Consider the following 567,795-nt stretch of genomic DNA (forward strand, 5'->3'; position numbering starts at 1 on the left):
GCCAACAATGCCAAAGTGCAGTTCTGTGAGTCCCTTCCATGGGTTCTGAATGCAGTGAGTCGAAACGATTTATACATGTTTTCCCATGGTTTAGGAGGTGTCTTTACATACTTGTCAATAGTAGCCTGACCTTTTTCCCTACTGAGTTGCTAAGTGTGTTGCTTTGGGCCCCCCCCCCCTTGTTGTGTGTGTGTGTGTGTGTGTGTGTGTGTGTTGTTTCCCCCAAAACACATAAGAAAAGTTTTTTTTCCTTTTATTGCTTAAATCAATAGAATATGGGTCTGATTTAGATAATTCTCTGAAAACAGATTGGTTTGCAGAAGCCCATGAGTTCTGTGGAAATTCCATTTGCTCAGTGGTTGCTTGTGGGGTACTTTAGCTACCATTTTAGACACCATGCTGGGATGTAAACTCATTTTCTCAACAACAACAACTACTACACCCACTGGCACTATGTCCTTCCTATTCTTGAACTTGACGAATGGCTTTTTGTATAAGGTGAATAAAAGGAAACCCTAAAAAATAGTAGAAAGAAACCCCAAAAGGGTATTTAACCCACTACCTCCAGAGATCTTTCAAGATGTTAGCTGGGATAATTTCTAAGTAAATAAGGACATTTTACATTTTTCCTCTTCATTATTCAAAAAATAATCTGTTTATTCAGCATACATTACACATTACTTCCTAGTCACTGATCATCCCACTTTAATTCCCCCTTCTTTAAAATCTTGACTCTTCCCCTCAAAATGTTCTCATTTTGATAATCCCTTCACAGTGTTTAGTTAACCGGCTATTTTAAAAAGTACTTGAAGAAAAGAACTGGCTCGTCGTGGAGAAACCATGCTTGCCATTCCTGGCTATTTATGAATTAATTATCTGATATGTCCTCATGAGCTCGTAGATCTTGTGGGGGAACATATGCAATTATGTGGCAAATGCATTTATATTTCTTGATGTAAGATTTTTTTCCTATATTCCATACTTGCTAACTTACTATCAAATGTATGTTACAGAGCATCTATAGAAGGGAGTGTGGTACAGTGGGAGTTAATTACTGTTATTAACTTACTGGCTTTATTAGTTTTGAATGAAGCACATAGCTGTGACTACAGTTATTTAAGAAGTCTTTATTAGCTAAAATAATTTGCAATTTTTGGACACACTCTCACTGTATAAAATTTAAAATAGCAACTGGAGGCTCAGAAAAATTCCCAACTCTCATGTCTTTAATAAATCTTGCTGTCAAGTAGTGAACATTTTAATTTAAGTTATAGCTACCTGAATGACCTTTTATCTCACCCTTTCAGTGCCATTTTATTACCAACTACACATTTTTATATGATAAAAAAATGATCTATTAAGTGATATTTTCATTTTAAAAGTATTCTCTGGAATTCAGAAATACCATTGCAAATAGCAAATTTGTGAAGAGGAGAAAACATAATTATTTATCTTGTTTAATATTTTTCCTAATGCCCTGTCATTCTCTTTTGCTCTTAAGGCTTATTTTAGATGTATCTATGGTATTCGTGAAATCTGTTTACCACAGAAGAAAGACAAAAGTGGAAAACTAAAAGTTGAAATTTTGTTAGTTACTTCCAATCATGATACTATAAAAGCATATCTGAAATTATTATATGAATAAATGGAATGGTAAACTTTTGTTCACTATTGAAGTCCATTTTACACAACTTCTTTCAGGAATCCATGTACCACATCATATTAAAGTCACTTATAAAACTTTTATTTGGGAATTTTAACGTGTTCTATACATAGAGTGGAAGCCATTTGATTATTGTCATTACTGATGAGAGCAGAGGCCCTATTGATTAACAGGAAAATGTCAAGCCATTTTATGTAGCACTGTGTTCTATAAACATAGGGCAAAGGACAAATGGCAAAGCATGAACTTAACAATTCAGATCTGAAGTTACATTCTGGAAACATGTATTGGAGTTTATGATCAGGCATGAAGTGATTTGGGCTTTGTCAGGCACTGGTTTTCTGAAGCATCAGAACTATGGCTCAGAGAGGGAATGTCTGGATCAGTTTGACTTTCTATTTTTAGGTGAGAAAACTGAGTACAGATAAAATGGTAGTCACCATGTACACTCATGGTAAGACTCCAAGTGCAACTGAGGTTTCCCTCCATCTCCTTTCCAATATTCTTTCCCATGTCCATAAAAAAAAAGAAAGAAAGAAAGAGGAAAGCCAAAAGCCATTTACATCCAGTTCTTACAAGATCCACCTTCCACCCACAGCATGCCTGTAGTAAGTTAATGTCTGTACAGGCCAAAGGAAGCACAAAGTCAGTTAAATCAATGCCAGTAGCCCATTTGGGGCGCTGGGCTATGGGAGTTCTCCTGTAGGCCTTTAGGGCTTACTCTAAACTTGAAAATTTTTTGTTTTAAAATCTTTGGAATGAAAGATTTTCGTTCTTGAGAATTTTCTGGATAGTTCCCTCAGTATTCCTATTTGTTTCCCTACTTGCAATAAAATGAAAGAAGTGAAAATGCTTCAGATAGGCAAAAAGGAAAAAAGAAAAAAGAAAGGAAAAAGTACTGTGTCTGTGTACATACAAAAAGGAAAAATTCCCCAGGTGAGTGGAAAAGGAGGTATTTGGAGCCACAGCCATCCTGTTTGCCTATAGATAAACCCTGAATATATTGTACAATTCATTCCACCCCTCACTTCTCTAACTACCACCACGTCCTAAGCAATCCATATAGAATTCACTTCTTTTCCTAATACTATAATATTTTAAATCCATCATTTGACACAAATCCATAATTTGACAATTATCAACTATGCTTTTCAAAAAATCTTTTAACACGCACAATAAGCAGAGGTAATATTCTTATTTTCAGTAATGATGTTCATTAACTTGCTATCATCATCTCCTCTATGAGGGTGATTATTTTGGTAGTTATTGTCAAATCTCACAGTTTCTGAAAATGATGTGGTTTACTGAGAGTTTTTTCAGGGTTTAAAAGGCAATACAAACTAAATGATTTAAACCAAATACATTTCCTCTCTCATTTAGTTGGGTCATGTAAACAAAAGACATTTAGGTAGGTGTCATGAATTTTCTGAGTGATTTGACCTTCTGATCCTGGCTGCTTTAAAACACTGTGTGTTAAAAATGGCACTTTATCACGTCTTTGCAAATATGCAATACAATTTTACTTTAGAACATTTTCAAGTTTTAATAAGGATTTAATAACCTCTGATATGGAGGCAGCTAGTTGTGGGATTTAATAGAGGCTAACATATGGGAAGGGTTTTAAAGAGCCATTCATATCAAAACCCCAAAATGGTTTCAATCAGCAGGTATCCCGATGTTTATTTAATGAAGAAATGTATGAGCAGCTGCAGGCTCCCAATTTCAGATGTAGTTATCTTTCATTGTGCTGCAACAAATCAGGAAGAAGAACAGATTTTAACTGTAATTTGGAATCACTTCATTAGATATGCAGGGCTACACCAGTAGATTCATACACAAGAACAATGCAGCTAGTTTAAGGAAGAAAATCGAATATCACAACAACTCTGGGGATGGAATCTGTGGGTTGTGTTTTTGGATCTATTGCTTAGTTCTAGGTCATAAAGATCTTTCAAGTTTAGAGCAAGCCCTGAAGGCCTTTGTGTAGATAAATAAAAATCCAATCTGACGGTGATTCTTGACTGACCTTGTGGTATTACTGCAGATGGAACATGGGGCTAATTTTCATTGTCCAGTGCATGGTGGGCATTGACAATACTATGATATTCCTCTAACCATGCCAGTGAAGAAAGGGGTTAGACAACTAGGGCTATGATATGGCCTGGGGGGTTTATGGGGTAATTGTTCCTGGGACATTACAGCAGGTAGCTCTAGCTTTGAATGCATTGTTCATCTCATTGCAATTTAAAGCAAGGAACTTGGGGCTTGTAAATATATTTATTTCTTGGCACATGTCTACCTTTAGAACAAATTGTAAATATATTTACTTATTGGTACATGTCTACCTTTTGAACAAATACTAAGGGAGGGGGACATATACTGATTGTGTTCTCTCATTATTAGTACATATGTTGGACCTTTTAAAAATGAATAAAGTTGGTATTTGGCCACCTTAATGGTAGACTCCTTACTTTAGAGAGCAATTATGAGTGCCTTTTTATAACTTTGGCCTGGGGAATAGAGTTAACTACAGTTTCACAACTTTGATATTTCATGTGAATAGTTCCCAAATTTGGTGGAGGGAATCATTTAAGAATGGTAACCCCGAGTCTCCTATAATGGGTCCTGCTGTAATATGTATTTAGGTTAAGTTAGAATAATATTTTTTAATTCTCCATTTAGGGCCAATGCAAATGATGAGTTTATTTGGGAAGTTCTTTTAGAATGTAGTTTTTTCCCCCTCCCCCCTTTTTTACAGTTTCATCATGATATATTATGTATCAATTTTTAATGTGTTTATTGGTGACTAAGGGAAAGTATTTGTCTGATTTGGACTCTCAGTGGCCCTGAGTATTTCATACAAATTTCCGTCATGAGTCTGAAATGAAGACCAAAGGAAGGTAACTTGAGCTCTTATGCCATGACCTCCAATGATTGAGTGTAGGTGAGGACCAGGAGCTTTGGTTACTCTGTACCGGATCTGTATTGCCCCTTATGCATCAGGCAAATGGGATTGCCGGTGAACTGTTTGCTGTGGCCGAACATAGAGCCAACACCAGGAAAGTAGCCATCAGCTCAGTTAAAAGCAAGGACTCTGAGACCAACTGATTTGACTCTGGGCCTCCCCACCTACAGCTGTGGGGCCTTGGGGAAACAACCTCTCTGGGGCTAGGCTTCCCATTGGGTTGTTACTAGGGAAAAAAACGATGAACACTGGCTAAATGCTTAGAACAAAACAACACAACTCACTCGTTACAGTGATGGGGCTCCACTCCCTCCCAGCCTCCAGCATGAGCCCCTCACATCCAGAATCCCCTCATCTGCTCAAGTCTTCACCTTCCCTAGGCCTTAACCTTCCCTGGGCCTGGTTGGCCACTGGTCCCCCGGGCTGGAACTGGAGTCTGAGCAGGGGCGAGGCCAGGGACCGCGCACCCCGGCCGACCGCAGAGACTGCGCGGGGCCTGGAGCGGCCTGGGAGCGGGCGGGAGCCAGCCGGGTGCACTCAGGGCGCATGCTAATGAGGAGCGCGGGCAGCACCCGCCGCCGCCCGCGCGCTCGCAGCGCAGGAGCCGCGCCCCAGCCGGGGCACGCGGTGCCACTCAGGCCGGCGGGGGGCGCGCAGCTCGCAGCAGCCGCGCGCCCGGGCCTCTCAAAGCCCCTTTCAGCAGCTCTGCGGGCTCCTCACCGGAGGAGTCTGGAGCGACATAAAAGCGCATTATGAAAATCATAATATCAGCCACAGAGCATGTCCACGGAGGCAGTTCTGCACCTTTGAGGCATTGAGCCTCGTTCAGCTGGGCCGAGGGGGGAAATATCCATTTGAATTCGGTCCCTGAATGGGGGCAGCGGCGGCGGCAACTGCAACAGTGCCTCCTTTATCCAGTCGGCCACTTCTCCTGCTTGCTCATTCCCGGGCTGTTGCACCTTGTCTCTTTTGGGCAAGGGTGTGGAGCGGGAGGGGCATGGGGAGGACAAGGGAGCAGAAGTGGGGGGCCCTGATTCACAGCCAGGCTAGGACAAGGAACGTTGTCATTCGGGTCCCCATGAGAATGATAAATGAGGCTTTCTGGGGCCCGAGGAAATTTCTGTTCTGCTGGGGACCGGAGGAGCAGGGGTCAAGGGCTGGGTGCATTTGCCGGAGGCTGGAAGGGAGTGGATTCGGGGGTCATGCCCCATTTTCTTCCCTGTGTGCCCAGCCGGAGCAGCCATTATTGGGGCGTTTTCCCATCCAAACTCGGCTTCCAGGGTTCGGAGTTATGGGGTGTGTGTGGGCTGAACACCTCTAGGCTCGGGAATCGGAACACCTCTAGGCCACTGGCCTCTGGGCGGGTATCGCACTCATCTTGGGACTCCAGTGAGGGAGCGTACACCTGCAAACTCATCAGAGACGATGCCGAGGTCAGAGTGGACCCGGCACGAGGGTCTCCTCCCCGCCTGCAGGGCGCGCTATTTCGGCGGCGGTCTGACACGCCAGTCTTCCCCTCCATCCCCCCCGGACTCGTCGGGTCCTGAGGCGGAATTCGCACGCTGGGGCCCCCGAGGCGGGTCTGATCTATTATAGCAGATGAGATGCCCCGCCATTCAGAGCCCTGTCCATTGTCTTGTTAATCACCTTTCATTATGGACCGCTCAGGACCGTCATAAAGCTTTTAATATTAATAAGGCCCCGCGCACCAGCCCCCACACCGCGGTCCTGAGCGACCCCGCAGACAGCGCAGGTGTCTGCGCTGCAACCTGTTCGGCCAGCCAGGGCCGGAGTGTCTCCGGGTTAGCGCGCTGCGCTGGCAGTGGGGGAGGCAGGTGGCGCCGGGTTCCAGAACGAGACTGGGGAGAAAAACAAAAAACAAAACAAAAACCCTTGTTGAAACAAAGCGATTTGTTTGGCTCCAGGGTGTGCGCCCAAAGAGTTTAACTCTAGGGGAGGCGAGAGGTGAGAGCTGGGGGTGGGGAACGAAAGGGGCCGCTTGGGCAGGGATGTGACATTTCCTGTGGTGAAGCCTGCATCGGCTGCTAATAGAGATCTAATTGATGGGTGAAGTCCCATTTCCGCGCGCTCTCCTTTATTGCTCCATCCAGTCTGTTGCAAAATATAACCTTAATCTGATTTAGCAATTCCTCCAGGATTCGGTGCGAGCTTCCAGCCCAGAAAAAAAAATCGTTATTAAAAAAGTTAAAGTACAGACTTGGATTCGGGTGCGTTGCCTTTTAAAAATCTTGCCCCAGCTCCTCACATTTAGCACTTTCTCTTTTTGTAATCGCTCGGTCTTTTATGATTATTAATACCCGCAGTGCTCGGGGTTCAGCGCTGTGCGCCTTTGTTGGGGATGCAAATTGCCGCGGCCGCGCAAAGGCGCGGAGGTGCGTGGGCTGCGGGCTCCAGTAGACCGCCCGCAGGGATTCGCGCCCGGCCAGAGTGGTTTAGGGTTTCCTAATCCCGTCCCAACCCAGGATTCCCGCAGAGGCCGCCCAGGGACAGCGTGCCGGGGTGCAGGAGCGTCTGGTGCCAGGTGGTGGCGTGCTGATGGGCGGGGCCAGGGCTGAGGAGGCGTTTTCATTCTCCCACCTTAGCTTCCCCACAAGGTTCAAAAGTGCATGCAAGCGCCTGGTCCATAAAATAGTTGTTTGGGTGCATGAGGTGGTCCAGAGGCTATTACTCTGGGTCTCAGGTGGTGCTATACGGAGAAGAAATTTGGCCCTTGTTTGTAATACAAACCGGATGTTAAGCCATCCTAAAGTTAGGGCTTCCTTCCTCCTCTCCTCCCTGCCTCTGTTCCCTGCGCCCAACCGTAACCCCTACTCCTCTCCTACAAGTGAAATGCGTATCCTCCACCACTCCTAGTTGGTACTAAAAGACTGATTTTTACCCGAGCAGTAACATGTCTGTTTTTTGTTGACTTCTTCCTTCTCTTCTTTCTCCTAACAGGCTGGGGAAGATCCTTAGGGAAGTACATTTGCATCTAGGTGTCTGATGTCATATCATAGCTATTGTTACAAAAAATATACACAAATAATGGGACCTTCCTGAACTTTTCTTTACCACGTCAGTAAAGTTGTATAAGAGCAATGATGGGGTTTTAGCCCACCTATTGCCAGCAGTATGATTTTTGTTAGATTCAATCTTTTAGGCTTGGCTTTTTTCACTTTTAACATGACATTGAAAATAAAATACCTGCTCTAGCTGCTTCCAAAGGTTGTGTTGAAATAATGCGTGAAAAAACCCTTGTAATACGTTTATATAAAATAATAAAAGAATCATTATGAAAACTTAAAAATAGAAATCTGAGTCATTAGTAGAATAGAACTTTGGAAAATTGTAGAGCCTTCCTTTTACCAAATATAGAATGGGATTTTGTCTATGTTACCTGGCTAGCACTTCATGATTCATTTTGCCTCTGAAGACCCTAAGTTCAGTCTTAGGCTTCTTTCCTGACCATGAGTTCCCCCGACTTTTTTTTTTTTTTTTTTTATAACCAGCATTTGCATCTGGCAGCCTTAAAACACTCCACTTCCTGTGAAGCTGTGGTCTCCAATTCCACCAGCAAATAAATGAGCTCCTTAAGAAGGAACACTGAGGGGCACATGCTCATCAGCTTGGGCTGATCATTTAATATCCCATGTGCAGCTCTAAGAAATCTCCTGGAGCTTCGAGAAAGGTGACGCTTGAGCATCTGGTAGCCATGTAAGTCATCCTCTGCACCCTCTCCCCCAAGTTTGTGGGTCTTTTTCATCACTGAGATGTGGAGCAGTGGGAAGGAGAGCTCAGGCATTCCCTGGCCCCACCGCCTCTCTGCAGCGCCCTTGATGGGTTTAATGAGGCGGAACACTGTGAAGGGGATGTGAACTGGTCCAAATGATTGATGAAGCCAGGGGCAAAGCCCAGGCGTTTTCAGATAAAGCCCCATACAGCCCGTGATAAAGGCAGGATAGTGGCAGGGCTGGGCTCCTTCAAAAGCTGTGGCCCAAATGCATTGAGAGGAAACAGGGAGGGTAGGTGCTCTGTTGTTACTTAATCAGTTCATGCACTAAGCCACCAGCCACAGAGAGCAGAGGAGGGCTGCAGAGGAAGCAGGGAGGGTGAAAGGCGAATCTCCGCTCTATTTCTCTCTCTCTCTCTCTCTCTCTCTCACACACACACACACACACACACACACACACATCCCCCACGACTGCCTCTCTTTCTCCCTTAGCAAAGGCTAGATCAGCCTCAGCCTCTGCAGATGTCTGGGTACTCAGGGTGGGACCAGGGTATTCCCTTCCATAGGGCATAGAGAGAGGGAGCAAAGAAAGGCCCTCGAAGAGCCAGACATAGCTGGTCCATCCTTGGCAGGCCTTACTTCGTGTTAGGATACCTTCTGGTTCCCTTCCTAGGTCTTAGAAGGTAATTATCAAAACAGCAGGTGCTAGTCATTGAAAGTGAGGGGGAAAGGAGCCAGAAAAGTCCCAAACCCACTCAGGAATTGGAATGAAAAAGTCTTCTATTTCTCTGTTATATTATAAACAACTAAAATAAAACAAGATTCATTAGCTTAGTGTAAAAACAAAAACCAATGATTTTTTTCCTATACCTTTACTTTCTTTTTTAAAAAGATTTTATTTATTTATTTGACAGAGAGAGACACAGCGAGAGAGGGAACACAAGCAGGGGGTGGGGAAGGGAGAAGCCGGCTCTCCGCTGAGCGGGGAGCCCGATTTGGAGCTCAATCCCAGGACCCCGGGATCATGACTCGAGCTGAAGGCAGCCACTTAATGACTGAGCCACCCAGGTGCCCCTATCCCTTTACTTTCTAAAAGACGGTGTCCCTATAGTTCTTACAACAAACAAAGAAGGTAGCAGACATTTGGCCAGAGTTATTTTTGAGTATACAATGACTGGAGAAGCAGAAGTTGCAAAATGACATAAATATGCTTATGGCAGGTGACACTCTCCAGCTAAGCTGCTTAGGCTCACTAAGAAACTGAGTGAGAGTTCCTTCCTGGGCCTCTAGGGCTGTTGGACAAACAGTATCTTTTTTTCTGCAACGCTTGTCAATGCATGAAGGTGTATAGGTATGGAAGTGTTAGGGAATGTTTGCATCCATGTAACAAAAGTTCTGGTTTGGGGCGCCTGGGTGGCTCAGTTGGTTAGGTGTCTGCCTACGGCTCAGGTCATGATCCCAGGGTTCTGGGATCAAGTCCCGCATCAGGCTCCTTGCTCAGCGGGGAGTCTGCTTCTCCCTCTGCCCCTCCCCCTTCCCCTGCTCATGCTTGCGTGCTCTCTCTCCTCTCTCTCTCTGAAATAAGTAAATAAAATCTTTACCAAAAAAAAGTTTTGGTTTTTTAGTAGGAGCATACTTTTGACACCAGTTGTTCATAGATAACTTCTACCTGTAAGTTTTGGTCACTGACTAGAATTTGTCTTCAACTTCTCCTTCAATGGCCATAGCTGTATTTTATTATATTTTATGTTGAAAAGAGCACTCAAAATGGTGCTGGTACCCACAGAAGATTTGAGAGCCCTGTAGATGAGATGGGAAGGAAAGACCCTCAACTTTCATTTTTAAAAGAAACTTCCCTGAACATTAGCCTTCTACTGTAACACAAAGCACATGTATAATAGGCTTATTTGCTGTATTTTCACTACTTACACCTCTCAAATACATGTCATTCCTACTTCTTCTGTTCCTGAGCTTTCAACTTAGAAGGCAAACTCCTGGAGTATGGGTATCTGCCTATTGAATTATTATGTATTGCATTCCAAGGAGGTAGAACTTAATAAAAAAAAATCATGTGAGTTTATCATTTAAAATAGAAAGGATGAAAAATTATGGTTTAGCACCTTTACATGAGGAAAGGTATTTAAAAATTAACCTCTTCTCTGATTATGAAGCAGTACCTAGTATTTTAAAAAGGTTTTGAATATGATATTTTAACATTCTTTAGAAAAGAAAATTTTAGGACCAAATTTCCTAACAATATCCCCTGACTATTCCTTTGAAAGCCTTCCCCAATTTATTGTGTTAAAGTGAATCCTTTTCTTCCTTTCTTGAGCCCCTAAATATATGCTCACAGAAATCTTTTGGGGAAGAAGGTGAGAACCGGCCTGGAAATTTCAATCTGGAACACAATTAGAAGCTTGTTGGGGAGGAGATTGGAGAGAAACCATAATATCTTAAAAACAACACTGAACTGCAGTCAGGGTCATCTACATAAAATCTTTGTAGCCACATCATTTCACAAATTGGGTTCTAGAACTGAGATCGTTACCCATATAATTCAGCTGAATAGACAGTTGGTGAGTGTACAAACTTTTCCCTAAAAGTAATTTTACACTGACTAGATAGTGTAAAGTGTACATCTCTATGCACGTTGAGAGGAAAAAAGGAAAGATTTTGAGCCCAAACTCTCTAACTGATTCCACTAAGTTGATTTTGTTGATTAAATAATTGCTTAGCTCTCTCACCTTCTCCTTGCCTCTGAACAAAATAAACCGCAAGCTTTTTGGAATAAAAAACCTATTGTGTATCTCTGGGTCCTCAATAACAAGTAGAAGTATCTAGTATTGTTACTCTAAGGATAGAGCAAACTGAGTTTCCCCAAAGTGGGCCTAAATTTCTGACTGAGGGTCCCGGGAGCTCTAAGGGTAAGGAACTCTCACAACTGTGCTGGGACACCTGCAGGCCATATGCTTACAGAAGTTACTGAAGACAAAGCACAGTTAACTTTTTATGCAATTATTTTCTAATACATGTCGGAAATATGTATGCACCTTCAAGGTGGACTTTAATTAGCTGCTATAAGAAAAGACTTTAATTAGCTGCTGTAAGAAAAGCTCTTTTTGTCTTCTTTTATATTTTTAAGTTCCTACTGTTTAACTGGATTTTGAGAAAATTACCAAGTTGGTTTGTGCAGATGAGTGAATCAGCACTTTTGTACCTTAAGTATTAAAAAGTAAAATGATTTTAAGATAGGGAGAAGATATAGGAAAATATCCCAGCAATGACTTAAGTATACATGATTATTTGTATTTAGAAAATGTTTTGTTGTAATCATAATAAAGATCTTAATTATGAGAAGAATTTCCTGAAAATGAGTTTTTTTTAAAAAACCTCTACCAGACATTGTAAAATATGTCTCTATTTCGTTTCTTCTCCCACTTTAATTCAAGTTTTGTTTTCTCATTAAAAAAGAAAATAGTTGATTATTACCTCCTCATTTACTTTGTTTTAAGGAAGGTCAAGGGAATGAGTCTAAAATTACATTTAAATTTTGCAGGGGCTGGATTTTTACTTAATTTTCTTTTCATGATAAATATTACTTTCTTAGCTTGTCCAAGCATCATTACTAAGATTATATACATATTTGCATAGCTATTTTTTATGCTTCTAATTTTCCAGGAATATTTTATTAGCTTAAAAGTGCACAGTGAAAAATTTTGCTCTTCCTCTGAAAACTGGCTGGCTGTGGAATAAAAATGATGAAAGTTTTTATGTGCTTAGTCCTCACTGGATCTCTAGGGAAATCTGGAAAGAAATGACAAAATAACTAGCTATAGTGACTGAAAAATTACATTTGTTCAAATGTAGGATGGAATTTCATAAACATTGGGATTCGCGTAACTATTTGTATGACTATAGAGTTTCATAAGCAGGAAGTATTGATGTTTGGTATTTACACGGCTATAGTTTTGGTACATCTGTTTGATAGTGATGCAGGTGGATTTTGTTTGTATACTTAGATGAGGCTGTAGAAAGCTGCATTCATATTCTTTTTATTTTTATTTCTTCCATCTTCTATGGTAAAAGCTAATCAAAACAAAGGAGCCTCATGGCCTTAATTCAAGTCCAGATTCCTTAGACCTCTTGATTAAGCTTTACGGTCACTAAGTTAAATACACTAGCAAGATAGAAGAGTTGGGCTCTTAGAGCCCACTATGTTCATCCATTTTGCGAATAACAACATTTCTCCCCAGCTTCTAAAATATATTTTCAAATTAATTTATAAAAGAGGTTAGTCATTAGTAATGTTTTACAAAGACCTTAGCTATGTCATTGTTTAAATATATCATTCATTCAAACTTGGAAGCTTCATGTTCATATGATTCATGTTTCTTTGCCCCGATAAAGCATGCCCCATATTTTCAAAGACCATCTGACTATTTACTGCTTTTGAAAAGAAATGTCACTCACAATCTAGTTTTCAAATATTCTAGACATACTTTTGTGAGACTCTTTATTATATAGTTTTCCCACAGGTCTTTCTAAGCAACACTATTTACCTCATTTTCTCCATAAACTGTGTTCTCAGTAGGTCCACCCCTATCGATGAAAAATGTTTTCTGTGTATATCCTCAGTCTTTCCTGTGATTTTCATTATGTATTCTGGTTTTGGAATGTGTCTTTAAAAATTTAAACAGTTCTTTAAGAAAAGAAAAGTGCCCGCTGGAAGTGAATAAAACACACAACGAATATTAGCTGGGAAGTGTTCAGTGTGCCTTGTTTGCCTTGCTTTCTTCAGAAGCCACTCCTGTCAGTGGTCAGTTATAATAAAGGAAGAACAAAGTTCCTTGATGTATACTGAAAAAAAGCTGCCTGCAGTTCCTTTCAATTGCTCTGTTGCCCAGGCCAGCCGGCCTCCAACCAGAAGCCAGCAGGCAAAATTTAACAGCCACGCTTCCAAATGTTAGCAGCAGCGATCAATGCATCCATAACTCTTAGCCCTCTAGATATGGGGTCATCTTTCAATACTACCCCACTGTCATATACAACATTTGTCGTGTCCCACATTCAACTGATTGTGTCAAACTATGGAGTGACTATATAATACACATATACAATAGCACAATGAAAGCAATAATCTCCAACCCAGTTTCTTTATTTATTTGAGTGCTATTACAAAGTTTCCTGCAGTAAGGAGAAGCTGGGGAGGCTGCGACAGGGTCCAGCCCCACAGTGGACTGCAAAGGAGTCGAAGCCCTGGAGGGCTGAAGGATAGAAGGCAGTTGCTCTGGCATGGGCCAAGCATCCAGCTTTTCCATTACTTTGGGAGCCAATTTGGTTTTCCTAAATTCTGGTAGTCACTACTTATATTATGTAGCATCTATTTTCTTTCCTACTTACAAAAGTATATTATGCTAATGCATATGTACTATGACTAGAAATACAATAGGTTATATAAACAGCCACTTACTCACCTTGATTTTTAAGTTCTACTGATTCTTCGACCAAAATGAATCCTATATGCAAAAGTACATCTCATTTTGTTGTAACTAAATCAGATTTACAAAATCATAGTGAGATATTACAGGCATGCTTGCCTTAGAGTTTTTTCAAGTGGATTTTTCTATGTATAAAAGCCTTTAAGAAAATAAGCTGGTTTGGAGAAATGATTGCATTTTTCTTTTGAATATACACCTGCCATAACGAGTGAAATGTCAACAAGTCAATAGAGAGCATTTAATTATTTAGTCACTGGAAAGGTTGATGAGGCATTTAGATAGAAGCCTGAATGACTGGATAAAATAATATTGGGAAGTACTGCACTCAATTTAGAAATATTGCACGAAGCAGAGATTTATTACATTAAGCAATAGCAACAATTTAAAAGCTGTGGTAAAACACCCTCGCGATTAGGATTTTTCTAAAACCAGTTAATATTTTTTAGACAACATTTTCATTTTGTGGTGATATTGCAGTGTTTCTGAGCAAAAAGAGCCCGCTTTTGCCATGGTGACATTATGAGAAAAATGACAAAGAAAGAAATGGGTTTCAGGAGAGTGGTGTTCTTTTGAACAGTCGGAAGAAATGCTTTGTTCAAGAATGTATGCCAGTGTACGATTAGCGTGAAAATGACCATCAAAAACAAATTGCGTGGGGAGGGTGAAGAGGATCTTAACCTAGATGTGACAAATAATTTGTAATTCTCATACATCACAGAGCCAAGGAAGAGTTACAGGAGAGCAGACTTAGGCTCCTTCAGAGTGTGGTCAAAAAGATAACGAATCTTGTAAATATCTTCACCAAAGTCAATCCGCTTTCAGCAGTCAAACAATGCTCTTTGTAACATAGCTACAAAGTGCGTGGGGTTCTCAGCCACACTGTAATATTTTTATAGCCCTGCAGTCACCATCTATTCCATATACACAAACATCCGCGTACCCAGAAAATAATTGTGGATAATTCAATGTTCAGATTCGATAATGGATGCTCAAATAAATATGAGAATTCCAAGCAAATTTGTGCAAATGAAAAAAGATTTCCTCTGACATAATGGCATGGTGCAAGGCTGTGTGTAATGAGCTGTAATTTGTCTGGAAGAGCATTTTAAAGGGGTTGATCCATCCAGTGGAAGGCCAGCAGCAGCTCTAACTCTTGCAGCAGCGAGCCGGCCTGCCTTGTCTCAGAGGAAATTACACCACAAGCAGGCCAAATTTCTGACAACTTCCATAAATTATTTCAGATTTTCATATTTCAAATTTCATCTGCATTCATCATGTGAGTTTGACTGGGGAAAAATGTCTAGGAGGGGCTCTGCTAGCATTCAATGCGGCAGTCCCAGGAGCCTGCCCTGGGACTAGATAATTTAATTTCGTTTTGATTAGATTATTCTTGCTGCAGTCTACTGCCAATCTGAAGTATTGTGCCTTCTCTTCTACTTAACCTCCCTGCCCCATGCCTGCTCCAGCCTGCATGCAACTCTCTCTATTGCAGAATATATTTGAACAATCAAAGTTAGGAGTTATTAGTTTGCTTCCCATTGTCCATCCTTATAAAAGCACACATCTTTCACGGGGCTCCCTCTTCCCAGAAATCAGATTACTTCTTTTTTTTAGTTTGTAATATTGTTTACCATTTTCAGTGGAAAGTGCCCTGTAATTTAGGTGGAAAATCTAAAATCATTACTAAATCTCAGGATGATGCAATAGCCCATAAATGAGGATCATCTTTAAAACAACTATAATCGTCACTAGGTGATACACAAGAGACTGAAAACAGGTAAATAATGAATACACCCATCCATTAAACTAAAAATCTATTGTAAACCAAAGTTATTTTTCAACCCTTTACCTAATGGTCAATGAAGAAAACCCTCTGTAATCGGTCTTCAAAAGCACGACATTAGAAATTCAGGATACAAACTATTGTAAGCATGCAAAAGCAAGAGCATGATTAACTTACAAAAAAATACTGGCGTGATAACAAAATAATCTGGGAAACAGACTCAGTAAGGTTCTTAAAAATTCTCCTAAATTAAATTTGAATACATGAAATGATGATTAGCAGTAAATATAGACCAAGGGTACCTTGAAATGCATAATCACCATTTCCCCCTATTTTTAGAAAATGACTATATTTAGGTAAGATTCAATAACCAAGGAACACCAAAAATGCTTGTCGCTTACTAAGTTAGAGGCAGGATTATTAGAAACATAGATAAATAAACAAAGCTAATGTTGCTCTTTAAGTAATATCTATCACTTCCTTTTATTGAGTTATTTCTTTAAACAATATAAGTTTTTCTGAAGCTATGTGTCTGAACTGAGGACTTTAGGTTCTTTATTGTTCTCCATTTTGATGAAAAAAATTGAATTGGGGTCTGTTATATTGAATTTTGTTCAGTAAATATACTGAAATCATATTTTTGTTAGAAACTATCAATAAATCCAGTATAAGAAAAGTAATAAGATACAAATATGAACAGGACCTTTGCAAAGGAAATATTACAAAGAGAGTGCACCCAGAAAATATATTAGGGAATGTGTTTTTTCCCTTGTGCTGGAGAAAATACAGAAAGAAGGACATGAAGCTGTGTTATTTTTAATACAGATTCCGTGCTTGAAATAACAATTCAAACCGCTCTATCACATGGTTCAATAAAATCATTTTTCCAGTATTGCAGTTAAAAAAGTACAGTAGGAACACACATCTTTTTTTCTACATCCAGATAACTTACTAAAAAGATACCACACTTGATAAATAATTGACTTCCCAGATTATGAAAATTCTGAATTTTTTGCTGTCCATGTTCTATACGCCTAACTTTATAGCATATGTGGCAAAATCATTTATATTCAGAACTCCATTATATCCTGTCAGTAATATCCTAGGGAAAAAGGTACAAAGATTTAATAAAATCTAAGTTATTATGGATAAATCTTTTGAGGCAATAGAGAGTTTTGTTCTCTCTAGTTTTTGGAGATGTTGGAGGTCAAGAGAAAAACTGTGAACATGTTGAATGTTATCCACCACCAACCCCCCACTTGTTTAATTGAATTACTACTGTGGGAAAGGAAAGGACCCTGTAAACTAAACGGTCTTGAGGTAACTTCACTCTGTGAAGAGTCCTAATTTACTTAGCAATCCCTTGCTCTCCTACGAAATGAGACACTGGGTGTTGGTCACTTGGAGTGCTAATTGCTGGGGTGTCCTCGCTTTTTTTTAAAGTTTATTTATTTTAAAGTAATCTCTACACCCAACATGGGTCTCGAACTCACGACCCAGAGATCAAGAGTTGCGTGCTCTCCCAACTGAGCCAGGCAGGCACCCCAGTGTCTTTGCTTTTATATGGACCAATATAACCTGGAAACAAGCAGCTTAAGCCCAGAAAACTTTAATGACATTCACTATTAGGTTAGATCTTTGAACTTGGATATTAGTGGCAGTTGTTAAGTAAGTCTCCAATAAATAAAATGTGGAAAGGAAAAAAATTGTAATTCAGTATTTGCAGCTTGTCTTAAGGTTCTAAATCTGGTTCTAATAAAATTAAATGTGTGCATTTTTAAAGTTCTATCTAATCACTCTCTTGAAAATCTTTGTGACTTAATGTTGAAGTCACTGTGCCATTTGGCAACGAGGACTGGCAATTAAGCTTTTTGTACCCAGTATTCAAATTTGAGAATGTCACTTTATTACTTTGATTTTTAATTACGGACCATGTCAGCAGAAAGCCTTCCATTGAGTGCAGTAAAAGAAAAAAAAAAAAAAATCCAACCTTCTTTCCTGGAAATGGCAGTCAATGAAGAGAAAAGCGTCATTCCTAGAAATGTCTAATTTATGACTGAAGCAAGAAGCTCCTGTAGACCACCATAAAGGTAGTTTAAAACAAGGATGGAGACTTGGGGGAGTATTCATATGGCTGGGTGCCTTTGGCAGGACAGTGTTGGCTTCTGACGCCGAGGAGTAGCCTAACCACTTCGAACCTTGTAAGCTGAGCTCTTGAACAAATGCGATTAATTATGTATCTACGCCTAGAAGGACTAACTTGCCATTTTTGATAGAGCGATTTTGTGTTGCTCTTCAGAAAATTTAAAGCCTTGTTGTGATGGGCCATTGCCCCAAGGTAGGAGCATTCCAGCTTTCAGTTAAAAACTATAATCTCCCTTCGTCCCCCCTCCCCCACAATTTAGATGTTGCTACATTGCCTACATTGCATAACTCTGGGGTCCCCATTCGTATTATATGCCGGTGACTTGTGCTCATCTCATTTTCATAAAATACAGTGGGAATAGCGCCCCCTAGTGTTGTGGAACTCAGGCTCCCGTGCAAGGTCTCTGTTAATGTCTCTTTCCACAGAGGAGAGAAGACAGAAACGGGAAGAGAGAAAGGAACCGTTGGGTTCCATTTTGTCCTCCCTCAAGAGCAAATCCTAACTTTCTCTTCCGCTTCATGTGGACTTTTCCAGTATGGAGAAATACTTTTTACCTGTCCAGACCTGCCTAGATGAGGGAGTGAGAGTATGGGAGGTTAGCCTGGCTGCATTCTGAGGTGATCTCTCATTTCCACCTCTTGCATGGACTCAGAGAATCTTAGGTTGCAAAATCAGACAGGCATTTCTCCGTACATCTGAGCGGCAACACTGCATTGGAGATGAGCCCCCAGAAGCCGAATGGACCCCAGAGTATCCTCTTGAGAATCAAAGAGAGGCTTTCTTACCTTCAGAGAGACGTACGTATATAGACCAGAAAAATCTAGTTCCTATCATGGAGGTTTGGACTCTTGGTAGAATTAGCTCATTATTTGAAAAGATTGTTACCTAAGGAAATGTGACAACAGACCTGAAACCCAAATCCATTATGTTTAAACCTCTAGTTAAGAAAAGAGGCCATAGGGCAAACAGCATGGGAGGCAGATCAGAAGAAGAAAGCCTTCTTGGGATTTACTTTCCTCATCTGTAAAATGGTGACTGGATGAGACTATGTCTTGAGTTGTGAAATGTGTTGAGAGTAATTTGAAATAAATAATAGTCAAAGTGTAGAAGTTCATGAATTTTAATTTTACCTTAACATTAAATTAGAGCAATTTTGCATTCGTGTACTCTTTTGATTTTGCTTTCTTGAATAGCAGAGACATCATAGTGAATTACGGCCAATGTCCTGGGAATGGAACTCTGTCAGCCATGAGAGTATCATTTGCTGAGAAGGTGGCAGTGTGAACACAGTTGGTAACTGCTTAACCAGAAGACCTCTAAGGCAACTTCCATCAGTATGTGACATCAGTGTGACAATCAGTGGGCATAGGTCGGTTCCCAGACACACCTGTAAATTAGGTAACTCCCTCTTGGTATTTCCCTTGCTCTTTGCTCTTTTGGCATTTCACCTGCCCTTCACACATACCTCTATGCCATCCCTTTTGTCTCTACCCTCAGCCTACACTTGCCTTTGCCTCTTCCTTTCCCTAAAATGAAATTGACCTATTGCCCGTGTTATATTCCAGGCCAGTTTTGTAAGGGGTAGTTCTTATAACCCTGGTAGTGCTCAAGATTATTTTGGATAATCCTTGCCCAGGTATTTGAACTGTAATAGTTAAGTATTTATTTTAAATTATATTAAAAACTTAATTTGTATATCACAGTTATGATTCTGGGATATTATGGCTCAGGGCTAAGCTAACGTAGGAATGTGCATTTCCTAAAAATAAGTCAGTTTAAATAAAATATCGAGTATATAATAGTATAATGATACCACACAATGTGGAAGAAATCATGAAGGTGGTACATCAAGGACTGAAGTTGGGAAACATTTGGATAGATTATTTTTTGCTAAAGAAATAGAAAATTATTTAGTAAGCTTTATTCCCACCCCAAGTAACGGCAAAGCACAAAATAACAGTGGCCTTAAGTGACAGAAATGGAAACTATTTGCTGTGGAAATTCCAATAATATGAATATTCTATTTATCATTGTGTGGTAATTCCAGTGTTGCTGTCTGTTGTGTCTGCTAGTTCTTGCTCATGGTGTCTTGAACTTGTGTGTTCTGTGATTGTTTTTCTCTTTCTTTTCTTTTTTTCTTCCTTTTTTACTGTGAGCACTTACTCTTTAGGTAATTCCTTGGAAATTTCTTTGAGGTCTGGTTTGAAGGATGATTTTTCCTTTTTTCCCCCCTAGGTTCCTTGGGTGAAGGAAGTACTTTATTTTATTTTATTTTTATTTATTTATTTTATTTTATTATTATGTCCAATTAGCCAGTATATAATACATCATTAGTTTTTGATGTAGTGTTCAACGATTCATTAGTTGCGTATAACACCCAGTGCTCATCAGAACTACATTAAACTAAATTCTGGGCTTGAGGTTTTTCAAACCTCTAAGGTAATGTGAATTTGAGCTACAAACCATTGTGAGGGCCAGCTTCTGGTTATGAGTGATGGGGTGGGGGCGGGGAGGGGGGTTGGATTTCTTCCTAACCTCCTCCACTCAGTGCCAAGGTTCACGAAATGCAGTTTTCTCACTATTCTCTTCAAGAATAAGTTTATTTCTAGTTTACTTTCACTTGGACACTTTGTCTCTCAATCCCCATGTCTCATAAGGCCATGAATTTCCAAGCCACAAATCATGTGGCCTCAACAAATGCTTCCTGGGGGAAGTTCACTTTAGGACCCTAAGTACTTTTCTGGATTCCTGCTTTATTAGTTAATTTTGGCCTCTGAATAGTCCTTACTTGTTTTACTTATTGATACATTTAAATTTTTAAAAATTCTTTATAAAAGAATGCTCACAGGTGGTTGGGGGGAATGTAAATTGGTACAACCACTTTGGAAAACTCTTTGGTAATGTGAACTAAGGCTAAACCTGTGTACATCTTATGACCCAACAGCTGCATTTTTAGATATATACCCGACAGAAATACAGATGCAAATCCTCCAAAAAACACTTGTAAGAATGTTCATTGCAGTCTTGAAGTATACAAATCCTTATCCACAGGAGAGTGGCCAAATAAACTGGCATATTTATCCTCTGTTTAGTACTTATGCCACTATACAGAGCTTGGGAATGAACAAGCCGATTACAGGCAATAACATGAACGTATCTTGCAAGTGTAACTAAACAATCTAGACACAAAAGAGAACATACAGTGTGATTTCACGTATATGAAAATTCAAAATCAGCAAATTGATCTATGCTGTTGGAGGCCACGGTGGTGATTGCTCTTGGAGGATTAGTAACTGGAAGGGAGCACCAGAGAAGTGTCTGCGATGTTGACAACTTAGTTCTTATTCTGGCTTCCGGTTACACAGATCTGTTTGGTTTGTGAAAATTCATTGATCTGTACACCTAAGATATCTGCGTTTTTCTGAGTACATATACTTTTCTATACTTTTAGAAAAGTATAGATCATTTTGAATTTTTTCTGGTGGGGAGAGTGGTCAGATACGTGCTTTGCCATCCTGCAGGTAATGAGACAGTGTCTGTTTGGCTTGCCATTGCATCTCCAGCATCTCGCACAACCCTAGACCCATAGTAAGGGCTCAGTAAATATTCGTAGAAGTCATACAATTGGAGCTTATTTTAAAAATTTATTTATTTATTTTTAAAGATTTTTTAAATTTACTTTAGAGAGAGTGGGGAGGGGCAGAGGGAGAGGAAGAAAAAGGGAGAGAAGCAGATTCCCAGCTGAGTGGGGAACCTGACAGGAGGCTCGATCTCACCACCCTGAGATCATGACCTGAGCTGAAATCAAGAGTTGGCCACTCAACAGACTGAGCCACCCAGGCACCCCTGGAGTTTAGTTTTTTTAAACATATAATTACCACTTGACCAGGTTTCTTTATTTAAAAAAAAAAAAGAAGAACAAGAAATAACTGATATATGCCTTTAGAAATACAATGACTTAGTCAAAAAAATGTGGGCTGAACAGATTATACTACTTTATTCATTCTCAGAAAGTTATGGGATAAGTGAGGAAGGCTCAAATCGTTTCTCAATTTAAAAGAGAACAGAACGCTCCTCCGATTGGGTATGGATGAAAGGAATTCTTAAGTTCTTTTTATTTTGGATGTTTTGCCCTTTGAGATGTCAATTCCTTGAACAAAGAGTAAAAGTAATTTCCCTAATGGGAAGAAACGGAAAAAGGAGTCTTTAGAAAAGTTCAAATTATATTTAGACATGAAGGACATTTACTTGAGGAAGTTAAAGCTTATAACAGAAAATGTTATAGCTTTGCAGGGAAACCTCAGTAAGTGGCTGTGTGACCTTGACCAAGCCTCCCATCCTCTCTGTTTCCAGTTTCCTTATTTGTAAAACGAGGGACAAGCACTAGGTTTCTTTCAAAACTAAACTTCTATAATTGTGCAATTTCATCTTATTGTAGGAAACATTGGCTCAAATTGCTTCAAAAATATGAATTATAAATCATTAAAAAGGAAAGGTGGTTTTGTTAACTTTAAAGTAACAAAATATAATATGATTTACGATAACTTTTATGTTGCTTAATAGAGACCTTTTTAAAGGGGCTTGATTAAAGATTAAAGAGGATTTGTAACTAGAATATTAATTTTTTAAAAGATTTTATTTATTTATTTGAGAGAGAGAGCATGCGCGCAGGAGCACAAAAGGGTGGGGGAGGGCAGAGGGAGAGGCAGACTCCCCGCTGAGCAGGGAGCCCGATGCGGGGCTCGATCCCAGGACCCTGACATCATGACCTGAGCTGAAGGCAGACGCTTAACTGACAGAGCCACGCAGGCGCCCCTAGAATATTTATTGTTTAAATTTTTCTCAGGAGTGCCTAGGTGACTCAGTCGGTTAAGCGTCTGCCTTCAGCTCAGGTCATGATGTCAGGGTCCTGGGATCGAGCCCCGCATCGGGCTCCCTGCTCAGCGGGGAGTCTGCTTCTCACTCTCCCTCTGCCCTTCCCCACCTCATGCTCACTCTCTCGTTCTCTCTCTCTCAAATAAATAAATAAAATCTTTTTAAAAAAATAAATTTTCCTCAGCATTTTGGTGGTGCCATCATGGCAGAAGACCAGCTAGCTGTCCACTGAGCCTGTTTCCTCTTCCTGGGCACATAGCTAGACTCTGCCTCCAGCCTCCTTTCCAGTGAGACAGGGTCGTATGTGTTCCAGCTGATGGAGCATTCGCAGAAGTGATACATACCGCTTCGAGGCCTGGCCCCCGAATACCTCTTACCCAGGATTCTCTAGGCTCTCCGCCTTCCTCTGAAGCCTCATAACCTTAGAAGCCACATGTTGACCATAACAGGGCCACAGGGTGAAGGGATTCTGGCCCTGAATTGTCACTCGGAGGAGAGCTGCTGAACAATCAGGAACACCTATTTTGTTCTTTCCATGAGCAGGAAATAAATATCTGTCATGTCTGATTGATTATGCAACTGTTCATGTACATTTGATTAAACAAACCCTCACAAAATGTGTCTTAAAAAGAGAAATTCCAGATTGATGAGAATACTAATTCTCAGCTTATAAAAATTCATTGAACTGTACACGAACAATATCTGAGTTTTTTCTGAATAAATATACTTTTCTAAAAGGGAAAAAAACTTTAAGTTAAATTTCTGACGTTTGCAAGTGAAAATAAAAAAATGGCAGAGCTGACATTTATATCTCTATAAAGAACGGATTTTCTAACAAGATAAAGGATTGCCCTCCCAACGTTCTCCAGAAACTGGACCAGTGGTTATAATATTGACATTAGGAAGACAGCAGAGTCTGGTGGAAAGGCCAGGGACTTTGGATTCAATTAGGTTGAGTTCAAGTCCTGGTTTTACCACCTGGTGCCTCAATTTTCTCATCTCTAAAATGGAGCTAATAATATGTACTTTGTTAGGCTGTTGTTAGTAAAACATATGGCTGGGATGCCTGGGTGGCTCAGTCGGTTAAGCATCTGCCTTCAGCTCAGGTCATGATCCCAGGGTCCTGGGATCGAGTCCCTGCTCGGGCTCCCTGCTCTGCGAGAAGCTTGCTTCTCCCTCTCCCTCTGCCGGCCGCTCCCCCTGCTTGTGCTCTCTCTTTCTCTCTCTCTCTCTGACAAATAAATAAAATCTAGAAAGCAAACAAACAAACAAAAACAAAAACCATATGGCTAAAAACGTGAAGTTGAGGTTGGTGGCTTAGAGTTGAATGCTGGCTCTGCCATGTACTGCTGGCTTGGGTGAGATACTTAAATTCTCTGGGCTTTAGTTTCTTCATCTGAAAGATGGGGACAATGGGATATACCATGGAGAGTTAATGTGAGAACAAAATGAGTTAATACATGCAAAGTGCTTATAGCAGGGCCTGCCACAAAAGATGTATGTAAATGTTTATTTTATTGTTAGTGTTGCAAGGATTAACTAGAATATGGACAAAAATTTCCCCTCATTGTAGACACTCATTAAATCCAGTAATACATTATTCAAAGATGTTTGGTAGTACATAAAAATGATACGAGTTTAGTTTGACACTTTCCACATGCACAATATCCTGTCATCCAGAAATTTCATTTTGACCCATTTCGGTTTATCCAATATGTGCTGGTACGTTGTGAAATAATTTGATTCCCTTATTTAACAGGTTATTGCATTGAGAAAAAATAAAGCATTATAGAAAGAAATCTGTCTTCTCCATGACCAAGAATTGGGTGCTTACGTGTCGTGTTCCCCTCGTCCTATTTAGTGTACACCAAGCGCCACGCACCAAATTCTTATGATTAAGGTCAGAGATGCTTGCCCCCTCAGCTGGAAATGATTTGATAGAATCATCCTTCTGATAGGCCAGACAATCCTTTTTGTTTTTTGTGTTTTTTTTTAAAGATTTTGTTTATTTATTTGACAGAGAGAATGAGAGAGAGAGAGCACGAGAGGGAAGAGGGTCAGAGGGAGAAGCAGGCTCCCTGCCGAGCAGGGAGCCCGATGTGGGACTCGATCCCGGGACTCCAGGATCATGACCTGAGCCGAAGGCAGTCGCTGAACCAACTGAGCCACCCAGGCGCCCCAGACAATCCTTTTTGATTGTGTCCTTTATCAGTAAAACTTTTTGAAGCATGCACTCTCAAAATCATGTATAAATGATATACACTTAGGATTCATATGAAAGTGTATGTACTTATATACTCTACTATTCTTACATAGTATTAAATTACAATACATACGTAAAAGTAAAAATTTTAGCATGATGAAATAAAGGAGATTCCCTATAGTACAAGATATACATGATGGCTTCATAGTATCAGTAGTCATAGTATCTCAAGTCTCAATATATACTTAGGATGAGGGTCAGTGCTAATGAGAGTATATGTTAATCCATCTTTAAAATAGGATATTTCTTAGGGTGTCTGGGTGGTGCAGTTGGTTAAGCATCTGCCTTTCACTCAGGTCATTATCTTGGGGTCCTGGGATCAAGCCCCATGTTGGGCTCCGTGCTCAGCAGGGAGTCTGATTGAGATTCTTTCTCCTTCTCCCTTTGCCCCTCCCCCCAACCACGTGCACGCTCATGCGCTCTCTTTCTCTTTCAAGTAAATAAATCTTTTTTAAAAATAGGATATTTCTTGTTACTTTTAAAATTGTTTAACTGACTTATGTCAGGCCTGAGTAGATCTTTTTTTTTTTTTTTTTTGGTGGGGATTCAACTCACGACCCTGAAATCAAGACCTGAGCCAAGATCAAGAATCAGGTGCTTAACTGACTGAGCTACCCAGGTGCCCCTGAGTAGATCATCTTTAAAAAAAACACAACACCTCATGTTGTAGTTGGAGAGCCTTTCTAGGAGTAGAAGTAGAGTGAATGCTGCCATTTTCAAATTGTGCCTGATTCGTTAGTGTGCTCTTCAGTTAGTGATTTCTCCCTTTAAGGTACATTTCCACCTTTCTAGTTTAGTTAAAACCAGAAAATATTATTCATAGTCCATTAAACTGGGCATACTGTAAATTGCAATATGCTTCAATGTGCCACCAGCAGTCATGGGAAGAACACTGCAAGTGCTCCTGCCCTTTTCCTGGGAGAGACCTATTAAACATTAAGAATCTCTGACAAGGGGACCGAATAAAGGCAGCAATGCCAATCCATGTTACTTAAGTTAAATTTCTGGCTTTTAAAGCTAAAAATGTAAGTACCGGCAGAAGTTGTCATATTTTCTTCCTGCATATCCAAAGGACAACATGGAGCCCTCACCTCAGATTGGTCTGCACATGGTGTAGACTGTCCTGATTCATTCTCTTGCAACATCCTGGCTAGGGAAGTAGTTGAATAGTTTTCTTCTGTGCTAGAGAATATTACCCCACCCCCCCACCCCCCCGTCTTTGACAGATCTGAAGAAGGTTCCCTTCCTAATGGGTGAGAGAATTTTACATTCTATAGTATAGTACTTGTAGTTGACACCTTAGCAATGGAGTAAGAGAAAAGTGAACCCCAGGTTTAAAAACTGACCCAGGGAGGCTGGTGAGGACAGTGACCAAGAGCCTGGGCTGGGGCATGAGTCCAAACTTGATCCAAGTCCTGGCTCTGGGACTTGAGGTAAGTTAATCCATCTTAACTTCAATTTCCCCATCCAAAAAAAGTGGTACTACCTACTGCATTAGTTAGGATATATGACAGGTAGCCCTGTGTGTGTGTGTGTGTGTGTGACACAGAGAGCGAGAGCTCAAACCACAGTGGCTTAAAACATACAATTTTATTCCTTTTTCATGTTAAATTTCATGTACACTGGGTTCTGATCTCAGGATCAAAGTTTCAGTTGTTGCTATTATGTCTGATTCTAACCAGAGGAAGGAGGAAAAGAAAAAGGGAAGGCACACTTCTTTTCTTTCAAGAGCATGAGTTGGAAGTTGTTTAAATCCCATTGGCCAAACCTTAGCCGAATGGTCACAACCAGCTGCAAAGCAGCATGGGAAATGTAGTATTTGCTGGTAGCCACGTGCCTAGCTCCAGCTTTCTAATTACTGAAGGAAGTGAGGAAAAATGGTAATTGGGGCACAGCTAGCTAGCTGTGGAATAACTGCCTCTCAGGATAGTTGTAGGGATTAAATAACATCATTTAACACAGACATGGTCTCATGGCTAAGCAACAAAACCATAAATCACTATTATTATCAATCTCTGAGTCTTTCGTTTTCTCTTAAGGAAAATGAATATTGATTGATTGTTCCATTCTGTGAACAACATTGAGTACTGAGCTTGTGTCAACAGTGTCCTGCCTATCTCATGAGTAGTAAGTGTGGACACACTAGTGACATAAGTGAGTGGGCTTTAAATAGTCTGTATGTATATATATATGTGTGTGTGTGTGTGTTTATATATTTATATTTATATATACATTTAAGACTGTTACTCATTTGCAAGGAATCATTCATCTTTCATGTTGGAATTTTCTTTCTTTTATTTTTTATTTTTATTTAATTAATTAATTTATTTGACAGAGAGAGACACACAGTGAGAGAGGGAACACAAGCAGGGGGAGTGGGAGACGGAGAAGCAGGCTTCCTGTTGAGCAGGGAGCCCGATGCAGGGCTCGATCTCAGGACCCCAGGATCATGACCTGAGCCGAAGGCAGCCGCTTAACTGACTGAGTTACCCAGGTGCCCCTGAATTGTTCTTTCTTTTTTCTTTTTTTTTTAATAAAGGTTTTTATTTATTTATTTGACAGACACAGCAAGAGAGGGAACACAAGCAGGGGCAGAGGGAGAGGGAGAAGCAGACTCCCCGCTGAGCAGGGAACCCCATGTAGGGCTCCATCCCAGGACCCTGGGATCGTGACCTGAGCCGAACGAAGGCAGGCGCTTAACGACTGAGCCACCCAGGCGCCCCTTTCTTTTATTTTTTTAAGATGTATTTATTTCAGAGAGACAGAGAGTGTATGTGAGCAGGGGGAGAGGCAGAGGGAGAAAAGCAGACTCACCACTGAGTGGGCAGTCAGATGTGGGGCTTGATCCCAGGACCCCTAGATCATGCTCCTCATGAACCGAAATCCAGAGTCGGATGCTGAACCACCCAGATGCCCCTCATGTTGGGATTTTCTGAGGGCCTTGTATCACAACTAGAAAAAAGACAAAAAGAAAGGTTCTACTAATTTTACCAAGGATATGAAAAATAAAATACCAGGAAATAGGCTGATGATGGGGAGACCTTGAGGGAATGGGGATGACAAGCAATAGGGCCAAACGGAGAAGCCCTGGATTGTGGATCCCAGCAGACCTCCTGCATTAGTCAGCTTGTGCTGTAATAACTCCCATGTCTGTGTTTCACAACCATATTTCTTATTCCCCTATCTACGGAGTGACAATAGCTCTGCTTGGTTTGCCAGGCTCTTCTCGGTTTTGTTCATGTCTTTTTTTTTTTTTTTTTTAAAGATTTTACTTATTTATTTGCCAGAGGGAGAGAGAGCACAAGCAGGGGGAGCGGCAGGCAGAGGGAGAAGCAGGTTCCCCGCTGATCAAGGAGCCCGATGCGGGACTCAATCCCAGGATCCTGGGATAGTGACCTGAGCTGAAGGCAGATGCCTAACGGACTGAGCCACCCAGGCGCCCCTCATGTCTTTTCAAATCTAGTACTTCTGTCTAGGGCACTCTGTTGGGATGGCAGGAGCTTGAGAGGTCAAGCTATATCATGCAAGGGCATTTGGAGTTTCTATTTGTTTTCTCCCAGCTTCATTGAGATATAATTAACACATAACATTATATAAGTTTAAGGTACACTTTGACACATGTATATATTGCAAAATGATGATCACCAGAGCATGTAGTAGTAGCTAACACCTCCAGCCCACTCCGTTGTTACCATCTCTTTTTTGTGGTGAGAACATTGAAGATCTACTCTCTGAGCAGCGTTCAAGTGTGTGATAACAGTGTTGTTAGCTGTGTAGTAGAGTCCGGCATTTGTTAATCTTATAACTGGAAGTTTGACTTTTTAAGATTCCATATATAAGTCCCGTCATACAGTACCGGTCTTTCTCTGTCTGACTTATCTCACTTAGCATAATGCCCTCAGATTTCACCCCCAAGTTGTCGCAAATGGCAGGATTTCCTTCTTTCCCATGACTGAATAATATTCCATTTCTTTATGCACTCATCCACTGACGGACACTTGCATTGTGTCCATATCTGGGCTGTTGTGAGTGATGCTGCAGCAGACGTGGGGGGTGCAGATATCTCTATGAGACTGGAGCCCCTATTTGGATATGGCGTATCCACTCACATTTTATTGACTAAAGCAAGTCATATGTCCAAGTCCAAAGTTAACAGCACAGAGAAGTATTTTTCCATCTTAGAGAAAGCATTGTGAGGGTAGGAAAGGAATCAAGAACTGTGCACAAATAATGTGGTCTACAACACCTGAGTCTGAAGTCTAAACTGGCTGATGTGACCAAGGGGCAAGGCACTTAGCCTTCCGGAGCCTCATCTACAAATAGAGATAATCCTCATAGCCCACACGACTGTATTTGTCACGTGAGATAACCCGTATAAAGCAGAGTTTCCCAGTGCCACAAACGGATTATCCGAGTGGCACGATACTGTATTTTTCAGATCACAGACCAGTTGGGTGAGGCCTGGAGCTTCCAGATCCTCAGCCAGTGACTTCCTGCCCCACGTGGCTTGCCTGTGTATTTTCTGTGTGTCCTGATATGAAAAATGTGAGGAAGCACTGGCAAGAAAAGCACCTACATGGTGCCTGGCTCTTGGTGAAGTTTTAAAGCAGAGGCAACTGTCATTCCTGACAGGGGGAGAGTAGCCTGGGGCGGGGGGTTCCACAGTTTGGGTGGAAATGAAGCCGTCAGTCGGAATCACTGGCAGAAGAGAATCTCCCCCTCACAGCGGCTTTAAAACACTCCACTTGATGCTTTGCTGGTTTCCTCTCTGTGACCCTATAGGGGTCATCTCCCCTCCTCCCCCACCCCAGCAATTTGAGGAATCCTGGGAAAGAGGATGCGAAGACAATGTCCAGAGCCCATGCTCTGTGTGCCCAGAGTTGAAAGTTGAATCTAAAAATATGTCTTGCTATAGAACACCAATTGTGGCTGTTTCTATAGCCATTCCGCAGCTTATTACCAATCTCCCCTAAAAGAAATTCCTGGAATTGTGTTCGTCTGTGAGTTGCTGGGAAGACACAGCGCCTTTCTTGCTCTGGTGTGTGGTCAAGGCCGACTAGCTGCGATTTGAAGTGGGAGCTCCTACGCTGCCTCTCTGCAGCCTGAGGGTGTGAAGCCAAGGCTCTGGGTCTCTCTCAGTCGAAACCCAGCCTGGCTGCTGAGATTCTTCTCTTCTTACTACCGCAGGTGTGAGGATTGTCAGTGTAGATCAAAAACCCAGGGCAACAGCCTGAGTCCTTTGCCGACGTTGCTAGTCCCTCCCCCCAGCCCCCCAAAATGTCTCTAGTCCTTAGGCTACTTACACTGCTAGACAAAGCATGTCTCCATTGCTCACAGCAGTATTTTTCTGTAATTTTACTCTGGTATTTCTCCGCTACCCAGCATGTGTACAGTCAGGGTCTGGTGTAATAGCTGAGATTAACATGGAGAAGTGAAGTTTTTAAACTAGGAAAGTTGCATCCAATTTTCGTGTTATTTTGAAAACACAGCTTTAACACATAAAGTGATTTCCATAGCATGACCGACCATTGGTTTGCTTGACATGGATTTAACCTTCTTTTATTCTTGACTTTAACAGACATTTAGTGAAAGCCTTTTACGTGTGAGATGCTGGAGACACTACAATACATAAGGCATCGTCTCTGGCCCCAAGGAGCTTACACAGTGGGAGGAGCCTGTTAATACAAATCAACATGATTCTGAATTTCCCAGTATCAACAACTACTCTAGTATCTTGTACTGAATAGGAAAAAAAATGCATAAGAATTCCCTGGTATTTAACTGTACTTAGATACACATTTTAAAAGTGTTGGTAACTAAGCAAATCCCTCTCTCCAAGCTCATGACTTATAATTTATGAAAGTCTCCCGTTCTCTCTCTGCGGAGGAAGAAAAAGCACTTGGTCAGCAATGTTGTGAAGGGAACAGGGAAATGGACATCCTCAGGACCGCTGCTAGGGCTGAGAGGGGCCTAAATTGGTTCAGGCTTTCAGGAACGGCAATCTGGCCATATGTAAATGCCCTACAATGGGAGATTCTTTAAGTTGTGGAACATTGCTCAAGGGAATACTATGTGAACCATAAAAATGATGCTCCAGATAAATAATGAAATGGAATATATTGTTGAGTGAGAAAAATGCAAAACAGTAGACACAGTATAATTTCAATTGTGTGTGTAAATATTTACATGCCTAGACAAAACTTGGAAAACAAGATTGTGGCTATGTTAAAGGTGGTTATTTCTGAGTCTTGAGATTACAGGTGTTTTTTAATTTGGAAGGTGCTTCTCGGCACTTTGTGAATTTCCTACAAAGACTATGTATTGCCATCATAATCAGAGGTGGTGGGGGAGGGCTTGGGATTTTTGTTGGTTTTTTTTTTTTTTTTTTTTTTAAGAAATAAGAAAACATGGATCAGGTCATGTTCGCTCCAGGCCTTGGGGTGGGGACACAGAGGGGTGTGTGTGTGTGTGTGTGTGTGTGTGTGTGTGTGTGTGTAATTCCAAGTAAAAATATTTACATTTTGTGGCAGAATTAAAAACAGAAACTTGGTAGCTGGTGGGATTTCTACTAATGTAGACTTTTCCAACTAGGCTTGTTGAAGAGGCTGCGTCAATTCTTTTTATTTGTGTAGGCACTGAAATGAAAGGAAATTTAGCACACTCTCAGGGAGAAGATGAGCTCACCTCTTCTAGACAAATTATCCTGTCTTTGGTGATTTTTCACTGGAAATCTCGAAAGAGGCGGCTGGGAGAATTGTTTGTTGGGTTGGTGTTAGAGTTAGCTCATGTCTTCCCTCACGTTATTGAATTGATGGAGTTCAAGAAAGCTGATCTTTAATCTCAGATTTCTAAATAAACTTGATTGTTTTATTTTAAATACTGGTTTTTAAAAAAAAAATCATTATATATTTTAAACATACTTGAAAGAAACAGAAAATTATGCAAAGAGCACCAGGGTTCTATATTGCCTTATTTTCTTCAGATCCCCCCAATATAAGTCTTATAGATACAACTGAAGCTATCTTTGAACCCCCACCCCAATTCCACTTCCCCACCTTCCTCCTTAGAGGTAACCACCCCAGTGATTTCAGTGGTTATCATTCCCATGTATGTGTAATAATTTTTCTACCTATTTTGCATCTGTTAACATCCGAATTTTTTCTCAAGTTTTTTTTCTCAACTTTTTGGGGGGCTACTTTTTCTAAATTCCTGCAATTTGTTTTTTTTTTTTTTTTGGTTGTTGTTTCTGAGATTTATCCCTGTTGATAGATGTCACTGTAATTTATTCCGTTTGTCTGCTGTATAGTATTCCAGTGTAGAACTATGCCACAATATATTTATCCTTTCTTCCACTGAGGGACTCTTAGATTGTTGGCAATTTTGTTTTGGTTTTTGATATTTCCAACGATGCTGCAATGAATATTGGTGAACTGGTACCCTTGTCTAGGGTGTAAACCCACAAGTGGGATTGCTGTGTCATGGGCTCAGTGCAACTTCAGCCTAACTAGCTGTAGCCAATGGCTCTTCCAGGTGGTCTTACCAGTCTACAGTCCCACCCTGAAGGTTTACAAAGATTTACAAATCTTTGCAATGGTCAGCCATTCTTTTTTTTTTTTTAAGGTTTTATTTATTTGTTTGACAGAGAGTGAGAGAGCACAAGCAGGGGGAGAGGCAGAGGGAGAGGAAGAAGCAGACTCCCCGCGGAGTAGGGAGCCCAGCATGGGGCTCCATCACAGGACCCTGGGCTCATGACCTGAGCCAAAGGCAGACGCCTAACCAAATGAGAGCCCCAATGGTCGATCATTCTTTAAACTTTTGCCGATCTGCAGGGCATGAAATGGTTTCTCATTGTTGTTTAATCTGATGTCCCTAATTAATACTGAGGCTGACCATCCTTCTATATGTTTATTAGCTATTGAGACTTCTTCTCCTATTAGTGATGTTTTATATTCTTTGATTACTTTCTTAGTGAGTTGTTAGTCTTTTTCTTCTTGGTTTATTCTCATCTTAGTTTTAGATAAATAAGAAAAAGAAATCCATCCATCCATTTAAAATACTCTTTGAGTGAAAACTGGATGCTAAATGCTCTGAGAGGAGCATGAAAAATGCATGGTCTCTTAAATACAAATACTTGATTTGTACTATTTTTGGGGAGACGAAAACCTTACATAAATGTTGTATTAGGATGAACCTTTACTTCATTTGCATTTTTGTTCTTAAGGTTTATAGCAGACTATTCCTAATAATAATACAAAATTATGTGGCTACAATTGTTGCTGTGTTGCCCCTTAATTGTCAAAATGAAGCACACATTCTAGAGTCTCAAATCAGAAAATGAAGGAAGATGGCCATGCTCCCCCAAGGTTATCTTGCACTCATTATGCAGCAGCACATGTGGGATGGTCAGGGGTACGCAGAGAATGACTAATGCATTAATAAGGCTTACTTGTACCTCCCACCCCCCCTATAATTTCATTCCTTTCATTAGCTTTTACCCAGCTGGTCTGAGTTGCACAAACAAAATATTGTATAAGATGAGCCCATTGATGGTAAATTCGGAACAATTTTTGTAAAACTCTTGCCAAGTTACATACTGACCCCAGGGTCTTTAAACCAGCCAAAAAAATGTTAAGCAAAAACTGAATTAAATCTATTATCACAAATTTGTGCCCCATAATCTGATGAGACTTCCAGATGTCCAGCCCGAGACCATCTGCTGAATGTCTGTGGGCACACACTCCCGAAACATGTGCATGGATAAGAGTAACAGATCGAGGGCTTGGAGCTCTAAAACTCTAAGCAGTTCCTGCTTAGACATAAAAGTGCACAAAGAAAAACAAGTAAGAGAGGTTTTTTTTGTTGTTGTGTTGTTGTTGTTTTTTTTTAACCATTATTTGCTTTCTGTTGAATCGATCAGTTGCTTTATTCTTGGAGTCAAATGGCTTTTCAACACATAATAAGACAGGCTCATGTCTCTCAAAGATAATGGACTATGTGATTTCAAATATTTTAAAAAGTAATGACAAAACCTTTGGGAGTTAGCTGCTAACTTAGACTTGGTAATTATTCTGGGTAGCATGTTTTGTTCATTATGGTATCTTTGTCTTGTTTCAGATTCTGAGAAAACAGACTCTCAGAAAGGGTTACATGTACAGGAGGTTTACTGGGGGGGTGGTGCTGTTGGGAACAACATTAGTGAAAAAGTGAGGGAAGCAGGATTGGGCAGGGGAAGAAGTTGGACTGAGGGGTGGTGGCAACAGAGGCCCCAGCCATTACTATGGGGAACGCTACAGCTTGGATGATGTGACAAGTAATTTTGTGTTGACTTGGTTAGGCTGTGGTACCCAGCTGTTTGGTCAAACATCAGGCTAAACGTTGCTGTGACGGTGTTTCTTACATGTAATAACATTTAAACCAGTATGCTTTCAGCATAACAGATTACCATCCACTAATGTGAATGGGCCTCATACTATCAGTCGAAGACCTTAAGAGCAAGATTGAGGTTTCCTGAAGAAGGAGTTTTTCTCAAGATTGCAACACAAAAATCCTGCCTGAGTTTTCAGCCTGCTGGAAATTTGACCTCTGCAATATCAACTCCCACCTGAATTTCCAGCCTGCCCTGTAGATTTCAGGCTTGACAGCCCCCACAATCATGTGAGTCAAGTCCTTAAAATAAATCTCTTTTGCTGTCTGTCCAGGACCCTAGGGGTCTATGTTATGACTCTTCTGTCGAGATTTGCCGTAAACTGCACACTGGGTCTCTTCCCATCACAGTTTCAAGAACTGTGAAGGGTCTGAAACTTTACCCTACTTGCAAGCTAACAAGTGAGCCTGTCACAGCTTCATGGATGCTGGTAGAAGACATGAGCCTTACTACTCTCAGCTATAGCACTAGCCAGAATATCAGCATTTTTGAACTGATTCTCTGAACCCCAATTCCCATAAAAGTGTCACATCACACCTATATCCGCAGTGGGTTTTTACAGAAGAGGGGCCCTGTGTTTAGGGAACCCAAATATTTTATAATGGGCTGTAAGCATGCCTGCTCTTTCCTCCAGAGGGAAGAAGTACTATCTTTATCTTCCAAGCCTGTTTATTATACAAACAACTTTGAAAAGATAGTCCAGAACAAAGGGCAGATAGTGCCTCACTCACAAAACATGCAGAAACACAAAAAACCCTTGGAAATTTGTCTTTCAACACAGGTATCTCTAGCATATGGCCTCCCAGGTTATGTGGTCCAAATGGCAGAGCTTCTTACAGGGGCCTGGGCCTACTTCAGAGCCTTGTCCTGCTCTGGGCTCTACCAAAGTTGGCAGCCTTCCATGTCACCTGGTCAACTAATGGGGGTAATACTCAAACATGTAGAATATACTTCTTCTAGAAGTCCCAAAGGCATGAGGTTTTCTTCCCAGAGGTGGAGGTAAAAGAGGCACACTTTGGAGAATATGTACCATATGTCCTGGATTACCAGACTCTTATACAATTTTTTAATGGGTTAAGCTTCTGAATCTTCACAGGGTTTTTCTTTGGCTCTCTGGAATGCCTGGATATTATGAAAGCCTCCACCATACTTGCTACTGCCTGCTTATCCAGTCTGATGAACATCATGCCATTGATATAGTGGACCAATCTGATGCTTTGTGGTATTTAAAGTTGGTCCAGATCCCTTTGGGATATATTATAACACAGCACAGAAGAATTAATATAGCTGGGGACAAGTCTATAAAAATACACTCTTATCCATCGTTTGTGTATGCAAATAGGTTTTGACCCCCCTTCCTTGCATGGATGGAAAAGCATGCATTCACAAAGCTGCTCCAGCAAGGATACCACATTTGGCATGACAGCTGTAATGGGGCTACCACTTGATCGAGTTTGCAGTTGTCCACTGTTATCCTCCAGGATCCATCTGGTTTTTGTAAGGGACTACACTGGTAGGTCTGAAGGTGTCACTAATCTCTACCATTCTTCCTGGGATATGAAATTGTTTTGATGCTTTATTTTGGTTGGGTGAGCCAGTTTCAGAGGCTTTCACGTGTCTTTCTCCACTATGACAGCACATATACCACGGACCAAGTAATCCATACAGAACTCTGCCAATTACCAAGTATGCCTGTTGCATGTATACATTTGGGGACCAGGGAAATGATCATCAGATGGGTCTGTGGACTCATTGGACTAACCAAACCTAGGCCTAACTTACTTGGCTCCCATATGCTCCCACTCTAACGGGGCGCTCCTGACAATGTTTCAGGTCCCCTGGACCTTTTGTCGAGCAGTCCTCAAGAATCTTGATTTTTATCTTTGCTCAGTATATGGTTATATGAGTAAATGGTCATAGGTCCCTCTATGTTAGGACCAAAGGAATCATTACTGGATATACTTATTGTATATTCTGTTGCCAGGCCTTTTCTCATGGAACCTATGTCTACTTTAGTCAATGAGTTCTGGATCTGAGAACTCAGATGTTCAAAATCAGGCAGGGGATCATGAGTAAATATTAGGGTAGCTGCCCTTAGTCTCCTGATTATTCATCTTTGATTTCTTTTGGTTTTATAAATTGAGCAAAACCCTCATGGGCTACCATCTACCTTGTCCCTAGGTATTCTGTATTCTATCAGCCATCTTTTTAAAAAAAAAAAAGATTTTATTTATTTATTTGACAGAGAGAAACACAGCAAGAGAAGGAACAAAAGCGGGTGGGGGGGAGTAAGGAGAGGGAGAGCAGGCTTCCCATGGAGCAGGGAGAGCAAAAAGGAGAAGGAGAAGCAGTCTTCCCGCGGAGCAGGGAGCCCGATGTGGGGCTCAATCCCAGGACCCTGGGATCATGACCTGAGCCAAAGGCAGACGCTTAACGACTGAGCCACCCAGGTGCCCCTCTATTGACCATCTTTACACCTCTCTGAGGTCAGGCCCTCTTTGCTGCCAATCTAACTTCGCTACTCATTATGACAATTGCACTCACTTTGCTTCTGATTTTTAAGTGCCACTACCTAGCCTCTATTATTTTAGGATTCTAGGCTAAATGCTATCGATAAGCTCAGTTCTATAACAACATGGCCTAACATCGGTCATCGCCTATCTCTCAGAGATTGGCAAACTACTGCCCACGTGCAAAACCCAGCCTATTGCTTATTTTGTAAATAAAGTTTTATTGGAACACACAGCCATGTTCATTCATTTACACATTGTCTATGGCTACTTTTGTGCTACAACAACAGAATCGAGTAGTTGTGGCAGAGACCATACGGTTTGCAAAGCATCACATATTTATTCTCAGGCCCTTTATTAAAAAAAGTTTGCTGATCTCTGCTAGAGAGGACAGCCATCTCAAAAATGTTGGGTCTCTGTTTACTGCTGCATCGGTGATTGCTTTAGTAAGGGGCTTCCTCTGGGCCTCCCCATGGAACACAGTCGGTTGGTAAGTTATTCTATCTTAGGTAGTATTTCCTCTTTTCTGAGTCTTTGATTCCTCCTCCCCATCTTCTGCCTTCAAGTCTCTCTTTAGGGCCCCCGTTGGTAGAACCTATTAGGAACAGCTGTAGTTTATAGTCACTATGAAGCAGAAATGTATTTTGTAGCAACCCAAATTTGAGTTTAGAAAGTGAGAAACAGATTACTAAAGAGCCCAAGAAGCAGAACATAAATGGGGGGACCAGTTTAGAAAGCTTACTGTAGTAACCTAAGAAAGGTGACGGCAGTAGAGATGGAGAGAGGGAACAGATTCAAGGCACATTTGAAATTTATGTTAACAGGGCTCTATGAAGAGAATAAGAGGAGGGGAGAAAACAGGGGACTAACTAACTGGATGATGGTGGCATCTACTGATGTTGGGAACACTAAAAGAGAAACAACTTTATGGGTGAACAGTCTTGTGGTAGAATTTGAGCTGACCGTGAAGGACAGGCAGGGAGCAGTTGGGGAGGGCAATCCAGGATGGTGGAAAAGTCAACAAAAGAACAAGTTAAAAATATGGGCGCCTGGGTGGCTCAGTCGTTAAGCGTCTGCCTTGGGCTCAGGTCGTGATCCCAGGGCCCGGGGGTCGATCCCCGCATCGGGCTCCCCGCTCTGCAGAAAGCCTGCTTCTCCCTCTCCCGCTCCCCCTGCTTGTGTTCCTTCTCTCACTGTGTCTCTCTCTCTGTGTCAAATAAATAAATACAATCTTAAAAAAAAAAAAAGAACAAGTTAAAAACAAACAAACCAACACCCTGCAATTGTGTTCAGGGGAGAGTGGGTCTGTCAGTTTGCCTGGAGAGAGGTTTGGAGCAGAAAGGAGAAGAGAGGGGAACATAACCACAAGCTGTTGCAGCCACCCAGCTGCAGAGCCATTAACATGGCGGGTCCTTCGGACTTGCACTGACCCTTAAATATTTAGCTTTTGTTTTTCTTTTTTAAAAGTTTTGTTGAGATATTGTTCACATACATAAAATTTACCCATTTAAAGTATACAATTCAATGGTCTTTAGTAGATTCACAGAGTTGTCCAACCATCACTACGATCTAATTTTAGAATATATTCCTGACCCCCAAAAGGAACTCCATTCCCATTAGCAGTCTGTCCCCATCCCTTCCTCCCACCCCCCGCTGAGCTTTCTGTCCCTATAGATTTACCTGTTCTGGACAATTCATATGGATGGAAGCATACGATATGTGTTTTTGTGTCTGCCTTCTTTGACATAGCGTATTTTCGAGGTTCTAAATATTTAGCTTTGAGACTCATCTGTATGCTCGGAGAATGTATGGTTAAAACCAGGGGGAGAATACAGTTTGAGTTATTTCATCCAAAAAGTATATTTTAAGTTTTTCTAATATTTATTCCTTTGAATCATCTACCACAAATGAAAACATGATATGAAAAGATAGCATTTTAGGAGCATTAAGAAAATGTTAACAAAATGGTAAAGAGGAGAGGATGGGAGTTTAATTCTTGAGTTTTACTTCATCCCATATTTTGATTAAGATATTGTGTTTTGTGGGAGAGCCTGGGTGGCTCAGTTGGTTGAGCGTGCAACTCCTGATTCTGGCTCAGGTCATGATCTCAGGGTCATGGAATCCAGCCCCACATATGGCTCTGTGCTGGGCGTGGAGCCTGCTTAAGATTCTGTCTCTCCTCGCCCTCTGCCTCTCCCCTGCTTGCTCGCATGCTCTCTCTCCCTCTCAAAAAAAAGATGTTGCATTTTGTGAAAATCTAAGAATTTGCTCTCTAGCTTTATGTTAGTTTGCTCAGTCTTTATTTGGCAACTTTTGATGAGTAGATTAAGAGTCAGACTGCCTCAGTTTGATCCTGGCTCTGTCACATATTTGCTGTCACGTATATTGACCCTGGGCAAGTGGCAAGTCATTCAACCCTTCTGTGTCTTAAAGTCTTATCTGTAACCTGAGGATAATAAGAGGACTTTTATAAACATTGTATGTATGTTGTAAAAATTAAATGAGTTAATATAGGTAAAATATTTAGAACAGTACCTGGCACATAGCGACACTCTATTATGATTCAAGGCCTTTGATATTTATGCTTAAAGAAATCATTTTCCTCTTCCTCTTCTACCAGCTGACAGGTATGTGGAGGAAATGAATAATCAGGCCAGATGGAGGAATCAATCCTTTTTTTCTTTTTCTTTCTTTCTTTCTTTCTCTCTCTCTCTCTTTTTTTTTTTTTACAAACTCTGTTGCAGGGTATATGCTAATGTAGTGGATATCATTCTTGCCTAACCCAAAAACCACTTCCCTTCTCTTCCTTAGTACCAGAGCTTGAATTCTAGGCTTGGACAAAAGACTACATTTCCAAATCTCTCTTGCAGCTAGGAACAGCTTTATGACTACGTTCTAGATGGTGAGATAAATGGAATTGTTGTAGGGGCTTCTAAGCTGCTGAACAGTAGCTGCCTCAGCTTGTAGGGACTTTTTGTCCTTCTGTCTTCCTATCTTCTCACCTTCAATCCGATGTGAGGGCGGCAGCTCCAGCGGCCATCTTCACTCAAGACGGTGGAAGCCATATTGTGAGAATAGCTGCAGAGACAGGAGCCTATGTCTCTGAAGACAGCATAGAACGGCCATCTATATCAATCTCTTACTGTTTGACTCCAGAATTCTTTAACATGAGTGTGAAATCAGCTTTTTCTTGGGTAAGCCACTGTAATTTTGCTCGTTTGCCATCTGCTATAAACAGCCAACTGTCCTGATTCACAAGTGCTAGTTTCTGTACTCATTAATTAATTGATTCTTTATTCATTCAAATGTTTATTGAGTTCCTACTCTGTGGTAGGTCCTGAAGAGTTAAAGAAATCTCTTGAAATATTTCCTTCTTCAGGTCACTGGTCTCATGGAGATAAGTTGTGGCTCCTACAATCCCAAATGGAATATTACACAAAATGATTATGTTTGGGTTAAAGTATCTCCCTAGTTTTAAAAATGGAGCGGTCTAATGATCTGAAAATCACAACTTCAGAGAAAAGAATGAGGATATACTGGAAGGACTGTTGGTGATGTAATTGTGGGATGCAGAGAGTTCTAGAAATTTGTTTTGATTTTGTTTCCTGCTCCTTGGCTCTGAATTCTTCCCTGCCTTCTGCCTTTTGTTGAAGATGACATAATCTCTCACTCTCACCAGCCAAAAGTAAGTTGTCCTTTGTCTCTACAACCATGAAAGTTCCCATAAAGCCTTCCATCTTTAAGATAGCAAAAGCATACAAAGGAATTGTGATGACAATAATCATACACTCTGCATCTTCAAAATAAAAATCACCAGGTAACCCAGTATGCACACAGTTATCCCATGACTGGTCAGGCTGCTATTAATAGACATATCTAGGTTAGATCTATCTATGCAAAAGGAAACTGTTGAAGTTACAAAGCTTCAGGAATTCATTCAATAAATATTAATTGAGCATCAACTACAGACTTGGCACCAGGGATGGGGGGAGGGCAGCAAAATAAGAATGGTTCCTGTTCTCTTGTTGCTTAGAGTTTCCCATAGCCCCCTTCCTTTCCCTGATGAGAATCATTCACATTCCCACCCCATCTTTGCTTCAAACAGATGCGTGACTCATATGGAATTGGACCCTTAACATGGAGGTACGAGTAAAACTGCCTCAATTCAACCTTTGACCCAGTGTAGACTCACTCCATTTTTTTTTTTTTTAAGATTTTTATTTATTTGACAGAGAGAGACACAGCGAGAGAGGGAACACAAGCAGCGGGGGAGGGAGAGGGAGAAGCAGGCTTCCCACCAAGCAGGGAGCCCGATGAGGGGCTCGATCCCAGGACCCTGGATTCATGACCTGAGGCTCACTCTTAAAAATATAACAGATTTAGGGGTGCTTGGCTGGTTCAGTCGGTGGAGCATGGGACCCTTGATCTCAGGGTCGTAAGTTCGAGCCCCATGTTGGGGGTAGAGATTACTTTAAAAAAATGACAGATGTATTTTTCCAAAGAATACCCCCACCTTATTGTACATAAGCCATGTTATATGTAAGAATGTGACAGAGATACGATGTGAGCCGCCCTTGGAGAGCTCTATACAATAAACATTTATTTACCTCTCCAGGAAACCCCTCTTCCCATGCAAATTGAATCCACTGTGTCTCTGGGGCAAATACTCAGTACCCTTTTTCTCCCCTATACCCTCAGAGCATCCTCACCTATTCAATGTAAATCACATTTACAAGGCAGGTTTTGTTGTTGGTGGTGGTAGTGGTTATTTTTTTTTTCAATATCTGGAGTATAACTGAGATAAAATATGGGTCACTGAATAAGAGAGACTTATATTTTTCCTTCAACAAGCAGCCCTTTGATCTATTTAAATTCATCAATAATAGATTAAGCACATTACCATTTTATCCATTTTCCACAACCTCAAATCAGTTTGAAACTCAGAAAAAAATAAAACCCTCAATAACTATATTTGTATGTTTGTATGTCTTTCAAATAGTACGAATTTGACAGGTTGGCATTTGTTTCCAATTCTGATATGGGGGAAACTGTTTCATTGATGTGATAAAAACAAAGAGAAGTCGCCAAATTAAAAGGGCTTGCTTCTCTTTTAAGGAAAAAAGACTGGACATACTATCAACAGTTGTATTTTTCAGTTCACTTTGTTTCTCATTCTCCCTCCCTGACACCAATCTAATTTACTTTTGCATTAAATAATTCAGCTCCTTTCCCTTTGTAACGGGTTGTATTTGGGGAGATGAAGACAAACTGCTTAGACCTTGAAAACCACATGGGCTCCTCGGGTAGATGGCATCTGCGAGGACTCAGAACTCCCTCTACATTCTATAGGGAAAAAACAGAGCCAGGTGCATTTCTTCCCAAATCAAATTAGCTGCAAGATGCCACATCCAATTGTGGCAAATTGATGTGAGAGTTTGTGATGTCTGCAGCCGCTCTTCCAGCAAAGGTCACCACGAAAAGGCACAGACACTGGGTGGGGGGGTGCAAGCATCTCGTGCTCAAGCCGCTCTGACAATAGCAGGGAAGATGTAAAATGCAGTCAGCTTTTTGAAAATTGCAAGAGAATCCAGTTGTAAGTATGTATTCTAATTGGATTTACTGTGCCATCATTTACCTCTTTAAGGATGTTAACATAACATTATGTTTAATTGAAAAAATGGGTAGTTAACTATTCGGAGGAGACTCTCCAGCCCCCCGTATGAGCCACAGTCTAATCAGGCACAAAATATAGGGTGCCCTAATCACATCGCCAGTTTTCACATTTCTTAAATAAAATTTACTTATTTACCACTGAAAATTAACTAAAAATGTTGACATGTGACAAATTTGCCCATCTTGATAGTTGTTTCTAAAGATCGCCCCTGACATTAACAAGTTTACATCATGCTTTATGACATTTAATTAGTCATATTTTATTTAATTAGCATGGTAAGACATCTAAAGCAATTCGAATGTTTTCTGAAATGCCCAAACAGGAGACAGCAGTCCCATACATTGTAAGAGACCAGGCAAATATCTGGTCGACCGTTTACCCCACGGTCTGCCCTTTTGGCCAGATCTGGCAGGCTGCTCTGAGAAATGGGACTATTATAAGATTTCAACAGACTATCTCAGGACCCTCATCAAAATCTGGCTGTAAGTGCACGTACTTTCCCAAGCCAATTTAACCCAGGACATGTCTCTGCTTGAAGGTAAAAATAACGTTATTTACGGCACCTGGTGGGATCCTAGTAGAACTGAATTTATTAAATAATGAATGGATAAATAAATATGTTATCTTGGAAGAGATCATCTTATGCAACTGAAATCCTTTCTTCTCACAACTTTCTTCTCAATTTCTCACGTACTTTCTTTTCACAACTACTGATGATTTTCAGAGCGCCAAGACTCGCTGTAAAGGCAAGTCTTGAGGAGACTGAACAGGTCTTGAGTACTTATTATGTGCTGGGCATCAGGCTAAGCAACCTTCTGCACTTCATTCTTCCTCATCTCCTATGGGGTGAGGCGCCATTATCACTCCCATTTGTCAGATGGTGAAATCAAGGCTCAAGAGATGCTTCCTAAAAGCTGGCAAATAAGTGACCAAGTTAGGGGTCAAACCCAGAGCTTCTTGGAGTAGGTGAGGCCCCCTGCAAAATATCACCCTGCCCCTCTGAGGGTAGGTTTGTGCTCCAAGGCAACTCCTCAGCCGCGTTCACAGCAAGGCTGCTCTATTCCAAATCCAAAGAGTGAGCACTCAACTTGCCCACATCTCAGCCTAACTCCTTGGTGGTCAATTGAGGCTGGTCCTACTCCTTTAAAAAATGTGTAACTCTAAACAATTCCCAAATTCCGAGAATATCCGTAATAAAAAGTACCCCCGAACCCCACAATGGAATGTTTATCTCTAATTCTAGAATGTAAATTCTTCCTCATACTGTGGCCTGGCAACAAAACCGAGTCACCTATCCTGCCTCCGTTTGCCTTGTTACAAGATTTCATTTTAATGCTACTGTAAACCTGAATGGTGCCTCCAAACTTAATGAATTTCTTTCTGTACCGACAGAAGTGAGTTCAACTTTTTAAACGCCGCCGAGGAAAAGAATTACCTTTGTTTTATGCAGGTGAGTCAACGAAGATGTCTGATTTAAGGGGCAGTCATAGGAGAGGAATCAGAAATCTGCTCTGGCTTCACCTCGACCTCACAAAAACCCCAGGGGGATCTTTAAAAACTGCCCACACAAATCTGTTTCAGCTTTGGATTGCTTCTATTTGAAAGTGAGATAAATGTAACTGTATCCGTTTAACTTAAATATTCCAATGGATACGTGCCCCCCATATGTGTGGTCGCTCCCACTGGTTCTAAACTACCCCTTCCCAAACAGGGAATGCAGATGTAGGTTTTATGCTAAAATAGCAGAGCTCTAAGTGCATTAAGAAAATCATTTCAATATAGCATTTACTAATGCAGACGACTTTTAAAATGAAACAAGGCAGCTACAATGGCAGAGGCGCCACAGATTGAATAAATATCACTTAGCCAATTACCAATTATCCATGCTAATGGAGAATGAGGCAGAGCCCTGATAAATTAAAACCCCAAATAAACCGAATGTTGGTTTAACCAATGAGTCTTCTCCTTCTGCAAGAGAGTCTAAGGAACAGCTATAAAAAGACTGATCTGAATTTTACTTCCTTGCCCTTCCTCCACCTGCCCACCCTCTGACTGTGGCTCTGATAGGCAGGAAACCGGTCAAAGGGCAGACAGCTGGAGGGAACTCAAAGGGAGCAGGGGGGACCCACAGAGTGGAGAATCTGCCCCTGGATAATTGAGAGTTGATTGGATACACAATGGCCTCCTATTGTCCACTTCTCATTTTGGATAAGGGGCCAAAGCCAAGCCTGACATAAGTAGCTCTTTCCTGGACCTTCCTCCCCTGGGCCAGCTGTGAGCATTCATGGGTGACAGCTGTGTTGGGCACATTCCTTGCTTCACTCCTCTCCCCTCTGAGTCATCAGAGATTGAGCTAGAAAACTCTGGGCCATACCAGAAGTTTGGTTTTTGCCATTTTGCCTAACCTCAGTCTGGGTAGGAGATGGGAAAGGCCTGAAGAGGGCTGCGGAGAACTATTTTCTGAGGATCTGATAACCGGAGCTTCAGACTACAGCATTTCGTGGGCCTCTGTTTTGTTCCTGACTTTCGCCATGTCTGTCTTCCTTTCTTCTATTACTCATGCCCTATGTTCCTTCGTCTGGATTCCTACCCGATTAATGCTTTAGTGTTCCACCTTGTCACCCCTGTCCTTTGCCATATCTCTAGTTTGATGGTTGGTGTCACATCTCAGCCTCACTGACATCTTGCATGTGACTGGGGTAATACCTGGTTTTCTGATACTCAGTAAGGCACCTTGCCCAGGGCTAACATGAAGCCAGGAAGCAAGTGTATGGTCATATCATTTGCTCAAATGTCTGAGCCCCTCAAGTGCATCTCTGCTAACCGGGTCTTCTCAGCTCATCATCTCCCTGTGTTTCAACAACCAAAGGGTTAAAGCGGAGCCCAGCAGCGGATCTAGTGGAATCCATCCTATTTGGTTGATGCCAAGGCTCTGCCCCTTAGGAAAGACACCCTACCTCATCATGCGGCTCATCACTGAGGCTCAGGGGCCTCAAAAGTAGCCCCTGGAACCTACAAGGCTCAGTGTTTATAGGCAGTAGTGGAGGAAGGAGTACAAAATGTTAAATATTTGACCGTTTGCAGGCTAGAAGTTGCTTTCAGATACTATGGCGGCAAGCGTGAGAACGTAGTATAATTTGAGGAAAAATTTTCCACTTATTTTAGAATTCCAAAAAGGGTTCACAGATCCGCGCCTTTGCGCATACTCCTTGCTCTACCAGAATGCCCATCCCAGCCAAGTGCGCCTGGCAAACTGCCACTACTTCTAAGACTCCACTCATGTGTCCCTTCTTCTGGGCAGTCTCCGATGACCCTTGTCTCTTTAAGGAGTCACGTGCTTCCTTGTGTTCCCCCCCCCCCCGCCGGCCCGCCCCCCCACCAGAGGCTTGCAGCTTTCTCTCTCCGAGGGCATCAGGGCTGTCTGCTAACCCATGTCTCTCTTCCACTCAGCTAGTGTTCCTCAACCTTGGCAGCACATTGCAAGCCCCCGGGGAGTTTTAAGACACACCAGTAATTAGTTCTCAGAGATTTTGATTTACTTGGGAGGAGCTGAGACATGAGGGCTGAGAGATTTAATACCTCCTCAGCTGTTTCTAACATAGAGCCAAGTTTGAGCTCCACTGCGCTAGATGGGGAGCCACTTGAGGGTCGTTCCTGGGTCTCCCTCAGCTTTATAACCTCTGCCCCAGCACGAGCATGACAAACACTAGGTGGTCATCAAATGAATGTATATCTGTATTCATTGACCTGGTGCTGGGTGATGTTTAAAGGCCCTGTGGCAGAGGCTGCCAACTTTCCACCCAGATTTATTTTCCCTTCTCTGGGAGAAGTGGTAGAATTTTTAGCTGCAGGTACAGGGCTACTTAGGAGAAAGACCACATTTCCCAGCTTCCCTGTAGCTAGGAGAGGCCAAGAACGTAATTGTGATCAATGGGACGTGAGCAAAAATAGTGTGTGCAATTTCTAGGTTATGTCCTTGAAAGAATAGTCATACCCTTCTATGGTCTCTTTTCTCCCTCCCTGCTGTCTGGAATGCTGTCCTGGTGGTGGTGGGCCACCTTGGACCATGTGAGTGAGAGTGAGGGGACCTGATCCATGACCCGTGGAGCCATGATGCTGCCGTAGAGAAAGATATAGCCGGAGATCAGGATTATTTGTGGTCTCTGTGACAGCACCTAGCTGTTAGTGCCTGACCAACTTGGAACAATTTTATATTTTACTACCACAAAGGCTGATACTTGAGCTTCATAGCACTGGCAGAACCCGTGCTAACTCCACTCCAGTCTGGCAGCCAACCCTGTCGCTCCACAGCAGCATCGACTTGGGGCTCTGATGGCTCCTCATTACTCTCAGGCTAAAAGGCCAAAATCCATGACACGGACCACAAAGCATGGCTTTGCTAGGGTGTGTCTGCTTCTCCAAGCTCATCCTGCCCTCTCTCCCCCGAGTCTCTATGTCCCCATCCCATCGGCCTTCTCTTGGTTCCTCAAATGAGCTGCACCCTCTTCTGCTACAGGGACATCCATCTGGAATGATCTTGCCCCACATTCTCATCTGGTTAACTTTTAACTCAGCCTGCTGTCCTTCAGACCTCAGCCAGATGGCCGCTTCTTCAGGTCCCACCTGGCCTCTCTAGGTAACCCCCATACCAACACATCCGGAAACTCTAGGAATTCACCCCAGCTGTGACTTTGCATTTACCGGGATGATTATCAGATTAGCAACCGTCTACATCACTACACTATTAGCCCCACAGGAGCAAGGCCCATGGTTGTTTTGGCTCACCATTGAGTCCCCAGTGCCTCGCATAGAGTGAAGCACATAGTAGGTGCTCAATAAGTATTTGCTGATGAAACAGATGGCTGTATGAGTAAACCCAAGAGGATAATCTTTCTCTCCCATTGCAGAACCAGGCAGCAGCAGGAAAGATGGGAAACATAGGGTTAAACATTAAAAGAAGAGGGATTTTCTTTCGTAACACTCTTGCCAGGGAGCATCAGCCAACCATGACCTGGCTAGAGGAAAGTTAGCCAAGTGTGATCTCACTAGCCTCAAACCCAAATTAAGTTATTCTTGGCACTGTAGCCACTGGATCAGAAACGGGTAGCCTGGCTCAGCTCTGGGTAGCAGCATTTCCTCCTTGAGCTATGATGAATGGCAGAGCATGAGTATTTACTCTTCTCCATCCTGTGTGCAAACTCATCGGCCTAAAATCCCCGGGTCAGAGCTCCCCTTAGAGAGTGATGAGCTCCTAGCGCACACGGTTCCTCTTGCCTAGAATCGCTTCCTCCTAGCCCCTTTCAAAGTATCTAAGTCCTACACACTTCCTTCAAGGCCTGAGCTTGCTCTATCCTTCAGGAAGATTTGATGAGCTACAGTAACTTGTGAGTACTCTCCCCTTACCCCTGAACTTCAGGAGTTTTGTCAGAAGCATTCAACAGGCCCTTATCATAAGTTGCCTGGCAACATTATTTTCATGTAACTATACTAGCTCCCCAAACACAATACACCTTCATTAAGGGTACGCATATGAATCTCTTATTCTTAGCACCCAACACAGGGGTTACTGCCTAGTAAGCATCTAGTGAAGCGTGAAGTGTTTGTTTACGAGAAGAAGGAAGATGATAATGATGATAGGAGTCAGTATATATTCTCTTCCAAAAGGCTGTTGGCACCTTGCTAACCTGTAATCCTGTACCCCAGAATTAGGGCAAGAATAAAGGGCATGTGTGTCTTAAGAAAATATTTCACTCCAGGATTGAAAGTTAAGTCGCTCCCAGCACGACACACCATGAGGTCTCTAATTTATTCACAGCTGGAGCAAAATAGCTGAGATCTGAATCTCAGAATGGCCCAGGGCAATGAAAACTCTAAGTGAATTGAGAAAGTCTCGTTGAACTTTGATTGTAGTGGAAGAAAAAACCGAACCAGTTAGGTTAAAAAAAGCATTAAACTTGGGTGCTAGGCCCGTGTTCTGTTGTATTCACCTGGTGCCTCAAAGCCACCCACATTTGACTACATAATTAAAATACCAAACGATTTTTTTCAAAAACATGGATTGGTGTGTTTGTTGGTTTTTGTCTGTCTACCCTTCCTTCCTTCCTTCCTTCCTTCCTTCCTCCCTCCCTCCCTCCCTCCCTCCCTCCCTTCCATCCATTCATCAGTCAGCCAGCAAACATATGTTGAGATTTGCCCATATGCTGGGCAACATGCCACGCATGTGATATTAGTAATAGCAGCAACCAAAATGATGGCTAATCTTTTTCGAGTGTTTTCCATGTGATATACACATGGCTGCATTTAACCCTTCCTCCAACCCTTGATGTACAGGACCATTGATTGTATGCCTCACCTAGCTGCCACTTCACTCCTCTTTTTAGTCCAGCCGTTGCCATGACAATCAGTTTCCTACAGGTGCAGCCCCGTGGCACCTTGTTGCAGCTGTATTGCTTCTGTCGTGCTTTCTGCTCTGGGGTTTCACCGCCTTCAGATGCCCACGGGGCCAAAGCCAGGTGATTAAGTGCTCCCTCTTCTATCCCTCAAAAGGACAATTCTGAGGCCTACACAGTTCTCAGAGGGTCCTCCTCAGGACGGAGCCCCAGCTGCGCACTGGGACCAGCTCAATAATGTGTGCTGCTGTGGACTTGCCCTCCTTCCGGGTTGTACTCTCCCTAGTTTCCCTCTTGTTCCCTGCGATCACTTCCCCCCAAATTCTACGTGCACGAGTCCTTGTCTCAGGCCTACTTTCCAGGACAGAACTCAAGCAAACGCAGTTAGTATGCCCATTTTAACAGCTGAGAAATGTAGTGGTCGCCCCACAGATGTTAAATCCTCATCTCAGCTACCTGTAAATGTTACCTCATTTGGAGAAAGGGTCTTTGCAGTTGTGATTAAGTTAAAGCTATTTAGATGGAAGATTATCCTGGATTACCCATTGGGCCCCCCATGCCATTCTATTTATCCTCAGATAGGATTCCATGTGATGAGACAGAGGGAAATCTGATACACACGGAACAGGAGGCGGAGACGCTGATGGGGCCACAACAGAAGGGATTGTAGTAGACTTCCTGCAGCCACCGGAAGCTGGGGGAGGCAAGGTGAGAACTCTCCCCTAGAGCCTCCAGAGGGAGCGTGGCCCTGCCCAGTCATAATAAAATCATAAAAATCCTAACCATTACCAATTAACATTACCAATTAACATTAAGCATATTTCAGTCCTCCAATACTTCCGGGGCTACTTCCTCCTTTCACCCAACAGTTTAACTCTGAAGAAATTCCTTGGGTAAGATTACAAGAGAGTCCTGCCTGCTCCTTCTCAGGGTACTGGGGTGGTATTCTACTGCTCTTTTATTCCATAATACCAAATACCTTCTGCCAAACACTGGGCAAATTTCTGGGGTGGAGGGGTACAGAGATGGCAACCTCAGGGAGTCCACAGTCCAGGTAGCAAGACAGACGAATATACAACGCTCACAAAATCCTATTAAAGGCACGGCACATGGTGATCTAGGAGGGGAGAGGAGGCACGCCCAGCTTAGTACGGAACAGCCAGAGAAAGCCATGTGGAACAGAGGATACTGTGCTGAGTCTTAAAGTAAAAGACTGGAGTTACCCAGGTGGAAAGGAGGGGAGGGAGAGGGGGTGTGGGAAGAAGGCAGAGGGAAACATGTCTGCCTGGGCTGCTATAACAAAACCCCACAGACTGGGTGGCTTAAACAACAAACATTTATTTCTTATGGTTCTGGAGGCTGTCAAGTCCAAGATTAAGGTGCCAGAAGATTGACGCCTGGTGAGAACCCTCTTCCTGGTTTGCACACGACCACCTTTTTGCTGCATCCTCATGTGGTGGAGAGAGAAGTCTCTGGTCTCCTCTTCTTATAAAGGCACTAATCCCATCATGGGGCCATTACCCTCATGACCTCATCTAACTCGAATTATCTTCCCAAGGCCCCACCTCTGAGTACCAACACATTTGGATTAGGACTTCAATGTATGAATGTGAGGAGGACACAAACATTCAGATTGCAGCAGAGACAAGGATGTGAAAGCAAGCATGAAAGAGTGCAAACCAGTGGTATTGGAGCTCAGGGTACATGAGGTAAGGATGAAAGCCTGTATGCCATGTTGAAGTTAGACTTTGTTATGAATGTAATGGGGAATCACTGAAGGATTAAGTCAGGAGTGACATGATCAGGTTTACCTTTTAAATGACCACTGTGGCATCAGTGTGCAGAATACATTGGAGTGAGGCCTGACTGGAGATGGAGAGGCCAGTGAGGGAGCTATGGCAGTGATCCAGGTGCGAATGATGAAATAAGGATGACAATAGCGGACAGATGCAAGAGCAATTTAGGATATAGAGTCAGCAGGAGGAGTTGGCCTCAGATGAGCACCAGAAGCTGAGGGAGGAGATGAGGATGGCTTCTGGATCTCCAGCTTATGCAAGCTGGTGAATGAGTAAGAAGATCTGGGGGAAATAATGAAATGAGTTGGGGATGTCCTGAATTTGAGAATATTCCTCACCATCCCAAATGGAGATGTTATTTAAAAATCAGTTCTAATCCTCTTCTCTTCCCAGTCAATACTCTCTTCTTGGGTAATATCATCATTTGTGAACATCAGCTACCATCTCACTGTTGATAACTCAAGTCTTTAAATTCTGCCTGAACTTCTCTTCTGAATCCCAACATCTTGGATTCAACCACCAATTAGGTATTTCCCCTTGGATGCCCCATCTCAGAGGTTAAGTGGCTGCATCCCATTACCAGGGCAATCTATTAAAAGCTGTGCTGTCCAACACAGTCCCTGGTAGTACTATTGGGTACTATGACTGTAGAGTACTATTGAGTACTTGAAATGTGGCTAGTCCATCAAGAAAATGAGATGAGGCACAGAGGAGGAGAGCATGTTCGCAAACGACATACCTGGAAAAGGACTATTATCTAAGACATACAAAGAACTCTTAAAACTCAACAATAAGGGGCACCTGGGTGGCTCAGTCAATGAAGTGTCTATCTTTGGCCCAGATCATGATCCCAGAGTCCTGGGATCTAGTCCCACATCTGGCTCCTTGCTCAGCGGGGAGCCTGCTTCTCCCTCTCCCTCTGCCTGCCGCTCTGCCTACTTGTGCTCTCTCTCTCAAATGAATAAATACAAATTAAAAAAAATTTTTAAAAACCCCAAAAACTCAACAATAAGAAGATGTACAACCCAATGAAAAAATGAGCAAAAGACATGAACAGAACTTCATCAAAGATATACAGATGACAAGCATAGCAAAAGTTGTTCGACATCATCTCATTAGGCAATTGCAAATTAAAACAACTGTGAGATATTATTACACACCTACTAAAATTCAAAACACTGACAACACCAAGTGCTGGTGAGGATGTGGAACAATAGGAACTCTTCTTTACTATTAGTGGGAATGACAAATGATGCAGGCGCTTGGGAAGACCGTTGAGTAATTTAAGTAGTTCCTGACAAAATGATCCAGCAGTTGTGCTCCTTAGTATTTACCCAAATGAGTTGAAAACTCATGTCCACACAAAAACCTGTACACATATGTTTATAGCAGCTTTCTTCATAAATGCTAAAACTTGGAAGCAACCAAGATGTCCGTCCATAGGTGAATGTATATGTAAACTGTGGTACATCCAAAGAATGGAATATTATTCAGCGCTAAAAAGAAATGAGCTATCAAGCCATTAAAAGACATGGAAGAAGCTTAAATGTCTATTACTAAGTGAAAGAAACCAATCTGGAAAGGCTACATGCTATATGATTTCAGCTATATGACATTCTGGAAAAGGCAAAACTATGGAAACAGTAGAAGGATCAGTGGTTGCTATGGGTTAACAGGGAGCAAAGGATGAATAGGCAGAGCCCAAGGATTTTTAGGGCAGGATACCACTCCATATGATACTATAATGGTGAATACATGTCCCTATACATTTGTCAAAATCCACAGAATGCACCTAATGCAAACTACGGACTTTGGATGATGATGCTATGTCATTGTAGGTTCATCAGTTGTAACAAAAGTACCACTCTGGTGCAGGTTGTTGATAGTAGGGGAGGCTGTGCATGTGTGGAGTCAGGGAATATGTGGGAAATCTTTGTACCTTCTGCTTGATTCTTTTTTAAAAGATTGATTTATTTATTTTAGCCGGGGGAGAAGAGAGAGAGAGAGAATCGCAAGCAGACTTCCCCCTGAGCGCAGAGCCTGATGCAGGGCTAGATCTCATGATCCTGAGATCATGACCTGAGCTAAAGTCAAGAGTTGGATGCGGGGCACCTGGGTGGCTCAGTTGTTCAACGTCTGCTTTTGGTTCAGGTCATGATCCCAGGGTCCTGGGATCGAGCCCCGCATTGGGCTCCCTGCTCAGTGGGGAGCCTTCTTCTCCCTCTCCCCCTCCCCCTGCTTGTGTTCTCTCTCTCTCTCTGTCAAATAAATAAATAAAATCTTTAAAAAAATAAAGTCTATTTTTAAAAAATGGCTATTCCAGACTGAGATGTAACTATAAAATAGACCCTGAATTTTAAAGACCTATATAAAGAAAAGTATGTAAGTATCTTATTAATAATTTTTATGTTGATTACATGATAGGAAGACAGTATGTGGTATATATTAAGTACAAATGTATTATTGAAATGTATTTACTTTTTTTTTACTTTAAAAGGTGTAGCTACTAGAAAATTCTAAGTAGTATGTGGCTTATATTCTATTTCTCTTGAACAGTGCTGGCTTAGACTATGAACAGCCAGCGCTAGAAACCAGGGCTTCTGGCTTCTAATCCAGGATGAACCATTCATTCAGCAAACATATTTGAAGTACTACTCTATTATGATGAATAAGATAGAGATGATCCACGCCCTTGGGAAGCTTATAGTCTTTTTCGGACTTATTACTGAGATCAGTATAAGAAACAGTTTTGAAAGGTACAAAGCACCATAACAATATAAAAAATAATATGAATATAATTTCCAAGTAGAAAGAAGACATGCTCTGATTTCCAGATGAAAGACATATCAGGAATCCTTGTGTGGGTAGAAAATCAGGCAATCAGTCCAATAATTGTGATCAACTAAGTAATCTTGAAATGGCATTGATTTTATACCAGAGGGTAAAAGAAGAGAGGTATGAGGTCTATCCAAATTGTAATTTCTAGCAAAATAAGTTCAACTTGGGAATCCCTGAATTGTACATAATGAGAGGAACTCTGCAGAGAGAGTTTTGCATATTGACTCGTCTTTGCCTCGGTAGTAAAAAGAGAGGGTGGATTTCAGCCAACTTTTCCTCAACCAGTGCTGTTGGGAAATTATGGCAGGAACAGGTAGGGCAGAAGACAGAGCCCGACAAGGCCTCAAGGGCAGCTGAAATCCAGCCACATAGCAGAGGCAGCTGTGTTTTGAAGGGCAGCTCAGTCTGAACCAAAACTTGGGGAGGGCCAAGGAGCAAGGGGCAGCCCCCGTCTGAATGGATTGAAGGGTGGGGAAGGTGGAGGCCAGGACCAAGCTTTATGGTATGCTTAGCCAATGCTTACCTTACTTAATGAGCCAATGCCGTGTGCCATGGAAGGAGGCCTTCAAGACCAGGCCTCTGGGTTTACAGAGGAAAGGGAAGGAGCAGCAAGAGGGGGGCAAACCAGGCACTGGCTGAGCTCCTGCTCTGTGCCCGGCCCTGGGCCACCCCCGTGGGTTGGAAGGAAAGAAGCTGGTTTCTCCTTCCAGGGAGCAATCCCTGACTGTGAGGAGATCCCATTTTTTTTTGGCAGAGTGTCTCCTACACTGGACGCAGTCTGTAAAATGATGAGTTTAAAAAGTACATTGTACTATTTAAAAACCAATTTTGATATAATTGTCCAAACTTCTTTGTGGGGATGGTTAGAAGAATTATTACAAGAGAACATTTTGTTCAAAACAACAACAAAAAAGAGAACAAAAGGAAAAAAATCCTGTTTTGCTGCAGTGGAAATCGTTCTTTGTTATTTGCGAATTTGCCCCCTGGTTCAGGTTGGGGTCAGAGTTGGTGTTTGCATAGTGATGAAATATGTAAGATGGGTTTTAGAGTCACAGGCCCGGGTTCTGACTCCAGGCCCACAGCATGCTAGCTGGGTGTCTTGCAGCAAGTTGCTGTCCTTCATTAGGCCTTTATTTCATTTGTAAAATGGGGTGGTGATACCTTACCTTAAGAGGCTGTAAAGGGGATTGAATGAAATAATATAGTATGCTAAAACTCCAAGTATAGTGTCAAAAGCTAATATTGCTTAATGAGTGGTAGCTCTTATTATTGTTGTTGGTGTTGTTAATATTTAAGCAAGCCTACTATCTGGATTTTTCCAAAATTTCCCTCCCTCTCTTGCATGTATTCACACGCACACTTACTCGTATGGTGAATATAAGTGTCAGAACCCAAACTGGGGCTGGCAAGTCTGAGATGTGGGTCAGTTCTCTCTGTCTTTGTCTCCCCATGGGACTCTCTGACAAAGGTCAGATTCTATTACTGAGAACTCCAAGAGGCTTAAATACATTTTTTACACTTGAGGAAATAATTACGTTGACTATTAAATATGAAATACGGGTATCATTGCATCTGACTTAGAAACATTTTTTAAGAGCTCACTTAGTGGGGCTTGAACTCATGACCTTGAGATTAGGAGTCACAAGCTCTACCAACTGAGCCAGGAGGCACCCCCCAGAAACATTTTTTTTTTCATTTATTCCACAAATATTTCCGGAGCAGCCACCATATGTCAGGCACAGTTCTGGGCCCTGGGGATAGTCATGAGGAAGACCCAAATCCTTGCTCTGAGGATCTTCCGTTCCAAACAAATAGGCATGGGGTGTCATGTCAGGGGCTCCAAGAAACAAATAGAGAATGACAGGGTAGGGCTATATTTGAAAGGATGATTAGAGAAGGCCTCTTTGGGAAATAACAGTTGAGCAGATGAAGTTCACGAGCATTAGGGGGTGATGAAGCAATCCATGAAAACAACGGGGGAGGAGTGCTCCAGGCAGAGAGATCAGCAAATGTGACCATGAGGTAGTTTTTGACCATGACCATATTCGTTGAAGTGAAATTTGCCTCTGTGAGGATGACTGAATTTATACTCCTTAGAGAATTTGCAGTGTTCATGGGGTTTTCAATAAAAATAGAAATTTGGAGGATAATGTGAAAGGTGGAAAGGTGGAAAGGTCTGGGGGAGTGGGAGGAAGCCTTGAAGGAATGATGAGGTGTGGTCTTTAAGTGGTCTCGTGGCATGTCTACTCAGAGTTCCTTAATCTTGGCATTGTTGATATTTTGGGCAGATAACTCATTGTTGGGGTTGGGGGAGATGTTGTCTGGTGCACTGCAGAATGTTTAGGAAAATCCTTGGTCTCTACCCACTTGGTAGCGGTGATATTCCCCATTTGTAACAATCCAAAATGTCTCCAGACATTGTTAAATGTCTTCTGGGAGGTGACATCTACTCCATTTCAGAATCACCGGTCTACATATGGGTGGAACGAGTATCTGGAATTTCTTTACTTCAAAAGTTTCATCGTGGACAATTAAATCTCACATTTAATTCAAATTTGATTGGGAGATTAGCTGCTTCTATTGAGCACCCACTGGCCAAGTGCTTTTCATGTATGACCTTATTTAATCCTCATAACAATCTGATGACAGAAATATCACTAGTGCCGTTTTATGTACCGGGAAACTGGAGCTTCTGGAAATTGAGTGACTTGTCCGAGGTCACACAGCTAATGAGCAGCATAGCCAGGATTCAAATCCAGCTTTGTTTGACTCCAAAGACCTTGATGATATAAACACCTGAGAACCAGAGCAGACTCTCATTTTGGAAGCTTGATTCCTCAGCTGTTGTCTACCTCTGGCTACAGACATTCAGGAGACATTCATTGAGTGCTTTCTTTGTGCCAGATACTGCTCCAGACCCTGGGTTTCCAGCAGTGAACAAAACAAACATCCCTGCCCATATGGACATTCATGCTAGTGGGGAGAGACAGACACAAACGAAAATAACTAGGTAAAACATATAGAATGGCAGATGGGATTCATGCTATGGAGGAAAGTGGAGAGTGGCAGTTTTAAGTTGAGTGCTGAGGGGTGATTTCCCTGAGGTGGTGCCACCTCGGTAAAAACCTAAGTAAAATGCCATAATGAGCCATTTGGATATCTGGGAAGATCTGCATTTCAGGCAGAGGAACAGCAAGCGCAGATTCCCTGAGGAGGTAGCAGGAACAGCGAGGAGACTGGAACAGTTGGAGTAGAAAGAATAAGGGAGAGGGGCTCGGAAGTGAGGGGAAAGAGGTTGCAGGGATACAACAGCATGTAGGACTCTAAAGCCCACTGTAAGAATTTGGCCTTTACTTGAATGAGATGAGAAGCCTTTGGGGAGAGAACTGACATAAACGATCACTCTGACTTCTGTCTTTGAGAAAAGATTATAGAGGAGTGTGGTGGTTTTAAAATATGTGCCCACAAATGCTTTAATGCTCCTCTTTTCAAAGTGTAGAGCCTAATTTCCTCCTCTTGAGTGGAGACTGCATTTAGTGACTCACTTCTCACAAATAAAAGTGGCATAAGTGGTAGTGTGTGACTTTGGAGATTAAACAGAAGATGGAGTGTAGCCTCCTCCCTCTCTCTCTTAGTTTACTTGCTCTGGGGGAAGCCAGTTGCCACGTCATGAGGGCACTCCAGGAGCCTATGGAGAGCCAATGTGGTATGGACCGGAGACCTCCTGCCAGGAGCCAGAGAGGAACTGAGGTCCTGTGGAAACTGCCATTGTCAATGAGCCATCTATCTTGGAAGCAGATCCTCCAGTCAAACCTTCAGATGACATCTTGGTGCTAACCTCCCGAGGTGCCCTGAGCCAGAACCACCCAGCTAAAGCACTCCCAGATTCCTGACCCCCACAGATTGTGAGACAATAAATGCCTATTTTAAGCTGCTAATTTTTGGATAATTTCCATGCAGCAACAGATAACAAGCACAGGAAGCAAAGGCAGAAGCCAAGAGACCAGTTAAGAGGCAATTTCAGCAATCCATGTGAGAAGATGACTTGGAAGCGGTGAAAATTTTTCAGATTTGCAGTTAGATTGGATATGGGGCAGGTGACAAAGAAGAGTCAGGCTTTGAGCCTGAACAATGGCAAGTAAGATCAACTCTTACCTGAGCTCGAAAAATCATTCAACACATCCAGTCATTCCTTCCTTAGAATATTTCCTCTTGGCTTCTGTGACACCACAGGGAATCTAGCTTCCTTTCTATATCACTGACCGACCCTTTTCATTATCTTTCGTTGATGTGTTCTCTGCTCAAGCCCTTAATGTTGGAGTCCCCCAGGGCTTGATTTTGGACTTCATTCTCTTTTCACTTTACAGTCTCTCCCTAGGAATTTTCATCCACTGTTAAGACTTTAAATGCCTCCTGGGCGCCTGGGTGGCTCAGTTGGTTAAGCAACTGCCTTCGGCTCAGGTCATGATCCTGGAGTCCCAGGATCGAGTCCCGCATCGGGCTCCCTGCTCAGCAGGGAGTCTGCTTCTCCCTCTGACCCTCCCCCCTCTCATGCTCTCTCTCTCTCTCTCAAACAAATAAATAAAATCTTAAAAAAAAAAAAAAAGACTTTAAATGCCTCCTATGCCCAATGATTCTCATTCTTCCAGCTATGGCCTTCCCATTGAGCCCCAGACGCAAAAATCCCATTGCTTACTTGTCATATTCTTGTCTATGTCTAAATGGGTTCTGGGCTTTAACGTGACCAAAACAGTGTTCTTGGTTTCCTGCCACAGTCCTACTCTTACTACAGTCATGTCCATCTCAGTAAGTGAGACCTCTGTCACCCCAGTTCTCGTTAAATGTATAGCGGTCCTTTGTGATTTCTCTCTTTCCTTCATTCCCACCTTCAGCCCACTGGGAGGTCCGAACGACCCTGTATCTCCAACCTATGGCAGACATGTATACTTCCTTCTGTTGCTGCAGATACAGCCCTACTCGAAGCTGCCATCCTCTGTCCCTTAGACTTGCCCGCTCAGCCTCCCATGGCAGCCAGTGCGACCTTCCAAGAACACAAATCAGATTGAGGAGCTCCTGTTCCTAAAACCCTTCAATGGCTTTCCACTGCACTCAAAATCAAATTCAGGCTTGTCATGGCTAACAAGTTTCTACATGAAGTTGGCCCTGTCTGTCTGTGACTTCATCTGATACTACTTTCCTCCTTTATTTTTCTACAAGCACTCTGACCTTCTCTGTTTCTTGATGATGCAAAATTCATTCCTGGATTAAGACATTTGCATTTGTTGCTGCCTCTGCCTGGAATACTCTTTTTCAGACATCTGCATGTCTATAACCTTCTTGTCATTTTGGTCTCATACCAATGTCACTTTCTTGGAGAGCCCTTCCCTGACATCTAAGTAGTCTCCTTCCAGTCACTTCTTGTCATTTCATCTTTTTCGGTTCTCTTTGTAGATCTTACCTATCCGAAAGTATCTCATCTATTTATTTGTTTACTTACATAGTTTCAGTTTTCTCTTCTCTGGATACATTGACCCTGACCTTAATCTTTTTTTTTTTTCAAAGATTATTTATTTATTCATGAGAGACAGAGAGAGAGAGAGAGGCAGAGGGAGAAGTAGGCTTCCCGCTGAGCGGGGAGCCCGATGCGGGACTCGATCCCAGGACCCCGGGATCATGACCTGAGCCGAAGGCAGACGCTTAACCATCTGAGCCACCCAGGCGCCCCTGACCTTAATCTTAACCCTTATCTCTCTTGTTCATTACCACATGTATCCTCAGACCCAGTCACGATGCCTGGCACATGGCAGGTATTTGACAGATAACTGTTGAATGTATATATGAATGAAGGAATACGTGGGCTGACAGAGAAGAAGCAGCCCAATCTTTTCCATCTCCATCCGAACTCGAGGTGGTGCAGGTAAAGAGGAATGCCTCTCAGTTTCACCAAGCCCCCTCCTGTCTCAGGGCCTTTGCATTTTCTGACTTCACACACTTGATCCCTTCCTTCTCTCAGGTGTCTGCTCACCTTACTGGAGAGCCCCGCTGACCATTCGTAATCACATAGATCTCCCTCTCATTTATGTCTAGGGATTTAAGGGAATATTTCAACACTATTTTCTCCCATGCCCCAAATATTGGAATGTATTTTACTAAGTTGATGAAATTAATGACTGTGTAGCTTCTCTTAGGTGGATGCCAAAGCCAGTTGCTTGAATCATTTATCACTGCATCATGAGCCACCCCAAACTGTAGTGGCTTAAACCAGCAATTTATTTTCTCGGGATTCTACAATCCGGGCAGGGCCCTATTGGGCAGGCTGATCTACCTGGCTGGCAGTGGGTAGGGCTAGAGGCTGGGAGTCAGCTGCGGGTGTCCACCTGAATGCCTTAGAACTGCTCCACCAGCTTCTTTATGTGCTTTAGGTTTTCTGCGGCATGGTGGCTGGGTTCTAAGACGTAGCTGAGTCTGTGAACTCAGAAGCTGCTGAGTACTTGAGACTCAGCCTTGGCAATTATACCCTGTCACCTGTGCTGCATTTTGTTAAAGTCAGTCACAGGGCCATACCAGGATCAAGCGGGGGTTGGGGGGGGGAGGAATAGTCTCCACCTCTCAGTGGAGGACTGGGAAAGAACTTGTGGTCATCTTTAATCCATCATCTTCAATCAATTCAGAAAGGCAATCATTTTGACTTCAACTCTTGTTGATGAAAATGTTTCTAAAAATATGTTAGTCCTACAAGCAGATTAGAATGGACCTAGTGTCCTCAATGATTAAAGGTCTTTCAGAAACTCAGGATTTCTGTTCTTCATTTCAATTATTATTTCCAAGTTTAGGTTCTCTGTCACAAGCTAACTGGTTTTGTTATCTTGGGAAAACCACAGAGGATTTTAACGCCCGTGTTCTTATCCAGGAAGTGAAGGGATGGAGTTACATGAGTTCTATTTTCATTTCCAGTTCTAAGATGCTGTGATTTCATTATTTCGTGTAGAACATATAGGAGAGATTGGGCTACATCTGTAATAAATTCAAGACATACCCTGTATGCATAAATTCCTTATATGAACTTTTGCTTATTTATGTTATTTCTCATAGAGTGGAAGTATAGAGCATTTGTTAGATGATTGAGGGAGGGTAATTTTTCTTTTTCTAGATAAACAAAGGGAAGGAGTTTATTGCTAGTTGAACCACTTTGAGGAAAGGTAATTGTTAAGTTCCGCTAATCAAGTTATGGTAGAGACTGCTAGCTGTTCTCCGAAATCCATTTTCTCATCTTCCTGGACACATAGCAGAGCTCATTTCCTAGCCCTCCTTGCAGGTAGGTGTGGCCATGGGACTGTGTTTTAACTAATGAAGTGGGAGTAGAAGTATTGTATGTCCTTCTCCCCTGTCAGGCTGGAATGGAGACAACCTCTGAGAGTGACCTTGAAAGTCCCTCCTCTTTTTTTTTTTTTTTAGTTTTATTTATTTTAGAGAGAGAGTGAGAGAGAGCCGGGGGACGGGCAGAGGGAGAGGAGAGAAAATCTCAAGCAGACTCCCTGCTGAGTGTGGAGCCCCACACAGAGGCTCCATCCTACAACCATGAGATCGTGACCTGAGCCGAAATCAAGACTCAGATGCTTAATCGACTGAGCTACCCAAGCACCCTGAAAGTCCCTTCTTGAAGATGGCAGAGGTCTCCATCAGTGTGTGTGTCTGGGCACCTGGTGAGGAAGGGCTGACCTGTTCACCCACCCATTACTGTAATAAATGAACTTCGTTGTGCTTGAGTCTTTATCATTATGCACATTTATTTGTCACAGCCATCTGTCTATAATACATATATTTTACTTTGTTTTTCAAGGTGCTTCAAAATATTTTACTACTACTCTGTTGACTACAAAAAAAAGAGCTAAATACTTTTCTGTTGGGACATCTTCAAGGTAAGATGATAGCCATAGTATCCTCTGTGTCTCCTGAAGCCAAGTGTCAGACGCTCTGCCTTGATAGTGCTTTTTATAACCATCCTCATCTCTGCCACTGAGACTTCCCATCAGCCTTTAGTTATTTAACAAATATCACTTTGGGCATCAATTATGGACCACCAGTGTCACTGTTGCAAGACAGTGAACAAAAGAGATCAAGCTGTGCCCTCGTAAGCTTAGAGGAGGTGAGTGGCATCGGGAGGCTTCTTGGTCAACCATAATAACAATCAGGGCAGTCTCAAACTCCCCCTCTCAATAAACTTGTTCTTTTTTTTTTTAAAGGTTTTATTTATTTATTTTAAGAGAGAGATAGAGAACGTGAGCAGGGGGTGGGGCAGAGGGAGAGAGAGACAGAATTTCAAGCCGACACCCAACTGAGCATGGATCCAGACGTGGGGCTTGATCTCATGACCCTGAGATCATGACCTGAGCTGAAATCAAGAGCTTAACAAACTGAGCCACCCAGATGCCCCAATAAACTTGTTCTAATAACTGTGTTTACCATATAATTCAGATATCTCCCTGAAAGTTTTTAAACAATTATTTCTAAAATGGGTCACATATTCTCCTTTTTTTCCCTCAGCTCTCTACAGAACACAATTCAACATCATTATCATAATTGCATTCTATGGTAATGTGGTAATACATCAAGGGGCAAGGAGGGGCAGAGAACTATTTACCCCATATAAGATGGCCTCAGCTTACTATGCATTTCGAATTCTTGTGCCCATACTTCGATAGTCTTCCTATTTCCTTCATGTCCATTGGGTTGTTGTCTTTCCACCAGAATCCACTGTCACCTTGCAGTTGGCTCCTCACAGCTAAGAGAACTGAAAAATCTTACTTTCTTGAATGGGGGTTCTAATAAGAGTGACGAAGAGAGAGGGTGCATGGCTGTTGGGACCTTGGTTTGGTGATGCTGCTTTGGCTGATTAGGAACCTTCCTTCATTTGTTGCCTCCTGAGCTGTAAATAGCTGAGGTCGATGGATATTTGATTTCTGTACCTGAGCCAAAATCTTGCCTGACGTTTGCTTTATTATTCTGCTTTCATCCTTTTGTAGAAATGTTCACACTTTGCAGAGAGGGGAACAAAGAGATGAATTGCCAGAAATTCTGTCAAACATGGGACACTCTATAAAAACAGTAGATTTCAGAGAAATTTAAAGAAATGTGATTGTGGGGAAAAACTAAGAGTTCTAGTGCTCCATGAAAGCTGCTGTCCAGGGAGCTGGCCTGGGGAAGGCGTTCTATAAGGAGAGATCCTGGGGCCTGAATGGAAGGATGCCAGGAGGTAAGTCTCAGGTGACTCTCAGGAGAGTGGTTTTACCTCGAAATTTTAAGTGGGCCTAGAGTCCAGACAGATACAATTTTGCCTTCTCCAAGGGAATTGTGATGAATAACTGTGGCATTGACTTAGGGGAGACACAAGTAGTTAAACTGCAAAGTAGAACTATAGTTGACTCTAAAAACCTAATTTATGGATTAACCGGTGCCCCGTCAAAATGACTAATAATCCTGGGACTATAATTACCCACCTGTAGGCTTTGTTTTTGTCCTCCAACTTTCTATTTTTTCTGCATTGTACAAATATTTGATAATGAGCATGCATTCCTTTTATAATAAAAAAATCCGATTAACTTAATTAGAAAAAAATTACCCACCAGGTGATGGGAGTTTTCTCATTAATTTATCATCAGGCATCATAGTCTGGCTTCACGATCTCTGCCCACCAAGGCCCAGTTATTTTTGGGCGCTCCATGGCTGACCCTGGCTGGTGTGGCACAGGGCGTGTGGTAGGGTGAGGAGGTGCTAGGAAGAGTAAAGGGAAAGTTTGTTTCCCAGAGCACTGCCCATGGGGGAGAGACTCACTGCGCTTCCTTCTGAGTGGGAGCTGCACATCAGCAAGTGGCCTGTGGTGATTTAAGGGGAAAGAGGAGGGAAGGAAGCAGAGGTTCCTTTGGGGGTGGGGGGAAGCTCTTGGAGTGTCTGGTTTTGACACAATTGTGCACCATCACTAACGGCCTTACATCTGAAAATCTGAGTTTGGTCCAAACGGGAGCCTCAGAGAGAAGTCTAAAACTGTGCCACCCACCTCGCTATGCAGTATGGTTCCTGCGAGGCCACCCAGGGCCATGTTCTATCTTCTGCTGATGGGCTAGTTGCATTAAGCTTGTTGGGTTGATCTGCTTGGGTACTACCTAAAAGGTTACAACACCAACAGCCTTTGTCTGGATTAGACCCATTGCTGGTGTTTGGGGTCCTGAGTGGAGACTCGGGAAAACCCGAAGTGATATATTCAATGTCAACGAAATCATTCATTTTGCTTTGCACTTTCATCTGAGAGAAGGATACAGTCCTTGCGGGCTGAGTCTCCTAAAGAGAGTGTCTTCCATTTCTCTGAGGCGAGGTGCAATTCACACACCACACGTGGGGGAAAGAGGAATTTAGTCACAGTTTGTACTGAGACTCAGAGGACGGCAGATGAGACTTCCGGAGACAACGCAAAATGAAAATATAGACTCACAAAGAAAAAAATGTCTCTGGAACTCGAAAGCCTGCTAAAACTCTGAAAGAAGCACTCACGCAGTAGGTATAGCGAATGCATGACATCTTCATGATCATCATTCCAGTAGCGATTAACTTCACATTGTGCTTCGGTTAGTTAATGGTTGCCTTTTCCTGTTTCTGGCTCTGGAGTTTAAAAGCAAAATAGGCCCTTTGTGATGCTCTCAGAAGAACTATTTGCACATTTTGATTTGGCAAAGAACAGTTCAGCTTTCTGGGCCTTTCTGGCTTTTTTATTCCACAGGGAATATGCAAGCAAAACTGGCTGAACTTTCAAACACAAGCTAAGTCCTGATAATCGCTAGAGCATTTCTTGCTTTGCTCTCCTCAAATGGCTATATTTATTATAAACCAAGTCCACATTCTGCCGCTGAAAGGTCATTGTCTAACTGGTACATCTGCTTGCTGTACCAAGAGTTTCAGAGCCAGATCCCCTCTGACATGGATCATTCGGTTATGCAGGCGTCCTCATCTGGAATGTGGTTCTCCCCCACAAAGAAGTGTCCCCAAGCACCATCGTGGGGGAGGGGGGGTTGTGAGCAAAGTCATCAACCCCTAAGAAGGCGTCCTGACCTCCTCAGGACTGAACTTTCAACCTCTTGAGCTGACAGTTAGTGGTGGATGCACAAATTTTGTTTGCGACTAATTGCAGCTTGTAAATGGAGCATTGTGGCCCCGGAAAAGAGCCAGCAGTCTCTCTCCCCAGGGTCACCCAAGTGGAATCCAGACACAAGAGAGCCTGTCCCCTAATGGGCCTCCTCCCCAGCCCTTCCCAACCTCTCAGGGCCCTGGGCTTGCCTCCTTCATCAAGTTGAGAGCTAGAGGGCACAGCCGGAGAGTCCTGTGCAACTCTTCTCCAAATGCCAGGCTATTCATAGCAACTTGCAGCACCCTCAGGAATCCCCACAGACCAACTTGCCAGAGCTGACTATTGTCTCCCCACCCAGCGGCAGCGGCCTTTCCCGAACCCAAGGATGCACAGGCCATCTCAAAGCACAAAACGACTTGCAAACCAATCCACGGGGGCTTCACCAAGGAAACTCCTGGAAGTGGAGAGGATGAAAAGCAGAGCCAAGTAGAGAGGGCAGATAATGATTTTCCAGCAGATTGACTGCTTATTTTTAGTTTCACAAAGCAGATACACTTTGTCAATGACGAATAAGCCAGAGAGGGGCTGAGAACAGGGAGCTACATTTCCATTCATCGGAGGCGGGAACCAGGGCTGCTCCCAGACTCGGTGAGAGTACAGCTGGTTGCAGGGTGAAGGGCAGACATCACTGGCCAAGAAACCTTCGGCTGTAAGACAAAAGGGGTAGCCAAGGGTGACTCTCTTTGTTTTCTCTGATCGTCTCATTGGACTGAGGTGGTAGCTAATATCACCCTGTACCCTTAGACCATGAAAAGAACATAAGGAACCCTGTGAAAGTGTAGAGTGAGCTTCCCAGGCAAGCATCCTATTGTTCTCAGTTAATCAAATTTGTCAAATTGTTCCCAGTGCCTTAGAGCTAAAGGGTGATACTTAGGACCATGGTAAACAAATCCCCAACCATCTGCTCTGACAGCTGTTGGACCTTGAGCAAGAACTTGTACCCATGGAGTCTTTTGAGAGCCCCTAGGCACGGGGATGGACTCGAACGGTTCAATCATCAAGTGGCCAAAGTTTAAAACCACTATCAGCCCTGGGATATCGACACCTAGCTAGAGGGGCTCCGAGGAATGAGCTTCGCGAACAAAATTTCTCTTCTGCCCGTAGCCTCCGAACACCCCACTTCCTGTGTCTGCTGCATATTTCCTCAATACCTTCAGCCTAGCCTTAAAAATCAATGCAGTTAGTGGACTGCTTAGTCGAAAGTGAACACATCTATTGATGCTGAAACAAGAGCTGGGCACTTCCAGCCAATTTGAAGAAATCTGCTTGGATGATCTGTTCGATTCCGAGCCTTTCAAGTGTGAGGGCTCCGAGGATTAGCTTGCAGTTGCAGTACATTATTTCTATGAAAGTTGTTTGCTTCTAACAAGTTAATCTCTGGGTGCCAATTTCATTAGGCCAAGTAGGTTTCATAAATAACGTCAGAATAGGGTGACCAACTATCCCAGGGATCCTGAGACTGCCCCAGTCTTAAAACGAAAATCCTGCATCCTGGGAAACTGCTCGTTCCTAGAGGAAACGTGATGCTCTGTTATTAGACCAAGGCGTTTTGCCTGCCCACAAGTCAAATTGTCCTGATGAGTTTGAAAAGTGCAGCAACGTCACAATGTCATCAACTCTGTTTCTGCGTTTCAAGTCCTAGTAGGGCATATGCTGAGAGGGGGACTTCTGAAAGTGGTGAGAGGCCTCTCTGCTGGAGGTCTATGTTTATCTTTCAATTATCCAAGAGTAAAGGGACCCTTTGTGACAACAGGTGGGCAGGGGGAGCTTAGCACCCAAGTATCTCACACTGAGTCACTACATGAGGGCATATATTTATTTTTAATTTTTTTACTTTTTAAAAAATTTTATTTATTTATTTATTTATTTGTTTATTTGACAGAGAGAGACAGCGACAGAGGGAACACAAGCAGGGGGAGTGGGAGAGGGAGAAACGGACTTTCCGCTGAGCAAGGAGCCCCATGTGGGGCTCCATCAGAGGACCCTGGGATCATGACCAGAGCAAAAGCAGATGCTTAACCGACTGAGCCACCCAGGCATCCCTACACGTGGGCATTTAATATTGAGTATTTTAATCTTTCTTCTGTGTCCTCAATTTCTGATAAGGAAGAAAAACCCCACAGGACAGATTTTTATAAATGTTTTCTTGGGACATTTTGTATTTCCATTTGTACGCTTTTAGGCACTTGGGAAATGTGTGAGAAAGAGGTAAGGTAGAAACAAATATTTCAATTGTGCATACCTCTCTTTTCTTCTACTGCCTTCTTAGGAGATCAAAGTCATTTTGTGCGTTACTATCTATCCATATCTAAACTTACACTCGACTTTATTTATTCTGCCCAATTTGACCGAAGTCAGTGCTTTTTAAACTCGAATGTGCCTTGGGGATCTTGCTAAACTGCAGATTCTGACTCAGTGGGTCTGGGGTGAGGCCTGAAGAGTCTGCAATTCCAGGTGATGTCGGTGGTCTAAGGGCCACACATGGAGTAGCCAAGTCCCAGGGGGCCGAGCCTAAGTTCTCTCTACCCTTAGGAAATTCTTAAAAGGGGGAAGGAGAAAATTTTAAAAGGAGTGGAGGGAGAAAATTGGGCTTTATATCTTCCAAGATAATGCCCGTTGCAACAGAGAATACCGTGTGCTTTAGCATACAACACAAATGCAATTAGAATTGAACCAAAACATCAGCGTACCTAGGAAGAAAGGCAGATGGGAGGAAGTGGAGGGCAGTTAGGAGGGCGGTAGCGATCGCAGTGTCCATGGCTGGAGGGGGCCCCTCTTCTTCCAAGCACTCACACCTGCCTTTTCTTTCACCGGTCTCTTGCCTGGACATTAGTAGCCGGGCATTTCCTTCCCAAAGTTGCTCGAAGTGTAAGCAGTGCTTTTGGTACGAGGCAGGGAAATATTTCATTCTCTTTCAATCGGTTGCAAGAACTCTGCAAAAAGATCCATTAAAGATGAAAAATGAAACATGCTCTGAAAACCGTACCAATCTTTTCATGTTGCTTATAGTTTATTGTGTTTCTGAAGACACAAAAACAGATAATGAAATGCATAAGTAAGTCGAGGAGGAAATATCATTAAGTCAAATGCCTGACAGAAAATGGATTCTAGTAAATCACAGGCAGTTCTGATGTTGTTTTACAATAAAAATTGTTAATGCAATTCAATGAATTGCTATTGCTCACAGCCCTGGTTAATGAGATGACACATTTAGGGGCAGAAAAGGAATTCTGGGATTAAATGTTTTAATTGTTTAAGAACAAAATATATGTGCCTCAGAAATGGATGAGATGTTATTCCCCAAACTGCATCACTTGGGACCTTGGGAGAGTTTACATCTTTTTCCCTGAAGAGGAGCATCAAGTGGGGAAGATTAAATTGTCACGAAGCACCGAACAAACAAAAATCCTCCAATGCATGTTTATGTTCCATGGGAAATGTGTAGTCAGGGCTCTATCCAGTGTGACTTTTACTTACTGCCCTTTCGGGGGCCTTAGGCTAAAATAGAAAAACCTTTTTTTCTTACAGGTCATCACAGCAGAAGTGGCCCAAATTATGCTCCTGTTCATTTGTGTTTTCGCAAAGAAGGAGTATGTAATTGGAACAAATAGATTTCAATATCTGTCCCTTACCTAAGAGCCTGCCTCTATTCAATTGCCTCCCCATTCTTGTTTTGCAACTCAGTGTTCCTTTTGATCTCATGTCCTCCGATGCCCTTGCAGATTGTGAAAGCCTAGTGAGCGGAGCTGTTTCTCTGCTCATCACCCGACACAGGTGGTTTCTCAGCCCAGCGCACACCACTCCGGTTCTGCTGGAGTACGCGAGGGCTGCTTTCGTGCCTCCAAACGGATGAAAATCTCTTACGTCGTAGGCTTGGTCTCCTCTCCTTTTCCTTAATATGGGTGTGTGGGGGCTGCTGGAGGGAAGGACAGAAGAGGGACAAGGAAAGAGAACCAGTTTTATTCTTGTTCACGTTCAGGTTCAGGGCCTCAGTTGAGAACCACGAACACACCTCCAGAGCGTCGTCACATTTCACCGAGTCTCCGCAGACTGCTCTTTGTCCCTGCTGGCCAACGTAGCTCACGGGTAGCTAGATTGTTTAGTGTCCCTCCTGGCTTCCTTTTTTTTTTTTTATTATGTTATGTTAATCACCATACATTCCATCATTAGTTTTTGATGTAGTGTTCCATGATTCATTGTTTGCGCATAACACCCAGTGCTCCACGCAGAACGTGCCCTCTTTAATACCCATCACCAGGCTAACCCATCCCCCCACCCCCCTCCCCTCTAGAACCCTCAGTTTGTTTCTCAGAGTCCATCGTCTCTCATGGTTCATCTCCCCCTCCAATGTCCCCCCTTCATTCTTCCTTTTCTTTAATTTGCTCGGTCATTTGCACAGATGGACACAATCATTCCATTTATATATAGTGTGTGACTTCACTTTGCAACTTTCTTCCCACTTTTTTTCCTGTTCTCTACTTATCTGCATCTTTCCCACGACTGCCTAGTTACATCCGACTCTGGACTCTCCATTCCTGAGGACACAGGCTCTTTCCGTCACTCGGGCAATGAGGAAATCCTCTCTGAGTGCCTTCTATGTGGCAGGTACTGTTGCAGGTGCTGGGGTACAACCCTGAACAACATGAAGTCCTTGGCTTCTTTCATTCTAGTGACGGCCTAGAGAGAACGTCAACACACAGGCAAACAGAGAAGTACTGTATCTGATGGTCATAAGTACTAGAGAGAAGGATGCACAAGGGAAGGAAGATGGGGGGACTGCAGGGGGTTGTGGGTGTTGCTCTTTTATATGGAGTAGTCAGGGAACCCCTCGTCCAGGGCTAGGGCTGGATTTCACACCACCCCAGGGGTTGCCTTTCCCCCCCGGGTTGTTATACATCCATGTACCTGTGAACTTTTCCTAGTAGGCGGTATCAAAGTGTTTGAGGACCTGTGGCAGGGTTTGATAAGGGTGACATTTTAGCAGACACCTGGGGGAGGTGAGGCAGTGGGTCACACACCTATTTGAGGGGAGAGTATTTCAGGCCGACGGAAGAGCAGATTCAAGGCCCTGAAGCAGGAGCACTTCTTGGTGTGTTAGAGGAACAAGGCCAGTGGCCGGAGCGGAGTGCGTGAGGGGGCAGGTGGTAGGAGGTAAAGTCGCGGTGGAGGAGGCCAGGTCACAGAGGGGCTTGGAGACCATGGTAGGGGCTTTGTCTTTCATTTTAATGGAAAAAGAAAGTAGGTGGAGAGTTTTGAACTGAGGAGTGACATGATTTGATTTGTATATTTTAAGGATCACATGGACTGAACTGTAGATATTCAATGTAGGGGCCAAGAGCGCAAGAAGATACTGATGAAGCCATGGCAGTCCTCCAGGTGAGAGAAGATGGCAGCTTGGCCTGGGGTGGTAATGAGCAGAAGTGGCAGGAACTATTAATTCTGGATATGTTTGAAAGAAGCCTTGTTTTTTGTTTTTTGTTTTAGATTTTATTTATTTTTAGAGAGAGAGAGAGAGAGAGAGACAAGTAGGGCGAGGGGCAGAGGGAGAGGGAGAATCCCATGCAGACTCCACGCTGAGCACAGAGCCTGATGTAGGGTTCCATCCCAGGATCCCGAGATCATAACCTGAGCCAAAGTCAGAGTGGACACCCAACTGACTGAGCCACCCAAGTGCCCCCAAGAGAAGCCAAAATTACATGATTCCTAGGATATGTTGACTTCATGTGCAATGTGATGAGCGTCCCTGTTTTGCATGCCAGGTCTATTTTACCATTTAATATTCTACAGAGGGAATGGCAGAACCTCAGAGTTGGAAGGGTTGTTAGAGGCAGGACATCTAGTGGAAGAGAAGTGAGAACAGAGTCTTCAAGCTTGGCTTGGTCTTCAAGCTTGGTCTTCAAGTTTGTGTGGTCTTGGCTTGGTCTTCAAGCTCATGTGGTCTCGAATTTTGATCGGGGTAGACAAGGATGAGATTGATGCCTCATAGTAAATATTGGCCCATTTGGAATTCACAGAGGTCCCACACTAGTCAACTGAAGGAGGAGGCTGGATCTTAGTGTGAAGCAGCACAAAACTTGAAAACTCCCAATCTCAGGGAGTTCTCTTTTGGGGCTGTCTATTCCAACTTCTCACACGTGCAGGGATTCTCTGCCCAATAACCCAGAGTGCGTAAACCCAGCCCTGACAACACTTCCAGTAGCAGAGTGCTCATTATTTTAAGCACTCACCATGTTGTTGGACAGCTTCAAGCTTCTGGAAGGTTTTTCTTGTACAGGGCTGAAATCCTTTTTTCTTCTACCCTTCTGCCCTCTGAAGCTATTGCTGGCCAGGAAAGGCAATACCACTGTCTTGGTTAAGAGCATGGGCTCTGGAGCCAGATGGTCTAGGTCAGACTCCATGTTCTTTGTGACCTTGACCTTGAGCAAGCTACTTAACTCTTCTGTGCTTCCATTTCCTCATAAACAAGGTAGCATGTCTAAAGTACTTATAGAGGACACAATATAGAATAAGTGATCAAAAATAATAATCATAATGATTCATCTCATATATTGATATGAATGTGAGAAGCTGTCCCATATCTGGAACACAGAGCTCGCAAAGCCGTGTTTTTCACGTTATTATTATCAATGGTCACTAAGTTTTGTGGCCCCACAAAATCCCTGGTAGCAACTTTCAGAGAAATCTTACAGAAGCAAAGCGCCTGGTGTTCACCTTGGGTCAGCAAGGAAAGGGGAACTACTCTTTACTCGTTTGGGGCTCAAGCTGCTAGAAACCTATTGTCGGTTCTCAGGAATTTAGAGGTTGAGTCCCAAACCCCATTTCACTTGGTAAGCAGTAAGTATTTCAGGATGCACCGAAGGAGCTTGATGAAAAGTCTAGGTTTTAGAGGCTGATTTTTGGCATGGGAATCTGGCCCTGGTACTTATTATTTTATAATTATGGACAATTTATTTAATGATAATGATCCTTTTCCTGAGGTTTGCTGCAAAGTTCTTTTTATTTTTTATTTTTTTAAAGATTTTATTTACTTGACAGAGAGAGAGAGAGAGCACAAGCAGGGGGAGTGGCAGGCAGAGGCAGAGGGAGAAGCAGGCTCCCTGCAGAGCAGGGGGAGCCCGACGCGGGACTCCATCCCAGGACCCTGGGATCATGACCTGAGCCGAAGGCAGTCACTTAACCAACTGAGCCACCCAGGTGCCCTGCTGCAAAGTTTAAATGAGACAATTATACAAAGTGCCTAACACAATGGAACAGATCAAGAAACACTAGCAATATATTTTTTTAAGATTTTATTTATTTGACAGAGAGATAGAGAGAGCCAGAGAGCACAAGCAGGGTGGGGGGGATGGCAGAGGGAGAAGGGAGAAGCAGGCTTCTCCTCGCTGAGCAGGGAGCCCCATGCGGGGCTCGATCCCAGGACCCTGAGATCATGACCTGAGCCGAAGGCAGCCACTTAACCAACTGAGCCACCCAGGCATCCCAGCAATAATTTTAAGTTATGGAAAAGAATTTCTGAAGGAAGTCAATTCTTAAAAATAACCTTGTTTGAAAGTAACCAAAACTACATCCTCTGGGCTTCTGAGTGCATTTTATGGAGAGAGGAAGAAAGGAAAATCAAGACTTGCTGCTCCTACCTTCCTGTCGAGTGCAGGCTCCCAGTGCTCAATGAGGCTGACTATTGGAATCAGGCAGAGCTGATCCCACCATCACAAGAAACGCAAGAGCCCCTTAAGTTGGCTTACCTGATACCCACCCGTCAGCTGAAAATTTAAAAATGTGCTTGAACTGGTTATTTGGTAGCAGGTAGTTTTTTTTTTCAATACAAAATAATGTGATTTATTTCATTAACATATAATGTATTATTTGTTTCAGGGGTACAGGTCTGTGATTCATCAGTCTTACACAAATCACAGCGCTCACCAGAGCACGTACCCTCCCCAGTGTCCATCACCCAGCCACCCCATCCCTCCCAGCAGGTAGGTTTTTATTTATTTATTTTTATTTTTTAAAGATTATTTATTTATTTATTTATTCGACAGATAGATGGAGAGAGAGCACAAGTAGGCAGAGTGGCAGGCAGAGGGAGAGGGAGAAGCAGGCTCTCCGCTGAGTAGGGAGCCCGATTCAGAGCTCGATCCCAGGACCCCGGGATCATGACCTGAGCGAAGGCAGCTGCTTAACCGACTGAGCCACCCAGGCGCCTCTAGCAGGGAGGTTTTTAAATAACACTTTTTCCCCTGAAACAGAAATAACACAGTCTTTTTTTTTTTTTTTAAGATTTTTATTTATTTGACAGAGAGAGAGAGACACAGTGAGAGAGGGAACAGAAGCAGGGGGAGTGGGAGAGGGAGAAGCAGGCTCCCCACTGAGCAGGGAGCAGATTCAGGGCTCGATCCCAGGACCCCGGGATCATGACCTGAGCCGAAGGCAGACACTTAACGACTGAGCCACCCAGGCACCCCAAAAATAACACATTCTTAATATAGAAACATGGGAAAGCATGGAATGACACAAAGAAGCAAATCATGTAAATTTCAACTACCCAGAAATTGCCCCTTGTGAGGTTTGCTGCACAGCATGTTAGCTGGGTAAGCAGCATGAGGCCGCGTCTCTCTGGTCTACTTCCAAGACCCTAGCAGAGGACACAGGGCCTGGTACAGAGGAGTGCTCAGTACAGAGTGTTGTGGATGAGTGACATATCATCATGAGCATTAATGTATTCCTGTCCCCACTGGGGATTATAATTGCCAGGTAGATTTTTTTTTTAAGATTTTTTTATTTGAGAGAGAGAGAAAGAGTGAGAGATGAGTGAGGGTGAAGAGGGGCAGAGGGAGAGGGAGAAGTAGACTCCCCACCGAGCAGGGAGCCCAACACGGGGCTCGATCCCACGCTGAGATCATGACCTGAGCCGAAGGCAGAAGGTTAACTGACTGAGCCACCCAGGTGCCCTGCCATGTAGATTTTTTTTTCATGGGTGTTTTACTTAACTGGGTCCTCTAAAGTACTGAATTTGAAAAATGCAGTGACTATAAGTAGATCCTTGAATGTGTCAAAAATCACTCCTGGTTTGCCCATCTGATGTCCACAGCCCAAGAAGTGCTCATGTGAATGGATCCAGAAGGCTGACCAGGCTGGTCCCAAGTGAGTGGCCCCTGCCCTGGCTTCTTCTTTCCAGGCTCCAGGGGTCGGTGGTCCCTTAGCTTGGTCCCACCAGAAATCTCTTCTCCTGAGATTTTTTTACTCTACCTTCAGTCGCTTTTACTCTACAAACATTTAGAGAATTTCCTCTCCCATTCCAATTCGACTTTCCTTCTAATTAAAACAGGTACCACTTACTAAATACTTAAAACAGGGACAGTTTTATGCTAAGACTCAAACAGGTATTACCTCATTGAATCTTCATAACAACTTTGTGTGGACTACGACTCTTCTTATTTTAAGGATGAAAAAAAAATGGAGGGCTAGGGAGGTGAAGTGATTTGCCCAAAGTCACATGGCTTGTAAGTGGCAGATTCTAGTCTACGACTGCTTGAGTCCCAATTATGTGCTTCCACCACCTTGATAAGCTATCATCCAAGTTTGGGTAATTTTGTGTGTTGTTCTCTATATTTAGCTTCAGATTATAAGCGTTTACCCAAAGTATTCTCTTACCTTCAGTAGCATCATTTGAGATGTCTAAATGATATTCTGAGTGGGTGTACCATAATTTACCCGCTTCTTGCCACTTCCTGTTGAATATCTGTGTTGTACAGAAGGTCACAGCAGAGGTGCTCAGAGTTTGAAATTCAGAGAGTCAGGAAGAGAATCCTGTTGTGGAGTCCCAGGAGTGACAGGGAAGGAACAAGAAAGAGCTGCTAGCATAAAAGGACCAGATGGAAGCTGGATGCTAGGAGACTCTCAACTTGCTAGGACCCAACATTTGGGTCCCAGGAAATAAGAGGAACAATGAACAAGAGAGCTACAGAAGAAGGAAAGGGAAGGTTCTAGACTTTCACATTTTCTTATATCTGGGTTTTGCCTATCTGGACACTTCCTTGGGAAGAACCGTCCTTATTATCCAAAAGAAGTGGCATATCACAGGGGTTTGACCAACAGAGGTTGGGCATAGGTGGGAAATATTCTCAAATTCTGATCTGCTGCTATGATCTCTCCCTCTCTCCTGTGAAGAATCTGGAGGATGACTCGCGAGGAGTGAAAAAGAGGCTCTTTGGGGCGCCTGGGTGGCTCAGTTGGTTGAATGTCTGCCTTCGGCTTGGGTTGCAATCCCGGGGTCCTGGGATCGAGTCCTGCCTCGGGCCCCCTGCTCAGCGGGGAACCTGCTTCTCCGTCTCCCTCTGCCTCTCCCCCCTGCTTGTGCTCTCTCTCTCTCTCTCCCCCCTCTCTCCGTCAAATAAATAAATAAAATCTTAAAAAAAAAAAAAAAAGGCTGCTGTTCCTGTCCCCTGTGCTCCCCCTCCTGGGGCTGGGTCTTTTCTGCTCTCAGAACCCTTGGCCCTGTCAGTGATTATAGGAGGCAGTGCAGACTGCTGCCTCAGATGCTGCCCAGGGGCAGAGCGCTGGCCGCCCAGTCCCAGCCCTGCCTCATAAACAATGAAGACCCTTCAGCTTCTCCACCCCCCACCAGCAGTCTGGGGCCACCCCTGGTGGGGTGGGGGTGGATGCCCAAGTGAAGCCCAGTGCGGGAGGGCATAAGGGAGGAGGTAGAAGGGCACTGTGAAAATCAGAGTTTTTTTGAACTCTGGGTTAAAATTCAGCCCTGCCATTTAGCTGTGTAACTTTGATTTGTGTTGCTTCTCCAGGCACAACCTCAGTTTTCCTGTCTATAAAATGGTGATGGGAATCCCTAATTTACAGACTTGCTGAAAGAATTGAGTAAAATGGAATGACGGCGTTTGCCAGTCAATACGTGTTCACTGATATTGATATGGTCAGCCTTAGTATCCAGAGGAACTACTTTTTCTCTTCTCTTTTAAAAACACTCCTATTTTGATGTAATCTTCTTCTACTTAGTTAAATGGGTTCTTTCATGCCTAGATGGGTTAATTTACTAACCCTCCCTTCTCATTCCCCTCCCCCAAAGTTTTTGTTCTTCTAGGTTCATGGTTTGGAGAAAGGAGATGGAGGTCTTTTTTGTTTGAAGGATACTGGGGCCGGAGGTGACCCTCAGGCGACCTTCTGTTCTAGCTGGAGAATCTAGCTGGAGATAAGTGTGCAGGAGGCACAGGAACCATTTGTGACTTTTTTGTTCATGAGTATCTAAAGGCATGTGTACAGAAGCTAGCCCAACATTCGCAGGGGAGAGAGGGCAATACGCCTTTCTCAGGACAAGAAATTCTGTTGGCATTATCATTTTCTTTTTCGTCTTAGGAGCCCAGAAGAGGAAAGTGTGACTGTGAGAAGAAAGTGTGACCAATAATTCCCAATGAATTAACACTACTCTGTGATCTGCGCCGTGGTTATTTGCAATACAGCATGACTGCAGAGGGTTTAGAACAATTTGAAAGAAAGAAAGAGAGAAAGAGAGAAAGAGAAAGAAAGAAAGAAAGAAAGAAAGAAAGAAAGAAAGAAAGAAAGAAAGAAAGAAAGAAAGAAAGAAAGAAAGAAAGAAAGAAAGAAAGAAAAGACGTATAACCTAGGGAAAAGATGGTGGTGTATTCTCTCATCAAGACTAAAAAACAGTTCTCTCTTAAAACTTAAATGGGAATGGCTGCTTGCAGCCTTTGGGAGACACCATCCATGAGACACACAGAATATAATTACTCCATTTTGCAGTTTGCAGTGTGTCTTGTATTTTAATTATGGAAGAAGAGAAGTTATGTCCCAGATAGTAGGAAGTGATTTGGGGGTTATATGGCGCCTGTTTACCAAATGCGGGTTCCTCCTTTTATTCCTTTAAAAGGTTCCTCACTTCCCAGATGCTCACTGTTTTCTACTTCCAAGGGTAAACCCTGTCATTTCTCCTGTGACCACAGCAAACCATTTCTTTTTTCAGAATGTGGGTTCAGAAAACTGCCCATGCTAACATTTAATTATGGAATTTTAGGACAAAACTGAAAAGAAAGTTAAAGTGCTGAATCGTTTCTAGACACTATTTGATTTAGGGGATTTTAAATCACCAGTAATATCCCCGTTTAATTATTCTGGAAGTGATTGGGTTTACCTAAATCTCAAAATTGACTGTGCCTATAGTTTGCTTGATTGCTATGCTGATGTTTACCACAAATAATCCCTCAGAGCTCAGCATCCATTTTTAATTTTTCCCCCAAATTAGAATTTAGCTTTTGAATAAAATTTGTTTACAGTTATTTAAAATTCCATGTAGATATATAAACTCCAACTTGCTCCCATTTAATTTCTCTGCCTTTTTCACAGGCAATTTTTACATGCAAATTGTGTCACCCTTAACAACCTAGCCTTATTTTCTAATTTCCCTTTAATGGTTTTGTGTTCCAAGTTTAATTTAAGAATGGATTGCTTACATTTCACTTACAAATCTCCCTTCTAATCATTGTTATTAATATCACAATTTTGTTGTAATATCTGTAAGAGCATCAAATGTGTCCTCTTAAAGATGCATTTGCCAACCACTGACTTGCATACGTTTCAATTACAACTCTCCCTCGTAATTATTATTATTAATATCATAATTACTATTGTAATATCCATAAGACTGCAGAAGGTGTCCTGTCAAGGGTGCATTTACAAACAGCTTTTCCAGTTTCCTCTCAAGAAAAATGTGCCAGACTTTATCTAAACTCGACTTCTCCTACAATTTACATTAGGCAACACACTCCATCAATAAAACCATCAAAATGATCTACTGCATTGTAGACAAAAGTTATTGTGTCAAGTTGACACTAATCAGTTAATTCCAGTAAACCTTCAGATAAACAAAAGCTTGTTGTCTATTACTGATGTGTGTGATGGGCCCCTTGTATGTCCTATGGTTATGCCCATCTATAGAGATGTATCTGGCAGACACTTGCCCTGAGGCATCTATATGGAAACCGAGACAAGATCTATAGTTAATGATGTTGACCCTGACTCCCCCAACAGAGATTGAATTCAAGTCCTCATAATATCTCGACAGCTGATATGTATACTGTGCTAATAATATTAACAATTACTATACCACTGGGATTCCCCAGGCTCTGCCTAAAAGAAAGCGATCTTAAAGCTTCTCCCTTATATGAACTGATTTCCTTGTTTGTAACCGTCATCAGCACTGTTTCTCCATTAAGACAAGGATGAGCTTCTGAATGGGGGAAGGCTTTTCTTAATGTAGGTGTTTTATATTAATAAGAAATTCTGTGTGAGTTAACTAACTTCAGGAAAAGCTGATTGTACCAGCGATGGTCTGAGGAAATATTTATAGTTACTGTTTCCCTGGCAGGCTGGGCCAGTACAAATGGGTGGGGGGGAGAGGGAGCTGGCTTCACATTGTTATTGTTGACGCGGATCAGAAGGCATTCAGAATGTCAACAGGCCGTCTCTGATGTGGTTCTCCTTCAGACACAAAGGGGCAGCCCGCCAATCCCCACTTGGCAGGATGGGTGGCTGTGGAATCAGAAATCGCCCTTGGGTCTGCTCAGCTAGCTGCTGAGCCATGGAGAAAAGTGAAGGAATTGAACCGGACCTCTTCTCCTTACCTGTTTTCTCCTCCCCTTCCTGCTTCTCATTCCTTTACAAAGACTCAATGGGAACGGCCACGGAGAAGCTTAGGATGAAATGTTGACAGGGGTCACTGTTAGAAATTAAATTCTGCCCTATTTTGTGTACCATTCTTGTGAGTCACATTTGTGAATAGTAGCGAGAGATTTAATGATCGCATATTTTTTATCTTATTTCCCTTCGGTCGATGGCAATTTTTTTCTGTTAATGTCAACTTAGAGCTCAAAGTAATTTAGTAATTGATTCTAAGCACAGCAGTTCGCCAATGGCAGCTCTCCATTTGTGGGGAATATCTTTGCTAATTTTATCCATCAGAATGAGATTACCATGCTAATCTCTCCTATCTTCATCTCTTGGTCATTTGGGACATGCTGATGCAAATGACTTATTAGACACAAGGCCTTCGTCCATCCTCAGGATGAGGGAAAGATGAAAGGAAGCCAAGATAAAGATATTATAATGCCTCCACACACACAAACGGTAAGCACACCTAATACTAAAACGATAAGACCCTAAACTGGAGACCAGTAGAAAAGCTAGTTAGGACAAATGAAAAATACAACAGATCAAAATATATTAAATACATGGAAGGGAAAGAACAAAAAGAATTCAGGCAGAACAAATGCATCTGGGGACATGTAATTGGAAACCTAAACATTCACTGGGCCAGGGTAACCTAGAAAGTCCTAAATCAGGTGGAGGGAGGGGGCACCCTTAATGAGATTAAGTGGAGAAAACCAAAATGGCTGTGTTAACAAAAAGATTGAGGCTAAAAAAAAAAAAAAAAGATTGAGGCTATATCTACAGACACAATCTGTCTGACTGTTTTCAGTGAATGGTTACTAAGTTAGTGATTGGTTGTTCGTCTGATTTAATTAAAATGCTCAAACCAGGGTGAGCGTGTGTGGTAAAAATAGCCCTGAAACTAGTTTGGGTTACACATACACAATAGGGTATTGTATCACACAGTGGGCTGAAAGGCCTTCCAAAGACATTTCTAGTAAATGGACACATTCTAAAGTGCCTTGTTTTATGAAATAGCCAAATAGTTAGAGGGAGTTCAGAAAAGATCAGTTTAAATAATTCAGGTACGAGGGGATTTCAAGAAAGAAAAATTAGCTAATATAGTAGCTGGGTTGAGTGTTTATGAAGGCAGAAGATCCCCCAGAGAGATGAAAGATATTTCACATTTCGGATGCCTGATAAGAGATCAAAAGAAGAAAATCTAGATATTAAGCAAATAAATAAATCCTGTCTTTGGTCTCTTCCAAGAAAAGGAGGAAGAAACTGAAATTGCGGTCATTTTATCCTCAAAAAAACCAAAACCTTATTACCAAAATAATGAAAATATATCATGAAAATTCTAAAACAAAACGATTTCCAAGTTCTAATCCTGGGCCCAATTATTTCAAATGTTTTACACTCAGAAGTTGCTGTATAACAATGTCAGTGGCCTCACAAAAGGACAAAAAGTACCACTGCATGGTGTCTGTCACAGATCCTGAACCTGAGACCGACAGCACCCCTTCCCAAAACCAGGCTTTTCTTCTGACTCCCCCGTTCTAGTGAAAGAGGCACAGTTCCGGAACTCAGGCGTCATCTTTTCCAAATCATGCACTCGTCTTAGGGTCGTCGCCCTTGTGCTTCTCATCATGCCAGTCAATTGCCAAGTTACAGAGACTCTCGCTCTGAAAAGTCTCTCGCTATGTGTCCTGTCTTCATGCCCAGTTTCTTCATTTGGGTCTTGATCCATTACGATTATTGTGGTGGTGCTTGTTATTTTGAGGGCTGAATTTTTCTTCACGGCTACTTAAAGTGGTAGGTCAAGACCAGGGTGGAGGGTATAGAACTGGAACCTAGATTTCTCCTACTATCTTGTCGTATAGATTTGATTTTGGAACGATGTAAATAGTTTACGTAATTATAAAACAAGTGAAATCGAAAAACAAACCTAAGATTCAAAAGCAAAATGAACCAAACGGATGGAAGTAGGTATCAGTTTGATGACATAACCACACAGAAGGGAACTGTTTCAAAAACCTTTGAAACACAGTAATTTGACCGTTTTTGATCCATTTTTGGCTATATTTTTGCAGTAGCCCACTCCCAGCTCCCCGCTCTAAATCATCACACATCACTGTCAGATCACTTTTTTTTGAAAGCAAATTCCCAGCTGGGCTGGAACCAGGGTGAAGCTGGCGGAGGGCTCACCCTGGGTGCAAATTTTCAGGGGGCCATGAAACACTCGTAATCAAGATAAATATTATAATGCAACGTTTTCAAATCAAAATGAAGGCTGAACAAAATGTGTGTGTATGAGTCGGGGCAGGGGCAGAGGGACAAGCAGACTCCCTGCTGGGCTAGGAGCCCACTTGGGGGCTCAATCCCAGGACCCTGAGATCATGATGTGAGCCGAAGTCAGACGCTTAACCGACTGAGCCACCCAGGCGCACCTACATGCTCTTATTTAAGCTCAATAATAACCTTGTCAGGGAGACAGGATGCAGCTTCCTCCAGCCTGAATCTCCTCCCTCAGTTCCACAAATTAAAATTAGAGCCAACTTGCAAAGCCAGCCTCAAAACCACCACTTGTTTGAAGACTTTCCTAAGATCCCCACAATGATACAACAATAATAAACACGAACTGAGGGCCTACTAGGTAGCAGTCATTCGAGGTTCCATGGCGAACATGACAGATGTGGACCCCACCCTTATGGAGCTGGAATCTAACAGCAAAAATGGTGTGATTAGATGTTTCTATCTCCTTTTACAAAATACTCAATCCTGACCCAATGCATACACTAGGACTCCTAAGGACATCCAAGAAGGAATAAATCTTCAAAAAACATTCCAAAGAGAATGAAGTGGACTATTTTTATATCATGTATTAATGGGAGTATAACTTCAGAAATTCTTGGTTTGAGATTCTGGAGAATATTACAACAATGAAATGTAGCAATAGGTAACCCACAATACTATGCTATTAGATATGCATGCACACATGCTTGTGCATACATCAATTTAATCTACAAGATTTATTTCAATGTATGGTTTCACCTACTAACATCCTATGAGTTGGGGCTTAAAATCAAACAACAGTAACAACAGCTACCATGTATTAGCACTTGCCATTTGCCAAGACCTTTATGACTATTATCTTGTTTACACTCATAGTAATCTATGAGGCTAACATTCCTTTATTTTTGCTCTATTTTAGCTCCATTTTGTCGGCGAATAAACTGAGGCTTAGTAACGAAGCCAACTTCGTAGTAACGAAGCAATTTACCAAGAGTCCTCGTAGACCTGGGGTTTGAAGCCCAAGTCTGGCTTTAAAACCCATGTTCTTAAAAAATAAATAAATAAATAAATAAATAAATAAAAATAAAAATAAAACCCATGTTCTTGATACCACACCTGGGGCATTTTTCTTCCATGGCCCCTCCATCCAGCGTTTGACCCATACCTCGGTCATCCAGTGTGTAGTAAGTAATGCAGTCATTTCTAACACAGATTCTCCCAAAGTGTGCAGTAAAAACATGACACACACCTCATGACAAGGTGAATGGCCATCATTTCAGATGGGAAGAGGTTGATGGGGTCAGAATGGTTTTGTCCGGAATCGGTGCAATCCCACACACACATCACCTAAGGCCTTGTCTGGGTCTGACTGGCCAGACCGCAGAGGCTGTCACTGACTTGCCAGGCTGCAGAGTTCTTTCATTAAGTCTTCAGAAGCCGAGAAATCGGCCAAATTACTGATAAATATATAAGAGGGCAGCAGGACATTTTTGCTGTTATTTTAAAAATGCTTTATTGAGTTCACACGAACAGAGGAATATTTTATTTATGAATTTAATATAAATGCCATGAAATATATGCAAAAATACAGGGAACCTGTGAACAGAGCATTAACATCACTCAAGTTCCACATGGTTTAATTTTACCAATATCCCCCCTGGGTTCCTGGGAAGAATTTCAGCATAACATAATTATTTTCAGTTCAGAAAAATATTGACTGAGCTTCTCCTATGTGCCAGGCACGGAATCTCTAAGAGTGAATAAGACATCTGCCCGCCCTCTCCTTTCTCTAACTTTGCATAATAGGGTCCTTATTAACCTTTCTAATATGAACTGAAAATCTGTATGTAATTCTATATTTTAATAGTTCTCCAACCAAAAGTCATGTAAAATAGTCCTCTAAATAGTTTTATGTACTAGGTTTTATTATAGAAGAGAGAACTTGGGGACCTATAGGCTTCCTAACTGAGCATGGAACAAATTTCTGATGAGCTGAGAGTCGTCAGCCTCAGAATTCTTCTCAACCCAGCACTCCATGTAGTCACTGGTGGTCTTGGCATGTGAGTTGCCACCCCTCTTTCATAAAGTTTTTCACTAAAAATGGGGCGCCTGGGTGGCTCAGTCAGTTAAGCATCTGCCTTTGGCTCAGGTCATGATCTCAGGGCCCTGGGATCGAGTCCCATGTCAGGCTCCCTGCTCAGTGGGGAGCCTGCTTCTCCCTCTCCCTCTGACCCCCACCCCCGCTTATGCTCTGTCTCTCTCTCAAATAAATAAATAAAATCTAAAAAAATAAAATATAGTTTTTCACTAACAAAAATAAATTAAAAAATATAAAGTTTTTCACTAAATATGTGAAATGCCATCCACTTAGAGCAGTTACTGTTGAGGCTATACTAACATTCAACATTCATTCCACAAAGATTTACTGAGGAATATAATAGGTAATGTTATGGAGTACTGGCAATGGGCCAGGCACCATGCCAAGTGCTCTTCTTGCATTACTATTTAATTCTCATAAAAACCCCATGAAGGGGCGCCTGGGTGGCTCAGTTGGTTAAGCCTCTGACTCTTGGTTTTGGCTCAGGTCATGATCTCAGGGTCCTGGGATCCAGCCCCAAGTCGAGTCCCAGGACCCTAAGATGCTCGATGGGGAGTCTGCTTCTCTGCCTCTCTCTCCCTCTGCCCCCCCACCCCCGCTTGTGTGCACTCTCTCTAAAATGAATAAATAAATTTTTAAAAATCCATGAAGTTAAGGTAGGTGTTATCATGTAGTAGACAGTTACAGATTAGTTTTGTTTTCTGTCTTGCTCAGGACACACTGTCCCTTCATCTGCAAGTAGCAACTCAATTTTTCTTTCAAGAATTGTCCAACAAATATCTCGGTCTATGTAGTTAGGTGAGATTGATTCCATGCTCAATGCCAGCACTAGGTACATGACTCAAGACTTGCCAAAGAAAATATACATCTTCTTGGCCACAGCAATTGTGAAAGTTGGGCTAGGACCCAAGCTGAACCAATCAAAGGCAAAGAGAGCCACTCTGGGGTTTTTGCTGGGACTCTTGGCAGAGAGACACTTCTTCCACTGGGTTTGTTAAAGCTATTTTTTTGGAAACTGGAAACGAGCTATTGTGGCCATCTTGCCCCTTCCTGGAGATATCCTGGCTGAGAATGTGATCAACATGGAGGAAAGCAGAACTCAGAAATGGAGAAACTTGATTCCCATGCCAGAGTTTAAGAACCTCAAATTGGCCACATCTGAAAGGAGCTCTTTAGCTCTCTGCTCTGCCCCTGCAGTTATGCAGTTGTGGTAGCTAGTGAATCCGTGTGTGTGTGTGTGTGTGTGTGTGTGTGTGTGTGTGTGTGTGTGAGAGAGAGACAGACAGACAGACAGACAGACAGACAGATTAAGCCAGTCTGGTTTTGGTTTTCTGTGTCTTACCACCAAGAGACTAACACAACCCCATTTTATACATGACAACTTTTAAACTTATGGAAGGTAAATAATTGGTCCAAGTTTAGATAACTAGGTAGTGGTGAAGCAGGATTAGACTTCAAAGTTGGTACTTTTAACCATTAGGCTATTCTCTTCAGGCCCTGTGATGGAATTTTCTCTCAGTACTCAAGACTGAAGAGTAAGGTGTTGAAACTGTAATGTTGGTATTAAATGTGATAGAGCTTGTGTGAGGTGGAAAATTTTAGCTACAACATTCAAACCTGACCGTAGTGAAAGGAATGGGGGCCAGGAAGGGGATAGTCTCTGAGGATCAGGGTCTGGACAAAGGGCTTTGTCATTCTAAAGGATAGGAATGTATGTATTTCCATCTTTGATAGCGGTAGAACTTTGCTTATGTTTGTGGCTTTTGGGTCAGAGCTTAATTTATAGACTGTCAAAGAAGAAATTATTTTCTAGGTCTCAGAGCATGTGGAAAGCACACCAGAAGATTATTTTATTATTTTAAGAGTCCTTGATAACTCAGGAACTTTTTTTTTTTTTTTTTGAGAGAGAGAGAGAGAGAGAGAGCGTGTGACAGCGAGCAGGGGTAGAGGGGCAGAGGGAGAGAGAGAATCTTAAGCAGGCTCCATGCCCTGAGATCATGAGATAAGCCAAAACCAAGAGTCTGAGGCTTAACCTACTAGGTCACCCAGGTGCCCCACCGGAACTATCTTTTAGAAAATCCCATAGGGCCAAAATTAAAGGATACCATCTGACATTCTCTAATAAATCTTATTTAGTCCTAAAGTTAATAACAAAATAGAACCTCTACCTTATGTAGTCTAATCCTGCTTCACCACTACCTAGTTATCTAAACTTGGACCAATTGCTTACCTTCTGTAAGTTTAAAAGTTGTCATGTATAAAATGGGGTTGTGTTAGTCTCTTGGTGGTAAGACACAGAAAACCAAAACCAGACTGGCTTAATCTGTCTTATGTAAATCTTTGGTAATTCTTATAATTCCTCCAAATAAGTATTAGATAGCTTACACAGTCTATGTATCTTTTCAAATCCAAAAACTTTTAAATGCGTCAAAACATATTTAAGTCCTAGTGGACCTAGGTGAAAAATGCTCAGTTAATCATTATTAAAATTTGGCTGTTACCAAAGTGAAAAATCAAATTCTCTAACCCAGCCCTCAAAGAACTTAAATCATATTCAACATATGTGGACTTAGTAGGTTTGCAAGCACTCATTGCTTCATTTCTAGGGGGAAAAAGGTTCATTTGATAATTTAAATCTTCCTTCAAGTTTCTCAGTATCCCCATGTTTTTTAATGCTTTCTAAAATTACTTGAATTGTCATTTTTTTCTGGACTAGGATATATGAAAAAAATATATAAGGAAGGTGGGAAGAGGTATCCCATGTAGAACATATCCTCTGACATTTTTTTCTGCTGAGAATTGACTGGAAGATAAAGCATGCCTGGAGGCAGAGGGATGGATTCGATGACTTCTTCAAGTCCTTGGCAACCGGGTATGTCTCAGATCATGATTATGATTATGCTTATTTATTAACATTTATACTGGGCCATTTTAGTTGATTAGCACAATGGAATTACTAAAAACCTGCAGTTAAAAGTTCTGGGAAATGTCTGCAATGCTAGGAAGGGCTAGATATGATATCATTTCTGATTTTCAATGATTTAATTAAAATAAACAAGCATATTACCTCCATGTTACAACAGTCTCTTAGCATAGTTTCCAACACGATGAAGAACTCAGTCTAATTGCTTCAAGTGGGGGCAAGAATAGTTGGTTAGCAATCTCAAATAAAGCCCTTCCTTGCCCATACACCAAGAAAGAGATAGTTTCTTAAAGTGAAGGGCCATGGGAGACCTGAACATGACAGCCAGTTTGCTCACTTTCTGTCCCCAATGGCCTAGTCTTGTGGCCAGAGTCTCCCTCTGGTCAGGGCCAAACTTCAGTGGGGGCTGAAGGGGTAACAGACCATGAAGTGGATGGACCAGAACAGGGGAAACTTAACCAGACAAAGACCTTCTGTGTTTTTTGAAATGCTGCCACTAGAGAGTGAGCCTTCAGAGGAAGACTTTATTTCTTATTAAAATTCAGATTACTCTAAAAATGTGAACCTGTTAAGTGTTATCACCTACAAATGAATGAATATAGATTAATTTTACTCTTCATTTTTTAGAGCAGCAGTTCTCAAAGTATGGTCTGGAGACCCCTGGATAACCCCAACATTCATCTGAGGGGCCTGTGAGGTCAAAGCTAGTCTCATAATAATATGAATACATTGTTGACCTCGTTCACTCTCATTCTCTCTCAAGTGTACAGTGAAGTTTTCTAGAGGTTACAGAACATGTGATTGCCAATGTTTGTGTGCAGAAGCAGGATATGAGACTCTAGGTGTTTTCCATTAAGCCAGATATTTAAAGAAACTTGTGGTGAGCATTTTGTAATATATATAATTGTGGTTTTTTTCCTAAGATTTTATTTTTAAGTAATCTCCACACCCGGCGTGGGGCTCGAACTCACAACCCCGAGACCAAGAGTTGCATGTTCTGCTGACTGAGCCAGCCAGGCGCCCCTGTAATGTATATAATTATTGAATCACTATGGTGTACACCCAAAACTAACATAATTTTGTAAATCAACTATACCTTAATTAATAAGAATTTTAAAAAGGAAAAGAAATGCAAGTTAAAAATAATAAAGAAATTCTCAAAAATATAAAGCAGTGCCACTCTTATACTAACTTTTTGTTTGGGAAAATATTTCCTCAAAAGTATTTTGTTTGTGTAAACATTTAATGGATTTTTATTACTTTTAAATAAAGTAATAAGTATAAATTGTACATGTTTTTCTCAGTTTTAATTTCTAATATGGCAAATATCAATAGATATAACCCACATAAGCAAAAGCCCTTTGAGGTCCTGAACAATTTTTAAGAGTGTAAAGCAATCATAGGACCACAAATGTTTACTGCAAAGAGTGTCAGAGTAAGAAGGGGCCTTAAAAAGTATTAAGTCCTCTCACATTATTTACAGGTTGAAAATCAATCCCCCAAAGAGTTAGGGCAACTTACCTCATGTTCTGGTTACCTACTGCTGTGCTAAATACCACCCCAAAACTCAGCAGCTGAAAATATGACAATCATTCATTTTTCTCTCGAATGTGAAATATGGACTCGCCTTGGAGGGGATGACATCTTTGCCCCAAACGATGTCTAGGGCTTCAGCTGGAGTGACTCAAATATCTGAGTGCTGGGACAGCTGTGACTTGCTGGGCATCTCTCTCTCTCATCTGGCCTTCCCTAATGGCTATGGGGGGCTTCCTCACAGAATGAGCATTCCAGGAAGCTGGGGTGAAAACAGCAAGGCTTCCTGTGACCTATGCTTGGAAGCCCCACAGCTTCTACCACATTCTATTGTGAAGCAAGTCACTGAGAACAGCTCAAACGCCAGGGGAGGGGAAGTTAGACTCATCTCTTGCTGCAAGGAACAAGGAATTGGAGGCCATCTTTAATCTACTACACCTGAGGTCCTGGAATTAACACTAAAAGAACTGAACCTAAGGGGGCTGACTCAGTTGATTAAGCAGCTGCCTTCTGCTGGGGTCATGATCTCAGGGTGGCCTGGGATCCTGGAATTGCCCTGTGTTGGGGCTCTCTGTTCACGGGTGGTGGTGGGGGTGTCAGCTTCCCCTCTCCCTCTGCCCCTCCCCCTGCTCGTGCTCTCACTCTTTCTCAAATAAATAAATAAAATCTTTAAAAAAAAACAAAAAACCTGAAACATTCCTGAGTCTTGGTGGAGTATGATGCTTTTGACAGCGGTAACTGGACCGATGAAAAGAAAAGATGAAAGTGTGGGGCACTGTGGGGGGTCATGTTCATTCAAAGAATGTCTTGGGGTGGACCCTAAACAACCATGTGAGTAGCGTGAGGATTTGGGAGCCTGAAAGGAGGCTGCTGAGGAGGACCAGGGTCAGGGACTCTCTGATATAGAAGAGAACCTAATTCTTTCTTAAGATGCCCCTCCTCAAACCTCGCCACTAGTTATCTCTGACTTTAGGATGGTAGGTTTGATCTATGGGGCAAGCTACTTGACCTCTGGGAAGCTCTTACAGTGTTCTTCCATAGAATGGAAATCTGTTTGCCTCTAACTTCTACCCAATGGTCCCAGGTGGAGGCTTGCATTGCCTTAGGGTAATATTGCAAAAGACTTCTAAATGGCAGCTCTATAGGTATTATGGCTATTGTAATCCCTGTGAATTCCTTGATTCTAGGTTTCTGACTTTTTCATTTTTGTTTTTTTATAATTCCTCTACCAGTTAGGTCACTCTCCTATAAAGTACCCCAGTTTGTCAATTGCTCTTTCAAAGTATTCTTCAAGAGGGATCTGAGCATCTCACCACTGATGAGCACCGCCATCACATTCTGGGCACTCTGCTATTATCCATGCCCCCAAATAATACACTGTGCAGAATTGAACTCCTAAATCTTTCCCGTGTGCCATCTACTAACCATGCTTCTCCTCTGTATGTGTGTATGTATGTGTGTGCATGTGCACTTGTGTGCTCATTTGTTTGTTTCACTCAGCTGTGGAAATTTACATTCATCCCTAGAAGTTTTATCTCAATAGGTCCAACCTGCCAATATCTCTTTGAATCCAGACCCTGTCATTAAGACTACTCATCAATCCACCTAGCTCCAGATAACCTGCAAATGTGTTAAGTATTTTTTCTATACTTGTATCTAAATCATTGGGAAAAAATGTTGACCTACACAGAGCCCTGTGTCACTCCACTAGAAACCATCCTCTATGCTGATATCCATCTACTAATCAGCATCCTTTGGGTTCATTTATTCACCTAACTGTTGTTAATTCATCTAATAGTCCCATCGTTTAGTCCATATTTCTCCATCTTGTCCATAATGATATCATGATAGGTCTGGACAAATGCCCTGCTGAAGTCCAGATACATTATGTTGACTGCGGTTGGCTGCTCTCTGAATCCACTATCCCTGTCACAGGAAATGAAGCAAATCTGACTCTTCTTCAAACATGCTGTGCACTTTGCTAATTCTGAGGCTTCACTCAGGTTATTTCTCTGCTCAGAACCTTCTCCATTCCACCTTGCCTGCATGACTGTTTCTACTGCTCAGATGACACCTTCTTGCTGAAGCTTTATTCCTTGACTCCAGGCATAATTATTTCATGCCTGGTTTATTTCCCCAAAGCTCTTTATACATAATATCATGTCCCAGTTGTTTGTTTATGCTCAGTCTCCTCTCCTTCATCCAGAATGAGCCATGTCTTATTTAATAAATGTATGATGGCTCTAATTCAACTAGACCCTGGTGCCTAGTGACCATTGCTTCCTTCCCAAAAAACTCATAAATCACTCTTTCCAAAATCCAATCTAGGGCCCACAATGTGGTCTCTAAATACCAATTCCCACTAAAAAGGACCAGGGCTCCTTGGAGAAATGCTTGATACCAGGTCTAGGCAAAGAGTGTAAAAAATGAGCATGGGACATCTTGTCATACTAGCCAGCAAAGAAGTTATCAAAGACCACTAGGGTCCCATCAAAAGAACTGAGAAGCAAGTCGAGGAGGCTTCCACTGGTCAAAGTTTGGGTAATTTGAACACAAATAAAAATAAACACTGCAATGAAAGAAAATACATAAAACATAATTTAGACCTATAAGTTCATAATGCTGGAAAAAACAAACAAACAAACAAACAAACCCCAAAACAAAACAAAAAGCTCTACTGATGACTAAGGACACTAAGGAAGAAACTCATCATTCTGAAAACTGGTAAATAAAGGGAACGAATTCAGCATTTATCTTGACTTGCCAAAACCTGACAATACCAACCATATCTTAGGTACCTGATGATTGATAAATGAAGGGTTTTTTTTTTCTTCAGGAGTATTCCAGCTAATAAATTAACAAAAAAATGATGTAAGTAGAATATTAACACTTTCATCCCTTTATATGAATGAAATCTTGTAATTGAGGCAGCACACTAATCAATGGCTCCAAAATCACTAGGGTAACAGGCTCGTGGGAACTTTATAATGGATGATTCCAGATAACACCCCAGCCCCACAGATCAAACCTGACATCATCAAAAGACAGACAACCAGCCTCCTGCTATGTGCAATGGGAAGTATACAGCAGCACCTATGACTATCCTTGCTAAAAAGTCAAACCTGAGTCTGAAGAAGCCTCCAAAGCCAACTACCAGTTCACAGGAAATAATAAGAGTTAGGATTAGCCAACACCACGCGGGGTCCATCAGCCAAATCCAGAATGTGTGCCATTCTACAGTACCTCAGAGCCATTTTCCTATAAAATAAATTGTAAGGGGGCACCTGGGTGGCTCAGGTGGTTAAGCGTCTGCCTTCCACTGCTCAGGTCATGATCCCAGGGTCATGTGATAGAGCCCCACATCGGGCTCCTGGCTCGGCGGGGAGTCTGCTTCTCCCTCTCCCTCTGCCTCTCCCCCCTACCATACTCTGTCTCTGTCTCTGTCTCTATCTCAAATAAAATAAAATCTTAAAAAAATAAGTAAATTGTAAGGAGGAAAATAAAGGGGGGTGGGACGTATAGATTAAAAGAAACTCATGAAACACAAAAACCAAATGTGGGGTGTGAACCTTGTTTGAATTCTGACTCAAACCAACTAAAAAAAAAACATGTATGTGAGACAATTAGGGAACATGGAACACCAGGTATGTGGAGATACTAAGAAATTCTTGTTGGTGTGATGATGGCACTGTGGTTATGTATTTTTAGAAAAGAGTCCTTATCTTTTAGAGATAATACTAAAATACTTAAGAAGGAAATGATGTTTTAGATTTGCCTCAAAACAATCTAGTCAGGGCATTGGGGGGGGATCAGAATGGGGAGGGTGGGGTGGCCATTCAGCTGATAATTGTCATTTCTGGATGGGAGGTGCTCAATGTTTTCTTTATGCTGTTCTCTCTCCTTTGTGTATGAGGGACATTCTCCATCATAATTTTTACATCTAATCTAGAATTTTCCCTGAAATTGTTGAGTCCAGCAGTCTGTTGCTCTCAGAGCCCCCTTTCCTTCCCTTCTTTGAAAATGTGTTTGTTGGAAGAGCGGATTTTCCTTCCTTTTTCATCCTTCGTGATTCCAGACCCCACCGAAAACAGGGTGGGGATCTGGGCAAGCTCTCTTGGGCCCCCACGACAGAGACCTCGCAGAACTCCTTAAGGTGGTGGGAATCTTTTGGAAGCACTCTGACCACCTGGGGCTCTGGTCCCTGGTGCTCATGTTCATGCTAACCCTTTCCATTCTGATGCCTGTTCTCAGTGACAGAAAAGACAGAATTAAAACTGGAGTTTTATTCGGTGTTCTTTATCATTTCCCAACATTAAAAACATCAATCCCAAGTGGTAAATTTATCCCTTTTATCATCTAGTTCTTTCTAAACATAAGAAAGAGACCTCTTTATCATCATTAGATATAAAAAATAAATAAATAAAGCTGGACTCTGGCATTTTTGGCTCTATTCTTACTGTCTCTTGTCCTTTAAAATGACCTGTTCCTGCTCTCCTTCTTTTGCATCAAATTGCTAGTTTCTTTGGGCAACCTCTTGTCTTTCTTAAGAATTTTTCTCATTTCTTCTTTTTTTTAAATTTATTTAAATTTATTTTAATTTTTAAAAAGATTTGTATGTATTTATTTGACAGAGAGCGAGCACAAGCAGGGGAAGTAGCAGGCAGAAGGAGAGGGAGAAGCAGGCTCCCTGCTGAGCAAGGAGCCCGACATGGGACTCAATCTCAGGACTACAGGACAATGACCCGAGCCGAAGGCAGATGCCCAACCAACTGAGCCCCAATTTTTGCTCATTTCTAATAGCACAGTAGGAAGAGAGTGTGTAAAACTCTTTCACTGGTATGACACAATGTTAGTGAGTATTGGAAAACAGATACCCTCATATTCTTCTCTGCAAATAGAAACTGATACCACCTTTCTGGAAGGCAATTTTGCAGCATGTGTCCAAAGCTTTTTTGAAAGTGTGTACTCTTTGATCATTTCACTTTTAGGGAGGCACGCTAAGCAAGTCATGTGGCTATGCAGAGATTTAGCTAAAAGCGTACCTAGAGCAGTGCTTTTAAATATACTTTAATAATTAGAAGCAAATTCAATGTTGAACAAAACAGAGTTGACTAAATAAACTATGGCTTCTCGCGTAATACCATACAACCATAAAAATACATTAGAAGAATATTTCATAACCTGGGAAGATGTTCATGATATATAATCTAGGAGGAAGAGGAGATCACAAAGCAGTCCATAGAGAATGTTTCCCATTTTAAAAACATTTATATATGCATATGGAAAAAAAGACTGAACAGTTATAGAAGAAATCCAAGTATAATTCTTTTTTAAAAAGATTCATTTATTTATTTGAGAGAACGAGAGAGAGAGAGGCAGAGGGAGAGAGAATCTCAAGCCCGGACCTGGGTGTCGATCCCACGTCCCTTGAGATCACAACCGGAGCCAAAACCAAGAGTCGGATGCTTCACCGACTGCACTACCCAGGCGCCCCACAAGAATAATTCTTTTTAAGGACCACATGCTATAACGTTTTCTAAAACAGATATTTCCTTGAAATAAGAAAAAAAAATAATTAACAATAAAAATAGGAAGAGGGCACCCAGGTCCAGCTCTCTGTTGGGTGCCGTCTGCTCTGGCCCGATCATCTCCCAGGAGCAATCAGGAACCTCCCTGGAGGGTTTTTGCTGCCCTCTGCACACAGAGATGAGGGGACAGAATGAGTGGCTCCCTCAGTAGAAGGCAGTTTCAGCAGATGGTGGACAGATCACTGCCCAGCAGCTGCCAAATAAGGAACTTGGCCCAAGAGTGCAGGCCTGGCCAAGGCAAGACCAAGAAACGCACTCTGGCCTCAACTCAGCCTCTGGAAGGGCAGGGTCTGGCCCTACCCTGGGGTTGTCTGGTGCTCTGTGGCTCACCTCTCAGCGGTTAACGCTGTTCTTTCAAGAGGTTTCCCTGGGGTTTGGGTTAAAGCTGTTGGCCTCTGCTCTGCAGTCTCTTGTGTGACTCACTGTGATGTGTTGTCCATTATTTTGTCCCACTTCCCTCCTAGCAGCTTCCCTGCCTCCTCTTAAAAAATGTCTTGCCCTCCTCCTCCCCACTAAGCCTGATCCCACATGGTGAAGGTTTATGAATAAGCCAGAGAGGAGGGAGTTCGTGATTAGAACCCTCAGCCTCCTAATTCTTTCGGCTGCGGTGTAACTTAGGACCTTAAACAAATAGGAGAAAGAAAGGGAGAAGGAGAGAGGGGCAGGGAGGGAGAGAGAGGAGAAATGTTGTGTGTTTAGGAAGACAATTAATATTCTCCATTATATCTAACTGGGGGAATTCTACAAACATGCATCACTGTAACCATTTTATCGTCTTCTGGCTCCTAAGGTCTAGGACGCATGGTGCCTGTCCCTGAGTACTGGATTGCGTTTCCTTCTAAATTCTGAATCAGCTGAAATTCACATTAAAATGCATGATGCTGCAGTATATTACTGGCAAACCCCACAAACTTCCTAAATAAAGTAAAATGACACAAACAAACAACAACAACAGCAGGCTCTTCTGAAAACCCAGAAAGGAAAATATCTTTAGAAGTTTTAGAATTCTCTTGCGTTTTTATATGTATTTCAAGGCTGAGCAGTTTAAGACCATGAACGACTCGACTGCTTCCGACACAACTCTCACTTGGCTCCCTGGGCCGAGTCAAATGCAAGACCATTTTCTTGGAATTAATTCTGTGTATCATGGAGGCCATGCGTACCAGGAACTCGGCATGCTTTGCTTGTGGGTGCAGGAAATGGTGACCTACTAGGTCTGATGGAAGTGACAGAGGGAAGGGCCACCTAAAAGAGCTGCTCCCTCTTCTGGAATGCCCTTTCTTTCATCACCAGTGCTTCTTCCGTCTGTGATCTCTGGCTTTTGGCACCTTCCTTTGAAAATACTCCCAGAGAACAAAATTCTAAGACTTTAATGTAAAGAATGGAGAAACAGGACAATCACTCTCCTCTTTCCTGCTCGTGGTGTTGTACTCTTCCCTGACCCCTAAACACACTGCCTCTTATGTTGCTTCTTTCATAGAGAAATGTATGTAGAGGAGATTCCTAAGCCCTGCCCCCAAATAATAATAATAATAATAAAAATTAAGAGAATGTTAGGACTCAAAAGAACCTCACAAATTTATATCCCAATTCCTGAGGCCACTAAGACCTCTCCCCAGACTGAGCAGTGACCGGTCTGATGGCCAGTCTAGTGTAGAGATCCAGACCCTGCAAATTCAGTGCCCCAACAAAGGCATGCTGCACTGTGGGGGGTGCCCACCTTCAGTCCAGTGGTTCTCCCTCCCCTCAGAAGCCTGTAGACCTTGGATTTGCTCCATCTCAAAAATGAACTTTCAAGACAATATCTGAACACTTCCAAAGTGCAGATTTCTGGGACATCAGAGGATAGATGTTTAATAAATATGGGTCAGACTAGCGAAGGGTTGATACCATCAAGTGCTACCAACGTAGAGAAGCGTGTTAATGAGGATCACTTAACCTAAGTAACAGAAGTGAAGATCTTGCCCTCAGATATAGGAGAGAGTTTTTGTTTTGAGGTTCCCTGTTGGGCCCCCTGAAATCCCAGGACTAGGCAGAAGAATTGTGTACTCTGCCTACCTGAAGGCTCTATTTCTTTTTTTTTTTTTAAAGATTTTATTTATTTATTTGACAGAGAGAGACACGGTGAGAGAGGGAACACAAGCAGGGGGAGTGGGAGAGGGAGAAGCAGGCTTCCCGCTGAGCAGGGAGCCCGATGTGGGGCTCGATGTGGGGCTCGATGTGGGGCTCGATGTGGGGCTCGATGTGGGGCTCGATGTGGGGCTCGATCCCAGGACCCTGGGATCCTGACCTGAGCCGAAGGCAGACGCTTAACGACTGAGCCACCCAGGCGCCCCCTGAAGGCTCTACTTCTATAACATCTCTTGAATCCCTTGACCTCTCTTCATCCTACATTGCTATTCTCTTGCTTAGGTATCCATCATTTCTTACCTAGAACAAGCCTCTTAATTTATCTCTTGGCTTCCCCACTTCTTCATTCCCTCCCCCCAAATCCCACTACACTGCATCCATAGTCCTGCAGGACCTGATTCCAGCCATCTCTCCTACCTTCTGTCTCATCACGCCCCTCCTTGTGTGGCTCCCACCCCCTGAATCTTTCCTGCTCTAACAAAACGCTAAATGGAACTACTTATAGACTCCCAAACACTCCATGCTCTCTGACTTTGGAGTCACTGATGATCGCTGATTCCTATGCCTGCAACTTTCTCCTTTTCTACTTTACCACCATTTTATTTGCTTACTCCTACTCACTCTTTAGTACCTAGCATAAAGGATGTCACCTCTTTCAGAATCCTTCCTTGACACTCTAAGAAACTACATGTCCATTATGAGCCTATGGGAGTTCTTTTCTACGGCATCCTTATTCCAGAATCAGGCTGACAGAGGAGCCACCACCTGAGCTCCATCAGCTGCCATAAAACAGGGCAAAAGAGAGTGGGTAGAGAGACTCAGACACTAAGTCTGAAGGCTTCCACCCGGAAGTCACACTTTACACTTCCATTCAACTTTCATTGCCCAAAGCAAGTCGTATGGCCATATCGAACTTTTAAGGGTTAGGGAAGTTAAATCATACTATGCGCCTAGAAATAGGGAGAACTGGGAATATTTGTTAAGCAGCCCTAGTGACTTACACATTAAAGTAAGTTGAGGCCTGGAAGATCCCCAATGGATTTGGTGATCTTAATGAGAAGTGTTTAATTTGTGTGACGGTGGTGGGAGCCATGTCAGAGGAAGCTGTGTGTGACTGAGAAGTAAAGAAATAAAAAGAGTGAGAACAACAGACCACTCTTTCCAAGATGTTTGACTGTAAAGTAGAGGAGGTAGATAAATGGTGGTGGTGGTGGTGGTGGGTGCCGCCAAGGAAGAAAATAGTGTTTGGTAGTTAGTTATGAGTATGAGTGTAGCTTGAGCACGTTTATATGACACAGGATACATCCAGGTGAGCATGAGTGTTTGAAGATTCCTAAGAAGAGGAGTTGGGTAAGGTCTTTGAGCCGGTGGAAGAGACTGGACTCTAAAGCATGGTGGAAGGATGGGCTTTAGATTAGAATAGGCTTCCCTCCTGGATACAGTAGGAACAATGGAGAAGCAAGTGCGCACAGATGTCAACCGCTTTATAGATTGGGAAGTAGGAAGTTGAGGGAATCTTGTTCAGTGGCTTCTGTTATTGTGAAATTAATTGATATAAAGCTGTCATAATCTATTCCACTTGGGGAAATTTAGGAGACTGTTAGGGGGGAATAAAAGGATGCCCCTTTGTAATACTTGTGGTTTCCTAGCATAAAGGTTGGGAGGATGCTAAGCATATCGCTTCTCTGTACACAAGACCCCAAACTGAAATGCCATCTTCTAAGCACACATATAAACCCAGTGAAAACTGGCTCATTCATAGGAGTTTTAACATGGCTATGAAATGAAAGTCTGTTTTTGCCCAAACTCACCCCCAAATATACAGGGATATTTATTAACCCCAGAAGCTTTCTCCCCACCCGCTTTCTGTCTTCAACCTGAAAATGATTTCTCAACACATACCATACTCACACAGGTTAGGACGACGTTGCTTAGCTGAGAAGAATAATCTTACCTGATCCTTTTCTTTGGAGCAGAAGAAGATGCCTTCAAAGTTTCAGGACATTGCTACCTTAGGATGTTGCTATTCTAGTTTTTCTGGCAGCTGCTGGCCTGGAAAATCATGATCCTCTCCGTAAATGTTCTTCTGCACCCTGCAAGCTTGCTCAGGTCTCATGATTATTTTTTTTCCTCCTTTTTCAAATAGTTTTTTTTTCTTTTTTGGTTCAGACAGAAAGGCCTCCCTGCCTAATTTAATTTTGTTTCTCCTTTCTTTGTTACAAGCAGATGTCACTTTTACATCTGTGACTCTGATCAAATGCCCCATGTCTCCCCACCACCAGCCCAGCAGATGTTACTACTATTAGCCAAACTCCAGCAAAAAGAAAAAAAAAAAAAGGTAACAGGCAGCCCCTTCTGCTAATCATAGCATTGGTCAGGGAGACAACTAGAGAAGTAGAACGGGGCTCTTCCGTGATGATGTCCTTAAAAAGATACATACTGGAGATCTGTATCCCATCACCTATATGGAGGATAGCACTTAGATATGGGGTGTCTCTGAAGTGAATTTAAATACAGAAACACCATCTATGAGTTAGCCATAAAGCTCCAACCCAAACCCACACAGCTAACCCAGGGCAGATGTCTTTTAAAGTGACATGACCCTGGACACATAATATTTATATGCAGGAGTAAAGCACCACATTAATCCTGCATAAATATTGTGTAAAAAATAAGACAAAACATATAATTAACTTCTACACATACATGTCTTCCAGTATATTCTTAAGAGAAATTTTCTGCCCGATTGCTTTATTTTCTCCCATTTGGTATCGTAGAGCCTGCTCTTTCATATGCATTATAAACATGCAATAGGAAAGACCAGGTCCATGCACTGTCTAAATTCCAAAGTGTTTAATATGCAATTCAAGGAGACTCTACCATCATCATCATCTTCTTCATCGTCATCACCACCATCATCATCACCATCATCATCATACTCACATCTGACATTCACTGGATTCTTTCCAGGTGCCAAGCACTGTGTTAATTGCTTTGCACACGCTATTGTCAATCAGTTAATGATTGTTAGTCCCACAGTGCCAGGAGGTTAGTTACCAGAAATACGAAGAATTTCTATTATGAAATGTGTATTACGGTTGCTAGGCAAATGGAAAATGTGGAAAAAATTCTAAAATGCTAGAAGATGGTCTCTACCAGTGGATCTTCATACTTGGGGATGCTGTGGTTGGTTTGCTTGATGTTCCAGGGAAATGCTCTCAATAAATTCTGACTAGGTCATTTTCTTAGTGCAGGTGAATGAGAAAGGCTCCTGCCTGCAGAAATCTTTTTGGAGAAACCCAAGGACAAATCTTGCCTTTTAAATTCTCTGGTTGAGAGAATTGTTGGTTCTGAGGAGAGCTTTTGGCAGTCAGTGGCCTCGCTGTGCTAGGATAATTTGGATGCAATATCAAATAAAGCAATCAAAAGAAAATTCCTCTGAAACTCTCACTGGTATTTAATATTTTATTCATTCCCATGTTATTGTGCTTCGCCTGCGGTGAAACAGCCTCAAAACAGCCTCCTAGGAGTGAGGCATTAGGAGGCTGACAAGCGTTTTCCCATGAATTGCTACTACAATACAATGGCATTTTGTTTGCTGTTTTGTTTCCTTGTCTTCTAACATTCTTTCTGACTTTCAAGGAAAAAAAGAAGAAAAAGAAACCTTCCTATGAATGGCAAAGAAAAGGAAAGAAAAGTTTCTTTTAAACTTTCAACCTTTTTCATTTGGTACTGGGTAGCATGTAAACATTTTTTTTTCTCATGGTATATATGCCGGTAGTTTCTTCCCTTTTTGTGTGTGTGTGTGTGTGTGTGTGTGTGTGTGTGTGCGCGCGCGCGCGGGCGCTTTAAATGGCTTTTTTCTTTCTTTCTTTTACCACAGCATTGCCTTTCCATTATTGATTCAGAAAATCGGCAGGGAAAAAAAAAAAACAACAACCGTGTACACATATTAAGAAAGGGAAGTCAGAGGAAGATGGATCAAACCATCCATCTATCCATGCGGTCATTTATCTATCAATCTATCTCCGCTACCCACCCGCCTCTATTAAAATAAATAGCAGGCACTGTACACATTGCTGGTTGGCTGAAGTTGTGATCTGGACAAAAGGTCTGTTTGGGAAAAGGATGCTGAAGCTCTAATTCTATTTGTGCCGGTTGAAAATCAGGAGGGGTTTTTCTACACTTCACTTTTATTAGATTATTTCTTATAGATGGTTTCTTTTTTCCTCCCAGACGCGTGGTGGTGGCTGCTGAAGCAGTTGGTCTATAGTTGGAATAATTAAATTAACCATTTGGTACAACTTTTAGGGGAGAGCTCGCGTGTAGAAAGCACAACTCTAACAAAACAGGGCGCTGGGGCTGGGGCTCCGGTCTGGCCCAGCCCGGCAAGCCTTTCATCTTCGGAGCAGAAGCAGGACCCCGGGCCACAAAAGACCCACAGAGGGGACGACGGGCCAGGGACGGTGGGGGTGGGGTGGGGTGGGAAGAGGGACGGTGACACTGAACAAAATAAACCTACAAGGCCTACAAAGGGGAAAATGAAGTCAAGCGCATTTGCTCATCGGACCGTGCGGTCCCGGCGCTGAAAGGTCCCCTGGTACAAAGAGAAGGAGGCGCACAGCACCCCGCCCGGGCGAGGCCGGACAGCAGGGGGCGCCTGGAGAGAGGCCTGGGCCGACCGGGGCACCGGGGAGAGACCGGGGCGGTGGGGCGGGGGAGGCGGGGAGGGAGGCGGGTGGGCGCCGCGGAGCGCAGGGCTGGGAGAAACCCAGCCCCCGGGGCCGCGGGGCCGCGGGGAGCGCGGGGCGGTGCCCAGCTCCGGCCCGAGGCTGGGCCTGCCCCTCACACCCTACCCCGCCCCGGTACCCCCCAGCGGCCTCGCACTTCCCTCGCCGGGGCGCCTTGGGCCCCGCTCCCCTGCTTCTCCCGGTGTCACCCTCGGAAGCCTCCAGATCCAGCTCCCCAGTGCGGCACACAGCACCCCCCACGTCAACAGCTCCTGCGCACCCAAGACTGCCCTCCTGCACCGACTAAATCCCAAAGTTCTACATCGTCACTCAAGAGCCACCACCCTCGGTAGCTGTTGACATAAACCCTGCTCCTCCGAGCTCCCTTCACACTCCGAGTCCGCGGCCCGCCTCCGCCCCAAGGGCTATAGGGGCCTCCGGGGACTGTCTGCAAATTGGGATGCAAGGTGTAATTGCCCCGCACTCTGGGCGGGCGTAGGGCCCGGGCCCCGGGCGCAGACCCCGTGACACCGGTCGGGGATGGAGCTTCTTGGGCAGAGAGCGCGCGCTGTACACCCGGCGGAGACACAACCCCCGGTGCACCAAGGCACGGGCGCCAAGAGAGGTGTAAGCCTGGTATTTGCCAAGCCAAGGGCCTTGAAGCCGAAACGCGTCCCCTCCCAGACGCTGTGTCACACTTCTGCAGAGAAACGGCTGAAACTCCACGTGAGCGGGAGGAGCGGGCTAACCCGGCGCCACCCAGGCCAGTGCTCCCTGCATCCACACCCCTTGAATGCGGGCCTGGGGCAGCAGGGTCGCGTTGGGAAAAACCCGGAGGCACCCCCCCAAAAGTTCGAGGGATTCGAAAAACCTGGACAATCGCTGCCTTATGTTTGACAACCTATCCTCCACCTCCCTTAAGGCGGGGTGGGGGGGGAGGGTGGTGGTGTAAATAAGGGTGGGGAAATTCCATGGGTAGCGTCTGAAGGGGCACAGCCACCTCCCGCTCTAAATGCAGATTCATATTCATGAGAACGGGATAAATAAAGACAAATCCCCACTGTAATAACACTTGGATTCCCATCCGTCTTTGCTGGCCTTTAGGTTTAGGGGACCGAAGACGGATGTTTGCATCTCTTTTCTCCTCTTGTCTGGTGACCATAAAGAAAAACCATTTAGAGTGTTGCAATTTGTTTCTCGCCGCAGTACAACCTTGTACACATTTATTTTCATTTCACCCCCGTGCACAAAAAAAGTGCACACTGGTCACCAAGGGCCCTTCTTTATCAAATACGCATTGTACAACATACAACTGCAATAAAACTATCAGCCCTCCCCATAAAACTATCACCAAGCCGCTCTGCGGGTCCTGCTGCCTGCACTCCCGACATTAGGTCTTGCCAACGTCCACAGGATGCGCCATCACCTGAAATCAGCCTGAAACTCACCCAGCAGAGAAGCACAAGGCTGGGGGGCCGCCGTCCCTGTTTAATCCATTACAGCGTCCGCCGCAGTTTAGTGCTCAATAAAACACGGGGGCAGTGGAGAGCGGGCGCCCATCCACTCCCCAGCACTAGCATTGAATTAAACCACTTAGTTTGGCAAACACTGAACGCCTAAATGCCCCTATAAAGACTTTATGAGTTTGTTACTTTAATTACTGACTTGTTACAGAGCACATAAAGGGGGTAATGAATGCAATAAAACTAATTATCTACACATTTAATTCATATAAAATATCCAGGGTTTGTTTACACCACCCGGCGATTCAACTAAGCATTCCTCCTCTTGCCTACCGAGAGAAAGGATTTAATGAAATACTTTTCCTTATTCTGCTAGAGCCTAACGAACCAAATGAAAATTACCCTCCGCTTAAATCATGGGGCCACTGAGGTCCACAAATCACCGTTCGCCTCTTTGTCTGCAGCTTGCTGCCAGCACCCTAGAGCCTGAGGAGTTGGAGGAGGAAAGTGTTCGACCTGGAGCCTGGGCATTTTGAGAGCAAAGATTTCTCTCACTGCAGTCAACACACCTAAAAGGCAAGCGGACAGCAATCCTCTTTGCGAAACCCCGGGTCTCTGGTAGATTGGGGGCACCTGCAAAAGTGTAGGTGATAAAAGAGGAGAGTGCCCGAGAGGGATGGAAGAGGGGACACATTTGGGGACACTTCGTGCCCACTTGCTAGTCATGGCGCAATTAAAATCAACAACCACACAGAACCTCCAAACCAACAAAATGCAAACTCCGAGCTAATGCAGAAAGACAGAGAGCAGACCTCAAAGAAGTCATCAGTAGAGACAATCCAGATGTTTCACATTCAAGAGCTTTACTCAGATGTTGCTTTATTTTTTTAAACAGCTGTGTAAGCGGAGTCTCTAGAAAAGCATGTTAAGCTGCGACAAGAAATGCAATTTATAAGATGCTCTTTTTTTTTTTTAACCCCCTCTACCAGGTGTATTTAAAAGAAATCCGCTTATCCTTCACATAAACCCCCTTGGCCCACTTACTCTATGTTACAGGGCGCCTGAGTCTTGCCAATGTCCCAGTCCTTTATAACATTTCATGCACTTCAGGGGGTAGGCTTGTTGTTAAATTGAGCGTGTAACGCTCTTACAAAACAGGTTTTCTATGACATCAAGGTTTCTTCTCCCTAACCGAGGGGGGAAAAAAAAAAGAGGACGAAGAAGGGGGAAAACACACACACTATCTCAATTTATGCCTAAGGTATATGATCAGTTAAAAAGGCTTAAAAGCTCGGGGAAATTGGATCAGGGAGAATCGTCACCCAACTTTCATTATTTCCAAGTAGTGTGATTGAATTAAAGGGCAGGGAGCTGGTTAGAAGGGAGGATCAGGGGCTCAGTGCGTAATGGTGTGGTATTAAATTCTAATTAGAGATGCAGGAATCAATGATAGGGAGGTTGGACAGCTCAGTTCCCCAGTGCCAGCCCAATAGACGGATGAGTTATTGTCATGTAAAAAGCGCCAGCAATAAGACCAACCGCTTTGCTATTGTCCAAGTGGAAAGAGCCAAGTTTATTATGAGGACTATATGCTCTAGAGACCTCAGACAAGGCATCTCATAGGAGGCTTTTTCATAAAACTAGGCTCTGCTGGTAGTAAGGAGGCCAGTTTGGAGGCAGGCGTTGAGCTGTGCACATCTCCCCACTCCAGCCACCTTCTCCATACCCATCTTTTATTTCATTTTTCCACTTGGCTGAGCCATCCAGAGCCTTTTCAATGTATAAAATGGAATATTCTTACCTCAATTCCTCTGCCTACGAGTCCTGTATGGCTGGGATGGACACCTCGAGCCTGGCTTCAGCCTATGCTGACTTCAGTTCCTGCAGCCAGGCCAGTGGCTTCCAGTATAACCCGATAAGGACCACTTTTGGGGCCACGTCCGGCTGCCCGTCCCTCACGCCGGGATCCTGCAGCCTCGGCACCCTCAGGGACCACCAGAGCAGTCCGTACGCCGCAGGTAAGGACCGCCAGCTTTCTCAGCCGAGGAAGCCGCCTTTCCGCTCGTATATAGGAAGCCTTGATTGCATTTGAAAATGGAAATGTGTTTAGTATTTACCAAACGAAATTTGCTTACACAAATGAAAGAATTTATCACGTTAGAAGCGATTGCAGGGAGGGGTAATTCACTTACAGGGTTACACTATCCTAGTCACACCCGAACCGCCAACAAAATTATCTTAAGCTGCCAAAATGATAGGCATAATTTATTTACTTTGCGATGAGACGTAAAGCTTAGAAAATAATTAAATAACAAAGAGTAAAGCTCATTACTGGCAGTGTCTCTCTCTCTCTCTTTTTAAGAACCGACAGCGGCTCACACCTCTTTGGCTGGTCATTTTTATGATTATTTCTTTAATTTATTATTTTTTTTGCAGCACTCTTCCCCCAACTTTTGGGCAGGGTCAACTTCTGAGAATTGAAAAGTTCCAACAGTGGGAGTGTTGGGTAACTTCTTCCCTGGTTCCCTGGTATTCCGAATGATGTTTTTGGACTTTTTTCCTCTCTCGTTTTTCCTTATCAAAGCATTATCCCGTGTCCCGGCCCTCGGCCGTCCCCACTGCGCTATTTCAACCCATCCAAAGGCGCCCGTGCCAAGAGGGGACTCCTCCAAAGCCCGAGGTTCGCCGGTTCCGGTATATAACTAATTTGCTCGGTTTTTCTCGGCAGCTCCTCGCAGCCAGTCGCCCGCGCGGGCGCCGGTGGCCGCTCCAGTGCTACCTGACCTTGGAGTCCGCACATTCCGGCTCCGCGGCGCGCGCGCTCCGGACAGTTTTGCTCACACGCTGTCCCCTCTGTCGTCCCCCAGTTCCTTACAAACTTTTCACCGACCACGGCGGCCTCAACGAGAAGCGCAAGCAGCGGCGCATCCGCACCACTTTCACTAGTGCGCAGCTCAAAGAGCTGGAGAGGGTCTTCGCAGAGACGCACTACCCTGACATCTATACCCGGGAGGAGCTGGCCCTGAAGATCGACCTCACCGAAGCGCGAGTCCAGGTACGCGCGCCCACAAACCGACCCTGCGTCGCCGCACCGGGCCGGGTAGGGTACGGTGGCGGGGACCGGGCGGTGCTCCTGAAGGTTCGGAATACCCGGCCCTCTCAAAGACAAGAAGGGCCCGGGACCCAGGGCTGAGCAGAGAGGCCAAGTTCGGAGGGGCTGTGCGCACGAGGAAGCGTTAGGGTGCGCGCTCTTGTTTATATGTGCACAGGTGCAAAGCCTTTCCCACCCCATGTAGCCCTGCAGAGACTTTCGGGGTCTTGGGACGTGAATGAGCTAGGCTTTTGCAGGACAGAAAGTGCCTTGTAGGAGGCGTGCAGACTTTGCCTCCGTATTCGACGTGGGCTTTTTGTTTTTGTTTTTCTGCCTCCTAACTCAAGCTCTTTTAACTTGGAACCATGAGTGTGGGTGCATTTTCCCGGTAACTATGACTTGGAACCCATTTGCAAAGGGGTTGTGACTCCATGGGGGTCACGAAACGCGGCTAACTCTAACCTTTTAGGGAAACAGATGCACTCACAAGCTGGCCAAGGCGCCTCTCCAGGTGAGCCCCATTGTACGCTGTATCAGGCCTAAAGGCCAGGATGCGCGGCGAGCATCAAACCCAAAGACCCCCCTCCTCCTTCTACCAATTAGCCTTTAACCTTAGACTTGCGGCCTAGCGGTTACGGCGAGGGTGGGGCGGTTCCAGAAATAGACTGAGCAAAGGCCCGCCAAAATAAAGTCTTCCATTTTAGGGCCTTTCTGGGACCTGGGGTCTTCTAACCTCTCCTGCAAGCAACCATTTCGCTGGCTTGCTCCGGTGACCTTAAGAAAGTTTCTCCGAAGACGCAAGGGCAACAAGGGCGGGGGCAGACTTGGTGGCGGGGTTTTAAAACAAGCCGAAACGGAACGTAGGCCGTCCTAATCCACGCTTTGTCTTATCCCTGCTTCACCGCCTCGCCTCTCCTCTCCGGCCAGGTGTGGTTCCAGAACCGCCGCGCCAAGTTCCGCAAGCAGGAGCGCGCGGCTGCGGCCGCCGCGGCCGCGGCCAAGAACGGCTCTTCGGGAAAGAAATCCGACTCGTCCCGGGACGACGAGAGCAAAGAGGCCAAGAGTACCGACCCGGACAGCACTGGGGGCCCCGGCCCCAACCCCAACCCCACTCCCAGCTGCGGGGCGAGCGGCGGCGGCGGCGGCGGACCCAGCCCGGCAGGAGCCCCGGGGGCCGCGGGGCCCGGGGGCCCGGGAGGCGAACCCGGCAAGGGCGGCGCGGCGGCAGCGGCGGCGGCGGCGGCGGCGGCGGCAGCGGCGGCGGCGGCGGCGGCGGCCGGAGGCCTGGCTGCGGCCGGGGGCCCTGGACAAGGCTGGGCTCCCGGCCCCGGCCCCATCACCTCCATCCCGGATTCGCTCGGGGGCCCCTTCGCCAGCGTCCTATCTTCGCTCCAAAGACCCAACGGTGCCAAAGCCGCCTTAGTGAAGAGCAGTATGTTCTGATCTGGGATGTGCGGCGGCGGCGGCGGCGGCGGCGCGCGAGCCGGGTCCGGGCGGGCGAGTGGGCGAGCGGGTAGGCTCAAGGCTATTGTCGTCGCTGCTGCCGTGGCTTTTCGTTGAGAGCCTAAAGTCATCGCGATAAGAATAAAGAGAAAATGGCGTCGCCCCCATTTCAACCCCACTCCTACACCCCATCCTGAACCCCCCAGCAACACAAAACTCAAAACTTCCCTAGCTTCGCACCTGCCTCAGGGCCGCGCAGACCGGCCAGGGCTCCGCCTGCTGACCGCGAGGTGTGAACAGCGCGGCCCGGACTCGGGGGCACTCTCAGGGGGCTGTGTCTGCGTGTCGGTGTCTGTGTGTCTCGGGGAATGTGTGTCTGTGGCCCGAGCAGGTGACAGGGAGAGTGGGGGGGGGGGCACAACCGACTCAGTGACTTGCTTAGAAAAAGAGAAAAATAAACAATCCCCCCAAATTAAAAACAAACAAACAAACAAACATTAGGAAGGCAGCAATCACTTTAAAAAAACAAGCCAACAAACAATCCGGAAGGGTTTGAAAATCCAAGGGGAAACAAGTAAGGTGGGGAAGAAGGGAGGCTGAAGCTAACACCGTCTATCTTGTGAACCCCTCCCGACATCACAGACTCCCCTGGGGCTCCTCCTCAAGGGAGAGTAGGGATGCCTTCCAAACCCCCTTCCCCTCGTGTCCTTGGGTTCGGGCTGCCGCGGGCGACGACTGGAGCGGACTGTCCCCGCGGTCCAGGTGACTTCCTCGCTCCCGCCTGCCTGTCCCACCTCGCCAAGTATCATCCCGCCGTTAGTGCATCCGAACCCCACACAGTTGCAACTCCCAACCCCGAATCTTTGCAGCCGCTCGGCCCTTGAAAGATGCCCTATACATGAGATGCCTTTTCATCCACAAACTCTGCAAACGGTCTCCTATTTCGCAACTCCTCCCTTTTTTTCTCTCCCGTCACCCCCACCGGCGTTTTCTTCTTCCACCAGCTTTTACCGAACTTTTTGGCACTGCTTTGGATTAGAGTCAATTGCAGTCCACGCAACTGGCTGCAGAGAAAGCTACCGAGCAAAGAAAGGCGTACACACAAGTTTGCAGAAGTGTCTCGGTTTGCATTTCTGTTCGATCCGAAATGGACTCACATCCTGTATGGTGGATGGACTGTATATTGATGATTCCATTCTTCAAGCAGATTAGACATCTCTGTTGGGATTTTGTTTTTTGTTTTTGTTTTTTGTTTTTGTTTTTGTTTTTTATTTTAAAAGGCACAAACTATAGATATTAGTTGAATGTTGAGGCTTTAACTTTTTCGGTGTCTTTCTACAACTGTGTTCTGTGACTCAATTGTATCGTGTTAATATCAGTACAGACCGTCTCCTCTACGTGACCGTATAATGTTTTTCTCTTCTTGTAGTCTCTATGGTGTGTCTTTATGGAGTAATAAGGTTCTCACGGGTTCAATTCCTTTGTGTTTAGAGAGACCACAGTTCAGACAATGGTATATATTTTTGTTATCAGGTGCATGTCTGTCTGATTTCTTTTTTCTTCTTGTTGGACTATGTTTGTGAACATAAGCGTTATAAGTTATGTTTCAGATTTTCGAATTTATTTATATGTGTTATAATGAATGCTTCTATTTAAAAGGGAAATATTTCTACATGTGCATATAGTTTTCCAAGAGTGTACCATTAACTTGATTGTTGATAATAAAAACAAAAAGCAAGTCTAGCAATTGAACTCTTCATTCGACTTTTCCTTGATGCCTTTTTGTTTTGTTTTGTTTTAATTTAATTTTAGAAATGACAGAGGACAGAAGAAGAGGAAATTGTACAAAATATCTAGAAGCTACCGAGGCTCTGGAAACCCAAGCGGGTTGCGGAGTCTAAATTCACACAGCCAAATTCAGCCAATATAAAATGTAGTGCTTGGGATAGCAGACAAGATTCTCTGGCCCGTGTTTATTTGTCTCTCGGTCACCGAGCACAAAAGGACACCAGGGTGTTGATAAAAATGTTCACATGGATGCCTAGGCTGAGGCCAGAGGACTCAGTGGCAGCAAAGTCGGGTTTCAAATACCCGACTTTGAGAAAGACTCAAAAGTGAGGATTTGTGTGTATGTGCATTCAAGACCAATGGCATCTGGTGGGGTCCAAGTGGTCCAGCTTCCTTAAGCCCTGCAGAATGCCAGCACCCCGGAGGGTCTCTGTGTGGGCAAGTGGATCAGGATGGCCCTGGCCTGAGAACAGCTCAGCAATGTTGGTGTGTTTGGAGAAATAACACTGACAACAACCGAAATTAGTGAGCACTGGCGTGTAGCAGTTTCTGCTTTCCATGCATTATCTCATCTACCCCCCAAAACAACACCAGGAAGCAGGTACAATTCCTATATTCATTTTCTTTTAAACGGATGAGATGCTAAGGCAACAGACAAATTAACTTGCTCAAGAGTCTCCAGTGTATGAATGATGGGGCAGGTCTTTGAACTCAGGAAATCTGATTCCAGAGCCTGCCCATTAACTACACCAGTGGTTCCCAAAGTGTGGTCCCTGGACCAGCAGCATCAACATCACTTGGGAACTTGTTAGACCCATGAATTCTTAGACTCCATCCTAGATCTACTGAATCAGAAACTCTGGCGTGGGGCGGGGGTTGGGGGGTGAGGAAGAAGCAATATATGTTTTAATGAGCTCTGTAGAGGATATGAGAACCACCGAATGAGACTTTAAGAAACCCAAACAGGAAGGTTGCAGAATTGGGACTACTTTGGGAGCAGGTGTGTATGTGTGTGTGTGTGGTGTGTGTGGTGGTGATGGTAGTGGTGGGGGTCACTGGCAGCTTCAGTGATCCCTTTTTGGAAGGAAGAAATCATTACCACAGCCCCCAAATGGAATTCTGCCTCTTCCTTGAACTCTTTGGTTGGGCCACCTTCTTCAAGCAGAGGCCTGTGTGATACTTCTCTGGGCCTTATCAATAAATGACTCAGTTCCCCTCATCTGAGGGGAGCCCACTGTCTGCCGGCTCTGGTCTGAGGACTAGCTGCTGATCCGGCTTGAATTTATTAGAGCTTCTCACCTTATGCATCCAAATACAGCTTGCATCAAATCAGGCAGATTTCATTTAGAATTTTCAAATATTTGGATCTTATCTAACTTCTAATAGTTTTTCTAAAGGGCTTTTAAATAGTCTTAAAAAAAAAAAAACTATGTCTAAATGCCCTATGCAAACTCCCCAAGACAATATTCTATAAACAATGGCATTAATTGTGCTGGTCTAAAATTCTAGCAATTGCTAGATCCCTTAGATCCCAGTCCTTGGTTGAAAATATAATTTACAAGGTCTGGGAGAGGCAAAAGGAAAGGCAGGAATTTATAGATGAAAAGAACACTCAAAGCCCAGGTAACCCAGTCCTAGGCTTTGCTGGAGGAAAATTAGCCTTCCCCAAGGCATTGAAGAACACCAAGTAAGCCTCTGTAAGCTGATGGGCAGAACAGTGGGGCAGGCATTTTGGAGAAGGCAAGACCAGGAGAAAGAAACAAAATAAGAAATAGAGGAAGAAAAGAGAGAAGGAAGAGGAAAGACAAATAGCCAAAGAAGAGTTTTTAGAAACCTCAGCTAAGGTCCTAGAAATCCTTTCAGATGGGCACGAACTAGGTAAGGATCCCCAAATCCCCTTCTCTTGGCCTTGACCTGCTTTGAGCAACTTATCTCCAGGATAAAGGAAACTGGAGATTGAAGAGGAAAATATGCTTCCTATCCCCACACCACTCCGGCTTCCCAGAGGACTGCATTTCTAATGTCTGGAGGCACCCAGCTTTAGTATTTTAAGTATCAACTTCTTTTTAATTTGGGTCACCTCTGCCTCTCTTACTGGTCAAAGAAGCAAACTATTAGGAGGCAAGTTTATGATCAAATGCAAAATAATGCCCCTGTAATATGATGGAAACTAGTGGCAGGACACTGTGTCTCTCGAGTTGTGTCATTTCCTTGGAGCCCTGCACAGTGTGAACAAGCTCACTTTCACTTTTCCTCTCCTAAAGAATTTGCATTTTGGCTCATCAAGGCATCCTTTTTCCTGGCAACTCCTGGACCACATGTGACTTCACAAAAGCTGCATGAGCGGATGCCAGATGGCCACCTCTAAGCCAAGTCTCCTTTAAGATGGCTGAGTACAGAAAACCAGAGCGGTTTCAGAGTAGAGCAGATAACCCAGCAAATAGTAGCTGTCCACAACTCCCCTCAGATGCTTCTTTGTGGCCACTTCGCATCCTTAGGCAGGCAGCCTGTGGCTAGACAGAGATGATCCTCAATTCAGGGAAAGGATCCACGTGACTTTGGACTGCAAATAAGTTAATTCCTTTGAGCCTGATTTATCAACTATAAATATGAATAATAATACAGACCTATGGGGGATGTTGGTGGGATTAAATAAAACGTACAAGTATCCAGCATAGCAGGAAGTTTTCAGCAAATGTCAGATATGATGATGATGATGTAACTTCTAGATTCTTTCTTGATCTCCGTAGCTCAGGCCTCTAAAGATTAAAAAGAGCCCTCAATTGTCACTGAAGTCAATGGCCCAGGAACACAGAGTGTGAAGAATATGCCAAAGTTGGCATTGGAGAACCTTGCTGAGGGTGACAGTCATAGCCAAGGGCTGACAAAATAACTACTAGTATTTACTGAGTGCTCATGCTATGCCAGGCATTTTTAAGCTTATGAGCTTTAAAGCATTTATTTTTTTCATTTTTAAATTTTTTTAGAGAGAAAGAAAGAGAGTGAACGCACAAGTGGGTGGGGAGAGAGAGAGAGAAAGAGAGAATCTTTTTTTTTTTAAGATTTTATTTATTTATTTCACAGAGAGAGAGAGATAGTGAGAGCAGGAACAGAAGCAGGGGGAGTGGGCGAGGGAGAAGCAGGCTTCCCGCGGAGCAGGGAGCCCGATGTGGGGCTCGATCCCAGGACCCTGGGACCACAACCTGAGCCGAAGGCAGACGCCCAATGACTGAGCCACCCAGGCGCCCCGAGAGAGAGAATCTTAAGCAGGCTCCATGCCCAGCGCGGAGACAGACGCGGGTGGGTTGATCTCACAACCCTGAGATCATGTCCTCAGCCAAAATCAAGAGTTGGATGCTTAACTGACTGAGCCTCCCAGGTGCCTCTTAATATTCTTTTCATTTTTTAAAGTAGGCTCAACACCCAATGTGGGGCTTGAACGCACAATCCTGAGCAGCAGGAATCAGATGCTCTATAGACTGAGCCACCCAGGTGCACACTAAGCTTTAAAGCATTTGGTCCTCACAACTACCCTATGAGAAAGTAGTTCCCATTTTTTTCTTAGGAGGAAACCGAGGCATAGAGGGGTTAGGTCACATGGCCAGGGGGACACAGCTCATAGTACTGTAACAGGAATCCAACCGCAGCTGGTTTGTCTCCAAGCCCACCTTCTTTAATAGCCTCTGCAAGAGGAAGACTTCATTTCAGCCACAAAGTCATATATTTCCAGAGACATCTCTGGGAGGAGATCTCATTTTGCAAAAAGACTCAGAAAGGGAGGTGAGGGTTAGAAAAGGCAACAGGAGGAGAGGTGTTGGAATGAGAATCCCAGCCAGATTCAAAATGAAGTTTGAGGCCTGAAAGGGGACAGGCTTTGGGATCCCCAGGAGGAGGGAGAATGTTCTCTGCAGGGCCACATATTTATAACTCATGGTGTCTTTCTGGTAAGTGAACAAGACAAGGAGTAGCCAGAGGCACAGAACATGAAAGGGCAAAGGACAGTTACATCTACGAAGTGTGGAACATTGGTCAGTGGATAGGAATGGATGTCAGGAATAGATGTCAACCTCTAGGCTCATTGATCACCGCCATGACAGATGGATGGCACAAATGGCAAAAACCCTCCTGAATCCTTAATTTTCCAGCCTTGATTCTAAAGTGAGTATTCACGAAGCTACACAGATAAATGATGACTGAATGTCTTCACCCAGTGGTACTTCCACGTTGGAAAGCAAGGACCTGCTATTTCCCTAGGCCAGTAGGCAGGATTATCTGAAAACAGCCTATGGCCATGTCCCTATCACCATGGTAGACATTTTGGATTGTGTTCATCTTGGATTACTTCAGGGGTTCTTAACCTTGGGTTCATGAATAAAATTCAAAAAGGATACAACAAAATACATATATATTTTTAGTAATTTCTACCTGAAATTTAGCAATTTCTTCAATGATGAGTGCAGGCCACAAAGCCATTTTTTGTTAGTACCCGTGACTGTAACCAATGGAAATCACAGATATTTTCATTTCACACTAGCGTTTTTGAAGCATCTCAATATATCATTTATATTCATCATTAATTTGAAATTATAGTAATTATTAGACTAGCCACGAGATCTTGTTATTGAATATATTAGTAAAGAAGTACACAAAAAAGAATCACATACATGATTATATTACAAATTATGGAAGCAGCCCAAGTGTCCACTGATAGATGGATAAAAAAAGATGTGGTTATACAATAGAGTATTATTGAGCCATAAAAAAGAATGAAATCTTGCCATTTGCAATGACATAGATGGAGGTAGAGAGTATAATCCTAAGCAAAATAAGTCAGAGAAAGACAAATACCATATGATTTCACTCATCTGTGGACTTTAAGAGACAAAACAAATGAGCAAAAAGAAAAAAAGAGAGAGAGAGAGACAAACCAAGAAACAGACTCTATAGAGAACAAAATGATAGTCACCACAGGGGAAGTGGGGGGGGGCTGAGGGAAACAGGTGGTGGGGATTCAGGAGGGCACTTGTGATGAGCACTGGGTGACGTATGGAAGTGTTGGATCACTATATTGTACACCTGAAACTAATATTACACTGTATGTTAACCACACTGGAATTAAAAAAACCTTAATAAATTAAAAATTAAAACATTTTTGATAATTTTATTTTAATTGGTTTCTTTTGTAATCCTATGCATTTTAGTTTTTGCATTTAAAAATTTTATCTATTTGGGGCGCCTGGGTAGCTCGGGCGGTTAAGTGTCTACCTTCAGCTCAGGTCATGATCCCAGAGTCCTGGGATAGAACCCACACCGGCTTCCTGCTCATCGGGGAGCCTGCTTCTCTCTCTGCCTGGTGCTCCCCCTGCCCTGCTTGTGCTCTCTCTCTCTATCAAATAAATAAATAAAATCTTTAAAAAAATAAAAATTAGGGGCACCTGGGTGGCTCAGATGGTTAAGCGTCTGCCTTTGGCTCAGGTCATGATCCCGGGGTCCTGGGACCAAGCCCCACATCGGGCTCCTGGCTCAGTGGGGAGCCTGCTTCTCCCTCTCTCTCTGCCTCTCCCCCTGCTCATGCTCCCTCTCTCTTTCTGTATCTCTGTGTCTCAAATGAATAAATAAAATCTTTTAAAAAATATAAATAAATAAATAAATAAAAATTAAATTTAAAAAAATGTTATCTATTTTTTTTATTAGGCTCCACCCCCAATGTGGAGCCCAACCCGGGGCTCAAACTCAGGAACCTGAGATCAAGAACCGAGCTGAGATCAAGAGTCAGATGCTTAAACAACTGAGCCACCCAGGAACTCACAAAATGTCATCTTGGCGGGGGGGAGGGGCGGTATGGACATCACCAGACTGCCAAGAAGTCTATGGCACACAAAAAAGCTAAGAGCTCCTGGCTAATTGATGAGAGCAGGGTGTTCCCCGCTCTCTGTGAAGCTTTGACTTTCAGAATCTCTCATTAGGACCAGAACATGTGATCCATTTATTCAACAGGTGGTAGAAATCGTAGAAAAGTTTTAAACCTACCAATGTTTCTTCAAAGGATGAAAATAGAATAAAACAACTCCCCAAAGCTGAACGAAGAAAGTTCCAGGATTTTAAAGACCACTGGCTGGGTGGAGGAGACAGTGAGACAACCCAGGAGAAAAGGAGGTGGCTCCAAGGTTTCGATGGGACTTGAATGTCCGTCTACTATTTATTGAGTATTTACACGGGACAGGCACTGTGCCGAGTGGCACCCCAGAGCAGCCCTCTATGGTGAAGGTGGTGCTTTCCTTCTTTACACTACTGAAGTTCAAAGCTAATCACTTGTCCAAGCCACACCGCTAATGGCAAAGTCAGGACTCAACCCAAAGCCCAGCCTCTTAACCAATATGCTAAAAAGGTTTAAAAAAGAAAGAAAGAAAAGGAATTTTTCATGTGCCTAGCTGTCACTCACTTTATTTTTTTTTTTGTCTGAACCTGAAGCTATTTGGTTTGTTAAAATACCCTAAGGCCAAGTGATGGAGCAATGATGTTACTTTAGCCATGTGTTTCATGTCAAAGACCTCCCTCTGGGGAAAAGTCAGACATCAAGGGGGAAATAAAGGCTTCTTACCTGGACATAATTTCATTAGGGAACCAAATGGATGACTGTTTGCTATTTGCTATCCGATGATTGAAGCAGTGATTTCCAGAACAGGAAGAGCCTGGGTGTAAAACTTAATTTCTCGAAGGCCCCAGCAGCATGGCCACCTCAGGCAAGAGTAGAGTGTAAACCCGGTTTGTCTGAGGCCCAAGAAGTTGTACTATGTGTTAGACACTCTGCTAGCTGTTTTGCATTTGTTATATCTTACAGGCTTTCAAGACTCCTGAGGTCGATATGATTCTCATCTTACAGGTAAAAAAGAATCCAAGTAACAGAAAGGCTGAGCACCTTGCCTAAGATCCCAGAGCTGCGAAGGGCTCCAAACCCCTGTCCCTTTGATCGCAAACGCTCATTCTCTAGAGGGTCCCAGTGTCCAGAGGATTCACTGATATTAACAGTCTAGATCCTGGTACTGCCCTTAGCCTGCTGCTCACGCCTTAAGCCAATGTCCCAAAGGGTAGAAAGGGTGATGAAAGTGTTCTGGAATTTGATCATGGTGATGGCTACCCAACTTTGTTAATATACTAAATCTTACCGAACTGCATACTTTAATTTTTTTAAGATTTTTGTATTTATTTGACAGAGAGAGGGAGAGAGAGCACGAGTAGAGGAAGCTGGAGAGGGAGAAGCGGGCCGAGCAGGGAGCCCTATTCGGGGCTCAATCCCCAGGACCCTGAGATCATGACCTGAGCTTAAGGCAGACGCTTCACCAACTGAGCCACCCAGGCGCCCCTTGAACTGTATACTTCAAAAGGGCAAAATAACTCAATGGTATCTGAATCATAATTCAAATTTTTTACTGAATAAATTTGACATTTAACATCGTGTAAGTTTAAGGTATATAGGGTGCTACTTTGATACATTTACATATTGTACTATGATTGCTGATATAGTGATATTTATCATTATACTAATAATTATAGTACAATATTATTGTCTATATTTATTATACAGATCTCTATGGCTTATTTACTTACCGGTTGCAATTTGTACCCTTAAACACCATCACTCTTATCCCCCCAGGTAACCACCATTTTACTGTTTTTTATAGGTTTAACATTAGATTTCACATATAAGTGGTATCATATAGTACTTGTTTTCCTCTGTTTGACTTACCTCGCTTAACATAATGTGCCTGAGGTCCGTCCATATGGCATATGAAAGGATATCCTCCTGGGACTCCTGGGTGGCTCTGTCGGTTAAGCGTCTGCCTTCGTGATCCCAGGGTCCTGGGATCGAGCCCCGCATTGGGCTCCCTGCTCAGCGGGGAGCCTGCTTCTCCCTCTGCCTGCAGCTCCCCCTGCTTGTGCTCGCTCTTTCACAAATAAATAAATAAAGTCGTAAAAAAAAAAAGGATATCCTCCTTTCTCGTGGCTAAATAATATTCCATTATGTATATGTACCACATTTAAAAATACCCACTTATCCGTTGGCGGGCATTTGGATTGTTTCCTTATCTTGGCTCTTGTGAATAATGCTGTGATAAACAAGGGAGGGCAGATATCTTATCAAAGTCTTGGTTGTAGGCCCTTGTTGGCCCCTCCGCAGACCAGACTCTGCTCACTGGTGCCTCTGGCTCTGCTTCCTCTGAAGCCATGTCTGATGAACTCAGTGTGGCTGAGGTTGAGAAAATTGAAATTGAAGAAGACAGAAACCCAGGAGAAAAATCCACTGCCTTCAAAGAAATGACTGGGCAGGGGCGCCTGGGTGGCTCAGTTGGTTAAGCAACTGCCTTCGGCTCAGGTCATGATCCTGGAGTCCCGGGATCGAGTCCCACATCGGGCTCCCTGCTCGGCAGGGAGTCTGCTTCTCCCTCTGACCCTCTTCCCTCTCGTGCTCTCTATTTCTCATTCTCTCTCTCTCTCAAATAAAAAATAAAATAAAAAAAAAAAGAAATGATTGAGCAGGAGAAGCAAGCAGGTGAATTGTAATGAGGTGTGTGCCACCAGTATGCACTGTGTATTTCACAAGCATTGCCTTCTTTCAGCTGTTTCACTTTGCATGATGCAAAGAGGTGGGATCAAGTCTAAATGACTGTGCCACCCCCTTTCATATTAACGAATCGAGAACCACTGACAGTGAAGGCCAAGTCTGCCTCTCCCATCTGCCTGTCTCGCTGGCAGGGGTGGGAAAGAACTTGCATCTTGGTGAAAGAAGAAGCTGGGTGGGATCAATAGAGATATCTAGAGGAAAAAACAAGCTGTCCAAGGTGTCCTGCAGGCTGTAGAATGCAGTTTAACCAGAGAGCCTTTCTTTTTGTTCAAATGATTTTAATCATTGGAACACACAATTTTTGAATTATGCAAATAAAAAGTTAAAAAGCTGAAAAAAAATCTTGTTTTTATATCCTTTGGGTATATACCCAGAAGTGGAATTGCAGGATTGAATGATAGATAAATTTTTAATTCTTTGATGAATCTCCATATTGTCTTCCATAGTGGTTGACTAATTTACATTCCTACCAAAAAATGTATACGGGTTCCCTTTCATCACATCCTCACCAGCACCTGTTGTCTCATCTTTTTTTTTTTTTTAAGTTTTATTTATTTTGAGAAAGAGAGAGAGTGAGCAAGTGAGCATGTGTGCGAATAGGGAGGGGAATGGACAGAGGGAGAGGGAGAGAGGAAAACTGAAGGAGAGTCCACACTGAGCGCAGAGCTTCATGTGGGGCTCAGTCCCACGACCCGGAAATCATGATCTGAGCCAAAATCAAGAGTTAATCGCTTAACTAACTGAGCCACCCAGGCGCCCCTGGATATTAACCTCTTATCTGCTATAGGGCTTGCAAACATTTTCTTCCATTCTGTAAGTTGTCTTCATTTTCTTAATTGTTTCTTTTGTTGTACAGAGGCTTTTGAGTTTAATGTAGTCCTCCCATTTGTTGATTTTGGCTTTTGTTGTTTGTGCTTTTGGTGTCATGTCCAAAACCAGTATCGACAAGCTTCTTCCCTATGTTTTCTTCTAGGAGTTTTATGGTATTGGGTCTTATGTTCAAGTCTTTGATCCATTTTGAGCTAACTTTTGTGAATGTTATGAGAAGGGGTCCAATTTCATTGTTCTGTATGTGTTTCTCCAATGTTCCAGCACCATTTGTTAAAGTGAGTATTCTTTCCCCACTGGGTATTCTTGGCTTCTTTGTCAAATTTTAGTTGACCATATATGCTGGGATTTAATTCTGGGCTTTCTGTTCTGTTCCATTGATTGATGTATCTATTTTTGTACCAGTGTCACACTGTTTTTATTACTATGGTTTTGTAGGATAGTTGAAATCCTGAAGTCTGATGACTCCAGACTTGTTCATTTCTCAGTTTTTGTTTTGTTTTAAGCAGAGACTAATATGGGAAACCCAACATCATTTCGTCTTCCTGTGTGATATCCTTGATTTCTTGCAGGCATAATTCATATACACATTCATCCTGGTCTTAAGTCAGAACAACATAAATAAACAGAGGGAAGAGAGTGGAAAATGTTACTGTTTTCTTAAGATATTATCCTTTTTCTTTTTAGGCTAGATTTTTTTTAAATTTTATTTAACCATTTGACAGAGAGAGAGAGCACAAGCAGGGGGAGTGGCAGGCAGAGGACGAAGCAGGCTCCTATGTTCTACAATATTAATTTTAAAACAAAGTAGGCGAAAAATTCTAAGGTGAAGACTTTGCCTTATGTTGTGGTAGTGTTTTCAACATAATCATTGAAAGTCCGGAGAGCTGTTAAAATAGTCAGACATTGGGGGCACCCGGGTGGCTCAGTTGGTTAAGCATCTGCCTTCAGCTCAGGTCATGATCCCAGGGTCCTGAGATAGAGCCCTGCATCGGGCTCTCTGCCCAGTGGGGAGCCTGCTTCTCTCTCTGCTCCCCACTCCTGCTCTCTCTCTCACTATCTCTGTCTCTGTCAAATAAATAAATCAAATAAAAAAAATAGTCAGACATTGGACTACACCTGACCATATAGTGAAGCAGTCATGCATGGGAACTGTTCTGTAGGCCCATTCTCATCTTCTATTGAATGAAAGGAGTCAAATTTAAAGGCTATTTGAAAAATGCCCAAGGGCATTCTTCCACTTTTACTGAGAGTCCATTGAAATAAAAAAAAGTAATTTCTTAAAAAATTCTCAAAAGACTAAATTTTCAGCACATATTTATTAGCAGAAATCAGGGTAGCCCACCTAAAAGCCTATTCTATGTTTTGTTGTAAGGTTTTTTGAGGAGTATAGACGATGCTGGTGTAGGAGTTTTCAAGAAGACACAAGTTGCCTTTTGAGGAACTGATTTTCTGGCTTTAAAACAATCATGTCTTTTTGTTAACTTGGGATTCTCCTGTTCCTAAAGTTTCTGCCTGGAAAGAGAGAACCACATCTAGATGATAGCCCTGTGGTTACTTTCTTTTTGGTGAGATGTCCTTTAGCACTATTAGTGCTAGGATGAATTAGGATTGGTTTCCTGCTTGTTGAAAAAGTAGTTTGTTACAAGTAATAGAACTATATCTGAATAATTCAGTGACTTCAAGGTTTTAAAAAATTGCATAGGTAATACACACACAAAATTCAAATGATTTAAGGGATATTCAATGAAAAGTATATCTCCCTCCTACCTCTGTCCCTCAGTGTTATTTCTTTTGTATCTTTAAGATAGTCAATGTAGGGGCGCCTGGGTGGCTCAGTCGTTAAGCGTCTGCCTTTGGCTCAGGTCATGATCCCAGGGTCCTGGGATCGAGCCCCGCATCGGGCTCCCCGCTCCGCAGGAAGCCTGCTTCTCCTTCTCCCACTCCCCCTGCTTGTGTTCCCTCTCTCACTGTGTCTCTCACTGTCGGATAAATAAAATCTTAAAAAAAAAAAAAGATAGTCAATGTATATGAGCCCAAAAGCCATTACATTATACTCAATTTCTGTAATGGGGTCTTGAAGGGAAAGGAAAAATGTGACAAGAGACTGCAAACTGTTCCCTGATAAATATTCTCCTCTCCTTCCAGTTAGTAAGAGAACTTTGTGGCTTTTTGACTGGCTGGGACATGGCCACCCAGGCAGAAACTACATTTCCCAGCCTGCCTTGGACATTTCCATATGCTTAAGTTCTAGCCAATGAGGTGTGAGCAGAAGTGACAGGTGTGACTTCTAGGTCTTGACCTTTAAAGAAAGCTACTTACACTCAACTTCTTTTCTTCTTGCTGTGGAGTAGAATGTAGACATGATGGTGAAACATAAGGCGCCTGGCCCATGGACTACTTCTTGGCATAGAACCATCCTATTACCCTTTACTGAGAGAAATACATAAACTTATTCCATTGGCAATTGTTTGGTCTGTGTTAAACAATTGAACCATTGTCTTAACAAATATAAGACGTGTCCTTGAAGAGTTGACATTTGTGCTGAATGTCAAGTAGGATTCACCAGATGGACTGGGGTGTGAGAATGGCACTCCAGGCTCTTGCATGTACAAAGCTGGGGAAACTTAAATGATTTTTTAAAAGAGCCAGTAATTGGCAGATGGATAAGATAATTCAGGTCCATTGTTATCAAAGTCCATAATCATTTTGCAACACCATTAGTATGATGTTCACTTAAGATTTTTATTCCCCTGGAAAATGTTGACGGATTTGGGTATTACCCACATGAACTGCCTACTTTGCGATTCACTGGGAAATCCCAGAACAGAATTTTCCGCTAGAATAATGACATGAAAACCAGTCCTAACCCATCCTAGTGCTAAGAGTGCTGAAGGGCAGTCCCTCCACAGAGAAAGTAACCACAGGGCTATCACCTAGATGTGATTTTCTCCTTCTAAGTAGAAACTTTCTGAACAGGATAATCCTGGGTTAACAAAAAGACATAATTGTCTTAAAGTCAAAAAATGAACTCCTGAAAATGCAATTTGTGTCTTCTTACAAAACCTCACGTGCCAACCTCATCTATACTTCTCAAAATACCTTACAATGAAACATGAAGCAACCTTACCAAGGACTAGATTAGGGGGATTCGGTACCCAGTAAATAACCTTTTGCAGCAGGTCTAGAAACAAATTTACCTTCACGAAAAAGGAAACCCACTACTGACAGCCAATAATAATACTATTATCTTTTACTCAGGATTTATCACGTGCTAGTAACTGTACTAAGCGCTTTACACACATTATTTCATGTAACCTTGGCCGCAGTCTTATGGGATGGGTACTATAATTATCCCCATTTTAGAGGTAAGGAAACCAGGACTTAAAGAGATTAAGCAGCTTAAGTTCCTACAGCAGGTGAGCAGCACAGCTGCAACTTGATTGGAACTCGGGTCAGCCTGACTCCAGAGTCTACTCTGCTCTACCACCTCCGGTTATACACAACAGTCTTGGGCTTACTCATACATTAGAGCATAAAATCTTCCTCACCACCCAAAAGGGTCTTGATTGTGCACAAGCTAGTATTTGTGAACAGTCTTGTGTGTGATTAAGTTTTCTTTTTTTAAAATTTAATTTTATTATGTTAATCACCATACACTACATCATTAGTTTTTGATGTTGTGTTCCATGATTCATTGTTTGCGTATAACACCCCGTGCTCCATGCAGAACGTGCCCTCTTTAATGCCCATCACCAGGCTAACCCATCCCCCCACCCCCTGCCCTCTAGAACCCTCAGTTTGTTTCTCAGAGTCCATAGTCTCTCATGGTTCGTCTCCCTCTCTGATTTCCCCCCCTTCATTTTTCCCTTCCTGCTATCTTTTTTTTTTTTTTTTAACACATAGTGTATTATTTGTTTCAGAGGTACAGGTCTGTGATTAAGTTTTCAAGAGCCTTTTGTTGTTGCATGAATGAGTCTCTAGGTTCTAAAGCACAGCCTTCCACCAGCTAATACTTACTGAATGTTTACCTGTGCCAGGGTCTACCAGGCCCTCCCCAAGGAGATGGAGCAAGAAGAATTCCAAGGTGCTTTGGGCATGGGTAAGATCCTCATGGGGTCTGCTTTGGATGCTGCTCTCCTTGCCCATGACTGCTCTTTCAGGCAGCTTCCTCAGAGCCCAGTACAGAGTAGGAGAACAAGAAGCAGCCATACGAGGTTGAGTTTAGGAGGTTGGCTCCAAAAGACAAGGATTATGTATGTCATTAGGTTCTCCCTCTTTGTGACCCGAGACTTTTCCCTAGGAGCAAATGGTCCCTGCCTCTTCCCCAGCACAGTACCCAAGTCACCACCCGCTTCGGTAAGTACTGTCGTAGATTAATTCAGGAATGCCAACACTATTCAATCTGAGTGTGGGACATCTGTTGCAGGTGATAAATGGATTATACTTAACCAAAGGCCAACAATGTCCCCAAACTTATTTATATGTCTCAAACCTGCTGTGCTGCTCAATTGAGTCAGGGTATGACTAATTTCACCTAGTCCTCACAGCAACCTTAAGGGTAGGTATTATAATTCCCATTTTCCAGATGTATAAACTCAGGTTTGGATGGGGATAAAGAACTTGCATCAGATCGCTTGGGGACTAAGTGGTGGAAATTTGGATTCAAAACCCCATGCACTTTGCCCAGTGGTTCTGCTGCTTCCACTAAACCTACGTTCGGAATAGAAAAATTATAGAAATGACAATTATCCAGGGCACATATGACATTCTTTGCCCCTCCCCTTTAGGCTATTTTAGACAAGGAAGATACACATAAAAACACCCATCACCTCCAGCCCCAATACTGCTGGAAGCAGAGCACGTTCTGAGATCACTGGTTGTTATTGAATAACAAGAACTCTGCCGGAGTTAAGCATCAGCTCTGAGGCCATTCAGACCTGGAGGAGCCAGGCCAGACCCTAGAGTGTCAGAATGATCTGGCCTTTTCCCTGCAGCAAGATCATTTCCAAACACAGCCAGGGACGGCAGAGGCATTAGCAAGCCTGCAACATCAAAACGGCCAGATCAATTCGCAGAAGCACTTCTAAGGGAAACAAATCAATAAATTCCTTCCCCTAAAGATTGACAACATCATCAGGAAGCAACAGATGCATTTTAGAGCACAGTACGCGCTTGTGCCGTGGGGAGGTACGCTCCTCGAGCTGCAGTTTTGTCTCAGGAAAAACAATTGTAAATCAGTGGTTGAACATCAGAACTCGCAGCACCTGTCATGACAATAAAAACTAACATTCCCAGTGCACCAGGCAGGTTTCAAAGTGCCATCAGATACTTTGTCTCTTTCGATTAAGATCCTACAAGGTAGATGTTACGGTCCCCGTTTCACAGATGAAATTCAGCAAAACTAAACCACCCAATTTGCTTAAAACCATGATTATTTTTTTTTTATAACCGAGTGGGACTTGAATCTTCTGACTTGGAATCCCACATTCAGCCTACTGGTTTAGTATTCCCCAGACTTCGTTCACTCTCTTTACCACCTTTGCAATTTTGACACATCAGAGAACCTCTGTGTAATCGACTATTTTTTTTTTCATCAACCTCATTTTTTTTACCTAAATAAATTTATGTTAAAAGGGAATTTCTTACCACTATTATAAAACAGCATGACTTCCTAGAAACAGAGATCATAAAGAACTGTATAATCCTTTATGAACCATGGATGCATAATACCTTTACCAATGGCACACAGACCATACTCTGTGAACAGAACATTATACTGTGTGCCTTTATGAGGAAATAAGGATGTAGTGATTTTCAGTTTTGGGGTCTTAAAACATGAACGAACTCAATTTAAGTAAGCTGTGGGTTGTTCTTGTTTTTGTTTTTTTGCCCAAATTGATAGAACAAGGTTCACTTTATCGTTACAGCGATAAAGAATGTAAGGTTTTAGGGCAAATAAAAGGAGTTGTCTCCTCTCTCCCTTCCAAAGGCGCTCCCCAGGTCATGGCCCCAGGTGAGCGGAGGTGTGTGTGGGGGTCGGGTGGGGTGGGGTGGGATAGTAAACCATGACAGTTTTCCTGAAACCTGAAGGATAGAGACCAAAAAATTCCAAATAGTACTGTCACTTAGACAAATAAAAAGCTGACCAGTGTTCCATGCATACAGAACAGAAATTAACTAACATTTTAGTTAACACACCAGGAGAAGGGGGCGCCTGGCCGGCTCAGTCGGTGGAGTGTGAGACTCTTGATCTTGGTTGTGAGTTCGGGCCCCACACTGGGTGTAGAGATTACTTAAAAATATAAAATCTCTGAAAATAAATAAAACACCATGAGAAGAAGCAAAGAAAAGCATCTAACTTCACCACTTCACCCCTGAGATCAACCTAGCATTGAAATTTGTTTTAGAGCCATGTAAGTATTATTGTCAGTCCTGACACCAAGGTTCTCTCCCCTGCCTGTCTTCAGATATTTATTGATTCCCCCCCCCCCCCCCCACCACATTCCCTGGACGGGCCTTTAATCAACATTCTCAGAGAAGTGGCTTGAGCTCAGCACCTCCCCAACTCCCCACCCCACCTCAATTACCTGGGCCATTGTGAGGGTCTCCTCCATTCTGTTCCTTCCTTCCAGGCTAATCCCCTCCAATTCAACCTCCACGAGTTGTCTGCATCATCTTTCCAAAGTACAGATCTCCATCACCCCACACATGCCGCGGAACATTCTTAACGGCTCCCTGTTGTTATAGGATAAAATCTAAATTCCTTAATAGGGCCACTAGGCCCTTCATGAGGCGCCAGCCATATACCTCTCTTTTTTTTTCTAGCCGTCAAGTTTTTAGCCCCCAAAGCATCTGATTTAAAGGACGTGTTTTATTGATAACATTAAAACTTAACTCTTGATTACATCCCTCAACTTTCTCTAATGGTTTCTTGCCACCACCTTGAACTTCTCTAACAACGGAGTCCAGAAGACACAACAAATACTTGGGGATGGATCTGCAGAGAACGCCTCTGGGCCAGGTGTTCTTTGTGAGCAATGCTAAAGAAACACAGAAAAATCATTTGCCAATCCATGAATTATGCATAGATTTCTACTTCCCTTCCCAAAGGTAATTCTTTAAAAACAAAATTTGTTCATCAATTATTCCTTTTAGTAAGTGGAAATGTTGACTGAAACTTGGAGGTTGGTGTGAAACACAAGACTTTAGAAATTCAAATACACGTTTAGAAAAGCATACATTTTTATCTATTAGCTGACAATGACTGAGGCAGAAGGCTCTTCTTAAAGCAATTGCCAGTTCAAGAGACGTGTAAAACCTCAGCATAATTCATAAGTTGGTTCATTTTTCTGTTTTCAAACATTAGTCTGGGTCTGGTAGGAAATAAGCCCACACATACCTTTGAGACATCCTACTTCAGGCTGCTTTTCCCTTATGAGGTCAGGAGATTCACCACAAATCCATTCTTCTACTCAACAGATACTGTATCCCAGAGTATCTACTCTGGGCCAGGCGTATTCTGAGAGATAGGATTGTTTGACGTGATGATTGGTAATATCCAATATGACAAATCTTTGCTTTAATCCACACGTGAACCGAAATGTTTAGTGCAGATGGCTCTGTTAGTCCTGCTATAGAAGCTATGGAGTTATGAGTGGAAAACTAAGTAAATCTGTCACCTCCTTTTGCTCCTCTTGACTACAACCTGCGGTCCTCCACATCGGTAGCCTGCTGCATGTTAATACTCTCACCGCACAAGAAATCCTGCAGAGCAACACCTGGGTGGCTCAGTAGGTGCAGCGGCTGCCTTCGGCTCAGGTCATGATCCCGGGGTCCTGGGATGGAGCCCCGCGTCATCGGGCTCGCTGCTCAGCGGGGAGCCTGCTCCCCCCTCTCCCTCTGATCCTCCTCCCCGCTTGTGCTCTCTCTCTGTCTCAAATACATCAATAAAATCTTAAAAAAAAAAAAAAAGAAATCCTGCGTAATCCCTGCTTTTCATGTTGAAAAAACGGAGACGTATATATTAAATGACCTGATTGCGATCCCACCACGAATTCTTGTGCTGGTTTGTGCTGGGGTGTGTGTATGTGTGTGTACAAGCGCACACACGGCGGGGTGGGGGGTGGCGCAGGGGCACGGGTAAGAGTAGGAAAAGAGTGAAAATAGAGAACAAGAAATAGAATAAAAGCAAAAGCCTTACTTTTATTGAGTGCCTACTGCATGCCAGTCCCCCAAAATACCCTAGTTCATTCAAGCCACATAGCAATTTGTGGTAAACAGTTATTTCCCCTTCCACCATTGTAGAGACTACTCATACATATTGTAAACAAGAGACTAGCATACAAACCCATTCTTTTCACCATTCCAAGCCAGTACCTAGGCCTGGTTGCCCCATATCCAGTATTCTGTCCACTCCATCACACCTTTCCAACGCACTGAAGGAAGGATTTGATGCGCCAACGATGTCCTTGGGTGGGCTATTTCATTAATTGTGTCTTTCCCACATTTTAATTTCTTAAAGCCTTGTTTGCATTGTTTTGGACACATAGCATGAATGTCTCTTACTCATGAGCTGAGCTTTTTTCTCCTCTAGCAAAATAAACATCCCCCGAAGGGGTCATATTCACTGATGTTATGCGCCATGGAAATGGGACTAATTCAACTTAAGGTTTTGTGGATCTAAAGCAAGATTCCAAATGGAAAATAAGGATGAGCTTCGATAACCTCTGTCCAGTGCACTTGTGTCTTTATTTTGGAGTGGATTCAGTGGCTGAGAGAGGAACTGAGATGGCCAGGATCACAGGCAGGCATTCAGGAGATCTTAGAGGAGTGATTCTTTACCAAATGGTACAGCAATATTTTAATATTTTAACAGCCAGCGCTGCCATGTTGGTGCCTTTTGACCGAATATTGGCTCTGCTTCTGGCCTTCTTCCCTACCTGAGAGCTTCTAAGCCCACTTCCCCCAGCAGGTGACTTCCCTATACTGAGCTGGTGGTGCTTCTGAAGAGAGGGGGAAGAGGGGACTATATGTAACCTTGAAGAACTAGTTAGTCTTTTTTTTTTTTTTTGCCTCATAGCTCATCTGCAAGCCTTGGGGAATAATGCTTTATGGCCATGACTATTGCATTCATCAACACCCCTTCTTCCCTTCCTCTAATAACCCAAATCTGGACTTTTAGCTAGATACGTAGCTGCCCAGCTACACACTACATTTCTCACCCTTCCTCGAGCCCCGATGTGATCTTTGTCTGTCCCAGCCAGTGGGATCGTACCACTTCTAAACTGTGCTTATAAAGGAAATGAGTGGGCTTCCTTTGCCCCTTCATTCTTTCTGATGACTGGGATGCAAGCGAAAGATAGAGTTGCTGCCTCAGAGCAGAAGGGAGCAGCATCCTGAAGATGGCAGATCTGATTTACTAGCCTGGACTCAGCTCTGGACTGAAACATGGGGGAGAAATGTTGAGCTCCTTTTGTGTAAGCCACACAATATTAAGGGATCTCTCTTTTTATTATTATTTTTTTTCCCAGCACCTTAGAAGCTACCCTAACAAATACTGCTTATTGAAGGTGTCATTAGTTGGTTTCCGTAACTTACTGCCTTTGAAAACAGAAAAGGAGGACGGTGGGTCCAAAAGGCACAGCATATGCAAAAGCTGTCGGGTCAAAAATGAAAACCGAAACTGAAACTGCAAAGTGCCCTAAGACAACGAAGGGTGGATGGTATGCGGGAATTGTTGAGAGAACAGGTTGCAGAAGTCAGCCCAAGAGGCCATGTTGTGACTTGACTTTGAGTCCAGGCAGACTCAGTGAAGTGTTTTCAGTAAGAAAGTAACACAATCCAATGTCTATTGCCCTGCAGTGTGGAGAAGAGACTGGGGGGCAGCGCGGGGGTGCGGGGCAGGAATCAGAGACTGAGACACCAGGTCTGGGGCTGTGGTGGTAGAACAGGTTAAAAATAATGGTGGCCTAAACTAAACAAGACTGAAGTAGACAAAGGGAGAAATGTGAGGAGGTGTGAATCCTTGAGAGAGGATGGAGGTGGGTTGGTGAGAGAGGGGCAAGGGGTTCCTGGTTGGTGTGGTGGGTTATGGTGTTCAGAAGAGAGCGTCCTGGCTGAAACAGGAAGTTGATAAAGCTAGCCTGCGGTCTCCCACTGTCCCTGTAGAAATGCCCTTCTGTTCACTTATCGTCCCTCTCCACTCACTTCTCCCCAAGGTCGTACATGTGATCCTGTCTGTCCGGCTTTTTTCCAGACATGCCTTCCACCGGTGCTTTTCCACTCTCCACTGAGGATTTCTTTGAATCAAGCTCACATGTATCCTACATTTTGAAACATTTTTTCCCTAGAGCAAAGAATATATCTATTACTTGCGTCAGTCACTTTAAACCCATTTCCAAGATTAATTGTAAACCAGATACCACCATTGACTTCAGAAACTACAGCTATCAGATGAAGTGGCCTACCCACTTCAGAGATTCCTTGGGATGGCTCACAAGCCAATCCGAGCTTCCGATTCACAGTATCACGACAACAGCTGACATCATTCAAGAAAAAGTGGGGAAGAAGTGATATTTTAAATAGTCTCTGTCACCAGAAGTCAGGTACGTGTGGGACTCTGCCAGGTGTTCTGAAATATTGAACCTTGGAGAGAGTGTTCCTGAGTAACTCTCTTACTCCCAGGGCTCTGAGCTGTGTTGGGTTCCAGACATTTCTTCTCTATGGTGAAGAATGTTGGTGTTAAGTCTCTTTTATGTCTGTCTGGTAATAGTTCCCGATTCCCTTTGAGACAATTCTTACTCTACTTCATGGGACTCTACTGGGGCTTTCAATCACAGTGTTTTTCTTCTCTGGCCACAGAGACAGACACCTGTCCTGGATCAAACCCATCAGGGTGCCCCTTCCTTCTGACAATAGTGATTGATCCAATGGGAATGTTACCCATCGGGCTACTCATGGTTTTCCCTGGGATCGATAAATAGTTGCTAGATGCAAGAGGGGATCTCTGGTTGGTGCTGGTAAGCCAGGATAACATAAGTATAGATCTGTCTGTATTAATTTTCCTTGGCTGTGTGTGTGTGTGTGGAGAAAGTTCATCTTTAGTAACAGGATATTGTATTGACACCCAGAGAGAAACAGAACTGGAAGACGGGGTGAGAGAACTGTGGTGGTGTCAAGTTTGCTCCCAGACCACGTGGCCTTATTCCTGAAGCTCTCCTCTTACTCCCATGAGCGACCTCTGGTTTCTCAGCTCTGTGAGCCAACGCGTTCCTTAATTGGTTAAGCTGGCTTAAATTGGGCTTTTGTCACTGTGGGGTTCTGATAGTACATGGCCAATTCCTAACGCTTATCTATAACATAATTACCAATTAATGCCAAGTGTGCATAGATTCACATGAATGAGTATGTTCCTCGTCTGGTTTAACATTTGGATTTTACCAAGGGCCTTCTAGAACTAATAATCCTTTGATGCCAAGGAGACTTTTCAGTGGAGGGAACAGGTTTTAGGCAGGTTAGCAAGCCATAGGGAGGGACGTTTGCTGGGTTACCTGGACTTATCGCAGCCCCTCGAGTTATTTGGGGCCACGAAGCAGAATCCTTCACTTCCAACCTCTACTCCATCTATAGATACCCTGTGTGGTAGCTGGGAGCAGGGGTTGGAGCTAATGGATGTCAGGACCTTATTTTATGAGCTCTCTTCCAGGGCCTGGACCTCCCACTCCTGGTCCTCTCTTCCTCCACTGCAGCAAGATATGGGTGGGTTGTTTAGCAGGAAATTCACCACTAAATAGCAATTGCCACCAATATCGCCACACTTCAGGGAAGGACAGTTTGCAACTAATTACTTCCCATGAAAATACCCAAACATAATTTTGTTCATTATTAAAATTTTCCAATAATAGATTTATCTTCCCCATTAAGTAATACATTATTCTCCTACAAAACACATAGCGAACGAGAATTACTAGGCACTGTTTATATTAAATTGTTGTTTAATAAATTAAAACTCCTATGGTTATGAATAAACTAGGTCATCTGCACATTTTGGAAATTAGTAGTTCCTCGTAGTTATTCTCTCCTGGTCAAAACCTAGAAGAAGGGGAGAGAAAAAATGATTATCATTATTATTTTGTTGTTTTCAAGCAAAGTACTACTTTGCACTGTAGTTTAAAATAAGCCACTCAGTCTAATACAGTAGAATCAATATTGTTGAGTATCAATCAATAAAGATGAATTTTAAAGGCAATGGTCTGTAAACTTTTAAAGTCACATTAAAAGCTGCATCTCCTTGGATATGTAAGATCTGATAAATAACCAACCTCAGATGGTATTTGGAGAGTCTTGATGCAACAAGCACTGTCCGCAATGATTTTAATTATTGATCAAAATGTTTTTTCCTGTTACAACTTTTAGGTGAGTCGAGAAGCTTTTCTTTCTGATTTAGGAAAAGTCAACTTCTCCTCTGTCATCTTTTTAATTTGAGATGATTAATAGAGGTTTCCTGAGGTCATATCAGAAATGGTTGACACTATTAAATCAATTACAAGGACTCCTCAAGTTACAAAATCCTCACATACAGAATCATGTAATGCTAATAGATTGCTGTTCCCTGTTTTGTTTCGTTTTAGATCTCCCTAGCCATTCAAAGGTCACTCGGGACAGCAACCCGGCCACCCTAGGACAATTGCCCCTCCTCCTGGCAGTACTATGGAATTGTCTGAACCCATGCATTTATCACCCAAGTTACCTCGTATTTTCTCTTGAAGGGTTAACATACGGGGTCTGTCCTGCTCCCCCCCATCCTTGTTTTTGAACAGCTAGAGTTCAGTTACTTCTATTCTGCTGATTTTCTCCCTCGTATCTATACGCAGATATTCTTTAAACACATTTATTTCCCTTTGTTCTCTCTCTCTTCAGCTATTGTCAATTACCTCAGGAGTTTCTATTTCTTTTAAAGATTTTTTAAAAATTTATTTATTTGAGAGAGAGAGCACATGAGCAGGGTGAGGAGCAGAGGGAGAAGCAGACTCCCTGGTGAGCAGGGAGAGAGAGAGAGAGAGCACACGAGCAGGGTGAGGAGCAGAGGGAGAAGCAGACTCCCTGGTGAGCAGGGAGCCCGTAGTGCGGCTTGATCCTGGGACTCTGATCTGAAGGCAGATGCTAAACCCACTGAGCCACTCAGGCACCGCCCCATGGGAGTTTCTATTTCTTTGATGAGGAACTGCTCTCCTTTTGTGTAACTCCCTCCTCCTCTTCTCTCTTTTTCTCACCGTGAGACCAAAAGAAGAAGAAGAAGAAGAAGAAGAAGAAGAAGAAGAAGAAGAAGAAGAAGAAGAAGAAGAAGAAGAAATAGAAGAAGAAGAAGAAGGAAACAAAATGAAACAAAAAACTTTATCCTGGCTAATACATATAAGCATAGTGCTGATAATAATAAAGAAGCCAAAGATTAAAACTGTAGGTAAAACAATAAGGAATCACTGTGGTCAAGCCCTACTCAGAGGATTTCCTCAGAATCTCTACAAAAACATCCTACCCACTTATCTGCTCTAATTAGGCCATTTAAGGTAATACTTACTTCATAGTCAATATTTTTTCTGTTGAATTGGTAATTTAAAAATGAACAATTTCTTCTCTCCTTAGTGGGCAATATATAGTAGTCTAGCTACATTAAATAAGTTAACATTATTTCTATGCATCCTAACTTTTAGTGATACCTCCTCACAATCTGCCCCCACCAACTACCATAGTTAAATATCTTTATTTTTGAAAATTAAATGTTTACATTGTTATGGAAGTAGAAATTAATCACTGGGAAAAAAACAAAATAATAAAGTGGATAAAATTTTAAAAGTCCCATTCCTTACACTTTTTTTCACCTCTCATCACAAATAGTCAAGAGTTTGAAGTGTTCCTTTTAAGAATTTTTTTTTCTATGCAGTCACAAGTATATTTCCCTTTTTTTGGAGGGGGAGAAATTATCTCTCTCTGTGTCTCTCTATCAGGTAACTTTTTTCCTATTCATTATAGCATCTTTTGGTGTATGGACACAATGAAAAAAGTTGTTTAAATTTCCTGCCTATTAAATACTTAAACAATTATTTCTGGTAAAAAAAAAATAGGGGATACATATGTAGCCAGGGTACCTGAGATCAGAAAGTGGGAGGGTGAAGGGAAGGAAAGTTCTTATTCTGCTTCGTGGGACTCTGCAGGCAGAAACCCACTTGTCTCGAGCATAAGAAAGAAACAGGAGAAACTACTGATTCATGGGGTTGGAAGGCAGGTTTTGCTAAACTTTGAAGGGATAATATTCTCTTTGAAAAAATACTCTTTTTTGGAAGAACATAGTCAACTATGATTATAAAATAAGTAAAACTAAATGCACATGTTCACATGTGCTGTGACTCATCCTTCTGAATCCTCTGAATATATTTTCACATTTTGTAAACCCACACACTTGAATTGCTGTTAAAGAAAAACCAAAATGGAGGGCACAGATTGAGTATACCTCTGAGCCAAACACACATTGCCAAGTAACCCAAATTTAAATTGCCCTGATGTCCCCAAAATGTTGACTCTGACCTTAGGCAAAGCTAAGCCTTCTTCGGGTCAGCATGATCTTGCAGCTTCCTAGTCAACCAGCTACAGACAAGCTGAAGCAGTGCTACTACCCTGAGAAGAATGTAAGTTTCTAGTAACCAATCACAATAATAATAATAATAATAATAATAAAAGTACTTCATCATGCACTCTTTATAAACTGAACTGTAACTGCTGAGAGCCAGGTTTCTTACCACTTTCGGTTTTGAAGTCCGGTTCACAGTTTGTTTCTCTCTCAAAATATTCGTATCAAGGAAAGCTTTCTGATTTTTATTTTGACACCTGTTTACATTAAATGTTATTTCATTCATGGAGCCTAGAAACAATTGAAACTATGGAAGACTCAAGGTAGCCATACTGTTTTTTAAAGCATAAATGACAAAAGACAAATGCATTTTTCTTTCTCTCTTCTCTCCTCTTCTCTTCGACTTCACTGAAAGCCAAGCAACTGCAATGTTAAAGAGAAATAACACGCCATGACCAAGTTTATTTTCCTGGGACTGACAGATGGAGCTGAGTTTTTGTTGTATTCCTAGTCATTTACCTTATTACAGTAATCAGCAATGTGACATGACTCTGTTAATCAGAACTGACTCAGGACTCCAGTGTGTTCTTCCTCGGTCACCTCCCCTTCGTGGATCTCTGTTATGCCAGCTCAAATGTTGGCTTATTTCGTACCCAAGAGAAAAACTATTTCCTTCACTGGTTGCTTTTTTCAACTCTACTTTTTCATTGCTCTGGTAATCACAGATTATTATATGTTTATAATGATGGCTTTTGACCATCTGCAAGCCCTTATTACCTGGGTATACGAGTAACAAAATGTCCAGCTGTGTCTGCCTCTCTCTGGTTGCTGCTCCTTATATATATGGCTTTGTAGGTGGTCTGCACAGACCAACCCAATGCCACCATCCTGTGGACCCAATGAGATCAACCTCTTTTACTGTGGGGACCCTACCTCTCTTAGTCCTCGCTTGCTCAGATACCTGTGTCAGAGAAATTGTCATGCTCATGGAGCTGCACTGTCTCTTGAAACTTGAATATAATTTACAAAGGAACAAACAAACAAAGGTTACAAACAAAACCAAAATGTTAGAATTGTAAGCTTTTAACTCAACTTTCTTCCTTTGCGATGTATAATGAAGAAAGCAGAGGCATTATATTATTTCTTTTCTTTTCTTTTCTTTTTATTATTATGTTATGTTAATCACCATACATTACATCATTAGTTTTTGATGTAGTGTTCCATGATTCCTTGTTTGCATATTATATTATTTGTGGCAGAAATTCTTAGTTGCAACAGTGAAGAAATTGTCCTATGAAAAGTTTCTCTGCATTGTGTGCTTCTATTACTTGGGCATTGTTATTTTTCTAACTCAGATGGATTTTTGCCAGAGGGAGAGCAGAACTGCAATTTCAATGCATCCTTTACTCTCCGCATTAATGTTTTTAAAATAATTGATTCTTTCCCATCATTAGGGGAAATGGTGCCTATAAGACAACATGATGTTTACCCACCACCCTAAAATACTTCCTTGGGCTGATTTACTCGAAGCCTCTTTTCTCTCTCTCTCTCTCTCTCTTTTTTTCCATTTACTGAAGATTGAAATTATTCCCCACCCCCCGTGAAGGGAGTGGTTTCAACCTCTAATTGGTACTGATTGATCGTTTCTTCTTATTAGAGGCAAAATATTTTTTTCTTGTTCATCACTACCTTACGTTTATTAAATTCTTCGTTAATTATAACATTAGGAGGAGAGCTGATTTGAAAGGGAGCTTTTTTGGACAGTGGCATTCCAATACTCCCAGGACTACTCTCTGAAAAACCCATAAATGGAGTTTTCGAGGAACCTCGAGCACCTCCCACTTAGCCTATCCCTGCGACTAAAATGGACCCTGAAAGCTGGAAAACTGCTCTTCATTGGCCACTTTCTCCAATAATTAGTGTATTTTTAATAATACCACAGTATTGCAAAGCCAAGCAGTCAGTGAATGTTAAAGGGAAATAATCATCTTGTAATTTAGACTGGTAGGAAACAGTCATTTCTAATTATTTGTTCTTTAATGGAATTAAAGATTCTGGTTTAGACTAGAGCCTCCACACAGCCTGTTTCCGCTGATTCTTACTTTTGACTGTCTGAAAAGGCAAAGTTAGCCAGATTGGCCATATGCTCCAAACCCAAATGGCCTTATACCGTATGGAAGACTCCTTACAGGTATTTCATGATTTTGGTGGGTGTTATTATATAGACTTGGAGAGCTGGTTATTCAAAGCCAAGGTTCTTAGGTCTAGAATAGTCATTAGGGGTTATTTCAGAAGGAGATTCGGGCACCTTTCTACATGCAGTCAGAGCTTAAGCATCTCAACAAACATCTTTTGTGAGGGTCCATTATGGTGAGTGGCTTAGGATACAAAGATAATTTTGTTGTTCCATCCAAATGACACTTTTTGTCCTCACCCTACTTGACCTTTGTCACAAAGACAATATTACGTAGTCACCAAGTTCTATTTTATTTTCCTATTCCTTGATGTACAGAAGACTGTGTTTTCTGGTCTCCCCTGTAGTTAGTTTGAAACTAACAACTTATGGCCAAAACCTCCACAGGAAAGAGATATGTGTGACTTCTGTGCTGAAACACCAAAGACCATGTGTGACCCTCCATGCGCTCTCTTTCCCTGTTGGGATTTTCGGACACAGGATGAAACCGGCCTGGCCTTTTGGATTGCTGTCCAGGGTAAGCTTCCTCAGAGCCCTGCAGCACAGTGTGAGGGGGAAATAAACTTTCAGTGTAATGCCACTGTGATTTGGGGGCTTGTTTTGTTACTGCCTTATCACCTAGTTTATTCTGGCTTCCAGGCTGTTTGGAGACATCTGACTCTGCCAACCTTCCTTGGATCATGCAAATCAAAGCTCTCCTGGGGGACACCTGGGTGGCTCCAGCAGTGAAGCATTGTCAGACTCATGATTTCGGCTCAGGTCATGATCTCCTGGGTCCTAAGATCGAGCCCCTTGTCTGGCTCCAGCTCCATACTCAGCAGGGAGTCTGCTTGGAATTCTCTCTCTCTCCCTCTCCCTCTGCCCCTCCCCTAACACACATGTGTGGGCCCCCATCCCAAATAAATAAATAAATCTTAAAAAAGAAAAAAGTTCTCTTGATTTTCCTGCAACTCCTTGGACTTCATCTCCTCAGTCTCCCATTAAGGTTCTTCTTTCTAATCCCAGTCTTAAATATTGGAGTTTCTCAGTTTTCTACCTGGGGCTCTCATGGCCTCTCGTTCTAATTCAGTCTTCCTGTATCAATTACCATATGATGAGGACTCTCCAATCTATATTTCTAGTCCAGGCTTCTCTCCTAAATTATAGATCCCTATACACGTCTCCCTCCTACCAGATGTCTCCTATGTATCTGAAGCTTGGTCTATTCAAAATTCAACTTAAAAGCTCACCTTCTCTCAAACTTGCTCCTCTTCCAGTATTTTTATTTTTTTTATTCTCAGCGAAGGCTATCCCCACATATTGTACTTATTCTCCAAAGGTGGTCCCAATGAACCATACCTCCTGTGTTCAGATCATTCCACATGGAATCTATTTGGCCCCGTGACCCACTTTAACCAATAGAATGTGGTGGAATTGAGACACGGCACAAACAGCTTCCACTTTTGCACTTTTGGGAGGCTTGAACTGCAACTTAAGATGTCCAGTTACTCTTCTGGAGAGTCTCTATGGAAACCGTGAGGCCCTGGGTCTACATGGAAAGAAGGGAGAGGCCCAATTCTCCCAACATTCCAGATGAGCCAGTTTCCCAGCCAGCCATCTAGGGCCATACTGGCCCTAGACATGTAGTGATGCCATCTTGGATATTCTACCCCAAGCTACTGGATGACTGTAAACACATGAGAGAGTACCGATCACCAGAGGAACCATCCAGCTGTGCACCATCAACTGACAGAATCATGAAAAATAAAACAATTGTTTAGCTATTCAATGTCACCTAAAACTTTCTCACTGATCTCTATTGTTTTTAGGAAAGAATTCAATCCTCTTAACGGTGCTAACAAATCTGTGCAGGGTCTTGTCCCTGCCTATCTTCCAGCTTTATCTTATGTGACTCTACATTCCAATCATCCTTGATTTGTTTCAGTTTATTCAGGGTGTCATGTTGTCTCTTGACTCCTTTTTTTTTACTTGTTGTTCTTTCTACCCAAAATACTTTCTCCTCTGGCCATCGCTTCCCTTTCTCCTTTTTCAAATTCCTACTCATCCTTCAGGTCTTAGTTTAAATATCATTTCCTCCTGGAAGACTTCTCTGATCCTCCAAGCCTGGATTAGTTGTCCCTGCCAAGTGCTTCCATATCATTCATCAATTCTTTCATTCATCAGATTTTTATTGAGCTTATACTATGAGTCATACACTGTGTCATCCTTCCCCTGTAACAGCACTCATCATCCTGTTCTGTAATTATTTGTTTGTCTAGCTCTGCCATAGCCTGCAGGCTCTTCAAGGAACAAGACTATGTTTATCTCATTCTACTTTGTCCCCCTGGTATTTAGCACATAATAGATGCTCAGTGCATATGTAATGAATGAATGGAACTAAACTTAGTCTCCATCTATGGTATGGCTAGTGGAAAGAAATAATTATTCAATAAGTACTCATTTCTGATAAACATACCACTTAATATTTAGCAAATGTTTGGCAAGAAAAAAAGTTCATGGTTTATTGGAGACAAACTACAGTTTTCAGTGACAAATTAGGATAGAAACTCAAGTCCAGCTTGGCTTTCTGAAAGCAGTTATTCATGAGTTAAAGGGCTGTCATAGAGACCATTCAGCGTTAAGCCCGCAGTTTTGAGTCTGGACTGTTGCAAACATCAGGCTAGATGGGAAAGCTAATGCCAGAGAGCAGCTACATCCTTTATTTCACAGATAGCACTGGTAGTGTCTGGGTACTGCTCTGAAAACAGCTTAAACATATTTGCTACAAAAAGATAGGGTGTTAGAAATATCTTTATTCACTCTGGAAGACCAAATATATCTCAAAGATGAGTGGTTTCCAGGCTGCTTAGACCTGGTAATTGTGGCCTCTTTTAGTAAAGACTCTGCCCCTTGGTTGGCTGTTAAGTAGCTTAGAAAATGCTAGGTGGACCAGTTTCCTTAAATAGCCACCATCTTTAAAAGTATTCAGATAGGGGCGCCTGGGTGGCTCAGTCGGTTAAGCATCTGCCTTCGGCTCAGGTCATGGTCCCGGGGTCCTGGGATCAAGTTCCGCATCGGGCTCCCCACTCGGCCCCTGCCCCCACTCATGCTCTCTCTCTCTCTCTCTCTCCCAAGTAAATAAATGAAATCTTAAAAAAAAAAAGTCTTCAGATAATTGCCTCTCATTTGTGGCCCCATTTCAAGGTAATTTCTGTAATAAACCCAAAGCATATGGGGCAGACACACAGGCAAAGTCCCTGCCATCAGGGACTACGTGTTGGTGAATATCTGTAGCTATTCTTGTTAGCATAACTGTTTCTGGCCAACGAGGTTTTGTATTCATCACAAAGCCCTTCTACTTTTAACCTAATTTCAGTAGTCCTTTGGAATATTAGGCATGTATAGGAAGACACCACAAGCCCTTTTTCAAAGTATGTTGGATGCAAATAAACATTCCATGTAACAGTTGTCTATTAAATTAAAATGCAGGCTCTATTCCAAAGTGTGGTTTCTCTGGGTACTGGGAATAAGTGTGAACTGTATTTTTCTATGGTCTCTGAAAATTTTTTTCATTGAGAATATTATTTTACAGTGAGAAATAACAATGTAATGATTAATAGCATACAGAGGTAGAAGAGACCTTAACAGTTATTTTGCTATGCCTGTCATCACATCCTTGGGGAAGATAAGAGCTAGAGAAGATGAGATTTACTTGATCTCTGATGACATGCAAACATTAGTCAAAAGTGAGTTTTGTTTAGTGTTTTCAATTAAATATCAATATAGCTTATATCCTCAAGAATCGGGGAAAACTTTGGCTTTCTAGCCATACTGTTGTAGACTACCTCCACCCCAAACATGACAAATTGACTCATCATTGAAGATAAATGTTTCTGACTTCTGTATGTGAACTTAGAGAATACATGATTCTATTGGGGCATTTGAATACTAGAGCTTGGGATGGTGTATGCCATGGCAAAGTACCACAAACTGGGTGTCTTAAAACCCAGAAATTTATTGTCTCACAGTTTGGGGAGCTAGAAGTCTGAGATCAAGATGTTGGCAGGATTCGTTCTTTCTGTTGGCTGTGAGAACATCTGTCCCTTGCCTCTCCCCTAGATTTTGGCATCTTACTGGCAATCTTTGGGTTCCTTGGTTTGTTGAAGCATCAGCGCAATCCCTGCTTTCGTGTGTATATGACACTTTCCGTGTGTGCATATGTCTGTGTCCAAATTTCTTCTTTTCATGAAGATACCAGTCATACTGCATCAGAGGCCCAGCCTACTCTAATATGACCTCACCTTAACCAACTCCATCTGCAATGACCTTATTTCCAAATAAGATCACATTCTTAGGTACTGGGCAAGAGGACTTCAACATACAAATTTTTGAGGGTGACACAATTCAACCTATAACAGTATCATAGAAAAGGGGCTATGGGATGAATGGATTGCAAAGATTCTTGGTAGCTGGTCTATTTTGAGAGACGAGTTCTGGACCAAGATAGATTGGAGGAGTTTGCCTGAAGTTTAGACCTGTGTCTCAGGACGTGTGGGGATCATTTTCTAGCATAAACCCAAGCCCGGGGTCTCTGTCTGTCCATGGCCACCTGGGAATTTTGTGGCTGCCATATGTACATATATAACAGAATATCACACAGCCATAAAAAAGATGAGATTGTGCCATTTGAGACAACATGAATGGACCCAGAGGGTATTATGCTAAGTGAAATAAGTCACACTGAGAAAGTGAAAAAGACGAATACCATATGATTCCACTCATAAGTGGAATCTAAAAAAAAAAAACCCAAAACCAAATGAATAGACAAACAAGAAGCAGACTCCAACGTATAAATACAGAGAACAAACTGATGGTTGCCAGAGGGGAGGGAGATGGGCGGTTGGGCAGAATGGGTGAAGGGGAGCGGGAGATACAGGCCTCCAGTATTGGAATGAGTAGATCATGGGAATAAGAGGCACAGCATAGGAATACAGTCAATGATATTGTAATCGTGATGTAATGGGACAGATGGCAACTACACTTGTGGTGAACAGAGCATAATGTATATACTTGTCAAATCATTAAATTGTACACCGGAGACTCAGGTAACACTGTGTCAACTATACTAAAAAAAAAAAAGATTGTGGATTTGAAACTATTTGGAATAAAGAGAAAAATGAGTTGTAGAGTTTACCCCCCAACTTTTCTTAACGCCCGAAGCTTGGGAAGTGAATGAATAATCGTGTGCCAGAATTTGCTGAAATTACCTATCTTCTCAATTGCTCCATTCATCACTCTTATTTTATAGACAAATATGAAATACCTACACTCAACATTGGAGACAGGTTCTTTTTGTAAAGAGATGCACAAATAAGTCTTTAAAAATATTGTTAGGAAGTTTTAAATACCTTATGGTTGCCTTTGAAATATTGAGATGGATTCTTCCTGGCTGATCAAACATTATTCAGCTAGGAGTTAGTTCTTCCTCAAACCCGATACCTTGTGCTTCGGCATAGCACCAGCTTGCAGAATATGACAATTCCAGGCACCAAGCAGGAATCTGAGACATACACATCATGCTTTCTGTAAGAGAATTAGCAGAAACTCATCTCAGTACACCTTCAAAAGAGGAAACTAAGCAGACAGCCTTGTTAATTTAGCATATAGACTTGGAATACAGTACAACATCCATCATCTCATCAAAATTCAATTAAAACATGGGTTACTGGCCAAAGAAAAGGAGCCAATTTTCTCTCTCCCTCCCTCCTTGTCTCCCTCTCTCTCCCTACTTCTCCCTCTCTCTCTCTCTCTGGAAGAGTTCTTGGAACATCACTAAGCCCTTAATGGTTCTTTCACTATGGGAGCCAATTTAAAAGGATAGTTTGAGCATTTGAATGACCCCTGATATTAGAAATTAGAACTTGTGCGGTTATCTAATTGCTATTAATTTAAAGCATGCTGGCGCTAGCCATGGTGGGCAGGGAAGAAGCATATTTTAAGGTCTTCTTTTTAAGGACTTTTGATAGAATTATAAAATTCTTTGGATCCTACAGGATCTTCTTTTATATGGCAGAGAATGTGTAGTGGTAATTATCCACTTAGCTCAGATCCATTCCATGATTTTTAAAAAATGTTATTTGCTAACGTACACCAGACTTCACACAGGGAAAAGGTAAGCCCACAGGTCCTATAACAAGATTTGCAGTGTTAAATGTAATTGGGTCTCAAATTTTAAGCAGTTAAATGTCTTAATTTGTTCTTTTCTTCCTGCCATAATATAATGAGGATAAACTTTGACACACAGCAGCTCTGCAAAGAGAAGATTTCTCCTTGTTCATTGTTTCTCAAACCAATCTTCTTTCCTGAAATTTGATTTCTGAAGTGCCTTACAGTCCTTAAGCCAGGTGGCTGCAATGAGTCCACTTGGAACATTCATAATCATCCAAAATAAAAGCACACTCTAGAAGCCAGACACACTTAAGACAATCAAATGGGGTTAGTCACCAAGTAGAAATAACTCTTTTAACCTCTCGCTAATTCTGCCCGGTGGGCTACCAACTATAGCACAGGTTGCTGAAGGGAACCACCTTGGCTCTGAAATAAATACTATGAATCTCTGGGTTAAGTACGTACGTGTTGTCTTATACACACAATTCATTTTTCTGGTGCTTTGGCCCAAATATTGTCAATTGGAGAATTGCCTTGTGGCTTGAAGAAGGAAAACCGTAGTATGCTTTCCAAAGGACCCAGAAGAAACCTGCCTATAGAGGCCTTTCAGCCCCAGACTTCAATATCTGAATATTAAATATTACATTTTTTCCATATTGGTTAGCCTTCCAGCTCCAGGAAAGGTTGATTGAGAAAGCAATATGATTCTTAGAAAATCAAAGAAATACAATGTGGAATTTTTTGGGGGGCGGGGAAACCATGGATTTGGATTTGACCACACCTGGCTATGTTTTTGTTTGTTTTTCAGCAAAATTGGGCTGGCACACATGTTTTCCATTACTTGGTTAGCCTGAGGAGTAACTGAACTTCATTGCTTAGATAGGCCCCTTGTAAGTAGGAGACCTGCCACACCCTATCAATAGAGCCAACTTTCTAGGATTTTTTATGAGGTAGAAGTAACTGTGTTGACTTAAAAAGAGATATCAAACTTCTTCCCCTTGTTTTTGTTACCCCCTAAATAGGAAAGTCAGGAGGTTGGTGTTGAAGAATAAACAAGAAGAAAGGTAAACCAATGATATTATTTAAAAAAAAATGATATTAAAGGCCAAGAAGGTGTTACTAAGAAAAAACTATAGAACCTATTAAATTTTGACCTTAAAATAAGTGTAATATTATTTTTTTTTCAAAAATTCCAAGTACTACCAGGAATGGAATTGTAAGCACCTGTGTTGATTTTAATGTGATTTTATGGGTGTGCCATAGCCCAATATTTCTGCCTCAACTAGGAAGCTTCCCATTCCAAGTAACAGAAAAGCCAACTCACATCAGATTAAATAATAAAGGAATTAATAGATTTCATGAAACTGCAGTAGTGTGAGTTTCAGAACTGGTTAGCTCAATGATATCACTGGGGACTCTGTTTCTTCTACTTTTTCAGAGCTATATCTGCCATCTACAGTATGGGCTTCATCCTAAGGCTGAACCCCTTAGGGTTATAGGATATCTGTCAGTACAGTTAGGTCCACATGCTTCCTTTCTCCTATTCAGAGAAAGATAGAAGGTTTTCCTCAACTATCTAACAAAAGTTCTGAGATTCCTGCTGATTGAGCCATTGATTGGCTTACGCCAAAGCCACTGGAACCAATATCCATGGCGAGGGGCTGTGATTATCCTGATGGATCATATCAATCAGACCAGAGCCCTGGAGCTGTTGGAGGGGTTAATTTCACCTACACAACATGACTACTGTAGGATGGATGTTGGGAAGGCTACTCTGGGAGACTGGATTCAAGAGTCCCCATCTTTGGGATATCTGTTACGATAGGCAGTGAAGAACACAATAGTGACTTTAAAGTTATTAGAAATCTCTGTGTTTTTATTGAGGCCCCTTTTGGAGAGCTATTACGGAAGGAGAGATTGTGAGGTTGTTCAAGAGTTTCCTCATTTATGTTACTCAGGCTTTTCTTCTCTGACTCACATAAAAGTATACTGATGTGCATACTAGTTCAATTCAGAGTCAAAAATTCTCAGGGTGCCTGGGTGGCTCAGTTGGTTAAGCGTCTGCCATTGGCTCAGGTCATGATCCCAGGGTCCTGGGATTGAGTCCTGAGTCAGGGTCCCTGCTCAGTGGGAAACCTCTCCCCACTCCTCCTGCTTGTGTTCCCTCTCTCACTGTCAAATAAATAAATACAATCTTTTAAAAAAAATCATTCTCAAATTCTACACAAGGGGATAAAGATAAGCAACTGAAGCTGGGAACTACCACAAATGTTTTACCAAAACAACCAAAATGTTTTATTAAATGATTTATTAAAGAAACAGATATTTCTTGACCTTACTCCCCCCCCCTTTTACAAAAATAAACTAATAAGGGCGCCTGGGTGGCTCAGTTGGTTAAGCGACTGCCTTCGGCTCAGGTCATGATCCTGGAGTCCCGGGATCGAGTCCCGCATTGGGCTCCCTGCTCAGCGGGGAGTCTGCTTCTCCCTCTGACCCTCTTCCCTCTCGTGCTCTCTATCTCTCATTCTCTCTCTCTCAAATAAATAAATAAAATCTTTTAAAAAAATAAACTAATAAGTTAGACAAGGGCAAGTGATAAACTCTGCCATTCAAAAGATTCTCCAAATAGAAAACACAATGGTGTCTGTTGGATATTCTTCTAAACACCAAATGAGATGATCCAGAATAGAATCTGGTTTAGCAGGTCAAATAGATGACCAGTATCAGCTCCTTTCGCCGGCTTCCTGACTTTCACACATTCTTTCCTTTGTCTTTCAGGACAGATACAATACTCCCTCATGCTTGTTGTCTGTTCTCCGGAAATCTAGCTCAAGGTGGTTATACACGTTCTAGGATCCGTTGAGGGCCAGCGGCCCTCTGGACAAGGTACAATGCTCGAGATCTTTGGGTCCTAGCGTTCGAGGCTTCCCTCCTGAGTGCTGGGTGAGGGGAAGAGGGAGAAGGACATTTAGATAGGGAAATTACTCTTTCCTTCAGGATTCAGTCTCCTGACGTATCACAAATGTTGTATTTGAGGAATTATTATTCCTGCACTGAGAAATAAATACTTCAGCCATATTCTTGACAGAGTTCCTAATGGAAGCACTACTTTCCATTGGAACTCTCTTAGCAGAAGTCGACCCCTGAATCAAAAGTGCTAATGAATTCCAGCCATTCCCACAGTGGCCCTGGCCCTTCCCTTTTTTTTTTTTTTTAATTTTTATTGTTATCCTAATCACCATACATTACATCTGGCTCTTCCCTTTTATCAGCCTTTGCTTCCTACTCTCATAGGTTCCAGATGCAAGTATCCCCATTGGATTTATTGTTGCCATTCTTGAGGTTGGACATTAAGAATTCAAAAATGGTCTAAGAATTAAAAAAACATGTCTGCCTATTATCAAGGCACTTGCACGATTTCCCAAATGTATTAAGTGTTCAGTTAATGTTTCCCCAAGTGTAGTCGGTGGAACACAAGTGTCAGAGGATTTTTTGAGAAGAGTCTGGAATAGAGTTTCCTGATGAAATATGTTTAGGAAAATGTGGATTTAACACATTTAAATGGGCTACTGCAGAACTGCTCGGGCCTTTAATTTGTGTTCTGTATCTCTAAGAAAAAGGATATGCCATACTTTTCACACGTGTTTGACCATGGAATTCTTTCCTTGAAGAGTATTTCGTATCATACCTCTGAGGAACACACTTTGGGAGATGCTCATCCATGTCAAATTACCGGTTTTCTAGGACTCTCTTATCTGCCCGTCTTTTGTCAGCCTTTGTTATTAGATGTTCCTAGGATTCTGTTCCATGACAGAAACAGTAAGAAAAGCTTTGCCATTTTTTTTTTTCAAGGACTAGCAGGATAGAAAAATGCTCTCAAGCTATTTTCTCAAGGAGAGCAGATCTGATTCAGGATCCGAAGCCTCTGATTCATCTTAATTGTCGTCTTTCTGAGGGCAGAGGACATTTGCCATTAACCTCTACCTGGATCCCTTTTCCCATCTTAAAGTACATTCGGCTATGCAAATACGAGGTCATAATGAACTTGGAAAGTGTTAACACTGTGGTTTTAGATAACTGACGTAAGTTTTATGGAAGCATTTTTTGCAACCCACTTTGAAGGCGAGAGGGTGAATGCTGCAAATGGAGATGTGGATCTGGTGTCAGCTACAAGTTCATGTTAAGATCTGAGTCAGCCCCAGGGGAATAGAACTCTAATTACTGCACGAAGGGGCTGCAGCTGAAAAGCTCGCAGGCCACTCCCAGAACAGTAACAGGGCCACACAATGGCAAAGCTCTGCCAGGACCAAATACCAAGATGAATTCTCTCTTTGTTTAAGCCAAGACTACATTTCGTTGTAGAATTTCGTAATTGAATAAATTCTAATAAACTGTCTTATCTGGTGTGGATTTAGAAGAAGGCTTTCTTTCTATATTTTGTAATGTTCTGATTTTTTCATATTATAAAAGCAATAGATGGTCAGTGTGGGCAAAACACACAAAAGCATGCAGATAGAATAAAAATCACCCATAATCTCACTAATCAGAAACAACTGCTATCAGTATTTTGGTTTACGTATTTCAATATTTTATTTCTTTTTGAGTTAGTACATATTTATTTTGCACAATGGTTTGTGAATATTTCTGCACTCTTTGTGGCCCTAATGATGTAGGCTAGGGTTTATTTGGGGGGTAGACTCTTTTCTCAGAAGAGCTATACTGATAAGCCTGTCTAGCCATAGAGATACAAGTTCCGCAGGAGCTTTTTTCATACTATAGCCCTGAATAATGGTAGAGTAGTTTTACTGCTATAACTTTTGGTATATTACTACCAACACAGGGTAATACCAATGCTAGTGGATACTGTGAACATTTTTTGTATGCCAGAATATGTCCTATTTTAAATACATTTTCCGATTCAATTCTCACAATAACACTATGTGGTATGTTCTATTATGCCTCATGTCTAATGTACAGAGAAGATAAACAACTTACCCAAGGTCATGTGTAATTAGTGGTGGAGCTGGACTCTGAACCTGGACATTCCAACTCCAGCGTCTGTGCTCCTTCTTTAGGTTGAGATGTTAACTGAGACATTTGGTAAGGTAAAGGCTGCTTTCACTGTGGACTGAGGGTAGCCCTAAGAAATCATCATGCTAATGGCTGACTTGATCTGATTCCTCTAGCATGTTCATATATAAGGGGAGAATTCCAAGGGGCAGGAGTGGGGAATGAGGGGAAGAGACATAGGATGAAAGAGCAAACTCTAGTTGAGTGTGTCTTTCATGCCACAGCTGACCAGAGGCCACAGCTAAGGAGGAGGAAAAGGCATGACTCCCTGCAAACAGGTGTGGCCAATGGATTTTAAGAGCAATGACACATGAATTGTAATTTGGTGTTTTTTCTTTCTTGCCTTGTAATTTGGCTATGCTATCCTTAAGCCATATTTAAGTCGATTAAACTACAAGAGTCCTCTGTTAGCTGGTGTCTGAAGAATAAAGAAGTGATTGGTTGTGTCCATGTTTGGGGCTTCAGTATCAAGAGAATGACCAAATAGGCAAAAGAGCCTGAAGAAGCAGCTGGTGGCAGCTGTGGAAGGATGGAAGGTGGAAAACCACAACCGGAACACGCTGAAGGCCATCATGAGTAACTGAAGAGAGGACCATACTTCCCGGAGCCCTGTAGGATGGGGCATGGATTTATATTTGATATTATGGGGAAACTCAATCCTGTAAGTCTTGAAAGCTGGGGACACTTGCATTACATATAGAATACAAAATATATGGGATATATATTTTACTTATAAAACTTGAATCATAAGTATCATTTGATATCACGGCTTTTTAATGTAGTATCTTAGTGTATTTTTTAAGATTTATTTATTTATTATTATTTGAGAGACAGCGTGCATGAGCAGGGGGAGGTGCAGAGAGAGAGAGAATCTCAAGCAGACTCCCCGCTGAGTGTGGAGCCTGACAGGGGGCTGGATCTCAATGACCCTGAGATCATGACCTGAGCCGAAATCATCAGTGGGATGCTTAACCAACTGAGCCACCCAGGTGCCCCTTCAGTGTCAGTATTTTAACAATTTAAATGAAATGTTTTCTGAAAATGCAATTTTTCAATGGTAGAATGTTATTGTAATGATGATAATTTTCACAACTATTTCCCTATCGCTAGATACCTAGAATGTTTTCTAATTGTTTTGTCAATATAAATAACAGTGCGATTTTAGTACAAAAGTACAAAAGCACAGGGAATATACTTAATACTGTAATAACATTATATGGAGACAGATGGCGACTACACTTATGGTGGGATGCACTGAATAATATATAGAATTGTCAAATCACCATGCTGTACACCTGAAACTAATATAACATTGTATGTCAACTATACTTCACTAACAAGTATTAAAAACAAATAAATAAAATTTAAAAATGAAATAATTTAGAAAATAACAATGTGAGACAAGGATACTCATTATCACCATTTACTAGTCATCTTAACAATACAATAACACATGAAAAAATGAAGGTGTAATTGGAAAGAGACAAAATAATCTTTATTTGTAGATAATGATTGACCTCATAGAAGATGCCTGAGAAACGATAAACAATGTGTTACAACTAATAATAGAGTCCCACAAAGTTGCTTGTCCAAGACTAACATTAAAAAGGTAGTATTTTGGGGCGCCTGGGTGGCTCAGTTGTTAAGTATCTACCTTCAGCTCATGTCATGATCCTGGGGTCCTGGTATCGAGCCCCGTATCGGGCTCCCTGCTCCACGGGAAGCCTGCTTCTCCCTCTCCCACTCCCCCTGCTTGTGTTTCCTCTCTCGCTGTATCTCTGTCTGCCAAATAAATAAATAAAATCTTTAGAAAAAAAAAGGTGGTATTTTTGTATACTAACAAAACCAATTAGAAAATTATAGTCTATAAGTTCAATTTTGATCAAAATCCCAAGAGGCAATTTTGAGAAACTTTACAGTTTACCTGAAAATTCATATGGTGGAGTAAAGTCCAAAAATGACCAAGACAATTTTGAGAAAGGAAGGAAATTTGCCCTTCAATATATCAAGGCTTAATCTCAAAATATACTAATTAAGAAGTGCAATATTGGCGTAAGGATAGACAAAAAGACCAAATGGAATAGAGAAACGTTCCAAAACAGACTCTCAGACTTATGCAAAACAGCCTCTCACAGAAGTGACATTACAAATAAGCAGAACAAAGGATGAGTTATTTCATAAGTGGTTCTGGGAAAACAGACTATCCAAAGGGGGAAAACATTAGACCCTACTTTACTTGATTAAGATCCAAATGTGAAATTCAAAACTTTAAAAAATTTTAAGAGTAGGTAGCAGAATATCTTTATAGGATTGTAGTGAAGGATTTCTGAAATGAGACTCAAGAAGCACAAAACATGTACAAATATTCATATATTTACTATGTCAAATTAAAAATTGACTGTTGAAAGATATGATGAAATTCACAAGACAAGCCACAGATTGAGAGAAGCATTTGAAATGCATGTGACTGATAAAGAAGTAGGTTCTAGAATCTTCACAAAATCCCTAAAAAGTAATAAAAAAAAAGAAGAAAAGCAATTAAATAGGAAAATTGTCAAAATAAATGAATGGGCAATTCACAGAAGTGAAACTGAACTGCTCAATAAAGATGTGAAAATATGCTCAGTTTTACCAGTAGTCAGGGGAATGCTAATCAAAATGATGAAGCACCATTTTCCTCCCACCAGACAGGCAAAAATTAAGAAGCCTGACACAGCCAAATTTGGGGGAATGGGGGAATGGATCTTCCACACATTGTTACCAGATTAGTAGAAACAATCACTTTAAAAAGCAGTTTGGAGGGCGCTTGGGTGGCTCAGTCTTTAAGCGTCTGCCTTCGGCTCAGGTCATGATCCCGGGATCCTGGGATCGAGCCCCACATCGGGCTCCCTGCTCAGCGGGAAGCCGCTTCTCCCTCTCCCACTCCCCCTGCGTGTGTTCCCTCTCTCGCTGTGTCTCTCTCTGTCAAATAAATAAATAAAATCTTTAAAAAAAAAAAAAGCAGTTTGGGGTGGCGCCTGGGTGGCTCAGTCAGTTGAGCATCCTACTCCTGATTTCAGCTCAGGTCATGATCTCGGGGCTGTGGGATCGAGCCCCACACTGGGCTCCTTGCTCAGCAGGCAGTCTGCTTCAGGATTCTCTCTCTCCTCTCCCTCTCCTCTCCCTCTGCCCCTCTCCCCACTTGCTTGTGTGCACTCTCTCTAAAAAAAAAAATAAATCTTAAAAAAAAGCAGTTTAGGGGCGCCTGGATGGCTCAGTTGGTTAAGTGACTGCCTTTGGCTCAGGTCATGATCCTGGAGTCCCGGGATCGAGTCCCACATCGGGCTCCCTGCTCGGCGGGGAGTCTGCTTCTCCCTCTGACCCTCTTCCCTCTCATGCTATCTCTCATTCTCTCTCTCAAATAAATAAATAAATAAAATCTTTTAAAAAAAAGCAGTTTGGTAATATCTAGTAAGACTGAAGGTACTCAAAACAGAACTTATGAATAATAAAAAATAAAAAGGCAGTAAAGTTGATATTCCCAGTGTACACTTGACAGCATTCCCCCGCTCTGACCCCAAATCCTGAATTTTATATTATTCCTCTGCTTTGCTATACTTTTATCACATATTATGTACCTCCCAGGAGACTCTAATGCTGTTTTCTATTGTCTTTGGACTTTATGTCAATGGTGTCACAGTGTATGTCATATGGGGTGTCTTGTTATTTTTAGTTATGTGCTGCCCAATTGAGCATGTGGCGGCTTGTTATTTTAACCTATTATTTTTTCCTGAGAGTCATCCAAATGTATGTGTACACTTTGTAGTTTGCTCATTTTTCACTGCTCAGATGAGATGGCATAATTTATATCCAAACAGTGCTGAGAGGGTCATTCTTGAACATGTCTCATGGAGGACATTTGTGAGAGTTTTTTGTTTCTCTAGAGTTTAGGCTAAGGTAGTTACGTTTTGGAAGTGGAATTGCTACATTAAGGGGTATGAGCTTCATCAGTTTCACTAGTTAATGCAGAATTATTTACCAATATATATTCTTTATTTTTTAAAAGATCTTATTTATTTATTTGACAGAGAGAGAGACACCAAGAGAGGGAACACAAGAGAGGGAGAAGGAGGCTCTCCACTGAGCAGGGAGCCCAATGCGGGACTCGATTGCAGAACCCTGGGACCATGACCTGAGCTGAAGGCAGCCACTTAACAACTGAGCCACCCAGCCACCCCCCAATATATATTCTTTAAAAAAATCTATTTCACACCACCTCTGCAATCTGGCAACCACCATTTTGTTCTCTGTATGTAAGAGTGGGGTTTTTTGTTTGTCTCTTTTTTGTTGTTGTTGTTGTTGTTCATTTGTTTTGTTTCTTAAATTCCATATAGGAGTGAAATCGTATGGTATTTTCTTTCTCTGGCTGACTTATTTCACTTTAGGACCATCCATGTTGTTGCAAATGGCAAGTTGTCATTCTTTTTTATGGCTGAATAATATTCCTCTGTGTGCGTGTGTGTGTGTGTGTGTGTGTGTGTGTGTGTGTGTGTGTGTGTGTGTGTATACATCTTCTTTATCCATTCATCTATCAATGGATGCTTGGGTTGCTTTTATATTTTGGTTATTGTTAAATAATGCTGCAATAAACATAGGGGTCAATGTATTTTTTTGAATTAGTGTTTTTGTTTTGTTTTGTTTTGTTGGATAAATATCCAGTAGTGGAATTACTGGATCACATAGTAGTTCTATTTTTAATTTTTTTTTTAGGAATTTCTATACTCTTTTCCACAGTGGCTGCACCAATTTGCATTCCCACCAACGGTGCATGAGGGGTTCCTTTTTTCCACATCCTCACCACTTGTTTCTAAGTGTTTTTTATTTTCACCATTCTGACAGGTGTGAGCTGATATCACAATGAGATAGGAAATGAGATTAGGAAAATGATGAGTGATGTTGAGCATCTTTTCATGTGTCTGTTGCCCATCTGCATGTCTTCTTTGGAAAAAATGTTTATTCAGGTTCTCCACCCATTTTTAAATTAGATTAGTTGTTTTTTTAGTGTTGTGTAAGTTCTTTATATATTTTTGATATTAACCTCTTACCAACATGCATTTTTATCAGCAGTGTTTGAGTTTCCATTGCTTCATATCTTCACCAATGCTTGGTGTCATCAAAGCTTTAAATATTTATCAATTTGGTGGGCATAAAATGATATCTCGTAATGGTTTTAATTTGCATTTTCTTCTTAATGAAATGGAATATATTTTTGCTTTTTCTTGCTGTTCATATTTTCTATGATCTCACTCTTCAGGTTTCTTGTCCATTATTTTAATTGACCTATTTGTATTTTTCTTACTGATATTTTGAAGTTCCTTATACAGTTTGGATACTAATTCTTTGTTGGTTGTACCTGTGACATAACTTGTCTTGGTTTGTAGCCTTTTAAAAACTTTTTTTGTGATATGGAAGTTTTTAGTTCTTAGTATAATTGAATGACTTTCTATCTTGGGGGTGTGGGAGAGTCTTATCTTACTGTTGTTTTAATTTATATTTCTTTGATCACCAGTACAGTTGAACATTTTTTTCATGTTTACTGGCCATTTATATTTCTTTTATGTCCAGCTTTTTAATGTCCTTTTGCCCATTTTCTATTGATTTGCAAAGGGCTTCTTATGTTGAAGAAATTAACCTTTGGCTTATTTGTTGGGAATAGTTTCCCCAGTTTTTCATCACTTTTAAATTTTGCCTAAAATTCCCTTTATTATGTATTTGAACACATTTAAACCTATCATTCTTTCTTTTTTTTTCTCACTTAACACTTTAATTCATCTGGGATTAATTTTATTGTGTAGAGGTGACAACTCTTCCTCCTTTAGCCACTGATTTGTGATACCATTATTATTATACACTAAAATTTTCATGCTTATTTGGGTCTATTTCTGGGCCATATACTTTGCTGTGTTAATTATAATTAGTTTATTAATTCTTGCCCAAGATAAGTACTTGTTTATTTTTATCTTATAGTGAATTTTACTGTTTGGTAAGGCAAATTACCTTGATTATTCCTCCTTTTCTTGGATCATTTCAGAATAGGCATTCCACATTTCGCTAATCAAACACTCCACTTGTTTCCCAGAGTGTTATCATATAAACAAGGTGTAGCTTCTTAGTCTTCAAAGTATTGGAAAACATGAAATATTATCACAACTTCTCATGGATTCAGGAGGAACTGCCGAATGCTCCAGGATCAGAGCTCGGGATAGTAATTCATGCTGGCTCATATAAAGTGGGAGTGTAGTGCTGGATAAAATGTTTATGGGGTTTCCTAGAGTTATACTTCAGTCACTTTCCAGCCACAGTGTTTTCTAAACCAACAGGGCCCACTGAAATAATTCTCTGGCTCCTTGGTGGACAATAAAGAAAGCAGGTTTTCATGGATAATGTCATTATTCCTGCTGGAAAAATGAAATGCCTTGATTTAATATTGTCAGTGAATCTGTTAGCAGTGAAATAATACTGTGACATAGGAATCACTTTGCTGTGCCCTCAGGGTCATCTCCCCATCGGAATGGTTAGAAAGAGGCTCTTCCTTTGTTCAGGCCTTTGCTGTTGAGTTTGAGAAAGTGGAGTTCCCACTGTGAAACAAAGGTTGGGCTGGACAAACATGTTATCAGACAGGCTACTTTTTCCCAGGTCTGGGTACCGGATCTGGGGAGGGTAGAGAGGCTTTGGGAGTGTCGTGTGTCAGGGCAGAGGTCAATGGGGTTCTCTCCAGGAGGGTGGTTGGCTGGAGAGCATCCTTTCCAGCAAATGGTAAGATGCCCAATGCCATGTCACAAGGGCCAGCTCTCGTCTCTCTTCTCAAGAGAAAGAAATCAAACCCTAAGAGGTAAAAATGGAATTCTAAGTCCATTTGAGAATTTTTTAAGTATACATTTACTATAAAAAGAATGTTCTGCTCCCCATTTGAGTGTAGATTAAATTCTGCCAAATTCCAGCTACGCTCAGAGGTCCTCCTAGTTGGTCTCATGTGAGGTCCTGGACACAAGAGCCAGGCACAGTTGAATAGGAGGTTTACCTAGTTCCCCCTGGTTGGAGACAGTTGGTGAAATACAGAGTTATTTAAAATTTTATACTCATCCAGAGTAAGTCACTTATTCCTCTTACACCTCATTTCTCATCTATAGAATAGGGAGGTGTATACATACATGCCAAAAAATGCCTTTTTTTAAAAATTTTATTTGTCAGAGATAGAGAGAGAGAGCATGAGTAGGGGGAGTGGCAGGCAGAGGGAGAAGCAGGCTTCCCACCGAGCAGGGAGCCCCATGCGGGGCTCGATCCCAGAACCCCAGGATCATGACCTGAGCCGAAGGGAGATGCTTAACCGTCTGAGCCACCCAGGCACCCCAAAAATGCTTTTTGATAAACGAAACAATGCTGGAACAACTACATTTGATGAAACGATGCTCAAGAAGTTTAGGGAAAGTTCTATTTTGTTATGTATGCCCATTTTCCTGTCCTTTTGAGTCACTCAGAAGAAAAGAGGAAACTATTAAGAGGAAGGGCATGGTTCGGCAAAACACTGAACATGGGTGCTTCTAAAATAGCAGTCTTTGTTGAAAATACACAAATAATGCTGCATGAAAGTGTTATGAATCGTAGCAATACAACCGGCTGATTGATGGTTCTTTGAGCTTCTTTCTTGGAATGACCCAAGACATTCCGAAAGTAAATATTTTCCTTAGCTATTTCTCGATATGTTTGTCAAAGGAAATGACGCTTAGGAGAGCAAGTGTGTAGTAGCTGACAGGAAAGCCAAGAGAAGATTTAATCGTGGGTTGCAAACGGGTGGCCTCCTGGGAACGAACTTAGACTTGCAGATGTATTTTGTGGAGCCTCACAAGTTGGGTTGGCACACATTGGAAAACGTTTTGAATTGTCAACATTTAAAAGTCTGGAGATTTCATATGAAAACAATTGCCTGGACTCGGGTAGCCGCCTCCTTCTTTAGACAGGACTGTTCATTTGTCAGTTTGCTATAGTCTACACCACGGTATTACCCACTTGTGGTTCCTATTTACAGTGCATAGCTGGTCCCTCCAGTCACTTGAGTTTGTAACCCCTGACATAGGTGATGCCAAAGAATGGGGAGGGATCCTTTGTGGTCTAAATTAGGACCCTACAAAGATGTCCTTAGGTCTTGAAGAAAGTCAGTGGAAAGAAAGCTAGTTCAGCTGTCTTAGGTAGAATGTTATTCTTTTGGTAGACATTCTCTAGAGAGCACATGTTGTGATAACAATCTTCTCTTTGTTTTGAAATGCATTGTAGTTGAACGGACTCTCATTTAAGTAACAATGGATATATGCCCCACTCCGATAGCTATTCAAACTCTCTTAGTAGAGGGAAAGAAGTCACTTATCTATGGAAACAGTAGCAACTACTAGCTGCCTACCACCCTTGGCAAAAAGAACCAGAATACAAATTGGGGTGGCAATTAGAACGTTGCATCTTAGGGTGATGGGAGCTTTCACAGAATTGGCTTGCTATTACCACCACCACTTGCAAACCTGGGACCGAGGGCCAGGCTTCGTACGTGTGTATTTTGGAAAGTTCACAGCATCAGCAGAAAGCCTCTGTTTTGCAGCAGATTTCCTGGTTCAACAATGGAGAAAAAAGCCCTCAGTGAAATGACTATACATATACAGTGAGAGGGAACATTGGAGAAGCACTAAGGACAGTGGCAGAATCTAGCGACTTCGCTAGATTCGTTCTCTCCGGCCGTGCTGGAAATGCACCAGCATTTGGTTGTTTCAACTAATTTCCGCCGGCATTTGCAGGGTCTCTCCTGGTGATTGTGTGTCTCATTTCAAGGAGTTTGAATCCTTCAGTGGAAGCAATTCCTTAGCGCTAAGTTTGGTTTGCCTTAAATAGTTGACCTCAAAAATGCATCAAGATGCATATGCAAATATGCTTCATTGCCGTCATCTGACTATGAACCCCAGAGCGAAAGCTACAAGAGAGAGCTTGATTCGCTCTTCCCCAAGTAAGAAAGCTGACCCCTCCACCCTGCCCCCCAATGAATGGAATACAAAGTTGATTTGAGTATTTTATTTATAAATGTACATTTACTATAAAAGCTGTTGCATTTTAGACAACTTTTAATTTTTTTTTTTTTTTACTATTTCTCAGAGGCATTTTAGAATAAATATTTTAAATGAAGGTTAGTATAACTGATATAGAACATTGGCCCACCCAGAGCAGTAACATCTTTTGGACGGACTCACATATGAGGTGGATCATTTCAGTTTGTTAAGTCTTACACTGTGTATAGATAACTATAATATGTATTGCATTAATAACACTACATAGAAAGAATGAGGAAATGACATGAAAGTTTGCTAGTGAAAAACAGAGTTTCCCATTTTTTCTTAAGAAAGAGAAAGGACTAGCTTTTAGAGTATGAGGGGAAAAAAATCAGATACATTTCCTCAGGAGCAATAAATCACTCACTTGCCTCACCTGTTTTTTAAACAAACGCATTTCCAACAGAGCTCAAGAGCAGCGCATTTGTTCCCCCGGATCCCGAAGATTATTTGAAAAGAAATAGATCATACTCGTTACGCTGCATTGGAAAAAACAAGATCTAGTCTGCCCGAGCTGCCATGTAACAGACTCCAAATGAAATATAAATCAAATATAAATAGAAACAGTTGGCAATTAGAATTTAGAAAATGTTGGAGATTATTCTGCGCTGGTGACTACTGTTCATTATGGGAAAGCACATTGCGCAGTTGGAGAATGGGGCTTTATTTTTCTTGACTCGATTCAGGCTTCAATACATGTACAATGAGTCTCACTAAGAAATATGTATAAATGGATTTGTGAAACCAGAGGAGAATGTGCAATATTCATATGATCCTTACATAACAGATGGAGTTCCACATGTAAAAAGTATTCTATAAAAATCGGTTATGAATGATCATATTGTACATGTTTTGTGCATTATTTGTGGTAAAGTACTCTGCTAATATCATGCAAAGTGTAAACATCACATTATCAAAATATTTAATAAAACATGCAGGTGGTTAATCAAAATATTGAACTTAATCTGTACATTTTCAAAACTTTTTCCTTTTTAATTTTTCTATTTTTCTTTTTCTTTTTTTAATATATATATATTTTTTCCTGTCAAACAGCAAACACCTCCATGAGAAGTCTTGGTGACTTGGAAGTGACTTCATCTCTTCAATGTACTGCGTCCATAATTCATCACTGACTATGTGCAACAGCTTCGCATTTTCTAAGGCACAATTTTTTAATGAAATGATGTGTAAATTTCAATCTAACAACGGCTCATCCAAATGACAAAATGGTCAAGATACTTCCAGTGGCTGAGGAAATTTCTGCACTTACATGGAACCCGCATGCAGAGAACAGTCTAGCATGTAAATAAATAATTGCTAGCCATACTCGATAAGACACAGAAAAAAAATTATTGCTTACATAAACAGAAAAACATCTACTTGTTCTCCTTTTATGACTACATTAACCTATTAGGAGTATATCCATAGTCTACATTCACAAAATGTCATCTTCACTTATTTGCCATCATTTTAAGGCAGAATAAATAGTTCCCCTTTCCCCAGTCTTAAAGAAAACAGCCTGGAGATCTAAAACATGATGCTTTTTTAGTAACTTGAATCCTTTCTTGGCCAGCGGAAACTCATCACACAGGGCAGACAATAACCCAGCTCGCCACAAGAGCTCCACTCTAAACTTCTCCATGAGCAAGGTCCAGAATTGCAGAATTGTGTTGATGATACAGGAGAATGGGAGAGAGCAGATGTCCACTGCGGGGGGCCAGGTGCACTGGGAGCTGGAGGTTCTTGGTGATTGCACATCAGTGGCTTATCACGACATATGTCACTGGATTCTAGGATGCTTTGCTTCAGACACCTATGCTTCGGGCCCTCATGGAGAACTTGCAGGCAAGGGTGAGCCCTGGTCACACCTCACGATGGGCTGATCTTGATGAGAGCTTCCCTAGGCCTCCTACAGAGTCTCTTATTCAATCTACAGCCCGAAGAGAAGCAAGCAACAAAGCCCTCACGGCCGTCACTGACCCACCGCTCTTCTGGAGATTAAACTTCTTCACAGATTTTGGTAATAACTTTGGAGACGATGACTGTAATATTTCCCTACGGTTTCTTCCTACCCTTGGGCAACGTCCCCACAGTGTAAGTCTGGCTGATATTGCAAGGGTTCGCTTTATTGGATGGGCCAGCCTCTATGAATCACAGAACTTCCAAAGCACACAAAATCTAATACTAACGGTGCAATAATTTATTGGTATGACTTCTACCTCCAAAGGTAAGTAACAAATGTCTCGGGATTATAGTATATATTATCAGACTAGCGTCTCTGCATTAAAAACAAGTTATAGCTCAGAGCTCTACGGTGTGATTTTTAGTTTCTGAAATGCATGAATCGTATGCTTCTGTTAGAAGACGAAAGATCTCAAATTGGCATGTCTTGCACTTTCTGCAGCTCAATTCTGTAAACATGAAGTGTTTAATTCCTAGAACTACTGAAACAAAACAGGATAATTGCATCATTCATCTCACGAACTCTCAGAGAAGAACACATTTGAAACCATAAGCCTGTTGGCTCACGCTAAGACCGTTTTGTGAATTACAGGATCATGACACTTCCGTATTCTTTTGTATAGACTGTGCAAATGTAAAACCAAAATGTAACAAAAATCAAAACCAAAACGAAAAGCTGGGAAGAAAACAAACGCTGCGCTAGAGAAGAACAGAGAGCATCTTTTAGAACAGCCTTTCCGAAATTAGATAAATGCCAAGAAGCCCCTGCACTTGGGATCTGGTTAAACGGTCGCCAGGGGACACCCTCAAGAAAGAAATGGTGAGTGATCTGGAAGCTTGAAAACCACGTCACAATGTTGTGGGCTGGCCAGCACCTGCGACAAAGAACATGGGGTAACATTTGGTTAGAGGACTCAACACTTCTTGCCTCAGAGCATTTACACATTTCCGGCATCAGTAATGACCTTTGCCCAAATCTCTTCTCCCTCGGAGAGGGAATCTGTCCCCCTCTGCTGCTCAAAGTGTGGCCCAGGGAAGAGCAGTGTTGGCATCACCTGAAGCTTGTCAGACATGCACTCCTGAGTCCCATCCAGAATGTAACAAGGAGCCCTGGGGAGTCATCTGCCCTGACAAGTTTGGTTGAAATCCTCTGGATTTCATCCTTAAACCAAATCATCTTCGTTAAATTTTCTTCCTTGTCTTCTGGGGGTAAATAAGCAAGAAAATGATCTCTCTTCTCTGGTCCTTTAGGTTTTGGTTTCTCTATGAATAAATATATTGCAACAAGAGGACTCATACAAATAGGATTGCTAGATTTAGTAAATAAAGATACAGAACACCCAACAAAATTTGAGCTTCAGGTAAACAAATTAAAAATTAAAAAAAAATTTTTTTTTTTTAGTATAAGTATATCCCATGGGATATTTGATATATACTTGTGCTAAATCCTGACCATGCAATATTTGGGACCTACAGTTACTTAAAAAAAAAGATCACTGTTTATCTGAAATTCAGATTTAATAGGGCAAAAATATTTTAATGGGGCATATTGTATGTTATCTGGCAACTCCATCTAGAAGGATGGTTTGGGTTCCATATTTCCTGCTGAAACCTTCACAAAGTTTCCCCTTCATTGGAGGCACTAGAGTTGCAATAAGGCAATCGCAACAGTGGAAAAGACCCTGGGGATTTTGCGTTAAATGCATTTCACCAGAATGAATGATGGAACAGACACAGAGATACAGTCACCCAACAACCAAGCACAAATGGCATGAGTTAGCCACGGGACCAGACGGCTTGATTGGTGCGGTTTTGCACTTCCAGTTCCATTTACATATGAACTTAAAAACTGTTTACATTGCTTTCAGGAATTGCATTTTAATATGCTGTTATGCTATTTCTCCCCTCCAAGAGAAAAGTTTCATTTAAATGTGACTAGTTACTTGAAGAAAATAGGATTATATATTCAGACTTTGTTATTCCACACAATGAAATTATTTTGTTTCACTTAGAATGCCTGTGACGTAAACCATCCCTTCCATCTACCCATCCCCCCCAACTCAGATCAAAATCAAATAAAAAAGAAAGAAAAATGATTTTTTAGTCATTTCTTTCCATTCTGACTTTTTTTTTTTTTGCTTCTGGGATATACTCAACCAATTCCAGTGTGTTTATACTTCTTGAGCCAACTATTATCCCCTCTGCTAATTCACTCTTAAGCTATATATTTTTTTCTTCTGACACCAAGAAAGAAATGAACACTATTCTCAGACATGCTGGTCATTGTCACTGTCAAGTGTTAAGTAAAGTTTAGCCCAACATAATATTTATCTGGAAAAATAAACATGAGAAAAGAGTTAGGAAACATTGAAAAAAACAATTGGAAAGAAAGTGGTCATCATTATTCAATATTAAACATATTAAGAAGCTATAATAATTAAACTATTCAATACTAGAGAATAAATAGGTTAATATGACATAATAAAACATCCAGAAATAGATCCAAACATTTATGGGAACTTAGTTTATGAGAAAGGTGGCATTTCAAATTAATGAAAAAAAAAAGGGATTCTTAAGTTATATTTGCACAACTGCTAATTGGCAGTAAGTAAGTAAGTAAATAAATAAATAAATAAATAAATAAATAAGGCTGGACATCTATCTCATTTCTTATCCCAAAATATATTTCTGATGATCACATAGCTACATGTGAAAAAGAAAATAAAGAACAATTCTAGGAGAAATCTCAGCTAAATCCTTGGAGTAGTTCTTCTAAGCAGGACACAAAACCCAGAATCCAAAAAGGAAAAAAAAAAGGTATGTTTAATTACCTTATATGAAATTCTTTTCTATGAAAAAAAGTTCACAAAGTAGAAAGACCAATGACAACTGCAATAAGCAGCAAATATAAAATCAAGGGAAAATGTCTTTAATTTACAAAGAACCCCTACAAATCAAGTATCAATAGAACCACTGGCAAAGGATAGAGAAGAAAGATAAATTTTTTATAGCAAAAAAGAAATAGAAATGGTCAATAAACAAATGAAAAGACGTTCAAGCTCCCTTAAAGACATACAGGTCAAAGCAATGCGATTTTCCCTTCCACACGCAACACAGTGGAAATTTATGAATCTGATGTTATGGAGAACTGACATAGGACATGGAGAGAGAAAGAAGCTCTCTTATGCACTTTGCAGGGAGAGTACATTTTCTGGAAGATAATTAGACAAGGTGTCTGAAAATTTTAAAAGCACACGACTGTTAACTCAGCAGTCCCACTGCTCACAATCTACCCGACAGAAATGCTTTCAACTGTTCGTGAAGACATCTGTACGTGGATGTTCACTGGGGCCTTTACAAAAACATATTAAAACACTGGAAATAACCAAAGTGCCCATGCACAGAGAATTAGTTTGAAATTATGGTAAGTCCACACGATCGGATTGTATTCAGGTATTAAAAAGATATTCAAAAGAATGAGGAGAAAGAATATGTTATATGAGAAAATTGCCAAAAAAAAAGAAAAAATTACCATAATATATGGTTAACTTAAACACAAGAGCAACAAAAAGTACAAACACTATGTGATTACCTTCATGAAATAAAAAACAGAAGGTAGGTAGATTTGTATCATATGCACGTGCATGCACGCGTGTGTACACATATACAAACGTACATTCTAAGAAATAATGAGAAAGTGATTACAGCACTTAATTTTGGAGACTTTCACTTTTAATTTGGTATCTTTCTAAACAACCCAATTTTCTAACCTTATACCACTTATAATTATATTGACTTATTCCTCTGAATGTTTACAGAAGTCATCTAAGGAGAGAAGTAATAAGCCTTCTTGCTTTCTTCTTAGTATCCAAAAAAAGAACACCTAGTAAAATATTTTATATAAACAAAAAATCATTTTAGTCTACCTCCAAATCACTTTGTTTTTTATCTTATGAGGCTAATATAATTTATAACCTCTTGTAGATGATTATAACTCCATGGTTCTTGTCTTTAGATTTGGAATTAATAGCAGTTAAGGCCCTTTTTATTTGTATACACAAGAGAAAAATTGCTGGCCTAGATCCAAAAAGCTAGTTTCCAAAAGAAGTGACAACGAATCACACACTCTCTCAATTAAAATAAAAATCTGGATGAAAACAGATCACTGTCACCCAGAGGTGGGTTCAGGTTTGTTCTCTGCTGATACCCTTCAAGCACTTTAAATTATGAAAGAAATTCAGATTTCCAGTACTTTTCAAGTCTCTCTCTACAGTCCTTCAACATAACAGCGCCCTCTTCTGGTTCCAAGATTCACATTCATCTGATTCACTGAGGTTGGGGAAAAAATGTAATTTGTACAAGATGACAGTTAAAATCACTTTGGAATCTGGGAGAAAAGGGCTCAGTTTTCCATTGTAATGTGTAAAAATAAACAAATAAAAATCCAGTTTAAATAAATATAATATATATATTATAGATGTATATTATACAACTTATGTATATATAACTTATGTATATATATTATATATAACATGTATATATAACTTATGGATCATACATGGTATACTATTTTATTTGTTGCTAATTTTAGTTTTCTTTACTATTTATAGCATGTTTTACATGTATAGTACATAGCATAAAGCTGGTATCAATATTATATACTATATCAATATTATATATTATATAAAATTAATATCAATACAATATATATAATATGTGGTCTAAATAGTTCAGTTCTGAGGGCAGCAGCTCAAAGTTGGAACTGTTTTGACTTTAAGTGTTTGTCATAGATCAAAACCACCTGGGTTTAATCTAATTCTTATTTCCCATTATTTTATTAAAAGAGGCATATGCTTCTCTGAATTGACTAAATCCATAGCAATAAAACAACTTAATTTCAATTTCACTCTTCAAGTCTTCAGTCTTGCAGATTTAGAGACCCATGTGAGAAAGACTAAAGATGTTCCTTCACTTACTTTGAGAAATAATAAAAGAATCTTGAATTTCAAACTCCATCTCTTCACTTCCGTTGTTTTCAAATGAAGAATTTCTAACTGAAGAATTTGCTAGAAATCTCCCCACCAGGAGGACTGTACTTAGGATGGAGGGAGGAGTCAGAGGTGAGCCCCTGGCTATTTGCAGATTTTCTAAACAGCCGCTGGGCAACAGCGCCCCCTGGTGCCCTCAAAAACCAACACCAACCTTCTGTGGTAGGAGCCCCAGGCCCCTCAAAGGAGCTTCAGGGCAGCACAGATTTGTTAAGCTCTGTTTATGTACCAAGGTATTTTGGAGGGGTGTGGCGCAGGGATTCACAAAGAAGTAGAACCTCTCGTCTTGGTTCTGAGGGAACTCTCAAGTTAGTTGGGAACAAAACCAGACCGTGTCACGAAACTCCTGACTGTAGGGCCTATGGATGTTGAGGCCATGGTGCTTGATTTGATGAACACTGGAGAGCCATTCTTCACACTTAAACCAGCCCAGGTGGTGCTGGTCTTCTAAAGATAGGCCTCCACAAATGAACAGTGTTTCACAGACCTTGTATCTTCCTTCGATCTCACCAAAATCTCTATGTGAGCTCAAGCAACGCCTCGAACTTGGTCTACAGTTTTTTACCTCCCTGGTGTATTAATGGGTAAAAAATAACTTTTCTGGATAAAAAGAATTTGGCCACACTGTAACAGTAACTTCCAGTAAGAAACAAGTGGTAAATAAGGGTTATAACATTATTGTTTCTTTTACCTAAGTTCTAATAAATCTTACCCTCCGAGTGGATGTGTCAATTAATGAGGAGGAACAGTTGAATTTCTAAACTGGGTCCTGTAAAAGGCACGTGATCACACCCACTCATCTCAAGGCAGCCTGTTCCTGCCCCCTGTTACTTACTTCTGGATCGCATGTAGCAATCATTACAGTTTAGAAGACCATTTCGAATCCTAACATCCGTCCCACTCACTGCATCTCCAAGCTGTCCTTTACAAATTCCACACTGTAGGGCAGAAAGAACAGAAGTTATAAGGTACACAAGGAATCATTTCTTTATAATGCTTAGTTACGGTTCACACAAATATGCAATGATCATTTCTACAACCTCCACATTTGTTGAGCACCTACTACTACGTGTTAGATGTTGTACCAAGAGCTGACTCACAGCAACGATACGCTTTTAGCATTTTACCCCAACTCCTTGCATTTTACAGAGGACGACACTGGTTCAGAGATTCACAGACTTCCCAGTGTTGTAAAGCTGGTAGGTGGTGTCAGGTTGATCCCAAATTAAGATGAAACATCTCAATCAAGATGTAACCACCTTTTGAAACAGATGACGTCCTCAGGGTTTTAAAGAAACACACAGCCAATGAATTATCAATTGAAACTTGTTTGTGAATAATCTTTAAATGCTTTCCAGAATTGTTGGTGAGTTCTACCAGATCAGAATTAGTAGGAAATAGCTATTCGACCTTACATTTCCACGTTGAAAGCAGTAACACCCAGTGGTACAAACCCGCTGGGAAAAGAACGCCTTGCAGCAAAGTCAGCCTGAGTGCAGAAGGAGGCACTGGTTGGAACAGAGAAGGTGGCAATGGAAATTGGTTCAGAAGCCAGGCTTTTGGGTAGTGGGGGAGGGTTAGGACCCAGCTCAGGAGAAGCAGATTCATGCTCTGGGGTCACCCGGGGGTAGAGGAAGGCTTCATCCAAATCATGTTATAAGCTCCACTGACTTCCAGGGTAGGGGATAAATCTAAGAGGCGACGTGTCTTAAAGTGTCAGATCAGCCCTAGGAAGTGAATCATTAGAATAAAGGCTTTGATAGCTAAGAAGGCAAGTCTCCTCTCCCTTGAGAAACTGCAAAGACTCTTTGCCATCTGGACTATTTCATGTTCAGGGAAAGTCTCTGAGAACAAACTGTGGTGTTGGAACACATTATCTTGGCATTGCCAGGAAATTTTAAAAAGTATATTCTTTGAGCCTCAAAACACTCCTAGACAATTTAGCATATGCATTATCTAGCTTCATTTTACAATGACAATATTGATAAACTGAGTCTAATTAAGTATCCATATTGTATTTTGCCCATGGTAAGTTTTGCTTTCCAGTAATTATTGATATTATTAAATTAATAATTTTGAGACTTCACTTTCTCTTAGCTTATAGGTAAAGTGGGAGTTATTTTTTTTTAAGATTTTTTTTTAATTTATTATTTGAGAGAACGAGAATGAGAGAGAGAGAGAGAACACATGAGAGGTGGAAACGTCAGAGGGAGAAGCAGACTCCCTGCTGAGCAGGGAGCCCGATGTGGGACTCGATCCCGGGACTCCAGGATCATGACCTGAGCTGAAGGCAGTCGCTTAACCAACTGAGCCACCCAGGCGCCCCTAAAGTGGGAGTTATTTTAAAACCAGGCAAGTTTACTTGATAGCTGAAGAACCTACCGACAAAGAAACTGAACAAAATTCGAGAGGGCAAGAGAAAGCACGCTAGCTTGATGAAGAGAAAGAAATGACTCTTACTCAGAGTTCGAGGGTTTAGCTTCAACATGAGATATTAACTTGAATTGTGTCCGTGAGTGAAAAAAAAAAAAAAAGAAAGAAATGCCGATATAGTCCAACTAGTAAACTTTATAATAAATGAGCTAGAAGTGGGTCACCTCCTTATTAAGCAGGAGATGTGGGACGAGGACCTCGGCCTCCTCATTTCCAGTGTATCGGTCAGTTCATTCATCGACAACTACTGACACCATCTCTGCTAGGTTCAGAGGAAATCACGGTGAGCTGGACAGATATGGCCCCGCCCTTATGGAGGTGACGGTGTATTCGAGGAGATGATAATTAAACAATGAAACAAGCGAGTGGTAAGGACCAGGACAGGCTCTCTAAGGACTGTAAAGGCAACTGACTTAGTCTGGGGGACAGGGCAGCTTCCCAGAGGGAGTGATACTCAATCCGTGATTATGCACATATTCATCTGGAGACCTGCAGTTAGGCAACTAGCTATTAACCACTTAATTGACAGAAAATCTTCCATTCAAAGAAAAAAACCTTTGTTGTGAAGTCACAAGAGTGTCAGAAGCGGCAAAGACGCTATATCCCAGACACACTGCACAAATCCCTTTTGCTTCTTCTAACCTGACGTCCCAGAGGGACGTGTGAGAGGAGAGTTTCATCCTGAAGGACGGGCTCTGTGAACACTTCTGTACAACCTAGAGGGGCTGGCCTCAAGAGCAAAGGCTGTCAGGATTTCCGGGAGGGAATTTCTCAGCACAGAACGATGCTAGAAGATGCTAGAAGATGCTAGAAGACATCACTCAGAGAGGAGAGTGGTGCATACGTACCCTAAAGCACTGGATGTGGAAGTAGAGATGGAGGGTCTCGATGATCATGGCAGCTCCTTTGCCCAGAGGGAGCCCACAGGACGAGCACAGCTTCTTCCCACTGATGGACCTGGGTTTCAAAATATACGTGGTAACAGAATGTCCATTTAGAATAGTTGGTGAAATGCACTAACATGTAGCCTCATGCAAAAAAACAAAAACACAACCATGGATTTTAAAAAAAATGTTTATATCATGAACGCAATGGCAATTGCTGAACTGATAATGAACACGAATTAAGCATCAGATACAAGTTGCAAGCAAACTGCTAGACTAAATACAATAGGCCTCCACTGTGGCATGGAATTTGGGGTGTGCGTGCGTGCGTGTGTGTGTGTGTGTGTGTGTTGCAGTTATCTGTTATAGGAAGTCTATGTTGTGTCTATTCAACCAGTGATTAAATGCCTTGAAAATACTCCATGTACTTATCATATGTTTTCTTAAGTCCTAAAAGATAATCCAATTTAGCTCCACTAAGGTTTCAATGTTGCTTTAAGATTTTCTATCATTGGCTCATTGGCCCACGAGGGCATTTCTTTTCACTTATTAAGAAAAAATTGTTGTGGGGCGCCTGGGTGGCTCAGTTGGTTAAGCGTCTGCCTTCGGCTCAGGTCATGATCCCAGAGTCTTGGGATCGAATCCTGCATCAGGCTCCCTGCTCAGCAGGGAGTCTGCTTCTCCCTCTCCCTCTGTGCTCTCTCTCGCTCTCTCTCAAGTAAATAAATAAAATCTTAAAAAAAAAAAAGAAAGAATTGTTGTTGTTTAAAAATAGAGGCAATTGTCGGGGCGCCTAGGTGGCTCAGTTGGTTAAGCAACTGCCTTCGGCTCAGGTCATGATCCTGGAGTCCCGGGATCGAGTCCCGCATCGGGCTCCCTGCTCTGCAGGGCGTCTACTTCTCCCTCTGACCTTCCTCCCTCTCGTGCTCTCTCTCTCTCTCATTCTCTCTCTCTCAAATAAATAAATAAAAATCTTTAAAAAAATAAAATAAAATAAAAATAGAGGCAATTGTCAAACAGCCCAGTAGGTACCAGGCAGACTTGGGACCCACTCCCTGCTCTGTCACCAAGTTCTATGATCGGGTGCAAGGAACACACTCTGGGTTTTCCTTTCACTTTTAAAATGAGAGGACTGGATTAGATGGTCTCGACCTACCACCTCTTCTAGTGCAAACACTCTTTGGGCTCCATAATCTGGGCACTTGCTATCTCTCTGAGTCGGAAGCGCCTAGAGGGCACGGGCTGCATCTCCCCCATCTCTGTCCCCCTGCAGCCCCTACTACAGGGCCTACCACCGGACTAGAACCAGGCCGCAAAGACTGACACCGGGTGAGAGCACTAGATGGCCTCCTCTAAGGCAGCTTTCCCACAACTGAGATCAGATCACAGTGATGCTTACTGTCTGGAAAGCTCTTGGAATTACACAAGAAATTTTTAAATATGGAATTTCATTCAAAAGCCAACAGAGTACGGATAAACTGAAGAAACAGAAAGGAAAACAAGAGAAAAGAGGAAGGGTTGCTCCGAGCAAACTCCATTTATTAAGATTTCTCTCTTACCTGGTAGTAAAATGAAATTTCTAAATCAAAGAAAACCTCTGAGTTCCCACTACATTTGTCTCTCCAGTGAATGGGAACTCAGGCAGCTTTTAAGAATATCATGGGGCCCGATTAATGTCCAGAAGCAATCGTAACAGAGCCTGAGTGGAGGAAAGGGAAGGATGAAGTTTCATGGCTAGTCCCCGCCTGGTTCCCTGTAAGAGCCATCAGCAGACCCTGCCCAGAAGGCCCGGGCGAACTTGGAGGGAAAGGCGCCGGCTGAGGAGCCCAGCAATTGTCTGGTGGATTTTATTATTAGATTCTGGGTTCTGCACAATGTAATTAAAGCCCCATGGCCACAGCCGTGCCAACATCATACACTTGGCTTTTTCTATCACAGGCTGAGAAAATCTGCAGGCAGATGGGGGATGTGTTCTTTCCTCCTGTCTCTCTCTCTCTCTCTCTCTCTCTCTCTCTCTCTGTGTGTGTGTGTGTGTGTGTATAGGAAGAGAGGTAGATGAACAAATCTCTCGGAATCATCTGGCAAGCACTAATTTGGTTGAAATCATGCTCAGCAGGTGCTAGGTGAAACCAAGCAGCCTCAGAAAGGCTTTTTAACCTCTTGTACCTGTTTGGTGATTGGCCAGGAGGGGTGGGAGAACAAGGGGACAAGTGCCCAGCCTGGAAATTCTCTCGAGGGCTTTTCCTGTAACACGGTAAAGGAGCCAAAAATTATGAGAAGTAAAGAGAAGCCTATCCCACAAGAAGAGACATTTTGAATTAAAACAAAACAAAAACACCCCCTTGACAACCAAATAAAAAACAACAGAGTGCCCTCGTGGTGATTTTTTAATGAAGAACAAAAATAGTCATTCCATCTAGCAAAGACCGTACATGCATTGGCTGCATAATATCAAAACCAGGCTGGCACGGTTGGACAGGAAGACAAAATATCTTTCTAATCTTGATTTTTTTGCCAGGTACTTTGCTGGTTAACATTGCAGGCTGGGTTAGATATAAAAATCATGGACTGGGTTGGGAGGGGAGACATGAGGAGGGATATAGGCAAAAGCTCTTAAAGGAGCTAAAGGGCAGAGCTTTATTGGAGGTGTTTTTTTAGCGAGGTGGCTTCTCCCCTACCAATAAGTTCATCATCGGTACATATGATTAGGGGTAATGTTCAAAATGTGTAATAACTGCTAGGTCATGAACATCCACATAGCAGAATGGTCCCCAGCTAGAAGCTACTGCAATGGTTTGACAGGTGCTCTTCGTGTCACATGAGCTTTGCCTACAATTAAGCCTTGCTCTGTGGTGGCCCATGAGCCTTGTCTGGGCTCTTGCTTTTAAGAGTTCATTTCATTTGTGAAGAAAGGGACAGAACACAGAAAAGGAGGAGGAAAAGAGAAATGCCAACAAAGAAGTGAACAGAGCACCAGTCCATCTGTCTTCGAACTGCTTTCAGAAAAACTCCCTGAGCTCCTGCCCACTCAAACCTCCCTCCTCAGGCAGAGCTTGTCTCCTCCGGATATCAGATTTTCATGTTATACCCTAAAGTATAAGTACATTGCCTTAAAAAAGGTTGAAAATCAGAGCAGTAATCAAGAACAATGATTACTTCTAGGTGATTTTATCTTCTATTGATTTTGAGTGTCACTGGGACAAATAGTAATAAAATAGGATACACATTAAGAGAAAAGGGGAAATGGTTCAAACACTATATTGAGAAAAAAAGTGTAACATAATAAATAAGATAAAAAGATGAACTTCTAAAACAAGTCATCATCACCATCACCAACACCACCGTCATCATCACTGCCATTATCACCATCATCACCACCATCACCACTATCATCATCATCATCACCACCATCATCACCATCGTCACCATCACCACCGTCATCACCATCATCATTACCATCACCATCATCACCACCATTACCACCACCACCGTCATCATCACTACCATTATCACCACCGTCATCACCACCATCATTACCATCACCACCATCACCACCACCATCACCATCGTCATCACCATCATCACCACCATCATCACCACCATCACTATCACCACCATCATCACCACCATCATCATGACCATCACCATCATCATCATCACCACCATCATTGCCATCACCACCATCATCACCATCACCATCAACATCACCATCACCACCACCATCACCATCAACATCACCATCATCACCACCATCACCATCATCATCACCATCACCACCATCATCATCACCACCACCACCATCATCATCATCACCATCATTTGGCACTATCAGCACCACCACCAACATATATAGCACCTATCATTTGCCAGGCACAAAACCCTATGAGGTAGGTACTAATATTATTTCCATTTTACACATGAGGAAACTGAGGCAGAGAAAGATTAAGTAACTTGCTCAAAGTCCTATGCAGGCAAGTGGCAGAGTCAAAGTTTAAATCCAGGTCGTCTGGCTCTAGATAGAATGATTGGTTAATGCATCATGAATGTTATATATTTTAAAACTGATTACAAGGAACCTCTGGCCCAAATATGATCTTATTGTGGAACTAGGGCTCATTTTGACTTCCTCCACCACTTAACCAGTCAAGTACTTTGGATAAGTTATTTAATTTCCCTGATCCTCAATGTCCTCATCTCTAAAATGGAAAAAAGACCCAGTAAAGTTACTGGAGGAGTTCAGTGAATTAACGTATGTAAAAAGGGGAGAGATGTGTAAACCCTTCAACACAGTGCCTATTATATATTGAAAGACTTCAAAAATGATAGGAACTGTTCTTACTGTAAAATAATACGGTTTTTATAAAATGAGAATACAGCCTGGGGTAGTTACTTCATGGAGAGCATGTAAATGAGAGAAAAAAACATTTTTTTCCTTGAAAGAAAATTTGTCAACAGGCTCTGAGACAATTTAATTCACTTAAATAAATCACTTATACAACAGGCCTGCAAATTCTTCCCAAATGTTTAGATTTGTAGGTTAAAAACATTACTTTGCTCTTACAAATTGATAAAAATCAGAGTGCATATTTATTTGCCAGGAAGACTGTCTCAAACATCCATAAATACTTATTATCTAATCACTCAGAGTCAATGGAGAGAAGCACAAAAAGACTGCTGACATCTTGCCATCTCACAGTCTTTTTTCCCCATTCTTAGTCAATAAATTTAAAAAAACAAAGGAGTTCCACATGCATCTTATTTGGCTACTCACTTCCGCCTTTCACTCGGAGACTCGATCTGATGGTTAATGCTTTTATCCAAAGGGAGGGTTTTTGGCTTCATATCTTCTAAAATGTGCATCAATGGGTTCGATACCTGCTGATTCTGGGATGGATCTGAGGCCAAGGAAAGCATAAAGAACATAAACTTAGCGTTAAGTAACTCACCCTAGTGCTTTGTAGGTCACCTTTCTTGAAAGCACTAATGCCCACTGGGGTCCACCATGAGTTCATACAGACCGTGGGCCCACAGTGGTGGGAGTCTCTTTGCTGTGCTGCTTAGCATAAGCTACAAGAGAAGCTTGTAGCCAGTAGAACTCACACCTGTCTGAATCATGTGTGTTTGGGGGGGGTCTTATAATAATTTAATTATTGGGTTTAAACACCCATTCTTACCCTGAGCTAGCTGTGAGTTCATCCCACAGTGTAGGGCCCCAGTTTCTGTATCCAGCTGATGGTCTTGATGGACTCCTTTTGATATAGGATTCTTAGAATGAGCCAAGGCCCCTTGAGTTAGGCTGTTGAGATAAACAAGTATATTTCAGAACAGAGATGGAAGCAACTGAACTTACCCTATCCCTTAGGGCACAGAAATACCCAGTTATAATATGAAAAAAGAAATGGGACTGTTTATTTTTTTCATTTTAAACCAGATTTAAGTACTGGAAAATCCTACACATTTTCATTATCCATCAATTTAATAAGCTTGAGAAACGATCATTTCTGACGTCTTCACCACCTCCCTGTCCATAAAGCTCTTCATTCTAATCATTTCAAGGGATGCCAGAGCTAACTGGAATCTCCCAGATTTTTATAAGAGAGGACTTATTGTAGAAATCACTTGGGCCACACAGGATGTGGGCAGCCCATGAGAATTCACTGGCCTCGCAGTTGCTTCTGCGTGCAAAGGAAGGAGATGGGGGAGGTTTAAAAATGTTTTTGGGGAAACAAAGTTTCTGGAGATAACAGGGACTGTCTGGAGAAGCAGAGAAAATTCATGTATAATGCTGAGCAGCATCATTCAAATATTCCTGACTAGTGGCTTTTGTTTCATGAAACTGAAAACAGATGTGCTATTCCTAAGGCTCTGCAGACTCTGGACATGGGCCCGAAGCTCCTATGTCTACAATTCACCCAGTCTTCTGGCTGATGGAAACGGGAGAATTCTTAGAGCAGATCCTACCAGTAGGGCTCAGGTCCCAGCCAAACTTTCTTTCTTTTCTTTTTTTTTTTTAAATATTTTATTTATTTATTTGACAGAGAGAGAAAGAGAGAGAGAGAGAGAGAGAACACAAGCAGGGGGAGCTGCAGACAGAGGGAGAGGGAGAAGCAGGCTTCCTGCCGAGCAGGGAACCCGACGCGGGGCTTGATCCCAGGACCCTGGGATCATGACCTGAGCCGAAGGCAGACGCTTAAGTGACTGAGCCACCCAGGCGCCCCCCCCCCCAGCCAAACTTTCAAATTGGACAGTCTTTGAAAATGGCACTTAACCTCTCATGTCTTTGGGTCTGAGGATGCAGTGTGTATACACACATGTGTGTATCTCCGCACACTTGTGTATGTGCATGTGTGCACATGCTTGCACACTTGCCAATATCTCGGTGGTATCTCAGAGCCCCAGGAGCAAACATCTATCTCATAAAGAACTTGCTGGTGGCAGGGTACTGCCAGCTTCCTGGGATTCTGGGGGTCCCTTCTAGGTTAGGCTCAGGGTGGCATCAATAAACCCACTATTTCCCATAGCTACAACCAGATTCTGCTCCAGTTTGAGCTAGCTCTGAATAATCCAGGGGTTTCTGGGTACCCCGTTTGGATCTCCCATGGAACATACTGGAACCCATGGGGTGGGATGATTATCCACAACCAATCATTTGTTAGTTATCCTTTATATTGTCACGCAGAGTAAATGTGGCTTCTCACAGCTCAGAGGATACTGATGATGAAATCCAGGTCCACGGTCAGCCCACCGTGGGTAGGACCCTAGGGTCTCATTTCAACCTCTATCCCTGCAGACACATTAACCATTTCAGGTGAATGATAGCTAGATTTGGGGCTTTGAAGTGACAACGTGCTCCTGTGATGATATATACTATCTCCCCTTACTTAAAAAAGATTTCACCTATTTAAAAATAAGGCGATTTGTATTCAATAGCATTAAAGACTGACTTCAGAGCTATTGGAGTGTGTTTAAGCAATACGTAATGTATTACTGGAATGATAATTTCAAAGCTGAATATGATTTGCATTAGAAATGGTTACCCTTTCTGCAGAGCGAACAGGCAGAGTCTGGCTTTGCACATTTAGAAGGACAACCTGATACAGTTCATACCTGCCCATTTCCTCTGGTGGATGATTTTCCCGAGGCTTAAGCAATAAATCATTGTTGTCCCCCTGGAGTGGTGTCTTCTGTCTTGTCTCTTGTTCTCCTTCTTGACAGTTTTCCAAGTCCATCTTGTTCTGATTGAGAAAACAAGGATAATATTGAATATTATTTATTTATTGAGAGAGAGGGAATGCATGTGGGCTCACACATGTGCATGTGGGGGTGGGGCAGAGGGAGGGAGAGAATCTCAAACAGACTCCCTGCTGAGCACAGAGCACAACTCGGGGCTTGATCCCATGACCCATGAGATCATGACCTAAGCAGAAACAAAGAGTCGGAAGCTTAACTGACTGAGCCCACCTAGGCACCCCTGAATATAATTTTTAAACACAATGGACAACACTCATCTCTGGCCATGGGATATTTGAAATATTTTTTTCCAATCACATTGCCTACAATTTAAAGAACAATTGTCCAAGTTAACTGAATAGTAACTGGTTTCCAATGATTTGAAATAAATGTGTAATCTGGATCTCTTTTGAAAGTTATCATGAAAGAGAATTGGTCAGAAAACCCACGTTTCAAAATAAAACAAAATCATAGGACTGTTCAGTTAGGAGAAATGGCTCTCGTGGGCCCATCTTTTTTTTTTTTCTTAAATGCAGATTTCAGACTATTCAAGTCTTGGTATATCTTTTGTTCAATAGCTCCACAACCGTACTTGGGGGATATGGAGGTAGACCACCCTTTCTGTGCTCTCTCCAGCCCTTGAGGACACATATAAATTCCATGTGGAATTTTAAGAGTGGGTTAGAAGCAGCTTTCACGGAAGCCAGTGGGGAGTACATGGTTGGCTACCATCCAGTGCAAAGGAACATACAGTGTGGAGGAGAGGGGTACATGTCTGTTGAATGAGTGAATGATGGGCAGTCAGAGGGACATTCCAGCAAATGGCTCCACCAATCAGGATCTCTCCAGCCAGTGCAGAGAGATTTTGGTTGCCAGCCTGGGGGAGCAGATCTGGTCCCAGTAACGATTTCACTGCCCCACCCCCCAGGAAATGACTGAGTCTGACCGTGGCAGCGACAGCACCATGGTGTACAATGGGCATATGGTAGCTGATGTGATTCTAGGGAAATAGTCCTGGATTTAAACTGGTGGAAAACTTGGCTTTATTGTTTTATATTTCACAAATTGCTTTTAATCTATGGTCTCACCATTTTCCCACTGCCTTCAGTCACAGAGGAGGATGTAGACAGCTGGTCTGCAGAACTTGAAGAAAGAGTAAATGGAACCACGGTATCTTCAATTATTTTGCGCTCCTAAAGGGAAGGACAGTAATTAATGAAAGGCAAAAAAGAAAATAAAATCACATTTGTCAAGAGAAAAATTTCATTAAGGAACTTAAAAAAAAAAAAACATTGGATTATGTGCCAACAAGCAGGGCATTAAAAAAAGGGGTCTTACTTTCTAAAAGCATGTAAATCAGGTAACACTTTCTATGGGCAATGATTTAGAAATTAGCATTTAATTTGAAAAACAAATTACTTAGTCTGATTCAAGAAGCCTAATTAGAAATGCTTTTAAGGATCAGACTATGCACAAAAATTACTGAAGATAAATTCACAACAAAATTCATCATAAACAACTTTTAGATAATACACATTAAATGTAGCTCCCTTCCAGTTCTCAAATGTGGTCTGGTTTGTTCATCTAAAAAAATGAGACAAACAAAACCAAATTCTCCTCCCTCCCTCCAAGTCTCTTTAGTACCGTACAGTGAATGTAGTCAGTAAGGATTACCCTTAGCCTCGATATCAATATTATACTCACAAAATTAATTCACTACTACCAAACATGCTTTCCTTAAGCAAACACACATAGATACTTTTGTGTCATCTAAGGTAAATCAAGAATCTGACGCTCTGCCTAGAGAACAGATAAAATTATATTGTCTTCCTTGACCATGACTCAACATGCCCTTACCACAAACTAAATTTGGGGGAATGGTGGTCTTTTAGAGCCTACAGGATACGACTCTTCGAAGAAGCTGACGGGGCTCTGATGTGAGTAAGGAGAATGAGACACAGCCACGTGTATACATACCCCACAGACAAAAAAAGCGCTGATAAACTTTGAGAAATCAAAACCACAAGTGAAATTCCTTCTTGGGAATTTCCTACCTCCTCATAGTATCTGCGTTCCTCCTCTTCCACCTCCTTCTGGGCCTTTTCCCACTCTTCTTTGAGCTTGTTCTGTTCCTTCTGGTATCTCTCCTGTTACAGAATTTCCACAGATAGTTCCTGAACTGACCATTGCATACGCCACTAGGACACTTCCGCCCTCTAAACCACCATGTACAACACATCGCAAGACTATCTTCGTGTTGTAACATTCTGAGTTTAATCTATTCATACAACAAAAGGGGAATGGTCTTTCGTGGCACTCCAAGATGTTAGGAACCTAACAATCTTACCAGAGAACACTCTTTTCTGTTGTTGGTGTGTTATAGATTTGTTCTCAAATATATGAGTAGACATTTGCTTATGGAAAGAGAAAAGACAGACTGAAAGATTTTAAGATCTTCCGTAACTTGGCTTTTGTCCCGGGACAGTAGGCTAAACCAATGGTTTGTTTCTACTGGGCCCTTCGGAGATGAGTTTTGCCATTTCACTAATAGAAATATGTGGCTACTGAGAGAGTTTGATAAAAGACAAAACAACAAAAAAACAAAACCTTATAGGTTTACAAGGCAATGCATAAAGGTCCGGAGTAGACAAGATGATAATTAGCTGAGTAGCTGAATTACTCTTTGCTTGTAGCCATTCTACCAAAATGGAATCTTCCCAGGTTTCAGTAACTTCTGAATTAAGAGTAGCTTTTAAACAGCCCATTAGAAGGCTTCAATATCAGAACTGCCAGCCCTATTTTCGGAAACAGTATAGCGCTAGTCACTACTTCTGGAGAAGAAAAAAAATACTCTGAATAAGGATGGCTTTAAAAATGTGACTGGAGTCCCTTGGACAGCTGACTAGAAGAAATGGTTAAATGGAGATTAAGATTAATGCTTGAAATGAGAGCGGACACCCAGGATGCCTTGGGAATGGTGCCCCTGACAGGACAGAGACATCACTGAAGTGTACCACACACAGTCAAATGTTTTCATCTAATTATTGTCAATCTTCTCTCTGAGGCTAAAACAAGTCTTTTATCCTCCTGGGGGAGGCACTGAGATCTCCTCCAGGTATTACCTGTTATGTCATTATCTGAGGAGCAAAAGGGCTTTATTGGGATTATCTGGAGCCTGATGTTCTCATGAATGCTCTAGAAAAACCATCATTGGTCAACTCATGGTGGGCTTTTAACTCCAGGTAAAAATTTTATTCTCAAAACCTAATCTTATAAAGTTTCTGAGAGGGACTTCAGGGGCCTTTCAGAATAGAGGAAACAGACTCTAAAACTTAACAGAACAAGCAAAGCTTCAGTTTCTTGGTTCTAGGAAAACCCCTCCCCAGGAGGATGAACGGAGGTAATGCAGGGGATGAAAGATGCTGTACGTCTGTACACACACCCCCCTCGGTACATGTGTGCACACCAACAGACTCGCAGAAATGCCTTGCCCCACAGCCCACAACCCTGCAGTGCCACCCTGGGTCACAATTTGGTAGGACCAAAATACATCTGTCTGCATCTGTAACTGCAGTCACCTTTCAGAGCGTAACTGAAAGGGTGCCACCATGGGAAGCACGCTTGCTTGTCTTCTTACTCTGCAGACTTTCTGACTCTGAGCTGTTCACCATGTAGCTGGGGAACAGGTATCTTGTTTTCAAGGGACTAGCAGGTGGCCAGGGCTGGTCTGGGGTCTCCCAATGGACCCAAAAGTCCCAAGAGCTGTGGGACTTTGCTGAATCTGGTTGTTTACCCCTGTGCAATTTGTGGTTGAAGATTTACATCTGTGCAATTGTGGAAAGTGTTAAGCTTAACTGGCCGGCCTAAAGCCACACGACAATTAGTTACCTGACCTGCCCCCGCCCCCCCCCCCCCCCCCCCCCCGCCTCCGCTCCCAGCCCCTGGGAATTAAGCCGAGAGGGTCAGAGCAAAAAGATAAGGAAGAAAAAAAAAAAGTAAAATACAGCAGTGTGAAGTCATCAAAATTAATGAGATTTAACATTTTTCTCCTTTAAAATATTTTGGTAAAATCAGTACTATTGGGAATATAGTGGAGAGAACATGAGTTTTAATGTCATACAGACTTGGACTTGAAATCAGGCTTAACAACTGTTCACTGTGTGACCTTGAGCAGTTAAGATAATTTCTTTGAAGCTTAGTTTCTTCAGTTGCAAGATGGGGCTAATAAGACATACTTTGAAGAGTTTTATGGGGATTAAATTAGACTAGATATGTCAAGTACCAAAAAATATGCCAGTTCTTGGCATACCCAAGTACTCAGGTTAGTTTCTAAGGTTACTAGGTTACTTTTTGAAGCCCTATTACTCTACAAAACTGGCTTGAAACAAGTAGGGGCATGATACGTTTACTCCCAGAACTTTTCTAGAATTAAAAATTAGCAGCCTTTACTCAAGGGTGGAGCAAACATTTCTACTTAAGGAACAAGACCCAGGCCAAATTTATTTCACATGTATGCTATCAAATACCTTTTTGATAATTCATTCCCACTGCTACTTGGAATGGAATTTGATTGGCCACTAAGGAGGTGACAAATGGACCGGTTGGCCCCTAAAACTTGGGTTTTTTTTTTTTAAGGTTTTATTTATTTGAGAGAGAGAGAGAGAGGGCATGAGTGGGAGGCGGAGGGGCAGAGGGAGAAGAAGCAGCAGACTCCCACTGAGTAGGGAGCCCAACGTGGGGCTCGATTCTAGGACCCCGGGATCATGACCTGAGCCAAAGGCAGATGCTTAACCAACGGAGCCACCCAGGTGCCCCCGAAGATTTTACTTCTAAGTAAGCTCTACAGCCAGCGTGGGGCTCAAACTCACAACCCCAAGATCAAGAATCACATGCTCTACCAACTGAGCCAGCCAGGCGACCACTTGGATATTTTTTTTTAAGTGAAATACTTTTCCTTTTTTTAAATTTATTTTTTATTTTTATATAAATCCAATTAGCCAACATACAGTACATCATTAGTTTCAGATGTAGAGTTCAATAATTCATCAGTTGTGTATAATGCCCAGTGCCCTCCTTCATGCTTTTTCATTGTGCTCATCACTGTAACCTCTGGCAAGAGGAATTAGACATAGGACACCTTGTTGTACAGGCACAAAATGGATTGACTTAGATTCACCAGCTCCTGAGAAGAATCTAATTCCATGCATTTCCTGTGCTAAAACTTTATCTAATACAATAGTAATTAAGAGAGCAGCATCTAATAGAAAAAACAAAACAGTAACCCCAATCCTACCTGGAGCAAACGTTCCTGCTCCTGTTGCCATTTTTCCTGTCGCCGGCGCTCCTCTTCTGGGTCCCATGCCCAGAACTTAAACTGCTTAGAAAATAAAACCATGATCAGAGCTAAGCCATGTCCTCAAGGCCAGGCCCGGGCAAGGGACGCAATCAGCTTACAAACCGGCACTCAGACACGTGCGGAAGCAGAACCCCTACATACTGAAAGACCCTCTTTGTCAATGGAAACCACTTTTTAATCTTCATCCCTCTTTGGTTGACTTCCAAGACGCTGGTATGATGCTGTGACCCTTTTTGGAGCTAATGAAAACATGGAAGTAATTAGCCACTGGCTTTGGCTTCCTTTCTTTCAGAAGTGATTTCTTAAATGTAATCACGCTTCTGAGCTTGAGATACTCATTCTGCATATGGATCCTGGTCCCAGCACATGGGGATGCTTATTTCAGCAGAGCTGCCTTTTGTGAAAAGTGGTGTTTGCCACACTATAGAACTAAGCTTTTATACCGCTATTGCGTTTCCCTGTCAGCTGTCTCTAAAGTGGGTTGTTTAATGCGCCAATGCTCACCGGCATCACCTGTGATCCAGGCAAGAGGAAGTCCCTGCCCTGGGGCCCATGTAACCAACATTCAAACCCAAAGACTTTTTTTTTTTCTTTGAAGGTCTTTGTGAGTTTGGCACCAAGTGAATGAACAGGAATAATGAGAGAAGTGGGCACCCAGGTTACAGAATATACGAGATGGGGCAGGTCCACAGGGGAAGAGAAATCACAGCTGGTCTCTGGGAAACCTCCCAAAGGGGTGGGGGCTGTGGTGTTTAAACTTGGCCTCTCCAGACACCCAGTGGAGGTGCCAAGGCAAACCACATTCCCCAGTAACTGCGCCTCTTCCCTTCCCTTTGTTCCGATAGGGGTGGTTTGGGGAGGCATTTAGAACTGCCTGGGAATCTTGAGAGAAGCAACAAGATGAGGGTGGAAGCATTAGGGAGGAGGGAGAGAGTCTGGGGCAGGGTGGGGAGGAGGCAGAATCTATTTACCCGGGCTGCCTGAGAAGCTGGACAGGGTCAGTCCTGTCCAAAGCTTAGATGGGTCTAGTTACGGCCCAAGATACTTGGGCCAGCTCACCTTTGGCCCTGCCCTGTGCCCAAAAGATCCATGCTACCATTTAGGTGCACCAAGGCTGGGCTAGCCCGGGGAAGTGTCTCCAGGCTAAGAATGCAGGCCAGGCCATGGGTGTTGTTTGATTTATAACAATATAAATATTGATAACTTTAATGTATTTAAATATTAAATTTAAATTTATTAATTTAATGCATTTAAATATTAAATATTAATATAAATGAAATTATAATATTATATATAATATATAATATAATAAATACATATTAAATATTGATATATATTAAATTATAATATATAATATATAATAAATATATATTAAATATTAATATAAATATTAAATAAATATTTAATATTTACACATATTAAATGTGAGCCTCCATTGATGCTCTTGCTGTGGTGTCTGCAAATGGTTAGGATGATGGCCACAAAAAGTCAAGGAAAGGTGGGCAAATAGGGTAGGGAAATGTATTTCCTATATGCCACTCTTGGGATTCATAGTGCACATGAGCAGATTAGAGGCTCTGACATGTTATGTAGGAGAAAAGCTATTTAATTGTATATAATTCAAAATTTCCCAAGTTCCCTCGGATGGCCATAAAATGTCATCCAAATGGGATTCCAGATAAGAAATTTGGAATTAATGGTGTTAGAGGTTGGCTCCACTTGGCATTTTCCTAAAACTTGGAAGCAGTTACAATGTTCAGAACCTCTCTCAAGGGCATGGCCCTTCTTTGTCTTTTTAGGAAAAAGGATGTGGTTATGAATAAAGCCAGAGGGAGTCCAGTAGGAAGAAAAGAGCAACAATTAGGAATTATTTAATTTTCAGATTTCACTAGGCAGTAACTGCAAGAATAAGTAGAAGTAAGCAGATAGAAGGGAGGAGTGTGGGGTAGAGAGACTGAGCACAACAGCAAACAGGGAATATTTGTTTAAAAGGAAGGCAGAAAAACAATGAGCATTTTCAGAGTAAGATGAAGAGGAAGATACTTCGTGATACACAAAAGAAAGAAAAGCGATCATGTTCCTTCCTTTGGTGACTACTTGCTGAGCAACTACTACGGACCAGGTGGGGGTACCAGCCGGCCAAGGGTCCCAGCCTTGTGGAGCTTACAACTGAGTGTGTGGGGAGAGGGTGGGCATGAGGGAGGGACCAACATATAAGTGACACCAGAAGACAGTGTGATAACTATCGTAAAAGAAATATAAAAGGTGCTAGAGAAAGAATGGAGACCATTTAACCCACTTGGTTCTATTACTTATCTGTTTACAAATCTGTATCTTCCTTTGGCGTAGGGTTTCCTGAAGGGCAGAGAGGTCCCTTTATCCCCTTAAGTATCCCCAAACCTTGCACTTTTAGGCCTTCAAAAAATGTTCGTTGAAAAATGGATGGAACCACTTCGTGCTGGGTAATGCCTCTCCTTCTCTCCCCTTTATAGACTCTGACTCTATAGCTTTGGGCCACTCCGAGTCTGACTGAAAATGGTCTGAGTCTATTGAGGTCAGCACAATCAAGTACTTTCTCTTCAAGCTTCTCTTGTGTTCAAATTTCTTTTACTTTTCTATTCTATGAAGAGAAATTGAAAGAATGTCAAATTTGGGTGGGTATTTTCAGAGAATTCACTTAGGTCAGTAATTTGCTTCTTTCTCCTTCTGGTTTCTGTGAATCAGAAATAAGAAAGTATCTCTTGAGGGCACGCTTCCTCTCCGCCCCTGCCCAGGGGGTATGAGAAGAGTGTGGCATTGTTGCTCCCACATAACTTCAAATGGAAATCAACATGTTATGTTATACTCTTCTGGGGGTTCCCACCCAACATGGGTATACTCAGCTTCCCAGGAAACTCAAGATCCCCAGGGTACTGGCCAGACACTGAGCCTGCACAAATGGTTGCTAGTTCTGGAATGTGGCTGGAAATATTGAGGGTTATGTGACCCTTTCTCCCTTCTGTACAGGCACTCAGGGATTCTCAAAGTGAGACAATCTATCTATAGGTAAGAATTGGTATTGGCTATGGTGGGCCTTTTGGATTAGCCCCTGAGGAGGATTCATTCATGGATCAGCCACAGTACTAGATGCTTCATGTAATTATTTCAGTTAAAGCCCACAACCCCGTCAAGAGGGATTATTATCTCATTGCACAATCAAGGAAGAAAAGGCCCTAAGAAGTTATACAACATCTGCGGGGTCATGTGTTAGTCAATCTGGAATCAAAGGTACCACAGCCGTTATGCAGCGACACCTGGGGGCTCACAGGAATCCTACAGTTGATTGTGCCACAGAGGAAGGCTCCAAATCCAGTGGGAATTTCAGAGGGTGAACAAGGATGACAGGCCCAGCATTGGGAACTCTCAGTTTAGGGAAGAGTAGGTCTACAGTGAGTGTTACATACAATTCAGCAGCAAGCAATTTCTACAACATCAATGTGTGTTGATGTTTACTTTTTGCAAATGCTTTTTTTGATATCATCAAAATCAAAAATTGTAAACTAAATGTACAGTTAATGTTATTCAGGATATACTGATCGTGGGAAGGAGTGCAACAAGAACAGCTTGGGTCTCCCAGAGAGCTCCGGCTGGGCCCTGCCCGCCAACACTACACCATGTACAAGCATTGTCCTCAGTTAAAAAAGTGATTTTGAATGCCTAGAGAAGGTGCATGTTTTTTTGTTTGTTTGTTTGTTTTGTTTTGCTTAAAGATTTTATTTATTTATTTGAGAGAGAGAGAATGAGAGACAGAGAGCATGAGAGGGAAGAGGGCCAGAGGGAGAAGCAGACCCCCCACCGAGCAGGGAGCCCGATGTGGGACTCGATCCCGGGACTCCAGGATCATGACCTGAGCCAAAGGCAGTCGCTTAACCAACTGAGCCACCCAGGCACCCGAGAAGTTGCATGTTTTAATACTAATTACTATTGTCCCCTTCATTAGATTTACTCTCCGGACTCACTTACCATTTTGTTTCCAGGCATGGTCACAACTCTGCATAATGATAATCCATGTTTTTCTTCAAATTTCACCTGACAGCATTACACATGACTTTTAATTATTCTTCTACAATCACTTAGAGCCCATTTTTGATTGGATCCTCTTTCAGCGAATCAAATACTTTACAGATTAAAATCACACTCAATGCAGGATCTTATTCCTTAAGACGAGCTACTTACAGGTGTAGTTACAGGTGACTTTTCACTGCCCGGAGACTCCACTGTACAGAAAGAAAGAAAAAGAAGATCACAATGTGAGCAGCTTCTAACAGTATTTTTCTCTGATCCTCTGAGTGTAACATGGTTCCTATGTCAGCCTCAGATCAATTTTTTTTTTTGTAAGCCAAGAGCATTAGAAAATCATAATAAAGCAGACCCTTGAAGCAATTTGTACCCATCACCGAAAGGAGTTATGACCAGTGTAGTAGGATTGATCACATCAATTAGCACCAGGGACTAGACTATAGGAAGCAAAAACTATAGGTGCTGGTGTTTAATGCCTCTTGCATTCCCTTGCCGGTGCTGGCCGGTTCCCTCACTGTCTGACACAGAGAATTATCACACAGAGAGAGGCCAGACATCATCCAAGAAGTAAAGAGAGGGACACAGTTAACAAGAGAACCATTACCAACTCCTGGTAAATGCTTCTAACCCTTGTTTAAAAAAAAAAAGAGGACAAAGAATGATTTTGAATGTCTATTTTTTTTTTAAAAAGAGCTGAATAGTATTTCCTTAGATTTTTAAAATCAAAGAAAAAGTCTACAAATTTCCTTCCAAAAATTTCTATGAATTTCCTTCCAATTTTAGTAGAAGTGGTGCTATTATCAAAGAACTAGCTCTTTGCTAACTGTGTGTAAGAAATTTTTTTTCTGAAATCAGAAATGAAGAAAAATACCACACGTTATTGGCTGCCCCCAACATGGATTTTTGCACAGAAGAAATACAACTACCCAGGATGCATTTTACCTGACTGGGAGAAAAACTGGGAACGTCGCCAAGAGTTCTGAACTCTCAGCGGGATGCTGGCGGGGCCAGGGGACTCTAGATCAGATGGCAGAACAGAACAAACAGAAAACCGTGAGAACATGGGTGAGAACCAAACGGAACCATGCTCCCAAGGACTAAAGGAGGTTTGGCTGTACTCGATATAAGAATTGAGAAGGAGTGAATCTAAAGTACAAAATATCTCAATAAAACACATGTGAAAACTGACGATGTGGGCAAGAGCCAATTGACAGGGGACAGTTCATGCTGTTGCTTGTCTTCCTTGGTGTTAGGTGAAATTTTATAGGCTCATACTTAATGGTGGTATTGTTAAAATGTGAAATCTCAAATGATAGGATAATGTGCTCTGCAAGAGAAAAATGCACAGTTTACATTGCTTTTGGAGAACACTAGAAAAGTATGAGAGACAGCAGAGATGAGTTCGATGATTATTTTATATTCTTTATAAAGCCTATGTATAGAAGTCTGTGGCAGACGTGATCTATATGTGTAACAAAAGGACGTGTCGATGCCAATCCGTAGCTCAGTGGTATTGAACAGACACAAGTTCAGGGTAAGCATCTGCATCCTTAAACTGGGTCCTGTGCACTCGGACATCATTCTCAGGGTGGATAAAAACATCGGTTTTTAAAATGTGCACATATTTTCCAGAAACCCCAATATATCTTTGAACTGTTGGGAGACAGTTGAGAAAAGGAAAACTGTCACCTTCAAATGTATTTTATGAATGTTTTCAGAGTATTTAAAGACTACGTGTGTGTGTGTGTGTGTGTGTGTGTGTGTGTGTGTGTGTGTGTGTTTAAGGGAAATCTGTGAAATATTAGGGCTCACCACCAGATCTTCGGTAGCCTATATAATCAGTCTATAAACATATGACATATATAAACATGGGGAACATGGGGGAGATATGATTGTCTAGGGGAAAGAATAGTAGATAGGTCTCCAAGATTCCTGATCCTAACCGCATAGCTTCTTTGGACTTGATGTGTGACCACAGACCAGTCACTTACAGGTCCATGGACCTTTTCCAATTGAAGTACAGTTGACATACAAGGTTACATTAGTTTCAGGTGCACAACATAGTGACCCAACAACTCTGTATGGTATGCTGTAGCACATACACACGCCACACGTGTGCTACCATCTGTCACCACAAAGCGCTAGCAAAATACCATTGACTATTCCCTGTGCTGTGTCTTTCATTCCTGTGACCCATTCATTCCGTACCTGGAACCCTGGATCTCCTACTCCCACTGATTTTTTATATCTGGGCAAAATCCTATATTTCCCCCCTCCCCTCCCAATTAAAGACAAATTATGTCTTTTAAGTTTACATTTATTAGAGGCCTCTTGCTTCTTGACGATAGGAACTTACTCGCTCCAAACAGTCTTACTGTTATTTTTCTATCTCTTGACAGTGTCTTTGGTGCACAATTTAAACACCTACTGTATTTACGTCCGTGATTTTCAGAGTATGGTCTCTGGACCTGCAGCATCAGCATCACCTTTGGGAATCTGTTAGGAATGCAAATCCTCTGGCCCCGTCCCAGACCTACTCAGACACTGTAGGTAGGAGGGGAGCCCAGAGACCTGTGTTTTAACCCCGCCCGCAGGGAAGCCTGGCCCATACTCCTATTTGAAAATGACTGCTCAGAGCTATATCTCCACAACATATACTCTTATTTTAAGAAAAGCATTTAAGAATAGCTTCTTATTGCCTGGCATCTTGCTCTGTAACTCTACTCCTACCGCTACTCTTCTGAAACTACTACATTATATTATTAGTGCTGATTCTGGGCCAGGTGTGGAGCTAAGCACTCTTTTTGGTTGATCCCATTTAATTCTTCCAATGCCCCTAGGAGGTTGGTAGTACAATGATCTCCCTTTTGCAGTTCACAGAGGATGGTCAGAGATTAGGAGAACTTGGTGAGGAGGATCCCACAGCTAAGAACCAGACGAGCAAGAATTCAAACCTGAGCATTCTGTCTCCAGAGCCCGCAGCTGTTGTCCCAGCTTCCCAGAACCAGACAGGAGCGCACAACAGGTGTACAGCAAATACAATTCTCTCTTGAAGACTACATTTCAAAACGCTCTGGTGCTACTAAATTTTATCTTTTTATCACTCAACTTCGATAAAGCATGATGGGAAATCCCTTTGTTAGCACATTTTGTCAAATCAAAATGCCTTGCAACAGGTGAACGGGATGTCAAAACGTGTGAGACAACAAAACTAATTAAGACGGCTCAAAATACCTATTTCCTCTCTGTATTACTTATCCACACAATTAAAAAGTGGTAGAAACGGGGGCAGGATTAAAATCTGTCTAAATACGGTCAATTGCTGACCCAGTTATGAGACTTCATTTTTGTCAATTCCCCTCAGGACCGTAGGGCTGACAGATTTAAAACAAATGCTTGGAAGACAGTATTGAATTTTGTTTACACATTTAGAAACTAATGATCATCAACGTATGTACTAATTAATTCCTTCCCAAGGACTTCCTGTTACTCAAATAGAGCCCACCTTCGCTCTGAGGGTCAACTAAGGCTAATGGAAGCCAACCCAGCTTTTGCCCATAGGGGTCCCAAATGGATGCCCATCCTTGAGAAAACGGGAAAGTAAAAATAAATCCCCAGCCACAATGAAGCCTGTACCATCTTCTCTTTGCCTGAACTGATAAATCTATAAAATGTACTGGAAAGAGTACATTAAAAAAAGACAAAAAAACCTCACAGTTCTTGCCTCCTAAATGCTAGCTGTTTTCATATCTGTAGAGAGAACTCACACCAGTGAGGCCTGGTGGTCTATCTGTTTTGAAGAATAATCACGGAATTCCCAGGACACTCCGCACCCCGTTTCTTTCTGGTGTTTGTGGGCACCTGAGTTTCTCATAAGGATAAAGGTATTCAAATAGGACTCTTAAAGAGTAAAGGGGTAAATTCACAACCTATACATGGCCTAAGGGTTTCCTGGGGAATTTGCAGAACATGTTTAATCTATGATTGTGAATTATTTCTCAGTAATCATCATGCACACCCAGGAATTATTGTGAGGTAATAAAATCTAATTTTCTTCTAAAAAGTCAAATTGTCAGATTAAATGAATATTTTATAAAGATGAGATAATTAACAATTAATGAAGTTGACATAATATTAGGATGATAAACTTTTTATTAAAGCTATTTTTTAGTTTGTAATTTTAAAAAACATTTTGGAGCCAATAAAATTATTGTAAGGTATCAAACACTTTTGGAGGCCCTATTGTGCATATAGTGCCTGGCTGGCAAAATGGTTTTGGCCGCTGGGTTCCTGGCTGGGCCAAATAGAGAATGCAACCCCAGATTTCCATTCTGAAGTAATCTAATTCAGCCACCATGGACTCTTGCAAACATCATGGCTAATGGGATGTTAACATAAAGGAAGTAATCTTCCTTTAAAATAAAGAATATTTTAGTTGGTTTGTCTCCCTTTCTGATTTTGTCTTATTTTTCCCTCCTTTCCCTTAGGATCCTCTGTTTTGTTTCTTAAATTCCACATATGAGTGAAAGAATCACTAAACACTCTCTCTGAAACTAATAATACACTATATGTTAATTAACTGAATTTGAATTAAATAGATAAAATGAAATGAAGAAAATTTTACTATAGATGAGCCCAGCAGAACACACAGAGCTAAAATAAAACACTTCTTTCTTTTTACCTTGAGAATAGAGATTTGGCAAATGTAATTGGTTGGTTTCAGACATTTTGTCCAGAAATGGGTACGTCAGGGTTGCTTCTGGTTCTGGTGATTTGGGCTTTACCACCTGGATCATGGGCAAAAGACAGAAATGTTACAAGTATTGTCCATTAAAAAATGCACAGGTGAAATAAAAATTAAAGGACTCATGGCTATTACAGAAGTCAACAAACCAGACATTTAACTTTTAAATGGAAATGTTTGCCCTTTCCCCAAAACCCCTTTGTGTTTTCTACATTAATATAGAGGCCAACTTTTTCAGAGAAATCAAACTGGAGCATAAAAATATGATGATCACTCTTCTCCAAACCTAGAAGATAATATTCCATCTTTGGGATTGGACATCACTCTGTCATATTTTCTGATTGATCAATCACATATTCCCTTTCTGATACTACATAATATTGATTTTGTAATGTTAGGAAGTGAGATGTTCCACATAAGATAAAGAAAAAAGATCTTACTATGTAAGTGCTGAATATTAAAATAATATCACTTTCTAATGGACATTATTCTCGAGACACTACAGAGCCCTCCCACAAACTTACACGAAGCACTGTAAAGACAATATATTTTGCCTATTGACAAAGAAGTATTATAAATAACTATTATCAACTAGAGTCACAGCAATGATGCCATCAGGAGATTTTTGAGGCATGTTAGACCAATTGTCCTTACGGTAAATAGTTCCAAAATTATGGCATTAAAAATTCTTATGTTTGCTTTGTAGAAATAGATTTTTTCTTGTTACTGCTGTTTAGTTTTATTTTGTTTTCCCCCAATCTGAATGGCCAATCCTCCTTCTGATTTGTCACTTCCAATCAACTGATTGCTGAAAGACCAGATTACCAAACTGAAGTCTAAAATAAGTCAGTAGATTCTGAGCAGAGATCTGAAAGAGGGGCGTGGTCGTATCAGTTCATGTCCTTTCAGCTGCTTACAGGGCTTTCTCAGATTCACTCTCGCTGGTGGCTGTGTTCCCAACACATTAATTTGATAGCCAACAGGGCAATTGAGGCTATAGAGTGCTTGTTTCCTCATAAGCTGATCTGTGATTTGGTTTTCAGGATGATTTAATGGCTATAATTTCTTTTTGGTAAAATTTTATTTTTCTTTATGAATAATACATTCAACCCTAATGGAATTCTGAAGAAAATAGAGGTAATCACTTCATTCCACATTACAGAGGTCAACTGGATGTCCAAATGAACTTCAACGTTAAACATGCAGCAAAAACTAAAGCTTAGACTCACTAAAGTTGACAACCCCATACCATTTTAACCCAAATTTTAACCCCATACCATCTCCTCCTTAGTTGAGTCTGACAAAAATGTTCCGGGAATGCTCAGTTGTAAATGAATGTTAATAGCAGAAATGGTCAAAATCACCATTATGTAAAAAGATCAGCCTGTGTGCATGGGCACTTTGATAAAGGTAACACTCTCAAGTGAAGCCAGAAAACAAAAGCTCTTGCAATAGTGATCACCTTTCTCTCTTTTTCTAAGAACTAACTCCACAGTAGGGAAAAGAGAGGGGAGGGATTCATATGGTGTAAGAAAAGCATTGGGTTCTAAGACCATTATTCCATTTGCCAACCAACTAGTAGAGATTCCTAACCTGGAGTCCACAGAACAGAATTTAGGGGGTGTATATACTTGGTATCATGGGATACCAAGGAAAACATGGTAATCTCGTGTATTTTATGCTTTAAAAATATTATCTTGAGCATACTGTTTACCAGATGCCAAAGGGTCCACACACACACAAAGTTAAGAACCCCTGAAAACAATTTTTTTCCATAGTATGGTCGACATGACACTGGTGGCCCAAAGATGGACCACACAGATGAGCTACGCAGATGAATGCTCTTTAGTTATTGTGTTTGCTTTGTTTCATTTTTAAAAAAATACTTTCTAGCAATGACAGTTTTCCTTTCAGTTTAGATCTAAGTGGGGGGAAAAGTCCATTTCGAAGAATAATAAATAAACAATGGCTATGAGTGTAACGTGGATAAGGCAAAATTCTGCAAAGGTGGGAAATCCGGCCTGCCCCCAATGTCTTCCGACACTTTAGTTCGTCCTTTTAGACGTCTAGACCATTCTTTAATCCTGCATGTATAAAAATGGGGAATAACTGGAGACTGAAATCCCCCAAAGGCATTTTTGAGGCTCTACCAAGGACATAGCACTGGCAGCTCCTTAAGGTCAGGGGCTGGGTATTCACTGTTGAACATCCAACGTCTGCTACAGGGCCTGGCTTCTAGTAGGTGCAGTCAATACAGGCTGAGTAAATGATGGATGAACTGGAACGAGACGTGGCCAATTTTTCACTCTAAAGTATCCCAACCTCAGGTTAATTTTTAAAGTTGGGATATCACCACATATAGTATGCCAGTGTGCAGGTCCATGGTTCTCTACCTTGGTGGCCTACTGGAATCACCTGGGCAGCTTTGAAAAATACAGATGTGCTGCCCCCAGCGATTCTGATTTATTTTCTAGGGAGCATGCTTGGTATTTTTAAATTCTAAAGGGTAGCCAAGGTTGAGAGGAACTGGCATAAATGATGAAGACTTTTAGACTGGGCCTGAAAACAAACCAAATTAATATGAATGAGATGAGACTCCAAGCAAGGAAGAAATTTAATAAAAACAAGACATTAAAACTCATTATATCAGGATAATAATTTTCTAGTTTCCTTGTTATGCAAGTCCAGAGGCATCAGAAGTACCACTGTTATAAAACAGGTAAATATTGGAAAGGGAATATTTCGTAAGCTGCAAATAAACAACCTCACGCACAGGAAACTAACACCTAACTGCAAAGCTTTAGAACTTATATTCCATTTTTCTTTTAAATGTATGTAATTCTTCATAATTCAAAGTTATTTAAAATAAAATTGAAAAGATATTGAATGAATATATACACATCAATATATATCAGTGGTTACTAATAGAGGTAAGTTTCAGTGACTTTTTCTCTCTATTGCTCTATTTCTATTCTTTTAAATTTATATATTCTTTTTTACATGTTTACATATAGTACTTGATAGATTTGTAACATTTGTATGCACATTACTATAAATATAAGTTAAAAAAATGTATAGCTCCAGACTGAATGTTTGTGGCCTCCCAAAATTCATGTTGAAATCCTAACCCTCAAGGTGGTGGTATTACAGGCGCCTGGGTGGCTCAGTTGGTTAAGCGACTGCCTTCGGCTCAGGTCATGATCCTGGAGTCCTGGGATCGAGTCCCGCATCGGGCTCCCCGCTCAGCAGGGAGTCTGCTTCTCCCTCTGACCCTCTTCCCTCTCGTGCTCTCTATCTCTCATTCTCTCTCTCTCAAATAAATAAATAAAATCTTAAAAAAAAAAAAAGGTGGTGGTATTAGGAAGTGGTGCCTTTGGTAGGTGATTTGTGCCCTTATAAAAGAGACTCAAGAGACCTTCCTCACCCCACCCACCAAGTGAGGATACTGCAAGACAGTGATCCGTGAGCCAGGAAGTGGATTCTCACCAGACACCTTGGTCTTGGACTTCCAGCCTCCAGAGGTGTGAGAAATAAATTTCTGCTGTTTACAAGCCACCGGTAGCCTGCCGGAGCATCCCACATGACCTAGTGCATACATCTTTCTATATGCATTTATATTGTTTTACAATTGTTTTACAATGGACACGTAGTATATTTGTATTTAGAAAAAAAATACAGATTGAAGATAGGAATCGATCTGGAGAGAAAATAAATCTTCATTATGAACAAGCGCCACTGATCTCCATTCACGTCATAAGCGAGCTATGAAGCCGCACTGATTTTGGATCGAACTGCTTTAGTCCACCATGTACATTACCTTTTGTGACAGCACCAACTCCACCTTTCCACTCATCTCATTTTCCAGTTTCTTCTGGTCTTTTTCTTCTGGCACATCGTTCTTCAGTTGGGGGCTGGAGGAAAACTCCACAAAGGGCATAGTCGGGCTGGATCGAGTCACAGTTGTTGTAAAATGCTGGGGTTCTGAAAATGGAGTTATGTTCAGAAACATAAAAAAGAAGAGAACCATGTAAAGGACCATTTATCCTGTGATGCCATGAAGTCCACTGAGTACATATCCTGCCCAGGGCCATAAGGAGTTGGATTTCGGGGTGATGAGAGGTATTAAAGAGCCTAAGATGCCAGAATTTTCTAGGCTCTTTCAAGACATAAAAAAAAAAAAAAAATCACACAACGCAAAACACATCAAAGGACCCCACTATGGAAAATTTAAGTTCTTAGTAAGAGTCACTGTTTCCCCATGAAAAACACTACCTGAGACAAAATGTTGACATAAAATATAATGGTAGGTGGGTTGGGTGGGAGAACATTAAAGATAGTTTCTATCCAAATGACTGAGTGGCAGCCTGAGTTTTTCTTTCATATTTCAATGCTCCTTTGAAACAGTACATTTTCATAATTGGAATGTATTAAGGATTGCGTGGTACATATAAGGCAGTGAAAATAAAGTGTTCTCTGATATATAAGGAAGAATTAGGTATAGTCTGGAGTGAGGGGGCATATCAAGATGTGGAGGTACAATCTAGTTTGAAAAAGCACATGCTAAAATTTTTAGGAATGCCATTTATTTTAAAATAATTTGGCATTTAGAAGACGGTAGGAGGTTTTTATGTTCGCCAAAAGAAGAAATGTGTTAAAAGTATTGAGAAACATTAATTTAGGGAACAGTGGGTCTCTATTCATACTCACTGTCCATATTGCTGGCATTACTTGATTCTTTTAAAACTATTCACCAGCTTTTTCATTTTAGTGTCTATGTTATGATATATTTTGAATTATATCTTATCTGATGATGTTCTGTGTGTTAAAATAGGACCCCCAATTTTTAGCATCATCTATTTGGGGAAATATAACCTTTATGATGATGGAGATATACTTTCAAAAAAACAAAAAAATACCACAGTAGCAGAAAAGAATGGGCTCCTGTTTCTACAGCAAGATAAATCATATGGTCAGATTTCCCCAGGAAGCCTCTAGGTGGCAGCACAATCACACCAGTTACAGAGCCTTGCTTTGCTACCTTTCTATGGCTCAGTGGGAGAAATTCTTGACTGTTTTCATTGTAGCTTAACAGTTATCATGATCTACCTTAAAACTAGTTTGTTAGGGGACAAACCTGATGAGGCAGGTTCTGTATTCCCTTTCCGTGTTTCTTCGCCATCGTTCTCATCCTCTTGACTGTTCAGTTCGGTTTCCTCAGTGGTTGCCTGAAAAGAAAAAGATTTTTTTCCCGTTTGAATAAATTATCTCTTTGAAAGTTCTAAAAGGTAAAAGGTTTCTTTCTTTCTTTCTTTTCTTCCTTCCTTCCCCTTCCTTCCTTCCTTCATTTCCCTTTTTCTTTCTTTCTTTTCCTTTCTTCCTTCCTCTCTTTCCTTTCCTTTTTTTTTCTTTCTTCCTGAATAGTTATTTTTAGGCCAATGAGGTAAGGTGCCTATATGAATTCATACTTTTTCCATTTCCTAAGTAGCCTTAGGGTGAAAAGCTGCGTTGGTTGGAAGGAGACAGTCCATGAAGGAGAAGAGGGACAATATGAGGTCACATGCACCCACCACCCCCCAACCTCCTCTGACCGCCTCAGACGCACACTCCACTTTTCCCTTCCCATCACCACTGAATTTTCAAAATCATAGTCACTACCTACTTGCTCCCAAATGCCTTTAAAGTTGGCTTAGAGTCATATCACCAGTGAAAAAAAATTTTTTTAAGGTTATAATTAACCTTTCAGTAGCTTGTCTTCAGCACAGATGTCTCTGACTCCTAGCACTATGAATTTCATTCTTTATGTTCGCTTTCTCTCTGGGCTCTCAAGAACTCTCTCTGACCTGATTTCTCATTCTCTCTCTCCAACCATTTTCCATCACCTGTCCTGAATCACTCACAAATGTATCAATTATTCTCATACATTCACCATTATGCTCTCTACCCATTTGTGAACTGTACTTTCATCTCTAGCCCGAGTGTCCATCAGAGCTTCGGTCTGACACATTGGTGTCATGGTAAATGACTCACTCAACATGCTAAAAGCTACCTTCATAAAGCCCCTTCTCCAAATCTCACAATTTCTGTTTATGACATTAGTTCTCCCCAGTACACAAATTAAACTCTGAAGTGTTTCCTGACTCATATCTCATGATTGCCTATCATTTGTCAAGTCCTGCCAAGGTTCTAACATAACAGTTTTCATATCCATCTCTTCCTTTCTGTTTCTATAAGCTAGGGCCTGAGTTGATTCTTGACTCCCATGTTCTTCCACTAAGGGGTCTCTCTGATTTGGATCTCGCTGTTTAATTCACTTGGCACATTACCATGATATTCATCTCTTTCAATAGTACCTCAGTTCATCACTTTTATGCCTGTGTTCCTCTCTTTCAGAAGTACTTCAACTTATGTTTTATACTTCTTAAAATTTATAACATTAAAAAAACCTTGGAACAACTTAAATGTCCAACAATTGGAGAATGGTTGAATGAATTTTGGTATGTCCATAGAAGGAAATGTTATGCAGTCATAAAAAATGGTATTAAACAATAAATGATATGTGAAAATACTTATTATTTAATGTTAAGTCAGAAGATGTAAACTGTATATCCAGGATGATGCCTACATATGTTAAACTTTGAATATGCTATATTTATACACAAATACATATACCTGATAATACATATATAAAAATGTCTATAAAATATAGGAAATATACTAAAATATTAAGAGTGATTATTTTTAATGTGCTTAAATTTTGGATGACTTTTTCTTCTTTATAAATATATTTTCTGTATTCCAAAATGTTCCCCGATGACTATTGCTTCTGATTCAGAAAACAAAATCAATCTAATTTTACATTATCTTTAGTTGGGAGCCAACTGACTCCAGAGTAATTCCAAAATTCTTCCACTAATATTATAGTAGTTGCTTGATAAACGTAATGGGAAGGATGATTAAATACTGGCCAGAATATACCTCAACAACCAAAGAGAACAAATTAATGACTATTATTTTTTTAGTAATAGTGTCTTACTGTAAAGGGCTAAAGTTGAATTTTTAAAATATGTATGAAATACTAAAAGGTTTTAAGATAAATATTAAAATTGGTTTCAGCAAAGGCATTATTAAATACTTTATAAAATATCCCCATGGGTTCTCAAAAAGCTATGAATTTATTGGTGTCTTATAAGTATATATAGTTTACTCATAAATCAAAATTTGTTTTTCAACTAACCAAAAGCCCTTTGTTAAAGTTCATGTATTGGTGGAAATTGTTATTGAATTCTATAAAAACAAAGAAACTTTATGAAAAAATGTAAGAACTGTTCAACATATGCCAATCAAAAATGTGATACGCCATATTAATAAAATGAAGGATAAAAATCATATGCTCATCTCAACAGATGCAGAAAAAGCATTTGACAAAATTCAACCACTTTTCATGATAAAAGCTCTCAACAAATTAGGTATAGAAGAATGTAAGTAAACATAATAAAGGTCATATTTGACATGTTCATAACTAACATTGTATTTACTGGTGAAAAGCACAAAGCCTTTCCTCTAGGATCAGGAACAAGACAGGGTGCCCACTCTCCTCACTTATACTCAACATAGTACTGGAAATCCTAGCCAGAGGAATTAGGCAAGAAAAAGAAATAGAAGGCATCCAAATAGGAAAGGACAAAGCAAAATTATTTGTTTGCAGAGGACATGCTCTTATATACAGAAAATGCTAAAGATTCCACCAAAAAACCGTTAAAACTAATAAATGAATTCAGTAAAGTTGCAGGATACAAAATCAATATACAACTATCCAAAAAAGAAGAAAACCATCCCATTTACAATAACATTGTAGAAATAAATTTAACCAAGGTGAGATATCTGTACACTAAAAACTATTACATTGATGAAGGAATTGAAGAAGATACAACTAAATAGAAAGATAGCTTGTGTTCATGAATTGGAAGAATTAATATTGTTAAAATGTCCATACTACCCAAAGCAATTTATAGATTCAATGTAATCCCTATCCAAATTCCAATGGCATTATTCACAGAAATTTTTAAAAACCCCTAAAATTCATATGGAACTACAGAAGACCCCAAAGAGCTAAAGCAATCTTGAGCAAGAAGAGCAAAGCTGGAGGCACCATACTTCTTGATTTCAAATTATATTAGGAAGCTACAGTAATCAAAACAGTATGGTACTGTCATAAAAACAGGCACATAGATCAATGGAATAGAATAGAGAGCCCAGGAATCAACCCACACTTTTATAGTCAACTAATTTTTGACAAGGGCACCAAGAACACGCAAAATGGGTAAAGGATTTCTTCAATAAGTGATGTTGGGAAAATTGGATCTCTACATATGAAAGAATGAAATTTGATTCTTATCTTACACCATACACAAAAATCAATGTTTAAATGGAATAAAGACTTAGAACTGCAAAACTCCTAGAAGAAAGCAGCAGAAAACCTCCTTGGCATTGGTCTCGGCAGTGATTTTTTTGGATTTGACACCAAAAGCACAGGCAACAAAAGCAAAAATACACAACAAACTAAAAAGTTTCTTCACAGCAGAGGAAACAGTTAACAGAATGAAAGGGTAATCTACAGAGTGGGAAAAATATTTACAAATCATATATCCAATAAGGAATTAATTCCAAAATATATAAGGCACTCTTACACACTCTTATAACCCCACAGGAAAAAAAAAAAAAGCAAATAAACCAATTAAAAATAGTTAAACAGGTATTCGAAAAGATGCTCAACATCACTAATTATCAGGGAGATCAAAACCACAATGAGATATCACCTCACATCTGTTAGGGATGGCTATTACTAAAAAGTCAAAGGTAACAAGTGTTGTCAAGGATGTGGAGAAAAGTGAATTCTTGCATACTGATGGTGGGAAGGTAAGTTGGTACAGCCATTGTGGAAAACCGTGTGGAGGATCCTCAAAAAATAAAAAAAAATAAAAAAAACTTTAAAATAGAACTATCATATGATCTAGCAATTTCACTTCTGGGTATATATCTAAAGAAAGTGAAATCAGTATCGTAAAGAGCTACCTGCACTCCCTTGTTCACTGCAGCATTATTCACAATAGCCAGGATATGGAAACAACCTAAATAAAAGGTTGATGGATGAATGGATAAAGAAAATGGGATATCTAAATATTACATTATATGTATAATGAAATACATAAAAATATGATGATACATAAATATTATATACAAATACATCATTGGTGTATATATAATGTATATCTATATACAAATAAATATCTATCTCTTATCTATCTAAACATATGAACACACAGACATAATGGGATATTACTGAGCCATAAGAAAGAAGGAAATCCTGCCATTTGCAACATGGATGAACCTGGAGAACATTATGCTAAGTGAAATAAGCCAGACATAGAAAGACAAATATTGCATGATCTCAGTTATATGTGGAATCTAAAAAAATAAAATTGAAAAAGCTGAACTTACAGTAACAGAGAGTAGAGTGGCAGTTACCACAGGCTGGGGTATGGGGAAGGAAAAAAAAGGAGAATGGCTGTTGCTAGGGTCTGGGGGAAGGGGGATAGTGGGGAGTTATTGTTTAATGGGTAGAGTTTTGGTTTTGCAAGATGAAAAGAGATCTGGAGATGTATGGTGGTGGTTGCATGTTATGAATGTGCTTAATACCACTCAAGTGTACACATAAAAATGCTTAAGATAGTAAATTTTATGTCACATGTATTTTACCACAATAACAAAATTGGAAAAAAAACCTGTAAAAAATAAATAAAAATTGCTTGCAAATTATCTAAGATTAAAAAAAGCACAAAGAAACTTCAGGCAACAAGGCTTCCAAGCTTCTAAGAGATTTTACAATAGCATCTAGTAGCAAAAATGTGTTTTTTCTTTCGGAGGATGGGGTGATTTTGAACTCCTCATAATTAGATGGGCATTTTCTAGTGATAGATTACCATGTATCAACTCTGGAAGAACATAATATTAAATTAAAATATACTTTTAAAATCCTAGGCTGGAAATAAGCATCATATTTATATTATTTGATGGATTCTGTAACATTAAATATATTAACAAGCCTGAGTTGAATCCCTTTAAAGAGACTTTAATGAGTGGAAGTAGTTAAATAAACCAAAGTCTCTTTTATTACATATGTTATATGTACATGTTGTGTGTGTGTGTTTACATTATTTATGAATGACTGACATAATAGCAGCATTTGAAGATCAACCGGCCTAGCATTACAAAAGAATAATTTAGATTTTGTAATTCAACATACTCCCCCACCACACACATAGAAATATCAATATGTGATAGTATTTTTGTTTTATGATGTCCATATATAAAATACTATCAGAAATACTGATTTTTTAGGTTGTTCCCCCAAATTGATTAGATTATAGAAACTATCTGAGGTTGGGAAACAAATTTGCAGATTTAAATACTGATGAATAATACTTTTGAGAACACTAGTGTTTCCAATTACTAGAAACAAAATAAATAACTACAGAAACTGGGCCAAAGCCTCCCCACTTCAAAAATGAACAAAGAAATGGGCATAATTTCTTAAATCTTGGATGCCATCAATTCTAAGTTGCATTATTTTAGGTATTACTAAGAAAGAAAACACACAGTTAAATATGATACACTTGACTGTAAGATACATACTGGTTTAGATACATTCAAATGTGGAAAGTGTGCCACTTGGAATGAAGGGAATAATTCATGAAGTCCTTTAGACATAATTTATAATGGAAAGGAGACAAAATCCTCAAGCACTACTCACTAAGGATTATTTTACGAACACATCACATTCCAGTAAGATTTTACTTATGCATGACTAATGGAGCATTTCCATTTCCAAGAATTCTCAGATTTCTCAGTGCCTTTCTATATGGCTTACCACTCAAACACTGAGCTACCCGATGACCCTATTTATCTTCCCTTAAAATGATGCTTTAAAGGGTAGTGACTGTAGCCACCTTCAATACTTCCGGCATTTACCATGAGTCAGTGCTGTTGGGGCACCTGACATGGATTATCTCACTTGATGCTTACAGCAAGCTTATAAGGTATGTATCAAGATGATTCTCTTTATACAGGTGAGGAAACTGAGGCCGAGGAGTCTACGTGGCTTATGCAGGGTCACTGCCAGTAGGCAGGGAAGGTGGGAACCGTACCCAGTGCTGGTAACCTCAGCACTCCCGTCATCTGGGTTTGGACTCACACCCACCTCTACATCGTCCCCAGGTATTTAAAGGTTTTGATTGTTAAGATGCAATATAAGAACCTGAGAGTCCCCAAGTTTATTGCTGAAATGATTCAAACTGCCTTTTCCATTCCCTTTTTTTGTTATCCATTCTACTTCTCATCCATTTGTTCTACAAAAGATGAGAACTCTCTGGAGTCTTCTCAGAACAGGAGGCAATCTAGCTAAGTCTCCACTTCTGAGGGCAGCTTGAGACCAGACTGCCCCCATTCACCACCCCCATCTTGGGGCTTTCCACCCAGCCCAGGTTCTGAGGGGTCTGGGGTGCACGCAGCACAACATCCGGCATAGAGCAGATATGTAATCGATGCTAGGTAAGCAAATATGTTATGCATTCTTTATGGAATTTATACTCTCAAGCTTACTTTAGATACATATTATTCGCCCAAACCAGGCTATTAGCTGGCAAAATATTCAGGGTAAATTAAGAGAAAAAGCAAGCTATGACCCAATCTGAATAACATGAGTCCATTTAAAAAATATTTTATATGCACTGAGAAAAAAGAGGAGAACAATACACGTTTTTTAAAAAAAATCTTAGTATCAATTTCTGAGTGGCTGGAGGAGTATGTAATTTATATTTTCTTTGTACCTTTCTGTGTTCTGCAATATGTATAGAATACAGCTGACTCGAGCAAAGGTGGGGTTAGGGGCGCTAACCCCTCTGCACAGTCAAAAATTCAAGTGTAACTTTTGACTCCTCAAAACTTAACTACTAATAGTCTACTGATGACCAGAAACCTCACTGATAACATGATCAGTCGATTAACAGATATCTTGTGTGTTACATGTATTCCCTACATATTCTTAAAATAAAGTAAGAGAACTAGAGAAAAGAAAATGTTACTAAGAAAATCATAAGGAAGATACATACAGTACTGTATATATTGAAAAAAGTCCACGTATAAGCGGACCCATGCGGTTCAAACCATAAGAGTCAACTGTGTATGTAATCAAGGGAAATCCCCAAGGACAGTTTAATTAACTTGTGTCTGGCCCTTGCATTTGAAGATTTGTTATTTTTGTACTCGCATCACAACTTCAAAGGAAATGAGTTCAAAATTGGCAGTTTTAACCTAATGGACTCAGAAATTTGCCTAAAACAAACCTGCCTTGCTGGAAAATGCACTTTCTGACCCATACTTCCCTTTGGTTTCAGCTAAACAGGGAGATGCCTTCCCTTCTCCGACAGGTAACACTGTCTCAAGAATGACAACAAGTAAATAAGCACAGATCCCTGGGCCTGAGTAAATGAGAGCACAGACAGGTTACAGGGGCCCAAGCCAGGAGTTGGCTTCTCCTTGACTGAGAACACAATCCAAACTGGCTCAGGTGCCAGACTTAGCCCTGAGGCCACAGGGGGGAGGTGGCAGTTTCCTGGCCTAAGAGGAATCTGGTCTAGCCACAAAATCTACCTAGCATCTGGCTGCTCATTCTAACAAGGATCTTATTGGTGGGTTGGCCCAAGAGTGACACTGGAAAAGCAATTGGAAATACAAAGCAGGGAGAGCGGGAACCATCCTGAGACCCAAAGCTTGGGTGGTCCTGTTTCCAGGATGGAAGAATGATGAGAAGTTAGGCTGATCATTTAAATTCCATGGGTTGGAAGATGTGATACCCAACGTCCTTTCCTGAGCTTCTATTCTGTGACTGAGTGATTTCCTGGCTTCGGTCTCGAATAACTTCTCTGGACAGAAGCCTGGAAAATCGGTCTATTTATGTCTTGGCACCATGACTCAGGTGTCACATATGCCATGCATGTGTTTCTCCTTTCACTTTTATACCTCGGAGTATCTGTTTTCACTGGGTGAAAGAGGATCTACATGGAGAATCAGACTCTCTATTCCTTAGACTTTTTCTTTTTGCCTAAACTTTTCGAACCCACAATGTGAGGCTCTGGTCCATGTAAGATGGGCTGGATTTGAGTTCTTTTTTATTGTCTCTGATGTATCATCTGCAAATGCTTCTTTACCTAAATATCTTTAATGACTTATAATTTAACACTCTTACAATTCCTTCTGGACGGAGAAAACAGCTTCTCAAGAAATGCCTGTTGACATCTGACATCTGAAAGGAATTTGCAGTTGGTCTCAGTTGTAAGGAAAATAGCACCTACTCAAATGCCTTCTCCCAGCTCTCACTGCAAAATGAAATGTTTCAAGAAAGATCTGATTGTTTTCCGGGATCAGACAACATTCGTAAAGTTCTGAATTTTCAAGAGGAAGGCCTAGAGCTGATATTATCAAGGTTGAAAAAACAGACCTACCTTATTACTTAGCTTTGAGAAAACCAGATGAAATAGTTTAGAAACCTACTAGCGAAGTCTGGCCCTTGGTCAAGGAGGGAGAATTGTCACAGATCTGATAGGAAGGGGCTGGCCAGCAGGGGGCATGACCGTCACCTGGGACGAGCTGGTGAGTGGGAGCTGGTCAGCAGGGTCTAGGTGGCAGAGGAAAGCCAGAATTGGGAAAGAGGGAGTAACAGGAGGAGCAGAAAGAGCTGAGGAGGCACCACAGGAACATCTGCAGGGCAATCTTCTGGAAAAAGCTATTCACATCTGCATGTTTCTTAGTGAATTACAGCTGGGACGACTGACAAGCTGAGCTGGACGATGACAAGAAATTCATCCCATTTGTTTGAAATTCACACCTGTGCAAGACGGTGATTTTGATGATCTTGCTTTAACCTGAGAAACTTTATACCTACCCCTTTTCGGGGCTTCTGAAAAATATATCGTAACTTTCTCCCATTTGTTGTATGACCATATTAAAAGTAACTTAAGGGCACCTCTGCCTGTGAGTCTGACAAGTGCTCTCCAGACAGGAATTCTCACACTAACCATCAGATGCATACACTATTATTATCTTTGTCTTTAATATACACTGAGGCTCAGGTGGGGTTAGATCTTTGACCTACCGCATGGAGTACTCTAGGTACTTTAGGATAAAGGCTCATTTTTGGTACCAGAGAGGAAGGAAGAGATTCAAATACAAATACAACTCACAGCAGATCAAGAAAACACTTGGACTAGCTTTGAGGGAGACATAAATATCTCTCTGTAGGTTACTGAGCAGGAGACATTCATCATCACCTAAGAAGAATTTCCAACTTATTTTCTAATCCTGGATTCCTGGATTTGTGCTATGACAGGCTTTTCTTATAGAAGCCAATATTTTAAAAATGCCAAGTAAAACAAAAAAGTGTTAGGTTTCTGCTGGGACCTATCTCAGGGATACACCAGGTCCGGTTGCGGGAGACAGGATCCCTCTGCTTGGAGTATGTAGCATCTTAGTCACCCTCATCATCTCTTAACCCTGTGACCCCCCTCTGGGAACCTTCTTGTGGCTTCCTCACCACCGTCCAAGCCTTTGCTTCTGCTATTCCCAACGTGCAGAAGAGCCTGCTCCATTCCATCGCAAATCCCACACTTAAGGTCAAGTTTCAAAACCGCATCCCACACAAAACCTTTCCCACTAACCCCAACCTATAATGATCTTTTTTTTTTAAGATATTTATTCATTTCAGACACAGAGATACAGAGAAAGAGAGAGAGCATGAGCAGGGGGAGAGGCAGAGGGAGAGGGAGAAGCGGGCTCCACGCTGAGCCAGGAACCCGATGTGGGGCTCGATCCCAGGACCCCGGGATCACGACCTGAGCCGAAGGCAGACGCTCAACCATCTGAGCCACCCAGGCGCCCCACCAACATATAAAGATCTTATCCGTTCTCTGCAATCTTATATCCCTCTAGTCTTCTGACCCTATTATCTAGCACTTAATTAAATTGTATTTTATACACTTTTCTGGTTGCTTTATGAAAACTTCCCTCCTGGCAAGTTTATGAGGGCTCTTTTTTTTTTTTCTATTTCAAAAATGGGGCAGAGAGTAGTCCTTAACTCATGCTTATTGGTGAACAGGCAGCCATTGGCAAGGTAATTGCTGTCAGAGTGTCATTACCTTAAAGGTGATTCTGATGAGGACGATCTGGAGTTTGGTGGTATCAACAGATACAGCCAAAGTATTGAAAAAAAATAGTAACAAGCCTAACTTAATTGAGGATCCATTTCTAAAGTGAGAGACCAATGGTCCCAAGAGTTTTCAATGAGAAAGGTGAGGTAGAAAGAAACCAGAGAGAGGACAGAATATCACACAAAAGTGGTTGTGCTGGCCCCAGAGGCTGACGCCCCAACCTTAGCCTGTCCCCCACTCCTGAAGTCTTGCCACCACCCTCCTCTGTCGCTCTGCCTCACGGTCTGAATGAACACTCCTGCCTACGGCCGCCATGGCCTTTGAGCAGTCCCAGCTCGCCCTGGACAACGGTGACATTTTGGTGGTGGGGGAGGCTACTCCTCTGTAAAGAGTGTATCTGTTGGGAATGCAATTTTTGGAAGAAAGACACCATTTAAAAGGAACACTATTCCTTTGACAGCCCTGCAGAACGGGGAAAATGAATGAGAAAACAGCACATTGAGTCCAAGCTGGTCTCAGGCCCTGGGAGGCGCTGAGGTGCAGAAACCACTGTTTTAGGCTGGTTCCCCTACTTTGCCATGACCAGTTCATTCCACCCCTTCAACAGGAGGACACTGGTTGTAACACAGTCAAGAAATGCTTTTCTTGGAATACAGGGAAGGAAGTAAAATGAGGAGTAGGTTTATTGGGAGAAGCGATTCTTTTCAAAGGACTCTTGGGATAACACATTCAGAATGGAAAACTTTTGATGTCCTAAGTTGTAAGTGAGTATGAAGACTGTTTTAATAATGAGCCAACATTTTGTGTAGTACAACTAACCACTTGGCTTAGAGTCTAACAGATATGTATAGGTAGTTATCTACTCAGAAAATACTGTCATAGTCCCTGCCATAGTTGAGGCAAGAGCCTGAAGTACTGAGCCAGGGTAAATAAAGGCTACTTCCTATTCAGAACCACTAGGGCTTCTGAACTAGAAATTGCTCCAAACTAGGCAGTGTTTCTTTCTTTTCTTTTCTTTTTTTTCCTCTTTTTTTAAAGGTTTATTTATTTGAGAGAGAGAGAGAGAGAGCACGTATGGGCGGGGCAGAGGAAGAAGGAGAAAGAATCTCAAGCAGACTCCACGCGGAGCACAGAGCCCGATGCAGGGCTTGATCTCATGACCCTGAGATCACGACCTGAGCCGAAACCGAGAGTCGGACACTTAACCGACTATGCCACCCAGGCGCCCCAAAACTAGGCAGTTTTTTCAAATAAGAGATATATAAAGGAAGAGACTCCCAGGCTTTTCCAAGAGTTTGGACCTGCATCTTGAGACTGCCCAGGATCAGGCAGGTTCAGGGGAAGAATTTCTGCCAGGCCACCTTTTGTTTGGAGTTTTTCTTGTTATACTGTATACATTTCTGAGGTAACATGATTTCTTTCAGGTCATCCAATTTTGCTTCTCTTAAAACAAGATACTTTTGGGGATATGCAATCAATGTGAAATATTTCAATCCATTTTCTCTTGGCCTTTAGGTAGCTTAACTACTATTAAAGTGGAAAATGCCTGTCATTAAAAAGAGAACAGGCTATTTTTATAAAAAATTTGCTCATTGTAAAAATAAGAATACGACTCATTATCAAGAATGAGTATATTTTTAAAGGGAAGCTATACTGCTCTAAAACCAAACCAACCCCCTTTTCTTCTGTTTTAGGACGCTTCTGCTTAATGCCACAGGTAACCAGCTTTTTTTCCCCAAAGGGTTAAAAACTTAGAACAAGAGAGATTAAATAGTTGGTTTAGGAAGTTTAGGCATTATACTAACTAGGACTTCTATCAGGAATAAAATCTATTCATCCAAGGGCAGGGTTTCCCCCAAACTCAAACAACAAGATGGTCAGAGGGCAGAACTGGTGAGAGACAGAAAGCAGACACATGCCTGATAGCACAGCCCTCAGGATTTGTTCTTATAATTAATCTGCTGGGCCTAAGTAAGCCCTGTGTACCTCTATTATGTGGCAAGTGTCGTGGGATAAGCATGGCACCAACACTGTTGCTTTTCCAAAGTATAATGAGAAAGAGCTGTGCTCAACAGTACGTGCAAAGGGCCCGTGACCCTAGTAGTCACACTGAGTCATGGAAAGGTACTGATAAGGGAACTTAAGAAATGCTTATTATTAAGTCTGGCAAAAGACAAATAAGAATATAATTACTAACTGTCCCAGAAAAGCAATTCTAGCACTGTAAGGTCTAATTATCGAAACTTGTAATTTAAAATTAAGAGCATATGTTGACTCTACCAGTAAAGTTCTCATGCTAGTAGCAAAACTCAATATTCCATCTTATGATAATTAGTAAAAACTCTTCAGAGATGATAACATTTATGCAAATGAAAAGTGAAATTAAATTCCACGTTGAGAGACTCGGCATTTGCCTGGATCACAAAACTTTGCTCCTGGAGACCAGTAAATATGTTACCATGGTGAGGAAATTATTTTGGTTTACTCCACTTTGAAACTCCTTCATAGGACTTGAGCACCACGGGGAAGAATTACCTCCTCTCAAATCCTCTGAGAAAACACATTTTATTCTTCAAATGACAAATCCCAGAATGAAACTGGACCATTATCTTATATGATATACAAAAATAAATTCAAAATGGAGTGGGGGCTTAAATATAATACTGAAAACCATAAAATACTTAGAAGAAATCATAGGCAGTAAGTTCTTTGACATTTGTCTTAGGAGTATTTGCTTGGACTAGTCTCCTCAGGCTAAGGTAACAAAAGCTAAAACTGAAAAAAGGGGGATTACATCAAAGGGAAAAGCTTTTGTACAGCAAAGGAAACCATCAACAAATGAAAAGGCAACCTACTGAATGGGAGAAGATATTTGTAAGTCATACATCTGATACGGGGTTATTATCTGAAATATATAAAGAACTTACATGACTTAACATAAAAAAACCATTAAAGATGGGCAGAGGACTTGAATAGATACTTTCCCAAAGAAGACCTACAGATGGCCAACAGACACATGAAAAGATGCTCAGCATCACTCATCATCAGGGAAATGCAAATCAAAATCACAATGAGATTGTGACTGACTCCTGTCAGATTGGCTACTATCAAAAAGGCAAAAAATAAGAGTTGGCAAGGATGTAGAGAAAAGGGAAATTTTGTGCACTGTTGATGAGAATGCAAATGGTACAGCCACTGTGGAAAACAGGATAGAAAATTAAAAATAGAACTATCTCATGATCTAACAATTCCACTTCTGGATACGCATCCAAAGAAAATGAAAACACCAATTCAAAGATATATATGCATCCCTATGTTCATTGCAGCATGATTTACAATAGCCCAGATATGTGACAATGGACAGCTACGTGTCCACTGATAGATGAACGGATAAATACGATGTGGTATACACACACACACACACACACACACACACACACACACACACACACAAATGGAGTATCACTCAGCCGTGAAAAAGGAGATCTTGCCATTTGTGACAACATAGATGGACCTAGAGGGTAATATGCTAAGTGAAGTAGGTCAGACAGAGAAAGACAAATACTATATGTGAAACTAAAAAAACAAGCGAAAAACAAAACAGACTCACAGACAATGGAAACAAACTGTTACCAGAGGGGCGTGGGGTTTGGGAACAGGCAAAATAATTAAAGGGGATAAAGAGATACAAACTTCCAGTTATAAAATAAATAAGTCATGGGGATATAATGTACAGATATGGAATATAGTCAATGATATTATAATAACTTTGTACGGTGGTGGATGGTAACTTGACTTATTGTGGGGATCTTTCGTAATGTGTAAAAATATCGAATCACTATGATGTACACCTGAAATTAATAGGATATGATATGTCAAGTGTACCATAATTAGAAAAAAAGATAAGAGATAAGAAGGTATCTCCAGAGATAAGAAAAATAAGATCCAATCCACTGGTGAGTTTGGCTAGCTGGGTCTTCCAACTCAGCCTTGGAGCTAGGAGACAAGTTCCCTTCTGGGTCAAAACCTCCTAGGCTCTGGGGGTAAAATCGTGACAGTTTCCGCCATCCTTTGTAATTCCAACCCAAACGCTATCAGTGAAAACTGGAGAAATCAGCATCTGGTGAGGACGAACGAGACTGTGCAGAGTCCAGCTTGCACCCTAAAACCTGGGCTGTGTCTGTGGCCATGGGAGTTTGGGTGTGAACCACAAAACAAGTATGAGCCCTTCTGGTGAGAGATCTAAGAAGTGGAATCTTTCTGACTTCATTTTACATTCCAAACCAGCAAACAGAATAGAATATTGAGTTTTCTCTTCTGCTGTTGTTGAATCATCCTACATTTTTCAGCTTGGCTATTCAATAGTTGCTTCCAATTGCTCCGAATTTAAGGGGCTAAGCTAAGAAAACATTTTGTTGCTTTTAATGTTTTTGGGTTTTTTTGTTTGTTTGTTTTTAAGCTAATAAGATAGATACCCTTTTATACATATTGCCAAGGATGGAAAGCCAGGTTCTTAGGACACCAGTCATTTTCACACTGTATTGACAAGTCTGATGGGGAACAAATGGTGGGCGGGGGGGGGGGAGGTGTTTTAGAGATGTATTTATTTTTCTGTAACACTAGATACCAAGAATGTGAAGACAAAAAAAAGTTTCTCTTATTCATAAGTGATAATACAACTGCTATTATACCCCACTGTTAGGGTTGAATTGTGTCTCCCCACAGCACTCCAAATTCGTATGTTGAAGTCCTAACTCCTAGTACCTCAGAATGAGACCTTCCTTGGAAAGAGTATCATTGCAGGTATCAGGGTTACATTAGGTACAGTCATCCTGGAGTGGAGTGGACCCCTAATCCAGGATGACTGGTGTCCTTATAGAAAAGGGAGATTTGGACACACATAAGTACACAGATGGAACGCCACGTGAAAGAGAAGGCAGAGATCAGGGGGATGCTTCCACAAGCCAAGGAATGCCAGAGACTGCTAGCAAACCGCCAGACACTAGCGGAGAGGCGTGGAAAAGAGTCTCCCTCACAGCCAATAGAAGGAACCCCTGTCAATACCTTGAATTTGGACTTCTGGCCAGCACGACAATGAGACAATTAATTCCTGATGTTTAAGCCACTCCGTTGGTGGTACTTTGTCACGGCAGCCTTAGCAAAATAATATAACCACAGCGAGAGAAATGACCGTTATCAAGACCTCCTTCTTTTTAAAAACAGATTCTTTCACAGTGGAATTATCCCCAAAAGGAAAAGAAAAGTGTGTTCTTACTCTCAGTTCTTGGGGAACAGAATTTGGCTTCTTTATGTTGATCTCAATGCTACTGTTGCCCTGTTTGAGCTCCACTGGGGACCCATGCACTCTGGCCACACCTTCAAACATCTGGGATTTTGTTAAGGAGGAGGCAGGTGCCACCATGGGACATTCTTTCTCCTTCTCCTTCTTGTCACCATGAACTGTTTCTCCATTCATGCTGACCTTCCCATCTACCTATAAGAAACACAAGGAACAAAAACCACATGCTATTTCCCAAAGGAAGACTGTAACGAAATAACACATTTAGAGTCACAGTAAAACATTATCATTTATTAATCACAGTCCAGCAAAAAATAAGGGCTCTTGTATGCTTGCATCAGTTCTAGAAATTAGGACTCCTATAAATGACCTCTCGGAGGGCCTCTTTAAAAGGTCATCAATCTTCTCAGGCCCCTTCACTTTGGATTAAATTTCATGTTCACCTTACTTGGCATGTGCTCTTATTTTTTAAAGTGTAGACTCAGAAACTAATAATACACTATCTGTTAATTCATTTTAAATAAAATAAAATAAATAAAGTGTAGAAAATCAAGGAATTTTAAGTATAACCACATACTTGGGTTGTAGTACTTCTTCATTTAAATTCTGAATGCTATTCCACAATTTTGAGATTTTTTTTTTTTTCTGGCTAGCCTATAAATAAGATGGAACGTACCTCAGATCAGGAATCTTCTGCAGCTTATCCTGTGGTAAGGGGGCAGTGGGTACATTTTTGCAAGCTAACATGGAGGGCCCCTGGCCTGATGCTATGCTATATCACAATAAATCCTTATTTCCAGTTAATTTTACGATCCCAATTTTTTCAAGAAAAAAGGGTCATACACATTAAAATATTTTTGTTTTGTACCCATGTCTAGGGAAGGTGGTGAAAGAAAGAGAGGAGGAGTAGAAATGGTGGTTAGTTAGTCTGGCTTATTGAACGGCATCTAGAACTCTCTGTCTTGAAGTCTGAGGCAATGTATACAGTGGTTATGGGAGGAAGCTCAGAGAGCCTTGGATTCAGTCCTGGCTCTACCATTTAAAAACCACACAATCTTCAACAAGTGTCTTATCCTCTGGGCTCAGGTTCCCCATCTACCAAGTTTATAATCACTGCATCCCCCTGATAGTGCTGTGGAGGGGATTTTATGGATTAACATAGGTACAGAGTTTAGAACAGTATCTGGCACATTTTACGTATGTAAATATTAGCTACTATTATTATGAGGCTTTCTAAAATCCTTCAAAAGGAATCATGGAAGGCCAGATATTAGTTATATTTACCTTAAGCCAGGCGCTTACAGAATTTATTGTCTGTGATCCATAGGAAAGAAACTTAAATCACAACTGAGCACACCCACGTAAATATAGCTGAAATAGGAGTTTTGCAAAACAATATTTACTTTATTATGTGTGATGTGCCAGACTTTTTTTTCCTTGTATTTTACTTTATTTTAAAAAATGCTGATACCAAGCCGCTAAATTTATTTCATAACCCGGCAACAGGTAGCAATTCTCACTTTGAAAAACACTGCCTTAGGGGCGCCTGGGCGGCTCAGTCAGTTAAGCGTCTACCTTCAGTTCAGGTCATGATCCCAGGGTCCTGGGATCGAGCCCCACGTCAGGCTTCCTGCTCAGCGGGGAGCCTGCTTCTCCCTCTCCCCACTGCTCGTGCTCTCTCTCACTACCTCTCTCTCTCTCAAATAAATTAATAAAATCTTAAAAAAAAGAGAGAGAAAAACACTGCCTTAAACTATTTCATTTGATTTTCCTTTACTCCTAATTCTGTTGTCCTGGGAAACTAAGTCTATATTCTCTGTCTCCCTCACTCCACTGTCATCCCCATGAGAAAACACGCAGACACACACACACACACACACACACACACACACACACACACACACACCCCTCATAGTTTCTGTCTTGGCATTACCTGGTAACTACTTTTCCACATACTACCTTTGACCATAACGGGGTCCACCCACTCAGTGATTGGTATGTGAATGGGGCTGACAGCCATCAACGCCTGTGATGAGTCAAGGGCTCATTAGTGGTCCGGAGTGAACCCCAGCTCTAAAAAGATCTCTACTCAGGTTCTTCTCTGCACCCCCCTCCATGAATGCTCTTGGTGAGGCCTGTTACACTGTTTTGCCACAACAGTGAGAGACAGGGTTTCCTCAGGGCCAAAGTCTTGCCATCAAGTCATCTGTCATAATTCTTCTGTTTAAATGATCACCTTGCACTATTTATATAAAGGAGGGGAAGTGGACATCTGGATTATCTGATCAGATGCCTCAGATACATACATACAAGTAAACCACATTTCCCTACCCCCGTTGTGGGCCACCTCAACATCAAACCTTCCTTCATGAAACATTACAGACGGTTCTCGGTCATGGGCCCTAGCTGAAGGACAGCTGGTGCTGTACTAGGCGGGATACTGGGCATGGCTGGGCACATACTTACCTATGTGTGAGCCTGCATGATGCGTAGCTCATTTTCTCAGGAAAGATTAATGTATTTATTCAATAAGAACTTACTGAGTGCCTACTATGTGCTGGGCACCTATGCCAGGCTCCCAGGACAAAGCTGTGAACAACAAAGACACAGCCCCAGCCCTTCGAGGGACATACATCTCAACTCAACCCAGATGAGACGTCCAGGACACTCTTCTTTTGTTCTATCAAAGGCTAAGGCACAGACTTTTAAGATCCATTCCGAGTTATTTAAGCAACAGTCAGAAAGTGTATATACAGTTTGGTTCCCTCTGAAATTCAATAGGAAGATACATGACATCACATTGCTCAATTAGTTTAGCGAAGCAAACTTTCTTTATAGTCATGTGCCCATGTCTCCTGCTGATGAATTCCACTCTGTCTTCTATTAAGAACCCATGTGGTGTGCAGGGACAACGAGAACTGAGTTTTCTTTGTAGTCAAAAGAGCTTAAGCCAAAGAATGAGTGCTGCCTCGTGGTGTGAGGGAAAACACTGGAATGTGAGCAAGCAAAAAGATGTTTGGTTGTCATAGGTTCTTTGGTTCTGGAACATTGCTTTACATATTCATTGGCAGGAAACAATCTAATTTTTTTCCCTTTTAAAAATATTTTTAAAACTCCCTCTCATCTGAGAATCAAGTACATCCCATGTTCCTATTTTGCAATTGCAGCATCTTTTTGGATATGATGTCAAATTCTTTAAAAAGAAGAGGTGGCTGCATATCCTTCTACCTAAACCAAAGGCAATTACAATTTTGTTTTGAGGAGTTTGCTATACCTCCACAGAGCCAGAGATCCCCAGGGTTTTAACTAAATTAAGGGTTGGTTAGCACTACTGGAGAGAGACCACGCCATTCCATCAAACCGGGAAATAAACCTTGCTCCTTTAACTATTTGCAAACCAAATCCCCTGAGACATAAACTTCACAATCGTAAATGGTTATACATTTCACTTTTGTTTGATAAAAATAATTGCATCTTCTCAGGGCAAGATGCTTTTTTCCACTGATTACCTGGGGTTCAGTTTTGGTTCTCCTCTTAAGGAATGCATCCTACCTTAAAGGTCTTCAGAACCTCTTGAGAGTTCTTGGGCTGGGAGTAAGGCTTGGGTGTCAGCATAGGCACTGCTTTGGGGGTGACGGTTTTGCTTGGAGACCCGCTGCCTGCTGACATGCTGGTATCCAGAACGCTGGTCCGAGCGATGGTGGTCTCCACGGTGGCAGTGAATTTGGGTGGGGGCAGTGATTGTCGCCGCAGGTACTTCATGGGGCTAGGGTCGTTCAGGAAGGGGGTTAAATTTGGCTCTGTGGAATGGCTTCTTTCCAGAATTTTTGGCATCTCCAAGCGTTCAAGAACAGCCTCGCTGATGGTGAACCTCTCGATGTACTGTTGAAGGATCCCCTCCGCCTCTTCCTGGGACCGTGCATTCTTATAGGCCTCATGCAACTCCCTCTCTCTCCGCTCCCTAAAGGATGGGCATGGGAGGGGAAGCAATCACAGAGTCAGCAGTCACAAAAATCGCAAAGAAGACCTCGGTAGAAGCCAAGGCTGAGCTGAAGGGGGGAGGCCAGGGAGTGTGTAATATGGGCGTTAGAGCCTTTGTGATAACCAATGATTTTTAGAAAAAGCACATCTAGACGCCATGGCACATGTACAAGACAACAACAGAAAGGACTCACTTTTCTTGAACAATTTCTCTGTAGGTTTTGATGCTTTTCCTTCGTTCACTTGTTCTGTCCTCTCCAGCCAGTAACTTCTCCATTTTCTTCCTTTCTTCCTCTTTCTTGATTAAGTCCTGAGAAGCACTTCTTCTACGGCTCTTCCAACGAGCCAGGTCCTAGGGGGGGTGGGGGACAAGGGGTCGACAGAACAAACAATTCCGTCTCTACTCTTCAGAGTTGAGTGAGCGCTGACTGTGGGCCCAGCACGACACGAGGCCAATCCCACTCAATCCCGTGTAAAGTCTGGTGGGAGCAGGAATGCCTCAAAGGCAGGAAACATTCAGGTAAGGCCACATTCTCCATAGCAGGCCAGCACATTCATTTAAACACGGTAACATGAACTACGCAATCATATCTCATGTCAGCTGCTAAATTTTAAAGTATTGCTTCACAGGGTACTGTAAGAAACTTCATTTTTTCCAATTTATGACCTGCACACTGTGAATGGACTTGCTGACAACAGAATGGTAGGAATCAACCACAGACTGACACAGTTTCCTCAGGGACGGAACAAAAAGCAGAAATAAGGATTTCTAGGACGCTGGAGTCAGGTGGGCGGGATTGCAGCTGTGGGAAAGAATCTTCAGCGCTACCTCTTCTGTGCTTTGGAATCTCAGGCATGTTTGTCAGCCTCTCTACACCTCACTTTGCTGATCCCTAAAATAAGGATGACAGTGACATGTACTCTTTCCAGCCTACCGTGAGGATTAAATGACATAGTGCATATGAGGTGCCAGCCATATTGTAAGTGCTCGATAAATGGTAGACCCGATTATTACTACATTTCATAGACGTTAACTTTTTTGATGGATGGTACAGTCAAGGCCGCAATGGCTACCTCAGAGAGCTCTGTGAGGACCACAGGAAAGAATCCATGCTCCCTCCCGTCATCCCCATCTTCAAGCTCTTCCCTGCCCTGGCTCTTCGCTCTCAGCACACACACAATCACATGGCCCTCCTCAGGCCACAGAGACCTCCCTCCCTGGTTCTCATCCTGGCTCCCTTACTCACTAGCTGTGAGACTTTGGGCGAGTTACTTAGCTGTTCTGGGACTCATCTGTGGAGCTGAGGATGATACTAGTTGCTAGCTCACTGAGTTACTAAGGAAACGGAAGAAATCCTACATGCAAGGCAGTTAGAACAGTGCGACCGGTACGCTTTCGATGTTGGCGATTACTGTTGCCATCAGCAGCATGATTACCCATTTCAGTATATCATCTCGAAAGACAGTGCATCTTCACTTCTCCATCGCATGCCAGGTGCCTCCCTCCTGCACCACCCCCTCCCTCTGTGGCCAACCTTCTAGCGGGGGGGACTTGCCCGATACATGTCTGCGTCCTTCACGCTTCACCTTTCATGCTGCCATTAACCTTCCTTTAATTCCCGCACTTCCTGTGTCCCTGTTTGAAATCCTCGAAGGGCTCCCTTCCCCTGCCTAGCTTTCAAGTCCAAGTCTACCCGCCCCACCTGACTTCCTGCTCCAAGGCGGCTCTAACCCATGGTGCAGGGCAGCCTCCCCGCTGCCCCTGGCCTTGGCCGGCACTCACATCTTGCCATTTGTCGTCCTCTTCCCGCAGCTGGTTATTTATCAGCTGCAGCTGCTCCTGGCGGGCCCTGCTGTGTGGCTGCACCGTGGCCTCCTCCTCACACCGCATGTCAAACATACTCGTGCTCCTGAGCATGGAGAGAGAACAGACAAAAATGGACCGGTGCCCGGGATGTGTCTGCGCGTTCTGCCGCGTGGGGGCGCTACCGCGCTGGCAAAACTGCCCCTTTTCCCTTCGCAGCTCGACAGCCGCGCGCTGCGGCGTGTTGCAATCCCCCAGCCAGCAGCGGGCATGCTAGCACCCCCACCTCTTCTTTTAACCCGCAAAGCCGAAATGTGACCATCTTTGCCTTCAGGGGTGGCTGCAGCAAGTCAATATAATTTTATACGTAGGTGCCAGAACATTACGGAAGAGCTAGAAAAAGGTATTTGGAGCTCTGGGCTCTTCTGGATTCGAAAGGTATTAGGAAACAAAATGAAGAGAATTAAATAACATGGGGAGAATGTATGGGCAAGGAGGGTGGCATTCCATGAAGCAAAACGTTCTTACAGTAAATGCTTGTGTAAAGAGCTGTCTTACGTGCTTTCTACATTAAGGCAATTTCTCCCCTTTCAAAAAGATCATCTAGCCTCAAGTCTAAGACACGCAACTTTTCATATTGAAGTTTCTGAATTGTGGATGCATCTAAGAGCTATGCATTAGTGATTCATATATTTGATGTGGTTATTTCTATTGCCTGTAAAAATGTCTATAAATTGGTAGTGCAGTTGATAGCATCTAGGAATCAAGAAAATAAGGTATTTTATCATAAGATTAAGGAATAAAACATATAAATCAGTATATACTTTGTATCTTAATATTCTCACAAGCATTTTACCTTATTTTTGTCAGGATACTTCTGAATTTACTCTTTTACAAGACAAAGGATAGGGAAAGCAATTTTTAAAGGCCTTAGGCTGTATGTATTACTGATATTTCTGTAGGAGCTTATTAAATGTTGGGCAAGACCATAGGGCCTCTTCTTATGGTGCTTACATAGACCTTTGTTACAGCAAAAGCTGAAGCAGCAAGATGAAAACAGAAATAAAAACCAAAGCAAAATCCTCCTTTTTCTCCTCTCAAAGAAATGAGCTCTGGGACCAAGTGGGTTACACAGCCCACAATCAAGAAATGGAGGTTCACTGTTAAACCCTCAGAAGACTATGATAGTCCATTTTTTGAAGCCAGCTTAACACAAAGAAAAAGAAAAGCCATGCACTTAGACTCCACTTAATTCTAGACATCATCGGTGATGTCCAAAATAGTTCTCCCCATGGCCAGCCAATCAACAGCAGCAGTGTTCCTGGATGCCAGTGGGGTCCTGAGCAGACAGCTCTCTGGAAGGGGAAGCCAGATCCTCAACGCAACGGCTGCCCACTTTCATTCCGACGCATTCAAAATGAAGCTGCATGGATCTGTCGGGCGCCTCTTCCTTCTCTCTAGGAGTTGGACTATTTAAGTCTGACCTAAGAGAGCTGAAACTGAAGATGTACTTACAATCTGTCTTCCCCAAGAGTATTCGAATACTCTGACTGCACAGGACTTTTACCTGAGGCTTCTTTTGGCACAAATATGGCAAACCACCATGGGGAGCTGCCTCTATGTACTCAGTGGATCGTGCAGCTACGTCTTCCAGAAAGATAAACTGCAGTCCTCCAAGGGGGGAGGTATGCGATTTTTCATTTATTTTAGACTATTTATTAAGGTTGTTTAAGAAAGATTTGGGAATTTGCAGAGGTAGGTAGAAAGGCCTAACCTCATGTTGTTGGGTTTTTTTTTTAAATATCATGGATGAAAAATCACTTAAGCAGGCTTTCCAGAAAGAGACTGAAATTCATTCTATTCTTCTGGAACCCCAGGAAAAATGGCAGTCTTCTCCAAGACTTGGCATTTGGTTACATTACTCAGAAAAGAATGGGAGCAAGGCCTTGAGAGCTGCCTTCTTCTGTCTTGCGGTCCTATCTCTGTTCCCACCATGAAGTTCTAATGACCCCAGCCCAAATGTGGCCAAAAGCTGGCTAGTGAAATAAAAAGAGAAACTCTGGTTTGCCCTCTCATATACCAGGAAGTACTATTTTTCCCCAGAGTTATTTTGTTTTGTTTTAAAGAAATTCCAGCAAACTGGCCAAAAAAGAAATAACTGAACTATGAGCCATGTCTTTATGCCATTTCAAAAAAAGGAACTAGGCAAGTTGAAAAATGATAATACTAGACAGAAAATGGGCTGAGTCACCATTCAGAAAATGTCCCTTACTTCAGAGGTTGGACTCAGTCTCCAAAATGAAGAAGCGTGTGTTTAGGGGCAGGGTGGGGGATCCTGGAGGAGCCCAGGCTCCAGAATATTAAGGTGACTCGCACTAAACATCTGCTCTCAGCCCACGCCTTGTGCTGTTGGGACAAGGGTCCCCGGCTGCCGAGCCCCAGAGTCTCTCATGGTGGTTGGTTGACATCTTGGAGGGCCAGGATGAAATCACCTCCAGGAGAGCCTGGAAATTGTTTCGGGGCCAGGTCAAAGGTGAGGGAATTAGGAATAAAACAGCCTCCAACTCTCACTGTGCCCAGGCTCTGCTGGTGTGGAGAGCCTTGGGACAGGAGAAGTGTGCACGTGAAGAAAAGGGCAAGAAGGTGAAACTCTATCTACGGAAACATTTGGCTAGCTGGGAGGCGGAAACCTCTGTTTGCCTGTGTGGTAGGTCTGCCCCTGACCTGTATGTTCCTTAAAGGGCACATCTTTTTTTGATTGGGCTGTATTTTAAGAATGTGCCAGTTCTGAGTAAATAGAGCCTGTGCCAATATTTGCCTTTAAACGATTTTGAAAAAGGGAGAGAGTGGGGGAAGAAACGAAACATATAATAAATATCTATTTAAAAATGAAACTCCCCATATAAACCTTGTGCTTTGCTCCCCACACGGCTTCATGCAAGTTGTGCCTACTCCCAAGAAGGAGATTCAGCACTTTGGATATTCCTAGAGAAGATCTCTGGAAAAGAAGCCCCTTTCATTCTTCTTAGTCCATGAGGCTGCTTTTTGTAAATTTAGGGCAGAAAGGGAGTCCCCACCTCTGCTGCCTTGAAAAAAAATCATTCACTTTTCCCATAGGTGAGGTTTCACATTCAGGAGCAAGCAGGATTCAAACGCTCTTTACCGTAGCTTTCTTTCTTCTACCTTTTGGGATTTCCCAGAGATCCGTCTTAGGCAAACTGCAGAGCGGCCTTGCATTGAGGAAGAATAAATCCATTCCATCAAAATGTTTTTGCTAACCAAATCAAAGTTTTGCCTATTCATCTTTGACCATCTTCCTTTCAATGCATGTTAAATATTGCCACTGCAGATTTTCGGTGTAAGAACCAGGGCTCAATTTTATAGACAACTTAACTCCATGCAGTCAGTCAAGCTCAGGGGGAATCTTGGTTTTGAGACATGACTGTGCTGCACGTCAGGCCACGAAGCAATCACAGATTGCACAATGGGAATGGATCCTGGCACTCGAGGCAGCCGGCTTAGTGCTAGGACAAACCAAGCTGACATCTTGAACACAGACGTAGAAAAGGTACTGGAAACAGTAATTTGGGGGCCCAATCTCCTTGTCATTGGGGGCAATGACTTTTGTGTTTTGCACCCTTATTTAGACACCTCACTGGGTGACTTAAATGTCTTAGGCCAGTGTGTGCTCTTCTGATGGCCCAAACTCCCACCAGCGCATAGACTGCTTGTCACAGAGGAGAGACATCAGGCTCAGCAGGCCACTGACGTTGGAATTAGATATTAATTGTTTCTCAAAACACAGATTTTACTCAACTCTGAGAAAGCTAGTATTGTGCACAGAAAATGTTTGCCTTGGATATCTGCTTCAGAATGCTCTGCGGATGGGAAATCCGTTTCTGAAACGGAGTTAATGTGGTCACAAATGGGAGAGTGTTGGCTTCTTCTCAAATTTGGATGTGAGGCGGAGGTAGGGAATGAATCTCTGAGAGGAGTGGAAAGTAAGGAGCCGGAAGAGGAAGCCCAAGTCATGTTTGACATCTTGACCCCTTGCTATGCCACAGAACTTGAACACAACCCCAATGTTCTGGTCGTGAGCATCCCACAGTTTGTATTACTCCAACCTGGGAGGAACTTGGGCTTCTGAATCTATAATTAGTGGTTCAGGATTTGTTTTCTTAGCTCAAAAAAAAAAAAAAAAATAGGGCCATGAGAATGACTTGCTTCATTGTTAACTCCAAGCCCTAACATATCAAGAATTAAATGCAAAACGCAGAATAATTCTGTGGTTCAGAAGGGGTACCAACATCCAGACAGTCAGACCAGCCTCCCCATGCCACATCTATGAAAAGCAAATGTTAAGTTCAAGCAGCAGCTGTGTATTAGAATCATGCTCGAGTTACTCTTTCATTCATTTCTCCTGCACAGAACATATGTTCTGCATTCCAACTTCAAGCGCTTTTCAGAGGCTGCGTGAGTCAGTGAGCTGCTCAGTTCACTGTTGCATCAATTTCATTTCAATTAGTGGTAAGTATGGGAAGCATGCAGTTCAAGCTAGTCATTAATGGATTCCTACAAACACAAGACAACTTACTCTGCGTCATCAGACACAGGAGTTCTCGGACCGTATCTACAAGACCAAATACAAAATTAGAGGATGGGCAAGACAGAAGGTTAGCTCTGTAACTGAGCTGGCAATAAACATAACCGGTGACATATCTGCATGCCAAACGTTTTTTGCCGATCACACTGGAAGAGAAGTGTCGTTACACAATTAGCAATATTTATTAACTGCTGGAAATGAAGAAACGGTCTTGACATTGCTAAAGAATGCAAAACATGTATTAAAACACAGAGGAGAGATGAAAATAATCCCCATGCTACCCACAAAAAAAGAGTCTGTTCAATATAAACACAAGAAGGCTTAGGTGCAACCCACAATGTTTAGAGAAGGTAGTTTAAGAAGAAGAAGAAGAAAAAAAAAGCCAAACCTGTATTACGGTCGTTCACAAACAGTTAAACTGTTCTTGCCTTTATGTTCGGCAGTAATGGGCTGTAATGGACACCCAACATAGAAGCACACGTTTACTGACCCTTTCCGTGATGTGTTCATGCTTTTGCACAAATGACATCAAAGAGTGTTTCTGCAGTTTTCTGAAAGCAAACCAGAGCTCCAACCAGAACCCCAATCAGTGCCTTCCGCGTGCATTTGACAAAAACCACAATTCCTAGAAAACTGGCAGCCTTAATCAAAGCCAGATTTGGATAATATTCCATAACTTGAAAAACCAAAGTTTTCCTTTTTACAGTCTTTTATATTCTTCTGATTATTCAGATCTACAAAGTTGTACCTTCTGAAGTATAAACACTTTAAATTTTAATGCATCTGATAAAGCAAAGAAAAAGGTTAAATTAGAAAAAAGAAATTAGGACATTACAAGGGCATATTTTAAAGCACAGTCTAAAAAAGCAGCTTCCACAAATGACTATCTCTTCAGCAAAAGGTAATGTTAAGAGAAGGTTCTTACCTATGCCCTCAAACGCTGTTCATTTCTGCACTCTGACGGTGGACAAAGAATTATTTGAGTAAAGAAAAAAGGTCCTGCTTTCAGTTTCCAGCAAATTAAATTTTGTGGTTTTCAGCAAAAAATTACCTAGTCTCGTGTTCAGTTTCATAACAGTTTATGGGGAAAAGAGTCATTTCTAGAGATGTCTTCCTGTAATCTTAGGGAAAACACCCTGGAATGCATGGGTGCACACATACCCACCCTTCTCTCTTACCTGCTCTTATCATTCTAGAACAGTCTGCATTCATGCATTCATTAATAATTGTTTTCGTTCACAGTGAAGGCAACCAAACCAGTGCAAGACCCAAAGTCTCTGTTGAAATGGCCAAAAGGTTTGTGGATATTTCTCTTCTGGCAGTAAGACTCATTTTCTGTTTCTCCAGGGGATAGTTTCAGAAGGGGCTAAAGTTTAACCTAATACATTCAATTTTCTAAAAAACACGACTACATTTGGAATCGATGACCAATGGTCAAGGGAGAGTGCATGAGCAGTTAGTTCTGAAGACTGGATCAGTGTTTGCCAATTAATAGGCCTATTGGAATAGGCTTATTCAAATCCAGTGTTTTCTAAATTATCTATGGAAGAGGGCAGAGAAGTTATGCCTAGTTAACCTAGAAATAATCAACTCATAGTTAGTATGTGTTTTGTGTCTCTATCTGAATATTTTTGTTAATGTTTTATTAAAGTAGAATATATATACAGAAGGGGCACCTACCACACACATATCCCTCAATGAATCTGCACAATGCAGACATACCCAGAGCTTAGTGGTGAGTGTTTTGTACTATATAAATGGATCCATATAGTATGTATTCTTTCGAGTTTGGCTCCTTTAGCCCATTTTGTTGATGAGATTCAGCTACATGTTGTAGCATGTAGGATATATTTGAATTTAGATTGCTTCTACACAAAATACTTAACAGCATTTCATGGAAATCTCTGCCAAAAAATGTAGATTTACACTAACGTGTAAGCTCCATGAGGGCAGGGATTTTTCTTTTTGGGTTCCCTGAATAGTGACCAGACAAGGCCCTCAATAAGTATTCATTGAGTACTTACTGGATGCCCTGGAAATTGAAGAGAAAAGAATAGCTTAGTGTCTGAAGATAACCTTCATGTACCCTTCTACTATATATACACTTGTGGACTTAAGGAATTTCCTCCTAATTCAATGGATTTAAGAGGGCATCAATTTAAGCAGAACTGCCTTTGCAGTTAGGGAGAAGATAATTAGAGCTTGGGCTTCAAATGACTTTCTCCGTTGTCCTATGTGAAACTAAAAGGTAAAGGTAAGTTAAAAAATCACTAATAGATTTTTTTTTAATGCAAAGTGGGCGAGTCAATAGGTACAAAATTGGCCAGACAAATCACAGTTGGTATAAGCATCCCACCAGAAAGAAAAAAAAAAGAAATGAAAAAGCAATGAATAAAGTTTAATTGTGAGGGTAGGGATATTTAGAAAGATAAAGAGAATATTCTATGCATCTATTTCATGTAACTTTCAGCACTAATAAAGCGTTTCAGGATCAATAATTAGCTGGTTCTACACTTCCGTATTGTGAACTGGCATAGCTTCATTTGAAGTGGGAGAGAAAAAAATGGGTTTCCTGCTCATTTAAAATTATCCCCTAGCTCCCAGTAATTACCCATAGTAATTACTCAATAAACAGTTGTGGAAAAGAAACATGAATTCCCAAGGCGTACGCTCATTCAGTCACACAACTGACATGCAGTTCATGTGACCACATCTCCTTCTGCTCAAACTAGCCATTCATTCTCATTTGGATCTAAAGAGGCTTTTCTCTGAATCACTAATAGAGGGACAGATACAAGTGACAGGGAATTCATCAGACTGCCACCGTTCCCTCTAGTAACCTGTGCAGGCAACGTGCCAGAAGGGGACCATGGCTTTCTGCTCAGACAGAGCTGGGTCTGAATGTTGGACCTGTAATTACCAGCTGTGTGGACGTGGGCCTCCGTTTCTTAACTGCAAAATGCAGCTGAAAATTCTTCCTCTCAAAGGTCGTGTGAGGAGTAAGTCAATGGGAAAGCACCTAGAATGGGTAGGCAGCCATGGGCCCCTCATTCTTCTTCCCTTTCATGTTAAGTTGCTTTAGAGCAGCCCGTGACCCCGGGGCCATGCTGTGTCAGGGCATCCGGAAAGTGAGTGAGGATGGTGGACCGGGCAGATCAGTCAGGCCCTCTGCCACGAACCAGCCCTGACCGGCGTGACTGGCGTGGATCCACTCACCCTCTTCTCTCTCCATTGCCCTACCTGTGAATTGCCAGAAGGAGAGCTAGAGGGAGAAGCCACCCTTTGAAAGGGCTACAAAGCACTCTGCACTATGAAGCAGAGCACGAATAGCATCCTGAAACCAACCTTACAATGAGGCTCTGGGACAGTAGTAGTATGATTCAGAGGAATACAAAGCATAGATTAAATCCAGGTCATAAAGATAGCTAGGATCTTAGTTTTAAAATGCGGGTGTTACTTAAGGTTCTCCCTGCTCCCCATCCTACCCTCTGACCTGCCACTTTCAAGGTCCTTCGTGAAGCGGAACCCCATCACTTCCTGCTTTCTAGTGGACCCTGTAATTATGCAAAACAGCTCTCACTCTTTTATTCTACTTAGATCTGGCAGACCACACTTTTAACAAAAATGTATCACTCTTATTAAATAGCAACAGAGGCTTCAACATATAGTACTTTTAACTACAAACTTCAGATTATTTCCTTACTCGTTCTTTTTTTTTTTTTTTAAAGATTATTATTTGAGAGAGAGACAGAGATAGAGAGAGAGAGAGCACATGAGCGGGGAAGAGAGGGAGAAGCGGACTCCCCGCTGAGCAGGGAGCCCAACATGGGGCTCGATCCCAGGACCCCGGGATCATGACCGAAGGCAGATGCTTCACTAACTGAGCCACCCGGATGCCCCTCCTTCCTTGTTCTTTTAAATCAAGTCACAGCATGGAATAGAAATCTTATCTCTAGAAAACCCTGAGTGTTTGCTAATGTTGAAATGAAATGAAATTACAAATTGATAAGTGATATACATCTTCTTTGGACCCTCCTGGAACCAAACTGAAAGCAAGTAGGTCAGAAAGAAGTTCAGTTCCTTTACCTGAGGGCTCCTATGCAAGCTAGGAAGAAACAGAAGAGTTATCCATTTAGGCGGCCCACAAGATGAGCCAGAAAAAAAAAAAAAACGTTGAACAGGAAAACCCACAACTACATCTTCTTTCCACACCTGCTTATATGCAAAAAAAGGGGAAAAAAAATTCCTGGCAGACTGGGCCAATTTTTACCATTCCATTTCCGCAAGCAATCACAGGTAAGTGGCACTGAGGTACTGTAAGGCGTTAATAACATACCCAAAGCATTATGGAGGCTCAGAGCAGAGAAACAAAATCACAAAGGCTCAGGAAAATCTTCTGACCTCTTATCCTTCAATGGTGGACCCCTGGCAGACGCCTCCACACCCTGTCGCTTTGCAAATGGAACTGGAAGGAACTGGTTTACGTTGGATCCAATGTGTCTAAGAGACATCCCGGTTCTCCTGACCATCATGTCATCTTTTTGTGAATCATACAACCTTCCTCGGCCTTTCAGTCCGCCGCCACTCCTGGCGGGAGCTGTCATCTTCTCCGAGCTCTCTTCGGTCCCTGAAGTCTTGCATTCAGAGGCCGGGGGGCACAAACTAGGGCAACATTCAGTCCAGCCAGTCAAAGGCCACTTACTGCTAAAGATGTTTTCAGTAGCATCACCCACGGGCATCAACCCAAGACAGAAGAAGCCAACGTCCATGGAGGCAGCAACACACATAGCAACTGAGTACTAATACCGTGGGCCTCCGTCATGCAACGGGTACTTACACCGGAACGGGTTTCCCTTTTGGGTTGTCATGATTCCCGAGGATGAAATCTGGCCAGCACCCAACCACATGCAAAGGCTCAAATCTCTACTCAGGGAGGGTGCTGAGAGCAGAACTCTGACCCTGGGATGGGTGCATTCTTTTAAGTGACTGAACTCCATGCCACATCAGTCATCAAGGGCATACTGTGGTTCGAAGCTGTTTTCTGGGAACACAACAGCCACACACAGCAGAAGTAGCACACCCTGGAATGCAGACAAGCGCTCACAGTGGCTGGCCGCTCTCCTCTGATCTTTCAGCCTTTGGCGGCCTCACAGAATCTCTTTGAGCAGCTCCTTCCTTCTCTTCTTTGCCAACCTGTGGCAGCTGTTTGCTCGTCGCTGAAGCCAGAGAGGACAGCTTTACTGCTAGGGAAGACTTCACACCTGAGGCCTTGACCCCACCTGTCATCCGTCACCTCCTGGAAAGGGAGGGAACATTGCTTCTCACCTTCCTCTGTCCCCGGGCACTCGCTCAAACCGCACACATGCTCCTCCTGGGTCTCCAGCACAGAAGCCAGCCGCGAGACCCTTTTGCAATAGTCGGCGACACCAGAATTCACTATTCTGGGGATAATCAAGTAGCATTGGTGACAAGAGAAAAGAGGAAAAAGAATTACGAAAGGACACAAGGAACATGGTTGGGACTGGGAGATTAAGAAGAGTTCAGCTGCTCTCATTCCGGAGGCTGGTTAGTAAGGATGACACACTCAGATGGAGATCATGGAAGGTGAGCCCCAGCAAGGGCCTGAGGAAAGTCAAAGAAGGCTGGCGAGACCCTGTCACCATGGGGTTAAGTGATGGCCTCCTCCCTAGTCAAGGACTCAGTGATGCATTCCTTACTAATTTCTTACCCCCCACCTCCTCCACCCCAGGTCCCTGTGAGCCTCTGAAACACCAACTGTATTTCTGGTGTACTAGGATTACTTGTATCTACAATCTGCTATCTCTATGCTGTCGGCCACAGTACTGGATGAAAGACACCCCTCTGTATGTCATGGACCATTCACTGTTTCCTTTGGATTTCAAGGACAAAGCACAGAGGAGGACGTCTTAAGCATTTCCTCTTGCCATGGAGAGCGTTACTTTGCTCCCAACATGCAGGTGGCATGGAGGCTCCCAGGAGAGTCTAGGAGCTTATAAACCTCCTATACCTGCTTCCTGGAAGAGAGACCAGCCCACAGAACTGAACCCCCAAAAGAGGACTTGGAAATTCAAAGCTGGAAGGTGTCCAGTAAGGATGAGAACCCGTGACAGGCCAACACAGGCTTTTCCCAGGTGATCCCTCACACATTTGGATGGAGATTCAGCCAAGGAAACTCTTGACTCATAGGAACCCCAAGAGAGGAGTCTTTTTCCAGTCATCATTTTTTATACAATTTTTTTTAATGTAGGGGAGGAAAGAGACCTTTACTTTCTTTTTGACTGCTTCAGTGTCCAAATTTGAATGAATGATATTAATAACTATTTTTTTCTTCCCTCTGTGGGATAGGAAAAGAGGGATGTTAAGGATAAACCTGATTTTTATCAATGTATCATTAAAACATTCCATCGAGTTCATTTCAGTATTTCCAACTAATAAAGTAGTGCTAATGCAGGCGAGGGAAAAAGGGTCCTTCGCCAAGATTACTGGCATTTCCAGGCAGGGATTCTGGGGACAACAGAATCAAAATGGACGCCTGCCATTAACGTCCACACACGCGCTCCTAGCCAGGGTGACCTGTTAACGTTACTTCTCTGCCAACCAGCCAGAGTCTGTTAAAACTATGGGATGGCCGGAGGTTTCTGACAGGTGCTCAGCAGGCCCTTTCAAAGCAGCAATGGCTCCCATGCAGGTCTTGCACACGGATGGAGGAAAATACCTGGGGTCATTTTGTGGAGTAAGCATTTGGTCTTTTTCTAAACTGGACGTGGCCGCGGAGGAAGGGGGGACAGAGTAAGTTTCAGTCTTGCTGCCACGACTGAGGACTTCTTCCACCTCCTCCCTAGGCCCAGCCTGGCCAATGCTGAGCCGCTTCCATTTCTGCTGATCCATCTCTGTCACAGGTCCAAAGTGCACAAACTTCTGCCGGGGGCTGGAAGCTTTCTTATAGGCCCTCGCTTTGCGGCTGGCAAAATCATCACGAATGGCAGTTTCTGCTTTAATTTCTGGTGAAGGCTCAGGGGCACAGATGTGCTCAACATCTCCATCCCTAGTCAGAACCAGAAATGAGTTCCAAAGATCTCTAAGGCAAGTGCAAATTAATAAGAGCTTTTTTTTTTTGAATACTAGATTTATGAAAAATACTTCTATGGCTAGAGCAGAATTGCTTTTTCCATTCATCAATCAAATGAAGGAATGATCTAGGGGTCTTGCCTAGGGCTTTAAGCTTCTCTAGTTTTCAAAATATCCCTTCCAACATCATAAATGATGGCATAAGAAAATCTTAGGTACAGTGAAATAATGAAAATTTGTTAAAAATCAAGTATAAACAAGCCAATCAAAATTATCATTCACAGTAGTTGGTTTAATTAAAGAGGATCTTTTCCATCCAGTGGCTCATAACTTTTGGTATTAATAACTTTAAACTCATGCAGAATACACTATGTTTTGAGAGGTATATTTTCTCCAGCCACGAGAATAAAAAATGATAGAAGGATAAGCATTTGATTCCTTCAAAGTTTAATGAAACCACCGCCAGGGGAAAACTTGGGAAAAACATGACACACCTCGTCTTTTCTGACACTTTCAGTCTCTCCCATGTCTCCAAGTCAGCTTCGGTGATATCGGAGACTGTGACAAATCTCGGAGCCTCTTGGTGAGGGGCGAGGTGGCCCTGAATTCTCCGCTGAGCCAGGTCATCCCTGTAAAGATCTGGCACCTTCCTCACTCCCAATTCTGCTGGTTCACTCTCCTGAGTCCGAGTAGTACAGGTCACCATTGACTTCACCTCTTCTGTTTGGCCCTGGTTTCTGTCAATTTTATCCAGGCCCCCACATCATTGGAAAAATCAGGTTCAAGGAGGGGGAGCAGACAAACAGAATGTCAAGGAAGGAATTTCAGAGGCTAAGGACACAAGGAAATGATGGAGGCACCTTTCCCTTTCTCAAAAAATATGGAATCAATTGGAGCCTTGATTCCTTTCGCCTATGTTACCCTTTTGATACTGTAATGAGATGGAGTTTTTTCCACCACATGACAGTCTCTAGTTTAGTTTAGGAAGAGAAGCCAGGGCTTGCTGAAAGACTATTAAGAATGGTAATGAGATTTCGGTTTGACAGTAATGATGCCCAATTCCCACACTATTCAAGTTACTATAATGAATTCAAGTTTTCTGATTGAATCCCTGAGCCGTCTTGGAATGTCTTTTACTGCACCAGTAAAAGGTTAGTAACGAGCTCTGCATGATCCAAATTCTAGGATTAGTTTGGAGATAGCTGGAACGTTGTTCACATATTAAATATCTCAACCATAAACTCACAACTGCCAGAAAGTACATTTAAGTCAATTCCAAACAGAAAGTTTCGACCTTCAAAATCAGTCTCTGCTTCCCAATAGCATTGGTTAGGTTTGGGTAATATAAACTTGAAGATTAAACAGACTGTATCCTCTTCACCTGGATCTACAGAGTCAATACCCACTTGTTTCTTGTGTTAATAACTGGTCATCTTTATTGATGTTAAAACTGATATTTTCAACTGTTCTCCCAAGAAGTGGATGTTGGGTGGCTTCATGCTGACAATGCTGTTATTTAAATCAAAGCTGTGGCATCTATATGCATAAAACATTCAATTGCATTAAAAGTCAATTTCTAACTAAACATGCTTCCTGAGATAGAAAATCTCAACCTACATAAAGAAGGTTATTTGTTTTTTTTAAAAAAGATATCATCCAAGCCAGAAAACCAAGAGGTATTCTTTTGTTACATGGATGATGTGGTGTCTTTGCAGAGCCTCTAAGGTTGGGAAGGCTACAGAATTTTCTGTTTAATTTTAGTTTGGGAAAGGGGATGAAGGAAGGGCAGAGGCAAGAGCCACGAGGGGCCTTCTCTTCTTTCATCAGTTCTTTGATGCTCTCTAGAGAGGTCATGGGCCATCCCAGACTCAGAGCTATGTCCCCAAACACAGAGTTAGGTGACAAACGAGGCTGGAAATACCAGGAATTAAAATTGCATGCAGGAGAAAGGAAAAAAGGGAGATACAAAAGCAACTCCTTTTCCTAACTCAAGTTGCTGATCCCCATCAATGTGCCTTGATGCTAGTCAGTTGTCCAGAAGTCTTTGTTTCACGTGCAACAACGGATCCCTCCCACAAGGCCCTCCTAGAATGGTTTGTTATAAGGCATGCCAACAAGAGCAGCACAGAGCGAGAGACTCCCGAAGCTAGAGTGTGTCCTATAAAAAAATCACGCCAGGCTTCTGTGCTCTAACCTCTGTTCTATATCCCCGGATCGTCCACACATTTTGTACCTGGTACTTTCCAGAACAACAGCAACAAGCACCACTGACTACTCCACTGAGCTCAGTGACTCTGCCCAAAGAACCATTTGAATTGTGTAAAACACAGTCAAGATGTTTATATTCTTCATTCAACAGAATTTACAAACCCCCTTAAATGAGGGGCAAAGAGATGGCAATTTGACGATGCAAATCTCTGATTCTGGTATAAGGAAAAAATGCAAGAATGATCAACTCTGTGTGATGAAATTTAGCAAGCTGACACCTTCAATAAGTTCATATCCCTCCTAGGATAAAAATCACTGGCCAAAACTCATTTCACTACAGTTTTCCTTTCCCAAATGAAGAGGATGGGAAAAAGGTTAGGAAAGGGAAACTCACTCAAAAACAATTTCTATAATAGAACAAACAGAAATGTATTATATTTTTGAGAAGTTTTTTTTTTTTTTTGGTTTCACACCCAGTGTGGAGCCCAATGCAGGGCTTGAACTCACGACCCTGAGATCAAGAGTCAGATGCTCAACCAACTGAGCCACCCAGGCACCCCGGTTTTGTGTGTGTGTTTTTAATGAGAAATATCCATCACTAAATGTCTAAGTGATTTTGCTGGCATGTGGAAAGAAAGAGCAAGCCTCATTTTCTTCCCCTCCCAATATCTAAAAGGAGCCAATAAGGGAGACGAGCCTACAGCTAAGGAATGACCGTGTTTTCTGCCTCCTGCGAATGGACTGGAGCAGCCTTGGGTGGTGGCCGCCCCTGACTGGCAATGGTACAAGGTCTGCTTGTGCCAATAATGCCAATCATTTGTGGTGATGTGTCCCCTGGAACTCAAAGTTTATTTGGTGAATTCAGCCCTATTTTGGACATGGTCGTTCTACTCTCTGCCACTGCATTTAGGGAGCCTGGATATCTGGAGTTCCGCTTCAAAACAAACCACGATTACCAATTATTTGTAACTGGGAAAGGAAGGGAAGGAATGGGAGCCTATGACACAAGTCACCTTCACTTAATTATGCCCCCTTTCTCACCCACGCAAACACACACACACAGCGCACACCTTTTATATTCTAGACTTTTCTTTTCTGAAATTCCCTTTGAGAGCGGTTTGCTGCTCTCTGATTTCTCTGCCTCTTTTTTTCGGTAAGGCCCATAGAGGAGTTGATTCAATGGCACTGCGGGCTTGGTCTGGTTCATCCTCGCTCTCCTTGCAGCAAAGTCATCTTTCTCAAGATCAGGCCGCCGACACGCAACTTTCTCTTCTGACTCTGAATCTTTGCCCCGTTGGTGGGTCAGGAAAGGGTTTTCTTTGCGAAGGATAATGTCATGAACAGCTTCTTTCTCATTACTTAATTGCTTGTGACTGATGGAGCAAAATTAAAGAGAACTCTCCATGTGATCAGACCAAATATTCTTTTAAATCCCCATCTCCAGACACACACATTGTGTTGTTAGTGAAAGGTCTTCTCAAGTATCGTTAGTTTAGATGACATCTGTTTGCTATTTTAGTCCAGAGTTGTAGCACAGTTAGAGTGGGTTTTAAAACCTTGAATTTAGCCAGCTATTAGCAATGCTAAAAAGTCATTTAATTGACAGGGCCCCGTCAGCATCAGCAATGCAGGATCCTAAATGGCTCTGAGAGGGACAATCCAAACTCTTGTCATGAAATTGGAAAGAGTAGAAAGTTTTTGGTTGTTCTTCTTTCTTTAGAACACTAGCAATGCACCCAACAGGTACACAATTTGTTTTTGAGTGACAGGGCAACAATTTGAGCCACCAAGAAACTGATCTGGGGGAAAGCTAATGCATGCAGTTGTGTGACAGCAAACCTAGACTATGTACCCGATCGCAAAGTGTGAGGAAGGTCTTTCTGCAGAGCTGAGCTAACCTGAAGCATCTGGAAGACTTTATGACCATTCACAGGATGGACCCGGGGCATAAATGCTTCTTTTGCCCTGTACCTCCCCATGAGCAGCTCTGTCTTCGATCTTCTACCCCAATGACTGTCCACCTCTTAGCTCTTCTTTGTCATATGCTGGATGTCAAGTAAATTGTGACCAAACATTTTGCCAAAATAGCTAAAAAAAAAATCAATACTTTGCGCTATTTCCATTTTCAAAGAGATATTAAAGACTTTTCAAACTTTTAAATTCCTGAATGTGGTTTAATGGTGGAATATCAGGACTTTTCACTTAATTTTGTTTTTTGTTTTCGTTGGAGGCATGTGGGATAGGAATAGGGTCGAATGTGTCCATCTGGGATTCATACAAACTCCTCTCCCCCTGCTCATAGGCTCAGCCTTGCTTTTAAGTAATTATTCTTCTAAGTGATAATAAAATGTTAAAACTTTTAAAAATCATTTATTATCTTCTCGTTTCATAAAGATAAGTAAAGAAAATATCTTGACTCCTAATGTTCACCTACTTTGTATCCAATTTCTAAGAGAAAATTAAGAGTAAATTCTCCCTCCTCAAAGGACAACTCATCTCAGAAATGAAGAAGGAGGAATTAGCCTAGCTAGGAGTAAAATGAACAATGAGACCCTGTACCCTGATCAACCAGGCCGCCTGCCTTCTGCTACTCTGCTCCAAACTGCTCCTGAGGGGGCTACATCTTAAGACTATAGCAGGCCCTCACTCCATCTGACTTTTTGGAAAATCAAATCATCACTAATCATGCCCAGAAAATTCCTTCTTCTCACTGCTGCCATTGTCCTCAATAAAAATTTAAAATACAGAATTTGGAAGTGGTTGGCAGTGTTTTGCTCCCCGAATAAATTTATTTCTTAAAATATGAAATCCTGCCCTTTGAGTTGCACACCTGACTCCCAGGGTCCTGCCTGGCCCCTCCTGGATGGTGCTCATGCTCCTCCCCACCTCCTTAGCCAACGCATCTGGCAAGTACCAACTGGTGCTGGTTGACTATAGCCATAAAAAAGGCCAATGGAAATCACAGACCATTGAATTCATGTCTTCAAAAAGGCATTATTTAAAAAGCACAATGTTGATGACAAAGAAAGTGATTAACAATTATTGAGCATGCACTATTGGCTGGAATTCCTTCTAAGTGTTAGTTCATTTAAACCTAAATACCAACCCTGCAATGTTAGTGTTACTAGCATCACCATTTTAAGAGAGTAGAAACTAGGTTCTAGGTTCAGAAACTTGCCCAAGGTCAAAGTGCCAGGGCTAAAGTTAAAATTCAAACCCAGGCCGTCTGGCTCCAGGGGTTCTCTTTTAACCACTGTACTGTGCGTTAAGCAAAAAACCCAGCCAGGAAGAGTATTGAAAGCAGAACATCATATAAAAAATAAGGCATTATCATGACTATGGTAGTAGGAGAAAGAAAAGTATTTTAGTTACTAAATAAAGGGATCCTGTGAGTTGTGCTTAGACTGGAGTTGTGATTTGCATCGCTGGTCACAGACAGCAATGTTCTGTTAGGATTAATGATAGCAGAATGCTAACTAATCATACCTTACAATGCTTGCATGGCACTTTACAGTTTACAAAGCGCTTTCAAACTCATTATCTCATCTCAGCTGATCTGACTCCAAGTTCAGGGGGGGAGCGGACCCCTAGCTGGAACCTCTTACGTTCAAAAGCAGCGCTCTTTTCATATTTTGACCAGGGGTCTTGGGTTACCATCCCCCCCTCCCCAACTCAGGCAGAATTCTTTAGAATAAAACATACGCATTTATGCATATGACCGTGCCAATTTGAGAAGGGAGAATCTGGTGTTCTCTGGATCACAGGAGCCCAAGCCCTGCTACAGATTCCCCGGGGTGTTTCTTTTTAGGCTAAATGCCCAGCATGGCAGCACTTGTTTCAAGCAATCTCAATTTAGATGTGTGGACTTAAAAAAAAAAAAAAAAAAAAGACGGTGAAGAAAGCTTTCTGTATCACTGGCCACTGAAAGCCACTCCCTACCCACTTGGAAAAAAAGAAAAACAAAAACAAAAAACGGTCATAATGCCTGATTTTCTGCTACTTGCTTGAATCCTGTAAATTCAGAGTTTCAAGGCAGACTCAGAGAAAGAGGGGAAAAAAGATAGTAACACAAAATCTGAACTGGTACTTTTGGCCATGCAGTAATACATACGGTGTATAAGGCAGATATATAGGATTGTGTTCACAGGTATCTAGTTACTGAAATTTTTAAGTAACCTGTCATAAATGTGCTTTTCTTTTTCCCTTGAAGGACCTTGAGGGCAGTCTGTTGTCAAGCTTCAGTATGTTCTACTTCAGTTTTCAGCAATTACAACTCTCTGAGCAGCTAGTATATTTCTGATACGCTAACCTTCGCGACAACCCTGTGAGATAGGAATTCTCATGTCTACTTTGTAGAGGAGAATACTGAGGCTTCTAGTTCCAGTCATCTGAATTTAGGTAAATAAAGTGAATTTCAGGGGCAGACTCAGGTTATCTGGCTTGATATTCATGAGGGAGATTTGAAGCTTTGATTTTTTCGAGCCATTCATAGATGAGTCACTTTGGGAAGAAGGGGCTGCTCTTTGGGCACAGTTCATTGCTTTGCTCAGAAGCAATACGGTTCAACGTGAAACGAGACATGCCCAGCCCAGCTTCCAGCCTTGCAACTGTGTCCAATCTCATCTAAAACAGGTAAAGCTATCTTGGTAGGAGAGGTTATGGGCTCGAAGCAGGTGAGGGGGAAGAAAAAGCTCTTGGCTCAAAGTTACAGGTTTCAAAGTGAATGAGATAATGATTGAAACGAAGGAAGAACTGGCATTTTCTTCCACCCCTTTTCCCTTGGTAACACACAAGCAACCAGTTCAGACTGGCAGCCTGTCTGTTCTATTGAAAGAAACCAGGGTCTCCTGGGAATATCAGGGGCAACACCAGAAACCTCCTGGCTCACCCAGTGCCCACACAGTGCGACCACAACCAGAGTCACAGAGGCTCCTGCAAGCTATGTGTGTGTCTGCTCCTGATCCCCAAGGGTCTGTTCAGCAACAACCAGGGACACCAGGAGTCTGCTGAGCAGGGATGTAGAGGAATATGTGTCTGGCACTTAGCTGCATCCACTCTTTCCTCTAAAGATTTCAAAAATGTCTATTTTTCCTTGGAGGGTTATTTTGCCCTCTGTAATTAATTACTATGTGGTTGAGAAGATCCACAGACCAGCAGAAAAGACTGAGTGCTGAAACATATGAAAACAATTAGGAAAGAAGTACAATCACGTGAAACCTATAATTCAGTTCAAAAAAAAAAAAGTTTACTTCTCCAATGGGAAACACCAAGTAAGAGAACTCAAATCTCCATGGCATTTTAATTCAGGGGAAGTGAATCTTAGTTCCCATTTTATCCTCTTAAAAACAGAAATCTTGGCTTTTTTGGCAGAGTCTCATATTTTGGGGGTAATTAAGCTAACTTAATCATAAACTAAAATAGAAGAAAAAGTAGTTTATATACTTCTTACTTCAGTGGTGACTCTAATAAATATTAAACTCCACACATTTATTAAGAAGCCCTACTTTCTGTCCCTTGATGCTAAGATACCTCCTAATATATGGTTTGACAGGAAGCTTGGGACTTCTGCACTTCTAAACTCATGTGAAAATGGAATACCATGCACTCTTACTCCTTTTTATATACTGTATTAGAAATAACACAAGGAGGTGTTTGAGAATACTTGGGAAAAAACAACAATAAAACAGCCTAAGGAAATAAAGCCTTGTCCTCTGTCTGTGTACCTCCATCCCTTGCCCATGACTTTATATGATTACCCATCTCTACAGACACAGAATTTCCCAGCTAAGAAATGGACCACAGAACATATGTTGGGACTCTTGCTGGGTTCAAAGATGTGGAAGCCAAAATTCATCTGGATGGCAAAGACAGGAGATGGAGGTTAAATGTTTTAAGAGACATCAGCATATTTACATAATTTTATATTCTTATTTTTCAGATATCAAGAAGCCTTTTCATCTTTATGTGTTTCATTCCAGTTAAGCTACTTTCTGCCACATGAAAACCAGGATAAACTTAGCATGACTTTCAACTCTGATGAAGGCTACAGAAAGTAAGTGACAGGGACACAGACAGGCCAGGCTAGACACGGGGTGTGTAAACCCTTTAGAGAGAGCTAGCAGCTGAACAATCTGCCAACAAATGAATTCTGGGTGTTCGGAGACACTATGTCACATTGCTGTTGGGGACATTCTCTGGGAATATGCTTAATTTTCCTGAATGCAATTTTAAATGTTAAGCCAGAAGATCTCAGGTGTGATGATCTTAACAGACCCGGGAATTTCTGCTAACAGAGCTAACTTGGACGAAATATGTAAACAACTGAGCCAGATGACAGGAAACGTGGACGGGAGCAAAGTTTACCATATAAATGTAATATTCATCCATCAGAATTACATTTGTAAACTAACCATGATTCTAGGTTTGTGCACAGAATGGGAACTATCATAAAAGATTTCAGTATTTCATTACAAAATAAACCTCACAGTTACTGACACAGGACACCCACGGAATTCCCAGACTTGTCCAATCTCTTCTCTTCTCTCCATCACCATGATTCCTGGGTGTGCTGAGTTAACTTAATGAGGATCCCCACTCATATCTTGTTGCTCTTTTGTATACTCTTAAGATGATATAGAGATTCCTTGAAAAATTAAAAATATATCTGCCATATGACCTGGCAATCTCACTTCTGGCTATTTATCCAAAACAACTGAAGTCAAGATCCCTAAAAGATAGTAGCACTCCCATGTTCATTGCTATACTATTCACAATAGCCAAGATGTGGAGACAACCTAAATGTCCACTGATGGACGAATAGAAGAAAATGTGACATTTATATATAATGGAATATCACTCAGTCTTTAAAAAGAAGAAAATTCTGCACTATGTGATAATACAGATGAACCTTGAGGACATTGTTACATGAAATAAGCTAGTCACAAAAGGAAAAATACTGCATGATTCCTCTCATATGCCATATCTAAGAGTCAAATACATAGTATCAAAGAATAGAATGGTGGTTGCCAGGGGCTGAGGGAGGGGGAAATGGGGAGTTGCTAATCAACGGGCATAAAGTTTCAGTTAGGCTGGATGAACAAATTCTAGAGATCTAGTGTACAACATCGTACTATAGTTAACAAAACTCCATTGAACAATTCAAGATTTGTTCAGAGGGGAGATCTCATGCTAGGTGTTCTTACCACAATAAAATGAATTTTTTTTAAATGGGAAAAGGTGGCACAGGATATGGAAGAAGAAACCCGAATAGCCAATACACATATTATAATATTCAACCAGATTGGTAATTATAGAAAAATCAATCTTTAAAAATGAGATTCATTTTAACCAAGCGGAGTTGTAACTTTTGAAAATGATAATAAAACAGAAAAAAAAAAGATCATGGTGTCTTCAGTAAATTTTAGCTTAAAGACTTCTCAGACGTGACAAAAACAAAGTTATGTGTGTCAAGGATATTCAATTAAAATTTTTTTGTAAATTCATACTCTTACCTATAATACCTACTCCCACTGGGCCCTAAATTTGAAAACAGAAGGAAAAGTCTGAAAAACGAAACATGCTAAGGGGATACTATTCATTTTTGTATTCTCAGCATCGAGCTTGTTCTCTGATACAAGTAATGCTAAAATGATGTTGAAAAAATATGTGTCTGATAAGGTCTCTGTACCAAAATTTATAGAAAACCTGGATTTGGTTTTGTTTTCATGATTCTACATTACTCTCTCTTATCTCAGAAAACCAGAGAGCTGCTTGGAGCACAAGCACAATTTTATGGTAGAGTTTTCTAGAAGCACATATATGTTTAGGACAGATATATTTATCTGTGAGATACCACAGACAGGTAAGAAGTATACCCTTGGGTTTTTTGTTTTTGTTTTTTAATCAATACAAAGCTACTCTAGAATTAAATCCATATAAGTCAATGCTGGAACTTTCAGTTTAAGAACTAGACCATACAGCTCTAACCACATTTGGAATTGTACAGAGAAATGGAAAATGTTCTGTTAAATGTGTGGGAGGCAGATGTGGTACTGTAGTCTGAACATTTGGATCTGGCCACCAGGTCAGCGGTAACTAGCTCTCAGACCAGCTAGTCACTTACTACCACTGACCCTCAGTTTATTCTTCTTGAAAATGGGTATGTCACCTACCTCTCCCAATTAAATGGAACAGCAGATGGCAAAGGAATTTCAATTATCAAACTGTTATGAATTTTAAACTGTCAAATAAATTTTGGTCTCGTTATGATTTGTTAAGAACTTCGTGGTTATTATATGAGAAAAATTAACCAGCTTCTCAAAACACTACCTAAAACTGTAGAACTACAGTTTTCTGTGGCTTGGACTGCTGAAGGTTTCCATCACACATGTAATATGAAGTCATCTGGGCTGGATGCTCGTGCCCTTGTTACAATTAAGAGAAGGAATTACTCCATTCTTTGTTTTTGAATCACCGTGCCTTAGGGAACGAGTCGAGTAAGTGCAATCTTACCACTCCCTTGGGACAAAGAAAGTAAGTGGGTTTTTGTAAGCCAACCACTCTTTCTAAAGAGAGTGCTCCCCATTTCAAAGGAACTATTTTCCAGTGATGTGTCAAGTAAGGTAAGAGCCATTTAGGAGTTGCGTGAAAATTAACAGGCTGCAAACAATTGAAAAATAAAATGTTATTGTTAGGTAAATCCCGCAACCCACAAATGACTGACCACTAATCCTTGACTAGGACAAGGTCTAATCAAGCAGCAAGAAGCTCACTCTTCGCCTCCATTTAGAACAACCAAGTTCTTGGCGGAGACATGCCCCTGCAAAGACTCGCAGCTCTATTTGCTCGAGGAGGAGGGGGGGGTAATAGAGCTGCAAAGGGGAAACAGGATGGAAACTCCAGCAAGCCAGACAGAATCCAAACCCCAGGCATGCACAAAAGCCTTCGGCCTGCAGAGCTAACCTGGCAAAGCGCTGCGCCGCAGGCATGACCTTGATTCCAGCTTGTTCTAGCCTTCGGCGCTTTTGGATTTCAACAGCATCTTTTTCTTCAGACTTGGGAGCTGGCGCCACCACAGCCCCCTCTGGAGGAGGCTGCTTCTGGCCACTGCCAGTGGGTAATTCTAACCCACCATCGGAAGGCTTCCCACCAGGATCCACTGGGCTGACTGGGTCCTCTTCACAAGGAGACCCCACTTCACTTCCCTCTTCCTCTATTGTTTCAGGATAGCTAGTGAGTTGGACAACACGGTTTACCAAACTAGCAGCCTGGGCTGGGGAGCAAGCCATATGTCATTTCCTGGTCATTCTGATATTATTTTTCACTTAAAAAAAAAGTCATAGCATGCAATATGATCCTGGTAACGTGAAGAAAGTTAAATGCAGCCATTAATTTGTTAATAAATACGATGCATCATAATCTCAATAGTAGAAGCTACTTAAAAATTGATATTGAAAGGCAAAAAGCCTTTTCTGCTGGAAAGGGAAAAGTCATGTTTGATTCAATCATCAAAACTTTTAATAAAATGTTTATTCGATGAAATTCATAGATAATAAAGGTGGATTATTAGAAATAAGCATGCAGTCATCAGGGTGGTTTTGCTCAAAGGATTAGACTAGACCATAAGTTTCTTTTATTGGACTAGAAGGTTCTTGAAGGCAGGGACTCTACCTTATTTACTACTGGGTCCCGGGTGCCTAAAAGACAGCACCTAGCATGTAGTAGGTGCTGAATAAATACCTGCAGACTAAATGAATGCATAAATATAAAGACATAATCCGAGTTTAGGGGAAATCCCTGCTTGCTTCTCTAAAGAGATGAGCAGTTCAATGTATCGTCCCTTTACTAGGAGTTTCTCCATGCAATTCTGAAGCATGTTTCATGCATCCCTTACATAGTTGAGCTTGTATCTAGATAATCGTGTATCTAGATTTAAGAAAAAGTCTTCTCGCAAAAAGATGTGGCTTTCTGCACCTAATTTAACAGGAGTGGGAGTCAGGCAGTCTCCTCAGAAAGACATGGATGACAGACCTGCTCTCCATGTCCTCTCACTAGAACTGGTTTCAAAAATCTGCTCATTAGACAAGGATCTGTTGAGTACCTACTGTGTGGCAGGCACTGTTCTCGGTGCCTTCATGAAGCTTAGATTCTGTCATCACAAGCTCTCTCCAAAGAGCTGTCTAGCCCACTGCCATTTGTAATCTTTTTTTTTTTTTAAGATTTTATTTATTTATTTCACAGAAAGAGACAGTGAGAGCAGGAACACAAGCAGGAGGAGTAGGAGAGGGAGAAGCAGGCCTCCCGCTGAGCAGGGAGCCCCATGTGGGGCTTGATCCCAGGACCCCAGGATCATGACCTGAACCGAAGGCAGACGCGTAACGACTGAGCCACCCAGGTGCCCCTGCCATTTGTAATCTGACGTCAAAGTTCTGGAATGGTTATCTGAGCTCAATCGTGTGCCGGAGCTGTGTGGTCCCTTCACTGCTAGTGCTCAAGCCAGGATGGGGGCAGCATAGCTCAGGCCTTACCTGAAGGGCTTCTCCCCACCCAGGGGGGAGGTGGCAGTACTCCAGCTCTTCCGGTATTCCTCTCGCTCTGCTTTCTTCTTTCTCAGAGGAGCAGGGACGTAGGCCGTCTGATTGCTTTTGTTCGGGAGGTACTGGTTAAAAGGCACTGCTGATTTCGGCTCACCATGGGAAGTCCGCCTCGCAGACATGTCATCCTTCTTCACGTCTGGCAGCTTCCGATGTGGCAAGTCGGACTCAGAGTCACTTCCTCTCCCTGGGGAAGAGAGGATGGGTGCTGAAAACATGCGCGGGGTTAGCAGAACAGTTCCTGATGGCAAGTGTGCAGTATTAGGGATGTGGTTAGATCTGTGGGTTCTGGGGATTCCTTCTTTAAATTATTCACTTAACGAATCTAAAGTATCCGTCTAAATTAGTCCGTTCTGGGAAAAGCTCTGAACTCAAATCAGGGGGAAAAAATTCAGTCGAAAAAATAGAGGTAAGCCCAACTGTATCTGAGAATTACGATTTGCAACACATTTGCAGCAGAACTAGAGGCTGCTAAGATTCTGCGACTCTCCAAAGAAAAGACATAAATCAACCGATGGAGTTTTTACTGAACACCTGCTATTGCCTGTCTTACACTGTGCTAGATAGTCACACAAATAAGAATTATAAAGGATTCTGTTTTATAGAGGAATGTCTTGGAGGTACCTTTAACCAATCTATGAAACACCTGGAGAATATTAGTTATCATCAAGGGGCAAAGATGGATAAGAAGAATAGGAATTTGGAAAATGGCAGATTTAGATTAGACCAAGGGTTTGCCTTCCAGGAAGGGGTTTGAGTTATAATAAAAGCATATTCCTTTATATCAGAGCCCTTCCTGGTACCCATAGCTGAAGGCCATCTTTTCTTCCTGTGAACCCCATGGCCCAATCTAGTCTTTTCTTCGGGCACATTACCCTTTTGACCTTGTATTCTGAGAACAAGGGCTTTACATCATTTACAGCATTGATCACAGCATCTTTGCACCCAGCGGGCATCCTCAAATTATCTGAGGAATAAATGAATTGGTTTGGCTTAAAGAGTGTTTTAGGCAACACAAGAGAATTTAATGTTGCCAAATCAGTTTTGGGCGGGCAAGAGCCCCAATAATTATCTTGTATCCCTGTTTCCTGAGTCTCATCTCACTCAATTGGTAAGATCTATGAGAGCGAAGCTGTCATTAAAACAAACACTATTGAAGGGCCATATGCACCCCAACGATCATAGCAGCAATGTCCGCAATAGCCAAACTGTGGAAAGAGCCGAGATGCCCTTCAACAGACGAATGGATAAAGAAGATGTGGTCCATATCTACAATGGAATATTACTCAGCCATCAGAAAGGATGAATACCCAACTTTTACATCAACATGGATGGGACTGGAGGAGATGATGCTAAGTGAAATAAGTCAAGCAGAGAAAGTCAATTATCATATGGTTTCACTTATTTGTGGAACATAAGGAATAGCAGGGAGGTCATTAGGAGAAGGAAGGGAAAAACGAAGGGGGGGGAATTGGAGGGAGAGATGAACCATGAGAGACTGTGGACTCCGAGAAACAAACTGAGGGTTCTAGAGGGGAGGGGGGTGGGGGGATGGGTTAGCCCGGTGATGGGTATTAAGGAGGGCACGTACTGCATGGAGCACTGGGTGTTCTACAAAAACAGTGGATCGTGGATCACCACATCAAAAACTAATGATGTATTGTATGGTGACTAACATAACATAATAAAATTAAAAAAATAATAATAAAAAAATAAAACAAACACTACTATTACAGAAGCCGCCATGTGAGAGTTGGTTGGAAACTCTTCATCAACGAGAGGATCAGGAATAGGTTATTCAACTTTGTTGACAGCAAATAAAATTTATTTCTTTACATTTGTGAAAAGAGCCTTCAACCAAGTCAAGAGATGGGGCAGCCTAGCCGAGTGGGCAGTGCACAGGGTCTTAAGCCAGATCTACTTTGTTTTGAGCTCTGCCACTCACTAGCTGTGAGACTCTGCAGTTGTTAACTCACCTCTCGAAGCCTCAGTTTCCCCAATCTGCAAAGTGAGGATAATAACGCCACCTACTTTGTAGGGCTTTTGCGAGGATCGCATACACGTAAACTGTTGGTATAGTACTTGGTACAGGGTAAGTGCTTGATAAATGTTGACTACTTTTGATGTCATCATAGTTCTCGATCTGTCACTAGTGAACCTTGGGCTCCTAGGCTGGTTCTATCACACTTGCCTGTCCTCTTCTGTAAAAATTAGAATGAAATTATTTGCCCTGGAGATTAAATGATTTAATGGCTTTTAAAAGACTTTACAAGTTAAAAGCATTGACCATAAACAAGTTGTTCATTGTTGCAGGATGAAATAGGCAGTTTATGAATTATTCATTGCACTTTGTTTCAGCCTCCCTTCCGAAGTTTTGACCATTTCAGTACTTGCTGGTTTTTGATTCATAACTTAGCACCTTCCCACCCCAAGTCTTTCATCGACAGTATCCGTCTGTCTCAGTGTCCCAGTGTAACATTTAGAGGCCCCATGAAATGCTTTATAAACAAACGCTAACACTACCTTCCCTTGCCAAACTCTTAGATTTGTTTTCTGATTTGGTAATATCCCCATTTTACAGAGGTGGAAACAGGCTCAGAGACGCAGAAAGAGCCCCTTCCACATGGCTGAAATGCAATAGCTCAGGACTCCCAATTTCTGTTCTCCAGACTCCAGTCCAAAGTTCCTTCCTCTGTGACGAACTTCTCTTGGAGAAATGTCCTTTGCTTAAAGCATCCTGACTAGGGGAAGCACTACACTTTCTCGAATAAACGAATGAAAGAAAATGATTCTTCAATCAACTATGAAGGCTTAGTAATGAATTAAGAGTTGTCTCCATTTTCTAATGTCTAAAATCCTATCATCTATGAACCTTCTTTGTGTACAGTATCTAAAAACATATTATCTGTAATAATCTTAGTGAAAGTCTCAAAATAGGTTGTTTAACAAATACACAGATCACCCTTTTCCTTCCCACAATTACTCTTTGATAAATGTCTTCAACAGACAGTGCAAGAAAAGTTAATTTGCAGATGCCCTGAGGCAGAGTGACTCAGTTGAAAGGAGTACAGTTTTCTGGACTTAGAGACCAGGGTCTAATTTCGGCTCCATCCTACTAGCTGTGTAGCTCTGTGAAATTTAAACCCTCCGTTCCTCAGGGTCCTCATTGGACACATGGAGATGTTAAGGCAGCTCTGACAGGTATTGTGAGGATTCAAGGAGATGGCGCAAAGCACCTAGGAAGTGGCTGGTACGGCACACCCTCAGTAAATACTAGAATTCTTATCGAAGGCCAGGACTTCCAAAGAGTATGACTTCATTCCGAAAACACAGATATATATACTAGGGTGGCTTCGCTATGTATGCCCAAAGTTAGGAAATGACAATGCAGCACATGATGATGATGATATTACTTTATCAAAGTCTGAGTCTTCCTTTCCAGGGGGGCCACATTTCTCCCCTTTCCAGTAACTGGAGCGGCGGTGGGGGGGCGGGGAGCTTTCTTTTTTCCCCGTATTTTGGCCATATACACCCCTAGCCCTTGGCTTTCTCATCTCCCTCTACCACCTTCATTTCTTTCATTCCTTATTTCTTTCCCTCAACTCATCTTTTCTATAAAAGAATACTCATTTAATAAAATACATCATATTTCTAAACTATGTTCTTAATTTTAAACGCATCTGAGTAGAAAGGTTTGTGTTTCCTCTTCAGTGAGGTCCATAAAGTGGCCTCAGGAGGATGCTAGCAGAGGTGAGGGGAGGAACCGGGACCTGTGTAGCAAGACGGATTGGCGGAACTAACCCTGGGGACCCACAGCATCCCAACCGGGTAGCTCTCGGGTGCAACCCATAGAATCGTGGCACCTCTTATGAGCGTGGCTCTTGACTGTCCCCGCTGAATGAGTCAGTGGGCCTTGAAGATATTAAAATATTGACCCAATGTGGAACTGGAGAATTTTATGCTAAGATTTTCCCTAATTGATTGTGAGTCCTTAGGAAATAAATTTTCAAGACTTAAAAAAAAAATGTTCTTCTAAATTTGGAAGTGTTTATTAGAACTAGCAATCTTATTGATTAGCATCGTTAAAAACAGACCATAAATTCTAATAAAACACAACACCTATTTGAATAAAATTACACTATTTTTAAAGGCAGATTTAAAAAAGTGTGTGTGTGTGTGTGTGTGTGTGTGTGTGTGTGTGTGTGTGTGTGTGTGTTTAAACCTCATTAAGTCTTGATTCGTTTATAAGAACATAAGCCTGAAGGTATCAGGCTGCTTGGTGAAATCTATGTGTAAGGTGCTCTCTTTCATGGATGGTGTTCTGTGAGGCTCAATTTCATACTATTCTTTACATGGAAAAATATTTATAAAAAGACTCTAGCTTATCAATCTTAATTGTTGCAAGTTAAATTGTGCCTCAGCACCTATTAGTGCAATATTAGTAATTACCATCTCAAATCCCTTCAAGATGTCACTCATTACAAACTCTGAGCCCCTCGAAGCTGTGACAGAATATAAAACCACTTATAAAACCAAGATGAACAAAGTAATAATTTTTTTAAAAAACAATCAAAACAAACAAAAAAAAAACAATCAAAACAATATGAAATAGTCTGGCTCAGATATGTTTTGTAAAAGTAAATCTACCTTTTGGTTATGTTAAACTTCAGTTAGGTCACGTACTTGGCATTGTAACTTCTAATGCTGTGGGTGGTACTTAAGATGTCATATAAAATTTTAGAAATGTTTTTCAAACAGCTCACAATGCACCATGGAATTCTTTTGGAGTCACATACTATGTCGCCCTAAGGCTAATCTATTTGTTGGAAAGCTTAAGCACTAAACAAAGGCATTAGTTCAGTCATTCTAGAATTTAAAAAATTTATTAGGTAAACAGAAGTTGTGGGCAAATTATGTTTAAGAGTTTATGTTTTGGACTCACACTTCTTGGAGGCTAACATTGTTACACTACTTAATGACAGTGATATTTGTCACTTAACAACTTGAGGACAATTACTTAACCTCTGTAAGGTTCATCTGTAAAATACAGATAAGGAAGGTCTCATAGCCCGGGGTGGGGTGGGGGGACTAAGTATCTCGTACTCTGGTGCTAAGGACTAAAAGAGATGCTAGGTGTCAAGTGATTAATTCAGGACCTAGGCACATTAAATACTCAAGGATTTTAGATAGAGTTTTATAGCTGAAAGGGATCTTTCAGCCATAAAAGGGAATGTTCATCTCAGAGAGAAGCCTTAAGTCTCTAGGAATATTAGCATCAATCGAGCAATGCATTAAAAAAAATAAAATAAAACAAATAAAAAATGCCCCACCAACCTCAGTGCGTTCCTGCAAGTTTAAGTTTATATATGGCGAACCAAGCCATTTTCCCTTCCTAAAAGTACAAAGCTACAAGTGACGTAAACAGCTTCTGGAAAATATGCCTTAAATTTACATCAGGTCACATGACCACACATTTTTAAAGAAAAATGATCATTCCTTACAGGTGGTAGAAAATCCATGGGATTTAAATCAAACCCAGACTCAGAACAAACAGGCAGTCTGGGCTGTGTACATTGGGGGCCACCCGCATGGCTCCAGGCAACGGTCAGGTATCATAAGCATCGAACAGATTGCCAAAACCCTGCCAATTAAAGTTTCCCAGGCTTCAGCACCTTCCCAAGTGCGTGTAGTGCATTTCCAGCTTGCTGGAAGTTGATGCATTTTCACTTCTGCACTGTGGTACTCACACATTTCCCTTCCTCATACCCAGAGCATATAAACCTTCGGCACACTTTATGAGCTAATGGCCTACACAGCGTCTTGATTCACTGAGACCAAGGGAGGAATGATGTAACATATTTTCCAAGAGAAGAGAGGCTCACTGAGGCAATGTTCAAACTGCTGGCAAAGCCAAGCCAAATTCTAAGAGCCACGAAAAACAACATTAAAAACGCTTTTCTTCTCCCAGTTTAGAGTTACCAGGTCCCAGCACGGTGGGTCTGGAGCCTGCCTTCCGTCCACAGGTGACAAGGCAGCTCTTGTGAATGTTCAACTCTAAGACGTGCAGTGTACGAAGGCTGCAACCTACCATCGCTGCTTCCCCTGAGGACTACATCTGGTGAAGGGGTCTGCCGGGAACGGGAGCCAAAGGAATCCAGGCTGTCGAAGGAATCATCTCTGCCGTGGCGAGGGGGAGACAGGGAGTCGCTGCGCTCGGAATCCCAGCAGTCTATGTAGCCACTGTCTCGGATACTACGTTTCGGACTCTCAATGTCATCAGTCTCCTATCCGAAAATAAAACGAAAAGGATATTACAGACACTTCAGCAACAGACGGAGAGCCTCCAATACCAGGAAAATCTGGCTCCGGGTGGTCTTCAAAAGATCCCGCGTGTGGTGTCAGGATGGAAAAAATTATGGCACGGATTATCATCCACAAGCCAACGTTGCATCCTTCCACCCTTCCTGCTGCAACTTTCCCCATCAGAAAAGCATGCACACTTCAAATAAATAAATAAATAAATAAATAAATATCCAAGTAACTCACATAATACCACGTTTTTTTTTTAAAAAAAAAGGAAGGAACGAAGAATAAAAGCCTCATTAAGTTTGGATTCACAAGAGTACAGAGACCGACCAAAACAAAACTAAACACCAAAAGCCTTAACCTTGACCCGTCTCTCGGAATCCATAGGCGCATGCCTGTTCTGGGACCGAGCCCCCGGGTCGGCGACGCGATTGCTCCTGGTTACGCTAGCTGGCCAAGGCACACAGCATTTGTTTTTGCCGCAGAATCAGGTCTGTAAAGTCTGGAGCAAGCAGCACGCATCCATCTCCTGCTACCTTGAAGGGAAATTCCTGCTCTGAAAGGGAGCTGTCTTTCAGAGGCAGAAAGTTTAAAAAAAAAAAAAAAAGGCAATGAAAAATATGCAAACTGCTTTCCCTGATGCCTCAGAAGAATCCAGGCATGCTCTCGCTCTCGGCCAGCCCCTGGCGCTGGGGGAGCTGAAGCGCTTGCGGCTGACCCACATGTTCGGAGCAGGGAGAACAATGGCTGTCTTTGACAGCCTGTGATTATAAATTCTTTCCAGCGCAAGCAGCACATACTAAAACACTGAAACCCCAGCAGCGGAAAGGTCAATCGAAGCCATCCTCACCCTTGCATTAGAATAAAAGCCTTGTTCCCGCCAGTGTCGTCGCATTCATTACAATCGGCCAGGCTGACGAAAACAAAAATAACGCCGGTCACTCAAAGATAAACCTCAATTTAATCTCCTCCAGACTGTCGCTTAAAACCTGGGCTGCGGAGGATGCTGGCGGAGGGGCCTGCGCTCCTCAGCAGAGACTGGAATGTCACCCTGTGGATGTCCTGGGATGCTCGGGAAGGTCCCCTCCACATTCCCAAAAGAGAGGAAAAATAAACAGATATTCTCTGCATGGTAGTGATTTTGGAAACTGCCTGAACCGACTGATATGCCCACTGGAGCCCATGCCTTTGTAGCACATGGCTTTGCCAGGTGCTTATCCGTTCTCTCCAGTGCCCGCGACACACTCCCCAGCGGGAGGCATTCTGAAGGGCCGCTGCGGCTGTAATTTGTGAGGCACACACGGGTTTGGCCTGGAGAGAAGGGAGTGGGAGACAGGAGGGCAGGATGGAGAGGAACACCCTGCAACCTCCACACAGAGGCCCTGGTTAGGGCCCCGGAAGAAGAGGTTGTCACATGACCCGGGTGAGCACAGCCCACTTGACCCTCCAGAGGGAGGCAGAAATTCCAGTTATGGAAATTAAGGTAGTTTACTTGTAGGTCAGAAGTTCACCAGGACTTGAACAAAAGCCAGGCCTGACTAGCTGCAAAAGGAAGAACTCATCAACTAACTGAAAAGTATAGATTTAAATTGGATATGGTTTTGTATTTAATTTCTTTGGAAATGCAAGTAATAATCGTGGGTTGTTGATTCACCGAGAATAGGCCAAATGGCTAAAAAAATGAAGGTCACTCCTACTGAATACTTACCATGCGTCTAGGGCTACACTTGGTGCTTTTTGCACATGTATTTAATCCTCACAACCCTACAATGATGTCGTTAGCATTGTCCTCATTTTACAGAAGAGGGCAGTAAGAATCAGAGAGGTTAAGTAACTTGACTGAGGTCACACAGTAAGCAGCAAAATTGTGATTCCAACACAGGATTCCATCTCTAAATCCCAAAGGGTAAAACCTGCCAATGTCTGATCAAATTTGAGGTGGGTATAGTTGCCATTACCAGCATCACCTCTCCAACTACGGGACACTCACTGCCTCCTTATTCTGTGACTGATGCTAACCTGGGTGATGCCCCTTTCCTAACTGCTGTTTATGCCTACATCACCAAACTATAAATACTGCAAAACAGAGGCAGCTTAGGGTAGGTCAGGAGCTTAGGGTAGGTCTTGGAAGCTCAACTGACTGGGTTTAAATCCTGCCTCCGCCTCTTGTCATCTATATGACCTCAGGCAAGTTATTAGTTTTCTCGCCTGATTTCAGTTTTCTCGTCTACTCAATGGAGCTGATAATACTATCCATGTATATCAGATAGATATACATCTATCTCGCAGGATTGCTGGGAGGGTTAAACATGTTAACATACAAAGAGCATTCAGAAGAATGCCTGAGGCATAAGTGCTCAAAAAGTGTTAGCTATGGTTATAATTACTTCCACGTATTCATTTGGGTATGTAAATGTCAATATGTAAATCATACAGAATTTGTGAATGTAGGGAAGGACACAACCTGTATATGCACTGATCCTCACCTATCTCCTTCTCCATTTATATCCCATAACTAGATGCCTTGGACCCAGGTTCCCATCAGAGAGGGCAAACCCTCGGAACCAGGTCACTTGTCATGTCTAGAAATGACACAATTTTATGAGCTGCTTGGTGCAGCATTACAAACTGGATTTTCAAGAAAATAATAATAATCAGAAATGCTCTTCCAAAGGCCCAAATGTCTTCCCCACCCCTACTACAAACCACAAGAGAACAGAAAGAAAGAAAGAAAAAGTCAACATGTCTCTTGGAGCTTCGACTGCTTTCTCACAGCTTGTTATGGGAAAGAAACACAGAAAAGCCATTCTGTTCATGACGGCGTAGAAAGCCAAGAATAAAACCGCGGATCCAGCAAGAGAGCAGGAAGCCGAAAGGCATGGCCAGTTTGAAAAGTGAAAAACAGGCCACCCGTGGTCCCCCTTGGCCAACCTGGTCCCTTGGAAGCTCAGGGTGAGGCAAGAAGTTGGTTCTTCAGCCAAAAATAAAGATGTGGACATCAGCTGGGTAAGCAATTTTATTGGATTCCATCAAGTCACCCAAAGTTAAGCTTTCGGGGGAGAACAAAACTATACAGCAGCACAAAGGCTGGCATGGTCCCAATTCTCCTTTTGCGGGGTCTAGTTAGGTCATCAATGCTTTTCATCCAGGAACCCAGGAAATTTTCGACATCTACAGAGAGCACTTTAGGGATAGGAGACAAGACCCAAATCTATCCATTGTACTAACTGCTAGTTGTTCTAATAAACGTACGTTAACGAATGCGGAGAGAACTATCAACATCTATGGTATTTTTGGATTGTTTCACTCATCTGTCCTTTTCTTATCCCTCTTTGTCAGAGATAATGAGAACCAGCCAAGGTTGTGGGTGACTTACAGTATCTGAGACACTCCAGATGCTTCTGTGTTACCACTCAACATTTTCTGCTTCCTTTGTGATTTATAAAGCGGCTAAATTCTATTCTGGAGTGTCTTAGGGTTCTGCTTTTCCAGCTTGATGACCCATCTGCACCTACCACCCTCTGGTTGGGGAAGCTATTCACTCTTTGGATATTTACTGAGCATCTTCTATGTGTCAGACACGGTCCTAATGCTGGGCACACAACCCTCGGCAAAGTCAATAAATACCCTGTCCTCACAGGCCTTATGTTCTAGTAGGGAAGACAAAAGATAAATGGAAAAACTGATAAATGAATACAAAGTTGGGTGGTAAGTATCATGAAAAAATAAGGCAGGTTAAGGGAAGAGAAGCTGATGTTGGCTGCTATTTCAGGCAGAGGTCTGTTCTTTCCCCTCGCATTCCCCTGTCTTTATCCCTTGGTCTAATTAACACCACTCCCCTCCTGAAACGGTAGTGCTTAGGCCAATCATGGTACCTGTTACCCTTGGTCACAGAGATTGGGCCAGAGTATACCCCTAGGAATTTTGCAGCTGGGCCTAGAAGGAAGAATCTCCCTGTTTTCTGGGCAAGGAGCTAGAAGCAGGTAATTCTGGAGATGCTGTTGGCCGTGTTCCCTGATGCGAGGAAATCTCAAGGAGAGAGAAAGAGGTGAGAGAGAGACATAAAAAGGAAGAACCTAGACTGCTCACTTTCCAGCTCTAGTCCCTGAGATTCTAAGGCCACTTAGTCCCCATGATTCTTCCTTCAACCTCAACATTCTCACAGTAATGCCCCTTTGTTCCACTTCAGTGTCCCCTCTGTTGGGAGACCTTCTCTGACATATCTGGGCTCACTGAAAAGCCATTGTCACTATGCTCTCAGAGATCTTTTTTTTTTTGGCATATAGCAACAGCAACCTACGATGAATACCTACTATGTGCCAGACGCGTATGCTAAGGGCTCTACACGTTACTATACAAGTTGGTAATTTTTAGAAATATTTTAAAAAGATTTTATTTATTGATTTTTGAGAGAGAAAGGGAATGAGCAGTGGGGAGAGGCAGAGGAAGAGGGAGAAGGAGTCTCCCCACTGAGCAGGGAGCCCGATTCGGGGCTCGATCCCAGGATCATGACCTGAGCCGAAGGCAAATGTTTAACTGACTGAGCCACCCAGGCACCCCTACAAGTTGATAATTTTTTACAAACATTTCTCTCACTAGAAAAATGAATATAAAAAATTTCTGGTTAGTCTTTGTGAAAGAAAACATTTCAATTACAAATTTATTTCAGCCTGTGTCTATGCCGAAGCAATTCTAGTTGTCTCCTCAATATCTGCTCCTTTTCTTCTCCAGTGAAAACACCCACAGGTTTTAGCTGAAATACAGCCTACCTTTCCCAAGTCTTTCCTTGCAGGTAGGTTTGGATGTGTGACCAAGTTTAGGTCAATAGGATATGAGCAGAGGCGTAGTGCAGGACTTAGCAGACGTGTGTTTAAAGGGAGGGCAGAGGTCCTGCATCTTCTCATCCCTCCCTTCTCCTGGCTCAGAGGTGGATATGATGGCTAAAGCTTGCACGACCATGATGGACCAGAAGGTGAGAACCCAAGGATTGAGGATGTTGGAGTAAACGGACAGATGGACCCTGGGTCCCTGATGATCACCTGCCCACTGCTCATGTTCAGACCTCTTTTATGTAAGGTCGAAATTAAATTCATCTTATTTAAGCAACATTTAGAGTTTTCTGCATTTCCCAGACAAACCCAATTTTAATCGATAAAATGAGGTAATATCTATTCCAGATAAACTAGTATCTCCAGGCATTGGATATATCTATCTGTGACGTTCAGATCAATTACACTCTATTCAGAGGCACGGGAGTACCACAGCTGGCCATTTAGTTAAGCCATGCTGTGTCCAGTGATACCAAGTACTCTCTTGGGTCCTGTGATACTGTACTACGTTCATTAAAAAAAGGGAACCGCTGTTAGCAACGACAGGTCATTTCAAGGCAGCTGATATAACGAGGGTCAGCTCAATATGGTCTCAGTAGAAGGGTTGCTGAAGAAACCATAGCTGCTCAGAGTATAGAGGAGCTGGACTAGTGATGGTAAGAAATGTCCACAGCAAGAATAAATCAGGTCCAGCAAAGAAAGGAACTGTGAGGCAGGGCTTTTAAGCAGTTGTACAAAGATGACCCATGGGTGGCTCAGTCGGTTGAGCATCCGACTCTTGATTTGGGCTCAGGTCATGATCTCAGGGTCATGAGATCAAACCCCACATCGGGCTCCCCGCTCAATGCGGAGGCTGCTTGTCCTTCTCCCTCTGCTTCTCCCCCTGCTGCTCCCCCAACTCATGATTTCGTTCTCTCTTTCTCTCTCAAATAAATAAATAAATAACTTAAAAAAAAGAGTGACCCCTGTATCATTATTCAAATCCGAATTTAATATAAAAAAATAAGCATTCAAATTTCACAAATCAGACTAAACCTTACCTTTGTACTTGCTCTAAGAACAGAGTTACATGAAAAATTAAAGGACCCACGAGAGTAAAAAGTAAGAAGCAGTGTATTGTGTGGGTGTGTTCAGTTTATTTTTAAAGGAATTTAGCTTAAAGGACTTTGCTTATATGCATAACAACCAATATGAAAGCTTTGTCCATATACAAAATACATGAGCCAGACCAGCTCAAGCCAAATGGGAAGAATTATCAGTACCATTATCTTTAATTTAAAGAAAGAAGGATAAATTATTAGAAAGGTGGAGCACATTCTTGTTTTCAGTATGAAAAGAAAGTTTGTAAGGCGCGGAATGTCTCTCAAGGTCTCATTAGTGCATTTCATTTGCATGTTAGAGAAATGAGGAAGGGCAAGGCCTGGACTATTTGTGCTACAATAGGGATCTCATCCAAAACCCATGATGTGACAACTGAGCCTCATCCACTTACTAGGCTGGCCGGGTGGGCCTGCCCGCGGACAGTCCTATATCCTAGGACTTTGGGTAAGATCCTGTACATTGCTGAACCTTAAAAAGGAACACACAGGCAGACATGCATAATACATCCCACTGTTTCTTTGACAAATTCCTACCTTAAGTCAGTCTTTCCCATAACCAAATAAAGCTTTAAATACTGTAAAAAAAAAAGTCTTCCGAATTTCCAGGTCACCCAAATACAATGCCCGTAAAATGCACATCTCTGGAGAGAACGCTTCTAATTTGCCAGAGCCCGTTCAGGGTGGATGGCCAGGCAAGAACTTGGCAGACGTGACCTCACCCACACCAAGGCCATGACGAGTAAGCCAAATGACCTTTAGGACAAATGCAGAGCAAGTCTTCATTTTTGTATAATACTGTATTGTTTAATTTAGGCGTTATTCCCTCAAGAAAACAAGGGCAGAGCTCTCTGGCGTACAAAGCCACATGCTGACAGATTGCATTTGCTCTTTTGGAATTAAAGTTGGAGAGAACTCAGACCTTCCATTCTCTGAAGGCTACAGAAGTTCAGGTAGGCATGGGACACACAAGGTAAAGACCTCATTGGTAAGTCAACTAGTCCTTTCCTGGAGGGCAGGACATCCCTGGTCTGTGCAATTTCACCCCGGTGAACTGTTAAGGATCTTAAAAAGAAGCAAATGTGGGGCGCCTGGGTGGCTCAGTCAGTTAAGCGTCTGCCTTTGGCTCGGGTCAGGATCCCTGGGATCGAGCCCCCTGTCAGGCTCTCTGCTCAGTGGGGAGCCTGCTTCTCCCTCTGCCCCTCCCCCTGCTCGTACTCGTGCTGTCTCTGAAATAAATAAATAAAATCTAAAAAAAAAAAACACGAAGTAAATGTGTTGATTTCCCATCTTATATTAACTTCTTAGGATAAAGAAGGAAAGTCAAGGGGCACCTGGGTGGCTCAGTCAGTTAAGCGTCTGCCTTCGGCTCAGGTCATGATCTCAGGGTCCTGGGCTCGAGCCCCGCATCGGGCTCCCTGCTCGGCGGGAAGCCTGCTTCTCCCTCTCCCACTCCCCCTGCTTGTGTCCCCTCTCTTGCTGTGTCTCTCTCTGTCAAATAAATAAATAAAATCTAAAAAAAAAAAAAAAAGAAGAAGGAAAGTCAAGTTACCTTTCTCATCTGAGCCAGCAAGCCTTCAAACTCCTTCAGGTTCAGTGTTGTGCCGCTATAGGACGCTGAGCTATTTGCTGCTTTTCCCAGCCAGTAAATGGTAACTAGTACCTGTGAAACAAAACCAGGCACAAGAGCAGGAGAATTTTCCCTCAAGAATGACTTTTAAACTAAGGAATCAATAGTGCCCCACCAAGAGGAAGCCGGAAGGAGAGAATGTGACACTGATTTACAAAAACTACCATCCATGAGGTATCCATTAAATGTGAAATCATTTTAGTAAGAACCCAATGTTCTATCAGTCAACACAAACATGATTCAGTAGTTAAAATAAAGTTCCCGTTTTAGGAAATTTTGGTTGTAAGAAAATGATCTTTAGGACATCAAGAAGGAAAAATAAATCCTCCAAAATCATTTTTCTGTAATAAAGGTAGAAAGTGAAAATTTTCAGAAACTCTGGCATCTTCATCCAGATGAGCATGAAACGGGTTGTCAAATCCTTTTGAAAGAGGTTCTTTTAAAGGCTTACAATTCCTACTTGTGGGCACAGAGGCAGAGATCCAGGTAAATTAGTGGTTCCCAGCACAAGAGAAATAGCATATATCTAACTGAAATCAGAAGAAAGTGAAGTAATGAAGAGTACTATCTTCAGCTACCTAGCGTTGGCGTAGAGTTAAATTCCTATTCCTCGGAGATGGGAAATTTTTAGCCTGGACAAAATTACTGCCAATTAAATAACCTTGGGTGCTTACAAATGTCCATGAATGTTCAATGGTCTGCAGCTACAGTCCTCGGTCCATTTTTTTCTGTCTTTCCAAAAAAAAATTGTGCACAAAAGCAAATGCTCTATACAGTGATTTTTCCATAAAGCCCAGAAGGCTGAAGGTGAGCTCCTTAAAGCTGATTTCTTTGGATCTGAAGCTTACAGAAAAGCTATTATTTTATTTTCACATTTGGTCTTATTGCTTCAATCAGGCGGGGAAGTGCTGGTTGTACACTGCTTCCACTTGCTAGATCAGGAAAGATATGTGTACATGGTTCCACATGGCAACACGCCCAAAATATGGTTGTGTGTATCAACGCTATGACGTGATTCGGTTTTCTACCTCTGTGGGAAAATCGCACGTCAGGAATCCTTCAGGACTTCCAGAGAGTCTTTTTAACATTGATTGCTTACAAATAAATTTCCAGAGAACAGACAATTCCACGTGTCAGGACGTTAACTAGGACCATAAAATAACTAATGTGTGCTAAGAGTACGAGGCCATTTTGGAAGGTGTAGTAGGAGAAACATCGAACTGTGTTGCATTTTAGATTATGGGTTTTCTGATTTGTTTAAGACTGCCTGATGAAAAATGGCATAGATCCCTAGTTGTATAGAGGAAGAAAAGGAAGACAAGAATGAAAATGTCAATCAAATGTAACAGCACCCTGGAAATTAAAAAAAGGAGGGGTTGGTCACAGCTAATTTTAAATTTTATATACAGGAGGTCATTTTTTTACATTCCTCAATTTAAACTTAAAATAAAAGGACACTAACATACTTGCTCTTTGAAAATAAGATCCAATTCCAAAAAGCCGATTTTGGGGAAGTACTAATAAAAGCTCAAAACATTAATAAGAAAAAAAAATAGAAAAAGTGCAGGCCCATGACCGTCAACACGATTTTTATTATGCTGATCTTTTCCCTAAAAAACTATGTCTAACTGCTTTATTTAATAATCCCACCTGTGCCAACTGACAGAAAGCAACTGATATTTTTTTTCTAAATAATTTTTTATTGTTATGTTAATCACCATACATTACATCATTAGTTTTTGATGTAGTGTTCCATGATTCATTGTTTGTGCATAACACCCAGTGCTCCACGCAGAATGTGTGGAGCCCTCTTTAATACCCATCACCAGGCTAACCCATCCCCCCACCCCCCTCCCCTCTAGAACCCTCAGTTTGTTTTTCAGAGTCTGTCGTCTCTAATGGTTCGTCTCCCCCTCCGACTTACTCCCCTTCATTCTTCCCCTCCTGCTATCTTCTTCTTTTTTTTCTTAACATATATTGCATTATTTGTTTCAGAAGTACAGATCCGTGATTCATCAGTCTTGTACAATTCACAGTGCTCACCATAGCACATACCCTCCCCAATGTCTATCACCCAGCCACCCCATCCCTCCCACCCCCCACCACTCCAGCAACCCTCAGTTTGTTTGCTGAGATTAAGAATTCCTCATATCAGTGAGGTCATATGATACATGTCTTTCTCTGATTGACTTATTTCACTCAAGAAAGCAACTGATATTAGTGCCGAGACAGATCATCTTGTGTTTAAGCAATGGAATTACAGAGTGCAAGCTTTCATTTACTTCTAGAATGAGCCCTTATTAATTACAGAGACCCCCCCCCTCTACAATCTGTGTTTCTGTCACAGTGATCGATCGACTGTTCCATCAGAGACACCTATACTCACTCGTTTGCTGAGGACTCTTCCTAGCAAGGCATGCGAGTCACTGAACTTAGGAGCTACATTTTACACTTGAGCCATCAAAGTGAGAAGGAAAAACATTTTCAAAGTGAAGTCAAAACACTTACATTTTTCAGTTTCCTACTGTAATCAAGGCTCCTAATGAATGAAGAGGGAAAAAAAAATCTGGTCAGAATGGCAGTTGCTTCATGATCATCCCTTAAACACCTCTAAGATGTTAAGTGAAGCTAACAAATATAATGAAATCAGCAGAATACAGTATTTTTTCTAAGGCCCATGATTAACGATTTCAGATACTGAATAAAATCATTTAGGGAAACAAATGTAGAAGGACAAGATGGAATTAAACTTCGAAAGTACACCATGAAAAGCTGAATGCTTTGTAACATCTGGAAAATGAAGGATTTCATCCAAACCTGGGACGCTTGATATTTGTATTCTTGAAGCTCAATTGTTAAAGCAAAATTTTTGCCTTGATTGTCAAATCGAAATCTTACTACACCTCCAAAATCTTCATGTAACTAGTACTTTTACCAGAGGTCTAAAACCTTACTTCATTAAATAGACCTGAAAATATACATAGAAGAGGCAATGCTATCTAAATATTTGCTCCTGTCTGCTACAGATAGAAATTAGTGTTGGGAATTAGCCATAAGCAGGAAAATATGTGTGTTATGTTCGAATATACACATGTGCATTCCTCAGAATACACAGATGTTTACTCTCAAACCATAAACAAAAAAAAAAGCTAGTTGGTGGTATTTTTGAAATATTCATACAGTGAAATATAAAAGTTTCTACAAAATTATTCCAAAGTTTCTTTAACACGTCACCAAATAAATCCTAGGAAAAATGAAACAAGCATTTCTTTACCCCTAGTAACTTCAGTTGGGGTGGGGAGTGGAGGAAGAGAGAATGTAATTCTATTGTATAAACCAGTCAAGAACTCTCAAGTATTTAGACCCCGGTTACCTCATTGCTGCATAATCTTTTTTTTTTTTAAGATTTTATTTATTTATTTGTTCGAGAGAGAGAGCAGGAGGGAGAGGAAGAGAGAATAGGAAGCAGACACCACGCTGAGCGAAGAGCCCGACATGGGGCTTGACCTCATGACCATGAGATCATGACCTGAGCTGAAACCAAGAGTTGGATGCTTAACTGACTGAGCCACAGGGGCCCATATTGCTGCATATTCTAACCCAAAGAACATATTAGTGAATAGGCACACAATCTTAAGTCAATTGAGATTTCAGGGAACAGAATACAATGTAGTATATACTAAGGAGATAAACCCATCAATAGGGACTTGGATTGAAGGAAACATTGGTCTAATTTGGATTTGATTAAGAGAATGTTTTCAAGTTTACCATTTTTAATGGGAAAAAACATGGCATTATCTGCTTAGATATTTTCCAGGATTTTATTTTTTTAAGATTTTATTTGTTTGACAGAGACAGACACAGCGAGAGAGGGAACATAAGCAGAAGGAGTGGGAGAGGGAGAAGCAGGCTTCCCGCCGAGCAGGGTGCCTGATGCAGGGCTCCATCCCAGGACCCTGGGATCATGACCTGAGCCTAAGGCAGACGCTTAACGACTGAGCCACCCAGGCGCCCCTCCAGGATTTTTTTTTTTTAACTTATAAAAACTACAGATGAAAAGGAAAAAAAATCTATGAAAGCTTTGAAATTTTAATGAAAAGTAAGAATAGGGAACATAAAACATTTTCTGCATTGACAATAAAATTTCATTGACTAAAATTGTGACCCAGTTCTAAAAAAAAAATCATGCTTGGCACATAGCCGGAGCTCACAAAATACTTGTTGAATGACTTCTACCTAACAACCAATTATGCAAAAATGCTTCCAAATTTTTCAAGAGACATATTCAGGAGCAATCCAAAGCCCTTCCTCATTTTCAACCAATTGCTTCAATTCCCTGGAATAATACTTGCTGCATGCCCTTCTGAATTATGCTCTCATTTCCCATCAAGGTCGTCTGGCATCTATTATAGGTAGAGTTCACAAAATTACACATGCAGTAATCATTTGCAGCTTTTCCCTCTCTTTCTTTCTTTTTTCTTTAGCCTACTCAAGTTACTTCTCAAAAAAATAAAGAAAAATTACCTACAATAAAAGCTAAACGAAAGAGCATTTTTTCAAAAACCATTTCAGGGAAGCATCAAAATTTGCTCTGTGGGATCTACCCCTAGACTTTATTGCTTACATTATTAATTGGTGGGGTCTGTGGGGTGTTTTCTATCTCTGCGAATGCTCTGCTCAACCCTCCGAGGGTAGAGCAGAAGAATGTAGCAGTTCTACTTTACTCTACCATGGCTATGAAATCTACGTATGTTGCAAATGTCCTCTGTCCAGTGCCAAACGACACCAGGATCATTCACAGAAAAGTTGTGAAGGAGAGAGCTCATTCTGTGCCCCACCCTTCACTGAAACTAGAAATGATTTTCTAACTACTGTAAATGAATTTATGGCATAACTTGGATGTAAAATTCTTTATGTTCTTCTAGATACTCATACTGTGAAATGAAAAATTTTCTCCATAATTAATCCAGGTTCAGCATCCTGCAATGCTTATGGACCGACCATTCCTCCCACCACACTCATTCTTGCTCATCACCCTTCTACCACACCACATACTTTTCTTTTTAAACATTGAGTTTGTTTCTCTTCCCCAGCCTTTCTACTTGATCTTCCTCTGCCTTGAATGCTCTACACGTCTTCGCTTGATGGGTTCTTGCTTCCTCCCAGTCATGTCTCCGCCCATAGCCTTCAGATGAAATGCCACCTCTTCAGAGAGGCTATGCTTGACCACTTCTGGACTGGTCATTATCTTTTTTTCCCCAGTTTTATTGAGATATAATTGGCATACGACACTGTATAAGTTTAAAGAACACAACATGGTGATTTGATATATGTATATACTGTGATGGTCACCATCTTTCATGTCATCTTTTACTTCTTCTTAGTACTTATCACTCCCTGTAGTTATCTTTTTGATTTACTTGTTTATTTATTATTTCCTGACACCGTGTGTAAATTACATGTGAACAGGGAGTGTTGGCTATCTTGCTCCTTCCAGTTGTCTGATGCCTGGAAAGTATCTGACACATAGTAGCTGCTCAGTAAATAGTTACTGAATGAATGAAAAATGATAAAGTCATAGGAGAAGGCTATGGAAAAGCATTGCTGAAAGAAAATAATAATGCTCAAGTAAAGGAAAAACTAAAAAGGGAAGAAAATGAGGAAGGAATGCAAAAGGGGAGAGAGATGGAAAGACAAGATAAAGAAGGGAAGGGAAGCACAGGAAAGAAAAGGAGATGGAGAAAGAAGCAGCTAGAAAGATAAATGGCAGAGGGGAAAAGAAATAGGAGAAGGGGAAAAAGGTACAGTGTAATGGAGACGTGACTGTGTGTGCCATTGGTCTAAGGGACTTTTCCTCTTTACGTTGATTTCTGTGCCGTTTTCTTTGGAAGTTGGCTGAACCATCTTCCCAGATCTGAGCAAGTGGAGCACTGAGCAGGTTTTAGCTAGCATCATGGCTGTGAGGACCTTCTGTCCAATTCCATCTCATAGTTGAAGACACAGAGCCCTATCGAAGGAAAGGAACTTGCTTAGGATTATACACCCAGGGAGTAGCAGATCGAGGGCAGACCCCTGACTTCCTGATGCCCAGTTATTCGTAGATAAGCAATAAAAGTAAAAAAAATTCTGAATTTCTAAAACCAAACTGTCTCAGAATTCTCCCGGTTTAATGACATATGGATTTAGAGCAGCTCCAAAAAAACGGAAATGCAGCTGACAACACTATCAAAAGAAACTTTTCTTCACTATTTTAGCTCACTATACGAGCCACATACAAGCAATGTGTGTGTGACTAATTGTTATGACGTCATATAGTTACCATTGTTTCTGGTCACGTGCCACTCAGATGACACTACAAATGTCAGATGAGTCAGAAACCATTTCCTAAAATGAACAATTTATAGAGGCTAGATTTAGGTGTAGTAATATACGGAGTACGTGATGTCTAAAATGAGGGAGGGGCGCCTGGGTGGCTCAGTGGGTTAAGCATCTGCCTTCAGCTCAGGTCATGATCTCCAGGTCCTGGGATTGAGCCCCGCATCAGGCTCCTAGCTCAGTGGGGAGTCTGCTCCTCCCTCTCCCTCTGCCTCTCCCCCTGCTCATGCTTTCACAAATAAATAAATAACCATCTTAAAATGAGGTTTATGGTGGTTTTCCATATTCAAATACCGTAATTTGTATTCTATTTTTGCCCTTAAGTAAAATTTTTCCATGAGAAATATTAAAGAAAGGCACATTGACAACAGAGAAGTGTGATTTTATATAATCAGTTATGGCTGATTCTCCCTTATTCCCAGTCATGAATCATGAAATCCAATATAAACTAGCTTGATTTCATTCAGTAGTTTCCATTTTTTCCCCCCAATCAATATTGGCAAAGAGTATCAAATTAGCAGCTCTGCATTTTGGCTTCTCTCCCTTTTCTGTACCTCCACGACACAATGACCCAAAACTGACCAAAATAAGTGTAGCCAATCCACAGACATTGTATGTAATTAAGCCTATTATTAAGGCATATTCATGTCAAATATTGTTTGAAGTGGAAAATGTTTTGTATGAAATGTGTAGACTGGGAAGGACCTCTAAACTACAGGAAAAGTCGTCGCTATCATCTCCTAAGAGTCTTTCTTCTCATTACCCCGGTCACCAGCTATTCCTTTCCAGAGAAACACACTGCCTTTTCTCTTACTGTACCATTCTTTCCCAAAAATTCTTTGGCCGCAAACATGCTCAGCGAGTAGACATAGTCAACAACAGTCAAATGGCCAGTAATCCATCTTCAAAGAACCTGATCACTGACATATGAGAAAACAGTTACAAATGTAAAAGAGGAAGCCATTTCTCCATAATCTATTGCCCTCTTTGCATAATAAACAGAGTTTGGATCTGTTTACCAAGTTTGGAGTCTTCCAAGAGCCTATTCAAATGCCCAACTAGAGTGAATAAAGGTTTTCTTTCTGTCTAACACACACGGATTCTGTGCATATTTCTCCCTTACCTCTCCCTCAAGTCTTACCTAACATGTTTCTCCTCTTTAACATTTTAACACCCTATGTGTGATTTTTGCATTTCAAAGAAATTACGTTTGACCAAAATGAAAGCTACACACAGGGGAAAGGCCAATGTGTCTTGTTTTGAAAGCGTGCTCTTTACCTTCACATTTTTATTTTATTAGACATGTCCAATACTCTGCCTCTTAGACATTACAACATTATCACAAAGCTACAAATCGAACCATAAATAGGTTTTCCTTAAACATAAATCTTATGTTACTTACTTGACTGTTACTCTGTTGGACGTATCCTGTAGGTCACTAGGGTCAAAAAGTTGAGATTCTCTAAGGCCAAGCTCTTTACAACCTCTCAAGAACAAGATGATATTGTCCTGAAAGGAAGAAAAGAAATCCAAGTCTGTATTATTTTATATTATCTTTATGAACCAGTCCCTCCTCTCTAATAGTCCAAATTACCAGAGGGATGTCAATCATTAAGACAGCAAGAGTCAGATCTAAATTTTGGCTTGTTGGATAATAGAATCATACTTTGTTAGGATATTCCAAGGTAAACAGACACTTTCAATCTTCTAAATCCACGGCCATGCCAAATGCATTTTTTTCCCCTTTACCTTAACACATTTGCATAAAACTGCAAGCAAAATATCATTGAAAAGCAGAACATAGCATCTTTTGGGGGACCAGTACTCATAGTAGCCAGGTATCCCCTAGAACTTCCAAGTTTTGTCCACGTCTTATTGCAAGAATTTGGTTCAAAATTGATACATTTTTTAAAAGTTAGTTTTACTACCCAAATGTCATCAACGGGTTTTTCTTTTAAACTGACCTTCTAAAATACATTTTTTATCAGCAGGTTTTGACTGATAATACCTCTTTGTGAACTATGAATTGAATTAAATGAGAAAAAATTTAGACTGGGAAAATGGGAAAATCTAGACTTAAGAGTGAAGGGAAAAAAGAGGAGCAAGGAAAGCTTTTGAAAACAACAAAACAGAGCTTTACAAAGTGAACATTTTCTCTAGCAGGTACATATTTTCTTTGAACTGGCAGAATATCAGGCACAATTGACAATTGAGGGTACTGCCCTTCATCTGTTGAGAGTCAAGAACAAGCAGATGACTCTGGAAGGGATTGCAACTGTGGGTCACCCTTTTGGAACTCCTGGGTATTAGCAGCAGATTCCTCGGCTGCAAGTTCCTAACTGTCCTCTTTCTAGAAGATTTCTGACAGGATAACTGGTCCCATCAGTTAAAACTACAAGAGAGGAATAATAAAGGTTGGCTCCCGGGGCCCGACCAGTGTGAATCCATCTGAAAACTCGAAGAAAGTTGTTACAGAAATCAGAAATGATGGTGGTAGTTACTGAGTCATATACTCATGCAAGCGCAGTTCAACAAAGCAAACAAAAGGCACAGTATTTCTCAATCACCCAGTCTACAGGCAAGATTCTAAGATGACCCTCAAGAATGCTGCTCCCTGGCATATGCAGCCTGCATAATCGCCTCCCCTGAAGAGCAAGTGGGACCTGTGAATGTGATGGATATCACTCTGTGGTTACCTTACTAACCAGTAGCCTCTGAGTTAATCAAAAGGAAGATTATCTGATTGGGCCTGACATAATCAGGGGAGGATTTAAAAGAAAGCGAGGAGAGTTCCTGGTGGCCAAGAGTTCTGTGGCTGCAAGGAGGTGGATTCTATCAACAAACACATAAGCTTGGATGAGGCTTGGAAGCTCAGATAGAACCTCAGCCCCCATGAACACCATGATTTCAGCCCCTTGAGACTCTGAGCAAAGGTCATGCCGTGTCCATACTTCTGATCTACAGAAACTAAGATTAGAAATGGGTGTTGATTTAAGACCCTAAGTTTATAGTGATTTTTTATGCAGCAAGAAAAAATTAATATACCCAGGCACAAAACAGTAAGAGCAACAGCAATAAATTGCTAACCTTTATGTAACTTTTATATGCCAAATATTCCCCCAAGAGCTTTGTATATGCTAACTCATTTAACCCCTTTACGACCTTAGTAGGGACTACTATCTTACCTTAGTAGGTACTTAGTAGGCACCGATAGTAGGTACTATTATCATCCTCATTTATGAATGAGCAATCTGAGGCACAGAACAATGAAGCACCTTGCCCAAGGTCACACAGCCAGCAAAGGATGGAGGTGCAAACACACGGCATATGAGACAAACTGAGGCATCAAATCTGAGGCTGGCACCAAAGGAAGTTAGGGGCTGATCACAGAGGGCCTTGATGGCCATGGAAGGTAGGCTGTGGAAATCGGAGAGGGGATCTGAGAAATGATGCTCAGATCTGCAGCAGAAGTAGATTTTTGGGGGCAGGTGTAGGGGAAAGTAGAGGGTGTGAAGGACTTCAGAGGACTAAGACAGGAGGCAGGGAAACCGATGAGGAGATACCACAATCTCACTACCCCCCCAATCATGGAGGGTGGCCCCTCCCAGAATAACTTCTTTCCCGTGTTTTTCCTGGGTCCCTGGATCTTCTTCAGCAGTTACAATGTGCCATCACGCACAAGACCCATGTCATTCACAAAACCTCTTGTAGAGGGGCGCCTGGGTGGCTCAGTCATTAAGCGTCTGCCTTCAGCTCAGGTCATGATCCCAGGGTCCTGGGATCGAGCCCTGTGTCAGGCTCCCTGCTCGGTGGGGAGTCTGCTTCTCCCTCTCCCACTCCCCCTGCTTGTGTTCCCTCTCTCGCTGTGTCTCTGTCAAATAAATAAATAAAATCTTAAAAGAAAAAAAAAAAGACCTCTTGTAGAGTGACAATGAGCTGGTTATAGTCTGAAGTTAGCCATACCCTGCCAGTCTCTCCTTCAATTACTTTGCAGGTTTTAAAATTATCAAATATCTCCTTGAAGTTTTTCTATCCCCTCCCATCTTCAGAGTTTTATTAGATGTTCACGTGAGTCTCTTCTACGACATGCAACTACCTTTCTGGTTGGTCTGAGGGCTTGTTGCCCAGAGGAAAACAAAGGATGGGTCCTGGCACTCTCTAGGAGTCATTTGGGTCACAAGACAAGGACCAACCTGTGACCAGCACGAGGCCCATAAGAGGCACATGACTGTGGCACCTCAGTTTCTTAAGAAAGGCAAGGAGGTGCCCTTCCCTTATGCATTCCCAGATGTGCCCAGGAGTGCCACACTATCTTCATTACACAGACTGCAAACCCAACAACGTTGTGTTGCCCACTGAACAATTTGGGCTGTGAGATTTAAAGGACTGCATGTCTCATTCCAGCTCCTTGCTGCAACCTAATGATGCTAGAGGGGAGCCAGACCCCGACCAGGAGAAAACCGGAAGAAAAAGCTCCATGATCGAGAGCTAACAGGGGCAACAACCAGAGTGGGTAAAAAGGACTGTGCCTTTAATTACATAAAATGCATCCTGCAAATTCCCATCTGCCTTGCTCTTCATGCTAAGATTTTTCCACATTCACAATTCCAAGCAAAACTCACATCTTAGTGTGTTAGCTCCAGAAGCCAAGCAGTATAACAGCATCTCAATCCCCCAGGAGAAGAAATAAAAGTCGCTGATTTATGACAATGACCATTATGTTAGCTCTCACTATCGTAGTGTTACAAACCCATTAAAACTTAGGAAGTCTTCAAAAAGAGTTTTTAAGGGACTCTTCGAAAAAGTCAACGTCATTAAAAAAAAACAAAAATTGGACATTACAGAGACATGAGGACCAAATGTAATCGATGACCTCTGACTGGATCCTAGATGCAAAAAAGGAAAATAAGGCTATAAATGTTTAATTTAAATACGGACTGTATGTTGGATGATGTTACTGAACGAATGTTAATTTTCTTAGGCAGGACGATGGTGATATTGTAATTATATGAGAGAATGCCTTTATTTTTAAGCAAACATATACATTACTTAGGGACAATTTATCATAATCCTTACGACATAATTTCAAATGGTCAGGAAAAAAAATAAGGGTGCATGCATATGAGAGAGAGAGAGAATGTTTACCCATCATAGAGAAAGAGGTAAAGCAAATATGGCAAAATATTAACAATTGGTGAATCTAAATTAGGGATTGGCAAACTTTTTCTGTAAAAGACTACATAGCAATTACGGCTTTATAGGCCTATAATGGTCTCTGTCAAAATGACTCAGTTCTGTCACTGTAGCCAGACAATACATAAATGAATGAGAGCGTGTGTATTCTGACACATTTGATTTACAAAAACAGGCCCTGGGCTGAATTTGGCCCACAGGCCCTAGTCCAGGTAAATGATATGCAGGGATTCACTATGTCATTCTTTCAACTTCTCTGTACCTTTGAACATTTTCCAAAAAAAGTTTGAAGAGGAGGTTTTTAAATGTGTAGAAGCATGGGGCACCTGGGTGGCTAAGTCAGTTAAGCATCCAACTCTTGGTTTCGGCTGAGGTCATGATCTCAGGGTCATGAGATCAAGCCCCTCGTCAGGCTCCTTGCTCAGCATGGAGTCTGCTTGAGATTCTCTCTCTCCCCCAGCACGCCCCCGCCACTCGCACTCTCTCTCTCGCTCTTTCTAAAATAAATAAATAAAATCTTAAGAAAAATTTTGTAGAAGTATATTCAACTACATGACTTGGCTGGCAAGACCAATGTCATAAAACTCAAGCAGAAAATAATGGTTGCCTCAGGGACAACTACTGCAAGTCACCAAGGTAAATGCTCCAGCACCACTGATGGAAAGTTACCATCTCTGGCTAACTGGAAAAGTACTGTAACATGAGTCTCAATTCAACCCAGATGCTTAACATCAAGTTCCTAAAAGAGTCCATTTTGTGCTAGACTAATATTAATATATGTATTCATACTGCTGCTTTTGTAACTACCATGTATTAGCTCCTCCTTGTTCTTGGTTCAGTGGCTTCCCATTTCATTAATTTGTGGGCCTCCTCTGTGCATGAAAACACTCCCCAGAGCTCCAAGGTTAAGGCTTGAGCTTTCTACCCTCCCAGGACCTCTTCTCTGAAAAAGGTCCTTGTACTTTGCCACCTTCTTTTCTTGTTTCAAAGGCAAGATGAAGGAAAGCCCAGGATGGTCTCTGTCTCTACCTCCAGAGTATAGCACTATCCCCGGATTATAGTAGGTACTCACTAAATATTTAAAATAAATTAAATACTGCATTCTAGGGACTTACAAGAATGGGAAAAAAAATTCCTTATCCTCATGGAGCTGACATTCTAGTAGGTGAAATAATAAGGAGTTAACAACAAAAGTGTCTTATCTTCTGGATTAATGTCCATGACACATTAAATAGTTGGATTTGTTCAAGATGCCCCTAAACAGAGGTCTGCCTTCCAATTAGATGGTGGAAATGAGGGGTGCCTGGGTGACTCAGTCAGTTGAGTGTCTGACTCTTGATTCTGGCCTCAGGTCAGGATCTCAGGGTCATGAGATCAAGCCCACAACAGGCTCTGTGCTGGGCATGGAGCCTGCTTAAGATTCTCTCTCTCCCTCTGCCTCTGCCCCTCCCCCCGCACCTCCCTCCACCCCCGAGCTCTCTCTTTAAAAAAAAAAAAAAAAGAACAGTGGAAGTGAGAGAAGAACAAATATATCAAGAGACACAGCAAAATAGCTTTGGAATCTGAAGGTCTCCAGTTAGAATTCCAGTCTCAACCATTTATTAGCTTTGTGGCCATGGGCATCGTCCCTAACCTTTCTGATCCTCAGATTCCCAATCTGAAAGGTGGGGGATGCCATCAACCTCACAGGGACACTAGAATTACATAAGATATATATTAAAAACACAGCCCAATGTCTGGCTCCTTCTGGGCACTCATTACATGAAAGTTATTATTACATTCTTGTCAACTCGGGACAAGAAAAGCCTGTGGAAAGTGAAATGAGGAACAGTTGATCCATCCATGAAAAACAGACACAGTGTCTATTTATAGCTCTTGCCAATGGCATAGGACATAGTTAAAAAAGAAAGAAGGACAATTTTAAAACATACTTGCTGTTATTGTTGTTTAGTTACTGTTAATTAACCGCCATCTTGGCACTTTTCTTCAGGCTGCCTCAAATTTACTCACAAGCTATGTACCAAAAGTCCATTTGTAAGACAGCCGCTCATTTGTAATTATCTCATGGAAATCATCTTTTCATGGTAGTCCCCAGAACTGGAATGCTTACTTAATCCAAAATGTACCTGAATGAACCTACCTGCTGAGCAGAACAACATTTCAGTGGGAAAGCGCATGTATTGAGAAATGCCAAGCAACATCCCTCTTGGCTAAGTAGGATGAAGGATCCCAGAGGCCACAGAAAAGGCTTCCTCAGCCCAAGGCAGTATGACAGGAGGGAGGAGGGGAGAAGGGTGGGTCAGCAATTCATATCAGTGTAACCCCCAAGACACACCACAGCTGATCCTTTCTCCCTCTTGTCTTCCGATGGCAGGCAAGGATCTGCTGCGACCTTTCCCTTTCTCCAGCTGTCATTTCCAACCGGAAAGGGACTTTTCTCTCTCCTCGATCCACTGTGGGAGAGCATGCAGCTTTCTGGCTCAGGGGAAAGCTCCAGCATTTAATGGTTCTCTAGGGAAACCAGACAGGTGGTAAGAAGCTCCCTTCTCTGTCCAATCTCCTTGGCTTTCTTTCCTTTACAGTCAATAGGGACAGGTCAACATGATGGTGGATCTGGAGTTCACAGAAAATGAAAATAATGCTCATTTGTGTTTCAAATGAGCCGAGGCTCCTATCCTGCACGTATTCAAAATGACATATATAAAAATCATCCCTATAATTTTCTGTTTCGATAGATGAAAAGAGCAGGTGGAACTATCAAAATGTAAACTGGAATTACATCTGCTGATCTTATTTTAATACATTTTCTATAAGGTATAGATATAATAAATATTTGCTTTAAAAATCTTAAGAAGGATTAGGATATCTCAAAAAGATCTGCAAGTGTATCAGAGAAGATCAGAGCCTTTTGGAAAATCAGTAACCCTAATGTTACTTTTCTATTCTACCTATAAGGCTTTTTTTTTTTTAACAAAAACATGATTTTTGTTAGGTTTTCTACATTTGAAGCAAACAAACTGCCTTTAGCAGAAAAGCAATAACAAAATTCAGAACTTAAGGAATACATTACCAAAAGATCTCCGGGAACTTACCCCACAATTAATAGAATTTGGGGATTTCCTATACCTGCCGTGTGTTCACAGTTGCTCTCCCAGCCTATATGGGTTCCAGCCAAGCTCCAGCAACTGGCAGGTGCCCAGAACAATCAGCACTGGGCAGACTTTCAATGCATTTAAATTTGCTGGGAGTGCTTAATGAGGATAGCAGGACTTCCATCCGGAGGTGGCTTGTTCTGCCTGGGGCGGGGGGGGGGGGGGGCAGGGGGGAGGGGTTTGGGGGAAGCCTGACCCAGAAGGTGGCAGCTTGAAGGAGCAGGAAAACAATTTATGGATGGAAAATGAGCAGAAGCATGGCGGGTGGCAGGGAGAGAAGGAAAAGCTGGGGGAGGGGAAGAAAGTCACGAGAGGGGAGCTGGAGGACGTGTGGAGCCCTGTGAAGGATCTGGACTATTGTGTAGGCAGTGGGAATTCAAGGCCAGCTGATGAGGATGGAAGGAGTCTGAGGATCCGATGTGTTTTAAAGAGACTCTGTCCAGTGGCAGTGGGAGAGATCCACTGGGAGGAGGGCATAGGGTCCACTTAAGAGATTATTACAAGAGCTCAGGGAGAGACATGGAAAGCCTGAACTCACCCAGAAGTAAGAACAGAAAAGAGGAGGTGGCTGTGAGCAGCCCTGTTGGCTTGGCAGTTGAGTGGATTTGAGAGTAGAGAATGAGGAGGAGGAGGGGGTTTGAGGCTGAGATTTTTAGCCAGAGACCATCTGAAGGAACAGAGGAGGGGGAGATTTGTGAGAATCAGAAATGGTAAAGGCTGGAACACATATTGAAAGAACCACAGTTCTCTGGGAGCTTATATTTGGGCCTGGAGCCCAGAAGTGAAGCTCCAGGGGAATATGCAGGTTTGGAAATCACCAGGACATGCCCATTGCAGAAGGAGGGGCAGAGCATGATACTGCCCAAGGGAGTTTAGACAGAACAGGAGAGACTAAAACAGGACTATCCAGAACGCCAATATTTAAAGGTCTGTTCGAAGAGAAGGATCCCACTATGACTGAGGAGAAGCAAATGAGAGTAGAAGGAGAACCAGACAAGACGGCCAGGGAAGCCAAATGAGAGCACTGTTCAGGGAGCCTACGTGTCCAGCGCCAAATGATGCAGTGTCACATCCAGAGTCCCCACGCTGCCACTTCCTGGCCACACAGCCATGGCCAAGTTGCTTAACTGGTCCCTGCCTCAGTTTCCTCTTCTAAAAGCACAAATCCTCACAGTGGTCTCCAAAGCCCTACAGAAGCTGCTGCCCACTACCTCTCGGACCTTGTCTCCACCACTCCCCGTCTCCCTGCAACCAGATACAACTCCGTACTGTTCTTCAACCAATCCTTCTGGGGGCCTCGGCGCTGCTCTTTTTCTTACCTAGATATTACCTAAAACAATCTCTGGTATATGGTAAGCACACCCCCAATAAATATGCAGAAAATGAACAAACAACCATATAAATGGGGATACGCATAATATCATAGGGCTCTTGTGTGGAGTTAAGTAAGAAAATATACATAAAGTGCCCAGAAGAGAACAATGTTTGGCACAATGAATGTTTTCCATTATGATACTTACTTGCATTAGAATGAAAACCATCAAGTCATCAATGAATGGATTTTCTGATTAAAGGGACATTACTGACTTTTGGGAGAACTTCAGTGCAATGATAGGGTAAAAACCAGACTGCAGAAAGTTAAGAGATCAGTGTAGAACCAAAACAACGGAGAATACACACAGAGACACCTTTGGGAAGTTTGGCAGATAAGAGATTATGAGATAAGTTATAATGGGTCAAAAGATGGTTGGCCAATTATTTCTTTTAGGCAAGGTGCATGTCAGGAGAAACATGGCACCCTGCTTGACTCAGCTCTTCCTTGCCCCTCCCAGACCACCATCTTGGTCTTATCATCCTCAGGAGCAATCCTCATTTCATTTGAGGTTTGAGCCATCAGTTCTTCACCATAATGATCTTCTGTTCTACTCATTCTTTCTGTCACAATCATGGGGGACTCTGATGTCAAGCTCACCACTCAACAGTCAACATTTTAGGTGACTTTAAATTCTTCATGGACAGCCTGTTCAATAACCTGGCTTTATAGTTCTCTGACTTCTTTGATTCCAATAGTTTTTACTTACACACTCCGTTTCAGGATCATAATCATCACCTATACCTAGCCTGTGGAATTTTAAACTCCAACATCCTGCTCTGGATTTAGCCCCTCTCCCTCCAGGCCTCTGGCTCCTTCTCTCATAATGCCCCCTCTTTCATCTCCAAACGCTGCCCTTCTTTCTCAGTCCATTTCCCTCTCCCCTCGCTGCCTGGTTTCCTTCATGATCCAGTCCAGACGAGTGAGATTATTCCACCACTCCCCTTCCTGTATCTTCGACATCCCTACCTCTCTGTCTTTCTGTTAGGGAGCAAAGACTAGGAAAAGGAAATAGTGCAGGTGGAACAGTTAGCCTTAGAGATGAGCCTGGCGGCCAAGCAACCCAACCAGCTCTGGGGATCAGGTATGCCCACTCTTCATGTTTCTACATGGAGGGACAACGCTTCCGGCCCCTCATGCCTCCTCTGCCTGGTTGCATTGGTGGAAGAAACGGGGCATGCTCAGCCCAGCCAGTTTGGATTTCCCCGCGGTGGAAGTCAGCCTGTCTGTAAGACATATGTGTCCTGTCTGTCTCTGCCATGAGGTAAGAGGCCTCTCTCTGTGGGGGAGGCCTGTGGTTGTCCAGCTGTGCCAGGAATGGGTGGATAAATCTGTTTAATTCACGAGTGAGGATCAGCAAACCCTCTTGGCCGCAGCTCTGAACCCATGCTCTTCTATTTGTTTCATGAGAAGTAAAGCTGATATTTTGGTCTCTATCTGCTTCCTGTGTTTATACCTCAGCTGGCGGAGGGAAGAGAGGAGTATTATTTACTGATCACCCTAAATCCCCAATGACCCGCTCCTGGTGCTACTGGAAATAATGGTGCTGTTATTGGGTCTGGAGCTGCTATGAATTTATAAGCTCCCACCTCACTGGGCCCCTTGTCTACTTGGTAATCCTTCTGGGTGTCCCTGGTCAGTCCCCGGTCCCAATGCCTGCTGAGGTTTTCACACGCCCCCTCTGTGTTCTAAAATCTCTCTATTATGCCTTCAACTTTTCCTCCATCAACAGATAGAGGCCATTAGCCCCCAAGAGTTAAATCCCTTCACTCCACTAATCCCAGGTTCTGTATATAAAAGCTTTTTTAAAAAAGAATATAAAGTTGGATATTGTAAGGCATTTGAAAACAATCTGTTAACATTTTTTCAGCAATGGAGGCAAAATATAAGTCTCTGTTAGAGTGAAGATCCAACAGCCAGTGGTTATACTATATTACTTTTAGTTTATTTTTAAAATTTATTCAAAGATACTTATTGCAAACTTATTGTATGAAAGGCTTTTGGTGGGAAGGGGTCACGGTTAGAGTTGGGACTCTAATTTGCAAGTGAGAAAACCCTGGGTGGAAATAGACATATATTGGATTAGAGAGCCCAATACCTCCCAGCCACAGGGGAGTGGGGATGCAGCTGACCCTTTGAAACAACTGGAAACCAGGGCCTTGTGTGTTTGGAAGCTGGAATTGCTTCATTTCTTGCCTGCTCATTCTGCAGGTTAGCTTATTTACTTTCATCACAGACAGGTTTCCTCCACATGGATCCCTAGTTCCCAAGTTTCATATGTGAGGGTTGTCACCCTCCCAAGGGGACTAATTCTCTTTTTCACGTACAGTTCAAAAAAAATCCCAGGATAAGGAAAAGACCTTATTGGCCTACCTAGGGTGAGTTTCCCTCCTACAGTGACTAATGGCATGGAGTAAAAGAGACTGGGAATCATTTTAATCAATGGTAGGGGTAAGGGTAGGGGGCAGAAGAGTTTCCAAAAGAAGAAGAATGATTCCCTAGTAAGGGGACCCAGGGCAGACAAAGCTAGCAACACTGGCCACCTTCACAAGAGTGGATCAGGTGTGGATTTTTCCCTCAAAGTTCTTACGGAGCAGAGTACAGAACTGCTACTACCATTTTTCAGCATTCTAAATATAACTGATCACAAATTTAGTTTTCCTTTAAAGATGTTCTTTTGAAAGAGCCTATACACTAAGCTGTAACGCTGCCTCATTTTCCCAAACTTAACAGGCTTGATGCCAAAGACAGCCAACCACAGAACGAAGCGAATGTAATTAATGAACTAACTCTGTTGGAAGAGATTTCAAGCACAGTTCCTGGTCAATACAGTGACTGGAACCTAGCTCTTCTTCCCTCAGGACATTTAGGAAAAGAGAGTGTGTAATCCCAAAGGCTCCAGCATCTTGATTTTCTCTCTCCTTCTGGATTCATGACTGTCCACATAGCAGCAGCTTCTCCTCTTCAGAACTTGACATTCAAGCCTACTGGAGGGTCAATACCATAGTACTATCTCAGGAGAATCGGGAATCCAGCCTATCAGAAAAGCTGTCTAGATTCCAAGGCCTCTATCTCTCCAAAAAATGACCAAACTGTTCCCCAAACTATTCAGACTAGCTCTAAAACACGGCCTAAGTGTTATTGTTATATTGCCAGATTGTTTTCCAACATCATTCACTCATTGCATTTGGGAATTTAATGAAAATAGCTTTACATTATGGTAGAATAAAACTGCTGAAACTATCATACCTCATTAAACAACTCACATATTTGACATGTAATATATGACTTGTGCATTTCTCAGGGCAGTGATAGTCAAACTGGGGTCCATGGATGACTCACACATGATGAGATAAATGCAGAGCCAGAAATGAGTTTTCAGAAACTCTTACAACAAGTTGGCAATCTAACCACATCCAAGCATATGATCAATAGACACATCTCACTGAACAAGGTATACACCATTCTGGATGATTATCCAACCTGCATATTATGTGAACTGTGTAGTTAATGGTAGTTGAATCACATATCAGTCCAAACTGGATTAGAAATCAAACAAACAACAACAAAATGAAAATCAAAACCACAATGAGATGCCATTGACACCCAGTAGAATGGCTATTTAAAAAAATACAAGGAAAATAACAAGAGTTGGCAAGGATGTGAAGAAACTGGAATCCTTGTGCATTGCTCATGGGAATGTAAAATGGTATAGCTTTTGTGGAAGATAGTTTGGCAGTTCCTAAAAAGATAAACACGGAGTTCTGATATGATCTCGCAATTCCCCTTCTAGGTATATACCCAAAGGAACTGGAAGAAGGGATTCAAACAGATTCTTATACACCAATGTTCATATTCACAGTAGCCAAAAGGTGGAAACAAGCCAAACCATCTGCCCATCAACAGAGGAATGGATAAACAAAATGTGATATATACACACAATGGAATATTATTCAGCCATAAAAAAGGAAATTCTGACACATGCTGCAAGATGGATGAAACTTGAAGATATCGTGCTAAGTGAAATAAGCCAGACGCAAAAGGATAAATATGATCTGCTTCCACTTGTACAAGGACAGGAAAATTCATAGAGACAGAATGGATAAGGGAGGTTACTAGGGGCTAGGTTTTCAGATGAATGGAGCTATTGTTTAATGGGTACAGGGTTTCAGTGTGGGATGATGAAAAAGTTCTAAAAATGGATAGTGATGATTGCAACAACATGGTTAATGTACTTCATGCCACTGAATTAGACACCTAAAAATGGTTCAGATGGTAAATTTTATGTTATGTATATTTTGCCATAATAAAAAATGCTCACACCCTTCGACCCAACCACAAAACTTGCTCTTCATCACAATAGTTGCAAATACCCGTCCTAAAGTATCCATGTCCTAGGGGGTTCTGGATGAAATAAAACCTGGAAAGTGCTGCCCCCCACCTTGGAGTTCATAATGCTTAGGACTAACAGTTCTGAGAAATTTCCTCTACTCTGTTTATTTTAAACTCTTTATTTGAACTCGGCATTTCCTAAACTCACTGGACTTCAGGACCCTTTCCATCACCCTATCCACCTTTTGCTGGAATAAAACATAAAGAAATGCTGAGCTCCCGAGGAAAAGCTGAAACATGGTTCATACTTTCATGCTGCCCACAATTAAGAGTGAAAGAGTCATCACACTTAGGTTGTGGCCCCTAATCTAAAATTGTCAGCCTTTGCTTCAACCCTCCGGTCAGTTCCTACACTGGCAATGTCAAGCCCCACGGCACGCCAGGCTAACAGAAGTCAGACAGCCAGAACCTGGGCCACTGCTACCTCCCTCAAGCCTCACAAGAAGGATATAGTTGACATCGGCCTTTATCGGGCTGCAAGCAAAGCCAACGATTTACTAGTCAGAATGACCCCAGGAACAAAGCACTTCATGGTCCAGGTCAGACATGTGGAGGACATTAGAAAAAGAAACAGGCTTTTAGAAGGCAAATGAGTGTGCAAAGCAGGAGCCATATTGATAGATCCAAATACCATTACCCGTATCATATTTAGAGGTCACAACCTCTCTACTGAGAAGACAAAAAAAGCCAGCAAGAAAGGAAATACCACAAAGTAAAACACCAAAATCAACCTTTGCACTCGTTGACACACACCATGGCCTGAAGTAATTTTAGTCTTTAAAATTTTTGGCTGGGGAAAAGTTCGCTTCAAATGTTCTGCTGATATTAAAACACATGTGACAAGGAAGAAGAGGTATGCAGGGTAGGACTTCGAAGCAAAAAAAAAGGGAAAATCTGGTGAAAACATCACTGCCATCTTTTGTATTCTTTCCAGTTTATCAGGTTCTTAACCCAAGTTGGGGCCCCCTTAACTATTCCAATTTTTTTGGTATGTAATTCAAAAAAGGTGTGGAGGAAAGATTATCTTCAAATAACTCTAGATTCTCGACTTTGTAATCATGCACAAGTGGAAACCACATTTCATCTTCAAGAAACATTTTTTAAAAAGTAGATTCAAAATAATAAATTTTCCATGGATACTGGCTTCCTCTTTCCAAGTTAGTGTTCGGCCTAATTGATACAATAAATCTAATGGGCAAGTTATCTCTCACAAATAGCACCTAGCACATCTGAAAAGCATCTGAAAAGAGTTAACACGCTGCATATGCTGTTCATGTTCACAAAAGAAGATATCTGAGAAAAAAAAAATCACCAGAGCACCACAGGAAGGGGGGAGGGGGAGCACAGAAATGTAGAGGGCCACCAATGTGGCTGCAAAGGACACTTTTCCCCCAACCCGGAGTTTTGAAGTTGCATCCAGGGCGCCAGAACCAAAGGATGGAAAGCACCAAGGACCTATAAGATGTTTGGGACTTTGCAATTTCCAACACATTTAATTCTAGCAACCCAGCCCCCATGATGCCTACCTTAACAGATGTGGAACAAGATGGTGTTTAAAATAAGTTCAGTTGAGTCTATTGTTTAATGGTACAGATTTCCAGTCTGGGATACTGACAAAGTTCTGAAGATGAATGGTAATGATGGTTACACAATAGTGTGCATGTACTTCAAGCTATTGAACTGTACACTTAAAAAAAGGGTTAAAATGGTCAATTTTATGTTACGTATATTTTACCACAAGTTCAGTAACTTCAGTAACTTCCCAAGGTTAAACCGTGTGTCCATGACAAAGCTAAGAGGTATGCCAGTCTGACCCCAAAGCCCATAGTCTTTCTCTGCATCTCTCAAAAATAACGATAAAGGGACGCCCGGGTGGCTCAGTCGGTTAAGCATCTGCCTTTGGCTCGGGTTGTGATCCCAGGATCCTGGGATCGAGTCCCGCATTGGGCTCCTGGCTCAGCGGGGAGCCTGCTTCTCCCTCTCCCTCTGCCTGGCACTCCGCCTACTTGTGAACTGCCTGTCAAATAAATAAATAAAATCTTAAAAAAATAATGATAATAAAAAATACATCATCCTCACCCTTACTTCATCCTTATACTCCTCCACATCTGCTTCTTTTTTTAAAAAACGTTTTATTTGTTTGGAGAGAGCGACAGTACGTGCGAGTGGGGGGCGGGGCAGAGGGAGAGGGGGAGAGAGAATCTCAAACAGATTCCATGCTGACCATGGAGCCTGATGTGAGGCTCAATCCCACAACTGTGAGATCATGACCTGAGCCAAAATCAAGAATTGGTCACTCAACCAACTGAGCCACCCAGGTGCCCCTCATCATCTATTCTTGAGTGTGTATTTTGTGCCAGATGCTATTCTATGCAATTCATGTGTATTTATATACTAAATACTCACTACAACCCTACGAGGTAGATATTATCGTTACCCCTATCTTGAGAAAGTGAAGTACAGAGAGGTAATGTTGCTTCCTCAAGGGGACTCAGCTAATCAAATCCAGGCAGTCTGATCCCAGATCCCCTACTCTTCACCACATTACTGCACTGCCTCTTGGCATATAAATTTATGTACACAGCACATAAAGACACAAACCTCATTAGTCTCAAGATTATTCACAAACCAAAAATGTCGATAGGTCATAAATAATGTTTAGATAAGTTAATAAATGTTAGTTCACACATAGTCTCTGTGGAAGATATTCTCAAGATGGCTTAAACACTGCCTTCTAGAAGGTCTTTCATGTGGCTCTGGGCCATGCTCCCTTGGTAATGCCTGAACCATGCACCTAGCCCTGTGTTCTGGTTAGAGTCCATGACTTATTTTCCCATTGTATCATGAATTCTCATGCATGAATTCATGCTCATGTATGTACCCACTATTGTAGGATTAGCACTATGGTTAGTATATGTCTTCAGTAAGTTTTTCTTAGTTCACCTGGAATAGTTTAAATAATATCACTATGACCTGTTCTTTAAAGGTTAGCTCTGTAACCATCCGGTCCTTGAGTCTTTGTCAGTGGTAACTCTACCTTTCCAGTCTCTTCTATGGTAATTCTGTACCTTCAGGGTTTCAAGACTGCTCCTGGGGACAATTTCGATCATTTATGTTTGACTAAGAAATCATCCTTTTCTGTTGGTTTTCAACCCCCTTACCGCAGATTTGTTTATACGACTCTCAAAATGATTTTAATTTTTCTTCTATCTATTGCTTTGCCATTTCTTTTCCTTTTATTTTAATCTTTGTTTTGCATTCTCGTGTTGTCATGTTTTATCCTTAATTGGGCTTGCAAGGGGTTTATCTATTTTTAGTGGTCTTTCCAAAGGACCAGCTTTGGGATTTATTTATCTATCATTCTATCTCTTTATTTTTTCTTCTAATTTTAATACCAGCGTAGTTAACATATAGTGTTATAGCAGTTTCAGATGTCTCGTATATCTATCTCTTTAGAGAAAAAATTAATTTTTAAAAATTTTTTTAAAGATTTTATTTTTAAGTAATCTCTATACCCAGTATGGGGTGACCCTGAGATCAAGAGTTGCAATGCTCTTCTGACTGAGCCAGCCGGCGCCCCTATCCCTTTCATTTAAACTTTTATCTATTCATTATCTTCCTAACTTCTTATGTTTGTTTCCCTTTACTTTCTGAGTAATACATTGCCCTGTTTTCTCTTTGTTCTTCGACAAAGAATAAGACATTTCTTCTGAGTATAGCTTTCACTACACTTGGAAGTCCGATTAACAAAATATTCCTTCTTCGTTTCTTCCCCAATAACGGTTACTACTTCTTTGATTTCCTTTTTTTATTCCAGGGTTATCAATGAGAGAGTTTCAGAATTTGCAAGTGGATAAGGTTTTTTACATTGCCTTCTTGCCTCTTCTTTCTATTCTCATTGCATCATAACCAGGGAGTGTGCTGTGAAATCTCTCTCCTGTCCTTGAGTCCTAGAAGGTGTTCTTTGTGGGGAAGTGCAAGGTTCAGGGGAAGGGTGACAGTGTTGAATGATTGGGAACATTCACCTATTTTTATCAACCAACTATGATCTTTGCAAAGGTGACATGAAATCAGCTCACTTAATAATTGCTCTACAGGACACCTACTATGGTATGATCAGAAAAAGCATGAGATTTGGAATTTAAAACTCCTGTCTCTTCCCTTTGCAAACCTGGGTCTCAGTTACCTGATCTATAAAATGTAAATCACGCTTACTGGCCTCACAATGTCACTAGTGAGAAAATTAAATAAGCCTGGTGTGTTCTTCTGAGCAGTGCCTTCCCGAACATTCCAGTGAGCCATCGAAATGCTGCCCTTAAGAAGCAGCTCTCGGCAGCCCTGGTAGGAACCAGAAAAGCCTCCAAATGGAGACTGCATCTTGTCGGGTGTCTGGGACCACACAGCGTGGAGAAACGGACATACCATTGCATGCATGTTACACACACCTTGCATGTTACACACGCCCCAGAGGATTCTAGAAAAAGGCAGTCATCCCAGACCAAGTGTCTTTGAAGCAGTTTAGTGTTTCAAGTCCCTTAAAACACTGCGTGAGTGTGCAGAAGCAGGGGTAGGGGGGTGGGGGTGGGGGGGCAGGCATGGAGAAGGAGACTTAAAGCAATTTTGTTGTAGAGAGTATTTTTGAAACTAAAGACTGATTGAGAAGGACATCAAAAGAGTTTGATTTGTTTGATGTTTGGACATATTCACATGATGCAGATAACTGCTAGATTAATGATGACCGTCTGCACGCCAGATGGACGGCGACTATGTCAAGACATCTGACTCAGCACCATTTGAAAAGCAGATTAAGGTAAAACCATCCTAATACAGATGATCCCCCTCCCCATGTTTAAGGGTACACCATTCTATTGTGAGTTCAAATCATTCGACAAACTACAATGAACTTTTAAGACCTCTTCTTCCTGGGTCACTACCACTGTGGAAGAATCAGAAGGGGTGATATCATTGTTGGGCCAGTTTCTGTGACTGGGTAAGATTCTTTTAGGACAGGCAATAGGATGTGGTGAATAGCCCTAAGCTGTGAGGTACAGTCAGGCATAACACAGATGCTGGCCTGTAGATTTACATAATCATTTTAGATTTGATATTTGTAAAAGCTTTTAATCTGAGTATTTGGACAACAACAACAAAAACCACACAATCTTATCTCAGGCTCCCAGAACACTCTTTCAAGGCATTTGTCCCACTAAAAATTTATTTATTTATTTATTTATTTATTTTTTAAAGATTTTATTTATTTATTTGAGAGAGAGAGAAACAGCATGAGAGGGGAGAGGGTCAGAGGGAGAAGCAGGCTCCCCACTGAGCAGGGAGCCCGATGCGGGACTCGATCCCAGGACCCTGGGATCATGACCTGAGCCGAAGGCAGTCGCCCAACCAACTGAGCCACCCAGGCGCCTTTTGCTCGCTTTTATTCATAAGAAATACAAATGGCCAATAAATAGGTGGGGGAATTTTAACCTGCCCCCCAAAATTGAATGCAAATGAAAACAACAGCATAAAAAAACAGTTCTACTATCAGATTGGCCACGATGAGTACAAATGCTAAGATCCAGTGTTGGGGAAGGTATGGAGAAGTTGGCCATCTTGCTATTGAGCTAGAGAGAATGTAAATCGGTTCTATACTACCTTTTAGGGGGTGATTTAGAAATAAGTGCCAACTTGTTGTGAGGCGATGTATGGAAGTGACGAATCACTAAATTCTACACCTGAAACTAATATTACAGTGCATGTTAACTAATTGGAATTTAAATAAAAACTTGGAAAGAAAAAAAAAAAGAAGTGCCAAAAGCCTTAGGACTTCACATTCCTTGGTTTTGGCAATTTCCCTTTTAAGAATATGTTCTAAAGACATAAATATGAGTCATTTACAAAGATTTTTATAAAAGAGTGTCCACTGCAATACTGTTTAAAATGAAAAACTGGAAACAAAATAAATGGTCAACGACAGGGGATTATTTAAACAGAATAGTACTTATATTGGAAACTATTGTGATATATGCTCTTGTCGGTGTATACATACATTAGGCATTAAAATGATTTGAAGAATCTAGGCAATTTAATCCTGAAGTCCAAATTCTGCAGATATTTTAAAAGATGACTATAAAAAAGAACTTGCGATGGAACTACTGAGAATAAGTATTAGCATTAGTGTAATTTTTTAAGTGATCTTTACTATGTAGATAATTTTTCCTCTTTCTAAAATTCTTTTGAGTGTTTGAAGAGGTGACTTATTCACATGGTTAAAAGAATATACAAAATACTTCTGTCTTGCAATCTCCCAGATCCCACTCCCAAGGCAACGGATATTTCTAGTTTCTCACCTATTTTTCCAGAAGTACTTTGTGTGTATACAAATCTATTTACGTATGTTCTACAACCTCTCCCACCTTTTAAAAGAACTCAATGTAGATATATGTTGTTCTTTTTTTTAATTATCGTATTAGTCAATAGATAAAGAGTGTCATCATTTTTTTTAATGACTATATGGTATTCTGTGGTATGAGTGGACCAAAATTAGGATAAAAATAATTTATCGCCCGAATCAAGACACTTTTGAAAGGGACGCTGTTCCTAATTATAGTGAAACAACCGTGCAAAAGTCAGGACTGTCTCAGACAAACTTGGATGTATGGTTATCCTAACCATTAATGACCACAACTTATTAATCAGTTCCCTTTTGATGGAACTTAGGTTATTTCTAATGATTTGCGAGAGCAAAAATGCTGCAATAAAAACCTGATATGTGTGTCATTTCACACAAGTGGGAGTACATCTGCAGGACAGAAGACTTAGAAGTGAAATTGCTTAGTCAAAGATACCAGCGTGATTTTTATTTGATAGATATTTCCAGGTTGTTGTCCAAAAAGGTTGCAATTGTTTACATTTTCTTTTTCTGAAATAAGTACTGCTTTAATAATAAGATGAAACAATACATTAACTTTAAAAATTAAGTAATGCGAAAAATGTAGATGTATCAAGTTGAAAGCATTCTTTTTTGGGGGGGGGAACCAAATTACTGTATTTGAAGAATGGTACAAATGAAAGAAGTTAAGTAGATGTTTTGGGACAACTTATAGAAAAGGTAAACGTAACCCCAACATGCATGCACTGCCTTGGAGACCAGGGAAGTCACCCGTGTGGCTATGGGAAGACAGCCTAATAAACACATATAGAAACCCAAGACTGGAAATACTTAAAATTGAGCATATCGAGACCACGCGTAAGTTTCAAAAACAAATCAACCCCACAAGAAATGGTGCCAATGAATAGATGATGCAGTTACAGGGTGAACTAGAAAAGCTCTTTGTAAATATAATGCTTAGTAGTGTCTCCGGGCGTCTCCCACCCTCTTTTGATTCTGTACTCACACCTTCTTTTTGCCCATCGAGGTAAGTTAGTTTCCATTTGAAGTCAATAAGGGACAACAAAAGGCTGACAGAGGCCATCTTTCTTCTTCTCAGAGAACAAACAGCTCCAATAGGGCAGCTCTACTACTTTGGGGCAGCTATTGTGGTATCTGTAACAGTATCTGTTACAGTGGCTGGACCTGAAACCCCAAAGTGGTAGGGCCAACAGCCCAGGCGTGTCCACCAAAATCATGCCATCTCAACACTGCAAGAGACAACTCTCCACTATCTCCGGGACAGACTTCCTCTTACTTCACGGATAGAAGCTCTGGGAGAAAAGCCGCAGATTCGTTCACTTATTAAATGAAATCCACACCTGCCAAAATATGTTGTAATTGTCTCATCTACTCAGGCCTTAACCTTAAACATCTTCCTGCCATTCACAAGACATTCCCCACATGAGCTTTATATCTCTCCCATGAATTTGTATGCCAAGAAGTTACAAGACCAAGTACAGAGTGTTCTCAAATGTATGAGGGAGGATGTCTATGAGAGCTTTCGTAAGAACTTCATATCCGCATGATGAAACAGCATTTGAAAATTATTTCCAAAAGACTACATACCAACATGAATACAATTTTTACATTTTGACCTTGTAATGACTATGCGAAAACACGGCACAAGGACTGGCACCTAATAAATACTTCCTAAATGATTGCATTTGGGGTAAAAGAGACATTTACCTATTGAAACCACACCTGATGACATACTACAGAGTTGATAGGCAAAACTCTACTCTCAACTGCAATTCCTTCAAAAATCAAGATGTTAAAGAAGTGCTAATCTTGTAACTTTCTTAAAGTGACAAGAGCTAATGACACTTAAAGCATAACAACAGCCACTAGTCATGGAATAATTACACTAGCCTTCTATGGATGGACTTTCAGGCTGTTTCCAACCTTTTGCTATTTCATACTATGCTACAATAAATCGTGTGTGTGTGTGTGTGTGTGTGTGTGTGTGTGTGAGAGAGAGAGAGAGAGAGAGAGAGAGAGAGAGAGATTTCACACAAGTGGCAGTGCATCTATCCGATAAAAAAACTTAGAAGTAAAATTGTGTCAAGTATTTCAAAGATATTATTCCTTTTATTCTCACAAGAGTCTCGCAAGGTGGGCTCAGTTACTCCTCACACAGACAAGAAAATTAAAACGAAGGCTCAGAGAGGTGAAATGATTACCCGTCCGTCACAGAGCCAGCAAGTGGTAGAGCTGCAGTTCTCACGGAATCCTAGATGCCTGGCCCAGTCCACTCCCTTACAGTCTCATAAACGTTTTCCCATAAAGTCCCAAACAAATAGCATCATAGAGGACTCAAGCCACACTTGAAGTCTGGAAAGCTTAAATTCAACAAAGTAAAACAATGGCAGTAGTGATGGTTAAACAGATAACGTTGTGGCCTGTACTAGTCTCCCCGAGAAGGATTTGGATCCTACAATATGAAGATAGATCTTCATGGATAATAGTGAAATCCAGGCTGGTCCTTCCACACACGCTAAACACATTGTGCCTTTTTAAAATTTCCACTCAGTGACCCTTGCCAGATCCCACCTGTACTATACTTAAGATCTGCCTGGAATAAAACTAGTTCGATCAAACCCCTTACAATTCCTGCCTCCTGGGTTTGCTTTATAAAAAAAGAGGTCTGTATGTTCAGTTTGGCACAAATTCCCTCACTGATGGCATATAAGAGAGATTTGTCTTTTTTTTCTCTTAAGATTTTATTTATTTATTTGAGAGAGAGAGAGTAAAAGCAGGGGGAGTGGCAGGCAGAGGGAGAAGGAGAAGCAGGCTCCTGGCTGAGCAGGCAGCCCAGTTCAGGGCTCCATCCCAGGACTCTGGGATCACGACCTGAACTGAAGGTACACACTTAACCGACTGAGTCACCCAGGTTCCCAAAGAGATTACACTTAAATAATTTACTCAATGTCCACGTAGGAAAAATTATACAGCCATCAAAATGGTGTTGTCAAAGAAAACAACACAGAAAAATCTTCCTCATCAAGGACAAGGGAAAATGAAAGACAGAAAACTGAGAGAACCTCAGCCATGTCATTTGTATACATATGTGCACACAGAGGAAAAAACGAGAAGACTGAAATCCAGAATGCTAAAGATCCGAGTGCACTATTATGCATAATTTTATTTTCCCTTCCATATAGTTTTGATTTTGCTGTTTATACCTAAAGGGTAGATGTTATGATTATATATTACAGTTAAACCCAGAAAAAGATGACAAATAGGATTTTTTTTTAAAGATTTTTTAAATTGGTTGTTGATGCTATTGACTTTGTAAGCCATGAGCCATCTCCAGTTACAGTCAAGTTAGTTAGGCAGGACTATTTCTATTTTGCCTTCTGCAGTGCTTACAGGTATTATCACTGTTGTAGAAAGAGGGAGTGAGATAATGAAACTCAAAGCCATCTTTTTCGGTAGGACAGACTGATTGCCATACATTTGTTTGGACAAGATTTGGAAGTCCAAACTGACTAAAGTTACTTAGAGATTTCCTTTAACTATATAATCCCAGCTGTAGAAATTATCCCATTACTGCAGACAACCATATCTTGGTCTGAGACAATAAAAACCTCTTAAACTAAGAATTTCCATGACGTCAATCAATGGCAATAGCCTCTATGAGGTGCTTGTCTCCTCCTATGTGAATGCTCTCATCTCTCTCTTTCTTCAGTCTCTTGATGCCTCCTCAGAAGAGGAAAGTCCTTAACCAACCAAAGATTTACTAACTAGGTCCTTCCCTACTTTTAAGCCAAAGTTCTATCTAACTGTCAAGATACTGAAATTGAAACCCCAAATCCATGTGGCAATATTCTGGTTATCCACTTTCACAAACTCTAATCCCGGTTTATTTTGGTCTGAACTTGTATTCTTCTTTTCTGTATTCTCTCTTCCTTGCTTATAAAAGAATCTGTTTCACATTATTTTCCTTAACCATGCTCATTTAAAATTTGCTACTAAGAGCCTTGCTTTCTTTTGCCAGAACGTCTTCTCTCATGGACCTTTTTTTATTTACTTCCCTGCCGAACTCCTTCTCACTCAAACTCCACTCTTAGTTTTCCTCCAGGAATTAAGATGTCTCCTATTTTCTTTCTCGAAGTAAACAACTAGGACTGTATAAGTTACAGAATATGCATTCTTAGGCATTGAGATGGAGTATATAACCAATTCTAGTGGTAATCTACCTAAATCCAGTGTGTGGCTAACTGTCAAATATTTGTTTCTCTGTGATTCTAAATCCCCAAACTGTAAGCATCTCTATATTATTTATAATAATTTGAATGGGGCATTTGCAAGATCACTTTTTATGAATCTGAGATGATGTTGTTAATGACATTTGCAGATGGAGCTGCCTTTGGAAAAGTTTGACAAAGGTGAATTCAGTTCAGCTGAAGTTTCTCTTTTTCTCTCGTGGTCAGAGTTCACACACACTTTCTCCACATGCTCCTACCCCTATCAATAAACCAACCAATCAGTATTTCTGGGAAATGTCCCTTTCATCTTTCATTCATGCTTAGCTAGAAATCATTACAGATGAAAACGTTACCAGTCTCAGTTCTATTACTAGTTTACTAAAAAGGCAAGGAAGTATAAAACACCCAAGATAGGAATTTTAGGCTCCTGTAAATATCTACTTGGGGTAGGGGTGACTTTTTTGCAGTGATAATGGTATTTCAGCATCCCTGACATCAAACCACCTGGGAACCATCTGTATCACCTTCCTGTTAGGCCAGGCTCCACTCTGGAAACCCACTGAGACCCTTGTCATTACCTATAGTGGTATCTTGGAAAATCCAGTGCCCTGTTCCATCGAACACATCATCCATCCAGCTCTCTCTCACACTCAAAATGCATTAGTTCTTGGACCTCATGACAAACTTTGAACCCCTTGATCACTCAACAGAACATGTTGGCACTACTATAAATTCCTGATTTCTAAACTTAGTTGGGTCCTCGCTGAGAGCACTTTTCCATTTCCCTCAGGAACAAATCCAACCTCCCACTTCTCTCTGTGTGTGTTTTGTGCAACATTGCCCCCACTTATTCTCAGATATGCTTGTCTGTTGTGGCACTGAGAAAGTTGACGCCCTCAAGGGGACACTATCAACACTGCATTCCTTATTTATATGCCCCATGTTCACCTCTTTTCCTCTGGAATGAGGATGGAAGGTGTCTCTCCTTCTTTGTCAAGGTCATCCCTTCCTATGTTCAAAGACCTCATTTGATTTAGTTTACCCTCTCTCCTCTTTTTCTTCTTTTCCTCACCAGTCTTCTCTTTGTCCTATGAACAAGATAAAACAGTTCCTACCCTATAGAAAAATCCTCCACACACCGTGTCTCCCTCAGGCTAACACCCCTTCTCTCTGCTTCCTTCTCAGCTCTCATGCCCATATGTGTTGTTGCCAGTAACAACCTTTATTTCTCTCCTCCCTGTTGAGTCCCTGACAAGTTGATTTCAGTTCTCACCATCTGGTACAAATGTTCTTAAGGTCAACAATCATGCCAGTCCAAGGGAGACTTTTCAGGTCTTACAGTGGGCTAACTCTCTGCCTGCATTTGACGGAGTTCATTAACTTTTTCTTCCTTGAGACATTCTCCCTCCTGTTGATGCAATAATGTTCCACCTTCTAATATTTCTCTGCCCCCTTTTCTCAATCTTCTTCCGGGGTCTCTCTTTCTCCCTATTCTGTAACTGATAGTTTCCCCCACTCATACCCCATAGCTGATTTCTCTTCTCTGTCTATTCTTAGGCCATACCATTCATCCCTGTGGTTTTAACCTTTGCCAAAACATTTACGATTCTTGAATCCTTCAAGACTTTCCAGAACTACCTACAGAACATCTTCTATGCTACACAATGTCCTAAGAATGGTCACTGTTACTATGGTGCTGAATGACAATTTCTTCCTTTCCTGGGTGTGTAGGTCCAAAATCGTGATTCATTCTGTCTACAAAATTAATGCCTCTGCCTAAGTGTAAGCATGCAAACAGAAATTAATATGGGTTTATATCTGCTCTGTTACAACATTAAGGCATATCACCTAAGAAGAAGAGAGCTGAATGGAACAAAAGTGAGGCTTAAACTTCTGATGTAACAGCTCTTGTTGAAACCACAGAATGTCCACAGTGATTGAGCAGAGGTGAGGGCACATGTTTTGATCATTTACTTAAGTCCCTTGGGAGACCAAGTATTTTTTAGATTTATAACCAGAATAGCTCTTCAGGTAAGAGCTTTGCTTTCGGACTACTAGTTAAATCACAGAATGGCTACAGAATTCTAAGTGCCAGGCAGGCTTACCATTTTCCAGTGTTCAAGCTGACAGAGTGGATCTCATGTTTTCTGGGAGTCCCAGAGTACGTGGTCAAGGGTACTGTAGCATGTTGCTGAGAAACACCATGACACCCATACCTATTATCACACATGGGGACCTGTCGCCACAGCACCATTGTGCAAACAGATGGCTAACGCCATGCGACCCTCAGCTGTCCACTCAACCATGACTGCCATGATGGCTGCCTGTTTTCTCCTTTCCTCACTGAAGAAAAATTGAGTTGTAATAGCAAGAGAAATGTTACATAGATTAAATAGCGTAGGGACTTTCTGCATAAACTCCTTCTTGATGATAAGGAAATCAACAGGGGTTCTTTTTCAGTGGTGAATCTGATGCACAGCCAGAAGTGGGAATTTGCTTTTAGTGGCATTTTTGGAGCCCTTACTCTGTACCATTTATCACTGAAACTGTCCCCAGTATTGAACATGGCTCTGGACTTTACCACCTTGACAAGCCATCTCTAGTAATCTGCATATGTATGTTATGTTAATTATACTACTTGGCAAGCACAATGTGCTGTAGTTAATACGTTCAGGTTTTTAAAAAAAGTCCTTGATTTGCGGGCACCTGGGTGGCTCAGTCAGTTAGGCATCTGCCTTCGGCTCAGGTCATGATCCCAAGGTCCTGGGCTCGAGCCCCACATCGGGCTCCCTGCTGTGCGGGGAGCCTGCTTCTCCCTCTCCCTCTGCTGGCTGCTCCCCTTGCTTGTGTGCTCTCTCTTTCTCTCTCAAACAAATAAAATCTTAAAAAAAAAAAGTCCTAGATTTCAGCTGCATCTTATTTTATAATTTATTCACTGAGGGCAGGCCCTTTTCTTCCTTTACTTCAGGTTTCCAGGTAAAGGGGGCTCCATTAGAGTAATGCTCGTGAGCATTTTTCTGCCACCTGCTCATAAGTTATCCGAGCGCCGAGAAGAGGAGAAGACTTTTAGCCAAGTCTCCTCCCGTAGCTGCCGGCAAGGAGCATGTTTTCTCTCCTCCTCCATGCTGTACGTTGCACCAGCACAGCTCCTGCAGGGAAGGCCACTTCATGGGTTCTCCATTGGGCTGGCTGGGTAAGTCTAGCTTAGCTGGAGCTGCAAGAGGAGCAAGCACACTTGCAAGGCCAAAGTCACAGTCTTCTACATAGTTCGTATCAGTAAGAAGGCAAGCATTTTGATCTTTATCTGTTGAACTTCTACATCGCTCAAGTGGGGCAACAGGTGATACGCATTATTATAGTGAGAAACAAAGCCAATTATTAAACAATATCTATGCTGGTTTGGGTTCAGATATTTATAGAGTCAATTCTTTTCTATTTCCCATGGTGGAGAATTCCTTTTTTAGTACAATGTTAAGAAGCACAACACAACATCATTTTCTTAATTACTTAGAACGTTTATGACATTCCATGTGTATTTTCATTACATCAGTATCTGGAAGGTCAACAGGATGAAAAATTGGCAATACGAACACAAATAGATCAAAAGAGAAGGAAAACTTAGTGAGATTGCCAATGAGCCAAGACAGGCAGGGTAACCTGAACAGGTCAATAACATGTCACAAAGACCAAGAATTTGGGAAAATACTTTTAATGTTTGTTCTTGCAATCAATTCTTGATTGCAATGCTTGACTTTGTAATTGACTTGAAAGGCAATGCTTGACTTTCAACAGTTCCTTACTATTCACAGGAAATGCCAACACCTCTACTGGTAGCCTGGCTCTATTTTATGACAAAGAAGACAATTTATATTTGATTATAACCTAGATCATCAAAAGAAATTTCATCTGTGTTTTGGCCCATTTTAGCAACATTTTATTTTTCGTAGTCTTTCTGAAGGAAAGCCAGAAGAAATAATGCATTTTAAAGTATTTTTCTACGTCGGTGTTTGAAGATATTTAAGTCCAAAAGTAAGTAGAACATTATGACACCACAGTTTTGAATACACAAACTCAGTGCTCACATGGGTCAAATTCCATGACACCCCTTTTCAAGGGGCTGTGAAATTCTTGTCCTGCAATTCTGGTGTTTCAAAGAGTGTGTAACAATAGCAGAACCCAAAGGTGGGTCTCAATAATTGTTTTACAAAAATTATTTTCAGATCACATGATTTATTGCAGAGTGATAAGGAAAGCTTTGTGGTGAGTCTGTAATTTCATGATCGCTTTTAGTTGTAAATACTGGATCCTATTGACCACTGATTCTCAAATGCCATCTTACTGCCTATGTTAAGTAAATGTCAGAGGTGAAAATCTTAAGGACATTACCTATGAAGTGAAACAAACATAATCATTTCTGATGCTGCTTAATTTATGGAGTTGTTTAAAAAAGGCTGTGTATTATTATTATTGCACAGGGGTAGATATATGTCCAAAGATAAACACAGAAAGACCTGGGTTCTAATCATGCTTTCCTACTTACTGGTGACACTGGGCAAGCTACATAATCCCTCTAAGGCCCAGGTTCCTCCCTTGTCAGATGTGATAAAACATACCTACCAGGTTTTCCTGAGAAATAAATGAGATCATTTAGGTACAGCGCTTAACTCAGCACTCAACTCCAAGTAGGTAGTTAAAAGTGTGGACTCTGGAATTTAATTCTGGCTTATAACTATAACTACTATTGCTGCTACTGCTGAGTTTGTCATTATTACTACTGAATAAACTGGCTGAGAGCAAGTCAAAAGCACATCAGGTCTATAAAGCCAACACTAACACAGAGCACCCAAAACATGCCAGGCACTGTTCTGAAGGCCTTAACTGTATTAACTCACTCATCCTGAAAACACCTCCATTTTAATATTACCCTATTTACAGCACAATATATGAGGAAACCTATGCACAGAGAGGTTTAGTAATTTCATCATGCACACACAGCAAGTGGCTAAGCCAGGGTCCAAACCCTGACACACCCTACCCTTAACCTGAATGTTGTCTCCTGCCTCCCTCAGCATAGCCATCCGTCTTGCCTTGTGCCATGATGGACCATTTGGCAAAGCCCTCGGAAGTTCCCTAAACTTGGTGAAAGGAAGAACAGGTTCAGAACAGAGAAGTCTGAGAAGGTAGACAGTTTTGCAATTATTCTGATGGGCACTTTGGGGCACTTACAAGAGCATTACTGGTTGGAATCAAAGACTGGTAGGATTGACAGTGGTTGAGTCCTCACCAGGGAGCTGTCCAGCCTGAGCGTGAAGGGCTTCAGTGAAAAGGCAGTGACCAATTTCTGAGGCATTTTAGCCCATTTTGGGATAACTCTGAATGTGACAGAAAACTTTTTCTTATATCCTGCCAACATGATGTTCCCAGTGGTTTCTCCTCATTGGTTCTAATTCTGATCCCATGAAACAGCCTACATCACACTCAGGCTTTCCTCCACGCAACTGTCCTTCAACATCATGCAATTTCCTCATATCTCCCTTCCGGTTTCTCTTCCCCATACTCAAAGCCTCACAGTTGCTTCCACCCATATGGCATGGCCCTTGGTGTCCTCTCCACCAGGGATCTCTACTTTAGTGGTTAATTGTTAGGGGATGGAATGAGACAGACATTGGTTTGAACACTGGCTCCGTCTTACTAACTCTGTGACTTTAGGCAAGTTTCCTTCTCTGCCAAACAGGAATAAGAATATCTATATGATAAGTGACGAGGATTAAGAACTCCCCAAGAATTTGTAAGAAACTCCCAAGAACTTAGTGTCATGCCTGGTACACAATACATATCCCCAAATGTTAGTTGCTTATAGTTGTTACCATCATCATCTTGGATCTCGGATCATCACCTTGGATATGTAAAGTGGAAATGTGGGGGCACAATCAGGAATGAGACCCTCACTCTGATCCAGAGTCAGGAGGGCACAGGCAGAGCTGGAGAGATACTCTGATTCCCAAGTTCCCACCACACACATCCTAGCCCTGTCCCGGGAATGAGAACCAAAAACACCCGCTTCTCCCTTTCTCAACATTACTTACCTGGGATTTGGAGATTTAACTATGTACTACTCCAAGTGCACCAATGGTAACAGATACGTGAACTTTAGCAAACATGGTGGAATTCTTTTTAGTGAAAGGTATGAAAGCTACATGATAGTTTTTACTATGAGATGGGAAATTCTGAAAACTATAGGACTCTGTTTGGATCAATGAGAACAGACCCCAAATGAATACCAAGTTGGGGGGGAAAAAAAAGTACAGAAGTAGCTAAATTCCCCCTGGGAGTTAAGTTATTTCTAAATTTCTTTCCAAAGATGTCAACCCATGATGGAGAGCAATGACACCATTATGCATAAACCAAGGAAATCTTGGCTCAGATGGCTGATCCTCACTGGGGACAGAATGGCGACAACTCGAAAACAAAATCATTGCAAACTCGCTCAAGCTCTTAGGCACTGTCCACACAGCACGGTCAAGTCATTTCCACCACTTACCCCAGGTCTAATTTGGGGACATTTTTAATTCATATATTATTCTCTTATTTGTTTTAATAGGAACTAATTGTCCTTCAAGTGATTCAGATTTCCTAAAGACTCAACAGGGCTGATGGTAAAAAGTGGCATCAGTCATGCTAACACTATTGAAGTCACTGTGAAGTTTCAAGAATAGAACATTTCTTCTTTGAGAACAAAGCTGGGATCATCTCTCTCTCTTTGTATTCCTCCCACAGAACCTAGCACAGATCCTCAGTCATTTTATGTACTCAGTAAATATTTTCTGAATACATATTCCTGAATTGCAGAAAAGCAGGCCTTTCTTTTTCACCATAATGACCTTGAGTATTAGGGCTTATATAAGAACCAGGAGTCATCTCTATAGAAAGTTGGAAATAGCCTCCATCTGAGGCTCTGCTGGCAGAGCAAATGGGTAAGAGAAGTCTCTGGAGTCAGCCCCCTGAATTCTAACCCCGGGTCTACCATCTTGGGGATGTTACCTCAAGCCTCTCTGTGCTCCATTCCCCATCCATACAATGGGGATAATAGTATTACTTATACCCCATAGGCTTCTTAGGAGAAGCAATTGAAATAACATATAAAATAATTAAGGAGAGCTTTCAGCCTATAATGAGCATCCAGTATAATATTAACTATTGTTATATTATTTGCTAGTCCAAAGGCCTGGGGTAAGTCACTTAGCCACCATGCTCCACCATTTCCTTGTGTGTAAAACAGAGAGCAAGCAAGGGTCCAAAGGCCCTCCTGCTCTAGGACAGATTTCTAAGGAGTCCAGCGCTCCTGACCTCCAGGGAATGGACAGAAGACCCCTGATGGAAAAGAATGAGGAAGTAGTCAAAACATCGTTCTTCTGTTTTCATCTCTAATATAGATCTTTTAGGACGTAAGTAATAAAATCTGATGATACCTGGCTAGTATGAGGAAAGCTATTATGTATTAAACCTGACTTGGAGGTGGGTGGTTTCCAGCAAGGGAAGCTGGAGCACCACTGTACAAAGCATTCATAAGCAATGTTGGTGCATTTTTGCAGGAAAGGAGAGAGGGAGGTGGTATTCGCCAAAGCAAAGTTGCTTTTCAAACCACTGGCATACTGGGTTTCTGAGAATTTCCCCAGGATTTCTCAGTAAACTATACTGATTTAGGACAATGAAGAAAAGAAATGTCCCTCTTTTTGGTATCTGTCACTATGAGTAACTTAATTCTGCCCTTTCATACAGGAAAAAATTTTAAAATCCATCTGCAAATATCTGGGCTGATTACTTCAATTTGGGAGATACTCCTCTTACTTGACAAGCTCTTTGTGGGACACTGTGTTTTCACAGTGTAGTGGTTATCACATTCACCTCATGAGCTCTTTGTGGGGCTTCGATTATCCATGCTCCACTTCTATCCTGGAAGGGAATGACATACACAGCGTATGGATATCAGGAGACCAAGTGCTTACTGTGTGCCCACACAGTGCTGGCCACTTTCTGTATATCATCTTTTACCCAAACAACAGTCGCTTGAATGTGTTACCACTAAGTTTCACAGACCAAACACACTGAGTGTCGCGAGGTGTGTGACTTGTTCACTGTTGCAGGGGATGGCATTGAGATTTGAACTCAGGTCTACAGCCCGTAGTTCATGCTATAAACCTTCAACTACTAAAGGTAGAAGAGAAAACTTCCCCATTTGAACACACTGTTTGAAGCTGACAAGACAATCTTTTCTGGTGTTCCATCTGGAGAGGAAAAAAGATCCATCTTTATTAGAAACGTTGCTGTTCAGTTTAATCTAGTTAAGAATGCTATAATTAGGGGACTGCGTCCTTTCATAATACTCTGTCAGTGGAATATTGCTGCCCACGGCATTCTGAAGATTTTTCTATCAAATGTCTACCAGTTCTGGTGAAAGGGAAAGCTAGAAACCCACCCCAATGGCCCAGAGAGACCATTATTTTCTCCCTGGTACAGATATTCAAATATCTACCTACGATGAGGTAATTCTGTCAAACCCTTAGCCCCACAAAAAGCCTGAACTTCCCTATTTTACATGTCTCTACACCAATAACAACAGCCACAGCAGAATATGTCATAGTCCAATACGAGGGGTAACAATCTTAAATGTAGCTACAGATTTTGCTATCTGATTGCACAATTTATTAAAAGTCTAAATTAATTTCTTTTAGGACAGGATGACTGGTCCCATTCTAGTTGTCACGACAGGTCAAAAAATACTTCCTTTTTATTTAAACATGTCACCAAAACTCTTCTCCTACTACCATACTTACTGACATTTCCCTGTTTCCTTTCACTTTTGAATAGAAACTTCGCTAATTGACATTCTCTCCAACTTCTTTGAATGCTACTGGGGACAAAGGAAAGCTAAAAATAACAACCCAGAAAGCTTGACTCGCCCTCAATACATTGAAAGGAGAACACTTCCCTGTACACCCCCATCGCTCAACCTGTGGTAAGATGAAAAAATATATATATGTATATATATTTTGAAGGAATCAACGAGTCTGTGAAAAGTTCTGGCTAAAAAGTGAGGAAGCGGCTTATGCAGAGACTGAATTCTGACTCTTTGGCAGCCCAGGCTCAGGGCTGGTGCTAGTGGAACCTGGACGAGGCTGCTCCGGATACTTTTCAACACAGCTCAGACGCTCCCCACAGAAGCAAAAGCCAAGAAACCCCAAGCCCGCAAGCAATAATGACACTGCCTATAATAAGGGTGAGACGTGCAGATAATGTTTTATTGTCAGAATTCTCTCCAGGCAGAAGGATTTTTAGAGGCCTTTGGGGAGATTTCTGAGGATTCTTAAATACCATTTTCAAGCAAATGTTTATTGAAGTGCATGTTCTTGTGACATCCTTCTATTTCTTCACTGTATAATTAGGAGGCATAAAGAATAAAATTGTTGGGTACTTTTCTCATCCTGCTTTGCCTTTGGTCTCTTGTTTATCAAATTCCTGGTAGTTCAGTTAGTCAGTGCCAGTAGAATTTTTTTGAAGAATATCCATTTCTTTTTTTTTTCATGATGCTTGTTCCATATTTTAATGCCCAAGAATATGAATTTAAGATTAAGAGAGATTCAGAAAATTTTATAGACTAGTTTGTCATACAGGATAAAGCACACCAATTCCCCTTGAAAACCATAAACAAGACTTGAAAGCTCCATATTTATTTACAGCCTCCGTCTCAAAACCACACATACAAGTGCAGCGACTATACATTCTAATTAGTTTATCTGTATTCCGCTCATGCGTTGCCATGCTCAAAGAACTTTAAAATTTTCATCACCATTTACGAACAAGCCCTGACTCACCAAGATTTATAAAGCAATCAATGGCAAAGTTAATTGGAAGTCAGATTTTCTAACACCTACAGAAAAATCCACGTGGTGCTGGGAAAAAAATATAGCCAAGGAAGCGAAACTAAATTTAAGTATGGCATTTCTAAACCAGAGGGAGAGAGATGGGAAGGGAGAATTATTTACAAAGGATTTAAATATGTGTTGGGGCAGTATTGTTTCTTTTCCTTTCACATTTAGGTTGGCTGGATTAAGCAATACAGGGTCAGAAAGAGCTTGACAACCTCTACAGATCCAATTCACCCCTTGGGTCTGCTCACAGATCTGAAATATCCTGGGGTGGATAAGAGTTGGAATAGTTTTGTGCCCAAAGCCAGGAAAGACCATAGAGAGGGGAGGCTAGGAGGATGAAGCTTAGAAAGAAGAAACCAGGTTTGAGGGCGAGGATCAGTGAGGTTTTTGTTAGTGTGTGTATGCCTCAGAAGCCTGAGCTTTTCTCATTAACAGGGTGTTGGCTTCCACTGTGCCCCTGTAATTATATAAAGTAAATTACAGTGAGACCCACGTAGTCTTCAAAGTCTTTCAATGCTGTACTGAAGGGGCAGGAAAGGAATATAATCCCCACCGTGTGACAGGAGCTTTGACAAAGCCTGGGGGCAAGAGAAAAGAGAGGGATGTGTGAGAGGGGGCTTGAGTAGGATTTACAGGACTTTGGGATGACTAGATGTAGAGGTGAGTGCTGGGAATGCCCTCAAGCATGGTAACCGAAAAGACGGTGTTACCATTGCGAAAAATAGGTTGTTAAAGGAAATAAGGTATGCTGATGTAGGGACAGGTTGTGAGATCAGCTGTATTTTCAACAGAACGAAACTGAGGAATTGTCAAGAACATGGGAAATAAGGAAACAAAGTCCTGGAGAGAGATTGGGACTGCCAATACACACTTGGGGAGTCCTTGGCCTATGGACCTGGGGTTGAGATGAAAGAAGTAAGCAGAATTGTCAAGGGGAATGAGGTACAGAGAGGTGCAAAAAGGACCAAGGAGAGGCCTGAGGAGAATTCCCCATTGTAGGGAAACAAGGGGGAAGCTAGAAGCTGTAGTGTTGCAACATCAAGAGGAAAGGCAATATCAAGTAGGGATCAATCAATGGGATCAATCTTGTGGAAGGTAGTTAGTGACCTCCGGAGACTCAGAGAGTGGGTTTAATCCAATGGTGGAAGTCAGTAAAGGGTTAAAATGTGAGAAGATGCTTAGAAAATGGATGACGTAAATGTAGTATGTTTTTGCAACAAGTTTGTCCCTGAAGAAGAAGGTGGAGAGATGGAAGTTGGAGGAAGCAGCCCGGTTCAGGAAAAGGGGAGTTAAGGGTGAGAAGGGGCTGCGCAGGTTTGTAGGCTGAAGGGAAGGAGGTGGTGGTGACATAAGAGAGGGAAAATGTGAAAGAGGTGAGCTGTGATAGTGGAGGCTGGTTCAGGAAGATTCTAGAAGAAAGCAGGACCAAGACAGGATTGGGGGAAGGAGGAAAAACAGGCTCTAAAGAACATCTGAGATAGAGAGGAAGCAAGTTGAGGGTGCTTTTAGAAGATGACTTGAAGATGGACTTTTGATTTATTTTTATCATGTTTTAGTGACAACAACAGCAAGAGTATTTTATTCAAAAATCTACTATCCTTAGAGGACTAGGTTTAAAAGACAAAATTTAAAGACCTCTGCCTTCCAGCATATACTGTCATAACTCTACCTCTGCCCTGCAAAATGAACCTCCCAAAACGGATAAAAAATTTACTTTTCTTTAGCTACACAGATGAGGACTTTTTGGGTAATACAAAGTAAACAAACCAGCCCAAAAATCTATGTGTTTTTGACAAACCTAAATTTCTACATTAGTAAATCAAACGTTTATCATATTTTTATATGGTAAAGACATGTTTGTTGAAATGAATGCTGAAATTCAAAATTCAAGAATTTTAAGAAAGAAAGAAGCAGCACTTATGTTGAAATTATATACAGGAAGCTTCCTCTTTACAGTATTTATAGCATTAATTCAATCACCCACGAGCAAGAATTATGCCACACCCTGATGGGATCGATAGTAAATGGTCCCTAAATTCCACGGAATTTACTGTCTTAGGGAGGAACACAAATTCATCTTTCCTAAGTACAATACAGTGTCAACTGTACAGGAGTGTGGGAAACCACTCAGAATTCCCCCAGGAAGCTTCAGAGAGGTGCTGTGAGCTGGGTCTCCAAAGATGGCTTCCAGTTTGCTTCTTCTCTGAAGAGGGAAGGGGCATGATGGGTAATAGCACTGGGTGGTAGGGGAAGTAGAAATGAAGGAGCAGGAAATGAGGCTGGGAAAAGACTGGAAAAAAAGTACGGATTGTATCCCGCTGGGGAATGGAACCGATGAAAGAATTTGCAATGGGAAGGAGCATAACCAGAAATCACTGCCTAAGTCGTTTCAAGCCATTTACTTAGGTGATGGCTCAACTCTTAACTTCTCCAGATCCCCACCTCCCTCCTCATAGAGAATTCCCACAAGATTTAAGGAAGGGCGATGCAGTCTCATTCCTCCCTTTATGACTCTGAGAGACAAGTTTTGAAGTTCTTTTATTTTTTGATGTTGCTGCCTGTTTCTGTTTTTTTTTTTTTTTATGACTTTTAGAGAGGAGTGAAATAGTCTGAAAGTTGTCACCAAAGTGTCAAAGGGTGCCCTAAAAATGCGGACTGTTTATGGGTGGCTTTTATTTGGTCAGATGTGAATGTAGCAGCTACACTTAAATAAATTTGACAACCAGGCACTGTGAGGAGTCTCTGAGGTTCTCCAACCACCAGGCTGGCGTGTGTAGGCACCACAATCAGGCTAAGAATCTGCAGCCCTTAAAACCTGTCTGTAGACCATCAATTTTCAGGGGACAATGAGGTCAGCCTGGGAAGAGTTAGAAAAAGAGTATGTGTTGGTGCCATATATAACCCTTTTTATAGGGTTTAGAACATGATTTTACATTTATCTTTGCTTTTATGACATTGTTGGGCATGATATATCTTTATAAAGACTAGGTAGGCAACTCCTCTGTCCTCTGTCCTCATGCAGTTGCCACACACACAGTGAGAACCACTCCAGGAAAGCCCACATGATGATACAGTTTGCAACATTAGAGCAAAAGAAAGATCTGTGTTTATTATGGGTCAAGACTATCAAGCAATCACTAATCAGAGAGGTATGCCAACAGTAGTCATAAATGATAGTTAAAATAAACAGAATTTCGTGTAGGATGGCTGCCTTTATAGTAGACAGGTTATACAAAGAGCTCTAACCCAGCTGGATGATCAAATCAAATACTTTGCCTTATTTGGGGAGGTTTCTCAGGAAAAGTGGCTCCTTAGGCAGATTTTGCCGAATGTGTGAGTGATATAATTTTGTCTCTTATAAACCTGATCTCTCAGTTCCAAGGACACTCCCCAAGTTGCTGGATTCAAAGCGTAATTGCCCAGTCTGTTCCCACCAATGTTATGTACATGAGGAAAACCACATGGTAAAAGGGAAAATGCTCAGGCTTCGGGAGTTCAAATGCAAAGTCAGATGGATTCAAATCCCATCTCCACTGATGCTTCTGACAGGAGACTTTTACATCTATCTGAGTCTCAGTTCCCTCAACTGTAAATGGGGATTGATAATATAACCTACCTCCTCGGCAGAGTCCAAACACTATAGGTCCAGTGTCCAGTGCCTGGTCAGATACAGGTAGTCAAAAAGTCAAAAAGTGGTAACCATTATTATTGGTTGGCTGACAGCAGAGTTAACTGCAAAAAAGTAGAACCAGGGGTTTAGATACTGGCTGTTACCTCTACATGCTATTCTATTTTCCCAATAGCGGCATGGCTCACTTCTTACTTTTTTCAGACGCTTGATCAAAATATGTTCTTCTCAGGGAGGTCTACACTGACCATTCAACAACTCCAACAGGACAACCTACAATTGTTCCTCCCTACATTTTTTTAAAAGATTTTATTTATTTATTTGACAGAGCGAGAGAGAGAGAGCATAAGCAGGGGGAGCGGCAGAGGGAGAGGGAGAAGCAGGCTCCCCACTGAGCAGGGAGCCCCATGTGGGGCTCAGTCCCAGGACCCTGAGATCATGACCTGAGCTGAAGGCAGACACTTAACCGACTGAGCCACCCAGGTGCCCTCCTCCCAACATTTTATGGCCACTTCACATAATCTATAATGTTCTTATTTATTAGGTTTTATTATTATCTGTTGTCCCACTAGATTATAAGCCTTGCAAGAGCAGGAGTTTTGTCTCTTTTGTCTACTGCTGCATTTCCAGCACTTAGTGAATTCTTGATATTTGTTGAATGAATGAAAGAAGAACTCTGCCTAGGTTTGTTTTGTATTTGAATGTTGGGTCAGTTGAAGGGAGGTAGTGTTTCCTCATGGTGCTCACATATCAGCTCCAGGGTCAGTGCAAGACTGATGGCGTTGCTAACTGGGTGCCCAGAACCAATGGAAGGCATTTAACTGGCCCCAACACAGGGCATACCAAGCAGTGTGAGTGACAGAAAGCTTTCCTGAAATTGGCTTAAGTATTCACAACATGCTCCCTTGCCTGAAATCCTTCACACATTATGCCCATCAAGGGAAGGATGTTTGAACTTTCCAGGAAAACAGTAGGAGACTCTTGCTAAATCAACATCACCATGAGTGTGATGTCAATCAAGTTCATAACGTTCAACGGAAACCTGCTTTTTGAAATTTGTGAACAGTTTCCACATCCGTTAACTTATTCATGCCTTGTTCAAGCAGATGTGTCAACATCTCACCAAATTATCAATCAAAAGGCAATGAATGGAATTTTAATCAACTACAGGAGTTCTCAAATAGAATGGAGAGGCTCCCATAGCAAAAAAGATACTACAAAGTTGATAAATGCCTTTTAATCCTGACCGCTAAATCTTTAGCACCCACCCTACCCTGCTACAGTCAGAGCACAAATTTCATTAAGAGCAAGGACGATGTCAGTATCTTGTTCTTTGCATAGTGCCTAGCACCCAATAGGCACAGGACAAATATGTACTGAATGAATGAACAAATTCAGCCACTTCAATACATATTTCAAAGACCCTTTACGAAACCCAATTGACACAGTTCAAGGACTAGATAAAGATTTTGGTCAACAGGATGAATGAGACTTGGCAGCAGTATATATGGAAAAAGATCTGAGAGGTTTCGTTTTTCTCAAGCCTGCCACGAGATGAGGGCCAACTGTGCAATTCATCTGCTAAATAAGCTAAGGCCATCTGAGCCCAAATTAACAATCAACAGAGCAATGTGTCCAGAGGATAAGGAAAAAAAAAAAAAGTTCCTCTGCATTTTTAGCTGGTCAAACCACACCTGGATGAGAGCTATCCAGGTCTGGGTGCACATTTTAAGGAAAATTCTAACATAATGGTGAGTAGTCCAGGAACTAAGTCTCAGAGGTAATAGTGGAAGGAACTGAGTAGCGTGAGAACATGATGAGGACAGCCAACTGCGGCAAGACAGACAAGTGGACAGCACTGGTTCAACCCTACCACCTTGGCTGACAGCCAGGTCACCCGCCCTGACATACGAGAGGGCCCAGCCCACCCAGCAGACACCAGGCTGACCATCCCAGGTATGCGAGCAATAAACACTTCTTTTACACTCACGAGGTCATGTGATTGGTTTTTATATAGCTTAACTGCAAAAGAGATGACTGATACAAAGAGAAATGGTGGATGGCCTATCATATACAAGAGGAAGCAAAATAGTTCTATTTCTTTAGACGATAAGGATGGAAGAATTAATTTATCCTTAGTGGCTCAGAAGACGATAACCTTGGCTCTTAGAAAATGGGAGCTTTATAAGGGCCGAAGCCATCCATCAAACAAATAGGCTCTACTGAGTTTGAGCTTAGAAACCAGAGAAGCTGACCACCCCATCACAGGTTTGCCAGACTGAGGCTACTGGCCCTGGACTGTCCTGGCTTAGTATTAGAGAGCTTGACTCAGGTCACTTAGCTCAGGAACCTTATCTGTTTTGTTTTTTTCATCCTTATACATTCAGACAGTATCACAGGATCTAGCACATAGTAGGGATTCAATAGATATTTATTAAACCAAACATGAATGGGAGATGGCAAGGGTAGCCCCCCAGTCCCTGAATCCAAGAGGGCAAATTGTTTTACTGGGTCTAGAAGCCACAGAGACCTAACCAAATATTTAGAAAATATTTAGAAAAATATTTAGAAAAGCTAGTTTCCAAGTTCCTGAGAAAAGGAACAGGAGTAATAAATAACAGGCTGAGTGCCTAGGGGAGGCAGAAGTAGAACATACTGAATATTTGGTGGCACAAAACTCTAAAATATCCATGGTTATAATTTTTACCCATTAGTGAGAAGTAGCCTGGGACAAGAAGAAGGAAGGAACAAGGAAAAGACACTGATTCCAGGAGAACATGAGCTGGTAAGGAACGGCTTCAAGAGCAAGGTGATGATATTTATGAATATAATGAGTCTTGGGCTTATGATTCCAGCCTCTGGACCATTTCTCCTCTCAAATGGATCCTAATCCAGGCTTAGCAGGTGTCATGTGTTAAAGATCAGGACGTGAGGATATAAGGGATGGACCACACGAACAGAGGCCCCTCAGGCTTAGAGAGGCTCCTGCCCCTTAGAGAAAATAGCTCTTCTTTTTACAGACTCTTTGCACAGCTCATGAATGCACAGAAAGTACTCTCTCCACTATAACGGGAGTTAGCAAATTTTTCTTAACGGTACCTATTTTAGGCTTTGTGGTCATATGCAGCCACAGACAGGACATACAGGAATGAGCATGGCTATATTCGGATAACTTTATCTACACACACTAAAATTAAAATTTCACTTAATTTTCATGTGTTACAAAATATTCTTCATTAACTTATTTTTATTTATTTTTATTTATTATTATTATTTTTTTAGCCCTTTAAAGACATAAAAGCCATTCTTAGCTTGCAGGCCATGAAGAAAGGCAGTGGGCTGGTTCTGGCCTGTGCGCCATAATTCCCTGAGAGCCCCTTCTCTACATGAGCACTCTAATTACATATTCGTATCCTCCTACTGCCTAATGCTAGCAAAGCAGATTGCCCTTGGAAGATTCTCAGTACTGACCATTTTGATTCGATAAGAGCAACTTTTAATTTTATGATATAGCTGCATAAGGAAAAGCAGACCTTACTAGGGTCACTTTGTCCCAAGCAACACCCTCAGAAAATGTTAAGGGTCAAGTACTACATTGCATGGTCTCTAATGAGCTTGACAATATAAGGTAAGGCTGTTAGAAATATCCATGATTATGAAAGTTCAACTAAACTCACGAACCCAGTAGACAGTGTGAGAGGGATGAAAGACACCTATTTTCCCCCATTTTTATCTAACTGTACACCTAACCTGACAATGATTTTTATAAAATTTCCTTCTCATGAATGGTGTCAATTTCCTATCATGGAGGTAGGAAGGTAACATTCTAAGTTTTTAGAATCAGAGTTAGTGCCCTATAGAAAGACTTATAAAAGGAATTTCTTGGAAACCTAGATAGTAAGAATAGCCTTATCCCTCAAAATCAATTAATATGACCATGTCTCTGTGAAGTGAAAACCTTCATAATTAATCATGCTTTCCTTTTTGTTGTGGCTGCCAGAAAACTCAGTCAAGTTTATGCCTCAAATATAGAAATTAAAAAAAATATTTATCTTTTGGCTCTATTGATAATTTTCATGCTCAAAGCTTTTATTTTTTTTCCCTCGGTGATATCTGTATTTTTCCTCAGGAACAGAATAAACCATGTTAGCAATACACTCATATCAAGATAAGTCAAATGCATCATTTCTTTCAAATATCCTTTTTCAAGACTGCCTTCCATTTCTCCATATGTTTCTGTTCTTCATCTGGCTGTTAGTTTTCTGTTGCCATGACACTTAATATTTATACAAACAATAAAAAGCAAAGTAACAACTCCTGCCCACTTCCTGTCAACTCTAAGTTAAAATTTCAGGCCAAGTGGTGTGTGATTGATTCCAACTTGATGCACCCAGAGACGGTGAGATGGGGTGGCCTGAGTCATTTACTCCATATCATTTAGAAAGCAGAAGATTCATTCTTTTAATGCCTTGGAGAGTAAAATGAAGTAAGGGTATCAAATCATTTTTCCTCATTGATTTAGCCAACAGGCACTAATTAAGCACCTACTGCATGTCAGACATACAATAAAAATTAACCAGTTGGATTCTGTACCAAGTTTTGGGTCTCATCTTCCTGTAAACAGAAAATAGATTTTTAAATGGCAGACTGAATAATTGAGGGCATAAGTAATTAGAGTTGCATTAAGGATTTTGGGGGTGAAGCCTGTTGTCTCTTGCAATTTGGGTTCATGATGAAGTTTTATTAATTCGAATAGCATTATTTGGAATCTGAGACAAATCAGACAGGAATTAGATTAAACTGTAATATCTTATTAAATAAAATGAACCTATTTGCAAATAAATAATGTTGACCACAAAGTGATTTATACCTGGCTTCCTGAGTAAATCTGGCCTGTTAGGTGCTTAAAAAATCTTAAAACCCTCTATCAGGTTTGCTCTGTCTCTCTCAAATAAATAAATAAAATCTTTAAAAATAAATAAAAGCCTCTATCTTACATGCTTTAAAAAAATAAAATACAAAAAACAATGTACCATCACTTAGCTTTTCACTAATCCCAAAGGTACCTATGAGAGTAGTAAGAAATCCACTGAGGCCATGGGGGATGTGCTGCCTAAGAGCCAGGCTTGGGTTTGAACCTCAGCTCTGTCACACACTAGCTGCATTACTAGGGCCAGATGTTTTACCTCCCTGTGCTTAGTTTCTTCACCTATAAAATGAGGGTACTATTACATCCTCCCTAGTGTTGTTGCAGGAAGGCAAAGGGGACAAAAGGAAGTGCTTAGGAATGATGTACAATAAAATGACTAACGGCAAGTGTATGGCATCAGACTTCTGGGTTCAAATTCCAATTCCATGACTCATTCACTTGCGCCTTTATTCACTTTAAGCATACACCTAACATCCCTGGGTCTTGGTTTCCCCATCCATAAAAGGAGGATACTAGCTGCATCTACCTTATTGGGTTACAAGGGGGGGGGGATAAATAATACATGTAAAGTGCTTAGCATACAATGAGCATTCAATCAATGTTAACTTATTAGAATAATGTCTGACATTTATAGGTACTAAATGAGTGGTAGTTAATATTGACAGTATAGAAAAGATGCTCAACATCACTGATCATCAGGGAAATGCAAATCAAAGCCATGATGAGATGTCACCTCACATTAGCTGGAAGGGCCAATATAAAAAAGCCAAGAAATAACAAGTCTTGGCAAAGATGTGCAGTAAAGGGAAGCCTTGTGTGCTGTTGGTGGGAATGTAAATTGGTGCAGCCACTATGGACAACAGTGTGGAGGTTCTTCAAAAACTAAGAGTAGAACTACCATATGATCCAGCAATTCCACTTCCGGGAATTTATCCAGAGGAAACAAAAACACTAACTTGAAAAGATACATGCACAACCATGTTCACTGCATCATTATTTACAATAGCCATGATATGGAAGCAGCCTAAGTGTCCAGATAGATAAAGGGATAAAGAAATTATGAGATAAATCTATCTATCCAGCTAGCTAGCTATCAGAATATTATTCAGCCATGAAAAAGAAAAATCTAGCCATTTGTGATAATATGGATGGACCTCGAGGGCATTATGTTAAGAGAAGTAAGCCAGAGAGAAACAAATGCCATATGATCTCACTTATGTGTGAAATTAAAAACAACAACAAACAAAGCTCATAGATATAAAGAACAGACTGGTGTTTGCCAGAAGTGGGGGTGAACAAAATGGGTAAAGGGAGTCAAAAGGCACAAACTTTCAGTTATAAAATAAGTAACTCCCAGGATGTAATAGACAGCATGGAGACTGTAGTTAAAAATATCATATTGCATATTTGAAAGGGGCACCTGGGTGGTGGCTCAGTCAGTTAAGTATCTGACTCCTGATTTCGGCTCAGGTCATGATCTCAGGGTCCTGAGACTGAGCCCCGCATTGGGCTCCATGCCGGGTGTGAAGCCTGCTTAAGATTCTCTCTCTCCCTCTCCCTCTGCTCCTCCTCCCCTTCCCCTCTCTTAAAAAAAAAAAAAAGTTTCTAAGAGAGTAGATCTTAAAAGTTCTCATCACAAGAAAAAAAATTCTGTAACTAAGTATGGAGCAGATGTTAACTAGACCTACTGTGGTGATATTGTGGGGATCATTCGTAATATATACAAATAATGAATCACTATGTTGTACACCTGAAACTAATATAATATTGTATGTCAATTATATCTTCTTCCAACAAAAATAAAAATAAGCCACAACAAAACAAAATAGTCCGAGATAAAATGGGAAGGGATAGGGACCATTAGTCTTCAGAAGTAGATAAATCTTAGGGATCAGTCTGTCCTATCTTTCATTTGACAGATGGGAAAACTAAGGACTAAAGCAACAGTAAGTGTACTATATCCATAGCCCCACAGCTCTGGGGGCAGAGAGTGGACTGCAGTCCAGGTCTTTGGGATTCTAGTTTGATGTTCTTGGCCTGAAACCATACTTCATACTTAGTCTTCCTACCTCAGGGGTGATGAGATTGCAATGGAAACTAGTTTTTCATGTCTCTTCTCCTGAATGGGAGTTTGGGGGGGTAGAACAAAGTGAGAGTAGCCACTGGCAAAGAGACAAAATTAAATACTCTTCCTCAAAATGGATATATCTCAAAGGCATCAGGATTTAATTTGTGGTGAAACTGGCCAAGAGTTTACAAATTAAAAGTATAACTATGAGAAATGAGAATGGCTTTGGAAAATTATAGACTGATCGGCCATGCTTCTGTATAGGGCCAATTGATATAAACAAAACAGCCTGATTTTTTAAATAAGAGAAAATTTACTAAGAGATGATGGAGACTAGTTTAGTAAGGTCTTTGGCGGTAGAGGGCAAAGAAGTTCTTTTGGATGTTTTACATTTTACAGATGAGAAAAACAGAGGTTTCAGGAAGCATTAAGTGACTACCACCTGTTTTAGTACCAATATCATTACTACCTTTCTTGAGCATGTATTATGCACCAGGTAAACATACTAGTTTTACCTGCATTAGCTCATTTAACCCTTACAATAGTTTTATGAAGTTGGTACTATGGTTGTTCCTCATTTTATAGATGAGAAGACTGAGGTTTAGAATAAGGTTAAATAACTAGTCCAAGTCACCTAACCAGGAAGTGGTTAACCCAGAAGATAAATCTGGGCCTCTGTAGTTAACATCTTTAATAATAATAGGACTGGGGGCGCCTGGGTGGCACAGTTGGTTAAGTGTTCCAGTCTTGGTTTTGGCCCAGGTCCTGATCTCAGGGTCATGAGATCAGCCCCACATCAGGCTTCGGGCTCAGCGTAGAGTCTGCTTAAGACTCTCTCTGCCTCTCCCTCTGCCCCCCAACAACTCTGCTCTCTAAAATAATAAATCTTAAAAAAAAAAATAACAGGATTGGTGTTTGTCAGAGGCAGGGGGTGGGGAGTGGGCAAAATGAGTGAAGGGAATCAAAAGGTGAAAACTTCTAGTTATGATATAAGTAAGTCCTGGAGACGTATTGGACAGCATGGTGATGATCATTAATAATACTGTATTGCATATTTGAAAGTTGCTAAGAGTGTAGATCTTAAAAGTTCCCATCACAGGAAAAACAAACTCTGTAACTATGTGTGGTGACAGATGGTAACTAGACTTATTGTGGTGATCATTCATAATATATACAAACAACACACATTATGTTGTATACCTGAAACGAATACAATATTACATGTCAATTATACCTCAATAAAATAAATAATAATAATGGGAAGGAGAAAGTGCAAAGAAAAAGTCCATCTGCAAAGCTTTGTCTCTCTCAGTATGAAAAGACCCACGTTGACAGGGAGATATAAATACAGTGAAGACCTTAAGGAATTACTTTGGGGCAGGGCGGGGGGGTGGGTGGGAGGAAACTCTTGGCATTTCTGTGGCTAACAGAACATGGAGTTGAGTAGAGGAAGAATGGAGTTGACCCAGGAGAGCAATTTTTGCTGCAATTGCACTAAAGCTCACTACTATTTTAGTGCCGTGATCTACCACAGGGGGAGCAATCTGTTCATTGTCCAGAATGTTGTGCTGGTGGACCATTAAATCAGGCAAGGGAAGAGTGTGGTGAAAGTGTCCAAAAGACCTAGGAGTAAAGAAATCGAATGAGGGGTGTTAAAAGGGAGTGAACATTGGAGAAAGGAGAGAAGTAAAAACAACACGTGGATTTCATTCCATGGACAGACAAGTGTAACAGAACAACACAGACAATGTCTCCTGGGGTTTTCTTATTTAAGAAAAAGTAGACAAAGGCAAGGGCTTCTTTCTACTCTACGTAGAGAGGTGTTAAAAGGAAGTGAACATTGGAGAAAGGAGAGAAGTAAAAACAACACGTGGATTTCATTCCATGGACAGACAAGTGTAACAGAACAACACAGACAATGTCTCCTGGGGTTTTCTTATTTAAGAAAAAGTAGACAAAGGCAAGGGCTTCTTTCTACTCTACGTAGAAGGCAATCTTCTATGCATTGACAACAATATGTCATCAGACGTCTGCTTATAAATCTGTTGGCAACATCTGGAAAATCTTGGTAAATGAATAAATAGGTAGGCCAAGCAGGAAGAATTTATTTTTTGTAAAGTGTTCAGTCCGTTGTTAATACTTCATGCTGGCAAATGTAACCAACAGAACATCTAAACCATGGCCCCCAAAATTAAAATGCCAAATAAGTATGAAATGAAATGGATATTCTTGACTGAAAGCCTCATTCTGTCATCCAACTGCTTAAGTACATAAGCTCTGTGTTTACTTAACTTTTTGAAAAGTCAAACCCATGACTTTTTTAATGAATATTTTCTGATCAACCAAAAGAGACTATGACTCGCTCATTTATTGATTAAGTAACCATTTAGTAAAACACAGTGTAGTGCCAACACCCTACAGCTCAAGCTGTGCCTGTTTCTTTTCATGAATATACACAAGTAAAAGACCCTTTGAATGAACCTGCAGAGGGAAAGTCAAAGCCATCAGTCAAGGTCAATATTACGTTGAGAGCCAGATGACATGGTAGCTGGCCAATCACACTTGCTATGATTTTCTTAGCAAAGCTCTTTGTTTTCCAATCTTGCTGCTGATTTGCCCACCACTTTCCGCAATTAACTCCCCCCTCATCCTGACAAACAGGAAAAAACCACTCAAGTTTTTTCTTACATAATGTTTTTGTGTGTGTGGGAGAGACCCAGAACTCAAAGAGCCTTGATGCTTTTTATCAATTCCACTAAACGTCAAGGGCAGGAAATAAAAATATTTTTCTCTTCCGACTCAAATACAATACCCCTTTGTGAAGTTGCTAAGAAGGTACAAATAGCAAATCTGGGAAAAATTTCAGGTGACAGATATACATCAAAATATTTCATTTTGCTAAAAATATCTCTAAGCTGCTCTTAGCATTCCAATTCACATCACACTACAACTCAGGATGGTGAACAAAATCTGTTTCCCCCTTATATTGGCAGTAACTCTGAGGTTACACAAAGGAGTAAAGTATCCTGTGTTATGACACCGAAGTCCCCATAGCCATGTGCCAGTTTGGAGCAGTTGTTTTCAGGATGGAAGCAAGACAGAAGAGGGAAGAGAGACCAAGTCAAATGGCTGCGTCTTGGTTACCTGGCAGCCAGAGTTTAGATCAAAGACCCAAGAGGGAAGTCAGGCAATGCGGGGAGTCCCACAGAGAGCTAAGCCCATGATAGCAAAGCTTGCCCAGTCCCAATCAGCTGCCTCAGCACCGATTAACGAGGCTCCTGAGGAAGTGTAACCATCCTAAGGGCAGTAGGCTGGTCTAGGGTCCAGAGATGAACCTGGTGGCAACAGGGGTTGTGTGTGGTCCACAGTAGATTCCAGGGCTCCAGCCCCACGGCAATGGAGACACGTGGGAAAAGATAAAAAGAAAAGAAAGACTCCACCTTGGGGAGCAGGGTAAAGACAGTGGAGTAAATAGGTAAGCATTGGGCCCCCAGCGACACCTGGGCCTCTCTTTGCTCTGCAGGCTTCTCCCTGCCACCCCAGAGTCTCCCACTCCAGCTGCTCCCCTCAACAGGAGCAGAAAATAGATGATCGCTAAGTTTTCTTCAAGTCCTGCCAAGAAAAACATTGCGAGGTTAAGAACACAAAAGGCTTCAAATATCTTGCTACTGGGGTTCTTTTTTATAAATTTCAGTATACATACACACACACACACACACACACACACACACACACACACACACCGAAGAAAATTCATTTTTAGTCAAAGGGTTCAAGAATGTTGACCATCTTTCAAGGAGTCACTGTGTTCTTAAACTCTTTCAACAGCTCTATTTGTTTTCAAAAGGGTCATAGATTTATTTAATAGCAGTTTATCTTTCAGCTGGTCCATTACAAGCCAAAGCATAACACAGAAAGCATCCAGCATAATCATGGGTTGGAGTTGAGGAGGCTGGAGGGGCAGGGGTGCGGAGTCAGAAACACAAGACCAAGAGTTCACCATGTTATTTGCTGCAGGAAAGCATGACCATGGGCAAAAAAAAGGTTGAATTTCAGATAAAAAAGATACAAAGTCAACGTCTAGAGAGGAAATATTTCCCTGGCAGTCTTGTCGATGTGCTCCCTAAATCCGTCATCCATGTGAAAAAACAACTAGGAGCTGTAAAATGATGGGGGGGGGGGGAGTGATCGTTCACTTCAAATACAGTAACATCTTTCTACCAAGTGATAAAAACCTATCACAAAATAAATATACACCATATGCTCTCTATAAAAGTATGACACAGAAATGCCTTTGTTTTTTCATCAGAAACCTGGCCAAGACATCAGGACCCCAGAGTGTAGCACGCCTCTGGGGTTCTGAAGCCTGCAGGGGGAACTCAGACAGAGATGGAAAAATTGAGATGGTGACAACATTCCTTCATCTGCTGTCCAACTAATCATGCTCATAAGGCCGACAGAATGATCACAAGGATACATTTCGGTCTACTGGAGAGTACACTAGCCTTGATCCTGCACTCAAAGAAAAAGAAGAAAGCTTCAATTTGGGACAGAACGGACATAAAGGTTAATTGTCATATGTTAAATCTGGTGTGTTGTTTTGTTTGAGTACATTTCATGAAAAATCCAACTTTTTAAAATTCAAGTTCTCTTAGGGACAAAACACTGTCTATGCATGCAGTAGCTCAAAGATGTCCCTAATACCGTACTACACCTATTTCATGTGTTTTGTGTTTTTATATTTAAATCTTTAAACATAGGTTAAAATATTTCTATTAAAATACATAAAAATATACAATGGTATATTTATAGCAAAAATGAAATACCTTTAGCAGAGGTAGACATTCTGTGCTTGAAAGACACCAGTTGTCTTAGGAACAAATACTCCTCATTGGGGAAGGAAATGTTGGATCCACCAGTAGAATAAACACTTGCATCTCTTAGACACAGTCCCATGGGTTACTTCCTCCCTCACAAATCACAAATTTTTGCTCTCATCAAATCAACATGTCATTTACCAAAAAACATGTTGATGATACCAAAGACAGGACCATTAATTATTTCTTGCAAGTCAACTGATCCCTTGGCCATTATCTTTGGTGGTCAGTTTTGCCAACATCAAAACAGATTAATTCTTTAGCAGTAATGTGAGATTCCATTAAGATTTTATCTTCTTTTCACTGTACTGGAGTTCATTCATCTAAGCACACTACAGTAAGTTTTTCTCTCTTACTGTTAATCCCTGAACTGATGTAAGACTGTCCTCTGACATAGGAAAATGCCTAGGTCAGGTTTGCTTACAGTATCATAAAATGCAAGCTATGGATGGATTTTTGGATACAGCTGAAATAACCATGTGGCAAGAAACCTTACAAATATTTGTTTTACAGTAATGGAACAAGAGAGAAATGGGGAAAATAGGTCAACTTCTGGAAATAGGTAGCATGGGCTATTGAAGGGGAAAAAAAAAAAAGTCAGGAAACAAAAGGATGCTCAGTTGCCAGCCAATCAGTTTTCTCCTTCCTCTCCCCCGCCCCTTTCTCTTTTACAAGTCTACTTAAATCAATTTTTCTCCTAGGTATTTCTTTTTTTCTACAGGTTTTTATTGATAATTTCATTTATTCAAATTTTTAGTTCTCAATTACCTTGTTTGAATAGTTTGAGAGCAAAAACCTCCTACCATTAGTCCTTTCTCAGGACAAGCCATTTAGGGGCGCCTGGGTGGCTCAGTCGTTAAGCATCTTGCCTTCGGCTCAGGTCATGATCCTGGGGTCCGGGGATCAAGCCCCATGTCAGGCTCTCCCCGCTCGGCGGGAAGCCTGCTTTCCCCTCTCCCACTCCCTCTGCTTGTTGTTCCCTCTCTTGCTGTTTCTCTCTCTCTGTGTGTCAAATAAATAAATAAATAAATAAAATCAATCTTTAAAAAAAAGAAAACAAACCATTTAAACACACACACACACACCTTTATCTATAGATTATATATATCTATATATAGAATTTCCTAGGCTTCCCACATTCCTAAAAGCAAAATGTAGAGCAGAAGAGTCTGGATAAAATTAGTAAGTTACGAACTTCTAAGGCTGGTTAGTTATTCTGGGAGTGAAAATTCAAACAGAAAGGACAAAGATGAAATGAGAGTCTATCAGAAGAGACTCCAGCGGACTCAGGGCTGGGGTGAAAATCCTTGGATGTGCAATAAGAGGAAAGGGAACTTGATACAGTCAGAACTCCACTCCAGCACAGAGCAGCCGAGAATAAGCTGGCAAACACAGGCCAGCTCCCAGCTGCTGCTCATCTTACACTATGGCTCAGGTCAGGTTCTCAGATGTTAGTGCTGGGGTCAGCTCTAGGAAGGGCAGGGAAACCTCGGTGAGTATTCAGGTTGTATCCATTATGGTATTTGCAGGGATCAGGCCAACAATAGCCAGGGGGCTGTTTACCAAACTCCTTCTCCAGTAGCACCCACAAAAACACTGTGGAAATCATTGCCAAAGCTTACATGGGACTCAAACAGAAAGAATTGAACACAGCCATGTCCCACTCATTTCGTAAGCTCCATTTCTTTACAGACGGCTGCTGTGGAAGAAATGACTGTTTACGGAAAACAGAGACCCCAGGAATTAATCCAGTCACCAGGATGAAAGTGGAATGAAAAACTGTTAATTATTCCATTCCACAAATCACACTAACTGACTTTCCCAGGTCTGGGCTGTAGGACATCTGAGGATAAAATCGTCACTCAAAACCAGATCTGGCAAAGGTGAGTGAACGTTTATAGGGCCGGTACGCATCACTGCGGAAGTTCTCCAAAGTCAAGAAAGAGGACTCTCCAAATTAAAATATCAGAGTGTCCCACAGACTGGCAAAACCAGACGGAGATAAGTAGCTCACATATACCCCTGTATTTCTAAGAGATGTGAGGCTCCAGGCTCTGAAAGGACCAAGCAGAAGCCCACCTGCCATGGAGGTACCGGGAGCTGAAAAGGGAGAAGGAATCCAGCCTTCTGTAATCTATACTTTCAAAGTTGAGCTTGGAGACTCTTGGGGCCTAATGGCTCTTACTTCATATCATTATAACAACTGCTTTGGTTCTCTCATTCTTTCATGACTTATCTGTGTTCCTGTATGTTCCAGAGGCTGATTATACATATCACTGCTTTGGATCCCCCTCCAGTTTCATGGATCAATCCAATACCCATGCCTACCTACCTTGCAGCACAGAATTGGGCTTTGTGCATCGCTCCATGCGCATACAACTCTCCCTACCTCCTTACCCCTCACTCGTTGATGGGTGCCAAGCTTGAACACATCATTGTTTTAGGTCAACATACCTTTTTAACAGAGAAAAAAGGAACACAGCAGCTGTATTCCCCGAGCCAATGAATTCTTAGTGCCCACCAGAGTCTAGACCCACAGCATTGTGACTGTGTTGGTTTCAACACCGAATCGTCCATGTTTAGTTTAGTACCTGGCATGGGGCAGGAGCTCAATAACTATTTGTTGAGAGATTAGAAGTAATCTTTTTCTTTCTTAAATTCCACTTTATTCTTTTATTCTCAAGTTATTCTCTGTACCAAACAAAGGCGGGTTTGTAAATCACTGAAATCCAGGATTAAGGGAATTACTGAACCCAAAAGACAGGGTCAAAAAAATCTCAAAAGTTCCCAAGTGCATCCCAATAACCAATCCCCCTCCCCTCCCTTTCCCTGTCCTGCTCTTCCTCCCCTTCATATCTGGAACCACATCACAGGAAAACTTCTAGGCTCTTTACCTATATTAACTGGTTTAATCTTTATGAAAACCATATACTATATGACTATATTATTCCCATTTTACAGACCAGGAAACAGAGGCCTCAAATGATTTCGTAAACCTGCCAAAGAGCACACAGCTAAATTGCAAATCCAGGATTTGAATTTAGGCCATCTGACTCCAGAATGCCAGCCCCTAAGCACGACACCATACGGCCTCCTGAAAAACAGCTGTCAAGAAGCCTAACTGAGGGCTGTGAGGAATTATATCCTGGCCATCCATTCAATAAAACCTTTATTGAGTGCCTGTTATATGCCAGATGCTGCAAACACCCCCAACAGCCATGAACCCTGTTTCTATGTCACAGGCCACATTCCTGTTGCTTTCCCCGTTGCCATTTGCCACATCTCTCAAGCAGTAAGCACGCAGCGTCTGTTAGCCTAGGAAATTCAGGAAGAAGCATTCTTTTTCCTTGTCTTTATCTTTTAAAATCCCTTACAGGAAACAGCCATCCCTCCTCTCAGCCTTCTGTGGAACTCTAGCAGGAGCCAGGGGCAAGATGCCGCAGCTTGGGATGGCACAGACAGAGATCTGAATGGAACTAAAGAAATGAATAAAATGGTGTCTGGAAGTCCCTTGGCAACCTTGCTGGGCACTGCTTCACAGTCAAAAAGGCAAGCCAGAGAGAGAGTGGCACATTCTTGCCCTTTCTTCCCACCCTCGGAGAGGTCTCCTGGGCTGGCAGGACTCCCCTGAACACACCTTCCACAAAAGGCAGGGGGCAGAGTGGCACGTAGCCCAGGCAGAATCTCTGAATAAAAGGCAGGCTGCTGACGCGTGCAGCCTCTGTTTGGTCTGACCTTCCCGTGGCGCAGAACCCACCCATGCAGTGCAGAACGATCCCCTTCTCCCCAGGGCTGCTGAATCAGCCACGCTGGGAACGACCCGAAGGGAAATTTCAGACTCCCGAGACATCTGCTTTATTCAGCACCATGAAGGAAATAGCAGCCGTTCGGTGAGGGAATAAAAATGAGGAGTTGGCTGAATAAAGGTGATAAAAATAGATTTTCCAACTCTACGAAGATGAATCATTTTGCCATGGGGATTCGCTAGGCTCTGCTTCAGCTTGGTTTTCAACCCAGCCTCATAAATTTGACTAAGGAAAATTTCCTTCCCCTAGATAACCAGTGCCATGAAGCCGTTAGCCTTCAGACGGGTCTGACAGGATTTTATTAGAGAATTGCCCAGAAATAACCTCCATTCCTTCCCCGGCCTGCAATAAATATTGACTTTGAAGGACAAGGTTCCAGGAGGGCTGGGCTGGGAGAAGCGGCCCTTGAACCCAGACTCGCTGCATCTTTAGAACCCCCTCCCCTACTTTCTCGATTCTTTCCCTCCTCATTTTAAGAAATGGAAATTTTTGGAAAGCAAAGGGGTGGCTGGAAACCAGAAGAGAATGTGAGAGCGGGCTCAGGTGAAACCACACCTCAGATGTACGCAGTCGTGTTTTCCCCATGACACCGTGTGCTGCGGAGACCCAGAGGACCGTTGGGATAAATCTTTAAGATGTACCAGAGTTGCTTTTAATTCACAAAACTCTTGAAAGTCCTCTTTCTTTTGACCAAATGATACGTCTATGCGTCTTCCATGGCACACCCCAAAAGAAAAAACAAGGCTTCCCTTAGAGAATAAAAAAAGACTTCATTAAAAAGCAACAGGTAGTAGGAATATCAGGGGACAAGGTGAACTCCAGAGGAAAGTAATTGTGATCATATTTTAGCCACACCGTAAGTGTATAAAAAGGACCTTTTTTTAAACCAAGTGTTAGCTTGTAACACTTCTTTCCTTCCCTCATGGACACCCATAAACATGTATACATGATGGATTTTACTTACGCCCACGCGTCCTCCTGCTCTGCATTCAACTCCAGCGTGCCCACACTGGGAGGTGTGTGGGGCATCTCTCCTTGGGGCTCCAATGCAGCAGCTGCAACCTTCCCTCACATTCCCTCTCCCCAACCCGTCCCCAGCACGGCAAACCCAGCTCTGCCCAGGAGCAGGCTGCAGCAGCCTGAAGTGCTGATGCAGTGAAAGGGAACTTACTGGAAGAGAGCGTGATTGCCACACCTATTGGGGAGGGAGGCGGAGAATTCTGCTCCCTCCGAGGAAGGGAACAGAATCCCCAAGAGGTGGAGATGCCCAAATGCAATTCTGCGAGAGAACTTTGTGACAGCTACTAGTGCACGGTAGGCACCTGAGGCTATCGGTCCATGCGGACCTGGCACAGGCACCCAAGAGGACCCTGAGGGACAACAGTTCAAGTCCTGACTCTGGAACAAAGTAGCTGCATGACCCCAGGCAAGTCACTGCCTTTCTGAGTCTGTTTCTGAAATTCTAAAGCCATCATAATAACTGTGAACATAATAAATAATAAACACAGATACAATTTTATTGGAAACCTACTATGTACCATCCACCATATTAGGCACTTTATATATATATCCTCTCACTCAATCCCACAATACTGAGAGGAGATTTACCAACCCCGCTGTATAGATGAGGAAACCGGTGAACTCACTCCAGGAATCTCCACGGAAATAAAGAATCATCATATCCATTCAGTGCTTTGAATTTAAATGTAGGCATTTAATCTTTGTGCCTGAATTTGAGATGACATCTGAGAATGGAATTTCTGCCCTGTTGGGTGATTAATGTGTTTACGGTCCTCTGCTGGTATAATTCTGAGGTACTAGTATTTATGGCTGACTGTCCACGCTACTGCAAATCCCATTTCCCACCTGTTGCTTTTTATTAAACCTCCCTAAAGGACATGAAATATTTCTCTGTGCAGATTCTAAAAACGGGGATCCTGAAATATGTGAACAGAAACCTTGCGCGTGGATTTACCATTTGGAATTTTCAAATGCTATAAAACACAGTGTTTACAACCAATTCATCATTTATAAAAGTTTATTAGATTGATATGCCAACTGACTCACTGGTATACTGTCATTTATTGATACCAATACATCAAATGTTAGGCTGACATTCAATATTTATTAATAACCTCTGTGTTTCTTTGCCTATTTTATAGTTTCCGTGAGTTATGCTCTATTTTATCTTTATCTTCATTCTATTTTTTAAGTGAACTTTTTATTTCAATACAGTTTTTAGATTTATGGAAAACTGCAAAGAAAGTACGAATCCCACCAAAACCCACACTCTACATTTGACACTGCTATGCAACACATTTATCACAGCTAATGAACAAACACTGGGATCCGACTATTAACTACACTCCATGTTTTATTTGGGTTTCATCAACTTTTCACTAATGGGCTTTTTTTCTGTTCCAAGATCCCATCCAGGACACTGCATTATTTTTAGTTATCCTATCTCCTTAACTTCCTCTGGACTTTCTTTTTTCTCGGACTTTCCTCGTTTTTGATGGCCTTGACAGTTAGGAGGAGTCCTGGTCAGGTATTTTGTATTTCATTTTGGGTTTGTCTGACATTTTTCTCATGGTCAGACTGGGGTGATGGGTTTTAGGGAGGAGGATCACAGAGGTGAAGTACCATTCTCATAAAATCCTATCAGTCATCTTTTTGTTTTCTTAATAAGTGGGGAACATATTTAAGTCCAATCAAAACTTCAAACTGAACAAGGTTAAGTAATCAATAAATAAATCAACAATTAACTTATCAACAAGTGATCAATTATATATCAACCAATTGACTCAGAAATGCAATATTTTATATTGGGGAGAGAACGACAGAGAGGGAGGCTAATTTTTGTACCCACTGAGATGAGGGGGAGACCCAAGATTCTAACAGGAAACGAGCTAATTGCAAGAGAGGTGTCTAGCAAGTTCTTTTGAAATGCTTGCCAAGACAAACTTCCTACAAAAACAATCTCAGATTATGGCACATTTTAGGAGAAGTACTGGTTGAGTCTAGCACGGTTTCACCCTTTCATACAATGCTTTGTGAAATTTCTCCTGTTGTCAAACAACAGAACCCCTACAACCCCAGGTTCGGAGGACAAGATAAAACTTGGTTCCACAGAAATTTCTTCTTGAGGTAAGCTATGACTAGGAAAAAAAAAGAAGTAAAACTTAGGCTAAAATATGCATTTCCTGCTATTATATATTTTTTTCCTCACAGTTCCTAATTGAAGGTCTGTTCCTGAGGGGAAAAGAGTGAGGAACTGATGTAATGTCACAAACTACTAAACACCGTCCAATGAAAGATAAGGGAGAACAAGTGGTTTCTTTCTTCAAAGAATGGTTTTTGGGTTGTTTTTTTTCCCCCCCAGGGACAGGAAGGGGAAAAAAAAAACTTGAAAAAAAGTTTTATAGCACTGCTATATATAACCTTCCACCTTGGCAAAGACACAAAATAATTATGGAAACAAGCCTGGAAAAATAATTTCTGGTGCACGAAGAGGATTTTAGCCAATAGGTCTAGGCATTCATAACACATGTGAATAAGAATTGAAGTGCCCGGCTGGCTTACGTGCTGTTATGGGCTGACGAGTGTATCCCCCTGCCCCATTTATATATATTGAAGCCAGAACCCCAGTAACTCAGAAATGTGACTAGATGTGGACATAGGGTATTTAAAAAGGTAATTACGTTAATGCAGCCATTAGAGTGGGCCCTAATCCAATGTAACTGGTGTCCTTCTAAGAAGAGATTAGGGCACGGACAGGCGCACGTGCACACACACACAGGGGGAGACCATACAAAGACAGCTGTGGGCAAGCTAAGGGGAGAGGCCTCAGAAGAAACCCACCCTGCCTTCATCTTGATCTGAAGACTTCCAGCCTCCAGAACTGTGAGAAAGTTCATTTCCGTTACTTAGCCCCGCCCCCCCAGGTGGTGATAGTCTCTCATGGCAACCCTAGAAAACTAACCTGCCTGCCCAGGACTAAGAGGGAAGTCTCAAGGAGGATGGGAAGTTAGAGGGTGCGCGATTGGTGGGATATCACATTTCAATAAATTGTCGATTATACAAAGATCTTTCTAAGCCATGATCTGTCATGATTTTCCTATCTAAGTGCCATTGCTAATGGCTCTTCCTCCTTACTATCTCTGCCAACATAGCTCACACACTCCAAAGATAAGACTATAATCTGGGGAGGGAAAAGCTTCAAAGCTTGGGGTTTTAGAAAAAGAAGTAATTTGTCTTCATATATACTTAAGCATACGGATTTAACTTCAAAATAATCCATTCATTAACCTCGTCCAATTTTTTTTATAACTTTTTCCTTCAGTTCCAAACCAACATTTCCAGTTGTCTGCCAGACATCTGCACATGAATGGATACCTCTTAGATACAGCCAACTCAAAATGTCCAAAAGATAATTCATCTTTTCTCTTGGAACCCACTTCTCATCCCCTGCTCCCATGATTCCTATTAATGGCATCATTATCCTCCAGGTTGTTTGAGTCCAAAACGTAGATGTCATCTTCCTCAGATTATTTATCATATTTTCTCAATTCTACAATGTACTTTTCTTTTAACCTCTGAGATAAAAATGCATCTTTCCATTGCTGGTATCTTAGTGCTCTGCCATAATTTAATTGGCAGCTTTTTTTCAATTAGTCATATTTCACAAAATAGTGTGTCTTATAATTGATGACATATTATATTCAGGGAAAAACATAGAAACATAAATCCTGTCTCCTCACCTCCACTCCCACTGCTTCTACCAAGGTTTAGGTGCTTGTCATCTCTTATTTGGACTACTTGTGTCCTAAATGACTTTTGCTGCTGGTCTCTTTCCACAATCTGCTTTTCACACAGCCCCCAGAGTTGTCTGGGACATGAGATTCCTTTGTTTTCAGGGGCTCTTACTCATAGAATACACGTCCAAACACCTCCAGGTGGCGTTTCTGGTCTCAATTGACTATTCCTTGTCCACTTTGCACAGCACTGATTTCTCTCAGGGACCCTGAGATTCCAGCTGCGGCCACATGCAAATACTAGCCACTCCCAGACAAGACCCAGGCTCTTGCAGCTCCAAACCTTTCTCATTCCATCCCGCAGGAGCTAGAATGTCCTTCCCCCAACTCTTCACTCTTCACTATTAACGGATGCCCAGTTCAGATCCCATAACTTCCAAAGTTCTTAATCTCAAATAGATATTTTTCCTTGTTCCTCCTTGCATATTCTATTTCATTAATATTTCACATTCTACCTTTATTAGACCTTATTTGTGTATTTGTCTCCCAGAAGGTAACCTCCTGAAAGGCAGGAATTATGTCTTGAGTCACAAGTAGATTTTTCAGTTAGAAAGCAAGAGAGAATACGCCATCTCTCTTTAGTGCTATGTGCAGAGGAAAACAGGAACTCAGACCTTAAATGTCATGCAAGAGAGGTGGTCCAAGGAAAACTGTGTTATCTTTAAGGTCCTTTAAGAGATGCATTTTCAGGAAAATAAGCAATCTATGCCCTGATTTCTCAAATAGATTAACATTACCATTTCACTCACTGTGGCAGGCAGCTTCTTAATAGCTCCCAGTGACCCTTCTTCCTGTATACAGGTCCCTGTGTGATCCACCCTGGATGGCGGGCTGGACTAGTGACTTGCTTTTATTTTATCTTATTTTTGTGACTTGCTTTTAATTAATAGAATATGGCAGAGGTGATGCAATGTCACTTCTGAGATTAGGTTATAAAGGACTACGACTTCCCTCTTGTTTGTTCTCACTCTCTCTTTCTGGTTCTTCTTGCTTGCTCACTCTGATGAAACAAGCTGCCACATTGTGAGGTGTTTTATGTGAACAGGCCCACATGGCAAGGAACGGAAGATGGCTTTGGCCAACATCCTGCAAGGAACTGAATCCTGCCAATATCCAAGTGAGTAAGTTTAGAAGCAGATCCTTCCCTAGTCAAGTCTTGACATGACATTGGCCAACTCCTTGATTGTCACCTTCTGAGAGATGCTGAAACAGGAACCCAGCTAAGCCATGCCCAGAGTTTTGACCCACAGTAAGTATGAGACAATAAATTTTGTTTTAAGTCACTAAGTCTTCGGATAATCTGTTACACAGTAATAGATAATTGATACATTCACCAAACAAGAAAATCAGAAGGTAGATAATCACAGGATGAATGGGAAGGACCAAAAAACCCCTCTATTGAGTCTTCCCAAGTACTCCAAACAGATGTACAAGGGGACTAACTTATTGGTCTGATCCAATCACATCAGTAGGCATCAGAATTCCCTTTCATTCTGTCCAATTCACTGGAGAATGGCTCTCATCAATGGTCACACTTTCATCTGGTATTCACTCTGTGGCCAAGTCTTTTGGTTTAGGTCACCAGTTACCTGTAGTCCCGGTTCCTAAGAGTGATATATTCAATGGGAAAGAAACCTAGAATGTCACCTTAGCTCAGGGAAAGCCTTAAATGCCTTTCCAAGATATATGGATTGTATTCCATATGCAGTGGGCAGCCACAGAAAGTTATTGGAGAAGATAAGGGACATGAGACAATCTGGACATTTAGAAGCTACCTGTGGAAGCTCTTACAACTAGCAGCACACAAGCCATACTGACTTGGGAGGCATCAAACTAAGCACCCCCTTGGTTCACATTCTACCATTTGACTAAAAGCAGGATGCGTACCAAAGACTTTATGTTTTATTGTTGTTCTTCCCTGCAGTCTTTGCTCTGTTGTGTCCAAACCTACTAAAATGCTAACCACTATCCTTACCTCTGCCCTGCCTTGTCACCACACTCAAAAGCAGCAAATTGAGCATTCCTTCTGTGTGTGGTATGACAACCCGGCCAAGGTTTTTCTCACCACGCCAGGGATGAGGATAAAGGAAAATTGTGTCATTAAACTCAATTCTGGCTGAGATTCTTCACAAGGTCTATTCATTTTTCTGTGAAAATACTTCCTGCACACAGAAGATCACTCAGCTACCAGTTTTTACTTGTCCCCCAAAGAGCAGGACCACCTCCAAAGACCCCCTCATCATACCATGCAATGACCACAAAGAGCAGGATAAGGTAGGAAAATACACTGAGTGGGAGGATTCCAAGTCTCTCCCCCTCCCTTGGCCACAGGAGAATTCTGTGTCGCCTTCTTCCCGAGTCTTTGTTACCCAGAATCAGAACCATGTGTGAAGGGGGAATTGAAAGGAGCTCAGTGTACCTGATTGCTTTGCACCAGACAAGGCCGAGGGTGAGTAGAGACAGAGAAAAGGATTAGAAGCAAGACAGACGAGACCTAGTCCAGTGTGAGTCTGGACGATTTTAGGTAGTTGGAGGTGGGGAGAGATTTGAAGTGAGCTGGTAAGAGTAAGATTTGTGTGTGTGTATGTGTGTGTGTAAAGCGAGAAATTCTAACAGAGAGAAAGAGAGGAGGGCATTTTAGAAAGGTCTGCTGCATGTTATAAATGGAATCACTCTATAACATTCTTTTGAAAGACTTCAGTACAGAATTTTCATCTATTATTTTATCATTTGTTGAACTGGTGCTTCACAGACTCTGGGGCTTGAGGTGTGGCCGCATGGAGACTGATTTTATAGGAGTGACAGTAGAAATACTACATTTAAAACAGGCCGCCACCTCAACTTGGCGAAGTTAATACATCTTAAGTGAGAGGGATAAGAGGTTGTCTTCTAAAAACATATGAGATCTCCTTAGAGGTTGACAACTCCAAAATTAGATATTCAGGAGTGCTGAGGTTCAATGACATAGGATAAGGCTTTAAGGACGTAGTATAACGCAGTAGAAAAGGCACAGTCTCTGGAGTTGGGCAAACCAGGGTCCAAATCTCAATTCTGTCTCTAATATACTGGAAAGTGGGTAACTTACTATTTTGTACCTTTGTTTCCTGAGATATATAAGGATACAGCAATAACTACATTGCAGGGCAATTGTAAAGATTAAGGATAATCCAGCACCGTACCTGGTACACGCTAGGTATTTACTATATGATGGTTATCATTATGGTCACTTACACCTCTGGCCTCCCTCTGGCCTCAAATGTTAACTTTAACTGGAAGAGAAACAGGCACAGAACAGAACTTGGACCAGCTTCTTCTGAGGACACCTATAAGCCAGCCCACTGAAGGGAAGCGAAATGCTCAAGAAACTCTAAAGGCAGTTGTAGGATATAAACCTAAAACCTCAGACACGGCTAGAGATGAGCTAAGGCACACAGGAGCTAACCTCCAGGTAGGATTTGCAGAAAACCAGCCCTTGGCACGCAGATACCCAAAACACCTGGAACTCAAATTTATGGTGTTGTCATCTTCCTAAAATGATTAGGTTTGTGTAAGGGCTTTTCACAACTGCTACTCACAGCTTCATGTGTTTACCTTTTGTCCAGAACAATATTTTTCATCTTCTCATAATGTGGAAATCTCTATGGCCTTTTCATCTTTTCCCTTGTTCTGACGTCCCTCAGACGATGAAACATCAACTGTTCTGGTATCAGTTTCATAAAATAAAGCAGATACCCTTTGAAAGCTTCCTAAAGTCCACAGAATTTATGGAAACTTACATTTTTTTATCCCTTTCAGGAAGTTCAGCTCTAAGTATATTTGAAATCTTATCTTTTCATTAAAGAAAAATACAACCTTTTCCTAAAAAATAAGTTTTTGAGTGGGTTAGGTAACTAAGTGGTAGGAAAATTCTACTAGTTCCATTTCTGCTATATCCTACTGAACTTCCCCTAGAGTTAAATTTCTAGTATTCGTGAGGTAAAGAGATGTTCCATGAAGTGAAGCCTTTCACAGAGCTTGGGAAGGTATTCTGAAGGAAGTGGCCAAAAGATGGGGGTGGAGGAGGGAGAGAGATGAACTAAAAGAGCAAGTCTTTGCTTTCCCCTCTTTCTCACAAGAGGGAAAACAATCTGTCATTTACATGTATCCCATTTTCAACTTATGAGTAACACAGCCAAGGAGGAGGGTGGCCTGGGCTCTGGATCCAGCTCAGCATTTACTCTTTGTGTGATCTTGGGCAAATAGTTCCCCTTTATAGACCCACATGTCCTCATCTGTAACACAAATATCTCTAAGATGCCCCTCCAGCTGTAAAATTCTCTTTTCCTCAGAATCGTTTTCATCCTCATGGATTCACGTACAAGATCAAGCAAATATTTCATGACAACTCTAGAAAGGTTCAGCACCCGAGGGCAGAATCCCCAAATATTATCTCTTTCCAATTATACTTCACACGTGCATACACACACACACACACACACACACACACACACACACACACACACACACACACACACACACAGTGGCTGTTACAATTAAAATCTGGGCAAGAGAAAGCTTCATCCCTAAGTTCCTATTGTTAGCAAGGAACTTCATACATATGTGTCTCTTGCACACAATCTGTTTCTGGGATGAAAGAGAATTTCGCACAATCTCTAATGACCATTAAATTGCGTTTCGGGATGTGGCTTGATTGTGCAATCCTGACAAACTGGCAGATTAAAGGGCAGCATTTTTCAGCGTCTTTGGTATGCCAAGACCTACATTCGAGGTCTTTCTCTCTGGCAATAGCTAACAGTATCACTAACACCTAAAAAAGAATGTGAGCATCTGCAGGCGGTCACCATGCGGCTGCATATGTCAGCAATCGTTACAGAAGAAACCCAGATCCGGATCCAGGGTCTTTGCATTCTTGCCAGGAAATCATTTTCAACTACTTTGTTTTAACACCTTCACCCCTGAATTCTTTGTAACCACAGCTCAACTCAGGGGCTAAAATACACCTATTCATGCCTTTGTAAATCTACACGTGTTTATAATTTGGGGTTGCTATGTGAAAACATACTTTTCTATTTATCTTCAAGTCAAGCAGCTGGGCCATCTTAATGGATTCTTCTCAACACCAGGCCATTAAGACACACAGGCATGGGTTCCACGCATGAAAAACCCTCTGGCCATGCTTCTTAGGTCTCCATGGCCCCTGCTACTGAGAACTTCTTGATCACTAGATGGCCAGGGACCCGTCAACCCCCTGACAAAGTTGAAGCCAGCCTAGAGGTCTGTGGGTGCACTTGAGGCGCTCTGTCTGCTCTTTCCTGACTGTCACAAATAAAAGAGGAAGAAAATGTCATGTGAAGAACACACTCACATAAAAGACTGCATCGCTGCTGAACCAAGATGGTCCCTGCCATCTTCAAATCTACTGCTTACTTGAGATTCCCCACTCCAGCCCCTCAAGAAAAGATAAGAGAACTAATGTCTTTTAATCTCCAACTCTTTATATTGCAAATTTTCAAGCCTACCAAAAAGTTGCAAGAATAGCACCATGAAAACTGTATACCCTTTCTCTAGATCCAACATTTTGACACATGTCCCTTCCTCTCTTCTTTCTTTTCAGTCTCTCTCTATCTCTATCTCCAGTGTTTGTGTATATAAAATTATACATTACAGACACAGACTTCTATTTGCTGAACAATTTGAGAATTAATATACACATTGTGACACTTGATCTCGAAATATGCCAGCTTAAGCACCTCCTAACATCAAGAGTATTCCCCTATGTACAGAACTATCTTTGGCAATACAGTTATCACATGCAGGAAGTTCAAGACTGAGAGAATATTATTATCTAGTATTCAATCTACACTCAAATGCCTCCAATTGTCCCAATAATGTCTATCATAGTTGCTCCTTCTCAATCAAGGATCACATGTCCTTGGCGTATCTCCTTAGTCACCTTTCATCTGTAACCATTTTTCTAGCCTTTGGGGAGGGGAGGTGTCTTCATGGTATGTCCCCTCATACTGGACTTGTCCGACTGTTCCCTCAGAGTTGGATTCAGGCCAAATATTTTGGCAGACATTCTATCAAGGTGATGCTGTGACTTCTTAATGCTTCAGTAGGATACCTTTCATTGTTTGTACCCTTTATACATATTGGTAACTTTGATCATGTCCAATTAACTGTTAAAACTACAATGTCTTAACATAAATACTAAACCATTTACCATTTACACACCTTCTATTTCAAATTGTTAACAACAGTTATTTAAAATCTTATTCCCCAAAGCATACTTCAACAGAGCTATCTTTTATCTCTCTAACATACTAAGTCATTTTTCCTAAACTAAGAAACGCTAACTGTATTCTATGATAAACGGTCATATGCACCATAAACATTAAAGGCTTCCCAAAGGAAATGGTTTTTCACTGGGTCTTGATAAATAAATGGGACTGTGTCGAGAGCCCAGGGGGAAAGCGTTATATTCACAAGAACTATCATGAGCAAAGGCATTGTACATGAGAGTGAATAATATTTGAGAAACTGTGGGTTGACTGTAATAATCCAGGCAAGAGATGAGGCATACTCTAGGCCTTGTCTAGGGGCCAAAGAGATGCAGACAAGCAGACAGATTGGGGAAAGCTGCCAAATTCTCTGAGAACTGAGCTAGGGCAAATGCATTGTCTATGATGCCTTTATTGGCACTGGGAAATTGGTGGCTAGGAGTGGTCATTTAAGTCTAATTTGAATATGTTAAGTTGTGGTACTGGTGGGACATTGAGATGGAGCTGTCCAATAAACAGAACAAGAGGTCCAGAGTTCAGGAGAAAAAAATGTGCTGAGCGATGATGATTTGGTCGGTGCTATGAAGAGCTGGAGTCATGGAGACAGAAAAGAACACGTGTGTAGAAAGAGATCAGACAAGAGATTTGAAGAAAGGACCTAGAAGAATATTAACAGAACCGGGGGGATGGAGGAGAGAAGGGTGGCCATTTTGCTTCTTGCCAGGAGCCCAACTACTGTACTAGTTTTTGGCAATGTTGTTTTGAAGGTAATTGTAGGAGAGGAAAAGCATTTGACCAGATTTGTAGTTTCAGGAATCATTAATGAATGGGAAGCAATTAATTACACTTAGATAAGTATTTTCAGGGGGACTAAGGATAACTCTGTTGTGTGTGTTTCCAACACCATCATGCAATTAACTCAGTTCTGACATTCTGTACCTGGAGATCGTGTCAGATCCCATAGGTTAAGGGCTCAGTCCCATGAGACTTGCTCCCCTCCCCACTTCACGTAACAATCCCAAAGCCAAGTTGTCACCTTTTCATTCTGACCAATGGGCTATAAATCTGAGGTTCCCATGACCCCCTCCTTGGGCTTAATTAATTTGCTAGAGTGGCTCACAGAACTCAGAAAAACGTGGACTGATATTAACCAGTTTATTATAAAAGATATCATAAAGGATACAGATGAAGAGCCACATGAAAAAGTACATAGGGCAAGGTATGTGGGAAAGGGCAGAGAACCTCCACGCTTTTTGGACCCCCCACTCTCCCCAAATCTCCATGGGTTCACCAACCTGGAAGCTCTCCAGACCCCCATCCTTTTGGTTTTTTATGGAGGCTCCATTGGCCACTGGGGATTGAACTCAATTTCCAGCCCTCTTCCTTTCCTGAAGTTTGGGGGTGGGGCTGAAAGTTCCAACCCTCCAATCACCTGGTTGGTTCCCCTGGCAACGATCCCCACCCCCAACCTTGGGGCCTTCCAAAAGTCACCTCATTAACATAAAGGCAGGTGTGGTTGAAAGGGGCTTGTTACAAATAACAAGACACTCCTTCAAACTTTACAGGACTGGAGCCATTTCAGGAACCAATGACAAAAGACCAAATATTACTGCAAAGATGTTCCCGTGGCTCTTACTGCTTAGGAAATCCCAAGGGTGTTAGGAGCTCTGTGCTAGAAATGGACAAAGACCAAATATATATTTCTTGTTACAAATGACCACAATAACAAACTAGTAAAAAAGATATAAGTGATAAAGAATGAAGGTAAGTGAGGAAGTATTATTTGGAAAAGGGCAAGAAAGAGGAAAAATGATGGAAAGGACAAAATGGAAAGGAAACTCAAATGGAAAGGGAAAGAGGAGAAATAAAAGTCAAGGATAGAAACGGGAGGAAAGCAATCAGGGCCCCTTGTTTTCTTGAGTAAAATTCCTGCCTGCTCTGAAGTAGAGGCAATATGCAAAGAGTAACATTTGATCCATGATAAGATCAATGCACATGTTCTAAACCTGTAATTTTACTAGAATTATTTATGATTCACATCTGAATTAAAGTTTCAAAACCCTTTTCTCCCTTTCTGGACTCTGGGCTACTTGCTTCTGTTTATATGGATTTCACTGAGACCTCCCTTGACTTCATGCTGTGTGTTTTGTTCCTATACCATTAACTCCCAGAGTTCCAAGGTCAGGAGATGCCACAGGCTTGAAGCCAAAGAGATATTTGTCAGCATCATTAAGACTGTGACCTTAACATTTGGAAGAAATGGACTTCATAAAAATTCTAAAAATATATATATATACATTACTATATATAATATATAATACAGATATATAGATTATTTTATAAAATTATTCAAATCCATTCCTTCCAAATTTATCTATTTATCTACACATCTGTTAACTTACTTGGCTACATGATTCTAACAAACAACATTAGAAGGGTTTTTAATGCATAATTACCAGCTTACTACTAACCGGTATGGGAAATAAAATGCATCCACAGAAATAGCAGTTCTTACAATTTAAAAAAAAAAAATCCACTTTCTTCAACTTGCTGAAACCACATACCTTATTACCATAACCCTCACAGTTCTCAAACACAATCTCTTTTTTTTGGGGGGGGGGGGTTTACATCTAATTTCAATTAGTCATCCTGATATGGCTAAAAACTTTCTGACAACACTCAGTAAGGTCTATGTAGGAGCCTGCCTAAATTCTTGACATTTTTCTAATTGTTTTCTGCCAAACCACATGCAGAGAAGGAGGTCACACTAGAAAGAGTCACTGAGTCCTCACCAGGCCACATATATCCTTAGCTTTTTGTGCACACGTGTATGTGTGCACATTCCTTCCAGAACTAAGCTATGTTTGTCTTCTTGATCTTCCACTTTCCCCCCTTTTTTACATAAAAGGCAACATCAACTAAATAATTAACATGAGTCATCAGGAATTATGAAATGTATCATCAATGATTAAGAAATTCAGCTTCTGACCACATGTGATCCCGTGAGTTTTGTCTATTTAAACGGATAGGTTCAGAAGGGCAAGGGCTTTTAGGAAACAAGTCTCCAGATGACATAAGGATCACCTTAGTGTCCATTATGTCTTTAAAAGAGTTGGTCTCCAGATGTGGTATTTAAACACGAGTGGATTTTAAGGCCGAAAACGGCCATTTCTGATGGAAGTTCTGCTTGTAAATCATGAAATTCTCTTTCTCTACCTCCTCTCCCCTTCCTTCCAGGGGAATGCAATAAAAAATGAAATGAGAAAACCATAATTACAATCACATTCCTCCCCTGGGGTCAACCTAATTATCAGCCTCTCCCCCCAAAACAAATTCACCTCTTTAAGAATGACGGTCCTTATCACTCATGGGAAAGATACAAAGATTAAGATGCCATTTAGGCATAACTGCAATCTTTCATTTTTAAGTGACCTCTCAGTTTAATGGATTCAATGCATCCTCATTCAAGTGGAATATATATTGCGGGGGAGAACTGTAATAAATGGCACTGTCATGACCCTTAGGTTAGAGCCAAGGAATATTGGAAAATAAATCTCAATTCTGGATACTCACCAATCCCGCAATGGGGGTAGGCAATCTATTGATCTTTTTAACAAGTCCTGGCTTTATAGCATTCAGCAACCTGTCATGAAAAAGGCAGAATGTCAAGTGAGACATAAAGCAAGATGGATCACACAAATCACCTTTATCCGGGGCTACAGCTAAATTGCTGAATAGGAAAAGCAGTGAATTTAAAGCATGTAGTAAATCTCAATAATCTATGAGCCTTCACGCATACAAGTGGAGAGCTTTGCCAGCATCAAGTTTGTCCATAGCAGGTGAAGTTTTAGAACTTAGAAATGTTGGGAGAGCAGGGATGGAGACAGGAAGGGGCATCAAGAGAAAAGACACCGGTATGAACTGGATCAAGGTTGGGAGGGAAGTGTCTAGGACTGGAGCCAGCTACTACAGGCAAGGCCTGTTCCCAATTCTCCTGGCCAAGACAGGGGTCTCTCCAGGAATGCATGAAGTTCAGAGACCAACATCTGTCTTTGCAAATAATTTGCCAAGGCTAATTCTACCTCCAGACCCCTTTTGCTCATTGACAGTGGCTTGTGAAATGTGGGTGATCTTCACTTAAGAAAGGGAAGAATATGGTTAGCGAGAGGTTAACCAATCATGGCTTAAAGATTCTAAATAAGGCTCACCACAATTCCCTAGGTACAGAAGATATGTGAGCAAAACATCTTGGGGGTAAAGGTTGAAATCACGTAAAAATGGTAATATAAGCAAAGAAATGCAAAAAAAAAAAAAAAACCCAACTATAACTTCTTGTTTTCAGGAAATAGTTCAGAGTAAAAAGAAACAAGGAAGGCAATCTGCAAAAGGAAAATAGGGTTGGCATCAGGGTGATGTGGCGGAATGTCGCATTTGTGAACTAGGTAATTCAGAAAGGAATAATGGAAGGTAGAGGGTTGCAGGAGGGAAGAATTTATTCTCACATTCAGGAATTAGAGAGGAGAGACCATCAGGTAGGTACCTTATCTCAGGATGCAGTGCAAAGAGAAACCTAGGGCAGGGGTTTATTACAACTCGAGGTTCAGCAAACTACGACCCATGGGCCAAATATGGTCCAGTGCCTGTTTTTATAAATAAAGTTTTACTGGACCCCAGCCATGCCCATTCACTTATGTATTATCTACTGCTGCTTTTGTGACAGCAGAGTGGAGTTACTGTGACAGAGAACATACAGCCCACAATGCATGCAAGTTTTACTATTTGGCTCTTTACAGAGTCAGTTTGCCAACTTCTGTTATCATTCATGGAGTCCAAAATTATAGAAAATTCTGAAGACCCTATATACTTGATAGATCTCTACAAATCAGTAACAAAAGATTCATTGAAATAGGTTGGTAATTAGGCTTGAATTCAGCTTCTATTTGACTTTGACACACTGTGTATTTATTCATGAATTGAGAACCATCGCCCCACTGGTTATAACAGCCAGGATCCCGGTTTTGCACCAAGGATCAGTCGGCTGTTCTGGCTAACTCTCACTGCAATTCCAACACGCTCCTACCAACCGATACCACTCAGAGCAGACACGTGCCTCTTTGCCCACTGAGAGCCAAGATGGCACACTTTTCATGAACCCACTTAGTTTTCACCAGGACCCTAATCTTTTTTAAAAAGAGCTTCTTTATGACTTATTTTGGAATTATTGGTTTTTCAAGTCCGAAGACAACTTGTTCTCTCATTTTACAACTTAGAAAATTGAAGCCTGATGATGACAGATGAGTAACTTCTCCAGAGCTGATTAGTGGTATAATCAGGCCCAGCATCCAAGTTTCCTGGATCAGCACACTCTCTTGGGCAGTGTTAATGTCCCATATCTCATGCTTTAAAAAAAGTAGATAGATAAGATGTCTTCAAAGTAAAGTTTTAAAATCTATGAACACTTAGGATATGTTACTTTTTTCACTAGTTCTTAACAGTGTCATTTTAAACTGGATTTTAAAATAGTATCTGCACACAGTATTGATGATTCAAAAGATGTAAGTTTCACTGTAACCCCAGTCCCACAGGCCCCAGACTATTCCCTAAAGGTAACCTTAAAGACCCGTCAAAGAAAATACATAAAGATACATATAATTTTTCAAAAAGGACAGATGTAGCATATCATAAGCACTGTCCTACACCTTGTTTTGCCACTTACCACTATTACCTATAGGTTAAAGAGTATGCCTTATCAATACATGTGAACCTACATCCTTTTTAATAGCTGTGGACTGCAGACTGATATGGGCTGAGAGCATTAGCTCTGGAGTCTAACTGACTGAATCCAAAGCCCAGCTCCGCCATTCACTGGGGTTATTACTTAGGGCAAGTCCATTAACTTCAGCCTTGACTGTAATATAGAATTATAATGGTACCAATGGCATAGGTGTCACTGAGGCTTAAATGGGACAAAATACGTAAGGAGCTAGCACAGAGCCTGGTGCGTAATACGTTCTCTATAAATGTTTCTCTACATTTATAGGTATGCGTTCATTTTATACTAATCCAATTCATCGCATTTTAGATCAAGCACTTACTCTAATACTTTTCAATTTTCTAATGAAATAAAATATCACTGCTACCAGATCCCCAAGCATTGTTGCTAATTAGCCAAAGCAGAAAGAATAATAAACGCCCTATTAAAGAATTTATAAACTAAAAATCCTCCTTTAAAAGGCACCTTTGTATTAATAAGTTTAGTAGTGATGCTCCACCAACTCCTCTTTTATCCAGGTTTAGATTTTTTAAACAGTCTTAAATACTTCCTTATAGTCCTCCTTTGCAGAATTATATGGCAGAAATCATTCCTGTCACATGATGTTGTTCAAAAACAACTATGATGCTGGACCTTAATTGAAAGAGCAACAAAAAAACTCTGTCAAAATGTTTAACCACAAATTAAAAAATAAAAAGCCTAAGTGCTCTTACCTAATTGGAATACTTTCAAGATCAAGGCAGCTGTATTTTTTTTGTATAAACATTGCTCCAGTCCCTTACGCAGTTCAGAGCACACAACAATAAAAGATTGCACTGAATTGACGTTGCGGGAATGCCCAACACCTGCCTGTCTTATATGTTGCATTAAATTGAGGACATTTCTTGCACATATTAGGAGACAGATGAGAAGTTCAAAAATACAGCTATGGGTAAGAGTCAAGGATATTCACTTGCAATTTTACTAAAAACCCCTATCACCTTCCTATGTAAATTAAAATATATTTTCAATAAATACTTATTGATGAAATGCTTTAAACCGATGATGATATTTTATATTCATGAGCTTTCTGAGATGCACTGTCTCCAACTATCCTGCCCTGCAGAGACAGGTCACGTACTCATTTCACCATTTGTGTAGAAGAAAAGACAGCCCCAGACAGATGGGAAGACCTCCTTCAGAGACACGCACAGCTGGTTCACGGTGTAGCCAAGACAGCCTTCATGTCTTAGACCAGTCATTTTATAAAGAAAGCGCTTTAGAAAGTCCTGCTTTGGTATGTGCCATCAAAGTACAAGGCAACACACACACACACACACACACACACACACACACACACACACATACACACAGAGAACAAACCTTTAACACTTAATGAATAGGAAGGTATAGTGAATTTGGAATAAGTAGTCTAGGTTTTTTTTTTCCACTTTAAAGATTTTATTTATTTATTTGAGAGAGCGAGAATGAGAGAGAAAGAGAGAGCACATGAGAGGGGGAGGGTCAAAGGGAGAAGCAGACTCCCCGCTGAGCGGGGAGCCCGATGCGGGACTCGATCCCGGGACTCCAGGATCATGACCTGAGCCGAAGGCAGTCGCTTAACCGACTGAGCCACCCAGGTGCCCAAGTCGTCTAGGTTTTAAGAGCTAAACTCAACACTCATTAGCCATGGGCCACCGGGAAGTCACTTGAGCAGAGTCTCAGTTTTCCCTTAATGGGGATACCCAAAATGGGAATTTTGAAAACCTCACCTTCCATCCAGGATTGTGGTGAGGAGCCAATGGGGCAATGTGTGTTGCTAGCATTTGGTAAATGGAAATTTGTATATTCATACCCACATGGTCTACTACGCATACCCTTTTTTGCCAAGTAAGTTCAGGTCATTTTAGTTTCAACTTTTCCATTAGCCAGCTGCCAAAGACGAAGGTAAGTTTTCCTTATTTTCTTTTTCTGGCCACCTTTGGACAAAAATCTCACATTAATGAATCAAGTCAACAAATGTGTATAGCTTGCCTAATATATGCCTAATAAGAAATGACTAGAAACAGGAAGGCAAGTCATGATCTGGGATAATCCTCAATTATGAAAAAGTTAATGACATTAAAGGCAAAGCAAAAATACATGTGTTTCTTTTTTTTTTTTTTTTTTTTTTAAAGATTTTATTTATTTATTTGAGAGAGAATGAGAGATAGAGAGCACGAGAGGGAAGAGGGTCAGAGGGAGAAGCAGACTCCCCGCTGAGCAGGGAGCCCGATGTGGGACTCGATCCCGGGACTCCAGGATCATGACCTGAGCCGAAGGCAGTCGCTTAACCAACTGAGCCACCCAGGCGCCTACATGTGTTTCTTATATGACAGAAATTAAATGGTGTCTACTATACTCATATTCTAAATCTGAAACACACTGTGACCTATTTCAAGGAAGGCTATTCCATATGTTCCTTCACATACTCAACAAATACTTATGGAGCATGCATGATGTTCTGGCCTGAAGCTGAGTACAGGGGTACAAAGAAGACAAGGCAGACCCCAGGTTGCTCCCTCATGGGGCATGTTCACTAATAGACTTAAAACTCACAGGAAGACAAGAACTGGGCACATATGTGGTTCATTGTCACACCACCTAATGCACAGGGCATCTTGAGTTTCTGAGAAGAGGAATTAAAGACATGCTCGGCACAGATTCTATGGAATACAGTTCTTAAAAGATTAAAGATTTGATTCCTTAAAGAAACAATTATTGAGACACCCAGGAATGATGCTGATGCTCTGATTGGACCACAGACTGCATTTATTAACTCTCTGTAACACCTAATATCCAGCTTGTGGTAACCTCTCAACCACTGTTTAATGGTCATAAAATACAAACTGAAGAACTTTGTTTCTATCTGTGACTAAAAAGAAAAATCTCAAATCTCTATTCTGGGACGGAGAGTTTCTGGTTCATTTTGATTCTTCCAGCAGCCGGTATAATAGTTCTGTGAGGGTCATAACACTGAGAATATAGCTACGAAGGATCCAGTACAAGATCATCCAGACATTAGGAACTAAACCGATGAGAAGTTGTTACTAAGCTGTGACATAAACATCAAAGGCAAAATTTTAAAAGGATTGCAAAATTCAGCTTACTCTACAAGTCATTCAATTCATGAATTCAAGTCCAATAACGATCCTAGAGTTTGGGGGAGAGCAGAGGAGCTATCTAGACCTGAGCACAGGGTTGGGAAGTTCATGTTTAATCTCATGGGAAATCACTTTATTCTTTGCAACAAGAGATTACATCACCATCTCATTAGCTTCATTTGTACAGCTGCAATAGGCAGCTATGATTCACAAAATTACCTACTTTGTGTCCCTTCTAATTTGGTTCCATAGTGTTTTTCTACGTGGTTTTCCTTGATCACTTTCTGGATTTGACTATGTACCCTGAATTAAAGTATACGCACTTCCATTTAATCTAACATGGCAACTGTTTTTGAACCTAAGCATGAGATCAATTTAACCTTGACCATAAATCTGTTACAGATGTCATTTTTAAAGATTTCTTTTTAGAGTTGCCTCAGCAAAAGGACGAACGTTAATAAGCCTTCTGAAGTCAAGAAAAATGGACTAAAATGTAGGGAAAAGTGAAGCCTGAACCAAACAAGAATTTCATATGAACAAAAGAGTGACGGAATGCAAATTGCCATCATTAATACCTACCAAATCTTTGAGGGGTGCTATGCATTATCCAGAACATGGATTATCCAGAACCAAATTTTTGAGGGGTGCTATGCATTATCCAGAACGTGCATTATCCAGACTGTTCAAGCCACCTGCCTTGAACAGACTCAAAGGAGAGATCATAAGAGCTTTAGAAGGCCTTTGTCTTGGAATTCCAAGAAGTTGGGACTGACTGTGAATTGTAGGGCTCAGCTGCACTGGTATTATTCTAACACGGCTCCTATGACAGAGACAACCCACCAAACTCATCTCCTTTCCCTCCGAAGCACACATTGCCCACCCTGGCTACATTTTCCACCCTCCTTTGCAGTTTTCTGCAGCCATATAACAGAGTTCTGGCCAATGGGGTGGAGGCAGAGTAGTATATATCACACCCGGGCCTGGCCCTAAAACCTCTCCCAAGTAACTCTCCATTTATCCCTCTTCTTCCGCATTTACAGGTTAGATGTTGACACAAAAGAAGACCTGAGAGAGAAGTCACACGTTGAGGATAGAGTCTCTATCAGCTGGGATCCTTGAACCACTGCCTGAAGCCAAGTCACCTCCACTTTTCCCTGCTGCCAAAACTGAGCTACACAAGAGTGAGAAGTACATTTCCATTGTACTGAATCCCTGAGATTAAGGCACCCAGCATTACCTTAACTATCACAGTTCTCCAGAAGGTCTTCCTCCAGTGAAATGGGGCCCCACTTTGCCCAAACCATCCCCAAGAAAATCCTGTCCTAAAATGCAAAATCGAACACCTGGACACATCTTTTCCCCTGGGGCTCACTGGGAAGGCAGCTGGAAGGGGATGAGCTAAACTCCGTGACACTGTAAACAAATGGACCACTTTTACTTTCCCGCATCTGCTAGTAAAAAACTCTTGTTCCATATCACTCCTGTTCTCGATGCTAAAACACTAACACTAATGAAATAATGTGTAAGCACAGAAGAGAACCTCCTGAATTATCTGAGTATCTTGGATTCCTTTTGATTCATCTTCAGCCTCTCTCACAGTCCAACCTTTGCATGGCCGCTCCTGCCGTCTGGAAATTATGGGGTTTGGGGACTAGAAGAGGCTGAAAAACCAATAAGTAAATCTAGGTAAGAAAACTGCCAGCAGGCACACGTCTGAGGTCAGAGTTTGCAAGTGGTAGTTAGGATCATAAACTCGAGTTTCTAAATCTGGGAGGAGGGCTTTCCTGTGATGCTCTACTTTCTACTTCAGTAAATGATCTCCAGCTACCAGTCTCGGCCACCTCAATCAAGCTGCCCACCACCCCCAAACTAACCCCCCTTCTAAACTGTGGCCTTGGCCATGCTGCTTCCCTCCCTCGGTGATTTCTAGGCTCCCGAGGGCCCACAGGATAGCCCTCCAAATGCCTTCACCTGGTAATGAAGCTCCTTACCCCTCAAACTGCCTTCCTACTGTGCCTCCCACTCAAGATCCTCCCTGATTGTACCAGGCACAGGTTTAAGGTGACGTGTGTGATCAATGAACTGTGAAAGCTGGCAATACATGAACAGAATCCAGTATAACCAAATAAAGTGGGGACTAAAGGTACCCTGACACAGGCAATGATACATGTAATCATGAGTGTACCACATGGTAATTATAGATAAATGATAGTAATTAGTATTTCTTTTGCATAACTAAAAGCCGGTATTGCTGGGTTTACTGTCAGGAGGGTGGAAGGAAAACCGGGAACATGAAATTGCTGTGGTTTTTCTCTGAAAGCTTCCGCAGCCAGACTTGAGTAGGATGAACAGCCAGTTCTTGTTCAGAACCAAGAGTTACGGGATTGGCACTCAAAGTTCGAAGAGTAACAGTAGCCTCCAGAGACAAAAAGACATGGGTTCAAATCCCAACTCTACAACTTACTAGGCAAGCTATTTAAGTATTCAGTATCTATAAGCCTCAATTTGCTCCTCTGTAAAATGGGGACAACAGTACCTATCAGCCATGGCATGAGAGTGTGAAGTAATGCGGGTAATACACTTGGCACAGGCCCTGTGTACAGTATACACTTGATAAATGGCAGTTGCTATTACTATCTCCAAGCAGGTTTCGACCCCAGCCCTCCCCACAGACGGAAATCTGATACATCAGTCATTGCTCACCTCTCCTCCCAAGCATCCTGCCTGCGGCTAGAGTGAGACTGGGAGTTGGGAGAGATGGGAAGGAATGAGCTAATGTTAGTCCTTCTGGAGGGCAGGCCTACACGGGCGTAGTCTTCTAGAGCTGGGGGTGGGGAGGAAGGAAGGGAGGGTGCCGACAAATGAAAGGCAGTAAGAAGCTCCAAGGACAAGCTCGGCTGCATTGCAGCTGTACCCACAGCCGCCTCTGGCCCTGTTTCCCTGCCAAATTCTGGCTATCCTTTAACTTTTGCTCCTGTCTCCCTACCTCTCTTGCCATCCCAAAAGTGTTGGGGAAAAGCCAAGAGCTGAAGAGGCCCTTTGCCATCCGAGAAAGGGGAGGTCAGCTCCTAATATGGCTAGTTAGAATTCTGAATTGATTTCCGATTCATTTCACATACTGTTATCAAACGCTTACCCCACACCAGGTGCTGCACTAAGGCCAGATGCCCTCAGGGACTGGGTCCTACAGTGGGACTGTCACTATCTCAGACGTGGTATGAGTGACCTAAAACTACGAAGAACACTAGTTCTATAGGGAATCTTCCAGGTTCTAAATGGTGACTTGGAAGAGAACTTTGGAAACATGGGCTATGCATCCTAGTTGTAAACTAAGGATGGACACAGCAAGACAAATGTAGGAAACATCTCTGCTTCTCCTTGGGAAGCAAAGCATTTTATTCAAATATTTGTGTTTGGTGCACAGCAGAAAGTCATCAACGTCACCACTGTTACCAGATGTAATTTCCTAAAAAACAAACATAACCCCATTGCTCCTTCATACAGAGACCGTGTTGGCTGCCTGTTGCTTGCTGGATGCTATTGAAACTCCTTAACGAGCTATCCCAGGTGTTCTGAAAACTGACCTGATAACCTGCCCTTCATCTCCAGTCAGCCCCATCTTGAACCTGTCCTAATCTCTGGGCACAGTTTCTCCCCTGAGCACGCAAAGCCCCTTCAGTTGCTGAGCATTTCAAGTGCTCGCTGTTTCCTCTGTCTGACTTGCCATTACCCCAAGCCTCCCCCCACCTCTTTGTGGCCTGGCAAGCTCATGCTCATCCTTCAAAACCCAGCTTAAATGTTACCTCTTCTTCAACCGTTTCCTAGGTAGAGGTTATATCTCCCACCTCTAGATACCAATACTCTTTGGCTTCCTTTTTTATCACACATCACAGAAATTGTCCAACCTTCCCATCAGGCAAAGGGTTAGTTCTCTCTGCAACCCCATCTCTACTCTAAGGGCCAGTTTACCAAAGTGGCTGTCCCATTTCACATTCCCACCAGCAGTATATGAAGGTTCTAGTTACTCCACATCCATACCACACTTACTGCCTTCCTTTTTTATTTTGCCATTCCAGTGGGTGTGCGGTAGTATCTCATAGTTTCGATTTGTATTTCTCTAAAGATTAATGACGTTGAACATCTTTCCATGTGCTTATTGACCATTTTTATATCTTTTTTAGAGAAATATCTATTCAGATATCTTTGCCCATTTTTTATTAGATTGTTTATTCTTTTATTATTGAGTTCTTTATATATGCTAGATACAAGTCCCTTCTCAGACATATGATTTGCTAATATCATCATATTTTTTCCCATTCCATGGGCTGGAAAATGGTATCATTTGGAGGACAAAAGCTTTTAACTTTGACATAGTCCAATTCATCTATTTTTTCTTTTGTCATTTGTACTTTCAATATTATACACGGGGAAACCATCGCAAATGTGAATTTTGGACTACTCTTCCTTCTTCCCATTCTTCCGCCAAAATGCTATATGGCATTCCTGCCACATGCAAACATCATTAGGCATAGCAAGATGGGTGAGTCACTGTCACTATACCAAGAACTCATAAACAGAAAGTTAAAACATACAATCTCATGAGTAGTGCCCTGTGTAAGACAAATTACTTGCTCTTGGCATAGCCAAAATACTCTTCAAACCAGAAACAAGAGAGAGAGAAAGCACCTGAAATCAGGATTGTCATCTCCACCCCAGAACGTATGGTTGTCACCCCCACGGATGCTAAGAGGAGTAGGGAATCCTGAACTCAGGCTGTCATGAGGGTCATATTTTAGTGGAAGAAATGGTACCCAATGTATGCGTTTAGGATTGAGGGAGATGGAAATGGACAGGAAGTGAGCACCCCAGGTGGCTGAATGACATGCAGTAAAGGCAAGGAGTCAGGGAAGCACAAAGAAAATCATAAATACAATAATCATTCTCTGTGGCCAGTGCAAAGGATGGTAAAGATAAGCCAAATAGAAACACTGCACCCAGACAGTGAGGGAGACGAGGTTCCAGGCAAAGGAACTTGAATCATGTCCTGTTTTGTGGGAAGGGCACCAGGCACAATGAAGCCATGGTTGGGAACGTTAGCCTCATGGCAAAGTCTAGAGTGGGGTAGGAAAGGCGGGCACCCGAGCTAATCACTCAGCCATTCTATTTGTCTTGTCATTCATTCTTTCATCTCCTTAATATAAGAGGGAAGTCTCTTTCTGCATAGTTAACTTTATTTTTTTAAAGATTTTATTTATTTATTAGAAAGAGAGAGCACATGATGGGGGGAGGGTCAGAGGGCGAAACAGACTCCCTGCCGAGCAGGGAGCCCGATGCGGGACTCGATCCAGGGACTCCAGGTTCATAACCTGAGCCAAAGGCAGTCGCTTAACCAACTGAGCCCCCCAGGCGCCCTCTGCATAGTTAACTTTAAAAATAAATAATTTCTAAACTGGGTCCTTGGTGGGCTATTTAAAAGGTCTCTTCTGTGGGTTACCAAAGGAAACATTTAGAATGGCATGCTTGAAGCAGGAATTTTGCTCACTTCATTGTGGGAAGTCAGCCCACCCAGCCTGACAGCCCAGTAGAGACAATAAAAAAATGGATTATTAAGGAAATACAATTAAGGAGCTACTAAATCCTCTCAAATACAAGCAAAGCTTAATCCAGATGGAACCCCACAGACAGGCAATGAGATAGGCCAGTTTCTCCTCTACCACACAAGCAGCCCAAATTTAAACCTCTTAAGATTTTTTAGTCAATTGATCATTCCAATAAATGTGTAATAAATTTGTTCAGGAGTAAGGAGATTAATCCTGTGATTTAAGTGAGAGACGTTTAATATGTTTTTAAGGCACAGATGATTAGGGTGAAAGAAATCACTACATTTTGAGGGGAGAGGTTCCTGGAAGAGAATTATGCTAAATTAAGTTTCAAACACATTTTTTTGGAAGCATCAAAACAAAGTCTGAGTCTTAGCATCAAAACTACGACCTGAGTCTAGGCCATGCAGAACTATGTATTAAGAAAAAAGAAGTTGGGGTACCGGGCGGCTCAGACAGTATTTAAGCGTTTGCCTTCAGCTCAGGTCATGATCCCAGGGTCCTGGGACGGAGCCCTGAGTGGGGCTCCCTGTTCAGCAGGGAGGCTGCTTCTCCCCCTCCCTCTACCCCTCCCCCTGCTCTTGCTCTCTCTCTCTCTCAAATGAGAATAAAAAAAGAAAAAAGAAAAAAGAAGTTGTGACCAGGATTATATAATTTTTAATGGACAAAATATTTGCAAAGATGGATAAGCTTGCGAATGTTTCAAATGCACACAAGTCCCCCTCACCCACCCAGGAGACTCCTGTAATTGATGCTAAAACACAGTTTGAATGGGGATAGTAACACTCCCCACGCGCACTGTGCTGAGTCCCCTTTTTGAGTAGGAACCAAGGGCTGTTATTTGATAAGAATTCAAGAAGAAAAAAAGACAAGACTGGGAGTCCATTCTGCACTTCATGAGTCCTACAAATTCTCCTTCTATGATCTGCATCTGTTTTCATCTTTCTTAACAGAAGGCTGTTGAGATACTCAGTTCTTGCCTAAGTCCCCACCTAAGCCAGGCCAATGTTCAAAGAAAAAAAAGCAGCTTTTCACTGGAGAACTTTAAAAAAATAAAAAAAGAGTGGGTTTTAATGTCCTTACTTGAACTTAAAAGCTTAATGAGCCTCGGTGCCAAAGAGCGGGAGACGGGCCAAGTCTGTGAAGCCAACTGTGATATGGCTGAAAGACAAAGGAGAACCCTACACAGAAGGCCTATCAAATTCTTACCAGCCTGCTAAGGCCAAAATCAGTAAGGGCAAAAGGACCCAAGTTTGCTGAGATTCGAGTGAGCATCTGGGTTAGAGAAAGAGCTCCAGACAAAGAGTTTGAAGACACACTGCACTCTACTACCCTGGGTCTCCCATCTCATCCTTACAAAGGGTGGCGGGAGGAGCTGACCCAGGCTGTTCACCTACCAGGGTTGCTGTGAGGATCAAGTAAGGGATGGGTCTGCAGATACTGAACAAAGCAATGGTGATTAGAAGGCATCAGTCTGAGGCTGCCAACAATTCAGGCAACCACACATCCCCATTTGCTGAGAACAGTCTCAGATTTCATTTGTTGTTCTAGTGTCTCAGCTGGTTAACAACCCCCTTTCACTCTCAAAACCATCTCAACTGACTGACAAACTACATGGTCACTCTACAAAGAAGCCATTGGGCCAGACTAATCTCTTTTCTTTTTTAATAGTTGAGGAAAATATTGCATGTGTAGTTGACATTAGATAAGGTCTCTGCCAAGAGCTTGCTGAAACGATGCAACAGAATGAGCCAGACTTAAAACAATTTGGTAGAGTCATGATTGGTGGTCTGACAGTTCCCAGAGACAGCTATTAATTGACAAAGGTCTCCAGTGCCTCCCGCTACCAGTGAAGCAGGCCTTTTTCTGAAGCCTTGTGCGAGCTGACCTCCGCTGGGGCCATGTAATATAGGTGACCGCCAGCTTCTTAAGTCTTCTTAGCACCCTTGGTTTCCAAGGCACCACACTTCCTTGGGTTTCCTCTCATCTCTCCGATACCCCTTTGTGAGCTTCTCTTTCTCTTTCCCCTGACCCAGTGGGGAGGCTTCCTCAAACTGAGACCTTGCTCTGCTATTCTTTCTTGATGTGATCTTTTCCTCAGAGAGACTGTCATATGTCACAGCTTGGCCTTGATGTCCAACAATGGCTGGCAAATCATATTTGAAAAAGCTAAATCCATTGCCTCACCTCTAAGCTCCAAGCCCTTGCCCCCAACAGTCCACAGGATGGGCTATCTATTTCCCAAACTCAGTCTGCCCAAACTGAAATTATGACCTCTCCCAACAAGTAGAGGATTTGCTTCAGTGTGTACCAGAGGCCCAACTCTGCTGGCCATCAACAACTCAAACACTGAAGTTATTTTGTAGCCTTTTCTTTCATTTATCTACATCCTCTACCCTACCAAGTCCTGCTGATTTCTTCAGAATTCTTCTTATTTCTATTGCTCTGGCAGTTGAACCCAAAAATCTTTCCATGGCTACCAAGGCCCTGAGCAATCGTGCCCCTGCCGGCTCCTCTCCATTTACTCTCATCTCACACCATCAACCCTCCCCCCCGCCCCCCGGCAGTTTCCTACATTTTGGCCAAATGAGTCTCCTTCTAATTCCTCCAATGCACGGTGCTTCTATCTTAGGGACCTCAGACATACTACTCTTTCAGTCTAGAACATGCTTCCTCCCTACTTCCATCTCCCTTCCCTCTCTCCTGGCTAATCTCTACTCTTCATTCAGGTCTCTACCTTAACACTTCTTCCACAAGAGAACCTGAGGTTTATATTCTATATGGAGTCAGGATTTAGATTCCAGATCTGAGCAGGGCGCCCCTGTTACATGATTTTATTGCATAAAGTACTAGGCTTTCTAGCAACTTACCATACTTGTAAGTGGGTTCTTACAAAGCTTAGTTGGATGAAGGAAGAGAAGGCCTCCTCACTGTCAGAGTAGATCTCTTCTGTGTATGCCAAACACGGCATACTCCTTCCTGACTTTAAACCTTGCCTTCTGCTCTTGTCTCCATGCAGGATGCCCTTCTCTTTCCCTCAGCCTATTCTCATCTTAAGGAAAATTCAGTTGATGTAATAGCTTCCCAGTAACTGTCTCCCAAACAATAACAATCTCTCTTTGTTTAACTTCTTAGTAAATCTTGGCAATTAAATCTTGGTCGCTTGCATTTACTCACCCACTGGTTTACACTGCTATTTACACACTGTTTAGTGCCTGTGTTCAAGCCCCAAATGCATTATAAAACTCCTGAAGATCAAGGATTGAGCCCTCCATTACCTTTTCATGGCCCCCAGTTCCTACTTTGAGGCTGTGCAGAACATGGTCAATATCTAACAAATCTCCATGTGACAAAATGTCTCTATGCAAAGCCACACCATCAACTCTCAACCTGTCCTAGAAGGCTAGTACATATCTGTGGCACACCACATCTCATGCTGAAATCAGGACAAGAATCCAAGACAAGCCTTCCTTCTTAGAATAAGCAGCTCATTCATCAGCAATGATATAAACAAGTGTTTGCCAACAGATTTCTTATCTTCAGAAAATTGTTTCACCAGCGTTAAGAACTGAGACTAAAATCCACTAGGACATTCTCTATTGGTCACTCATTTGCAAACTGACATACTCAGACTTTACATTCCAAGAAAATGTGTCTGCTGAACAAAACCCATAAGTTCAACCTCTATTAACTCCAAAGAAGATGGAGCTGTAGTGGAGAATCTTATACTTAAAGCAGGTACTTCAATGCTTTGGTCTTTAGTCTTCAAGGATGGGTCTGTTCTTTATGTAAAAGTGTGTGTGTGTGTGTGTGTGTGTGTGTGTGTGTGTGTGTGTGTGCAGAGAAGTGAGGGGAGGGGAGGGAGGCAGAGGAGGAAAGAGGAAAAAGGTGAGAACGAGGAGGGCAGGGGAGGGGAGAAGAGGAGAGGCAAGGGGACAGAGCCAGAGGATAGAATACTGACAATGACAGCTAAGACCAGGACAAAGTTAAGGTCACCGATGATTAGGCAGCCTAGGGAGCAATCTCACATATTCAGCAAGTGCCTGTAATAGAGGTATTATGTTTGTCAGACCAGTGTCCAGGGAAGTAAATACAAAGATAAACAGAAGGGATCTTCGAGAAGCTTTCACTGTGGTACAGGAAGCAGACTGGGATACGCGCTCGTGCGGAGGGGGTACAGGTACTCAGAAGCCGGACGGGGACCTACTAACTCTGCCTGGAGGGTTCTGAAAGAGCTTCCCAGAGAAAGAAACCGCAACAGACTGGAGAGAGTGGGAGGAAATGACATCACCACAGAGGTCAAGGTTACTGTTTTCAAAACAATCACTCGAGGTCTCAAGCTCTGCCAGCCAAAGCTCATTATTCACAGATGATCAGGTTTGTAAAGGTCCCAAACTTTCTTGCCCAGTTTTTGATCACAGGCTAGGCAAGACAAGCTGGAAAGTAAAATCCCAGTGTGTTCATCCCGTGGCTTGCTGGCAGCCCCTAGAGAAAGAGCTGATGGGTGCACAGTGACACAGAGTTGCACTGACTATGTCATATTCATAATTGACTTTGGGCCTGTTTCCAACAATCATGATGAGAACAGCTAGGGGTCCGGAGCACCAAGCAAGCCCAGACACTGCCGAGCGCTCTGCAGTACTCTCTTACCGGAATCTCTCAGGGACTTGAGGAGGTAGGGACTTCCCCATTTCATAGACGAAGGGAACCATAGTTAACAGTTAAGGGCCTGCTACGTTCCAAGCACTGAACAAAGAGATGTATCCATACAATCAATTCATTTAATCCTCAGATCAACCCTCTTAATCAAGTACACTTATTTTGGTTACAGCTAAGGAAACTGGGGCTCCAGGAGGTCAGGTAAGTGGCACAAGGACACATGGACACATACGGACGACGTGAGCTGTTAACTAGGTTGAACCATATGAAACCACATTTTCTGACCATTTTTCGGCTATTTACACGATTTCATAGGATTCAACTTACGCGTTTTCCCAATCCACTCACTTTCCATTGTGCTCACTCATAAAAGCATCGGAACTGACTTTTCTTAAATGTACATTTTTGGATGGTAACAAAAAAGAAAGTAAAGAGGGTGGGGGAGGATGGGAAATCAAACTACAGAGAAGACAGCAGAGCACACACCCTAGAACGAGATGCCATGGGAGCTGCCCCTTGAACAACACAGGGGGAGGGGGGAGGAGCGCCGACCCCTTGCACAGCTGAAAACCCACCTAGAATTTCTGATTCCTCCAAAACTTACTATTAGCCTACTGTTGCCCAGAAGCCTTACCGATAACATCGATAGTCAGTTAACATATATCTTGTATATTATTATATACCGTATTCCTACAATAAAGTCAGCTAGGGAAAAGAAAATACTAAGAAAATCATAAGGAAGAGAAAATACATTTGCAGTACCGGACCGTATTTATGGAAAAGGTCCACACAGAAGTGGACCCACACAGTTCAAACCATGTTGTTCAAGGGTCAACGGTATGATCATTTTGCCATTCTTACTTTATCTCTTTCGCAGAGGCCTCTCTTTTCCTGAACCATTTGCTTCTAGTTACAGGTAAGGTATATGCGGAATCCTTATATTATTCTTGTCACTTATCTATAAGTTTGAAAAATTTTCAAAATAAAAAGTTGGGTGGGGGGGGACTTATGAAAAGTCCTGAGAAAACCTTTTCTAAAAAGTTATTTTATTTTCCTACATAGCATTTTTGCACTGCCCAAACTCAATTACTTAACTTTATGAGGGTCAACAATTACATCTAAAATATATCCCGTAGTCCTTATGGGCTGGCAAACTTTTTCTGTAAAGGACCAGACAGCAAACATTCTAGGCTCTTGGAGCCATATACAAACTCTTGTTTTGTGTCATTTCCAACCCTTTTAAAATGTAAAAACCATCCTTAGCAAGAAAGAAAGCCAGGACAAAAACAGACCAAGCCTGTTGCCAACCCCTGGTATAGATAGAATCCCACAGAGTTCTACCTAAATAATAAAGTCAGAGTCAGGAAAACAAGTCAGAAACTTTCCTTTCTGGATTTATTTCAAAACCGTCTGCTCTGGGTGTTGGGAAGGAGATGTCCAGTCATCAGTGACTGTCCTGGGAGGGTCTTCCTCAGGGAATGATTGTTTGCAGCCTTCCTTTTAAACCCTGAAGTCCTCCAGGACATCATGCCGTATTTGGTTAACATTTCTAACAGCATGACACTTGTCACACATTTGCAGCCTGCTCACATTTTGACTCCAGACATTTTATTTACTGCTCCACAGAGGACTCACATCATTTGGGCGTTTGACCTCCAAGCTTCAAGTAAACACACCTGGCAAAAACAACCGAGGACGAGCGAAATGATGATAGCAAAACCCATCTACTGTAATTCTCCTTGGCACATGTGGTCTAGTCTGTACTTGCTCTTGCTGTAAGTTATACGTTCCTGCTTAAGTATCACGGCACTCCGGGCAAGCCCGTGCAAAGCCATGGGTACTGCACTGCCCAGGCAGAGTGAAAGAGCGCCCAGGACAACTCTGATGCTACTCAGTTTCCACCTTCCATGCTGCCTGGAGGCACCGGGTCTTTTCTCCCTTGTCTCTGTGGTCTTTAGTACGCATCTAGCTGTCTCCTTTGTCTCACCTAGTGTGACGGCTCTGCCTAAGAAAACCGAAACGCCCACCTTCTCCCCTGACTACAGCCTCCTTATCCCCTCAACTCTCTCATGCTTTCACGCTTACTGGACTTGCCTCCTTGTCTTAAGAAGGACCGCCAGAGGCACCTGGGTGGCTCAGTCAGTTAAGCGTCCAACTTTGATTTCGGTTCAGGTCATGATCAGGGTCCTGGGATCGAGCCCCATGTCGGGGCTCCACGCTCAGTGGGGAGTCTGCTGGAGATCATCTCTCTCCTCTCCCTCTGCCCCTCCCCCCACTCATGCTCTCTCTCTCTCAAATAAATAATCTTTATTTTTTTTTAAAGATTTTATTTACTTATTTGACAGAGAGAGACACAGCGAGAGAGGGAACACAAGCAGGGGGGAGTGGGAGAGGGAGAAGCAGGCTTCCCGCCGAGCGGGGAGCCCGCTGCGGGGCTCGATCCCAGGACCCTGGGATCATGACCTGAGCCAAAAGCAGACACTTGATGACTGAGCCACCCAGGCGCCCCTAAAATAAATAATCTTAAAAAACAAAGAAGAAGAAGAAGAAGGCCCACCAGGCCTTTGATGCTTACATCCCAAGACCACCAACCCCATGCCACCCTTCTTCATGTTCTGTCCAGTTGAGATCCAGTGGCTATCCTCTGTACTGCCCTCCTGCCCACACCTGATGTTTTCTGGCACCAATCCCATGCCATCATCACCAACCCCAAACCTCTTTCTTTTCTCTCCCATTAAAATCTCAATTGTAGGCACAGGACAGTTGTTAAGAGTAAAAGCTAAGAAATCAGACTTCTGAATGTAAATCTTTCTTATCTGAATAACCTTAGACAAGTGATTTAATCCTCTGTGCCCCACTTAATTCCTCTGTAAAATGGGTATGATGATAGTCCTTACAGGCCACATGAAAGTTAGGCAAGAAAAAAAAATCAGACCCCAGGACCAGAAGGATGCCCTCTGTTTGACGAGGACTATGAATTCTTTTCAGACTCATAAACAACTCAGGAAATGTTTAGTGAACAAAGAGCATGATGTCTCTCCAGTTGCAACCACCCTTTAGAGCAGATCTAACTCACACAAAAAGATGAGTTTGTTGAACAAAAGGAATCATTCACTGAGGCCGTTCGTGGATTTTTCAGCTGGGGTCATAACACTATTACAAGACACCAACTGGGCTTCTGTTCAGAATAATACAAAGTTGAAAAGCCCCAACAATTTTTAAAAAGAGGGCTGTATGTTATGAAAGCCTTAATCTCAGAAGAGCTGAATTGCTAGTTTTAGAAATTTGAAATTATAGGGAGTTCTTCTTACATTGTTAAATGTTGCTACATGGGTGGAGGTTTTGAGTTAGAACCCCTTAATCACCAGCACCCACAAAATTCCCTCCGGTTCTAAAGAGTGGCACAGCCACTCTCATCTACCCTCCAAAGAGAGGTGTCTAAAACCTGTATGGATCCACTGTCTGGGAACCTCCAAACTGAGTTTCCTGCCTTTTGGGGTCCTTGCCATCAACCAACTCCACGCCTGGAACACTGTAAGTCCCCTCCTTGCCAGACTGGTCTCTGGACACAAGTCTCAGGAAACATACCTGCTAATCTCAGGCTGCAGCAGCATGGCCCACTTCAGCTCAGATAAAACCTCGCCATGCCTCTGCCCCAACCAAAGAGGATGGAAAAATCTCGCTCCTCCGTTACTCCCAACCTTCCAGTGCATTCAGCTCCAGGGCCATGCCTTTGCTCCTCATTGCTCCATGGCTCCTGGACTTAGAAATGTATTTGCATCTGGTTTCTCCAGCTGCTGACCCAGCTTTCCCTCAAAGGCTCTGGCTGAGGCTCAGGTGATGGCTCTCCTTGCCTCAGGCCACCAACTCAGTTCATTCCACCTTAGCAAACTCTTTGCCGGGGCAGCCAGCTGGAGTCCCACAGGGAAGCCAGGACTTGACCCTCCCTGGCCCTCAGCCTCCTTCAACTACACCAGTGAGTCTAATCCTCCGCGGGTAGAAGACTTAGACAATAACTCACTTATCTTGAGTTTTGGCCTATGTACCCAGTCAGTAACACTTGTCCAAGCCTCCGTGTTGGCCAGTTCCCTTCGCTTCACTCTTGGCTGTCGGCAATCCAAACCCTTTATTTATTTAAAGAGGCTCCTGGCTATAATCTGTGCTTATCTCTTGTCTAACCATAATATTTCCTAACCATGGCCCAGAAACAAGCCCCGCCCCTAAAAAACCCTAACATTCATTAACGTGCTTGTAAAAGGCCAACAGGAGTGCCATTGCTCACATGACAGACTCCATCCTCTAACTCAACCTCTTCATCTAGGTAAGAAGCAAGTTCTTTTTTTTTTAAGATTTTATTTATTTATTTGAGAAAGAGAGAGAGAGCATACAAGCGGGGGGGGGGGGCAGAGGGAGAGGGAGAAGCATACTCTCCACTGAGTGGGAACCTGATGTGGGGCTCGATCCCAGGACCTTGCGATCATGACCTGAGCCGAAGGCAGACGCTTAACCGAATGAGCCACCCAGGTGCCCCAAGAAGCACGTTCTATGCATGCAGAAGTCTCCAGACCCAGAGCCTCATCTTCAGATAAACCTGCTCCATCCAAAGTCTGGCAGGCAATACTACTCCCTGACAGATTTAGTCATGGGAGTATAGTGGAGAGGTGAACGCCTACAAGAATCTTTGGAGCAAATGTTAGGTATACAAAAACTGCTACCAAAGACCCATTTCAACAGAGTTAAGAGAGCACAATGTACATATATTAGATCAGACTATGGCTAGTCTGTTAACATCAGCAGAAGGTTAAGCCCAGAATCATTGGAGAAGCAGGTGTTAGAATGCAAGGGAAGTGTTTGGAGTCTGCCTGGCGTTTGTTCCTGGTGAGATGCTAAACTAATTATGGTTTATCTAAGAGATGAGCTCTGATTTAGATTTAATAAAGGGAAAAGAGGCAGTGAAGGAAGTAAAGTATGAGAAGAAAGAAGAGGCTCCACAGGAAGGAATGCACGGAAGTGGCAATCAGGCAATCAAAGTGGTAAATTTCCCTTTGAAGGAAAAAGGACAGTGGGAGCAGGAAAAATCACTGGCGTGAACCGTGTTGACTGGTGCTGCACAATAATCAACATTTGTGTGGCAAATGTAATTTTTTAAAGCACCTCATCCACACTATCCTGTTGAAATTCACAAAAAGTTTATGAAATAGGCAAAAGTTAGCACTTTTTTATTACCATTTTAGATAGAAAAATTGAGACTCAAGGAGGTTAAATGATTTAAGACTTGAGTTTCTAGTTCTCAGGTTCCAAAACCCAAAGTCTTTCAACTACTTCAGTGGGTCCCAAACAATATTCTGGAAGTCGCCAAAATAAGAGTGCACTCATTCTATGTAATTTCACTTACATAAAGTTCAAGATATAAGGCAAATAAATATTATGGTGATGGACATGAGAACAGTGCTTTCCTAGAGGTGGTGGAAATGGATTGGGAAGGGACGGGAGGGCACCTGCTGTCCTCTATCTTGATCAGGGTGTAGGCTACATGCATGGACACAGTTCTCAAATCCCATTGGACTGTGTATTTGGAGCTGTGCATTTCTTGTGTGTACATTTCACTTCAGTAGAACAAAAGGTACGATCCAAATTACAGAACCTATTAAATTCAAAATTTGAGATCTTAAAGGATACACCTATAAGTGTTAAGGCTCTCGCTTATTTTGTGTCTAGAACCACTTCACAGAAAGCTCTTGAATCCATCATCACAGCATTACTTTATGACAAAATCTGGGTTCAAAACATAAAAACTAAACATTGCAGTTATTGTTCATGTTTGAAATTCGCCAATAGCATAAACTGAATATACCCAAAATACATCAGGGAGCAAGCCCGGTGAGGAATATCACCTGTGATGTTTTAAGATGTTGTAAGTAAGTAGATGCATTGCTTTCACTTGGCACAAACTGCTTTTGTTTTGCGGGAAAGGGGGAGAAAAGCTGCTACTTTTACTACAGTTGGGTCCACATCCTTCCCATTACCTGAGGCCCAGATTCCTACATTGTAAATGTTGGCTGAAGCTGAGGAGCAGTTACCAGATACTTCTTCTTTATCTAATTAGAAATTGTCACAGTCCCCACCACTCCCTACTGTACACTAAAACTCCCTCACCTACTTATGTGTACTGCCTAGCCCAGTGATTTTTAAAAATTTCAGAATCAAACTGTGAATAAATTCAAAACGAAATACAAATTTTTATAGATGAACTGAATGGCATTAATGATTTTTCTTGACTAAAACCAACTGAATAATAGGCTATACTTACTCGCAGAGAAGGATTCCATTTTCTAATCCTGTCCGAAAATCTTTATCACCAAAACTTCTGCCCGTTACTTGCTGGAAAAAAAAGAGAGAGAGAGAAAGAGCATAAATTTTTCTTCTTTAATCAGGAAGATCAATGATTTCTTTCTTTTTTTTTTTTTTTAACATTTAAGAGCCTTCAAATAACTGGTGGCATTCCAAGAATGGGGAAAATCTGTTAGGTCTGAATTTCCTTTCCTTGTGTAGCTTTGCTGAGATCAGCTGATCTTAAATTTAGACCATTATTTTGAAGCTTTTTCCTACCCAATACCTCAAAAAATGTCTGTTCTTCCTGATAAGGATGTTACTTTTGGGGCTTGGCCACGATAGGTCAAGGTCATAGCCTCAACACACACACTTTCAAAAAAGCCTGCAGAAAGTTCCACCTAAGGATAAAGGATCTATTTGTTAAAACATTAAGGGGACAGAGGCGGGTAGGTACAGACACCTAACCTCAAGAGACAAACATCAAGACAGGAATACTAGAGCCAAAATCCATAATAACTTGGTGTGAAAGAGGAAAATAAAATCTGGAAAAGCATGACTAATAGCACAGGACTGATGATCATTCTTGATACCTCTGGCTCTCAGCAGCCCTCTGACCTAGGCACCAGGGCACGCATTGGTTCATTCATTAAGTATATTGACTATCTGTGGTATGCCAGATAAATATGCATACCCTAAATATATAAAATCCTAAAGCAACCTCTAAAGTAGCAAAATAAGTTATAGTTAACAAGCTTAGAAGGGAGATAAAACAGAATCATTAAAAATACTTTTTTTTTAAGATTTTATTTATTTATTTGTCAGAGACAGAGACACAGCAAGAGAGGGAACACAAGCAGGGGAGTGGGAGAGGGAGAAGCAGGCTTCCCGCGGAGCAGGGAGCCCAACAGAGGGCTTGATCCCAGGACCCCGCAATCATGACCTGAGCCAAATGCAGACGCTTAACAACTGAGCCACCCAGAAGCCCCCAAAATACTCTTAACAACTAAAAAAGGCAAAAAGAAAAAAGAGGAAAAGAGAATACAGAATAGATGAAATAAGTAAAAAGTAAATAACAATACTGTAGACTTAAACCTAAGCATATCTATAAGTGCATTAAATATAAATGGCCTAAACATCCCCGATTAAAAGACAGAGAGTGTCATAATGGAAAAGAAGCAAGACCGAACAATGTGCTGCCTAGGAGAAATGCACTTTAAATATAAAGATAGAAGTAGGTTAGGGGCGCCTGGGTGGCTCAGTCGTTAAGCATCTGCCTTAGGCTCGGGTCATGGTCCCAGGGTCCTGGGATCGAGCCCCGCATCGGGCTCTCTGCTCAGCAGGAAGCCTGCTTCTCCCTCTCCCACTCCCCCTGCTTGTGTTCCCTCTCTCACTGTCTCTCTCTGTCAAATAAATAAATAAAATCTTAAAAAAAAGAAGTACGTTAAAAATGGAAGAAAGGAATAAGATAATAACATGCTAATGTTAATTTTTAAAAGCCAGATATTAATATCAAACAAAGAAACTTTTAGAACAAAGAATACCAAGGACAGAGAAAGTCATTTCGTAACGACAAATGGTTTAGCTAATCAGGAAGATCAAAAAATCCTAAACATTTTTATATCTAATAAAAACTTCAAAATACATAAGCCAAAACAGATCTGCAAGGAGAGACAAATTCAAAACTAGAGTCAGAAATATATTCTCTCTCCCATAACTTACAGAACAAGCAAACAAAAAATCAATAAGGATATAGAAGACTTGAACAACACTGTCAACCAAACTGACTTAACTTATATTTCAACAATACTTCACCCTACCAGGGCAGAATACATATTTTTCTTCTTAAGTTCACAATGAACATGTATTGAGATAGAACAACTTCTGGGTCAGTAAACAAGAGAAAGTCATTTTATTTATAAACTTAAAAGAATTCGATTCACAAAAAAAGCATGCCATCTGACCGCAATGGAATTAAATTAGAAATTAACAACAGAAATATCTCTGGGAAAAAATTTCCAAATAATTTTAAACTAAGTAATACAATGTAAAAAACAACCCACTGATCAAAGAAGAAATAAAAAGAAATTAGAATATATTTTGTAGTGAAAGAATATGGCTATGTAAAAACGTATGGAAAGACACTAAATCAGTATTTTGGGGAAATGTATAGCACAAAAACCTATATCAGAAAAGAAGATCTCAAATCAATGAATTTTCCTTCTTTCTTAAGCAAATTAAGCCCAAATTAAGTAGAAAAAAAGGGGGGAAACTTTATCAGTTGAAATCAAATCAAATAGAAAACCAAAGAGCAATCGAGAAAAATCAATGAAATCAAAAGCTATTTACTTGAGACCAATAAAACTGGGAACACTTAGCCAGGTTGATAAATCTTTAGCTAATAAAACAGACAACCTTTGGCTTTTAGCCAAAAAAGAAAGACACAAATTACCAACATCAGGAATGACAGAGATGACATCATTACAGATTTTATAGACCTTAAAATGATAACGGGATATTATAAATAAATTCATCTCAATATATTTACCAACTTAAATTGGTAAATTTAACTGGATAAATTTCTTGACACAAACAACCCAAGTTCATTCAACAAAGAAATAGATAACTTTTCCAAAAGAAAATGTCAGTCCCAGAAGGTTTATCTGGTAAATTACAACAAATACATAAGGAAGAAATAATGCAATTCTACACAAACTATTCCAGACAATTGAAGAAGGAAGCATACTTCCCAATTCATTCTATCAGGGCCAGTGTTACCCTGATTCCAAAACCAGACAAAAATTTTACAAAACGGACAGAAACAGATACATGTACACACATGCATACGCACACACAGAAAATACGACAACACGTTATCTCTTCATGGTGGGAAGCAGCTGTGATTTTTATTTTCTTCTTTAAATTTTCTCTATTTTCCAAAAACTTTCCTGAAAGAACGAAAGAAAGAAAGAAAGAAAGAAAGAAAGAAAGAAAGAAAGAAAGAAAGAAAGAAAGAAAGAAATGAAGGAAGAGAAAGGAAGAAAAAGGGAAAAAAGAAAAATAGTCCTTTGTTAATATCTTCTCATTCTTACTTAAGGGAAGGTGAGAAAAAGGATAAAGAGTAGTTTGTATTGACAGTTTGCAAATATCTAGCTTTTTTCCTAAAATAAAGAAATTAGGAAAGATCTCCTTTAAAAAGCGAAGATTTTAAATGCAGACTTTAAACAATTTAGCATTTTCCTTCCTGAATCTATTCAGTCCTAATTTATATTCTCAAGGAACCACTAATATTATCTATAAAACTAACCTCTATTCACCAAGAAGTGATCAGAAGATTCTGAAAACATCTTCCCCCCAGGTCTTTATATTTTTGTTAAAATTATATTGTTCTAGCACCAATGATGTTAACATTGAGACCCAAGAGAGTTTACCTATATCTATTACAGAATCTCTGGCCAAGACAACCCAGGCCCCTCTCCATTTATTGAGCCATGATGATGGGCAGGGCCTAGAGACCAAAACACAAATGAGACACGATCACTGCATGCAGAAGGCTCACAGACTGAGAGGAAACAAATAACCAAACTCATACCATAAACAGAAGTTAACAGGACTATTAAGGTTATAAGAAAATATTGGTGGTCCACCAACTACTTAAAATACTCAGGTACTATTTAAAAATATATTGTATGTGATGCGTAGCCAGTAAAAAATTTCGAGTGGATTTAACAGTCCCAAGTCAGCCTGCTAATTAACATCCTCCAAGGTGTAATATGATTAAATTCAATCTCCTAGACTGCCAATTATGGAGATGGAAACAGGCACCATGCAAATGGAGGAAGGTGCTCATTTCTGCCTCTGTTCTTCCTCTGCTTTCTTCCCTGCTCCTGTGTCCATTAGGGCCCAGCATAGCCTTCTCACTGCTCTCCGCTGACCCTAATGCCATCCTTTCTTCCAAGTCCAAGTTATTTAGCACAGAGGTGTCTAGATCTTGGTTAAGAGGGTTGACAGTTAAATAGACTCCAGAAATTCAACAAGGACCATGCCACTGAAGAGTTAGGTCCTTAGACTAGTAGCAGCAGAACTTCACCTGAAATTAATGTTAGAAGTACAGACTATCAGTCCTCCCCCTACCCTCTACAAGATCTACTTAATCAGAACCAGCATCCAAAAAGATCCCCATGTGATTCATATGCAAAGTAAATTTTACAAAGCCCTGACCTAGCATAGAAAGAAAGCCAACAGTTCAGAATCAGAAAAGGAGGACCATCCACTGGAAACAGGATTCTGGATGTCCTGTCTCAACAACATTTTTATGATGTGTTTATAATGTCACACATTGTGTATTTTAACTCTAAAGTCTGTTAATTACTGTTCCCTTCATGACAGCATAAGCCACTGCTATTAAAAAAACAATATGGCTGCCAAGAATCAACCACCATTACCAATAGTCCATGAGCAGGGGAAGTGAACAATAGCTGCCCAAACTCTTCACTAACCTTCCCACCTGGATCCCAAGTATGGACTCTCAGTAACCTTGCAGACAAGGTGCTAGCCAAGCCATGAGCTCCTGATGACCCTCCAAGGACACCGAGCAGGATGGGAAGATCTAATAAAACTCTTAAAGAGAGCCTGATATGGGGACCTGGGAGTGGAATGGGTGGGGAGAGAGCCCAGGTTCAGGAGCATCCCAGGGCTAGCAATGGAAGAGCAGCTTGAAATGTCAAGAGCACTTTATCATTTCCCCCAAATCCTGCTCTCCACACCCTGCTGGTCCTCACCCATCTGATCAATTAATGCTTGTAACTCCATCCTTGCAGCTGTTCAGCTTTGCGATACTTGACCCATATCTCTCACACCCAATCACGCCCGCCAACAAATTCTGTTGATTTTCCCTTCAGAACTTAGCCACAATCCAACTACTTCATATTCTACCACCTACTCCAAGCCACCATCATCTTATACCTGGATAAGTCTCTTAACTGGCCTCACTGCTCCACCCTTGCCTCCCTTCCCTCTATTCTCAAAAGAGCAGCCAGGGTAATCTCATAAAGTTAGATTGCGCTACTACTCCACTTAAAATCCCCCAAAACCTCCCCATCTCGCTCATAGTAAAAGCCAAAGTTTCTACCGTTCCTTAAAGGCATTCACCAGAAAAACAAGCAAGCAAGCAACAAACACACAAAAAACTAATAGGAACATATTGACCAAACCACTGGACAACACGATTTCAAGAGTGGCCATAATGAACCTGCACACATCTCCCCATTCGAAGAGATCCTCAAGTACTTTAGCGGCAGCTATGTCACCGACTATGCCTTGTGTGTCATTCAGTAAAGCCCAATATCAGATTTCTTTCCTTGCTTTATGGTTCAGGTTTAATTCACTTTCATTACTATCTAAAATACTTGTTATTTACAGCAATGGAGGGACATGCTCTAAGTGTCAGATTAAAATACTCAAGAATGGATAACTTACCAGAACATTGATAGTTTTAAAGGAAAAGAAACACTTTCACCTACTTTAGCAATTAAACCAAAAGCAGAAGCAAAAGGATATCACAATGTGTCATCACACTGTTTCTATGCAAGTAATTATTAAGTAAGCTCATCTGTATTTGATTTCCTTCTCAGCGAACTGAAAGGTAATTATGTTTTTGAGTCTGTTCATGTCAATGGCACTGCTCTAAACCATTCAGATAACTGAAATATGGAGACTGAAAAAAAACAGTCTAATAAAAAAACACAAATTTATGGTAATATTTTTATGTGTTTATAATGTAACACATTATATCAAAATGCTATACTTTGCTAATTACTTTGTTACCACTGTTATTAAGTAATTGCCATGAATAGTCAAAGACTGCCAAGAATCAGTCTCTCAGCCTGTTCATTTCATTTATACAAACTGTATTTCAGAAACATTTTCATTCATCTTCAGTTGTTTTTTCTTAGAGCAATCTGGTGGACAAACTGCAGTCCACCAATAAACTGCAGGTCTAAAGAGGATTTTAAATAGATGTTGGAAACCCTATTATAATGATCTTAAGAGAGGAGATTCTATTACCTGACAAAATGATGGTCCCTGGGTTCAAGCAACTGAAAAAAATACAGAATTTAATATATTTTGACTTAACTTTTGAAAGACATAGATATTTTCTCTAAATTGTACAAAAATAGGTACACTTCATATTACATTTTTATTTTGTTTATTGCCCAACTCCACCCAGTAAGGTTAGAGTGGGAAATTTTACTTGTTTTCTTCACTGTTGTATACTCTGCCTAGAAAAGTACTTGGCTCACAGTAGATAGTCAATAAATATCTGTTGAAGTAAATTTAAAAAAAAAGGTATGCTTTCAGAAGGTTGTGATTTCCTCCTATAAACAGTAAATGAAAAATAATACCTCTTTAAAATTCACTGAAGAAGATTATTTGTGGCTCATTATACTCCCTTCTCTTCTGATCATATTTGATTTATTTAATAAAAGGACATTTCTGCATATTTTTACACTTAAACTGTAAAATAAAGCAGAATAGAATTGCTCTTATCTTTCACATTTACTGAGAAATAAATCCATTGCTACTTTTGTCTTCTTCGTGGGGTTGCTAGAAAAATCAAATCAAGTTTCTATGGAAACTCTTCATAAACAATCATAAATCACACTCATCTGAAATAGAATTAGCAATCAACCAATCAATCATCTACTGAATACCCATTTCGTGCCAGGCAATGTCATAGGTATGCATGTGAGACCAAAATAATAAAATCTGTACCCTACCCAGGAAGAATCCACAATCCAGGGGGAAAGATCAAACAGTACAGTAGATGTTGGAAGAGAAATATGGACACAGATCTACAAGAGCAATTAACACAAATTGCATGACTGAAGGAATAGTTGCATGTTAACAGTTCACATTCAGATACCAACTACCATATGTCCTCTCTGTTCTAAAAGCTTGCCAAATCCAAATATTGTTTTATTTAATCCTCATAAAAACCTAGAGAGGTGGATCCTATTATTATTATTAGTTCCACTGTAAAGTCAAGGAAACCTAGACACAGAGAGGTTCAGTAAGGTGCTGAAGGACACAAAGCTAACAAATAGTAGAGCCGGGATTGAACCTGTAGTGTGACTGCAGAGTTCTTATTCCTAAGCACAATACTGTGCAGCATCTGAGCAAAAGAATGAACTCTCTCTGCCCAAGACAGCTTTGAGGAGCTGACATTTGAGTTGGTCCTGAAGAGTAGGAGGGATTCCCCAAAGGAAGGAGATGAAGTAGGGCACTCCAGGCAGACACAAAGACCTGCACAAAGGTTTCTTTGAGCAAAGAGGAAAAGTTCTAAGGGCTGAGCACAGCAGGGAGGCAGGTGGAGAGGGAGAGGGTCAGAGGGCATGAGATGCCAGGGTGGGCATGGCCCAGAAGTAAAGGATCTGTGTGTCAGAGCTATGGGTTGACCTTGATCCTAAAACAAAAAAGATACCCCAAAAGATGGGGGCAAGGAAGCAGTTCTTTGGCAGTCATTCTCCCCATTCCCCACTAATTCTTCATTCCTAAAGAGACAGTCCCAAAACGACATTTGTCTTGTTGCTCTCAATTACTTCCTTAAGGACTCTACCATCCCCATTGATATACAATGACCTCGCTTTTGGACTCATAGTGTGATGGAAACTATCTGGCCAAACCTTTAGGACCACTGCCCCTAACCCCATACACATTCCTCTGTATATGGTTTCTACCCTTATCTTTTCATCCTTTCCTCAAAAGGAAGAAATACACTTTCTCTTTCCCCTGTCAAGGCTCTGGATGCCATCCCTTCCCACCCCCGGGTCCTTACCCTACCCCGTGGCCCACAGCAGTCTTCATCTCCCTGCTGGTAGCATGCAATCCCCCTTTTCCTAAGAACCCTAATTCAAACCAGCCCCTTCAACGATCCTGTTTTTCTCCTTCCTTTCACAGTCCGAACTCCCTGAATGAGTATCGAGCACCCATTGCCCTTAATCATCATAGCTCAGGGGTCTCCAAGCTATCCACTTTTAATTCCCTGAAAATTCTTATAGGGTTGAGTTGAGACCCATGAGTCTGACTCTAAGCTCCACAAGCACAAGCTAAATTATAAGTAGATTAATGAACTTCTATCAACCCTCAGCCTCCCTACTTACAAAATGATACTTGTCCCTATCCCCAAGGTTTGCGTCAAGAGTCAAAGAATCAGTGTTTGCCACACCCTTCCCACAGTGCCTGAGCCACAGCCAGAGTTCAATAAATCTCGTCGTCGACACTGGCAACAATACTAGCATCAGATCCCATTACTGATTCTTCTCTTTCCAATACTCCTTACAGGTCTTTCCTGCCAGACCTTGGATGATGCCACGCTTTCCTGGTTCTCCCCTTAAATTCTCTTATCACCACATTGTCTGATCCACAGAGACATCTCAGCTGATGGGCATCAAGGTCTCAGCAGCTTGAGAGTCAACCACTGCCCCTTGCCTGGACCACTTTCATCTTGTAGGTCGCCGCCCATGGCCAGACACCCCTGCTTTTCCTTCGACCTCATTCGGTAAATAGCTCTTCACCGTTGCCATACGTACGTCTTCCTCACTCGTTGCCTACCTGTGCAACATGGTTCTTTTCTCCTCTCCTCGCTTTGCCTTTGGCCTCTCTCTAGCCACACACTCCCCTCCCCTGGGCAGTCCCCTGCCTTCAAACATGTCACATACAATAACTCAGGCATTTTTATGAGTTTAAATATTCCCACCTTTAAATATCTCTAACTACCTGGCATGTGCTAACTCACGCAATATCATTGGTGGCCCTGACCCATCTCCTCGGAAGTCCAGAATCAAATATCCAGCTGCTTCTTTGACATCTCCACTTGGTTACCTAATGCACGTTTCACACTTACCAAGAGCAAAACAAAATTTGTGACATGGGTCCCCTGCCCCGAGAGCATTGAGAAGAGCAAGGTTTGTCCCTCCAAATGTAGTCTAGACCTGCTCTTTTCCCCGTCTCTGCAGCACCACACTAGCCCGAGCCACAGCTGCCTCTCAGCGAGATGACAGCAACAGCCACCCCCCTGCCCTCTCTGCTCCTGCTGTGACCCCTTCCCCGGGCCACCTCCCACACAGCATCCAGCAATGTCGCCATCGAGCCATCCCGCGTCCCTTCTCACGACGCCAAAATAAGTCCAAGTCATAACCACAACCCCTTCATGTCACAGATGAGACAAATAATGTCCTGCCCATTAAGTGACTTGCTCCAGGTCACGCAGCTGGCTATCAGCAAGGATGCGACTAGAATCCGGGCTTCACTGCCCCACCGCGCTGCCTTCGGAAGGCACGTCTTCTTGCGGCATTTACACGACTATACTCTCTCTAATAACAATTGCTTCTCCTATCCATTCAGTTTGGGTTGGCAAAGAAACAGCACAGAAGTCCAGGCCTGGGATGATTTAATCAACATGATCAGACCATGATCCTCTCCAGCACTAGATCTAAGTGCTTAATATTGAGGATAATAAAATGCAATCTGCAGAATCCATTTATATTTTCATCATGTCATCAGAAAACCAGAAGGCGGCTGTTTATAACCACAGATTGACAGACTCCACTGAAAAAAACAGAGAGAGAGAGAGAGATCTAATTAAGAATCCAGGCAACGCTCAAAAGCACCCTGGGAGCATTAAATCCTCTGATCTACCCATTGTACGCTGTAGGCATGGAAAAATGGTCAGTCCAGGAACATGTGAGTGGGGTTAGCAGGAACTATGTTTGCACATCCTCAAGTTGTCCTGGCCTTACGAAGACACAGAACAGAAGCTGCAAAGACAGACAACACTCAAAGTGAGCTTTAACACAACATCAAGTGTTAGTGATTGATTTGAGAGCAAAGAGAAAGAAGAGTCCAGAAAGAAAGTGGGCTAGTGGAGTGCTTCTGGGTTATGTATGTTGTCTCCATTGCAAGGAGCAGAGATATGCTTCAGCCATGGTGTTATTTTTACCTGGGTGTCATGTTTTTCTCCTTAAATAAATATTTCAGTTCAGGCTAATTTTGGCAAATCAGTGTATGGAACTGTCATCCGGTCCTCAGCACACTGAAGTATAAAACCTGTGAATTAGGCAAATCTGGGTCCAAATTTCAGGTCTGACACTCAGGAGTTATGTGACACTGGACAAATGGCTTCATTTCTCCAAATCTGTTCCCGTGTCTTTAAAACAGGAGCCTGTTTTATGAGGTTGGGAGAGGTTACAAAGCCTAAGTGGAAACCATCTAGTAGGATATTTAACACTGCTTGGAAGTTCTATTACTTTTTCCCCCAAGCCATATATCCAAGGAGGGAAAAACAAATCCACAACTTCAGCGTCTAAACCAGGTGGTTGCGATTTCTGTTGAGAAACGGTGCTCAGGAGAAAGAATATAGTTGAGGCACATTAGCCAGATGGGTCTGGGTTTGTAGGCGCTGGGTACAGAACCACACAGGGGCGTCAGGGTGCTAACCTCCCACACAGCGTCAGGGTTCAATGACACCATGAGGACACAACTGTGCAAGTCCAGAATATGACACATTTTATAAGAAAACTGACCTTCAAAAAGCCAATGTCATGAAGAAAAGGGGAGGGTTGCTATTTACAAAATGAGAGACTTAAGAGACAATTGCATGGTTTGCTCTTTATGGAAACCCTAGTTTAAATGAAACTTTATAAGACATTTTGGGCACAACTGGGAAAATCTGAATACATACTGGTCATTTGATAATACTAGGGCATTACTTCACTTTATTAAGACTGACAACGGCATGCTGGTTACATAGGAGAACTTGGAGATGCACGCTAAAATATTTAGAGGGAAAGAGGTCTGCTGCCTGCAATTTATTTTGAAATGGTTGAAAAAATACTTGGGGGTGTGTGTGTGTAAGAAGTAAATGGAGAAAATGTTTGCAATTACTGAAAGTAGGTGTGGTGTACATGGGTTTCTTTGAACTAATCTATCTCCCTTCCTCCTTCCTCCTCCTTCCTACTTTTCTTTCTTTTTTTCTTTTCTTTTCTTTCTTTTCTTTCTTTTCTTTCTTTTCTTTCTTTCTTTCTATGTTTCAAAATATTCATAATAAACTGTTGCCTGAGGCTAGGACTGAAAGTCATTAAGCAGTGTCTGCAGAGTACTCAGGTCAACAACCCGACCAGTGCCTTCTCATTCATTCATTCATTCATTCATTTTCCTGGAGCAGTTTCTCTTACCTGTTTTCACTGATGACAGTTCACTATCGGGCACTTACCAGTTTACTACTGGTCATTTCATTTATATTCAACCCACTCTCTCACCTGCTCACTACACACAAATGGCACTTGCCAGCCATCAAGTCAACATGACATTAGCACTGAGGATGGGAAGGAAAGGGAGGTCAAGCCCCTTGGCTTCCTGATTTGGGGCAAAGAACTGGAACTAGAGGGTCAGCCAAGTACACACAGTCCTGTGACAGTTGTAGAGTTGTGTGAAGAACTGGTAGATTTCACTACTGGAGATTCTAATGACTGAATGATTTTTAGCCAAGAATCCAAAGTAACCACAAAACTGTTGTATGTCACCGGTATTAAAAAGGCATCCAAGTCAAGTTAGAAAACTACTAGAATTCACCCAAACAAGTTATTAGATTACCAAATGAAAATAAAACGTGGTGAAAAAGAATGAGATCTTGCCATGTGTGACAACATGGATGGACCTAGAGGGCATTGTGCTAAGTGAAAGAAGTCAAACACAGAAAGACAAATACCATATGATTTCACTTATATGTGGAATATAAAAAACAGAACAAGGGAACCACAAACAAACAAAAAAGAAAAACCCAGACTCTTAAATTCAGAGAACAAACTGAGGGTTGCCGGGGGCAGGGGGGGAGGTGGGTGGGTGCAGAGTGCGATAGGGGAGATGGGTGAAATAAATAAAGGGGATTAAGGGGCACAAACTCTTAGTTATAAAATAAGTAAGTCATGGAGATGAAAAGCACAGCATAGGGAATATAGTCAATAATACTGTCATAATGCTGTATGGTGACAGATGGTGACCACACTTCTCATGATGAGCACACTTATCGCGAGTAATGTATAAAACATCAAATCCATGTTGTACACTTGAAATGAATATATCATCGTATGTTGATTACACTTAAAAATGATGAAATGCTCATTACACAGATAGGATGATCACATAGCCTATCCTTTAAAAAGTTAGTATGACTTGGGCAACACAACTATGAAGAAAAGCAAGGAAGTGATCAAAAGAAAATGAGCAGAAGGAGGAGGGAAGGAATTCTCACTGGGAGGGGGCCCAAGAAGGGGGTTTCCAAGGTGGTGAATTCTACTCCTGGATTTGGATCTACTTCTTGACACAGTGATTCCAAGACTGTTCACCTTCAATAATTAACTAAGCTCTGTGTTTGTTTCATGTGGTTTTGTAGACTTGTGTTATATTTTACAACTTAAAGAGATTTTAAAGGGAGGACTGGGAATATATAGGCCAACCTCCACTGTGACTCAACCTCATTTGCCTTTTTCTCTTTAGTAACTAAACCATTTTTCCATTTGGTTTTACTCAAAAAAAGTTTGGAACGGGAAGATACCACTTTTCAAAGGTTTTTCATTCAAATGCAACAGAAGGACACCTCCATATAATAATATTCCTCGAATCCTCTATTAAAATGGTGGCTGGCGGGTATTAAGGAGGGCACGTGTTGTGATGAGCAGTGGGTGTTATAGGCAACTAATGAATCGTTGAACACTACATCAGAAACTTATGATGTACTATATTCTGGCTAACTGAACATAATAAAAAAAAAACGGTGGCTGGGATCTATACATGTCCTCTACATAGTATATTTTAAAACAAATATTTAGATATCAGACAAAGGAACCAATGTACTGTTTGGCTTTGGAAAATAAAAGACATGTCATCTGTGAGTTTGCCATGTGAATGGCTCTGGGCAGGCACTTGGTGCTGGGAAAGGCCATAGTGCCCCTCACCCTCATCTTCTATCAATGGTACTTTTGTTTGAATCACACAGTTGTCTAGCGACACCTACTCAGCATTGGTAGGAGGCCAAGAGTCAAGACAACTGGGTTCTAGCCACAGTTCTGCCAATAACCAACAGCTTCTAGCAAATCACCTCCCTTCTCTAAGATAGCCCTACACAAATCTATAGGCCTTCTGAACCCTCCTCCACCCTAGCCTCCCACCTTGAAATTTTGATAATAGAAACAGCATCTTTTACAGAACCAAAACTGACTCATTTATGCCTCAGCTGCCCAGTGTGGTAGTCACATTGTCGTGGCTGATGACACAGGTTGTGCCCTGAACAAGGGTGCCCAGCTGAGGAGACAAGTTAAGACTAAGAGCCAGCCTGGGCTCTCTTTGTCAAACCACACCAACTCAACTACAAGAAGAGTCATGTTTTCCTAATTCACACAAAGCCACTGTCTGTATCTAAAGCTCAGACAGTCCACCCTGAGATGTCTTTTTGAGTTTACACAAAATTGCTCAAGGCGCTATCAGATAGAAGTACTATTTTTATCCCTGCTGTCCAGATGAAGAAACTGAAGTGCAGACCAGTAAGTAATTTGCCCAATTTCATATAGCTAGTAGGGGGCAGAGTCAGGACTCGAAGCTGGGCCAGTCTGGCTCCTGACCCATGTTCCTAACGCAGTATGTTATGTTGCCGAAATACGTCCGTGTCCCTGTGATTTTTTTTCCCTGTTATCAGTTGAGTTGTAAATAAATCTCTGACTTCCCACTATCTGGGCCACCTTCTTCTCTCTTCACTGTGCCTTTTCCTTATACTGTGGAATAAGAAAATAAACCCCCAAATCTAGAAAAATGTCATAATGTCTGTGCATTTATTATCCGTTCACTTAATACCATGGGGGTAAAATCATAACAAGCCTATGATGTACTGGATTTTTATCTCCATATGCAAAGAATGATCACAAATATCCAAAGAATCCAAGCTGAAATAATCCTATATACAACTTGACCCCCTATGGAAGGAAAAATAAATATCCATTAATGGGGAATGGAGGGAACGAGAAGGAAGGAAGACAAGATGCTTCATTTAAGACCATTAGGCATTTCTACAACAAAATATTTCCCTATCTTCCTCTGGTTCTTTAAACTTACAAATAATGTATTAGGGCAGGAAACCTGTTCTTTTGGCTGGTTTGTGATGAAGACAGCAGGTGGAAATCCCAGCCCACTAAAATGCCGTTCATCACTGGGCCTCATGACACGGCAGAATAATAATTGCCCCAGACTGAGGAAGCAGAGGCCATTTTGGCTTCAAGGGGAGTGAATATTGCTCAGGCTGTGTATTTAGCTCTCCTTACCTCCTCCTGCACAAATAACGGGTACCTCAACAAGGAAGGAGTCCTGTCTTCAGGCTGTTACAAAGAACTGTAAGAAAACAGTGTAACACAGGACTACTGCATGGCAATTAAAGAAAACACAGGAAGACTATTCTTTATAAAGCCAATAGGTGAGAACTAGATTTACCAAAAACACAACAAAACCAGCAATGGGAACTTCTGCCCACACATCATCTTGAAAAACAGTAACTAAAACACTAGGGAGAAGAAGAAATGAGAGAAGTTTTAAAAGGTAACTCTGTTAATAAGATGAAACCAGAGAGGGAGACAAACCATAAGAGACTCTTAATCTCAGGAAACAAACGGAGGGTTGCTGGAGTGGAGGGGGGTGGGAGGGATGGGGCGGCTGAGTGATGGACACTGGGGAGGGTATGTGCTATGGTGAGCGCTGTGAATTGTGTAAGACTGATGAATCACAGATCTGTACCTCTGAAACAAATAATACATTATATGTTTAAAAAAAGAAGAAGAAGAAGATAGTAGGAAGGGAAAAATGAAGTTGGGGAAATCGGAGTGGGAGACGAACCATGAGAGACGATGGACTCTGAGAAACAAACTGAGGGTTCTAGAGGGGCGGGGGGTGGGCGGATGGGTTAGCCCGGCGATGGGTATTAAGAGGGCATGTATTGCACGGAGCACTGGGTGTTATAAGCAAACAATGAACCATGGAACACTACATCAAAAACTAATGATGTAATGTATGGTGACTAACACAATAAAATTTTTAAAAAAAGGTAACTTATTGTTAGAACTATTCTATGTTCCAAGAGGTCCTTGATTAAATTTTAAAAACCTTTTATAATCAAGATGTCCTCCAAGATGGCCTAGAACCAAGAGCATTTTGCTAAACGTTTAATAATTGGTTTTCATGGTGTGTGTGTGTTGGGGGGAGCCCAGGTATGTAGCACTTGCCAATCTCCATGCTATAAAAATTCCCACCACTGTCGAGTTCAAGCTCAACCTGACGTCGCTGAACACAGTGAGGGGCAGATACGCACAATCTTCTCTCCTGAGCTGCTTAATAAGCTGGCTCCAAAACACCCCTGCAAACTTGCAATCTGTATTACATAGACATTATGAGGCTAACAGTTAAATACAATATTTTAAACGTATTACCATTTCTAAATATCTATGATATTGGAGAATTTATCAAATAATAATTGAAAACAAAGCATAGGACTATATGAAAATTTAAATGCTTCTAAACTTGCATATACTCCTGTGTGAAAATAATCATCTTATAGAACACACAACTATTATGATGATATAAATCTATTATCCTTTCAGATACCTGCTTCCAATTTTCTGGCTACAGGCAAGCAAAGCAAAAGGTCTCCACTAAATTCTTGAAAATTGAAGCAGTAACAATAATCCAAAGAACAGGCCTTTTGCAGGCATTTGAAATCAAATATAAGGATTTTACTTTTGTTCTCCTATAGTAAATGTTTCTGAGCTGTGGAATAGAGATCAGGTCCTCGAAAGTTTGTACCCTCTCTTGTCCTAAATTTGAAGATGTATTTCTACCTCTTCCTTTCATAGGAGAGTCAAGAATGATAGCTAAGCTAGTCATTGTTGCTGGATCCATTCTAGCATACAGCAATAAAAAAATGTTTTTTAAAGATTATTTATTTATTTCAGAGAGAGAGAGAGCAAGCATGAGTGGGGAGAGCAGCAGAGGGAGAGGGAGAAGCAGACTCCCCTCTGAGCAGAGAGCCCGATGCGGGGCTCAATCCCAGGATTCTGGGATCATGACCTGAGCTGAAGGCAGACGTTTAACCCACTGAGCCACCCAGGTGCCCCACGGCAATAAAATTTTTAACTAAATAAGTTTGTGGACATTTGCCAGGTTGTAATAACCTTTTAGAGGACAAGGGAAAAACGCACCTCACCTCTGACATAAGGACACAAACTCTCCAAGCAAGAGCCTTGACCACGGTAGGAGGTAATAAGAACTCGCAAAGCAGACCAGTTGCTATTCCCCGCTGACTGACACAGAGAGCTGCTGTTTGTAGAAGGAAGGAGGGAGGACTAATGCTGTTTGCAACAATCAACAGCTCTGTTCTTTCTTCCCCCTTTTTTTTTTTAATTGCTAGAACACCTGCTGCCTCCATCTCTTTAGCCTCATCCATTATGCAGCATGCCGGCAGTGATGGGACCGGGATATGCCATTGCACACAATGACAAACCTGATGAAAAACAAAGGAACAGACCCAACATCTCAAAGAACAGACCGCGAACAGTGCACACATTTCCTCTCCCACTCTTGGGACTGGCAGGTCCTTCAGAAATCTATTCACCAGAATTTATTGAGTTGGCATTGTACGGCACTGGGTGGAGTTAAAATGCCAAGATAATACTTGTTCTTCACATCATGTCTTTAGGGGCATTAAGTTATTATTTCACGGGGATTGGCCTTCACATTGACTCTCAGGCCTACCCAAGAAAGGAAATACTTATAGAAGCATTTCCTGGGGTCCCACAGAATCCATGTGTTAAGACACATGATGTGGAAAAAAGGCTCCATGGTCAAGTAAGTTTGGGGAATGCTGTGTTTTTTAAAAATGTATTTTTTTTTCAACTTTGAGCTTCTCAGAACTAGTAACAGGCTAATGCGTGCAGACATCCTCCAGTGGGCAATAACCTAGCATTTCCCCATCTGTCTGACTAAGACCTCTTTTTGAGAACATTCTCTGGTGTTTGAAAGCTTAGGAAACTCTGGCTTTCTACAGAGCTGGCTAACTTCTAGCCTGGGGGACTAAACACGCCCTCACACAGGTTATTTGGCCATTATCATACTGCATCCGTTGGTCATTGCTTTTTTAAAAAATGTGAATAAATCACCAAATTTAAAAATCAGAAGTGCTAATATTTAAATGACAAAGGGTTTTTATTGCTTCTCGTGGAAAAAAAAATGGTGGACTAATGGAGCATGTTGTACCCACAGACTTGCTTTCTCTTTGCAGAATATTTTAAACCAAAGTACACGGCATCCAGTTTAGGGTGACATTAAGGAAAGAAAAATTAGAAGTGCACTTGCGTATAAATGTTCAGAGAAGTGAAACAAGGCAAGTGAGAAGGGGCTTTTAAAGAGGTCTTCTGAAAAGTGGGGATGAGCTCAGATGGGCGAGGAGAAAGGAGGGATGTGTGAAGAGTCAAAGGAGGCTCCAAGAACATGAGCACAGGGCTGGAATCAATAAGTCATAAAAACAGATCACAGACAGCTTCAAAATAGAGATACAGAACACACATGTTTTATTTAAATTTGCAATTTAATTGAGGAACTCAGCAGTCAGGAATTTTAATAATTAAGTAGCTCTGAGCCATGCATAGGGTCAAATCAAGCCATTTGGCCATTAAATCCAATCTCTAAGAGGATAAACACTAGATATTTCTTAGATATATGACTAAGTAATTCCCCAAAACAATTTTCATAAAATGCCAGGTGCAAAAGCGATCACATCAAAATCCTCTCCAGTTCCAAAGACCGGGGATAGCAGGGCCTCCAAGAACCAGTGAACCAAATCGAAAATAATTCTGGAACTTCAGAGATCCTATTACTAAGAAGCAGAAATAGATTTTCAAGTGCTTGCTTTGAAATATTAAGCACTCTTCCACACAGATCTTTCCACCATCCTAGAACATTTATTAAAAACCAGTTCAAAGTGAGTCAGCTTCTAAAATAAAACTTCACCTTGCCTAAAGTCACGATGCATAGTAACTTTGCCACAATGTGATAAGCACAGTCTAAAAGGCAAAACAAAAAAATACAGAAATATTTTCTTATTAAGTTAGATCTGTGGGGCGCCTGGGTGGCTCAGTCAGTTAAGCGTCTGCCTTCAGCTCAGGTCATGATCCCAGGGGCCTGGGATGGAGTCCTGCATTGGGCTCCCTGCTTAGCGGGAGTCTGCTTCTCCCTCTGCCTCTGCCCTTGCCCTGCTCATACTCTCTCTCTTGCTCTCTCTCAAATAAATAAACAAAATCTTAAAAAAAAAGAAGTTAGATCTAACATACGATAGCTCAAAACACGTTTCTCAGTCTGAGTTAAGATCTAACTGTTGCTGTTCTATAATTTGTTATTTTTCTCATGATGACTTTTTAAAGATTTCTACTAACAACTCAAAACCCCAACCCCCAGACTTGATTAATCTTCTACCTATATTCTTAAAAGAATGCCTTGTTTTGATAAGTTTGGCATCATCAGACACAAAAAAGATCATTCTCCAAAATCTTGGGAGCTACCAGAATCTTCTCTAACCTTTTTTTTCTACCTTTGAGAATTGCCTCTTTCTTTCAGAGCAAGTCCTTCCAACCTAGGCCCTTGCTCCTGCTTACACCCCTCGGTTCCTCTCCTCTCCCTCCTCTCTGCACTGCTGACCAAGCTGGGGGATCTTTGGAATACCTGTCTGCTTATGGCAGTCTTGATTTAAATATTTCCAAATGTTTCCTACTGCCTGGAGCTCAAGCCCTACTCCTTAGACTGCTGATCAAGGAATCTGCTATATGTGTGTGATTCATTGTGTGAATTCCTTGTGTGAATTCACCACGCACATTCATGCCTCTTTGCATTTGCTCATGCCATTTACAACAGCCAGAATCCCTTCACTGTTTATTTATGCATGTCCAATCCCATGTTCAAATCTCCAGATATAAATACTCTAAAATTTCCACAAAGCACCCACAGGAGCCCATGTCTCTTGGTAAACTAAATTTCTCTCCAACTCCCAAAGCACTTACTGTCTCTCATACATGAAATAGACAGGATTTATAATCAAAAGATCTGGGCTTAAATCCTGCTTTCACCACTAATTCTCTATGTGATGTGGGGAAGGTATATCTCTGTACTATAGCTCTTTCCTCACCTCTAAAATAGGGAAAATGATAGCACTGATCTTAAGTAAGGATTAAATGAGATTATACACATGAGAGCACATGAAAATTATTCATGTAATTTACCCAGAACTGTCATTAATACTTGTATGTCTTGCCCCTGTGTTCCTGAGTAGATTAAGTCATTTAACAATTATTCACAGAGCACATATTCTGTGCCTGATATTATTCTAGACCCTGGAGATGTGGTCTCTGAATTCATGGCACCATCTAGTAGACAAGACAGATAATAAACAACATAACATATGATATAAGGTAGTGATAAGAGCTATGACGAAAAATAGAGCAAAAGTGGATAAAAAGTGGCAAAGAATGGATGGCTACTTGAGATATTTTATATTAAAAAGGTTTCACCAAAGAAGTGACACATAATCAGTAACACATAATCAGAGAATGAAGGAGGTTGTGAGGAATGCTCATTGCCATGGGAAAAGCATTCCAGGTGGGGAAATGCAGGTTCAAGGCCTATGGGTGGATGGGAGCATGGAGTTGCTGGTGAAAAAAGCAGCAAGTATGGCTGAAATGGAGCCAGTAAGGGTAACAGGGCAACAAGATGATGGCAGAGAGGCAGCTAATAGCCTTACAGACAATAATAAGGAACTTGTAACTTATTCTCAGTGCTGCTCAAAGCCACCGAAAAGAGAGTTTTGAGCAGGGAAGAGCTGTGATTTGATTAACACTTTTTTAAAATTACTCTGGCCATTGTATGAAGAATTGACATGGAGAAACAAGATGGGCAAGATTGAGGACAAGAAGACACTGAGGACACAACTGCATAGGCAGTTGAGAAAAATGGTAATTTGGACTCGGGTGGTAGCTGAGGAAGTGTTGAGAGGTGGTCAGATCCCAGGCTTATTTTGAAGATAGAAGCTAAAAGGTTTGCTGATGGACTAACCAAATATGAGATATCAGCAAAGGAGAGGAGTCGAGAATATCTATACATTCGGACCTTGAACAACAGGATGCATGATAGTACAAGCTATTCAGATAAGGAAGCTTAGATAGGAGCAGCTTTGGAAAGAAAAATCAAGAGCAGTATTTTATTCCTATCAAGGAATAAAATATCCATGTGATATCCAAGTCGAGATACTGGGGAAAGAGATATAGCGGAGCTCAAAGGCAAGGAGCTAGAGATACATGCGTAGAGGCAGACCATGAGAGAAAATCATCCATAGTATGTGCAAGAGAAGAGGTCCCAGGACTGAGTACTGGGGTGAGCCAACAATTAAAAGTCAGGAAAAAGAGGAGAGTCCAGCAAAGGAGAATAAGAAGGAATAGCTAATGAGTTAGGAGGCCAATTATAAGATGAGGATGGTCTGGAGGCCAAAGGAGAAAAAAATGTTTGAAGAGGGAAGGAATGTTCATGGTCCAACAGTGCTGAGAGGTTGTTTAAGATGAGAATGGGGCATTATCTGTTGGATTTGGGCAATGAAGGACACAGGTGACCTTGACATGAGTAACTTCTATGGAATGGTGAGTATGCACATACTCCAGAGTAGATAAAGAAAGGAAAGCACAGTCAACTCTTCGAGTGAGCAGATATGGAGAAGTTGGCAGAGATGGATGTATACTTTAGAAAGGGCACATGTTAAAGGAATGACCCAGTGGAAAAAGAAGTCAGTGCAGTAGAAAAGAGAGAGATGACAAATGAGGGAGCAAAGAGTAAATTTTTGAATATGTGAAGAGATGCAGATCACGAGGGTAAGGTCTGGCTTCAGATGTGCAGGGAGAGATCATTTATTCCAACAGAAAGAAGGCAGAGTAAATGGGTACTACAAAGCAGGGTAGATGATAAGTTTGATGGTGGGAAGATCAGCCAATCTTTTCAGGTTGCTTTTCAGAAGCTATCGGCTGAGGGTAAGGAAAAAAGAATGGCACTGGAGGTCAAGGAAAGAAAAATCTGGGGCACGAAATGATATATGGGTGGTAAAGTCGGTAAGCTGCCATTTGATGGTCCCTTCCTCCCTCACTCCCTTCTTTGGCTCTCCCTCCAGAACCTCTATAGCTTTTCAGCTGTTATCCGAGAGCACAAAATCCTGGGACTTGTGCTTAAAGGTGAGCCTGATTTCTTTGACAAACTCTAAACCTGAAAGCCAGAAGAAACTCAAAGCAAGAAGAATTTTTATAAGTTTTCAAAACAAGCAATGATATCTTGAAAAGGGGTGTTAAAACTAAAAGAACGTTTTTCTGGACTATGTGTAGCCAGCCATACCTTGGACACTATGAAAAATGCCCAGGACTGCAAGCATGGCCCTCAGCCCACGTTCAGAGTCACCTTCATCTGGGGAATCTATTACTGAATTAAAGAAGGAGGCAGAAAATAAACCAGCAAGTTATGTGTTTTGAGTTGTGACCACACTTATATATTCTGGAGCAATATAAAGGATCCTATTTTCCCCAAAACAGAAGAGAGCTCAACAAAGGTGGAAGACTGCCAGTCACTCAAGTGTGGTGGGCTTCATTTCAGTTGTTGTAGTGCTTTATTCTTATTTTTTTTTACAATTTTAAAGATTTATTTACTTATTTGAGAGAGACAGAGAGAGTGCAGCAGGAGGGGGAGAGGTAGAGACAGAATCTCAAGCAGACTCCCCTGCTGAGCAAGGAGCCCGATGACACAAGGCTCAATCCCATGACCCTGAGATCATGACCTGAGCCAAAATCAAGAGTTGGACGCTTAACGGACTGAGCCACTCAGGCACCCCTCAATTGTTGTGGTGGTTTAAACAAACCAATGTCCAACTACCAAGAGGTACAACTTACTGACTTTCCACCTCCTAGGAGGTATCATGGTCTACAGCCCAACTGACTGACCCTGTGACAAGCTTATGAATATGGTGAAAACTGCCCTTTTGACTATATTTAAGCAGAGCCATGATGACAAATCCTCTGCTGAGTCTCTCGGCAAGAAGGGTTTGAAAATCACTAAGATAAACACCTTGTCTGGGTTTCCTAGGATAATATGACAGCTTTGCAGCTTCTTAAAAATAAGAATCTCTCCACAAATGAGCTTCATGTACATTCCCAACAGATAAAAGCCCAGAGTTAGAAATCTGAGCAGCTACCCACATGCTATGATGGCCAAATAAAAGACAGGAGGAGGGGTGCCTGGGTGGCTCAGCCGTTGGGCGTCTGCCTTCGGCTCAGGTCATGGTCCCAGTGCCCTGGGATCGAGCCCCGCATCGGGCTTCCTGCTCCGCAGGAAGCCTGCTTCTCCCTCTCCCATTCCCACTCCCGCTGCTTCTGTTCCCTCTCTCGCTCTCGCTCTCTCTCTCTCTCTGTCAAATAAATAAATAAAATCTTTTTATTTTATTTGGGATTTGGGCAATGAAGGACACAGGTGACCTTATACAGGTCAGGAGGAGTGTATAAAAGTAAACGGGACACCCAAAGGGAGCTAGGATGTCATCACCAACTTTGATCTTAATCTGAATGAAAGAAAAACAGATACTTGATAATGCAGGGCTATAAACCTTGCCCAAAATTCTTGAAGGTAATTTATAATTTCTTAGATTTTAGAATGGTAATTTAATGTATGTACTGTCTATTATGTAACATCTCCAAGAGGTCTAGCTAAGTGCCCTGTAATCAAACACGGTATTTTTGTGGAAAAAAAATTTGAATGTTCAGCTGATCCTTAGACTTCAGAACTCTCTTCCAACATGGCCCAAGACAACTCTCCAAACAAGACCATAACAATGAATCAGAGACGCAGCCACACCAAATTCACAGAAGATCAATTGAAAATCCTCATCAAGGCATTTGACCAAAATCCTTACCCAGGTTATGCTACCAAACAAAGACTTGCTTTAGAAATCAACACTGATGAGTCCAGAATCCAGATTTGGTTTCAGAATCGAAGAGCTAGGCACCAGTGCCAGAAAAACTCAGAACCCGATGAGGACTTAGAATCAAGTCAAGACCAAGATCACTCTGAAGAGGAGATTCAAAGTAGAGAAGACAGACGGTGTCATACCAGCTATACTTCTTCACAATTACACACCCTCATCGGGGCATTTATGAACAACCCTTATCCTGGCATTGATACCAGAGAGCAACTTGCTAAAGAAATTGGCATTCCAGAGTCAAGAGTCCAAATTTGGTTTCAAAATCGGAGATCCAGATCCCATGTCCAGAGAAAAAGAGAACCTGATGATCAAGACTCAGAACAGAGATAAGACCAGGAACAGGATCTCTGGGATGAGAGTTCAAGAGAGAGAGAGGGAGAGTGCACAAAGAGAGGGAGCGGCAGACAGAGGGAGAGGCAGACTTCCTGCTGACCAGGGAGCCCGACGCGGGACTCGATCCCGGGACCCTGGGATCATGACCTGAGCCAAAGGCAGATGCTTAACAACTGAGCCACCTAGGTGCCCCTATATTTGTCATTTCTAAGTGACCTATTCCTTGACTTGCTTGTTTTATAAATAATCTTAAGTGACTTTCTGGAGACCCCCTCAGGGGCTGCATTCTTTAGGCAGTATTTTCTTTTTTAATAATTAAGTGTAATTGTAGTAAAATAAATAGAACATAAAATGTACTATCACAACCAATGTACAGTTCCATGGTATTAATTACATGTATGTTTTTCAACCAGCGCCACCATCCAACTCCATAAGTGTTTTCCCCTTGCAAAACTAAAACTCTATACTGCAAAACAATAACTTCCCATCTCTCTTCACCTCAACCTGTGGTAACCACCATTCTACTTTCTTTCTCTATGAATTTGACTATTCTAGGTATCTCATATAAATGGAATCATACAATATTTGACCTTGTGTCTGACTTTTTTTCCCATAGCATTATGCCTTCAAGGCTTATCCATCTTAGAGTGTGTGTCAAATTTGTCTTCCTTTCTAAGGCTGAATAATATTCCATTATATGCATATACCACATTTGCTTTATTCATTTATTCATTGGTGGACACTTAGGTTGCTTCCATCTTTGGGCTATTGTGAATAATGATGCTATAAACCTGGGGGTACAAATATCTGTTTCAATCTCTGTTTTCAATTCTTTGGGTTATATATCCAGAAGTGAATTGCTGGACCGTATGATGAAGAATTTTTAAAATAAACAGATATTATGAAGCAAAAAAAAAAAAAAAATTTGAATGTTCACATTAAATGGAGTAAATAAAGATAATGAATAGCCTGAAGTCATTTCAGATCAGGTCAGAGTTTTGCCACTAAATGAATTATGGAAAGAAAGGAAGAAAGGAAGGAAGGGAGGGAGGGACAGAGGGAGGGAGGAGGGAAAGAAGGAAGGAAGGGGAAGGGAGGGGAGGGGAGGGTAAGGGAGGGGAGGGGAGCGGAGGGGAGAGGAAGACAGAAGGGGGGAGGCAGGAAGAAGAAAACAGCAAAAACTTTTGAAAACCTAAAATTAAAAAGAAAACTTCTACTTCTCAAAGCTATTTAGGCTTTGTAACTGTGCCCAAATGACTGTGGACCTATAAAAATAAAAGCAAACATGCACACTTTGCCCTGTAAATTTTCTATATTGAACTACCAGACTCCCAAAGAGCTTTCACTTTTACCATGTGAAAAACAAAAGGAAAAAAATGAAGATTATCAAATATTGAAAATCACCAGGCAAGCCCCATATCTTTGGAGTATGATTTGTGACACTGAATGAACGGTGGCCCAGCACATGTCGGTGCTTCTGACTATAACTGTGAAGGACACTGCCAAATACTACTTGACCTTTTGGTTTCAGTGTTACCTATAAACATGATGTTGATATTCTGCTTTCTGGTAAAGCTGCAAGATGTACAATGCTTAGTGACCACATTATGTCCAACGTGAGAATAATAAGGACCATATGCCAGGTCCAAATTCCTTGTAGACAGGATCAGAGATATCAAGTTAAAAAGGAATTTAATAGACTCGGAGAGATACTTAGAGACTCATATTCATAGCAGCATTATTCACAACAGCCAAAAGATAGAAGCAACCCAAGTATCAGTTGAGAGATGAATGGATAAACAAAACATGGTACATATAATGGAACATTATTGAGGCTTAAAAATGAAGGAAATCCTGCTACATGTCATAACATCAATGAGCATTGAGGACATTATGCCACGTGAAATGAGCCAGTCACAAAAAGACAAATACTATATGGCCCCACGGATACGAGGTGCCTAGAGTAGTCAAATTCACAGAGACAGAAAGTAGCCTGTGGTGACCAGAGGCTGGGGGGACAGGGTAATCAGGAGTTATTGTTTAGTGAGTATAAAGTTTTAGTCTTGCAAGATGAAAAGAGTCCTGGATGGAGGGCTGTGTGGTTGCACAATAGGAACATTTAATGTCCCCACACTGTCCACTTAAGATGGTTAAAATGGTAAATTTTGTGTTATTAGTATTTGACCACAAAAGTAATAACAAGAAATTTAACAGTTCAAAAAGGCATGGTGTGAAGAAATATACTGAACAACCTAAAAGGTGACACAGGAACTCGACAAGGAACAGAAAAAAAGTCCAAAATGACAAGGAAGAAGAGACTGACGAACCAGGAAGTTATGGAGGAAACTAACAGGAAAAGACAACTGAACTGTTAACCCCTTGGGAATCTGCGGGGACCTTCAGCCAGCAGGTTGGCTTTCGAGATAATGTGCAGCATGGGGTTTACTCTACTCATTCTCTCCCTAAGCTGTCACTAAGCAAGTGAACGGTTTCGAAGCCTTGACAGTGATCATAAATCTGGGAGCCCCAGGAAGCAGGGCTCAATGAGTAATCGAGAAAAAAAAAGGGGGCACCTATTAGCAGCACTTCTCAATCTGACTGCACATTACAATCACCTGGAAATACAGCCCCAGCGAGAGACTCGAACTTAATTGTTCTGGAGCAAAGGCTGCCCATTTCACATTTTTGTCAAAAGCTTCCCAGGTAATTCTAATGCACAGAGAGGGTGGAAAACTACTGACCTAGAGCAGGGGTATGCAAAGGTTTCCAGACACGTAAGTCTTTTCGCCTTTGTGAGCCAAACTGTCTCTGTCACAACTACCCAACTCGACCTTTGTCTTGTGAAAACTGCCATAGACAAACACAAATGAATGGATGGCGTTTCAATAAAACTTTATTTTTAAAACCAGGCAGTGGGCCACAATGTGCTGACCTCTGCTCTCTGGGGAGAGAAGGCTTCAGATCTTCTACATAGATAAAAAAACTATTACTTGGGCTTTGGAAGGAGAATTTCAAATGCAGAGAGGAGTAGGGCCAATATAAAACACTAGTTTTAGATGTGAAAAAAAAAAAAAAACAGTGGGGAAAAAAAGAAAAAGGGAGGACAGCATGCTGACCCAGTTCCACATGTGACATGTAGATGGGAACGAAGCAAACTAAGAAGCGGGTTGTAATTTTGTGTCCCTCCTTAAAAGAGAGAGAGAACAGATGGGGGGACAATGGAAATGAGGCACTGGAAGAACAGGAATTATGACCCAGGCTGCAGAAGAGGGAGTAGAAAGGCATGTCAGCAGGGGGTAATTCTAACTCGAGGCCTGGAGTCCAAAAGTGGAGGGAAGCTGAGCCTTGAGAAGGATCATTTGGCCGAGAACATTCTGGACCACACTGGCATGCTGGCCGCAGGGACCTGGGGTTCACTACCAAAGGCACCACCAGTTCAGAAACCTGTTGCGTTGATTTCCCAGGTGGGAACAAATGTGGGGGCCGGCGGAAACCACCCCAGGAGACTGGCTCATAGATTTTAGAGATTGCAGCACCAGGGTAACAAAGCCTGGGGACTCTGCTGAGGACGAAAACAGAAACGGGCAGGAGAAAGGCTGTGGGAAATTACCTTGGAGAATTCCCTCCTCTAATTTTGGAGCAGCCAGCTCAATTCACCTCTGGGCTGCCAGGAATGTAGTTGTCCAAAAGAAAAGCTTGGAAGTGTGAGGTTCTGAATATACAGAATGTGCACCAAAGAGTGGACAGGGATCCCAGGAAACATAAAAAGGTGAGAGGCACCGCGACTGCAAATTTTTTAAATTCTGCAGGTAATGGGTATGCTTCTGTCACTGTGATCCAGGGGTAGATATACCCGGCAGAATATTCACTGATTCAACAAATACTGGTGTGTACTTACGATGAGAGAGATAGAAGAAATACTATGATGAGGCACGTGGAGTGGGGGCGAAAGCAGTCCTTAAGTTACACACACGTAAAGTTACAACTGCTGTCAGTTCCAGAAAGGAAAAACATACGGCTCAAGGGGAGCTTAGGATGAGGAGACTTGATCTGCTCAAGAAAATGGCTCCTGAGCTGAGAGCAAAAGAATGAGTAGGAGGTAAGGAAGGAAAGAGAGAGGGAAGAGTCTTCCAGAAAGAGGAAATAGCACGTGCACAGCTGGGCACAGGGATGGAACACGGCAAGCGTGAGGGGTGGGAAGAAGGATCCTCTATCTGGAGCTCAGGGAGCAAGGTGAGCTGAGTCCAACACCTGGCCAGAGACGTGGATGGAAAGAAGACCATTACAAAGTCTCTCAGAAGACTTGAAGAAATGTCAACCGAGCCCAGGAACTATGGGAAGCCACGGAATGACTTTAAGCCAAGTTAGACAAAAGGCTAACGGGTCAGATTAGTGTTTGAGGAGGAGCCCACTGTGAAGAAAAAGGCCTGGGAGGAGGGAAACTGGAGAGTAGATGGGGAACAACACTGGAGTGCTTCTGTTGTAGACTCCTACCCAGGAACCATGCCACAAGTAACCAATAATGGCCGACTTCTACCACTTCAAAATGCCCTGGATTCTAGACATTTGTCAAGATTGACTGGCAAAGGTAAAACCATGAAGTCTCTCTTGTTTTCTCCTGTTCCGTCTGAGCCCTAAAAACAGATAACATAGTCTCTGTTCTAGGCCATCACTGATAACATAAATGCAGGTTTATCATAAAAAGAAAAAAATGACCTCTAGGAAGTCAATGGTGTCTAGATCTTAAACAGCTGACACTTTGGTCTCCCTGCCCGAGTTCTTCAGGGGGCCTTTGAGGGGTTGCAAAAGAACTTCATAGTAAAAAAAAAAAAAAAAAAAAAAAAAAAGATAAAAGAAAATTCCTCAACTGGTTCACTGTGTAAGTCCCTCTGAGACCTTCCAGGAGGTAAATGATTGTAGTAGCACAGAGGATAATATTCGGTTGGTTCAATATTTAATTCAATATTCAAGATCCTTGAATCCTCTCCAAGCAGCCCCATCCCAAGAGAATTAAGAGTTATGCCATGTTGGTGCTCAAAATTGCTCTGGCCTTCCACATAATACAAACTACGCATGAGAGACCAATGTGTGCTCTTAAACCTATGTTCACTGACTCCATGTAAAGATGGAATTTCAATATAAACTCTGAAAAAGTAAAAGGTCTATTTTAAATTTCCGGGCAATTACAAGTAAGGCAAAATGTTGCCTTTTGCCAGCTGTATTAGTTTTGGGGGGAAAAAAAGCCAAACAGACTTTTCCTCTTTTATGTTTCATATCCAAGCCACAAGCCAGAAAACACTGGTATTTACTCCAATGCTAATAAAAGTAAATTACTTTGTGGTTTTGGGTCACTGGTATAAAACCTGTGCTCTTTTTAGTTTATGTAATGTACAAAAGTTCAAAATTTCAAGATGCATCCAGCACAAACTGATGACTTACTTATGCTTTTCTGTGTGATTCAAAGCCGTTTTTTTTAGTTTATGTTTGAATTACTTCTGCTTCTCTATGCCAAATGCTCTCATGATTCCTCTGGGATTCTTTTTCTCTCTCCTTCTTCTATCTTTTTACCTTTACAATGTTACAGCTTATTTTTTTTCTTCTTGAGCCATCTCCTGGATTATAATCTACTCAAGGCAGAAGTCAAACCCATGAGAAATTGCATTACCAATGAAATCTCTCATCTTAAACTATAAGTTACCAATAAAGGTTTTCTTCCCAGAGAAATGGAATCTAATTAATCCTTTTTGCAGTTGTCTTTTTATTTCCTAAAGAATACAAGTCCACTGGGACCAGAACAAACAACTTGAAAGGAACATTCTAGGACCTAATACACAGATGCCAAGCATACTGCCCCCCTCCCAAATCCATCAAGTCTCCGCACCAGATGTTGGGGCTGTATACACCCAAAGTTCAGCGTGCTTTCAAGTCAGTCTTTCCATCAGCCAGATGCTCAAGTTGACAGTTCCCTTTATAATTATTTATCATACAAAGAATTGCACAGACCTGAAGCAGGAGGCCCCTTGGTAATGCTGGCCAAAATGCTAAATAGGTCGGTCTTCTGCAAGCTGTCCAAAAACATGCTACTGATTTAGACAGTCCTGCAGAACAATCAATCATGGTCTAGGCCCCGAGGAAGGGCCATGGTCTGCACATGTTCATTTCATTAGGATCTTATTTAGGTCTGAGGACTTTTCTCCTTTATGTTTTTGAACTATGTTTCTCCTTTAAGTTTTAAACATGATTTAAAAACTATGTTTTAAACTAAGGATTTTTCTCCTTTATGTCTCCATGCAAAGTAAAGGGGCAGGAGGTGGAGGGGAAATGCCCCTTGGGCTAATGTTTTGCTGATGGCCTTAACAACTCTAAGTCACCCAAAAAAAACCACACAAAAATCCAGATTTATGCAGAGGGCCTCCCAGGCCTTAAGAAATGGCCAAGCTTTCACAAACCTAACAGAAATCAGGCACCAGCCCTAAAAGCAACCCCCCTAAGGCCTTTTCTGTTATTTTTGTGCTAAGCTTGTCACAGACATCCTAAGGGAGTGTATCAGGAAGCTAAGACGAAACTTGTGATTTGAGACAGGGGATTAGGTATCAATACAGTGAAATGGGACCACAGACCCTCAGCTTCTCAAAAAAGCATATGCCATTTTCTTTTATGTTTTTTTCTCTTTTTTTTTTTTTAGTAAAAGACAGTAAAAATTGTGCAACTCCCAAGACAACTATACTTCAAGTGAGGCAAAATCTCCTTGGTCATTTTGAGCAAAGAAAAGAAATACAAACCAACCATCCAGCATTGATTGCTAGGCCTGGAGTGAGAGAGACATGGCCCAGCAAAGGGATTCTGGAGCCAGGCTACCAGGGTTGGAAACCCTGTTTATCCACTTCCCAGCTATGGGCAAGTCATACTTAAACACGCTCTGCCTCAGTCTCCTCATTTGTAAATAAGAGATAATAACAGCGCCTACCTCCTCACGTTTTTGTGACGAGTCAACGAATTCACAGGTGCTTAGGCAGCGCTGGTTTTGGGAAGAGGGTCTGGCACATGGTAAGTACTAGGGAAACGTTCACTATTCCTAGTTCCACAAAACCATAAACAGATTACTACGTCTTGATCATTTAACAAATAGAAAGAAATGAGGAACAAAAGAGCCACTCAGAAAGATTTGTTTGTCTGAAAAGATAAAAGAAACAAAACCCAGCAATTTCCAAACGGCCCACGCGCAGCGCCCGCTACACACCCAGGTCCGGAGGGGTGGGGTGGGCAGCGAGGACAGCAGGAAGTTCATCTGCGCACGCGCACCCTTGCCACCATGGCTGTCGCTTCGGTTCTGAACATCAACTACACGAACTGAAATAAAAGTCTTATTAGAAAAGGAAAAGGTGAAGGGACACAGCTTCTCCTCCATCATAACAGCACACAGATGAACCAGGGCTGGACAGGCGGAGGCTCTTGTGACCAACGCAGATGGCTCTTTCGGAAGCATGAGCTGAGTATAAGGAGTGTAAGGTGGGAGGGGGCCTGCCAGAGCCAGGCTCCCGGGGCACGGGCACGAGCAGCCCCTCGGGAGCACCGGGGCCTGCCAGTAACAGCTACAACTTCACCGGCAGTCTGAAGTAACAACCACCTCGGTTTTGGAATGCCAGGATCAAGTCACCTCAAGTCCGCCCTGTCGATTGAAATATTTGATTTTATTAAATATTAGCTCAAAGGTATAGATAGAAAACTTGTTCACAAAATTTTAGAACTGGCTTGGTTTCCAAACTCCTCCAGAAACAAAAACCTGCCTCCTCCAGCATCCTTCCCGCCTTCACATGGGTCTAGAACCTGCCCCCATCTCTCTCCTACCGCTCTCTTAACTGTCTTTGTAGCCTAGGCTTGGGTTTGTGAAGGTCCTCCCCCTCAGAACCAGAGTCACCTCTGCTCTCTCAGCTCTACCGTCTCCGCCCACCCATTTCCTCTGTCCTCCAACCACCAAATCTCTCAGACTCTCTGGAGGTGGGGCCAGCACCCACATTTTTAACTCTAGTTTACACTATGCATTCCTGGAAGTGACAAGGGCTGTATCTTTAATACGCTATGTCAGTGCCTATCACAGTGCTGGGCACACAGTAAATGCTCACAAATATTTCATGGATGAATCTACAGCAATTTCAACTTCTAAAGGGACTTATTTCTTTTTCAGAGAGAGTGACACTGAGAGCAAGAGGGGGGGGAGGGGGGGAGGGAGAGAGAGAATCTCAAGCAGACTCCACACCCAGGGTGGAGTCCAACGCAGAGCTCGATCTCACAACCGTGAGATCCTGACCTGAGCTGAAATCAAGAGTCAGAGGCTTAACTGACTGAGCCACCCAGGTGACCCAGGACTTATTTCTTTGCATCTCTTTTTGGCCCCTCCATTCCGTGTCTGCCTCACCCCAAGCCTCACCTGCACCCCACACTGTGCAACATCTCCTGAACACACTCAGGTTTCCTAACGGCAGCTTCTGCTTCCCTGCTATCCCTTCATTCTTGACACTATCTCCCACCTACTCCATTGACTTTTCGTTTCCATCAAGATCTCCAACTGCCCTATTCTCCTAAGCCTGTCAGTTCTGTTTTGCTTTTGATGACCTTCCTATGCAACTGGGCCGCAAGACTGACAACTTCAGATGGAGCCACCATCTCTTGATTTGCCAAGGCTTGGACCACATACATGGTCTACTTTGTCTGCAGCTGTACCCTTACACAGTCACAAATCCTTAGGGGGTGGCTCTCTTCCTAAAAGTCCAACAATCACTTTCAGGAGAACAACTTTCAAATTTCTATTTCCAGCCCAATCTCTAACCAGGTCCAAACACCCAGCTGCCTAGACAGCATCATGCATATAGCTTGCTGGAGCCTCAAACCCGCCATGGCCCAAAATAAGCTTAGTCTCTCCAAAGCAGATTCTTCTCCTGGTTTCCCCCATCGCTTCTAAAAGTACTACCGGTGCATTTGCCACCAAGACAAACTTCTGTCTTCCCTTTATTTCCACCATGACTGTATAATGTCTATTCATCTTACCTCTTCACTGCCTCTCCAATCGGAATCTGCCTTTCCATTTGCAGTACCCGACTCCATCCTCATGCCAGCATATAGACCAGCACTGTCCAACAGAACTTTCTGCAATGATGGAAATGTTCATGTGGCTCTTAAACACTTGAAATGCAGCTAGTGCAACTGAGAAACTGAATTTTACATTTAATTTAAATGGCCACATGTGGTCAGTGGCTACCATATCGGGCAGCACAGATAGAGCCCAAGTATAATTCCATCTGTGCCAGTCAACTGTTTGCTCTCAGAGCCCTACCCTACGGCCTCTGTCCCATCTCTGCTTTGTATCACAGGGGACTTCCAACTCCCAGGCTCTCTTGACAACTGGCTTCCAAGTAAGCTCAGTCAGCGAGAGGCTTTGGGAAAGACTAGGTAGGGCAGGAGGAATAGAAACGCCAAGGGGCTGTCCCCGTCCTTGCTTTGCCTCAGGTAGCATCTCTAGCCGGGGCCAGCCCCTCCCTCCACATTGCCAGCTCCCAGCTGGTGGCCTTCACCACGGTTCTAGCACCATCTCTGAGCTCAGGTAACACGATTTTCTCCCTCTGTCCCTTAGCTCTGGGAGTAATGGTAGCTTCCTGCCATTGCTAATCTCTGGGTTGCTTCACTACCCCATTTTGCCTCTTAGCCCTTAAACCAATTCTCTCCCTTGAAACACTTTCACCAATTCTCTCCCTTGAAACACCTGCTATGATTTTTATTTTCCTTACTGAAGACTAACTCGAGCTTCCTCTTTACTCTCATTCATCCTGATAATGGCTGCCATGAAGCCAGCCATAATCATCATCTTCACCATCAAAATAATGATATGACAGTACAGCAGCAATCATCATTTAGACAGTGCTTGCGTGTCAACCATTACATTGGGAATTTTACATATCATAGCTCATTGTTCCTTATGAAACCTAGGAGGCCGGTGTTTTTATCCCCATTATATTACTGAAGATAGTAAGGCCCAGAGGGTTAACATATGCAGGTTAAACAGCAACTAAGAGACTTTTTGCATGCCTCCGAAGTTCCTGGAAGCTCCTTCCACTCCAGCACACTGTCAGACACTGTTGAGCACTCCCCCTCATCTCAGGAAAAAGTGCCACTTCCTCAACCAGATCTTCACAAGCGACTCTCGGCAATCCGGCTGTAACTCACCTTTCCAGTCCTGGCTCCTCCTTTCCCGTATCCCCGCTCTCTGCTGTTTCCCTCACACACGTGATCAGTGTCTCCCCACCCCATTCTATCACACAGGTGCCTCTCAAAGATTTTATTTATTTATTTGACAGAGAGAGACACAGCGAGAGGGAACACAAGCAGGGGGAGCGGGAGAGGGAGAAGCAGGCTTCCCGCTGAGCAGGGAGCCCGATGTGGGGCTCGATCCCAGGACCCTGGGATCATGACCTGAGCCGAAGGCAGACGCTCAACGACTGAGCCACCCAGGCGCCCCCAGGTGCCTCTCAAAACCTACTCAAAATTCCACTTATTTCAGCATTAGAAATATTTATTAATTGCCTCCTGTTTCCAAAGCACAGTCCTCTCCCCTGTCCCCCCATTTCCTCAATTTCTCACTCAGTTATCCATTGCTTGGCTTCTACTCCAGGTATGTTCTTATTGTAATATCTTTACTACACTGTAAAGTCCTTGAGAGAAAAGGTGGCATTTTAAGGAATTTTTTAAATTTTCTATTAGCATCCAAGAGTGACTTTTATAAATCCCTCTTGGGTGATTTGCATATATTTGTTGAGTTCCTGTATATCACTCTTCACAGGTGCAGCATCTCGTGCTTTCCCGGGAGAAATGGAAGTCAAAGGCCGAGGCTTTGTCCAAAGGTTCTACCTTCACCACAGTTAGGGACATGGATTCTGGAGCCCAAATGCTTAACTGCCTATGTTTAACTACTTGGGCCACTGTTTTTTCACCTACAAAATGAAGATAACAAAACGACTTGCCTTATAATACTATATATTATTATATATTATAGAGGATGAAGTGAAACATGTATACAAAGTGCTTTCAACAGTGCCTGGAACATACTAAGTGCTCAGTAAATGTTAGTTCTTATTAATATACATCACCTCTCGAACCAGTGGTATGATGGACTTGGTTAAAATGCACATCATTGGGGCGCCTGGGTGGCTCAGTCGTTAAGTGTCTCCCTTCGGCTCATGTCATGGTCCCAGGGTCCTGGGATTGAGCCCTGCATCGGGCTCCCTGCTCAGCGGGAAGCCTGCTTCTCCCTCTGACCCTCCCCCTGCTTGTGTCCCTTTCTCGCTCTCTGTGTCTCTGTCAAATAAATAAAATCCTTAAAAAAAAATGCACATCATTTCCCTGGTCTCATCTGGCCTCCAGAAAACAAATAGTCTATACCTATAACACAAGATAATCAAATTTATTATACACAGAATAATGTCAATAAGACTGTGAAAGCAAGATAAAATTGAGAGTTGAGAAGTTAAGATATTTCACAATTTGTCTAAATTGAGAGCTGTATGTCCAATAAATCCAAGAGATGTGTAATATCATGTCTAGTATAGAGAACGCACATGCATGTTCTCTGTACCTAACCACTGCATGAGTTCTGGATTTCTAGGTTTGCTCTGTCCAGTTTCCAAGCGGTACTTTCCTTCAGTGTGCTCTGGTTATGCTAGCCTCCGTGTCAGTGATGGGGGGCTGGGTGGCCCCCCTTCTTACACAGTAACAGAATATCGTTCTTGCCCTTGAAACCCAGCCCCAATCTTATGAGGAAGCCAGGCCACATGGAGAGGCCACACGTAGGTACGATGGTGATGGTCCAGCTAAGGTCTCTGCTGAACTCCAGCCATCAACCACAAGACATGTGAGCAAGTAAGCTTCAGAGAATTTCGGCCCCCAGCTTTTGAGCTGACCCAGCTGACACTGAGTGGAGCAGAGACAAGCGATCCCTGCAGAGTTCTAACCAAATTGCAGGTTTGTGAGTGAAATAAATTCTGTCATTGTTTTCAGCCCCTTAGTTTTGGGGTAATTTGCTAAGCAGGCATAATAATGAGAGCAGACAGTTTGTTCTGCAGCAATAGCTAATTGATAAAGGTAGTATCTTCTACCTGCTTCTGTCTTAGTGCATCTCCCTTGAAACTGCAACACTGGTCAAAGAAGATGATCCAGGGCATACGGTATTGTTTTAAATCAGGATCAACCTGGGGCTCCTGGGTGGCTCAATCGTTAAGCGTCTGCCTTTGGCTCAGGTCATGATCCCAGGGTCCTGGGATCGAGCCCCACATTGGGCTCCCTGCTCCGCAGGAAGCCTGCTTCTCCCTCTCTTGCTGTCTCTCTGTGTCAGAAAATAAATAAAATCTTTAAAAAAATAAAATAAAATAAATCAGGATCAACCTGATAATAAAGCTAATTTTAGGCTTAAAGTATTAAAATTATTATCTAAATTATTAAAATAATGAATTATTATAGACTGTTTGTCTCATTTGTTGCTTAGTGCAAGGCAGATTACTTGCTGCACCCAGAAAACCTGTGGTTGCTTTTTTGAGCAAGAAAACATCACCCAAAAAAATCACATAAACATAAGACAAATAAGAAAATGTATCAAAGAGTGGTACAGGTATCTGAAGACTACAAGGACAGAAAATCCAGCTGGATCATTAATCCTCTCTACTAACTAAATAATACGATGTGAACCCTAAAACAAAAGTTAGTGATAAGTTGTATAAGAAATATAAGCCTAGGCATGTTTCAAAATAATGGCTAATGAAGTTCATGTTGCTGTTGAGTCTTAAGTTTTATAAACGCCAATAGACCAAGTGTTCTCATTGACAAAATCACTATTGTAATAAAAGATATTGCTCTAGCTGTCTCAGTGACATAAGAACCCATACAGGTTAAAAAAAAAAAAGTCAGTGTCTCAGATGCAGGAACTAAATAAAATTAGAAATAAAGGAATGTTAAGATATATACTCACTAACCAGGTAAGTAGTTATACTAGTTATTCTAAAGAAACAAGGCATTTCTGTGATTAGGATCAAGTCTGAAGGCATGGACCACTGAATATCTTATCTGAAGCCAGTCTATCCTCAGAACAGGTTGATACAGCCAAAATGATTAATAGGACTCTTGGCTTTAGAGACTAGCCACAGCAGTAACAATTTCGGACTTGAAAAATTCCCCAAACTCAGCACTAAATGTCTCTGTGTGCTGAGTCAAAGCAACCAAGGCAGAGGACCTCATCAGCGTGTTTGCCATATGGCTGTTTGCTTTTTAAACACCATTTGGGGCAGTGTATGAAACAAATCTAAAAAAAGACTAAACTGGGGTGCCTAGGTGGCTCAGTCATTAAGCGTCTGCCTTCGACTCGGGTCATGATCCCAGGGCCCTGGGATGGAGCCCCACATCGAACCCTGCATCGGGCTCCCTACTCAGCAGGAAGCCTGCTTCTCCCTCTCCCACTCACCCTGCTTGTGTTCCCTCTCTCGCTGTGTCTCTCTCTGTCAAATAAATAAATAAAATATTAAAAAAAAAAAAAGACTAAACTGATGATGCCAACCACCTGAAAATAGCTGAGTTTAAGCCACATTGTTAGAGGCTGATTTGAAGAAACAATTAAAGATCATGTGCAGCTGACCTTGTACACAGTTGGACTAAAGCAGTGTCCTCCCCAAACACCCATACTCGCTTATAAGGTTCAATCCAGGCAACATTTCTCTCCCTTCCATGGGATCCAGCCCCACCCTCTCTGCCCTGTGGATTGGGTCCAACCTCATCACTCCTGGCTCACTCTTCTCCTTAAGGGTCAAGGGGAACACACCCAGATGTGGTCAACCAGAATTTGCTCACAATATTGTTTGATACATTAAACAACAAGTCATCCTTTTATCTAAAGCCATACTTTCAAGCACTATAATTGATAGCAGCCTCTTGTTTCTTCATCTTTCAGAATAGTCAGCCATTGTTTTCCTTCTAATCTGGGAAAACTGTATTCTAGGAAAGAAACTACACATAAATATTTACCACAGTCAAACCCACAGAGAAACGCAGCACATTTCATGGCTGTATCTAGAACAGTCATGTCAAGAACTCCAACTAACCAATCAAAGCAGCGCACTGGCATTAAATCTGCCCACACACGTACACACGATCGTGTGCATACACACACATCTGTAAAACCCTAAAAAATACATTTTCTGTGCTATCAAAGCTTTTGATGCAGAATCAGAGAAGATGAGGATTTCGATTTCTCGTTTTCTCACCACTGAGCATGGGATTGCCCTTAAAATACACCTACCACATGTGAAAATAGCCTGATAATCAGATCAGATTCACAAGTGCTCTCCAGAAAATAGCCTGCTGTGAATGTTGACGTGCCTAGCATAGCTTACGCCTTGGCTTTATCTTTTAGAAATAGCTGTAAAATGTGCACTGCTCTAGACACACCACCTTAAGACACTCTCAGAAGGCTGTCTGAATGCTAGATTTCTCCCAGAGCCGACATGGGCAAACACACCAGGAGGGGTACAGCATCCTTGAAACCGGGGAACAGCTGACCACACCCACTCCCAAATATGCAGCTGTCCAGATCTCAGAGGCACGTTCTCTCTCTCTCTCTCTCACTCATCCACCCGTTTCACAAAACTCCCATTTCCACTTTCATTCAGCAAACACCTAAGAGCTTTTTGAGAATGCAAGTGGAAGTCTTTAAAGAACTTCTTTACCACCTGATGAAACAGAGAAATTAACTTTTGGTTTGATTTCATAAGATAGTGATCAAAGAGAATCACTTGACTGTTTAATTTATTCACTCCCTTATTTGCCAAACAGATTCTATCCCAGCCCTTGAAGGGGTTTAGACTGTAGTGGTGGGTAAAAACATTAAACATGCATATAATTGCAATGGTCAGGGGCCCCATGAGGGAGCATGAAGGCAGTTACGGAAGAGAATGATGGGGGCAGGGGTTGATTTACATGAGGTACATGAGGTGAGAGAGGGCAGGAATGGAGGCCTATCCTAAGCAGTCGTATTGAAACTAAGCTATGAAAGATGAGTAGGAGTTGGCCAGGTTAAGAGTGTTGGCGGGAGGGTGGGGGGGGGAGCGCCTGGGTGGCTCAGTCGTTAAGCGTCTGCCTTCAGCTCAGGTCATGATCCCGGGGTCCTGGGATCGAGCCCCACATCGGGCTCCCCGCTCAGCGGGAAGCTTCTCCCTCTCCCACTCCCCCGGCTTGTGTTCCCTCTCGCTGTGTCTCTCTCTGTCAAATAAATAAATAAAATCGTTTAAAAAAAAAAGTGTTGAGGGGCGGGACAAGGAGAGAAGGGTAGAGGAGTAAGAGAAGGATGGAAAAGGGAGGAATATTCTTTCCAGAGAAACTATGAATAGAGGCACTCAGGCAGGCAATTCATTCTAAGAAACAAGCCTAATATAATTCATAAATTGGCAACATGAAGGAGTATTAAAATTCTTAATGTAGAAAAAGGTCATACAAACAATAGGACAAACACCCTAAAAGAAAAAAAGAACAAAAAATATGAAGAGAAGTGTTCCTAAAGGAAAATACATATATATTGCATATAAAGCATATATATATATATACACTAGCTAATATTTATAAGATGTCCATCTTCACTAATGTTCAAAGTAAACTAAAACACAGTGATACCACTTTCTCCCTATCCTACTGACAGATGAAGAGACTGGTAATGCCAGCATGGGGCAGGTGTGGGGTGAAAAGCCTTCTTGTTTCTGAAGTCCTTCTAGAGCATCAGCCTACAACAAGTTCCTATCTTTCGTTGGCAACTCCACTGAATATCATGAAATAACAAGGGTGTGAATGATTGTCTAGAACATAGCAGGCACTGAAGCGTTTGCATAAATATGTACTAAGCACCCAAAACATACAAGGCGCAGGTACTACAAAGACAACTAAGACCGTGTCTACCCTTCAGAACTAGTTAACCTGTGGGGCTACAGAGAGATATGCATTTAGATCTAAGACATGGCAGGCTATGGTGAACATGAAAGTGGTACAAATAACATGTTTCGTGTTTGTCCCTGAATAAGCAAGCGCCATCTGATTTTGAGTGATCAACGAAGGCTTTGTGGGAGATACAGCATCTGAGACTGGCCTTGCAGTCCAAAAGAAGGATGAAGGAGCTGGATTTGGGTAACTCCCAGAGGTGGAATGGTGAATACGCAGCCACTGTCCCTGCCTCTTAAGAGTCTACGTTTTTGGCAAGGACGTTAATCAAGTGTGATGAGAAGACGGACATTCAGGGAGCCGTAAGAACATCATCAAGGCAAGTATCAAAAAAGACAACAAAACCCAGTGTTAGTGAGGATGCAGGGAACTGAAACTCAAATACACTCCTGGTGGGAGAGTAAGTTGGCATAATTGCTTTGAGGAGCAATTAACTGATCAAAATCTAGAAAGGCTGAAGACACACAGATCATATGACTCAACAATTACACAAATATACCTACAGAACTCTTATACAAGGACATGTGCAAAACTGTCCAATCCATCAGGGTTTGCTACAGTGAAAAGTTGAAACACCTTAAGGGTTTATTAACAAATGGCATGAATAAGCAATGTTTTATTCATGCAGTAAAACTCAGTAGCAAAAATTATAAATTAGAATTACATGGATAAATCTCAAAGACAAAGAAAGTAAGCTACAGAATGATATGATCAGTGTTATGATTTCTATAAACATACAAAACAATATTATACAGAGTATATGGATACACACATATTTAGTACAAATATAAAAACATGCATGGAAATGATAAAAACCAAAATCAGATTAGTGTTGCCTCTAAATGTGGAAAGAGAATGGAATTGGGGATGGGTATAGAGTAGGCTTCAAAGATATATTATATGTATTTTCTTCCCTGGGTAGACTAGAAGCTCTTGAAGCCAAGACAACACTGATTATCTCTAAGTCTTCATAATCTAGCACTATGCCCCACAAGTTATTAGTCCTCAAAATCTGCTGAGTGAGTCGACGAATGCACATCTCATCTGAGCATTATTTGGATGTTTGCCTCCGTGGTTTTGCTTGGGCACATCATTTCTTCCTACAGTCTCTTCCGGCTGCACAAAAACACATGCAAATGTTTGCATACCGCCCAGGGAATTTCAATGGTTGGAAAACTCTGTAATAAGCTGATGCAATGATAGATCTTAGCAAAGCAGTTCAATAAGAAAGAGCTAAGTAAGAGACGGCCAAAGATGGAACACGATCTCCTAAAAAAGAGGGACTTTGCAGACCCTGAAGGTATTGAGAGTTGAGTGAGAAATCTACTTGGTGCGAAAGTTATAAACAGGATTCAGGAATCACATGAGCTTACAGACTTTAGGATTTTTGCTTCAGTGACCGTCCAAAACAAGCGACCTCAAATTCCTAATCATGTCATTAGAAGCCATCTGCATGCTCCCCTTCCTTGCCTGCGCACAACCCTGTGTGTTCCCACGATCTTCAGGACATCTTCATCCACACCAATGGTAGCAATTAAAGTAGTCCCCGAGATGTGTCTGTGAGGAGCTGTAAAGAATTTTCGCTTTCACAGTGGCCCAAAGTGAGCTATATCGTGGGTTCTTAAGTCCGCACTTTTGAACATACCACCCTACTTTAGATTTACAGCCAATTCCAAGCCTGCCAAAAGATACTTTGACCCATAACAAGCTGAAGCACCCCTCACACAGAGGGACTTGTAAGTCCAGAGACCATGCTGCCATTGGCAGGGGAAATACTCCACATATCTGCAGTGGAGAAATCCACGCACCAAAGAGCTATAACAAAGGAAGCGAGACAAAACCTTCTAATGAGGATCTGGAAACAGTTAGCAGCATTTAGCCCCACTATTTGATAATGTTATGCAAATTAACCTTCACAACTAGGAAATAACTTCAAAATGAGCTAATAAGTGGCAGGCAGTAGTTGCTGGAGTAGCAAAAGCAGGCTGTGCCGTTTTTTTCAGTTCTTTCTGTATTGGGGCAGTCGGGAGGGCGGGGCGGGGGCTCAGGTGTCAGGCTCTGGGGCCTAGAGCTTGAGCCTAGAGAAAGAGCCCAGCTGGGGCTGAGTTGTTTGATTCTAAGAAGAAAAGAATTCATCCAGAAAGCTTGTCCTAGGGCTTATGAGGAAGTAAGGTGGGAAGTTGAAGACTCTCATAAAAAACAAGCCTTAAACCAGCAGAGCCTTCCCCAAAGGTGAAAGGATGGGGCAGGTGGGAGCTCAGCTCAAGGGATGAATTTTCACACAGAATAAAAAGAAGAAAGAAAAGGAAACAATGCAATAATTGAATGTGCTGTGTTACCCCCAAAGGTAAGAGTTTAAACTGAGCACTGTAATCAAGTAGCAAACATCAAAGCAACTATCTGAAACCAGGAACTGCAGATCTGTGAAATGTAAAACATTCCCATGCTCTTAAAACTTAAAATATTTCCGCTTTCATCTATAGGACTTGAGATGAAATATGAAATGCTGAGTGTTGACACAATAGGCCAATCCTCACATCTTCCTGAACCAGCACTCAGCAGGGAAAGAGGGAGGGCTTGGGAGGAGAAAAAAGCCCCAGGAGCTGGAAATGCAACAGGGTAGAGCATGAGGTGGATTCAAGTTTTCTTTGGACCATAAACATAAATGTTTTAAAATAATTACGCTTTTGAGGGCATCTTACTTTTTCCATGTAAAGATTTTATTTATTTGAGAGCAGAGAGCACAAGGCGGGGGGGGGGGGGGGGGGGCAGGCAGAGGGAGAGGGAGAAGCAAGACCCTGGGATCATGACCTGAGCTGAAGGCAGACATTTAAGCGACTGAGCCACCCAGGCCCCCCTCTTTTTCCATGTAATATAAATAATTTTCAATCACCTATAATTCTGAAGAGAAAAGGAAACCTTAGTACTAATGAGTTTATTTTTGCAAGCTTCTCATAATAGTATTTCAGCTCCTATACTTCTTCTATGATAAGCTATACATACACACTGAAATATCGAATTAAAAACTCAGTCTGTCCTGATAAAGGACAATTTTAGACTAATTTAAATATGTAAGTACCCTCAGATTATCTAGCAACATAGCCTACAACTTTTACATTCTAAAATTAAATTTTCTGCCTTACTATTTTACTCTCTCTAGTTATTCAGCAAATCTACTCTGCAGATATTTATGGAATGCCAACTATATGTGAGATACCCCACTCCATTCTCATACATCCCTAACGCTTTACCTCATATTCTTATTCTGATGTTATTTTTCAAAGACTGCCATCTTCCAGGTGCCCAAAATCTAATAAATCTATAAATTTAATTGATAGTTATAAATAGGTCTTCAAAAGAGAAATACAGTTGAACCTGGAACAATACAGAATTTTAGGGGCACCAACCCCCTGCAAAGTTGAAAATCTGTGAATAGCTTTTGACTCCCCCAAAACTTAACTGCTAATAAATAGCCGACTGTTGACCAGAAGCCTTACCGATAACATAAAACAGTTGGGTAACCCATATTTTGTATGTCATATGTATTATATGCTGTATTCTTACAATAAAATAAGTTGGAGAAAAGAAAGCATTATTAAGAAAATCATAAGAGGGCACCTGGGTGCCTCAGATGGTTAAGCATCTGCCTTCAGCTCAGGTCACGATCCCAGGGTCCTGGGATCGAGTCCCGCATCGGGCTCCCTACTCCTTGGGAGTCCACTTCTCCCTCTGCTTCTCTCTCTCTCTCTCTCATGAATAAATAAACAAAAATCTTTAAAAAAAAAAAAAGAAAATCATAAGAAAGAGAAAATACATTTACAGTACTGGACTGTATCGAAAAAAAATCCATGTATAAGCGGACCCACACAGTTCAAACTGTGTTGTTCAAGCGTCAAGTGTATATCTTGTCCCTGATTAGAAAAATTCAATATTATAAATATATGAAATCTCCCTAAATAAAATATAAATTCAATTTTGTATTAATCAATGTGAAGGGTTGAATTGTGTCCCTCACCAAAAAATCATATGTTGAAGTCCTAACCCCTAGAACCTCAGAACCTTTATTTCCAAATAAACTCATTACAGATGTAATTAGTTAAGATGAGGTCATACTGATATACTGTGGGCCCCTAGTCCAATATGACTGGTGTCCTTATAGAAGGGGAAAGTTTGGATGCAGGGACACATACAGGAGAATGCCATGAACACAGCACAGGAGGGAGCCTAGGACAGATCCTCCCCTCACAGCCCTCAAACGGAACCAGCGGGGCCAATACGCACACTTTGGACTTCTTGCCTCCAGAACTGTGAAATAAAGTTTTGTGGTTTAAGCCACTCGATTTTACAATACTTTGTTACAGCTGCCCTAGCAAACTGACATAAGCAATATCCCAATGAACAAGCCTTAATGCTTAGAATCACTTCAGTCTGATATTCAAGTAACACTACAATCTGATCCCAGCTTATTTTTCTGAAAAAAAAATTTTAACTATGACAAAAAATGGCACCAACATTTTAGGAATCCATTCTAAGAAGCCAAGCAGAGGGGTGCCTGAGCGGCTCAGTCGGTTAAGTGTCTGCCCTTCGGCTCAGGTCATGATCCCAGGGTCCTAGGATCGAGCCCCACACTAGGCTCCCTGCTCAGCAGTGAGTCTGTTTCTCCCTCTCCCTCTGCCTCTCTGCCTACTTGAGCTCTCCCTCTCAAATAAATAAATAAAAACCTTAAAAAAGAGAGAGAGAGAGAGAGAGAGAGAGAGAGAGAGAGAGAAGCCAGGAGGAAAAGTACAAGATTCATGTACAAGGGAAGTTATTCTTCATGACACTGTTTATAAAAAAAAAAAAAAAATGTAAGCCATCTATAAGTCCAATCCCTGAAGTCTAGCGTGGGATATACACAAACTTATTAAGTGTTATAGGAAATAGGAAGATAGGTATGGGCTGTTAAGAGAAGGGAGAGGCAAGGGCACCTAACTGTGCTCAAGACATTTAAGAAAACTAGCAGAGAAGGTAAACCCGGTCATGTTCTTTATGACTTAGAAAGAGTCCACCAGAAGGACAAAGGGAGGGAGAGCATCCCAGGCCCAGGGACAGCTAAGCATCATTAAAAACAAAAAACAAAAACAAAAAACAAAAAAAACCTCGGCGTCTAGGAAAGCTGCCTGAAGTTTGGGAAAAGGGAGGCTGGAGTCCGGGAGGACAGAAAAAGGGGCCGAGAGCTCAGCTGAGCCCTGACCAAACGGGGCAGGACCTGCTAAACTGAGGGCATCGAATTGGGGTGTGGGCAAAACTCAGCCTTCCTCCTTCAGGCTTAATTCATTAGTGCGTGCTTGATAATTTAATAAGATGTTAGTAGAGTGACATATGTAAATCATAAATGTATGCCTCTACACGGAAGTTGGCAGTACATACTCAAAAACTTTTTCGCCAAAGAGGTAAGTGATTCATCTTTTCCCTCGAGCGTTCTGCTGAGGCGGCCACATCAACCCAAGAAAAGAAGGACTGGGGAACACGGATGGCTAAAGGTCATAAAAGAGTTTCCCTTTGGAGGTGGTGAAAATAAGATTGATTGTGGTGAAGCTTGCACAACCGTATGAAAACACTAAAAACACAGAATTTGCATAATTTAAGCGGGTGAATTGTATGGTTTGGTATATAAATTAGTTGTTGATAAAGCTGTTATCAAAAAAAGACTAAAAAAAAAAAAAAAAAGAATGAATTGTGCTTCCTTATATATCCCAAACACTGCATCCAGTTCCTGGGCCAGCCAGGCCACGGAGGGAGCAAAGAAGGAGGGCGCAGCAAACTGCTGGGAGCACTATGAGAAATGACAGGAACTCTGCCTCCGCGGGCTTGGGGGCAACCGACGAGTGAAGGGCAGGCAGCTGAACCTACAGGTAGCAGGTCATGTCCAGAACAAGGGACCCCAAAGCTGTAGTCTTCCAGCTCCCTGAACCAGACGTGTCCTCGTCTGTGATGGGATTTTCTGGTCTAGCTGAGCCTAAAGCAGCCTCCAAAGTTGAAGCTCTAGAATACAGGAAAAATCTGTCTCACATCATGATCGTCCACACCTGTGTGTACACGCACACAGAGTTCACTGAATAGTACTTACCTTTTGCTATATTCAACGTACTCTGATATTTTTATTCCATTTCATATTTTTAATATTTCTTTTTTTTTAAGATCTTATTTGTCAGAGAGAGAGAGATAGAGGGAGAGAGAGAGCACAAGCAGGGGGAACGGCAGGCAGAAGGAGAGGGTGAGGGAGAAACAGGCTCCCCGCAGAGCAGGGAGCCCGATGTGGTGCTCGATCCCAGGACCCTGGGATCATGACCTAAGCCGAAGGCAGATGCTTAACCAATTGAGCCACCCAGTTGCATTTTTTTAAAATGCTAGTCACAACCTGGGCACAACCTGAGGTACCTGGGGAGCGCAGTCCGTTAAGTGTTGGACTCTTGGGCGCCTGGGTGGCTCAGATGGTTAAGCGTCTGCCTTCGGCTCAGGTCATGATCCCAGGGTCCTGGGATCCAGTCCCACATCGGGCTCCCTGCTCCTTGGGAGCCTGCTTCTCCCTCTGCTTCTCTCTCTCTCTCTCTGTCTCTCATGAATGAATAAATAAAATCTTTAAAACAAAAAAAGTGTTGGGACTCTTGATTTCAGCTCAGGTCATGATCTCAGCGTTGTGAGATGAAGCCCTAGGTGGGGCTCTGCACTCGATGCGGAGTCTGCTTCTCTCCTTCCCCCTCTGCCCCTTCCCCCCCACTCGCACACACCCGTGCTTTCTCTCTCTTTAAAATAAATGAAACTTTAAAAAATAAAAAAATAAATGCTAGTCACAACCCATCACCTGATGTTATCATCTTTGCAAGGGTCCCAACCAGGAGTGTGCAAATCACTGCTCTACCATTAAGAGGTGAGACAAAAGGCATTTGTCTCAATATGCTGTCCTCCATTTTTCCACATTCTCAGGATCTAGAATTAATCCACTCAACAAGAATTTTCCCTCCATTTAATAAAAGATGTAGTGATTAACATATGCTCCATATTATAAAAAACAGATTTTTAAGAGCAGATGTGCAAACCCCATTACTTTATTAAAAAAGAATATTTGGTTTTCCTTGAAGATTCCATGAATCATAGTCATCTAGTTTGGATTGACATCACTGCAATAATAAAAACAGCATTTTGCTGCCTACGAATCATCTTATTTCCAGACATAGACATGAGTGGTGATCCTGTTAAAGAAGGAGAAATCAGGATTCAGTCCAACTTAACCAAGGGCCCTCTAACTTTTTCTCACAACATTTGCTCCTCTTGAAATGCAATGAATTCAACGTAACCTTCGAATTTCTTTCTGATCATTACACTGATTCACATTAGAATCTTTAACTGAGAAACACACACACACACATAACCTGAAGTCATTCTTCCTCTTTCCCTCTTGCTAATTCGGTATCTGAAGCCACTTTCCATTTTAAAGACACTTTGAAAGATCAAGGACAACATTAGGGATTTTATCACTTGTCCTTATATAAAGTGTTACCAATTGGATTTATATACAGGCTTTCACTAGTTTAATCATAAACGCATGGTTTATTCCTTTAAATTCCAGCTAATTGCCTCAGGGCTCATGTTGTCTTCCAATACTTACTCAGCACATCTCTCCATTTGTTCACCATTCCAGAAAGGTTAGAGGATGTGTGGCACATTAACTCATTAGTTAGTATGAAAATAAAGCAATCAGCGTTCAAAACTCACTTCATTCTAGCTATTCCCATGCTGTTCTCCATATACAGACTTCTAAAAGTTATGGTTCCACTAATTATCTGTATTTGTGAATCTCTGAGGATAATCCTCCCTTCCGTATTGATTAGGGATCTAGTCTTTCATCTATTTTAACATACACTTGTACAGGGCATTTAAAGACTCAGAGGTTTTGAAAGTGCAACAGGAATAGGAAATGCTGGCCTAAATCCTCTATGCCCTGCAGCAACCTGCCCCCACCCCCAGGCCACCCCCATCTCACGTGTCTCGTCTGTGCTTCAAATAAGCAACACCTGGCAGAATGGAGACTTTTTCCCTACTATGTTCCGGTTATACCTGCAGTTGGGAATCGTTACCCTCATCTTCTGTTTGGAAACGGACTGGCAGAAACCCTCAAACCCTTTGACAAGAAAACCCTATTTTAGAACAATTACTCAATGTACTGAGGCTTCAAACCATAATCCTTTAGGAAAACTTCATTCTATTATATTTGAACTTTCAATTCTTTCCACAATTGTAATTCTCTAGGAATTCATTCATAAAGGGAAACAAAACCCACTCTAAGTTGATATATATTTATCTGAGCCACAAAGAGCCGAAGTCCTCCAAAGATTGCATTTGTTTCACTGACCCATTCTGGGAACGCATCCTGGAAGAGAAAAGTACTGCCAAGACCAACAGACAATAAAGCAAGATATAAAGGTCAGTAGCTACCCCTGTCTCCAGAACGCACAGAAACTCTAATCTCAAGCCATCAGTGCAAAATTAATTTCCATTTTTAAGCTAAATAAATACCATTTGAAACGTATTATGGATGGGGAACCTGCAGGGCTCAGTGGGTTAAACGTCCAACTCTGGATTTTGGTCAAGTCATGATCCTGGGGTCGTGAAATCGAGTCCTTCATCAAGCTCCATGCTCAGTGTGGAGCCTGCTTAAGATTCTCTCTCTCCCTCTCCCTCTGCCCCTCCGCCCCCACTCATGCATGCTCTCTTCTCTCTCTCTCTCTCTCAAAAAAAAAAAAAAAAAAAGAGTAAAAGAAAAAATACTATGGAAAGATACAAGTTGGCAGACAAGCAGATAAGGAAACCTTCACATATTTTCATGTTTTCCTTGAATACCTAATTGTTGGAACCAATTATAACAGTTCACTTCTACTGTTTTTCTTGAAAATATTAAGAGTGCTTCCATTACAATTTTTATTGCCAAAACATTTAAGGACAAAAATTCCACAAATATCTTTGATCCTTCCGGCTTTATGGTTACCTTACAGGGGCTGTCATTTCAGAAGAGAGCCACCATTTTCAACCTAAACTAGTGCTGGCAAACTCGGGATGGGGTGAATCCACCTTTCATGGTCAATCAACTGATCATCAATCAGAGGCTTGAGATCCAAATATGCTTCCTACAAGTTAATAAAGAGTGGAAAAACGGTGAAGAGCCCTTTAATCTGTACGTACAAAAGCACGCAGTGGTTATTGAGCAAGACCATCCAAGCCAGAAGAAGTTGGCAACATCACCAATAAATCATCCAGCATGTTAACCTCAGTCTGGTGGTCTGGTTATCACATCAGAGACTGTGGATGGGCAGACTTAAGTAAAATATAGTCCACACAATTTCTTTTATGAGAACCATATGCCTAACCACTAGGGAAAGGAAGATTATCCAAAGAGATACTCAAATCCCCAATGTTGAGCAAGACTACAAATCCCATTGCTCTGATGGCCGGCTCAGAGGCACTAAAGTTTCTAGGGATGCCCCTCCTTAGGGCAGATGGAACCTCTTGTTGTTGTACTTGGCAAGTGTTAATGGCTGCGTTAACTTCTCTGTTCCCAGGGTTATTTGGGGAGGGAAGGGCTGCTGTGATATGTTGACTCCTTAATGAGAGGTAGAGCTTGCCAGGCAAAGACACCATTGTTTTGGGCAATGAAGAGCCACCACAAGCCCAAGTTTGAGCTGGCCCGACACCAACCCAATATTCCCAGGACCAGTGACTTACCTTTAAGGTCAAGTTAATGTAGTAATATTGACTTCCCCTAAAACTCTGTAATTGTGTGTCATCCTTACCATTTCTTAATGATACTACAAAAATAAACCAATGCTATGCCCTGAACAACAGAGAGACGTTAATATAAAATATGACTGAAAAGTCACCCAGTGGCTGTTTAGGAGTATCAAAAATAAAACTGTGTACAAAGAAAATCTGCTAGAACTTAAACAAAATGAGTGTCTCAGTTTTGGGAACTATTTGGACTCCTACAAACTGGAAGAGGTCTTCAGTCTCTGAGTCATCTGCACACATTTCAACTCCCTTCTGACCCACTGACAATTGCAATCCGGATAGAAACATCTGCCCTGCCTCTGACTACAGGGTTTTCTCTGACAGCCTTTTCTATCAATCACAGTTAGGTCTAGGAAGCTTGCATTTCCTTGCATCAATAAGTTTGATGTGGGCACATCCTTCAGGACAAAGCAAGTAGCAAAGGAGTAAACTGCTGAGTCGCTTGTATTAATGGTTCTCAGCCCTTGAGACCAGGCAAATCTCCTCACATCCCTCACAAGCTGGAATGAGAGGCCCAGCAGCACCTGCTACGTGGGTCCCTCTTACCCAAATGCTCCCTTGGTTAATTGAGAACATCCCACTTTATCAGGCACGAGGGCTTTCCTTCACCAGGTGTATTTCTGATGTTCTCAGAAAAGAGGTTAGCCATTGCTTACAAATACTGTATAGTAACAGATCTTCATTTCTCCTAGGAAATGGTGCTTTGGGATCACATATGAAGGTTTTGAAAAATACAGCTGCCTTGGCTTCCTGAAATCTGGAAAGCTTTACAACATGAAAGAAAAATGGTTTCACTGGAGAATAATCCATTTGCAATAAGAGCAAGGTCTATACTATTAAATATGTTTACCCACTGATTCATCTGAATATTCCTTGATTTGCTTTAAATACTATAATCAAATGTTGTTTTTAAATTCAACATAGACTCAGGAAGAGCAATTTGGAGTCTCACAGGTGGTCTGAACTCACTATGTTGGTTGTGTTTGATACACTCTCCAGAGCAGAAAGAAAAAGACATCCAATATGACTTTTTTTCTCTTTACATTGGAGCACAAGACACAAAGCTTTCATGAGGGAACTCATTCCCCAAAAGTGAGACTGTCACTTACTAATGTTTCCATTTAAACAAATCTCTAAACACACAGAAAAACGATATGACCCTTCCTCTGATAAAAATCTAGCATCAAACATTGGCAGGCAAAATTTAAGTCCCTTCCTGCATTGCAAAACAAACAGTTACACAAAAAGAATCACCAAACACAACACATTGGTATTTTTCTCCTTCTTTTACTTAGCAAGTCCTTTCTTCAAGTTAAAAACCATAGTTTTCCAGCAATTATTATCTATCTTGGTTAAACTACCGATACCTAGTAATGTAATTACCTGTGATAAAATGGAGTGAGGAGGGAAAGGAGACATGTGCTACATTTATATGATTAAAACACGGTCTGTTATTCTTTTCCATTTGCATCACTGTAACATGAGCCCTTTTGTGAGAAGCTATATTTAGACTTCTGGGTGGTAGAGAGTCTCTTTCCTCATCAACACAGACTACAGAGAAAATGAATACAGAGAAAGTTTGTTTTTGGAAAATATAGGTGATTTCACCCCGTAAATGGTGACCCACACAAATGAAGTTCTAAACTATCACTGAAATCAGTTAGTCAGTTAATCGGTCAGTTACATACCCAATTTCGTCCTTCACTCATTCACTCCACAAATATGTATTGAGAGCTATGTATGTGCCAGGGAATATGCCAAGCACGTGCACAATAGGGAGAAAAAACAAACACTGACCCTAAATAGCCAAACTCGGGCCTTCTGCAAAATGCATTTTTTGGTGGTCGGTCTTTATTATTTTTTTAAAGATTTTATTTATTTATTTGAGAGAGAGAGCATGAGCAGGGGGAGGGGCAGAGGGAGAGGGAAAAGCAGGCTCCCCACTGAGCAGGGAGCCTGTCACGGGGCTCAAACCCAGGACCCCGGGATCATGACCTGAGCTGAGGGCACATGCTTTTAAAATTAATGTCTGGAGGGGGTGCCTGGGTGGTGCAGTCAGTTAAGGGTGCAACTCTTGGTTTCGGGTCAGGTGGTGATCTCAGGGCCCTGAGATCAAGCCCCATAACGGTCGGCCTCCACCCTTAGTGTGGATTTTACTTAAGATACTCTCTCCCTCTCCCTGTCCCTCTGCCCCTCCCTCGCTCTCTCAAATAATGTTTCTTTTAATTTAAAGATAAATAAATTAATTAATGCCTGGAGATGAAATCATATCTCTTGTTTCATATATGGTCTCCATGTTCCCACTAACCCAAGAGTTTAGGGACAGAGAGAGACAAAGAAGCAAAACTATTTCAGATTCTGATTACTTTATATTTCCTTACCACAGGTCCCATAAAAAAACTGTAAAATTAATATATTTTTAGCTTATACTATTACTAGTTTATTTTAGCAAATGAGTTTATATTAGCAAAATGGATATTTGGTATTAATTTTCTTATAAGAGGTTTTTCATTCTTTAGGGAGGCGAAATAAAACCCAAGGAAAAGAAAAAATAGAGATTATTATATACAATTTAGCAACCAAAATTCCTAAATGAAATAGCACTATTCAGAAATCAGAACTTGTCACCATTTAGAAATGCATTTTTTTTAGGATCTGTGAAAGATCTTGTTTCTAATTTGTTTTCCAAATCCCATGCATATTTTAGATGTTGGGGCTAGTGAGGGAGAAACATTCCAAATATTTAATACAAATTCCACCCCCATCTTCATTTTCCTTCATATTAAAACCAAGGCACAATAATGCCTTTACCAAAGAGGAAAAAAATCACAGATTTGAGAGACAGCACACCTTAAGTTTTTAAGTCTTTCTCTATAGAAACTCAAAAACAGAGAGAGCTAGAAAGAGGCTTGAACCAAGGAATCTAAAACAAATACAAGTATTGTTAAAAAATAATTAGATCTTCACTTAAGATACTATGAATAGATTTTATTTACAAAGAAGCTGCTCAATTCTCCATTTTCATTTAAAAGAGAAGCAAGGGGCGCCTGGGTGGCTCAGTCAGTTAAGTGTCTGCCTTTGGCTCAGGTCATGATCCCAGGGTCCTGGGATCGAGCCCCAGGGAGCCTGCTTCTCCTTCTATACCACTTGTTCTCTCTCACTCTCTCTCAAATAAATAAATAATCTAAAAAAAAAAGAGGCAAATGTCATTTTTCATTGATTTCTATAATAATTTAGAAATGCATTTCCATATTTTCTCCCTGTAAATTAATTTCAATTCAAAAGATCAGGTTAATAGAGAATCCCTAGCAATCCATATCCTCCTTAACTTTCTAAGACAAAGAAGTGGTAAGAAGAGGAATTGAAGTCAGTTAATACCTATTCATCAGCACCAAGTGAAACATGCGTCGGACATGTGCCGGAACCATGAAACAGAAGTGAAATCTGCAGGAAAACAATCTGCGAACAATAAGAGTCAAAGACTTAAGAACAAATTCATTATTCTGCCACTTCATATTCAGCCTCACTGTTAAAGGCTTTTGAGAATGTCATTAATTTTATTTTTATACTCAGTCACTATAGAATTAGGTCTGCCTATATTACCAAAGATAGACAGAGGTATTTTTTCTTTATTTTGTAGACCCTAAAATTCTAGAAGATTGTTTATGATGTCTTGGGCCAAAGAAACCCAAATGGTACCACATTGCACCATTTCACCAGTCCTGGTTCACATAACAAATTATTCTGCTAAGTACAGGCAGTTTTCACACTTCTGTCTGACAGGTTTTATTCCTGAAGAAAGTGTTAAAGTCAAAAATATTTCAGCAAGATGTGATTTTTCCCATAGAAACACTGTTCTAATTAGATGCTAGTTTCCTGGTTAATACGCTTAAAAAATAAAATTACTACAAACACCATGTTTTAATCACCTATAAAAGATATAATTAAGCTTTAAACATTTTCTTAAAATTGTTACTTATAGAGGACCAACTAATAACAAAATACTAATGTTTAATGATATTTTTAAGTGTCTTTTACTTCTTCCCTTTCTCCAGCAACAATAAACTACAAGATACAGAAACACTTCCTTAATCATATAGCATCTACTAAAGTGCCTAGGATATAGGAGAGGCTCAATACATGAGCTGAACAGATTGCCATGTGAATTAACAAGGGAGAATTTGGGAGAAACTACTGCAAGGAGGAACGTTTTTGTGGCCCGCTCCATTTTAAATCTCTCCTCCCAACACCCCCCCCGCCCCCCACCATGCAGATCTTGTTGTAGGTATTAGAAATCATTTGGTGCTTCTCCTGCAGAGGAAGTTGCCCTGTGTTCCTGACTTGAGAGCAATGCCCTGCATATAACTGAATGGAAAGCATGGCTGCTGGAATCAGGCTTGTCTTAGAGAGAATAAGGAAACCATATGATCATCCATATATTCAGCTTTCTTCCCAAAGCTTCTCTTCCCAAAGTCAGAGTCTGGCTTTCCCAGGACATATGCTCCCCTCACCCTTACACCAAAGTAGTGCTACTCAAAATGTGATCTGTGATCTTGATCACACCAGTCCATGACATCATACTGAAAGAAATCTTTAGAAATTTTCACAGCAATCTGACATTGCCCTACATCCAAGCGCATGATCAGCGGACTCAGCTTGCTGAGCAGGTGTAAATGTTTAGGTGTGGGCTGACTGCCTGGGTGAGTTGCACAGAATGAAAGCTGCATGCTAATCGTGTACAGTCAGTATTACAACGTGTAATACAGCATGTACAGTATTTACAGTGGATTTGAAATTCGAAACACACAAAAAATTAGCCCTTCACCATACAAGTTGGAGAAGCCCTGCAATAAAAAATACCCTAGGCTCTGGAGTCAGACAGACCTAGGAACGAGTACACTCAACCACTTACCTGATCATGCAACTTGAGCAAGCTACTCAGCCCTTCGTTCAGAAGGGCTGTCCTCCTAGCCCAGCAGATCTGGATGGAGGCTGTGTCTGTGTTAAATGAACTGCTTCCTCTCCATGTCACGAAATGGGCAACAATTTCAGTACGTGTTCAACCCAAGGGTCAACCACATACTTGAATATGCTTTGGATGTGGTGTGTTCCACAGCTGTGTGAACAAACAGGGAGCGATTTTGGGCAACAGCTAACCTGCAACAGCATATAGCGCGAGTGCCCCAGCACCTTCTCATATCCCAAGTAGACAGTGTTTTGGCAACAAACCCCACACACAATGGACTGAATGTGGGTATGATAATCCTGTGGTCGCTGTGGGGTTTCGACTTCACCACATGTGACAATTCGCTTTGGGCCATTGTGAAAGCAAACATTTCTCAACTCCATCCAACAACAGCTGAAGACCTAAAAACAGCTTCCCGGGCCAGCTTTAATGACTTATAGTCATAAACATGGGAGAAAATGTCTAGGAGAACGAGAGGAAAAAATTCCATTTATGTGGAAAACAGACGGAAACACACAGATAGCTTCTAACTCGCATGCATAAGTCATCCCGGCCACTCTGCAAATGAAAAGCAAAAACCAAAACCTTCCCTCATTATTGTACAAGGCCATCTGCAACACCTCGAGCACAATATCTGGCAAAAGCAGACAGCAAATAAACATTCCTTTCCACGCAATTTTTGCCTGTAAAATTATGCTTTAGTTCTTCCTTCCCTTATTTAAGGTAATGACATTAGAGAGTTTCCTTTCTATTGGTTATAAATGCCATCTGGGTGGAAACCTAACAATATGGGATTGACACAACTCACACTGGTTCTGAAATTTTTTTTCCACCCTTTATCTGCAGGACAATCAACAAGAGCCCTCGAGAGAATCCCAGCCCCAAACAGGAAAGCTCCATAATGCCAGGGCCTGATTTACAACATCAGTCCTCAAGCTCCTTGCACACTTCTGGCTCCTGTTACACTAGCTGAGTGAGAGGTCACTTGGGTCACGTGGGACCTTACAAGGTTTCTGCAGAGAATAATAGTTTTTCTGTATCCCTTCCTTATGAAAGGCAACTGATCAGCACTACCGTCTAGACATGCAAAGATATTTTTCATGGACACCAACTGGGTTTTGTGGGGGGAGTTTTTTGTTGTTTTTTGGAGTTTTTTTTTTAAAGCAAGAAACAGATCGACTTTTCTTCTAGGGCATGCACAGAGCTACAGTAGCCCTTCTGGAAATCCTCCTCAAGAGAAGAGTTTTGTCAGGCTCAGGTTCAGATCCAACAAAGGGCTTAACGAAGGGGATCCGAGCATCGGGACAGTATTTGGAGTGTTACCTAGGGGACTCTGGGATGGCTTTCATTTTTAGATTAAAGGACTCACCTTTCAGATAGGAAGCGTGGAACACCTGCCAGAAACCATGTGTTTTTACCCTCATTTGCCACTCTATAATGCATGTCCTTAGTGGATTTTTGCTTTGCCACATTTCCAATATATACCTGCCATGCACACTGACCAATTCTGAGTTTCGCATTCTCCCCAGGCAGAGCACTGAAACACATAGTATAGTTCCTTGGGTGGGAGCAAAGCGTGTGCACAGAAATGTTAAAATGGCTGCATTCCATTTCCATTCTGCCAACATCTCTCGCGCAGACTGCCCTGGCGCTAGTATTCAGCTGCTTTCCACGCTGCCCCTACAGTCCCGACGACAGCACAGAAAAGCTGTTTTGTTGGAACTTGTGCTGCAAATAGCACAATGACCGTGTTGGGAAAAAATCTCCCAGAGTATTAACTGGGTCACAAAGATTATTCTCAAACGCAAGCTGTCCCCAACATATGGATATTATTTCTGAGTGACCCAGACTCGTGAGCAGGCCCTGGGTAAGCCTGCAATCCCAGTCCACCAGTGGGGCCAACTGCCCACCTTTATTCAATTGGAAAGCTCAAGAAGAGAGCCGGAGGTGCGCCCACATTCAGATGGAGAAGTGCAGAGGGCATGATTCTGATGTCTGGGTCCCTAGGTCAAACCACCACTGTCAACGTCACCTCCAAAGATGGAACAAGGGTTCCTGGCATCCTAATTTAGAAGTCAGAATATAATTGCTGGTGTTGTTGTTTGAGTAGAAAAATAAAGTTTGAAGAGATTTGTGTGTGTGTGTGTGTGTGTGGCTCTATGAACTCTCTCACCAAAAGAAATTTGAACTGAACTTTGTAAAAAAAAAAAAAAACTGTAAGTGACTTGAAGACTGCCTACAGCATTAAAAGTGGAGCAAATATGGTGTAACCGGTTATTTCTAAAGCATGAGTGGGTCACTGAGTCACAGAGTGGCACTTGCTTTCATGTTATTTCTATGAAGCATCATGTCAGTAAGTTCTACAGCATAAGACTTTTAAGATGGGATTTTTGAGATCCTGAAAGCTTACTCATTATAGATTTCTACTTGATACATTTTACTTGACATCCTTGGACACAAGACCATGCTCTTGTAGGATGCTCCCAGAGCACTTCATCTGCAGCTCGAAAAGAAGCGAGTTCTAATCCTGGCTCAATCACTAACCAACCACTCAATCTGGGCAAAATTACTGAATTTCACTCCCTACCCCTCAATGTTCTTATTTAGCAAATAGAATTAGTATCTTACTGGGAGAAGTGACGGGGAGGACTTTATTCTGCACTCATGGGAACAAAGTGATCACAGTTTCAATGTTTCTAAGTGACTCTGGCTGGAGGTGGCAGGGTAGATTCCTTTCCTACTACTGTTGTAACCAATTGCCACATTAAGTTTAGTGGTTTACAACAAAACAAATGTTATTCTCCTAACGGTTTCAGAAGTCTGACACCAAGGTGTTGGTAGGGCTACATTCCTTCCCCAGGCTTCCTGGGAGCTTTTCTTGTCTTTTCTAGCTAACAGACCACCCGCATTCCTTAGCTCATGGCTCCTTCCTCTGTCTTCAACATGTATCACTCCAAGGGCTGGTTCTGTCATCATCTCTCTTTTTCTGCCGTGGATGTCCTGTGTCCCTCTTATAAGGAAACCCTGTGATTACAGTGGGCCTACTCAGATAATCTAGGAAAATCTCCCCAACTCAAGATCCTTAACGTAATCACATCTACAAAGTCTCTTTCGCCACAGAAGAGAACGTATTCAGAGGCTCTGAGAGTTCGGGCATGAATGTATCAGGCGACCAGAAGGAAGGAGACCTAACTGTAGACAGATCTGGTGACTATTTAGTCCAATACAATAAATTAAACAGTTATTTTAGGTTCAGTCGCTTTAGCCATCATGGTCAGTGGCTAGATTTCTCACCCTCCTCCTGCTTATCTCCAAACGAGTAACTCGATGAGGAGAGGGGCTATGTCTCCTTTTGGGATGGTGCCCCGGGAGATGGAGAACGCAAATCGAATGGTGTCCCCTGGATCCTGGCTGCCCTCTACAGCAAAGGGGCTAGTCTGTACTGCCGCCGGGCCTGGGGACGACGGAAAGGAAACTGGCTGGAACTCCAACCCTGGCCATTCCAGGGCACCTGCTGCTGACATCCAAGCTGGCGGTCATGGCCTCGGGATGCCACTTTGGGTGCTACCACGAGCTCAGGGTCTCACGTTCCTCCCTCCCCCCCGCCCCAGTTCCTGGCCTAAGCCCAGTACCTCTTAACTCAGCTATCTTCTGAGTCCTCGCCTGAATTCAAGAACTTCCAGCTTCTTCTGCCACCGCACAGGAGCTGAGAGAGAACTGTGAGTGCATCTGAGACCTCCCTCCATCTGACCTCAACATTTTGTCCTTTGAGGTTGCTACGCACTTCTCCCAACCTGGCATGAAGCTACTCCATGCAGCAGTCTCTGCCTAGAACCCTAGAAAGGAAGTGGGACCAAACTTGCCTCTGCCTTTGGCACTTCCATCAGCCACAAGTCCCTCTGCCCTCAGTACTCTCTTTGACCTGTCTAATTTAGGTCATCAATTCCTTCCCTTCTTTTAGGCATACACCTCTCCATCCATTAAGAAGTGGGATCTACTGCCCACCCCCCCGCCCCCGCCACCAACTCCCTGCCCTTGATTCCATAACTTCCTCTGACCAACAGGATATGGTGCAAGTAATGTTCTGGGACTTGCATGCCTCACCTTATGTGCACTGGCAGCTTCTGCCTTCTCTCTCTTGCAAGCCAGCTAGCTGAGGACGCACCACTACCTCAAGACCACGAGGCTATGAGGCTATGAGAGAGCTCCAACTAGCCAGGCAGAGAGACCGTGAGGATAAGTACTGAGGTGCCCAACATGTAGGAGAAGACTTTTTGGACTTCCAGCCCAGCCTTGACAGCCACTGAATACAATGACCTCCCAACACTATGTGGAACAGAACTGCCCAGCTGAGCTAGTCAACTCAGAAAATCTTGAGAAATAATAAATTGTTATTTTAAGCCACTAAGTTTGGAGTGGTTTCTTACCCAGTAATAGGTAACTAAAGCAGTAAGAAAAAAACAGAAAAGCAAACTATATAAATATATTGAAGTGTTTCCTTAAAAATGTGATCACAGTGACACAGTAGTAAGATACACACAAAATGACAAAAATGTGGTAAGCAGACATTTCAAGAGAATGCCCACTCATTTGCAAGAGATGTGTTGTGCTTTATTTTCTCACTAAACACACTCACTCATTTAATTCAGCTGGAGCCAAAGAACCACTTACACTACCTTTTTTCTTCCCCAATTAGCATGCAAGGATTTCCCTCCCTTTTAAGAGAATGTGATATGCAAAGTCACTGGACCACTGTCTTGCATAACAAACCAAAGTCCTTTGACTGACATCAGTGAGAAAATTCCTGAAGAATGCAGAGGACAGAATGCCAATTGTTAAGTGTGAAATTCCAGGGTATTAACCCTTTGAGAGAAGCTGTCTTGTTCCGTTTTATTTGTGGTTGATCAAAAGGACCATGAAACTAGATTAGAAAATCATGCACCAGCTCCCACTGCCTACTTAAAAAAAAATAAATTATATATATATAAATATACTTGATATACATACATACTATATATATACATACATATATATATACTTGATCCTTTTAGAATCTCCAAAATGTCCCGTATTTTATCAACCAGCTTTTAAGCCATGAAAGATCACTACCATTTAAGATGGTGTCCAGCCAAGTAAGCCTCAGAATTCAAAGTAAAAATCCTGGTCCATTAGCTGTCACCTAGTCCTCAACATTTCCCTTCAGAAAGCAAAGCCATGCTCAAATGATACTATTCCAAACAAGGACAGAGGACCCCTAGATTTACTTATTAGGTCAATTTGTTTAGAAAGTGGTTGGGGGGGTAATGAGGGAGTCATTCAGACAGGAAGGCAGGGCCTATTTGTTTTTCTAGTTTCCATCTTTACTTTCTTCTTATTATGAGCCCTCCCATCATGGACACCGAGGACGAGCCACACGTACACAAAATCTGAAAGTACATATGCAGAGTTAACAAAGGACAGGCTTCCAAGTCTCAAAACTCTCTGTCAGAAATCAAGAACAGCACCATGCTTGTGTTTTATAGTCATCCAGACAAGAAAGTGTAGACTGTATAAAAAGGCAACAATACACACTGTTAGTTTTAGTTGCCATGATTAATCTATTCAAACAGTGTTCACACAGCATTCATCAGCCAGGAATATCACCTCCCCATTTTGAACTCAAACTTGTCTGCACAATAGAGCTTGGGGTGGGGGTGGGGCGGGGAGAGAGAAGCTATTTGGAAGTCAAACAGTCCTGGATTCAAATTCCAAGAACAGTGCTTGTTAGCATTTACTAGGTATGTTGCCTAAGGCCAACTACTTAACTTCCCAGCCTGAATTTCTTTATCTGTAATATACAAATAGTACTCACAGCAACCCCACAGCATTGATACAATTTTAGCTCTGATTTCCTATGAAAAAATAAATCTTTAATTATGAGCCAGGTACAGATTCAAATAATGTTAGCTCTTATTACTAAAATGATGAAAGTTTTTGTTTTCCTACAGTATTGGCACCCATCCCCTTTAGCCCTTAATCACTGCTCACTAAAGTAATCCCTCAAAACCGGAAAGAGCATGAGAAAAGATTTACAAGTGAAGAAAGTTAGTTAGTGGGATGGTCTATATGGAATCTAATGAGATGATGAGTGAGGAAAAATGGGAACAGAGGAGAAAAGAGATACATGTTATAATTAAATAAGATCTTTGCAAAGTCAACTGTGACTCTGACTCCAAGAGAATTCCAAGTCTTGTCTTTTCTTTTTTTTTTTTTTTTGGAAGTAAATGGAAAAACCAATTCATCTGTATGCCTTCCCTCGCCTTGATTTATTCCCATGAGATAAAATGCAATGAAATCCTATGAAAACCAGTAAGCACTGTGCTAGTAGGGAATATTTATTGGGTGCTTGTTACATGTCAGACATTGTTGGCATTTTCTAGAAACCATACACTCAACTCTCACAACAACCCTTTGAAATAGTTCTTATGTTCCTTATTTTACTGAGAAGGAAACTGAGACATAAAGAGATTATGCAACTTGCCCAACGTTCTACAGGTAGCAAGAGGCTGGCGGAGATTTCAATGCATGTCTACAGAACCAGAATGTCTGCTCCTTCTACCAAGTAGGAGGAGGTGGTGCGTCCGAAGGCTTTGAGACCTTCCCCTGAATTTTGCAGAGACGAACAGGAAATGAATTACACAATCATTTTTCATTTCGTGTCTAGACTCTAGGAAACAACCCATAACCCACTAGGAAGCAGACAAGAAGCATGGGGCTGTGAACCCCACACTAAAAATGCCTCTGAGGAGGATGGAGAAGTAACAATCTGGACATTCAGTTGCAGTTTAGAAGGTCAGCACCAACTTGAGACAGATGTCTGATATTTTAAATGACAAATTTGCTTGTGTATTGTGCAGAATCGCTCCACTCTCGGTTATGAACCCATAATGCTGGTTTATTTCCAGTTTCAGCACTGAAGGACACACAGAGGGAAAAAAAAAAAAGAAAGAAAGAAAGAAAACCAACTGGCTTTCAATGGAATTTTGGCTGAGTTTTCAGCCAGCATGTAATAAAGAAGTTATTCTCCTTAGGCGCATTCAATTTTTAGACTGCTAAAGCATGGCAAAAACACAAAAACTATGTGTTTCATAAAGAGTCTAAGGAGGACCAAAACTTGTGTAAAACTGAATAAAGCCCATTTTTCTTAAACAGATTTATGTTCTGAAGATTATGTTGTAGCTATTTGTAACTTTCAGAAAATAATTATAAAAACTAGAGAAATGGGATGGTAAAGCAGACTTTCTGAAGCTCTTTTAATATAGAAGTCATTTTTAACCATTTTCACTTCATCATTATGTTTTTGAAATTCCTACATAAAGCTGTTTCTATGAAATTTAAGGACTAGGGTACACCCCATTCATTTTTGTCTTCCTAGCCTGCATTACAGTATCCACCGTATGTAAAATCTGTGGTAAGCATTTAGTGCTGTTCACCAAATATTTCTGATTTCCCTCGTTCCACGAACATGATAAGATTATGCTTTCCTGCCTGCTTGAAGTTAGGCATGACCACTGACATGCCTTGACTTGCCTTTTATCGACTGGCCAACGAAATGTGAGTGCAAGTAATACTACTTCTAAGATAAATCCCTTAAGATGCGGTACATGATTCACCATGTTTCCTTCCCTTCACCTTGGTGACTGACAACATTTCAGAGGGGGAAGACTCCATCAACATTCATCCACGAGTGAGGGTGTACATGAGTCCTGACACTAGCTCTCAAAAGATATATAACATAAACAATAATGAAAACTTTGTTCTCTTAAGCAGCTGAGACATGAGTGTTCTTTGTTACTGCAGCATAACCTAGCGCAGTCTGACTGATAAAAAAAAAGTTCTGAATGAAACTTTTCAATGAAGAAAACTCAAGAAAGGAAGACTTGAAGATGATAGGTGGAATGACCATTCCCACTGAAACCATGGTTCTTTTTTCATAATTCTTTACAGGTTCAAATCTGAGAAGAGTGTGCTTAACCACAGCCTGATACAAACATTAATACAACCAAGCTGAATATTTGTTTAAATCGAGTACCATGCTGCCAAATGCCACTATTGTCAGCATCACCTCTCAAAGATAGTCAAATCTGTAGAGAACAGTCTGTTCACATATCTTATGCCAGAATAACAGGTTTGTTCCTCAGAAATGAGTATCCTTCACTCAATGACTGAACACAGTACCATTTATATTCAAGCAACCAAGGGGTCAGAGCACTGGAAGCAAAAAGCAAATGCTCCTTTATAGAACAAGAATATTTAAAGAGCCCAAGGGAAAAATGAAAACAATAAAGCAACACCCCCCACCCCACGCACACACACACAAACCATACACAGAAGAAGACAGTGCACAGATGGACTGTAATATCAAAAATATGCGATCAAGTTAGGCAGGAAGAATTCAGCACAGCCACATAAGCACTCTCCCTTTGCTGGAATTCATCTGGAGCATTTGCACCTGCTCTTTGTGTTGCTGCTAGCATCTCATGCACACCACTTTCTTCCTTCCCAAGTAGACAGATTTCAAACAATGAGGCCCTTTCACGTGCAACTTAGAAAGGGAAAAGATCAAAAAAAAAAAAAAAAAGGAAGGAAGGAAAAAAGGAAAAGAAAAAAATTGGAACCAAATGTTTGAGAGGGGTAAAAAAGGAACACATGCAAGAAACCCATGAAAGTCTTAAGGCAGCAGTGAAGAACTATCTTCATGAAGCAACTCAACTCATGCCTTCCAGCTTCAGCCTTGCCCACTTTTTTCATTCATGCTCAGATAATGACAGATACCAGGTGTGGCTCTATAATCTTTCCTCAATCCTACCTGGAACCACAGTCTAGCTGTTGCTCCAAGCGTTTCACTAAAAACAGAAGCCAGGTCCGTGGATTTCCAGAGCTGAAACAAACCCAAAAGAACATCTGGCCAGCTGACTGTCACCTTTTACAGACAGGAAGGTTAAATGACTTGCTTAAGGTCACACATTTGAAGAGTTAGAAGCCACTTAAGATCTCCAAATGGTCACCTTATTGTCTACCTTTTGACTGTCAACCCCTACTTGCTTTCTCTGTCACTTTTACCCCACTAAGTATCTCTTCTCATTTTAAATCAACCCCTTCCCTTGGGGATCTTAACACTAATCTCTCCTGGCATTTCCCCATCTCTAGTTCTTTTTATTATTTTTAAAAGATCTTATTTATTTGATAGAGAAAGACACAGCGAGAGAGGGAACACAAGCAGGGGGAGTGGCAGAGGGAGAAGCAGGCTTCCCGCCGAGCAGGGAGCCCGATGCGGGGCTCGATCCCAGGACCCTGGGATCATGACCTGAGCCGAAGGCAGACGCTTAACGACTGAGCCACCCAGGTGCCCCTCTTTTTAATTTATGTAACATAAACTTACATAGCAGTTACTATGTGCCAGGCATTGTCCTAAGTGCCTTAGAAATAGTAACTTATTTAGGGGCACGTAGCTGGCTCAGTTGGTAAAGCATGCAATTCTTGATCTTGAGGTTGTGAGTTCAAGCATGTTGGGTGCAGAGATTCCTTAAAAACAAAATCTTAAAAAAAAATTTTTTTAAGAACTATTAACTTCATCACCATGACATGGGGGGGGGTACTATTATTATTCTCATTATACAGATGAGACACAAAGCAATTAAGTGACTTGCCCAAAGTCCACTGCTAGTAAGAGGCAGAACCAGAAAACCAAGTAGACTGGCCTCAGAGTTCTGTTCTTAACCGCTGCCCACTACTATCTCTCTCTATTGCTATATCCCCTTCCTTCCGAAAGATTAGAAAGTCAACCATCCCCCTGCCTCATCAAGAGGTCACCTGTGAAAAATCTCAGTTTCAGAGTAATCTAGCCATTGGGCTGTTAAGACCACCCAAGGAAAACTGCTTATTATTCCCTAGCACTTATTTTGGAGCCTTTTTGTTCTAATTGCCGGACACATGGAGAGGAAAAGAAATCAGTAAACTATTCTTTTTTTTCCAAACGGACTCACCATTTGGTGTGTAAACAAGGTGAGGAAACCAAACTAAGCCCCGAGGACTAGACAATGTGGTATGAGTTAAAGATAAAGCTAAACTTGCACTGAATTCATCAGCAATGATTGATTGAAACTTAACTGGGGAGCTCATTTGTTTGTACAATCTCAAGAAGGAAGGAGTCCTGTTTTGGTAAGATAACCTTAAGTCTGGCTTCTGTTTTATTTTTGTTATGTATTTTTGTAATTTGGGGGTATGAGCATGAGTGCAAAGGTCTTCTGGCTAAAGCTCCTTTGTTAAAATCCAGAAAAACAAACAATCAACATTGATGTTTTGGAACAGCCCAGAGCTGCCCTGCTTTCAAATATTTTACCTTCCATTTATTTAAGGAAATGAGCACACAAAGGCTTCCAGAATTGTGTTTGACCCAGTGGAGGTCACTACACTGGACCAAATGATTTCTGGCATAAGAGACAGAGAGGGCTACTAGGGTAGGAGGGAGGAAATGGCCATGCAGACTGATAAATACAAACTGCCCACTCTCTTGACCTTCAGGCGGAAGGAAAACAATATCCATCATTTGTGAGCTTGGCAAAAGCTTTACTTTGAAGACAGTCTTTATGTGGTGCTTAGAATACACCTGAAATGGCCTTCCTTTGAATCGGAAGAAATGAACAGTACATACAGGAAGACCCTAGACAGTTCATGGTAGAAAGAGGGAAGGGGCAGTAAGAGCAATGGAAATTCTCCAAAACTTCCAATTATCTCAAGCTATAAGCCTCAAAACATCGCCCTCTCCAAACTTCCCAAGAAGTGTTCAAATGTTAAATAACTTAGGTCTGGCCACTTTCTCTGATTATCAGAGGGAATCGAGAGGTACCAAAAATCCTTCATTCATTGATTCACCTCATGTAAACTGGATGCCTCTCTCTCTGCCCAGGAGTTGGGTAAGGCACCTGGTGTACACACTAACACCCCATGTCTTCATCCATGGCCTCAGAGGCTTGCAGGTTCATGAGAATTTAAAAAAAAAAAAAAAAAAAAACATCAAGCAGGTGTGCTTTTATGTGCCAAGAATATAGATGAATGTATGTTTTAGCTAGTAGCTTACCTGTAATGAGTATTTTACGTGGAAGAGAAACCAGCAACGATTGCTCAATAACCATGAATTGTAAATGTGAGAGCTTAGATCTGTCCACTAATCTCAACGAGGCTGAAGACGTTTGTTTACAAAGACCTGTCAAATGGCACTCAGGAATGGGGGGGCTTATTTAAGCAATAAGGTTTCCGGGCCAACCCTAAGTCAAAAGGGGAGAGTCCCTGGTAGGAAATGACAATGCTCTGTGGAAACAACTGGAGTGCTTATTGGATTCTTTACACCCGGAGAATAATCTTTCCCAAATCTCTCCTCAAACATGAAAGGCAGCAATATGGACACTACCTTCAAAAGGCTCAGTTATTGGAATTACTCTCAGCATATAATATTTCTAAAGTATAATTGCCAGGATACAGTTATGACTCATAAATTTCACTAAAGTCTCCTATGAAACATCTATACAGAATAAATCTTGCACTATTATAAGGAAGAATGCAGAAAAACACTCACAGAGATACATGAAAAGAACTAAGAATCACCTGGAATTTTATAGGAATCTTTGCACTCTCTCGAATTTCAGTTAGCCCCAGTTTCAGATCAAAACTGTTCACGTGCATATAAATGTTCCTACAAATGGCAGCACGTCAGACATCCAGGTTTCAGCTGCCCAGAAAGCCCAGTTCTCTGAAAGAGCATGAAACCAGAGTCTAAATGCCTGCCTATGTGAGCAGAATCCCAGAGAAGCAAGCCTCGGATGTGAGGAGCGGGGATGAGGCGAGCTGCGGGTTGGGCAGCTGTCCTTAGAGACTGGCAACTGATCCTCCAAGCCAATGCCCACAGACACCCAATCTGTAGGGAACAATAACTAAAAGTCCACGTAATTGGCGAAGGAGTTGCAGAGGCAGCAGACAGAAATAGAGATGGGGTGGCCGGAAAGATCCCCTGACTGCTTTCAAGAGTGAGGGTGGAAACCTGTGTCCATGGGAAGAGGAGTAAGAAAGAGATGAGGCCAGAACCGCTCCTGGGATCACAACCCTTCACAGACCTGAAGCCACTAGAAGTCATTCTCTCTCTCTGTTGAAACAAGTAAACTACTCTTTACAATCTGTTTCATGTTCCAAATCTTCTTAAATGTTCGGAAGAAAAACAGATATGCTCTTCTGGCTCTAAGAATCCACTTATCTACAAGGCCAAACCCAGGTTGTTCAGAGCCAGTGAACAGTGTCATAGTCTTTGAGCACTAACAAAGGAGGAGAGGGACCAGGAGAGTGACTGCAAAACTTGGTGGCCAAGAGGGAATACTTTTACAATTAAGAGCTGGAGCTAATCAGGATCTAACACAGACACCGGGAGGGAGGGAAGACCAAAGCTGAATTTTTCCCTCGTTTTCTGACAGTGGAGCATGAAAGAAACACAGATTTCCTACAGGAAACAGAAGACAAATGATATGAATGGCCACTCTGTGGATCCCCGAGGAATCCAACTCAAAGGCAACAGCTAGCCGCAACACAAGCAAGAAGTAGTTGCAAAGAGGTACTATGGCCCCACAGTTCCTGAGGCACGATTCCAAAATCCCCAAAGCTCCAAGAACACCAAGTATGTAAGTTTGGTAAAAAGTCACTGTGTGACAAAACCTGACCTGAATTTACAGGAAGCTGTGTATTATCTTTATTTATGAGATGTGAACATTCCTAAGTGTCATTACAAAAAAAAAATTAATGTGTTTGAAAATCAGGTGCTGCTACTAGAGGTGTTACATAATGTATGTTATATGCCCTGAATATAACATCTTCAAACTGGAAAATCCTGAAATATGAAACATACTTAGCCCCAGAAGTTTCAGATAAGTGTTCGTGGACCTGTACCTGGCAAGATTACTTGAAGCTGCCAATAAGAATCTCTGAAATAGTTTTTCACACTCACCTAGGTTCTTTCGTTCAGGCAGTGTTTATAAAGCACAATGTGCCTGAAACTGTGCTAAATATTGGTGGGTTTATTTCTAAAAGGCCTCAGCTTTACTTTTGCCTTAAATGTAAAACAAGATCAGTGACAAGAATCACTACAGTTTCTTAAATTATTAACAGAGTTCCCTGGGGGGGGAAAAAAAGAGTTCCCTGTTCACAGGTCATGAAAGGAAGAAAAGGAGAGAGAGATAAAGAGAGGGATGGGAGAGGGGGAGTGAGTGAGGAAGAGAGACAGACAGACAACAGCATTATTGACAGAACCTTACCATCATTATTTAAGGCTCAGAACATCACTCATGGGGAAAGAGCAATCCACTGACTGGTCCCACCAACCTGAAACACCGCTGTGCTACTTTGCAGTTTTTCCTCAACCCACCTCCACTTTCTCTCTCCTAAAGCTTTCCTTTTCCCCAAACCCCATGCCTTAACTTCATCTTAAAACTTAATTTCTCAATTCTCAGCCTTCACCCAAGACCTCTCCCAGTTTGGGATAATCACAAGCAACCACCAGGATATTAGTGCATCCATTTGTAAGACTTAAATGTGCACGTGCCTGCGCACCTGCGCGCGCGCGCGCGCACACACACACACACACACACACACACACACACACACACACACACACACACAGGCTGTAAGCTTTGAAAGGGCAGGAACTTTGGGCTGTTTGCCTAACACGGTGTCTGGCACAACCTGGGGCCTTTAAAATATGTTGGTTGAATGAACTAAAGAATGTAAGTAAAAGTGAGATACAGGGTCTCAGTAAACTTGATTACCCCTTGCTCAACCAGGTATTGCTTTACTTTTATACTTAATTCTAACAATTGTGCCAAAAAATATACACCGAGTCCTGGTTCAAAGATTCTTGTCCACCGCTTAAAGTAATCCTACCATGTACCCGTCTACACAGAGTCTTATTTGAAATTCTTGAGTCTGAGTATATTTTATATTTCAGAATTTTCCAGATATTATAAAGTTAATACAGTGTATATATCCTATATTCCATAAATGAATATGCTGGCCTGCTCTTAACAAACACTCACTTTGCAACTCTGGGGGCTGAGAGCAGAAAAAGGGGGATGACTGGAGGGGAGGTGCCAGACCCCCATTTCCACCAAAGCAGAAATCAAACGGAGTACTATACTAAAGACAGAGTCCATGAACCAACTTTTTTTTTTTTTTTAGAGAGAGAGAGAGAGGGAGGTGGCTGGGGTGGGGGAGGGGGAGAGGGAGAGAGAGAATCTTAAGCAGGCTCCATGCCCATCATGGAGCCCAATGTGGGGCTCGATCTCACAACCCTGAGATCATGACCTGAGCTGAAATCAAGAGTCGGACGCTTAACCAACTGAGCCATCCACACGCCCCCACGATGAACCAACTTTAAACCAATAATGGCAATAGTGCTAAGAATAAAACTGATAATAACCAGCATTTCTTGAGCATACACTATGTGCGAGGCATTGTGGTAAGCCCTCAGTGCACTCCCACGCATTTAAGGCTCATACAATCCCACAGAGAGATAGCGGTATTGCTCCCACTCTACAGATGAGGAAACGGAGGTCTAGAAAGGTAAAGTAACTTGTGCAAGCCTACTCAGCTAGGACACAGTGGACCCAGAGCATGAAATCCAATAAAGGCTGATGGAAGGAATGAATTCATGAATTTATTATTCACTCCATTATACAGCATAGGTTAATAATCAGAAAAAGTTAAGTGCAGTGGGGATATTATGAACTTTTGCATCAGAAGGAATTCAGTTTCAGTCCCAGCCATTACAGAAATATGTGGCCATGAGAACAGGATTTGAACCCTGATTTGGCACCTCCCCAACATAAAAGGGGGTGACTACCACTTACCTCACTGGACTGTATATAACACTTTACCTTGACTGTACACTTATATGCCAGGTGCTATATATGTTTTATTTAATTCTTGCAAAAATCCAACAATATAGATACTAGTATTAATCTTATTTTTGATACGAGGAAACACGCTTAGAGACATGAAGTATTTATTCAAGGACATCGACCGGTTCATTTTCCTTTCCTGTTCCCAGCTAAGGCGGCGGTCTAAAGAAAGAATGATGCTCTTGTTTCTTTTTCTGGATGGAAGAATTCTCCTTCCCCAGTAGAACAGGTACCTGGAAGGGTCCTTCTTATTTGGATATTTGTGTAACATTTTCCTGCGGCTTGCATTCTTCAAGATGATGTCAGCCTTAAGACAGCAACTTATTCTCATCTCCAACCAGATTAAAATCATCTCCCAATGCTTAAACTTCCTAAACACAATCACGCATTCAGATATTTGATGTAGGCAAAAATGACCGCCTCCGACTCAATTTAAAATACGAGCGAAATAAGCTGTGGTGGAAGTTAACAACCAGTGCAGGGCTACACTTGGAAATTCTAGATTAAATCAGCTATACAATAAACATCTGACTCTGGTATAAACGTCTTGGGAGAAAATACAAGTGTCACATTCGGAGACATTAGGTGTGTCCACAGTGTCCTGCCTCAGGCGGATTAAGTGCTAGCTCTTAGTCCCCAATGGATGATGAAAATCTGTGATTTTGTATAGGTTTTAATAAAGCAGGGAAGTGCCTGAGCTTAATATTCCCCAATCTATAGCTCCAGGCAGACACCTCCTGTCTCCATGCGTCCATAGCGTGCCTGAAGACAACTGGATAATTATGTATCAAGTTGGGGGCACTCCCAGGACATTCCCCCCTTGGTTAACCACTTCCTCTTGCCTTCAGGAAACCCCCTAGGAGCCCACAACTGACCTACTCCTCCGCCTCTCTCAACAGACTCCCACCAAAGCTTCTCACCTCACCTTCCACCTCCACTCCCAAATCAGTACCCTGGGGCTCTCCTCAGAGCTCTGTGGGATTTCTTCTAACCCCAAGACAACAGCTTTGTATCTAATGCAAATCATTTTATTCATTTGCAAAATCCATTTTAACAGCCTCTTGAGCATGTTGTTGTGTGTCCCGCCCAAAATTCTCTCCCAGGCTTCATGAAATCCAAATGTCTCCATTTGTTGATGTCTGTAGTCAAAGCCAAAAGGCTTTCCCTTAAGCGATTACCCTTGGAAAGGAAAGTTACGACTTCACGCCTGTTCCTGAAATGTGCTGACTCTTCTCGACTTCTTCCGGTCACACAGAGGGTCTCTGGCGATGTTTATCAAGTACTCCACGAATACTGCCCTTCTCGGGGTAGTCTCTTCAGAGGGTATTATTCACTTTTGCTTTGAGGCTGCCATGGGTGACGGAGAATGTCATTTGAAATCCTCCTTTTATCAGCTGGAACGACATAGGAAAATCACAATCTTGCCAGGCCTTCAGCTTTGCAACCCAAACTGATGATTCACCTACCATTTCCTTGTTTTACTTTTGAAGTCACTTTCTGCTTCTGAAAAAACAGCGATTTTATTAAATGTGTCCTCATATACATTTCTTTTATTTTGTAAAAATTAATATTCACCTTAAAAATTTTATTTAAAATAAGGTAATGCTGATTGTTCAGGCAATTTCCAAAGAGAAAGAGAATATTTGAGGAGTGACAGCCTCAGTGAGAAGACTATAAGCTCGCTTTAGAAGGGAAAACACTCATTGTGATAATATTTTTTTTTGTTCATTTTGAAAATCACGCCCTTTATATAGTTTGCCTTCAAGGCAAGTTCATTTGATTGTTATATTGGAAATATCATCTTCAGTCTTACACTTTCCACGCTGATTATAAGATTAGGAAGCAGATATGAAAAGACCAATGGCATTCTAAAAATATCAACAAAAGTAACATCAGAAGTCATTTCAAAACAGTTACTATGAGGGGCGCCTGGCTGGCTCAGTCAGTATAATGTGCAACTCTTGATTTTGGGGTCATGAGTTCAAGCCCCATGTTGGGTGCAGAGCTTACTTAAAAAAAAAAACTACCATGAACTTCAGTTTCTCCATATGTAAAGCAGGGTTAACAGCTAATAATAATGTGCTATTTTATTATTAATCTTAAATATCTTAATTTACTCTTTTCTGAATTCAAGTTTTAAAATCATGAACAACAACTGTTGAACACAAGACAAAGTAGGAAGATGACCAGACTTAGAATTGAGAGATTCATGTTGGGTCCCAGCTCTGCAAATCCGCTCAGGCAAGCCAGCCACGTGCCCCTGGAGTCTCAGTGGCTTACCATGTAAAGTCTTGGTTCCCACCCAGGCACTACTCTAAGGGGCTTACATATATTAACCTAATCTGCACAGCACTCCTCTGAGGCAAGTACTATGATCCTCACTTTACAACAAGGAACCAAATCACAGAGCAGTGAAACAAGTCCACCAGGATCTCACAGATACTGGTAGGACCCGGATTCAACTCTCAGAAGGTTAGTTAGCATCATAGCACCAATAGCCCTTACTGATACTCTGTCACACCACTTGGGGATACCATTCCTGGGCAAATGGTAAAAACCACCATGGTTGTTGTAAGGCCCAAAGATCCAGGCCAAGGTGCATATGTACAGGCTACACGAGTAACAGTAGTAATATGGTGTTACTTCAGGAAACCTGGAATACAGCTTTTGAAATAAAGTCTACAACAATTATGACTGGTAAGAATAAATTCACATTGGCCCACATACAATAAAATGTGTTTTCTCCAGCATTCTCGCGATGAGGAATCACTATCATCTAGCACTTGGCAGCCACAGGGTAACACCTGCTGTCAAATCTTCCCAAGTCAAAGTCATCTCTTCCATGCTCTGCACTGCCGAGTTAGGGAATTTCTGTGGAGGACCTGCCAAGATGTGAACATGTCTCAGGAGCCTCCTGAGGCTAGCATGTTGGCCCTGCCTTCAGGGCTTCCAGAAACTCACCTCCTTGGGGAGGAGGAATTGAGTTAAGCAAACCTAAGGCGTGGTTCATATTCTGAGGTCTTATGTCCAACTCATCTATCAAATAACTAAGTTCTAGCCAACTCTTGAAATAAAGTTGGCATATAATGGAACACAGTTGGCCCTTCTGGTAATCTCAAGAGGCCAGGCTAAATTCTGGAATCATCTTGTTTGGTCCTACACCCTAAATCCAAGCCATGGCTCTAGTAGATCTTTTATTCTGGCCTCTATTGCCAACAGATTTTTATACAGATGATATGATGACTACTTCAGCTAACAGACATGCAAAATTGTGGTGGAGAGAAACATTTTTTAAAGTCCTACTATTATTATAATTTAAGGCTGTTCTGTGTCAAAGCACTATGCTGGGCATTCTTGCATGTTACTTCGGTTAATCCCAACAACCTGTGAGGCAGGTATCATCATCCTGCCCCATCTTTACACACAGGAAAGCTGAGCCCCCAAGTCTGGTCAACAGTGTTCCCCCCTAATTTCTCATCATTCAAGTCTCAGCGGAAAGGTCACCCGCCCAACTGAAGGCAGCAAGTCCCCTCCTTCTCTACTTCTCAGACCCCCATCACATTATCTTGTTTAGTTTTATCCACAGCACTTAGTAGTATCTGAAATTCTTTATTTATTGCCTTTCTCCAGCAGAAGGTCAGTTTCTGAGAGGAAAGGAACTTGTCTGCCTGGTTCGAAGTTCAAAAACAATGAACTCAATGCCAGTAACAATAGCTGACAGGGTGCCTGGGTGGCTCAGTTGGTTAAGCAACTGCCTTCGGCTTGGGTCATGATCCTGGAGTCCTGGGATGGAGTCCCGCAGCGGCTCCCTGCTCAGCAGGGAGTCTGCTTCTCCCTCTGACCCTCCCCCCCCCATGTGCTCTCTGTCTCTATCTCATTCTCTCTCAAATAAAAAAAAATCTTTAACAATAGCTGGCAAAGAATAGGCACTTAAGTATGGGAGGGAGGGAGGGAGGGAGGGAGGGAGAAAGGGAGGGAGGGAGGGAGGGAGGAAGGGAGGGAGGGAGGGAGGGAGGGAGGGAGGGAGGAAGGAAGGAAGGAGGGAGGGAAAGAGAGAGGGAGAGAGGAAGGGAATGCAGATGCCTCTATAAATTTCTCCCTAAGGAGAAAGTCTTATTTTATTTTATTTTTTTAATTTATTTGTCAGAGAAAGAGAGAGCAAACACAAGCAGGGGGAACAGCAGGCAGAGGGAGAAGCAGGCTTCCTGCTGAGCAGGGAGCCCGATGCCCAGCTTGATCCCAGGACCCCGGGATCATGACCTGAGCTGAAGGCAGACGCTTAACGACTGAGCCACCCAGACGTCCCGAGAAAGGCTTATTTTAAGTATTAGATGGAAATTTGTGACTTGAAATAATGTCAAATTCTGAGGCACATTAACTGAAGAAAGTCGTAAAAAAACTGGAAATTCAGAGGTAAAATAAGCTATCTTTCTGCGGGGAGAAAATGTTAGTGCAATCCTTTGTGAAATGTGGATGATTTTAAATTCCAAAGCCATTCAACCTGTCAGATACCTTTGTTTTATCACTGCTACCATTCAAAACCTCTAAAAATACCATTCAAATTCTCTGGTTGGAAGTTGCTTATTGATTGCTCTTCACTGCTCTCCCTTCCCCAACAACACACAACACACACACGCTCACTCACTCACCCTGTCAGCCCTTTAAAAGCCTGCGTTAACAGAGTTCCACAGTCACAAGCAGCATTCTAACATTGGAATTTGGCTGCCTGACCACACACACTAGCCCTGGAATTCAGCAAACATCTGGGCCAGTGAGTGTGAGAAAGTTCTGGGGTAACAAAAGTTTCTGAAGCAACCACGGGAGCTAGAATCCCAGGGGCAACAAGGCGCAGGTGGCCCGCCAACCAGATGGCAGGAGTCGCAGCCTCACTGCCTCAGGGTGGCTCCTGGAAGCCCAGCGACTTCTCTGGCACACAGCACCCGGTGACGGGCCCCCGAAAGCAAACCCGGACGTTTTTACAGGGCTACAGACGTACGTGGCTGGCCAGAGGATCCCCGTGTCAGCGGCTACCTAGCAGCTCACCCAGGTGAAGTACCTTCGCACGCTGGTGAACCAAGATGGCAGGTTGAATTAAGTTTTACAACTTCCACAGAATCGAGGATAGACTCGTTGGGTTCATTTCAAATTTTTGAAAAATGAAGAGTTTGGTCCCCGGTGGAAAGAGGCGTTTGCTGGCTAGCAAGTTGTACTCTTTTTTTTTTTTTAAGATGTTATTTATTTGAGAGAGAGAGCATGAGCAAGCAGAGGGAGAGGGAGAAGCAGACTCCTCCACTGAGCAGGGAGCCCGATGTGGGGCTCGATCCCGGGACCCCGGGACCCCGGGACCCCGGGACCATGACCTGAGCCTAAGGCAGATGTTTAACTGACTGAGCCACCCACATGCTCCAAGTTGTAGTCTTTTTAATAGTCCCTGGGATATCATAGTATATTTTGTACTAGCTAAAATTTCACTCACCTCACAAATATTTCAAATTAAGGTCAAGTGAATTGCTGAGATCCAAGAAAAGGGAAAATAGTGAGGAGGGAGAGAAAAAAAGGAGACATCTTGGTTATCTCTTGTTTTGAATAAGAGAACAGAAGTTTCTTTTGTTTAGAACTTCTGTTTTATTAACTATAAAACATGTTCATTGTAAAAAAAAAAAAATTTCAAACCAAATAGAAAAGTTCCCTACAGAAAACAAGAGCTCCCCCACAAATTCAGTCCCTAGACACAACCACTGTTAATTGTTTGATGGATGACCTGTGAGGGGTGTTTCCTCCCTGCTTAACAAGTGCAGATGGCACTCTACATACTGGTCCTCGACTTGCTTTTCATCCATGTCCAAAACAGTCTGTACCTCTTCCTAGGCTAGTCATATAGTTCTCTTTCACCTGTTAATTGAGGATGATGGCATCCACATTTGGTAGCAATGTCGCAAGGATTAAAGGAGATATTTGCTAAATGCTTACAATAGGACTTGGCACATAATAAAAAATTCAGTAAATATTATTATTACTATCAGTTGCCCAGTATTATCTGGGACATACGTGGCATCAGGTGTTTAGCGAACGCCCTAGTATTAGAAGTTTCAGTTGTTTCTGATTCTATTATAAACGATACCTCAAGATTATAGCTTACGTTTCAATGTTATGACTTCTTCTTTATTACCTCCTATTGCCCAGCATTTGGAAATTTACAAAAAACAATACTCACATCTGTTCATGTGGGCTGACATCAGTGCTCTGTAGGAGACAAATCAAGGTGTCATGCTCCATGGAGAGACAAGGAGATCAAGACCACCCAGCAAGGGAGCCTGCAGTCCTGCCTCGATTCTGGCCATGTGATCATCCAACAAATCTTTATGAAGTTAGTACCCAGTGCCAGGCTCTAGGCTGGGCACTGGGAATATAAAGATATATAAAATAGCCTCAAAGAACTCCCAGTCTAGTGGGTAGACAACTGTTTTTTTTTTTTAATAACCGTATGGTGTTCCCAGCCTCATAGCAGGCATGTGCAGAAAGAGCAATCCCAGACATGTAGACAAAGGAAGCAACGCATAACTGCAGCACAGAAACACCAAAGAGCTGGGGATGTTTCCAAAAGCTGTCCTCCAAAGCTGAGAACAGATGCACAAGCAAGGGTGGGTTTCAGACCCCTGCTTCTAGTCCTGGTCTTCTTCTCCAGCAGCATGTTATTTCATAAACTCGAAGAATTTTGATCATTTAGGCCTGCAAAGATATCATATCCACATTATTGCCACTATATTTCTCTTCGAGGAGGGAACCACAGAGGGGATGAAAAGCTTAAAGAACATTTCACTTAAATGGATGTTTAAAAAAAAAAAAAATCCGTATCAAGTCACTTCCCTTGAGGACACACTACTGGCATGCTCCACATTGCTCGGAGGAGCACTCAGACACAACGTTAAGTATGTTCTAAAGCATCATGTCAGTAACAACAGGCATTCACCTCCCTGCATTTTCAGGAAGGTACTACAAATTCAAGATGTTACAAGTGGTAATTTCAGTATTTATTTCTATCATTATTACTAATTGCAGCTAGCATTTCTTGAGCACTCACAAAACACTAGGCTGCAGCCTTTATAAGCATCATCTCAATTAATCATCACAACATCTCCATGAAACAGGTATTATGGTCTCCCCACTGGATATATGGGGGAAATGAGGTTGAGAGACATTAACTACTAAACGGGAGTATCAAGGCCTAAACAGATTCGATTCCAAATCTCATGTTCCTGATCATTCTGTTACGTATACTTTCCTTTAAATACATAACAAATTTTTTAATATTGTGAGTGTAATACGTGCACAACACCCTTTAAAAACACTGAACAATTTTATTCTTTTTTTAAGATTGATTTATTTGAGGGAGAGCGCACAAGTAGCGGGGAAGGGGAAGGGAAAAGAGAGAGGCAGAAGCAGACTCCCCGCTGAGCAGGAAATCAACTAGGGGCTCGATCCCAGGACCCCAAGATCATGACCTGAGCCAAAGGCAGACACTTAACCAACCGAGCCACCCCGGCACCCCAAACAATTTTATTCTTTATATATTGAGAACCACTTACAAGATTTAAGTTCCTTTAAAGCACAAATTTATAAAACTTTCTCATCGTATCTGGCTGACATCTGAATTTGAAATTGGCACCCTTTACTGCATTTCATACTCCTGAAATTAGACAATCAGGACCAACATTAAACAAAGGCTTCTGTGATGATTAGTTGACACAGGACCATAATGCATCATTTTACATCAGGCTCCAGGTCCAAAATAATTTATGTTCACAACAAAAATGGCAATTGCCCAGGGCGCCTGGGTGGCTCAGATGGTTAAGCATCTGCCTTCGGCTCAGGTCATGATCCCAGCGTCCTGGGATCGGGTCCCGCATCGGGCTCCCTGCTCAGAGGGGATCCTGCTTCTCCCTCTGCCTCTCTCTCTCTCTCTCTCTCTCTCTCATGAATAAATAAAATCTTTAAAAAAAAAAAAAAAGGCAATTGCCCAGTATCTGTCATATGGATTTATGGTCTCAACTGTGGCCAAGTCAAAGCGCATTAGCCTCATGTGCCTAAACATCTGACTCTAATCATTACAGTGAGGATCAAGTCAGGCATTTAGAGGCTTATTAGTATATTTCACTGAGGGCGGGAAGTTGAGAGGAAAATAGTTTTTAAGGGGGGAAGTTGGGGTACGTTTTCTTAAAATTTAAGATCATCTGCTGTCACTGGTAGGTGAGTCGTCCCTTTCTCCGTTTCCCCTTCCTCTCGCAAAGGATTCAGCTGTGTCCAGTGTTGTCCAGCCAAGAAGGTCAGGCAGAAGACAGAGGAGAAGATTCTGTGGGAGTCTGTCAGCCATCAGTGGTTTTTATATTATTCATTGTTCTATATCGTCCACACACACACACACACACACCCTCTTCCTGCCTCCCCTATCCTGTTCGTATGAATAATAGCAGATTATTTGGGTTTTTTTACTCATTCCCAGATATTTTGGGGGATGAGTTATAATAAATCTGTAATCTAATCTCTTCCCATATAAACATACAGAACTGGAGTTTAAACTAAATATATTTATTACCCTCTAATGATATTTCCCATTCTACCAGGAAGGAGGGCCCACCGCCCCTTACCCTCAAGGTCTACATCAGAACCCTGCATCAGCGATCCCTGACCTGTCGCCCTTGGTCATCAATCTCCTCCCCAGCCACTTCCTTCTCAGAAACCACAACAACCTCTGCTAGTCTTTTTTTTTTTCCTTTATCCAATTTATCCTCCTGTTTGAGGCCAGCTTTCCATTTATGTGGAACTGATCTGAACATTAAGCACTCCACAACAAAAATCACAGCCACAAGTATAAATGGCATAGATGCTAACTAACATCTGGTCATTTCTCTTGGTGTTGATGTTACATCTTCACTGTTTTCTTAAAAAGTTAAATTGGAGACTGAATCTCCGTGGCTCCACAAGACTTCAAACCATTTGGCTAGATGATAAGCTCTTGGAAGTCATCTTACAACATATAAAAGCTCTGCTTTTTTTTTTTTTAACTTATTAGGTCTACATGCTGTGTATAATAAGGTAGTTCTTTATAAGGTTTTATAAGACGAAGAGGGTTCAAAAGAAAACAAATAATGTCACCGGAAAAGCTTAAACAATTTGTAGATCAATATGTAAAGGAAGGAGAGAGAAATTTCACATTTATCGGGTACCAGATACTTTCATGTACATAATTTCAATTAATCTCAGAGGTGGTAGGTAAACTCATCGATCCCCCAAAACTCTTCAGGTTAGGTATGAGGATCTCCACACCTGTGGCCTAGGTCCTGTCACTTACACAGGTTACAAAGCTGGAAACCCTGGAGCTGTACTGAACTTTTTTTTAAATCCAGAGTCAGGGGGACACCTGGGTGGCTCAGTTGGTTAAGCGTCAGCCTTTGGTTCAGGTCGTGATCCCAGGGTCCTGGGATCGAGTCCCGCATTGGGCCCCTTGCTCAGTAGGGAGCCTGCTTCTCCCTCTTCCTCTGCTGATCCCCCTGCTTATGTGCTCTCTCTCTCTCACTCTCTCTCTCTTTCTCTCTCTCGCTCGCTCTCTCTCTCTGACAAATAAATAAATCTTAAAAAAAAAAAATCCACAGTCAGGTATACCACATTGGTCCCAAGATGAACACCTTCTCTTTCCATTTTTTTCTCTTGACATAATGGATTCTTCTTACCATCTGTTTAGCCAGAAGGCAAAAGTCAAGCATACTTGAAGGCAGAGGATGTGTTTCAATCCTGGCTCTGTCCTAACTACCCCATAGCCTCTTGATCAACTCATCTGACCTCTCAAAGGCTGATTTCTCCATCTGTAATGCACCATGCTAATATGTGACAGTGTTCAAATGTAATGCAGAAAAAATCTTCCCTTTTCCAGTTCATGTATCTTTCTCAAACATATGCATACATATATAAGCTGACCCAATTACCATACTTTTTTTAAATACTGCCCTAAATATTAATATTTCCCATTTTACCTCTATTTCCCCCTATGACTATTAAACCTCAAGTCACTCAGTATCCTTGACTAACCTCTATAGATGATGGAATTACCTAAAAGTCTTCAACCTGAAAAGTAAAGAAAATATATGGGTTGATATAAGCAATTCAGCACCTAGAACCACAGATGTCATATATCTTCAGTACATAATTTCATTTATTAACATTCTCTCATTTTCAACTGGACCCCTTCTTAGACACATTTGAAAATATTTCGCTCCATGAACCAAGAGGAAAACCAAGCTCCAAATGAGATCTTCAATTTGTACCTAATAAATTGCTGCTCATCTGCACCAGCTCCAGTGTGTAACTATGAGGATGGGTGCTGTGGGTCACAGGCTCAAAAGGGAGAGAAAACAGTTTTTAAAAAGAACTTAATTTAAATTGGATATAGCTCATAACCTCTGCTAATGGAGTTGGCTTTTACAAATATCCATTCCCTGCAATCTGTTTTAAACAAGCCCTTTCAACCCGTTCGCTGTCTCTGAGACCTGAGGCCACGGGCAGGTGTACAGCATAAGGGGGGGGGGGGGTGAAAGTGTCAACCAGGCAATGCATCATATTGTGGCCAAACCAGAGAGAGAGGAAAAGCTGAGGTTTGAAGGTCCCTTTAAACCTTCAAGGGAGCTCAGTGAGAAAATGCAAAACAGCAACATATGGGTACTGATGAGTACTAATGACAACTCCAGCCATGATCAGTTAGAGCGCCATGCCACACAAGCAAAGGAACAGGTTCTATATAGTACAGGGCTTTGTGCATGTTCTTAGCTCTCTATTATCCCAAATACGAAATTTAGTGGCTTAAGAAAATAGGCTCTGGAACCAGAATGCCTGGGTTCAAATCCCAGCCTCACTGTGTTCTCAATACATTTGTAAGCTAGCCACGCCACCCCTGTGAGCTTCAGTAACATTCTCCATCTCAGAGGAGAGTTCTGAGGATAAAGAAGTGAATGAGTGTATGTACAGTATATAGAAGAGTGCCTGGTACACAGGGAAGGCTCAATAAATGTGAACTGTTACCACTTCCGATCACCATCTTATCATTATTAGGTAATGCTAAATCTTCCCTGGGTGCCAATCGAGTTCACAAAATTTTAACTTTCACTAGAGTTTAAACACACACACACACACACACACACACACACACACATTTCCTCAGTGAATATCCAACTTGAAAGGGAAAGAAACAGATACATCAGAATGGTTAATTCCACATATAAACTACAGAAGATAATGCCATTTCTAACCTTGGGGTAGCACAAAGAGAAGAGATAAGGATTCCCAGTTTCCTGATATGTGGCTTTGACAAGTCATTTAAATTTGAGGAACAGTTTCCTTTCTCATCTGTAGAAAACTGCCTGCTGAATTCCACAATAGCCAAACTATGGAAAGAGCCTAGATGTCCATCAGCAGATGAATGGATAAAAAAGATGTGGTATATATATATATGCAATGGAATATTATGCAGCCATCAAAAAAATGGAATCTTGCCATTTGCAACTACATGGATGGAACTAGAGGGTATCATGCTAAGCAAAATAAGTCAATCAGAGAAAGACAAGTATCATATGATCTCACTGATATGAGGAATTCTTTTTTTTTTTTTAAGATTTTTATTTATTTATTTGGGAGAGAATGAGAGATAGAGAGCACGAGAGGGAAGAGGGTCAGAGGGAGAAGCAGACTCCCTGCTGAGCAGGGAGCCCGATGCGGGACTTGATCCCGGGACTCCAGGATCATGACCTGAGCTGAAGGCAGTCGCTTAACCAACTGAGCCACCCAGGCGCCCTGATATGAGGAATTCTTAATCTCAGGAAACAAACTGAGAGTTGCTGGAGTGGTGGGAAGACTGATGAATCACAGACCTGTACCCCTGAAACAAATAATACATTATATGTTAATTTTAAAAATTTTTTAAAAAGAAAACTGCCTGCTGATTATTCTATCTGAAACATTCCCTCAATTTCTACCTCCCCCCGCACCCCGCCACACACTCCCCAACTCTTTCCACCAGGTTTTACAGATCTTAGTCTAAATCTTTCAGCCTCTAGCCCTCCCCCATCCTTGAGGTTAGACTAGGTCTCCATGCTGTACAGTCACATAGCACGTCTCCACCATGTCCCAAGGGCCTGTATCTGGTATATAGATACCTGGTGCATAGATGACTCTCAATAAATATTGGATGGATGGAGGGATGGATGGAAAGGATAATAATGTCCACCTTTCTTCCCTCTTAAGACCAAGTGAGACATTGAGGTAAAAATACACACGGTAAAAATGCTTTACAAATGTAAGCTATTACTCAAGCGTTGAATTTGAGAAGACTGGGGGTCTTAAATGGAGTCTAACAGAGGGGAAAAAAATAACCTGATGATGGTGAACAATTTCCTGGGCTTTATAAACATCTACAAACACAATGGGCAAGAACGGGTTAGTTTGTCTGCCCCCAGAGTCAGAGCAGAGTCAGGCCAAGGAGGACAAGGACAAGGAAGGTGAAACAGAAAGACCAGGTGGTATCTTGTCCCAAGCAGATAAGGGCTGTGGCACAGGACAGTCCACCGAAGCAGAAGGTTAAGTGGGCATCACACACAGACAGGCAGGAGTCTACCGATCACACTGAAGGTGTCCGTGAATTTGGAAGAAGAAAAATTACGTCTTTACTTCACTAAGTCTAACTGAAATATACCATTTCCTTCAATTAATAAACCACAGTAGAATCTGTAGGACCATCAGCAGAATATGGGACTTTGTCACTAAAAAAGAATCTCTGGGCAAAGATTTTTTGTTTGTAACATTACAACTTCAGATATCAAAAATGTCTTTTACTGTCACCATTACTTTAAAATTGTGGTAGGTTTTTGATCCACCACTGAATCTTGTCATTTAATTAGCTTTTTTAAAAAGCACATTTGTATTTATTAAAAAGCCACTGGGTGGCTCAGTCAGTTAAGCATCTGACTCTTGATTTTGGCTCAGGTCATGATCTCAGGGTCCTGGGATCTCAGGGTCCTGGGATGGAGCCCCATGTCAGGCTCTGCATTCAGTCTGCTTGGGATTCTCTCTCCCTCTCCCTCTAACCCTCCCCCCTGCTTGTGCTCTCTCTCTAAAATAAATAAATAACATCTTTAAGGGAAAAAAAGCACATACATATAGCTATATGTAAACTGAACATTTTCATAACTTATTCCAACATAACTGGCTTCCTTTGTAACACTATGTATATTATTTGACACAGTTAAAAAGTATTCAAAGAGAGGGTCCATAGGCTTCACCAAACAAAGAGGTCTGGGGCATGGAAAATGTTAAGGGACCTTGGCTATAAGAGGGTCACTACAGGGCAGAGACAAAATCAATAGCGGTTAAAGAGACCATGCCTGTGATCCAACAAAAAGGTGATGGTATTCTTTTGAGTTTTGCAATAAGTATGGGGAAAAATCAGAGGAACTGCTTCACTAATTCAAGGATGAGCTGAGTTATGCCAGAAGATGGCAAATAAGCCAATTATGTAGCAGAAACAGAAGCACATAACAACCCCAAAAGGTCTGGGGTCCAAGTACTTGTCACTGAATCCCAAGGATACGGGAGGGGACTACCGGCAGTGATGGACACTGTGGGAGCAGGGTACTGTCTTGCAAGCAATACGAGAAGTTCCATTTTTCACCACATTTTATTAAAGTGCACCCAACCAGAGCTATCACATCCAGATGGAAAGCAGTTTGAGGGCAGATTCTTCGTGGGAAAGCAAAGAAGGACCACTGATAGAAACAACAGTAACGGGAACGGGAAGAAATCAGTCTTTCTTACAGCACCAATAACTCAGGCCCTGATGGCAGAGTACAAGTAAATTGAGATGAGTGCAGATCTTCACTGAACCAAAAGAATTTGGTTCTGGAGAATGTGAAGACTAAATTAACCAAGACAAGAGAGAAGAATCAAATATTGTGTAAGATGCAATAGCTCCATAGACCCTGGGAATCATAAACAGCTTCCTAGGAAAGTACACAGGTATCAGTTGGGGCCAGAATCACCACCTCCCTTGTTTCTGGAAGGCAACATAGTAGAAATGCATTTAACCCCTGAGGCTACTCCACTAAAATCAGCCCTTTTTTTGCTTTCCTGTGCTTTCATTCAGAATCTGATAGTTGTGTTTTGTTTTGTTTTTTTTTTCCAGTTTACATAAAAGGATTCTGGTAGCGTAAGATATAAAGCCCTTTATGACTTCATCTTCAGGAATTCCTAATATAATACTTTCTTAGCTATTCTGAGTCAGATAAAAGAGAAAGGAGTAACTTTTTTTTAGGATTTTTTTTCTCTTTTGCTTTTAAAGAGTTTAAATCAAAAGGATTGCACTAGGGAAAAGACTTTCATTAAAAGGACCAGAGAAGAGTGAATAAAGCTGCCTACTACTCAATTCAATCAACTTTTAACATGAAAACTAATCTAGCATTAGCCTTTTTGCTTGGAATGAGTAAACAGAGCAATTTTCACATTGTTTCAAATTACAATGCAGCTGTAATATCTGGCAACATTATTTGGGTAAAAGAGCCAAGAATAGACTTCTAAAAGATTAATACAGTGTTACTGTATCATGACATCATTTATAGGAACCGCCCGTATGTTAATTTCAATACAATTTCTGAATAAAAACACCACCAGCTTACAGCTGTCAAAGCATCACTCTTCCCCACTTAGGCAAAAATGACAGCTTTTTAAATTATAGTAAGGATATCCAAAATTTTTAAAGATTAATCAAATCAGTCAATATTCACCCAATATCAATCCAGTTATCACTGGATATCTTTTCTGACTCACCTCAATGGAGTATCATTCAAATCTGAAATGTCATAATGGAAATACTCTACTAGCTCCATTAATCCCCTAGATTAGTCCCCCAAGGGTCCCAAGAAATGTTTGCTGAATATTTCCTAATGAACTAACTTAAAATTCAAGCCATTGACTTCAGGTGCTCATGAGTAATAATGAGTCAAATGTAATTCCTTACAAATAATATTTTTTTAATTTGGCATGAGAAATAAGCCAAGTCCTGGCACCAATTCAGGAACAAGAAGTCATATCATGGAATTTCAAGTCAAGTAAGAAAGTCCTTATGTAAGCTTCTGGAAGAAAAAGTCCTCAAAATGAAGCAAGCATTGCTTGCTGATCCATACACAATCAATGTGCTGACCAAGTCATGGGTAGTAAATTTCATAAAATACTTTTTTAAATTTTTTTTAAAGATTTATTTATTTGAGAGAGAGAGAGACAAGAGCACATGTTTGCGGGGAGGGGCAGAAGAAGGAGAGAGAATCCTCAAGCAGACTCCCCACTGAGCACAGAGCCAGATGTGGGGCTCAATCCCAGGACCCCGAGATCATGACCTGAGCTGAAATCAAGAGCCAGCAGCTTAACCAACTGGGCCATCTAGGCGCCCCTCATAAAATACTTTTAATCAAGACACTGATGCAGATAAATTATTCGAGGTCATTGGCTCCTGCAGCTAAAGTGAAAAGCCTTGATTCCAAGACCAAACTGTTGATCATCTTGGAATTTATCAGAAACATCAAGACTAATCTAAGTGCTAGAAGACTCCACGGCAATAGTTGTTGGGCCAATAACTGCCCCATCCTGGAAATTTACCTTCAGTATAGTCAAAGTGAACCCCCAAAAGCTTAAACCATCACAGATGTTAAAGAAAGGGCTCAAAAGAATGAAGATTTTATTTCAGGTGGAAGTAACACCTGTTGCTTTTTGATTCCAGAGAATCACACAAGGAACAACCCTACTTTGTCCTACCTCCCCTTTACCCCCTACTTTAGTGCAGGCAAACAGACACCATATCCTCCGCTGTGGGAGGAAGATCGGAAAACCCAACATTTTCAACATGAGAATGTATTTTGAGGGCCCCAGGGAGGCTTTGGCTGTATTTCTTGACTCTACTGAGTCTCAATTTCCTCATTTCTGAAATGGGATAATAATAGATGTTGGGCAGCTTGTTGTAATCACAGAAACATACACCGCGGAGTCCTATTATCTTTACATTAGGTTACAGAAATTCAACTATACAGATGCCACAAAGGAAATTCCCATGGGGATTTCTTGAAGATGAACCCTTTACTGCACTAAATGGGATGCTAGCATTAAAAGGTCTCACTTTTTCATGAAATTGGCTCTTTAATGCAAGTCAACTATTCATTCATTCACCAAGTATGTACTGATTACTCTTCGAGTCCCTGGTGATATTGCAGTGAACAAAAGCAACAAAGTCCTTGGAGTTAACATTCTAATTCAACTGAGAAGGCGGGCACATTAAGGTATTTTAGGGATAATTTTTACTATATACATTTTTCACCTTAGAGACTGACTTTTAAGTTTAAATCCTAATCCCTGTGTAAGATGAGACTTGGAAGTGAATTTAAAATATCATAGGTGCTTAAGGATATCATGGATGCTTAATAACAGCCAATATAACTCTTCTTTATACACTGTCGCTAGGAAAACAAAGATGCATTAGATCAAGACCAGCACATTAAGTACTGTGATAGTGCCCTTCATTTTTCTGGGGCCTTACAGTTTACTATTTTCATATACATTCTCTCATTGACTTGTTCTGGCAATCTGCTTGGATACATAATATTTCTATTTTACCAATGAAGAAATTAAGGCTAAGGGGCTAAGTGACTGATAGAGTAAGAGAACCAGTAAATACTAAAACTTTAACCCATAAAATTTCTCTTAAGTATTTTTTAAAGGGGTGGAGGGTTAATGACAACTTGACAACAATGAATGACAACCTGACGACAATGAAAGTAACTCAGTAGCAACCTATGTAATTTTCAGTGTAAGAGGCTAACCAGCACTGACATCCATGGGAGGAACTCAAATTCAAGGTCTCATTGTAGGTGTAAGCATCTAGAGGATGGGCTCATCTAGAGGATTCACCTGGGTTCACAGTCCAGCTCTGTCTCTCATGCACCGCACAACTATGGGCACGTTATGTGACTGACAATACCTAAGCATCCTCATCTGAAAAAACAGAAAAATAATACCAACTTAATGTGTTGCTATGAGGATTAAATGAGTAAATACTTGGAGAGTGGCACCAAGCTGCACTTGATAAGTCATAAAATGAAATTTTATACACACACACGGATAAACACATGTACAGCACTGCTGTTAGCCACTTTTACATGTATTATTAATTCTCAAGATAATATTGAGCAGTGTATAATGTTATCCCAATTAAACATGTACCAAAGGCACTATGTAGTCTTTCAAGGTCACAGCCAATAAGTGTGAGCCCAATTCTGTCTAATTCCAAACCCTATCCTTTCCACAAGCTTTTCAGTGTTCCAGAGAACAATTCCCAGACTGAGAACTTCAAGAAAATCATATTCTTTTTTTTCTGTGCTCCAACCCAGCCATCTCTGTTCAACCTTCTCAGACTTCATCAACCCAGAGAGCTTTTTAATTTTTTTGACTCCTTAAAGCATTCCCAGGCTAGTCTCCTGATCCCTTTACACTCGCCCCTTGCTGGCTTTATTGCTTTCTATTAGTAAATCTGCCTAGTATGCATTCCTCATCCATTCAACCTGATATTTTGAGCACCAATTATGGACAAAACACTGAGTAAGAGGAGGTATAAATGATGCCAGGCCAATAACTTTATAAATACTTCCTGTTCGTATTATTTCCAGGAACTTTTTTTTTTAATGACAATTACACTAAGCCCAGCAATATGCACTTAGTGGATCAGCTGAGTGACAAACTGAAATATTCAGAACACTAGCAGCCTAGAGTTTAAGAACCTGGAAAAGTGGCAGCGTTGGCTAATGGCTTCAAATACTCAAATATTCAAGTCTAGACCTGGGCTATTTGGTTTCATCTTGTTTTGTTTTTCTTAGCCTGGCCCCTTCCCAGAGGGCATGGGTAGGCCAAATGGCAACACTGACACCAGTCACCTATGGACACTGCCCCCCACTCCCGGACTCCCCATGTGGATGATGAGAACAACAGGAAGCACCCGGTGGGGAATCTGGACTTACAAAGGAGTTTCTTTCTTTTACCCAAATCTCAAGAACCAATACAAGGACCAACACAAAGCCTCTTTATTAGAAAGCCGGAGGGACCCAGTATCATGAAAGTGGTGCTGGGCTCCACTAAAGGATCCCAAAGCCACAAGGCACATCAACTGGAACTGACATATGAGACCCTAAGAACATCTTGGAACACCCAGCAGTGATAGTCACATATGCCTGGAAGCACAGGGATCACACATGCCCACGCTCCTGAGCTGCAAAGAATGCCAGGGGCTTATGAACAAGTGTCACAAACTCTTAACCATACTTCCTAAAGCCCAGTAACTCCGGGAGAATCTTCTTGACACTTAAAATTGTAACCTTGTTGGGATCTTTTATAGTGAACATATACCCTGCCTCAGCTCAGGTGAATAAATTACCATGCACACCAAAGGAAGGCATGATTATCCAGTATTTTGTTGCAATTTTTGAAAATTTTAACGCCAAAAATTTTGTCAGTGTCTTCAGAACGTGACACCGTAATCCACTGTTGGACTCTTGTAGAGCAAAGCTTCAGAGAATCCAAGTCACAAAACAAAATCCTTGACATTTCAATAACTTTTTTTTTTCAATAATGGCCAAACCCTTAGCTTCTACAGTAAGAGGGAAATTAATAAATGATAGCTATCATCCCCAGTTACCTTCTCCTTGTACACATAAGCTTAGCCTTCCCGTTCACTGTGAAATATTTTCCTGTGCTTCAGGCTTCCAAGTATAAAGAAGTAAAAGTCAAGTTCCTGATGACATCACATGGCTGTTGTAGAAAATTTACTGAATCAATTAAAAGAGCTACCATAAAACCTAAACAAATTCTAAAAGTAGACTTTTCATAAACTATAAATCAAGTAGTATTCTTTGCCTACAGTCAGAACAGGTCTATAAAGTAGCTTTTAAAATGTCAGTTAATTATGTTTCTTCAAGGCGGAAACACTGGATTTGGTCCCAGAAGAATTTACTTCAACCACCCTCCTGAAAGGAAGATAAGGAAGTTACTAAAAAGAAAGTTCAAGTGATTGATAGAGACTTTATTTCATCAGAATAAAGGGGATTCTGTTGTTGTTTTAATTTCAGAAACTTTAATTCTATATAGGCAAAGTGAAAAAAATTGCTCCCTTGGAACACATCAAGACAATCTAGATAGTCTAGAACATTCCATACAGAGAACCTTCAGTGCAGTCTCCCTTGTCCCACCTTCCCTTGGGTTGAGCTCTGCAACTGCTTTCTGTGTTAAATAATTGTGAGCCTGTTGTTAGCGTCGCATCGCATGAAAAGTTCAACCACTGTAGATGATGACAATCACATCCATTTAACAAGGTTTTATCCAGCAGTTACTATGGACAAGGTACTGTGTGAGGTTCAGAGCTGACAAGCTACAAAGATAAGTAAGGTATTTCCTATGCTCAACCAGTTCTGAGGAAGACAAATTACAGAATCACATTATAAGTCAGACCATGAAAGAGAAATGGAGAAGACTAAGCAAAAATGAACCAAGAGGACAGTGATTACTGAGGGGAAAAAAATTTTTTTAGCTGCACTCCAGGACTATGTCATGTTTCACTGTCTAAATGAGACCACTCCCCTATGGGGCGCCTGGGTGGCTTAGTCAGTCTGCCTTCAGCTCAGGGTACTGATCCTAAGGTCATGGGATTGAGCCCAGTCCAGTCCTGCACCTTGTTCAGTGGGGAGCCTGCTTCTCCCCCTCCCCCTGCCCCTCCATTTGCCCCCCCAGCTTGTGCTCACGCTCTCTCTCATAAATAATAAAAACAAAATCTATAAATAAATAAATAAATAAATAAATAAATAAATAAATAAAACACCACTCCCCTAAAATAATTTTACTTATTATTCAGGTTTTTTGAGTGACCTGAATGACATATAATAGTCATTTGACTCGATAGGTAAAACAGCAAGGGAAAAATTACGTTATAGATAAAACTTTAAGATGCTAATTGAAATGTTAATAAATTTGGGTGTTTTTTTTTTTAATTGAAACTGCTTCATGGAAACACTGAGAGAAAATACAACCAATACACCATGCTGACTCCTTGGTTATCAAATATGTAGTAGGAACACACAAGGATAGTATGGTAAAGAAAACAGATCAGGTTCATACCCCAAAGGAAGTTAAAAAATAATAGATTCAAAATAAACACACATACAAGAAGTTGATAAGGCAGTAAAAATGTGTTAAAGAAACAAACACCAAAGAGTACACAAGTAAAATAAAAATCAAGAAAACAAATAAATCAAGGCTTACATTATGTACTTGATATATGATAGCTCAACAAATATTTATTGAAGGGATAAAGAAACAAAGGAATGAAGAAAAGAATGGATGGACAAACATGCCCCAGGATCACCTATGCAGCCGTTGCCTCTGTGTGCAACATCGGTTTACTGAATTCTCAGGATTTTAAAAAGAAGCCACTCTTAGGGGGGCCGCACTGGGCTCATGTGGCTGGTACTGCACCCACCTTAACCTGCACTGATCTCGCTCACTCTCAAGGAAAGGCAGGGAACGAGCTGCCATGGGTTTCTGACTTTCCTGTTCACACACATGGTCCCTTGGCTCTTATCTGCCCCCTCTGCAGCTGGGCATCCTGTAGGACGCACTTCCGGAAAAAAGTTACTCTCCTTTCCCATAGTAAGGGTGGTGGTGCATGAGACACTGTGGAGGAAGCTTCTGTCAGTGTGGGTACTAGGCCATATTGGATTTATAGCATGAGTGAGAAAAAAACGACCATTGTGCCAACCACTGAGATCTTGGGATAGTTTGTTATTGAAGGATAATCTAGCTTATCTTGACTCAGGGACACACTATCAAGCACATAAAATCATTCCCACTTGCCCTGTTCCTATACCCCATTCCAAGTTGCCCCAATACATTAAATCTCAAATATTCAAAATCAACTTTTTTATGATATTCCTTAAAGCAGAGTATGTGGACGGGGTGGGGGAGGAGGGAGGGCGGGCAGAATAGAAAGGGGTTTCCCACCATTCCATCTTTTCATCCAACAGAATCTACCGCAATTCCAAATTTTCTTGCTGGCCGTTGGCAAGGCCATGGAATTAATGAGATTAATGAATCTTGCCATGGGAATTCAACATACAAATAGATCAACGGAAATGTACTGGATTGGAAAATATATAGGATCAAGGCAGGAGTTTGGGGGTTACAGGGTTACTACCGGAAAATAGTGGGTCCCTTAAAATAGAGTAACACGGTTCTTTACATCTTGAATTTCATGTTATAAATCAAGTAAGAAATGCCATCTTCCACCCTTACCGCAGGAGAAAATTTAGTCATAAAAGATCTGATAGACAGTTGAAGCATTTTTATAGCATTCAGTCCAATATCCTAGACTTGATTCACTTGGGTTATTTATTTTTTGGACTTAGAAAACAGGTCATGATAACTACATAAAATCATCAACATGAAGTATTTCATCCTTACCTAATTCCTACTCATTTCACTTTCAGCATTTGGATAGGTCTTTTTTTTTTTTTTTAATGAAACAAAAAAGTGGGCTCAAAGAACACTTGAATGTATTTAGGTTTGAAATTTCTGTTGCAAATTTCAAGGTGCAAAGTGTGATTTGTGGCTAATCTCCCACATTCTCACCAAACTATGTCCTAGAGCTGACAATCTAGGTTCAATTTTCTGTATTTCAAATTTTGTTTTCTACTGATACCTATTTTAAGATCTATCTAGAAAACACTAAATATTTCAATGATATTCTAGAGTCCTTGGCAGCATTATAGCACAATTCTGTCAGTATACTACACTTCCTAAATAAAGTATACTAGAGCTCTATTCTTCGCACCCTACCTGAGGACAACATAGAAAAAATTACAAAGGATATGGGATAGGAAAATTTACTACATTCCAGCTTTACATTCAGCATGAGTTGCCAAGTTCACACAATTCTTCAAGCATTTCTCATGATAGGGTTTAATTTAAAATAGACATCTGAAAAAATAATAATAAAATAGATATCTGCCCTGACATTCCTAATGAACAACAAGCTGGGGGAGGGGGTGGAAATTGAGAGGGTAGAATATGCATTTTATCCTTTTTGGAGAGTTGAAATACAAGGGTGGAAATTTTCCCAAGGTATTCATTCCATGACCAGTTTAAGAGCTTTAGGACACTCTTCCTGGACTTCAGCTTTCTCTCTTATAAACTCACCTCTAAAGACCTTTTAAACTTTAAAATGTTATGCTTCTATGTCTCTGGCTTTTTAAAAAATACAAAGTGATTTCAGTTGTGTTTTCTCTTTTATTTCCTCAAGTATTCAAGTGCAGGATCAGGTAGCCATTAGGGGCCTAGCCTTGGTCTAAATCTTGATTTTATTACTTACCTCCTGAGACTTTAAGAAAGGTAGTCTCTCTGAGCTTCAACTCTCCCTTCAAAAAAAATTAATGGAAATGAAAATCAAACCCACCCCACAGGACAGTTAAAGAGGAAGGTTAGCTGAACAACATGCACAAAGTCTTGCTTCTTACCAGTATGGGCGCCCACATGACAAGCATCCATTAGCCATCAGCCAACATCCTTGAAATCTACATAGTTGACCAGCTACATGCAAAATTTTGTATTCCTTCTCTCCACCAACAACTGCCCTGTTTTATTTTAACTAACGCACCTCCACTTGTTCCATCTCCTCATTCCCAGGCCACGAATTCTGTTATTTCCTCTCCTCCTACATTCCCTCCCTTCTCCCCTACCCCCTTCAGCCTCTCCATTTTGTGTTGGGGGGGAGGGGTGGTGTCCCTCTTATTCATCCCATTGAGCGGTCTCACTATACAAGAAAATAAATAATGGAGTTTGTATCGTAGAAAACACCATGTTTGTTAGCAGAAACAATGAGACAGAGTAATGAGACTGATTTGTATTAAGACTCACGTGAAAATTGACCTCCTTATTTTATAACGACACCTCCTGGGTCTGCTTTCTCCTTTAAGCAGGCAAGGAGACAAAAGGCAAATTTTAATTTATCTCTGGCAAAGCTTAAATAACACATCACATGGTGGCACAGCGATGGGTCCCCTGTAAATGTTAATTAGTCAAAATCTTTTCATAGAATTCTCCTTTTACCTTTGCGGACAGCAATACAACAAAGAGTTGCTAGATTTTGCCAAAATAAAAAAGGAACTGTCTTCCCGCTAGGCATTTGGGGCTGTTTGCTTGCTGCCGCATTCAGGGTAGAAGGAGGAGAGAGAGAGAGAGAGAGAGAATTTTGAAGTATTTTCAGGATCCCACAGCCACGCTGTGCTTGGGATGGGGATACTGGAGGAGGGAATACTATTTCACGCTCTTTTGTTCACCTTTTCCTGTAAGATTTTGAAAGAAAAAAAGAATTCCAGTCTTGTGGAATTGATTATCAGAAGCCTGTCAGGTAGCTCACTCCAGACTCAGCAATCAGAGAAATATGCACAAAGCTACCTTGTGCAGAAACTCGGAACCTCTCAGATTTCAGTTCAGATTGAGAAAAGACACTCACTGTTAGCATTTTCCCAGGGTCGCAGCCAAACTTTTCATCTTACCTGCTCACTCCCCACCAGAGAAGGTTCCTTCCCAAGCCTTTATAATTACCAAAAGAGATATATGAGTTAGGACAAAACACCAAAAATAATGCTTCAAAATAAATAAAGCAGTAACGTTCCTAATCCACCCAACTCAGTCAGATGATGGAAAAGTACAGAAATTGATGAGGCTTCCATTGTGGTCACCTTAAAACCCTGGCATACAGGTGTCTCAATTTGCCAGTATCACTTGTGCTTATGAATACTCTTAGTAAATGAATGGGATAAAGGCATGAATCCGAAGCTCCTGGATGATATCTTTAAGTTCTTTGAGTATCTGGGTTTATGTGAGAAGAGCTCCCAAAGAATCCGGCATATGGGCATAGGTGTATGTCTTAAAATTTACCTTTATATTTCTACTATTGTCAGTTCAGATGTTTAAAGAACTAAAGAATTAATGATCATTAGAATAAATTAATATTGTCTCAAGAGTTCTTTCAGCTCTTTAAACACTCAAATTATCACATATACAAAAACTACATAAATTCCCATATACAAAACTCCAGATATTAGACAAAGGCAATTTAACATAACCATGTTTCCATTTTAATCTTCCAAATTATTTCAGTAACTTAAGAGTCCAGCAAGCCAAGCAGCACTGGAAAATACTAAGTGTAAATCCATATAAAGTATTCTGCAGAGGGCTGCCAGAAGAGAATTAACAAATCTTGATACGTTAGGATGCTTTCAGCTGTAAAGGAAACAAAGAAGTAAACAAACAAACCTGCCTCAGACAATAAGGATATATATTATCTGACACCATAAAAAGCCCAAAGTGGATGGGTTCCAGAGATGGATGATTCCATAGCTCAGAAAGTACCTACTTCACTGTCAGGGTGGCAAACAGATGGCTGCAGCTGCTCCAGGCATCACATACAGACGCTATGACCAGAGGCAAAAAGACAACCTTCTCTTTGCGTCTTTCTTAGAAGCAAAGAAACACCTCATAGAAGCACCCCCCCCCAACTGTGGCCATGTCCATTCTGTAACCAATCCCTGGCAAGGAACAAAGGAAAGCCGTGACTGGCTTTGGTGGGAAAGACTGGACATAGGGAGTCAACCACGTGAACGGGGTGGGGTGGGGTGGGGTGGGGTGGACTGGATGCCAAGGAGTCAACCACAATCAGCATCATACCAAAAACATACCTGTCTCCCCAGGTATGTTTCTAAATATACGCCCTGATCCAGGTGAACATCAAAAATGCCCTGATGCTGGTGAACATCAAAGCCAGACACACAACCACAAAACCATACAATACAGTCACAAAACAATGTATCAACCTCCTATCCTTGCAGAGGGTTCAGTACATCGGTCTGGGAAGGGCACTGAGGCACTGAGCTCAGCGTATTTAAATAGGTCAGTAGCAGCAAATGATGCTTTCCCCAGCAAATGACACAGAAAGAAGAGTGTTTTAATAGAAATAGACACCTAGGTTTCAATCATTTGCATCTTGCACTTTGTTTTTTGGTTTGTTGTTTTGCTTTGTTAAACTTTAACACATGTCTGCATGGTGAAACCACTGGGGACAGTACAGTGGGGCAGAAGGTGTGCCCCAATCACATTAGGATGCAACCCACACAGGTCAGAATCCAAAATCTTTCCCTTGATCTAGGAGAGCCTCCATACCTGGTCCCGTGACCTCGCTCAAGACATCTCCCATCGCTGCTTCCTCCTCTCCCTCACGTCCTCCCCCACTCTGGCTTCCTTCGGGATCCGATTCCCAGAGCGGCTCCTTTCCCAGGGGCTGCTGTGGCTTCTCTCCAGTTCCTGTTGGGTCTCTGCTCAGAGGTTACCTTCTCAGTGAGACCACCTTAAATACATAGCCTAGCCCCACCCCCAATATGCCCTATCTCAACTGCCCTGCCTTCTTTTTCTCCATAGCACTCAGCACTGTCTGATATATATATTCCTCTTTCATTTATTTAGTCTTTACCCTCTAGAATATAAGCTCCCTGAAGACAGGGATCCCCAGGAGCTAGAAAAGTACCTGACACATAATAGGTGCTCAATAAATATTTGCTGCATGGAAGAATGGAGGGAATAGGAAACTATAGCAGGAAGAAAAATACACTCAAGCCTTTCATAAAAGCATACCCAAGTGTAAGAGAAGGAAATCGAGACCTAGCCACTAAGAAGTACTTTAATAGAGCAGTATCTTTTCCTTTCTTTCTTTGTGCTTTTTTTTTTAAGATTTTTATTTATTTATTTGACAGAAGGCAAGAGAGCGAGCGACAGAGCACAAGCAGGGGTGAGAGGCAGAGGGAGAGGGAGAAGCAGACTCCCCCACTGAGCAAGGAGCCCAATGTGGGACCCGATCCCAGGACCCTGGGACCATGACCTGAGCTAAAGACAGACGCTTACCCGACTGAGCCACCCAGGTGCTCCTTTTCCTTTCTTTCTAAAAGTCCAGTGTGAAAATAATTATATAGCCACTGAGTATGTTCATTTTTACTGATCCAGCCGATAAAGAAAATCCATTTAAAAAACAGAAAATAGTATATCAAATTATTTTTTACAAGGTAAGCTGCAAAATGAATCAAATAAAATTATTTTACTAAAATTAACACTAGGGGCGCCTGAGTGGCTCAGTTGGTTAAGCCTCTGGCTTCAGCTCTGGGCATGATCCTGGGGTCCTGGGGATCCAGCCCCTCACGGGGCTCCCTGCTCAGTGGGGAGTCTGCTTCTCCCTCTCCTCCTGGCTTGTGCCCTCTCCCATTATCTCTGTCTCTCTTCTCTCAAATAGATGGATAAAATCTTAAAAAAAAAATTAAAATTAACACTTGATGCCCAACAATCACACAACATAGGCAAACTTTTCCTCTTCCCTCTCCCCCATTTTTTTTTTCTGAGAAACTGAGAATGGCAAAGGTGCTAGACCTGTAAGAAACACATTCCTGGTACTTCCTGTCATAGGGAGTCATAGGCTCTAGTTGGGATTTGCCTCTTACTACAACTGTCGGCCATTCTCAATTCCTAGGAGACTCGTTTTGTTTATAATTAATATATTTAATATTTAGACTATTTTACTGAGCAGACTTTATAAATGAGGTATTTGCAAGGCACTTAAAGTGTTACAGATGTTTTAAAAATTATTTAAGTTTTATTGGGTTAAGTCTTTCGGTGTTCTCATAAACACTGTATTTTCAGAAACAGAAAGTGAGGGTGCTGACTGGGGTTTTATGTGTACTGCACAACTGTCCTCGACTACATAAAGTAGCATTTTTTCACTCTTAGAATTGGAACTAAATAAATGCCTATGCAGTTAAGTTGAGTAAAATGTATACAGATGTTTCAGATATTACAAGATAAATATATAAATCAAAATTTCCTATATAAAACTAAATTTGGGAGTTGGGTGGAAATATTTTGAATATTTATTTTTAAAGATGCAGAATAGGAGTTTGTGCACGGTATTTTTGTAAATGCTTTTCAAAATACTTTTCTTTGGTAGTGCTTCTTTTGCTGCCACCAAATTGATAAGATGCTATTGAAATGTTTAAATAAAGAGTTCAAATTTAAAAAAAAAATTCCTGTCTTATGCTGACAGTGCATTAATAGCATCTTCAAACGCATTTGCAGTTTGGCTTTTCTGACATCCAGCAGTCTGCTTCTCCTTTTGTCCAGAGAAAGAAGCGAGGCTATGAAGTTCAGTGTCATGATTCAGTCAGCACGGATTTTCAGAAGAACTGCTCATGCCAACTCCGGAGTTTCTTTTCTGACCTGGATCCAGGCAGTGCCCTTGCCCTGAGCCCAGCATGTAAATGCCACGACCTGCCGCCAGGTCTCCAAGCACTCTGATTCCTGCAACCACAAAAGATGCTCTCTGCATCATCTGCCCCGCCCTAAATACTTCCCAATTACAGAACCAAGAGAGAGCTATTTAGGTGCTCCGTGACACATGCGATTTCCAGGGGAACCTGAAGGTGACTCATAATAAAGATCTTGAATTAAAAGTCACAGAAGCCCCTACAATCCCAGATCAAGAAGAGCCATAATTTCCCTGGCATTTTCACTTCTACACTCCCTTGTGCTACCAATCTCAGGAAATCCAAAGGTTTTAAATACCAAGACCAAGGGAACAAGTGCACAGTTTTTCCAGCATGCAGAGAAGGATGATAGAGATTTTCAGATTAGGGTTAGCCCACAATTGGTCTTTATTCTGTACCTCCTATATGAAATTTAAGAATTGAACAGTTCAAACAAACAAATATTTCATTCTTGTTTCATAGTAAAATAAAAAGTCCTTTTCATTGGGAGGCTTAAATGTAACCTAAGAACCCGACTTCTGATTCCATCAGTTTGCCACAACTAGGGTTTTCTTGGAAGTGTTCATTCCTGAACACACCTCAACAAGGGACTCAACCATGCTCCCCCAGCAATGCTGGTCGGGTTCAATCGCAAACTGTCAATAAGACGTAAAACAGAACCAATTTTGGCAGAGTACGTTTTGGAAATGCAGCGAAAATTCCTTATGTACTTACTTTAGAATTATAGGAACTAAGTTTACATAAACAAAGAATTCCATCCCAAAAGCAAGGATAAAAAGCTGCCCTCGCATATTAAGTTTCTACTTAAGCCCTTATATTTCAGGCTTGGGGACATTTTATGTTACTCCAAAACCACCGTTATTTTTTCCTAGCGACATAGTAAAAATCGTTCCTGAGATAATTCAATTGAAAGGGTTTCCTTTTATACATCTCCTAAAAGTGAAGAAGTCTGAGCCAGCCGATAAAAATGCTTTCTAGGTAAAAGGAAAGTTTCTTTTTATACAAATATCTTCAGGTCTTTCCAATTTTACAGTTTATATTCATACATATACATCTAGAGGCTTAAGAAAGGGATCCATTTTTATAGGTTGAAGACGTCAAGATAAAAGTGTTTCCTTTTGTTAAACAGTTTTAAAGCCACAGCATTTATTATAAGGTAATAAAGCTCCAAATGAAACTATGGTTCTCTAGTCTCTGGGAGAAACCCTCATTTTCTGTTCTTTCCAGCAGAGCTTCCAGCCAATCCACCTCCATTCCAGGACTAGCTAACTATGCGTGAGTAACTAGAACCACAACTGTATACCTGGTCCAGCCCTTCTCACCATGTGTTTAAAGAGGTTGTCTCTTAAGACCCTATAGTAAGGGCGCCTGGGTGGCTCAGTTGGTTAAGCGACTGCCTTCGGCTCAGGTCATGATCCTGGAGTCCTGGGATCGAGTCCCGCATCGGGCTCCCTGCTCAGCGGGGAGTCTGCTTCTCCCTCTGACCCTCTTCCCTCTCGTGCTCTCTCTCTCTCTCATTCTCTCTCGCTCAAATAAATAAATAAAATCTTTTAAAAAAAAAAAAGACCCTATAATAAAGGATTAATCTTTTTATCGGAGTGCATGCCAAAACCAGGTGCAACAATCCCACAGACTCCCCTACAGCACACAGTCTTGTCAGTGAGAGTGACATTCATGAAGAGCAAAACACAATCATCCTACTTGACTATCTGTAGTGGCCACCACATTCTCATCCCCTCCCAAAGGGAATAAAGAGAGAGCACACTGCTCCTGGCCACCTCTCTCACAAGCAGGTGGGAGAGGGGGGCACACAACTGAGGAAAGTTAGAGAAGACTGGCAGCCATCAAAGAGAAAGTCACCCTTCTCCAGCAACACTCAGTATCTCGATTATGGATGGACTATGTAGTCACATCCAACTTGCCGTTAACAAATCCGATACACGCCATATATATGCTTGGCCGAAAAATAACATGTTGAAGGGTGTGGACATTTTAGCCCTCCATTTCAGCAGATAAGTAGAGGGCACTGGATGAGATGGAAGACTGGCCCCTTCAACCAGGCTGAGTGAGTTCCCACATGCGTCTCACAGTGTAAGCATCTCACCGAGCGGAGTGTGATTCCAGGGGTTAAAGCTCTATGTTTTTACTCCAGTATGACCCCAAATGAAAACTGGCTACTTTACCTGAGGCTCAAACAAGTAAACAGCATCCCTGGCTGTTCTTCAAATATATCAAGTGGGTGATGCCTCAGGACCCTTGCCCATGCGATTTCCTCGGTCTGGGAGGCTTTTACCCAAAACATCTATATGGTCTCCATGGCTCATTTCCTCACTTTGTTCATGTCTTTAAAGTCATCTTCTCAGCGAGGTCTTCTTTGAGCCTCCAAACTAAACTTTATCAATCCTCCCACATTTTATTTCTTCCTTCTCTGTTTTATATTTCCCCTCGGCACTTAAAACTATTTAAATGCCCTATACATTTTGCTTATCTTGTTTGCTTTCTGCTACTAGAATACAAGTTCTTTGACTGCAGAGGTTTTGGGTTTTTTTTTGTTTACTGTTGTGTTCGCTGCTGTATGCCCAGTACCAGAAAAATTCATGTGTAAATATCTATTGACAAAACAGTAATCTGCACTAATATAGGAAGAAAAAGACATGCTAATCTTCTTTGAAGGTGGCACATTAGCTCTCATTCATAACATGGGGCATTCTCAAGAGAATTTCAGGAGTACTTTTTTAAAAGAACATTAAAAAAATAACTTTAGATTTAATAAGAGTTGCAAAGAGACTTCTTATATGCCCTTCACCCAGCTTTTTCTAATGTTAGTATCATGGTTAGTACCTAACCATGGCGTATTTACCAAAACTAAGACATTAACATTAGTACAATACTATGAACTAAACCAGAGTTTATTCCCCCAATAATGTCCTTATTCTGTTCAGCCAGCCTGACTGCTTACTCTCCTCCAATTAGTGACAGCTTCTCAGTCTTCCCTTGCTGTTCATGATCTTGACATTTTTGAAAAGCACTTGGTCAGATATTTTGTAGAGTATTCCTCGTTTGGGGTTTGTCTAATGCTTTCACATGATAATTCTGGGGTATAGATTTCAGAGAATAGCACAGATTCAAAGCAGCCTTCTTCCTACATCATATCAAAGGGCATCTAGTGTCAACTACCATTATTATTATCATCGGTAACGTTAACCTTGAATACTTGGGAAAGGTGGTACTACCAGGTTCCTGCACCATAAAGTTACTGTTTTTCCCTTTCCACATTCTATTTGTTCTAAGTGAGTCACTATGTCAGCCCACGCTCAGGGGTGCTTTTAACTACACATGATGTTTGCTTCACATGCTGACTTTAGAAGCTAATTCTTGCAAAAATGCACCTCCACTTTCCTTCGGTCACCAAGACAAGATGAGGTCTGTAAAATGTAGATGGCATGTCCCCAATATGGGATCAACAATAAGCCATATATTGTGATTATTTCTGTGGGCCCAAGCAACATGGATTGGGGTGGGGGGAGGGGAAGTAGGCAGAGTATGACCACAGGAATAGAAAAAGTAGAGCACTTAAGGATTAAAATATTTCCCCAACATGGCAGAATAAAACAGCAAGTGAATTGAATCTCAGCATAATCCCCCTTTCTGTGTCCTTGGCAATGACCCAAACAATTTCTTGATTGTTGCAACTGGGTAATACTCTTTGTTCTAATAATTGTGTTTAATCAATATCATTTATTTAATAGTATTGTAGAAAGAAAACAAAATATGTGGGCAAGACTGTGAATTGTCCCCAAGTTCTTCCTATATAATAGAATCCTCAATTTATAGCTTTGGCATGTGGTTGCCCAGAATAAAGACCCAATCCAAGCCACCCTCAGAACAATGTGTGGCCATTTGACTAAATTCCAGACACTACAATGTAAACAGAAGTTCTAAACTCAGCACATAAAGCTAACTGCTGCCCCCTGCGAGCCTGAAGCCCATTGAGGAGGAGAGGGGCCCACACTTACAAGTAATATTTACCCTAAATTTCAGAGAAAGAAACCAAGGTGCAGAGATGTTAAATAACCTGCTGAATTTCTAACTAGTCAAGTGGAGAAGCCAAGAGTGAAACCAGGTCTGATGGAAAGTTTAGGGTTGCCAAATAAAACACAGGAAACAAAGTTAGATTTGAATTTCTGATAAAAGAACGTATTGCTAACTAAAAATTTTGTTATTTATTTGAAACTCCAATCTAACAGGGTACCTTGCATTTTTATTTGCTAAATCTGGCAACCCTCGTTAGACTCCAAAGTGTTGGTACCTTGATACCATCTGATAATTCATGGCAGAGTAACACCACACACTGGGACATGGCAGAGTAACACCACACACTGAGACATGGCAGATGCTCCTACACATCACATTCTCTCTGGAGCCATTTGGTGACCTGAGTTGAACTAAGCAGGGCACATACACAGACAAAAGGAACAGGTGACAGCTAGTCAACAAAATGAAGAAAACTGTATTTCCCAGCATTCCAGTGAGTCAGAGGCTGCCCAGACTGAGGAGCCCTCTCTCCCTGAGAGAAGCAGGGGGAGCAGGAGTATATGGAGTCACCCAAGCTCTGGAAAGGAGTAGAGTAAGAGGCATACATCAGCAGGTTGGCAGAGGGTCACAGAAACAGGACACCCAGGATTTAGGGGGAATAGGAATGTTGTTTGCTCTGGGGCTAATGCTACTTTTCTGTCTTTAAAGTAAAAAAAAAAAAAAAAAAAATCCGTGTGCTGATGCTTTGGGGGTGAGTCAGTTCCCCATGGTGAATGCAAAGAAATACCATGTCTGGCTTTAAGTATGAGAAGAAAGCCTGCAAGGCACGCCATGGGGCTCTAAGGGTGGGACTGGACATCTATCTAACACAGACTAGAAGGAAAGGTGAAATCGACACCCATTGATTACGCATGTTCTTGTATTTATAACAGTTCATGATCTAGTATTTATAGTAGTTCACAGAACAGTGGTATCTAACCTAGCTGGCCATCACAACCACCCGGAGGAGCGTGGAAAGCAAGGATGCCAAGGCTGGGCTCTAGGCCCAGGACTCTTAACTTCTCAAACGATTCTGGTAAGTAGACAGGCTGGGTAATTCTGGCATCTTGAGGAACTTCTTCCACCAACCCCTGCAGCTCTTGACCCATTCTTGGCCCTGATCCTTGCAGGTGCCTTCTAACAGGTTGCATTGCAAAGAAAAATGCGTCAGGCTGTTTGGTGGACCTTTTCATAGTTCTTCTTCATAAGAAAAGGGATATGAGATACTGAATGACACTGACCCACATAGGGCACCAAATCCATTCTTTCTTGAGCTCACTTCCTGGAAGCCAGCTACCTGCTCTCCATTGCTCTTTTATACTCCATTGCTCGTTTTAGAACTTTACTTTCAGAAAAACAAATAAGAGCATTCTATCAAGTTTCCATGGTGATTTTTTTTTTTTTTTTTTGCTCTCCTTTCTGGAACATTTTTATAGCACTCTGACAAATTCGAATTATCCCAGAGGATAAACTTGGTAGTTATCATCCACAAAATTACATTTTCAAAAAATGTGTTGCAGCAGACAGGGAAAACCATGGCAATGATTTCTACATCACTCAAAATATCAGAGAAAAAAATCTCTGAATTATCAATTTAATCCATATAAGGTGCTCAGATAAATATTCACAATCCCACATGCCTTTACACAAGAGGAGACTTACTCAGTTGCATTAATTTCTTAGTAGAGAAGTCTGAACTGAAACAGTGGAACAGAAACAGATGTTCAATCCTTATATGCAGATAAGAATTCTTCACTTGCCCGCTTATCACTAACAGATGAGGAAGTACATTCAGTAAGGAAACAAAGCTTGCCCAAGTGGAACAGAGCCAGATCACAATTACCCATTGGTCCAGAGTATAACTGAATTTTCCCAATTTCAAAAGGAGAGAAGTTAAAGACAGTGAAAAACCAAATACATGGTTTGAAAATATAACAGAGCTAGCCCAGCTTGGTCATCCAAAGAAGACTATGCCCCTTTCATCAGTTCTAGGTCATTTATACCCAGAAATGAATTGTTATATTCCCTTTTTTCTTAAATTCCTAGATTTCTTACTTTTTTCAGTGCAAGTTCTGTCATATTCCCAAGTTTATAAAATTGAGGGTCAAGTTGACCCTAGTTTTGGTCAACTGCAAGTAATCCCTGGTTGTATTGAGAATGGGTTTTGAACACAATACTTCTAGAACGTTCAGAATATCAAACTCAACATGCACAAAAGCCTACGTGCGCTCTTCTCCCTTACACGCCTAAAACACAAAACCAAACCCAGGCTCTTCTTCCCCCTTGGCTGTAAATCTCAGCGTATGCCATTACCATGGGCCCAAACATCAGGCTACAATTTGGCGTCACCTTTAACCCCTTCCTCTCCCATTACTGACGCTTGCACTTAATTACAACTCGAGTGCTGACGATTCTAGGATGACCAAGAAGGCAGAGCCTCACGCGAAGGAGCTTTGTCCACATTTTCTCTTCTCCCACTCACTGCTCAGCCCCCCGCAGCCTAGTTTCTACCCCACCACACCGTGCTCCAGCCAAGATCTCCTTCAGGAGCCAACCCTATTGGCCACTTTCAGTTCATCATTTGCCATCTTTGTAGCATTTGACCATAGTTCTCACCCCTTCCTTTTTGAAAACTTGACTTCCAGTAGCTTCTGAGACTCCACCCTCTTAGCTGTGCACCAGCATTTCTGACTTCTTTATCCCAGCTTCTCAGTAGGTTCCTCTTCTACTCATCCTTTGAATGATGTGGTTCTTCGCATTCTCTGTTTACTTTTCGCATACTCCCTGGCCAATCTCACCGGTTATCATGGGTTCAACAGTCGGGTATATAGTGATGAGCTGTTCTTTACCTCCAAGCTAGATCTTTCTCCTGAACTCCAGATTCCTATGATTACCTAGGGTACAATCTATGTGAAGGTTCCACTGAGTGTCTCAAACTCAGCTAAAACGAAAAGCCTTACCTTCCTCACGAAATCTCTTCCTGTGACGTTTTCTAGATCAGTGAAGAACACACCTACCACTCTGTGGTCACGCTGGGTGTCATCTGTGAGCCCCACTCCTCCATCTCCCTACAAGCAATCAACCCTATGTTCCATTGATTTTAACTCCTAAATTTCTTCATGCGTACATGTTTTCCCCAATCCCACTTGAATGACTCTAGTTCAAGCCACCATCATCAAACACCTAGATTACATTATGCCTCCCTAGTTTCCCTGACTCCGACCTTGCCCCTTCCCTCCACTCCTTCCTCTCTACTTCAGGCCTAGGGTTCTGAACCCTGGCCACACACTAGAACCACCCATGGAGCTTTAAAATATACACATACATGCATGCACATAGACATGTACATATACCTACATATACAGGCCACAGGCTCTGGTAATGGTGATTCAGGAGGTTTGGAGTGGGATTCAAATATTCGTATTATTCAAAGCTCTGTAAGTTGGTTATGATGTGCAGCCAAGATTGAAAATCAATCAAAGTGATTTTTCCCAACACAGCTCTGATCGTAACTTACAAGGCCCTTCATGCCCAAGCTATGCTCAATTTTTTTTATTAGTTTCAGAGGTAGAATTTAGTGATTCATCAGTTGCATATAACACCCAGCGCTCATTACATCAAGTGCCCTCCTTAATGCCCATCACCCAGTTACCCCATCCCCCCACCCACCTCCCCTCCAGCAACCCTGTGTTTCCTAGAGTTCAGCGTCTCTTATGGTTTGCCTCCCTCTCAAGTTTCATCTTATTTTTCTTTCCCTTCCCCTATGTTCATCTGTTTTGTTTCTTAAATTCCACATGAGTAAAATCATATGGTATTTGTCTTTCTGTGACTAACGTATTTTGCTTAGCATAATACCTTCTAGTTCCATCCACATAGTTGCAAATGGCAAGATTTCATTCTTTTCGATGGCTAAGTAATATTCCATTGTAATATACACCACGTCTTCTTTATCCATTCATCTGTCGATGGACATCTGGACTCTTTCCATAGTTTGGCTATTGCGGACATTGCTGCTATAAACATTGGGGTGCATGTGCCCCTTCGAATCACTATGTTTTTATCTTTTTTTGTCTGTTTGTTTGTTTGTATCTTTTGGATAGATGCCTAGTACTGTAATTGCTAGGTCTTAAGTTAGCTTTATATTTTTAACTTTTTGAGGAACCTCCATACTGTTTTCCAGAGTGGCTGCTTGCATTCCCACCAACGGTGTAATAAGAGGGTTCCCCTTTCTCTGCATCCTCACCAACATCTTTTATTTCCTGAGTTGTTAATTTTAGCCATTCTGACTGGTGTGAGGTCGTATGTCATTGTGGTTTTGATTTGTATTTCCATGAGGCCAGGTGATGTTGAGCATTTTTTCATGTGTCTGTTGGCCATTTGTATGTCTTCTTTGGAGAAATGTCTGCTCATGTCTTCTCAAGCTATGCTCAATTTTATGTTTCCCAAATGTGTGTGTTTTCCTTCAATCCGGGGTCATAAAAGCCACAGTTCCCTGGCTTTATAACATACCCTACCTCTTTGCCATTTCAATCCTCCAAAGAGCCTTCACTGGTACCCTCTGTTCCAGATTAAGTATCTCTCCTATACGCCCCCCTCCCCTACTTTACTTCCCTCATCACAGCATGTACTGTGATTGCCTGTTTATGTGTATATTACTCTAGACCATAAGCTTCAAGAACCTCTCTAATTCACAGCACCAACCACCAAGCCAAACACAGAGTAGGTGCTTAATAAGGGAATTGGCAGTCCATAGTGTGGAAGAGACAGACTTACAACTGATTAAATATAAGATGGAAAATTCACTGCTAATTAACACAGTCCTATGGGGAAGAAAAAAAAAAAGAGGTAAGAGCCATATGAGCTCTCCCTTCATGGGACGTGGAAGACTTCACCAAAAGACCTCCCTGGGTATTGAGCAAAGTATCGAAGATTGAGTAAAGGATCACCAGAGGAGAGGGGACATTTCACACCCAGGGAACCAAATCTGCAGACAGCAGTGTATGGGCTACCAAGTTGCATCAGTCAGGGATGGGCAGCCGTTCCCTCCTTTTCAAACCCACAGTCATCCTACTAATTCAGGCCTTCGGCACCGATCCATTGAACCACTACAAAACCCTCCTCCCAGCGTCCAATTCCTTTTCTCTACTGCTGCCTAAATTATAGACTGAGAACTCTGTTCCCTCTGCTATAAATAAATAATACATAAATAAAACCTCTGATGGCCCCCCTATGCACCCGAATAATCATGCACACAATTCTTCCTAAGGCACCTAAAGTCTCCATGGATACAGCCCCCAACCCACTTTCAGCCTTGTCTGTACCTCACACTGACCCCCATTCTATTTTAAAAACCCACTCTTTGTGCTTCCACCGCACTGGACTACTCACTACTGCCCAGTTCCACCTCTCATGTTCATGTTTCCATGTTTTTACGTAACCCGTTATATTAGCTACCTGTTCCACGATAATGCTACCTAGCAAACAACCACCAACTTCAGTGAGTTGAAGTCAGCTGTTAGGCAGTTCTGCTGAACTTGGATGGACACACTCCTAAGTCTAGAGCAGTGGTTCTCAATCAGGAGCAGCTTTGTCCCCCAGGAGATATCTGGCAATATCTGGAGCCATTTTGGGTTGTCACAACTAGAGGCGGATGGGTGCTCCTGGCATTTAGTGGGTAGAAGCCAGGAATGATGCTAAACATCCTAAAGTGGACATTCCTCCGCAACAAAGAATTATCTAGCTCCAAATGCCAATAGTGACACAGTTGAGAAGCCCTGCTCTAGGTGTTGGCTGGCTGGCAGCTGGTCTAGGATGGCCTCCATCCCCTGAGGCACCTGGCTCTGTCCATGTTCCCTCATCCACCAGCAGGCTATCATGGACACCTTGTCGTAGTGATGGCAGAAAAGAAGCAAGAACAAGCAGAATTTTGCAAGGTGATTCCAGTCTAAGCTTAGAAACAGTACGTCATCCTTTCAGCCAGCTTCTTTCAGCAAAAGCAAGTCACCAAGCCTGCCCAGATCCAAGGGGTAGGGAAAGCGACTCCACCGCTCTAGTACGAAGTGCAGTCACGTGGCAAAGGATGCCTATAGGGGACAGAATGAAGACCTGGTGCAAGTAACCATATGAATTCTGTTCCCTCTATAAAGGAAACATGATTTTGGAATTCTAGAGGTGCTCCTTTCTCTCCGCTCCATCTTGTTGACATTTCTTTTTGGGTACTTAAAATACCATACATTGTGTTCCCTACACTTAGGGGTGATCACTGGTATGGACTAAACCATTTGCCTCTGGCTGGTGCTATTCAAGAACTGCTTATTGAATAAATGAACATCATGCAAAGGACAGTGACAAGGATGTGAGCACATACCCAGGGACATGTGTGACATGACGGAGAAAAGAAGAAGATTCTCCTAAAGAAACTTTGCTCAGATATTCAGAATTTCATACTGGTCTTTAGAGTCCACCATGAGATACTGACTCTTTATTCCATCACATGAGCTAGGGATGATGTTGTTGGCAGAGGATATACTAGTCCCTGAATGCACATCCCTCCACACACCCCCACAGAAATAATCATTAAAATATGTTTTAAATCTTACATCTGCCAATACTGCCCTGTACAACCTACTTGTTTTGTCATCTGCTGGGTTCTCCACCCTGGCTGCACATTGGAACCACTTGGGGGAAACTGTTATGAACTAACAATGCCCAGGCCCCGATCCAGATCATTTTAAATCAAAAGCTCCTAAGTGACTGAAATCTGCAACCAGAATGAGAACTGCTGAGCTCGAGCTCTCCACTAGCAGAGCGGCAGGAATTATTATTGAATGTTTAGTTTAAAAAATAAAATTTGAGAAAACTCCAAATTTCTGTAAGACTTTAGTTGAATTAAAGGCTCCAGAATGAAGCAAAATCTTAAGCAACATGGATTTCGGTATAAATGGTGCATATTACCAGTGATTACCTGTATCAGGTGAGACTCAGGTTTGGAAGCTCTTTTATTCCTCCATTGTTTGTTGTTGTCTATAATCTAATAATTTAAAAGACTAGATTCATTTTGGAAGATACACCTAGAGAGAACTTGGCATTTATCCAAATAGACTGGATTAGGACTAATGATTCTATATCAGCATATCTAATATTGAATCCCTTATATATGAAACATGGTACGTGCTGATTCTATAGCCACTTGTGGTGGTTTTCAGATAGGTCTACAAATTCTCTGAGGCTCCTCCCTTTAAGTGAAGCCTAACTCCCCTCACCTTAGGTGTGGACTGTACTTAGTGACTCATTTCTAGGGAAAGGAATGTGGCTGGTATGGAAGCATATGAAGTCTAAGGCTGACTCATAGTAGGTGTTGTGTCTTCCTCCTTGCTCTCTTGAATCACTCACTCAGAAAGTGAGAGGGAAAGTCAGTTGTATGTTATAGCGACATATAAACAGACCCATGAGAGGGCTAGATGGTAAGGTCCTAAGACCTCCTGCCAACAGCCAGCAAAGAAGTGAAGCTCCCACTCACACAAGTGAGCCATCTTAGAACAGGATCTGCCAGCCCCAGTCAAGCCTTCAGATGATTGCAACCCTAGCCAATATCTTGTTTGCAACCTCAATAAAGACCCTGAGACAGAACTGCCCATCTAATCTTTCCCATATTGCTGACTCACAGAAACTCTGAAATGATAAGTATTTGTTGGTTTAAGATGCTATGTTTTGGGTTAATTTGGTATGCAGCAAAGGTAACTAATGCACCATCACAACATTTTAAGTTTTCCTGACAAATATCTAGAAGTGTCCCTTCTCCCATTTCTACATACTCTCAATACCCTCCCTGCGTGTCTCAGGACCCTTGTTTTATCAATCCTTTCTTCCCTCTGTTATATAATCTGCATCTCCCCTTCTCTTCTCTGAAAGCCTTCGAATATGTTCCAGTCTCTCCCATCCTTAAATACAGAACCAAATGAATCCAGCTGTGACCGTGTTCCTCTCTTCCTGCTCTTTACTACTCTCCCTTCTTCACTGACAAGTACCCTGAAGTAATAATCTATATTCCCTCTCTGTTTTCACACCTCCCACAAGCCTTGAGCCGCTGCAACCACTTCAATAACAAAGCAGTTCCCACCATCCTCCTCACTCCCACAGCCACAGACCTGCTTCTTGAATATCTCACAGAATCCTCCAAGTACACACGTGAGCCTGAACTCATCCTCTCTCCTCACACCACTCCTCTTCCAAGCTTTCCTGTCTCGGGAAATTATTCCACCCCAGGAACAAAGCCATAAATTCAGGAGGTACCCTCAATTACTCCATCTTGCCATTCTTCTCCCACATCCAGTCAGTCACTAAATCTCATCAATTCTGCATCCTTGACATGCACTTCCACCGTTGTTACCATCACCACCTCTTTTATCTTTATTCCTGCAACAACCCTACGGCCCCTCTGCTTTAGGACTGGCCACTGTCATCATTCCCTGTGTTGCCACCAAAGTCACCCTCCTGAAAATGCTATAATTACGTCCCTTCCTTGCTTTTCAGTTATTCCCCATTGCTTATGGATAAAATCCAAATTCTATTTTAAAATATTAATAGCAGTTAACACTTGTTGAGCACTTGACCACAAATGTCAAACACTGTTATTGGGGCCTTACATGTATTAATTTTTTAACACTAACCACAATTCATGAGGCAGACATTGAGAATACCCTTACCATTTCACAGATGATGAACTAAAGTCCCACAGAGGCCAAGTAAGTTTCCCATGGTCAAAGAGCTAGTAAAAGGCAGAGCCAAGTTTTTAACTGAGGCTATCTGATTCTGTCAGCCCTTTGAGCTCCAGCTCCAAACCCTAATGCATGATGCCTACGGCCTTCACTGATATAACCCAGAGTCTTTTCTCATAGCAAATGCTATGCTCCAGTTCAGCAGCTGTCTAAATGTACCCTGCTCCCACAAAACTCCATGCCTCTACTCAAGCTGCTCTCTCAGTCTAGAAGGCTCTTCTCCAGCCCTTGTTCTCACCTCTCCTCACTCTCACCTTCCCCATCCAAATGTCAATACTTGCTCATTTTTCAAGCCTCAATTCAACACACATCTCCTCAAAGATGCCAATCCCTACCGAGGGAGAAATGTTCACTCCTTCCTTTGTGACTCTAAGGAAACCTACACAAACTTGTTTCCTAACACTTTGTGATAGACTGGAATATTATTGGAAAAATATGCACTGCTCTCTGCTCCCACTGTGAGTTTAGAATGTCCTTCCCCATCCCATGACTCTGGATATGGTCACATTTCTTGCTCTGACAGTACAACATGAAAAGATGTGAAGCAAGTGGAGACTTTAAATCCATTTATGGTTTGACAGGGCTCCAGTGCACCTGTCATTCATTTGCCCTTAAGCGACATTCCCCTCCACTTGCTTCTGGTCCAAGGAGAACACAGAGACACATGAAGCAGACCTGAATCCAACCCACAGCCTTAAGCTGAATGCAGCCAACCCAGAGCTTGAAGCAGAACCACTCTAGCTATCCCTTGGATCTGTGAGCAAGAAAAAAACAAACAACAATCACTATCTGCCACTGAGCTTTAGGGGTGGTTTGTTACACTGCACTATTATACCAAGAGCTGACTAATACATACCCAGAAGTCTTCATTTCATGTGTTTATTTACACATCTTAAAGGCTAAGAACAGTGCTTAGAACATTAAGAACTCTTAACATTGTTGAGATATAATTCATATACCACAGACCTCACACTTTTAAAGTGTATCTATCAGAATTTTTTAGTATTTTCACTAAGTACCATAAATGAGTGGGCAACCGTGACCACTATCTAATTCTAGAATATTTCCATCACCCCAAAAAGAAACCCAGTGCCATTAGCAGTCTCATAGTAGATTTTTGTAAATGAATAACTTAATGAATAAAAATGTAAGAAAATTCTTAGAAAAACACTTATTCCAAACTAGCAGGATGATATAAACATTGCAGAAAAAGAATTTAGAAATGTTTCTACATTAGGTATTTTAAGGTCATTTTTTAAAATAACTTATACCCATATTTCTCATAAATTTTAAATATAAATATTTAATATTCCTTATAATGGCTATTGTAAGGCAAAGTCCATTTGGGGATTTAATTTTGGTCTACAGATCACAGAGAGATGCTTACCTTAAAAGCCACAAAGCATACAGGAGGAGGGGAGAAAAAAAATCCACATAGTTCAAAGCTATCAGTAATGAGGAAAACATGATATGGAAGCTGCTTTAGCACTAAAAGAAAAAATCTCTTGGTCAAATGCCAAAAATAAAATCTCAATATTTCTAATAATAGGGACCAGAGTCTTAAAATTAGCAAATCATACTTTAAAAACACAAAGGTCAAAATCTCAAAGAATGGCAGGACTGAAAAACTACTCTGGTTGGATCATTGACATCATACTTAAACACTGTTACTTTTTTTTTTTTTTTAGATTCCAAAGAAAACTATATTAAAAAAAAAACTCTATAATGACAGGCTCATTTCATTGTATTAACCAAAAAAATAAAATAAAATAAAGGAGGAGGGGGTCTTATGTGAAAGAGTAACTCCATAAAAGAGATGCCTTTGGAAAAAAAGTTTATTGAAGACATGTATCTTGAAGAATGAGATAAATAAGAAACTCCTATCAAGGGCAAATGTTCTAAACTCAAAAAACGTAATTTCTATGTAAAGAAAAAGCACCCCAGACTCTATTTTGCTGTGCTGTATGAAACTATTTTACCCAATCTAAGAAACGAGAAACCCATCATTCTAAATACCATCACCTCCTTCAACAATAGCAATGAAGTGAAAATCTGACCAAGGACCAGCAAAGTAACCAGTGAGCTTTCAAGTATCCTGACCCCATCTAAGCTGCCCAACCAGTTTTTATTTTTACCCTCCTCCTTCCCGCACTGGCTTTGCATAGGACCCAGCTGCGCTGTGCCAATCTGGGTCACTCAACCAGAGGATCAGTGGGCGACAGCCGCCGTATCCACTTTTAGAAGGGCCCGCATGCCTGGGGAGTGCACAGGCACAGAGCCGAATATTCTCCAGGCCTGCGCATCCAGGGAACAACAACTGTGTGGTTTGGCTATTTCTAGGCTTCGGGCTTCAAAAACGACATGCTTACCTGAGGCATATGGAGTTAAATGGCGAAAATAAATCAGATTCTACTATTGAATATTTTCATATCGAACATGTTTTAAAAGCTGCTGTTTGATAACTCAGTAAGTAAAAAGGTCTTATGAGATACCGGGAAGAAAGGAAAACTGCAGTACTCAGGATGGACCTTTCTAGATTCTTTTTTCTTTAGCTTTGTTGAGGTATAACTGACAAAATTGTAAGACATTTGAAGTATACAATGTGATAATCTGATATGTCTACATTGTGAAAGAATTCCTCTCATCTAGCTATTAATACATTCCATCACCTCACATATTTATTTTTATGTATTACAGAAACACAAATATGGTAGATATGAGAACATATATATGAGAATATATATATGAGAACATTTAAATTCTTCTCTCTTAGCAAATTTCAATGATACAACACAGTGTTATCAACTATGGAACTATTAGTTATACTTGAGCTCCTCAGACCTTATTTATCTTACAGCTAAAGTTTGTACCCTTTTACCAACCTCTCCCTACTTCCTCTACCCCCAGCCCCTGGCAGCCACTTTTCTACTCTCTGTTTCTATGAGTTTAACTTTTTTTTTTTTATAAGATTCCACATATAAGTAATACCATGCAGTATTTGTCTTTCTCTGTCTGGCTTATTTCACTTAGCACAATGCCTTCAAGCTCCATCCATGTTGTCACAAACAGCAGGATTTCCTTCTTTCTCGTGGCTGCATAATATTCCATTATATGTATGTATGTATGTGTATAATATACATATATAAAACTAGATATGTGTATAATATATATACACTATATATATATGCATACTTACATATATATAATACACCATATCTTTTTTTTTCTTCTTTATTATGTTCAGTTAGCCAGCATATAGTATATCATTAGTTTTTAATGTAGTGTTCAATGATTCATTAGCTGCATATAACACCCAGTGCTCATCACAACACATTCCCTCCTTAATTCACTGTATCTTTCTTTATCTTGGATTGTTTCCATATCTTCGTTAGTGTGAATAATGCTGCACTAAACATGGGAGTGCAGATATTTCTTTGATATCTTGTTTTCATTTTCTTTGGATATATACCCAGAAGTAAAATTACTGGGTCATAGGGTAATTCTATTTTTTTATTCTTTCTTTCTTTCTTTCCTTTCTTATTTATTTATTTATAGGCTCCATGCCCAGTTATTTATTTATTTATTTATTTATTTATTTATTTATTTATTTACTGGCTCCATGCCCAGTGTGGAGCCCAAAGTGGGCTTGAACTCACAACCCTGAGATTGAGACCTGAGCTGAGATCAAGAGTCAGGACACTTAATGGACTGAGCCACCCAGACACCCCTGGTAATTCTATTTTTAATTTTTGAGAAATTTCTATACTGTTTTTCATATTACGTTCCCACTAGAGGTGCGCAAGGGTTCTCTTTCCTCTACTTTCTCACCAACACTTGTTATTTCTTATCTTTTTGACGATAGCATGCTAACTGGTGTGAGGTAATACCTCATAGTGGTTCTGATTTGCTTTTACCTGAGGATTAGTGATGTCGAGCACCTTTTTATGTACCTGCTGGCTGTTTGCAGGTCCTTTTTGGAAAAGTCTCTATTCAGGTCCTCTGCTTATTTTTTAATTGGATTGTTTGGGTTTTTTGCTATTGAGTTGTGTGGATTATATTATTTTTTAACAACACTTCGAAATCAATCTGATTCATTCAATCGCATTTTTATACTTAGTAGAACCAATTAGGTGCTTGGTTGAGCACCTGGCATTCAATGACATCTTTAAAACTGACCCTTTTCTAGTCTTATAAAAATAGGAATAAAACAACCTATTAATGCCCTATTTTTTTTCAACCATTCCCAGATTATAACCCTCAAACTCACTTCCAAGAAGTTGCCACTGTTCTGAGTTTTTTATTTTAATTATTTCCTTGCTTTCCTCTACAGTCTTACCACCCCTGAGTGTGCATTCCCATATACTATCACATTCTAATTAAAATGTTGGTAATTTTGTTGGTGGCCTCCTCAATGTCTACTTCCCAGATTTTACTTTAGGGAACTCAGCACTTTGTTATTGGATAGCAGCCAGAATCTTTGTTAGAGATGGACCAGGATGGACCCTGTTTGGCTTAAGCTAATCAACTTGTCTGTTCCCCTGTTGATCACAGAAGGGGGATGTGTCCCCTTCTTTTGCCTAGGGGGTATAAACAGAATATGAGGACTGGAACTGTTCTTGCCCAGCCAGCCCTCAACTGGAGAAGCCTAGACTTTCTGGGATGGGGTAGGACAGGGGTCGATGCACTGTGTAAATCCTGAGCATAAAGTCCCATAATGCACAGCTCAGTGAATGGCTGAGAGAATCCTTGTCCCTACTGACAACATTTTGCTGCTAAGACATCTTTCCATGAAGTAGGGATCTACCTCCAGACTCCCAATGAGCCAATAAACCATCTTCTTTTCTAAAGCCAGTTTGGGTTGGATTTCTGTTGTTTGTAACCATCAGAATACTAACTAAAACACACACACACAAAATCTGAATGAAAAAATTATGAAACATACACTCATATAAAGTCAAATGAATGAAAAAAAATTTAACATACAATTCATGACTCTTGATGGTAGCTAAAAGTCAGTGACCTACCATATCAGAACAACAACAGGGTCCATCTGGCCACTTGGGGCCCAGAGTCCCCCTCTGCATTAGAATGTGGGGCTGGGAACATGCCTAGAGCCTCCTTTGGGTAAGATTTCTCTCCTTTCCAGGTGGCACCAACTATCAAGCAGTGTATTGGGTGAAGAGATTCATTTTGGGGGGTTTCTTTAAAAATACTGAAAGCACGTCTAAGGCCAACACTGGCCTCCTGCACCCTTAGGCATCCCCCAACCCCACCCCACACTCCTCACTATGTTTCCCCTAACCACTGTCCCTCAAGGATGCCCTTGGTGAAGAGCCTGTATCACACCCCATAGCATGGTGGTAACCAGCACAGGTCAAGCAGCCAGGCTGCCTGGGTTTGAAGGTCAGCTCCACCATCTAATGACTATGTGACTTTACTTGTTTCTCTAGAAAGTGGAAATGAAAGTTTGAACCTAGCTCACGGGGGGGTAAGAAGTGAAATGCTTAGAACAGGGCCAGCCAGGCTACAAGCCCTCAAAAACTTGTCATGGACTATGGTAACTTGAGGGAGTTTGGAGAAGATCCCACCTCCAAGAAAGAGTCACGTGTGGCCCCAGGCTCAGGCCAGGCAACACCGAGGACCCCTACCTTCTGCCCGAAAGCTGAGCAGCCCTCCCTCTACCTACTGCAGCTACATTCCGCACCTCAGTCACCCTGACTCCCAACACTCCTGCCTTACTGGGCTCCTTTGTCTCTTCCTTCAGAGCGTTCACACAACCTGTTGCTTTTTGCCTGGCCAGTTCCCGCTCATCCTTTGGGTCTCAGCTTAAACAGAACCTACTCAGAGGCCTGCCCAAGGCCCCAGAGACCAAAGATGGTCCCAGCCTTCTCCACAGTCCACACAACCTGCTCTCCCCTTTCTGAACATGTATCCCACACATGGAATTCCCTGTTCAGGGTCCATCTTTATCTTTCACAGTGGCATGTAACCCCACAAGGGCAGGAGCCATAGTTATCTCACATACTCCTGAGTGCCCAAGGTCTTCTGACAGTGGATAGGAAAGGTGATGTTCCTAAAAAAGTTTCCTTATGACCAAGATCCTGGATCCCCAGGTTACAGCTGTACGTATGAACATGAGAAAGACAGTAAGTCTGCAAAACACATTAAAATCCAAGTATCCCTACTATAAAACAATACACACATTCCTGAAAATGAATAAACAATGTCCCAAAGTAAGACAAATAACCAACAACCTTGTATTTTTGAAAAATCACACACTAAAAAATAACAGGGCTTATGGAAAATATAGAGTTCAGACAGAAGGCTCAAATCACATTCAATTTTGTAACTAGAACACTGACAAAAGCAGAAAGAACAGTGAAAATTACTAGCACAGATAAAACTGTTTCCTAGCAACTTTGTACCATGCACAAAGAAGCTGTTCAATAAACAGCTGTTAAGGGAAAGAGGAGGGAGAGAGGGAGGGGCAGGTCATCTGCTTGGTGAGAGAGTTACTTGGGATCATGATTTTTAGAGGTTTTGCTTTTACTTCTAAAGCACAGCAGTCACCAGCCCAAGCTCAAGCTCTGGAACAGGATTGCCTGGGTACAAATTCCAACTCTGCCACTTATTAGTTACATGACACCAGGCAAATCAGTTAACTGTATTCCAGTTTTCTCATCTGTAAAATTGGCAGAAAACTGTGCTTACCTTATGTACCAGGCACAGTGCCAGGTGTGAGATAAGATAGATAGATAGATCTTCCCATTAACTCAAACAAGGGCCCAGACTAGCAATGGCACATAAGTGGTCTAGAAATATGTTAACTATTACTATTTTTATTTGGCACTGAACTAGCCACTTTATCACTTTATGTTATCACAGTCTGTCAACTCTTGCAACACGATGAATCAGGCTCCACTTGTCACCCACCCCTCCTATTTATGACATCTTGCAAGGTCTCTGCGGAAACAGGAGGCAACCACATCTGTTGGTTGATGACAACATTCAGCTCCAAAAGCTCCTTTGTAAATTTTCTGCAGGAAAGGCAGAAAGGATGCTATTTCTCAGTGTTTCCATTGGGTCATGACAATTGGTGGTCATAGCCGTGGTCATTTATTAATACCAGTTACTGGCCATTAGCTTTTATGGGATATTCTCCTTTTAAAAAATACTTACCTAGTAAGAACTCATACAGGTTACCATTATAATAAAAATTCCTCATACCAAAAACCATAAGATACCTAGGAATAAATCTAGCCAAAGAGGCAAAGGATCTGTATTCAGAAAACTATAGAACACTCATGAAAGAAATTGAGGAAGACACAAAGAAATGGAAAAACATTCCATGTTCACGGATTGGAAGAACAAATATTGTTAAAATGTCTATGCTACCTAGAGCAATCTATATATTCAATGCAATCCTTATCAAAATACCATCAGCACTTTTCACAGAGCTGGAACAAATAATCCTAAAATTTGTATGGAACCAGAAAAGACTCCGAATAGCCAAAGGAATCTTGAAAAAGAAAACCAAAGCTGGTGGCATCACAATTCCGGACTTCAAGTTCTATTACAAAGCTGTCATCATCAAGACAGCATGGTACTGACACAAAAACAGACACATAGATCAATGGAACAGAATAGAGAGCCCAGAAATGGACCCTTAACTCTATGGTCAACTCATCTTTGACAAAGCAGGAAAGAATGTCCAATGGAAAAAAGACAGTCTCTTCAACAAATAGTGTTGGGAAAATTGGACAGCCACATGCAGAAGAATGAAACTGGACCATTTCCTTACACCATACACAAAAATATACTCAAAATGGATGAAAGACCTAAATATGAGACAGGAATCCATCAAAATCCTAGAAGAGAACATAGGCAGCAACCTCTGTGACCTCGGCCGTAGCAACTTTTTTGGATATCCTGTAAGTTGAAGTACTCCGATCTTTCTTTCATACCAAGAGGTGGGAATTATCTGCACCCCCACAACAGGTAAGAGAGAGGAAGCTGACTGCTTTGAGGTAGGAGAAAAAAAGGTGAGAGTCCCAGGTGAAAATGCTGGGGGGGGGGACATGTTTATTTAAAGAACAGAGATGGAGCGCCTGGGTGGCTCAGTCGTTAAGCGTCTGCCTTTGGCTCAGGTCATGATCCCAGGGTCCTGGGATCGGGTCCCACATCGGGCTCCCTGCTCAGTGAGGAGCCTGGTTCTCCCTCTCCCTCTGCTGCTTCCCCTGCTTGTGCTCTCTCTCTCTCTCTCTGACAAATAAATAATTAAAAATCTTTAAAAAAATAAAATAAAAAATAAAGAACAGAGATGTTTGCTCTCCAATTCTGCAGAGAGGAACTGTGAGCTCCACATCGGTCCAACCTGAGGGGAAAGTTGGCCTCCTAAGTCATTCCTTCAACTGATATCACCTGCCTAAGAGCCAACAGTGAAATCACTTTCCAAGTGTCCAATCACTGACTGTCTCCAGGCAACCACCGGGTAAACTGCTTTTTTTAATCAGTCTTTAAAAAAAAAAAAAAAACTTTGCTTCCTGTCAGGGCAGCAACAGAGTCTATTTTCTCTGCCATGGCAGAGTCCAAGTGCCAACCAGGCAATTGTAGCTGGGCACAGGCTCCCTGAGAAACCTTTCGGGCCATGGGTAATGTAGCCATGGGGCTCCAGTAGGGAGCAGACTGAGGAGGAATGGGGACAATGGCTAAGTCCCAGTCCTTGGCCACAAGAGCTCTGGGGTTTACCAAAGGGGGCAGATCCCACCCAAGCATATATTCGTTACAATGATATATGACAACGTTTCTAACAGAGGTGGATACTAAATGCCAGGTTTGCACAGAAGAGGAGGGATTAATGGGCTTAGAGGAATCAGGGAGTCTGCTTCAGAGGCAGACATATTTAAGCTCTGTCTGGAAAGGATCTGTCCCTGGAGAAGTGGAGAAAGGACATCCCAGGGTCCCCCTAGCTCAATAGCCATTTTCCCATTTCTTCCGAGGAATAGAACCCAGAGTGTGACCTGAGGACAATGAAGCCTCCCCTGCAACTAGGAGTGGCCATGTTATTGAAAATCTAGGCAATAAAACATAAGAAGTATCGGGAATTTTCTAGAAGGTGTCTTATGTAGTCTTCATTTTTTATTCCTCCATCCTACTTTCTTGAAAGATGATGTGATGATGAGTCTCTAGCAGCCATGTTGAACCATGAGGAAGGGGTGTGTAGGGGTGGTGGGTTCAAGTGCTGAAAGAAACCAAAGTCACAGACCTCCAGAGTTTACAACTTCTGGGGTTCCCAAATGGCACATGACTTTATTAGCTTATAAAGTCCCTTCTTTCAGAGGCGTTTGGGGCAAGTTCCCAAATTAGAGGACATCTATAGGTCATCACCCAAAGTCTTACACAAAACTGCTCCACTCACTCACTGAAAGGCAGGCAGGCTTCCTGCAAGCCTCTCACCTCCGAGGGGGGTACAGCTTCTCTAGCCCCTATTGTGTACAAGAATTTTAAACCCAGGGGCAACCACGTGGCTCAGTTGGTTAAGCATCTGCCTTTGGCCCAGGGTCCTCGGATCGAGCCCTGCACCAGGCTCCCTGCTCAGCGGAGAATCTCTCAATCACCTCTCCCTCTCTCTCTGCTGCTCCCCCTGCTTGTGCTCTCTCTCTCTCTGTCAAATGAATAAATAAAATCTTAAAAAAGAAGAGAAGAATTTTAATCCCAGAGTCCATGCTCAAAAAATAAATCCCAAAACCCTCTCTGCCATTTCTCCTAGAAGAGGAGGTCTTGATTTATCTGTGCCTGGGTCCTAAGAGGTGCAGTGGATCGTGGCTTGCAAGAATATTCGAGAACTTCTGACTCAGCCCTTTTCCCTGTCCCCTCCCCCCCACATACACACACCTTCAATACATCTGGAGGACTTTAACAGTGTTCCTATTCTACCTTTTTTTTAAAGCATAATCACAATAAAACATGTGTTGTATGTATATGCAAGCCCTTGTCTCAATAAATCTGAATCCATCTAATTCTCCTGCTCAGCACCCTTCAATGGTCTTAGCTGAAACACTACTTTCACTGAGTCCTTGTCTGCCTCAAGTACTTCTCTCTTAAGCCCGCTTTGTCTTCATAGCACTCATCCCAATTTGTAATTGTGTATTTTAGTTTAAGCTCCCACACATACACACATACGACATTGTGCACTTCATGTGGGTGGGAATTAGGTTTCTATTGTTCACCATCTAACCCTGGTTGTCAGCACTATGCCTGGCACATTGTTGGGGCTTAGTAACTACTTTCCAGGAAACAGATTTTTTAATTTGTTTAAAACACGTTCACACATTAATGTTTATTTTCACTGTATGCTTATTTTTAGTGTTTACACTGAAGTGAACTTACAAATGAGTGATAACCAAGTGTCCCAAATAATTATTTTCATATTTTAAACAATTTGGCTGAGCCTCTCCTAGCCTTCATTCAGTTTCCCATTAGAAGAAGATAATGGTTTGAGTATCATTCTTTTTAAATGTTTATCAGGGCAGGAAAAGAGAGCTGTGTACTCAGCACAATAAATAAAACTCCAATCCCTTGGTAAGAAAAATAAGGCTGAGGATTTTTTTATAACAGTATTGGGTCATGGAAATAAAAATGCCACAAGCCTTTGCCCTTGACATTTACTTTAAAAAAAACAAGTGCAGGTCTATTCTTACATAACCTCCTAATGGGCTATTTAGGGATAAGTGGGTGGGGTAGGTCTCTAAATTCTATGGTTGACCAGGTGGCCAAGCTGCATCCTGTACTAGCAGGTTGTGGGTTTCAGACTATCACGGGCAGAACGCAGAGCAATGGAAACATGGAGCTTTCTCAGCCTAAACAATACTTTGTTCTTAAGGTCCCATCATAGATATAAGGACGCAGTTCTGCTGACAACATAAGTTTAGTGGGAAAAGATATCCACCAAGATATTCCTTAGGTGCATGTCACAAGACTATGTCACCTCATTTTTTCTCCCTATGTTAAAGATAATTCCCTGAGATACAACGGCCATCCCATCAGGGTTAGCTTCATGAGGACATCTCTTTGGGAGTGTTGTTTTCAACACTACAAACATGGAATTTTACCACAGCAGAACCGAACTGCATGACATCATTCTTCCTTGCAGAAAGAGATAGAACATCTCCTCATGTCCCAGGGCAGAAGTTTTTCCAATATTTTGTCACCTTTTTTAAGGACTATTTTTTTTTCCTGTATCATCTAGTAACCCTCTAATTTAGACTATTTTATATTTCTCAATCACTTAAAAACAAAGTTCTTTTATCCTTTCCTTTCCTCATTTGACTGCACTGAAGTCATCCTTTTTCCCACTCCACTCTCCACCCCAAAAAGATGGTATCTGATACCTTTCTTTTGCTTCAAATGTAAGCACACACACATACTTAGGAACAAGTGAGGGGAAATATTATAAAATTGTTTTGCACATTTTTCCGAACCACCAAAGAGTAAACTGGGCTTAAAAAGAAAATCTAGGGGTGCCTCGGTGACTCCGTCAGTGATGCAACTGACTCTTGGTTCTGGCTCAGGTCATGATCTCCAGGTCGTGGGATGGAGCCCTGCGCCAGGCTCTGTGCTCAGCGGGGAGTATGCTTCAGATATTCTCTCTCTCTCTCTCTCTCTCTCTCATAAATAAATAAATAAATAAATAAATAAATAAATAATAAATAAATAAATAAAATATTTTTTTAAAAAAGAAAGAAAATCTAGTTCCAGTGAGAGTTGTTCAGTCAACTAGTGTTAACTGACTCAGTCCTCAACCGTGAAAATAAAGGCCCACCCAAATGATTAAGGTTAGACTGGAAGGTAGGTGATGGGGATGCCGAGTACAAGCCAAGACTCCCAGAAGTCACAGAGCTGCTTTGTTCTGACCCTTCAGTTCTTTAGGATGGGACGTGGACACCTGCAGGAGAGACCGCCCATCTCCTCTCTTGGAAGGACATGGCTCTTGGCTGAACTCAACAACAAAACTGTTCCCAGGTGGGATCTTGGCCAGACAGGAGCACTCTCAGGTGAAGGTGAAGGAGCTGCGATAAAGGCCTCAGACAGATGCACCAACGGGGCTTAAACACATCAGTGCGGAGAAGAGACACCCCTTCGCACCCATATTTGAAAGAGACAAGCCACGGGGAATGGTCTAGGGACCCACACCTTCCGAAACCCACAACCTGCCCCCACATATGGGGGAAGCCTCTGCAGTCAGAGAAACAGGAAGCTCAGTCCTTACCAAAGTTTTTACACCTGGTCCTAATGTGGGAAGCAATATAAGGGATCAGATAACAAGGGCTGCAAAGTCAGACAGCCTGGATTTGAATCCTGACTCTAACAAGTACTCACTGACTTGGTGAGTCTGGGGAGGTTTCCTAATTCCTGAAAGCCCCAATTTCCTCAACTATAGATTTGGGGTATCTAACAATGTATATATTCATAAAAGTTAAGAAAGTGTGCTTTAATTAAGTCCTAGTTCTGCCACTTACTTGAAAGTTTGGGCAAGATACTTAATTTCTCAGGACCTCAATTTTCTCATCTGCAAATGGGGATAATAGTAGTAGTACTTATTTATAAGGGATTCATTCAGACATAGACTTCTTAGCCCAGTGCCTGGCACACAGTAAGCACTCAATAAATACCAGCTTTTATCATCATGAGCATCGGTTTCATTACCATGATTATCATTACCATGTGACTCCTAACCACACTCTTAAATTTCAGAATGGTTCAGAGCAGAAAGAGAAGCTGCCAGGCCAATTTCCAGGAGCTGCCTGGTCCCACCTAGCACTGACTGGCACCCACGGAATCACGGCCAGATGTCTGCATCATGGCTCCATTGTCATCCCTCAGCGGAGAGCAGAGGGCCAAGAAATCCAGTTGCTGGGGACACAGGCCCCACCCTGCCCCTTCTTGGTGGCCAGAGCTCAGTCTCGCATTCGGAGCTGGCTCACTGCAAACTCGGTTTCCAGGGAGATGCTGGGGCAAGAAGTGCCGGCTCCGCCTCCCATTCCGTTTCCCTCTTCCCCAAATCTGTGGGACCGCACTGTTCTCCTACCACGTGACCACATTGTGTCATAGCGGCTCTTGTATACAAACAGGCCAGATTATTTAAATGCCCCTGTGAGAATGATGCTGCCTGCTCTGATTTACATATCTATTCAGACCACTACTCCTTTCCGTGGTCCAGCCAGAAAAGGTTTTCTCCCTCTTCCTCAGCTCCCCATGCAATGCTGGAGAGGCACATGCCAACTTACCTCTCCGCGGTATTGAAAAGATGTAAGAATCATCAAGTCCCCCCAGAGGCGGAGAACTTGAATGACTAACTTATGGCACATGTTCACTCGTCATGACACTGCAAACATCGTATGTTACCTGCCACTAAATGCTAGGTTCCCAAAGACTACTCCTAAATTTTCCCTATTGCCAAACAATACAACATCCGTTCAGTCTTGGAGAGTGAAGGTACCCTCAGTGCTTTTAATCTTGAAAATCAGGTCCCAGTTGAATAAGAAAACAATTCTATATGGGCAAGTGGAAATGACCCAAAATGATGAACTGATCCCTCCCGGCACAACTTCCCACTCATGTGAAATATGGATTAGGTCACAAATAAGATTATATTCAGCACCAAGCCCCACAGGCATGCTGTGATTAAGGTTAAAGGAGTCCAGAGAATTCTCAAGTTGAGAAGCAAGGCTAAGTTGGGTTGAAATTTCCAACCCCTCCCCAGAGGCCTGGCAACCTGTTCCAAATCACAACTGAAACTAAGTTGAAGGGACATCTGTTTCTCCAAAAAGTTTTTGGCACTGCAGAGAAGAACACAGATTAGAACAGATAAATATTGTTGTGGGCAGAGAGGCAAGGGGGGATGCGGTGGTTACCAAGAAAATTAGAATCATCTCCCCACTAACAAACTCCTGTAACTCAAGAGATATCATCAAGGGAAAAGGAAAGAAAGGAAGGAAGGTAAGGAGCAGGAAGGTAAATAAAGGGGGGAATTATTCTTTTTCCTAGCGGGAGCAGATACAACTTTAGTAAACAAAACACTGCTACCTTTGAGATGAATATTCAGACAGCCACTATTTGTATAATGACTTAATGCTGGACTGTCAGCAAGAGGAGAGGCATTGAGCGCTCTGCTTGGAGCTCGGTAACAAAGACTCTGCAGTAAACGCAAATATTCTACATAATATTGAGCAATCATTTTCTAAGCCTTAATGGACTGGACCACCAGGATCATTTTATGAGTAGATATTACTGGTTTTGCTCTGATCCCTAACTCTCTTTTAATGCAAGGTAACATAGCATCTACTCAAACTTCTAGGCCAGGTATCTGGAGCTCATGAGGTAAGAACGGAATGAGATCAGTAGGTAATTGATTTATATTTTTTTACAGTGAGAAACTTAGGGTTCTGAAGATTTTCTTCCAAAACAGCTATAGGAACAAAACAGTAATAATGGCAATCACAGGAGTGTTAATGATGACAGTGGTGATGGTGGTAAGAATAGCAGTAGTGTTGTTAATGGTAATAATGTCAACCATTATTACTTAGACAGCAATTCCTAAATACTGGGGACTCTTCTGAGCATTTAAAATATACTAACTTATTTAACTCTCGCAGCACTCCTAGAGGTAGGTAAGCTATTCTTGGTGCCCGGGTTTTACACATGCTTTCAACAGTATCTTTGTGATTTTTGTTGTTGTTAACGACTGGAGCTAGCTTTCAAAGAAAACAATTTAGAACTAAAAGGGGAGGAAACACAGCCCGGCCAAGGTCACCCAGCTAGAAGGTAACAGACCCAGGATTCAAACCCAGGCTGCCCCGCTCCAAAGTCTGACCTCTTAATCCCTGTGCGGTCCTTATTGCCTCTTTGTTTAGGAAGGCCTTCTAGAAAAGGAATGTGGAAGGAAGTTAGGCCCCTGCCTGCTGGTGGCCACAATTAATACTGGAAGTTTGCTGTTTCCTTTAGGAGTCTCCTGAACCCACATTAAGACATGCAGCCTGCTTCTGCAGCTATTTAAAAAAAAAAAAAAAAAAAGTTCTGTGTTACTGAGCAGCTCCCACATGGTCTGTGACCTCCATTTGGGCTCTCACCTTTGCCAGCCAAGGCACAAGCTGGGAGTGGGCTGAGGTGGGAATATCCGTGCCCAGGCCCACGTTTCCTGCCAGTCACAATCCCCTCCCCTAGCCAAGGCTGAGAAATTCCTCACTAACAAGTGATCTCCGGGAGCTTGTTCCTTGAGACTATTAAGAATGAATCTTTTCGGGCCAACCCATGACTCAAGGAAGACCAAGGGCTGAGGAGGAAAGACAAGCTGCAAAGTTTGTTTATTAACCTGCTGCACCCAAGGGAACATTTTTCTGAAAGGGTGAAATTCCTGACTACTCAAAGGGGGTAGGGAGCCTGTGGGAAATTTAATCACCGACGGAACAAAAGTGAAAAACAAAGCCCTTCCAATGAGGATGTTGCCGAAGACAATGGGGCCCCTAAACGAGATGCAATTGTCCCGAGATAACAATCCACCCAGGAATTCAGCTCGCTCTAAGTACTACAGTATTGCTATATTAGCCGCGGAATCTTTGTTCACCGGGCAACTGCGCGCAAAACCATCTGTTAAGGCTCCCGGGTCTCCCCGGTTTGCAGACGAGGCATTTACATTTCAAGAGGGACCTCCGGGAAGGAAAAAGGGAGGTCACTATCTCTCCCGGGAGCAAATACCTTTTTACACAGCCTGGGAGGGGAAGCTCTCCTTTCCCAGAAACCGAACTCCGCAATTGAAAGGAGATAGGCCGCTTCAATAATGCACGCGCAGAGCAGAGCGCCAAGGCCGCCCCGTCCTAAAGCCACGCACGCCCCACGGTTTTCGCATTCTCAAACGGGCATACCTGCAAGGTATCACGAATAATGCCAGGCCGTCTATAGGACCTAATGGGGGCTCTACTTTCTAAGGAAGCCCTTTTTTTTTAATGATGATCTTTTTTTTAAGATTTTATTTATTGATTTGAGTGAGAGAGAATGAGAGATAGAAAGCACAAGAGGGAAGAGGGTCAGAGGGAGAAGCAGACTCCCCGCTGAGCTGAGAGGCCGATGTGGGACTCGATCCCAGGACTCCAGGATCATGACCTGAGCCGAAGGCAGTCGCTCAACCGAGCCACCCAGGCGCCCCCCCCCCACCTTTTTTAAACCAGTGGAACCAGGACAAAAGCTGATATCCTGTACTGCATAATATCTAGCCTAATACATCCCACCACTTAAAAACAGACTGTGGTCCTCTGGGCTGAAGAAGATGTTTTAGATCTTGATCTAGGTGGGGGCTGTCATTGTACATATACATATGTGAACATTCATGGAGATGTGTGCTTAAGATTTGTGCACTTCCCTGCATGTAATTTATAGGACAACCCATTTTCTAATTAGACTCTATTAATGTTACAATTAAGGATACTGAGGATAAACCACTTGCCTTCAAGAACTGCAGGATTGCTGGGTTCTGATATCCTCCCCTCACCTACTATCCACATCCAAAATCTCTCCTGAGAATTTCAAAGTTCAAGAACATGAAAAAGACAGCTCTCCAACTCTCAATGAAGCCAGTGAATACAAACGTCTCCTGTGTGTCCTGTGAGCCCAAGTATGCAGCACAGAGAGCACCTGTCACACCCCAAGCCTTTCCGGCCACAAATCAAAAATTAAAAGCCAAGGTCTTTTTCTCATCTGGTCATGAGCCATCAAATTATGAGAGATATGATTGGGGCTTTTATCAACAGAGCCTCAAGTTTGGTCTTCTGTTTCTTTCACCCTATGTTTAAATAGATGTTTCTAAACTCTGCCAAACACTCTTGCTTGGAGCAGGTTAACCCTGGGAGGGGCAGGCCTCTTGCAGGAGCATTAGAGCCCCAGTAAGTGAGGGTGGTTTCTGCAGGCAACTCAGCAGGTTCAAATCTGTTCCATCCTAGGCTCTGTTACCTCTGAAGCATCCTGAGAACGGGGGGTGGGGGGGGGTGGGGGGGTCACCAAATGACAGCCTGAGTACTAAGAGGCTTCACCATTGCTGGGCCAATGACTTAGCGGTGCATTTCTTCCTCTGAACCATGGGCAAGGAGGGCTGCCTGTCCCTGAGGAAAAGGGTCAAATTCGCCTTCCGCTAAGCCTCAAGAAAGGCCGTCTGGGCGAAACAGAGGCTCAGTGCACGGATCACAGGGGGTCACCTTTCCCCCCTCGCGCCCTCCAAGCGTCCTGATCCCCGGCAGACGCGTCATTTGGGGAGCGCAGAGCCACCAAGCTGCATCTATCTACAGATAGACATCGAGAATCAGGATCACCCAGCGAGCGCTTCCTGGACTGAGCCGAGAGCTCCAGTGATTTCCCTGGCCTGCCACCGAGTCATTTAAGAAGTGAAATATGCCAGCGGGGCCGGGGACTCGGCACCTGGGAGCCCGCCCCGCCGCCTCCGCTATGGAGTGGGGGCTGCCAACGGCTGGGCAGCGGCTATGCGGATGGCGCGCTCGCAGGTGGGTCTTGCAGGCTCCCCGGCCCTGTGCGCTGCCAGGAATACAGCCAGAAACTCTGGTGGGTACGCGTTTCCGTGGAGACACTGCCAACTCCGCTCGGGAGGAGCTGCGGGGGGGGGGGGTCAAGAGGCGGAAGGTAGGACAGGGAGCAGGAACCCCCCAAATGCGGCGTCAGCAGCACTCTGGGTCTCGCGCTTCCTGCGCCTTTGCGGCGCTTCTGCGGGCACTGCGCTTCCCTTGGCCCCGCGTGGAAGCGGCGGGAGCTGAGATTTGCGCGGCTGGCGGGCAGGAAGGATGCAGGCGCAGGAGAGCGCTTCGTGCCCCCCACGCGCACTGCGAGACTGCGGCGTCCCTCACTTCCGCCCACCCTCGCCCGAGACCCGCGCCAGGGCGCCAGGGCATCGCAGCTCGCCCGAGGCCCGGGCGGGTGACTCGGAGCAGCTGGCAAAGGGGAGGCGAGGCTGGACCTGTCGTCCGTGTGCGCGGGTCGGTGGCTTCGGGCGCCCCTGCAAGGCCTCCCGCCAGCCGGGGGCACCTACCTCGATCCACTTCTGCGCCTCCGAAAAAGCAGGCTCGGGGGGCGGCTCCGGCTGCAGAGGCTGAAGAGCTTCCAGACCCAGAGCGGGACAAGCCATTTGCGAAGCCCCGCGTGCACTCGAGCGCTGGGCCGCCGGGATGAGCACGGCCGCCGCCGCCGCCGCCGCCGCTGCCGCCGCCGCCGCAGGAGCGCGCTCCCCGCCCCTTCCCGCCAGCCCGCTCTCCCCTCCCCTGCCCGCCCCGCCCCCGCCCGGCGCAGGTCCCGGAGGAGAACCGCGCGCCTCCGGAGGACGCCGCGGCAACTGTTCCCTGCGCTGCCGGGTCTCCGCCGCGCCCCGAGTCCCGGCGGGAGCGAGCGCGGAGGCGCCGGGAGCTCCCTCTCTCCCCACCTTCTCTGGCCGCTCCGCATCGCCCCCCCCCCCTGGGGAATGGGAGGGTGTCAGCTACCGACTAAAAATAACCAAGAGCGAGCACTGGGTGTCTCCCTCCCTGCCCGCAGTGGGGCCTGGAGAGGGACTCGGCCAGCCACCCCGCACGTCCCCGCGCCGGGCCCGCTGCGGACGGGCAAGCGGGTCGGCAGGCACCCGGGAGACGCGCGCCCACCGCGGCGTACACGGCCCCGGGGGAGCCGGCGGGGCCGCAGTCGGGCCGGAGGACGCGCGGGCAGGGGCCTCGCCGCACCTGCCGGCCGCCCGGCCGCAGAACTGTGAGCAAGAGGTGCAGGCCTCGGCCCCGGCGCCAGGCAGTGTTCAGTCACCCGATACTTTTGTAAGAAAAAAAGAAAAACCACCCTTATAAGCCTTTTTCTCTTCAAGCTATTTATGACCCAGTCTTTTGATTCATTCAACCCATATTTACTGCGCGCCTTCTATATATCAGACACTGACGTTGGCGCTGGGGACCCGGAGATGAAAAAAGAAAGAAAAATAGAAAACTCCAAAGTCTATGCCCTCAAGATAACTACATTCTAGAGGGAATGGCAGGGGCGGGCAGACAATAAACATATAAAACAAAAGAAGGTGATTGTGGAGAGTCATGTATGTTAAGAAGATAAAAGAGAAAACAAACTATGACCTGGGAAAAGAGAGTGTTCGCTAACTTCCGATTACCCCTCCACCCTTCTCCTGGGAGGCGGATCTGATCTGTGCGTCCAGCCTCCGTGAAGGGGAAGGAGGCAGAAGGTCAGGGGGGACGGAGAAGAGGGAGGTGGGGTATTTATGCTGCCCTTTACTGCAGAGGTCTCGCAGATTGGCTGCCGCACCAATCCTCTGAGGCCTACAGCTCTGTCTGGGCCCTGCCCTTGGGTTCTCTGAAGTTCCCAGTCTCCTCTTGTCCCAACCTATTGCCTCGGGCCAGGTGGTGGTGAAGGCCTCCCCATCTCATTGTGGTTTCCCCTCCCTGCCCACTTCCTCCTGATGGTGTCCTAATAAACTCTCAGCCACTCTCTTTGAGCATTCCTCCTGTTTTCCTTGGGAGCCCAATTTGATGATCATGGAAGGTTTTTCTGACAAGGCAGGGTGATGTGATGACATGAATAGGAGGGACGTTAACCACGCAGCAATTGGGGGAAATATTTCCAGATGCACACAAAGGCCTTGAGAGAGGAACCCACAAAGGCTGGCATGCATGACTGGAGTGTGGTAAGGAAGGAACCAGGTGGGAATGACAACACGGGAGAGGCCTCAGGCTAGGCCAGGCCTGAGGTGGGGAAGGGGGCGCTGCAGGCCCCAGCTGGGGTTTAGTGCACGGGCATGCACTGGTGAGCCGGGGGCTGGCACCTGAGAGCTCAGTACTCTCAGCTAACTTAAAGCAAATGGATTCACATTTTAGAACAGCTGATGGCAAGAGGGGTTGGACAGAGCAGGAAGTCTGTGGGTGCCTCCGCAGCAAAGTCTCTGTTCCCTGTTCAGGGTCCAAGGTTAGCTTTTGCCCAATTCTGCTGCTTTAATAGGGGAACAGAACAAAAAGCAGGCCTGAAATTCCACCGTTAGCAGCTTTGGAGTCAGACAGCTTTCAGTTTATTTACTTTTACGACACTTACATGGCACTTGCATTGTGCCAGGCACTGCTCTAAGTGCATTACAAATCATTGACTAACTCATTCCCTATTCCAACCTGGTAACATAGACTATTATCAACCCCTTAAGGAACTGAGAGAAGGAAGGGGGAGGAGGGGCCCCACGGCTGGTGAGCACTAAAGCCCCGATTCAAGCCCAGACAGCCTGGCGCCAGATCTGCCCTTAGCCACGCACCGTGCTGCCTTGCCAGCCCCGGTCTAGACGCTGCCACTTACAGTGTGTGCCTCAGTTTCCTCATCTCAAATGAGGTTGAGATGGCAACCTTTCAGCAGATCCACTGTGAGGAGAAAACAGGATTTCTGAATGGTGAAAGACCCATGTTGGGGCTGGCAAATAGGGCTCAGTCTAAGCCAGCTGAGCATCCCTTCCCTCCTGCTTTCCAAAAAGGAGGGTGGGAAGAAATTACAAAGAAGAGTAAAGAAGACAAGCTGAAGAAAAGGGCTAATGAAATATTGTCAGAGGATGACCTTGTCTCCATAAAGAAACATGGCAAAGTCAATAATTCACACATGGACTCCAGCACACGATCGGAAGACACCCCTTTGGGCAGGTTCCCCTGCAGGGAGCAACTAGGAGGAGGGGAAGCCAGCTGATCCAAATGTTTGAAAATGTTTTCATGAAGGTGAAATCTACCATATCTGTAAAATATCTGCTACTGAAACTGGCATTCAAACTAAAACATTTTTTCTTTCAGTGAAAATACTTTTCGAGGCTTTTAAGGTTTATAATCACAAAATAATACCTACTTTTCCCGAATTCTATTACCGATAAGAAATTCACATGGATTACCAAAGACCCAAAGACTCACAACCATAGTGGCATTAAAACCTAGTGCCATTATCAAGAATATCTACAAAAAAAAAAAAAAAGAATATCTACAAATTATTGTTAAGCACCTACTTTCTGTTCTAGCATCAGAGGAATCCACAAAGGGACACAGACTTTTTTCTTTAGCAGCTAATAATTTTGTTAATGACACAACATTTTCATTTCTGTATAACGTAAATCTCAAATATAAAAGTAATATGCATCCATTGGAGGAAATTTGAAAAAAATTCTAATGAAGAAACCAAATCCAGAAGAAACGCCACAGTTCAAAGATCATCACTATTTGGATGGTCTGAAGCAACATTTGGGTTGGAAAAAAATAATCTTAAGACAAGGTACTCTAGGATAAATGCCAACTGAAGGATATAGTGTATTCAAAGAGCAAGGATTTTTTAGTGACAGATTTATTGAGATATCATTCACTGTTTTTTAGTATATTCACTGAATTGTGCAATAATCACCACAATTAATTTTGGAACATTTTGATTTCTTGTCATCCCCCATAGTCTTTAGCTGTCATCCCCCAAACTTCCTATGCCCCTGCCCTGGCAAACACTAATCTCCTTTCTGTCATTATAAATTTGCCTCTTCTGGGCATTTCATATAAATGGGATCATATGATATGTGGTCCTTTGTGTATTGTTTTTCTCACTTAGCATAATGTTTTCATGGTTCATCCATGTGGCTGCATGTATCAGTACTTTATTCCTTTCCATGGGCAAATAATATGCCATTGTATGGGTATTCCACATTTTGTATATCCATTCATCAGTTGATAGACATTTGGGTTGTTTTCACTTTTCAGTTATTGTGAACAATACTGCAATAAACATTCCTGAACAAGTTTTTATGTGGACCCATGTTTTCATTTGTCTTGCTAAATGCCAAATGGAATCACTGGGTCATACAATAATTCTATATTTATTTATTTATTTATTAAAGATTTTGTTCACCTATTTGAGACAGCAAGGGAGAGAGAGCACAAGTAAGGGGAGTGGGAGAGGGAGAAGCAGACTCCCCGCTGAGCGTGGAGCCCAATGCAGGACTCGATCCCAGGACCCCGAGATCATGACCTGAGCCAAAGGCAGACTCCCGATCTGACTGAGCCACGCAGGCACCCCAATAATTCTATATTTAACCTTTTGATAAACTATCAGACCATTTTTCCAGAATGGCTGCACAATTTACCATTCCCACCAGCAGGGTAGAAGGGTTCCAATTTCCCCACTTCCTTGTTAACACTTGCTATTTTCTGATTTTTTTATTATAGCTATATCTTAGTGGATGTGAAGTGGTACCTCATTGTGGTTTTAATTTGTATTTCCCTGACGACTAATGATATTAAGGATCTTTCACGTACAATTGGCCGTTTGCACATTTTCTTGGGAGAAATGTCTATTCATGCGGTGCCTGAGTGGCTCAATCGTTAAGCGTCTGCCTTCGGCTCAGGTCGTGGTCCCGGGGTCCTGGGATCAAGCCCCGCATGGGCTCCTGCTCCGCAGGAAGCCTGCTTCTCCCTCTCCCACTGCCTCTGCTTGTGTTCCATCTTTCGCTGTGTCTCTGTCAAATAAATAAATAAAATCTTTAAAAAAAAAAAGAAATATCTATTCATATCTTTGTTCATTTTTTAATTGAGTCATTTCTCTTTTTTTCATTGAGTTATAAGAGTTTTTTATATATTCTAGATAGGAGTCCCCTGTCAGATATATAATTTGCAAATGTTTTCTTCCGTTCTATGTGTTGACTTTTCACTTTTTTGATGCTGTCCTTTGAAGCAGAAAAGCTTTTAATTTTGATGAAGTCTAAGATATCAATTTTTTCTTTTGTTGCTTGTGCTTTGGGTGTCATATCTAAAAAAGCATTGCCTCATCCGGGGTCATGAAGATTGATGCCTATGTTTCTTCTAACAGTCTTATAGTTGTCCCTCTTACATTTCGATCTTTAGTGCGTTTTTAGTTATTTTTTGTAAAAGCATGGGTTTTGAGGTCACATAAACTAGGCATGGTAGTCTGGGTCTTCTGAGAAGCAGACACCAAGATGGAGTTAAACATGTAAGGATTTTATCGGGGACATGACTTTGAGAGAAAATGCTGGAGAAGCAGTCAGAGCACAATGCAAGTCTGTCCTCAAGCAAAGAGAAGGAAGGAAGGTCAGGCAGAGTGTCATCTTAGGCTGCCGTTCACTCTGAGAAAGTTTTGGCGAGGAGGTCTGTGAGCCAGTTCCCCCAGAGAGGAGTCCTGGGTCTTCCAGGAAAAGCCTGCCTTAGTATCCCTGCCGAATTTAGTAACTGGCTGTGAACAGCTCAGTGGAAAGCCGGGCTCAATGCAGACATGGCAATGGACTTCAGAGCACAGCAGCTGGGGCCGTTGGTCACTTAAGCTCCCCAAAGGGCACATTTTACAGTTGCCACACTCAAGTTTGAATCCAGCCCTGTCACTCATTATGTTACATGAGTGAAAATGTTATTTAGCCTTTCTGGGTTTTTGGTTTTATCGATAAAGCATCGCCTTCCTTGCCTGCCACTTAGAAATCAATGGATAATAATAACTTTGAAGACATTGTGTATTAAAATATGTATATCTATTAATATATAAAATGAGGTAAATCAACTGGACAAAGATTAACTCTAAATGTCACTGTGTAAAATAGTTTGGAGACTAATGGTTGGTGGTAAATAAGGGTACTAAATTTCTCATTCCCCAAAGTCTGACTTAACTGTCACCTGTCACCTTTCTGGCCATTTCCTTAGCAACCAAGTCAAAATTAGTCACCTCTCTTTTTGTGTTCCCATAATGTGGTGGGTTCTCCACACAGCAAAGTAGGTATGAAAATCTTTAAGGAGGGTTCCGAAAAACACTCTCAATTTGTCATTGCTTTGATTTTTAAAGCCGTTTAAAAAGAATGTGACTGTTTCATTGGCTGTGCAGAAGCTTTTTATATGTTGGCTAACTGGACATAATAATCAAAAAAGAATGTGAATAACAATTTCAGTTTCCTAGACTATGACTGACTGAATAACTTTCCTGCTACACAACTCCTAGAAGTGCCACACAAAATAAATAAGATATTCTTTACATGAAGAGCTGAGCTCAAAAGAGATTAACAGAGATTCCCCAGGAGGCAAAATAGAAAGGAAAGATAAAACTAGAGCAGTAAATTCATGATTTGACCCTTGGCCATTCCATGGAGAGACATAGTGCACAGTGGCTGCTAGACTCAGAAACCTAGGGCTAGGGCTACAGTACTGGAAGTTGAGGGCCGGTGCCTGTGTCATGTGGAGAATGCAACTAAGCAGTAATACACACGTGAACGTGCACGCATGCACACGCAAGCACACATACATGCACATATACACACTAATCCCACAGAGAAAGACTGGACCTGAAAAGATTCCACCACCACAGAGGGAGATGATAGGACGTTTCTTTGTCTTGACCTCAGCTCTGGGTTGGGAGATACGGGTGAACCTCCCTTGAGAATGTGTAAACAAAAGCCTAATCCTCTTTATAGACAACATACCCATGATCCAAGGCCCCTCAAGCTAAAAAAGTAACTTACAATTTGGTCTAGGGCCTCTTGGGCTCCTAGAAGAAGTGAATGTAAAATCCCTTTGGAAGAAAATGCCTTCCATCTAAGCCTCATGGGACTCTCACAAATAAACCCTAATGAAGATCAGTTTTCAATTTAAAAGTACAAAATGCATGCAGAAACCATGTGCTCTAAACAAAATTCAGGAGGCACGACAAAGAACCCAATTAGGTTTCCCAGAAATTCATTTAATAGGGCTATCAGTAAAGGTTATAAAATAAATTTTTAGTGATTAAAGACATAGGATGATGAATCCAAACAGAAGAAAGTAACAGGACACGTAAAAAGGACACACAGATATGAACAAGTATGAGAAGAACAACTAGAAAATTACAGTCATAGATTCAAAGCACAAAGAACGGGTGAAAGTACAGGTTAGACACAAGTGAAGAGAAAATTTGTGAACTGGAAAACTGGTCTTTGGAAGTGATATGGAATGAAGCAGAGAAAAGAAAAAGTACTAAAGAATGGTTAAGAAAATACAGATTTCCCACAAAATAATCACTAGGAATTATAGAAGAAGAGAATGGAGAACGTGAGAGAGATAATGGCTAGAATTTTTTTTAGAATTAATGAAATGCATGAATCATTAGATTCAGAAAGCATAATAAGTCCAGAAAAAAAAATATATATATATATGAGACATTATTTAATGGCAATGAGAAATACTGGGATAGCTGCTTCTTTATACCTCCACCATAGCACATATAATACTGTACTGTGGTTAAATGTATAGTAAGAATCAGTCCTTTCCTTTGAGATTGGCACTGCCATGGCTTAGCACCAAGTAAGTGCTGAATGGATGGATGGATGGATGGATGGATGGATGGATGGATGGATGGATGGATAGATGGATGGATGGATAGATGGATAAATGGATGGACAGATGGACGGATGGATGGATGGACGGACGGATGGACAGATGGACGGATGGATGGATGGATGGATGGATGGATGGATGGATGGATGGATGGATGGATGACTGAGTGAATGAATGACAATGGCCAACTGTGACCTAGAACAAATAGGTTGAGCCAATCTATCGTGAAAGTCAAGTACACTTCTGACATATTCATTTTTAGTCTTCAATTTTTCAACTGCATTTGTTTCACAAAATTTTAAGAAGATTTTGTAAGAAAATGCAAGTAAAAACACTTTTGAACTATTGACCTTCTGGGTAGTGAGAAACTCCTTAAAATCTGAAAAGTCGTGTCATTCGTCAAGTCTACAAATGTTCATTTCTTTCAAAGTTTACTCGCTTCCATTTTCTTTCTTCTGGGACTCCTATTTGCTGGAATTGTTCCTCTCCCTGGTTCCCTATGTCTCATTTTTTTCTCTCAGATTTTCCATCTCTTTGTCTTTCTGCTTGATGTTCTGGGCAACTTCCTCAACCTGAGTTTCTAGTCTTTCTGTTGAATTTTTAATTTTAGTAACTCTAAGTTTTCTTAGAGTTTCTTATCACTGTTTGCTTGTGTTGAGTATTGCTTTTTCTTAGCAAAATATTCTTGTTTTATGGATATATTAATTTCTTAAACCTGAGTATATTAGAAATTTTAATGGTTTTGAGGTGATGGAAATGTTTTGCATCTTCATGGTTGCTGGTGAAACAGTCATATAAATAGGTAAAAATTTAATAATCTGTGCATTTAAGATCTGTGCATTTTACTTTCTGTAAATTCTTCTCTAAAAACACTGACTTTGCTGTTATGGGGGAATGAGAACAAGGGTAGATCTAGGTTTTACTGGGCCTGAAGCTTCTACAAATTACAAATATAAATTGGGTTTGAAAGTGAATATTTATTTAGAATGATAAAAGAAATAAAACAAATTATAAATTTTAAGAAGCTATCAAATACTATAACCATTACAAAATCCAGAAAAATAAAATTATTTTTGTTAATTGCCTGCCTGACACATTCCTGTAAGGCTTTTTCCTACCTTTTTTGGGTTGTATCTTTGATTACTTCATATGACATTTTGTATTATCATTTTCTGTAGAGAGAAGAGAAAGAGAGACTATTCCGTCTTGTGTCCTGCATGGTAAATTCACATTTGGTTTGTTGTTTTTTTTTTTCACTGAAATTTTCTTTTATTAGACTTTATATACTCATGATAGGAATAAATAAAATAATAAAAATCACAAAATACATTACAGAAAAGACAGAAAGGACAAAAGTAATAGATTAATATTCTTAGTTACACTACTATATTCTTTAAAATGGGGGAAGAAAACACATGAAAAAGTGGTTCCAAAAAGTAACTCTGCAAAGTTCAGAGGTTGATTTTCACTAAGAATAAGAGCATGGAAGTAACTCCCGTTCTATTTCGTCATATTTACAATTGTCGTGCTATCATTTTTCATTTGGAAGCTACTGTTTTGCATGCAGAGTGTGTATTATGACAGAGGTTAGAGACATACCTAAGTAAAATTTGAAGTAAATTGGAACAATTCTGAAGCATTATGAACTTACTCTCCAAATAGCACGTAGTGGCTCAGTCGGTTAAGCGTCTGCCTTCAGCTCAGGTCATGATCCTGGGGTCCTGGGATCAAGCCCCGCATCAGGCTCCCTGCTCAGCGGGGAGCCTGCTTCTCCCTCTCCCTCTCTCGTGCTCTCTCTCTCTCTCTCTTCCTCTCGCTCGCTTGCTCTCTCAAATACAGAAATAAAATCTTAAAAAAGAAAATAGCATGTAGCTGCATCAATATGTGTCCGGGGTTGACTGCAGAACTGGGAGTTTATCGAACACAACTCCACATAATATATAATGCTTATTAAAGAACAAGTAACACGAGATGGACTAATTTAAACTAACATATTACACATATTATGTTGTAAAAACTCAACAGTAACAGCAGTAATTGTTTTGAACTTAGACCAGCAGATGATTTTGTGGGAGAAGAATATTTTATCACTAACAATGTTAGGAGTTGCTGGCCTGTGGCAATATTAAAATCTGGATTTTTGTTATTGATAGGTCAGAAAGTTTCTTTCAACTGTACAGTTGTTGACAAAATGAGATAAATTTTCAAGATTGTTATCAAATTTAGGAAAACCTATCAAGTTTTTTATGAGTTATGAGATTTCAGGCCTTGCAAGTTTCTCGTAAGTCAGTTGCTGGAGTCATGAGGCATCTTAAATGCTCTTTGGATCAACAGTTCTCATTAACCGTTTTGTCACCAATGTTCCTGTGGTAATTATGTATTCAGTTTTACATTACTTTTGTCATCAGTGTTTCATGGTCATTCATATGGGAATTTAATTGTAGGAATTCTGATAAATTCCATATCCCACAATGCCCATAAGAAATGTTCAGCATGTTTATAACTGTATACCCTGCATTGTCAAGATGATTTCTCATGGGCTAGAGCTTCCAATTTGTCTAGAACCCATTGAGAGCCACATCTCCCATTTATAACTTGACCTGTCTGGTGATGGGAAGCGTTTTCCACAGGCTAGATCCTGACTCCACTCAATTTTGTTTCTCCCCCACACCTACATCCCAGGTGCCAGGCACCATGGGACACATACCCATGTCTCCATCCAGCCTCTGAGCTGGCACCTTGGTATCCTGGGACCAACACATTGTGGATTAACAGAGTGGGCAGTAGGTATATTTCTAGAAGTTATTCCTACTCCAGGACAAATGGCAGTAACATGCCCGTACGCAAAACTGTGACCCACATACACATATCCCGCTAAATCCATAATTAATGTATCCCTAACTCAACTTCCCTTACCCACAGCCCCAAAATACCTGTGGCCATTCATCATCATTCAACATGAGGGGATTATGATGGAGGGTAAGTCTGAGTGGAAACGGACAGCAGTCTTAACCATTGCAATTAAAATATCTTTTACAAATTTTACAAAAATATATGGCGATGTGAACAGCCTGGAAGCTCACCCGAGGGCCTTGGAAGAGGCCAACTCAAGTGGGGGGACACGAAGCTTAAATTTCCTTAGCCTCCAGGTTAATCCATCCCTGGGTGAGAGACACAAAGCGAAATGAACCCTCGTCAATCATTAATTCAGAAAAGCATTGCTCTCTCCAGAGTCACTTACTCCTCACATGCTGAATGCCTGGAAGTTCAGACAAAATACATATTAATGGTAAATGTTATTCCTAAAAAAAAAAAAAGACATTGACAGAAAAATAATTTATTTGAATTTTGAATTCCTTATAGTAAAATAAGATTAAAGCCATGATTTCTGAGTGTCATGGGCTCATTTAGTGAAGAATACAATTTTTGTGATGGAGACTGTGAAAGCTTATTAATGATTTTCGGATTTCAGCAATTAGATGCTTACACTTTCTTTCTAGTATCTGATACCCATAGACACTTTAACCTATTTAAGCATGTACCTGAATATCATTTATTATCTGGTTATTAGCTAAAGTTAAAGCACTCGGGGAGAGTGGTCGAACGTTGCAGTCATTTCTAAAACTATGCTGATGGGGAGACTGTTTCCTATTCAGTTCAAATGCAAGGCAGTATGGCTGCTTCCTCTGTTCCCATGGAAACCTTGGCCTTGCTGATGTTCAAGTTAATTTCTTACTGCCATCTGCCTGTTGAGCTACAGGGCTTTTTCCAGCTGATATCATGCAGAGGCCTGTTGGGAGAATGAAGTTTACTTAGAAACTCCCTGGTCTATTTCCACAGGAGGTCAAGATTGAAAACAGATCCAGCCGAACCTCAACGCAGAATTAGCTGAAGGATGAAAGGAGTTAAAAACTCCTGCGTGCAGTTTTTTTTTTTTTTGCTGTTGTTTCTTTTTTTTTAATTAACCTATGTTTAATGCACATTGATTAGACGGGATATTAGAAATAGTTCACCTCACACTGGACAAAGTTCGTGTAATGTTTTATCAGCCCTTTAAACTCTAAAGTTGCCACATTTCTATGTGCTTCTTGAAAATGCTAATGATATCTCAAATCAAAGGTCACAAGCCGGTGACCGATGAATCAGCTCTGGACTGCAGACATGGTTTTTTGGCCTGCACAGTGTTTTAAAACAATGCTTGAATGAGTTACCAACTTCTAGAAATTCAGAAACTTCATGGGGAAGGAAAAAAAAAACCCTCTAGATTTCCAATTTCTCTTGAAAACTCAGAAAATGTGGCTGGCTCTGCATTCCTGCACTGCCAAAGCTAGAGCGCAGGGGCGGTCGCTGGGAGGGGCGTGGCACCCCCATTTGCCACCATCCCTGTCACTCCTGATCCTTTCACTTTTGCCTGCTTCATTCATGAGTCGTAACTGCCTCTACGGCATTTGCATTTACAATTTCTGCCTCAAATCCATGTAACGCTCACTTCCTAAAAAGTAATATGTAAGCTCAAAAATTCAGTCGTGTTCTAGCTCACGGGATACAATGTTTTTACCAGCCCAACAGAAAGTAGCAAAATAAACAGTCATATTCACTAATCATCAAAAATATTAATCACTTTTGTTTGCTTCTCTAGCACTAATTCTCTAGTATAAATTACTTGATTTAAATAATTTGCAGTTCTGGCCATCAGGTATCAGCAAAGTAGAAGAGTATAAGCATGTCAGCCTTTCCGTTCTCCACCTAAGAATATTCATTAATAATAATCACCTGTATTTGTTGTTTGCTTACTAAGTGGCGGGCACTGTGTGTTTTTTTTTAATTTTTTATTGTTATGTTAATCACCATATATTACGGGCACTGTGTTTTAAAGCAATTCCATATCAAGTCACTATAATGCTTTCCATTTTATAGATGAGAACACCGAGGTTTAGGAGGATCAATAATTTGCCATAAGTCCTATAGCTAGTAAATAACAAGTTCCAGCTTCACTCAATTCTTTCTGATTCTAGAGGTTGCACCTTAAACCACTCCTGCTTATTTATCTCCATTTTGGTTAAGTGTATTCATCAAGAGCTTAAACTATTTCTCTTTTTCCAAACCTGTTTTAGAATATGTTCAGAAAGGGAAAAAGAAGTCTATGACACAGTCTTTTTGTTCAAGGAATACAGTATTTCAATGAGAAGAATAATTGTTTTAGCAGGTTTTATGGTCTACACAGCCCATGAACAAATAAATATACAATTACATATAGCATGATAAATGATCATTTAGAGGGAGATAGAACTATGATTATACAAAGAATTGAAGCAGGAATTAGAAAAAGCATGCACAAAGACATTTGCAAGTGCGCGAGAGTCTGGTACTCTGAGAAAATTGAAAATAGTTGGCATAAGCAAAGAACAAGAACAGGCATCTCATAAAAGGATTAGTACAATTGGCTAATAATAGTGTAAGATAATACTCTGAAATATTAGATTTTTTTTAAAGATTTCATTTATTTTTTAACAGAGAGAGACACAGTGAGAGAGGGAACACAAGCAGAGGGAGTGGGAGAGGGAGAAGCAGGCTTCCCGCGGAGCAGGGAGCCAGATGTGGGGCTCGATCCCAGGACCCTGGGATCATGACCTGAGCCGAAGGCAGACGCTTAACAACTTAGCAGATGTTTTTAACTGGGTATCTACTTTCTCCCTCTGCCCTTCCTTCCCTGCATTTCAACAGCTTGGTGTTCCGTACTGACTGCCTTAGGGAAGTGGTGGTGGGTCCAGGCAGATGGTGCCTCAGGTGTCCTCACAATCCCTCCCAAGTGCTGGCCTGTCACAGAGCAGCCCAGTGATGCCTGTGCCCAAAGGGGGCCTCAGAAATGGCAAAGTAAGCTGTCAGAATGGAAAGCCCTTCCTGGACATCTCAACATCTTGTCCCTTATCCTTCAGGGGCAGATAGAGGACCAAGAATCAAATGGATAGATGGCCATCTTATTCCAGTAGGTATGAGGGCGGGGAAAGGGACATTGCCAGTCAGCTGGAGCCCCCAAAACACACACCAATACTCATACCCAATGCCTTCACACTTAGTCCCCTGGAATTTGGCTGCAATCCCAGGGAAAAGTGTGTGGAATTGAGATTGTTTCCATCCTTCCAGTGGAATGACGACTTGAAGGCTGAGAAAAGAGGCTGAGTACAGAAAAGTAAAGAAATAGTGCCTTTTGCACTCCTAATTGTGGAATGTCATATCATCTTTTAGAAATCATTAATAAGCAGAGGTACACAAATTATAACAAAATTCCATTTATTTTGCCTACCAGATTGATAGATATGAAATAGGTTGGTAATTACCCGTTTGTAAGATTGCAGGGGAACAGGCCTTCCCAAATAGCAGTGGTGGGAGATTAAGCCAATAAAAACAATCTTGAGGACATTCTGGAACCATGTACCAATTCTAAGGAAATCACTGGACATGCAATTTAATATATATAAAGATCATCCGTTTCAGTGTTACTTATAATAGTGAGTAATCACAGCAACATATCCCTCAATAAAGGGTAAGTTATAATAAATTATTAAAATGGAACAAAATATAGCCATTAAAAACCATTGAGGTGGTTCTCTGCTTACTAACATATTCAGTGCTTACAATATATAGCAAAAGGGGAGAAAAGCAAGTTTCCAAATAGTGTGTATATCATAAACGAATTCTTGTAACCACATACTTGCATAGAAAAATTTCGTAAGGATATTCACCAATGTGTTAACAGTGACAATATTTGATTGACATGATTAAGAATAATTTAAACTTTGTCTCGATCTGACTTCTCTGTATTGTCTTTTTTTTTAAAGATTCATTCATTTATTTTTAGAGAGAGTGCTCACACACATGCGCAAGCCGGCTAGTGGGGGGATGGGCAGAGGGAAAAGGATCTCAAGCGGAACCCCTGATGAGCGCAGAGCCCCAAGCGGTGCTGATTTCAGGACCCTGAGATCATGACCCTGAGATTATGACCTGAGCCGAAATCAAGAGTTGGGCACTTAACACCTTGAGCCACCCAGCCCCCCCGCCACCGCCACCGCAATGTGACTTCTCTGTATTTTCTAATTATTTTACAATGGACATGGATTGCTAGTGTTATTATTTTTTTAATTTTATTTTTTAAAAAGGAATGTAAATGAGGATGTCTGAAACATACCATGACCATATTTGAATGATAAGAGTGAGAAACGGATAGGTACTTAAGATTCAGATCATAAGCTCAAAGATATTTGTTATGCCTTATACACCACAGAGGCATTTTTTTCAACATTCCAGTAAACAATATAACTGTAAAAATGACTGAGCTGTTTTTCTCAGCAGGCACCAAGAGCCTTGAGAATTAATCCTAAAGCCAATATCTTAACATTTTAAATCTCCTGTAAATGGCTTAAATATAATTTATTTCCCTTTGCCTATGTTGCCTAGGCAACCAAATATAGAGTGGCATGTCTTTCAGGTGATAATCATCTGCTCTCCATCTGATATACCACAGTTATTATCTATTCTACTGGTTCTCCTACTTTTATTCCGATCCAGCCCAGTTGAGGGCCCCATGTACTCCCAACGACAAGGTAGTGATTTTAAAGCAGAACCTACTCCCCACCTAGCACCCTCCTCCCTGGAAAAGAGGTATTTGAGACTTCACACCTCCTCCAGGTGATTCTAATACATTTCCCCCAAAACTCCCACCCCGATCTACTATTCAGTTGTAACAAACCATGTAATATCTTGTCACATCCTTTTTCTTGGTTTAACATTTGTGTTGGTTTCCTGGGACTGCTATAACAAATCACCACAAAGGTGGAGCCTTAAAACAACAGAAACTTCTTCTTTCACAATTCTGGAAGCCAAAATCAAGGTTGATACCTTGGGGGTATCAACGCCACGCTCCCTTTGATAGTTTAGGGGACAATCCTTCCTTGTGGCTTCCTATCCAGGGGCTCCCGGGGTTCCTTGGCTTGTGGCAGCATAACCCAATCTCTGTCTCCATCTTCAAATGCCTTTCTTTTCTGTGTCTTTCTCTCCTTTCTCTTCTATGGACACCTGTCATTGGATTTAGGACCTACCTAAATTCAGCATGCTCTCGCCAAGAGATCTTCAACTTAGTTACATCTGCAAAGAATCTGTTTCCTAATAAGGTGACATTCAAGATCCTGGGGGGTGATGATTTGCACATATCTTTTTGGAGGACACAATTCAACCCACTACAATGTTACACCTAATATATGATTTCCTTTTTAAATAAGAAGCTAATTATAATCACAGCTAACACTTATTGAGAACTTTTTCAGCCAACATAGTAAGCAGTTTACAAGCATTATCTCAATTAAGTTACAAAATGTCTTTCCCCGAACCTACCCCTCCACATCCCATCAACTATTAAAATATCCAGTTTCCATTACTTTGCTTTCTGGTAAGGAGAGTAGCATTTCAAAATTCTGGCCAGTGAATAGAGCAATAGATCCCTCTTTCTTCACCTGTGAGGAAGAATTGCTTCTCCTAGGCAATTACTAGTATGACCTGTTTGGCCACTTTTTGAAGCTCTACAGCTAGACTTGGTTGTAATACCTATTTGATCTACAAAACTCAATACCTGATACCAGGCTCTTTTCAAGGAATATAATCTCTGCTTCCCAACTTATATCAAATGCCTGTGTCAAGCTAGACCATCATAATACAGACTCGTTTTTTTCCAACAATTTTGTTATGAAAAACTTCAAATATACAGCAGACTTGAAAGACTTGTAGGGGCGCCTGGGTGGCTCAGTCGCTAAGCGTCTGCCTTTGGCTTAGGTCATGATCCCAGGGTCTTGGGATCGAGCCCCAAATCGGGCTCCCTGCTCGGCGGGAAGCCTGCTTCTCCCTCTCCCACTCCCCCCGCTTGTGTTCCCTCTCTCGCTGTGTCTCTCTCTGTCAAATAAATAAATAAAATCTTAAAAAAAAAAGAATTGTATAATTAACACCCCCTATATCACTACCTAAATTCTATATAATATTTTACGATTCTTGCTTTATTCTATAATTATGCATCTATCCGTGCTATCAATCCATGAATCCATCTTGTTTCTCCCCTTGTGTACTTCAGGGATGCATATCGTGAAACTAGAACAGAACACAGGCTCTTTGATGGCAGGCAGGGCTCTAAAGAGAGGAAAGAGGGAGGAGATTACCCGGGCATGCCCGATTCCTTCTCCCATACAACCAATTAAACCAGGCACTCCTCTTGCCATGGGGAGGAGTGGGCATTGGCAAGAGAGGCCAAGAGTATGACATGAAGGATCTCTCTGCACAAGGAAACAGGAAGAGTGGGGAATGTATTCCTTTACAAAGAATACACTGAGTGACTTAATGGATTAGCATCATCAATGGCATCCAAATAATAAACACAAGTGTTTTCTGCCATTCCTAACACTACTACCAAGAAACAACTTGGACGTGAGTAATTCTAGTGTCTTCCATTTTTCACGATTCTCCTATGACTCTACCCATATCTGTTTCTCTTAGCTTTTACTTGCCTGGTGTTCTCTTTCTCTGATACTCCAGAAGTTCATTCTCCATGCAAAGAGGAATACGGAATATGGTGGCCTATGACGATGGACTCACGTCCCAATAGCTCCCTGATCAGGAATGAAAAAGAACTATTTACTTCCAACTCTAGGCTGAAATATTCTAAGGAAGGACCAAAACTGGTCCAGCTTGGATCACGTGTCTATCCTGGATCAATCCCTGAGGCCAAGAGGACAGGGTCCAACTTGGGTCATGTGTCAACCCCTGTGTTCAAAGGAGAGTCTATTAGAGAAAGAAGTTAGGGGTTTCGGGCTTGCTAGAAACACAAAGGAATTCCCACGTTCTAACTTATGTATTTATATCCCTTTTACCCCAATGCCAGCTCTGTGCAGAAGCTTTGTTGAAAGTTGAAACTCCTGTTGATGTTATAGTGAGACTATCTTGTTAGCAAACCCTTTTTATATTGTGACATTGGGGAGTGGCGATTTTTTTTAAGGATCTGCTTAGATTAAGTGAGTGATTAGTAAAAGATTAATAGGCTCTCATATTAAGGAATATTAATATTTTTTACTGAGATTGATCATGAAAATTTTTGTTCTTGAAATTTTTTGTTGCATAAAATAGAAACGTTAAGGTTGAAATGCCTAAGGAACTTGGTATGAAAGGGAGCATAAACTGTTTAACCTCTGTTTAACCTTCTCTAGAATGTTTATTTAAACGCTCTGCCAATGTTGATATGATTCACCCAAGAATGTAACCCAGGTTATGTACAGTGAGATATAATTTATTTACAGATCTGCAGAACTTTGGTTGCTTCTATAACAAACTTTAAGAAAATAAACTGAATGTGTGAAGGCTTTAATCAAACAGTATCAACATATAAAAGTAAAACCAAAATTGAGACAGTTCCAGTCTTTAACAATTTTGTGTTTTCCAGTTCAAATCCTTGAACAGTAGCCGAATAAAAGCTATTAGAACAGATAATACTACTCCATTATCCCTTCTGTCAAAATCTCACCCATTTCTCCAACTTTAATATCAATAATCAACTCATTTTATCAAAATCACAATAAAACCAACCAAAAACCCATTTTATTTTGCAAAAATTACCATCACCTTTTGTGACAGCATTAACAGAACTGAAATTCTAGGACTCCTTATCTTTCCCAGCACATGGGTTTTCAAATCTCAAATATTCGACTTTTTCAAAGTTCCAGGGCTAAATCCTTTTTTATTAAAGATTTTCATTTATTTATTGAGAGAGAGAGAGTGGTAGAGAGAGAGCATGAGAAGGAGGAAGGTCAGAGGGAGAAGCAGACTCCCTGCTGAGCAGGGAGCCCGATGCGGGACTCGATCCCGGACTCCAGGATCATGACCTGAGCCGAAGGCAGTCGCTTAACCGACTGAGCCACCCAGGCACCCCAGGGCTAAATCCTATTGGAACTTGGGTAAAAATGTACTTTAAATGTAATCAAAGAAGGAAATGAACAACCAACGCCCTTCCATCCCCACTGCCGCCCCCCTCCCCACCCAACCTTAAGACCTCTTCACCTAGTCAGTGTTCAGTTTAGGGTTATTTCAGAGATGCTTAGAAAATCCTGGCTTGATCCTGAACCGAATACACTTTGGGCTGCCTAACTCAATGCTAGGGTCCTCCATAGCACTGATCTGACCTTCTATCGGACCCTTCCAATGCATGCTCTGCCCCTGCTTCGCAGACAGCCTCTCTGCCATGGGAAATTCTGCCTATCAGTCCTAAAAGCCTGGGTGGGGTTTCCCTACAACTGAGCTAGCCTGTTTCTATGGATACTCTGGAAGAGAAGATAGTCAAATTGGACAGTTGAAACATAACAGGAAAGCAGTTCCTCTAGGATCCTGTACCAGGAAATAGCTCCTAGTGCCAAGACTATAACCCAATGCCAAGACCACAATCATATGGAGTTTGACATTCTGTGTTTAATTCCACTGCTACTAATGGGATAATGCTTTGCAAAAAACCATGATGTCTAAAGTGCATCCTGTTCGGCATAGAGCCTTGAGCAAACACAGAAACCTCTGTCCCTGTTGGTATCATATGGTGAACAAAGACTTCCAGTCAATTCTCTTCTCATTCTGGACAAATCAATCCTTTAAAAAAAAGGAGGGGGGGAATTAAATATAAGACATTAGGACATCAGAACCACTGAGCCAGAGCAAAGGGCAATCCATTCAACCCAATATATATATATATTTTTAAAGATTTTGTTTTTCTGGGCGCCTGGGTGGCTCAGTTGGTTAAGCGACTGCCTTCCGCTCAGGTCATGATCCTAGAATCCCGGGATCGAGTCCCGCATCGGGCTCCCTGCTCGGCAGGGAGTCTGCTTCTCCCTCTGACCCTCCCCCCTCTCATGCTTTCTCTCTCTCTCTCTCATTCTCTCTCTCAAATAAACAAAATCTTTAAAAAAAAAGATTTTATTTTTCGACAGAAAGAGAGACAGCAAGAGAGGAAACACAAGGAGAGGAGTAGGAGAGGGAGAAGCAGGGCTCCTGCTGGTCAGGGAGCCCGATGCGGGGCTCGATCCCAGGACCCTGAGATCATGACCTGAACCGAAGGCAGACACTTAATGACTGAGCCACCCAGGCGCCCCCAATATTTTTTTTAAGAGTGGAGACTAATGAATGTTTTAAGGAATAGTATAATTGCGCTTCATGATGTAAAGCCCCAAAGGTGTCAATGGACCCCAAATATCTCTAGTCACTCTTAATTACAACTTGCAAGGCCTCAGAAGCCTAACGCAGTCATAACATTTCCACCTTGAACCCAGCCAAATAGACTGACTCATGTAATAAGGTCATCACTCAGCATTCAAGGAGTTAACTCCTGAACTTCCCGCTTCTCTTACTTCCTCCCCTTCAATCCCCCTTTGGACATCCTTCAACACTTTTTTTTTTTTTTTTTTTGCTTGACCTCTCCAGTTTAATGAGTTGATGACCACCTCTGGATTCTAACCCAAGGTTCCTTCCATTTCTTGGTTTGGAAACTCTTCCTATATCCCTCTGACAGTTTTTGATCACAAACAGGATGTTGGGAGTCACCTTCTATATTTACACAGCCACCTCACCCAGACAAATCACACTGGGTATGGCCCAACCTTCCAGACACACTCTTTGGGAAGTAATGCATCCCTTGGGTTAACTGCTACTCCCTTTTACAAAGTAACACTTCCCCTTATTCACAAAAAACTACTTAGTTCAAGCACCTAAGCCAGCGGTCTCCAACCTGCACATGGAATCAAGTGAGACATTTCATTTTTTTAAAGATTTTATTTATTTATTTGACAGAGAGAGAGAGAGCAAGAGCAGGAACCCAAGCAGGGGGAGCGGGAGAGGGAGAAGCAGGCTTCCCGCAGAGCAGGGAGCCCGATCCCAGGACCCTGGGATCATGACCTGAGCCGAAGGCAGATGCTTAATGACTGAGCCACCCAGGTGCCCATCAAGTGAGACATTTCAAATACCAACCTATGCCTGCATCTCACCCCCAGAATGTGGCTCAATAAACATAGGGTACAACCTCTTTAAAGGTTCAAAAGTTGAGGGTTCCTAGATTTCGAGCATACATTTCAGTTCAATCCAACTTAGCCTTTCTCCACACATGTCTTTACTGGCTGCAGAGTTGAACTCTTTTTAGTATGAGTACTTACAACATCCTTCTAGCCTCTTGATTATTTTAACTGCTGCTTTCAACTCACTGAAGTTTGTGATGTTAATTTGGGCAGGTGAAAAGAATAATTGATACCACCTGCAGACCACAGCAGCTAGAAGTCAAGCAGATGGAAACAATCATACTGTAAGCTTCTCAAAGGAAGGGGCATGCCTTTTCCATCTTTGCCATCAGTACCACAGTATCCACGGTAGTACTTTAATCAAAGTAGGTGCCTAATATATATTTAGGAGGGAAAGTAGGATAACCTGTATATAGGATCTGCTTCCAACTTTTAAAATATCCGTAATATATATGATGTGCATATAGTTGAAAAGTAACTTGGTGGGGAGTAACCGGCATTGTTTCAATTGGCTGGCTTTTTTTTAGCAGCTTTATTGAGTTATAAATCACATACCATACAATCCACCCTTTTAAAGTGTACAATTCAATGGTTTTTAGTATATTCACAGAGTTGTGCAACCAATACCACAATCAATTTTAGAACATTCATCACGCTAAAAGGAAACCTCAACTACTAGCCGTCACTCCCCATTTCTCCCCAAGCCCTTCCCCCACCGACCTAGGTCACCACTAATTTACTTTATGTCTCTATAGATTTGCCTATTCTAGATGTTCTTATAAATAGAATCACACAATATATGGTTTTATGTGTCATGCTTCTTTCATTTCTTTCAAGATTTATCCATGTTGTAACACGTACCAGCAAGTCATTCATTTTTATTGCCAAATAATATTCCATTGTACAGATATGAGTATGCTATTTATCCATTCATCAGTTGATGGACATTTGGGTTATTTTCACCTTGGGCTAGTATGAACAGTGCTGCTATGAACGTTTGATTTTGTGTGGACATATATTTTCAGTTCTCGCAGGTACATGCACAGGAGTAAAATTGCTGGCTTGTGTGGTAACCCTCTGTTTAACCTTTGAGAAACTGCCAAACTGGTTTCCAAATTGGCTGCAACATTTCACATGGCCCAAATCTCCCTTCCTTCCTAGGACCCTCTATTCAAGCAGCTAGGCCTTTCTTCTCCCTTTGCCACCAGGGAAGGATGTCACTGCTGAAAGAAGAAACAAAGGAGTGTTCCTGACTTTCATTGCCAAAAGCCTCCACCCTCAGGGGAACAGTGAAGACTGGCAGAATAGACGGACGGGATTAGAGAGAGGACTTCCCTCAGTGCACTCCGCTCCACCCCATCCTCTATCCCTTCAGGGCTCGGAAGAAAACAGGAGTCAGGAGTGAAAAAGACAAGAACACAGTTACTGAGCCCCAGAAGGTTGTTGGGTGGGTGGGCAGCCTGCTTTCCTTAGTGAGTAGAGTCCACAAGGCTCAGGGAGGAAATTGCTGGAAAATATAGGCCCCGAGTCCTTAGAGAATCTTGTAGACATTTCCTCACCCAGTGTGGTGAGAAGAGCAGATGGTTCCACTGCACTCAAAACTAACACAGAAGGGCCAGCTTAGCAGGAATGAGGGACATCTCAGTGACAATGTCGAGAGGAAGGATCCAGGGCCTACCTCCTCACACCTTGCAACTGCATAAACCTCTGGGGCTTTGATTGAATCTCGGGGGGAAGAAGCAGTAAGAGAACCCCAAACTTTTTTTTTAAAGATTTTGATTTTGTTTATTTGACAGGGAGAGAGCACAAGCAGACGGAGTAGCAGGCAGAGGGAGAGGCAGAGGGAGAAGCAAGCTCCCTGTCCAAAATGGAGCGCCATCCCAGGACCCTGGGATGATGACCTGAGCTGAAGGCAGACACTTAACCGACTGAGCCACCCAGGCATCCCACCCCAAGTTGATTAAGATTAATTTCCCACCAGTTTGGCAACATACAAGCTTATAACTGAAATTAAGTTGTGTTTTGGCAAAGTGAAGAAAATTGTATTTCTGAGTTATGTGCTGAGATTGGTACCTACCAGACAAGATTAGAAAAAGGACTAAAGAAGGCAAATGTCCAATAAATACATGAATAAGAAACCCAGTGCTGACGATACTGTGTGGACCAAGGATATGGAACAAAAGGAGGCTTCTGAACTGCTGAAAGAGGAATCAATGAAAACCACAACTTTGGAGTGCAAGTTAGCAACACGTCATGAAATGGAGCAGGATGGAGAGAAGAGGGACCGCTCGCGCACTGTTGGTAGGAATGTAAATTGGTGTGGCCACCATGGACTACAATATGGAGTATCTTCAAAAAGTTAAAAATGGAACTACCATACCATCCATACAATTTTTTTATCCAAAAAGACACACACACACACACACAAAAACACCAATTCAAAGAGATATCTGCACCCCTATGTTTATTGTAGCGTGATTCACAATAGCCAAGATAGGAAGCAACGTGGGTGTTCACTGAGAGATAAATGGATAAAGAAGACGTAATATATAAGTGTGATGGGATATTACGCAGCCATAAAAAAAGAATGAAATCTTGTCATTTGCAACAACACGGATGAACCTAGAGGGTATTATGCTAAGTGAAATAAGCCAGTCAGAGAAAGGCAAATACCATCTGATTCCACTTATATGTAGAATCCAAAAGGACAAAACAAACAGAAACAGACGCATAAATACAAGGAACAAACTGGTGGTTGCCAGAAGGCAGGGTGGTGGAGGGATGGGTGAAATAGGTGAAGGGGATTAAGGGGTACAAACTCCCAGTTATAAAATAAATAAGGCACAGAAATGAAAAGTACAACATAGAGAATATAGTCAATAATATTGTAATAACTTTGCATGGTGACAGATGGTAACAACAGCCATCATGGGAGAGCATTTTATAATGTATACAAATGTCAAATCATATGTTGTGCACCTGAAACTAATATAATATTGTATGTCAACTATGCCTACATACATACACATACACACATCCATCCATACATATGTAAAGTTGAACATTTGTTGACCCTATGAACCAGCAATTGCCTTCCTATGTATATAACGTAGAGAACTCTTGCACAGGTGTGCAAGAGATATGCAAAGGATGCTCACTTTAAGATTGTTTGTAATGGCAAAAAAATAAAAAATAAAAACAAGCAAAAAGTCCATCAACAAGGGACTAGACAAGTTAATGTGCCATGTGTACTCAAAGGATACTATAGCCTTGTTCTCCAAAACGAGATTCCTGACCGGCCTTGATTCCACTTGAGAGCTACAGACCTACCCACCAGATTCTGTATTTTAACAAGATCCTGGTAATTCACTTAATTAAAGTTTGTGCTGTCCTATGCAGTTAAATGAATGAACTGGGGCTACTTGTGTCAACCTGAATAAATCTTAAAAATATAATATTCAGAGAAAAAAGTACAAGTTGCCAAAGATTAGAATAACACAGTGTCATTCAAATATTAAACTTGAAAACATACACAATAATGCTATCTATTTTTATGAATGTGTTTGTATGTACTAGACATCGGATGCCTAGGGAATTGTATACATGCCAAATTCCAGATACTGGTCATCTCTGGAGAGATAGGGAGAGGATTACGAAGCTATAGAGGGGATTCAACTGCAATTCTAATAATTATTTTTTTCTGAAGCTGCATGACAAGTACGCTTGGGTTTCTTTCATTAATTTCTACATGCTAAAGATTCTGGTACCCAATTCTGATGTATGTGTAGGGGGAGGGGTGTTAAAAAAAAACCCACAAAATTCAACTGAGGAAATTTGAAAATCTAATTGGCTTTATTTAATGATTCATGAATTGGGCAGCATCCTATCTCAGCAGATAGAAAGGAGCTCAAAGGATCTGGACAAATGGAGGACTTTTATAAGCAGAAGGACAGGGGGCCAGGAAGATATTCTTGCAAAGTGTTTTTATTTCAGGCAAGGTCACTCACCTTCCTTTGGGGGAAGGCAGGGGTCTCTCAGGCAGATTACTTGACTAGTGCTGACCAGGTGATTCCTGATTGGCTGAAGATCACATTCCCAAGAGAGGGTGAAACTACACTTAGGTTAGGTGTTAAGTCTTGGTTTGTTGACATGGGACTTAGCACAGGTGACTCCATTTCAGGCCCATTTCTTTTTTCTTTTTTAACATGGACCAGGGAGCAGGGGTAGTGGGGGCTAGTGGTAGATGTTCTCCCCACCAAGCAATTCACTGACACCAGCTAGGAATCCTACAATTCAACCCAATTCTGACACTATCTACCTTGAGATAGCATCAGATCCCACAGATTAAAAGCTCAATCCCAAAAGACTACTCTCTACTTCAGATGCCAATTGCAAGTCCAAGTTGTCACCTGGGCTTCTGACCGACCAGCTATAAATCAGAGGTTCCCACCACCCCCTCCTCTGATTCAATTAGTTTGCTAGAGTGGTTCACAGAACTCAGAAAAACATTCTACTTCCCAGATTATAACTCAGAGATAGCCAGATGGAAGAGATAACATAGGGCAAGATATGGGGGAAGAGGGCAGGGCTTCCATGCTCTCTCCCAGCACATCACTTTCCCAGAGGTTCCACGTGTTTGCCAATCCGGAAGCTCTCCAAACCCTGTCAGTTAGGGTTTTATGGAGGTGTCGGTACATGACTGATTAAATCATTGGCCATTGGCAGCTGATTCAACCTCCAGCTCCTCCCACCACCCCTGAGTTCAGTGGGGTGGGACTGAGAGTTCTAACCCTCCAATCACATGGCAGCTGGTCCCCATCTTGACGGGCTTTCCAAAAGTAACCTCATTACTGTACACTCAGGGGTGGTTGAAAGGGGTTTCTTATGAATATTAAGACATCTTCATTACTTTTATCATTTAGGAAATTGCAAATGTTTAGGAGATCTGTGCCAGAAAGAGGGATGAAAACCAAATACATTTCTTATTATAAATCACAGTATCACACATGCTAAAATTTTCATTTGAACAAGACATTTTTTAAAAACAGTATTTATGTCCGGGTGTGTGATTTTTATTTTCTTCTGAATATTTTTGTATTTAAAAAAACTTTAGGGGCTCCTGGGTGGCTCAGTCGTTAAGCGTCTGCCTTTGGCTCAGGTCATGATCCCAGGGTCCTGGGATCGAGCCCCACATCTGGCTCCCTGCTCAGCGGAAAGCCTGCTTCTCCCTCTCCCACTCCCTCCTGTTTGTGTTCCCTCTCTTGCTGTGTCTCTCTCTGTCAAAAAGTAAATAAAATCTTTAAAACAAAAAAAAATAAAAAATAAAAGTTTTATAATGACCACATATTGTTTATATGATCTAAAAATCTATTCTAAAAGTACTATTGAATTTGGTTTTGATTAACTAAGCACGTTTTCACATAAAGCATCAAACTAATTGCCCGAATTATTGCTTTCTAACTGCTCCCTCCAAACTCCCACCTTGCTCCTTACCTTGGCACACAGTTTAGGGTCCAGGAGTAATGCCCAAGAAAGCCCCTAGGGTGGTGGCTGGCACCTAGAGCTGGGAGGTAGCTCTGAATCAGAGCTCTAGTGGTTATACTGACTTTGTCACCTGGGACAGTAAGGAATCTAGGAAATCATGTCATCTCTCTGGGCCTCTCTTTTCTTTAAAATGGGGATAACTCATGCATGGTTTCTCTCACAGCATTCTTGCAAAGCCAAAAACAAACAAACAACCAAACAAACCATAGAAGGAGTATGAAGATGGTTTCAAACCTTAAAATGCTTTGGGAAAGTCAAGTTCTTCCTCAACTCCATGTATCAGGCAGGCACCAATCCTGGGCCAGCCTAAAGATTAATGTGATTCGATCCAAGAGTGTGTCTTTCCTATATTCCATGTATGCGTGGGAGGGTAGTCTTTGGAGTTGCTTCCCAATTTCTCCTGTTTTTTCCCTTTTCTAGGCATGTGGTAGGAGTGCATTTTCCTGTTTCTTGAAATTAGATATGGTTATATGATTTGCTCTGTCTGATGAATTCTGAGCACAAGCAATATGTGTCATTTCCAAGAAGAAACTTGAAGAGCATTTGGAGAATCTGCATATCCCTTCACAACGGCAGGGTGGTTGTGGAAATGTGTAGTGATGGAGCCTCAGAGACCCTGGATCTCTGAGTGCCTAAGGTGAACAGAATCTACCTACAGTGGACTTGTAGCATGAATGAAGTAAATTTTTGTTATCGTAAGTACCTGAGATTTGGGGATTATTTGTAACCACAGCAAAACGAAGGTTAGCCTGACAGATACAATTGTCTAAAATCAGTGTAGCAAATGTATTAAAGAAAAGGATGGATGAAAACAACACAAGTCTTCATCAAGAATAAAAGTAATAGGGGCGCCTGGCTGGCTCAGTCGGTTAAGCAACCGACTCTTGGTTTCGGCTCAGGTCATGATGTCAGTGTCCTGAGATCGAGCCCCAGGTTGGGCTCTGCACTCAGCATGGAGTGTGCTTGTCCCCCTCCCTCTGCTTCTCCCCCCCACTCTCTCTCTCACTTGAATGAATTTTTAAAAATCTTTTAAAAAAATGAATAAAAGGTAATAGGTATATAACAGAATGTGGATTCTCATTCCCTTTGAGGTACTCCCTCAATGACTTAGCAGAGACTTATTCTGTCATTCTCATTTAAGACCAGGACAACAATTTCTAGCTTCTTTTTGATTCTTGCAGAGAAGCACTCCCATCTCTTTCAGAGAGAGTCGTGCCCCTACTGATATGTGGCCAAGTTTGAACTTTTATTCATCTTGTAGTCAGGTGGAGCCACGTAACAAGTTCTGGGAGATGATTTATGACCAATTAATTGCCAGTGAGAGAGCTTCCAGAGTCTCTCTCCTCTAGTCTAGTGACCCACAGTGTTAGAGATGGGAGCTGCTCCATCAGCAGGAATTCGTAGTCATCACGAGCCAATTCCTCCTGCCCAACCCCAAATGGACATATGGTGTTGTGTGAAAAAAACCTCCCTTGTCTTAAGCCACTGAGATTGTAGGTTTGTTTGTCACAGCAGCATAGCTTAGCCTTTCCTGTCTGATACAGATGAAATCCTGAGACAGAGTTACTGATTCCCTTGAAGTGATCACAACCACCACAACCCTCAAATGAAGTTACACCATTCCTCTCCATAACTTGACCAAAACAGAATAAAACAAAAACAAAGCAAGAAGCACACTCAGTCCCCAAAGGCTCTACTAACAGAGCTATAGTCCTCTGAAGAAGGAGCCCACATATTCCTCCTGCAAGCATTGAGTCAGTTCAGATACTATGGGTGGCTTAATCTCAAGGGTATCTCTGAACCAGGGAACATGGAGCTCAAGAAAGGAAACTGGTTTTCCTCCTCCTTCCAGTTCCGAGAATGGGTTCCCACAGGTGAGTTAACAAGTGAATATTTCTTTTTTTTTTAAATTTTTTACTGGGATATCATTGATCTATAACATCATACTAGTTTCAGGTGGACAATACACACACACACACATGCACACACACACACACACGTCTAGTTAACAGCTTTCAACACATAGTTACATTTTTTTCTTGTGATGAAAACTTTTAAGATCTACTCTCCTAGCAACTTTCAAAAACACAATATTGTTAACTACAGTCACCAGGCTGTACATTATATCCCTATTGCTTATTTATTTTATAACTGGAAGTTTGTATCTTTTGACTACCTTCGTCCATTTTGCCCAACCCCACCCCTTGCTTCTAGCAGACACCAATCTGTTCTCTGTATCTATGAGTTTGGTTATTTTGGTTTTTGTTTTTTCTTTGATTCCACATGTAAGTGAGACCAAATTGTATTTACCTTTTTCTGTTTGACTTATCTCACTTAGCATAATACCCTCAAGGTATTTTTGCAAATGGCAGAATTTTCTTTCTTTTTTTAATGGCTGAGTAATGTTTCGGGGTGTGTGTGTGTGTGTGTGTGTGTGTGTGTGTGTGTGTGTGTGTCACATCTTCAACCTTTCATTCATCAATGGACACATAAGTTGTTTCCCTGTGTTGGCTATTGTAAATACTGCTGCAGTGAACATCAGTGTGCAGATACCTTTTAAGTTAAGTGTTTTCATTTCCTTCAGATAAATACCTAGAAGTAGAATTGCTGGATCATATGATAGTTCTATTTTTAATATTATAATATTAATGTTATTTATTTATTTGAGAGAGAGAGAGAGAGCACAAGAAAGGGAGCGGCAGATAGAAGGAGCCCGATGCGGGGCTCGATCCCAGGACCCCGGGAACATGACCTGAGCCGAAGGCAGATGCTTAACCGACTGAGCCACCCAGGCACCCCTCTATTTTTAATATTTTGAGGAACATCCATACAGTTTTCTACAGTGGCTATACTGATTTACATTCCTGCCAACAGTGCACTAGTGTTCTTTTTTTCTTCACATCTTGGCCAACAAGTGAATCTTTAAGTTTTGTTAGTGCTTATGAGCTTTTCTAATCTTTTTCACGGTATTGACCACTTGCTCATTATTCCATACCTGTGTGTTTTCTCACAAATGTGTTCTTCTAAGAAATGCAAAGAAACTGCCTAATGCAGTCAGGTCATCTCTAACAGGTGATTAACTGTTATAACTTTGACCTTCAAATCCCCACAGACATATTCTTTAGTTGTCTTTTGTCAAGTACCTTATTTCAAGTTCTTGGAAGAATACCTGGAGAATTACTCATCTCCTCAACTAAGGCTTTCACCTCAGTGTAAATCACTTTTACCTCAGCCTTTATTTGGTTTTGTTTCTGAGACAACATCTCTGAAACTCTTGATTCATTGCCAAGTATATTTAAACTACTTATTCAATGGACAGATCCATGAGGTGTTTTTTTTTTTAAGATTTTATTTATTTATTTGACAGAGAGAGACACAGCGAGAGAGGGAACACAAGCAGGGGGAGTGGGAGAGGGAGAAACAGACTCCCCGCTGAGCAGGGAGCCCGATGCGGGCCTCGATCCCAGGACCCTGGGATCATGACCTGAGCCGAAGGCAGACACTTAACGACTGAGCCACCCAGGAGCCCCCAGATCCATGAGGTTTGAAAACTTATTTATTGTGTTCCCATCTGATTAAGAAGTCCAGAAGATAGAGAATATCATCAAAGAATATCCCCATAGCAGGAGAAATGTTCTGAAGTGATATTCAGATATTGATACTCACAAGAAATGGGGTAAATGGTCTACAGATTTTTAGAAATGTAATTTGAATAGATGCTTTGAGGGAAAAGAGAGGCAACTCCAGATGAGGTTGTAGGCATACTCGATTGTTATAAGTGGCTGGACTACTGTAAACTATTCAAAATGTAGATTATTTCTTCTGCCTTCCCTCCCTTTAACAGGGTTACTCCACCCAACCTCCCAACCTCAAGGTAAATGTAGCTCCCTCAGCAAACGATCCTTAACACACTGACCAGTAAAGTTCCTCATACACTCTCATAGAATTCCATATATGTCCATCCTAGCAATCACAAGGATCGTTAATACACATTTTTGTAATTATTTCTGTGTTAATGCTCTCCTCCAATACATCGTAAGCTCTGTGACAACAATGATCATACTTGTATTGTTTGCCACTATTCCAGCCCCAATTTATCAATTCAATCAACGTGGGCAAGCCTCATTTTATTGCCCTTCACAGATACTGCATTTTTTTCACGAATTGAAAGTTTCTGGCAACCGTCCCTCAAGTCTTCCAGCACCATTTTTCCAACATTTGCTCATTTTGTGTCTCCGTGTCACATTTTGGTAACTCTTGCAATATTTCCATTTTTTCATTATTATTATAATATTAGTTATGGTGACCTTTGATCAGTGATTACAACTCACTGGAAGCTCAAATGATGGTTAGCATTATTGAGTAATAATGTATTTTTTAATTAAGGTATGTACATTGGTTTTTTTAGAGATAATACTACTACACACTTAGTACACTATAGTATAAATATAACTTTTATATGCACCAGGAAACCAAAAATTTATTTGACTCACTTATTGTGGTATTTGCTTTATTGCAATGGTCTGGAACCAAACCCACAAATATCTCTGAGGTATGCCTGCATTATCAAATGTCTACCATGTGCCAGGCACTGCGTTAAGTACTTGGGATGCACGGTGAACAAAAATAAGATTCCTGCCCTTAGCAAGAATTCAAAAAATAAATGATCAACCTAACAAAGTATATGGCCCGTTAAAAGTTGAAAAATGCCATGGAAAAACCAGAAAAGGTAGAGCCATGTTAGAAAGGGAAGCTGATTTCAGTGTTATATAGGGTGGTCAGGTTCAGCTTCAATGAGAAGGTAGGATTTGAACAAAGACTTGGAGGAGATGAGGAGATTAGCCAAACAGGTACTTGGGGAAGTGTTCTGGGCTAAGGGAGCAGCTAGAGCAGGTTCTTTGAGTCAGGAGAGTGCATGGTTTGTTCAAGGAACATCAGCTGGATCAGTGTGGCTGAAGTAGGGTAGGCAAGAGAGCAGAAGACAGGTCAGAAACGCTCAATCAGTATTTGTCAAAAAAATGAATGCAAAAACAAATAGTTGTTTTTATTTTTTTATTTTTATTTCTTTAAAGATTTTATTTATTTTTTAACAGAGAGAGAGAGACAGCGAGAGAGGGAACACAAGCAGGGAGAGTGGGAGAGGGAGAAGCAGGCTTCCTGCCGAGCAGGGAGCCCGATGTGGGGCTCGATCCCAGGACCCTGGGATCATGACCTGAGCCGAAGGCAGACGTTTAACAACTGAGCCACACAGGCGCCCACAAATAGTTGTTTTTAAAATTCACGTCATTTTTCAAAAAGATCTTATTTATTTATTTGTCAGAGAGAGAGCACAAGCAGAGGAGGCGGCAGGCAGAGGGAGAAGCAGGCTCCCTGCAGAGCAGGGAGCCCGATGCAGGACCTGATCCCAGCATGACCTGAGCCAAAGGCAAACACTTAACCGACTGAGCCACCCAGGTGCCCCTAAAATTCACTTTAAAGGATTTTCACACGACTCATATATTTTCCCCTAGGTGAGAAAAGAGTCTGCAGCTTCATCCAGTCCACAAACTGTAATCTCACGTACCTTAAGTGGACACTCTAGAAGGCGCTGCGTCCTTTTATTGCCAAAAAGGAAACATCTCTCATCTGTGTCAAGAGATGGCCATGTGTTCTCTTAAAGGTAAGTCCCTGGCCCCCTCCTGGCATGGGTTCACACAGAGTCTGCAGCTGAGAAGAGAAAGTTGATGCTGCGGCTCCGCTCATGAGCCTGCGGTGCTGACAGGCCACTCCACCTCCAGGCTGACGTGATGGGAACCAAAGTGCAGCAGGGGACCCAAAGGGCGTTCAAAGAGGCCAGGAAGCATTACCTCACTCAGCACATGGGGCAGATGGAGGTGGAAAGGAAAATGGGCTCTTTGTGCACAAATGGTTTGCCCTCCTTGAAACTCATCCTCCAGAAAGGTTCTGAAATCCACATACATTAGTGGTTAAATATCAGCGCTTTCCAAATACCCCTGCGGGATCAGCCAACTCTCTAGAGCCTGTTGGGAGGTTTCTCAAAGTAGGGATTCTGGGAGCCCACCTCAGAAGTGTTTGCACCAGTGGACGTAGGTGGACTTGGGAATTGGCATTTTTAAGGGCTCCCCAAAGATTCCAATGAGCAGCCGAGTGGGAGAACCACTGCTGTAGTGTTCTGATTAATATGCTTGCATGTGACCAGGAAAAAAAAAATAGCTTTTGCTAATGGTATGGGTTTCAACTGGTGGTATTTCAGGCGTCAGAGATCAAAGGAAGAAGTTAGGTGGAGGTAATCGGACAGGGAAGCCTGTAAGAATTTCTGTAATCACTGGCCTGAACAGCCATCTTCATAGAACAGAGGTCCTGCGAGACAGCAAGGGGAGAATTTGTCCCTCTTCCCAAGTTTCTCCTCCTTCCTACCAGCAAGTTCTTCCAACAGAGTCACCAGTTTACAAGAAGCTGGAAATCTTTGTGCATGTTGATGAAATTGTACCAAAAAAAAAAGGTGGGGGGAAGTTTTGGAATCTTAGAATTTCTACAAATATTCTAGTAAGGGGTGGTGAGGAAGATGGGTATGGGAGCCAGCCAACGAGATGGCTCCCAATGCCAAACTCCTGGTATTCATGCCCTTGGGTAGTCTCCTTTCACTACACAAGGATGGGTCTATAGGGGGAACAGCATACAGGAGCAGTGATGCCATGTCATTTCCATAATTAGGTTGTAAAAAGACACTGTGGTCTTCATCATAGAATCTCTTCTCCCTCAGCTCTCCCACTGCAGGGGAAGCTAGCTGTCATTTGATAGGACACTCAGGCAGCCTATGGAAAGGGCCGTAGCATGAGAAACTGAGGACCTGCCAGCAGCTAGCAAGGAACTGAGGCCTGCCAACAAGGTGAGTGGGCTGGGAAGTGGATCCTTCAGCCCATCAAGCTTTCAGATGACTGCAACCTCCTGAGAAACTCTGAGCCTAAACTACCCAGCTAATCCCCTCCCAGATTCCTGGCCCTCAGAAACTGTGGGAGATAATATTTGTTGTGTCAAGCTATTAACTTTTGGAATAATTGATATATAGCTGTAAATAATAACAAGTTCACCAGCTCATCAAAAAATTATTCATGTAAATCCTAACCTAGACTTTCCTAAGCCATGTAGCATTCAAATAAACTTTTATTGAAATATAACAGATAGAAAAGTGCACAAACCCTAAAAGAATGCATTCCTCTATAGAGCACCCAGACCAGGAAATAAATATTGTCAGGACTCCTTATGCCCCTTACCAATTACATAACCACCTTCTTCCTAAAGGCAACCAGCACGGTCATAGAAGAGTTTGTCTGCTTTTGAACTTGATATAAATGGACTTGTATAGTCGTCCTTTTGTGTCTGGCTTTTTGAACTCACCATGTTGGTGAGATTCATCCACATTGCTTTGTGTTTTGAAAGTATTTGTCAAACTCTCTTATTGATTTGTAGGAGTTAGTTACATATTCTGGATACCAGTCCTTTGTCAGATACTTAAACTATGAATATCTTCTCCCCCATTATGGTTTTTTAAATTTCTTAATGAGATCTTTTAATGAAGAAAGTTCTTAGTTTTAAGTGATCCAATTTATTATTTTCTTTGTTGTTTACGTTTTTTGTGTCTTGAGAAATAATTGCCTACACCAAGGTCATGAAAATATTCTCCTTGTTTTCTTTTAGAAGCTTTGTTTTCCTATAATACACAAGAAATTGATTTTTGTGTATTGTGTGAGAGAGAGGTCATAATTCATTTTTTCCTCTGTGGATATCCAATTGATTCAGTGCTATTTATTAAAAACCATTCCTTTCCTAGCACTTTCTTGTTCCTTTGTCATAAATCTAGTTACTATATATGGTCTGTTTCTGGACTGCCTATACTGTTCCAGTTTCTTTGCAGCATCATTGTCTTCATTATGGTAATTCTTGCTATCTAGTATGTTCTTCTTCAAGATTGCCTTGCCTAACTTGGTCCTTTGCACTTCCATATAAATTAAAATCAACAATTTCCACACACACACAAAACTTACTGTGATTTTAGGGGGGATTACACCAAATCTATAGATCATTTTGGGAAAACCTGACAGTATGAAGTCCATCAGTTCATGAGCATGGCATATTTCTGCATTTATTTTGGTCTTGTTTAATTTGTTTTAGTAATATTTTATAGCTTTCAGTATTTTTGTTATTTTTTTTACTTTTTATTTTAAAATAATTTTATATTTACAAAAGGGTTATAAAGATAGTACAGAGCTCCCACATATCCATCACTCACTCTTGCCTAATGTTAACATCATGGTACATTTATCAAAATTGAGAAAATTAACATTGGTAAATATTTGTTTTTTTTTTTAAAGATTTTTTATTTATTTATTCATGAGAGAGAGAGAGAGAGAGAGGCAGAGGGAGAAGCAAGCTCCCCACTGAGCTAGGAGCCCGATGTGGGACCCGATCCCAGGACTCCGGGATCATGACCTGAGCCAAAGGCAGACGCCCAACCATCTGAGCCACCCAGGCGCCCCAACATTGGTAAATATTTGTAACTTAATCTATGGACTACATTCAGACTCCTAGCATGTACCCCAATGATGTTCTTTCCCTATTCTAGGATCCAATTCAGGCTACCGCATAGCTTTAGGTGGCTAGCAATTTTTAGGAGGCAAGTTCCTGTCAGCAACTGCTTGTTGGGATGGCTTCACTTCTGGTGACTCCCAGCACCAGTGGAGTTTCTGCTCTTCTGCAGGGCCTTCCCACATTCAGGGAGCTTGTCTAGTGGAGGGATGGTAGGACAGAGAAGCAGTGACAGCTGACGATATTCTATGATGGTGAAAAAGTGTCTGCACAAAACACTCCTCTTCCAGAAAACTGCATACCTCACTTTGTCACTCCATCTGGGTGTCTGTTCAAATGTCCTTCCTCAAAGATGTCTTCCTCGACCACTCCATCACAAAAAAGCACCTCATCACTCTCTAACACCCTTATCCTGCTTTGTTATTTCTTCCTGGGACTTATTACCACCTGACATGATATATATCATCTGTTTGCATGCTTATTATCTGTCCTTTCCACTGGGATGTTAAGTGCTCTCTGAGGACCAGGAAAGTTTTCTCTCTTGCTCACTGTTGTATTCTCAGCATTTGGAATGTGCTTGGCAACTGATAGGCACTCAGTAATTTTCTCCTAAATTACTGAGGGAATGAATATGCAGCTTTAATCTCACAGAGAGCCTTCAAAGGGGTTTCAGGGTCAGGGAAAGGGTGTGCAAGAGTATCTGTCTTCCCTGGCACAGCTGTAGAAAGCCTTGGATTCTCCTGCAGGGGAGTGGAAAGATCATGACATATGGAGTCAGAACTCTTTCAATTAGGACTCTCACCTACAAGCTTTTAGGTTGGGTTTTTTTTTTTTTTTCTGGGCAAATTTCTTACTCTGAACTTAAATATTCTTACCTATAAGATGGATATAGGAATACCTACCTTGCAAGGTTCCTCTGAGAATTGAAGGCATAACATATGTAGACCAATGGTCACTTATGTGAGCACTCAGAAACTAGCGGTGAAGCAGTCTGTGTGCATGGCTGTGTTCTGGTAAAGTCTGGGGAGCACTCTGAGGTTAAATAGCTGAAACAAGGCCAGGGACATGGGAGCCATGGGTTTTATATCTGCAAAGGGCTCTAATCATTTGCAGGGATGCCTCAACTTTGTAGCTCCATCCCCTTAATGGAGATAAAAAGGAAAAGAGGGAAAGAAAAATATCCAAAGACTCAATAGAAACAGAAAATGGAGGAGAAGCAGAGAGACACTTTGGAACTGCTTGGCCATGTGACAATGGACACTGGACCAGGAACCCTAGGGTGATTTGTGGCAGGATCGGGATGGGAATCCCTGTTTTCCTCCCCTACCAGCCAATCCTCCCTCATTTCAGACAACACTTGTCTCCTTTTTATCTATGGTCTTTCTAATTAAGAAGCTGCAGCCCTGCTTGAATGTCCTTATAAACTCTTCATATCCACTGCCCATGCTTGACAAACAGAAGAGTGCATGTCTGCGTGTAATCGACCGAGTGCTTCATTAAAGAAAAAATTCCGTGTGTTCTAGTTGGGTCTTTTCTGGTTGCAAGTGTCAGGACCCAAATCAAACCAGCTTAAGTGAAAACAAACCAAAGAAAGTGTGTGATGGCTCATGTGGCTGCAGAGTCCAAGAATAACAGGCTCAGCTAGATACAGAAGCTCCTACAATTAAATCAGGACCAGCTTGTCTACTTTTAAGTTCTGTTTCCACTGTGTTAACTCCCTCCGGCTTCGAGGCTCCCCTCACCGACAAACAATGGTTGCCATAGCTCCTGGAGTGAGAGACTTCCTGATTCACAGCCACAGGGAAAAAAAAAGCAGGAAACTCCTTCTCTGAGAACTCAAAGAAGAGTCCCAAATCATATCTGATTGCCCCTAACTGGCCTAACTTGAGGTATGGATCTGTGAACTCCTGTGTAGTATGTTGTGATTGCTTTAAATCTAGGTTGCGTGCTCTCCCCCGAATCAGAGACGCAGCCCCACCTGAGGAACGTGGACTCAGGGTTGAGGAGAGGGTTGGTCCCTAGAGGAGGCATCACGCTCTATGCCAGAGGGTGAAAAAAAGGCACAAGAACAAAAACACCAGATGTCTACTGTGCCAGGACTTCAAACCCGTAGACCATGTTCTTTGTCCATAGGACCACTCTTACTTCATAAGATGAAGGCCATTATTTTTTTAGTTAACTCTATCTTGTTGGCTTCACTTCTGTAAAGGCCATATCTTTTGCAGATAGATCTGTCTATCCAGACTCACAGAAAGAATCACTGAAGCATTCTCTAAAAAATCTGCCCAGCGGTACAGAAAAGTCTGTAACTAAGAAGAGAGACTAAGTTATAGGGAAGAAGACAGAAAGTAGAGAGAGAATTGAGAAGTGAAAATAGATGGGGAAAAGGGAACAACTCAGAAAGCATAGAGGAGCAAGGCCATCAGAGATTCCAGCACCTATTCAAATGTTCTCTCTCCTCCATGCTTAGGTTGGGGTCCCCGAAGCAGAGCCGAGGAAGGCTCTCAGGGAGCAAAGGAAGCAGCACAGGACAGGGAGCCCTTCTACCTGAAGACTGATCCACAGGAGATCCTGCCCAGAGGCACCGGGCCGGCCTTTGGCATGCGGTGCCAGCCAACGTTCGGGGTCGGGTACATCTCACACACACACACCCACCCCGAGACAGCTCCTCTCCAGGCAAGGGCAATTTTCCGGAGAAAGGCAAAGCTGTGAGCTCTTATCAGCCGACACCCACAGCAAGCAGCATGGGGAGCAGGGGGTTGGCAGATAAAGGAGAGGGAGAGAGTTCCAATAGAATCCACTACACCTGCAAGCTGTTATTCACATGCACTTTGCCTGTAATGTCACCTAAGCTTTAATACAAGTCGTGTTGTATGGCTAATTCTTGCATTTCCTAAACATCTCCTCTACGATGGCACATGCCTGCTGACGTAGCTCAGCGCCCCATTGTCTATTGCCTACCCTCTGAAAATAACCTCCTCGTTGTGTGCCCCCTAATAAACCACGCTTTCTATCTTTGTGTCTTCCCTCCTACATGGTTTTGACCAGTAAACCACAGCAGAAATGACACTGTGCAAACCTCCAAGGGAGGCCTTCAGAAGATTGCAAGTGCCAGCTTTTGTCTTCTTGGAATGCTCTCACCACGACGTGAGAAAACATGGTCTAGATAGACCCTGAGTGATGAACAACCATGGAGAGAGACCCTATGGAAAAAGAGTCCCGCTCAGGCCTCTGCTGACCTGGCACCTGAATGTAGCCACGTGAATGAGCCCAGGCGAGAGCAGTAGAATCCATAAAATTATGAGAAATAATACCTTGTCGTTGCTTTAAGTCATGAAGTTTGGGGTCATTTGTACACAGCGACGGATAACTAAAACACATACTTCTTGCTTTTATCGCCCAAAATCCATCCTCCACACTTCTTCCTAGTTCTCTCCAAAGCCTGAAATTGGGCCATAGCCTCCCTGCTTAAGAAATCCCTGATGAGGGGCGCCTGGGTGGCTCAGTCAGTTTAGCGTCTGCCTTTGGCTCAGCTCATGATCAAGCCCCGTGCAGGGCTCTCTGCTCAGCAAGGAGTCTGCCTCTCCCCCTGCTCATGTTCACTCTCTCTCTTTCTCTCAAATAAATAAATAAATAAAGTCTTAAAAAAGGAAAAGAAAACCCTGACGGACTTCTACTCATTATAGAATCAGCTCTCAACTCCTTCACCTGGTGTATGCCATCCTTCACAACCTAGTCTTCAACCATGAAACCTCAACTCTAGCCACCATGAACTTCTCCTTCTCTGAACACACCATAATGTCACATGCCATCCCCTGGCCACCACTCTTCACATGGCCAACCCAACTCCAAGGGCAGATTCTCCTTCCAGTGTTCCTCAGCCCCGTCAGTCAGGGTCAATCACTCTGGTCTCTGCGCACCTTCTCACGTCCATTACAGCCCTTATGGTGTGTAGCTCGTACCAATCTCCTCCGACAGACAACAAGCTTCTGCAGTACAGGGGCCATAATTGTGTTCATTGTCAAACGCCCAAAACCTAGCTCGATGCCTGGCATGTACCCCAGCCATCAAATGACAGCTGACTGGGGTGTTGCAAACCACATGCTTCTTGAGAGCAAGCCCTAAATCTTATCCATCCTGTTGTGCTTGTGTGGGCGCCTGGCACATGATAGGGACTTCCTGAATATTTAATTGAACTGGGTGATGGAAAATAGAAAGTTAAGAAATGAGAATGCAAAAGGACAGAAAAGAACAAATTAGAAATTTCTGTGAGAGAAGACTGCCAGGAGTCAGTCTTCAGAAAGACAATGCTAATTAGAACTCCTCAGGGTGGAAGAATCCCTACATTCTCCAAACCCTTTGATTTTACTTAGTTCTCCGTGTATCCCTCTCTCTCTCTTTTCGCACCAACTGCTGAGTTTTAATAGAGGAAGAAGGGGGCTCTGATATGGTTTGAGGACTCATATCACTAGCTTTCCTCAGACACCTTCCCACAGAAGCCCTGGCACAGACTCCCTGCTCATAGATTGGGTTTGAGTGAGGTGGTGCCAAGATGGAGTCCAGGCCCCCAGGGCCTAACCCTTCCCCGTCATTTCCATACACTGTCTTATCTGCCGAGATAAACCGGAGCCACTTCAGACAGGCCTGGAGTACACACCTTCCTTTCTTGTTGGCCCTGGGGCAAAGAGATGAGAGATTTTCCCAGGATTTTTACCCTTGGTTCTGTTATTCAGAAAGCTCCAAAGGGCTTCCATTTTCACTCATTAAAATAAGGGGGAGGAGCAAGGCACAGGGCGGTGTTAGAGTTCAGGTGAGTCATAAATTGTGCCCTCAGTGAAAAGGAAGATTGGGTAAGCAGGTATATGTAATAAATTCCTAGACCAGTTGTTCTCAAACTTTAGCTACATCAGAATCACCTGGGGGGGCTTCTTAAACAGGATGACTGCGCCCACCTCCAGAATTTCTGATTCATTTGCATTTCTAACAAGGTTCCTGGGTGATGCTGTGGCTGCCAGCTGGAAAAACCACTTTAAGCACCATGCCCTAGACCATAAACTTATTGTGGAGAAGGAACTGGCCTTTCATCTCTGTATGCTCAGTGCCCCATATAGTGGGAGTTCAGTGTATGCTTTTTTTAAATTCAATTGCATTAATGTTAATCATCACTGTTAGAAAAGTTATTCAAAAGGCATTCTATCATATACCCACAATAACATCTTTTTGTATTAAGTAAAAAAGCAAATCTTTTTTTTTATTTCTTTATTTGAGAGAGAATGAGAGAGAGAGAGAGAGCATGAGAGGGGGGAGGAGTCAGAGGGAGAAGCAGACTCCCTGCTGAGCAGGGAGCCTGATGCAGGACTCGATCCTGGGACTCCAGGATCATGACCAGAGCCGAAGGCAGTCGCTTAACCCACTGAGCCACCCAGGCACCCACAAAAAAAGAAATTCTTTATGGAGCTTAGTTCTTCCCATTTCATCTCCTCCAGCAAATTCAAATGAAGAAAGCAACTCAGTTAACACTGTATCTAGCAACAAATAGAGTCTAGAAATACAAATCATTCAAGTAAATTCCCTAAAAAGAACTTAGCCTGGAGGTGACCATTTACTGCTCTTTCTATTGTGTTTGTTTGGGTTCAAGTGACAGAAACATGACTTGGAGCAGCTAGAATGGAAAGCAGAATTTATTGGTTTGTAGACCCCAGCAGGGTTGTTGCTGGGAATGACGGAAACCAGGGTCCTAAACCCAGCCGGTGCTCCCCTTTAGATTGCTCCTCTCAGCCTCTCCCTCCCTTTTGGCACCATTATCTGTCTCTGTACTCTGGCTATTTCCATATTACAACAAATTCGAGGATGAGACTCGGCCAGTGAGGATGAGGGGGTGGGGTCAAATAAGAAAATGGCATCTCGCACAGTGGCCACTTGGGTGAGGAAGGGCACGGATCTCACAGGAGTGCGGACTAGGGCTGTCAGCCACTGAAGCCTCCCCGGTGAAAACCTACATAAGGTGGAGAATGCTACATCTCCCTTAGTAAATATCCTTCTACATCTTCTGTACTAAACAATGTAACAACAGTGAAGCCAACAGGTCACTGGAAAGAAGCTGAAGCCTCCAACCCAGAGGAAAGACCAGCCTGGAATTTAGGATGTACTTGAGAAATACTTTAAACTACCAATAGGATGCTACAGCTTGGTGCTTCTTTAACCATGACCTCAAATGAGGGGGGTATGAAATGCAAGGCAGAAGTTCTCTATCCGACCCGACTCCCTAGCAAATGGTGTTTTCATGGACATCATCATGGCTTTTCTAGATCTTTGCAAAAGAAGGTTTTTCTGTTCCATCTTCACATTGACCCAAAGTTAGGAACCAAATATGTCCTCTGCCTTTGGCTAACTTAAACCTGAGTTTTTTATGTTACAAAATCCTAGCATGTGAGGCAGAGTCCCAAATAAATCAATAGTCAGTGCTCTCCATTGTCTTTTTTTAATTTAAATTCAACTTAATACTGTATGATTAGTTTCAGAGGTAGAATTTAGTGATTCATCAGTTGCCTACAAGACCCAGTGCTCATTACTTCAGGTGCCTTCCTTAATGCCCATCACCCAGTGACCCCATCGCCCCCACCCACCTCTGAGGGTTCCATTGTCTTTTAGACATCTATGAAAATCTGCCCATTCTTTTTACTATTGGTTCTGAATGTTTGGCATTTTAAGGACAATAATGTCAATTTCTGTTTAGACTAAAGCCCAGGGAAGTAGATTCTTCAGAAAGAAAGTTAAGCTGTAGCAAACACTATTGTGCTCCAGTTAAAGAAGCCGATGAAACACAAGTTGTCCAAGTTCAAGCTTATTTTGAAAATGAGTGTTTCCACCCCCCCCCAAATGCTGACTCAGCTGCTATGCTGGGGGGGTGGCGGGGGGGGGGGGGTGGAATGTGGTCACACAATGGTTTGCCTCTGGCAAGCTCGGTCACCGATGCTAATTCTACTGGGCTCTAACATTTGCAGCTGGGATTGTTGTGGCAGTTTTCCTCTGCATATGGCAAGCTTTCCGGTGAAGATTTCTGGGGTTTTCTGTTTTGTGTTTTTAGACTGAAATTTAATGTTTACTTTTTGGTGCGCTCCATCTTCATGCTTGATTATTGTTGGAGGTGGAAAATCCAGCAAGGAGAGGAGTTCCAAATGTATTGATTTTATAAGAAATCAAGCCATGAATAAATATAAGTGGACCCCTGAAAATGTGGGGGGGATGGCAACTGACAAAATACAGCATATGACAAAAGCATGAACATTTTCTTCAAATTGCACAGTTGAGAGTAGAACAAAAAATAAAAGGTGCATTAAGCCATGCTAAGCAGTTGTGAGTAACAACAGAAGTCTGAGTAGCAAGTATTTATTTAAGGAATGCTTGACCCCTGGGATGTTACTTGCAGAGCACAGATATGTATGTATCAAAGTGCACAGATTATTGTCTTATTATCTAGGCAACTGTTTATATTTCTCTTCTAAAGTTAGACTTACCAGGGCCCCTGGGTGGCTCAGATGGTTGAGCATCTGCCTTCGGCTCAGGTCATGATCTCAGGGTCCTGGGATGGAGTCCCACATTGGGCTCCTTGCTTAGTGGGGAGCCTGCTTCCCCATCTGCCTGCCACTCCCCCTGCTTGTACTCTCCCTCTCTTTCTCTCTGGCAAAAACAAACAAACAAACAAAAAAAAAAAACCTTAAATAAATAAATAAATAAATTTAGACTTACCATCATTTTGTTATTTCCAAAGAGACAGAGTCTATTTTGTTCATTAACTTTACCAACAATTACAACTCTCCATTCTGTGCCAGCCCCTGAAATAATTGCTGAAGATACACAATAAATAAAGTCAGGCTCCTCTTCTCCAGAAGTTCTCCATCCAGGCAGGAGACAGACATGTAAATAAGTAATTTAGAATGAGAATACATTATAATTTGTCTCCTTCACGTCTGGAACAAGCACTGAATTGTTGAACTCTACCTGACCATGACTGTCAAGATTCTAGGCGCCAGAACAGGCCAAGCTACATAAGCACCATCCTTACGGGTCACGGCTTTGGCTGGACTTCTCTCTGGATTTGTAACGCATCTGATCTAACAAATGACTGTTCGAGGTGCTGTGGGACAAGATGTGCCCGTGTCTATTTCCCCGTATACTCTCAACCTAAGAAAAGAGGATTTGGATGCTGGCAAGACAAAGAGAAAAGATTTATGATGACTGTGAAAGACTATTTAAAACTCCTAACCTGGACAGGCAGATTAAATACGAGGTTTCCTTGTGTAGATATAAAGATTACTGAAATAGGGGGCGGTTGGCTGGTTCACACAGTAAGGCATGTGAGTCTTGATCTCAGGGTCATGAGTTCAAGCCCCACATGGGGCATGAAGCTTACTAAAAAAGAAAGAAAGAAAGAAAGAAAGTTACTGAAATAAATGAATTCCAGGGCGCCTGGGTGGCTCAGTCGTTAAGTGTCTGCCTTCAGCTCAGGTCATGATCCCAGGGTCCTGGGATGGAGCCCCGCATTGGGCTCCCTGCTCGGCGAGAAGCCTGCTTCTCCCTCTCCCACTCCCCCTGCTTGTGTTCCCTCTCTCGCTTTGTATCTCTCTCTGTTAAAAAATAAATTTAAAAATCTTAAAAAAAAATAAATGAATGAATTCCAATTCATTCTAATTGACTACCAGAGTCATGTTATTCTTGTCAAGCCTAAAAAGGTACTAGAAAAGAATCATCTTCTTGTGGGTTTTCTGCCCCAGGTAGAACTATATCCTGGTCAGCAGTAATCACTGAACTACCGAACTTCTTAATTAGGAGGGGGGCCAGGTAAGAGGATGGACACAGCCTGCAGAACTATTTCCCAAGATCCAGCCTTGGACATTCTACCAACCGTGCCCCTTGGAGTTGTCAAAGCTCACCCGGGCTCTCTACTTCCTCCCACACGACACCAAGTTGTCATGCGGGATTCTATTTCTTTAGTTTGGGTACATCTTAATCCCTCTCCTTCTTCTTCTGTGACTGTCTTCTCAGTGCCTTGAGCAGGTAGGTCCAGGTCCCTCACCTCACAATTCTCAGCTTCTGGATATAGTGCCGTGTAGAAGTATGCGTAGAAGTATGCGTGCCAAGTATGCGTGCTCCATGACTCCACGTGTAACCATGGAGTTGAGGACAATTTGTTTTCATAACAAATGGCTACAATATCCACTACGGGGTTAGTATTTAAAATATTCAAGGCGCTTATACAACTCAATAGCAACAAAACAAATAACCCAATTTTCAAATGGGCAAAAGAGACCTCTAAATAGCAGTGAAAAAAATTTAAAACTGGGCAAAGAACATCTTCCCAAAGAAGACATACATACAAATGGCCAACAGGGACACGGAGAGGTGCTCAACATCACTAATCATCAAAAAAAAACGCAGTCTGCTTCTCCCTCTGACCCTCCCCCACTCATGCTCTCTCTCTCTCTCTCAAATAAATAAATAAATAAAATCTTAAAAAAAAAAAACCGCAAATCAAAACCACAATGAGATATTACCTTACACCTGTTAGGATGTCTCTTATTAGAAAGACAAGAGCTGAAAAAATGCTGGGGAGGACGTGGAGAGAAGGAAAATGTGTGCCCCATCACGGGAAAGCAGTATGGAGGTTTCTCAAGAATGAAACATAAAACTACCCTATGATCCAGCAATTCCACTTCGGGTATAGATCCAAAGGAAATAAAATCGGAATCTCAGAGTTATCTGTATTCCCATGTTTATAGCAGCATTATTGACTCTAGCCTTGGTATGCAAACCACCTAAGTGTGCCTCCACAGGTGAATGCATAGAGAAAATGTGGTATATATTTATATACAATGTCATATTATTCAGCCTTAAAAAAAGAAAGCAATCCTGTGCTCTGGGACAGCATGGATAGACCTGGAGGGTGTTATGCTAAGTGAAATAAGCCAGACCAAGAAAAACCACAGGGTGTCCCTTATGTGTGGAATAAAATAAAAAAGCTGAACTCATAGAAACAGAGAAGTGGTTGCCAGGGTCTGTTGTGTGAGGAAAATAGGGAAAGGTTAGAAAAAATGGTACAAATTTTCAGTTGCAAGATGAATAAGGTCTAAGGATCTAATGTATAATATGGTGACTGTATTTGATAACATTGCTGTATAATTGAAAATTGCTAAGAAAGTAGAACTTAAATTTTTCACACACAATAAAATAAAATGACTATGTGAGGTGATGGATGTGTTTAACCCAATGGGGGACTCCTTTCATAATGTATATGTATATCAGATCACTACACTGGACACTTTAAAATAGCTTATAATTTTATTTGTCAATTACACCTTAACAAAGCCGATGGGGAGAATCAGGGAAGTAGAAAGGAAAAAAAAAAAAGCCTACAATAACATGATTCCTCAAACTCAGAGGTGATGCCTTAAAAAACAAAATACAACAACAACAAAAAAACCAAAACTGTGGATACCTAAGGCTTTCCCCAGAATCAGCATCTCTAGAAGAAAGGAATTTGATTCTTTTTAAGCTCACAGGAGTTTTAGTAGAAGAGCCAACATTAGGGACTGGACTAGATGGTGTTTCTCAAATTTGCCTCATCCAAAGAATGAGCTACGTAGCTTGTTAAACCCGCTGAGTCCCCCCTCTCTTCTGCAGATGCTTATGTAATAGGTCTGGGGTGGGGCCCCAGAATCTGAACTTTTAAGAGAGTCCCCAGTGATTCTTAGGATTGAGCAAGCTTGGGAAACACTGAACTAAGCCAGATTTCCCAAACTTCTCTTGTGATAAGAATCACCTCTAGTTGGAAAGCAAATTCCTTTGCCCCCATCCAGTACAACAGAATCAGAATTTCTAGCTCAGAGATCTGGCAGTCTGTTGATTTAATAAAGACCTCCACTTGATTTTATTATCTGGGAAATGGTAATAAAGGCTCATTTATTCTCAACTTTGGCTTCTCATTAGAATCATCTGGGAACTCTCTCTCTCTCCCTCTCTGTGTATGTATGTGTTACAATACTCAAACATAAAGTTTACACGTAAGTGTCATATCAGTGCTATTTAGTACCTTCACAGTGTTGTGCAATAATCACTACTATCTAGTTCCAGAATATTCTCATCATTTATCTGGGGATTTTTAAAACATCCAGATGCCTAGTCTCTACCCCAGCCAAATAAATGAGAATCCCTAGGGTGGGACCCATGCATCAGGACTCTCTAAAGCATTCCAGGTGATTCCCATTTGCAGTTAAGTTCAGAAGACTCAGGATGCTTATGCCCAGAAAGCCTTTGTTAATGAATCCCTCCAGGGTTTCTCATGCTGCTACTCTGCATTCCCTAAGTACACTAGCACTTTGCTCTTTGCCGTTCTCTTTTCAATGTGCTGCTTAATTTGATTCTTATGCCCCATCAAGGACCCTTAAATTCTTATGTCCTTCTCAGAAATGATGAGCAAGTCTCCTATTGCTTTTGTATGTCTTCCATGAGCCTAGTCATAGTTATGCTCCCAAAAGTCTTCATTTAGTTGAATGAGCTTACTTAGAGTAACCTTATAATGATATTTTAGGAAGCAATGTTTTACCTAATCCAATAAACACAGATCGAGCACCAATTATGTGCCAGGCGTTGTGTTAGCACGGGCCATACTCTGATGGTGGGAATCAAGAAGGAAGACAGATAAATGACAAGATGGCCTATACTGCGACATATTCTATCACACAGGATGAGAGTAGGAATACATAAAGAGAGCCATCCAAACCAGGGTCCACAAACTTTTTGTAAAGGACCAGAGAGTAGGTCTTCTTTGCTTTGTGGGATGTACACAACTGTTACACTTACTCAACTCAGCTCTGCTATAGCCATTGTAGAACCAGAGCGGCCATTGACAATCTGTACGCAAATGGGCATGGCAATGTTTCAATAAAACGTTATCTACAAAAAAAATGGTGGACTGCATTTGTCTTGAGAGCTAACCTATGCCATCTCCTGATCTAAAACATACTGGAAAGGGAAGAGAGTTTCTCAGGAAAAAAATCCTATCAAAAGAGTCAAAACACTTTTGGAAATTTACTAGGAAAAGTGAGGGAGAAAGACGCCAGGCAGCGAGAGAACGTCATACCACATTTTCAGTTCACTGTGGCTAGAGCCTGAGAGTCTTGTGAAGAAGTGGGAAAGGATGAGCCTAGAGAAGGTGGGAGCCAGATCATTAGGGATACGTGTACACTGTATACTGAAGCAATAAACAAGGTTTTCAACATTTATGAGAGGTCTCCCTGGCCAGTGGATGAAGATGGATTGGGTGGGCCGGGAAGGAATGCCTATTAGTTAAAAGGTTGCGTCCTTAGGAAAACTGAATGTCCACAGGCAAAAGAATAAATTTGGATCCTTACCTAACACCATATACAAAAATTAACTCAAAGTGGATCAAAGACCTAAAAGTAAAAGCTAAAACTCTTAGAAGAAAACATAGGGTGGGGCTGTCCAAGCAGCTCAGGTGGTTAAACATCTGACTCTTGATTTTGGCTCAGGTCATGATCTCAGCTTCACGGGATGGAGCCCCGCATCCCGCTCTGCATATGGAGTCTGCCTGAGATTCTCTCTCCCCCTTTGCCCCTCCCCCTGCTCATGTGCGCTCTCTTTCTCTCTCTCTCAAATAAATAAGTAATAAATCTTTAAAAAAAGAAGAGGAAGAAAACATAGGGGAAAAGCTTCATGACATTGGATTTGGCAATGATTTCTTGGATATGACACCAAAATCACAGATAACAAAGGAAAAATAGATAAATTGGGCAATATCAAAAAATTTTAATTTTGTAAATAAAAAGACACAATCAACTGAATAAAAAGGCAATATATGCAAAGGAGGAAAGTATTTGCAAACCATATGTTTGGTGAAGGGTTAATATCCAGACTATATAAAGACCTCCTACAACTCAACAACAAAAACAACCTAATTTTGAAAATAGGCAAAGGACTTGAATAGCCATTTCTCCAAACAAGATATGCAAATGATGAGTAAGTACATAAAAGATGTTCAACATCACTAATCATTAGGGAACTGCAGATCAAAACCACACTGAGATACCACCTCACACCAACCAACAAACAAAACAGAAAATAACAAGGTTGTTGAGAATGGGGAGACATTGGAACGCTCGTGCACTGCTGGTGGGAATAGGAAATGGTGCAGCTACACGGAAAACAGTATGGTAGTTACTAAAAAAAAAAAAACTAAAAATAAAATTACAACATGCTACAGAAATTCTACTCCTGGGTATATACCCCAAAGAACTGACAGCAGGGTCTCGAAGAGATATTTGTACCCCTATGTTCATAGCAGCATTATTTACAATGAAAACATGGAGGCAATTCAAGTATCCATCAATGAATGAGCAGATAAACATACATGCAGTGGAAAAGTATTCAACCTTAAAAAGGAAGGGACTTCTGACAATGCACTACAATACAGATAAACTTTGAGGCCATGATGTTAAGTAAAATAAGTGAGTCACAAAAAGACAAATACCGTGATTCCACTTAACTAAGGTACCTAGCATTCAAATCCGTAGGGACAGAAAGTAGAGTGGTTTCAGGGGCTGGGGGAAGGGCAAATGGGAAGATACTATTTAATGGGTATGGAGTCTCAGTTTTGCAAGATGAAGCGTTCTGAAGAAGGGTGGTGGTGATGATGGTCCAATATTGTACATGTACTTAATGTCACTGAGCTGTACACTTCAAAATGGTTAAGATAGTAAATTTTATGGTACATGTATTTTACCACAATTAAATATTTTTTAAAGGTTGTTGGTGTAATCCACGTAAAAAATGCTGAGTTTGAACTGAGGCAGCGGCAGTGGAGATGGAGGGAAAGAGACAGATTCTGACTACATCTGGGAGGAAAGTAATTAAAGAGCGGGTATAGAGATGAAGGAGGGACTCCAGGTTTCAGGCTTGGGAGGTAGGTGAGCTAGAAAGGACCCATGGTTTTATCCACACCTTACAGTAAGGTGACAAAATGGAGGCCCATAAAGACCCACCATAAATCTTCCCACCTGTGGCCAGGAATTCTTTAGTCTAAAATTTGCTGATTCTTTAGAAGCTGTGATGTGAGGTCCTCCAAGAAAACTGATTAGGATTTTTGTTTTGTTTTTTTTTTTAAAGATTTTATTTATTTATTTGAGAGAGAGAGCACATGAGAGGGGGGAGGCTCAGAGGGAGAAGCAGACTCCCCACCGAGCGGGGAGCCCGATGCGGGACGCGATCCCGGGACTCCAGGATCATGACCTGAGCAAAGGCAGTCGCTTAACCAACTGAGCCACCCAGGCACCCACTGATTAGGATTTTTGGTTTCCATGAATTCTGAAATGACTAGAAGGTGGTAGAGTCCACAGAGTTGAATAAAAGAAAAATGATGGAATACTTCCCAGAAGGAAATTTATGAAAGGAAATTCTGAACTAAACACATGTCTATTGCATCCTACAATCTTTCAAGCACTATCTGAGGCATTGGGGTAAGTGGAGCAAAGACGAGCAAAGTCCCTGGCCTCAAGAAGATTTTAATTGGGGGAAAACAGGCAACTTCCAAGACAGTACCAGTGAGCAAGAGGTATGAGCCAACTCAAAGAGGGTGATGTACCAGTGATGTTGACACCGCTGCCAAGGTGATAACTGAGCTGCTCCCTAAATAATGAGACGGAGCCTGTCTTTCAAAGATATGAAGGAAGAGTATTTGAGATAGAGGCAAACTCACTTGCAAAAAACACGAGGTAAGGGTGGTCTCAGGTTTTAGGAACAGGAAAAAAACTAAAAAGGCCAATATGGCTGCGCCCGTTTGGACTTGCTATGTTTGAGATCCTGATTAGCCATCTGTGTTAGAATTCATTATCAGAAAATGTCAGTAGGCCATTGGAGGCACTGTATTAAAAAGTGCATCACGGGCGTGGGAGGATGAGTAGGCAGAGCACAGAGGATTTTTAGGGCAGTGAAACTACTCTGTAGGATACCGTAATGAGGGGTACGGGTCACTCTCCATTTGTCCAAACCCATGGAGTGTACCACACTGAGGGAACCCCAGTGTAAACTTTGGCCTTCTGGTGGTGACGATGTGACGTTGTAGGTTCAGTGATTGCAACCAATGTACCACTCTGGGGGGGAGGTGTTGGTGATACATGAGCGGGAGCAGGGGTAAATGGGAAATCTCTGTACTTTCCCCCTTGATTTTACTATGGACCTAGAGCTGCTCTAAAAAATAAAGCCTAATTTTTTAAAAAAAATTAGCAGTTTTTTAAAAGCTCTGTAGATGAAAAAGGATTTAAGAGAGAGATCTTGTGAAGAAGAGAAAATTACAGCATCTAGGGATGCACTGTTGAATGACGACAAGCAAGAAAGTGACTATCGTTAAGTCAGGATGAAGGTTACTTTTGTGGGGGAGGCAGGGGGTTGTGACAGAGATGGGGTGCACAGAGGACTCAGATGGCTAGCAAAGTTCTGTTTCTTCATCTAGGTTGTGGCTTCAAGGGTGTTTGCCTTATAATAATAATTCATTAAGTTGGATGACTGTCCCATATGGTCTTTCTGTATGTGTCATCTATTATAATCAACACAAGTTAAACAATAAAGTATATGCATTCCAGTTTTTAAAAGTGCATTAGAAGTACTCTCTCTCCTTCAGTCCTTATGACAGCCCTGCTAGGTAGGTATTCTCTTCCTGCCTTAACGATGGTCAGGAGACATGTAAGCTGCTGGCCCAAGGAGATGTATATAGTTAATAAGAGAACATAGTTTCGAATCCAGGTGTTCTGAACCCAAAGTTCTTACTGACTTATGCTGCCTCTCACTGTACTTTCAGAATAGTAATAGAAGCACATTTTACAAGGAAGCCTTGAAATATCCTCCCTGAGAACCCGTGGGGGCCCTCAGGGAATTCAGTGTTAGGGACTCTCGAGCCTGAGGAGGCCACTGTCACACGTGGCAGCTCAGCCAAAAAGCAGTTACAAGACACTCACTTGTCCCTTCCACTCCCTTCTCTGCAGACACTCCCCAAGACAGTGGTGGAGAATGAGGCCCAGCCTCTCCCCAAGCTACCTTCCTAAATGGACACCATGACACCACCATCAGCCTTTTACCCATCCAAAGGCCTTCAACGGACATTCAGGTTTGTGGGCCCCAGAATGTCAGTCAAGTGTGAGAGGAAAAATGTTGGAATTCCAACTCTGTCCTTTCCTTTTACTGCCTCTTCCCCCAGGACAAGTCTCCCAGGAATACTTTCTCCATTCCCAAACCTGCCTTCTACTCCCTGAGCCACATCCCAAATCCCTCAGCCCGATAGCCCGAGTCAGAAAGTCCAATCCCTCTGCTCAGGAAAAGGAGTTTCAGCCTCTTGATCTCTACCTGCATTTTGCAAATGAGCAACACTTTGACTTCAACCAGATGTTCGTTAGGACTCTCCTCTGCTCAGTCAGCAAATAATTATTTCCCGAGCACCTACTATAGGCTGAGGATCCTGAGGGTCCTGAGGGTCCTGAGGGTCTTATTCTCAGCGTCAGCTTTGGGCTGGGGGTGCTTCCAGTCCCACAAGATGGGACCCAGATATTCTACCCAGCCTTCCCACCAGAGAGAGGGGAAGATGACCCCTCACAGGCACTTAAGAAGAGGGCACACCTCACCGTGACACGGCCGATGTGAGATGCTCTCATCTAGGGCAAAGGATGTTTCTCCCGTTAACATGGTTTTGGCCCTTCTACCCTCCTTTAACATTTAAAACAACAACAACAACAACACATTTCTCGAATGTCTACTAAGCTCCAGGGGATACCAGTACAAATACAGGGCTCTGTACTCCCTGTTTTGTAGCCGGGAGTGTGGCAGACAAATGGTAGAAGATTGTTAGCCCTGCCTGCTTTGGAACATTATAGCCTCTGCTGTTATTGCACGGAGGACATTTACCCCTTTCCTGCCCAGCCGAGCCTGGCTTGCATCACTGGAGTCACCGCCCAGCTGTAAATGCTCGCTGTAACGGGCAATGTCCCCCCCATGATAAAGGGGAGGGGCTGCCACCTCTGTTACGATTACAGAAGTTACATGGAGAGTCATTCGAGCTCAGTCCTCTGCTTACATCCCACCCACAAGTCCCCTCTGCCTAAGAGATAGCACCTGAATTTCTGAGCTGGGGCTCCCAAAGCCTCCTAATCTGGTCCCTGCCTGTATTCCCAGCACCCTCCCCATCCCCCAAAAGCCCTTACTCTCCCTTATGTCAACCCCATCTTCAGTTGTCTGCAGGTTTTGGACCAGAAAGGCACATTTTCCCCTGTGCCTTGGACTTCACCCTGCCTGGCACGCCACCCACTTCCCGCTAACCACGTTTGCCTGACAATCTCCTTCTCCTCCAGGCTTAACTCAGCCCCCAGCCACCTGTGAAGCTCCACCTGCCCCTCAGTTCCCCAGCCCCAGAGTTAGAGATCTCACTTCTCCCCTCCCAAAACCCCTGGGCCATGCCAGAGACCATATGAGCAACTGGGTCATGTCATCATTGTGCTCTTTCTTGTCTCTCTCCACACACCCTTCCCCCACCACCCCGCCCTGGGCCTGTCTGTCTGTCTGTCTCTCAGGGGATGGGCTTGTTCTCTCTTATTTTTGTGCCTCCAGAACCAGAACCATGTCCATACATAGTTTTGCTGGAGATGAGAAAGAACTAGAAAGGTAGAATCCCCATGACAACCCCAGCGGCATTACCACTGACATCTGATGGTGTGCATATTGGAGTGTGTGTGTGTGTGTGTGTGTGTGTGTGTGCACATGCGCGCCTGTTTGGAAGAAGAGGAAAAAGCAGCGGATATTGAGAGGGATGGTGGCTGAGCCCAATACTGTGAAGTTACGGGTTTTTATATCATTCGAACCTGGTCATTATGAACTTCCTACTTGCTGTCTCTCCTCCTCCCTCATTTCCCGGCAGGCTATTTTCCACCCAGCACTTAGAGGGATCATTTTTTTTTACAAAGATCGTATCATTTTGCTTGAAACTCTGCGATGGCTTCCTGTCAGTCCTCTCACACAGAATACAGCCCAAGTCCTCATGATGGCCATCAAGGTCCCCTCTGACCTGCTCCCTGCCCGTAGCCACTCTCGCTCCTGCCCTACTCGCCTCCTGGCTCCAGCTCTTCGCTCTGCGGGGAATCCTCTTCCCCAGATGCCTCAGTTTGATCAGATGTCATTTTCTCGGTGAGATTGATCCTGGTTGCCCCATGTCCTTGCCCCACCTCCTTGCCTTGCTCTGCTGTCTGATTTTTTTCTCTTTTCCATAGCTTTCTTCACTTTCTATCATCCCAGATGCTTTACTCGCATGTTTATTATTTATTGTCTGTCTCCTGCCCATCCCCCTGCCTTGCCCGAGGGCCCAGGGTTTTATCTGTTCTGTGGTTATGTAGCTATTCGTGAAGCCGGTCGCCTTATTATTATTATTCCCTTTACTGATTCCTTAACTCAGTAGAGAAATCTTCACATAGATCTTAGACTACTTCTAAGAATTGGAGTTACTTGATTAGATGGTGTATATTTATAAGATTTTTTAAAAGATTTTATTTATTTGAGAGAGGCGGGGAGAGAGAGAGCGCGCGCACAATTAGGGGGAAGGGCAGAGGGAGGGAGGAGCAGACTCCCCGCTGAGCAGGGAGCCCGATGCGGGACTCGATCCCAGGACCCCGGGATCATGACCTGAGCTGAAGGCAGACACTTAACGACTAAGCCACCCAGGCGCCCCACAATTTTTTTTAAAGATTTTTTATTTATTTATTTGAGAGAGGGAATGAGAGAGAGAGAGCACATGAGAGGGGGGAGAGTCAGAGGGAGAAGCAGCCTCCCGCTGAGCAGGGAGCCGGACACGGGACTCGATCCCGGGACTCGAGGATCATGACCTGAGCCGAAGGCACTTGCTTAACCAACTGAGCCACCCAGGCGCCCCCACAATTTTTTCTTAATAAGTAAAAAGAAATGCCCTCGTGGGCCAATATTTCTAAGATTTTTTATACATATCACAAAATTGATTGCCTATCACACTGAATAGTATGTACTTGTTGAGAAAGAATGTTACTCTCTGTTTGGGGGCAATTTATAAACTTAAATTTATTATGCACCCCAGCAATTCCACTCCTAAGAGTCTACCCACGAGAAATGAAAACCCATCCATACAAGTACGTGTATATGAATGGTCAAAGCAGCATTCTTCATAATAACCCCAAGCTAGAAACAGCCTCGATGTCCATCAACTAAGGAATGGACAAATAAGACAAGGTATTTTCATACAATGGGATACTATTCAGCAATAAAAAAGAGAACTATTGGGGCACGCTACAATGTGAATGAACTTATACTAAGTGAAAGAAGCAAGGTGCAGAAGACTATGTTTGTAAGATTCCATTTATGTGAAATATCCAGAAAAGGCAAATTTATAGAGATAGAAATCAAATCAGTGGTTACCTGAGGCTGAGAGTGGGAGCAGGGATTAACTGTAAACAGACACAAGAAATTCTTAGGGATGATGGAAATGTTCTGAAACTGGATTTGTGGGGATGCTTTTACAACTCTATTTACTAAAACAATTGAATTGCATACTTACAATGGGTGAATTTCATGGTATGTAGATTATACTTCAATAAAGCTATTAAGGAAATGGGGAAGAAATGTAATCAGAGGGAAAGATTAGGAAGAAAATTAATATAAAATGCATTCTGTGATTTTAAAAGTTTGAGAAATGGGGTGCCTGGATGGCTTAGTTGGGTAAGTGTCTGCCTTTGACTCAGGTCATGATCCCAGGGTCCTGGGATCGAATCCTGCACCGGGCTCCGTGCTCAGCGGGGGAGTCGGCCTCTCCCTTTCCCTCCGCCCCTCCCCACGCCCTGGTTCATTCTCTCTCTCTTTTTTCTCAAATAAATAAAATAAAAATCTTCAAAAAAATAAAGTTTGAGAAATGTTTGAGATGTTGAGAAATAGTATAGCATAAAGCAAGAAAATAAGGAAGGAAATAATATATATATTTGAGGGCCCCTTTTGTGATGGCTCGAGACTATCAGAAGACACCCCAATGGTGTTCATGAAATTCATGAAATGAGTCACCTTTGCACAAATAATAATGAATTATGGCCTCTATATTGCCACCATGTGTCCTTAAAGGAGGGATGTGGGATCACAGCATCCTGCAGAAGTAAGCAAAAGCACATGAGGTAGAAAAAACCAGGTTTGATCTCTGAGCCAATTGTTATTCTTTATTTCAAAGAAAATTTTTATGGGTTTTAAATGTTAAAATAATAATTATTATAAAGCCCTCAACTGTGGCTTCTATGTTTTCAAAAGGAATGAAAAAGGGAAACTTCCCGAGTGAAGTGGCTCTGTTGGTGGCATTTCTGAGCACAATCAGGTGGGGAAGTGGGGCGGGGGTGGGGTAATGCAGCTGCAGAAAAAAACAGTCCCAGAGAGAAGACAGAAGGAGGCGGCAGGTCATCCCAGAAGGCCTGGAATGCTTCACTGAACACAGAATGTGAATTTCCGTACCATGCATTTTAAGAACATTATTTTTTAAGTTATATTCAAGCAGATTGGATTTATGTGACTTTCTGTAGCAATGAGTAAAATGTGTAGGTCAGATTTCAATCTGTGATTAAGGTTACGCATCATTTTTCCTGTTTATATTTCACCAACCTGGTGCCTCATGATGAAAACCATAAGCAGAGTTACTAACGTGTTTCTAAGGCAAAGTCGGGCTGTGGGCTGGACCAGGGATCCAAGTCACCTTACACACTCCCAGGGAGGATATAGAATAAGGTTCCCGAAATTTCAGCGTATTCTTCACACCCCCATACTCAGAGATGACGGGGAGGGCAAGGAACTGAGAAAAATCAATGTGATTTCTTCCCAGTGCAGCCACAGTGGTCCATGGTGGGGACTGTGAATGTGTGGTTTATAGCGGGCAAACAGGGAAATCCAGTGACTCAGTGAATATGTTGCATTGTCTTATTAAATTATGTGTGAGATTTTTATTGCTGCTTAACAAATTACCACGAACATAGAGACTTAAATCCACACCCATTTCATAGCACAGAGTTTTGTGGGTCAGAAGTCCAGCATGGCTTGCCTGGGCTGTCTTACAAGAGGTTGTCTTAAAACTGAAGTTAAGGTGTGGGCTGTGTTTCCTTCTGGGGGTTCTGGGGAAGATTCTGTTTCCAAGCGCCTTCAGGTTGTTGTCCACATTCGGCTCCTTATAGTTGTAGAACTTAGATGTTCATTTCCTCGCTGACTGTCAGCTGGGGGCTCCTAAATGCTAACCACATTCCTTTGCCAGGAGGCGCCAAATCCTTTTTAAGGACTAGTTCAGGCCAAACAGGGATAATCTCTCTATCTTAACGCCAATTTATTTGGAACCTTAATTACAGTTGCAAAATCCCTTTAAAGCCACATCTAGATTAGTGTTTGATTGAATACCCGGGAGAAGGTTTTTATACCCTAGGGGCTGGGAGTCTCGAGGGCCATTTTGGAATTCTGCCTACGGCGAGTTACTTAGGGCAGACTCTCCAGTCTAGCCAAGTGATCCTCAGGGGTGGTGGTAACAAGCCCTAATGGATGTTTTGGGAAATCCGCGGGCAATCATTTCGTTGTTGTAATGGTGGAGGGTAGGTTCTGCTGGCATTTAGTATCCAGGGCCAGGTTGCAAGAAGACGGCCTCCCACAAGGAGGAATTGGGCAGCATCTTATCCAGTTTTGGGCATCCCTCCAGGCGTTCATGTCAATGACAAATCTGTATCATTTTCTGAACTTCCGTATTTTATTTTGCTCAGTTTTTGTACTGAAGTTTCCAGAAATGCACTTAGTGGGTGAATCAAGAGAAATAATGTAGTTATTTTGCTGGGGACTTTACCAAGATTGTCAGCCATTTTGGAAAAATCACATGATGAGTAACAAGGCGGCTCCTGGAATCAAAACTGTCAATGCGCCACCCCCGCTTCTGTCCCTGTCCCAGCAATGTTATGTTAAATGCAAGCCTCACCCTACTTTCTGTCTTCCAGTGTAGTGGTAACTCCTAAGCACTTGCCTGTTGAACACGCATTTTCTTTCCTTTTTCTTTCTTTATTAAAGTCTAGTTGACACACAATGTTACATGAGCTTCAGGTGTACACATAGTGATTTGACAAGTCTATGCGTTACGCTGTGATCACTGCTAGTGACCATCGGTCACCATACAATATTATTACAGTATCATTGACTATATTCCCTATGTGGTACCTTTTACCACATTTTCTTTGTTTAAGTTGACTTTTTACAGTGACATGTGTAGATAGGTTATATTAGCTATGAACCCTCAGGATAGTGAAGGGGGCATTGCAACATAGAGGTTATAACAAGGGGCCAGAAGGACTGAGAGCCAAAGGTCTACAGTGTTGAGCACTTGCTGAACCTGGGAGTGGCCAAGATAATAAGTAGGGGAGCTTGTGATATATAAACTCATAGGGATAGAAGGGACGTTCGTGAGCTTTGAGTCTAATTATTATTATTATTTTTTAAGATTTTATTTATTTATTTGACAGAGAGAGACACAGCAAGAGAGGGAACACAAGCAGGGGGAGCGGGTGAGGGAGAAGCAGGCTTCCCGCAGAGCAGGGAGCCCAACATGGGGCTCGATCCCAGAACCGTGGGATCATGACCTGAGCCAAAGGCAGACGCTTAATGACTGAGCCACCAGGCGCCCCTCTTTTTTTTTCTTAATTAAAGATTTATTTATTTATTTGAGAGACAGGGACAGAGCATGAGCGGGGGGAGGGGCAGAGGGAGAGGAAGAGGGACAAGCAGACTCCTCGCTGAGCAGGGAGCCCGATGTGGGGCTCGATCCCAGGACCCCGGGATCATGACCTGAGCCGAAGGCAGACGCTTAACGACTGAGCCACCCAGGTGCCCCGAGTCTAATTATTTTTTTAAAATGAAAAAAACTAGAACCAAAAAAGGAAAAGGGAGTTGGCTAATGTCACCTAACTAGCTAATGTCAATGTTGGGACCAGACCCAGGACTCGTAATAGAAGGGTCAAATGAGTCTATATGAAACTATTTGAAAATTAAATTAACATTGTTTAACTGAAGTGTTAAGGAAAATGTTTTTTTTAAAGATTTAACAATTTAATATATACAGTTAGCTCTACTATTTTCTAATGTTAAGATGGATTTAGAGGCAAGATTTTACTAGATGTAGAATCAACGGTAGAACTGGTTATGCGGGGACACCCTGGTGGCTCAGTTAAGTGTCTGACTTTGGCTCAGGTCATGATCTTGGGGTCCTGGGATCGAGCCCCATGTCGGGCTCCCCACTCAGCAGGGAGTCTGCTTCTTCCTCTGCCCCTACCCACCCCCGCTCATGCTCACCCTCTCTCCTCTCTCCCTCTCAAATAAATAAATAATCTTAAAAAAGAAGATCTGGTTATATCACATCGATTATACTTCGTATAACATCTAACTCAGCATTGGCAGACAAAGTATTTGTTTAATGAACTTGTGATTTGAACTTACTACTGCTTATTTCTATTTCTATTTATGATAAAATAAATAGAACCTGGGTAAAACTATGAATAGCCTAACAAGCAAATCAGAAGGCTGGCTTTGGCCAACCTTTATCGGGACCAGTTAGTCCTGTCCAAAACACTGGGCCAAAATGTAGGCCCAAGTACTATCACACTTCTTTTGCCCAGAAGGGCCACAAGTCACCAGTAACAATTGGTTTTTCCTCCTGACTCAATTTTGTTCAAACTTAGCTACAAAATTGCCATAAGTTTTCCTATGCTGCCACCTACTGGAAATAGTAAGTACAGCTTTGACTAAAGCTTTGTCTTCTATTATTCAATGTGCTTGGATACCAAATACAGAACTTCTTGGGTCTTAAATATCCAAATACTGGACATTTAAAGGTTGTTTCCTCTAATCACTAGAGATTCCTTAATGTCATCCAAAGCCAACACACCTATGAATCTCCATTTTCAAAACACTTCTTCTGTACTAAGTTTAAATCATGATTCCCTTCTTCAAAATCCCTACCCTGCAAGAGGGTAAATACATTGCTATGGTTCATGTCTTGATGTAAAAGGGAACGTACCCCCCCTCACTGCAAAGAACGAGGCACTGATGGTCTAGGAGCCATGGTTTAGGATAACCTTTAGGAAAAGTTGTTCTGGAAATCGGCCTTATGCCGGAAAATGAGGCGTGGCTTGACAGTAAGCGGAAAAGGACACGTGCTGCCTTGGGATTTAGCTTGGAGAAAAAAAGAGAGAAGGCTAGAAAGAAACTAGCTGGTGATAAAAATAAAAACAATAGCGTCTGCTATATTCCAGGCACATCCCCAAGAAGGTCACAAGTATTGTCATGGGATTCTCACAACAGCCCAGGAAGCAAAGACTGAATGCACTTTACAGAGGAGGAAGTCGGGTTTTGGAGGCAACCAGCCGGCAACGGCATGGATGTACAAAGCTCCGCGGTCTGGAAGGTGTAGCCCCAGGAGACCACGGACCAGCAGAATTGTCAGGAGACAAAGCCAGAGCAGCTAGCTCCTGGTTCGATGTCACTGATTTTAGTTTTAAAAAAAAAAAAAATTCACAGCCAAAGGAGCCTAAGGAGATATGACAACCACATGACTTGCGGTATCCCGGATGGGATTCTGGAACAGAAAACGGGCATTAGGTGAAAACGAAACAAATATGAATCAAGGTTGGGCTTTAGTTAAGAATTTATCAATATGGGTTCATTCACTGTGGCAAATGTATCATACTGAATTTTTTAAGCCTGGTTTTTAGAGAATGGTTAACACTATGGAAAACATCTGATTCCTAAGAATTAGGAGACACGTTAGTATAAAATTGGATTTTGAATGGTTTAAGAACGCTGATGGCGGAGAACCGCGGCCACCTCTCTGACGGCGCTTGGCCGAGTCTCACCGCCACCACCATTCCCGGGGCGGGCGGGGGGAGCTGCGGTGCCGCGCTCTCTGTTCATCCGCCCGCGGCCGCGCAGCGCTCGGCAGCTGCAGCTGCCGGGTCCCGCCAGCCCGGCCTGATGGTGCAGATGGGGTCGGCCCCTGCAGATGGAGCCCTGCGCGGAGGAGATCCCGCAGTTCCCCGCCCGCTCCACCACTCGAGAGTGACCTGTCCCTGTGTGAGGGCTTGACGAAGGCTCTGAAGCAGTACAAGGCCAACCACGGGCTGAGCTCCCTGCCCCGAAGGGACAGGTGCAGACTCTGCAGATCCATGGGCCAGCCCCGCACCCATCTTCACCCCTTCACCGACAGCCGGACCATGACGTCAGAGTGTACCCATGGAGCTGGGATTGGGAGGAGGGGGTTTCGCACCCCACAGATGACAGGAGATGCAAATGTGCTGTTAAAAGACTCTGGTTTAGGGCGCCTGGGTGGCTCAGATGGTTAAGCATCTGCCTTTGGTTCAGGTCATGATCCCAGGGTCCTAGAATCGAGTCCCGCATCAGGCTCCCTGCTCGGAAGGGGGCTTGCTTCTTCCTCTCCCTCTGCTGCTCCCCCTGCTTGTGCTCTTTCGCTCTGTCAAATAAATAAATAAAATCTTAAAAAAAAAAAAAGACTTCGGTTTAGACCAAAAAATATATATATATATATATTGATTGCCAACATAAGAAGGGAAAGGAAACCATCAAATGATTTAAATTGCTCAAATCCAGATATTTTGTATTAGGAGAAAACATCATCTGTACTACTTGTTCTGCTGAGACTTCTCTACTTCTTTTTGTTCATGATGATTCACACACACACACACACACACACACACACACACACACTCCTCAACTCTGTGTTAACAGTTTGTTACGTTAGTACAGTTACTCAAGGCATGTTCTGCATGTACTGAACTCTTTGTGGCTTATCTCAGCTTGATCCTCTAAATCCTGTGAGAGATATCCTATCGTTCCCATTCTACAGGACTGCACAGGACAGCCTGACTATAGGCAATTCACAGTAGCACACTGTAGGGCTATGCCAAACCACACCTTGTTCCTCAGCCAATGCCAAGTCAACATATCTAACAGGTGAACAACTTAATGCTATTGTACCAATGAGCTAAGATCACATCATTCAAGGGACAAAGAAAGTAACTCTGCCAAATTTGTATGTCATTATTTAACAAGACAGGGTGTGTAGGAAATTGAACATGTTCCAAGTAATTTGAGGTTTAGGAAAACAAAGATGATGATTTTAAGTTCTAAAGTAGCCTTGTAATGGGGGTGCCTGCCTGGCCCAGTCCATAGAACATGGACTCTTGATCTCAGGGTCATGAGTTCAAGCCCCACATTAGGCATAGAGCTTACTTAAAAATAAATAAAATAAAATAGCCTTATAATAGAGCCAGCAGAAGACAAAAGACAAAGTTAATGAGTTCCACTGACTTCAATTATAAATTAAAGAAACTTGAGAGTAAGCTGGAATTAACCAGCAGGAGCTCACCGCAGAATTCTAAGTCCTGAGGGAAAAAAACGCACACTTTTTTATTATGAATAATATGGTAATTTTGGAAAGTTTGGAAAATGAGAAAATAAAGTTAAAATCACTCACAATCTCAATACCTAGAGAGAGGGGCAGACCCATGTCTTTGAGAAATTGCAGATTTCACAAGGACACACAGCCAGGGTGTTGAACAGGGTCATGGAAGTGTGGGACCCTAACGCTTAAACTTCATTTGCTTAAAGTTGGGTCCATCTATGCCCAGCAATAATCAATGTTGTGGGCTCCTAGAGCCAGTCTGCTTGGGTTTCAATCTAGGCAACATCATTTCCTACCAAATAACCTTCAGCCAGCTGCTTAAGCTTTGCTGTGCCTTAGTGTTCTATTTGCAATATGGGGATAATACCAATCTCAGATGATGACAGTTTAATTAAGAACATGGTTAAAAACGTAAGCTATTATGGTCTTTTCTAAACACATACGTATACATGTTTATAAAACTCACTCATTTTCACGCAAACATATTTTTCCATGTTTTGGGGTCTTTCAGAAGACCAAGTATTATACTTAATGTGTAACCTAAAGATTCCTCAATTGGACATTTTGGGTGTTTAAAAGAGAGATGCTTAGGGGCCTCTGGGTGGCTCAGTTGGTGAAGCATCTGACTCTTGATCTCAGCTCACGTCTTGATTTCTGGGTCATGAGTTCAAGCCCTGCTCTGGGTTCCATGCTGGGCACGGAGCCTACTTTAAAAAAAGTGGGGAAGATGCTTAACATCAGGTGGTTTTGCCTGTTGAAAGCACAAGAGTCACCTTCAAGGCCAAAGGCTGATAACATTTTTAAGGAATAAGCCAACTGGATGTAGATCTTTTGTCAAATCGAAGACGTCAATTAAGAGGGCTTGTTGGGAAACAGATGCATACTGCCTTCAGATGGAAGACAAAGTCAGTGGTACCTCTTGGAGTTGTACATGGCTGAGGCCTCAGGGAGAGCAGTGGGGAAGTAGTTGGTACTAGATGGAACCTTCTAGAGGCCCTTTCCTGACACCTTCACTCTTGCATCTAGGTTAACATGAAATGATGAAGATGTGGAAGAGGGTAATTCCTTTGCCCAAAATTATTGAGAGGCAAAAGTGGAGGTCAAAGACAAGTTTGGTAAATCCTGAAGCCTGTTCATACGTCTAGCTACCTTTAGGTAGTGAGTCCAGTCTAAGCCCGGTTTCCTTGTGAATAGCTGTGAGGCCTTGGGCATGTAACCAAACCCCCGTGCTGGCGTAAAACTGAATTATCTCTGTACCTCCAGGGGTGTGTTAGCTATTGCATAACTTTTCATGGTGTGGCATGCTAAGGCATGTTAGTTTGGGAGCATTTAATAAATATGTTTCTCATACATGAAGTATAAAGGCTTAGAGCTACAATGAGTGGTAGAATTTGAATTTCTGAGGCCATAAGTAGTGTATCTATTTTTACGCTCCTAGAAATGGGAAGGAGCCTAGCTTTGTTTCCTTTCCCCTAAGTCCTTCTTCAAAGTGTTGTGTAGAAGTCACACACCAAGTTAGAATTGAAAATACAGGGCGCCTGGGTGGCTCAGTTGGTTAAGCGACTGCCTTCGGCTCAGGTCATGATCCTGGAGTCCCGGGATCGAGTCCCACATCGGGCTCCCTGCTCAGCAGGGAGTCTGCTTCTCCCTCTGACCCTCTTCCCTCTCGTGCTATCTCTCATTCTCTCTCTCAAATAAATAAATAAAATCTTAAAAAAAAAATTGAAAATACATCTCTCTGGCTTCAACTCTAAGCAATTAGAATAACCTGAACCACTGTTTTTTTACATTAAAAGAATGTCAATAGTAGTGATCACTTTCCTCCTAGGAACCAAAATATCCTTCACTTGGAAGGTGGATTCATAACCTTAGTCTAATTATGAGAAAAACACGGGACACAGCCCAGTAGACGGGCATCACGTAAAATACTTGTCCAGTACCCCTCAAAACTGTCAAGTCCTCAAAAACAAAATCTGAGAACTGATCACAGCCAAGGGAGCCTAATGAAACATGACAACTAAATGTAAAATGGTGTCCTGGATGGGCTCCTGGAACAGAAAAAGGGCATTAGGTCAAAACTTGAGGGAATCTTAAGAAGCTGTGGACGGGAGTTAACAGTAATATCAAGATTGGTTCATTACAACAAATATTTTATATTAATGTAAGCTGTTACTAATGTAAGCTGTTAATAGGCAAAACGGAGGAATATATGGGAACTCTGTAAGAGCTTCTCAATCTTCTGTAAATCTAAAAGTTCATCTAAAGTGAAGTCTATTTAAAAATTTTTTAAGTCTACAGGTATACACAACAATATGAATGTATAGAAAGGGGCACCAGGCTGGCTCAGTCGGTAGAGCATGTGACTCTTGATCTCGGGGTTGTGAGTTCGAGGCCCAAGTTGGGTGTGGAGATTACTGAAAATCTTTAGGATGAATGAATGAATCAACCAATGAATCAGTGAATAGAAAAAAGTCTGGAGACACTGAACCAATACTATTTTTACGGTAATTTGCCTACCTGTGCCCTAGGAGTTGCTTCTATGGAAGACATAACCATAGAGCACTGGAGGGAAAGATAGAAGAGAAAGTGGAAACCAGTTGAGGCTCATCTCTTAATCAGCAGAAAAGTTTTATTTCTTTTAAGGACAATTAAACCACATCCAAGGCCTTAACTTACAGACGCAAACCAAAGTAGTAGCCATTTAAAGCATTAGCTATTGAGGTACAATACATACATGGGGGGGGGAGGGGAATGCTTCGCCATCTGAAGCTTATACCAAACTGCTCGATCGACAGCTGAGCTCTGCTAGTGCTTGGGTGTGGCCAAGGGGAAGAGTGTATCTGCAGAACCAAAGGAGAACAGTCGTGTTCCACAAGTACTGAAGCATTTTGGACTGCACTGGTGAGGGTGGGTTTCACGTATAAGGGAAAGGGGTGGGAAAAGGCTACATCCCCCTCAGGGCATTAGGCTGCCTTGCAGAGGGCCACAGCAGAAAAGCGGACCTCCCCTTGCTCACGCTCGGTGAATTCTCTGCAGACCTTGGCGGCATCCTGAAAGGAGAAAGGCCATTCATATCCAAACAGCAGCGGCTCAAAAGGAAGTTCCAACAGGAAAATTAACGGTAAGGCGCAGAGGTCACCCTGATCAACTTCAAACCTCCCATTAAACTTGTAAACCAGGGCTGGCTTCAGACCAAAAATAAATAAATAAAAAATTAAAAAAAAAATCAGGTGTTGGGCAAGACAAGAACTCATGCACAGACTTGACTTTAGAAGCTTTGATTTCTTTATGACTTTCACCAAGTGCTCTGGGCTTCCTCCACCTTGTGACTACTACTCCTACATTAGGAGTGCACTTTTCCTCAAATAGCAACAAGGTAAAAAATAGATCCTCTCTCCCATATGGGGGCCTAAGAGAAAAGTTCCCCTAACTCAAGAAATTCCAAGTAAACACAAATTCCTTTCAAGTAAACATTTTATCGAACAGCCTTAAATACCTGGTGTTCCAGGTGTTAATGACTTATTGATGGTGGAATGACATGTTACTAGTCCTAAGACCCAGATTACAAAGATTGGTAATAGAAAATTGGATCCCAAATTCTAGGGTTTAAACGCCTTGGCATAGTGAATATCAATCACTGCTTCATCTGTGAAAAGTCTAGTGGAAAGAGAGCTCCACAAACCATATGAAATATAAGACCTTTAAGAGGACAGAACAGTCATGACGCATCAGCTCCCAAGGTCTAAAAACCATCGACTCCATGAGTTGGCCCTTAAAAGGCATCCGCCACATCCAGTTTTGCTCCTGCTTTAGAACCAATCCAGAGGGGATTTTAGATTGACATCTACATATTTCATTCTCGATCAGAATTATTATACTGCTATTCCAGACCTTTCCTGTAGGACCCACAGGGATAACTACTATTAAAGGTGTATCTATAAAGAGAATAGTCATTCATCTCCTACAGACCATGAGCAGTGACCTCAGAATTCATGGGTTAAGTTTATGTCATTTCTTACCAGTTTAGCCACAATTTACTATATAGTTCAGACAACCTAATACAGCTTCAACCACATACAACCAGCCTTAGGATAAGAATTTTCACTAATTAAGATGCTGGTTTATATTACATTTAAGTGAGATTCTAATTAGTTTTTATTGTTTTTTTTTAAACAGGGTCTTACCTTCCCCACACCTCATAAATTCTACTCAAGTAACAGGTTTTGGTATCCTACGTGCGATACATTTTTATGGTATTAGCAGTGTTCAATAGGAAAGTACAGAGCTTTATTAGAAGGACCAGTCTTTCCCCAAATGGGTCATCACCAGAAGTTCTGCGTCTTACTCTCTCCCCTAAGTAAATTCTACCTTTGCAAATCCCCCTCAATCCTGCTTTTCTACATCTATTTCTCATTCCACATTACTACTCCCATATGACCCTTGTATATCCGAGAATTAGCTCTAACTGATCTCAGGTGTGTGTGACAGCAGGCTAGAGAAAGTGACCCTCCCTTCTTCTGTGGCATAATTTGGTCCACCAGCACCTTGAGGTCATGAGGTTTAGGACATTCCAAAGCCAGGTCTATCACCCAGGAAGGTAGTACTGAACAGCGGCTAGGATTGCCCAGATTTGAACCACGGTTTTGCCATTTAAGTCATTGACCCTGAGCATCACTTACCCCCTTGTACCTCAGTTTCCTCACCTGTAAAATGTGGATTAATACCCACCTCAGGGCCTCATTAAAAGCATCCTCTAAAAGCTAGAAGTCACTTAGAATAGCATCTAGCACAGGGGTCAGCAAACGATAGCCTGCTGCCTATCTTTATGAATAAAGTTGCAGTAGAATACGGCCACGTATTCACTTAGACACGGTCTCAGAATGGAACACAAGCATACCTCACTGTATCGCACTGCGCTTTACTGCACTTCTCAGAGACTGCATCTTTAGAAATGCAAAGTTTGTAGCAACCCTACATCAAGCGCGTCTACCAGCATCTTTTTTCAATAGCATTTATGTTTCTTGTGTCACATTTTGGTGATTCTTGCAGCATTTCAAACTTTTTTTATTGCATTTGTTATGGTGATCTGAGATTGGTGATATTTGATGTCACTATCATAATTGTTTTAGGGTGCTACAATCCACATGCATACCAGAGAGCGACCTTATGATCGATAAACGTTGTGTGTGTTCTCACTGCTCCCGTGACCAGCTTTTCCCCCATGCCTCTTGCCCCTCAGGCCTCCCTGTTCTGAAACAATATTGAAATTAGGCCAATAACCCTACAATGGCCTCTAATGTGTTCAAATGAAGAGTCACACATCTCTCACTTTAAATCCAAAGCTAGAGATGATTAAGCTTAGTGAGGAAGACATGTTGAAAGTTGAGAGAGGCTAAAAGCTAGGACTCTTGTGCCAAACAGCAAGTTGTGAATGCAAAGGAAGTTCTGGAAGGAAATTAAAAGTGCTACCCCTGTGACCACATGAATGGTAAGAAAGCAGAACAGCCTTATTCCTGGTATGGAGAAAGTTTTGAGTGGTCTGGATAGAAAATCAAACCAGCCACAACATTCCCCTAAGCCAAAGCCTAATCCAGAGAAAGGCCCTCTAACTCTCCAATTCTGTGAAGGCTGAGAGAGGTGAGGAAGCTGCAGAAAAGTCTGAAGCTAGCAGAGGTTGGTCCAAGTTTAAGGAAAGAAGCTGTCTCCACAGCATCAAAGTGCAAGGTGAAGCAGCAAGTGATGGAGAATCTGCAGCACATTATCCAGATGATTAGCTAAGATCATTAATGAAAGTAGCTACACTGAACAACAGACTTCCCATGTGGATGATCTAGGATTCTATTGGAAGATGACACCATGTTAGGACTTTCATAGCTAGAGAGAAGTCAATGGTTGGGTTCAAGTTCAAAACTTCAAAGAACAGGCTCTCTTATTATGGGCTAATGCAGCTAGTGATTTTAAGTTGAAGCCAATGCCCACTTACCATTTTGAAAATCCTAGGGCCCTTAAGAAGTACACTACATCTACTCTGCTTGTGCTCTATAAATGGAAAAACAAAACCTGGATGACAATACCTCTGTTTACAACATGGTTTACTGAATATTTTAAGCCCACTCTTGAGACCTATTGCTCAGAAAAAAAGATTTCTTTCAAAATACGATTGCTCATTGACAGTGCACCTAGTCACACAGTTCTGATGGAGATGGACAAGATTAATGCTGTTTTCATGCCTACTAAATAACATCTACTCTGCAGCCCCATGAATCAAGGCATCATTTCAACTTGCAAGTCTTTTTAAGAAATACATTTCGTAAGGCTATAGCTGCCATAGTGAGTGATTCCTCTGATGGAGCTGGGTAAACTGAAAATCTGCTGGGAAGGATTCACCATTCTAGAGGTCATTAAGAACATTCCTGATTCATGGGAAGAGATCAAATATCAACCTGAACAGAAGTTTGGAAGACGTGAATTCCAACCCTCATGGGACTCTTGAGAGGTTCAAGACTGAGTGAAACAAGCACCTGCAAGTGTGGTGGAAAGAGCAAGAGAACTAGAATGAGAAGTAGAACGTGAAGGTGGGGCTGAATTGCTGCCACCTCACGAGAAAACTTGAATGGATGAGGTGCTGTTTCTCGTGATGAGCAAACAAAGTGGTTTAAGATGGGATCTACTCCTGGTGAAGATGCTGTGAAGATTGTTGAAATGACAACAAAGACTTTTGGGGCTAGAATATGACATAAACTAAGCTGATAAAGCAGCGGCAGGGTTTGAGAGGATTGACTCCAATTTTAAGAAGTTCTACTGTGGGGCGCCTGGGTGGCTCAGCTGGTTAAGCATCTGCCTTCGGCTCAGGTCATGATCCCAGGGTCCTGGGATCGAGCCCCGCATCGGGCTCCCTGCTCGGCGGGAAGCCTGCTTCTCCCTCTCCCACTCCCCCTGCTTGTGTTCCCTCTCTCACTGTCTCTCTGTCAAATAAATAAATAAAAATCTTAAAAAAAAAAAAAAGTTCTACTGCGGGTAAAATTCTTTATCAAAAGCATCATATACTACAGGGAAAACATTCGTGAAAGGGAGAGTCCATGGATGCAGCAAACTTCACTGATGGCTTATTTTAAGAAATTGCCACAGCCACCCCAACCTTCAGCAACCACCACCCGATCAGTCGGCAGCCATCAACATTGAGGCAAGACCTCCACCAGCAGAAACTTTACAACTCAGAAAGCTCAGATGATGGTAGGCATTTTTTTTAGAAATGAAGTATTTAAAATATGTACACTGTTCTTTTAGACAGAATGTTATTGTACACTTAACAGACTACAACAGAGTATAAGCAGAACTTTTATATGCACCAGGAACTAAAAATTTCATTTAACTCACTTCATTGCAATATTCCCTTTATTGCAATTTAGTGCAGTCTGGAACTGAACCCACAACATCCCTGAGGTATGCCTGTCCTTGCAACAGAGCCAAATGCCACACAAAGCCTGAAATATTTTCTACCTGACTCTTTACAGAAAGTTTTCCAGCCCTTCATCTGCACACAGCAAGCACTCAAAAAAGATTAGTTATTACTACAAATGAAGTACTTACACCTTAACAGCATTTTTTCTTATCACAATTAAGCAACTCCCTTTATAACAGTAAATTGATTCAATTCTAGAGACTTGTTTTTAGGGGGAAGGGGCCCCAGGTAGTCTATCAGCCCTTGTCCAGAATTAAGAGGTCTCTGGAATCCTTTACAGTAGGACAGTGATCCTAGATCTTAAAGTTCTTATCGAGGCAGGTTTTGAATCTGCTCCTCTTGTCCTCTAACAGTGGCCCGAGAGAGAAGAAAAAACTGAAGTCGATGGCCTAACTGGAATCCCTAGTACACCAGCTGTAAAACAGACCCTAATCCAGCAGTGCGACAGGGATTAAGAAAAGCTCAGGTTGGGTCCCTTGAGTGGTTAGCTGTGATGTAATCTGACAAGAGGACAATGGTCACCTTAATCCCAAAAGGAAGTAAAGCAATGGCTTGCAGGCTAATTCTAACCCTGGACTAAAGTCAGCACACGATACAGATCAGTCAGGGCTGCTCTGGAGGATCCTGTTTAAGACCATTTGCTAGAAAATACGGTAGACAGAATTACTAAAATAGGGGAGCCTGGGTGGCTCAGTCATTAAGGGTCTGCCTTCGGCTCAGGTCATGATCCCAGGGTCCTGGGATCGAGCCCCTGCATCGGGCTCCCTTCTCCACGGGAAGCCTGCTTCTCCCTCTCCCCCTGCTTGTGTTCCCTCTCTATCTGTCAAATAAATAAAAATTTAAAAATCTTTAAAAAAAAAAAAGAATTACTAAAATAATCTGTAAACCCTAAAGACTGCTATTAACCCAGACAATGGGGTGCTGGCTGCCCTGAAGAAGTATTAGCACCTGGGACAAAATGGCCAAAGAAAGGTGGGCCTCAGTGGAAGACGGGTTCCAAAGATTACCTGCAGCAAGGAGTCCTCTGAACTGGTGCCATGGTTTACCGGGAAAGGCATTCGTCCATCTGGAACAGAGAAGCCAGGCAGCTCAACTTTCTCTGCAGATTTTCTGGCTGCAGTGCTTACCCAGCCTAAAGAGAAGTTTTCCATCTCCCAAATACCACTGCCACTCCCACAGAGGAAGGCTGGTCAGAAGCAATCGGCTGGAAAGGAAGTTCGAATGCTCCTGGATACCCACCCGGGGCAATTCTAATCCTCAAAAGCAACAGGACCACACAAGCCCAATGTGGTCACCCTAACAGAAAGGCTTGGGCCACATCTCCTGGGAAGGGTCCTGGAGCAAAAGGCAGACGCAGCCTCTGAGGTACCGGGAAGGTGGAGCCAAGAAGGGATCTTTTGGATCTCACTGCCCCTTAATGACTGCTGACTGGCCCCAAGTCCCCTTTGCTCTTGTCTGCTTATAGATGGTTCTTGAGGCAACATGGCTGCAAGTCCTCATTAATACAAAGGGGATGACTTTTACCAGATGGCTAATCTTTCTTGCTGGCATACACCGGCTAAGAGAAATTACCCCCCAACATGTCCAAATTCTTTCTATGCAAACAAGATCACATTGAGGCATTTATCTTTTTCCAAAAGTATTCCTTGTCAGGATGCTGCTGGAGATCCTACAGTGGTAATGCTGTAATGGAAGGTGGAAAGAGAAAACCTGAACACGGATGCCTTGGAACTGGCACGGATCTCTTTGCCGGTTTGGGACTAAAACCATTCTTTCTGCAGGTCACTGCCTGATGGGTGGTGGAAGTGCTCTGTATGATAAAGGGTTAAGTGCCCCATTGAGAATACCTCATTGTTCTGGCTTTGTGAACAAAGATACACTAAGTGCCACAAAGTCACACACCGATACCATAAGAGGAATTTCATCTGAAGGAATGCCTGAAACTATATGGGGTTCCAAAAATGGAGTGAAACCTACCAAGTTCATAGAGATGGCCATCCACGTTGTTAAACAGAATAAAATGAAAATTCACTTTGTCATCTACCTGAGGAGAGTCAAGAAATATTTTTGAAGATGAGTTTTGATTGTACTATATACTGCATTAAAAATTTTTTCCTTCACCTTTACTGAGAGATAAATGACATAATAGTGTATAAGTTCAAAATGTAGAACATGCTGATTTAATACACATATTTTGCAATATGATTTTAAGAGAACTTAATTTATTAAAAATAAATTGTCACTCTTTAAGTATAATGCACTGGAACTGACTTGCTTATGTATTATTTTAAATTAGTATAGCTAACACTTATGTATTTACTATACACTAGACAATACTATAAGACTATTATAAGACCTTAATCTATTAAGATAAATATAGTAACTATCAGAAAGCTATGACTTTTTCCTGAGGAGGAAATTCAGGCTTAGGAAGGATTAAGTATCGCACCCAAGGTCAAGACTAGAAAGTGCTAGGGCCAACGGTAGTTATAAAGGCACGGATACAGACTTAAATCTAATGAACTGTTGACTGAAGGACTGTGTTCAGATTAACGATATATTTAAGCCTTCTAGAAACTGTCAGTCCTTGCTGGTAATACTCTCTCCAACAGTCTGTGGGAGGAGTATGTGAAATGCTCAGTTGCCAGGCGGGGGATATTCCTCTCAGAATCGTTTGGATCTAAACAAAATACTGTTTGAATTTACTCAAAACTATGTTTACTGCCAATTAGATTTCTGAAGAGCCATTTCAATGAATAGGTCTGGTCAAAGCATGATTCTGGTAGAGTTTTCTGGGCTTAATTGGTCTTAAATGGCCTTGGGTGGAAAGTCTGCTGTATTCAGGTAAGAGGTTCCTGTATGTATTCCAGGGGAGACACAGAGCCGCCTGGGCAGACTGGCTCTGATCTGTAATTGCATTTACCCGACATTGGCCTTCCTGTGCCACGGCATCATGGGCTGCCTGAATCGCCTGCAGACAAGAGAGAATAATGAGCACAAAAACCTCTGTAGTCATTTAAAACTGCCACTCTGGAAGTTCTTTTCCTACCTCGTTCTTTTCAAAGCATTTTGCTCGGTCTTCAGGGGACAGCTTCTCCGTTTCAGAAAGAAACTGTTTCAGGACTGACCCATCCTCTTAAAAAAAAAAAAATACATTAGTAAAGACAGAATAGTGCAAATGGGGGCACATTTACAGCATACTGAGGCTGTTACACAGCCAGCCACGTTCGGTGACTCAAGTCTCTACTATGGCCCTGGAGGGGGTAGATGAGCTGTCCCTTCTTCCTCAGCCTCTTTCCAACCAGTCCCTTCTCCCTGCATTCAAGCCGATGAACTCTCCGCTCCTCCAGAGGGCGCCAAGCCCTCTCCTGCAGCTCTTCCCAGCCATCCGGACCCTTTTCCCTCCCACCTCACACTCAACCTCTCAAATCCCCATCACCTTCCTTATGGTGCTTATGCATTTGGAACATGTATTTGTGAGATCTGTCTTGCTATAAAGGCAGGGACTGTCTTGTCTATTGCTAGTTGGATTTTTGTTTTTGTTTTTCTTAAGATTTATTTAAGTAATCTCCATGCCCAACAGGGGACTTGAACTCACGAGCCAGAGATCAAGAGTTGCACGCTCTACAGACTGAGCCAGCCAGGCACCCTTCTAATTGCTATTATCTATAGCAACTGGCTACACACAATCCTACACGGTGCAATGACATTCTAGTCTAATAATGAGTTCTCAAACCAAGATTTTTTACTTCAGGGTAGAAAATGCAATCTTAGTAGTACGGATATCCAGATAGACATTAACTTAAGGATCTTGAGAAGAAACGTAAAGCGCCTAGTAGTCTGGCCCAGAGACAAATGACCAGCTGACAGTTTGGTATAAGCATTTTGTCACTGCTCAATGTGGCTAAGTCTAGGAGATGCTGAAGACATGGCTAGAGCAAGAGCGGTTTGTATTTCAAAGACCGCATTCCAAATTCCAGCTCTAAACTCAAACAAATTAGTTAAGTAAAGACCACTTAAAATTTGGAAGGAATCCTCTTCATTTTACAGGGAGGGCTAGGACTCTCATTACTTTCCTGTGGCACGATCATGACCATGGCTACAAGAGTTCTCATAGCTTCTGCTGACCTCCCAAACACAGGACTCTGAAGTGAGACTTACTGCAGAAGAAATAAGAGGATCAAGCTATACCTCCTTAATATGCCAAATCAATATCTGATAAATTGAGTTCTAGAACATTTGGATCTTTATGGCCAGACAAGCCCCTCCCTGCCTTTTTTTAAGATTTTTATTTATTTGACAGAGAGACAGCGAGAGAGGGAACACAAGCAGGGGGAGTGGCAGAGGGAGAAGCAGACTTCCCACCGAGCAGGGAGCCCGACGCGGGGCTCAATCCCAGGACTCCGGGATCATGACCTGAGCCGAAGGCAGCCACCCAGGCGCCCTCCGCCTTTTTTTTTTTTTTTAATTTCGGAAGTATACCAGCAGCAGTCTTGGCCACACTTACCTTGCTTAAAAACGAAACAAAACAAAAAAACCGTTACCTGACCTGCTCCAAGCAACACCGTGGACAGTATTAGCTGAAATTATTCAACTCTTAGCCACCCCCATCCATTGTCTAAATCAGGAGTTGGCAAACTACTGTGCCTATTTTTGTATTATTGGAACACAGCCACGTCCACTGGTTTACATCTTGCCTGGGGCTGCTTTTAAACTGCAAAGACACAGACCCACCGGCCTTCAAAACCCTAAAAGATTTACTCTCACCTTTCAAGAAAGTTTGTTGACCCTTGGCCTCTAGCACACATTATGCCATGTATTTTAACATATTTTCGTGCTGTTCATTGTGCTTCTGACAAGCCTGAGGGCTGAGACTCCTTTCTTCCATATCCTCCATAGCATTCACTGGAAATGAGCTAAGACCCCAGACCTTTGTTCGCAGCTGGATCCTTTCAAGGTTTCAAGCTATGTTTCCCTGCGGGAACCTTCACGGTATCTTCGTCTGGCTGCTCTAGGCTACTTTGGATCTCCTGTTGCTTAAAAGACCCAGAACCATTAGAGACAGGTCCTAAGTGGTGATATTTTACGGTTTATCATTATCTAGAATTCTTCCGAACTGTCGAGACTTGAACAAGAGTACGTGAAAATCACACAGTGCTGTGTACCACTGGAAAAGCACATGCAGAGAAGTAGTACAGAACTACCTCTCTCTCCCTCTTCCTTCCAGGTGGAAGAAGCTAGACCGTGTTTCTTAGAAAATGAGTTTCCTTTCCTCAAAAGAAAATCAATCATTAATTTGCCTACTGATTACATCCAGGTAAGTAGGTTTCAAAAAAATATAAGGCGATGACTTTGCTGAATAGATCCCTGGGGGTTTGGGGATGACAAGTTATGGTTAACTAGAGGTCAACGAGAGGACTGCCCTCAAAATCCACTTACCAAACTCCAGTTTGTCTCGGTTATTGGCCACTGCATGGATAAGCCCGATGGTCCCACAGGAGTTGCCAATGGTCTGCTTCATGAAGTACACCTTAGGACTGACTTCTTGTCCCTTCAGCTCTTCAATCTGTTTTTTCCTGAAGTTCTCGTGCTGTGAATATAAAGCATTTTTTGTATCTCAAATGAAAATGCAAAGCCGTTAACAGATGGCAGCTCAGTGAGTTCTACCACCTAAATGGAAACACAAGTGGGGTGTGTGACCAGGAGCCTTGGTTCTAGGTGTTGGCCAGCACCCAGAGAATTGCCTGTCTGCCTCCCACACCCACGCCAGCCCGTAAGGTTCTGAGAGGTTCTGAGACTCCACCCTGATGCTGCAGTGCAGTCATGGCCTTGGATGTTGCCCAAGGATTTGTCTAGACACCACTGCAACCTTTTAGCTTGAAAATGCATGGTGTCCCGTTTATTTTTTGTGTCCTTAAACACCACCAACAACTGTATTTCACACAGGACCCCAATCAAGCTTTGGTCAATTTAACATCCTAATAAACACCAGCCAGTCTATATCCCAGTATTCTTTAAAGTTCTACTTCTACTGTGTCCAAGTATACTTCTTTTCAATAACAAATACAAAACAAAACTTAGCTGCTGAAAGGAACAATTTTAAGAAATTATTCCCTCACTTTTTTTTGGAAGGAAAGACAATTGATCTAGGGTTCTGGGCTGTGATTCCACAAAATCTTCTCATCCTACAAGAGGAAGATGTGACACTTGCCTGTCCTTGTCAACAATACATTTTGAGGACAGATTAACAATGGGGAGAGGGGGAGTCATAAGGGATCAGTAAATGAATGAGACTAGAGAGAGTTTTCCTCAAAGAATCCATCTGCTCTTTGTACAGTAATTTAGTGGGCTTGTCTGGACCTTTCACTAATGAATTTTAGACCTTCAAGATAGGACCTCTCAGTTAAAGCACGGTACCAATGCCACAGAAACACTAACGTCTTCGTAACTAGCATAATTGGACAGAACATCAGAAGTACGTTTCCTTTGTTTTTGTTGTTGCTGGGGTTTGTTTTTTTTTAAGATTTTAAGTAATCTACATCCAACGTGGGGCTCGAACTTACAACCCTGAGATAAAGAGTTGCACACTTCACCCAATGAGCCAGCCAGGTGCCCCTAGAAGCTTATTTGTAATTCCAGTAGCCTTGCATTACTATACACATAACTGACGTTTAAGCCTGGTCTGTGACGCCAACAGATGAGTAAGATCTCCTACCCCACAAGACCAGCTAATTCTAACATCAAAGATCTACCACATCTTTGAGTTACTATTCGTGGGCTCTTAAGGATTTTCACTTTTCTGTGTGTGTTTTTTTTTTTAATGCGATAGCACCACTCTTTAGTTGTTTGAGCTCTTGCGTGGAAATACTTCTGCAAATATTTCATTACCATTTAAAATGTTTCAGAACTGGTCCAGTTAGTGGGCGGCTGGGTGGCTCAGTCGGTTAAGCGTCTGCCTTCTGCTGGGATCTCAGGGTCCTGGCATGGAGCCCCAAATCAGGCTCCTTGCTCAGCAGGGAGTCTGCTTCTCCCTCCCTCTGCCCCTTCCCGCTGCTTGTGCGCACACTCGTGCTCACTCTATGTTCTCCCTCACTCTCAAATAAAAAAATCTTAAAAAAAAAAAAAGAACTGGTCCAGTTAAGATTTCTTAACACTCTTAGACAAAATCATGTGCTTTCTAAATTAACATCAGCTTATTTGGAAGTCAACATATAATCCTCAACTTTTCTTTGAATTTGCTTCAGTGTTTAGCCTAATTGATGTTTTGCGTCACAGACTAGGTGCTCAATAAATCTAAAAGCCCCAGCTAGAGCTAAAGGACTAAGCATCCAGATCACTCAAATCAGAACGTTCTTCAACAAGCACAGCTTGATCCAGTGAAAAGCAAGCCGTGGGCTTTTGAAAGACAAACACGATACACCACTGCCTCCCAGAGGCCTTGCCTGGGAGTGCTGCTCAAAACCTCCGAGTCATCATGGATCCTCTAACGAGAGAGCTCCGGCAGAGGCTCAAACGAGAGAGAGCAGACTGTTTGATTCGGTTAACAGGGAAGCTAATTTGACTTGCAATTATTCGGCAGCTCCGGTTTACCTAAGCAAAGGCTTTGGCACTAAAAAAAAAATGTCAGTGGGATTATCCTAATAGCTTTAATAAGGGTTTTTAACTCACAGTATCAAGCCCACTTCCTAGGAGGAATGCCTGCAACTTCCCATAGAGCTTAATAATTTATGCTGAGGATGCTTCTAGAACACCCAGCCCCAGCATGGTGCTTCGGTTAAAGCTTCCAGTGTTTGGAATGATGCCCCAAAGGCTATTGCCCCAGGTTTTGTTAATGCAGATTTCACCACTCCCAAATCAGGGGTCAAGTGACAGCGATAGGAGATAAGACAATGCCATGCCAGTTAGTGGGATTTCATACATCGCAAGACAACAATTACCCCAGCTACCTTTTTATATCTGATGCTCAGTCTTTGAGGTACATACATCCATGCACACTTGTAGGAGGAAGACCATCTAAAGGGAAATATGAAAAGGTGTTTCTAAAACTGCTTTAATGCCCACCTATTTCACTTAGCTACAAGGTCAGAGAGGAAAGACAAGAGAGGGGGAAGGAGGTCCCCACACACAAATGATTAAGCTTTTTTTATAAAAAAGCACATCGGAGAGGCTAAAAACCAAGTGTGCATGTTGTAGGGTGTGCAGGGTGGGAAGAGACCCAAATCCACCAAAGACCCAGGAGTGGAGATGGAGCATTAGAGAACCTATTGTTTTGCTGTGGCTTAGGCAAGCCCGCCCCTCCTCCCCATTTTACTGCAAGGTGGGAGGGAGTCTGAGAATCAAACAATAAACTGACAGGTCACAGCCCTTTTAAAGGGAAACAACTAGCCATTCCTTGGGGTGGAAGGCTCTCAAAAGCGTAGGTTCAGGCGAACTCATGAATAGGATGAATTCCTTCTCTGGATAATGGAGAGGATGGAACGGAGATGCTGCTGCTTCTCCTTGAAATTCACGTCAATGCGGGATGGACGAGCGAGGAGCCAGTAAATTCTCTAACCACCCATGAGTAGGTGCCATGAAAGGGCGGGCTTCTCACCCCATCCCCCGCAGGAGGGGGGCAGTTTTGCAGGCACAGGAGGGGCGCCCGGTCCGGGAGGGGAGCGGAGGAGAGGAAAGCCGGGAGTCCCCACGGTCCTCCGCGCCTCACTCGGGTGCGGCGCACACCACCCCGGGCCCACGCACCCCGGGCCCCACGCCCTACCTGGGCCGTGAGGGGAAACAGCAGCAGCAGCGCGCAGGCAGGCGCGGGCACCGAGCCCAGAGCCTCCTCCTCCAGCCCCAGGACGTCCGCGAAGCGCCACTGGCCGGCCACTCCCAACCGGGTCAGCACCTGCGGAGAGGAAAGACAGCGGCCAGGGGCGCCGAGACCCCGCGAGTGGCGGGCGCTGGCCGGAGGGCAGGGCCGGCCCGGCGCCCTCAGTGCCCCCACCCCAGCCTGGGAGGAGTCGCGGCCCGCCCCGCCCCCCACCCACCGCCGGCGCAATGACACAGCACAAAGCGCGGCCCCCACGTGGCTCCCGCGAAGCCCGCGCCACGCCCTCGGGAGCTGGGCCCGCACCAGCTTCTGGGCACAGCCCCCTCCTCCCTCCCACCTCTGACGGTTCCGCAGAGCCACCCCCCGACCCCGATGCCGCGGCACAGGGAGGGCGCCCGGGAGCGCGCAGGACGCCGCTGGGTCCCTGCGAGACAACCGGAGCTGATGCGCGCCTCCGCCTCGCCGCTCGGGGGTAAGGGGACAGAGGCAGTGCGAGACGCCACTCACTTTGTTCAGCATCTGAAAGGCAAATGCAAAGAAAAAATACAAAAATAAAGCCGGTCATCGAGGCAGCTACCTGGCGAGCGCTGACCCTCAGCTCTGCGCTCCCCGGGCAACGGTGCACCTGACGCTCACCTCGGGATTAATCTCCATCGGTTTGAGCTGCATCTTCGCGGAGCGCAGGAGGACCCAGTATCAAGAGAAGAGGAAAAACAGCAAAAGGAGCCGCCCAGGCTGCCGCTATAAAGCGCCGGCCTGACGCACTTTAGGTGCCTGCGCAGGGGGAGCAGGGGCAAAACCAAGCGACGGGGAAACGGTCAGTCGCAGCCAAATGGGCACAAACCCCCCCCATGCGCCGCGCCGAATGGTACGGCCGGGCCCCCAAACCTTGCAGTCTCACTTGCTGGTGAGATAATCTGGTGGTTGTGGGGGTGGGTTTTGTTGGTGGGTGTTCCTTGAGCGTATGGAGCAGTCCTTTAGATGGAGTCTAATTTTTTGCGAACTTTCCGGAAACCTACCCTTCTTACCATCCCAATTATCGGAGAGCTCAGGGTTTCTGAAGCTTTGAGAAAAAGCCCAAATTCAACAGGTATATATTTAGTATGAATATAATTATCTGTCTCCCAAATCTTGCCGCAGTTTGCATTTGACCTTAAGACAATTCATCCTCCATGCTAAGTCAGATCAGTACCGAGGTTCGTTTTTAATTGACTGCCTAGGATAAACGGTATTGCATTAGTAATGCTGATGTAATGTGACTCCCGGGGAAGAATTGGTTGGTCATGGGGAAGCTATAGGAACCTGGCGGATGTGACCATAATATAAGAGAGGAGGCAGGCGGTCGGAGACTTTAGGACACAGATTCAAGGAAAAGAAAGGTACGATTTCGAGACGAGAGGATGTAAAAGAAAACGCATTTTTAAAAGAATGGGAGGCTTTGAAAAATAAAATTCTGAGTTCACAGTGGAATATTCACAGTGAAGGAGAAAGAGAATGGCAACTAAAGGAACGACTGTTCTGTAATGAGCTCAGGTGGGGCTTGTATTTCCTACTAGCATATGCAAAAGATGGAAAGAAAAAGCATATGCGGAAGAATGAATAAAAAGAGGGACAAAAATCTGTAAGAATAGTGTCAGGAGAGCTAAACCTGAGAATGAAATGGGGCTTACAGAAACGCTAAGGAAGCAAAAAGGTTGTTGGTGTTTTAATATGCTCATAACAAGATAATGATAATGGTGAAAGAATAGACCTACTGTTTAGGGGTCCCAGGTTAATAGATGGCAGAAAGAAGAGAGGGAATCTACATTTTTTTTTTTTTTTTGGAGTTATTACCTCCACAGTGGATCAGTGGGCAGATCTTTTGCCTGTCATCTCCATAATCCGTAGAGGAGCCAATGAAAAAACTTACTAGTTCAACTTTACAGATTAGAATTCGTGGCTTAGAGAAGTTAATTTGCTTATGATCGCAAAAAAAAAAAAAATGAAACAGAAGTAAAGCCTAGTAAGTTGGGCACTAAGATCCCATTCTCTCTCCAAGTTAACATTCCATTCCACTTCTGTCTTCTCCCATTTTTACCATTAGAAAATTGACCTTCACCCAGAAAAATGAGAGAGAAATATTAGGAAGAAGAATCTAATGGATGAATTTTATGATCTGTAAACAATGCCTCAACACGTTGTTTAAAAAAGGAAGAAGAAGAAGAAGAAGAAGACGACGACGACTTGAAAGTGAATAGTTCACCTGGCTATGCTGAATGAATTCTTGCCTTTAAACAGAGACGAATTGCATCCCAGTTAATTTTATTTATTCAACAAATACTGATTAAGTATCTACTGTGTGATGGGCACTGAGCTTAGAATTGGGGATATAAAGGTAAACACAGTAGTAAATAAACACGAAACTTCCCTCATGGAGATTTTAATCAGTAATAAGAGTGATGTGAAAGCAAGTAGAGCTCAGGAGCACCTTATCTTGTGTGAAGAATCAGGAAGGCTTCCTGTAGGAAGTGACATTTAAGATAAGGGCTGATGGACAGGGAGAAGTTACCATGTGACAGTTATTACCAAAATAAATAGTAAAAATGGTCATGAAAACACTAGAGAAATCTCTGTGAAAGGCATCTATTCACTCACGTAATAAATATATATATCAAGGGCCTACTGTGTGCCAGGAAGCATCAGAGCAATGAATAAACTCCCTGCTTACAAGGAGATGCCAGATACTGGACCAAAACAAACCTTACCTGATCTTTAGAAAGGCGGGGAGGGGTGTATTGTTGAAACTGCAGGCCAGGAGATTTGATGTCAGTCTTTAGCAAAATTCTAGGAGCCTTAGGAAAATAGAATGGCTGCATTTAGAACAAGTTATGCCAGCCAGCACTTCTCTCCTTTTCTTTTGGAGTCACTGGGTAGAAGAACAGGCAAAACATTCCCCATTGTATTCTTCATGCTGCCTGGGTTGGCATCAATTGATATCATAGTTGGGGTGGTTTTATAACTTACTTAGTTATTCTACCTTAAAAAAAAAGTGCTGTTGAATGGAGTCATTTCAACCCACAGCCACCTGGCAAATGTTTTAACCCTTGTTTGTGTGGTTTTATTGGAGCAGAGATAGAGTGCATGCATGCAAGCAAGAATAAGTAATCTGAAAGGCAGAATTATGAGATTTAGAAAAATGAATTAAAAATAAAGATGAAATTTAATAGAGATTTTGGTGATGATTGTACACTCCTATGAATATACCAAAAAACTTTAATTTTTTTTTTAAGATTTTTAAAATTTATTTGACAGAGACAGTGAGAGAGCCAACACAAGCAGGGGGAGTGGGAGAGGGAGAAGCAGGCCTCCCGCTGAGCAGGGAGCCCGCTGTGGGGCTCGGTCCCAGGACCCCGGGATCAAGACCTGAGCCGAAGGCAGACGCTCAATGACTGAGCCACCCAGGTGCCCCCGAATATATCAAAAAACTTTAAATGGGTGAATGTATCTCAATAAAGGTGTCAAAAACTCTGTAGGGATATGTGTGAAGCTCTACATGCCAATTATCATAGTACAATTGAACTTTATATTCATTTTTTCCTTTTTTTATTTTCCAGAGTCTATAGTTACAAAAGTATGTAACCATACATTACCACACAAAAAAGCATTTTAAAAAAATCAGTTAAACACATAGGATAAACATGGAGTAGAACTGTTAGAGGGGGAGAAACAAAATCAATGAATGAATAAGTCGTCTTTCATAAAGATGCCATTTCTGATTCACCAGCAGCAGGATTTTTTTTATCATAAGTGTTATTTTTCTAGCAATAATGAAGATTTGGGATGAACCCTTTAAAAACTACCTTCTGATAATTCTGATGACTAATAAAACAGAAACTCAATTATCCTTGGCAGGTCAGTTTTGCAGTGTTATGGGAGTCAATCCTGAAGGCTCAGCCCCAAGTTTAGTCCTCCAGCACTTGCAGTGGTTTTGTAAGCACCAAATTCCCTCTATTAAATCCCTTTCTATTTAAAATGCCTAGGGGGCACCTGGGTGGCTCAGTCGGTTAAGCGGCTGCCTTCGGCTCAGGTCATAATCCCAGGGTCCTGGGATCGAGCCCCGCATCGGGCTCCCTGCTCGGCAGGGAGCCTGCTTCTCCCTGTCCCTCTGCCTGCCTCTCTGCCTACTTGTTCTCTCTCTGTATCTCTCTGCCAAACAAAACAAAACAAAACAAAAAAAACCTTTAAAATGCCTAGAGTAGAGGCGCCTGGGTGGCTCAGTCGGTTAAACATCTGCCTTCAGCCCAGGTCATGATCCCAGGGTCCTGGGATCAAGCCGCATGTCGGGCTCCCTGCTCAGTGGGGAGTCTGCTTCTCCCTCGCCCTCTGACCCTACCCCCTACTCATGCTCTCTCTCTCTCTCAAATGAATAAATAAAAAATCTTTAAAAAAAATAAAATACCTAGAGTAGTCTGGGACTCCTGTATTAGCCTACTGCATGTAAATCACAAAAATGTAGTAATTTGTTTTAATACCCATCAGAGAAATTGTATGTTCTTGTATGTGTATATAATTAGAATATCGTGTTGGTGATTTTACCCATGTTAAACCTTTGGGCAAGTCTAACATATACTAATCAAATTGTATCATTGGTCTAAAGATACGGCAAAAATCACAGGGGTCATTCACAAATCTCAATGATAGAAAAAAACTGCTCTAAGGACCTAAGAGTTTTGCTAGTTGAAGGGGTAGGGTATACAATGTATTTATGAAGGCAGGATATCAAGCACTGAAGCAATACTTCCCAAATATTCTGAAGTGTGAGTATTTCTATAGAAGTTACCCAAGGAGGGACATGAGGAAGGAAGGAAAACTAGCCTTTTTTGTTATGCAAAGGACATTGTATTTGTCATCCTCATTGACTCCTCCTCCCAATTCTCCAATATCCATATGTCTATGTTGATTTTACAGATAAGTAAACTGAGGCCTCAAGAGAAGCTGTTTAACCTGCTAAAGTTCACATAGCTACTAAGTGTCTGAGTCTGGGTTTCAACCCAACTTCATTTGATTTCAAAACTTGTGCATGTTCAACTCTTCTGCCTGCTTCCATCTATGGCCCAGCCCTAGGACCTTAGTCATTACCACTAGAAATAAGGATGAAGCTCAGCCACTGAGAAGAGCTGAAATGATTTCTGCCATGTCCAGGGCCAGAGCAGGTCACCCAACCCTCTGATAAGCATTGCTTACTTTGAGGTCTAAGAGTCTAGTTTGAATTTATAATTAGCATGACATTAATAATTGACAGAGTACTTCTCAACATTTTTAAACTTACTTGACAATTCCTCTGTCAATAATATGTCCCCAGAAGTAAGTTCTGACATTCAGAGATTTTTAAGTTAAAAATAACACCAAAAAAGATGACACGTAATGCAAAGAAACTACCCCACTTAGTTCCCATGGCGAAGTCAATTTCCCTCCTGTTTTCCTAAAAGCAGTTCATTTACTGGGTTGTCAGAAGTATATCGGAAGGAAGAAAGATAAATGTGAAGGAGGAGAATACATATTCTCATTGACTTATACCTTACATGTATTCATATATTCACTCAACAAATGTTTTTTGAGTGTGTACTATGTGCTGGACACTATACTAGGCTTCCCTGGGTTGGGAGTGGGGTTAGCAGATGACAGACACAGGCATAAACCGTGTTTCCTAACTTTTTAAGATAAATCATCAATTTAAAGCTGCTTTTCAAGGGGGTAGGAGGGGGACCCAGTGCACCACATGTATTTATCAATTGTAAGGCATTTTCCTTTAAAAGATGTTTAAACATGGAAAACGTGTGCATCTTAGAAACAGGGAAATGATCTTTTGTATCAAGCTCTTCACATTAAATTCCCGGTCAGTTTGCACTCAGAGAAATGAGGATTTCATGAACTCTAAGATTTCTCTTAGTCCAGCATACTAAGGACCTTGAGCAGCAGAAAATAAAAGATACGTAGACCAAATAATATAAAAGTTTGGGTTAAGTCCCCTTTCATCTCTAGTTCCTTTGCCATTAGGCCTTTTTAATGTCACTAGGATACAATAAACAAGATTGATCAGTTAAAATCAGCTTCTGAAGTGTCCTTCAGACGCATTTGTTATCTGTTTCCTTTTACCAGGAGATTAATATATGAAGAATATGATAAGCAGAAAAAATGTAAGTCTATAAATATACCAGGAAGAAATGTTTTCTTGAGAACACTGCTGAGTCTTAACCTAACCAAGCATTTTTTTTTTCAGAATCCTTAGAGTGAACAAATCAATATATAGATGTCTAGTGTCTTGGTCTTACTTGGACATTTAGCTTCAATGGCCTAAGGATATGAAGCAATAAAAAAAGAACATCTGAACAAGTCAAATTGGAAAAATAACCAAAAACCCTCAACCCCAAACCGTAAGAGACTCTTAATCATAGGAAACAAACTGAAGGTTGCTGGAGGGGAGGGGGTGGGGGGATGGGGTAACTGAGTGATGGACATTAAGGAGGGCACGTGATATAATGAGCACTGGGTATTATGTAAGAGTGATGAATCATAGAACTGTACTTCTGAAACCAATACTACATTATATGTTAATTAATTGAATTTTTTTTAAAAAGTTAAAAAAAAAACCCTCAACCCATAAGTCCCTTAAGAAATTTATAGTTTCATTTCTCCACATACTCCTCCCAGTACTTGGCCATTTATGTGGCCAACTCTGCTGGATTCCCATCCGGAATTTATTCTCTTCCTCCTTCCTAACTGGCTGCTCACTGTTCTAACCCCAGCTCCACTATGCTTTCTCAGACCCCAGCTCAAATCTATTTTCTTTTGTGGGGGAGCGATGGGAGAGGAGAAGAAAGGAGGACTGTCCTTGAAGATCTTTGTTGACTCTTGGGAGACCAGCAGTATATCAAAAAGTGTGTCCTATGCAGTGTATTAGTAGACATTCAGTGGAAGAGCCCCTCAGAGCAGGAGGTCAGCCATAATGCCAGAAGCGGATACCCTGTTTGTTTCTTTTTCTCAGCTGTGAAACTTTCCGCAACAGCCCCTACTGCTTGAAAACTGCTCTTGTGAAAACTGAGAACTGAGCCTTAAGGGGACTCCGATCACCTAAGGAGAGTGGGAAGCACATTATAGGTCAAGAAGGAAAAAAAGAAATCCACATTGTATCTCAAAAAGGACAAATCATGGGGTGCCTGGGTGGCTCAGTCTGTTAAGTATCTGATCTTGATTTTGACTCAGGTCATGATCTCAGGGTTGTGAGATCCAGTTTGGCATCTGGCTCTGGTAGGGTGTGGAGCCTGCTTAGGATTCTCTCTCTCCCTCTGCACCTTGCCCCTCCCCCCCACCCTATCCCTGTAGCACGCTCTCTCTCTCTCTTTCTCTCTCTCTCTCTCAAAAAAAAAGGACAAATTGAAGAAACACATTTATGTCTAAAAGAAAAAAGAGAAAGAAATCCATACTTAGATATAGGCAATGAAACTGCAGAAAACCACGAACAAGAAAAGACTTTAGAATCATAAATGAAGATGACACCCTTCTCCTCCACAGAACCAAGGAAGGGAAAAGACAGTTTGGAATAATATACCTTCAAAATGTTGAGAGAAAATAACCATCATCCTTGAATTTCTTTTTAGCAAAACTATTTTTTCAAAACAAAGGTGAAAAAAATTATATACAAACAGAAGCTGAGTTGACTACCTAGATAACTATATAAAAGAAACTTCCAAAAGATATAATTTAAAAAATAATGATCCAGTAGATGGTCTGAGAAAAATGATTAAAATAATATCCAGGGGAGGTATGTATGTAAACCCAAATAAATAGATTTGTGTATAATAATAATATCTAGTATATAGTATTAATGAAGAAATAGCAGTGAAATACTGTTCAACATAATAATATATATGATGGGAGAAAGTGCAATGAGAGTAAAAGTATTCCAGGGTCCTTTTATTATTCTGGCCGAAGTGAATAAATTAACTTTAGGCTTTGTTAAGTGAAATAGTCGTGATAACATCTCAAGGGAAATCAATAAAGAAAAGATATATATACAAATCCAAACGATTAGAGAGAAATAGAATAAAGAAAAAAATACATAATCAAATCCCCAAAAACGCAAGATGAGAGAAAACCCAGAAAATCCAGGACAAATAGGATTAAAAAGGTAAGATGGAAAGAAGTCCAAATAAATCACACTAAATATAAATGACTAAACTTAGCTGTTTTATCAAATTAGGTTTTAAAAATCTAGATAATGTGCTATTGTTTTTAAAGATTTCATTTCTTTACTAGAGAGAGAGAAGAGAGCATGAGTGGGGGGGCAGGTTGTGAGAAGGGCAGAGGGAGAAGCAGACTCCCCACTGAGCAGGGAGCCCGACGCGGGGCTCTATCCCAGGACCCTGAGATCATGACCTGAGCCGAAGGCAGACGCTTAATGACTGAGCCACCCAGGTGCTCCTAGATGTGTCCTATTTTTGAGAGACATGCCTGAAGTATAAGGATATGGCAAGATTGAAAGTGAAAGGAAGGGAAAAAGTTTTCCAGGAAAAATATTAACCAAAGAAACCTAGTATAACTATGTTAATATCAGCATCAGCATAACACATTGTTAAGCAAAGGCATTATTAAAGATAGAGGCCATTGTTTTTAAGATTTTATTTTATTTTTTAATTTATTTTTTAAAGGTTTTATTTATTCATTTGACAGAGAGAGAGATAGAGAGAGCACAAGTAGAGTAGCAGGCAGAGGGAGAGGGAGAAGCAGGCTCCCCGCTGAGCAAGGAGCCGGATATGGGGCTCAATCCCAGGACCCTGGGATCATGACCTGAGCTGAAGGCAGACGCCTAACCAACTGAGCCACCCAGGCGCCCCAATAGAGGCCATTGTTATGATTATTTAATTCACCAGGATGGTATAATGAGTCCAAAATTGTACGCTTCTAATAAAGCAGCCTCAAATGTATAAAACAAAAATTGATAGGATTACAGGGAAAATGGATAAATCCACTATCACCATGAACCAACTTTTCTCAATTATTTATGGGTCAAGCGGACAATGTAGTAAGGAGTATGGTTCTGAGTTAAAACATTTGTGCGATTTCTCAGGCCTGACCTTAGGCAATTAACAGCGGCTTTATGTGGCAGGCCTCCTGGGGGCAGCTTCCCATCCCACACTGGACACCAAAGCACTGCAGCCCTTGAGAAGAGCTGAAGTCAAGGACTTACGCCCCTCTGGCCAATCATGCTCTTTCACATATATGCATCCCTAGTGCCAGAGTCTTTATTTCTAGGTCTCTTTTTCTGAGCCTGGGGCACAGGTCTTCCAGGTACCCCTTCGGAGGCCTCCTTCTACGGAGCAGAGGGGGATACCCTGAAGGCACTTCTACCCAGGCTGACTCAGAATTTTTCCACTCCTAGCCCTGCCCCCTTGTCCTCACTGGGACCACCCAGTCGATAAAACTATTAGACTCTTGTTCCGGGGCTCCCTCAATGGTGGGGTGACCCCCACATCTGCACTGATCCCCCTGACTTTGATCAGTGTGCTGTTCCCTGCGGGGAAAATGCAGCAGGGGGAGTCTGCATTCTCTCCACTTTAGCCTCTTGCTTGTACCATAGAATTAAGTGAATAAAGGCTCAGCTCTTTCATTCTTGGCATGTTGCTTTAATCAGCTACTCTGAAACCTAGCAGCTCGCTTGCTCTCTCTATCTCTGCCCCCTATCTCAACTGGCAGAGATCCTGACATATAAAAGATTAAACAAAGTCTTTTTGAACGCTACAACTAACAGTCTTAATCTAATGGACATACATAAAACTCTGTACCCGACCATTTTAAAATGTGCATTGTTCTCAAGCGTTCATGGAGCATTTACAAACGTCGATTAAATGCCTAGTCATAAAGCATGACTCAACAAATTCTCATAGAATCAGTATTATGCAGACAGTGTTTTCTAAATGCAATTCAATTAATTCAGATAACAATAAAATGACAAATGAGACCTATAAAATTAACTTTGGATATTAAAATGTAAATTTTTTGGTAAATCATTGTTCAAAGTAAAAGTCATTAATTGAAATTTGAAAATATTTAAAACTGAACAATATTAAAAGTTGAAATATCAAAATTTATGAGATGCAATGAGAGTAATATTTGAGGGAAATTCATAACATTGAATGCTTATATTAGAAAAGAAGTAATGTGGAAAATTAGTGAGCTCAGGATCCAACTGAAGAAGTTAGAAAAATAAACTCAAGGCAAGTAGAGAAAAGTAGATAATAATGAGCAGAAACAGATGATATAGTAAAACACAATAGAGATGATCAACAAAAGTTGGTTTTTTAAAAAAGATTAATAAGAGAGGGAAACAAAAAATTAAAAAAAAGATTAATAAACTAGACAATCACCAGGCAGGATTAATGGGGAAAAAAGAGATTATTACACAAATAGAAAATATTAAGAATATAAAGTGGGAACACAGTCACATACACATTACAGATTTAAAAGACAGTAAGAGAATACCATGAACAATTTTATGTCAATTTGAAAACTCAGAGAAAAAATGTAAATACCTAGAAAAAAATAGACTGCTTGTATAATAAAGTAATTAAAACTCTTTCAGTGAAAAAGTACTCAGCCTTATAGGCTTACGAGACATCCAAGGAACAGATCATTCCATTCCTACATCAACTATTCCTGAGAAAAGAAGGGAAATGTTGGCTGACATCAGGGAAAATGGCAGTATAAGGTCTTTTAAAAATGTCTGCCTGTGTGAAAGCAGTTCTGCACACATCCTCCCTCAACACTGGTTATTTTCCTTCGGTTGTAACCATCCTCGTGGGTGTGAGATGGTATCTCATGGTCATTTTGATGTGTCTTTCCCTGATGGCTAATGATGCTGAGCTTCTTTTCATCTGTTTATTGGCCATTTGTCTATCTTTGGAGAAATTTCTATTTACTCTAACCTTTTGAATCCACTCCAATAATAGTTTTGCTCACAGCACTCCACCCAAATCTTCCTTGATATAGCCACGTTTTACTTCAAGAATACTTTCTTGTCCTCCCTTTCCTAGGATGACCCACAGCATTCTGTCCCATAAACACTTTCTTTCCTCAGCATCCAGGACAGACAGCTCTTCTGGGATTTCCTCCCTCCTCACTGACTCTCCTTTTCTGTCACCGTTGTCATCTCTGGACATAAGGTGGTCCGCATCCCTCAGTGGTTGAATTTCTTCTGTTCTCTGTACTCATGCCCTTGAAGACCTCATGCAGCTCATGGTCTTAAATCCTGTCTTTATGCTGGGAACTCCCAAATTTATATCTCCAGTCAGACCTCCCCTCTGATCTCCTGTCCAGTGCCTACTCCACATGTCCATTTTGATGTTTAGCACCTAACTTGTCCCCAACTGAATTCTTCATCCTCTCTTCAGACCCGCCCTTCCACACTCTTCCCCATCCAGACAAAGTCAACTTCAATGAACTTCTAATTGCTCAGGCAAAAAATTTCAGCATCACCCCTGGGTCCTCTCTTTCATACCCCAAAGTCCATCAGCAAATCCTGGCAGCTCTATCTTCAAAACGTATCCCAAATTCTTGAGAAAATTCTCAAGAAAACTGAAAAAATTATAGGGCAGTCATTAAAAATAACATGTAGACATTTTATGATTAAAACATAGAGTGGAAAGGTGGCATGCAAGTCCTATGTGCAATGTGATTCTAATAATGTAAAATATGCTTTGAATAAGGATTTGAAAGTCACAGAACTATATCCTAAAAAAGAGATATTTTCATATTGTCCCATATTTTTCTTTGAAAATATTTATCCAACTATAAAACTGCTGGGAAGATTTCAGTGTTTATAATATTGACAGAGGGATGCCTAGGTGGCTCTGCCTTCGGCTCAGGTCATGATCCCAGGTCCTGGGATTGAGTCCCACATCAGGCTCCCTGCTCAGCAGGGAGTCTGCTTCTGCCCTCTCCCACTGCCCCTCCCCCTGCTTATGCTCTCTCTCTCTTTCTCAAAGAAATAAATAAAATCTTAAAAAAAAAATTAAGAGGACAATCACCCAAGGGGAATAAAAAGGCAGCTTCTAAAGAGGTAGATTTCTCTTTTCTGACAAGTTGAAAGAAACTGGGTTGAAGGAAGCTTTGTCAGAACATACCACATTGGATCTTTTCTCCAAGGCCACCATCAAAGTCAAGTTCATGGCTGGGACTTTGTGGGATTAGTGAAATTTAGGGGCACCTGGGTGGCTCAGTCGATTAAGTGTTTACCTTCGGCTCAGGTCATGATCCCAGGGTCCTGGAATCCAGTCCCACATCGGCCTCCCTGCTCAGCAGGGAGTCGGCTTCTCCCTCTCCCTTTGCCCTTCCCTGCTTATGCTCTGTCTCATTCTCTCTCTCTCTCAAATAAATAAATAGAATATTTTAAAAATATGTAATATTGACAGATGTTTGTAGAGTACAGTAGCATTTTAAATAGTTCTGTGACATAAGTAGGAAAAGGCACTCATTTTTGGAGACCTACTTGTACCATAGGCTTTGCAAATTGTTTTGCAATATACTGTCTCATTTAATTCTCTGACTCTTCTACTTAAAAAAAAAGATTTATTTATTTTGAGAGAGAGGGGAGAGGAGCAGAGAGAGAGGAAGAGAGAGGATCCCAAGCACGGAGCCCAACATGGGGCTCAGTCCCACAACACTGAGATCATGACCTGAGCCAAAACCAAGAGTCAGACTCCCAACCGATTGAGCCACCCAGGCACCCTTCTGACCCTTTTAAAAAACACAGCTTTATTAAGGTATAATTGACATATGATAAATGTTTAAAATGTCTAATATGTAATTTGATGAGTATTGACATATGTATATATCTGTGAAATCGTTACCAGATCAATGTTGTGGGCATATCCACCACCTCAAAAGTTTCCTTGAACACCTTTGTAATTCTTTCCTCTTGCCTCTCCCTGCTTCTTGGCTCCCGCAGCAACGACTGATCTACTTTCTGTCACTATAGATTAGTTTGCATTTTTTAGAGTTTTATATGGAATTATAACATTATGTACTCTTGTCTGGCTTCTTCCAAACAATCTTTTTAGGTCTTATTGACATCTTATGGTTGAAGAAACAGATTCATAGAAGTTATGAAACTTTCCTAAAATCATGCAACAATAAGAGATGGCCCTGGACTTCCCATCCATTTCTGCCTGTCACCTCAATGTCCTCAAAGTAAAGCCCCACATCATTCAATTAATTGTCAAAAATTACAATACCAGTAAGTGGCCAAGGTAGGACAGAAACCCACTATGCCACATGTCTCTCAGTTATTTATGTGGCTATTGGAAGGACATTATGACAACTTTTAGATTTCTTTTTTTTTTAAAGATTTTATTTATTTATCCTGAAAGCGAGAGAGAGAGAGAGAGCGAACACAGGTAGACAGAGCAGCAGAGAGAGGGAGGGAGAAGCAGACTCCTGACTGAGCAGAGAGCCCGATGGGGGTTCCATCCCAGGACCCTGGGATCATCACCTGAGCCGAAGGCAGATGCCCAACCATCTGAGCCACCCAGGCGCCCCGAAATTTCTTTTTTTTTTAGATTATTTATTTATTTATTTGTCAGAGAGAGACAGCAAGCGAGCACAAGAAAGGGAGTGGCAGGCCGAGAGAGAAGCAGGCTCCTCACTGAGCAGGGAGCCCGATGTGGGACTGGATCCCAGGACCCTGAGATCATGACTTGAGCTGAAGACAGACGCTTAACCGTCTGAGCCACCCAGGTGCCCCTAGATTTCACTAATCCCACAAAGTCCCAGCCATGAACTTGACTTTGATGGTGGCCTTGGAGAGAAGATCCAATGTGGTATGTTCTGACAAAGCTTCCTTCAACCCAGTTTCTTTCAACTTTTGATTCCCCTTGGGTGATTGTCATCTTTACTTTTTTAAAGATTTTATTTATTTGTTTGAGAGAGAGAGAGAGACATCGAAAGAGAGAAAGAGAAAGAGAGCACAAGTGGGGTGAGAGGCAGGAGAAGCAGACTCCCTGCCGAGCAGGGAGCCTGATACGGGGCTCGATCCCGGGACTCCTGGATCATAACCTGAGCCGAAGGCAGACACTTAACCGACTGAGCCACCCAGGCGTCCCAAACTGGTTTCATTAAGATTTTACTTACTAGAGAGAGGGAAAGTGAGCGCGTGAGAGAGCACAAGCAGGGGGAGGGGCAGAGGGAGAGGGAGAAGCGGACTCCCTGCTGAGCAAGGAGCCCAATGCGGGACTGGATCCCAGGACCCTGGGATCATGACCTGAGCCCAAGGCAGACGCTTAACCGAATGAGCCACCCAGGCGCCCCTGATTGTCCTCTTTAGCAAAACACCTGAACTGTGGTTAAGGAGAACTGCTGGTAGTTAGGGTTCCTTCTGTTCTTCCGTTCTCTGCTCTTTCTCCTCTCCCTTCCTTCCTTCATTCCTTTCCCTTTTGCCCTTCAGTTATCTCTTTTAAAGATTCATTTGCAATTTATCCTCATTGTCACTTTTGTTACCACTGCTTTATGATCTAGGTGGCCTAGACTGCCAGAATAATGCACGGCATCAGAGCAAAATGCTTGGTTTGTGATTTCCAAAACCGCCACGTTGTTATAGCTTGATTTCCAATTAATACATTTACGAGGCTTATATGATGCCTTTCTATCTCAGAGATCACGTAAGTTTTACCTTGAACACCTTTTCAGTATCTGCAAAGTGTAATTAGTGCCTTTGGAATTGTTTACATATTGAAAAGAAACAAGTTTATAAAGATGGAAACAGTTTACAAGCAGTAAGATGACACCCTGAAAAAAGTATTAAAATTATTGAATGCTTGTCAGAAAGGTGGGGAAAAGACCTTTATAGTCTTTTAAATCATCTGTTTAAAAAATGATTTTAATTGTGTGCAACTATTGTATTTTATGTGTGTGAAGTTAAATGTCAGAAACCATATGTTTCAACAAAATTTCTGAAGATCTCAGCAAGCTAACCTATGAAAAATAATGTTCCATATCCACTGGGGCAAGGTTTTTAAGGAAATACAAGGAGCTGTGGCAGCAACTCCCATATCACAAATGCAAGCTGGAATACTCCGGGGACCACATGTCAATATGAACGTTAATTGGTACATGAGACTGACTTCTAAAACAGCAAGCTGGAAAGGAATCGAAATCATCTTTAGAGACTGGCTACACATGCCTCAAATCCTTGGATTTAATGCCCAGCAGCTCAGCAGAGTAGGAAGACAGTAGGAAACGATTCTTTAAATGATGCTGTTGATAAGGGAGGGACAAGTTAACCTCCATCCTTCCTCCTAAACAATTCCAGGTTGGGG

The 567,795-nt window shown here is 41.9% G+C and overlaps 4 protein-coding genes across 8 annotated transcripts; 2 read left to right on the forward strand and 2 right to left on the reverse strand.

Annotated features, from left to right (window-relative positions):
- The first annotated feature begins 102,941 nt into the window (after positions 1-102,941).
- Positions 102,942-105,698, forward strand: PHOX2B (paired like homeobox 2B). Its single transcript, XM_088020867.1, has 3 exons — positions 102,942-103,182; positions 104,032-104,219; positions 105,183-105,698. The coding sequence occupies exons 1-3, from the start codon at positions 102,942-102,944 to the stop codon at positions 105,696-105,698; spliced, it is 945 nt and encodes a 314-aa protein (XP_087876993.1).
- A 48,368-nt stretch (positions 105,699-154,066) lies between these two features.
- Positions 154,067-475,210, reverse strand: LIMCH1 (LIM and calponin homology domains 1). Of its 5 annotated transcripts, XM_088021185.1 has the most exons (34): positions 475,115-475,210; positions 347,430-347,500; positions 325,539-325,608; positions 258,291-258,397; positions 253,022-253,052; positions 250,436-250,546; positions 242,740-242,935; positions 236,586-236,838; positions 235,021-235,287; positions 227,130-227,432; positions 224,346-224,588; positions 223,499-223,828; positions 222,088-222,203; positions 221,867-221,978; positions 216,754-216,789; positions 212,139-212,265; positions 210,550-210,707; positions 209,927-210,335; positions 206,351-206,569; positions 190,950-191,040; positions 189,633-189,796; positions 185,753-185,858; positions 182,014-182,088; positions 181,228-181,268; positions 176,950-177,033; positions 173,711-173,803; positions 172,745-172,849; positions 171,534-171,661; positions 169,601-169,722; positions 169,198-169,321; positions 166,584-166,670; positions 164,391-164,499; positions 161,945-162,047; positions 154,067-156,936 (listed from the first exon to the last, which is right to left on the reverse strand). In XM_088021185.1, the coding sequence occupies exons 1-34, from the start codon at positions 475,208-475,210 to the stop codon at positions 156,911-156,913; spliced, it is 4,713 nt and encodes a 1,570-aa protein (XP_087877311.1). In that variant the 3' UTR covers positions 154,067-156,910. The 5 variants fall into 5 exon arrangements, with proteins under 5 accessions (XP_087877311.1, XP_087877312.1, XP_087877313.1 ...); XM_088021186.1 differs by lacking the exons at positions 253,022-253,052; positions 258,291-258,397; positions 325,539-325,608; positions 347,430-347,500; positions 475,115-475,210 and adding an exon at positions 221,164-221,424 and having other exon boundaries at positions 166,593-166,670; positions 250,436-250,459; XM_088021187.1 differs by lacking the exons at positions 182,014-182,088; positions 253,022-253,052; positions 258,291-258,397; ... (1 more) ...; positions 347,430-347,500; positions 475,115-475,210 and adding an exon at positions 221,164-221,424 and having other exon boundaries at positions 250,436-250,459.
- LOC114197572 (double homeobox protein A-like) lies at positions 370,404-370,919 on the forward strand. Its single transcript, XM_088021292.1, has one exon. It carries the CDS (start codon positions 370,404-370,406, stop codon positions 370,917-370,919), a length of 516 nt encoding a protein of 171 aa, XP_087877418.1.
- Positions 475,211-538,832: 63,622 nt separating the features above from the next.
- On the reverse strand, positions 538,833-553,117 carry UCHL1 (ubiquitin C-terminal hydrolase L1). The gene is made up of 8 exons (XM_088021348.1): positions 553,085-553,117; positions 552,395-552,967; positions 549,076-549,226; positions 546,686-546,771; positions 546,560-546,607; positions 545,614-545,680; positions 544,644-544,702; positions 538,833-539,224 (listed from the first exon to the last, which is right to left on the reverse strand). The coding sequence occupies exons 1-8, from the start codon at positions 553,115-553,117 to the stop codon at positions 539,138-539,140; spliced, it is 1,104 nt and encodes a 367-aa protein (XP_087877474.1). The 3' UTR covers positions 538,833-539,137.
- Positions 553,118-567,795: the final 14,678 nt, after the last annotated feature.

The sequence above is a fragment of the Eumetopias jubatus genome, unplaced genomic scaffold (assembly GCF_037043125.1).
Source record: "Eumetopias jubatus isolate StellerSeaLion01/CBP00866 unplaced genomic scaffold, mEumJub1_p1.0 scaffold_2, whole genome shotgun sequence".
Taxonomy (NCBI): domain Eukaryota; kingdom Metazoa; phylum Chordata; class Mammalia; order Carnivora; family Otariidae; genus Eumetopias; species Eumetopias jubatus.

Coding starts and splice junctions, on each gene's coding strand:
- PHOX2B (XM_088020867.1), top strand. CDS start 102,942: ATGTATAAAATGGAATATTCTTACCTCAATTCCTCTGCCTACGAGTCC. Junction 103,183..104,031: donor GAGCAGTCCGTACGCCGCAG/GTAAGGACCGCC, acceptor GTCGTCCCCCAG/TTCCTTACAAACTTTTCACC. Junction 104,220..105,182: donor TCACCGAAGCGCGAGTCCAG/GTACGCGCGCCC, acceptor CTCTCCGGCCAG/GTGTGGTTCCAGAACCGCCG.
- UCHL1 (XM_088021348.1), bottom strand. CDS start 553,117: ATGCAGCTCAAACCGATGGAGATTAATCCCGAG. Junction 552,968..553,084: donor CGATGGAGATTAATCCCGAG/GTGAGCGTCAGG, acceptor TTTGCCTTTCAG/ATGCTGAACAAAGTGAGTGG. Junction 546,608..546,685: donor AATGCTTTGAAAAGAACGAG/GTAGGAAAAGAA, acceptor TCTTGTCTGCAG/GCGATTCAGGCAGCCCATGA.
- LOC114197572 (XM_088021292.1), top strand. CDS start 370,404: ATGGCCCAAGACAACTCTCCAAACAAGACCATAACAATGAATCAGAGA.
- LIMCH1 (XM_088021185.1), bottom strand. CDS start 475,210: ATGGCTTGTCCCGCTCTGGGTCTGGAAGCTCTTCAGCCTCTGCAGCCG. Junction 216,790..221,866: donor GAGGAGAGCGGCCAGCCACT/GTGAGCGCTTGT, acceptor TTGGTCTTGTAG/ATACGGTCCGAGAACTCCTG. Junction 169,322..169,600: donor GAACTCACAGCTAGCTCAGG/GTAAGAATGGGT, acceptor CCTTGGCCTCAG/ATCCATCCCAGAATCAGCAG.